At 44.6% G+C, this 537,036-nt stretch overlaps 13 protein-coding genes, 1 long non-coding RNA gene and 2 pseudogenes across 38 annotated transcripts; 10 read left to right on the forward strand and 6 right to left on the reverse strand.

Moving 5' to 3' along the window:
* GNAL (G protein subunit alpha L) lies at positions 3,743–71,033 on the forward strand. 2 transcript variants are annotated; one of them, XM_018039549.1, is made up of 13 exons: positions 22,447–22,550; positions 23,117–23,360; positions 23,577–23,649; positions 24,313–24,367; positions 24,646–24,765; positions 51,575–51,672; positions 64,720–64,774; positions 65,556–65,629; positions 66,044–66,102; positions 66,361–66,481; positions 67,198–67,328; positions 68,503–68,570; positions 69,032–71,033. In XM_018039549.1, exons 2-13 carry the CDS (start codon positions 23,219–23,221, stop codon positions 69,176–69,178), a joined length of 1,143 nt encoding a protein of 380 aa, XP_017895038.1. In that variant the 5' UTR covers positions 22,447–22,550; positions 23,117–23,218; the 3' UTR covers positions 69,179–71,033. The 2 variants fall into 2 exon arrangements, with proteins under 2 accessions (XP_017895039.1, XP_017895038.1); XM_018039550.1 differs by lacking the exons at positions 22,447–22,550; positions 23,117–23,360 and adding an exon at positions 3,743–4,663.
* CHMP1B (charged multivesicular body protein 1B) lies at positions 57,382–60,397 on the forward strand. The gene has a single exon (XM_018039551.1). It carries the CDS (start codon positions 57,507–57,509, stop codon positions 58,104–58,106), a length of 600 nt encoding a protein of 199 aa, XP_017895040.1. The 5' UTR covers positions 57,382–57,506; the 3' UTR covers positions 58,107–60,397.
* MPPE1 (metallophosphoesterase 1) lies at positions 71,036–85,427 on the reverse strand. 3 transcript variants are annotated; one of them, XM_005697147.3, is made up of 12 exons: positions 85,126–85,427; positions 84,737–84,799; positions 82,081–82,188; positions 77,376–77,758; positions 76,848–76,956; positions 74,892–74,995; positions 74,284–74,358; positions 73,532–73,640; positions 73,354–73,419; positions 73,145–73,267; positions 72,515–72,655; positions 71,036–71,645 (listed from the first exon to the last, which is right to left on the reverse strand). In XM_005697147.3, exons 4-12 carry the CDS (start codon positions 77,663–77,665, stop codon positions 71,463–71,465), a joined length of 1,200 nt encoding a protein of 399 aa, XP_005697204.1. In that variant the 5' UTR covers positions 77,666–77,758; positions 82,081–82,188; positions 84,737–84,799; positions 85,126–85,427; the 3' UTR covers positions 71,036–71,462. The 3 variants fall into 3 exon arrangements, with proteins under 3 accessions (XP_005697204.1, XP_005697205.1, XP_005697203.1); XM_005697148.3 differs by lacking the exon at positions 82,081–82,188 and having other exon boundaries at positions 77,376–77,516; positions 85,126–85,406; XM_005697146.3 differs by lacking the exon at positions 82,081–82,188 and having other exon boundaries at positions 85,126–85,406.
* IMPA2 (inositol monophosphatase 2) lies at positions 96,984–120,793 on the forward strand. Its single transcript, XM_018039725.1, has 8 exons — positions 96,984–97,268; positions 104,021–104,154; positions 107,064–107,168; positions 109,064–109,109; positions 110,896–111,004; positions 116,106–116,214; positions 116,694–116,845; positions 118,183–120,793. Exons 1-8 carry the CDS (start codon positions 97,173–97,175, stop codon positions 118,296–118,298), a joined length of 867 nt encoding a protein of 288 aa, XP_017895214.1. The 5' UTR covers positions 96,984–97,172; the 3' UTR covers positions 118,299–120,793.
* CIDEA (cell death-inducing DFFA-like effector a) lies at positions 126,459–138,975 on the forward strand. 3 transcript variants are annotated; one of them, XM_018039339.1, is made up of 6 exons: positions 126,459–126,562; positions 132,093–132,237; positions 133,089–133,235; positions 135,171–135,267; positions 135,757–135,938; positions 136,686–137,815. In XM_018039339.1, exons 1-6 carry the CDS (start codon positions 126,525–126,527, stop codon positions 136,773–136,775), a joined length of 699 nt encoding a protein of 232 aa, XP_017894828.1. In that variant the 5' UTR covers positions 126,459–126,524; the 3' UTR covers positions 136,776–137,815. The 3 variants fall into 3 exon arrangements, with proteins under 3 accessions (XP_017894828.1, XP_017894829.1, NP_001301150.1); XM_018039340.1 differs by lacking the exon at positions 135,171–135,267 and having other exon boundaries at positions 136,686–138,975; NM_001314221.1 differs by lacking the exons at positions 126,459–126,562; positions 135,171–135,267 and having other exon boundaries at positions 132,106–132,237; positions 136,686–136,833.
* On the forward strand, positions 146,811–155,546 carry TUBB6 (tubulin beta 6 class V). The gene is made up of 4 exons (XM_018039556.1): positions 146,811–146,946; positions 147,147–147,255; positions 148,860–148,970; positions 154,235–155,546. The coding sequence occupies exons 1-4, from the start codon at positions 146,890–146,892 to the stop codon at positions 155,296–155,298; spliced, it is 1,341 nt and encodes a 446-aa protein (XP_017895045.1). The 5' UTR covers positions 146,811–146,889; the 3' UTR covers positions 155,299–155,546.
* Positions 157,536–175,767, reverse strand: AFG3L2 (AFG3 like matrix AAA peptidase subunit 2). Its single transcript, XM_018039555.1, has 17 exons — positions 175,522–175,767; positions 171,552–171,651; positions 171,104–171,181; positions 170,697–170,803; positions 170,414–170,566; positions 168,327–168,401; positions 167,209–167,333; positions 165,269–165,542; positions 163,965–164,102; positions 163,349–163,502; positions 162,941–163,048; positions 162,715–162,840; positions 162,062–162,172; positions 161,531–161,646; positions 160,955–161,155; positions 159,548–159,742; positions 157,536–158,155 (listed from the first exon to the last, which is right to left on the reverse strand). Exons 1-17 carry the CDS (start codon positions 175,636–175,638, stop codon positions 157,916–157,918), a joined length of 2,418 nt encoding a protein of 805 aa, XP_017895044.1. The 5' UTR covers positions 175,639–175,767; the 3' UTR covers positions 157,536–157,915.
* PRELID3A (PRELI domain containing 3A) lies at positions 175,824–228,899 on the forward strand. Of its 10 annotated transcripts, XR_001297237.2 has the most exons (10): positions 199,102–199,173; positions 213,069–213,237; positions 213,813–213,902; positions 214,955–215,025; positions 215,114–215,216; positions 223,494–223,620; positions 223,746–223,797; positions 224,484–224,615; positions 224,770–224,924; positions 226,771–228,899. XR_001297237.2 is itself a non-coding variant. In XM_005697152.3 (6 exons), the coding sequence occupies exons 1-6, from the start codon at positions 199,142–199,144 to the stop codon at positions 216,483–216,485; spliced, it is 519 nt and encodes a 172-aa protein (XP_005697209.1). In that variant the 5' UTR covers positions 199,102–199,141; the 3' UTR covers positions 216,486–218,951. The 10 variants fall into 10 exon arrangements, 5 of the variants coding, with proteins under 5 accessions (XP_017894915.1, XP_005697209.1, XP_017894914.1 ...); XR_001297236.2 differs by having other exon boundaries at positions 223,494–223,797; XR_001297238.2 differs by lacking the exon at positions 223,746–223,797.
* On the reverse strand, positions 214,684–215,201 carry LOC108633786. The gene is made up of 2 exons (XR_001917152.1): positions 215,093–215,201; positions 214,684–214,903 (listed from the first exon to the last, which is right to left on the reverse strand). It is a non-coding gene; the product is annotated as an uncharacterized LOC108633786 (long non-coding RNA).
* On the reverse strand, positions 226,197–367,244 carry SPIRE1 (spire type actin nucleation factor 1). Of its 5 annotated transcripts, XM_018039419.1 has the most exons (18): positions 366,647–367,244; positions 349,295–349,329; positions 305,479–305,712; positions 295,266–295,391; positions 268,431–268,508; positions 266,500–266,664; positions 260,187–260,273; positions 258,979–259,108; positions 254,845–254,886; positions 249,132–249,304; positions 244,877–244,967; positions 238,060–238,202; positions 235,864–236,037; positions 232,273–232,410; positions 231,662–231,732; positions 231,122–231,149; positions 230,889–231,025; positions 226,197–229,217 (listed from the first exon to the last, which is right to left on the reverse strand). In XM_018039419.1, the coding sequence occupies exons 1-18, from the start codon at positions 366,921–366,923 to the stop codon at positions 228,959–228,961; spliced, it is 2,388 nt and encodes a 795-aa protein (XP_017894908.1). In that variant the 5' UTR covers positions 366,924–367,244; the 3' UTR covers positions 226,197–228,958. The 5 variants fall into 5 exon arrangements, with proteins under 5 accessions (XP_017894908.1, XP_017894909.1, XP_017894910.1 ...); XM_018039420.1 differs by lacking the exon at positions 254,845–254,886 and having other exon boundaries at positions 366,647–367,241; XM_018039421.1 differs by lacking the exon at positions 235,864–236,037 and having other exon boundaries at positions 366,647–367,241.
* On the forward strand, positions 363,528–364,586 carry LOC102179338 (annotated as a pseudogene).
* On the reverse strand, positions 376,653–394,058 carry CEP76 (centrosomal protein 76). 2 transcript variants are annotated; one of them, XM_018039643.1, is made up of 12 exons: positions 393,894–394,058; positions 393,124–393,279; positions 391,991–392,072; positions 391,164–391,388; positions 389,829–390,014; positions 387,603–387,700; positions 386,908–387,036; positions 385,310–385,498; positions 382,483–382,649; positions 381,104–381,437; positions 378,504–378,721; positions 376,653–378,114 (listed from the first exon to the last, which is right to left on the reverse strand). In XM_018039643.1, the coding sequence occupies exons 1-12, from the start codon at positions 393,954–393,956 to the stop codon at positions 377,976–377,978; spliced, it is 1,986 nt and encodes a 661-aa protein (XP_017895132.1). In that variant the 5' UTR covers positions 393,957–394,058; the 3' UTR covers positions 376,653–377,975. The 2 variants fall into 2 exon arrangements, with proteins under 2 accessions (XP_017895132.1, XP_017895133.1); XM_018039644.1 differs by lacking the exons at positions 376,653–378,114; positions 378,504–378,721 and adding an exon at positions 380,025–380,863.
* PSMG2 (proteasome assembly chaperone 2) lies at positions 394,268–403,619 on the forward strand. Its single transcript, XM_005697153.3, has 7 exons — positions 394,268–394,416; positions 396,652–396,823; positions 398,606–398,664; positions 399,880–399,998; positions 400,894–401,067; positions 402,425–402,545; positions 403,319–403,619. Exons 1-7 carry the CDS (start codon positions 394,360–394,362, stop codon positions 403,409–403,411), a joined length of 795 nt encoding a protein of 264 aa, XP_005697210.3. The 5' UTR covers positions 394,268–394,359; the 3' UTR covers positions 403,412–403,619.
* On the reverse strand, positions 417,398–483,354 carry PTPN2 (protein tyrosine phosphatase, non-receptor type 2). Of its 5 annotated transcripts, XR_001917174.1 has the most exons (12): positions 483,104–483,349; positions 462,030–462,120; positions 449,902–450,002; positions 444,674–444,772; positions 440,428–440,565; positions 434,259–434,468; positions 432,891–433,043; positions 428,028–428,209; positions 424,127–424,228; positions 423,251–423,343; positions 418,676–418,811; positions 417,398–417,765 (listed from the first exon to the last, which is right to left on the reverse strand). XR_001917174.1 is itself a non-coding variant. In XM_018039610.1 (11 exons), exons 1-10 carry the CDS (start codon positions 483,170–483,172, stop codon positions 423,292–423,294), a joined length of 1,197 nt encoding a protein of 398 aa, XP_017895099.1. In that variant the 5' UTR covers positions 483,173–483,349; the 3' UTR covers positions 417,398–417,765; positions 423,251–423,291. The 5 variants fall into 5 exon arrangements, 3 of the variants coding, with proteins under 3 accessions (XP_017895099.1, XP_017895100.1, XP_017895098.1); XR_001917173.1 differs by lacking the exon at positions 423,251–423,343; XM_018039610.1 differs by lacking the exon at positions 418,676–418,811.
* On the forward strand, positions 424,237–427,464 carry LOC106503543 (annotated as a pseudogene).
* SEH1L (SEH1 like nucleoporin) lies at positions 514,957–535,502 on the forward strand. Of its 2 annotated transcripts, none has more exons than XM_018039707.1 (9): positions 514,957–515,188; positions 517,930–517,980; positions 521,735–521,881; positions 523,911–524,122; positions 527,870–527,968; positions 529,829–529,969; positions 530,667–530,824; positions 532,064–532,214; positions 534,834–535,498. In XM_018039707.1, exons 1-9 carry the CDS (start codon positions 515,078–515,080, stop codon positions 535,030–535,032), a joined length of 1,269 nt encoding a protein of 422 aa, XP_017895196.1. In that variant the 5' UTR covers positions 514,957–515,077; the 3' UTR covers positions 535,033–535,498. The 2 variants fall into 2 exon arrangements, with proteins under 2 accessions (XP_017895196.1, XP_017895197.1); XM_018039708.1 differs by having other exon boundaries at positions 514,987–515,188; positions 533,211–535,502.

A 537,036-nucleotide genomic window follows, 5' to 3' on the forward strand; every position in this document is an offset into this window, starting at 1 on the left:
CAGCAGTTTGATCGTGTGTGCCCATGTGCATTTTTCTGTGTCTTCATCCTGCATCTCATTGGAGAAGGAAATGGACCCCACTCCAGTGTTCTTGCCTGGAGAATCCCAGGGATGGGGGAGCCTGGTGGGCTGCCGTCTCCGGAGTCGCACAGAGTCAGACACGACTGAAGCGACTTAGTAGCAGCAGTAGCAGCATCCTGCATGTGACTCACTGGGTTTCTTGGATTTATTAGTGAATATCTTTGATCAAATTTCAGAAATTTGAGGCCACTATTTCAAATATTGTTTCTGCCTTGTTTTTTTCCATTTTTTTCTAGGACTCTAATTACACTTATTTTAGATGAGATAATATTCATCAACAGGCCTCTGGGAATCTAATCATTTCACCTCAATTGCTTCCTCCTACCCCACCTTACAGATGAAATCATTTCTATACATCTGCTTTCTAAGTCTTCAAATTGTTCTTTCATGTTCAACCTGCTGTTAAGTACATCCAATGAATTTTTTATGTTATTGCACTTTTCTGTTTTCATATTTCCATTTGCTTCCCTTCAACAGTTTCAATTTCTCTGCTAAGATTCTCCATCAGTTCATTTATCATGCCTACATCTTATTTGAAATCTTTGAGCATATTTGTAACATCGCACAATGCACAGGACACGCCCCAAGACAACAAATTATCCAGCCTCAAAGGTCGACAGCACAGAGGCTGGCAAATCCTGCATTATAGGAAGTTAGGCCTCCACTTTTGCTTTGAATGGCTATATTTTTTATAAAATTTATCATTGCATTATTTAATGAATCCTCTCAGACTATATATCAGACTAATCAAACAGAGCCCCAACCTGGGAGAGAGGACCTCAAATTGGTCCTACCTCTTTTCTACAATTTCACTGAAGTTTCCAATGGAATGGTGTTCAGTTCAGTTCAGTTCAGTCACTCAGTGGTATCCGACTCTTTGCGACCCCATGAATCGCAGCACGCCAGGCCTCCCTGGCCATCACCAACTCCCGGAGTTCACTCAGACTCACGTCCATTGAATCGGTGATGCCATCCAGCCATCTCATTCTGGGTCATCCCCTTCTCCTCCTGCCCCCAATCTCTCCCAGCATCAGAGTCTTTTCCAATGAGTCAACTCTTCGCATGAGGTGGCCAAAGTACTGGAGCTTCAGCTTTAGCATCATTCCTTCCAAAGAACACCCAGGGCTGATCTCCTTTAGAATGGACTGGTTGGATCTCCTTGCAGTCCAAGGGACTCTCAAGAGTCTTCTCCAACACCACAGTTCAAAAGCATCAATTCTTCAGAATGGTGTTAAAATGTGCAAAACTGGCATTAATAAAGTGCCACATTAATCAATTAAACATATCCATACAAAGACATTAGACACACCCTTTCACTACATCCTAACCATTTGTTCTTAGAAAGGAAGTTCACAGGAAGACAAATTAAGAATGGAAAAGTCCTGTCTGCAGCAGTGAAGATCACACAAGATTACATATTATATCAACCTGCTGTGATGTTACATTTACTTGGACTCCCCTCATGGTTTCTACTTTCAGATTCATAATCAATCTTTGACATCAGAAATTGTTCATATATACAACCCAATGACTTTAAATCACTTTAAAAACCTTTAACTTTACTAGCAGTTATATATAAATATTAAACATTTTATTCTAGTTTATTGTATGCATAGATCACATAATCAAATTTTTCTAATAATTGCTGTTGAGGTGTGGGTAAGTCATTGTGGCTTATGCATCATTTAACATGAACTTTATGCTCACTAGAACAGCCTGTCTTATGACCTGTCAAACATGAACTGTCATCTGCTTAAACCACTGAAGACAAGAATGTGTTTAAAATCAAAATAGAGTAGCTCTGGTTCAGGAAAATGGAGCTGGGTGGCCACTGTGGATGTGGTTCCAGACACGTTTCTGGATCACTGAGAAACCTGAATTTTCTGAATTGTGTCAGACTCAAGGACACCACCAGCCTTTCTCAAAACAGTAGCTGCCAGTCGCTGCCAGTTTCAACCTTCTGGTCTAAAGGTCTCCCCTTATAACTACGCAACCATTTCAGACCCTGACCAATCTGGTTTAGCAAACACCTTACTTCTTACCTTATGCCTCAGCTGGTAAAGAATCTGCCTGCAATGCGGGAGACTTGGGTTCAGTCCCTGGGTTGGGAAGATACCCTGAAGAAGGGAAAGGTTACCCACTCCAGTATTCTGGGCTGGAGAATTCCATGGACTGTGTAGTCTATGGGGTCACAAAGAGTTAGACATGACTGAGCGACTTTCACTTTTACTTTTCACTTTCACTTACTTCTTACCAAATCCAGTTATCATTCTTGACACAACCTATGTAATTGTGTGGGTTTTGTGTATGGATGTGAGAGTTGGACTATAAAAAAAGCTGAGTGACAAAGAATTGATGCTTTTGAACTATGGTGTTGGAGAAGACTCTTGAGAGTCCCGTGGACTCCAAGGAGATCCAACCAGTCCATCCTAAAGGAGATCAGTCCTGGGTGTCTCATTGGCAAGACTGATGTTGAAGCTGAAACTCCAATACTTTGGCTACCTGATGAGAAGAGCTGACTCATTTGAAAAGACCCTGATGCTGGGAAAGATTGAGGGCAGGAGGAGAAGGGGATGACAGAGGATGAGATGGTTGGATGGCATCACCAACTCGATGGACATGCGTTTGGGTGAACTCTGGGAGTTGGTGATGGACAGGGAGGCCTGGTGTGCTGTGGTTCATGGGGTCACAAAGAGTCAGACACGACTGAGCAACTAAACTGAACTGAACTGTCATTATTAGCTGCCCTCAGTTTGCAGCCCAGAGGAATACAATTCAAGTGCCCAGGACTGTGTGGCATTAAACAGCCCAATTTGCTCTGTTAACAGGGATTCCTATTAGATATATTTACCTATCAATTATAACATCCCATGCCACTTTGATCAAAATTAAAGAACGTGTGTTACAGCAGGGTTCTTAAAAGCTATGTCAAAATTTTCACATATTGCAGAAGCCCTATAAGATGATGGACGTTATGTGAGAAATTAGGAGAAAACGGGGATCTTTCATGGATCTGAGGCGTGGAGAGAAGGCGCTGGGTCTGGAAGTGCCTGGCTCCTCTCTGCACTACTTTGCAGATTAAAAATTGGATGCAGTGTGCAATTCTGTATTCTTTTAGCAAATATAAACAGTACATGACAATTGTTGTTGTTGACAATTAAGTACCTGCTTTCAGTGTTTTACTAAGTGTAGAACTTGTTGAAAATAATGTCGAGATGGAAGGTGTAATAGTTTGAGGTGGGGGTCGAGAGTGTGCGGCGGTGTGTACACTGGCGTTTATGACCAGCAGGAAGGTGAAGGAGTTCGCAGGTGTAACACCCAGGGGTGAAGGAAAGTTACAGGGCTCAAAATAGCCTGGAGTTAAAACTCCCCTCCAGGTCCTCCCCACCATTCTATGCAAAACAAAGAACTCTCTCACCTGAAGGAAAAAAAAATGGACATTAAGGTTGATTGCCCAGCTCCCAGCTGGTCCCAGCCTCTGGCCGATCTCCAGAATTCCTTGCCCCAGCCGTTTAAGAGGTAACTACTCCGAACAGCCTTGGAGAACAGGCCCCCTTAAGACAGTAGATTTCTACATATAAGCCTATATATACTTACTCTTTTCTTGGGTTAGTGAAGCAGCTCACTGATTTGACTGCTGCCCCTTCTCGCCTCGTTAAAGGTGATCTGTTCCTGTAAAGTGCCTGTCTCCTATTTCCAAACCTCGCTTTCTCTTACTCCCTTGCCCTACACGGGGAACTCAAGCTCTCAACGCTGGCATCCCACCTCTTTAGCCGGCTTTGCGTTCCTACTGCCTACTGCCGGAGATGAAACCCACGAAGTTCCAAGGAAGGCAATGGCAGCTCTGGCCGATGGCGTCACCACCGCGGCCAGGGTGGCACTGTTTGTAGCTTCGCGCCGGCCTCGGGCAGCAGTATTTACGGTAAGGGGGCGTGGCTAGGAGGCAGAACTTACGATAACGGGCGTGGTGGGGTGGGGGACTCGCCGGCGGTGGTATTTACGTTAGGAGCGCCGGGCCGGAAACAGTAAATACGGTAACGGGGTAAGGGTAGGTGGCGGTACTTACGGTAACCGGGGCCGGGCTCCCGGCAGCCGTTCAGGCCAGAGGTCCTCTTTGTCAGGTGATCTCCGGCCAAAGAGGTAGCCAGCCCCTGAACTAGCGGCAAAGGCGGAATGGCCCTGGGGGGCGGTGAGGGGCCGGGGCCCCGACTCACCTGTGCGCCCCAGCTTGCGGGCCACAGCGCCGTGCCGGGTCCGCGCGCAGTGCCCTCCCGCCCCTCTGCGGGGGCTCGGGCGTAAGCCTCGAGGCCCACGCCCCGCGCCCAGATGGGGCTGTGCCACAGCCTCCGGCCGCTGCTCTTCGGGGACCCGGAGCCGCCCGTGGAGGGCGCACGGTCCGACCTGAACCCGATGCCAGACTTGGACCTGGCCCCGGTCCTGACTCCGGCGCAGGAGAGGCGGCGGCGCACGGACCGGCAGCGCGCGGAGGAGCGCGAGGCCAGGCGGGTCAGCAGGAGCATCGACCGCAGACTCCGCGAGCAGAGGCGCGACCTGCGGCGGACGCACCGGCTGCTGCTGCTCGGTGGGTGCTGGTCGCTGGGCTGGGGGCGCACGGGGGGCGCGGAGAACTGGGCGCGGAGAGCAGGGCGCAAGCGGCGCAAAGGAGGCGCGGGAAACCGGGCGCTGGGCGGCGCACACGCGGTGAAGGACGCACGCGGGCTGGGTGGATTCGGTCTCGGGTCCCGAGCAACTCTGACTAGGTAGCGTCCACCTGAGTGGGCCGCGAACGAGCTGCCCGGTGACTCTGCTCTTTTCCACACCTTGTCCTCCGGCCCGTGGCTCACGTGTTACGGACTGAGGGGCCGGCCCGGGGAACTCGCGCCCGCTCGTTTCATCCCCACTGCGTGCACCCGCGAGGCGCCTGGAGCATCTCACCTCCTCTGCTGGGGCAGCTGTTCCAAGCGCGCCTAGGAAAGCAGGTGCCAGAGGCCTCTACCGCGGGGTCATCTGGGGTCGGGGGTGGGGGGCGGGGGGCGGGTGTGGCTTGTCCGCTTCTGAGAAATAATTTCACAGCCCGGAATACGGCCCCTTTGCCTCACTGAGTCGGCTTCAACCCTGGTGTCTTCAGAATCCCCCTCCTCCTTCAGATTCGTCCGCTGTGGCCCCTGCGCACAGCGAAGAAAACGCGACGCCGCCGGCGCAAAGGTGCAGAGCGCGCGGCCTGCCGGCGCTTCCAGCTGTAGCTGTAGCGAACGTAACAGCCTTTACAGCGAACAACCCGGGGACGTGCGCTGTGACTCAAAGCCTGAGTCCCTGATGCTATTAATACTTGTGCCTTTTAAAGATTAGGGGAAAAAAAAGTAAGACGTGGGCTTCTGACCCCAATTTTGTGAGCTCTAAAGAAGAATAATTGTTGTTCTCTGCCCAGCGGCGCACAAAGAGAGAACCCAGCCTACGATGGAGGAAGATCCTGCTTGCAAATGAAAGGAGACTTTTCTTTAAGGACATCCAAGTCTTTGGTTTGGAACGGCTCACCATTGCAAGAATGAACAAGCAAAATGGCACAAACCTAGCTGCTGTCTCCAGTGAAATATCTGAATTCGAATATAAAGGGAAACGTTTTTGGAGAATCAAAGAGCAAAAAATACAGAAGGGATCAGGTTACCTGAAAAGGGAAGAGGAGGCATCAGAAGCAGAGTTCTCATGTACACTGCTGACTTCCGCACAGGACAGAGCAATGTTGCCAGGGGTCTGAAAATACTGAACGGTGATCCTAGACGCTCGCACCTCATTAAACCACTGTGGGCCTATGCATATGTCTGTGTATGTGTACCTGTGTCTATGTGAGGGGAAAATAGATTTTCAGATACACAATTGCTCAAAGGATATCCCCACCCACATATTTTTCCGGAAAGAAATCACTTAGAAATTAACTCCAGCCAAATTTCTTTTCATGCACCAAATTAACTCAAAAAGGAGAGAATTGTGGTCTCAAGAAATAAGAGAAAACCAAATAAGGTCCAGAGTTCTGGCAACTTAATGTTTTAATGTGATTGTGCAGCCAGACAGAAACATTTAAAAGGATATGTGAAGCGAAAGAAGCTCCATATAGAGAAAAAATTTAAATGCAGGTCCAGCGTTGCCCATCTTGAATTTTCAGAATAAGAGGGAAAAGATTTCATTTTCACCTGGAACCTCCTTATTGTTAACCATTAGCTTTTATCTATAAAAGGCTTCCCAGGTGGCGCTAGTAGTAAAGAACCTGCCTGCCAATGCAGAAGTCAGAAGAGATGCAGGTTCAATCCCTGGGTCAAGAAGATCCCCTGGAGGAAGGGTATGGCAACTCACTCCAGTGTTTTTGTCTAGAGAATCCTATGGACAGAGAAGCCTGAGGGGCTATAGTCCATGGGGTCTCAAAGAGTCAGACATGACTGAGCAACTGAGCACATACATATTAATAAAACACAATCTCCATGCCCGATTTGGCCCATGAGCCACCGCCAACAAAAACACAGTTGACAAGACTGGGTGTGGGGTCAAAATACATCGTCTGTCTGAACACCCAGCAATCGAAGCTGGGTCCCCACCCTTCAAGTGTACCTTTCAGCTGCTGAACTCATAGTCATGACATAGTTATTGTTGTTTTGTTGCTCAGTCGTGTCCGACTCCTTGCGACCACATGGACTGTAGCACACCACCTCTCCCTGCCTCTCACTATAGTCGATGTCCCACAACATAGTAGGTGCCACTTTACACTCTGATTGGAAAAGTATTCATTTGATGTTATCCATTTTCCAGATACCATTCAAATTAAAAATGGACAACTATGAGTAGAATTCGTGTTTTCTGCCTCCTTCAATTATCTCCTGCTGTTTTCCTGTGTGTGTGGTCTTTCTCCGCCAGCAGTAGATCTTTCTAGAAGGAGGCCATCTCTGTGGGTCGTTTGCTGTCATCACCTTGTACTTGGCTGTTGGGATAAACCAGAACTCTGGCTTGACCCCCGTCCATGTCTAGTTCCTCTAAGAGGGAGTGCTTGGTGAAATCACGGAAAAACAATGTTCTCCACTGGGGGTGGGGGGTGGGGGTTGATCACTTTTTTAAAAATAAATACCTTAATTGTAACGATACAATGACCCTGCTCCCAGGTGGCATTAGTAGGAAAGAACCCACCTGCCAGTGCAGGAGACATAAGAGCACAGGTTCCATCCCTGGATCAGGAAGATCCCCTGGAGGAGGGCATGGCAACCCACTCCAGTATTCTTGCCTGAAGAATCCCATGGACAGGGGAGCCTGGTGGGCTACAGTCCATGGGGTCACAAACAGTCAGACAGGACTAAAGCAGCTTAGCACACGCACACAGTAACCAAGATAGCAGTTGGTTCTTGAGTCGTGCAGTGGACGCGAGCTGGGTGGATGCTCAGGACACCGCCTTCTCAGTGTGCTGCTTTGTCCCACCCCGCCTACTGGAGCCCCGTGGGCTTTGTCGTCAGGAGAAATTCCAGATGCTCTGACTGTGCCTCACTTTTCCAGACCCACACGCTCACAGCATGTCCTTACAGCCTGGAGGGGCTGCAGTCACAGCCCTGCGTCAGTCTGTTGTATAAACCATCACCCATAACCTCAGACACAGACTCCACATTTCCATAGGTGAAGCAAGACTCAGGCAGCAGGTGTGGCCGAGGGACAGCGCAGAAAGAACAAGCAGGGGGACTGTGGGCCTCCGGGGCAAGGGTGGATGGACCCTGAACCCACACCCCCAGTCAGAAGGAAGCACAGCCCTGGAGGGTACGAGTTGGAATTAATCCACCATTTGATGTGGGGTCGCCTGTGTTCAGAAGGATGTCGGGCTGTGTTTCGGGACACTCACCTGCCCAGAGGTCAGCAGAGAGGTGTCCCCATGGCATTGTGCAGAGACAAGAACACCAGCACCATCACCCCAGTCCATGGGCACAGCATGTGCAGGACGGAGTGGGGCCTGGGAGAGGGAGGCGGTGTGGAGGTCACCAAAACATCAGAGTACACTCGTTGAATAGATTTGTTTTAAAAGTGGACCAGGGGGTTCTTTTTTTTTTCCATTTTGAGGGGCTTGTCAGAGAATGGTGTACTAAGGTTGCACTTAGGGCAGATGTAGAGCAAAATGCCAGCACGTTTTCCACCATCAGAACTCACCCCTGCCCCCATGGTCCAGTCCCAAAGCCCCAGCCACCTCTGTGGTGTCCCCCCAGGGGATGAGAGCAGTCTCTCTCATTTGGTTGTTAGAGATTTTCACATACGAGAAAATTCCGTGTGCTGGGAAAAATCAGCAAAGCCTCGAGGCGGGGAGGTGGCTATTTTCTGTCTGTCCTTCTCTCCCAGGCCAGGAAGGATGGTGATGTAATCCGCTATCTCGGAAGCTCTGAAGTAACTGGTACTTAATGTAAGCGCATCCAGCCAGCCATTGATTGGTGCCACCTGGCCTGAGAGGCAACGGAGACGCAGCTGCTCTGGTGCACTAATGGAGGATGTGCATTCAATACTACCCACTTCCCCTCTGGCAAGTGGTGTTTTCTCAGAAGAAACAGCTCCCCTTTGGGCTTGGGCACAGTAATGAGCTTGGACGGGCTCATTATTGAAGGCCAGGGTCACTGGTCCCACTCGGCCGAGGCCTCAGTGTAGGGCATGATCTGGTAAGTGTGGAGCTGAGAGCATCCAGGGAGGCGGGCTTCAGTGATGCCACTGCACCCCGGGGCAGGCCCCCTGCCCATTTATCTGTGACCTGAATTTCTGTGTGTCAGCCTGGGAACAAACAGTACCCAATTCCATCAAGTGCAGCTGAGTGTTGACTTAGGAAAACAGAGGACAGGTTTCTATGGTGACCTCCATATCCTGCAAGTCAACCCACCACCCAAAGACTGTGGTCACGTGGGTCACACCATGATCACTGCCATCAGGAATCCACAGGGGACTGGTTCCAGGGCCCTTCCAGACACCAAAACCTGAGGATGCCCAAGTCCCTTGTATAAAATGGCCTTTCAGTCTGCCCCCAACATCTGTACTCAGAGACAGAGCCTAGAAAGGGCCAATTAAATAAGGTCTTCCCTGGTCACACAGTTGATGAGAATCCACCTTCCAGTGCAGGGGACACGGGTTCCATCCCTGGTCTGGGAAGATTCCCCAAGCCTTGGGGCCACTAGGCCCATGTGCCACAACAACTGAGCCCAAGGGATGCAGCTACGAAGCCGATGCAGCTAGATCCTGCTCTCAGCTACAAAAGAAGCCACCACAATGCAAAGCCCATGCACCACAACAAAGAGTAGTCCCTGCTACTCGAGTAGCAACTAGAGAAAACCCCCATAAATCAAAGACCCAGCACAGCCAAAAATAGTAATAAGTAAAATGAGGTCATTAGGGTGGACTCTGATCCAGCCTGATGGGCATCCTTATATATCCTACTATAAAGAAATTTGGACACAGACATGACACAGGGATAACCATGTGAAGACACAGGGAGAAGCCGGTGGGAGTCTGCAAGCCAAGGAGAGAGGCCTCTAGAGGAACCAGCCCTGCCAGCACCTCCCTCTTGGACCTTCCAGCCTCTCGAACTTTGAGAAAATTCACTCCTGTTGTCTTTGATAAAAGACATTGACTTCCTTGTATTGTCTTCTGTTTCTGCTATGAGGCTAAAGAGGACAGGGTCAAGTAGCAAACTTTTCTCTTTTCTTAGGAGGTTACTTTGTTTTAGTATTTTTTAAATTGAGATACAGTTGACAGAAAACTTAGTTGTAGGTGTACAACAAAATGATTCAATATTTGTCTATATCGTGAAGTGATCACAGTAAGTCTAGTTAACACCCATCACCACACATAGGTACCTAAAAAGTTGTGTGCAAAGAGGACTTTTAAGATCTACTTTCTTAGCGGCTTTCAAGTACACAGCACAGTGTTACTAACTGTAGTCACGTGCTGTGCACTGCATCCTGGGACTTTGTTTCATAACTCAGGGTTTATACCCTTCATCTCCCCTCGATTTCTCAAGGCCCACTCCCCTCTGCCTGTGGGTGGACCTGCCACACCACGCAGTCTGTGCCACCTGCTCGCAGACCCCTGGGCTTCCCCCGCCCTCTACACTGGAATCCTCTCCCCCACACCACTGAGTGTCCTGTTCACCCTCAGTTCAAAGGTCGTCTCCAGTGTCACCTCTTCCAAGACTTTCCTGATCCCCTCTGTCAGCAGAGTCCCTTCATTTTATATGTAATTCCCTTAGAGTGAGTGAAGTCGCTCAGTCATGTCCGACTCTTTGCGACCCCATGGACTGTACTATCAGGCTTCTCCGTCCATGGGATTTTCCAGGCAAGAGTGCTGGAGTGGATTGCCATTTCCTTCTCCAGGGGATCTTCCCGACCCAGGAATCGAACCCCGGTCTCCCGCATTGCGGGCAGACGCTTTACGTCTGAGCCATCAGGGAAGACCTAGTTCCCTTAGAATACTTCCTTATGTCTTCCTTAGAGACATGTCTGTTCAAATACTTTGTTCCTTCTTTAACTGGGTTGTCTTTCTGTTGTGTTGTAGTAGTAGCAACACAACAATTTAAGTAGTAGCCTCTTCAATATTCCAGCTTCTGGACCCTATCGTTCTTAACTGCAGGTAACTGCGCCTGCGGTCCTAACCTGCGGAGTTCTCTGTTCAACAGAGAATAATGCCAAGTTTTGCCTCAGGCCGTTCCTGACGCGGCCGCCAGGTGGCGCTGCGGTGCGGGAAACCTGATGGATGCGGGGCAGCCGCTCCCAAACCGTGGTCCTCAATGCCTGCCCGCCGATTAACAGGGAAACCTGCTGGATCTGAGCTCCCAGGTGTGAAAGGTGATGCTGGGAGAGAGATGAAGGCGATGGATGGCCGACCAGTGGCAGAGCTGGGCACGGGCCCATTGACGGGGCTCTTACCTGCACACACCCGCGCGCACCTCCACACAGCAGCATCCATCCCCCAGTGTTGGTGGATCCTCCAGCGGCCCCTTCTTGGTGCGGTCCCTTTTCTCTCTTCTGGGAATAACTGCTCTGTGTGCCTGTGCGAGACTGTTCATCCCCAGACAGGTCATGCACCTGTCCTTTCTGCACGACTGCTCCTGTCCTCTCTGTCCCAGGCAGGGCATCCCACCTCCAGGTTGGCCTGTCATCAGTTCTCCACGTAAAACTGGCCTGGTCTCTGCCATGCGTCTAACAAGCATGACCTCTGGCCAGCCTGTGGATAAATAATCACCCCTAGGGGCAAAGAGTTGGACAGGACTGAGCAACTGAACTGAACTGAAGAGAACCCACAACCCAACAGTGTGAGTCCTGTCTCCTTGGGCAGCACCCAGCATGGGGTCAGCACTGCATAAGCACCTGGGGAGACAGATGATAAATTGCACACAAATGAAACCCAACAGGGAGGAAGAAAAGGAACCAAGAACTGAGAGAGTTCTCACTTCTCCATGACTGATAATATTTCCCTTCTCCCCACTTTATCTCTTTCTCATTGGCATCAGTTCAGTTCAGTCGCTCAGTCGGGTCCAACTCTTTGCAACCCCATGGACTGCAGCATGCCAGGCTTCCCTGTCCATCACCATCTCCTGGAGTTTATTGAAGCTCATGTCCATCAAGTTGGTGATGCCATCCATCTTATCCTCTGTTGTCCCCTTCTCCTCCTGCCTTTAATCTTCCCCGGCATCAAGGTCTTTTCAAATGAGTCAGTTCTTCACATCAGGTGGACAAAGTATTGGAGTTTCAGCTTCAGCATCAGTCCTTCCCATGAACGCCCAGGACTGATCTCCTTTAGGATGGACTGGTTGGATCTCCTTGCAGTCCAAGGGGCTCTCAAAAGTCTTCTCCAACACCACAGTTCAAAAGCATCAATTCTCCATCACTCAGCTTTCTTTATAGTCCAACTCTCACATCCATACATGACTACTGGAAAAACCATAGCCTTGACTAGACGGACCTTTGTTGATAAAGTAATGTCTCTGCTTTTTAATATGCTGTCTAGGTTGGTCATAACTTTCCTTCCAAGGAGTATGTGTTTTTTAATTTCATGGCAGTCACCATCTGCAGTGATTTTGGAGCCCAAAAACAGAAAGTCTGTCACTGTTTCCACTGTTTCCCCATCTATTAGCCATGAAGTGATGGAACCAGATGCCATGATCTTAGTTTTCTGAATGTTGAGTTGTAAGCCAACTTTTTCACTCTCCTCTTTCACTTTCATCAAGAGGCTCTTTAGTTCTTCTTTGCTTTCTGCTGTAAGGGTGGTGTCATCTGCATATCTGAGGTTACTGATATTTCTCCCAGCAATCTTGATTCCAGCTTGGGCTTCATCCAGTCCAGCATTTCTCATGATGTATTCTGCATATAAGTTAAATAAGCAGGGTGACAATATACAGCCTTGACGTGCTCCTTTCCCTATTTTGAACCAGCCTGTTATTCCATGCCCAGTTCTAACTGTTGCTTCCTGACCTGCATACAGATTTCTCAAGAGGCAGGTCAGGTGGCCTGATAGTCCATCTCTTTAAGAATTTTCCACAGTTTATTGTGATCCACACAGTCAAGTGCTTTGAGATAGTCAATAAAGCAGAAATAGATGTTTTTCTGGAATTCTCTTGCTTTTTCAATGATCCAACAGATGTTAACAATTTGATCTCTGGTTCCTCTGCCTTTTATAAAACCAGCTTGAACATCTGGAAGTTCATGGTTCATGTACTGTTGAAGCCTGGCTTGGAGAATTTTGAACATTACTTTGCTAGTGTGTGAGATGAGTGCAATTGTGCAGTAGTTTGATCATTCTTTGGCATTGCCTTTCTTTGGGATTGGAATGAAAACTGAACTTTTCCAGTCCTGTGGCCAATGCTGAGTTTTCCAAATTTGCTGGTATATTGAGTGCAGCACTTTCACAGCATCATCTTTTAGGATTTGAAATGTCTCAACTGGAATTCCATCACCTCCACTAGCTTTGTTCATAGTGATGCTTCCCAAGGTCCAGGATGTTTGGCTCCAGGTGCATGATCATATCATTGTGATTATCTGGGTCATGAAGATCTTTTTTGTATAGTTCTTCTATGTAGTCTTGCCGCCTCCTCTTAATATCTTCTGCTTCTGTTAGGTCCATGCCATTTCTGTCCCTTATTGTGCCCATCTTTGCATGAAATGTTCCCTTGGTATCTCTAATTTTCTTGAAGAAATCTCTAGTATTTCCCATTCTGTTGCTTTCCTCTATTTCTTTGCACTGATCACTGAGGAAGGCTTTCTTATCTCTCCCTGCTATTCTTTGGAACTCTGCGTTCAAATGGGTATATCTTTCCTTTTCTCCTTTGCCTTTCACTTCTATTCTTTTCACAGCTATTGTAAGGCCTCCTCAGACAACCATTTTGCATTTTTGCATTTCTTTTTCTTGGGAATGGTCTTGATCCCTGTCTCCTGTACAATGTCACGAACCTCTGTCCATAGTTCTTCAGGCTGTCTGTCAAATCTAATCCCTTGACTCTGTTTCTCACTTCCACTGTATAATCATGAGGGATTTGATTTAGGTCATACTTGAGTGGTCTAGTGGTTTTCCCTGCTTTCTTTGATTTAAGTCTGAATTTGGAAATAAGGAGTTCATGATTTGAGCCACAGTCCGCTCCCGGTCTTGTTTTTGCTGACTGTATAGAGCTTCTCCATCTTTGGCTACAAAGAATATAATCAATCTGATTTCAGTATCTGGTGATGTCCATGTGTACAGTCTTCTCTTGTGTTTTTGGAAGCGGGTATTTGCAATGACCAGTGTGTTCCTTTGGCAAAATTCTATTAGCCTTTGCCCTGCTTCGTTCTGTACTCCAAGGCCAAATTTGCCTGTTACTCTAGATGTTTCTTGACTTCCTACTTTTGCATTCCAGTCCCCTATAATGAAAAGGATATCTTTTAGGGGTGTTAGTTCTATAAGGTCTTGTAGGTCTTCATAGACCTGTTCAGTTTCAGCTTCTTCAGAATTACTGGTCAGGGCATAGACTTAGATTACTATGATATTGAATGGTTTGCCTTGGAAACGAAGAGAGACCATTCCGTCATTTTTGAGATTGCATCCAAGTATGGCATTTCAGACTGTTTTGTTGACTATGATGGCTGTTAGGTAAAAGACGACCAGGACACCGAAAGAGTGTCTAACAGGCTTTAATGGCGAAGCGCTCCCAGGCGGGGTTCCCGACCGGAACACGGCAGATCGAGGAAGTCCGCGCGCCTGGACCGTGTTAGAAGTTTGTTTATATATGTACTCTGCGAGGGATGGCCGGGTTAGTGGATGGGGGTTTGGATAGGTTGCCGGTTCAAGGCTTGGCGAGCTGATAGGTTTTTCTATGCGGCTGGGGCGGGGCGGCTTTAGCTGGCGAAGTGTGCTGTCATTGGTCCCTGGGATCCAGGAGGCTCCCTCCATTAGGGACGTCCCCTGCCGTCAGGGGAGAGGAGGGGCGGCTCATCATGGCAACCGGCGAAGTGTGCTGTCATTGGTCTCCGGGATCTGGGAGGATCCTTCCGTTAGGGACCTTCTCGCTGATGGGAGGGAGAGGAGCGGCGGCCCAGCATGGCCCCCAGGGTCCGACCTTACAATGGCTACTCCATTTCTTCTAAGGGATTCTTGCCCACAGTAGTAGATATGATGGTCATTTGAGTTAAATTAACCCATTCCAGTCCATTTGAGTTTGCTGATTCCTAAAATGTTGATGTTCACTGTTGCCATTTCCTGTTTGACCATTTCCAACTTGCCTTGATTCATGAACCTAACATTCCAGGTTCCTATGCAATATTGCTCTTTACAGCATTGGACTTTACTTCCATCACCAGTCACATCCACAGCAGGGTGTTGTTTTTGCCTTGCCTCTGTCTCTCATTGGCATGGACATGTGGTATTTCTATATTTTTCAATGACTTAGAATTCACAACTGACCTTAACTCTTTTGGTGCTGAAATCATCCCAGATTTGGTCCAATGGGAGTGCCTTTGGTCTGGCTCTGTGTTCTCAGAGACCTGCCCCACCATCTGAAAGCATATTCCTATTTTCTGGGCTTCTCTAGGGGCTCAGTTGGTAAACAGTCTGCCTGCAATGCGGGAGTTCTGTGTTCAGTCTCTGGATTGGGAAGATCCCCTGGAGAAGGGAAAAGCTACCCACTCCAGTATTCTGGCCTGAAGAATTCCATAAACTGTATAGTCCTAGGGGTCCCAAAGAGTCGGACACAACTGAGGGACTGTCACTTTTTTCACTTTCTGTGTAACCATATTCCAGGTTTATCTTGTGACTCCACTGCCCCCTCCTCAGAATCTGCCATTTCTCTGAGGAGTTCTGGCTCCTCTGGGTAGTGGGTGATGCTGGAGGCCAAGATTGGGCACTAGGTACACGCACAGCTACTAGTGTGTCTAACACCTGGGTGTTTTCAGCAGACAGAACAAGAGAATAGATACATGTGTATGCTATACATGTACACAGTCATACAACGGACACACATGTACATGCAGATAATCACAGACAAACATATCTGACACTGTGAGCTCATTCTGATTGCTACAATTGCAGTCCATCCCACAAGTTTGCCTTGCCTTTCCCACTCCATATTTGTGCTTTCTCTGTCTCTCTGAAAGTCCTGTTTCTCAGTAACCACCTCCATGCATGCCTCTGTCCTGTCAATCACGTATCTATGGGCTTGGGATCTGTCTGCACTCAGAGTCTACCTCTTGAACATCGGTCTTGAATTGACCTGTTGTTTAAATTCATCAAACGGTTCCTACCTAATGACAAAATAAATAACAAATGACAACACACTAGGCTCTTTCTCCCTGGTTCACAGTCTGCAAGCTTCAGGAAGAGCCCGTCCAACTTTCCTGGGAAAGGCCCATAGTTTTCACCTGTCATGGAGCAGGTTCAAGTTCGGTTGAACTTCATACACAGGTTGACATTCTATTACAAGGAAAACTGTTGCTTTAGACTCTAACTAAGCCAAATTTTAAAAGAAACCAGTTGCTAAGGTAACTGAGTGAAGAGTTAATGAATTCATCAGTTATTACATGCAGATTAACCTGCCCGTGTTCAAAAGGAGATGGGCTTGATTTTTCCTTCTGGAAGAGAGAACGGTGCAAATTTTCTCCCCACTTGTCAGAGTTCCTTCTGACAAGGGCTCAGGCTTTTGGGTCAGACAGGGCTCCACCCCAGTCAGGCCTCTATGGGACCTTCAGACCACAGCCTTCTCTGCAAAGTGTGGATAATCTCGAAGCTGTTGAGATGATCTTATCAGATGAGCTGTTGGAAACAGAGCACCTTTCAGTGTCTTTTCTAAGAAAACGGAGGGTGACTTACAGAGGTTAACACACATCCTCTCAAGTGATGTTTTCCTTCACATTCATAACTGACCACACACGTCCCTCAGTGTCCCACTGTGATCTCCACAAAACCCTGAGGACTTGACTGCAAGTCTGCTCTTCTCTACTGGCCCACTAAACTGCTTGAGATCAGCGACAAGGAATTCATCTTTGTAACCTCAAGGTCGCCTGAGTGTAGGGTTGGAAACCCGCTTTATGGCCAGTGAGTGGTGTGTCTGGAGCCTCCTTCTGACTCTGGGCTCTGCGCCGCCACCTGCTGGTCAGAAACTATAATTGCAGGAAATGTTCCTAAGCAAGAACTGGCCCCCATGTTAATTACAACATTCAGTTCAGTTGCTCAGTAGAAACCCCATGAAACGCAGCACACCAGGCATCCCTGTCCAACACCAACTCCCAGAGTCCACCCAAACCCATGTCCATTGAGTCGGTGATGCCATCCAGCCATTTCATCCTCTGTTGTCCCCTTCTCCTCCTGCCCTCAATCTTTCCCAGCATCAGGGTCTTTTCAAATGAGTCAGCTCTTTGCATCAGGTGCCCAAAGTATTGGAGTTTCAGCTTCAACATCAGTCCTTCCAATGAACACCCAGGACTGACCTCCTTTAGGATGGACTGGTTGGATCTCCTTGCAGTCCAAGGGACCCTCAAGAGTCTTCTCCAACACCACAGTTCAAAAGCATCAATTCTTCAGCACTCAGCTTTCTTTATAGTCCAACTCTCACATCCATACATTACTACTGGAAAAACCATAGCCTTGACTAGACGGACTTTTGTTGACAAAGTAGTGTCTCTGGTTTTTAATATGCTGTCTAGGTTGGTCATAACTATTACAACATTAACTGCCTCAAAACAAACAGTGGAAACCACCACTGTCATGATGAAGATCCTGAGTGTGAATTTTTTTTCTTGTTTTTGTAGTTAAACATATAATTTACCATCTTAACATTTTTGAGTATACAATTCAGTGGTCTTATGTGCATTCATGGGGTATCCCTGATAGCTCAGCAGTGTGCTGTGCTGTGGAAGAGAAATTATTTCCATAAATTCTACAATATTTGATTGCAGAGTGCTGTGTACAGAAAGGGAAAGGTGAAATGTTTCCCTAGTTTTCTATTTAACAATGTTAAAAAAAAAAAAAAAAGATGTTTGAAGTGTGTTGTGATTAGGTCATGGAGCAAGCTTTGCTGCTGAGAATGAAGATAATCCACAGTGACCATTTCCACCAAGACCCTAAGAAAAGAAAGAGAGCTGCAAATTGCTAAAAGGCACGAGGCAGCACAAGAGCCGTGTCTGCCTCGGCCATTCAGCCACCCCCACGCTGACCCCACCTAGTCTGTTTGCAAAACAGGCACAGCTTTTAGTTTTCTGGGTCCATATCACTGCATTGAGTCAGGACTGCTAGCCTCTCTCACTCTGCTTTGTTCCTCCGCTTTTAAATCTTTCAATATTCCTGCTCCTAATGTCTTAGAGTGTGGTTTTAACCTTCAGTAACCTCTACAGTATAAAATGCTAGAAAGAAATAAAGTGAAGTCGCTCAGTCGTGTTTGACTCTTTGCAACCCCATGGACTGTAGCCTGCCAGGCTCCTCCATCCATGGGGTTTTCCAGGCAAGAATGCTGGAGTGGGTTGCCACTTCCTTCTCCAGGGGATCTTCCCAACCCAGGGATCAAACCCAGGTCTCCCACATTGCAGACAGACTGTCTACCATCTGAGCCACACCTGTAGTTAGTCCATAAAGGAGGAGACTGCACCAGTTATCAGACATCACCATGTGTTTTCTCCAAAGATGGTAGTTCTAACATTTTATTCTGAGAAATCCTTTAAAACATCTGTATGGTGCCACAGTCTTTGATCTACAGGGGTGTATGGTCAGGCCACTCAAGATACCTGTTCTCTTGCTCTCTGTACATCCCCTGCCCCACCAGGGCCTGTTTCTGCTGCTGCCTAGTCACTCCAGCCATGTCCAACTCTGTGCGACCCTAAGGACTGCAGCCTGCCAGGCTCCTCTGCCCATGGGATTCTCCAGGCAAGAATACTGGAGTGAGTCACCACAACCTCCTCCAGGGGATCTTGCCAACCCAGGGACTGAACCCTGGTCTCCCACATTGCAGGCAGATTCTTTACCACTGAACCAGCAGAGAAGGCCCATAAAATGCTAGACCGGTTATTAAAAAAAGATTGATTTTTTAAATTTAATTCAATATATCCGCTATCTTGTGCTCCACAGCATTCTGGTCACTTTTAAAATGAGCTCAGCATCTCCTGAATCCAGGCCTGAGGTGATGTGAGACAGTTCGTTTGAATTTTTTCCATCTTGTTGTCAATTAAATTTCTGTAGAGGGCCTCCTTATATAACGGAAAATGAATTTTGTTCCCATTGCTATCAGAGACTTAGGTCCAGCTAACTAGAGAATAGTTGTCAACTTCTGGACATCTGCCAGCTTCAATGGCGGGGGGAGGGGCTGAAACAAAAAACAAATTTCAAAGTCATTATTCAAAATTCACAAATTAAGTACAAAAGAAATTCAAACAATTCAACTTTTGAAACACTAGGGGGGCTTCCCTGGTAGCTCAGCTGGTAAAGATCCCTCCTGCAATGCAGGAGACCTGGGTTTGATCCCTGGGTTGGGAAGATCCCCTGCAGAAGGGAACAACTACCCACTCCAGTATTCTTGCCTGGGGAATTCCATGAACAGAGGAGCCTGGCAGGCTACAGTCCATGGGGTCACAAAGAGTCTGATATGACTGAGCCTCTTTCACTTTCACAAGACTCCTTGTCTCTTCACATCAACAAGAGCAGGAAAAACCACTTTGTTTCACATTTGCCCTTTCACCCTAAACTCCATGTCTTCCCAACCCTCTTCCTTTCCTGGGGCCTTCCCTCACCCCAGCATCCCCCCACCTGGCTGCCCCCTCAGCAGCCCTTCGCATCCGCAGGTGGGCGTGCGCTGCAGCAAGGGTGATGATGCTGCTGTGCTGCCGTTGCCTGGCAACAGATGCCAGCATCACTTGCTCCCAGCTGCTCCCCAACAGCCGCTGCTGTGTTCCAGGTGAGCCAGCTGGGATTCCGGATTCTGAGCCCATGGTTCAAAGCTCAAAGGAGGACTGGTCACCTACACCAGACTAGGAAAAGGCCACATGACTAGTTTTTAAGTGTCTTGACCTCCTACCTGGTAATAGACTGTGCAAAGTTCACCTTGGTATTTCTCATCAGAAATGTTGCATTGCCGTGTAAACAAGTTGCTTTTATGTTTTGGACTGGTTCCCAGGTGGCTCAGTGGTAAAGAACATGCCTGCCAATGCAGGAGATGTGGGTTTCATCCCTGGATTGGGAAGATCCCCTGGAGAAGGAAATGGCAACCCACTCCAGTGTCCTTGCCTGGAGAATTCCATGGACAGAGGAGGCTGGTGAGCTACAGTCCATGGGATCGAAAAAGAGTTGGGAGACGACTGAGTGACTACACAACAACAACAACAGTGTTCTGTGGATGGACAGTGCAGATGCTGCCGCCAGGCTGCAAAGGTTTTGATCCCATACACACCTCTTATTCACCCTCTAGCATTCTATGAAACAACAGTCACAATAGTTCCTTTTAGGGTTATCGCAAATACTAAATAAATCACTCCATGAAAAGGATTTAGCTCAGTGCCAGCAATCACTGGATAGGTCATAGAAATGAGTTATTTTAATTCTAATTCCTAAATTTGAACAAGTGAAAACTTTTGCTATATTTTTTAGGGTTACAGGTTCTTATTTCTCCCCTTTATCAGTTTCCCTGATGGCTCAGATGGTAAAGAATTCACCTGCAAAGCGGGAGACCTGGGTTCGATCCCTGGGTTAGAAAGATCCCCTGGAGGAGGGCGTGGCAACCCACTCCAGTATTCTTGCCTGGAGAATCCTCATGGACAGAGGAGCCTGGTGGGTTGCAGTCCATGGGGTCACAAAGAGTCGAACACGACTGAGCGACTAAGCACAGCAAGCTTCCATGGGACTTGTTTTGTCCCCTTCTCTTCCAGCTAACAATTTTATAGACACCTTGGCATTAGAAAAAATAGACATATCCTTTAAAACATCCCACCACACTCTGCTGTGTTTGTGCACCTATTCTCACCTCGTGATGCCCTGCTCACCACCTTCCACGACGTGTTGTGTATATTTACCAAAATAAGGTAAATATTTGTGTTAACACAAAGAGGGTGGCCTCAGAACACTGCTGAATTGTGTCCTTTCACAAGCTGAAACTCCTACCCAGCTCATCCTGTGTCTTTGCTTCTGCCCTGACAGAAAGAAAGCTTCACTGCTTTTGTTTTTGAAAGAGTATTCCTGTTTGGATATGGTGCTAAACTGGACGGGTATCTTTAAAATCTGATGGTGAAATTCCTTTCATAAGAACCTACACTTGGAGTGGAGTTATCTTTGGCCTTCGGGAATTCATTTATACATCCATCCAGTGAAGACTCATGGGGCTTCTCCCTCCTTGGCCAGGCACTGTACTGGGCACAGTGAAGCAGGTGTCGAGGCCAGGCTCCACCCTGGCCCTCACTGAGCCCAAGTCCAGTGGACTTTTGAAAGAGCCGTAAACAAGCCATTACAGCAAGTCTCCGAGAGAGAGAAGCACACACGTGCCCACATTATGTCCTGGGGTGTTCACGCACAAGGGGCCAAAGGGGGACTGGGGCAGCTCCAGGAAGCATGGACGTGAGTGCTCAAGCTGCGCAGTTTACCGGAAAACAGTCTTGATGGACCACGGCTGGGGACTTGGGGGTGGTGGGGACAGCGATGTGGTCAGATCTGCACTGTCACTGTGGCAACTGTGCAGGGAGGCAGGAGTGACCAGAAGGCCACTGCTGACATCCAGGCTGGACAGTGACCATGGCAATGGCAGATGGGGTGGAAAGAACCGGAGCGATGTTTAGGAAAGGGACCCAAAGGAACACAGTGTCTGGGGTTGCAAGAAGGAAAAGGAGGGGATCAAACCATGTCCTGGTTCGGGAAATCAGGGACCTTATTCACAGAGACAGAGAGAGGAGCGGCTGGAGGTGTGGGTGGGCAAGGGAATGAGCTCAGATCTCGGTCCATAGATGGGAAGATCCTGGGAGGCCCCGATGTAGAGGTGTGCTTGGGACGCTGTGGACAGGAGGGGGCTGGGCTGGGGCTGAGGCGCCTGCTCCAGGTGGAGGGGGAGGGAAATTCAAAGACATGGTCGAGGGGAGGGTGAAGGAGTCTCCAAGAGAGTTAGAGGTCAAGACCACAGTTCCTGGGGCAAGTCTGACCCCGGGGTGCGCTGATGGCTCCGAGAGAGTAGTTCAGTGAAGGGTGGGTTAAAGCCTGACCGCAGGAGCTGAAGTGTGAACCGAGGTGGGGTGAACCGCGCGGGGCGAGGGGAGTCAGTCCTAGGTTTTAACTCGGAGCCCGTGGGCAGCAAGACACGGTGGCGTGGATGTATGGCCTAGAGGGCCGTCGGGGTCAAAACGTCAAACTGGACGGAGTTGACGGTGTTTGCCGCTGGAGGGAAAAAGCTGTAGAGAAGGGAAGAAAGAGCGGGAAGCCGGGTGAGGCCCGCGGAGCGCTGGGCCCCGGAGGCCAGGCGTGGGGACCGCGAGGGAACGTCAGGGCTGGAGGGGGACTGGACAGCAGAGCCGAGAGGAGCCCTGAGAGGAACTGCCGCACGGCGCAGGGTCCCGAGCCTGGAGACGCACAGGGGGGTGACGCCCCGCGTCCAGCAGCGAGGACGCCGAGCACCGGCCGCAGCAGCGGGAGAGTGACTGGCTGGCACCCGCGCAACAGGTGGGAACGCGCAGCCGCCCTCACTGGTTCTGGCGGCGGAGCCAGGCTCGGGGCCACGGCGTCTTCCAGAAAAGTAGCCAAGCTGCTCAGAGCGCGCGGAGGAGAGCCGGGGGAGAGAGGCTGCGTGGGAGCGCTGGAACCATCTAGAACGGGAACGAGGGGAGGCGGGGTGCCTGAGCACGGCACGGACCCTCCCCCTGATAGAATATGCATGATGCAGCACGAGGCCTCGCCCGCCGCAAGCCGGAGGCGGTGCGGGATCGCGGGAGCGCACGCCCAGACCCAGAGCCGCTCGGGCTGCGAAGGAGCCGCGCGCGCCGCGTCCGGACCGCACGCGGGTGAGCCTCCGCGGTTCCCTTCGAGGGCGGCCGCCACCCCTCCAGTCCAAGGACCCCCTGCCCCGCCGCCCTGAGTCGGCTCCCTTTCCCCGCCGCGAGGAGGCCTTTGGGGCTCGGACCTGGGATGGGGCGCGGATGGCCGACAGGTGCCCATAGTCACTGGCGAAGACCCGGCGCGCTCCGTCCCCCCGCGCCTTACTCGGCCGCCACCGGCGGGGCCCGGGCACCCGGCAGAGCGTCCATGCTCCGGTCACCCTAGGCCCCCCCACGGCAGCTCATCGGGCGCGAGCAGCCGGGCGCGCGGAGAGGGGCGCGCCGGGCGCGCGGGGCGCGGGGAGGGCCAGCGCCACCCGGCCGGCTCCGGAGGACCGGCGCTTTCCGCCTTGTCTCCACTCACTGCTGTTTATCCAGCAGATCATTCTAAACAATTGTCTTTAAAAAGCAGTTGGCTCCGCGCGTCTTCTTTGCGTTCTCTGAGTTGGGAGCTCGCGGTGGGCACGGGGAGGGAGAAGAAACGCCTACTCTGGTCGGAAAACACCGAGAGACCGGAACGTCTCTTTCAACAGCGAGGAAGAGAGGCCGCCGCAGGGTCTACACACACCTACAGCTGTCTGCCACCTTTTGTGCAAATTCCTAACCGTGCCTGAGGTCCACGCGAGCGGGCAGGCATGGGGTGTTTGGGCAACAGCAAGACGTCAGAAGACCAGGGCGTCGATGAAAAGGAGCGGCGCGAGGCCAACAAGAAGATCGAGAAGCAGTTGCAAAAGGAGCGGCTGGCTTACAAAGCGACTCACCGCCTACTGCTGCTGGGTAAGGCCGGGGGGTGCGCGGCGGCGCCTGGCCAGAGCCCAGCGCACGGCCCGAGGCTCAGAGAGGGCCGGGCTGCGGGGCCAGCGCCCCCGCCGACTGCGAGCGCGCGCCTGAAGACGTCCGCGCGCGGGCAGGACGCTGGTGCGTCTCTGGTGGCGGGAGAGATGGCCACGGTCTCCAGCCCCCAGTCACAGCGTTCTCTCTGTGTATTTTCAGGGGCTGGTGAGTCTGGGAAAAGCACTATCGTCAAGCAAATGAGGATCCTACACGTCAACGGATTTAATCCAGAGTAAGGAATGACCCATTCCGGGTTTGCTTGCCAACCTCATGCAAACTTTGTCCCTTCTCTCCCGGCCTCCCCAAACATGTTCTCTCTAAACAGTTAATTTGATCTTTGAGTCAGCCTTTAAGGACAGAAAATATAGACGCGAGTTGTTGAATTTGGCATATTTAAGCAAACCCTTCTGGTGGTGCCTACATCAAAATATTTACTTAACAAAGTTGATTTAATCGATACTGGAGGTTGATCTGTGTTATTACTATAGCTCTGATCTCACTTAATGTGTCAATATATACTTCTCCCTGTGTCTGCATCTATTTCAATTCAACATATGGATAGATTCAAATAAGATATGTTTGCAGGTGTAGCCCTGTATTTTTTGTAGCAGTAGTCATGACCATTTTACCTTGTTATGTTTAACCTATGTGGTTGTCTAGAGCTAGAGTCTGTGGTGCGTCCCTTCAAATTTATTTAGAGTCCAAACCTGTAAAGGTAGGTATTTTTCTTTCCCAGATTGAAAAAAAAGAAACAACTTTTTGCTATTGTCCTGGGGCTAATGTTGACGTCTAGTGGTACTATGTTAGCCCCACTGCATCTGGGAATCTAAAGTTTCATTCAGCATTCAACCAGCTGTGCAGAAAGTTAGTTAATAACCGTTCTCTTTTCATACAGAGAGAAGAAACAGAAAATTCTGGACATCCGGAAAAACGTTAAGGATGCTATTGTGGTAAGGATTTTGTTTTGTTTTTGGCCAAGCTGTGCAGCATGAGGGATCTTACTTCCCCTACCAGGGATTGAACCCATGCCTCCTGATTTGGGAGCATTGGCGTCTCAAATACTGGACCACCAGGGAAGTCCCAGGAATTTCCTAAATATTTGTTCCGTGAAAAGGTTGTGTCCTCTGCTCCCTCAAACGGTGTACACAGAAATCACAGACTAGATTATCACACATGGAGCCTAAGTGGTTTATTTATTCATACATTCTTTTCCTTCATTCTACTGTAGACAATTGTGTCGGCGATGAGTACCATAATTCCCCCCGTTCCACTGGCCAACCCGGAAAACCAGTTTCGATCAGACTATATCAAGAGCATTGCCCCCATCACAGACTTTGAATATTCCCAGGTAAGTAAATCCTTACCGAAGTATTTTAAACGGTACAAGATGGAACAGTTGTTAACCAGGTGGCTTACTGAGAACCAGTGTTAATGTTATTTCATTATTGGCTTTCTTCAAAATTCTAGTTCTCTGCCTGGGAGAAGTGCTTCCCTCTATACCAAAATATTAACACGTTTTAAAAATAGTAATAAAGACAATAAGGTTGTAAGAAATGTTTTAATGAGCATGTTGGCGCAGGTGATGATCAGGAAGACAGCGTACCTCTAAGAAATACTGGTGGTGCTTTTACCCCTGCGTATTTCTAAATCAACAGTTACGCCGTTTCCCAGATAACAGAAGAGTAGAAATTGTATGAGCAGAAGTGCTTTATGGTATGTGATCATATCCTTGGGCGTAAGAGAACAGAACCCAGTTTACTCTTAAGATGGGGGTTCTTCAGCTCACGTGAGGGGCACAGGCCAGATGTAGGTCACACCTGGATCACTTCTGAATGTCGACTGTCTCCTGGGAAAATGTAATTCCTTTCATGTCCACAGAATTTTAGGCTGCTTGTTTGATCACTTGGATAGCACTGTTGCTTATGTGAGAGGGTGATGTGAATATGAGTTTTCTCTTGTTTGGTGGACATACGTTTCTTTAAAATACTGTTGTTTGGTTATTTGATGTAGCATGTTTCAAAGAAGAAAATATTTCTTTAATTTCTCATAAAATCAATTTTTTTTAGTTGTGCCAGAAGAGTGTATGTGGGTGTACCCCCCCCAAAAAAAACAGTATTTCAAAGTTCCCGCTGCCTGGCATGGTGGCCTTGAGATGTTTTTCGTTCTAGCACTCTCTTTTCCAAGGAAAGCTGACATGGGAGGCTCTGTGTAAGACAGATGGGCCCACGTGCATCCCCGTCCCCGCCCCCTTCAGTAGAACACAGGTGCCCCATAGGCTCTGTGTCCAGATGGCGGATAAGAATTACTTTTGAAAGCTTTTTATTGCATCCTCTCACATGACGTTTGTTTCTGATAAGCATTCCAACATAGCCAATGAAACCCCTAGAATTTCTAAGAAGACAAAGGTAGTGATGGCAAACCACCTAGAAAAAGTGACTGTGGCGTCTGGCAAGGCAGGCACACTGTTGTTTACTTAACAGTGTCTTTAACTAGATGTCATGGAGGGGAGGTCTTAAGGAAACGATGGGGAACAAAGCTGGGCTTCAGCCTCCTAGAGTCCTGGGTCCTCGTAGCGCACTACGATGGCTTACATACTGGAAAAGTCCCCCAGAACTGCAGGCTTCTAACTGAAATCAGGTGTTCTCAATCCCTTTCAGATTTACATATTTATAGCTATGCATTTGAGTTCTAAATTTTGTCCTGCATGCTCATCTAAAAGTAATCATGAAACACCTTCTGTGTGGTTCTAAAGAAGGGAGACGTTATTCTCAGCATATAATGAGAAATTAACATCAAGATGGATTGATCTGTCATATTTTCTTCTGCTTATGACGAACACACACGTGACAAGGCCACCCAGATTCCATCTGAAATCCAAAAACAGTAACACCCGCGTGGGTTACTAAGGAACCCAAAGCACCTAATTTGCAAATGTATTTTTGAGCTATAGAACAATTTTTAATAATAATTTAAAAAACTCGAGAAACCATTTGCACTGAAGACATATATTTTCATATAGCTATGTTGAAGCCATTGTGAAATGATGGTCATAATTAACTGTCATTAAAATAAAAGAGCATTGGGAACCAGCTAATGCAGATAGAATTGTAATGCTTTTCCAGAAGCAAAACTTTTTTTTTTTTTTTGGTAGTTTTCAAGCCTACATTCTGTTGTCATACTGGTCTCTGTGTCAAATAAGATTATGTTTACAATTGAGCCAGCACTTACATAAAAAAGGAAATCAGTGTCTAATAACTTTCTTCCTGAAAATTCTATTTTATTTTAATGTGCATACAGCTTTCAGTAATGTTTATTCTATAGTGCTCTGAAATATTCATCATTTATACTATTAGATTGAATAGTTCTTGAATTTTTATGTTTTGATGAGCCTCATAAGGATGATGTTAAGGCAAATGTCTGACATATACTAATAACACTTGGTTCATTTGAAGACAATTAACTCTTGTTTAAAGAACATATCCATTTTAAAAACCATGACAGTAGAGCTAAATCAGATATTTTAATAGTAAACACGAATTTACTAAATCTAGTACTTTCAGATTAAATCCTTGAGAAAATCTTTCTGTGTCACAGTCCAGTTCCTTGAGGGTCTTAAGTTTGTTTCCCTATAGATCTAGAGTAATTTCTGAACCAAATATTTCCTATCATTAAAAATTAATTTCAGAGTAATTTAAGAAGGAAAAATTAGAAGAAAGTTGGAGTTTCTTGTTCATTATTAAGAATTTGAGATTCTGCATCAGGTTGCTCTTTATAATGAAAAGTCTAGAGTATCTCAGAGGGTCCTGAGAATTTCCTCTAAGAATGTCACGCCTGGGTTTACTCTGCACCTTAGACTCCTGAGTGAATCTCGGTTGAACCCTTGTTCAGTCGTGGCCAACTCTTTGCGACCCCATGAATGGCCCTAATGTAACAGGAAGAGGAGTGAGGCTGGCTAGTGGCCTGCCCAGCAGAGGGTGCCTGGGGAGGTCAGGGCGAGTGCTGGAGTCTCTCAGGCCTGGTCTGTCCCCACCTGGGAGAGATTGGAACCTCTGAGAGGGGAGACCTGAGTGTTGCATCACTATCGCTCTGGCTGTGAGTGGAACAGGTTCTAGGAAGGGAGAGGTGAAGTGGGGGGGACCATCTCGGAGGCACCTGGAACAGTCCAGATGGAGACACCGGGCAGTCTGGAATGGACAGCTCACTGGCCACTGCCTGTTCACAGTGCTTGCTCATGAGCACCCGTCCACATGGCCTCGACCTCTTCACTGGCTGACCCGCTGTCTGTGCACCTAGCCAGTCTGCACAGGAAGTGGTAGGAGACACACAGGCCAGGTGGTGGGCATGACAGAACATGCACTATTTGATCACTTACAAAGTAGGACAATACTGCAATTGCTCCACCAAAACTCTTAGCACAATACCAGACAATTAGTGTGCTAAGTTGCTTAGTCGTGTCTGACTCTTTGCAACCCCGTGGACTGTAGTCCGCCAGGCTCCTCTGTCCATGGGATTCTCCAAGCAAGAATACTGGAGTGGGTTGCCATGCCCTTCTTTAGGGGATCTTCCCGACCCAGGGATCAACCCTGCATCTCTTCTGACTCGTGCATTGGCAGACAGGTTCTTTACCACTAGTTCTACCTGGGAATCCCATAGACAATCAATGATGAATTAAACTGGAGTATTAATTGGTTTGTTTGGTATTTTCTTCCCAAAATGTGGGTATTGTATTAGCTCCCTTAAAGGTGTGTTTTGCTAGCATTTCTAAGGGCCGGTGGATAAGTGAGACTTAGTGTGCAATCTGAGAGCAGTCAGGTCAGTCAGGGCTCTGTCATCATCACCAGTCTCCTAAGTGGGTGTTTATCACAAGTCCTCCTCCAGAGGACCTTCCCGACCCAGGGATCGAACCTGAGTCTCCTGCATTGCAGGCAGATGCTTTACAATCTGAGCCACCAGGGAAGCCCTGGGCAGAGTCAAAAATACTATATTCTGCAAAAAATATTTTGATCTGGGATAAATTTATAGTTTATAGTAAAAATGTAAGGAGAAACAAAAATAGGATGTTAAAATATATAAGAGTCTATCAGAAAAAATTTTCTCTTCCTTGGTTTTCATCTTGTTTTGGCGGTGTCAGTCTGCTGGCTTGATACCGTGAAAAAAAGGCCTTAGCTCCCAAAGGCTCAGGCCATGTCCTGAATCCAGTGATCACAACGTCTGTGTTATCCTCCCAGCCCTCGTCGGGGATGGGAGCTCAGAGGAGGCGGTTGACTGCTCCAGAGTTAGAGTTCAGGACTGGAGCCCAGTGGCCTGACTCCAAAGCCTGCCATGTGGCCTTCCTGGGCTCCAGAATTACTGGTCCAACCCCATCGCCGGGTCAGCCTGGTTCCAGCTGTGGGCGGAGAGGTGTAATCAGGCTGGGTGCAGCCCCTTGAAACAGTCTGGCAAGAGGAAGTTTCCCAGAAGAGCAGGGTGGTCTCTGGAGTCACTGTGGTCAACCTCCAGCATGCCGGAGATAGCTCTGGCGGCCACTCCTTTCTCTTAGGAGCAAAAATGCAAGTGATTGAAAATGAAACTTTGGGAATTACTAGGTCATTTACCCATTCAAGTAGAATTTCCCAGAGGCCTCTTAGGTGAAGGGTAGGGTGGCCTGGAAACAGGAACATCCCAGTGACCAGGACGCAAATCTGCCCCAAAGAACAGTTTATCCATCAGACTCTTGCTGCAAGTTGGCCACTTTCATGGGACATTCTTGCAGCTTTGTTCGTCCCATTGCATCATATTTGCAGACATTTACCTGTGCAGTCAATTAATTAATCAAGATGAAAAATATCAGCGAGGGATTATTTTTCCACTCCCTTGAAGAAGTGTTATGCAGCTTCTTGAGCTGGTCAAAGACACCTCTAATGGCCTGTTGTTGTTGAACTAAATAGGCCATTAGAACGTGGACATCACCCCATTAGGGCCTCTTTTCAGCTTTTGGTTTATACTCTTCCCCAGGGTCTCAGATAGCCTGTGTTACATTGCTTGGATGTAGTATAAAAATATCTCTGTGGTAAGTTTCTATTTAAAATTTTTGTAGCTTCTTTTCGTACTGTGATATCTGGCATTACTCTGTCCAGTCCCTTAAGTAGAGGCATTCTTGTATTGTCACATCTGTGCGCTTCTCCCCAGGCATTTATCCTTATGGGCTATTAGGATGTGTTTGAATCCTATTACACAAGACCATCTTTCAGAGAGAATGTATAAAAAGTTTTTATTATGTCCCTGATAGTTTAGAAATGATACTTTTTTTGTCAAATTTAAGATGTGCTAACTCTGGGACTTTAAATATTTTAAGGTCTTCAAAAAAAAATTCAGTGCTGTGGGAACCTCTTTGGCCCTTGAAAATAATATAGCCATAAACAGAAGGATGGGGCCTCTCTCCAAACAGTTTTTAGGATTATTCCAGCCAGCCCCAGTGAATTGGGGTGCAGCAGAATGAACCCAGATCTGATGGACTCAAGCCAGTTCTTGGCCAAACACAGCCTTTTAGCCGACTTGCTTTTGAATTTTCCCTTCTGTGAAATGGGGACAGTAGTATCAGCCTCATGGCATTACTTGAGAATGAGTCACATCCGGTGAGAAAGCTTGAGAATTTAAAGACCGGAAGAGTCAAGAAACATTATGGTTATTACTGTTGACCAAGTACAAATGTGAGAACCAGAAAGGAACTTTAGTTACAATAAAAATGTGCTGGAAATCCAATTTGATGTATATATTTTTGCCAACCCTCCCTCCTGGCCCAGAAGACGCGGGTCACCCCCAGGCCTAAGCAGCTGATGACAGGTGTTACTCCCAAGTGTCTTTCCTTTTAATTAACTCAGAGCCCGGGACCACAGGATTAATATTCTACAAGTTCCATTTTATTTTTTTATACTTTTATTTATTCATTTGGCTCCTCCTGGTCTTAGCCGTGGCATGTGGGATCTAGTTCCCTGACCAGGGATCAAACCCGGGCCCCCTGCATTTAGAGCTCAGAGTCCCAGACACGTCTGGACCACCAGGAAAGTCCCCTACAAGTTCTATTTTAAATATCAACCAGTGAATGACTAAAACTTCTCAGGGCTCTTTATAGTTGCTTCAAATTATGATTTACGCATAGGGAAAATATGTTTTCTTTCTCATTATCAACATTTCCTCTTATAGGCATCTTTTCAACATCACATCCATGTCCACTGCAGATAAAGCATCTCTTGACCTGTGCATAAGAAACTGGATTCAGAAATGCCTAACCGTTGAGAGCAGCTCTGAGCAGTTCTGAAGGGTCCTTTGCATCACCCAAGCCAGGGAGACCAACCCAGGGCTGAGGGAGCCTTATCACTCTACACCTTTAAAGTGTGGAATTTCTGAAACAGCCATGTGTCTTATAATAGATACGCACATTTAATGTGACAGCATTCTCCTCCCATACACCCCCTCACCCCCCAGAATCTATTATTAAAACTGTAGTACATCCAGAGTGGAAGAAATACAGCATTTTGTGGGAAATTAAACATCATATTTCTTCAAAAAAAAAAAGAAAAGAGCCGTTGTAGACATGTTCTTGGCTAATTGCATTATTCTTTAAAAAAAAATCATTTTGCATAATGAACAAATTACTAAGTTCTTTGAAGATAAACCTTGTCCTTATATACCACCAAGGACTGAAAAGATGTATTTGATAATAATGGGAAGGAGATTCTGAGCTGCACACAATAGACTCGTCCAAGTACCAGATCTTTTTTTCTTCGTGCTGCCATTTTTGAGGAACGCCTAGGAGATTTCTGGATACTGCCAGAGGGGCAGAGATTACAATGGATTTCAAGAGTATTTGTTTTAATTAATAAAATTAGTGTTGTCGTTAGGAACGTGTAACAGGAAACACAGTGGCCCAGTTGTTAGAACCGAAGGCTGAAACAGCCCAAATGCCCATCCGTAGGACATGGGCTCAGACCCTGTGGGGACCTGTGAGAGACGGGTGCAGCATCAGTGGACTCCATGCGCACCTCAACATGGGTGGGTTTCCGTGTGTTGATGCTGAACCAACTGAAATGATGGAAGTTTATGTAAAGAACAACACCGTTCTATGACTTTCAGAAACAAGCAGAAGTTAAGGACTGTGCTGTTTCAGCACACATACTGGGTTGGCCAAAAAGTTCGTTTGGGAAACTTTCTGACCAACCCAATACATTTGTGATAATTTCTGTAAAAGAAAAGAGAATGAGCATTGCAGTGTTCGGGGCAACAGAAAGGAAGCAGGAGAGACATGTGGAATGTTCTGGTGTGGGGGACAGAAGGGGTCCAATGTTTTCACTGTGTTATAGACAAACACATAACAAAGCAAAGCAAAAGAGGACTCTGTGAGGACCAGTGATGACCTGTGTCACCCTCCAGTTCTGGCCACCTTTGGTCCACAGTGAAGAGAAATTGGAGTTTTCTAATTTCAGTTCAGTTCAGTTCAGTCGCTCAGTCATGTCCTACTCTTTGAAACCCCATGGACTGCAGCACACCAGGCTTCCCTGTCCATCAGCAACTCCCAGAGCTTGCTCAAACTCATGTCCATCAAGTTGGTTATGCCATCCAAACATCTCATTCTCTGTTTTCCCCTTCTCCTCCTGCATTCAATCTTTCCCAGCATTGGATTCTTTTCCAGTGAGTCAGTTCTTCGAATCAGGCGGCCAAAGTATTGGAGTTTCGGCTTCAGCATCAGTCCTTCCAATGAATATTCAGGACTGATTTCCTTTCGGATTGGCTGGTTTGATCTTGCAGCCCAAGGAACTCTCAAAGTCTTCTCCAACACCACAGTTCAAAAGCATCAATTCTTTGGCGCTCAGCTTTCTTTATAGTCCAACTCTCACATCCCTACATGACTACTGGAAAAACCATAGCTTTGATTGGACGGACCTTTGTTGGCAAAATAATGTCTCTGCTTTTTAATATGCTGTCTAGGTTGGTCATAGCTTTTTTTCCAAGGAGCAAGCATATTTATAATTAGAAGATAATCAATTTTCTAATTTATTAGCCTGTATTCTTTGTGCCCTGCTCCCTCTCAGAGGGAAGTTTACGAGATTATCTCAAAGGGGTCATGTGAGCAAAATGCCTGATAAAGAAAATCCTGAACCTTGAGGATTTTACTGGGACTTGCATTTCTTGTGATAGAGAACGATGCTGTGAGATTCACTGGCACGACGTGGTTGAGGTGCTTCCTCGTGAAGACAGGCTCCGAGTGTGCAGGAGACACGGTGGGAGATAAATCCCTGCGTGCTGGAGTAACTGTCCTTCCAGGAGCTCCATGTCACATCCTGGCAGTCACTCTTGTGGTTAATGGGACACTAATTCCAGAGGCTGATGCTGTCCCATTCCTTTTTTATTATGAATATAATAAGCCAGGTGATTTTGAAAGTACTTTAAACTTTCAACATTCCTGAGCCGGAGGCCGCCCACCCCTTCCCGGCAGCCACACTCCCTGTGCCTCAGTGTGTCGGACTCTAGAAAGAGCATAACAGCGCTCCCTCCTCCCTGAACTCTGTGCAGATTGAGTTGAGTGAGTCAATACATGCAGAAAGCTGGGCTGCACATTTGCTGTTCTCTGTACTCCCGATTAGCTGTGCAGAAGAGAAGCGTTTTTTAATCAAATGTTTATTGTGTGTCTGCAAAGCCAAAACACTCTGCTGATTTCAGAGTGGCTGCGTCACCATGTGAGACCACGGCCAGCCCTATCTCAGTCAGCACGTCCTCCACGCCACACTGACCACACACTGGAAGTAAAGGTGTAATAAGAGCCACAGATGCAAACCACATGTGTAATTTTACCCCCAAGTAGCCACGTTTTTACAAAATGAAAAGAAGTGAAGTTTAACAATATATTTTTCTTAACATGATTTACCCCACATATTCCTGTAACATACAATCTCCAGAAGCTATTTATGAGATATTTTATCATCTTTTTTCTTAGTCGTCAAAATCTGTTGTGCACTGCACATGTCCAGATATCTCAAGCTGAGGAAGCCACATGCCAGGTGCCCAAGGACCCCATCACCGTGGGGGCCGCAGCAGACAGTTGGGGCTGGACCAGAGGCTGGGGCAGAGAAAACAGAGGTTTCTTGTCTGCCAGCCTACACGGTGGTGCTGTGGCAGGTGCAGGCCACTGGCTGTTCACTGGGCCTCCCCGAGCCCACGCTGCAACCCTGATGTCCACGTGGTTGTCAGAGGCCAGGCTGGTGGGGAGGGACAGCCCTTGAGGAGGGGGCCTGGCTTGGCCCTGGCATTGTGTGTCCTCCTTGACGAGTAGGCACCACCCTGTCCACCCTCTCAGTGCTGACCAGAGCTGCTTCTCTTATAGAGCCTCCTCGGCTGCACTTCTCTGTCTGCAAGTTGGGCAGTGGGGCACATGTCCACCGCTTGGCCTGGCCCTGACCATCTCCCAGCCTCTCTGTCTCCCGTGTTGTCCACCGTCGCCTGTCTCAGAGACAGTCAGCCACGGTGGCCCTTGCCCATGTCTGTAGGTGGATTGCCAGCGGCCAGGCCTGGTTTACCTGTGAGACCTGCCTTTCGACACCTGTTGTGATGGAAAGTGCTGCACGCCCCACACTGTTGTGTGTACGCGTGTCCTTCTGGACACCGCTGCCAAGGAAGAGCCACGCCGTCTGGATCGCTTGAGCAGAGGCAGATTGTGCGACTTTGTTCTTTTCAGTGTCACTTATGCATGCGCTTTTTTAGGGCATTGAGTAATTCACTGAAAACATACAAATTAGCATTGTACTTGTGAGCCACAAAATTGGCTCTGGTCTGTGTGTGTTTAGAAAAGGCTGTGTTATGAATCTGAATAGGATACATGGTTGGGGGGGGATTCCTTTTCAGCTCAGTGGGGAGAAAAGCCAGTTCCCAGTTCCTGAGCCTTAAAGGAACTCACTGTGCTGTTCAGTTGGATTGTGAGAGTGAGCGGGGCTGGGTGTCTGTCCAGGAGGGAGTCAGAGACGTGGGAGAAAGTGAGTGACTCACAGTGTGCAGAGAATTCGAGTGTGGAAACAGGGGATGAGCAAGAAGCATTACTCAGTCGCTACTATTTAAAACTGGGGCCCAGAAGACAGTAAGCACATGGTGTTTGCAGAGAGAAAGTTCCAGATATTGTAGCATCGTTAGTCTCTCCAGAGTCTGAAATTGCTGTAATTCATACTTTCTGTCTGTCCCGTGCTTAGTTATTGTCTCTTATCAGCCATTTGAAAGGAGATCTTTCTTTCCCAGCTTCAGTTCACCAAAGGCTTCCAGATCATTCTTTTTGCCCCAGTGGGATTTGGAGATCAAGTCTAGAAGGAAAGTGTGTGCTCAGTCGTGTCTGACTCTTTGTGATCCCATCAACTGTAGCCACCAGGCTCCTCTGTCCATGGGATTCTCCAGGCAAGACTACTGGAGTGGGGTGCCCTTCTCTTCTCCTGGGCATCTTCCCAACCCAGGGATTAAACCCAGGTCTCCTGCATTGCAGGCAGATTCTTTACTGTCTGAGAGGACAGCTTGGGTAGGTAGACCTGGCTTCTTTGGGCTCCCCTGGCTTCATCCCTGGAAAGCTCCTCCCAGGTGCTGGGAGTGGAGGGGGCGGGGAGGAGGCATCCTGGGGCAGGTAGGGGGCTGGGCTGCTCCAGGGCAAATCTGTGTGCCTGGAGCCACCCAACAGGTAGAACATGTGGCAGCGGTACATGTTAGCACTCTGACCATCTGAGGAAACAGGGTGCTGGGCTGTGCTTAGAGGTGCCAGCTTGGGTGCCCAGGTGCTTCCACCCCAGCCCAGCACCAGCCAGTGAGGACTCATGGAGCTCCTTGGTCCCAAGGAGTTCCTCACCCAGACTTTCCAAGGGTTTTCTTTTTCTCTCTCGAGCGTACAATTCATCATCTTAGGTAAAAGGAGTCAATTGCATCGTTTCTGTCTTGGTTCTCTTGCCACATGTCTTTCTTGAATTGGATCCACGTCATCATATGTAAGGCCATAAGGGGTGGTTCTGACAAAAGACCCGGAGTGAGTCCCCCTCCAGCAAAATATCAGGCAGTGTCGGCCCCGAAAGGGTTACAGAGCCTGATCCTCCGGCTGAGCCCCGTGTTGAGCTGTTATTGAATCTTGAAAGATTTCCACCCACCTCCCGCCCACTCTGCTGGCAAGTGAAAGACGTTTGAATTCGTTTCTCAAGGGAGAAAATGATTAAAGTGAAAGAAAATGACTGTTCCCTGTTCTGAAAAGGAGAGGGAAGAGGGGGCTGTGACCCTCCCATGCTGCTCTGTACCTGGGGAGAGCTGGATGGGGTGTCAGGAGCATCCGCCCCGGAAACCAGGCGGAGGAGGCCAGTCCCAGCTGCCTTGCGTGCCTGGTCGGCTCAGAATCCAATGTCCTGAAACAGAGCAGGGGCTGCACAACTCAGAGACCCCCAATAACTGAAATGCAGGAGGGAGAATATAGGGGAAGAAAAGGAAACTCAGTTGATGTCTCCGCCCCTTGAGCCCTAGAACCGCCAATGGAAATGAATCCGATTTGGGGTCCCATCTGAATGAGAAGTAATGGTACTTTCACACATGACTCAGGATTGTATGGTCCTGATGATCCTCATACATCTCCATTTAAATCTTTTGTATTTTATGAGCATCATTTTATAATTCGTTAGTTCAGCTCACCTTTTTGTATCCCTTGTACCTTTTTGCAAGCTAATGAAATTATTCAGGCTGTGTTCGTGGAGCCCCAGCTGTGCTTGGGGCATCCGATTAAGGGCTCAGGGAGTGGAGCTGAGATTTCTAAAATAATCCCTGTTCTCAGGTTCATGGTCTAGAAAGTAGAAAGATGAGACCAGCACGCATGAAAAGCTGCAGATCAAGAGATCCTAGGATTTCACCAAATCCCAGTCTAAAATTGTCTCTGTGTGCATGCTAAGCCGCTTCAGTCATGTCCAACTTTTTGCAACCCCATAGACTGTAGCCCCCCAGGCTCCTCTGTCCATGGAATTCTCCAGGCAAGAATACTGAAGTGGCTAGCTGTTCCCTTCTCCAGGGCATCCTCCCGACCCAGGGATTGAAGTCGAGTCTCCTGCATTGCAGGCAGATCCTTTACCATCGTCTGAACCACCAGGGAAGCCCAAGTATGAATGTGCTTATATATATAGAAGACCTCAGCGTCATTGGGCAGCTTCATTAACTAACAAACGCTCAACCTGAATGGGTGGTTTCCTGTGTTGGTGATGACGTGCCTCAGTCAGTTTTTATGTGGTGACGTTCTTGTGTGTACTTGGCAAGCTCAGTGGGCTCGTGGGCCCATGCACAGGGCCAGCTCTTCAACAGGAAAGATGGAGAAGGTGGTTGGGGCCCCTGGTCCCACTGTCTTCCACAGACTTCCCTTTTTATCTCCTGCTGCCCCAGTAAATAACTCTGATCAAACCCTGAGCCGACCCCATAATCAAGCCTTCGAGCTCTGAAGCAGCCTGAGAACTTGGCGGCCCCGAGGTCTAGGCATTATTCCCAGATCGGCATCTCAGGATCATCTAGGGAGCTTTTAAAGCAAGATCCCTCTGCCTGCCCTCAGAGACTTTGAGTAGGAACTCTCTGGGGAAGGTCCGAGGAATCTGTGTGTTTGAAAAGCTCCCTGAGGTTTCCGCTGAGCCCTCGGGTAGAGATGGGCTCCTGTGTGGTTTTCAGCCCCGGGTGGGCCCAGCTGCGACAGTGGACTTGGCAGTGCCTCCTAATCTCAGGGTATGGGGGCTGCTGGGCATAAATGTAGCTATACTTCACCGTCACAGTGATAACTGCACTTTCCTGTAGGTATTTTTACATTTACAATTCAGGATAGGTCTTAATTCATTCAAAGTCAGCAACAGCATTTTTGCTTGAAGACAGAATATGTGATAAATATGAAGGATTGGTCATCATGAGGGCTTGACACCTCTTCCATTAGGACACCTGCGCCCCCTTGAGTGGGTGGTCCAGCCCCGGGCAGGGTGGCCTGAGCCTCCTCGGCCTGTCCTTCTGCTTCCACCCCTACCAGACCTATGGGGACACAAGTGGATTGCCCATCAAGGCTTCCCTGGTGGCTCAGTGGTAAAGAATCTGCCTGTGGTGCGGGAGACCCAGTTTTGATTCCTGAGTCAGGAAGATCCTCTGATGCAGGGAATGGCTACCCATTCCAGTATTCTTTCTTGGGAAATCCCATGGACACAGGAGCTTGGTGGGCTACAGTCTGTGAGGTTGCAAAGAGTCAAGACACAACTGAGTGCCTAACAGTTTTATTTTTCACTTTCAACTTGAATGGAAAATAAGTAAGAAAGATAGAAGGAGTCAGGTCACTGATGCGAACATGAGAAGAAAATTCTAGGAAAACAAGTTCAAGGTTTCAGTTTACTAGAGATGGAAAAGGGCCTGGGAAAGGTATTCTTTTCTAAAATATAGTGAGATGCCACATATGTTCAAGGTCAAAAAGTTAAAGTGGGGAATGGTTTCTAATGGTGTGACTAGAATCACTGAGTGGAGTGTGAGATCGGGGCGGTGGGGGGGGCTCACCCTGGGCCCTCACCCCACCCTCTGCCTGGGACGGGAGAGGCCTCCAGGACAGTTGTCATGGCTCTGATTCCCACTGTGACATCACTGAGTCCCGGGAGGGGGATGTTTACCAGCTGGATTTTCTGCATCCTCGTGCAGATGCTTTAGGATTCCTGACTCTGGGTGAATCCTCCCTCTATGGCAGGGCGGGGGGCGGGGCCTTTGGGGGTGAATCCTCAACTCCATGTGGGGCGGGGGGCATGTGAGGGTGGGTGAGCCTGTTTGGCCTTGATCTATGAGACATCTGGGCATTTATTATCATGTCCAACTCTGTGGTTTGAAGCCTGTTGGTTTTTCTATCAAAATTGTTTCAGTGCTTCATCAAAGGAAGGGAAGGACCACTCAGGATGCACAGAGCAAGGTGCCCTGAGGGAAAGGGTGCTGTGTCCCTTTAGTGCTGGGAAGGGCAGCTCAGGGTCAGAGGCTGGCTGGACTCAGTAGCCATGCCTGGGACCCTAACAAGGGTTTCCAGGAGAGCGAACAGGGCCAGCAAGGTGTTTTTCTGTAGCCATAGCAGAGCCGTAGACACCAGGCGGGAGGGGGTCCCAGAGGAGCCATGAGGGACCCGAAGTGCCTTCCCAGCAGAAGGCTGATTATCAAGAGATCACGCTTGTTTGTTTGAAACAAATGAGCTGATTTTTCTCCTGGGTGTTTTTCTTGGTAAAACATTTTAACAGCTTTCAGAAAAAAAGAAATCAGAAGCCTATAACCAACACCACACAGTCTAAATAAGGTGCTGCCCCTGTACTGTATCCCCTCCCCCATGTAGTACCCCTCCCCGTGTAATATCCCCTCCCTCATGTAGCATCCCCCTCCCCCATGCAAGGAAATCAGCGACTAGATTTTCTTGTGGGGGGCTGATGGCGATACATGGACGCATGTATAGAGCACATGACCCACTTAGATAAGACGTCATCGTTAGAGAGAAGCCAGGTTAGCTTGCAGGTGCCACCAAGACTTGGTGGCTCCCTGGTTTTGGGTCTCCCACCCAGTCAGTGAAGCCACCCTGTTCTAGGCTCCTGACTGTTACCACCTTCATCGCGCAGGTCCTACACGTTCTTTGAGTTTAATTCCACCTCCTTTGGAGACTTCTCCAGTCTGCTCTGAAATGGATAATCTCTCCCTTTCCTGAACTCCTGCAGCTTTCACTTCCCTGTGGCTCTAGCTTCGGTCACTGTATTATACCCAGGACTTACTGCCCTTCATTGTTACCTAGTTATTCGGTGTCTGAGTCATTTTGGGTTAACTTCTTGGGACCAGGAGTCATGCCTCATTCTGGTGGTCCCTGTCCTCAGCTCCTCGCTGGGTCCTGGGGATATAATCCACATAGTTTCAAGCTCCTTGAGGACAGGGCCACCTCCACACTCACCATGGTCTCCCAGCCCCCAACGCAGAACCTGGCACAGAAATGGAACTCAGTGAATATTTGGTGAACGCTTGGTTGATTGTTGGCCCTCAGGAAATACTTTGGCTGGGATGACAAATTTTGAGGGAGAAGGTCATCCTTGTTTTACAGTATCTTTGACAGACTATTATCACAGTAAACATTCCATGCAAGATTCTTGAGAGTTCATTTGTGGGAGAATGAATGTGAAAGTCGCTCAGTCATGTTCAACTCTTTGCAATCCCATGGACTGTAGCCTGCCAAGCTCTTCCATCCATGGGATTTTCCACACAAGAATACTGGAGTGGGTTGCCATTTCCTTCTCTGTGGGAGAGAGAACAGGACAAAAATTTTTAATATGACTTAGTAAGGACTTGTTATAGTATTGAAATATGTCATTTTCCAACAAAAATTCATGTGAATTTGAGAAATAACCTAGGTTGAACTAACCCTACAATATGCATAACCTAAGTTAACGCAAAATGGACCAATGGCCTAAATCTAAGAGTTAAAACCATCAAATGCTTAGAAGAAAATATAGGCATACATCTTCATGACTTTGGATTTGATAGTGATTTCTTAGATGTGACACCAGAAACTCAAGCAACAAAATGAAAACACATTGGACTTCATCAAAATTTTAAATGTTTATGGGACTCCCCCAGTGGTCCAGTGGTTGAGACTCCATGCTTCCACTGCAGGGGATGCAGGTACAACCCCTGGTGGGGGAACTAAAATCCCATGTGCTACAAGGTGTGGCCAATAAAAGAAGAAAAAACAGGGAAACAATGGAAACAGTGACAGGTTTTATTTTCTTGGGCCCCAAATCACTGAGGACAGTGACTGCAGCCACAAAATTAAAAGATGCTTGCTCTTTGGAAGAAAAGCTATGACAAACCTAGACAGCATATTAAAAAGAGACATCACTTTACCAACAAAGGTCCATGGAGTCAAAGCTATGGTTTCTCCAGTAGTCATGTACGGATGTGAGAGTTGGACCATAAAGAAGGCTGAGTGCTAAAGAATTGATGCTTTTGAACTGTAGTATTGGAGAAGACTCTCGAGAACCCCTTGGACTACAAGGAGATCAAACCAGTCAATCCTAAAGGAAATCAGTCCTGAATATTTATTGGAAGGACTGATGCTGAAGCTGAAGCTCCCATACTTTGTCCACCTGATGCAAAGAGCCGGCTCATTGGAAAAGACCCTGATGCCGAAAAAGATTGAGGGCAGGAGGAGAAGGAGACGACAGAGGATAACATGTTTGGATAGTATCACTGACTCAATGGACATGAGTTTGAACAAACTCCGGGAGATGGTGAAGAACAGGGAAGGACAGGGAAGCTGCAATCTATGGGGTTGCAAGGAGTCAAGCATGACTAAGCGACTGAACAACAACCATCTGTGTTCAAGTTTAAATCAGAATCACTTTCAAGAGCTGGATGAGAGTGAAAACTGTCACACAGGCCTCACTGCTCAACTCCATTAAGGTTGTTGTTGTCTTTCAGTTGCTAAGGCATGTCCGACTCTCTGTGACCCTATGGATTGCAGCACATCAGGCTTCCTTGTCCTTCACTATCTCCTGGCGTTTGCTCACATTCATGTTCTTTGAGTTGGTGATGCCATCCAACCATCTCATCCTCTGCCACCCACTTCTCCTACCTTCAGTCTTTCCCAGCATCAGGGTCTTCTCCAGCGAGTTAGCTCTTCACATCAGGTGACCAAAGTATTGGAGCTTCAGCATCAATGCTTCCAATGAATAAGTGTTTAATAAAGCTACTAAGTACTGAGATTAATTAAGCACGATGAATCAAAAGTTCCAGCTCAATAACTCTTGTAAAATGGTTCTACACGTTTCTCTTGGGAAAGGAGGCCTTCTCCTAGGTATAAACCCAAGAGAGTTAAAAACACACATTTCCACAAATATTTGTACAGGAACGTTCATAGCAGCACTGTTCACAACAGCCAAACAGTGCGGCAACCGAATGTCCATCAAAGGATGAGTGGATGAACACGTGGTCTGTCCACATGGTGGGATTTTATTTGGTCAAAAGCAGAATGAAGCACTGACCCATGTTACAGCCTTGAAAACTTGTTAAATGAAACAAGCCTAACAAAAAGCCATATAGCGTATGAAGTCCATTTGTGTGAAATGTCCAGAACAGGCAGGTCAGTGGAGACAGAAGGTGGACTCATGGTTCAGGGGCAGAGGAGGGTGAGAATGAGGAGTGAGTGACTGCTCCTGGATACAGGGCTTCTTTGAGGTGATGTGTGTGTGTGCTCAGTTGTGTTCCAGCTCTTTGCAACCCCATGGACTGTAGCCTGCCAGGCTCTTCTCTCCATGGAATTCTCCAGGCAAGAATACTGGAGTGGGTTGCCATTTCCTTCTCCAGGGAATCTTCCCAACCCAGGGCTCAAACCTGCACCTCTTAAGTCTTCTGCATTGGCAGACGGATTCTTTACCAGTGATGGATGTCTTCTAAAGGTGATCATGGTGATGGGTACACAACTCCACAAATAAACTAAAAACCAGATTTGTCAACTGTATGGTATGTGCATTAAAGGTCAATAAAATGGCTCCGTTAAAAATAGAAAGAGGGAAAATACAAAACTCAGAATCAGAGAGTCCCAGAACTGGAAGAAATCTTAAAGATGATCTTTTGCAAATTCACGAGTGCAGAATGTCAAGGTCTCTGGTTCTCTGGACAGTTTTCTTTCCCTTTTGTGTCAGATGCTAGATTCTCAGCTGCTGCAAAATTGCAGAGATCAGCAGCACCTTTGAGATCTGTTATTTTGTGGAAACATGAGTCCCCTAATCCCTCCAGAAATGCACCAAGGGTGTCATGTTTCCTCATAGCTGTTGTTTCCTCTCGCAGAGGCTGCATGCTCCTACTGAGGACATCCTCAGCCTGTTGTGGGTGCCTGGTACACGTGTCGCTTAGTTAATTACAGAGAGCCCTCTTAGTAACTGGGGATCCTGGGCCCCCGCCCCCAGCCTGCTCCCCATCCTCCTCCCCATCCCCTGGCAGTCTGCAGGACAGAAGAGCCTGGAGGGCTACAGTCCATCGCGTCGTGAAGAGTTGGACACAACTGAGCGACTGAGCATGCACTCACTGTTCATCTTTGTCTGCTATGGTCCTTTGTATACATGCATTATAAATTGTATTGATATCCACGACCCTGGGGACCCTCGCCAGTGCGGAGACTTGGGAGCTTGGCTCCCAGGCACATTTTCATGGGGCTGCACATGTTCTCCTAAGAAGGCTCAGCCCTTGTTTCTAGAAAGTGGCTGCAATTCTGTTCAGCCAGCCCCACCCCTCCCCTGCTGTAAGTCAGGAGTCTGGGGCCTTGCAGGGTCTGGGAGCTGGGGTGCAGCTCAGCCCAACAGCACTGCCCTCAGGGCTCCTGTCCCCAGGGCCCATTCTTGCCACCATAGCCAGCCTCATGCCGGTGACCTGGACAGCCCCCGCCCCATGTTCAGAACCCTTGCTCCCTCCCCAGCAGCTGGTGATGCCTTGTACCAGCGGGTGTCCTCAAGCCTGCACGGCCTCCTGTTCCCTGCCGTGTGCTCCTGTCGGGGCCTTTTGGCACCTGGCGGCCTAGTCACAATGCTGCCAGATCTGCACCCTTGAGTTCAGGTCCCGTCCTGGTGCCCTGAGCCAAGGACTCCCAGGCCTTCCCCCGGCAGCACTTCACAGGCCAGTCCTCAACCTCGCGCCAAGTCTGTCCTCCCTGTGCCACCCCCACCTTCTGGTTTTATCTTCCCACCACTCTCTCACCACCCCCTCCTGCCCCACCCCTCACAGGCACATCCTCACCCACTTCCTCCACCTGTCGGCCTCGTGTTCCAGCCGCTGCCCAGAAGGACCGCCCTGTCCCCAGGGAACAGGGTACAGAGGCCAGAGCGAAGGAGCCCTCCCACCCAACCAGGCCGGAACCCAGGCCTTCCGATACTAGAATCCACGATCAAATGTAGTCTTAGGATTCCTCGTTAGGCTCCTCTATTATGTCCTACACTAAAGTTTCCCCAAATACATATGTATCTAATTCTGTGGGAATGCAGCAAACACCCTTTTACAGACGTTCGCTTTAATCTCTTCCCCCAAAGTGGGCCTTCTTCTTCCTCTTTGCCTCTCAGCACGTAAAGCAGACAGGACTCAGAGTGACTAAGAGACCAAGAATAATACCTCCAGGTGTTGCATAATCAAGTTGACACCACAGAGAACTTTGGGGAGACAACTTGACAGAGCCTGTCTGGAAGTAAAGACCAAAGTCGTGATTCTTTGAGTGTCTTACCCCTAATGAAAATACATAATTATTTTATCTCTGTTCCCACACAAATAAGTTTCTCCCATGAGTCTCTTTGGCGTGCTTCAACTGCACGAGAATTAGGATTTTAGAGAGAGAATCTCAAATATAAGAGTGGGAGTATTGCGAACGAGAAAAATAAAAAGCTAAGAAATTAATTTTATGGGAAAGAATACTTTAAGGAAAATTATATTTTGCCATCAAAATGAGGTAGATTTATTTAACTGTACTGTGGGTCATGGATCTTATTACTAAAACTTTATACATATCAGTTTTGTGAGACTATAATTTTGAAACAAAATGTAGAGAGTCCTTAGACAAATCTTACTGGACATTTTTTTTTGTTTGGCTGCATCAGGTCTTAGCTGTGGTTTGCAGGCTCAGTTGCTCTGCAGTATGTGAGATCTGAGTTCCTGAACCAGGGGTTGAACCCATGTCCCCTGCTTTGGAAGGAGGATTCTTAACCACTGGACCACCAGGAAGTCCCCAAGTGCAGCCTGGCCACTGTGGTTAGCAAAGGCCCCTTTGGCTCAGTCACTCTGCACTTTGGAACCACAGGGAGTTCTGATTCTGTCCCAAACCTTGTGAGTCATGCTTCAGGGAGAAAGGGGCTAAAGCTACATGGGTAATTCTGTGCTCAGCTACACAGGAAGGAAGTGAAAGCCTCTGGAAGTCATACATGAAATTAACAAAGTTGTAGGATACAGGATCAAATATAGAAATGAACTGTATTTCTTTGTACTACCATGAAAAATTCCAAAAATGATTTTTTAAAAAGAATACACCTTCAAAATAACACCAAAAATTTACTTAGGCAAAAAATCTAACAATGTGGAAAGTGTAGTACACTGAAAACTAGGAAACATTATTGAGAGAAAATAAGACATAAATAAACAGATATACCATGTTCATGGATAGAAAGTTCATTACTATTAAGATAGCATTCTCCCCAAAGTAGCCTAGAAACACAGTGTAGTTCCAGCCAAGATACCAGCAGCTTTTCTCTAGAAACTGACAGGCCCATTCTCAGATGTACGTGGAAACTCAGAAGACCAAGAATATTTTACTCTCATAAAGAAAATAAAACAAGCCAGAAAGAAAAACACCAATACAGTATACTAACATATATATGGAATTTAGGAAGATGGCAATGACGACCCTGTATGCAAGACAGGAAAAAAGACACAGATGTGTATACTGGACTTTTGGACTCAGAGGGAGAGGGAGAGGGTGGGATGATTTGGGAGAATGGGAATTCTAACATGTATACTGTCATGTAAGAATTGAATCGCCAGTCCATGTCTGACGTAGGGTGCAGCTTGCTTGGGGCAGGTGCATGGGGATGACCCAGAGAGATGTTGTGGGGAGGGAGGTGGGAGGGGGGTTCATGTTTGGGAACGCATGTAAGAATTAAAGATTTTAAAATTTAAAAAAAATAAAAAATTAAAAAATAAAAAAAAATAAAAATAAAAATACAAGAAAAAATAATACAGATATCCAAATATACAGTTAACATGAAAAAATAAATAAATAAATAAATGTTAAGGGGAAAGCTATAGCGATGGAAGGGTCGCAAAGAGTCGGACACAACTGTGTGATTAACACACATACCTAGAGACAAAAAAAAAAAAAGAAAACAGTAATAAGAAGAAAAACAACTCAATTTTTAATGGGAAAAATATTTGAACAGATACTTCAAAAATAAGACATGCAAGTGGGCAACCGTCACGTGACAAGATGTCCACCATCATTGGTCATTGGGGAGATGCAAACTAAAGCCACAGCCAGAGGCCAGCATGCACCCATTAGAATAATTAAAATTTTTTTATACTGACAAAAACCAAGGTTTTGGGGAACTTGAGAGTTGGAGGAACTCAAACCCCTAACACATTGCTCTTGACAGTGTAAATGGAATGGCCGCTTTGGAAAACAATTTAGCAGTTTTTTTAACGTTAATTGTGCACCTGCCATGTACCCCAGCAATTCCACTCCAGGGTATTAACCCGAAAGAGATGATAATGGAGGACCATACAAAGCCTGGTACCCAGATATTCCTGCAGTGTTACTCGTAACTGTCAAAACCAGAAATAACCCAGTGTCCCTCCACTGGTGAGTAAATAAACAAAATGTGATCTTATTCATACAATGTAATAAAACTGAGCAGTTTTTTTTTAAGCTACTAATAACAAAATGGTTGAATCCCAAAAAACTCAGGCTAAGTGAAAGAAGCCAGACCCGAAAGACTATGTGATTTCACTTACATGAAGTTTCTAGAAAAGGCAAAACCATAGAGACTGAAGTAGATTGTCAGTTGTCTGAGACTGGGGCGGTCATGGGGGAGGTGGCGTGGAGGTGGTAGAGAGGCTCTGAGACTTGGCTGTGTTGGTGGGTGTGTGACTGGATAACTACATGGGTGAATTTTAGGGCATATAAAGTAAACCTCCAAAGGCTGCTAGAAATGATTCTAAGAATAAAGCAGGCCGTCCAAGGTGAGGGGGTCAGGGGAAGGCGAGTATGGTATTTATTGTAAACGTGGGTTTGCTCTCAGTGGTCTCCAGCCACGAGGAGCTGCTTCAGGAGGGGAAACAGGAAGCTGGCCCAGCCCACTGAGCTGCTTCCAGATGCAGGCAGACACTTCCTCATCATGGGGCTCAGACAAGTGTGAAGGATCCATGATCCTTCCCATTTTGTCATCTGTAGAACGGGAGCTGCATCACCTGCACGGCGGGACATTTGAGACTCAAAGTGAGCCCTCGGTCAGGAGACCCTGAGAACCTTGCCTGGGATACATGAGGCCCCAGGAGGGGCCAAGTGACCCCACCTTACATTTGGTTTCTTGCTGTGGTTTTTCGCCCACAGAGGCTGTGTTTCATGCCAGGAAACACACAAGCTTGGGGACCCCTGATTGTTGATAATGCTTTGGGTTTTTTCTTGGGTCTTCATTGCAATGCGTGGGCTTTCTCTAGTTGTGGAGCATGGGTGCGCAGCATGTGAGATCTTAACTCCCCGACAAGGACTTGAACCTGCATCTCCTGCATTGGAAGGCAGATTCTTAACCAGTGAACCATCAGGAAAGTCCCTTTTAGCATGGTTTCTGAATGCTGTTTCTAAATAGAATTTGAGGTATCCTGTATTCACTTATACCTGAGGATGGACAGAGATTATAAATAACCAGGCATGACAGATCCCACTTTCAACTTGACATCTACCAGATATCTGAAAAGAGAAATGACAGAAGCCTATTAGATCACCCTGCTTTCTGAGGGATAAAACTGAGTAGGTACATTTTAGATGAATCAGACTCAAACTTGAGCTTCAGAAAATTCCATTTAAATGGCTACTCACCTGAAATAAACTGCCTGTTTCTAAGGCCCACTTGATGGTGTGATGATCATTGTCCACTCCGTTACCATGGACAGTTCCTTTAATCATTTATTTTGCTTCAATGTGGGCTTCCCTGTGGCTCAGCTGGTAAAGAATCTGCCTGTAATGCAGGAGACCTGGGTTCAACCCCTGGGTTGGGAAGAATTCCCAAAGTCCAGGAAAATTCCATGGATCTATGGGGTCACAAAGAGTCGGACACAACTGAGCAACTTTCACTTTCACTTTTGCTTCAACAAGTTCCATAAAGGATTTGGTGCCACTCACAAGGTTATAACACAAATTAATTTAAAAAACAAAGTATGGCAGAAGAGAACTAGGAGCAGGAAAGCAAGTGATGTGAAGCAGACTGAAGTAGGTGCCCAAAGCATAAGGCAAGGTCTACACACAAGCTCGGACCTGTGCCCAGACAGGGTTTCTGAGCTTCTGTGCCATCAACTCAGTGATGTAAGTGAAGAAGAGTCACAGGATACCAGAGGATTAAAAATTAATAATAAAATTGAAACAGCAATTGCCCAAGAGATGCAAAAACTATTCCTGACACTAAAATTAAAGAGGGATCTTTTCCATAAGTCGTCCCTCTAAGTCACTTCAGTCGTGTCCAACTCTGTGCAGCCCCATAGATGGCAGCCCACCAGGCTCCGCTGTCCCTGGGATTCTCCAGGCAAGAACACTGGAGTGGGTTGCCATTTCCTTCTCCAGTGCGTAAAAGTGAAAAGTGAAAGTGAAGTCGCTCAGTCATGTCCAACTCCTAGCTATCCCATGGACCGCAGACTACCAGGCTCCTCCGTCCATGGGATTTGCCAGGCAAGAGTACTGGAGTGGGTTGCTATTGCCTTCTCCTAAGTCATCCTAGGAATAACATTTTTCACTCCACCCATCGAAGGTTTCCACCAGCCTCAGGAGAGGGAATGGAGTGTGGGAGCAGCCTCACTTGAGACCCGGGTGCCCTCTGGACCCCTGGACCACATTCACCTCGCCAGACAAGAAGTATTTTTGACTTGATTTTTATTTCCAAAATGAAAACATGTATTTTAAGATTTAGTGTAACCAAACAGTTGTTTTATTGTATTATTTTAGGAGAAAAATCATGCAAGGATATTTTTTTTTACATTTCTTGCTGGCATACACCTATTTCTATTTTAAAGCAGTAATGAAGAATTTAAAAGCAAAAAAAAAAAAAAAATGTTACTCACCTGAGAATTCCAAGCTAGCTTTGAGTACACTTTATATCTACAGAGAAGTGTAAACAGCAGAACCAGAAGGCAAGTGCTGTGCTAGGAAATGGAATAGTTGGGTATTTAATATTTTTAGTTTAAATTTTGATTTCAATATCAAGATTATGCTGTAACAATTTAAAGCCTTAATTTAGGTTTAATATGGTATCATTATCATTTTTATTTTCTATAACACAACTAAAACTTCTTTGAATAAGAGTAACATAAATCTCCATGTATTTCAGTTGCTAAATCTGTGTGAAGATCACAAGGTGATTCTCATATTTTGTAATACAGAAAAAATAGGAAGTATGACTTAGTAATTTTCTCTTTATGCTCTCAGTTTCTCCCAACTCCCAGATGTCAGAAACAAGTGACACTTCACTGTGAATCACCCTTTCTTTTTAGACACACACACATAACACTGAAATTATTTTTATTTAGTATTGTTCATTTCAGTTGCTAAGGGAGGCATACTAAAGTTATTCCTCATATTTACTTCCCAGTTGTCTTAGCAAATGTAGGAGGATTCTAGCCAGGCTCTGGACAAATGTTTGCTTGCAGCTCAAGAAGCTGCAGTGGTTCATGTCACAGAATCATTTCTTTACTGGTTTGTATATGTTTATTTGAGGTGGTGATATTGTGGCTATACCCCTGAAGGAGGGCATGGCAACCTACTCCAGTATTCTTGCCTGGAGAATCCCATGGACTGAGGAGCCTGGTGGGCTATGGTCCATAGGGTCACAAAGAGTTGGACACAACTGAATCAACATAGCACGCACGCACATTGTGGCTATGATTTCTAAACCTTTATCTTTTAGAAATAATGTTGAAATAAAACAATGGTGTAAGAGAGCGCCTATAAAATAATAGAAGTGGGAGAGAAGGCCTGAGATACAGATAAAGAGACTGGCCACACGATGAGTGTGGAATCTGCCCGTGGGTAGTGAGTGCTCGGAGGCAATCTCTCTGCTTCTGTGTGACATTTTCCCTGATGAAAAGATAAATAAGTCACAGCCACAGCCACCCTGGAATTTTCCACAAAGGTCTGAGAACTCCTTAAAGAGTAAATGTGGAGACTCCTGGGCACCTGGCCTTGGTCTTGCCTAAGGTCTTGTTCCCCAAGGAGGAAGATGAAGCAGATTGAAGTTGCCCCTGTCTTCTTGGTGTCATCCACGGCGTCTGCTGTAAGGTCATAGCATCTGCTATAAGATCACAGTGTTTGCTGTAAGGTCATGGCAACCTGGTTCCTACGTCTCTGCTGTCGTCAGCATCACCCTAAGAACCATGCATTTTGTTCCTTGGACCGAGCACCCCTCTGTGACTCTGCCTCCAAGGCTTCTTCTCAGACTATTAAAGAAAAACTTCACTTACATCACTGAGTTGATGGCACAGAAGTTCAGAAACCCTGTCTGGGCATGGGTCCGAGCTTGTGTGTAGACCTTGCCTTATGCTCTGGGCACCTACTTCAGTCTGCTTCACATCACTTGCTTTCCTGCTCCTAATTCCCTTCTGCCATACTTCGTTTTTTTAATTAATCCTGTTTTTAATCCTGACCCTTGTTAAAGACAGGAAGGAACTTTGTTCCAGGACCGCTGCACGAGAGGTTGCAGTGTGGGAAAAGCAGCACTCAAATTCCAGCATCACTGAGACAGTGGCATCACTGCCTGCCAGGACTGGCAGATGATAGCACAAGAGAGCATTTCTCTTTAAACGTTGTGTGTGTGTGTGTGTGTGTGTGTGTGTGTGTGTGTGTGTGTGTTTGTCCTTGTTTGGCTCTTAGAAAGAAGTTTTTAAAGAATCCCACAGACAGACCCCTTCTCTGGAGAGATGGGAGCAGCCCTGGAAGATTCCAGAAGGAAGCGTCAATTCAGAGGGCAGGATAAAAGCTGAGAGTCCAGCTCCTCTCCTTCACATGAACGCTGTCCACTCCTGTCCCCTGTGGACAGTATGGATTTGTTGTTGATGCCAACAGGCAGGCAGACACAATAGACACAAAGACTCATGGCGTAAGCTTAAACATTGTTCCTGACATTAGGAGTCAGGATGAGACATACTGGAATCTGGTGATGCTTGCACTCAGAGCCCCCACTTCCCTTCCCAGGTTCTGGACCTAATTTGTACCTGTAATTCTGTGTTTCCTTTTTCCTAGAGGGCCTAAAACTTGTATAAGTATCAGGCCCCTCAGAACTGGGATCCACCCTTGTATGGAACTGAGAATATCTAAAAAATGTGCCAACTCAGTTTGTTATTTTTTTTCTGCAAAGAACCTGTGCTGATTCTTAGGGAGTGTGGCCTCAGCTGCTTCCTGGAGGGTTTGCCCCAGACCCTCCCCTGCAGATCGAAGGTGGAAGTCAGTGCTTCCTGATGTGGGAAGGGATATAAATATTCTAACAAAGAGTTTCTTGAAAATTTACATAACTTCTTTTATATTTAGCTGCTAATGTATAGTCATTTGCTGCCATAGCGCTGCTCATTTAAAGTGGGTAGTTTTGGAAATACAGGTTCACAGAGTCATCTTTACCCAGGCAGCCAGCTTCCCGCTTCAGAGGCTGCTGGTGCCATAGTGGATGGGCTTGAATGAAAATTCCCGGTTCATGCTTACCTCAGAGTTTCTTAAAAGACCAGAAGACAATAAATCACTATCCCCAAAGATTGTAATTTTAAAAGTTTCTTTCTCATGTACCTAATGCTTCTGGGCAGAACATAACTCACCTGGTCAGTCATGCCTGTTCATGATAGTGGCTTCATTCTCACCTAGAAAATTAAAAATGAAAGTGTTGGTCACTCAGTCGTGTCCAGCTCTTTGCAACCCCATGGACTGTAGCTCGCCAGGCTCCTCTGTCCATGGAATTCTCCAGGCAAGAATACTGGAGTGGGTTGCCATTTCCTTCTCCAGGGGAACCTCCCAACCCAGGGATTGAATCCAGATCTCCTGCATAACAGGCCGATTCTTTACCATTTGAGCCACCAGGGAAGCAGCTAAAACAGACCTTGCCATTATAACAAGAAGTGGCCATTCTGCTAGTCAAGTCACTGAGTCTTAAGAACTATAAATTCTTAGTGGTATGGATAGTTGATGAATGTCATTAATTTTGGGCTTGTCACTTCCACTTTGGGAACTCTCTGGGACTATGAGAGTGTTTGACGTAGATTGAGGAATAAGGCCTTCCACCCTGTGTGGAGCCGACCTACCCTGCAGATGGTTTTGGCATTTTCTTTTTCCTTTTAACTTTTAGAAGGTGGGTAGCACATGTTTTCTTACTCATAACTTTTTCAAATTTCAGGAATTCTTCGATCATGTGAAGAAGCTCTGGGATGATGAAGGCGTGAAGGCCTGCTTCGAGCGGTCCAACGAGTACCAGCTCATCGACTGCGCCCAATAGTGAGTCTGCCCACGAGGCCCAGCCTGGGGTGGGCACCCCCACCGCACTGCCCCTCAGAGTTCAGCTCTCCCACCCCGTGCAGCAAGTGGCATCACCTGGATATGTGATGACCCAGACTGTCAGGTCATTCTGGCTGCTGCTCAGAGGGTAGAACGGAGGCAATAAAGATCTGTGGGTGCTTCAGGTTAGGCGGTGGGCTTAGAGGTGAACTTTGGTCCATGGGGACAGAGCCAGGCAACAGATCAGATGAGAGAGGTGGAGAAAAGAGGGGGTCAGGGTGACCACAGGTGCATCATGATGCTGTTATTCAGACGGAGACCTGGGAGATGTCGTTAGTGGAGGACAGGACGCCATCCGGCTCCAGTTTGGAGAAGCCAAGCTGAGGTACCAGAGCAGAGACAGAGATGGAGCAAGCGGCTGGTGTTAGACGAGAGGAAGTGACCCAGGTGTGGACGGTGCCTGCCCACTGATGACTGTAGAGCCTGGACAAGATGAGCAAGTATAGACAGAGGAGAAGTGCTGAGCAATGATGTTCAGTCTGCAGAGGATGGAGTGGGAAGAGAGGGGATCCTCCCAGGAGGAAGGCAGTCCTCGAGGCCAAGACAGAGAGAGAGATGGTGCTGGTGGAACCTTACTTCACCTCATCCCCCTTGTGCCAGGGAGCCAGCCACACCCCCTCAGCCGCTGGCAGGTGGCGAGCTGCCCCAATTCAGGGAGCCTCTGGGGCTGTCCAGGAGGGCCAGGTTAACCAGAGGTGCCCACAGACCTGCCCCAGGCACCCTGAATGACCAACAGCATTAATGATCCTCCCTTATGTACACAAAAGTCTGTTTACTGATAGGGATCTGTAGTTAATTAGTTGTGCATGCTCAGTTGCCTCTGACTCTTTGCTAATTAACTAGAGCAGTACTTAAAACTTCTCTTTTCCTGCCATGCTTAACAGTTCCTTCAAGACTTGCCTTGAATCCACATCACCTTGTAAATAGACCACAGATTTGTGACTGCTTTCCTGTGCTCGCTTACTCCACAGCCAGATTGCAAAGCCCAGAGAGCTGGGGGGTTTAGATGTGGGTGTGGGTGTGGTGTGGGGTACAGATCTGGTGGAGCTAAACGCAACCTGAGAGGGTCCTGGGGGCCACCCCTCCCAGAGGGGCCCTCATCTCCCTTCTGAGGCCCTCTCACACTCTTTTCTAAGGCCATATCACCATCGCTTAAAAACCACAGTGGAATTATATATTAAATCACAATGTTGTAGAGATGGGAATGTCATATTAAGAAAATGCCAGCAGCTGGAATTCCCAGCACAGCTCAAGATAACATTAAAACCTATTTAAGTTTGCATCTGAGATTCATGGGGGTATGTCTGATCGCCATTTCCAGCATTTCTTGAGTGAAGTCTCCTGGGCCTTAAGCGCCCTTCAGTGACCCATTAGGAATTTCTCTTTCTTATGAAAAGAGCCCATCACCATAGTGTTAGAATTAATGATTTACTTTAAAATAGAATATGCAAGGCTGCTGCTGCTGCTAAGTCGCTTCAGTCCGACTCTGTGCGACCCCGTAGACGGCAGCCCACCAGGCTCCGCCGTCCCTGGGATTCTCCAGGCAAGAACACTGGAGTGGGTTGCCATTTCCTTCTCCAATGCATAAAAGTGAAAAGTGAAAGTGAAATCACTCAGTCGTGTCCGAATCTTCACGATCCCATGGACTGCAGCCCACCAGGCTCCTCCGTCCATGGGATTTTCCAAGCAAGAGTACTGGAGTGGGGTGCCATTGCCTTCTCTGATATGCAAGGCACATATGACAAAAATGAGCAGCCTGAGCTTTGCTGGCAGGCAGGCAGGATCCAGATGTTCGCTTGGGCAGGGTGCTTCATGAGAATAAAGTCACAGACTGTGTTCTTGTGCAGTTGTTGTAGGATTGACTAAGCAGAGACCCAAACACCCCAGAGCATGCCTGGCACCTGTGGGCCCTTGCTGAGCTCCTGCTACCATGTCTCCATGTGGGAGCGGAGGTTTAGGGGGTCCCCTGAGGGGCCTGAGATCAGCACTCCCAACCGGGAGGACCCGAGTCACGATCTGCTATTTCCTTCAGTTCTGTCCTTTCAAATTAGGGAGAGCGAGACTGAGCCCCAAGGTGAAGACTACAGGCTTGTCAGACATCAACATCACGACTCCTGCTCTGGACTCTGCCCACCACCACCCCCCGAACATCACTATCTGGGTTAATCCTAACATCCCCAGCTTGGCTTCCTTAATCCATTTTAATATGCATGGGACTCAAGTGGGATCAGCAACCATTGTCTCTTAATCACGATCTTGTTTTTCCTCTGCACTCGGATTTTGCAGCTGGGACCAAGAGGTTTCAAGAACAAGTAACATTTCATAACACTCGTTAGATGCATGCGTGCTGCCCAAAGTGTTTATGTTGCCAAATGAGATGTTGAAGGAAAGTAGCTGCTTCCGCTTCCATCACCATGGTTTATGGAAGAAAGGACATTCCAGCATCCAGCTAGGAATGCCCTGGGACTGGGTCACTCAAGCCCACCTGCCCAGCCCCCAGGTTTCCAGCTGCTTGAAGAATGTCTTCTTCCTCCTTGGAGGCTCAATTCCTGGGAGGGTGTTTTTGCATGAAGTCAGGGCTATTTGAAATCAGGAGCCCAGGGCTCAGCGTGGGGTTGGTGGGGAGCTAAGCTTCGCCCTGGCAGAGTCCAGGGTTGTGACGTGTCTTCTTTTCCCTTCTCTTCTGAATTCTCGAGAAAAGATCTGCTGACATCTTGGCGTGACTCCATGTCACTGTGTTATCTGCTCAGCAGTCTTGTATTTTGAACCCAGATGCTAACTAAGAAGGGATTCATTCTAAGTCATTTCTTCCATGGCAGAAACCATGGGAATATTTGAAGGGAGGAGATACTTCCCAGGGAGCTGAACTTCCAGTGAAGAATCCAAGAATGGTCTCACCACAGTTCCTCAGAAACGTAAAACACGGAGGAACCCAGCGGCTTCTCTCCCGGGTACACCCAAGAGATTTAAAAACATACGTCCACACACAAACTGTGTACACATGTTCACAGCAGCATCATCCACAGTATCCAAAAGCACAGACAACCCACATGTGCATGAAAGGATGAAGGGATAAACGGACTTGGTCCAGCCACACACAGGGATCTTATTTAGCCATAAAATCGAATGAAGTTCTGATGCATGTTATACCATGAGTGAACTTGGAAGACATGAGGCTCAGTGAAAGAACCCTGGCACGAGGGCTACATGCCCTATGACTCCATTTGTATGAAATGCCCAAAACAGGCAAACTCATAGACACAGAAAGTAGATTCGTGGTTGCTGGAAGCTGGGGAGGGGAAATTGAGAGTGTTTCGAAATGGGTGGGCACTGCACCATCTGACAGAGGACCCGGCTGGAGCAGCCTGGGAATAAGCATATTATGAGCTTTAAGGGTTGGCCTCTCGGTAAAAATGAGTGTCTTTGGAGTATCAAGCAAGCTGAGCAAATTAGCAGAGATTCTGTTTCATAAGAGGTCCCCGGTGCCCACTGTGAAAATTAAAAACAATCTCTACTGCATTATGCCCGAAAATGCACTTCCTCTAAGTGCTAATAATAAGTGATTAGGTAGCCATGGAAACAGCTATTTTGGGAGAAAAGAAATCAGAGAAAATTGGATTTCAGAACAGGTTTATAAAGTCAGACTTTGCTTAATCTAACTTGAAACTCTGCAGTGTACATAGGGTCTCATGCTTTGCATTGTTGTGTTTACGTGATACCTTTCTGACACGTCCATTTACATAATTGGTTTTAGAATACTCTGGAAGAAAGATGCCCCCCAAAGAAAAGTATAGTGGGAAAGGTGAAGTGATTCACAGCTGTGTTAGCATTAGTTGCTCAGCAGTCATGTCTGACTCCCTGCAACCCCATGGACTGTACTGTCTAGCTCCTCTGTCCATGGGATTCTCCAGGCAAGAGTACTGGAGTGGGTTGCCATTTCCGTCTCCCAGGGATCTTCCCCACCCAGGAATCAAACCCTGGTCTCCCATATTACGGGGAGATTCCTTACCATCTGAGCCACCTTTTAGAAAGGTCTCATGTGAAGAAAGAGTTCTACTTTAGGAAAAGAAAATCTTAGCTAAGCTGTTGATGAGAGTAACATCCTAGCCCCTCTCAGTCAAATTCAGCCAAGCAAAGCATCACTTGGGTTCAGTGTCTGCTGTGTGCAGAGCATGTTCTAGGTTCCATAGTGGGGAAAGGAACAAGGCTGTTCTCTGCCTCCACGTGGCTCATAATATTATAGGTCCCCAGATCTGTGCCAGGAGGTCTGCTGTGTATGCTGTGTGGAGTGGACAGTGCAGCTTGGAGGGGCTCCTGGAGAAGGTTCTGGAGGAGCAGTGTGAGGCGGGTGTAGGATCTCACCAGGAGGAGATGTATGGGGTGGAAGCCCACACAGCGGGGACAGTGTCCACAGAGAGGACTCATCCAAACTGAGAAGTGACCACCCCTCCTCATCCACACTGACAAGTGACCAGCCCTTCCCATCCACACTGACAAGGGACACAGTGGTGTTCAGCCTTCAAGCTCAGTCTGACTTGCCTATGTGTGGAGAGAAAGAAGAGGGTGGGGACCGTGTCCACACATGCCTTTCTGCCCAGGTGTTGGAGCAAGAGTGATATAACTAGAGCTGTGTTTTAGGAAAATGTATGAGCCAACACCACCATGGCCAACTATCACAGGAGGCCCAAAGGGGTGGTGAGCCTCTGGATTAAAACTCTCTCAGTTACTCTAAGAATCCATTTTCAGCTGAGCTCCTTAGGGCAGGTTGGGCCTTTTTATGTTGTGGTTGCTATACCAAAGGACCCTTCCTAAAAGAAAAAAGCCACAGCACCGGCTGCAGCCACCTCCAAGCCTGCACTTCTGAAGGGTATGATACATGGTGACAGTTTTGATATGTGCCAATGGGTGTGGGTCCCAGCACTTCACCATCATCTGCCTGCATCGTGTAAAATAACAGTTTTGCCTGTCAAATGTGAGTGAAGTTCCTTGGATATTTACAAAATATCAAATAGAATCATGTCGACAAAAGATGGGTCTTTTATTACTAAACTTCAGAATGATTTCTGGATGGTCGTTATTAGCAATTCACCTACTGGCTGACCTTCAGCCATGGCATAGATGAAGTGGTCCATGGACTGGAAGGTATTTTCATCCACTGCAGTAAAAGGATGTCTCAGGCTGCAGCCAGATTGTCCCCAAAGAATGAGGTGCAGGTCAGTGACACAACTTTCTGTGTTTTGTACTTTTAATTATTAACGGTCCACTTTCCCCTGAGAAGGTGGAAGTTGCAGGAGCAGGTGGAGAAAGTCTGCTGACCTTGGGAAAGCTTCCTGGTTTTCAGCCTTTAACTGGACACCTCCGGCCCCCAGCCTGTCCGTGCGTAAGAAAGTGTGCATACACGCTCTTAATGCTTCAGTGCTTTAACAACTGGCGAGAACTAGATACAGACGGCGAGTGCCCTAGTCGGCGAGGCCGCAGTCCTCCAACTGGAGGCTCTGGCCCGAAAGTCTCCTGGTCTCAGCGGGCCATGTCCGGAAACCCCGCCCCTGGCGCCGTGCGTCCCTTGAGCCGCGCCGTGCGTCTCCTGGCCGCACCCGCTACGCCGCGGGCCCCGCCCTGGCGCCTAGGGATGACGTCACCGCCTGCGCCCAGGACGGCAGAAACAGGAAGTGAGACCAAAACAAAGGAGCGGCGGCGGGGAACGGTCTCTGTTTTTCTGCTTCCTCCGGCCTCCTCCTCGACTGTGGCCGCCGACCCTCGGAAGCAGTCCGAACATGTCCAACATGGAGAAACACCTGTTCAACTTAAAGTTCGCGGCTAAAGAACTGGGCAGGAGTGCCAAAAAATGCGACAAGGAGGAAAAGGCCGAAAAGGCCAAGATTAAAAAGGCCATTCAGAAGGGCAATATGGAAGTTGCGAGGATTCACGCCGAGAACGCGATTCGCCAGAAGAACCAGGCGGTGAATTTCTTGAGGATGAGCGCGCGGGTGGACGCGGTGGCCGCCAGGGTCCAGACGGCCGTGACGATGGGCAAGGTGACCAAGTCGATGGCCGGAGTGGTTAAGTCGATGGACGCGACGTTGAAGACCATGAACCTCGAAAAGATCTCCGCCCTGATGGACAAGTTCGAGCACCAGTTCGAGACGCTGGACGTTCAGACGCAGCAGATGGAGGACACGATGAGCAGCACGACGACGCTGACCACTCCCCAGGGCCAGGTGGACATGCTGCTGCAGGAAATGGCAGACGAGGCCGGCCTCGACCTCAACATGGAGCTGCCGCAGGGCCAGACCGGCTCCGTGGGGACGAGCGTAGCCTCGGCGGAGCAGGACGAGCTGTCCCAGAGGTTGGCCCGCCTGCGGGACCAGGTGTGACCGCTGGACCGCTCAGAGGCGAGCCGGCCGCAAGCGACCATCCGAAGACGGATACTCTACACTAGAACCTCGGAATCGGCCAGAATGCTGAACTGCTCTTACTCAAGATGCTTCTCCCTTCGGGTTTACAGTGCTCTCCAGACACACGAATTCCCAGGCCTTCTCTTAACTCTTAACTGGATTTGAAAGTTCTGTGTGGCTTGTGATCAAGTGTATCTAGTTAATTTGACTTCTATGAATCTTTCTCAAAAATTTAGTCAAAATTCTAGTTCCCGTGTATTCAGTTTTCTGCCCGAATTATCAAAATTGACAGTTTTCTTTTTACTTTTGTGTAGTTGATAATATGTGGAGTTGAGGGGTGATTACGTAGGTCGATTGCCGGGCTATCTACTGTTCATTCGGCAACTTATTTCATGGGCAGCGCCGTTCTGTGTATCCTTTGTTTGTTGCCGTCAAATGCGGTCTACATCTGACTATTAATCTGTTCTCATAACTTATACTGAAATTACTTTAGTACCTTCTCGTGTAATACTCTCTTATTTTTCACGGCCTAAAAATTTCTTGTGGTAGTTGTCTTTCTATAACTGGAAGAAAATGCTGCTTCCACATATCATAAGAGAAAATCATTTGTTTATGGTTTTAAGATTTACAAGGTTTAATGTGTGACGGTTATTTCCAAGTGAATTTCTGTCATACATTTCTGATTATTTTCCTGTTTCATTAGACTTTGATTAGATTTATTTTAAAGTATACCAGTTAGCGTGACAGTCACATTTCTCTAATGTTGCCAAAGAACTGTTGATGGGTTTGAGAAGCCCTGGGACTGTGTGGGAGTGAGTTTTGTTTAGATTTTAATCAAAACTAGAAATAAAATTTTAGGTTCTAGTTATTTACATTTATTATCTCATCTTAAAGCGACAACTCTTTAAAACCTTGGAAATACAAGCGACAACTCTTTAAAACCTTGGAAATACTGATACAAGCTGGGATATTTGGTTTAGCCTTTCAAATCCCTGACATTCTTATGCAGCATCTGGAATTGTGGGAAGGACAAGTGCAGACTCGACCCTCTAAGTCCAGAGCCCAGCTGTGCTGCCTTCCGTCTTTCTGGAACGGTGGTGTGCAAAGTAAAAGTGAAAACGTAGAGCCTGTAGCCACCACTTTCTCTGATCCTTGAACAAAGAGAGCAGTAACTTGCTTTTGCCTCAGCAAGCATATTAATCTAAGTGAAATACCTAAGGATATTTTTAATTCCCCCTTCCCTTCACTGGAAGATTTCTCCATGAGACAATTCCAGTATTTCAGGAAATAATTCAGAGGACTCTTCCAAGCCCTTCGGAAGGTTGAGAACCAAGTGTTCACCACTATAACATGTACTCCTGTGTGAATGTGTGTCTTTAAGCAGGGGAAAAAATGCAGAGGTGTGTGCAGATGAGAACTGACCCTTGTATTTAAGTGTTATTACGTCTGACTCTGTTGTTCCAGAGTCTTCTATGAGCAACACCTGCCAGTCGTCTCCTCACATCCTCTCTAGAACCTGTCCTTTTAGGTGTCTCCTCCCATCTGCATGTTGCACAGAAGCAGCTGTATGTGAGCACATCATGAGTCCTAACCCTCCTCAGACTGCAAAAATTACTACAGCTTAAAAAATACCTTGGTGTTGATCCTTTGGTACATTTAGGACCCTTTTATAGTGCAGATATTCCCAACAAAATTAATATATTTTGTGAGATTAAATAGTGCTTATATATGCTTGGCCTTTCTTAAAATATGTTCATTTCAAACTACATGAATGTACATTTTTATAAAACTTACATATTTTCAAAACCATATCAGGCCCACGAATTATTTCCTCACTTTTGCAGTTGATGAAATGCTGGGATATGAACCACAGAAGTTTGTCAAATAAATCATTTTAAACTGCATGTTACTGCACATGAGTGTACATGCTGTTTACAAAGCTATTTAAGGAAAAATAATTCGGAGGTTGATTTGGTTCAGAAAGCATAGTATTTTTCTGGACTCGGTTTTAGCACCTGAATTTCTGTTTGCATGCCCGTTTCTAGAAGCCCAGGTCGTTAACCTCTTTACTGTAATAGTTTCTAAAAGGCAAGAAGATTCCTCCTTATTGAAACTGCCCTAGGCTAAGCCCAGCTCAAAGACAACCAAGGAAATAGTTCCTCTTCTGTGCAACCACTAGTACAGTTTCTCCTCTTATTTCTCCTTTGTATTTTTCTGCCTTCAAATGCAGTTTCCAAATGGATTTAGAATAAACTTTTAAGTTCACATTATGAGCTGTTCAGTTTATTTCAGTTCAGATGAGAAGTGTGCTGTTGGAGACCCTTCTTACTAAAGCTGCTTCTCCCTAAAGGAGCCTTAGTGCGAGTGTGCCTTTCAGGTGGGGGTGTCGCATGCCCACCCTGCCGTATTTTATTTGGAAAAGCACCCCCTAAAGTAAGCACCAGTCTGACCACCCCATTCACTGAACATAGTCTAGGGGTCAGCCAGACCCCCTCAACTTACCGAGCATGAGCAAGATGCCTGCAGCACCAGAGCTCAGGACTTCAGGTGCTGCTGGCAACAAGCTTCAAGCCTGTGGACATCAAACACACTGATGACCAGGCCTCTTGTCTTCTTTTAAACAACTGGTTGGAATGAGACCAGCCTGCCTGGTTTACCAGGTTCGTTTTCCTACAGCCAGATGGGTAGGTTCCATCTGGAACAGGACAGGTATGTCTGGGTTACCATCCCTGGGCGTCGGATGGTGCCCAGCTCAATGGGCTCCTGGCTGAGGGTCCATTTGAACTCAGACATCCCCTGGGTTCTCTTGCTCCCAAACCCGCCCAGAGCTCCCAGTGACAGCGTCGTTTTCTGATTGTTTTTAGCTCCTGAGCTTTATGAGTTCTTTATATATTGTGATTATTAACCCCTTATCAGACACATGATTTACAAATACCTCCTCCCATCTGGTAGGCTGTCTTTGTTTTGCTGTGGTTTCCTTCACTGTCCAAAATCTTTTTAGGTTGATGTAATCCCTTTTGTTTATTTTTGCTTTGCTTCCCTTGCCTGAGGAGACATCCAGAAAGATAAATTACTGAGACCAGTGTTGGAGAACATGGCCTATGCTTTCTTCTGGGAATTCTGTGGTTTCAGGTCTTACAGTCAAGTCTTTAATCCATTTTGAGTTTGATTTCTACATAGGGTGTGAAGTAGCAGTCTGGTTTGATCATTTTCCGTGGAGCCATCCAGTTTCCCCAACATCAGTTCTTAAAGAGACCATCCTTTCTCCAGTGTACGTTCTTTGCTCCTTTGTCATAAATTAGTTGTCTGTATGTTGTGGGTTTGTTTCTAGGCTGTCAATTCTGTTCTCTAGAATTGGCTTCTTAGAAGAGATTGGGTTCAATCTGAGGCTGCCAAGGGGGAAAAAAAAGAGTGGGGATTACATAAAGTTCTGAAAAGCCGAAAAATCTCCGTGTGGATTTGACTGGGGTGGAAGGTTTGACACCACTGGGAACAGGGAAGAACTGGGGTGGATCGCAAAGGGCGTGGAGGCAGGTTCAGTGTGAACTTCACTCCCTGAAGAGGAGCAGGATGTGAGTCAGCAGGTGTGCCCTGTAGGTGAGGGGCAGGGACAACCTGGGTGGGGGCACAAGGGTCACTCGTCCACCCCACCTGTGACTTGACTGCAACTCCCCAGCCCCAGCTCTGGTCGAGGACCACTTATGTGGCCTGGGTCTCAGCCCTGCTGCAGCTGCTGTCACTTCTGGCAACACTTTCCTCCAGTGTTTTTCCATCAAGTAAATAAGCATCTTGAAGTGAATTTTGATAACACACCGAGAAAAGGCTTTACTGTTTGTCCGAGCTCTCACCTACATTCTTCACAAAACAAATCATTTAAAATAGATTTTATTTAAATGTCTTTGGTACTTTTCCTTGGATCCAGTTGTTCAAAGGCATTTAACAAAATAGTTTCATGGTTTTACAATCCACCCCCCACCCCCCAGCCAGAAGAACTCTGCGATTCTGAGATACTGGGGTGGGGCAGCCAACAGAGGAGAAAAGAGCAGTAAATGGCTGTCTTGTGCCAGGATCCAGCAGAAGGGGATCCCAGTGGCCAGAATAAAAACGCTCTGCAAACACACCTATCCTCAGCTGTAGTAGGAAGTAGTTAAAAGAAAGCACAGTAAATTGCTCTTTAACTGCATTTCTTAAAGTGACTGTACAATAGTAACTTGTTATTGTCTTGCAGCTCTGTGTCTAGTGGGAGTGAAGCGTCTACAAGTGGGACCCTTAGATCTTGTGAATTTTTCCGCATCACAGGCAGTGGTGTGTTTAGGGAGTCAACCCTTAAACATTTAGTTACAGGCTTCCCTGGTGGTCCAATGGTTAAAAATCTGCCTGCCAGTGCAGGGGAAATAGGTTCATTCCTGGTACAGGAAGATTCCACATACTGAGGAGCAACTAAGTGCTGCAACTACTGAGCCCATGAGCCAAAACTAGCAATGCCATGTACCTAGAGCCTGTGTGCCACAACCGGAGCCCCTGCTCTCCCCAATAGAGAATGCCAGCATGCAGCAATGAAAAGTTTTAAGAAGTCCTTCTACACCATGTGGGTAGTACACCAGTTGAACCAAGGGTTAAGGCGAAAAACGTGGAGAAACTGACTGCTATAGTTTTTACTCCTTAGGCTCTCAGCCATCTGGGGGTATTTGCAGCTTCTGTGGCACAAATGTGAACTCAGAGGACCATCCTGCATCAGTGACAGTTCAGAATATGCCTGGGAAATGTTCACTGATGCCTGTCAGATCCCAGGTGGTTAAGTGTCAGGTGGAAGTGGCAAAGAGCCCACCGGCCAATGCAGGAGACATGAGTCGAAGGTTCAACCTCTGGATTTGCAAGATCTTCTGGAGAAGGGCATGACAACCCACTCCAGTATTCTTGCCTGAAGAATCTCACAGACAGAGGAGCCCAGCAGGCTACAGTCCATAGGGTTGCAGAGAATCAGACATGACTGAAGCATCCTAGCCCGAATGCATGGAAGAACTCTAACACCCCTCCCGGGCTCAAGGGTGGGGACGCGAGGGACAGCTTTCCTTTGTCTGGGTCAGGAGGGTACTCGTACAGCGTCCTCCTTGGGATGGTGGTCTCTGATCTTTTAGGAATGCTTCATGTCTTTCTTGTTGACCACATTTCATTGTTTCTACTTGTACCAGTCACTGCCATCTAATAGACTCACTCACCCCCTCCTCTCTGTCTGTATCCAGTGTGAAAGCGGTGCCCCCTAAACTCTGAGCTGAAGGACTTCCTGCCTGGTCTGATTTTCAGTTCCTACCATCCCCTTCAGAGAGGGTCAGCATCTGTCACATGTTCATGTTAGATTTCCCTGCTAAGAGGAGGACTGCCTCAAGTTATCACAGCCCCGCAGTAGGGAGGGAGGCAGCTCATCCCCAACCCCTGCCAGAGCCCCCAGGGTCCAGAGCCCCACCACCAGTGTGCAGACACACCTCCCCCTCCATCACAGACATGAGGCTCTTGCCCTGTTCCTTCCCCATGAGGTGGTCGGGGTGGACTTTGAGGGCCCTCTGGTGCACCAGACACAAAGCCAGCGAGGACTGGCCCAAACCCCACTATGGTTTTCACACCAGGCTGAGCTATTAGGCGTCCCCTTCTAGGCCCTCCCTCCAGGAAGCAGCTCCAGGGCCTGCAGTGCTGGCCGGGGAGGCTGCTGTGGCCGTGGGGAGGCACCCACCCATCGCTGTGCAGAAGCTCCTGAGCACATAGGCTGAGGGGAAGACTCCGTGGCTTTACTCCAGATCAGAGCAGTGGACTCAAGCCATCCAGGAGGAATGTCGGGCAAGTCCCCTCCTGGTCCTCACACACTGCTCCTCCCACCTGGAACATGGTCCCGTGCTCACTGGTTATCAGCTCTGTGTTCTCCAGGGTCCCCCTGTATCCCCTAGGACCCCTGTGTCCTCCCAGGTGCAGGTTGGGCCTTGCAGCACCTGCTCGCCTCATCCCACGCCGGGGCCAAGCCAGGTGCTGGGGAAACCCATCCAACGGGACAGAGTGGTGGGTCCTGAATTCAGAGGGAGAGACAGATAATAGACAAATGTGTGTAGAACTTGTCAGGTGGTGGTAAATGCTATGTAGGAAGAGAAGGCTGGGTGGACGTCAACGGGGGTGGAAGGGGGGTAGGAGAACCCACACATGCCGTGTCCTGCCCTCTCTCCACCCCTCCACCGGTGAAGCGTCGGACCTTGGGGACCAGACTGACCCCCCAGGCAGGCTCAGCCTGTGCACACACGACTCCCTCTGAACCCCGGTCTTACTGGGACGGTCTGGCCTGCTATGTGCTTACACAGCAGCCATCCGCCAGCTCAACCTTGCAAGGACCCCAGCCTTGCACAAGGGAAGAGGGGAGGGAGGGAAGGGTCTGGCACCCCATCAGCACCGTGAGGACACTGACCTGCTGGGGAGACGTGTTGAGGAATAAAGCATGAACCTGCTGGTCCATGGCTGCCTGGTCCCCCTGGGCTCAAGGGGGCCCCCCCAAAACATGGGCACCTGCCTCCCAGCCTGGAGGTGTTCTGAGCATGTCTTGCTTTCTTTCCAGCTTCCTGGAGAGAATCGACAGCGTCAGCCTGGTGGACTACACGCCCACAGACCAGGTAGGTGGGGTCGGGCCATGACTACAGGCCAAACCTGGAGAGACTGGAGGGTCTCTGCTCCCTGCCTCCCACCACCCAGAGGTCTGGGCTCCTCACCCACCCCAGCATCCATCCCTCTGTGAGGCTGACCCAGGCGCTGTTACCTGGGCCTTGAGCCCGCCCCTGGAGTTTGTCTTCAGACTCTCATCAGTTCAGAGGGGCCACTGTCCCCCCAATTCTGGAATCTGCATTGGCTGATTGACATCCTAATGGATTTGGTCACCAGCAAGGAAACACCGACACCTGACTGGCTGCAGAGGTGTCAGATTGTGAAACTGTACGGCCTTCTCATCCCCTTGGGAATACAGCATCTTTTATGTTAGAGACTAGAAATACAGGAGAAGACAGAGTCTGAAACCAGCCAGCACCCATGGGAATCTGACCCAGAGCAAGAGCCGGCAGGACGGGCCCAGCTTCCCAGATCCCAGGCGGCTGTCAGGGACACCTGTCAGTAGAGGACGCTCAGGAGAGATTAGAAGAAATTCCTAAAGGAAAGAAAGCTGAGCCATCAAGACTGTAAACCAGACCAATACATAACTGTGACTTTCTCTGGGGAGTGAGACCGAGAATGTTTGTCAAGTGTTTAATTTCCTTTTCTTTTCTGATGGAGAGAACCTTACGGCTTGAGGCTGCCCCGGAGCCACCTCCTAAGGATGGGGTCTCTGGGTCTGCTTCCCTCTCTGCCCCAGGACGACTCCTAAGGACAGGGTCACTGGGTCTGCTCTCCTCTCTCTGCCCTCAGGACCTCCTCAGGTGCAGAGTTCTGACCTCAGGGATTTTCGAGACCAGATTCCAAGTGGACAAAGTCAACTTCCAGTAAGTGTGTGGGCAGGACCCCTGGGCCTGGGCGGTGGGTGATCCTGGGCGGGCAGGCACTGCCACACCCCCGTATACACCCTGGAGTGCAGGTGGTCAGTGCAAGGAGGAAGGTACCTGAGCTCCACATGGCTGAGAGGGTGAGCCAGCCTGGCAGCCTGGGCAGGTGCAAGAGAGGAGGATGCAGGCAGGGGGCTGCACTGGGGGGACAAGAGCCGAGAGCCACTGACTAACCGCAGGGCAAGGGCCGGGAAGAGAGAAACACTGGGTGTGGACGCCCAGCTGGGCCAGACCAGGGAGGCCCCATGGGGCCAGTCCACAGTGTCACCATGCAAGGAGAGCCTTCGGCTGGGGGAGCAGCAAAGGAGGAGCACCCACCACCTCTGGTTAACCCCCCACCCCATTCTTCCCAAGCATGTTTGATGTCGGAGGCCAGAGGGATGAGAGAAGAAAATGGATCCAATGCTTCAATGGTGAGTTCTCTGCTCTCTCAAGAAAATGGGAATGAACCCACCTCCGCTCTCACTGCCGTGTCTTAGCTGCTTCCCATTAGCTCATCATCAAGCGCCTTGACTAAGGGTCCACTGGACACGGGAGTCCGGCATCCTGAGTCACACTGTCCCTGCTGCTTTGGGGTTCGGGGTCACCAGTGCCATCACTGAGGGAGCTCTCCCTGGAGACATGGAGCATCACTGCTGAGAGTCACCCAGGTGCCCCTCTTCCCCACCCAGACGTCACTGCTATCATCTATGTGGCTGCTTGCAGCAGCTACAACATGGTCATCCGGGAAGACAACAACACCAACCGCCTGCGGGAGTCACTGGACCTTTTCGAGAGCATCTGGAACAACAGGTGAGAGGTGGTGAACTCGACCTCACCCTGGGTTTAGAGCTAATACCGCTCAGCACGGCCATCTTTGTTTTCCGAGGGAGTCTTTCCTCATGATAAATCTTCTCAAACCATAAGCAGCGTCCCTTCCAGCCCATCTAATGTGGAGATTTTCAATGAGGGTGGAACGGATAGGAATTGGTCAGGAAAATCCAGATCTCTACATTGGATATCTCCAAATCATATATATTGTTCAAAATTGGCTTTGTTTGGGTTTTAACATTCAGAAAGCACCCATTCCAAAGCATCCACTGATTACCAGATGACCCCTGAGCCCCTCCCTCGGCTTGTCAGCCAAGTGATGGGTCCCCACTCAGACCAATAGCCACATGCCAGCCCCTCGACCAATAGCCCCAGATGCCCACCTCTCTGTTCTGTTGTTGGAGCTTTAACTTCTGCTTTTCTAACCCTTTACTAGTAAATTACACCACACAAATCCAAGTGCACTTATTCCCTACATGAAGCTTAGTTTTGGTGCCAGTAAATGTACAGCCTGGTGGAGCAGAGTTATCCTGGTGGAGAGTTTATCCTCATGGGAGTGTCAAGCGTGCAGATGGAGTGGGGGCCGAGATGCCAGGCTGTCGAGAAATCCAAGCCCCTCACCACGTCCAGAGGGCGGCAGGTCGCCTCACCCTGCTCCTGCCAAAGACCCGCATCTGTGTGCTTGCTTCTCCTTACAGGTGGTTGCGCACCATTTCCATCATCTTGTTCCTGAACAAACAAGATATGCTGGCAGAAAAAGTGTTAGCGGGGAAATCAAAAATTGAAGACTATTTCCCAGAGTACGCAAATTATACTGTTCCTGAAGACGGTAAGATTCTGAAACAAGTTGTCTCAGAATTATGGGAAAGAATTGCTCTTTTAACAGCACTGTGACTATAATTCCCAATTCTGATGAATCTGGGAAATTCAGTTAATTTAGATCAGTCTTCTTGACCCCTGCTCACTCTAAGCTACTAGAGTATTCAAGTGTCCATAGGGTCCCATGTGTGAAAATTTCAGTCTGACTTGGTCCACACTGGGCAGGCGGATGGAGGGCAGCTTGGTATGAGTGAGGGTTGACGGAGACTCTGCCTCCAGGGCTTGTGTGGGCCGGTCCAAGTGGACCTGCCTGCTGACCCGCACAGACTGAGAGGGAGCCACTGTCTGAGTGGCCCTAGCCAGGCCTCTGTCCTGAGCTACCCGCTGCCGTTACCACACCATGTCGAAGCCTCTGTCCCCAGTGATGACTCCGGCCACAGCACGGTGACTTCATCAGGCAACCAACCGTCCCAGGAGGCCGGCAGTGCTACAGCCTAGAAGGTCCCCTCTGGCAAACCTTGGAGGATTCACGCCCCTTTTCAGGGGCTGCTTCTGGGTTTTGAGTTTCCTAGGCCACCCCCCTTCCCGCCCCCAGAGTCTGCAAGGAGGGGTTTGCTTAGAGCACAATAACACCCCCCCCCCCATGGTTTAGTCCCAAAGGGGATGAAGCAGAATGAAGGGGGCTTTCCCAGAGACTTCAGTTAGAAGGGAAGAAACCTGTCTAGGTCTCTGCACCAACTTCAGCCAGCCTGGCAGGGGCTCCCTAGGCCAGAGAGCAGCTGCCCACAGGCAGCACCCCGGCCCCACGCTGCCTGCTGTGTGGTGGGGTCGCTATTCACCTCACAGGCGGGGCCTGCTCTGACCTCACCGGGGAACCAGCCTCCTGCCCCCCTCACGCTGTCTGGTCAGCATGTTTCCTGGGAAGGTCTCAAGATGAGGCCTAAGGATGACTGGGGGTGCAGATGGTCGGGAGGGCGGGACTCCCCGGCCAGTGAGACACTTCATCGATGTGAGTGGACGTCGTCTCCCAGCAGCAGACGCCAACCGCTGCTAAAATCAAAATGACCTGGGAGGAGGAAGGAAGATTTCGGCTGCATGGCCGAAGGCCCTCCACCTCTCATGCCCTCCGTCGAGCTGTATTCGTTTCACGGCTCTTAAATCAAAGCTCCTTTCATCTCCTACAGCGACGCCAGACGCGGGAGAAGACCCCAAAGTCACGAGGGCGAAATTCTTCATCCGGGACCTGTTCCTGGTAAGCACTTCCCCGCTGTCTGCCTTCCCGCTACCTCGGCCCGCGCTGCTCTGCGCTCAGCCTCGCATGGCTCCTTTCCTCTCCCCAGAGTGAGGAGTGATGAGCGCGCCGAGCCTCCGAGAGGTGGATTACGACCTCGGGTCACACAGCTTGTCAGCAGCGCCGGTCAGGGCGCAGGCCCCGGGGTGGCCCCGAGACAGCCACCCATCTGCGTGTCGCCTTTTCCCAAAGGGACGGGGTGTGTGTGGGGGGGGGGGGGGTGGTTTACTCCCCCTCGGCTCAGGGGTCACAGAGAAACAGACCCACTCAGGTTTAAATGTCCTCATTTTGAAAAGAAACTTTGTATTCTGAGCTGATTTCAAATTTGCATAGAAAGGGTTTCTGGGGAGCTCAACCCTGGCACAGAGAACCCCTATACCCGCCCCCCACCCCGGAGCTGACGGCCGGCCGTGTCCCCACAGCGCATCAGCACGGCCACCGGCGACGGCAAACACTACTGCTACCCTCACTTCACGTGCGCCGTGGACACGGAGAACATCCGCCGCGTCTTCAACGACTGCAGGGACATCATCCAGCGAATGCACCTCAAGCAGTACGAGCTCCTGTGAGCCCCCGCCCCCCGCTGCCCCGCCCCCTCCCCGCCCCGCCCATCCCAGGCCCGCCAGGCACCACTCAAGGAGTCCTGTTCATCCGCCCTGGGGCTGTCTGCGGGGCTCTCGTGACCACCGGGCCCCCAGCCACCTCTGTCCCCTCACTTCTCCCCCAACCCTGGTCTATGTAGGGGTGGGGGCCCCCTGACTCGTGGAGAAGTTGGAAGATGGGGAGACAAACTAGCTCAGGCCTGACCGGGGGCTGCCTTTCTGACCGGGGGCTGCCTTTCTGACCGGATGAGCCCCCTACTCAGGGGAGACCCTGAGCTGCAGTGGGGTTCAGTTCCATCTCCAGGGGAGGCCAGCTTCAGCCTTGTTGCTGGAACCCCTTGACCTTCCACGTGTCAGCAGAAAGCCCCCACTCACTGGGGCCACATTCCTCCAGTTCACATGAGTCCCATCCACTGTGGTCCTCCAGACTCCACTGCTGTGGCAGCGCCTCCTTTAATAGGTTCTTCCTGTTGCTGTTTTATTGCTGGTTTATTACACTGTACAGACCACAAGATGTAATATTATTTTGATAACTAACTACTCAAGGAAAATCCCTATAGATCTTCGTGCCTTGACCGTGGCTGTCCCTGTAAAGAAACGCGTTTCTGTTGTGCTGAACAGTCATCCTCATCACTGCACTGCTTTGAGGAAGAGAACAAATGGTGTATGTAGAGCTTAGGGGTTTATCAGGCTGGTAGTCTTTATAATACTCATTGATCAATAGATATGTGTATATACGTTTATATAAATATTTGTAAGTAACACAGTAATCCTCCACCTCTCACAGAATGCCATGCCCACAAGCCTCTTTCAGGGAACCAGGGACATTTTTCTATTCAAAAAACATGTTTCTCCATTATCTGGCTATTTAATGACTTTTTCAAGGCCACCTGTTCCCTTAGTCAAAGTTTCTGAATGACTTCCTTGAGTACAGGTCCCATGATAAATAGCAAGGAAAAGACAAGGGTTTCAGGCCGTGTCTGGCCTGGGGGCAGTCAAAGGACAGACTCTGATTTGCCTTTTGAAGAAGAAACACGACAAAACCTTTATTTGAAACATGAATACAGCTGTTCCTCAACCCTGAAAGATCTGCAAATACAGCCTTGTGAGCGCCATCCAGCACAAGACCTCAAAAGCCGGCCTCGTCTGTCCACCGCCCCGAGGCTGGTGTTCTCAGGTCAAGGATAACCTGTTAAAACTGTCTGAGGTCATATCTTAACAACATGGATGCCGACATTAACTTCCATTTCGTCTTTATGGTCTTTAATGTTTTAAAGTTTACTCTCTAAAGCAGCATCTTACAATCTTTTGTAAACTCATCCACATTTACACACTAGTTTTCCATGAAATAAAGGATGACAGCTTTACATACAGTGCACCATCACATATTTTGAATCATTATCACTGAATTTGGGCTCCTGCCATCCCTGATTGTTCCATTAAACTCTCAGATGAACTGAGACTTACAAAGGGGAAACAATCTTCAGTTTCCATTGCATTTTCACAGTACAACATGAAGAGAATCTGAAGAGCTACAGCCCCAATATATACCCAAAAGAATGAAACTGTATTTTTATATGAATTATAATTCAACAGTTCCCCTGTAACTAAACTTCCTATTTAGATAAGTCTGATTGAAGAGCTTGATTGTCTAAAACACACACACAGATTTTATAAGGCTTAAAATTACCACAGCCATTTTTTCGACTTTCTACTGACAGGCATTCAATTCAGATTTAACAATTGGAGAGGAAATTACACTCATCTAAAAATATGATTCCATTAATTTAGCACAGAAATAAAGAAGTCTGTGAGAACAATATATTCTTGCTTGTAGCATCTGTATTTTATTTTAAGCACACGACTTTATAAAACAGAAACTTGAGAACATTCACAGGAGGACAGACACAGACCCCACATATGTGTACAGCTGGCCCTCCATCCTGGGGAAGAGTCCTGGGAAGGGAGGCTGTCCAGGGCATGCCAGTGATCACACGCAGCTTCTGCACACTGTACAGAGTCTCTGATAACATACATACTTGATAAACAAGCAGACAGACCTGGTGTAGAGACAGGTCCCATGTTTGCAGCTTGGGAACAACACTGATCCTGCAGGGTCTGAAACAAGTGATCCGGAACCCAGGAGTGGTGCTCACGGCCCACTGTAGTCCACCGTCCATGAGCACCTCCCAAAGTTTATTTTCTTTGGCTTTGGGACTTACTACTGCTGAGAGCAAAAGTCTGCTGCTACTCACATGGTCTTAAATTTTCTGAGCACCCTCTGACCAAAATGAAAAGGTGCAGACACAAGCCTAGTGGGGATTAACATGATGAGCATGAGGCACCCGGCTGCCACACAGTAAGTGGTCAGAACCATGTCCTCACATGGCAGGTAGCACTTGGCAAGGGCGTAGTCCATGGGCGTGATGCTGCCCTGGGGAGCAAGAAAGACCATCAGCTGCGTGGATGGCACCAACCCGCAGATACAACCAAGGGAGTGAGCCGCTGGGCCCGACGAACCTGAGACCAAGGACACTGCAGGCCACACTGCCCCCATCCCACATGCTAGGTCCCGGGGGCTGATCCCCCACTGTATCTAGCACCTAATACAGGGTGGGGAGGTCCTCTAAACCCAGAGGCCATGGAGGAGAGGATTCAGAAAGGCCTGGAGACTTAGATCAGTGGTCATCCAGGAACAAACAGGACACAGCTATTTTTCATGCCACTTGATGCTGAAGTAAGCAACCTATCACCTAGAAATACATGTGCATGGGGCATTTCAATGGACCTTTTTTTTTTTGGTAGACATTTTTGCTGTGTGGTATGACAGTGGGGAACATTCATTTACTTTGAATTTGAAAGCAGAAGGTTTTCCCCATCCTGATGTGAAGCACTATAACCTGGACATGGACCCAGGGCTCAAAGAAAGGAGCTGAAGCTTTAGGTCATCACTAACATCCCTGACAAACGTGCAAGACCCACAGCATCCATCTGTTGGCACAAATAGGCAAGTGTGGAAAATAAGACAAGATGACCCTGTCTCCTTAAAAAATAGAAGGCAGAGCTCCCGGGGCACTGCTGTCCTTGCCGGACGAGACACCATGAGATGGTCCCCTCAGCACCCCACCAGAAACAGCTGTCCCCAGAGAGGGGTTCACGCTGGTGGGTGTGCTGAGAGGGGTGTGGTTACAGCTTCTGTATGTTTTCACAGATTGCGGTAATTCATGCTACAATTCAGTAGGTGATCACTGTGCTGATTTAAATACTGTAGAAGCTTTGTGACGAAAATAAACATTCACATACCATGATGAAACTGGGGTTGTTTCTGTTCCTCCAACTGAAAGATGGCACACTGACCTCCAGGACGCCTGCCCTGTGCTGGACCTCGCAGGCGCTGTGCGTGTGGCCGCTGAGGATCAGGCGCGGTCGCAGCCACCACAGCAGCTGTGGTTAGAGTGGAGGCAGTGAGAGGTCGCCGGGGCCTGGGGACACACACACACCCAGCAGCTCCCTCTGCCCTCAAGTCCTTCAGTCTTTTCAGACTCCGTCAAAAGTATGCCCAGGCTCTCAGGGAGAATCTATTTTTCCATCCCCGATTGCAGGGTTTTAATTATATTTTCTTTTCTATAAATATTTTAATAAATCCATTTCATAAATGTATATTTTGTTTTATATATTATATATACCATACAGTATATTAATATTTGTGTGTATATATTTAGGAAGGACATTCTAATTAAGTCTTAAGACTCTACTCTTTAGTTTCATTCACTGTCCTAGATACATGTTGGTGGGAAACAGAATAAACAAGAGCTGAGACTGTCATCACCCAGATCTTAGGAGTGGGTTTCCCAGGGTGGGAAGAGGATGAAACACCTGCATAGGAGCCACCTACCCCACCCTGCATCCCTGCATCCCTGCATCCCCGCACACCTTCCGCGAGACCTCCCAGGACAGCACATCATAGCGCTCCTTGAAGGGGGTGTACTTCTCGTCAGGGGGTGCTGCGTCCTCCCCGGAGCAGTTGGCATCATTTTTCCGGTAAAGGGGGAAGTGCTGTCGAGACCAGAGAGGGGTCAGGGGACCATGAGACCCAGCGCTTCCCCCACACACTCGCAGGCTGCTGGGTGGGGTCCCCTCACCTGTAGCAGGATGGGGGCCGAGGCCGGCAGCCACTGCCTGTCTCCACACCCGCGGGGGCGATGCTCCTACAGGTCAGAGGCCAGGCTCTTCACTCACTGGACACTGGATGGTGGGAGGGAGGGGGAGGCAGGGATGGCCGTGCCCCTGGAGTGGGGCAGGGGTTGGGGGGTGTCCTACCTCCCGAGAACAGTTCAGCCAGTGAGAGATTTCCAGGAGCTCAGCCTCTGCCCTGGAGCAAATGTCACAGCCATCCCCTTCCAGCGCAACACTGTTGATCATCACGAAACTGCAGAGAGACAGGAGGTCAAGCCATGGCACTGGCGCTATCTGCGGGCACCTGTGCTCTGGGACCCGGAAGCTGCACCCCACAGAGAAGAGATCCCAGTCCTGCTGCACTGTGCCTGCAGGTGCAGACGATGCTAAGAGGACAAGACAGCATCTCTGGGAGTCGAATCCAAGATGGGAAAGGCTTTTCCACCCTGAACTAGTCAGAGGCCCCATGTGACCACTACACTCAGCACCTGACCTTGTGTCCCTGGGCCTGGGAAGTAAGGTAGGGAGATGACAGCCACCCACAGCCCCGGCTTCCTGTGGGGGTGACGTGGAATAAGACATCAGAGCAGAGCCTAAGACCAGGCCGGGTGGGGTGGGGGGCAGTAGGTGGGGAGGGGGTCCTGCAAAGCTAACTGGGCCAAGGACCCCAAACCCAGATGACAGGTCAGCTGAGGTGCCCTGGCACCTCCTCCCTCAGGAACATCGTCACAGACCCGTTAAATGTGCCATCGTGTCCTGCACACATGTCCACTGGCCACAAAGAGGTGCCTGGTGTTTAAAGAATTCAGAGGTCAGGAGGAAGACGACCATCGTGTTTACACTTTCTTAAGTCACATTCTAGGGGTCTTTGTTAAGAATTCACAGATAATACTCACTTAATTCCTTTCCAAGAAAACAGCCTTTCAGGGTTGAAAACTTTCTCAAATCGTTTTATTCTGTATGTGTCCATCCTACATTCGATTGTGAAAAGAAATATTTTTCAGCATTTTTAAAACATCCTAAGAATTATCAAGAACACAGGAAAAATAACATCTAGGACCTGAAGGCCCAACCAGCACATTGGTTCTGAGTTCCCACTCGCCCTGGGTAAGCAGGGTGCTGCTACCACTGTCTGACCTGGGGCCTGGAGTCTGGAGTCTGGGGCCCAGGGTGATCGACTTCATCCCCAGAGCTCCAGCTCCCTCACTGGTAGAGTGGGTAAAGCAAAAAAAATAACAGGTTAAGAGATTGAATGTATGGAAGCACTATGCTCACAACAGGCCAGCGCCATGTAAACATCAGCTATTAAAGCCCAAACTATCTTGTTTTCTGATTCCCAAAGAAAACTGGTCACAGAACATTAAGTTAAGTGAGAACCACTCTGAGGCACATACAGCTTGGTGGTAGGGCTGGGAAGTGATATGCAGGAGCCCCCAGAACCTGACCCCACAGGCAAGGCCCCCCAGGGCTGGGCAGGGGGAAGGCGCCTCCACTGACCACTCACTGGTAGTGGAAGCCGATGTCATGGTTGCCAGCCACGGCCCGCAGCTGCACGTGGGGCGGGTGTCGGAACACCTTCCAGAAGCGCCCCACATCGTCCGCCCAGGCCTGCAGAGAGAAGCACACAGTTCAGCCCGGGGGACCGCCCTGCCAGGTTGTGAGGGTGGGAAGGTCGCTCCCTGCCGGGATCAGGCGTCCATAAAGCCAATGTGCAGAATTCCTACCAGTCTTTTCCCAAGACTAACCTAAGTATTTAACCTGGTGCCACATCTGAATGAAACAGTTTATCTCCCCAAACCATCCTCTTCACACACCCGCTACTTCAATGTCACAGACAACCCCAGGCTGAGGATCCCCTCAGATCGGGACATGTCCTAAAAATGGCTGCAGAAACATCCAGCTCAGGGTGGGCCCCCCAGGAATGAGGACCAGTGCCTCCCTCAGGGTTACGCTCCCTGAGGCTGGGTGGCGGGGTGGGAACCGACAAGACGTGGGGGAAAGAGAGAAACCAAAAGTTCTCTCCGGGCTTTTCTGACTTTACTGTTTAAGCCTGAGATGATGTTCCAGTCCTTATTTTTATTAAGCCTAAAAACAAACTGGACAAACACTCTAGGCTGGATGATACCTAGCTGAACAGCAGTCAGCTTTGTCCTAAAGTCTTAAATTTGGCCCAACCTAGGGAAATAAACTGGACAGATTCCTTCAGTACTTTACAAAGACTTTAACAAATAATACTTAAAGTTAGAATAACATAAAATTAGAAAAATATAACATGTTCCCCTTAATTTTCTAAAGCAGCATTTATATCCAAGCTCACTCTACAACCAGTTGCTTTTTACACACAGTGTTTCCATGGTTTCACAATTAGTTCTGGACTAGATGAAACCAATGACTCGGGGCAGAAGAAGAAGGAGGCAACAGAGGATGAGATGGTTGGATGGCATCACCAACTCAATGGACATGAATTTGATCAAACTCTGGGAGATGGTGAAGGACAGGGAAGCCTAATGTGCTGTAGTCCATGGGTTGCAGAGAATCAGGCAAAACTTAGTGATGGAAGAACAACCAATACTTCAACCCCATGAACAGAGGTTCCCATCAGATCTGAACCAGGACTTTCTTTGTACACCATTTGAAGTGTCCCAGTAAATTTCAACTAATTTTTTTAAATATCTTCCAAAACCATCTGGAAGATATTTTTTTAATTAATTGAATTTTTTTTCAAGTATATTCCAAAACTATCAGGCTTCCCTAATAGCTCAGCTGGTAAAGAATCCACCTGCAAGGAAGGAGACCCTGGTTCGATTCCTCGGTTGGGAAGATCCCCTGAAGAAGGGAAAGGCTACCCACTCCACTATTCTGGCCTGGAGAATTTAATGGACTGTATAGTCCATGGGGTTGCAAAGAGTCAGACACGACTGAGCGACTTTCACTTTCACTTTTCAAACCATCAGTGACTGAACATTTTTAACTAAGCAGCAAGAATGGTGCTTTTCTTTCCCCCATTAATCCCAAGAATGCAGTAAGCCAACCATTCTGCCAGCCAAGGTGAGAACAGCCTTGCCCTCTGGTTCCTGAAAAGCTCACAGCACCTGGTGTCACCCCTGAGGGCAGAGAGACCTCCCACCAGCAACCCCCCAACCTTCCTTAGAAGAAGGCCATGACCTCATAGGCAGCCCAGCCTCATAAGTGTTAACTCAAACCACACTTCAGCTTGCATCCTGAACTCTGGGGACAACCCAGACGCTTCCCTTCTGTGGACCTTCCCTTCTGAGAGGGTCGTGGGAAGCATCAGCCAACCTTCAGACGTCTCTTACACAGACAAACAGGACCCAGAACCGGCGGGGACATGGAGCCTACGATTGTGGGCACTGGAGCCCCTGCACCCAGCACCAGGACTCCGCACGTCCTGGGCTCCCTGAACCTCAGTGCAGCCCCAGGCGTGGGGGTGCATGCCCACCTCGGGGGAGCTCCACTTCCCCTCGTCGAAGATGTCCCCCAGGATGAAGACAACTTCCGGCTGCAGCAGCCACAGCGCTGTCTGGAAGGCTCGCTCCATCTGCCACTCCCTGGAGGCCAAGAGGAAAGGAGGGGTGGTGTGTTCCATTTCTTGTCTACCTCACACCTCCCAGGGTTTAAAGCTCTGAGAGGAAATACAGTAGCCCTGCCTTCATCTGTCCCTCCCCAACCCCCGCCCAGGGATGTCCCGGTGCCCTAGGACGCTCCACCCACCCCAGGAGTAAGGCTTATTCAGGGAGGTACAAGTGCAGCCAGTGTGACAAGAAGGGGTCATAGACAGGGCCACCGGGGCAGGAGGTGCCCCCATCAACCCTCTGGTGGCGTCACCCAGAAAGGTCAAAGGGTGGAAGCAATCCAGTGCCCACAAGCCCTTGGGGTGGTGGAGATAGAAATATATGGGGGACCGTGAGACCCCACCTGTGGGAAGAGGCCTACAGACCTGCAGAAAACTGAATTTGGCCCAAGTTACCTCCGTAATTTGTCCAGCCAGTGGCCTCTTATGGCCCCGAGCAGGTGGGTGTCAGCCAAGAACATGGCCCTGAGCACAGGTTCAGGGGCCTTGGGGGCCCCAGGGGTGCCGGCACCTTCAGGGGTTTTCAGCTCGGGCCAGCTACACCGGAAGATAACAAGGTAGTAGATCAGAAATTCACAGAAGAGAAGCACGGCCAAGACAGCGGCCGAGAGCTTCAGCAGCAAGAAGCCCCTCGTCTTCAGCAAATGGAGGCTCTGCCGCCTGGCCCCTAGCCAGCTTGAGGCCATATCCCTGCCCAGGGGTGCTGACAGCCAGACACTTTCCTCGAGGAAGCCAGGCTTCTGGCCAGGTGTGGTGGTGTCCGAGTCTCCACTGTGTACCTGCAGGGAAGGGAAGGACCAGGTTATGTCTCCCTTGAGGAGCCACTGTCAGGCACCGCCACTAAGAATCAGTGACTTCCAGAGCCTGTAACCTTCCCAGACCCACTTTCCTGTACTTTCACAAGGACAACCTGTCATGGCTCCATACAAGGTCTCTACATCTGCAAGGGCCAGAGGAGCTATTACAATGGTTCTCCCAACAAGATGACAGTTTCATCAATATTTTAATATCATTTGGTTCCCCTGGTGGCTCAGATGGTAAAGCCTCCACCTGCAATGCAAGAGACCTGGGTTCCATCCCTGGGTTGGGAAGATCCCCTGGAGAAGGGAATCACAACCCACTCTAGTATTCTTGCCTAGAGAATCCCATGGACAGAGGAGCCTGGCAGGCTATAGTCCACAAGGTCGCAGAGTCAGACAGGACTGCGCGACTAACACTTTCAGTTTCAGAAGTCATTCGATGGAAGGATGTTTGTTAAGGTCAGAGAAGAAAAACAGGAAAAGTCAACAATTAACAAGTAAGGGCCAATTCCCGGATTCCCCACCAGCCACCTCCACAAAAATCAACAGGCTGTATGTAGCCCCCTATAGGGTGTTGCCTTTGGTGTGAATTCACCACGTCTCTACACAGGTTTTCCCGGAGAAGGCAATGGCACCCCACTCCAGTACTCTTGCCTGGAAAATCCCATGGATGGAGGAGCCTGGTAGGCTACAGTCCATGGGGTTGCGAAGAGTCGGACACGACTGAGCGACTTCACTTTCACTTTTCATTTTCATGCATTGGAGAAGGAAATACCAACCCACTCCAGTGTTCTTGCCTGGAGAATCCCAGGGACGGAGGAGCCTGGAGGGCTGCCGTCCATGGGGTCGCACAGGGTCGGACACGACTGAAGCAACTTAGCAGCAGCAGCAGCTACACAGGTTTTCCACAAAAGAAGTGGATGTTCACAGGCGAAGTGCCCCCTCGCTGGCTCAGAGTCAGGCTCGGAGAGAGCCACAGCCATGAATTCTGAGTTAGGATTACACACGTGTCCACAAACATGATTTTTCACCTGCACTTCAGCCTTACGCTCTGGATGAGCCTCCTTCATGAAACATGTATATGCAGTGGTTTCTCTTCAGGAGCCTTTCAAACATTCAGATTCGCCTTCATTGTAGATGAGCTTTGCATCCACTTTTGACACATCTGAAGTAAAGGCCAACACAAGGGGGCCTCTGAGAGCTGGTCCTCCATGGAAGGGTCCTACACTGATGGTCAAGATAAGGATCCTGCACATGGTGACCTGGGGGCCACAGAGAGCTCAGACATGGGAGACGCCCCAGAAGCCTGGTGGGGTTGGGTGTCTGGGCTGTGGAGACACTGACCACGGGTCCTAACTGAGCCAATAAATGCAGAAAACCCTTTCTGGGGAGGTGATTTTCCAGGATGATCTAGGAACCTGCATCTGGTTGACACCAAAGGGACCAGGACACACTGTTTTGGGCCTAAAACAATCTTCGCTAAGTCCAGCTTGCAGAACGGGCCCCCTGCACCAGTAAAAGCCCATCTTGCTCCACAGCAGTGCTCATAACACACAACCACCAAGACACAGAAAACTGCACAACCTCACCTAAACCAAACAGGGCAGCCAACAGGAATTTGCTGTACGTCTCAGGAAACTCAAACAGAGGCTCTGTATCAACCTAGAGGGATGGCATGAGGACGGAGATGGGAGGAAGGTTCAAAAGGAAGGGGATATATGTACACCTACGGCTGATTTATGCCGAGGTTTGACAGAAAACAACAAAATTCTATAAAGCAATTATCCCTCAATTTAAAAATATATTAATTTAAAACAGACAGGGCAAAGAAAAAATAAATGAAAGGCATCTGCTCTCACTGCCCATCTTCTCTCAAAAGGCCTAGAATATCCTACAATCCTGAAAGCTAAGACCCAACAGCAGCTGAAACTTCCGAAGACCCGATGTCCCACAAGAACTGGGAGGGAAGGAGCCCATCCCTGTGGCCTCTGCTCTGTGCTTCCCGGCTTCCCAGCGAGGAAGCCTAAAAGACAAGTCGAGTGGCTCCTCCACGCCCACTGCTCTGTCATGGAACCCTGCTCCTGGCAGGCGTGTTGGGGACGGAGACCTTAGAGTACAGAGAGGTGACATCCCAGCTGCTCAGCTGGGCAGTGGACACAAGAGCAGGGTGGGACACAGGAGACGGGGGACACAGGAGTGGGGGGACAGGAGCAGGAGGACACAGAATTTACAACTGGGCACCGCCCACTGCTGTCAGCTTAGATAAGGGCCCAGAGCCCTGCCCTTCCCCAGGCTCCATGTTCTCTCCTCCATAGAGAGCCCTTCAGCCAGGACCTACAGGGAAGGAAGAAGAAAAGGAGGAAAGAGGGGCAGCAGGCCAGCCTGCTGGTACTGAGACCTGTCTTCTCAAGAACACCTTAAGGCCACATGACCCTGGTACAGTGTGATCACTGAAAAATACACAGAACTCCCCATAAGAGTGAAACCATTCTTGACAACTTCTGACACAGAATCCTTCCAACAGAATTCCTTTTCCTCAAATCTTGGAAATGACTCTTCCTCCTTCTAAAACTCACTGTAATTTCCATCAAAGTCGAGTTCCCTTCACCATCTTTAACGTCAGCCATAGCTCACCCTCTTCACCTTCTGAAGTGAAGGCAGTATTTCCAGGGCTGATGGGGTAGGAGAATGCGGCTGGGCTCGACTCCAAATCCCACACTAGGAGCCGGGACGTCACTCCCACCACAGCTGCTTCTGACAGCTCCCTGCTCTCATGGAACCTACAGTCAGCCTTACCACCTGGCGGAACTGGAAGGAACCTGGGTTCCACAGATGCCCAGTCACTGCCCTGCGGCCAGCAGTGCTGCAAAGAGCAAGACCGAGCGGCCCTGGCTCCTCTTTGTGCTTCACCCTCCATCACACAGAGAGAGCCGCACTGACCTGTGAGAACTGACTGCAGCTCCACTTGGGGTCCTCAGTGAGTCCCCGACCCCCTGGGCTTCACAGGGTCACAGCACCCACCCCCCACTGCTGCTTCGGACACTGACAGAATGTTCACAAAAGTGCTTTTTTTAAAAAAAAAAAGTCTTTCTATTGTTGATGGGAAAATTAGCCAACAGTTCGTCCAAGAAAAAAATGGAGAATTTTATTGGAGCCAGCCTGGGAGTCAGTCTTTTGCTTCTGAGCAAGGGGTCATGCATCAAATGTCTCATTGACAGTTTACACAATGCAGACCAGCATGTACAACTGGTGAATGGTGGGTCACCAGGCCCCCTAAAGGAAGAAGAAAGAAGCCCCTCTCTCAGGAGGGCTGGTCCATGAAGGTGCAGAGCATGCACTAAAGTGGGGAGGAGGCCCAAACGGGCAGAGAAAAATTTTATTTTGAGGTTTTCCTCATCTTGCCATCAACTATGCATTTTATTTCATTCCCATGAGGCAGGCTTATCAGAATGAGATAAGAATCAGGCTTACACCCTGAGGGAATCCCTCCAGCTTGGTAAGAGGAACCAGCGGGTCCAGGGAAAGGCCAGTGACCGGAGGGCCTAGGAGCCGTGGCCACAGGGCTGACCCTACTTCTCCACCATTCACTGCGTAGCGCTTCTCACGTTTCACACCCGAAGCCCCAGATCCTTGACTCACTGAAAGTAAACCTCATGTTTTATCTCAACCATAACAAAACCAATGACCTAAGATCCTCACAGAGGTTCAGGAACCAATAACTGAAGCCGCCCGCCTGGCCAGGAAGGACAGTGACCACCTGTATGAATTATCTCACAACAGAAGGTCCCGATAAGAATAAGAAAGAATTTGGGAGGGGCCAAAAGGAGGGAGGAGATGCCAGCCCATAATACATTCCAACCTCCCAGAAGCCCTTGAGCTGGGATGAGCCTTGTCTGAGATGCCCTCAGCACCGGGAATTGGACCTAACATGGGCCAAACAAGATGACTGTCCAGTGACGATCCAGAAAATTAACCCATTACCATAAACCCTGAGACTGGGAGCACACAGCGGAGTAGGTCTCCTGGGTTCCCTGACTCCACTGTCCTCCCGCCGGGTGACCCTTCCCAGTAAAGCCTTCTGCTTCATCAGCCTTCATCACAGCCTCAGGGTGTGAGCCTGACTCTTATTGTCTCCTCAGACAACTCACTTCTGAGTGTTAGATAAGAGCCCACTCTCAGGCCTGTGAGGGGTCCCCCTTCTGTAACACAGCCACTGCCTTAACCACCAAGTACTACCGTCCCCTTCACGTCCAGGCCCTCAGAGGCGAATGCAGAGTAAATATGTCCTTTTCTAGACTAACCTGGGTGGTGGGGATGTCTGATCCCTCCTCAGAGCTGCCTGGGCCCAGATACCACTGACCCCTCCTGTCTACTTGACAAACATGCGCTTATCCATCTTTATCACCAGTCTGTAAAATGAGGAAGAGGGAGGTTAGGATAAAGGCTATATTCTGTGTATTGCCTTCTCATGATAAATGATGAATCATTCTGTCTATATTAGGTTTCCTTTCAGTTAGCAGGTTTGGGCTCAAAAGGCAAAATTAATAAAACATTATTGCTTTCTGTCTCCATGTTCAATATGTCAGTTTTACTAAGCTCATCAAATTTAACCCAGCAGGAGAGCCATACAGGCTGCCATATAGGCTCCCACTACTGGGGAAAACCGTACGGTGGCTCCCCAAAAAATTACAAGTAGAACTACCATAGAAAGAAAGAAAGAAAGTGAAGTCGCTCCGTCGTGTCCGACTCTTTGCAACCCCATGGACTATAGCCTACCAGGCTCCTCTGTCCATGGGATTTTCCAGGCAATAGTCCTGGAGTGGATTGCCATTTCCTTCTCCAGGGGATCTTTCCAACCCAGGGATCGAACCTGGGTCTCCCGCATTGTAGACAGACGCTTTACCATCTGAGCCACCAGGGAAGTCTACCATATGATTCAGCAAACACACTTCTGGGTACACAGTGGCTTTCGGTATATTCACATTGTTCTGCAAACATCACCTCCATCCATTTCCAGATGGAAACTCCACATCCATTAAGTAACAACTCTTAACACACCCAAATGTCCTGAAAGCAGAGACTCAGATATCTTTACCCCATGTTTACAGTAAGCTTCCCTGGTGGCTCAGAGGTTAAAGCATCTGCCTGGAATGCGGGAGACCCAGGTTCAATCCCTGGGTCGGGGAGATCCCCTGGAGAAGGAAATGGCAACCCACTCCAGTACTCTTGCCTGGAGAATCCCATGGAGGGAGGAGCCTGGCAGGCTACAGTCCATGGGGTTGCAAAGAGTCGGACACAACTGAGAGACTTCACTTTCACTTTACAGTAGCACAGTTCACTAGAGCCAAAATGTGGAAGCTACCCAAGGGTCCATTGACAGATGAATCATGGATAAACAAAATGTTGCATAAACTTCTAATTATTAATGGAGTATCATTTGGCCCTTAAAAAAGGAAAGAAATTCTGACCCAGACCATAATGTGGATGAGCCCTGAGGATAGTATGCGAAGAGAAATAAGCCAGTCACAAACAACAAATGCTAGATGAGGGCCAGGTACATGAGGGCCCTACAGCAGTCAGTCCCATAGATACAGAAGTGGGATGGTGGATGCCAGGGCATGGGATGGGGAGGATAGAGAGTTATTACTTAATGGATGTGGAGTTTCTATCTGGGAAGAGGAAAAAGCTCTGGAAATGGATGGAGTTGATGGTTGCAGAACAATGTGAATGTACTAAAAGCCACTGAACTGTACACTTAAAAATGGTAAAACTTAGGAGATAGCAGACCACCTGACCTGCCTCTTGAGAAATCTGTATGTAGGCCTAGAAGCAACAGTTAGAACTGGACATGGAACAACAGACTGGTTCCAAATCGAGAAGTGAGTATTTCAAGGCTATATATTGTCACCCTTATTTATATGCAGAGTACATCATGAAAAACGCTGGACTGGATGAAGCACAAGCTGGAATCAAGATTGCCAGGAGAAATATCAATAACCTCAGATATGCAGATGACACCAATCTTATGGCAGAAAGCAAAGAAGAACTAAAGAGCCTCTTGATGAAAGTGAAAGAGCAGAGTGGAAAAGTTGGCTTAAAACATTCAGAAAACTAAGATCATGGCATCTGGTCCCATCACTTCATGGCAAATAGATGGGCAAATGGTGGAAACAGTGAGACACTTTATTTTGGGGGGGCTCCAAAATCACTACAGATGGTGACTCCAGCCATGAAATTAAAAGACACTTACTCCTTAGAGGAAAAGTTATGACCAACATAGACAGAATATTAAAAAGCAGAGACATTACTTTGCCAACAAAGGTCCATCTAGTCAAAGCTATGGTTTTTCCAGTAGTTATGTATGGATGTGAGAGTTGGACTATAAAGAAAGCTGAGGACCAAAGAATTGATGCCTTTGAACTGTGGTGTTGGGGGAGACTCTTGAGAGTCCCTTGGACTGCAAGGAGATCCAACCAGTCCATCCTAAAGGAAATCAGTCCTGAATATTCATTGGAAAGACTGATGTTGAAGCTGAAACTCCCAATACTTTGGGCACCTGATGCGAAGAACCAACTCATTTGAAAAGACCCTGATGCTGGGAAAGATTGAAGGCGGGAGAAGAAGGGAACCACAGAGGATGAGATGGCATCACTGACTCAATGGACATGAGTTTGAGTAAGCTCCGGGAGTTGGTGATGGACAGAGAGGCCTGGTATGCTGCAGTCCATGGGGCCACAAAGAGTCGGACATGACTGAGCAACTGAACTGAACTGATGGAGGTTTTGCCACAATTTTTTTAAAAAGAAGACAAACACATGCACACAGAGGACCCTTTAAGTTAACAATATCCTATAACAAAGGCTTTCTTTCTGATTTAAACTCACTACTTTTATATTTAAAAAAAGGAAAAGTCTCCAGAAGTTGGATTTAGGGAATATAACTGAGTCATTTTCTCACCTTTTAAAGAATGAGACTCGTTTAAAGGTTGACTTGTGCTTCCCCAAATCAGAGCGCCTTTACCTGAAATGAAACACAGACGTGTGTTTTATGGCTGAATAATCTTTCGTCAACTATTACTAAAGCGGAAAATGCATCACTTTCTGGAGGACATAGTGGCTGCCACCCCACCTAGGACACCGAGCCTGAGCCAGGGGGAAGTAAAATGCGCTGATAATCTAGCAGCTGATGACCCACATTACGTGACTGGTCAAGAACAGTTTCTTAAGTTACAGTGTAAATATTTTCATAAAAAGCGCATATACAACATCGTTCTGTTTGGCCCAACACTCAAGGAGTAGTAGCTGCCGTCCGTCACGGGAGGCAGAATATTTCATGCCCTGACTAACCTGCGTGGGGGCCGCAGCTCGCAGCGCCGGAACAGCAGCGAACGGAAGCACAAAAGCGCGGCGCGCCACCTGCTCCCCTGGCCGACGGGCAGATCCGGGGTCCCAGAGGCCCAGCCCCGCGCCGACCTCGGATCGCGGGCTCCACCGCGCGCTCGGTGCGCCTCCTTCACTCGGCCTCCAAGGGCAGCGTGCCGAGACCTGCTGCGGCGCCACGCTCGCGCCAATCCGGACCGGCAAACTGCAGGCGGCCGGCGGCTGGCGCGCGGGGCGGGGCCCGAGCACCTCTGGGGAGCGGGAGGGCGGGGCGCAGGGGAGGGGCGTACGGGCGTAGGGGCGGGGAGCTCAGAGACAGGAAGTATGGGACGTGGGCCGGGGCGTAGAGGCGCGGGGGCGGGGCGCGGGGCGGGGCGCGGGGGAGGACCTGGGCTTCTGGCGCAAGAGGCTGCGCCCGGCGCTGGACTGGCTACGAAACCTCTGCAGCTCCCGGGCTTCCCCTCGGCTCTGGCACCCAGCAGCTTTCTGCCTGGTCTGCGTGGCTCAGCGCTTTCAAGAAACAGATGTGAAACAAGTGAGACAGACATCACAGTCACTGTTTATCTGGGGTTTTCTTTCTTAAATTTTTTATAACACTAAAGCTGGCATGTTCTCCTTTGTCAAAATGCTCACACATCATGACTTCCAATAATCCGCAAAATGACCCTGTAAATCAAGAGCAACCATCACTATGTCAAGCAAACAGAAGCTCAGAGCAGTGATTCAGAATCTTCCAAACAACCAAGTCTGGCCCGATTTTCAAATCTGAACACAGTGAATGTACTGAGATGTAATATGAGAAATCACAGAGAAAGCAGTTAGCAAGATGCCTGGTATATGTAAGCAGTAAGTGGTATTATTAATTAAAATTTTGTAGTATTTCCAAATATGCCCAGATGAATAATTTCGACATCTCCAGAACACCTACACAACCGGACTCCTCATGATGCAATTAGGAGGTAGACATCAGTCACCCCAAAGTATTCTCACCAAGAAAGAAAGAGGGAAATATGAAATCTGGCCAAGCCTAGAACTACAAGCCTAAGGAAATACAGGGACCAAATGAAACTGTTATGTGACACAGCAGAAAGTGAGCAGTGAACCCAGGGTGTGGTAAGTGTACAGAGTAGATGGCCCACTGTCTTTATTCCACGAACAAGTAGCATCACAGCATAAGGGAGGAGGATCTGTCTTTGCAAATCAGACAGGAAACAAGGCAGCCAAAGCAGATCGTGGCCTGGGTTGTTGGGTCGTGTGTGGGACAAACTAGCTTAAATTTTTTTTTTTTTTTTTGAGATTTGTGGACTTCCCTGGAGGCCCAGTGGTTAGGATTCCACGCTTCCACTTCAGGAGGAATAGGTTTGATCCCTGATCAGGGAATTAAGATCCCACATTCCACCGGCACTGTACAGAAAAAAAAAAAAAAAGTAATAAAAGATTGGGAAATTTGGATTTGGAATGGATGTCAGGTGACTGTTATTTATTGTTCAGTAGCTAAGTTGTATCCAACTCTTTGCAACCCCATGGACTACAGCACACCAGGCTCCTCTTTCCTTCACTATCTCCCAGTGTTTGCTCAAATTCATGTCTGTTGAGTCAGTGATGCTATCTCACCGTCTCATCTCATTTATCCATTAGGCTCTATGAACTAAATGAGTAGGTAGCAGATTCAAAACCCACAGACAGAGCTCATGGGAAAACAGTCTGACAAGCTGTCCCCATTGACCCCTAGATATAAGAGGAGTGAGGATGAACCACAGAGCGCTGCAGCCTAGGTAACATCAGTGTGTGTGCAGGTAGAAACAGGAGCAGTGAGGAACCTGATGATCCTGAAGACAGGAAACCAGCATCAATTTCCCCAGAAAGTTGAACAGCTTTCTGGGGAAACAACAGCAGAACAGCAGGGAACAGCAGTTGAACACAGGAAGGGTTTTTCCTCCTCTAGGCCTGAGGGGCTGGAGCAATGCTTCTTCCAGGACAAGACCCCACATGGAGGGGGACCCCCTGGGGGAATGAGCACTTGCAGGACATGGAGGAGAGACAGACAGTAAGGAAGACATGCTGATAACACTGGGCACGAGGGACTTGCAGAAGGCAAGCCCTCACACGTTTGTCCTTGGATGACAGCAAATGAAGGCACTGCGACAGCTGACGTCAATTCAGGAATGAGCGTCAGCAAAGAAGTGAGGTCAAGAGTCAGCAAAGTGATCAGAAAAAAAAAGAACAAGAAGTAGAATAACATTCTTGCAGACAATGAAAGCATACCACAGGAGTATGCCCACAAAACAGACCAAAGCTGTCACGTACTATCTCAGAACAAACTAAAGACATTTAGAGAGTGAGAGACAATGTGAATCAAAATTAGGAAGAAATAGAAATAAAAGAAAAAATAAAGTCTAAAGGAATGAGAGGAACTAAACATAACCAACAACACCTTAGGAGAAATGGAAACTGAAAAGAAGAAAATCATTTTAAATTTTTTTAAAAAATGAAGAAAGGCAAATAAGTTTCAGAGAGAACAAATACTGGGGACAGCCAAAAGCATCCAGCAGATAACAGGAGTCCCAGAAGATAAAAGTGACATGAGATAACAGTTCTAAAACCTGCAATTCAAGGAAACAAATGTTCCTGAAATATAAAATCTACATACTTGAAATATAAGGAAGGGAAACACTGCATACCAGAGAATATCAATTCAGAGTGCACACCACCAAGACATATTCTAGTAAAACTACTGAGTTTTAAATAAAAATAAAAAGGAAGTATCTTTGGGCATCCAGGAAAAAACAGCAAGTGACTTATGAAGGAATAGGATTTAGTTTATCCAGCTTCCCTGGTGGCTCAGATGGTAAAAAAAAAATCTGTCTGCAATGCAGGAGACCCAGGTTCAATCCCTAGGTGGGAAAGACACAACTGAGGGACTAACACTTTCACTTTCAGACTGTGAGCTTTATGCCAGCAGAGAATATGTACACATACTTAAGATTTTGTGAGGAAAGAAAATATGAGCCTAGGACTTTACATGCAGCAAACGTGAATTTCAAATATAAAGATCATAGACAACTGTTACCAACATGCAGGAATTCAGAGAATTTAGTTTCCGTGATTTCTTCCAAAAAACAAGCTTCAGACCATCAGAATGACAAGGGAGAGATATTGCTATAAAAATAGGAGGTGAACATCAAAGTCATAGTGTTATTTGAATTAAGACCATTTTCATGTTAAAAGAGAGAGAGTGGTATGTAATGGTATCAGTTCAGTTCAGTTCAGTCGCTCAGTCGTGTCCAGCTCTTTGCGACTCCATGAATCATAGCACGCCAGGCCTCCCTGTCCATCACCAACTCCCGGAGTTCACTCAGATTCACGTCCATCGAGTCAGTGATGTCATCCAGCCATCTCATCCTCTGTTGTCCCCTTCTCCTCCTGCCTCCAATCCCTCCCAGCATCAGAGTCTTTTCCAATGAGTCAACTCTTCGCATGAGATGGCCAAAGTACTGGAGTTTCAGCTTTAGCATCATTCCTTCCAAAGAAATCCGCTCTGACAAAATAGATGTATACAGCTCTTTATTGACAGAGGAAGAATGGAGAGCAAAAATGCAGAAACGAATTCCTGCTTTCAATAGCATATTGGTAGCAATGTTATTAATAGTGTTATTCTAACACTGTTGCTTGTATAAGGGGATGAAGCAGATTATAACTATGGGATATTGAGGGTTTCTCTGGTGGCTCAGTTGATAAAGAATCTGCCTGCAATGCAGGATACCTGGGTTCCATCCCTGGGTTGGGAAGATCCCCTGGAGAAGGGAATGGCAACCCACTCCATTATTCTTGCCTGGAGAATTCCATGGACAGAGGAGCCTGGTGGGCTACAGCCCATGGGGGTCTCAAAGAGTCGGACGCAACTGAGCAACTACCACTTTCAATTTCATTGTAATTCTATTAGGCCCTGATGAAAAATGAGTGTAATTGGTTCTTTAATGTTTTCTTTAAAGATCCAGGGAAACTTTTTCTCTTCTCTCTTAACCTTTCTATAATTTATAGCTATTTGGTAGATTATACTTTTATAAACAGACACAAACAATCCAGAAGCAGACCCAGAGCTTCTAGGCTTGGTTCATTGCATTTCCAGGTCATATTAGACAATTTTCTAAAATCTCTGTAGGTAGAAATTGCCGGTGTCATCATTGTGGAAACACTGCCGTGACATCCAGAGAAGAGCAAGGGTTCGAATTCTCTCAGCCAGAGCAGCTGCATGGGCTGAGAAGGGCAACCGCTTGGGAAAAAGCAGAAACACCAGTGGACCCAGCACCCACAGGGGGTCACACCCTGGCCAAATCCCTCTGTGAGGAACAGGGAGCTAACTTGGTCCATGGCGCAGGGGCTGGCCAAGGCCTGGGATGGGGGAGCAGGGAAGGCTGAGCAGTGAAGGCAGTGTCCACACTGCCACTAGGGGCTGCTCCCAAGGCAGGGTGGGGGCAGGGATCTAGGTGACAGCAGGCAGGTCAGGAGCTCAGCATCTCTGCAGACTGGATAGTCATCAGGGGAACAGTTGATCAATACAGGTCCCAGCCCGCACCTGTGCTGTCTCTCTAGGGAGCAGAGGCCCCGCCAGACTGGGCAGTGACAGGTGTTCCCAGCCCAGCACTGGAACCACAAGAGGCCTGAGTCCCTTGGCAGGTGTCCTTCTTCAGAGCACATCACCACCCTCTGCCACCTGTGAAGGTGGGATGTTTGTCAACAGAAGGACACTCACATAGCTCTCTCACTCACACCTTTCTTCTGGGTGCACAGCAGATTCTCCAGAAATGTTTTTTGTTAATTAGAAAGGAGAGGGAAAGACTGACAGACAGAGAGGAGGAGGGGTGGGAGGAGGGGGATGGGGAGAGAAAACAGACGGATTAAAGCAAGGAAGAATGGAAAGAAATGAAAGAGAGACAGCTGAAAAACAGAGAGGGAGAGAGGGACATCATTCTGATTCGAACACACACACCATACACAAACCACACACACCACGCATACACAATGCACACACCATATACACCACACATACCACACACACCACACACCACACACACCACACACCACACACACACACATCTCACATACCCCACACACTGCACACACCTCACACACCACATTATGATCACCCTAAATAAATCAGCTATTTTCCAGCTACACTTACTATCTTAGCCCTTCCTGAAACATCCTTTAGGGTAACCAAAGACAATGGTTGGGATAACTCTGCATATTTGGGGTTAGAATTATTTGTATCTCTAGGCTCAACTAGAGATTGCCACTAGTGCACAGTTGGTAAAGAATCTGCCTGCAGTGCAGGAGACCTGGGTTTGATCCCCAGGTTGGAAAGATCCCCTAGAGAAGGAAATGGCAACCCACTCCATTACCCTTACCTGGAGAATTCCATGGACAGAGGAGTAGGGTAGGCTGCAGTCCATGGAGTTGCAAAGAGTCGGACATGACTGTGCGACTAGCTTTCACTTTCACTAGGCTCAACTATTCTTTGCTTTTCTCTGAAACATATTCTAAAAGACAGTGGGGTTCAAGACCAGTAATAGTCTGTCAGAAGCAGTAAGGCGATCAGGTCATGAACTTACTAGCTGGGAGCCCATTACTTCACGACCAAAAGGAAAGACTCAGCGTCTCCAGCAGATGGCGCAAGCTACCCTCTGCCAAGATGGGACCTCACCTTGCGCTCGGTTAGTATCAAAACGTTCTCTCCTCTTGAGATGGAGGAGACAATGGACCCTAACCAGGTAAGAGGCTGGGTTAGGAAAGAAATTGGTCAGCAGGACCCCAGGAAACACCAAGTAGAGAAGACAAAACCTGGAGGCGTTTACACTTATTTCTCATGTTAAACTGTTAAAAACATGTACTGACCGCACCAATAATCTGTTCCATTCACATCATTTGGGGCTCTGGAAAAGTTAAGAATTCTTCCAGAATACAGCTTTAAATTAAGCCCCAAAGAACAGCAAAGTACTAGGAGTTAAGACATCTGAAAATAGTTTTTCCTGGCAGGATAATTGGTGCAGGGCTCATAGTGAAGAGAGGTTTCCCGTAACAGATAAACCAGTTCTGAAGGAAACCTCAGGGCAGGTGACACTAACTGGGGGTTACTGGGACCAGTCAGTGTTCCTGCTGCTTCCCTGGCTATTGCATCCTGAGCTCTGGGCTGTGCGTTGTCTATGAGCAAGCAGAGAGCAGAATGGAAAGATTGACATCTCTGCACAGGAGGCAGGGAACATGACGTGTATTCTTTGGAATCATCCTCAAATCTGAGCCGGAAAGTAGAGCTTTGTTAATCCACTTCTTAAACATCTATCCTCATGAGTTTCCAGAGAAAGTTCGGAAGCTGATGACTGTGACTAATTTCAGTGAACAGCTAAGCTGTCGTCACCAGCAGCCTCTGTCCCCTCCCATCTACTGATGTAGCTAACTCTCTGCAGCTGCCTTTACTGTCAGCTCGCCCCTAAAACTTCTTTCTAAAGATTTTTTAAAATGTAAAAGTAATATGTTAACCACAAGACGTTTGAAAATACTGAAAAGTTGTAGAGGAGAATTACCCAAGATTCAGTAGATACTGGCTCAAGTCTAGGACCTGAGTCTGGGACCCCATCCCTGGGCTAGAGGCTTAACTCTGGGACTTAACTCTGGGATGAAGAAAGGAGTCTAGCCCATATCATATGGGACTAGTTTCAGTTATGTTTGTACAGTTGTGGTAGCCAGTTGTCAAGTCACATGCTGTTTTATGCTGCTTCAACTGCTGTTAGCTTGTTTGATAGCATCAGGGCACCTGACTTGGTGGGTTTTTAAGTCTGATTCATCAGGTGGAAAAGAACAGGGACATGTACAGGGGTTTTCCACCCTGACGTTTATAACATGCCCCATGGAAGTGTTTGAAAGAATCAGGTGCTACATTCATCATTACAGGCTGAACTACTTGACAGTAACTTGGTCAAGTTTAGAAATGCTGTTGTCTGGGAGAACATCCTCTATCTAATTTATGCACAAGTTGAGGGTTGATTACAAAAGTCATTGGACTTGCTGACATTATCAGGCCATCGGATAGATTAACAAGACTCACAAAATGAGTCTTGTTTCATAAAGCTCGAAGAGGACTTCCCAGGAGGTCCAGGGGTTAGGACTCCATGCTTCCACTGCAGCAGGCATGGGCACGGGTTCAATCCCTGGTTGCAGACTAAGATCCTGCATGCCACATGCCACCCCCAAAAAAGCTTGAAGAACATAGGCCATGCCACACAGCTTGCAGGATCTCAATACCCCAACCAGGAATTGAACTGGACCAGAGCTCTAACCCCTAGGTGACAGGAGAATTCCCTGAATTTTATGATTTTAGTTCATTAAGCACTGATACAAAACACCAGCTTCTTTTCTTTTCTTTTCTGAGCATAACACCCCCTCTCTACCACACATGCATTGGACAGGCCTCTGGCCACATTTGAGACAAGCAGAGGAGATGGAACCACTCACGCCCCAGAAAAGGCACAGGCTCCCGCTTCCTGATGATCGCATGATTGATTTTTTCTGATTAAGACAATTTTGGAAACATTTATGTAATAGTCATGTTTTCCAATGGGTGTTTTCTTTCCTGCTGAAAAGGCATTTTGAGAGTAAGAGCATTCCCTCTTCAGTTCTTGGAAAAGCTAATTGCATTCTGGGGACTCTCAGCAACTTGTTTTTCTCCTCTCAGCAGGCACAGATGCAGCGCACCCTTCCTGGACCCTCGGATCCCTCCCATCCTGGTTAAGAAAAGACACATGACAGGGCCCTGGGGACGAGCCCTTTTCCATGATTTCCAGACTTCTCAATCCCACACACCAACAACTGCTTCAAAAAAAATTTTTTTTATTGGTGACCTACATAGATTTGTCAATTTGTTCATTCATGTGGCCAAGTGAGAAGGAAAAACAGAATAAAACCTGCCATCTCCCCCCAGAATCATTTTATTACAGAAACAATATTTTATCACTCAAATGCAGAAAGGACATTACCTTAGCTAAGGACAGTGTTTTGCATGAAATACACGTAGCTGAGTGGACGTCTCCTAGGCGTGGCCATGTTACTGTTGTGTGGGGTGGGTGTCTCTGTGGGCAGACTGGTTCCTGGCTGGGAATTTCAGCCCAAGATCGGGCTGCATGGCCAGCCCTGACTCGCTCACACCTGCTTCCTGCTGGAGACCTATGCTCACCCGACGCAGCTTTACCACCTACTGCCCATCACCCACACCTGCTCCCTGTGCGGTCCAGTCCTTTGCCTGGCCTCCTGGCCCGAATGGGCAGAAGCAGCAGCCCCATTCTCCTTAAAGGATCCGTACCCCTTGACAAGCATGCCTTTCAAAATATTACTAAGTCAGCATATTTTTGCCTCCACAGCTGTAGCTGAGACAGTCTTGAGCCCAAAGACATCAGAGTCCTTCTCTAGGGAGCAGACAAGAGAAGGTCTTGCCTTTCCTGGAAATTTAGTAGGGCTGGGCTGTTTCTATCATCTTTCCCAAAGGAATGTGAAAAAAAGACTTACCCTATACAGAAACACCTCCTTCTTTCAGACCGCCAGCATTTTCCATGTGTTAATCATCTCATGCAGAGAGGGAGGCTTTTAGATGCCCAGAGAATCAAGCTTCCTAAAGAGCTGTCCACTGCACTGGATGGCTAACAGGGGAAGTCTTTTTATTTTCAATTAAAGTCCCATATCCGTTACTTTCCTTTGAAGACTTTCAATTTGTGTATGGATGTTTTAAAAGGCCTCTCAGGATGAGAATATCAGTGCTATAATTGGGCAAACACTTAAGAGACATTCATTCAACAAATGGTCTTCAAGCACCTACTGTGTGCCAACCGTAGCGCTGGCTTTGGAGATTCAATAATGATAAGTCATTCTTTTCCTCAAGGGCTTAGGAACTTTAATTGAGGGAACAGACATGTCAACATAAACATAAGTCTTCAGGGACTTTCCTGGTTCCCCCTGCAGATTCAGAGCAGCGTGAGGGAGGGTGTACCACCAGTTCCACCTGAGCCATGGGGAGCTGCTTCCCAGGGGAGTAGGGGACCCCAATGGTGAGTGTAGGCAATCCTTGAGGAAGGTGGATAGGGAGGCTGTGCTGGACAATGAGCTACTGTCAGAGCCACCTTCTCTGCTCTGCAGCTTTACATGGGGCTAAGGCTCTGCAGGCCCCTTTGCCAGCTGGCTCCATTAGGCTCCACCCACAGGAGGCCCGGAGGAACTGGGCGGCTGGAGGCAGGAGCAGGGCCCACTCGTCTGCTGGTCTTGACAGCACTGCACCCTGAACCAGCCTGCCTGCACCTGGCAGAGGCAGTAGCGCCCACAGCAGCAGCCTTGCCTCTAGGCCCCTCTTGGCCGTGAATCCTGGCACCCCTTCCGGCTGACATGTTCTGGCAACCCCAACCCTGAGAGTGGCAGCTGCTGCCTGCACTTACTATCTCTGTGGCCTCGGTTTTCTGTTTTTGCCTTTTTCTCTGCTTATTCAATTTCTTACATTCAATTTTCTCTGTTGAAACACTCAGGGTGGTTTCTATTGTCCTGATTGACCCTGACTGATGTTCTGCTGGGAGTGCTGATCCCAGGAAGTGGACTTGCGGGTCAAGTCACAGGACTGATGTGGGCATGTCGGGCCTTGAGTGCAGTGCAGAGCTCCCTGATGCTAAGAAGTGGTCCTCAGTGACCATGGCATTTAGTGGCATCACTGTCAGGCAGATGATCACCCCTGCTTCCTTGTGATGAAGTGTCAATAAGCCTGTCTCAAGGACCAAGTGGCTGTGGCCCTTGACCATTAGGGCAGCAACGAACATTCCCAGGTGGGCAGTGGGGGCCCTGCAGCTGAGTTTGAGATGTCAACATGCAAGGGCCCAGAGTCCTCTGCAAACTAAACCAACTATCTTCCTCCTGGTTTGAATATGTGCGAGGAAGCCCATTCCGAAATGCCCTTAATCACATGTTTAACTAAATAACTATTGGAACACACTAAAAACTGAACAAGATACCCTAGGAGGACTGCCAGAGCACACCTAGACCTGTGCTGTGCTGTGCTTATTCGTTCCTGACTCTTTGGGACCCCATGGGCTGTAGCCCACCAGGTTCCTCTGTCCATGGGGATTCTCCAGTCAAGAATACTGGAGTGGGTAGCCATGCCTTCCTCCAGGGGATCTTCCCAACCCAGGGATCGAACCCAGGTCTCCTGCATTGCAGGAGGATTCTTTACCATCTGAGCCACCAGGGAATCCAAGAATACTGGAGTGGGTAGCCTATCCCTCCTCCGGGATCGTCCCAACCCAGGAATTGAACCAGGGTCTCCTATATTGCAGGCAGATTCTTTACCAGCTGAGCTACCAGCGAACCCCAGATGCTAGCTGATGTGGCTCTAATATTGAGGGTCCTAATGCCTACTCCTCAGCCCAGGCTTCACACTTGCAGTGACTCTCTGAGATCAAAACAGAGACTAACTTCAATTCCAGGTGCATTCTCCTTTGCCACGAAAAGCTATCCACAAAATTCCTTGAGGCCTTATTCTGTCATCTACTGTGGATTATCTCTCTTTGGTTTGTCAGCCAAAACTGACAGATGCTTTTGTTCATTCAGTTCTAAAATCAAGTACCTACTAGATTCAAAGACAAACAAAAGCAAATAATTGTACAATGTGACTAGGTCTGCAGCCAGTAGGTGAGCTGCTGGGACCTGGGGGCCTGGGAAGGCTTGGAGTGGAAAAGTACTGAACCTCAGTCAGAGGGGAGGAGACACTTTCAAGGCCCCTGGACAAGGTGGTCTTGGCAGAGACCCTGGGAGAGGCCTCATGTGAGGCCCCACCCCCAGGGACGGGAAGTGCCTGGGCCGGACATAGAGACGTGCCCCAGAGCATGGCTGGGATGGGGGAATTGGGGGGAGGCTTCTGAGTCTTGGGTTGAACTCCCTCCAGAAAATGGTAGTGTGCTGGCCGGGTCCCAGTGCGAGGAAGGTAGACCCCACCCTCATGAGACTTGCCAGGTAAAGCTTTGTAGTTGCCTGTGGCCAGGTCTGAAACATCACACATGGAATTTTAACCTGGAGCCAAACTCCTGGGAAGAGAGTTAAAGTAGGACATGATCTCTCAACCCCGGGGTTATTATCCTTTTGGGCTGAACAATTCCTTGCTATGGTGTCCTGTACATCGGTGGGTATTTGGCAGCTTCCCTGGCCTCCATCCACTAGGTGCTAGCAGTTGCAACAGTCTGGAAAGTCCCAAGATATTGCCAAATGTCCCCTGGGGGCAGCTCTGCCAAGATGACAGCGCTGAAATAGAGATGCTCAGAACCCTGTGTGCGGGTCTGCTTCTGCTACCTTTCGGCATCGCCTTTAGAATATGTCTTCTGCCTGGAAACAACACTCTCCCCTTTTCCATCTGTGGATGCCTCCTGTACCCCTCCCAGCTCCGGTCCTCTACCCTTCCCCCTCCTCTGCGAGGCCTTCCCGGACCACACTTCACCCCCTTCTCCACGCCCACCTGACAGCCCACCCTGTCATTGCACGGCTTCTATATCAAACAAACACTTCCCTAGGATGGTCTCAGTGTCTCTGGGATACACTGTCCACAGGTCAGTGTGGAGGAGGGTGGTCCAGATGACCACCAGGCACACCCGAGGCTGAGATAATGGCCAGAGGTCACCCTGGGCCCACTACTGGGATTCGGATGAGATGAAACAGGGTGAGGTGGCGCTTGGGGAGGAGGGCGGGGCCGGGGTCTGGGCGGGGCGGGGCTTGGGGCGGAGCCGTGAAAGAGCGGGGCCCGCCGCGTTTCGGAGCGGGGCGGGGCTCTGGGCACTGCTCCCCAGCCAGGCGCCGGTCCAGCTCGGCCCTCGCCCGCTCCCCGCCCCCTGCAGGTCCGCACCCGCGGGCGGGCGCGGCCCAGGAGCGGAGCGGCCAGAAGCGCTGGGCGAGCGTGGAGCCTGGCGTCGGGGCCGGGGGCGCCTGCTGGCCCGGAGGCCGCGATGAAGGCGAGCGGCGAAGACGGGAAGGCGCCGGCCGGGGGCCCATGGGAGGAGTGCTTCGAGGCGGCGGTGCAGCTGGCTTTGCGGGCGGGACAGGTGAGAGCGGCCCAAGGCGCACGGCGGGCGCACGGGGACTTGGGGCACAGCGGGTGTAGGGCGTGGCGGATGGAGACCCTGCGGGCAGGAAGGCGCGGGGCGCGAGCCGCCGAGGGGTGCTGCAGCGCCTCCGGCACACCTGTGCACCTGCCGCTTCCGCCCCGGGGTTGGCGTCCGGGGTCCCTCGGGCTAGGGGCGCAGGACGGCCTGGCGAGGGGAACGGGGTTAAGGCGCGCGGACGGCCTCGGATTTGACCCAGGGGGCGGGACGCGCTGCGGTTGCCCGGAGTTCGAACCCGGCGCGTGGAGATAGGGCGGACCGTCTGTCCTCGAGTGTCCGTAGTCGAGAGGGTTCCGCTGAGTGAATGGAGGAACTGTTGCCCGCACCGGAAGGATGAAATAGAGCTGCGGAGCCGAAGAAACCTGCGGAGGGCAGCGCTCTTTTCGCGCTCTCGTTATGTTCTGCTCTTCCCTTCCTCGGTGCCCCGCGCCTGGGGTCCTCAGGCCACGTGAGGCGCCAAGTTAGGGGCGCTGGGGGAGGCCGGACGCAGGGATGGCTAGGTCCCCCCTCGCGCGTCGAGGCGCACGGCTGAGTTCCGGCGATCCGAATAGAAGGTGGACGGAGGAGGAGCCCTGTCCCTGCGGCAGTTCCTTTTCTAAAGGCAGGCTGTCGCCACTTTTGCAGTAGAAGTGCGTCCCCAGAGCACAGTCACCGTGCGGTCCCCCGGCCCCCTGACAGTTAACCTCAACACTAGTGGACGCCTTCTGTGTTGGGGGCCCTCCTTCTGCAGTTTGAAGGACTCAAGACTCAAAGGGGCGCTGTGAGCCTTGATCCTTGGGGAGAAGGAGCACCCCAACCCTGCCTGCTACCCTGAGGAAGCTCGGGGTTGCAGGGCCAACGTCCTTCCTGGAGAGCAGGTCCCCGGCGTGCGGGGGCACTGCCCCGCCCCTCCCCAACCCTCACTTCCTCTCCGGAGGCGCGTCTTCGGGGTATAATGGTAACTTTTAGGTTCCACCATACAACTTTCTTCCTTCAACCTTGGAGAAGCCAGTCTAGAATTCAGACACCACTGTGTAAACCCTGCTGGGCTGTTACAGGGTTTCTGTGGTTTTTCAAATTTAGATCCTTGAGGAAACAGAAGGGTTTTTGAAACCTTTTTTTTTTTTTTTAATAAATTTGCAAATGCTTACACAAAACTTGCAACATAGCAGGCCCCGTTCTAAGGGTCTTGGGAACTTTAACTTATCTAAGAGATCTTTTCTGCTTTTGCAACTTGCCAAGAACAACAGAAAAAGCATTTTTTGACAGTAGGGTGAGGGTGCAGTAAGGATTCTGCCCTTAGGGGTCTAGTCAGGAGGCCCAGGACTGCAGCCTCCCTCCTAGGCTTTATGCTGTTGCTCTCTGCCTCCCTGACTAGAGGAGGTGGGTAGGGAGGGGCCAGTGGTCTGATCTGGGGCTGGGACTAGACAGAAGCCACACAGGGTCATCCTGTCCTGTGTGAAGAGGGACAGAGTGCCTTAGTGATGCTCTGACAGTAACATCACAAGGCGCTGAGTGGAGAAAGCCTGGCCTGTAGCCAGTGAGCCTGGGGTGGGGAGGACAGAGGGTGCTGAGCGCTCACCCTTGAGTCCTCCTCAGCCAGAGGTATGTTTGGTGCAGGTCCCAGGGCCTCCTAGCACAGGGGTGCCTGCCCCTCCCATCCTGCTGCCCTGACGCAGCTCTGTGTGCTCAGGTCCTGAGCCAGAGGAAGGACTGGTTCCCAGGAGACTGTGTGGCCCTTCGTCTCTCAGTCATGGGTTCAGGTCACAGCAGCCTGGACCCTTTGCTGCTGTCTCCCCTCTGCCCATCCCGAGAGGTTTCCTGGACCCCCTGTGTCCTTGCCTCTCCACCGCCCAGTCCTGGGGTGCCTCGGGTTGGGGGCATCCTGGCCAGTCCAACCACCCCACAGCTGCAGGAGCCCTGCCCTGGCTACTAGGCTTTGGGGGACAGAGTGACGTCAGCCGCCCCCCCCATCACCACCGCAAGTACAGAGAGGGATATTCATCGAAATGAGTATTTATCATCTTTTATGTGATGTGTGAGCAAAAGTATCTAAGAAAACTATGTTTTTTAAGTTGTCCTGCAGCATAGATCCAGGTTTTGTTGAAGCTGAAATGTAAATAATTTAGGGGCCTTCTATAAGAAAAAATATACAAAATTCAACATAAAAACTGTTTATTTAGAATAAAAAAGGTCACAACAGTATACATTTTAAGATGCTCCCAAATATAACAGAATACATACAAATAACTTTTTAACTGCTTCTCAAAACGTTCTGTAATATTTTTTCACATTTTGGCTTCATACTGTGCATCTTCAAACGACGATGAGTTAGTAGTACATTCTGTGCAGAGTCTAGAAAGATAAATTCAAGCTTTTCTGTAAGGTGGCTCATTGAAATTGATTACTAATAGCTTTGAAAAGTTTATTTAGGCTTCAGACTTGTCACTGGTGGGTTCCTATAAATGTTTAGGCTTGCCCTCAAATTTGAGAATCCTGTTTCCTTTAACATTCTAGTTGTCAGACAGGGAAAACTTTGCTGGTGTACTCTGAGGTGGGGTGCCCCCTGTCCACCTCAAGCTGCCTGGAGCACAGGGGCACAGCGGGGACTCTCACCCAACAGCCCCATTTGTCTGGTTTGTGACTGTATTTTTTATCAGTTATTCGCATGGGGGCATTTGATAAGTGAGATACCACTAAGGGGACTGTCATAGAGTGGACAGGACAGTGTCTTGTCCCGTGTCATCCTCATCCTTTTCCCCAGAGCTCGCTGTCTTCAGTTTTCTGATAGTTACACCCGTCTTCTAAATAGTAGCTCTTTTCTGCATCATCCACATTAGACGCTCTTGTGTCGTGTAGCTGCATTCCCTGTCAGTCCCACTGGTGCCTGGGCTCACATGCTGTGACCACACGTATCGCAAGGTCAAGCCGAGCAGCATAGTTGTATTACAGTATTACACATTCTTTGCTTTCTTACTCAACTTGTGTTTTCCCTTAAAGTTTAAAAAAAGTGGGGTTTTTTCTTTTGCTTGGTTTTCTGTGTACCTACCAACTTCCATCTTCCAACAGAATTTCTGATGGTCTCCTCGGTGTAGATACTCATGGGTCTCGCTCCTGGGGAGATGTGGTCCTCACACCTTCAAGTGCATCAGAAGCACCAGGAGGGCCTTTGTGGCCAGCTGAGTCCACCCCCAGGTTCCTACCTGCTCGGTCCTGAGAGGGGCCAGGAATAAGCACCTCCACCAAATCCCCAGCTGGTGTTCTTGGTTGAGAGGCTCTGCTGTACGTAGTACGTTGTTGTGTGAGTGAGGATATGACAGTTCATTCACTCAACTCTTGAGACTTTGTACAGTGTCCAGTTTGGAATTATTAGGAATGATGTTGCTCATCCAGCACTCTTGCATGTGTCTTTTGGTTACGTCCATATGCATTTATGCTGGAGCTGGATTAACACTAAGAGTGAAATTGCTGTGTCATGGGGTAGGAAATTCCACCAGGTGCTTTTCCAAGGCGGCTGCATGGGTTCCCGCTTCCCCAGCAGCAGTTGGGGGTTCTTTGACAACACTTGGTGTTGTCTGTCTTTCCATTTTAGCCTCTGTGATGGGTTTGAGGTGGTATTTTATGGTAGTTTTAACTGTATATGCTATATGACTAAAGAACTTAAATGCCTTTTTATGTGTTTACTGACTTCCTAGAGATCCTCTGTTTTAAAATAATGGTGCTAAACTGATTAGAAATATATTCATTCACTCAACAAATATTTCAGTAACTCTGGAAAGAACTTTAACCTTTACTCTGAGTGTGACTGAGGTTCAGTTTGGAGTTCTGTGTGGAGTCCTACAAGGTGAAGGGGAGTTCACCCTGACTGATGCTGGGTGGGGGGCCTACAACACCAAAGGGGTTGCGGGCAGAAGCTTCCGATGGAAGCTATGGGAATTGTCCAAGTGAGGGGTGAGGGTGGGTCTGACTGCAGATGATGAAGAAGGCAGTAAAGCAGTTGAATTTTGTAGGGAGATTTGCTGCCAGATGGGAGGCGGATGTGAAAAGAGCCAGGGGTGCCTGCAAGGTTTGGCCTGAAAAACTGGTCCATGGATTTGTCGGAACTGTGGGCGGTGGGGAGCAGGTTTGGAGGTGGAGGTCAGATATTGTGTTCCAAGCTGTAAGCAGTTGAACTTGAATTGCCAGTGGATCTCTTCTTGTGTAGAGCCCTGTTGTGGGGAGTTCACGGGAGAGGCTGAGGGTAGAGTTTGGGAGCTGTCAGCCTGGGCTGGTGTCTTATGCCGGGTCCTGCCCCGGAACAGGGATGAGCAGGTTTGTCCTCCCCAAGCTCTCCTTAGGTGGATCACAGGTTGAGCCCTGGCATTTCCTCTGGGAGATCCCCATCTGTCCTGTCTGCAGATGGAGGGGACAGCTGGTGAGCTCAGTGTTTCTGCTGTCAGTTCTGGCCTCCGCTGGCCCCACCTGCACTGGCACCCCCAGCTTCCACAGGGTGGGGGGTGACCCACATTGACAATTGTAACACTTTGGCCAACATTTGAAGACTCAGCCAGAACAGAATTTGTGAGCTAGCTATTGACAGAAGCAGCAGCAGCAGCCCTATTGGCACATGTGGGCCAAGGGCCCAGGGGCAGTCTGTAGAGAGCTCTCTCACACAGAGAAGGGTTTGTGTTTTCTGTCTGTTCAGGCCTTCAACTAACTGGATGAGGCCCACCCATGTTCCAAAGGGCAAGCTGTTTTACTGATTTATATGCTCATCTCATCCAAAAACACCCTTATAGAAACACCCAGAATAACATTTGACACAGTATCTGGGTATCCAGCTGACACATAAGATTAACCATCTCATCACACTCATAAGTCTGGAACCTGAAATGTGATGGTACTGCCAGGCCCAAACCCCGCTTGCTCAGGCTTCTCTGAGTATACTTTACGGTTCTGGAGCTCATATGAGTTGCTCCTTGGGGATGGGTGATAACCGTATGGTCAACTTGGAGACATTAGCACAGAACCAAGATGGTGCACAGACAAGAAAGAGATGTCTGGACGTGGCTCTGAATAATAGCCCCAGATGCTGGAGCTGATGGGGTTTGAAAATCAGGCTTTAGTGACTTAAGGCCCATATTTTATCTATTAAACATTAACAGAATGTTATTTGGAGGGAGAGACCCAGGCCAGGAGGTCTGTGAAGTGCAGGCTTAGTTAGTGAGTAGCTGAAAAACATCAATTAAAAAACAGCACACACTAACTTATTACTGGCAGAATGAGAATGTTTAAAATCCTTTAGACAGGGAGGAAGCAGATGTGGTCAAGGGTTTTGGTGGGTAACTCACCTGGAATACCACAGATTATCCCCCGAGGATGGGACTGTCGCTAACGGGCAAGACTGATCGAGCCTGATAAGGATTTATGTCCTAAGACACTGTCCCCACCTCTCCTCTCCGTGTAGAAAATGTCTGAAATTGAACTTTGTTAACCTAGTATTAAGGTTTGTACATCGTGTGTGCAGTAGATTTGGGGGTTTTGCCATAAGTTGTTAAGTTTTGTGAGGCCTCAGCCCCTTGGGTGGATGGACCTTCAGAGGAGGGAGACAGAGGACACCTGGGGCTGGTGGTGGCCAGCTTGTCTGAAGGGCAGTGTAGTTTGGGGCAATGATTCAGAAATGAGGTCTGAATATCTGGGAGTGTAACTGGATGAGAGGACACGTCCAGGGCCCTGGGGAGCAGCAGCTGGTGAAGAGGGCTGGCCAGAGCAGCACCACGGGTGGTGGAGGATGCAGGTGTGGCATGGCCTGCCCTGCGCTGAAGGACAGGGGGCCGCAGTGAAACGATCACAGGATGGCAATAGTAAACGCTAGTAGAAACGGAAAAGAAGTCCTTACAGAAGGACAGGCTTGGCATCCTCCTCGACTCACAGTCCTTTGCGTGATCTGTGGCCCGGGGCCTGACTCCACCACCGCCCCCCCATCAAAAAGAAAAAGCCCAGATGACCACAGGACCCCCATGGGAGAGGGCTGGAGAGTGAGTGATGGCTCAATGGAGCAGAAGGGACAGGGAAGTTGAGGACGCAGAGGTGGGAGGGTGGCCTGGCTCCTGCAGAGAGGGGGTCAGAGGTGGGGGTCCTTCCTCACCCCCATCCAATTAGAGTCTGGGGGCAGGCTCTGCTTCCTGAAGCCTCCCAGGGCCCCATCTCCATGGCACTGACCCAGGAGACAGAAGCCGACCCCCTAGCACGCCCGTATCATGGCAAGAGGGGAGTGTAATGGGCAGGAGGAAGCACTGAGCGAATGGTGGCCCTTTGAGGATGTGACTCCGAGGTCACACATCGATGCCCCTCATGTCCTCTCGGCCAACCTTGGGCCCAGGGCCACACCTGCCTTCACAGGAGGCCAAGGCAGGGCTGCCAGGTGGCTCAGTGCCTGCCAGCCTTGGGCTGGGCTCTGTTCCTGGAAGGAGGGCCGGCTTCTCAGGCCCGGTTGTCTCTGCTCCAGGCCAGTCCTTGAGGCCACTGTGAGCCACCATCAGGGGTGATGGGAGCCATGAGGTGCTTTCTCGTGAGAAGGGGGTGCTGCAGTGAAGGCTCCCAAGAGCCCACAGAGAGCCTGGCACTGCCCATCTGCCTATCTGTCCTGTGTGTCCACTGGCAATGGGGGAGGGGCCCAACCCTGGAGCAGGAGAGGGCGGCCAGTGTCACCCACCTCCCACCCTTCATTGCAGATCATCAGAAAAGCCCTTTCTGAGGAAAAACGTGTCTCAACCAAGACGTCAGCCGCAGACCTGGTGACAGAGACGGACCACGTGGTGGAGGCCCTGATCCTGCAGGAGCTGCAGACCAGATTTCCCTCCCACAGGTAGGCGCACCCCGCCCCCCCACCCCACCCCCAAGGTCCCCCCAGGCTGCACAGACTTGCCTGGATGCAGCACCAAGCCCGAGCCAGGGAAGGCTGTCCCCCAGGGCTACCTGCTCTCCAGGACAGGTGTCCCCGACCTTATAAGTCACTGAGTGAAGAATCTGATGCAACTGTTCATCCTTTCCTTGAGAAAGACTAGCACTCGTCCAATGCTGTGCGTCTAGTTCCGGGGGAACCTGGGGCCCCAGGGGATGCTTGGACCTTGGGGAGGGAGGGGGGCTTCCTGAGCAGGAAGGTCCTCTCCTTCCTTAGGGAATCACTTACCCCAGAGCTCAGTCACCGGGTTCCTGGGTGTAGACGATGTGTCAGCCTGGCCGCTGTCCATCTGGACCAGTGAGGGGCTCCCTCCTCAGCTGCCCAGCGAGTGACCAAGGTTCAGGGACAGGCCAGTCCATACTCGCACCTTCTCCTTGCTGCTTCCCTTTAACCTGCGTCACCTGGGGTTTGTGTGTGTGTGGTGTGTACTATGTGTGCATGTGTTTGTATTGTGTGTGTATGTATGTGTGTATATATGTATGTGTGTGAGTGTGTGTATGGTGTGTGTGTGTACATGTGTGGTGTGTGTGGTGTGCATGTGTGTGGTGTGTGTGTATGGTATGTGTGTATGGTGTGTTTGTGGGTGTTTGGTGTGTGTATGTTTGTGTGGTGTGTGTGTGGTATGTATATGTATGTTGTATGTTGTGTGTGTGTTGGGTGTGTATGTATGTGTTGTGTGTGTCTGGTATATGTATGTTTTGTGTGTGTGTGGTATGTGTAAATGTGTATGTGTGTGTGGTGTGTGTGCGTGTATGGTATGTGTATGTGTGTGTTGTGTGTGTTTGTGTGATGTGTGTATGTAGGTGTGTACATGCATATTCTTGTTGGCAGCCCTTGTGTTTCAGCGTCTCTTCCTGTTTCCTTGTTTGATGTAAAGCCAGGACCTTGACATCTGTTATAATAGTTACAGGCTCTGAAATGTTTGATTTCTTAGTTTATAAAAATCTAAATTAACTGGCAGCCTCCAAGGAATCATAGTTGACGCTTAAGCAGTATGGGTTTGAGCCATGCAGGTCCACGCAGACGTGGAGTCAGTCACTCAGTATTAACACTGCAGATGCAGGCAGAGGTGCCGGCAGGTCAGTGCCCCAGCCCCGCCATGTTCCGGGGGTTGGAGTCTGAGAGAGTGCAGCTCAGGAACCACCACCAGTTCTGGTCCAGGGGCTCCTTCCATCCATGTGTCGTCCAGAGGCTCCAACAGCAGTGAGGCGTCTGGGCTGGGCCTCCAGGGGTCCAGGTAGAGGCTCTGGCCGTTGCAGTGCTCTGTGTGGTAATGGCACCAGGGCTCCGCATAGAGATGGTACCAGGGCTTCTGGCACTTTGTGGTCAGACTGCTCTGACAGGCCGAATCCTGGAATCACGCTCCAGCTCCTGGTGGTTTGGATCCACTGTTGTGTTGATGTGGGGCCTGGTATCCATTTGCACGATGTGAATTTCCATACTCCTTGCCGAGTATCAGGGCAGAAGTCAGCATGTCACATGGGGGATCCTCTTCAGAAGACTGTCTGGTCCACCCAGAGCAGTGGCCCCCACCCACAGTGGGTGTCAAGCTCCCTGGAGCTTTTCCAGCCCCCTGACAAAGCCCTGGGGGATGCAAGTGCCCCCTGAACCCAGCTGCAGGCTGCAAGGGGTGGGGGCTGGCTGCCCGGGTCAGCCGGCTCTGCCTGCCCCGTCCTCAGCTCTGGGCTAGCTCCAGGACACTGCTCTCTGCTCTGTTGCCTAGAAAATTCAGATATCTGAGATCATCTTTCAGCAGCTCGAAGCCAGGCTTGGTCTTTTCCCAATGACTAAGATTTAAGAGAAAGTCCAAAACTGGCACTAGTGGTAAAGAACTCGCCTGCCAATGCAGGAGAGGTAAGAGGTGTAGGTTCCACCCCTGGGTCAGGAAGATTCCCTAGAGGAGGGCACCCACTCCAATATTCTTGCCTGGAGAATCCCCTAGGGACAGAGAAGCCTGGTGGGTTACAGTCCATAGGATCGCAAAGAGCTGGACACAACTGAAGTGACTTAGCACTTAGCTAAACATCAGAATTTGGGGGCATTTAAATGTATTTTAGATCAGAGACAAATTGAAAAATCTGTGATGAGAGAAAAGTTGCATATGTATTGTAAGATAAAATGGTATGTTGTCATTTTTCTGCATATATAAGTATTTAAATATGTCCCTTAACCAAGTTGGTGTAAGATTGTCACTTTTTCTTAAGAAGGACTTTCTTTTGGAGCGTTTGCTCTTCCTCATTTTCAGTCTTTCACAAAACAGTATTAAAGATAGATTGCAGCTGTTTTGACTTTGATAAAATAAGAAACAACCTGATATGGGCTCCCTGGTTTTACGCTGTGTCATCAGGCAGTGGAGCTGGGCTGTGGCCTGACAGTTGAGGCTGAGGACCATGAGCTGGCTCCCTGGTGGACTGAAGGTGACCTTGTCACAGAGTCAACAAACTGGCCAGAGGGAAGGCCGGGGTGCACTGGGCCGTCAAAAATCACAAGGAGAGTTTTACAACTCTTAGAGAAAACTAATAAAGTAAAATGGGTTGGTCTAATTTGTCTCGAGCGGTGAACCTTATTCCTGGGCTATTTCCTTCTGTACCTCCCACAGGCCTATGAGGGACTTTCCTGGTGGTCCAGGGGCTAAGACTCCAAGCTCCCAGTACAAAGGGCCCTGGGGTTCAATCCCTGGTTAGAGAACTAGAGCTCACTAGATCCTGCCCCTGTTTGACCCAGAGAAGCCTGCTGGTCTCACAGCTGGGCTTTGAAATGCTGTGTCTTGGCTACCTAGCGCGTTTTCCCAGGCTGAGCTCTGTCCACTGCAGGTTCATTGCTGAGGAGGCTGCGGCCGCCGGGGCCAAGTGCGTGCTCACACCCAGCCCCACATGGATCGTGGACCCCATTGACGGCACCTGCAACTTTGTGCACAGGTGAGCAGGCACACCCGTCTTTTCAGAAGCGGCATTTTTTGAGGCAGCAGCCGGTTAGCAGACCTCTAGAGGGCTTTGGTCTCACTCACAAGGTGATCAAATCCTGATACTTCAAGGTTTCCCATTTGTGAGATTCATTCAAAGCATATAGGAAATCTTCAATTGTTTAAAAATTGTTGTTTATCACATTTAAACGTTGGGTTGAATTAAGAAGAACCCTTAAGGAGTTCCCTGGAGAGACAGACAGGGTTGTAAATAACACAAGGTGTCTGGTCCGGCAGCCTCAGGAACATGCAGTGTGGACAGTGGCCTTGGGGTTGAGGAGCCTGCCAGCTGCCAGCTTGATCTGATGGCAAATATCGGCCCCAAACAGCAGGTTTTCGGGGGGTCAGAGGCCCTGGTGGGGATGGGAGTGGGCTGGGGCAATGATGGCGCAACCTGGCCCTAGAAGCACTGACCGGGGGCAGGTGTCAGGGTTGTGCAGCTGGTCAGGGGCTTAAGGACACTGAGGTTGCCGTGGTTTCCACAGAGGGTGGCTCTCCCACGAGGACATGCGTGCAGCTCTCAGAGCTCCTGCCCTGTCCCAGGCCCCTGTCCTGCAGTGGGGGCTCCCATGACCTGCATCACCCCAGCCAGACACTCAGGGAGGGCCCGGGTCCCCGTCCTGCAGTCGGGGCGTTGGGGGGGGTGTCCCGTGACCTACATCCCCCTCAGCTGAATGCTTAGGGAGGGCCTCCTATAGATGACCCCAGACACCCACTTCCTTCCTTACAGTAAGGAGGTGATTGGGCTGGGGTGTGGAGCCCTCACTTGGAGTGTTTACATGTAAGTGTGGAAACTGATTTTGCCCATCACATGAATCGTCACCCTTTCCTGCATGAGGGTCACCTTGAGAATTTGGTCATGGCCCTATTGGAGGCAGTGGAACAGAGCGATCTGGTGACCCCAGCAGTGCCACCAGACTCTAATTCTAACTAGCGTGTGACACCCTGGGGAGTCGTGTGGGACTGGGGCACGTGAATCAAGTTATGGGTCACCGAGTAGAGCCCGTGTGTGGGTATTGGGGACAGAATGGGCCAAGCCCCATGGTGGACAAAGGCCACATGTCTACCCCAGGACCAGAGAGAGAACCTGGACTAGAGTGTCATTTAGGAAACAAGCTTTGCAGCTGACTCTTAGTCTCCAGACACTGTCCAGGGCCGCAGGGCCGTGGTGACTCCTCACCCTGCAGCTCTCACAGGACCTATCCTGCTCGTGTCCTGCAGTGTCAGGGATAAAGAAAGTGGGGAAGGGCCTTCTGAGGGTGGGTACCCCTGCTGGGCCATGGGGTGTCATGAGTGGTCCCATGGGGACAGCACCTCACAGCCTGGGAATGGTTGGTCCCAAGACTCCTGGGTTAGAACCAGCCCTTCCTTGTTCCTGCCTGTTCAGCTCTGACAGTCTTCACATAAAGGAGAGATTGTTCTGGAGACATAAACCCACAGGCAGGCTGCGAGGTCACCACCTGCCTTCCGTGCCATGACCACGCCTGCTGTCCTGTGTGAGGCTCACCCTGGATTCATGTCAGGAGGGCCTGGTTGTCGCAGACCTGGACCCTCCATCTCACTGGCCACTGAGAACCAGAAAGCTGATTATTAAAATCTCTCAACCGGGTCCTCTGTGGTCACTGTCCGTCCTAACAACTGTCAGTGCAGCTGTCTGTCAAGGTCGCTGTCCCACAGGTCAGCTTGGCCTGCTTGTCTTGGAAGTACTCGGTGCCATTGTGGGAAGTAGCTTCTGACAAAACAAACCCAGCCACTCTGTAGAAAGGTCTTCTGCGCCTCCAGCTGCACGGAGGCTGCTGAGCTTGCATGAGTCCATGATGTCACAGCGTCAACCATCTGTCTCCTCTGCAGGTTCCCAACTGTGGCGGTGAGCATTGGCTTTGCTGTGAACCAGGAGGTACATAGTGAATGGGGCCCTGGCTGCCTGGGCCCTTGGCTGCTGTTCCTTTATCTCACTTCAGGGTTCTAACCTTTTTTCCTGTTCTTGTCCTAAGCCTTCATTGTGACTGGTATTGATTTCAAATCCAAGAAAGGAAACAGGTGCAAAGCGGTTTGGGCCATGAGGGATTGGGGCGTGAGGGTTTGGAGCATAAGGGGTTGGGGTGTGAGGAGTTGGGGCGAGAGGGTTTGTGGTTTGAAGGTTTGGGCTGTGAGGGTTCGGGGCTCCACCAGCCCCACCCCCCAGGGCTTTCAGCAGGGCCGGGTGTAGGGAACATTCTGGGCACATGTTCCCAGTTAGTCTCCATCTGACCCCTGGGGCGTGTGATCAAGTCACACAATAAAGAAGCTCCTATTTTGGGAGGACATCTCTAGTCCCAATATTCTGTTAGGCCTTCATCCTCCTCTCGCTGTTGGGTGAGAGCGTGGCTGTCGCTCCGTTCCCACAGACCCTGGAATTGGGCCATACTGTGGGACCTGCGGGAAAGGCCGGGATGCAGGCTTTAGCTTCATTAGTTAACTGCAGAGATTACAGGCAGGAAGGACCTTTCCTTCCACACAGTTACCCTTGCCTAGGTCGAGGGCTCGAGCTATGCAGAAGGAGCCCTTGTTAGAGTCTTGTGTCCTGTCTTCAGTCTCGGCGTGAGCGCGGATGGCCGGCAGGAAGGGCGTCCTGCCTGTGAGAAAGAGCTTAGTTTTGGAGGTGACAATAAGCGAGAGTCTTAATGTTGATACTGGTTAGGGAATCAGCCACTCACGTTATTTCTATGTTAAACGTGGTCACTGAGATGTGCATGTGGAGCGGTAGGCACAGAGGAGTGGAGGGTTCATTCTGGCCTCAGGGTCACTGACCAGCCAGGCCTTGGCCTCTGATGGGTGCAGGGAGGCCAGCCCAGTTCCGGGACTGACTTGAACTTGGGGGCCCTATAAGGCCAGGGTCCTAGGAAAGGGGAGGGGGGACGTCACGTGCTGCTGGCTCTGGGTGGGCACTGACTGGGGGTCCTCCAGGAGTGGGTCCTTTTCCTGCAGCCCAGATTCCTCTTGGGCATCTGCCAGCAGCTCTCCCATTTTCTCTCTCTGTTGGCTGCCCTCCTCACCTTAGGACAGGCACACATGCTGTTCTTAACCCAGAACAGAGAGGTAGGGGAAGAGACGTAAGGAGGCTCACCTCCTCTGCACACCAGCTTGTTGGGGACCGAGGCTGTGTGCCCCGATGTGTGTGTGGGGGGGCCAGCCCCTCCGGGGATCCACATTTCTTCCTGGGCTTCCCCTCCCCGCAACTCTGGGTTCTGTCATGCCCTCAGCTGTCCAGAGACGTTCTGAGTTCTTCACATGTCAGCAATTTTGAGTTTCTTGTGGGGTTTGATTGGAGTCTCAAGGGCCTTTTTTCACCTCCCAGGAAAAAAACGAGATCTTTTTGAATAATGAAGCCTTTCCAGTTACTTTGAGTAATGCTGAAATGATACGCTTAGTTATGAGCATATCAAAATGAAATGCTCAATTATGATATCAATTTAAAATATAGTCTTATTCCTTTAAATATATCTTTAAATGTAGTGATTTAAGAAAAGAACAGTTGCTTTCACATTCAGGTCTAGGTTTGACTGCGGACGCTGATTTGTTGAGTTCCCTTTTGAAAGCTAATTTTCACCCACACCCCTTGCGTTTGTGTCACAGCTGGGGCTTCATGGCCTTTGGTCACTGTGTCACGTTCTTTGTTTTCTGTCCCACCTGCCTGTCCACAGCTGGAGTTTGGGGTGATTTACCACTGCACGGAGGAGCGGCTGTACACGGGCCGGAGGGGCCAGGGTGCCTTCTGCAACGGTCAGCGACTGCGCGTCTCCAGGGAGACAGGTGGGCCCTCTCATGGGAAAGGGACTTGTCAAGAGTCACTGCTCCTCCGGGCAGCCACGGGGGTCCCTTGCTGAGGTCTAGTGTCGTTGGGGACCGCACATCCCTGGGGGACTGGACGTCGAGCTAACCTGGGTCTCCGTGTTTCCCTTTGATGGGCCGGGTCTGTTCTTCACTCACCTTTTTTCCCAAACGAGGGAAGGAACCCAGCCACCTGTTCCCGAGTGGTCCCAGTGAGCTGGCAAGGACGAGGGCAGAGTCGGAGGCATGCTCTGGCATTCAGCACCTGTCGGTGGCCGAGGTGACATCACCTGGGTAGGGGCTGTGGCTCCCAGATGCAGTTGACTTTGGTTCCTGTGAGAACACGGCTGGCCGAGGAAGCCTTATCACGAGCCGTGTCATACACTGCACAGGTGCTGCCAGCCCTTGTCATTCCTGGAGCAGGACAGAGGACACAGTGGCCTTTACAGAGGGGCTGCTGCTACAGTTACAGTCTGTGTGGCAAGCTGGCCTGAGAGGCAGTGAGAGGGATCAGAGGTGTCCCTGCCCGCAGCTCCCCACAGTAGTGGGGAGATGGGCCTCCAGCGCAGGCCAGGTCCACCAGGCTGAGCTCCAGTGAGAGCAGACCATGTGGATCCCCAGACTGGGGGAGAGGGAGTGGCAGCCCCATGACCATGACTATAAGCAGCAGGTCTGCAGGGGAGATGACCACCACATGGAGAACGGGCCAAGCAGGACCAAGGGCAGGCAGGCGGCCTAGAGGTCATGAGTGCCCAGAGTGTGGGTGGGGATGGGAGGAACATTACAGGGGCTGGGCAGGGTGGGTGGGGTAGGACTACGGACCGCCCACTGCCTCTGCTGCCCAGCCCCCGGCTCCCGCCCCAGGACAGTTTGGTTTGGCCTGCGTAGACAGCAGCGTTAATTACAGCCTCGCCTGCCAGAGGCAGCCAGGCAGTCGGTTGTGTAATGCTGGGGTGAGGGAGCGTGTTGTTAAACTCGTGGGTGAACTTTGTTCCACATTCATGTGCTATGACAGGCGGCTCAGTCCCCTCTCTCACGACCCTCCTAGACCCTTCCGTATCCAGCCCTCCTCCCACGGCTCACACCCACCATCCGCCCCCTCGGCAACACGGAAGCCCAAGTCTCTCCATGCTCTGTTCCAAAGCCCTCCCGCAATTGTTTTAAGACTCTGATTCATACAGTCCAGGGTGACAGCTTCCGCCCTGCTTGTCCTCTGTGTGCCGGGTGACTTGGTTTCCACCCCGGAGATGACGGGATGTTCCTCTCAGCTGCACAACCCTTGGATATCTACACACCTGGCTTTGTCCCAACTGTGATGCCTTACGTGTGTGACTGGTCAGCTGTGTTCCTGGAACCTCGGTGTTCATACATGCAGGGAGGCGCGATGACAGCTGTGAGGGTTACGTTACATCCTGCATCCTAGCACTGGAGAACAGCCCTGGGGCTGGTGCCCAGAATGAGAGTCGTAATCAAAGGAGGAACTTGAGTCTTTGCACAGAATCAGCCAGCTGTGACCTGTTGCTGAGGCTGGGATGCATTTCTGCAGGCACTTTGTAGCCAACGTTTTCTAAAATATTTATCTTTGGCTGTGCTGGGTCTTCATTGCTCTACGGGCTTTCTCTAGTTGCAGCAAGTGGGGGCTTTTCTTCGTTCCGGTGCGTGGGCATTGTGGTGGTTTCTCTTATTGCAGAGCTCAGGCTCTAGGGTGTGTGGGCTCAATAGCTGTGGCTCCTGGGCTCTAGAGCCCAGGCTCAATAGTTGGGGTGCACAGGCTAAGTTGCTCTGTGGCACTTGGGATCTTCCTGGACCAGAGATCAATACTGTCTCCTGTATTGGCAGGTAGAATCTTTACCACCAGTGCGCCACCAGGGAAGCCCCTTAGCCAACATTTCAGTACACATCTTTTTGTCACTTTTTATCTAAGCATTGTTTTTTCTTAAACTTTTTATTTTATAGTGGAGTATAGCTGATCAACACGGTTGTGATAGTTTCAGGTGAACAGTGAAGGGACTCGGCCATACATATACATGTATCCATTCTCCTCCAGCTCCCATCCAGGCTGCCATTGAGCAGAGTTTCCTGTACTATACAGTAGGTCCTCGTTGGTTATCCATTTAAAATATATCAGTGTGTACATGTCCATTCCAATATGTCACTTTCTGTTAAACCTTTTCACCTTTTCTACCAATTTTTTAATTTTTGAAAATTTTCTCCTTTTCACAGTCCATTTCTTGTAAAGCATGATCTATCGTGTTTGTTTGTGTTTAGTCACTCAAAGTCATCTCTGACTCTTTGCAACCCTATGGGATTCTCCATGGAATTGTCCATGGAATTCTCCAGGCAAGAATACTGGAGTGGGTAGCCATTCCCTTCTCTAGGGGATCTTGCCGACCCAGGAATCGAACCCAGGTCTCCTGCATGGCAGGCAGATTCTTAACCATCTGAGCTACCAGGGAAGCCCCATCATTTGTGTTTATCTTATTCATTTAGTCTGACTTTCTTTTATGAAAGTTTTCTTCCCTGATTTCTCCTGGGACCCCTCCCCTCTATTTGTGAATGATGCTCTCCTGTGCATTCTCCATTTTTGACTTATAGCTGCTTCTGTTTTGTTGGCAGATCTTTCAGATTGGAGAGATATTATTCTGCTTCCTGTCCTCTTTCTTGTGATAATGGCGTATGAGATTCAAATATCATTCTTTTACATTCTTGCTACTTGAAATTTGTAGTCATGAGCTCTAGAAGTTGAGGGGATGGGGTGGGCGGGGGAGGCACTTTCTGTCATTTAGTGGCTTTGGGGCTCCCTCTCCTGGTGTGTTTGTGAACTGTCTGTAAAGTTGGCTCCTCCTTGGACTCTTGGCTCTGCCCCTTCCCCACGGCGGCCGTCATCTCCTCGGTCCTGCGCCGCTGATTCCAGCCCAGTGAGCGTGGGGTTCACTCCCATGAGTGTCTGCTCCGTGGGTCCTTCCCGGAGAGGCCCTGGAACGTCAGATACAAGAAGTTGTGGGGCTGTCGACTCCCGCTCTTCAGAACTCGCCCCCTGCCAGGGGCTCCCCCAGCCCCTCAGTCTATTGCAGATTTTGAGGGTCTCCTGCTCGGGGTCCTGCCCGGTTCGATCCCTGGGTCGGGAAGATCCTCTGGAGAAGGGACAGGCTACCCACTCCAGTGTTCTTGGGCTTCCCTTGTGGCTCAGCTGGTAAAGAATCCGCCCGCCATGCGGGAGACCTGGATTCTATCCCTGGGTCGGCAAGATCCCTTGGAAAAGGGAAAGGCTACCCACTCAAGTATTCTGGCCCGGAGCCATGGGGTCGCAAAGAGCCGGACATGACTGAGCAACTTTCAGGGCACTCACTGCTTGGGGTCCAGGAGACCCGCCACCTTCTCAACTCCCACGCCCCCACTCCGGCCGCGGGGCCGTGTCGCCGACGGGCGTCTGCCGCCCCCTGGTGTCGGGGTGGGGAAGTGCCGGGTGTGGCCAGGTTTTGTGGATGGTTTCGTCTACTTTTTGTGTTTTACTCTCCAAGCTGCTGTTTCTGTCAGAGGATATTTGGAAGAAGTAACGTGGGTGTCCACGGCGGTCTTTCTAGGATTCTCAACAGCGTTTTTTCCCCTCAGTTACTTGTTTCTTTAGAACAGAAAGCATTGCGATGACGGTCACGTGGCATGAAAGTAACTGCTATAAACTGAGCACTTCTGTGGTTCCTGGGCTCAGTCCGGGTGGCCCTCCTCCCAGCCCCCAGCGTGCTTTCTGTCTAGTTCTGGGCCTTTCAGTGAGGTAGTGCGGCTAACATTTCTTTTCACGTGAGGGGCTCATGGCCTGTAAGGATCTGGAGGCAGGAGCACGTGTGTGAGAGGCGATGGTCCAAGGCACCACGGGGAACTGCCAGGCCTGTGCTCGCTCCCCAGAGGTAAAGGCTCGGAGTAGTAAGGCCGCGTTTCAGGACAGAGGACTTGCCTCCCTCGCCTCTAGGCTGTGAAACCTCTCTCAAGACACCCTCACTCTGATCCTCAGCCAGAAAAAGGTTTTCAAATGGTTAGAAGTCATGACCGCTTCGTGGATTACAGCCTTGTCGTGCCGAAGGGGCTTGTGTCACTCTCTGAAGCTATGAACCATGCCCAGCAGGGCCACCCAAGAGGGATGGGTCATAGTGGAGAGTCCTGACAAAGCATGGTCCACTGGAGGGTGGAATGGCACATCACTCCGGCATTCTTGCCACGAGAGCCCCATGAACAGTATGAAAAGGCAAAAAGAATTCGAGCAAACTCCAGGAGACAGTGGAGGACGGGAGCCTAGTGGGCTACAGTCCGTGGGGTCGCAAAGAGTCCAACATGACTGAGAGACTGGACGACAACAACAGTATCAGTGTCTCCTGCAGGTGGTCTGTCCCTGGTGCGAGGTGACTGCAGGAGTGAGGTTACCTGCGGGCAGGTTTTTCCTCCACTTCATGGAGAGGCTTCATTCTCTCAACCGAATACACAGGCGGGCAAGCCCCGAGGCCTGAGGGCACAGGACATGAAATCTGGGTGTGAGAGGGTCTGTAGCCAAGTAGGGACAGTGCTACAGCCCCACAGGGAGTCAGCCAATTGCCTGCATCTGGTGACCACACAGCAGCGTTCCCTCATGTGGGGGTGTATGGGGGGATTATTCTTGGGGAAAGACGTTGTTTAGATGTCACTTCCTCTTTGGGGGTGATGTTTCCATCTTTGTCATCACAGCAGCAGGAGAAAGGCTTTTAAGGCAGATTTATTTGATGAGGCATTTTTTTCCTCCCCATTTGGAGTCACTTTGTTTTTGTTTGTGATTGAGTGATGCTGGTTTTGTAACCACCCCCAGACCCTTCCGAGTTCCTCCATGCTATGCGTCCCTGGAATGAGAGGACTGGGAGGTAAGAGTCAGGGTGTGACTGGTCAGCCCGACCTCCCTTTTCCAGGTCAGAAGCCTCTGCAGTGTCAGCCACACAGGGAGGACACGGAGTGTGAGCAGGATTAGAAGGCGGGTGCAACGTTCCTTTCGGGGAGCACCCTGACTGTGTGGTGAGAGCCACGCCGTGACATTTCTAATGGGGGGGATATTCTCTCCATGCAGACCTATCCAAGGCCTTGGTTCTAACAGAAATCGGACCCAGAAGAGACCCCGCAACCCTGAAGCTGTTCCTGAGCAACATGGAGAGGCTACTCCACGCGGGTGCCCACGGGTACGCCTCCCCTCCCAGGACCTCCGGGCAGGCACAGCAGCCAGCTACCCCCTGGGCGGGAGCAGGGGACACACATGCCAGCCAGTCCACAGCCTGGAGCTCCTAAGCCCCGGGTGGGGGCAGGGCCCCGAGCTCAGCGCCCTCCGTGACATCAGTGATGCCCTGCCCCCTCAGTCTCCCCTGGGTCTGCCCTGACAGCAGCCGCTCCACGTGGTCTAAATCGAAGGTCATCAAGGGTCCACAGAGTGCAGGCTGAGTTTTTCCGTTGCAACACCAGCCACACTTCAGGCTACACAACTGAGGGCTGGTCCGTCAGCACAGGTGGTTCTGTTGGGCAGCACCGCTCTGGGCTCAGAGCTCAGAGTAGAGCTTGTGGGAAGAGGCCCTGGGCTCCTGTTCAGCTTCTGAGTCAGGGGACCTTCAGGGGGCAGCACTGGAGCAGGGCCATTCAGTGTGCTCACCCCCTCTCTCTCTGACAGGGTTCGTGTCATCGGCAGCTCCACCCTGGCGCTCTGCCACCTGGCTGCAGGCACTGCCGACGCCTACTACCAGTTTGGCCTGCACTGCTGGGACCTGGCCGCAGCCACGGTCATCATCAGGGAAGCCGGGGGCGTTGTGATGGACACATCAGGTGAGCTTGGCCGTCAGGTTGCTCTCCGTCCCCAGGGGTGTGTCCCCCAGACAGACCCGCAAGCTCAGACAGACATCCTCCCACCTCTGCTGACAGACAGGTCGGGAGGACAGTGAGCCAGGCCAGAGGGCTTCTCCCGCTTCCTGGTGTGAAAATGGACCCAGGGTCAGGACTCGGGTGGGGTTGGGGGAGGGTGGGCAGTGTTTTCTAAGCTCTCATGTCCACCAAGACTGCAGAGCTGGCCATGTGCACCCCAGTCTAATGACGAGGTTTTAGGTGGTGATCCAAGAGGTGACCTATCCCTCTGCCTGGAGGTCACCACCCTACTGATTGGCCCCACAGGGGCAAGTCCCGCCCCAGGGACGCCCATGCAGCCACCTCTTACATCAGGGTTCTTGTGGAGCCTGTTCTCCCCAACCTTTGCTCCAGAGCCTGTTGTGGACATGCCAGGCTCCCAAATAACCTCTGGGGCCTGCTCTGCTCTTTCCCTGTTGCTCCTTCTCCTCGGGGCCTGGTGGAACTGCAGGGGGGTGAGGCATGACGTGAAGACGCTTTGGCTTTGGGCATCAAGGACAGGCAGGCCCATCTCAGCTGAAGACTTGTCTGTCCTGGATGTGAGTACACGAGCATGCATACACACAGACATACGTGTACACCAAGGTCTCCTGGGTGTGACCACATGAGCGTGAACACACACAAACACGTGTGTGCACCAAGGTCTCTCGAATATGACCATGTGAGCACACACACACATACACACGCGCACATGCACACACACACACACACTAATGTATGTGCACCAAGGTCTCCCAGATATGACCATGTGAGCACACACGAACATGCATGTGCACCAAGGTCTCCTAGACGTGACCACAAACACACACACATACAAACGTGTGTGTACCAAGGTCTCCTGGATGTGACCACATGAGCACATGCACTTGAAAATACCCACGTGCACCAGGGGCTCCTGGATGTGAACACAACACAAACACATGTGTGCACCAAGGTCGCCAATGAGTCCTTTATGCCTGTTCACACCTCTAGGAGGTTGAGGTCCTTCAGCCTGCCCTAAATATCCAGTGCCTAGAGCATTCATTTCAGGGGCCTGTCAGAAAGGATACCCCCAGCCTCCCCAGGCCTGCGGGGTCCCCGGAGCCCCAAGCACACAGAGGGTGAGAACTGCCTCCTGTCTTGAGCCTCAGGCACTGCACCTGAAGCTGGTATCCCCTAGCACAGCCTTAGGACATGCTGGGCCTGCAGGCTGAATGGACCGAGTCAGGCAGAGCAGGGCTGGGGCTCACCCCTCACCCGACGCCCTGTCCCTCTGTCCACAGGTGGGCCACTGGACCTCATGTCATGCAGGGTGGTTGCTGCAGGCACAAGGGAGATGGCGGTGCTCATTGCCCAGGCCCTGCAGACAATTAACTACGGGCGGGACGATGAGCGGTGAGGGGAGCAGACACAGGGCCAACCTGGATGGGGGCCTACCGGGAGCCTGGAGCTGGCAAGACCCTAAACAGCAGGATTTCCTGATCCCCAGAGGAGCCATCAGGCCGAGCCTGGCTGTCCGGCTGAGCCTGTGTCTGGGTGCCTTTGTTGTCTGGTGTCTTCTCTTTATGACCTCACGTCAGGTTAGTCCAGCCGTCCACCAGGACCGGAACCCAGATCTCACAGGACATATGTGCTGATATTGCAATCATGATTTTGTTTCCAGAATGCAAATCTCAGGTGATAAGGCTTTAGAACTGCTGATAAAGCAGGCTTGTTCTCAGCACCCCTCCCCATGCCCCATGACACTTCAGAATACAATAAACCAAGTGACGCCACTCTGCTTATGTTTCCCTCCACAAGTGTGTCTCCTGTTTCCCCTAATGACCCCAAAATCCACAGGCCCTTTAGGGAAGTTGTTGGCACGTTACAGCCCAGAGTCCACACGTGGTTTTTTGTCTGCCTGCCACTGGTGAGGACAACTTCAGTCATTATCGTGTCTGTATTTAAAATCCAGGGCGTGGGTCAGACTGAAGAAAACCTAACCAAAATCAAACCTCTAAAATCCTATTGTTTTTGTGATCAGTTTAATGAAGAAAAGTATTTTCTTGGCCTATTTTTTTTCCTCTTTAGGAAGAGGAATTCTATATAACAGCAGTTCTAATGAGGATGTTCTCTGGATGAACTTAAACATTCACTGAGGTTTGAGAATCAAGAAAGTCAGTCTTAGGACAGAGGAAGTTCCAGTCATGCTTAACTTTCTCCCTCGTGTCCTCCTAATTTGCCGTCAACAATACTTACAGAGCATTTAGAGCCGCCTGACAGCTGCTGCCTCTGGCGCCTGAACTCCGGGGCTCAGCCCATATGATGACACAGGCCTTGTCACCAAACCGCGCCCAGAGAGCTCTGCGAGCTCCGCGGAGCCTCGCAACCCTGCACGCTGACTCCCCCTCACCATCCACTGCCCTCCACTCACAGGGCAGGTGCCCACTCAGACCTCTGGAGGATGGACCCCAGGGGGTTTCCTGGGAAATCCCCTCCCTAGTCAATCCCCAGGGGGCTTATCTCCACCTGCCCTTGGGTGGTGGATTGATAAGTTTGTATCTTTAGGAAGGAGTTTCCTTATCTGAATGGGTTGCCAGGTGAACCCCCAAAAGGTACAATGGTCAAGGGCCTAGACACGTGAGGACTGGGGTCTCTTTTGGGGCTAAAGAATCTCCCACTCCTGTGCACAAAGACCCACCTTTGACAGCCACAGGCTGTGTGGGGGCGTGGAGGCCTCAGCAGCTGGATAAAGGGCCATTTACTGCCGTTGGAGCTGGGGGCTGGTCCCCTCCCCATCCCTGGGGTGGAGACCACATGCAGAGCCAGATAGGGCCAGGGTAGATGTGTGGGGAAAGAGGTTTGGACCCTCACTCCTGACAGTCCAGGATCGCATCCCTTGGCCTTTGCCATCTCTCGACTTGGAGAAAAGCCTGAGTTTCTACTTACCTGGCTCACTGCCACAGCTTGATGCTGGTGTGGGTGCCCTGTTTCTGCTCTGGCTACAACAGACTTCTAGTTGGCAATGAGGTCATTGCAGAAAAGGAAGGAAAAGGCCTGGGCCACCTGGCTTTACATTTTTAAAAACCACGTTGCCACATCTGTCCACCTGTGTCCCCAGTGGCATTGTTCACAGTTGCCAAGAGAGGGGAGCCACCCCAATGTCCATTGACAACCGATGGATTAATGGAATGTGGTCCATCACATGGTCAGGATGGTATTCAGCCTAAGAAGGAAGGGGATCCTGCCACCTGCAGGTGAATGAACATTCTGCTCAGTGAATCCAGTGGACACAAAAGGAGCAACACCGAGTGACAAAGCAGTCAAGCTCATGGACACAGAAGTAGGCCCCGGGGCCTCAGAGAGGGATGAGGGGTTATTGTTTGAAGGGTATGCTGCTGCTGCTGCTAAGTCGCTTCAGTCATGTGCGGACCCCATAAACGGCAGCCCACCAGGCTCCCCCATCCCTGGGATTCTCCAGGCAAGAACACTGAAGTGGGTTGCCATTGCCTTCTCCGTTGTGAAAGTGAAGTCACTCAGTCGTGTCTGACTCTTGTGACCCCATGGACTGTAGCCTACCAGGCTTCTCTGTCCATGGGATTTTCCAGGCAAGAGTACTGGAGTGGGTTGCCATTGCCTTCTCCGTTGAAGGGTATGGGTCAACTCTATTTCAATAGAATTGTTTTATTAAAAAAGAGTAAAGTGTATGGAGATTCCATTGTGCAAGATGAAACATGCAGATCTATTGCATGAGCATAGATGTACTTAACAGTATATAACTAAATATACAGTATTTAAATATACAACATATCAGTAAATATACTTAACAGTACTGAATGGTACACTTAAAATGGTTTAGATGGTAAATTCTGTGTTATGTGTTTTACCACAATTAAAATATTTTAAAATTACTTTAAAAATATGATGCCTACTGGTCTTACTGTTCTTTTTGCAGCATTATTTATGTATTTTATATCTTTACATCATTTTGTATTGAGGCATAGTTTGCATACAATAAATTCCACCGCTCTGGTGTGTTCAGTTTTTGAGTGTTGACTATTCCAGTCTTTGACTATAAGTGTCATGTTAGTTGTAAGGTTTTGTTTCTTTTCTTTTAGTTCAGGTGTAATTCACGTACAATAAAAGTCTCAGTTTTAAAATTTACAGTTCAGTCAAAGTTGCTCAGTCATGTCCAACTCTTTGCAACCCCATGGACTGTCCATGGAATTCTCCAGGCCAGAATACTGAAGTCGGTAGCCTTTCCCTTCTCTAGGGGATCTTCCCAACCCAAGGATCGAACTCAGGTCTCCCACATTGCAGGCAGATTCTTTACCAGCTAAGCCATAAGGAATTTCAGGTATTCACCAGGCTGTATTACCATCACTACTGTCTAATTCAGAACATTCATGACCCCAGAAAGAAACCCCTGAACCATCAGCCATCATTCCCCACCCCTCTTCTCCCAGCCCCGGCATCTACAGATCTATTTTTTTCTCTATGGCCTTGACAGTTCTGGACATTTCTGGCTTCCTTCACTTCGAACAATGTGTTCAAGGTTGGTTCATCTTCCAACAGGTGTCTGTCCTTTATTCTATAGCTGCAAACGGGTCCATTGTATGGATATAACACATTCTGTTTATCCATTCGTCAGCTGATGGATATTTTTATTACATTTCCACTTTTTGTGATTTTGGGTAACACTGCAAAAATAATCATATACAGATTTCTGTGTGAATATATGTTTTTGACTTTTTTTTGGGTGGGGGGAGTGTATATCTAGGAATGGGATTGCTGGAGCACATGGTAACTCTGTCTAACTTTGTGAGAAACTTGCCGGTCTGTTTCCATAGCAGCTGCACCATGATACATCCCCCAGCCAAGTATGAGGCTTCTGATTTCTTCACATTCTTGTCAACCTCTGTTATTTTCTATCGATTTTTTGGTTTTCTGTTTTTGATACTTTAGCCATGTCAGTGGAGTTGAATTGATCCCTCTGTTGGTGTTTCTCTTCTTTTAAGAATCCTCCATAATTAAGTCTGTATATTTACACAGAAGCAACTGAAGAGCATTCTGAACTACTTTTTTAAAATAACTGACCAGTTAATATTTGAATTAGTAATTCATACATGTGGTTTAAGTTAAAAGGTACAAAATTCACATTGTGCCAAAAAGCTAATAGATAAAAATTAAATTTCCTTTCTGCCTCTGTCTCTCATGTCCCCAGTGAGGCAAAAGCTGCTAATAGTTTTAGAGCAACTTATGATAGGTTTTGTGTGACTCACCCTGGAGATGCTGATGGGGGCCCATGTATGAGTGTGAGTGTGAGTGTGTGTGTGTGTGTGTCACAGGTGCAAAGCACTATTATGAATGATTCCTTGCTCCTTCTAAGAATCCACCTAAGGCATTACAAGCCACACCTAAGAACACTTGACAGGCCTGATTTAGGTCTGTCCTCCCCCATCACCTAATAGAAGTGATTGGATGACTGAGTTTTAAATTTACGCGGAAGTGATAAGCTTTTTTCTTTGTCTTTTTGGCAATATTTATTGACCAGTTCATGGGATCTGTATGCCAAATGGGCTTCCCAGGTGGCGCTAGTGGTAAAGAACCCACCTGCCAATGCAGGAGACGCAGGAGACGCAGGTTCGATTCCTGGGTCAGGAGGATGCCCTGGGGAAGGAATCCACTCCAGTATTGTTGCCTGGGAAATACCATGGACAGAGAGGCCTAACCGACTACAATCCATGGGGTTGCAAAGAGTTGGACAAGACAGAAGTGACTTAGCGCGTACACACTCAGGCCAAATGAGTTTCAAAATTGCAAATTTTATAAGAAAAAGGTGTGGGGGCTCAGGACGCTAATAATTTGGATACAGTTTCTTTAAAAGCAAAAAATAAAACACTGCATGTTGTATGTCTGCTGAATGCAGTCTGCAGACAGCTGTGTTCCTGCTGCCCTTCTTTATCTTCGTCAGGAGGTTTAACATCATCTGCTCACATGGAGATCCCACTCTCGCAGGCTGGCTTCAGTGATAAAGAGGAAGGTGGCATCCTGGGTGCTCCCATAACGACGCAGAGCAGGTTCAGACCCATTAACACAATTTGGCTTTTTATGAAAGCCGCCCTCTTTCTGAATTTTTGACCACTAAATCAAGACACATTGTTTAGTGAGTGCTTGCATGCATGTATGCTAAGTTGCTTCAGTCGTGTTCAATTTCTTTGCAACGCTATGGACTGTAGTCCACCAGGTTCCTCTGTCCATGGGATTCTCCAGACAAGAACACTGGAGTGGGTTGCCATGCCCTCCTCCAGGGGATCTTCCCGACCCAGGGATCCAATCTGCCTCTCTTACGTCTCCTGCATTGGCAGGGGATTCTTTACCACTAGAGCCACCTGGGAAGCCCAATGAGTGCTTAGGAATTCACAAAGTGAGATCTGCAAACACGGACTCCATTGACTGCTCTAATGTATCAATAAATCTTCCTGAACAGTCAAAACAGTCCTTTCACACTAACCCTTTCTGTCTGGCCCATGCTGCAAGCAGGCTTGGGCTGCCCGACCTTGGAAAGACATATGCTTAGTTCAGTGCTGTTTATACATAAGAACAAAGGGAAAGGGCTCAATATTCGTCAAGGGGAAATGTTGAATACAATGTGTTATCTACATGCTCTGATATGTATGCAGCGTTAAGAGTCTGAAGTCGATCAGTGTGCATTAGATATGACTGAGGTGTGAAGCACAACACTGCATATAATACGTGTAATACAGTACCATCTGTGTAAACAGACCACATGCAGTGACACTCATAGAAGTGATCCCATGGCAGGACTCAGGTAAGTGAGGAGGCGGGCAGAACTGGTGACAGTGGTCTGGGAAGACCTCACCTTATCTGTAAGGTTTTAATATAAACACCTCACAACGACAAGGTGTTTGTGTTTTACTTACAGAGTTAAAGTTTCGCTGAGACCTTTGTGGGAAGCGTCCAGCACCAGTTTGTGTACACGTGTTGTGGCGGTGCTGGCCCCGCTCTGCTCTGCCCTTCTGCCCACTTGGGAAAGACCAGGAATTAGCCCCAAAACACAGCCTTCTCTGGGCCCTTCCTCTGCAGAGAAGTCAGCAGAAAAAAACATCACTTTTGTTCCTACATTTGGGAGAAAAGGAAACATCCACACCCAGGAATGACACAACCACAGGGATAGGAGAGTAAGGTGGGTGGGGGGTGGGGCAGGCCCGGGGGTAGGGGGTAGATGAATCCTGGTCCCCAAAGAGGGGCTTCTCGGCCCGTGGACCCCTCAGAGGGCCTGGGTATAGGCGTTTCTGAGGAGACGCTGCAGTTTCCATTGATACTATATTTAAGGGTCTGGAGCCCCCAAAGGCTGAGAACCACTGCTCCAAGGTCTCAGTGAGCGTCATGGGCATGAGTTGTAAGTCAACCCCGGGGTCTTCACACTGGCTACACAGACTCCATGAGATCGCAAAGTCCAGTCTGGAAGAGGAGGACTTTTGCTCCTAGTCCAGTTGGGGAGACAGTTGTCTTGACTGAGGGCTGTTGCACAACCTCCTGCCCCTGCGGCCTTACATACAGCCTGTCCTGCTTTCTCCCAGTCAGGCACCGGGCAGACGGGATGGCACCCGGGGACAGCTCCACCCCTCCTGGCTGTGGTTCTTCTGTGTGCAGAATTCCCACTACACAGAGAAGCCTGCCCGGCTCCCGGACCTGCCTTCCTTGGCTGCCACTGGATTGTAGGTGTGAGTGGGGTGAGGCCCTGTCCATGGCACTGCTGTGCAGATTCTTCCCAACATGGCTTCCCAGTGGGCACTCCCTGACCCTGGCTCCTCCAGATCCCCCCACACCCCCCATGTCCTGGTGTGCCTCTGCCCTTCCTAAAACAGCACAGAACAGCCCCCACCACACACAGCTCCCCACCCTCACCTGGCCCCAGCTCCAAAGTCCCTTCCAGGACACTTTAAGGTAGAATTCGCACATTTGCCCCCTTTGAAATAGGCCTTCAGGTGTTGCTGCTGCCATAGCATCTTGTTCACTCATTCACTCACTAACAAGCCTTCACCCTCGAGGCCCTGGGAGTGAGTCAGTGAGCTACTCACTGGTTGGTTCCATGTACGAGTCTCCTGTGAACTTGACCCTCACTACTCCAGCCTGGGCCTGACACACCTGGACTCAGGCATGGAGGCCGTGTATATGCATAAGGCAACAGTGGCCTGGGGAGCTTAATTGTAGACTGAATATCAGGTGCAGTTGGGAGTCATTTCTTTCGGAGAGGAAACATCACTGTTATGTGTAACAATGTTCTGGTTTCTTCAGAGATGCAAGTTGAAGCATTTGGGGTTCAAATAAACATACAGATAAAAAACAAGCAATTATGTCAAAATATTGAATCCAGGCACTATGTATAGAGATGCTCATGGCATGTTCTTTCTAAACATCTTTATATTTTAAATTTTTTGCAATAAAACTTTTTTTAGAGGCAAGTTGAATTGAACTGATTGGACCCACTGTCTCATTATCAAGCTGCGTGTCCAGGCTGCTCTGACAGAGTGCTGGACACCAGTGGTTTATTATGAACAACAGAGTTTTATTGCCCAAGGTTCTGGAGGCTGGAAGCCCCAGATCTGGACCAGCAGGGACCAGTTCTGGTGACACCGCCTCCTGGTTCACGGCAGACAGTCCCTTCCCTGTGTCCTCAGGAGGCAGAAGGGGTGAGGGAGCTCTCTTATAAGGACAGTAACCCCATCCATGGGGTAACTGGCCTCATAACCCCAGCACCCACCCCCCACCCAGGCCCACCTTCTAAAGCTAGCACACTGGCCATTAGGAGGTCAGTACATGAGTTGTGAGGGGTATACAACATTCAGGCAACTGGCAGGGGGGCGAGATCCAGATGGGGCTCTGGGCCCGAACCCCCGACGCCCGCCACCGCTGGAACCCCGCAGGTCCGGGGGATACCAGGACTCTGGAAAGAGATTGCTTTTGGCCCCACACTTCCCTCGGTGACATCATGAGCCTCGGGGCAGGACGGAGGAGGAAGAGGAGGAGTAGGAACTCAGGCAGCAGGGCCAGCTGTGCAGGTCACGTGAGTCCGGACCGAGGCAGAGGTCAGGCCACAGAGGTCAGGCCATAGCGCTCTGGGAGCCGGCTCCGCGCGGCCGGGCGGGCAGCGCGCCGACGGGGGCCAGTCACCCCGAGTGCAGGCGGCGCTGGACAGTGTCAGCCGGGTTTCTCCTTCCGAAGGGTCAGGGCCAACTGCCCCAACCCCTAACCCGCTCTAGAGAGTCGGCTTCGCAATTCAGAGAGGGAACAGCTGACAGCCCGGCCCCTCTGAGGTCTGACCCCTTCCGGCAGAGCATCCCTTCCCACGTCCGGTGTCCCACATCCTGGGCCGCACCCGCCCCTCCACTGCAGAGGCTGCGCTGCCGGCGTGGCAATGTCCCCACTGACCCATCCGACAGGCCAACCGGCGACCCTCGAAGGCACGGGGAATGGCTGGGCTCCGGGTTGTCGGCGGAATGGTTGTCCCGTGCAAAGCACCGCAGCCCGAGGGGCGTGGACCTGGGCGGGGCGAGCGGTGGCGCTTTAAGAGGCCCGAGCGCCGGGAGGCCGGCCGGGCGGGGACTGACCGGACCGAGCGATGGAGACCGCCCGGGACTGCGCCGGAGCCCTGCTCAGGCGAGTGCCGCGCTGGTTTGCGCCCCCAGCGCCTCGCATCCCCCTGGCGCTCCCGCCGCCTCGGGGCCCCTCGTCTCCCCGCCCCCCGGGGCCCCCTAACGCCCCGTGCCCCTCTGCTTCCCGCGTCCCTCTGCGCGGCCCTGCGCCCCCAGCCCGCGCGCGTCCCCTCCCGAGTCTCCGACCGCCCCCAGCGCCAGGTGCGGCCCCCAGGTGCGCGGGCTCCGGGAACAGGTGAACGCGGTGAGTGCCCGAGCCGCATCTCTTGCCGCCACGGGAGCAGACGAAGCGGGACCCAGGAGACCCCTGGCGCGCGGGGGGCCAGGCTGCTCCGGGTCCCCGACCGTGGCGGGAGCTAGGGCTAGACGAGGGGCTCCGGTGGGACGCTGGACGGCTTCGGGGTGGCCAGTTCACTTCTCAGGGCCACGCGGGCTCCGGCACTACCTGATGGCGCTGGCTGAGCTCTCGGGTTTGTACCGCGGAGTTTGGGGAAAAGTAGTGACGCTGCAGCCAGGGCCGGGGCAGGGGATGCGGGACAGTGGTAGAGGTGCCGGCGAACTGCGGGGCCTCCTCACCCGCCTCCCACTCCTGGTGACCGAGGCCCCGCATCACTTTTCCTTCTTGGGTTCGTCTTAACGTCCAAAAACCCAACCCACTCCTCCTCTGTAAAATCCTGATGATCCTGGTGGCAGTGACTGTAGATTTAAGGGAGGGAAATGGCAACCCACTCCAGTGTTCTTGCCTGAAGAATCCCAGGGACGGGGCAGCCTGGTGGGCTGCCGTCTCTGGGGTCGCACTGAGTCGGACACGACTGAAGCGACTTAGCAGCAGCAGCAGCAGCATGCTTCTCTGAAGATCGTCAAAAGGCGCGAAGCCCTTGAATGCTTTTTTTTTATTTTTAAATTGAAGGATAATTGCTTTACAGAATTTTGCTGTTTTGTGTCAAATATCAACATGAATCAGCCATAGGTGTACATATAAATGCAGGTTTTCCCAGGTGACTGGGGTGGAGGGATTGGGTAGGTGAGGGGGTAGTGTGATCTGTGAGCTTCTGAACCTGGGTCTTTAAAGGGGGGCTTCCTGCCATACCCAGGGTTAGAGAGCTGCCACAATGGAAGGGGAGCTGTCTGGCTGGGGCTGTCTCTTTAAAACTGGGACCCCAGGAAGGTGAGAGACAGATTTTTTCATGCCTCTTCACTCATGTGGCTTAGACCTAAAGGAAGGGCCCTGGTTTTTTTCCTGGTTTCTTCCTCCAACTCCACTCACAACCCTCCCCTACCCCCAATCTCACTCCTGGGGTAACAAAAGCTGACGGCTTGGAGTGCATCCTCCAAGCGTTTCTCCCAAGGAGCTCTCTGACGTCCTCTGGGCACTGAGCTGGTGAGCCAAGTTGTAAGGATGACAGGAGGATCAGTTCCTGGCTGGTGTGGCCTGAACAGGACAAGGCAAGACCTGCAAGATTAAGGCTGCCCTTGCCCTTGCACCTGACCCTACAGTGTCAATCCCAAACCCAAGACGTCTGTGTGAGGAGGAAGGACTTGCTTCTGAAGTCTTGCTTCTGCAGTTACTGTGCAGATGATCTCATGGGAAGGACTGATCTGCTTAGCCAGCCCTGAGTGCGGGGCTCTGGGCGGAGGACCACCCTGGGGACACACTGTCACCAGGTCCTGCTTCCATGCTGAGCTGCTGCATTCATGGGACCCCACCTGCTTCTGCCCACCTGTAACACTTGCTGAAAGGAAAACTTTCTCTGCCTTCCTTAAAGCTATATCCAGGCTGCATGAGACCCCCTGGCAGGCAAGGTGACTGCTGGACTTCTGTCGCCTCTCAGTGGTCCTGGTAGAGTTTTCCTAACTCTGTCTTTTGTTAGTAAGTACCTGCATGTTGCCAAGGCAGGAACCTAATGTCTTTTTTTAACATCAGATGCAGGTACGCAATGATCTTAACCCAGTTATTAGTTTGTCCATTGTCTGTGATCAGGAGGCCTTGGTGGTAATGGAAGCAGCCCAAGGTCTCCTGGCTCGGCTCCAGATGCCCAGGATGTCCATCCCCACAGTGTGTGTTGTCGCAGACACAGCCTGCTCTGGCTTTGTGTCCTGGCAGCGATAACACACGCACTGAGATAGTTACAGAGCTCATCTCCATCACACTTTGTGCAGAGTAGCTGTTTGGTACTCTTTCCTTGAACAAATAACTCTAGGTTTTGAATAGCTGCCATTTGGGACAAATTTGACCAGTCTTGTAGGAGACCTAAGGGAGGAATTGACTTTTCTATGGTACTGATGCTTACTCCTTTGTGGTCTAAACTCTTATGTTAATAACATTCAAAGTGTACAGAGACTTCACGGCCCTGTGCTGGATGTGTTTTCTAGCCAAGCATTTTTTCCCCAGAGTGGGGGCAGGGGCAGGGCTCAAGGCATAGTAGGAATGGCCATAGTCCTGCCAGGGAGCTCCCAGTGGGGCCCCATGTCCCATATGTGGCTTGTCACTGGCCAGGCATTGCTGGAGGGCAGGAAGCCTCTTTGGGGCCAATACTGCTCTGCTTCCTGCCTCAGTGAGACCCCCACCCCCAAAAACTGTCCCTCACCTGCTGTCCCTGCAGCTCTTGGAGGCCCCGCCAGGCCTGATGGATGCTTTCCAAGGCCTGTCCCTTCTCTGCCATCCCACAGCTGGGGTCGCACTTTCCTTCCAGCACTGTCCTGTCACCTGACTGTGGGCACAGGATCTGTCTGAGCTTTATCACTTCCCATGGACCCTCCTTGTCCACCGACAACCTGTTCCTGGGCCCCCTGCTCTCCCCCAGCACTTCTAGAATAAACACCAGTTCAGAGAGCAGCCTAGAAAGGCACCATCTTATGACCTGGAGGCCCAGCTTTGTAGTGGAGTTCACATCCATGGTCAGCCAGTGCCTGTTGCTCTCTTTCCCACTTGTGTGTGTTAAGGTCTCCTCAGTCCCTCCTGGAAAAGGTAGACTTCCCTGTCCCTTCAGTTCTGGGACCTGTGCCCTTCCACAGTTTTCAAGAACCTTCCATGAAATCTGACTTCTCTTATCTTGATTTCCCTGAAACAATATTATTTCCTTGAAGAACCTGTTTCCTTGTTTTCCTGTGTCCTGAGCCTTTCCCCTTCCTGTTTCATGTGATCACCTGCACCTTCCTGGGGATTAGAGGGTGGCCAACATGATGTGTCATCAGAAGCTGGATTCTAAGACTTCTCAGTGCTTCTAGGACAACGTCGCTGTAGGAGGTTGGGGTAGGGGGCGGGGCTGTTTGATGGCCAGTGACACAAATGATCCCACCAAGAGGACCAGACTGAGTTGGATTAATGTGTTGCTTTGTTCATGTGGCTGGTTGAGCCCACTATCCACTTAGCTGGGGCAGAGTAAGCACCTGGTGTTGGTTGAGCCTGTTAGGTGTACCTAAGCCTTTTCTCAACACTGACCCAGTTCTTAGTTGGGAAACGTAAGGATTAAGGACAGCAATAACTGGGCGTCCTCCTTTATCACAACTGGCGATCTCAGAGCAGTGAGGAGGGAGGCCAGCGCTTATCTGGTCAGTAGTTAGAAGACAATGAGGGCTTTGTGATGGCGGAGCAAGGTCAGTGGATCGGTGCTAACAGAGGTGCAAGTGTCTGCAGAGATGAGGAGATTCGGGCCCTGACTAACTAGGTCAGAGCTGTCCGGCCCACAGCGCACACTGATCCCCCAGGGCCAGGTTCTAAGACGTGAACTTTGTCCTGCTATTTCTCTGGTTGAGCCTGAGCCTTTCGGTTCTCAGGAACAAAGGAATGGGTCTGGAGGGAGGGAGGCCCTTGCTGGCAGGCCCTGGGCTCTTCTGCACTAGAGGAGGGTTTCACCAGGGGGCGGGAGGGTGGGAAGGGCATTCCCTCCACCCCAACCCTGGCGACCCTTCCCTCTGCCCTGAGCACCACCCCCCACACTCAGCTGTGATGTGAGCTTGTGTCCTGATCAGGCAGTGAAACTGTTTCTTTCTTCGCTCCTTACAGCAAGCTCGTTCTCCACCAGATTGAGAACAGAGCTGGATTCCAGCTGTAAAGCATCATGTGGATTACTCTCATTGCCCTGTGTACCGGGTTCCCCAGGAGGGAGGGCACCAAGCAACTTCCCTGCAGCATCACCCTGGCAGATGTGGGCCCCTGGTTGTCGAGTTGTGTAACTGAGGAGCCTGTGTAATTCCCCGGAACTGGGGCAGAGGTCTGGAAGCCATGTGCCAGGCCCTCCACTGGGTTGGCTCAGGCCTGGACTCCCTCACTGGGCTGGCCTTGATCTGGAGGAGAGCTGCATAGGGACCAGAGACCAGGCCCAGTCCCCTTGCAGCTGTTGTGCTGGACACAGGCTGGGTGGTGACCCTGGAGAGAAGCCAGGGTTGTCCTCCTGGCAGGCAGCTCTCCCTCACCAGCTCCAGTTGATGTTTATTGCTTAAGATGAAGTTCAGAAAGATTCTTTATTAACTGGATGACCTTGAGAAATCACTCTGAGCCTTGACTTTCTTACCTGAGAAATGAGGTAATACTTTCCTTGTAAGGTTATAATGAAATTAGTTGATATATTTTAAAAGCCAACATGCTGCTGGCCATGGCAGGTGCTTAGATGCCTTCAGTCACAAGGCACAAGCCTGACGCCGGCCAAATAAGCTTCAGACCAAATCCTAGACTGCTGGCAGTCTAGGTAAACAGGCTGTGGCACGGGTTCCATCATGTCAGGGGAGGGTAGGGGCTTCCCACACAGCACCAGGCATTTCTAAGATGCCGGTGGGGTGTCCGAGGATTCAGCTCAGTCTCGACCCCATCTACCCAGAGACAGTGTCTGATCCCACAGGGTATGGGCTCAGCCCCACCTGACTGCCCCCTGCCTGCACTGTAGATGCCAGTCACAAGTCCAGATTGTCACGTTTGTCTGTAAGGAAAGTCTAGTCTAGCTGGAGATATAAAATATAGATAGACAAATGACTGACATATGTAGAGGTGTCTATGAAAGTGAAAGTGTTCATTGCTCAGTCATGTCCCACTTAGTGTGACTCCATGGAGTGTAGTGCGCCAGGCTTCTTTGTCCATGGAATTTTCCAGGCAAGAATACTGGCTGGGTAGCCATTTCTTCCTTAGCCTTACTGTACAAATCTATAACTGTGTGTGTGCCTGATTCTTTAAGTCTGTTCAGCTGCTCCATGGCCTCAAGAAATCATTTACTTAGGCTTTTCAACTCTAAAGCCAACGTTTGCAGAATATTATCCTTATTTCTCCCTTGAGTTTGGTACCTTCACCTCTCCTTCTCAGTTACTGCGAGGGCTTTGAATGTCCTGGTAAAACAGGTGTGATGATACTGTGTTTGTTAATTTTACATATTTGTTTGTTTCTTGGGTATCAGGTACACAATTTTTAATCATCCCTAACTACTGACTCCTTTCTTTAGGTGCAAATATTAACCTTGTCTTATTTCCATGTACTTTAAACCTCTCTTTAAAGACTCTTCTTTAAACTAACCTCAGTTGGCTTTCACTTGACCCTTCCTTTCCAGGCCCCTGACGTTTATGGGGTCGCAGACAAAGAAAGTGCTGTTCACACCCCTCATGCATCCCGCTCGCCCCTTCCGTGTCTCCAACCATGACCGGAGCAGCCGCCGAGGGGTGATGGCCAGTAGCCTGCAGGAGCTCCTCAGCAAGGTACCCCCATCAGCCATGAGGGCCCCCAACTCACAGGGTCTCGGGGACAAATCAGTGCAAGACAGGGAGCTTGGGGGAGCCTGCTGGGGTTAAAGGGAACATTTCTGTGTTCCTGTCCCATATAGGACTTAGGTACAGAGATGAGAGCCCTCAAAATAGCCATTAATTGGGAATTCGTTGGTGGTCCAGTGGGTAGGACTCTGAACTTTCACTGCTGTGGGCCAGGGTTTGATTCCTGGTCAGGAAACTAAGATCCCACAAGCCCTGTGGTATGGTCAAAAGGAAAAAGAAAAGAAAAATAAATTAAAAAAATAAGGAAACAACCATCATTTGATAATGTGACTTTAGTTTCTTGACAAGGGAGAATATAGGAGGCACAACTTTAGAAATCTAGTTTTGGTTATAGAGGCCAGGGACCAATTGTTCTTAACCTAAAACAGTGTCCTCAATCACCAAATAAGGAAGAATCATAGACTTTCACCAGAGACAGGACCTGAGCATCCAACACGCTGTCTCTGAAGTGATAGAGACACGGCTCTCTAAGCATCATGGACACAGGGTCGTTCTTTTTATTTGTCCAAATAAGCAAGACACTTTAGAAACTGAATATTGTCCACTGTAATTCCTTACCTAACGATGTTGAAACCTCTGAAGAAGTTAGGTCCATTCAACTTTTCAACTTCTCTTTTCCAAGTAAAGCCTGAGTTATAGACACCAGGCAAGGTACATCTTTACCATTTAGATCCTTAAAATCAGCTAACACTTCGGGGACCATGACTTAATGGATGCCACTGATGGGTCCAAACAGAGTCACTTCACCTGGTGACGCCGGTGTGTTCCGTCTGACCTAGACCCTGGATGCGCTGGTGGTCCCCAGCCAACTGGTCACCTTGGTGCTGGAGGAGGATGGCACTGTGGTGGACACAGAGGAGTTCTTCCAGACCCTGGGGGACAACACACACCTCATGGTCCTGGAGCAGGGGCAGAAATGGACACCGGTAAGTGTGTTATCTGGGCGGCCGCTACGTAGGCTGCTCACCTGGGTAAGTGTGGTCCCCACTTGGGGTTGACCAGCTTGCTTTCTGAATACTTCCTCTGTGTTCACCCGGTAACTGGATCTGCTGCCTTCCAGGGATGCTTCTACGTGTTTCTAGGAAACGTGGCATCTTTGCAAACCTGGACTGTGTGATTTAGACCCAGTAATTCTGAGGGTCAGGCTTTGGCCAGTGAGGAGCTAAAGACCCTGTTAGGGCGTGGACCTCAGGAGGCAGTGAGATGACGCAGCCGGTGAAATTAGGGAGGTATGTGAGGGTGTAAACACAGTGAGTTAGACAAGCAAAGAAGTGGCATAAAGGGTTTTATTTCTGAGAAAACTATAGATTATAAATCTTGAAAAACATTCCCACCATAAAACACCTAAACATGTAAAGCATAATATTCAAACATCTTTTTGTATGCCTAACTGACCTTCCCTGGTGGTGAAGAAACTGCCTGCAATGTGGGAGACCTGTTTTTGATCTGTGAGTAAGGAAGATCCCCTGGAAAAGCGAATGGGACAGAGATTATTCACTGATGCTCATGACCTAGCTGGTTCCTCCCTCCAGCCCCCATGACCCATATCCTCATCCCCAGAACCCAGGAACTTGTCACTTTACATAGCAAAGGGGAGTTGGCAGGTGTGATTGACTTAAGGATTTTCACAGGGGTGATGATCCTGGATTACCTGATTGGGTGGTCATCACAGGTCCTTGTAAGAGGGACATAGGAGGGCCAGTGAGGGCTGAAGCAGGGAGCAGTGACAGGAGGATGGGCCATGGGCTCAAGGACACGGGAGGCTCTGGAGCCAGGAAGGGAAGCCCCAGCAGGACAGCCCATAGTTCATTCAGCATTCCCGACCCCCACAACTGTCAGAGCATCAGTCTATATCCTCACTCAGCTTGTGGCCATTGGTCCTACAAGCCCCAGGACACTAATGCAGAGGGGAAGGGTCTCTTCTATCTGTTCTGTGAGATGCTTTTCTACTTAGTTGGGGAGTCGGTTGCCACAAGCCCCCATGTGGTGGGCACAGCAGTGGGCACTGAGCTGCAAGTCAGGGTGGTGACAGGAGGCAGTGGACAAGAGTGGCACCAAAGTGACGGTTCTTGGGGGCGGGATGTTTCTCCATCTGGTAACAGTCTGGTTTATGTGAGTCTTACACGGGATCCTACGTGTCTGGACCGCCTTCCTTCTTGAGGTCAGAGGTCCTGCCTCACTTGCAGGAGTTTCTCAGCGAGGCCGCTTGGATTTGACTTAGATAGAACTTCCCAGAAGTATCCACCAGGGGTCTCCCTTCTCAGTCCAAAGCTTTGGTGCCAGGCAATCCCCCTGAGGCATCTTGGGGGTGGGGTGGGGGGATGATGAAACTCTTCCCCCTAACCACCCACCCCACCTCACCCCGCTGTCGCCATGGTTAGATTCCGAGTTTGGGGAGACATATCGATTCCAACTCAAGACCAAGGATACTGGCAGAGTGAGATCAAAACTTTCATGCTTCAGAGAGGAGCTGTGTCTGGAACCCCTTGCCTTGAGTCAATTTTTAATAACGTTTCCTAAACAATAGATGCACCTCCTCCAAGGCAGCAGGACCTCATGTGTGTTAGTTCCTGGGCTGGGACCGTCATGTGTCCAAGTTGAGGGGTGGGGAGAGAAGAGAGGCACCAGCAAGAAGGGTTTAGGTGCTTTTAGGGGAGTTTGCAGTTTAACTTCAAATTTATACTAGACTTTTGTCAGTGAATTTAACACTCAGAGCCCCAACTACTCTCGTGTCTCAAGGTTTATGAAAGTCGTTCCTCTATTTGAATCCTGTGCACTGCAGGACCGTGTGTGCAGCAAACCCACCAGAGGTGTGCCTGGGACATGGCCCTGGGACAGTTTTCTCCTGTTTTTTCTCAAAGCTTCTGCAGGAAGACCATGTGAAAATGCTGTTTATAAACCTGGGATTTCAGAGGTCTCTGGCTTCTCCCAACCCCAAAGGTCTCAAGCGGACTGAGAGTGAGTCTGCTAAGTGTCCCCAAGAGGTCAGCCTTCTTCCAGGGGAGAAACCAGAAATCAGGGAACGGCCCTCACACCAGCCCTGGTTGGCCATAGGATTCTGGCATTTTCCGTGGCCACCTCTCATATGGTGGAATAGTATGCCTGCCGTCATGGGCCCATCCACATCACCAGGCAGCCGCAGTGGCCTTGGGGGACCAGGGTGAGTGCATGTCTACCACAGATCACTGGCACAACTGTCCACTGAGCCCTGGACCCTGAGGCCACACCACACTCACCCCCAGTCCCTGAAGAGAGCTGCTGGCGGAGGTCACTTCTTATGAGTTTGGACCCCGTGGCCACATAAGCACCCTGATTGGCTGAAAACATTCCTCAAATAGTTAGCAGCTTATTCACGCTCAGATTTTAAGCAGACAGGTAAACCCAGCACTGCAGGCCCTGCAGGTGGCAGCTGGGATGCACTGCAGCTTCTGCCCTCCCCACCCTTAGGCTGGCAGCCACACCCCAGCCCGCTGGCCACCTCAGAGACGGGGCATCGCGAAAGTCACCTTCGACTTGTACAAGCTGAGCCCCAAGGATGTCATTGGCTGCCTCAATGTGAAGGCCACCATGTACGAGATGTATTCCGTGTCCTACGACATCCACTGCACCGGGTTCAAGGCCATGCTCAGGTAACGCACCCGGGAAGGCAGGGTCTGGACACAGCTACTGCCCTTCCTCAGCCCCTTGAACCCTGGCCCGACTCTCACTCATGTTGTCGTAAAAACTTGTTACACCACAAACTTATTCAGAAAACTGAAACTTGAGCCAAAATACATAGTTTTCTCCAAAGACTGTTAAGTCCAAAATGGAACAAAAACCCTGTATAAGAAATAGAAGAACCAAATTCCTTTTAAAAACTAGGGTCATGCATTTAAAACCTTATTTCTCAGCAATGAGGGCTAAATCCAGACCCAAGGAAATTCTGACCTGGTTGTGTTGTGCGTGCTAAGTCATTTCAGTCGTGTCTGAATCTTTGTGACCCCCATGGACTGTAGCCCACCAGGTTCCTCTGTCCATGGGATTCTCCAACCAAGAATACTGGAGTGGGTTACCATGCCCTTCTCCAGGGGATCTTCCCAATCCAGGGACCAAACCCAGTTCTCACACATTGCAGGCCGATTCTTTACTGCCTGAGTCACCAGGGAAGCCCAAGAATGCTGGAGTGGATAGCCTGTTCCTTCTCCAGGGCATCTTCCCGATCCAGAGATTGAACCCAAGTCTCCTGTGGCTCTTACACTGCAGGCAGATTTTTTTTTTTTTACAGGCAGATTCTTTACTGCTGAGATCAGGGATGCTCCTGGTTGTGCAGAGTAGCCCCCAAACCTCGATGAGGACTCGCACACATGGTCTGTTACCACCAATTCCCTCTCTTGCAGGAGCCTGCTGCGGTTCCTGTCTCACGCTGCCCAGGTGACTGGCCAGTGTCTTGTCCACATGGGTACCTACATGCTCCGAGTGCTGGCTGAAACGGAGGAGCAGGCGGTGCCTGGCTCGCGCCCTCGGAGAGGGATCAAGAGTGGATAGGGGGCACAACTCGGAGGTCAGCCAGCCTTGACCCAGCCGGTCCCTCTCGGGGATGAATTTAGAAAATGCTGTGTTCCCACCAGTATCACCTGCTCAGGAAAGAAAAGGGGCCTGAGCGACTATCAGGGACTGGGCGGGGGTCCCTGGGGTGGTGGTACCTGCGGTGGGGGCTAGGATGGCAGGATCCAGGGGCTGCACAGTGCCTTCCGCTCCACAATAAACCCATCAGGAAAGCTGCTATGATACACATACTTCTTCTGTCTCTTTCATCTCAGGAAGTTTCACAGACGCTGAATCAACCAGAAATTCTCCCCTAACAAAGGCAATCGCTCTTAAGTCTCTATCAGGAGCCGGTGCCGCGGGAACAGGAGGGTCAGACGTTACTGGGGGGTTAACCGGGCTCCTAATGAGCCCAGAGACCGGAAAGCTTGCGGGCCTCAGTCTTCGGAGGAGAATAGGCTGCCCTGCCAGCCTTTCCTGAACACGAAGCTGCTGGAAATGAGTCCTGATCAGGGTAGGCGGGGCCCCAGGCTCCATCACATGGTTTGGGAGGGGCTAGTGCGGCTCCCGGAAGAAATGGGGTTGGGGGGTGCTGCTGGACCAAGGGACCCGCACGTGCCAGGTGCCTTCATTCTCTGGTTTTCCTCCTGAGAACCGCTGGCGCGGAGGCCTGGCCCCCTCCTGTCTGAAGGCTCAGGACAGTGGGAGACCCACGGCTCGTTCCAGAAGCTCAGACCCGCTCGCAGTCATACCCCTGGGCCCGGAGTCGTGCCTCGCTCCCATCCTCCCATCGCATCCCAGAGCCCCTCCCGTCCCCGGCTCCCCGCCCACCGGACCTGACTCCCACCCTTTCTCCACTTGACACGCGGAGCAGCCGGGCCGGCAGCCAGGACCTCAGGCAGGGGTGGGGCGGGATGGGTTGGGCGGGGCGGGGGGGGGCGGTGTCGATGTGGGGACGAGCAGAGGTAAAGGAATTGCCGCCGTATTCCTGGAAGCACAGCCTCTTTTTTCAAACTCAGCAAAAACAACAAACAAAAAAAAAAAAAAAAAAAAAAACGCAGGCATTTCAGGGTCTCGTCCTTCTCGCTGATAGGGGAGACGCCACCCCGCCCGCGGGCTCGCTGCGCGCTTCCCTTACAAGGAGCGCGGCTGAAAGCCCTTCCCTGAGGTCCGGGCCGACGAAAGGGGCGTCCCCAGGCCTCCTGGGGCGAGACGGCGCCCGGCTTCCAGCACCTCCGCCAGGGGCCGCTGCTGCCTCCGCGGGTGAGACGGCGTCACTTCCCGGGGATTCGGCCTCCAGAAAAGGGACGGCCTCACTTCCAAAAAAGGAATTTTCACTCAGCGCCCGGTGCCTTGACTCAGCCGCCGCCTGACTCAGCGCCCTTTCCTCTCCACGTCCAGGGCTCCCGGGCTGTTCTAGGAGAGGTGTAGGAGGGTAGGTGGGGGGGTGGGCGCGTGCTCTCCCCTCAACCCACCCCACCCCAGCGCCCAGACCGGCCTCAGGGCTGCAGAGGTGGAGGGGGCCGGACACCACGTCGCCCTGAGCGGTCCTCTCGACACATTAGCAGCATCCTCAGGACAGTCGCGGGCAGGGCCGAGTCCCAGCTGTCCGGCTGTCACCACCTGCCGTGGGATTCCTTGGGCTGCTGCTGCCCGCCAGGCCTGGCCCAGGATGCAGATGGCCGCATAAAAATAGTCAGGGGCCTCGAGGTACCACTTCGCCGGCTGTTCTGTTGAGCGGAAGCCAGATGAGAGGGTGGGGAGGGCGGCCTGGGGCGGCTGCATCAGAAGTGGGCGGTGGGAGTGGGGTGTTCACCTGATAGGAAAGCCTTGCGACCTCTAGCCCTCCGGAAAAGGAGCATCTCACCGGATGGTTCTCCTGTTCATCACTTCCCAATCAATCCCACTGCACCTGAAACGGGTCATGTCAGCAGAGCTGCGGGTGCTGGCCCACCACCAGGGTCAGGAAGTCAGGGTCCAGGCAGCGGTGGCCAGTCAGTGAAGCCAGGGAAAGATGTTCGACCTGCAGCGGTTGTACCTGAGGCAACACACCTGGGAACTAGGAAAGGGCAGGCTTCATGTTCAGTATTCTAATCCTAGTAAAATGAACTTAAAAAATAAAAGAAACTGGAGTCAAATGTGTGGCTCAGGATGGGTTACTTGACTTCCTCACCTGTGCAAGAGTGGATGCACCTGCCTGGACAGGATGGTGGGTGAACTTGTCAGCCCCTCCCAGGACTGGGACAATGGGCCATACCTCTGTCTCTCCTTGGAGTGGATGAGTGGCCCAGGGAGAAGGTGTCTGGGGTGGGGGTGGGGGTGGGGGTGGGGGTGGGAGGCACACACACATTTAGCAAGGAAGGGCCACAGCGTGGGGTGAGCTGCTGGGGTGGGTGGGGAGGGATGCTTTCTGAATCTGGGGCCAGCGGGGCCTGTGGGCGCGGCTGCCACTGCATTCCTGAGGACAGCTGGGACAGCTGAGGGGGGCGGGGGGAGCCGGCTGGACTGTGTCTAGCTTTCCAAATAGAAGGGTTTTCCTGTTGGGGAAGAAGTAATAAGAATTCACATGGCTTTGTGTTGGTACACACCTTCTCTCAGGCACCCTCCCGGCAAACTGGTCAGCAGAGAAAGCTGCCCACCCCTGAACAGTGGAGGAGGAAAGGCAGGCCAGACCCCTCCCTACATGCCCTCTGTGCCCACCACCCCTGCAGAGAGGGGTCAGGATTAGCCGCTAACCAGCCTGAGTGGTGGGAAAGGAATTCTGACAAATATCTGGTGCATCAGAATCAGTTGTGACATGGTTATGACTCTTTTCAAAGCACCTCCTGAATTTATATTTAACTCAGAAAATCGGTGGTGGAAACCTGTTTGCTTAGGGAGATGTTATTCAATTCTTCATTTCCCATCGTAATATTCTGGGTCCCCTCTTTCAGAAAAGGAAAGTTCCTTGAGGCTGTGAAATCTGTGTGTCTTTTCTTCCTTCACTTACTACTACTCATGTGCTGAGTATGACTACAGGCAGGAAGTCTAGTCTCCAACCTGAGGAGTTTACAATCCAACCCAGGAGGTGAGCCTTGGCAGCTTGGTGGGCGCTTCGTGGGCACGTGGCACTCACGGTTGCTGAGACATGGAGGAGGGGCAGATGAGAGCTGGCTCTGACACTCCTGCTGGAGGAGGGGGAGGGGGGTGAATCACATCCAACTGGAATCTGGGACCAGAACAAGGGCCCATCAGAACAGCCCACCTGCAGTGGGGATGATTCAGATTAACTTAATCCAATCCGCTGGCTTAAGCAGCACAAAACCAATGATTCTCATTTGTGCTTTTAGTTGTGAAAGTGCAACATAGCTTTAAATATCTTTCCTGACAGCTTCTCACCACACAGCAACCCAGTGGGTGATAAGAAGGGCTGGAAGGGAAGACAGTCAGGTCTAAAGGATCCAGAGATGTGCAGGGGAGGAGCAGGCAGGCTGCAAGCTCGGGGATGGGGGTGAGGAGGTGGCCTGAGGGTCTCTTATAGGCAGGAGGATGGGGGTCCCCAAGGTGGACAGCATTTGTTGTCAGGGGTCCAAGGCCCGAGCAGAAGACACAGCACAGAGAGGTGGTGACAGAGGATGGCAGGAAACAAGTGGTGGCTTCACAGGGAGGGGCTCAGCCAGACTCAAGAAGCCTAAAGACTCAGGCTGGGACCCACAACAGCATTCAAACAACAGAGAAATGGTTTCATGACTGGGCCCAAAGGTCAGGGAAGAGTAGGGACACACAAAATTGAGTCTTTTTCCACCAATGAGACCACAAAGCAAGGACAACTAATAAGTGGATGTGATTTCTGGCCTATAACATTTATCACAAAAAATGTAGCCTGGTGTGAGTACAAATGCTCATGGGATTCATCACCCACAAAGCATTGGAAACTACTGGTTGACTTCTGAGTGTGTAGGTGGTGGGCGGGAGTGCTTGGGCATCCAAGGGAACCCCACCTCCCTGGTCCCTGGTGCAGAGGTCCAGGGCCTTTGCCCCAAGACTGCTTGTATCAGCAGCTCCTCTGCCCTCCAGACTAGAAGTCAAGGCCAGAGGCACCCAGCCTGGATGGCACCCACATCTTACCAGGACTGGTTGGTTGTGCCATGCAGCTGGCCCTGCCTATGCTGTCCTTGGGGGCTCTGCTCTTCCTGTGCAGACAAGTCCCATTGAATCCTCCATTGGCTGTGTCTCCACAGGCCTATGCTCTCACATGTTCATGGACAGCTTTTTCCCATCATTTCTTCCTTAATATTAACATGAAAATATCTCCAAGTTGTTTAACAGTAAGCATGATGGTGCTTGCTATTTGCTCCCAACTCATGGCATTATTGTCATTGTTATTTTTTGTCTGCACAGATGTTCCTAAAACCTCATAAGGATTATAGGATTATACAGTTAATCGTTGTTCAGTTGCTCAGTCATGTCTGACTCTACGACCCCATGGGCTGCAGCAGGCCAGGCTTCCCTATACATCTAATAGCGTTCACAACATAGTAAAGACTGTTGAAGAAAAAAGGGAGTAAATCAATGAATCATCATTAATTACTCAAATAGTATCCCACCACCGGAGCAGGCAGTACCCAGCCCCTGACCTCAGCACTTTTGCGGCCAGCGAGTGGGTCTGAGGGCCAGGCAGGTCCTAGGGACAGTTCCCGTGTAAACACACGGAGAATCTTCTCTGTGCTTCCCACCCCTTCAGCATGGTGCTGTGTCTGCCCTTCTGTGCTTTCTTCCCTTTCCTCCTCCTTCCCTCCTTCTCCCTCCCCCAACTAAAAGGTGGAACTTACTGCCTGTTCTGTCAACTAGGTCAATATTTTATTTTGTATATTTTTTACTGGGTAGGTCACTGGTTTATTACAAAAGGATGGAATTCAGGACAGTCAGATGGAAGAGATGTTTAGGCCAGGGCACAGGGAAGGGCCACCAGTTCACCAATCCAGAAGCTCTCCTGTTTTTAAATAAAAGAGTATATATTAACATTTCTCCATCCCCCACACACAAACAACTACCTTCCAAATCACGTGACCACTTAGATCGGTTTCTATTTTGCTTAAATGTAACCTGAAGTTTTTAGAGCCCAGCTGTCCCAACCAAGCAAGCAAGCCTGTCTCCTACATCCCTGGACAGAGAGGTACCAGCTCTCCATCAAGTGCCTCCTCTGTGCCCAACACCGGGAGAAGGCTTTCCACACCCCCACCACCTGCCCAGCGGCCCTGCAAGGGTGCAGCTACAGCCATGTCCCCATGTGGGAGGGCCAAAATGAAGCCCACCTGCCGGACCACAGACTCACCGTGGTACTGACCTTTCTTAGTGGTCACAACACCAAAAAGTCACAGAAGAGGGGACAGAGAACAAAGTGAAGCCACCAGGGACCATCCTTGTGCAGGGGACACAGAAGAAAGGGCGGGGGTGCTGGGCAGAGCTGTCAAGACAGCCCTCCACTCTGATGCCGTCCTGTGGCTCCCAGGCCACCTCCACCTGGAGGGGCTCTGGCCCCCAGTGCTGGTGAAGGCCTCCCTCTGAGCGGGTAACACTGGGGCTAAGGAGAGATGATAGGAAATGTGTCCAAATGTTACTAACCAAGTAATGATGATTAGGGATTGGATGTTGTTTTTTGTTCCTTGTCAGTCTTTTACAGCTTTCCTGAAGCTTGTCTATTACTGCCTGTTTTTAAGAATGGTGGTAAAACCATATCACCTGAAATGCACCACTGTGGCCATGTTTAAGTGTTCAGTTCATGCACATTGTTGAGTACAGGTCTCCAGGACTTCTCATCTGGCAAAACTCATCTCTTAGTCTTTAATGGGAAAATGACACCAAGACAGTTTTAAAAATATTACCTGCCACAGCTAGGCCTGAAAGCTGCCAGGCCTCAGCCGATTTAAAAGCTCTGGTGAAGGTGCGTCTCCTCACCTCCCCGCGACAACCCTCACCCTCCAGAGCTGATCTCCCTGGGAAGCCCCTGGGCCCCCACCCCGCCCAGTACCTGTGTCCCCCCCACTCCTGGCTGATGGCCACTGCCTCTGCCCCAGCCCCGCACACCCTGCCCTGTGTGTGTGAGATAGGGGCCAGGGTGCAGGGGAGCTCTGGACGCCTGGACGGAAGGTCCCCCACCCCCTTGGGCCACAGAGAAAGAGAGACGAGCTTCGAGGTCACACAGCTTGTCAGGGGGGTCACTGGGAACCAGATCCTAGGGTCCTGTCACCCCCTTCAGAGCCCTTCCTTCTAGAAAAACTGAAGACTGTTACACTGTGCCAGAGGTCAGAGAAGATGGTCAGGTCATAGACGACCATGTCATGTCTCAAAAAATAACAAACACAGAGGTGTGGCTGGGGAAAGCCACTGGGTTAGTTACAGGTGAGACACTTTTCCTCTTTGCTACAGAACATGGCAACAATTCTGTTATCATCCAATCACATCTGTTATAAATTTGATTTACTAGACTCAGCTTTTACACATGAATTTCTTCTTCATTGTGCACTTCCTAGATACATGGTCACTTCTTCCTGAAAAACAGATGACTCGTACAATCAGATTGCATTTTAGGTGAACTGGGTTTTGTCTGATGTAAGCTAGGATGGGAGTCGATCAGTCGTAGGATCGAGCTGGGAAGGATCTGTCCCAAGAACCATCCTGTCTGTCAAGCGTCATGTCACATATGTGACATGGTCCCATGTCGTAAAACTTGTCAAAACCTGAGATTTTAGCTGAAAATCAGGTCACAGGTGGCCATCAGCAGCCTGGCGCTGAGCCTGGCCTCTTCAAAGTCTTTCCCCAGGGACTCCTCAGCGCATGGAAAGGATGGATCCCACCTCCCCTGTTACTGTGCATTTCAGACCCAGGCGGGGAGCAGTGAGACCTGTCCCAGGGCTGGGACAGTGGCCCTGGGTCCTCAGCCCACATGGTGACTGGGTGAGAGGCTGAGGGTGGAAGGCGAGCAGACAGGAGGTAAGGACCCAGAACTCTGTCCAGATCTGGCCCTGGGCATCACCCCTCCCACTAGGGGCTCTCGGGGCTCACACAACTGCTGGCACATGGGGACCTCAGGACTCACTCCCTGCCCCAAATTCCTGAACCTGCTTCAGGGCCCTTCCTCCTCCCACTGGTGACGGTGACATGGAATGTGGCCAAGGGCCAGCCGTGGGGGGGTTGCCCCCATCCCCACCACTGGTGATACAAACTCAGCAAAGCCAGCAATGCAGACAGGAAGATGCCTTCTCTTAATAACAGGCTCTATGTCTCCTGCATCCTTACTGGCAGCTGCTGGGTCTGTGGCCTGAGTATGCCCTTGCTCTGGCCCGTCCACGTTAGGGGCGGCCTCAACCACAGTGGCAGCCTCTCAGTCCCACCTTGCCTGGTTGTCGTGCAGATTCCAGAAGTGCAGTGCCCAAGCTGCCAGCACTGAGCCCTGGTTACTCCCCTGCCCCCCTTGTGGTGCAGGTGGCAGGATGACATGTGGGTCAGCAGGGAGTGTCCATCAGAAACTCCAGGAAATCAGCCTCTTCCCATTGAATCCATGTGACAGCAGTGTCCTCAAAGCCAGGCTGACACTTTCTCTCTGGCTCCGGTGAAAACCTCGAACTGAAATTCCATCCAAAGGACGAGCTTGACAAGGTAGTCATTTTGGCAAATCACTGAAGCTGCTGACGTGGACACTTTCCTTTAAACCACGAAGGGGCTTGATTCACAGGGACTGAGTGACTAGAGCTGAGGAGAGATTCTTCTAGGGGTGACGGGCCCTTGCCTGCACCAGACTGCACCAGCTTTGATAAATGGAGCGTTTCCCCAGAGTCAGTCATGAAACTCAGCAACCACAACATACAGGCCTAGTAAGGGCAGGTGCTGGGTCATCCTGGGCTCTAACAGGAGCCTGGGGAGCTATGCCCCCCACACCTAAGCTTCCCCAGGTGCCCTGTGTAGAGATGTGCGGGGATCTACAGAAAGGCAGAGAAGCAGAACTGCAGGGGCCGGTTGGAGGTCAAGGATGGCAGGGCAGGGATGCTGAGGTTAAAGAAACTGATCCCTGAAACTGGGAATATTTGAAAAACTCCAGAAGAAAAATTTTCCAGTTGTCCCCCTTTTTCAAACCATGCACATTAGGACTGTCCCCAAGTTTTCATGTACCTAAAAGGAAACCGCTGGTTCTAATGACAGGAGAGTCACTTCCTCTTCACAGGGCATTTCCACTTGGCCTTGGGGAGGGGGTGAATGGAGCCCCAAGTCTCCAGTCTTCTCACCTGAAGCGTTCACAGGGAAAGTGGGCATACTCAGATGGAATGTCACAGGGCTCAGACCCCTGCAGGACAAGCTCTCCTTTACAGAAGCAGCCAGAGGACCTGAGGTAACACAGCTAACTGGAAACAGAGCTGGGGCTGAGATCCAAGTCACCCTGACTCACAGAAAAGTGGTTACTCCTTCTCGCCACACAAGGCCATCTGGAAGGGGGCCGCTGCTCCAGAGAGCCTAACTCACCCCTACAAGTGACCCTGACTCATGCCTGCCTGGCACACCAGAGGCATTTGTGGTTCAGAATACCTGTGAGCTGCCTGGGCAGCTGGGTTCCCCACAGAAGTGGCCTGGAGAGTTCTGGGTGTCAGAGAGCAAGCCCTAGAAGCCTAGGGGTCCAGGCTGCTGGGATGAAAGTCCCTGGGGGCAAAGACCACTAAGCAGGGAGGGTGGGGGCCCAGGGCCCTGATGCCAGCAGCTGAGGAGTGAAGCCTTTCCCCGCTGAAGGGTCTGTGGGCAAACATGGCGGAGGTGTGCCGCTGCGCCTTGCCACCTTGTCAGCAAGGGAACAGGGAACCACGCTTCGCACAGCGGGCCAGTCCCCTAGGCCAGGGAGAGCTGAGATCATTCCGCAGGGAATCCCCGACGCTCCGTGGCCCCGGGGAGAGAGGGGTCACCGGATCTCTCTAAGACTGACACTTCCTCCGTCCTCCAGCTTCGTGCCTGTCCCCAGGCGGGACGCCCGCGTCCACACCCCCGCGGGCCCCCCCCCACCCGGCAGGCAGACGAAGGCCGGGACTCAGGGGCGGGGAGGGTGAGGGAACCGGGGGGTAGGGGAGGCTTTCCTTCCAGACTCAGGAGGGAGAGGCTGCTAGGCTGTGCAGCACGTATGTTTAAGAGTGTGTGTCTCCGTTTTCAGGTTTAGCCGTGTTTTCACTATAACCTGACTCCATCACGAACGGTTCGGACTCGTCAGAACTGAAGGGCACCTGTATTTCAAGACGGAGAAGCAGTAGGCCGGGGACGTAAGGACTCGTGCCCACGGCTGAGTCGGAGCGCAGGGGCCAGTCACCCGGAAAAGATCCACTCCCGAGTCTCCCGGCCTTTCCACCCGCTGGGTTTGAACCCGCGGCGCGCGTGGACCTTGCGGTCCTGGACCCACGGCGGCGGCTCCGTGCAGGCGCGCCTCCCCAGTCGGCTCCGCGGGACCGAAGCGCGGGGAGTCTCCGTTCCCCCTCCGGGGGGTTATAGCGAACCAGGGAGCACTGGGGGGAAATTGTCTTTCGCTTCCCCGCCCGCCTGCTCGGATGGGCGCCCCAGGAACCCGCTCCGGGCCGGCATCCCTCCACTGTTGGCTGGTCGGCTCTCCCTCTGGGACCGCGCAGGGTGGAGGCGGCCCGGGGAGGACCGCCCGAGGGCGCGCAGGGGCGGGGTGCCTGGGGCGGGGTGAGGTCTGGGGGGCGGCGAGAGGAGGCGGGGACAAGCGGATGGAGGCGCACCCACGGATGGGGCCCGGAGTGGGGGCGGGGACGGAGGGGTCAGGGGGAACGGGGGCGGGACGGGAGGACCTGGTCTGGCCCGGGATTTTGGAAAGAGCACGCGGACCGGCTGCCTGGGGGACGCCGGGTGTGGGCAGGGCTCCCGGACGGCGGGGCAGAGGGGGCGCGGCCTGGGGGTGGGGGCGGGCCCGGCCATTGGCCCGGGCGGCCGGGGGAGGGCCGGGGAGGGGCGGCAGGCGCCGGGTGGGGGACCCGAACGCCCGGGCAGCAGTCACCGCGCCGTCAGAGCAGCGAGCGCTGAGCGGCCATGAGGGAGATCGTGCATATCCAGGCTGGCCAGTGCGGGAACCAGATCGGCACCAAGGTGAGTGGGCGCTCCCCCCTGCCAAGCCCTCGGGCCGGGGCCACGCGGGGCACGGGGACTCTACCCCGCTCCCCGTCCCCGAGGCCCCGGAGCGGCTCAAGCGCGCCTGGAATCTGGCGGCCGCTCCCCGCGCCCCGCCCGCCGGGCCGGCCCTGGGGGACCCTAGCTGACCGTCTGTCCCCCGCCCTGCCCTTTGCTAGTTTTGGGAAGTGATCAGCGACGAACATGGCATCGACCCGGCCGGAGGCTACGTGGGTGACTCTGCGCTTCAACTGGAGAGAATCAACGTCTACTACAATGAGTCCTCGTGTGAGTGGCGCGATCCGCCATCCCCCCCGAGACCCCGCCTTCCCCCCCAGACCCCGCCATCTCCCTCAGGACCCCGGCCACCCCCTTGGACCCCGCCATCCCCCTTGGACCCCGCCATTCCCCTTGGACCCCGCCATCCCCCCGTCCATCCCTCTCTGGGACCCCGGCACCGCCCTGTGGGACCCTTGCCATCCCCTGCCCCCACCCGCGGGCCCCCCGGCGCGTGGGTGGTTCGCGCTGGAAAAATCCTCCCGGATGTAGCCCGGCGCCCGGCTCCTCCCTCGCTCCCCCTGGGGCGGGAAATCCGCCGTCGGTTGATTTCAAACAGGCTCTTGGCCTCTACTGGTCTGAGCTCTTGAACCTGACCTGTTAGTGCTGTGAAATCAGCTTAGTGGGGCATGTCCGGCTCTTTTTTTTTTTTTTTCCGGTTTTAAATTTCTTTCCTAATGAAGATTTTTGGCTAAAAATTTGAAAAACACTACCTCAAAAGATTGTTCTAGCCCTTTGCAGACCTCCAGAAAGACTTTACACCCACTGGAAGATGGACCTCCAGACGGACAAGGTCTTTGGCCGAGTTTAGTTAATCACTCCAGGCTGTGGTTTATCCAGGTTTAAGAATAGTACCAGCCCTGTCCTGGGGAGCTTCATAGGTATCCTGGTTACTTATGTACTTTATTTTTGTAACAATGTTTATTGTAAAAGTGATACATGACATTCACAGAACAAACACAAAAGGAAGATGTTGAAAGAACACCCAGGAAGTGACAGGTGCTGCCCCTCAATATACCCACCTGTGTCCCCAGCCTCAGAGATAATCACACTATCTTTAGAGTCACTGCTGGTCGTCCACAGGAGAGCTGGGAAGAGCAGGACATGTAAACCATGGGGTTTTATTCATTAAGCAGGTATGACAAAAGGTCTGGAAGAGCAGGGCATGAGTGGTGAGATTTCTGGATGGCACTGAGAAACGGCCAGTATATTTGGCACTTGCTGGTCACCCTCGGGCCACCCTGTCTTCAGCCTGGGTGTGTGAGTAGCAGAACAGGAGTTGTAGGACAGTTCCCAGTGCAGTCCTTGTGACCCCACCCTCAGGGAACCTTTCTTGCCGGTTGGCATGAGCACATGCTCACTTGTCCATAAATGAGACAGTCCCCCAGGAAACAGCCGTGGACACACCTGAAACAGGTGCGCAGACCTGCTTGTGGGTTCACACGCGTGTGAGGGAGAGAGGTGCAAAAGTGTCCTGGCACCATGGCTGCTCACTGCAACAGGTATGGGTTATTTCTGCAGAACTAAAAAGTTGAACTGTACACGAAGGAGGACTGGGAAATTCAGGCGACAGGAAGTCCAGAGACCTCGCTTCTCATCCTGCCTTTTCCAGGAACTTCCTGTGCCCTGTGCTTGGGCTGGCTTCCTCACCCGGACAAGTCCAGGGTGGATTGTGTTTTCTGAGGCTCCCCTCCCCCAGGGCTGAGGCTCTGTGACCCTAAGAAAGCCTGCTTTGTACCTCGAAGGCGGCTGTGCTGGTGGGACTTGCCCTGGGGAAGTGTGTTGTCCCAGGAACCAGAGACTGACTCTCAAGGGTGGGCTCTGTTCTCTTCCAGCTCAGAAGTACGTGCCCAGGGCCGCCCTGGTGGACTTGGAGCCGGGCACCATGGACAGCGTGAGGTCTGGGCCTTTTGGGCAGCTCTTCCGGCCTGACAACTTCATCTTCGGTAGGTTCCATCTTTCCTGCTTTCTTCTTCCTCTTTTTAATTTTCTAAACATCCAGCTAATTTGTGTGCAAGATTAAAAACATCACATGGCATAGAAAAGCTTAGAAGGGAAATCAACAGTCACCAGCCTCATCAAGGCAGCCTCTTGAAGGAAAGTAACCTTTGATTCTCTAAATGAGATGGTTGCTGCTAAGTCGCTTCAGTCGTGTCCGGCTCTGTGTGACCCCATAGACGGCAGCCCACTAGGCTCCCCCATCCCTGGGATTCTCCAGGCAAGAACACTGGAGTGGGTTGCCATTTCCTTCTCCAATGCATGAAAGTGAAAAGTGAAAGTGAAGTCGCTCAGTCATATCCGACTCTTAGCAACCCCATGGACTGCAGCCTATCAGGCTCCTCCATCCATGGGATTTTCCAGGCAAGAGTACTGGAGTGGGGTGCCATCGCCTTCTCTGAATAAGATGCTTACTAGTAATAATTCTTGATTTTGAAACAGTTTCGACATTAACTTCTTTTTCCCGCTCGTAAATTACTAGCATAAAAAGACGATAATAATTTGTCTGTGGTTCCTATGTTGGTCGTCAGTGTGTTTATACCTGTGTTTCTTTTTCCATTGTCTATAGGCTGTTCTGCTTTCTTTCCGAAAGCTAGTTCCATATGAATTGTTTTATCAGGTTTGGGCAAATCTTCCTTTCCTATTTCTTCACCTGGAACATGATTATAGCACCTGTTCCTCTGCAGACTCCTAAAGAAAATTATATAAAATGAAATGAAGTGGCATTGTTAATGTGACCAGCCTCTATCACTTTGGAGCCATGGTTTTGGGGAGTCAAGGCAGAATCTTGGAAGATCTTATTGGTACATAAATTGATTCCCTTGGATTGGACTCAGGCTATGTGACCTGTTATAAAGGTGATTGAGCAAGGTACGTGCTCATGATGTATGAAAGACCTCGCAGTATCATCTGCTTCCCCATCACCATGGCAACCTACACAAGCAGTGGAACAGGTGAAGCTTCTAATAATTTGTTCAAGGGTTTTTGTCACCTTTGATATTTCAAATAGACCAGGACAAAAGGCTCTGGAGCCCCTTTTATTACGGCAAAAAAAATCCAAATTACCAATACTTTTATAGTCCACAAGTGGGGACATTTACATTCTTTATCTTTTCCTAGACTAGACTTTTGGTAATTGTTCTCAAGCAGAGGTGCTTCTAGATCCTGCCACCAACATGGTCACCACTAGCTACGTGTGGCTATTTAAATGTAATTGAAGTTAAATAAAATCAGTCTACTTCCTCAGTTGTACTCCACACATTTCCAGTGCTCAGTAGCCAAGTGTGGTAGGTGGCCACCACATTGGACAGGGCACAGCTCAAATACGTCTAGCTATGCCCTGTCCAATGTCACTGCAGAAAGTGCTCACAGCAGTGCTCACAGCCTTAAAAGATATCTACCAGATTAGGGGAATGAAGACTACCTATACAAAATAGCTTCAAGAGTGCTTTTTAACAGTTGACACTATTTTTAACTAAGGAAATAACATGTTTGGCCATGAAGAACTGAGAGGACCAGCATGTCTGAACGCACTGTGTGTGCTGTTGGCTCAACAATTGTTTTTAAGTCATTATCCACTTAATAAAAGAGTCTGAGTTGCCCGGGGATTCACAGTAGGTGAAACTATAGTTTTACCCCATTGCCTTCAGGGTGGGTAAATTTTTTAAAACGTGTCATTCCATATTAAGATATAGTTTGAAGTGATTTAAGAAAACACTGACTTGAAGTAACTATAATTTTAAAAGTGAAAGTTCTCTGCATTTGAGTTTATGCTTTAGAAAGCCACACCTTTTTCTTAACAAACTGCTGGTTGCATGGCAGCTATACCTGTTAGTGGAGAGAGTTTTGTGGGACAGAACAAAGCTCTAGGAAGGCGGACCTTAGGCTTCTCTGTACATATAACTTTCTCTCCCAGATTCAGGGCTGGAAGGGAGACAAAGAGCCTGGAGTCCCAAGACTTAACCCACACCCTGTGTGAGCTGGAGGTGAACCAGGGCTGGGCTCTGAGGCCTCCGGGATCACTGCAGCATCACTTCTACAATCTGGAGCTGCTGGTTAATGTCCCAACCCCTGATTGCAGAAGACGTTCAACTCCTGACCCCCAAATATTTAACTGGGAACGTCTGTTGCTATGAGACAGTGGCAAAATATTTTCAGAAGCCTCCAGCTTCCTCCTCTTGGTTGAAGGCAGAGAAAACTTCACATCTGATCACTCTGTAAACACCCAGGAGACCAAGGGACTGTGTAAGCTGGAGGCAGCAGAGGGTCCAGGCTGAGGGACTCCACTGACCATGGCTGTGTATCGCCTTGAGTCCCCACTGCCCCTCGGTCATTGTTTCCATGTGGTTTCAGTCCTTGTCCTCGGGGCAGCTCTGAAGGGGCATCAGTTCTACCCCAGCTCCAGGTCAGAAGCTGGCTTGTATGCTGGCTTGCAGGGGGAGGTGGCGGAGTCTTGGGGGCCTAGGCAGGACATGACGGTACTCCAGCCTCATACAAGAAGGCACCCAGCCAGGTTTCAGTGTGGAGAGGCAATGTTTGTGAGCAAGAATGCAGTCACCTCCTGGGGGAGGCACCTCTGAGGGGCTGTGCTCCTTGTAGGAGGCGGGGCCACCTTCCAGAGTGTCCCTCGCAGCCCGGGCTCACTAGCCTTGGTGATGTCACTCTGCTCACAGTATTTAGGTGGTTCCCTCTTCTCTTCACCCTTACAAACTGTCATCTGGTGAGTCTCGTCCACGTGTCATTCTACGCGTTCTGAGCCTACGGGACCAACTGTAATCCATGTTGCCGACTTGCCCTCTGTGGAGGCCCGTCCCCCCCACACCCGCAGCAGCTCTAGTGTGTGTGGGGCCTAGCCCCAGGCTCCCGTCATCACTGTGTTTCCAAGCTCTTGAGTTCCGTCAGCTTCATGGGAGGCGTTGAATCTCTGTAGGTTAGTGTGCATCTGCCTCGTGAGGAATACACTGCGTGTTTGTCACTTGCGTCCACTCCCGCATCCTTTGCCTGAGTCTTCCTAGAGGCTATCATCGTCCTTATGTATTTGTAGGACTTTAGATGTTTAATCACTAATAGCTAGTACCTCTTAAACTTACTGAAGAATCACAGCAGTTCGGTTGTTCTTGTTTTACAGACTTGCACTTTGCACCACTGAACTTAGCTGTGGAAGATCCAAAGACGTTTTAGCTAAGACTCCTTCCGGGTCTGAGGCCGGCCCCCGGGGGTAACTGTAGGCTCCAGGGGTGTCCTGAGTGGGCCTCGCCCCCAAGTGCCCAGTGCCTGCCTTTTGCTGTGGTGCTGGAAGGGTCTCCATGGTCCGTCCCGCTGTGTCACCACCCCCGCTCTGTTTCCCCCATCAGTGCGTGGGGGTGGGGGTGGGATAGTGGTGAATTGTTGCCACCAGCAGGTATAGACAGAAATCAAGGTAATGTCTTTGGTGTAAGGGGGAGAGGTGTGCACAGCGCAATGCCAGCAATGCCTTGACCCCTCCGGTCCTCTTGTTTTCTGAGCCCACCTGACATAGCCAAATGCCCTGCTCCCTCATCCTTCAGCCATGGGACCACCGCAGTCTCTTTTGTTCCATATGTAGGAAAACTTTGATCAAGAAGCTGATGGATCTACTTTTTCATTTTTTATAATACATGATTCTTCTTGTCAAAACCAGATTTGAAATACCCACAAACTAAAGAAATATACTGCTTGAAACAGCCTTTCTGGCTTCCTCTACAGCTGGGTTTTTCAGCTGCACCCCACACTGCCTTCTTACCAATGAACAGGAAACAGCAGTGCCTTATCTTTTTAACTTGTCATTAAATAGGTCTGTGCATCATTTACTTTTTTATTGCTTTTTGTAATGTACCTTACCATGTGCTCTAGAATTCAGTTCTTGATGGTTTCTCTAATGTCCCTTAAAATGCATATTAACATATTGATTTGAGTTGAAGACTAAAGCATGTTTTTCTGACAGAAAGTAGGTGCAATCTGTGCTTCCCAGGTGGTACTAGTAGTAAAGAATCCCCCTGCCAATGCAGGAGATGCAAGAGATGTTGGTTCAATCCCTGGGTTGGGAAGTATCCCTGGAGGTGAAAATGGCAACCCACTCCAGTATTCTTGCCTGGAAAATTCCATCGGCAGAAGAGCATGGCAGGCTACAGCCCATGGGGCTGCAGAGAGTTGGATATGACTGAGCGACTGAGCACCCACACAGGTGCAATCTGGATTATCCACCTGGTAACAGGGCTGCCTTGCCAATTAGGTTACATCGCCAATAGTTTTCATTATCTGAATGAGCTAAATCTGCAGCCTAAAGCATTGACAAAAATATATTTGAAACATTTCATTAAAAATCATACTGGTAACGTTGCGTTGGAATTAAGATTTCAAATTTTCCAACCTTTTGAAATAATCAGACCACACGAAGAGCCTTTCAGTGAAAGAACATCAGATAAATCTTGGTGCAAAGCCTTTTGGAATCTTCCTGCTGCAGAAGGAAAGTTATTGATGCAAGTCAGGTGTTTCTAATTCTGCTTTCCAGAAACTTGACTTTGGGGCTGAAAGGTGGTTAAAAATACTTTCTGATAGTGTAGATCAGTATTTAGTTTTTGGCATTTAACTCTGAAGATCAGATAATTGAATGAAATTGTTAGAATACAGTTAATTCTATTTACATGTTTATGCGAACAAGATTTCTCAATGTTTGTTGATAAATATGTAAAAACAAAGAATAAGGAATAATATGGATGCCAAACCTTGTCTCAATCTGGCAATATTTGATGTTCATACTTGGATAAATGAGATAATGGGAAAATATAGTTCCTGATGATGATGAACCAGGGGCCCCATTAACGAGTGAGCATATTACTGTTTTGAAAAGGAAGTATTTGTATCTAGTTCAAAATTCAAGAGAGCCCAAAGGATAGGGGAAAGAAATTTGTTTTCTTAATTTATACTTTTTGTTCCCTTTGTCTTTTACTTTGCGGGAGAATTATCTTTTAAGAGTAAGAATGGAATTACCAACTCAGAATGTGAGTACATCTTAAAATTGGCAGATTTCCCTGTCTGAAGTGGCCAGCCACCCTCCTGTGCTCCAGCAGTGCTGGGGGCCTGGGGCCTACCTCTCACTCTGTTATTTATTCACTTCATGACTTGTCTTGACGGCCCCTCATGGCAATCCCTGTAGCCCTGTTTGAATCACGTCTCCTCTCTTGCTTGACCCCAGGACAGACTGGCGCCGGCAACAACTGGGCCAAGGGCCACTACACAGAGGGCGCTGAGCTGGTGGACTCTGTCCTGGACGTGGTGCGGAAGGAGTGTGAGCACTGCGACTGCCTGCAGGGCTTCCAGCTGACCCACTCGCTGGGCGGTGGCACCGGGTCTGGGATGGGGACCCTCCTCATCAGCAAGATCCGCGAGGAGTACCCTGACCGCATCATGAACACCTTCAGCGTGATGCCCTCGCCCAAGGTGTCGGACACGGTAGTGGAGCCCTACAACGCCACCCTGTCCGTGCACCAGCTGGTGGAGAACACAGACGAGACCTACTGCATCGACAATGAAGCACTGTATGACATCTGCTTCCGCACCCTGAAACTGACCACCCCCACCTATGGGGACCTCAACCACTTGGTGTCAGCCACCATGAGTGGCGTAACCACCTCCCTGCGCTTCCCGGGCCAGCTCAACGCTGACCTGCGCAAGCTGGCCGTGAACATGGTGCCCTTCCCACGCCTGCACTTCTTCATGCCTGGCTTCGCCCCACTCACCGCCCGCGGCAGCCAGCAGTACCGGGCGCTGACCGTCCCCGAGCTCACCCAGCAGATGTTTGATGCCAAGAACATGATGGCCGCCTGTGACCCGCGCCACGGCCGCTACCTGACCGTGGCCGCCGTGTTCCGGGGCCCCATGTCCATGAAGGAGGTGGATGAGCAGATGCTGGCCATCCAGAACAAGAACAGCAGCTACTTCGTGGAGTGGATCCCCAACAACGTGAAGGTGGCCGTGTGTGACATCCCACCCCGGGGCCTGAAGATGTCGGCCACCTTCATTGGCAACAGCACAGCCATCCAGGAGCTATTCAAGCGTATCTCGGAGCAGTTCTCAGCCATGTTCCGGCGCAAGGCCTTCCTGCACTGGTTCACGGGCGAGGGCATGGACGAGATGGAGTTCACCGAGGCCGAGAGCAACATGAACGACCTGGTGTCCGAGTACCAGCAGTACCAGGACGCCACGGCCGATGAGGGCGAGGAAGCTTTTGAGGATGACGAGGAAGAGATCAATGAGTAGAGGCGTGTCCTGCCTTGGACACCGAGGCTCAGAGGTCTTTTCTCCAAGCCTGGTGTGTCTCCTGGCCGCCCAGGGGAGTCCCGTCTGAGTGTGGGGACCGTCCCCTCACAGGGGCGGCGGACTGTCCTGTCCGTCATCTGGGATAGAGGGCGTCAGAAGAGCGGGAACTGGCATCCCTGTCCGAACATCGTACCAGAGAGGACACGAAAGAACTCATGGGCCATAAATAAAGGGCTAAATAAACAAACCTCACCGTCTCTTATGTGTTCACCTGTCTGGGAATTAGGGGCTAGAAACGGTGTGCTTTCATCCTGTGACCACACCCGGGGCTTCGAGGTGCCGTCTCTTAATGGACGTGCAGTGCTCAATGTAGAGACAGCCTGTACACGATTAACCTAAGTGCTCCCCTGTCTTTCAGACTCTGCTTTCCTGACAGTGCCCCACCTCCCAGGGAGCAGCCCACTCCACTCAGGGCAGGGCTTCCTTTCAGTCGGAGGCCCTCAGGCGGCCCTGAAGCTTACTGGTGGCCAGATGACTCCTTGGTAAGCAATGCACCCCAAATAAAAGACTGCGTTCTGGTTTCCAGCCAACACTTACATCCCCACAGGATCTTTCATCTCCTGCACATGGCCCTGGGCTAGTCCGCCCAGCCTCCCCTAACAGCTCTGCTGGCATTTGGAGGACACGCAGAAAATGACCCTCAGGCTTCCTGCTGGAGACGCACAAGCTCGAGGTGGAGGCGGGTGGGGGCCTGGGCAGCGACTCGGAGTTGCTGTGTTTCTTCCTGGGGTTGCAGACCAGCAGGCAGGCCCCATGGGGAATTGGGAGGTGGCTAGGGCCGGAGGGAGGGGGAGTGGGCTTTAAATAAGGATCCCTCCCACCCCATGCTCACTAAGCACCCTCTGCCCTCTGAGGCTGTCTCTCCAGGGCAGCAGGCTCCCTTCCCAAAGTCTGGCTCCTCCCCTGGTGGGCAGTGTCAATCCAACTGCTTCAGCCCAAGTGATGTATCATGGTGCGTAGAAGCATTTGAGGCTAGTGCTGGACCCCTGCCCAGCCTCCCAACCTGCCGTGGGCCCCCAGGAACTGCTGAGCCACAGCCCACAGCGTTCCCATGCAGTTCTGTGTCCATCACACCTTGCACAAAGCACTCCCTCAGACACACAGCATGACTTGACTCGAGGTAAGAACAGATCCCATTTTACAGAAACCTGAACTATCAATACTTTGTGAGACCACAGTGAACATATTTCCCCATCCCTCTGCATTGCAAGGCCCGACGGAGCTTGGAGGAGACAGTGTCCTGAGCATGTGTTGGTGGCCAGGCCCTGACTTGCTCATAATCTGTACAATGCCGGGGAGTAGTCCTTCCTGAAGGGCATCATGCATAGCCCAGAGCCAGGCCAGGTTCACACTTGGCACCGCCTGGGAGCTCAGCCTTGACAGCGCCCACTGGCCCCTCTACCCACAGGGCCCTCCTGGTCCACAGGCTGTGCTCAAGGAGCACCTCGTCATCCCTGAGGAATAGGGCCTGTGGTCGGTACCTGCAGCCCTGGCTCCCAGGATGCTGCTGGTGCTGCTGTGGCCTGGTGAGCCAGAGTCTTGGAGAACCATCCCAGGACAAGGGGGGCTGCCTGGGCTACCCCACTGGTCCAGTACCCTCCAGGGATGCCTGAGTGCCTGAGGTTGGACAAGTAGCCCCGCAATGCATTCCCCTGCATTAAGAACACACAACCAAGTCAGGACAGCACGAAAGGAAGCTGCTAAGAATAAAAACATAAAAGATGTGGGTGGTCTCCAGAGAAGGCACTGGAGACCGACGTCCTCCTGGGGCTCCGTCTGGTTCTGACCTGTTTGTGACCCTGCAGCCCTGATTTCTCTGGTGACACAGGAGCATATCCTTCTAACAGCAAAAGTGACCTCAGGAAGACATAGGGCTCTCCAGCCCAGGGGCCACGCTCTCCACTGTTCAGCCCGCTGTGGTGGTCACATGTCTACTGGAGACGCACATGGGGGACCGAGGCTGGGTCGTGACTGGCTGAGTGAGTGTGTGCCCTGATGCCATTGCACAGCTCACACCGAGTTCACCCTTCAGGGCGGACAGGTTGAGGCGTCACTGAGAGTCTCGTCGGAGTGGAAGAGAACCACCAGTCTGAGACTAAACGTGGATGTCATTCAGTTCCTTTTCACTGTGTTTTCTGAAGGGATGTCTCCTAAGCAGCACCAGTGACCCTCGCGTGTTCAGAAGGAAAAACGCAGCATTTACACTTTATTTGTGACATAAAGAAGCCGTATTTACACAATACATTCATATTTTTAAATATGTTACACAGCTCTCCTAGAAAACCACTCCATCACAGAACAGCAGCATGTAGCTTGGGTTCCGTCTTTAAAATATTAAATCAAGTAGAAATACTCTTTAATTTCATAGCCCATCACAGAGGGAGACTCTGAGGGAGGTGGGAGTGAAGGGCGGGTGATGGTGAGCACACCCCCACGTGAGGGCACAGGAGACTGGAGGCTGGGGACGCACTCCCACCCCTGTGACCTCCGAGGCCAAGAACGAAGCACCCCTTCCCGCCGTGCCCTTGGGGCGGCTCTGAGGGTGCAGCACCAGGAGCTACGCAGGGCCGGCGCCCTGGACCTGGCTGGTCACCTTCTCGCCCGCGGGCTCCTCCGAGCCCTCACGCTCCCTGTTCCAGTCCTTCAGGCCCTCAGGGAGCGAGGTGTCCTCGTCCAGGCTGCCGGTGCCTTCCACAAACTCCTCGTAGGTAGACTTCTCCGCGAAAGGCCTGGGGCCCAGAAGTTCCACCATGTCGTTCTTGTCTAACACTTCTTTTTCTAACAACAGCAGAGCAACCTGGAACATGAACACCTGCGATTAAATACAGCCACCCAGCACCATCTCTCCAAGCTAACCTTTTATTTACAACCAACCCCCTTCCAAAACAGGGCTTCGAGAACTTTACTCTTAACTTTTAATAAGAATATCTTATTAAAATAGATCTTCACCCTCACTAACTTTTAATAAGAAGTATAAAAATCCTGGAAGGATATCCCCAGGAAGGGCAGGGTGGCATGCAATGTGGTGTGACTCTGGGCCCTGCTGGGGAGGTAAGGTGGGGAAGGAGCTCTGCACACATTGAGGAGAGACAACCCCGAGGAAGAGCAAGAAGTTGTGTCCCTGGGCCCCACCCACTTCCAAAGGAGGTAAGAGCTCCCTGTGGTTTCCAGAGCAGAAGGAGCTCTGGGGAGGCTGCAGGAAGAAGTGACAGTGGCAGGGGTGGGGACGAGGAAGGGACAGAAATGGGGAATTTTAAAGGGAGGCTGACAAAATAGAGACAAACATAAACATGCGTCTCGAAGCTCTGGTCTCTTGTGTGGCTGAACTGTAAATGTGACAGGACACACGGCCACAGAAAAAAGGGGCCCACCGACTACAAGAGGGGAGGTAAGCGATGGTGTCAGCAGGCAGGGAACAGCTCACATGAGAGCCTCTGTCACCAAGAAACGAAGCCAGTTAAACTGTAAATGGACCTCGTAGTAGACTTGGTTCCTCAGGTGACTCCTAACTTAGAAACTCACCACATGTGTAGTTTACGTTAAATGCTGTTTTTAAAGATTCCAAACAATAAAGCAATTTTCTTCTGTCTTTAAATTTTTTTTAAACTTTATTATGGATCATTTCAAATATGTACCAAAAACATATAGAAAAAAAGGATAACTAACCCCATGCAACCCCATGTAACCACTGTTTATAATCACTTTTGTTCCACCTGCTCCCTGGATTATTTTAGAGAAAATCCCAGATGTCCTGTCGTTTTATCTACATATGTTTGTCTCTAACTCTATGAGACACAGACTCTTTAACTCTCAATGCTGAGGTCCCGGGTTCAGTCCCTGCTAAGCAACTAAGATCTCCTTTGCTCCAGAGGGGAAAAGCAATGGGGAACTCCATCAGGCCAGCAGGCCTGCATCTGGAAGCACCTGGCAAGGTGAGTGCAGATTCAGCTGTATGTCTGGTACTATAAGCAGACCTCATTAATCCCGCGTTCAAGTTTCCAGGAGCCAGGGGCCAAGATCACACCCGCCTCTGCTCCCCATCATCCCCACCGACAGAGCATCAGGATGGAGGGAGGAATCAGAATCAGCAGGCACAGGGGGAATGGCAGCATCTGCAAACCAGCCAACCAATCACCCTCAATGGCCTCTGCAAACCATGCAGAGGAGTGTTCCCACAGTCGGCACCTACCTTCTCCACGTCAGCTTTCTTCTCTGTGAGGAGGGCCACTGTCCTCTTGTAAGCATCATTGATAAGGATTCGTACTTCGTCATCTATGAGTCTAGCGGTGGCCTCGCTGTAAGGCTTTTCCAACACCATGTCCCCCTGACGTGGGAGGTCAAAGGAGATCTGCCCGACTTTCTCGTTCATGCCAAACTGAACAATCTGAAGAAGAAGGCGTGACCATGGAGGGCATCCATTTCTGCTCACAGGCTCATGGGTTTTATAAAATGTCAACAAGGTAACATGGACACTGAATGCATACACTTCATTGCAGAACTACTCTTCAACCCGGCAAAATGACATGGCAGCCTTGAGTCGGTCAAGTAGACCAGGTATTCTGCATAGACGGGGCAGTGGGGACAAGACCAGAAATGGGCAGACAATATTTACAACCAAGACAGGCAGCAAACAGGTGGGGACAGACCCCAGCAGTCACAAGACGTGCGTGAGATCACTCTGCACGAGGGGAGGCAAGAAGGAGCCAGAGCCTGTGACAGACGGAAGCCACGACCTTGGCCACCCAGAGGCTCCTCCTGAGTCACCTGGGCTGCTCCAGGAACCTAGGAGGGGTGCCTGCACTTTCCCTAAGACCCTGGGGCCTGGCTGGGCTGTAAAGAGACCCCCATAGTAACCACACAGAGCCCCAACTTAAGAAATGTCTGGAAGTAAAATCTAAACTGACTAGAAAACAGGAGGCGCAGGGAAGAGAGGGGAGCAGCAACAGCTCAGAAAGCAGGAAGCACATTTTTCAAAAGTTCATGGAAACAGCAGAAAAAGATACTCTAAACCCAGGAAACTAGAAACACTGTCTTAATCCACCTTCTTCCTAAAAGATCAGGAAAACAAACTTCATGAAGATAAGGAAAGCGGGATGCAGGGACGTCCACAAACAGATGAAAACTGTGACCCAACTTCAGAAAAGACTAACAAAAATTAGGAATGTGAGGAAAATATGAAATAACAGAAGTCAAGAGTCGGGAAAACTTAGATGGGTGCTAGAACACAGGAAAAAAAAAATCACAGTTGAGTCCCCAGAGTCACTGACATTGAGCTCCGAGAGAGCACCCTGACTGTTTCTGGGAATGGAGGCAAATGGGGTGAGAGTGGGGTGACTGCTCCCACCTTAGGTGGAGTCCACGTAGGGTCCTGCAGGTTTGAAACTAGACTTAAACTCTGCAGACATGCTTCACACACTCTCAGTAAATCCAAAATACCAAGTGACCAAAATGTAAGTTTCTATTCCTAAGTTTTGATCACCTTACACTGAACCTCTGTGAAGGAGGAACCCTTGCCTGGTCAGCTCAGGCCAGTGGAGCCTTAGGACTGCTCCGGAGCCTGTGCGGCAGCGAGGAGGCAGCGCACTTGTCCTCTCACCTGGGCGTAGGCACTCTGGGTCACTTTGCGCAAGTCGTCCTGGGCACCGGTAGTGATCCTGCCAAAGAAGATCTCCTCGGACACACGGCCGCCCAGGGTCATGCACATGCGGTCCAGGAGCTGCTCCCGGGTGTAGAGGTACTGCTCCCGAGGCAGGTACTGAGCGTAGCCCAGCCCTTTGCCCCGTGGGATGATGGACACCTGACGAGGGGAACAGCAGCACTGAGCACCCGGCCACTGGAGCCGACAAACCTACTGGTGAGCAGAGTACCACGGCCGGGCAACCCCAGGGCCTCAGCCGGGCAGCTGGTCCAGGAGAGCACTTCCTCTTGGGATGACCTCACCCCAAGTGACTCCTACACAGTGCTTCTGTCTCTTATGAAACCCATCCGCGAATTCCCAGGCCTGACAGTAGGGCCACTGCCGAGCAGGATCCTCTACCGACTTGACCCACCGGAGAAAATCCCTTCAGCTTCCAGACACTTTTCTTTCCAAACTTTGTAACTCATCAATGCATGATGCCTCCCCCCAGTGCCACTGTCAGATGTCCCCACTACGTCCCCCCCAGCCACTCACCTTCAAGAGAGGGTCTGCGTGCTCCAGGTACCAACCGGCAACGGCGTGGCCTGCCTCGTGGTATGCCACTGTCTTCTTCTCCTCGGGCTGTAGGACCTGCGTTTTCTTCTCTAAGCCTGACACACAGAACAGAAAATAAAGCCTGTGCTTTAGCGACAACGACATCACCAGAGGCTCACACACCACCACTCAGGGCCTCACAAAGAACACACATCACAGGCCTTCCCAGTCTAACTGGTTTTACAACTGTTTATCCACCACCTATGTCTCGCTCAGCGCACATTAGACTCATGCGATGAAATTTTTGGAAAACAGGAAGGCTACAAGTGCTTTTTAAAAGAAAACAACTAGACTGCTATAATTGAGGGGAAGACCTCTCCCTGACTACAGCCTGTCTCAGATCCATCTGACATGGAAGCCTCTGTGCAGACACTCCAAGGTGCCCACGAGCTCCAGGCCTGGGTGGACATACTCCCTGGCTTCAGAATCACGCCATCAACCCTTGGATGTGCATTCTACCAGCTGCCTTACCGCCAATCACTCGTTCAATTGCTTGTTCAAAGTGTTTCTGGTTTATGGAATCTGAAAGGTGTCTTGCGGCAATCAAAGCTGCTTCATTGCACACGTTGGCAACATCAGCTCCTGTGAAAGAACACAGCAGTTCTCCACCAGATACACCTGAGCTCACTGGCCACAGTTCTGAAGAGGGACCAGACCAGGTCCCCACCACCAGCAGGTTCCAGCGCCCAGGCCTGCCCAGCACAACTGGCCCCTCAATCACACTGCAAGGACCAGCAGTGGACAGACACCCATGGGCAGTAATCTATCTCCACAGACCATATGATGAGAGCAAACTAAGACTGTGCTTTAAAATGCCCACCAATTAATGCTTAGTTCTCTGTAAAATAACTTCTGTAAATGCCCACCAATTAATGCTTAGTTCTCTGTAAATTAACTTCTCAAAGTATATGGCAACACAAATAAGCCATAACACAATGTATGTGCTCAAAAAAATTTTTAAGTAGCCAGGCCCCTGGAACTGAGGCACCTGTGCCCATGAATACACCCTTCTCAGGCTGCAGGTGGTCCCTCCTGCTTCATGTTGAGTCTATAAGGATGGACAGAGGGAACGAGAAAGGAAGGGTCGTGTCCTGTAGACAGAACTGAGGGTAGAGCTCACCCACCTGAAAACCCTGGGGTCAAGGATGCGAGCTTCCTCGCCAGCTTCTCCTTTTCCAGGGCGCTATCCAGCTTCAGAGGTCGGAGGTGAACTTTGAAAATAGAGGCTCTTCCCTTAATGTCCGGCGGTCCTTGATAAATTATTTTTAAGGAAGAAAAAATCATAATCAAACAGCTGCAACCTCTCCTCGTGAGAACTGGCCTAAATCCAGGGCAAGAAAGCCATCTCACCAATGAAGATCTGCCTGTCAAAGCGGCCTGGCCTCATGAGAGCTGGGTCTAGGATATCCGGTCGGTTGGTGCCCGCCAAGATGACCACATTGGTTGTTGTGTTGAATCCTGGAGACAGACAAAGGCATCACTGCTGTTACATGCTGTGAGGAGGAAAATAATGTGTCCCTGCCAAGAACGTATGAGCACCAGATACACCATTGCTTTTTTCCCATTATCTAGCGGTTTTTAAAGTCATAAGTTAAAATGATTTTTCCTACTATTCATTTTTCCCTTAACATCATATCTAACACCTAAAGATTTAATGATCAACTACTTAAAGACAAATTACCAGCACAGGACTCTCATTTTAGACACAGGAAGAACAACTGGAAAGTACAGGATAGACACAGGTGATGGAGCACTCACCGTCCATCTCCACAAGCAGCTGGTTAAGCGTGTTCTCCTGCTCACTCTGCCCGCCGAAGTTGCCCCTGCCTCTCTTCCTTCCCACCGCGTCTATTTCATCGATGAAGAGGATGCAAGGGGCATTCTTCCGAGCAAGGGCGAATAAGTCACGGACCTGGATGAAAGCGCAAGCGCTGGGGTCACTTAACAAGTGAGTAGTATTATCCTAATAAAAACAGACACCAAGCTTCCTGCCCCCAGGAAGACCATCTGTGTACAGCACGGTACAGCACAGATGTTAAACGGTGCAAGCAGCAAGGAAGTCATGTGGCAAATGGTGTGAAACTGATGTAAGGTGAGCAAGTATTTCTAAAATCTCATCAATTATTGTTGTGTGAGAAGCACAAACACCAACAAACTGATGCTACACACCTCTGTCCTACTCAGAGGGAACAGAGTAGAGCTGTAGACTTTATAACACTCACTCACAGACCCAGCCATGCAGGCACACAGCAAAGGCGTGACCCCTCAAGCCCACCCAGCCATTGCCCCAAGGTGGGCGGTACCCCACTGTGGCAAGGGGTCCCGTGCCCTCTTTCCGACCTGCCGAGTTAACACAGTGAGAGGTGAGACTTACTCTAGCTGGGCCCACACCAACAAACATCTCCAAGAACTCAGACCCACTAACGGTGATGAAAGGGACGTTGGCTTCTCCAGCCGTGGCCTTAGCCAGCAGTGTCTTCCCAGTGCCTGGAGGACCGGTGAGAATGGCACCCTTCAGATAAAAAAAGGGAAAGTATACTGAACTACAATTTTAGAAAAATAAACTGCATATCCATAAATAATTTCAAGGTATAATCTGTCTATAAATTTTAGTGACATATCCTAAATATTTCTTAAACATGTAAACAAAGATAAAATGCTTTTTAATAAAAAGAGAAAGGCAAAGATAATTAGAGACTACTTTGTTTTAAAAAACCTGGCAAGAATGTGAAATACTTCCCTTACTTTTTAAGATTTTTAGTGCTGCTTTTTAGACCTAATGTATATAAAGGGTGACTTAAGCTGGGAATCTAGCAATACTAAAAAACCACCTGAGGTTAACTTCAAATATTATACTTCCAGTTTACATTTTGCTTATTTTCTTTCCTTTAAAATTTCACAGATGAAGTAAATATCTAATAACCAATGATGAACTTAAAAAGAAAAATATGTTTGCTCAAACACTATAACTACTTAAGTTATGGAGATGCTTGAGTATGATGTGAACACGTACTTAATTAAGTACAACAAATTATAAAACTAAAATGTAACCTTTCATCCATGAAGGCAGGACATGAAATCAAGGAAGTGATGATTCCCTTTAGAAAAGACTCCCTCACGTAACTTTATTAACGAGTTTTTTAGAGCCTTAAAGATTTTCTCTTCATTACTTAATGCCTGAGCCTGGTCCTGGGAGCAGAGATGGGCAAGGCTGCCCGAGTCCGGCAGTAGGTGGTGGTGGAAGAGGGCAAGGGCAGGGAGGTCTGCACTCTATGGAGCCCCTCGCCTGGAATGTGAGTGCCAGACCAGGCAGACCGTCCACTCAAGCTACTGGGGGAGGGACGGCAGGGCCAGAGCAGAGGCAGCCTGCCTGGGACTACAGTGCTGACAGAGCAGCCAAATCACACTGCGGAGAAAAAGCAGCACAACGAGGGGAGGGGACACACATCTTTGGGGGAAGAGATACACTATTTTCAAGGAGACACATTCACAAGGGACAGTCGACTGTAAAGACTCAGGAGTTAAACAGAGACTAGCAGGTTACAATAGAGGAAGGAGAGAAGAGCAGCTACTGTGGAAGTAATCAAGCTTCAAAAAATTATAACCTCAGAGATCAAGAAACACTTCAAAGGATTTAGGGTTAATAAGCTGAAAACTGACTTCTGAATGTTCATTTACCTTTGGGATTTTTGCTCCCAGGTCTTGATACTGCTTTGGATTTTTTAGGAAATTCACAAATTCCATGATCTCTAGCTTGGCTTCCTCACAGCCGGCCACGTCTTTGAACTTCACATCAATCTCATCCTTGAGGACCTTGGCGGTGGTCTCTCCAACACTGAAGAGTCCGCCCATGCCCCGGCCTGTGCGGCCAATGCCAGCTGGGCCCCTCCGGATGGTGTAGAGCAGGAAGGCGATGATGAGCACGGTGGGCAGCATGCTCAGGAGGAAGGAGCTGCAGATACATGACAGCGAGAGCTCAAAGGGCACTCGCTCAGACCGCCCTGCCAGGGACCTGCCTCGGCAGAACATGCACACGCTCTACCTGGGCAGCCAGGTACCCCAACACCTCACCTGATGCACAAGGAGAGTCTACGTGCATCAGTGTCACTGAAGCAGATGCTAAGAAAGTAAGACCAAAGAAAGACCTGCTCCTAATGCATATCCTCTCCACGGCTGTGTCACTCCCACTCAAGAACCACACAGGCTAGACCCGTGACCTACTGTCACTACATATGAGTTTCAAAGAAATTTGTTGACTTAATAATTTTAATACAATTCTTGTGTTAGCCTGGGCAGACATTCCAGTCCTCTTACTGGAATGGATCAACTATTTCTGAAGGGATGTCTTCTAAATATCTAATCTGTGCGAAGGCAGCGGTGGGGAGCTCCCCAGCACGGTGGGGTGGCTTACGCAGGCTCACACAGGCCTGGGGGCAGGGTGCCCACCAACCCTCACCCACTCTGGGGAGTGGCTCAGAGATGATTTACAGTCTCTGCCTTCTATTTGTCTTAAGTTAATTTCCATGAAACTGTGGACATAGACGTATACTGGGTAACATAAGGCATTTTAGTTTAACTTAACCTACGAAATTTAGGTCAAAACCTGGTACATAGTTTAGGTAAAAAAATGAAACAAGAATAAAATAAGAATTAGCTTTCTAATTTTTCATCTATTACAAAACTGTAAAGGCTGCTACAGCAGGAAGCAAGAGCCATGAACAATTTACCTTTGGTTTACTTCTAGAGAAAAAACAACGCACTGGCAGTAAAGGTTTAAAGAACATGCAATAAGACTCTGCGTAATGTTTCAGCACCAGCTTGCAACGTTAAGGAACTGTATGTTAACCTCAGGGACTGAGGGACACATCACCCCAAGTGTGAAACAACTTTGATAGCTGGCAGGACCTACATACCACAGGGAGATTGTAGGGCTACACAAACCATGACTCAAGAGAGTCCCCAGAGCTGAGTAAGACCATCAGCTCTGTTAACATGCTGTTTTACATGTAGAAGAAAATCAAGCTTTATTTCTACTTTCACTCCCAAACTCTTAATCAAGGTACATGTTCTGCATTTAATGCAAATGGGTCACCGCCTTGAGATCCACCTGGGCATCGGTGGGCGGAACTCAAAGGCCATACATTCCCAAGTAAAACCAAAGACAGGCAGCCCCTGAAATCAACAAGCCTTTCTTCAAGGCCCAGAGCTGGTCTTTCTAAAGACAAATAACCTCTAAGGGAAGAAGCAGCTCTGATCAAAGAGGAAGAAGCATTACTTAAAAAGCCTGGAAATTCTGTGAAATCTAAACATAAAGGACAGTTAAAAGGTGGGCATGCTGCTCTTAAACACAAAGGGGCTTTTTATGCTAAAATCCTACTCAAGGTCAGTGTATTGGACATGGACCCCACACCACTGCTTAATCAAGATAAATATCAACATGCAAAAAACCAACCAGTCTCCAGCAAAAACTGTTAAGTTACTAATGGCTGCAAAGAACTCAGGCCAGATTGAGAGGCCTGATGAGAATACAAAGTGTGATGTGCTGCCCCCTGGTGACAGAATACACCATAAGCCCTGGGCGCAAAGACAGCCTCCCAAGTCCACTGCCCAAGGCTCACCCGTCACTCTCAGCGATGTAGACCACAGGGACCCGGTTCTCCCCTTCTATGCCCAGTTCCTGCTGCAGAGTCTCCAGGTTCCGCTCAAAGGTGTCCACACTGCCAATGTTGAACCAGACGTACTGCTGTAAAGACAGGAAAGTGAAATGTCCTAATTTTGTTAGGGGAACGAAGAGGAAACAAAGGGTTTAACTTCCTAAGAATTTTTCAGAAATACTGCAAATTTACAAACTAAAAAACCCAACAATCAGATCAAGATTAACGCAAGGCGGGTTTAACAACCAGTCTTTAACAACCAGAGTGACAAAGCTTTACTCAGTGAGAACCCTTGGCCAATAAGCATTTCTACAATTCCAGCACTCCTCTATGATCCTAACTCAGAAAAACAAAAACTCTACTTGAAAAGACAACCCTTTTCATAAACAAACAAGTGTCCTTTCCCCAGGACTTCTGAGCTGTCTGGTCCCACACCAGGGTGCAGCTGTGATGATACTCCTCAGTGTCAGGATGGGCTCCAGCCCTGGGTGAGCTGGAAGATTGCAGGGTGCCCAGGACTGGGGGTGGGCCTGGGGCTCTGGCCCAGAAGGGCTGGGAATCACCAGGAACCTCACCTGTTCCTCACCAATAATCCCCTCAACTCAACCTGGTGTCTCTGGAACAGAGCTCAAACTGGTTGGACAAGAAATATATTTTTAAATAGTAAGAACAGAAATAGAAATTAATATCACAAAACAGTTCGGAGAGATATGATCAGAACACTTCTTAAACTGATTTGACAAAAGCTGTCTCAAGACATAAGCAGTTCAGATTTTACCCTTTCTTTCTTAACCAATTGTTCTCAGTCTTGAAAAATCATAGATACTGGAACACTGAAAACCAGGTTTTACTTCATTGGTTTACTTCACTGGTACAGCCAATGTGATCACCAAACCCAAATCATTGACCCAATTCTTGCCCATGTGATGGACACAAGGGTCACACTGTCACTGTTAGTGTAGATCACAGCTGCTCTACTCCCCGGCTCTGACGCAGCCAGTGTGAGGGAACACTGGCTTTTCAGTTTTAAATATAAGAACTTGATTGACAGCTAGTTCACATCACTTAATAACATCACTTACTCCATCAACAGGAGTTTTTCCTGGTGTAAAAGTCACTCGAACAAACCGCTTGTTGACAACTTCCAGTCTGTCTACCTGGAATTTTAAAGAAATATTCAAACATAAATTTACAGAAAGATTAGAGACATTCTTCTTAGCTCATCTGAAATGCATATATTTCAGACACACAAAGAAAAATGATGAATAATGTAAAGACATCCTGTGTTTTCCCCTCCAGCTTGAGAAACAAAACATCACAAACCAGCTGAAGCCCCTAGTCATGCCCCATACCCAGGGGTGGCCGCCGTGTACTGGTGCTGGCCACCCCAAAGCACAGCCTGGTCCTGGGCCACAAAGACCTAACCCTAAACAGACATTCACGTCTGCCTGTTTTTAAACTTTACAAATGGTCTCATCTGGCATATGTTTTTCTACAACTTTTTCTTCTATCACTGTATTTGTAAGGCCTTTCCTCGCTGACATGTCAGTTCTTCACAGACCCCCATTTTATAAGCACACCCCAAGTTATTCATGCGTTCTGTTCAAAGACCTTCAGACTGTTCCCAACACTCCCCCAACACCAACAATGCCACTGTGGACGCTGCTACGCATCATGCCTGGGACTGTCTCCCGGAACTCCCTCGGATGTGCGTCTGTGGTGAACACAGCTGGCTGGGCTGTAGGGCACAACTGCCCTCAGCCCTGCTGGACGCTGCACACTACTCTCCGACTCATGCTCCTGCCAAACGTTCTCTAAAATGCTCCCACTGCTCTATGTCCTCACTTGCTGTTACAAAACTTCCTAAATTTTGCCCCTCTGAGGTCTGAGATGGTTTGACCTGGTTTCCCTGGACCCTCCTACTCTATGGACTCTTTGGTCACTTGCACATCTCATCCTGAGGCCTCAGGCTGCTGGGAACTGAGCTCCTTCGATAGGTGCCTGCTCCCTGCTGCCGTGAAATCTGCTCTGGCAGGGAGTCTGGAAGGTATCAGCCCAGGATACAAAGTGAGGGGGCCTGGGAGACCCCAGGAAGAGCCAGAACAGGGGCGCACTGTCTGGAAAGCACTGACTAGAGGACTCTTGTTCCCCATAAACCTGCTGGGTCAACAGCAGACCGACTGCAGACAGCCAGCGGGTCAGGAGAAGACATGACAACAGAGAACCCTCCCTGGGGCCTGTCCCCACATTCAGAGGACAGAAGTCACTGCTCAGAGTGCAGGCTCTCCACGACACCAGGGAATTACAAACCTGAGAGCCTCACTTTCATGAGCGAGACACCTGCTTCAAAATATGAAAGATTGTTTCCATTCTGTCTGTCCTCACCTTACTGGACAATCTTTAAAAATAATTTTAGATTCTTTATATTTTTCAAGTATTAATATCCTTATTTTATTCATTTCATGGATTAAAAAAAACATCACTAATGGGAGGTTAAGTCATTTCCCCGAGGCTCAGAGTTGGCCAAATCCTGCTTCTCTTACTATCACTTTGTTTCCTCACTTCTAAGATGGACATTTTCCACATTTTAACCTCTCAGACACGGAATGTACGTGACAGCTGACAAGATGTCACAGTGTCATTGGCAGTCTACTTAATCTAAGTAACGTGTAAAATAACATGTCTTATAGCCCACTGCATCTTAAATGAGCCGAAACAGGGTCTAACTGGCAAAGACCCAGCCCAGAGGCAAAGCTCCTGCCTGGGGCCTCACTCAGAGCCCATCTGCTCTTGCAGTAAAACCTCATTCACTTATTCACCTACTTCCAGGAGTGCAGGAGGTCACAGCGGTGATGCCGTGCTGGAACCCAGAGGGGCTGGCCAGGGAGGGAAGAGAGGCCGCTGATGGCAGGAGGGAGAGGACCGAGTAGACTGGGCGCCAGAACTAGGATCTCCAGGGCAAGCGACACAGGGGGTTCATGGTCAGTCTGGAAACTGCTGGGTCAGAACTCACAGGTTCCTTGGCTGCTATACTTTCCAGCATTAGAAACATACAATACAGGACTTGATGACGAACAAGCCTGGCAATGTGCTGGCTGTTTATCACTTTATTGGCCTAAGCTGAACTCACCCTTTGATCCCTGCTGCCTGTGGCCCACACGATACTTACGACTCCCTTGGAAAGATAGTTGTTGGCAAAGTCCTTCCACGTGATTTCTCTCCCGGAGCTCTTGAACAGGAAGTAAAACAGGAATCCTCCCCAAAATAGGGCGGTCCAGAGAAAGTACATCCTGAATTCCTTGTCATCCCATGGGATGTCACCCTGAGTGAGGAAGCAGACCAGTAAGACAAGACAATGCAGTCTCTGCTGTGCAGGGTGTGAACCGTTTCAGGGCCGTGAGCACCACTCAGCCTTTCCCGGGGTGGGCAGGGGCCAGAGCCACGAACCGAACCTTCTGGAACCTGGACCACCAGTGAGAATCATCTTTCTTGCCGCCTCGTTTTCCACCACCACCAACTCCTCCTCCAGAAGGACGCGGGGCACCAGCTGGCTTGGGTTCTGTTCACAGACAGAGAGTGTGTCCATAGCAGCATCTGAATCTCTCAGCAATGTTTCCATTAATGTTAATGAACTCATTGCAAAATGCACTGTGGCAATTGATCAGTTACTAAACACAGTGCTGTGAGGAAGCCTGAGACTAAGATAGAGGGGGGAGCCCCAGGGACACTCCAGGCACTTCACACACAGGGCGCTCAGAACTGACTTCAGCTAAGATGTTCCTTGTTCAGTGACAACTATCAGCAACATCATAAACCAGGGGAAAACAGTAAGTTAAAATATAATCTTTTGAAACAGTACCTTTTTTTTCTCCCATAACTTCTTTAGGTTCACTAGTTTTTTTTCCATTTTTTCCATTGGGGAAGTATTTTTCAAATCCTGTTAGAAAAGGAAAAAAATTATCTTCAAACTAAAATTCATCAAGTTTTGTGTACGTATGTTCTTTGTTTTTAAAGCAGCTGATTCATGAAAAAGAATAAGCCAAATGTATAGGACTGCTTGTGCAGGAGTAAATCACAGTCTAGATGGTACAGTCACAACCCTGAGGGGTCCAAGAAGAAGTCTTGCTGGCCTGCCCAGGTCATTACTGCCAAAGGTGCCACATCTGAAGGCAACATAATGTCATGGCTTTGATCACATGACAGGGAGGAGGTGGGGTGGTTAGGAATCAACTGAAACCACACCTCTGCACCTGCCCTTCTGAGGATGGCCAAGAGTGAGTCTGTGTAAGTCACATGTGAGTGCTTACCTTTTGGAGGCCGAGAACAGAGTCTCTGATAAGCAGCAATCACATCTGTCAGAAGGGAATTCCTGCTGGTTTTCGCCTGAGTCGTGGCATATTGATAAAGCTGCAACACAACAGAGAGAAGCTTGATGAAGGTCACATCAAGGTGAGTCTAAAGCGAGCTTCATTTTACCCTTCAAACAGGTGATTACGGACTAGTACAGAACGGCTCCCCTTGAAGGGAGCACGAGGTTGTCCGGTACTGGGCTGCTCCAGTCCAGTGAGAACTAGGAGACACGCACCTCACCCAGAAGACGAGAGCATCTCCAACCTAGGCAGCTAATTAAGAGCTGCAGCCCAAGTACAATTCCCTACCAACACATTGGCTCAGGCATTGTTTCCTTGATGTGTAGCATTCAAAAAGAAAACTGCCATGAACACCTGCCACCCCACCTGCAGGGTCTATCATACTGCAAGGTCATTTATCCGACATTACAGAACTATGCTTTGTGTGTGCACAATACTAACTTTTGGTTCGGTTCGGTTCAGTTGCTCAGTCGTGTCCAGCTCTTTGCGACCCCATGAATTACAGCACGCCAGGCCTCCCTGTCCATCACCAACTCCCGGAGTTCACTCAAACTCACGTCCATCGAGTCACAGACAAGGAAGCCATAGTCCAATGTCTGATAATCCTTATATTAGCAGCATTTGCTGAAGCTATTTGATACACTGTCATCCTGCTAAGTCCCTGTACAGATACATCTCTGCTTTAAGTAACATATTTGCTAAAAACTGTAAATGCTGCCTAGGTATGAGTGAGTGAAAGTCGCTCAGTCATGTCTGACTCTTTGCAACTCCATAGGCTGTCCATGGAATTCTCCAGGCCAGAATATTGGAGTGGGTAGCCTTTCCCTTCTCCAGGGGATCTCCCCAACCCAGGGATCAAACCCAGGTCTCCCGCATTGCATGTGGATTCTTTACCAGCTGAGCCACAAGGGAAGCCCTGTCTAGGTTTATTAGAGTATAATGTAAACAAATTGAACAAGCTCCTTATTAAATGTTTAGGTGTAGAGACATTGAAGGGGATATAGCTGAATCTGACAGTTAAGTTCAAGTGATCCTATCCTTTGGCAAAGTGAAAAGTTCACACCACCATTTTTTTTTAGAGGCCAAGCTTTTACATACAGGTGAGAGTGTTTAAAGTGAAGCTTATCTGCATTAGACCCATCCTCATTTGCCTCCTTTATGGTCTCATGAGAAAAATAAAATATCACAAAACCATACAAAATCACTTCACACCCGATAGTGTGGCTATAATAAAAAGAAAAAGAGAGAGAGAGACAATATCAAGTGCCTGTGAGGATCGGCAGAAATTGGAGCCCTCATGCACTGCTTAGGGGATGGGTACAGCCGCTTTGGAAAAGTTTGGCATTCTCCAAAATGTTAAATGAAGAGTTAAGTTGCCACATGATCCAGCAAATTCACTCCTATTCAAGGAAATGAAAATATGTCCATTCAAAATCTTGAATGTTTATAGTATCATTTGGCATAATAGCCCCCAGATGGAAACAACCCAATGTCCATCAACTGATGATGAACAGAGGAAATGTGGTATACACACACAACAGAATTTTATTCAGCCATAAAAAAGGAATGAAGTAGATAGATGGTACCATCAAATCTTGAAAACATTATGCTAAGTTAAAAAAAACCAGACACAAAAGATCACATATTACATGATTCCATATTTATGAAACATCTGAAACAGGCCAATAATAGAGGCTATAGGTCAGCAGTTGCCTGGGCTGGAGGAATAGTTGGGGAGAAACAGGGAGTGACCACTAACAGTCATAGGGCTTCTTCTAAATGTTCTGGCAACAGATAGTGAGTGATGGTTGTACCGCCTTGTGAATATACGAGAAGCCACAGAACAGTACCCTTTAAAACGGTAGATTTTATGACATCTGAATTAGAAAATGTCAATTAAAAAAGAATGAGCTGACTTAACTCCAAATCAACACACAATTACTTGCAAAGTAGGACAGAAACACTGACACTGTTCTTGGTTGACAGCAATGCTGGTCTGAGAGAACCTGGAGCTTCTGTTGTGTTGGGCCCTCCCTGATGGCTGAGAATACTTGGCCTAAGAAATAACCATTGATAATGGATAAGAGTGTGTTGTATGTGAATAAATATTTCTCAATGCCAAATCCATTAAGGGTATGGATTGAAATGACCTGATATCCACGCTGGACAGGCCAACAAGTCAGAGCTTCTGCTCCAGGCCTGGTACTGCCAAGCAGCGGGGAGTCCACCAGGGGACCAGAAACAGTGCTGCCCGGAAGAAACTCAGAAAAGACAGAAAGGTACCATACATGCAACAATACAAACCTTTCAGTATGAAGGTGGAGAGGTGGCACAGAGAAGGAAGGGGTCACGTGTAAGGGAGCCAGGGATGTCACAGGGAAGTGACACCTAGCCTGGGACTTGAAGGACCCAGAGTTCATCAGGCAAATGGTGTTAGAACTTTCAATTTTGGTAAAGCTGGAAATCTGATTTTTCGCATGATGCTCTTCAATACATCTGATGATACTGAGGGCCTCAAAGTCATACATCTACAATGGGAGAAGATCAGTGCCCCAGGATACTACTGTGAGAATCAAAAGTAATAAGACATGGAAAAGTACTTTGAAAACTGTGTGGCAATACTCACATTTAAATTACTTCCAATTATTCTGAAAGCCATTTAAGAGTCAGCAGCTTTCAGAATATTACTATGATCATACTAAGCAAGTCTTTGTGTGACAATGAAGTACAGAACTGGGTACACAGTACAAAAAAATATTATTAGTTTGCCGAATAAGCCCCCTTTAGGATCTTTTCAAATTGTGTTGAGCAGGGATACCTCTAGCAATAACCTCTGACTGCATTTAATGATAAGATTATTTTCCACAAAAGAATCATCGATGAATTTTTTTTCTCTAATCTAAGCCCATTCAAATAGTACATATGAAAGACATGAATTTGCAAAACTTAAGTATAGAGCACCTCACTTAGAAAATTAGGTTTTATGTTTGATGAAGTATTTTTCAGTTGTGAAACATCAGTTTTAATCATTTGAGGATTATACCTGAGAACACACACAGAAATCTTTTCCCCAGAACCTCATTATGAGAACACTTAACAGATGCACAAATCTAGAGGAAAATCCAGAGTAATGCTCCAGCGTCCCCACCCAGATCTTCAGGGCAGGACCAGGGAATGTGTGTCACGCACTTTCACAAGGAGACTTCCTCACACCTCGGCATTCGAGGTTCACTCCCAAGCAAGGCCTCTTAGAGGAGTCCTGACAAAAACCCTGCAAATTCACAGGGCAGATCCCTACCTGCCTGTTACAGTCTGAGTCCAGTACTCACAAGAGGCCAAGAGAGGGAGGGATTCGAGCAAGTAAGACAAGGAAACGGATGCAATGCAGAAACCGGAAAAAAGGCCTCGTGCAGGGCCATTCCGAGCAGGAGAGACGAAGACCGACAGCCGGGTAGGAAAGGGGGCTCCGAGGAACACGTCAGGAACGCCCTCTCCGTGGAGATCTGAGAACACCTCCTGGGCTGACCCTCGGGCTAGCCCACCACCGCCGGGGCTTCGTGCGGGCTCCATCTGCGCCGGGAGGGTCTGCCATGGGTACAGCCAACTTCGGCTCCGGGATCCCGGCCCTGACGGCAACAGAGGAGCGCCCCTCGGGGGTTGGGGTGGGGGACACCGTTAACGACTCCATCTACTAGTGCCGTGTCTACCGGGAGACGACAGCCCCCCCCTGAGCCCATGCCGCCGGCTCCCACCCAGGGCTCTCCGCTCCGCAGGCCTCCCGGGCGCAGGGTAGCCCCGCCCCCCCGAGAACCGTCTCCACGCTCCCCGGGGACCCACATCGAGAGCAGGGCCCGTGACCTTGACGCCCGGTGACGGGCCGGAAGCGGGCCGGGGGTTCCGGACTCACCGTCCGCAGGTAGAGCCGTTCAGTGGAGCCCGCACGGCCGCCAGGCACGAGCATCGGGGGCATCCCGCGGGGCCGGCAGGCGCCCCGGCCCCACAGCAGCAAGCAGCGGTGCGCCATGGCCGCCGGCGCGCCGCTCAGGCCGGGAGCGGACGCGGGGGCGGCACCGGACGGCCAAGAGGACCAGGAGCGGAGGCCACGGGACGACCCGCCCGCGACCCCACGCTCCTCTGCGTCTTCTCACGCCTCGCCCCGCCTCAGCGCGCTGACGTCAGCCGCACAGCGGCGTGCCCTCGGCCCCGGCCCCGCCTCCGGAGAGTCCCCCGTCAGGACCGGAGGCGGGGCTGAGGGGTACACGTTATTAGGAGGGGGCGGGGCCGGGTCGGGCGCGCGCCGGGGCGATGCACCTGTTGGTGCGCCCAGCCTACGGTGCTGAGGCCCCGCGGAGTGGCCCTTTCCCTCAGGCAGAGGCTATCTTCGACCCTTCGGACGCCTCTCTCGGTAGGTCCCTCGTCACATACTTTTTATTGAGCGTCTGTTCTGTGGGGCCTTGTCAGTGGCGGTGCCGTCAGGAACCCGGCCGACGGCAGGTGAAGCCGCGCGGCCATCAGGCTCCCCCAGTGAGGGGAACTTGTGCGCCCGGGCGAGGTAGGCCCATGGGGCCTGAGGGGAAGAAACGAGGGAAGAGGTGTGAGAGACTGTGGCGGGTCAAGTCGTGAGGGCCCTGCTGCGGGGAGCGGGGACGCGGGCGCGTTCTTTCCCGGATGGAAAGGCCAGTCTCCATGCGAGTTGCAAGGGGCCTCTCGGGATTCCTCTCCAGTCGGTGCCGGGGCCTAAGACCTCGTTTGGAGTCGAGGCCGGAACCTGAGGATTCCTCTCCAGTGCTGACATGGATCTTGGGGTACTTCTGGAGTCTCCACAGGGGAGTCAGTCCTCGTCTCAAGTGGGGACATGCACGTCCGCTTTCCTCCCGAGCTGTAGCAGCAGTGTCAGGCTTCCCGTCGCGTTGATACAGGGATCTGTGGCTTTCCCACAGGGCTGTCATACGTGCCACCGTGGTGTGAGTCGATACTCGGCGTGAAAGTCGAGGCAGTGCAGGGAAATCAGGGTCCTCTGGAGTGGACTGAGACATTTGGGGGACTTTTGGAATGGTGGCAGGACCCCTTGAGTTCCTCTCGACTTTCCTGTTGAGAGCGCCTCCTCTTGAGATGCGACGGGAAAGCCGGGAATCCTTTCCGGAAGAAGCAGGGAATGGAACCCTCATCTCTAGCTACGAGGCGGAAACGGGGCTCCTCTTGATGTTGGCGGGATGCTCGGTGTTCCTCTCAAGTGGAGACGGTATGTCCGGGAACTTCTTGAGTTGCAGCAAGGGTGTGAAGGACCCTTTCGAAGCTAAGTTCAGGCTTGAGTCTCGCCGCCTGGCCGCGGCCCCGGAGGCTGGGTCGTTTCTTCACGGAGAGAATTCAGAGGCTGCGGGGCGGGGGCAGGGTGGCCGTCCCAAGTTTCTCCCCGCTAGTCGGTAACGTGGGCTGGACGGCGGGGAAAAGGGGTAGCTAACGGACGGGACTCGGGGAACTCCTCTGGATCTTCCTGTCGTCGCCTCGTCAGGGGGCAGCGAGTTTTGTTCGTCGTTTGGTCTTTCGGGTCTGTCTTAGTGGCCGGCGCAGGACGGACAGTGCCCGGGTGCGGTGGTGATTCTGTTGTAAGGAGGGCTTAACTAGCAGAAGGTTACTTTCCGACACGGAGGTTCCCGCCCTTGTCTGTCTCCTCAAGGACCCCGTGGTCACAGGGTAGGGTCTCCTGTCACATGGCCCACAGCCTCTTCTCTGCTCATTCTGCCTGCTCTAACATTGATTGCCCCCCTCAAGGAGTCTGGACCCTTAGAATCTCTTAAGGGTCGAAGGTCCACCTTCTGAAGCTGCTTCAAGGCGAGTCGGGGCTTGTCCAGACCACCTTGCTGTCAGAGGTAGGGGTCTCCGGGACACGGATGGAGGGCAGGGAGTAGGAGGCTGCAGCTCAGTCCAGGTGATGTTGGTTGTCTCCATCTTCATGTGGGCCAGGTTGAAATCCCTGGCATACCGTCACCTGCAGGTGAAACTTGTAATCTGGAAAAAACAAACTTAACAAGCAGGTTTAGAAGGCAGGGGCCAAAATTCAGCAAAAGTACTGTTGGGAACAGAGGTCCAAATAGAGGTAGGAACCAGGAGTGTGTATTAACAGTACCCCTCTGACTGTGGTCCATATGGAGTCTGCACTGTGGTTACCCTTTCCAAAATTGTGTAGCTGTTGAGCCTGCTTTATATACCTTTTGGATCTCTTCTTCCACCTGGCCAGTGGTGATGATGTAGGTGCAACGTGGTTTTATGGTTTGTTGCGAATACCCCTCCCTGCTCTAGCCCAAGGCCAGTCTTCTACATTGGCTAGGGATTAAGGAAGATCCAACCAGTCCATCCTAATGGAAATCAGTCTTGAATATTCATTGAAAGGACTGATGCTGAAGCTCAAACTCCAATACTTTGGCCACCTGATGCAAAGAGTTGACTCATTTGAAAAGGCCCTGATGCTGGGAAAGACTGAAGGCGGGAGAAGGGGACGACAGAGGATGAGATGGTTGGATGGCATCACCAACTCGACAGACATGAGTTTGGGTAAACTCCGGGAATTGGTGATGGACAGGGAGGTCTAGCATGCTGCAGTCTATGAGGTCACAAAGAGTCAGATATGACTGAGGAACTGAACTGAACCGAAGGGAGGCTGAGAGTCTGGAGAGTACATTCCTCGTGCTCCTGGTTGGAGTAGATAGAGTAATTGCCTACTTATGAAGCCTTGTCTTGTGGCATGCAAAATCTCCCTGTGGGGCCACTAGCCGAACAGCAGTTACACTGCCTGCCAAGAGAGGCCAGCCGCACACTTGAGCCAGGGGCAGGTAATGGAGACATTATATACCGGTGTCCCCCCAAGGGCTAAAAAGGCAAATGTGCAGGATCCCATGGTTAATCATCTGTGTATGCATTGGTAGCCGCAGCTCAGAGGGGACTCACATGAATGGGAACCTGCAGCCTTCCTTTTGGGTTTCTGAGGTTAGGGTAAAACTAACCTGTCTTGGAGCACGTAGCCACATTTGGGTTCTGTTTACCTGAAGAAGCTGGCTCTGCCAGGTGAGGGTGGAATCTGCTGAGTAGGTGCAGCTGGGGCCTTGATTTGCCTTGGATCCCCACCTCAAGCAACTGGGTCTTATCTGGGGGAAAGAGATTCCTCTTCAAGCAAGGCAGTTATGTTACATTCTGTGAATGAAGGAGGTAGAGTGCCCCCTTTCCAGTTTCAAAAATGAGGGTAGGTCGTGCACTACCAGGATCCCAGATGCATACAATGGGTGGAATTCTGGTCCTATCTATCTCTGTTGAGATCACTTTAGGTGTCCCTCTTTTGCATTTGTATCTTTGAACAGACCTTTAACATATGGGTCATGTCCTATACCTAAAGATGACTACCAGATCTTGAAGTCTTCAAAGTTTGATCCCTATGGGTTTTCAGAAAAGGCTGGGTACTTTTCCAGTCAAGTTAATGCAGAGATGACTGAGGACAGGTTAAAGCATGTCTAGTTGACCATGAAGAGAAGCCCTTCTATGGGTGGTTCCCAAGACTAGTCAGACTGGTTGAGGATATAGAAAGAAGTGTTGGCTGAGGCTGAGTAGAAGATGGGTCACCCCAGGGCCTCATGAGGGTTGTTGTGGCAGATACAACAGTTAGTAAGATTTTCATTTTTTTCCTATGGTGAAGGATATTTGTACTACGGAGTTCCTCTTCCATCCCCCTTGTGTGGATACCCATAGAAGGGAGAGAAATATTAGGGTGAATAATGGTTTCGGGGTGGCAGCCGTGAGCTTCCAGTGAATAGTCTTTAACTTGACTTGAAATAAGAGAATAATAGCAAAAATGACAACTAGGAGTCCAACTCACCAACTCATTTTACTTACCTGCCAACAGTGTCTGTCCTTTAAGTATATATATTCAACTTGTTGATTTGTACTTTTTGAAAAACTTTATATATTTATTTATGGCTTCTCTGGGTCTTTGTTGCTTTGCCTGGACCTTTTTTAAGTTGTGTTGAATGGGGCCTACTCTTTGTTACAGTGCGTGGGCTTCTCATTGCAGTGGCTTCTCTTGTTGTGGAACACAGGCTCTAGGCATGCGCACTTCAGTAGTTGTGGATTGCAGGCTCTACAGTGTGGGCTCAGTAGTTGTAGCACACGGACATAATTGCTCCACAACTTGTGGAATCTTCCTTTACCATGTCTCATGCATTGACAGGAGGATTCTTATCAACTGCGCCACCAAGGAAGTCCCTACTTGTTGATTTTTAAATAGGAACCTCAGGCCTTCAGTGGGCTCACAGGTCCACTTGGGGGTGTCTTCCTTTTCATAGCCAGAGTCCTGTGTGGACTCAAGAGGAACCGGCTTGATTTGGAACAGGTGAGTGCAGTTGTTGATCCCATGTAATTTTACTGCCATAGCGGTGCTGAGAGTGTTCCCAGGTGGTACTAGTGGTAAAGAACCCACCTGCCAATGCAGGAGACATAAGAGACTCAGGTTCAATCTCTGAACTGAGGAGATCCCTTGGAGGAGGGGATGGCAACCCACTCCAGTATTCTTGCCTGAAGAATCCCCATGGACAGAGGAGCATGGTGGGCTACAGTCCATAGGGTTGCATAGAGTTGGACATGACTGAAGTGATTTAGCATGCACACATACAGGGGTGCTGAGAAGGACTTAGTAAGGGCCCTTCCACTTGGGCAGTAATTGATCAGAGGGAGACCCTTTTCTCCATGTTTTTAGGAGGACAAAATCACCCAGCTAAACCTGAAGGGAGTCAGTTTTTTTGACTGGGGGCCAGAAAAACCTGATTTCCGTATTCTGAAATTGCCTTTTGGGCTGTATTGTTCAGTCATTCAGTTGCGTCTTTGTGACCCCATGGACTGCAGCATGTCAGGCTTCCCTGTCCTTTACTATCTCCTAGAGTTTGCTCAAATTCATGTCATTGAGTCTGTGATGCCATCCAACCATCTCATCCTCTGTCACCCCCTTCTCCTCCCGCCCTCAATCCTTCCAGTATCAGAGTCTTTTCCAATGAGTTGGCTCTTTGCATCAGGTGGTCAGAATATTAGAGCTTCAGCTTCAGAGTCAGTCCTTCTGGTGAATATTCAGGGTTGATTCCTTTAGGATTGACTTGTTGATGATCTTGTTGTCCAAGGGACTCTCAAGAGTCTTCTCCAGCACCACAGTTCAAAAGCGTCAATCTTTGGCACTCAGCCTTTTTTATGGTCCAACTCTCACATCTCTTCATGACTCCTGGGAAAACCGTAGCTTTGACTAGACAAACCTTTGCCAGCTCAGTAATGTCTCTGCTTTTTAATATGCTGTCTAAGTTTTTTCAAAGCATTTCTTCCAAGGAGTAAGCGTCTTTTAATTTCATGGCTGCAGTCACCATCTGCAGTAATTTTGGAGCCCAAGAAAATAAAGTCTGCCTCTGTTTCCACTGATTCCCCATCTATTTGCTATGAAGTGATGGGGCTGGATGCCATGATCTTTGTTTTTTGAATGTCGAGTTTTGAGCCAGCTTTTTCACTCTCCTCTTTCCTTTCATCAAGAGGCTCTTTAGTTCCTCTTCACTTTCTGCCATAAGGGTGGTGTCATCTGCGTATCTGAGGTTATTGATATATCTTGCTACAATCTTGATTCCAGCTTGTGCTTCATCCAGTCTGGCATTTTGCATGGTATGCTTTGCATATAAGTTAAACAAGCAGGGTGACAGTATACAGTGTTGACATACTCCATTCCCAATTTGAAACCAGTCTGTTGTTCCATGTCCAGGTCTAACTGTTGTTTCTTGACCTGCATACAGATTTCTCATGAGGCAGGTAAAGTAGTCTGGTATTCCCATCTCTTTAAAAATTTCCCACAGTTTGTTGTGATCCACACAGTCATAGCCTCTGGCGTAGTCAATAAAGCAGAAGTAGATGTTTTTTCTGGGATTTTCTGACTTTTTCTATGATCCAACTGATGTCGGCAATTTGCTCTCTGGTTCTTTTGCCTTTTCTAAATCCAGCTTGAACATCTGGAAATTCTTGGTTCATGTACTGTTGAAGCCTAGCTTGTAGAATTTTTCTTTTATTAATTTATTTTTGAAAGATAATTGCTTTACAGAATTTTGTTGTTTTCTGTCAAACCTCAGCATGAATCTGGCATCAGTACACATATATCCCCTCCCCTTTGAACCTCCCTCCCATCTCCTGCCCCATCCCACCATTCTAGATTGATACAGAGTCCCTGCTTGAGTTTCCTGAGCCATCCAGCAAATTCCCCTTTGCTATCTGTTTTACAAATGGTAATATAAGTTTCCATGTTACTGTTTGCATACATTTTACCCTCTCCTCCCCTCTCGCCATGTCCATAAGTCTGTTCTCTCTGTTTCTCCATTGCTGCCCTGTAAGTTCTTCAGTATCATTCTTCTAGATTCCATATATGCGTTAGAATATGTTATTTATATTTCTCTTTCTGATTCACTTAACTCTGTATAATAGGTTCTAGGTTAATTCACCTCATTAGAACTGACTGACGTTCCTTTTTATGGCTGAGTAATATTCCGTTGTGTATATGTACCACAACTTCTTTATCTGTTCATCTGTCGATGGACATCTAGGTTGCTTCCATGTTCTAGCTATTGTAAACAGTGCTGCAAAGAACAATGGAATACATATGTCTTTTTCCATTTTGGTTTTCTGAGGATATATGCCGAGGAGTGGGATTGCTGGGTCATATGGTGGTTTTATTCCTAGTTTTTTAAGGAATCTTCATACTCTATTCCATAGTGGCTGTATCAGTTTACATTCCCACCAACAGTGCAAGAGCATTCCCTTTTCTCCACACCCTTTCCAGCATTTATTGTTGGTAGACGTTTTGATGATGGCCATTCTGACCGGTGTGAGGTGATATCTCATTGTAGTTTGATTTGCATTTCTCAAATAATGAGCAATGTTGAGCATCTTTTCATGTGTTTGTTAGCCATCTGTATGTCTTCTTTGGAGAAATGTCTCTTTAAGCCTTTTTCCCACTTTTTGTTTGGGTTGTTTTTCTGGCTTTGAGTTGTATGAGCTGCTTGTATATTTTAGAAATTAATCCTTTGTCAGTTGTTTCATTTGCCATTATTTTCTCCCATTCTGAGGGCTGTCTTCACCTTGTTTATAGTTTCCTTTGCTGTGGAAAAGCTTTTAAGTTTAAACAGGTTCCACTTGTTTACTTTTGTTTTTATTTCCATTACTCTTGGAGGTGGGTCATAGAGGATCTTGCTTTGATTTATGTCATCGAGTGTTATGCCTATGTTTTCCTCTAATAGTTTTATAGTTTCTAGTCTTACATTTAGGTATTTAATCCGTTTTGAGTTTATCTTTGTGTATGGTGTTAGGAAGTGTTCTAATTTCATTCTTTTACACGTAACTGTCCAGTTTTCTCAGCACCATTTATTGTCTTTGCCTCATTGTATATTCTTGCCTCCTTTGTCAAAAATAAGGTACCCATAGGTGCATGGGTTTATTTCTGGGCTTTCTGTCTTGTTCCATTGGTCTGTATTTCTGTTTTTGTTCCACTACTGTACTGTCTTGATGACTGTAGCTTTGTAGTATAATCTGAAGTCAGGAAGGTTGATTCCTACAGCTCCGTTCTTCTCTCTCAAGACTGCTTTGGCTATTCAGGGTCTTTTGTGTTTCCATATGAATTGTGAATTTTTTGGTTGTAGTTCTGTGAAAAAATGTCACCTGTAATTTGATAGGGATCTCATTGAATCTCTAGATTGCATTTGGTAGTGTAGTCATTTTCACAATATTGATTCTTCCTGCCCAGGAAGATGGACTGTCTCTCCATCTGTCTATGTCATCTTTGATTTCTTTCATTAGTGTCTTATAATTTTCTGTGTACATTTCTTTTGTCTCCTTAGGTAAGGTCATTCCTAGATATTTAATTCTTTTTTGTTGCAATGGTGAATGGGATTCCTCAATTTCTCTTTCTGATTTTTCATTGTTAGTATATAGAATTGCAAGTGATTTCTGTGTATTGGTTTTGTATCCTGCAACTTTGCTAAATTCACTGATTAGCTCTAGTAATTTTCTGATACTATCTTTAGGGTTTTCCATGTACAGTATCATGTCATCTGCAAACAGTGAGAGCTTTACTTCTTCTTTTCTAATCTGGATTCCTTTTACCTCTTTTTCATCTCTGATCGCTGTAGCTACGACTTCCAAAACTATGTTGAATAATAGTGGTGAAAGTGGACTCCCTTGTCCTGTTCCTAATCTTAGGGGGAATGCTTTCAGTTTTTCACCATTGAGAATAATGTTTGCTGTAGGCTTATCATGTATGGGTTTTACTATGTTGAGGTAGATTCCATCTATGCCCATTTTTCTGAAGAGCTTTAATCATAAATGGATGGTGAATTTTGTTAAAGGCTTTTTCTGCATCTATTGAGATGATCATATGGTTTTTATCTTTCAATTTGTTAATATGGTGTATTACATTGATTGATTTGCATATATTGAAGAATCCTTGCATCCCTGGAATAAACCCAACTTGATCATGGTGTATGAGCTTTTTGATGTGTTGCTGAATTCTGTTTGCTAAAATTTTGTTGAGGATTTTTGCATCTATGTTCATCAGTGTGATTTTGTCCTGTAGTTTTCTTTTTATGTGGTGTCTTTGTCTGGTTTTGGTATCAGGGTGATGATGACCTCATAGAATGAGTTTGGAAGGGTTCCTTCCTCTGAAGTTTTTTGAAAGAGTTTTAGAAGGTTAGGCGTTAGTTCTTCTCTAAATGTTTGATAGAATTCTCCTGTGAAGCCATCTGGTTCTGGGCTTTTGTTTTTTGGGAGATTTTTGATCACAGCTTCAATTTCAGTGCTTGTAATTGGGTTGTTAATAATGTCTATTTCTCCCTGATTCAGTATTGGAAGATTGAACTTTTCTAAGAATCTATCCATTTCTTCCAGGTTATCCATTTCATTGTCATATAGTTGTTCATAATAACCTCTTATAATCCTTTGTATTTCTTCATTGTCTGTTGTAACCTCTCCTTTTTCATTTCTAATTTTGTTGATTTGATTCTTATCTCTCCTTGATGAGTCTGGCTAAAGGTTTGTCAATTTTATCTTCTCAAAGAACCAGCTTTTAGTTTTATTAATCTTTACTATAGTTTTTTTCATTTCTTTTTCATTTTTTTGTGCTTGGATCTTTTTATGATTTCTTTCCTTTTACTAATTTTGGGGTTTTATTGTTCTTCTTTTTTCAGTTGTTTTAGGTGTAAAGTTAGGTTATCTATTTGATGTTTTTCTTGTTTCTTGAGGTAGGATTGTATTGCTATAAACTTCCCTCTTAGAACTGCTTTTGCTGCATCCCATAGGTTTTGACTTTGACTGTGTGGATCACAATAAACTATGGAAAATTCTGAAAGAGATGGGAATACCAGACCACCTGACCTGCCTCTTGAGAAATCTGTATGCAGGTCAGGAAGGAACAGTTAGAACTGGACATGGAACAACAGACTGGTTTCAAATAGGAAAAGGAGTACATCAAGGCTGTATATTGTCACCCTGCTTATTTAATTTATATGCAGAGTACATCATGAGAAACGCTGGACTGGAAGGAACACAAGCTGGAATCAAGATTGCCGGCAGAAATATCAATCACCTCAGATATGCAGATGACACCACCCTTATGGCAGAAAGTGAAGAGGAACTAAAAACCCTCTTGATGAAAGTGAAAGAGGAGAGTGAAAAAGTTGGCTTAAAGCTCAACATTCAGAAAATGAAGATCATGGCATCTGGTCCCATCACTTCATGGGAAATAGATGGGGAAACAGTGTCAGACTTTATTTTTTGGTGCTCCAAAATCACTGCAGCCATGAAATTAAAAGACGCCTACTCCTTGGAAGGAAAATTATGACCAACCTAGATAGTATATTCAAAAGCACAGACATTACTTTGCCGACTAAGGTCCATCTAGTCAAGGCTATGATTTTTCCTGTGGTCATGAATGGATGTGAGAGTTGGACTGTGAAGAAAGCTGAGCGCCAAAGAATTGATGCTTTTGAACCGTGGTGTTGGAGAAGACTCTTGAGAGTCCCTTGGACTGCAAGGAGATCCAACCAGTCCATTCTGAAGGAGATCGGCCCTGGAATTTCTTTGGAAGGAATAATGCTATAGCTGAAACTCCAGTACTTTGGCCACCTCATGTGCAGACTTGACTCATTGGAAAAGACTCTGATGCTGGGAGGGATTGGGGGCAGGAGGAGAAGGGGAAGATAGAGGATGAGATGGCTGGATGGCATCACTGACTCGATGGACGTGAGTCTGAACTCCGGGAGTTGGTGATGGACAGGGAGGCCTGGCGTACTGCGATTCATGGGGTCGCAAAGAATTGGAGACGACTGAGCGACTGAACTGAACTGAACTTTCCCAGGCTTCAGGGTTGAATTCTTTCTTCCTTTTCATTTCTGCCCTCCTAAGGTCAGTCCAATGGTTTGTGTAAGCTTCTTATAGGGTGAGATTTGTGCTGAGTTTTTGTTTGTTTGTTTTTCCTCTGAATGAGGTGGTAATCCCGTTTGCTGATGATTGGATTTGTATTTTTGGTTTGTTGGCTGTTTAGATGAGGCATCCTGCACAGGGTGCTACTGGTGGTTGGGTGATGCCAGGTTTCCTTTGTGTGAGTTCTATTTGATACTCCCTAGGATTAGTTCTCTGGTAGGCTAGGGTCTTGGAGTCAGTACTCCCACTCCAAAGGCTTAGGGCTTGATCTCTGGTCAGGAAGAAGATTCCACAAGTGGTTATGGCATTAAGTGAGATTAAAACAAATATCCAAAAATGAGAAACTAAAGATGAACCCCAGACAAACGGCTAAAATCAGGCAGATAATAATGAAAATAATGGAATATACACATATACACCCATGAGCAAAGTGAAAACAGTCCAACAAAAATAAAGTACAGTAGATTGACCCAGCAAACAAAGGAAAAAAAAATTATATTTACCAGTTAAGAACAAAACTGAAGCCAAACTGGAAAACAAAACTAAAGCAAAGTGCCATGTGGGGAATAAAGCAATGAAAACAAAACCAACAAATGTGTTGAGAGGAAAGGAAAAAAAGAAAAAAAAAGAATAGATATGCAAAGTTAAACACAGGTAGATAAAGAAGATTTATATATATTAAAGATTAACTGCAAGGGGAAAAGAACAGTAGGAAAGGCAAACAAAGGAATAAATGTAGAAAAAATATAATAGGTTTTAAAAAATTAAAAATTAAAATTACGAAAAAGAGAAAAAAAAAACAGAAGAAGAAAGAAAAAAGGAAAACTCCACAGAACTGCAAAAGCCCAATGTAGAGGCAGAGGTTTGTAGCAACATTAAAAAGTGTGACTGAATAGATATGCAAAGTTAAATAGAGGTAGATAAAGAAGATTTAGTTGCATTAAAGATTAACTGCAAGAGGGAAAGAACAGTAGGAAAAGCAAACAAAGGAATAAATGTAGAAAAAATAATAGGTTTAAAAAATTAAAATTAAGAAAAGAAAAGGAAAGCTCCACAGAACCGCAAAAGCCCAGTGTAGAGGCGGAGGTTTATAACGGCAATAAAAAATGTGACTGAGAAAAAAAAACAAGCTCAAAAGCTTAATTAGATTTCACAGTGCCAATAAAATTGACAACTTAACAGGGCGAGGCGGAATCCAAAAGTATTTCTAAAGCAAGTCGAGGCATAACAATAATAAATGTTTTTCTTGAGTCACTGCTGTCAGAGTCCTTTCCCTTGCTTGGAGTCATAGTCCACTTCACCACCCTAGGATGCCCTGCCAACACTGTGCTGAACTCTGGAGTTGCTATGGGGACAGCTCAGATTCTAATCTGGTCCTACTCCTGTGTGTTACTGCCTCCAATGTCCACAGCGGTCAGAACTAGTGCGTTTTCTTTTGTGGGAGCTCTCAATGGCTTCTTATGTATTCCGTAGACACAGAGTCTGCCTAGTTGATCCTGTGGATTTGATCTGCAGCTTGTATAGCTGATGGGAAGGTTTTGGGTTTTCTTCCTTAGCCATACTGCCCCTGGGTTTCAATTGTGGTTTAATTTTCACTTCTGCATGTGGGTCGTCCACTGGGGTTTGCTCCTGAGGCTGCTCTGGATGACTTGGGTTTGCCCCTGTGAGGGCCAGGTGTGGCGGTGGTGCAGCTGCTTGGGTTACAGGGGTTCTGGCAGCACCAGGTACTCAGGGGAGTTGGCAGTTAGGGCAGCAGGAAATATAGTGCTCTAGAAGGGTATGGCAACCAGTATTGGCCGATAGGTTCCAGTATTCCTGCCTGGAGAGCCCACCTCCCTGACTGAGAAGCCTGGCAGGCCACAGTCTGCAGGGTGGCAAAGAGTCGGACAAAGTGACCCTGTGCACAAAGTGACCCTGTGCACATAGATGCAAGACACTTTTTTGCCTGTGGCAGCTCTGCCCCAGTGAGAGTTGAGCATGAAGGTGGCGCAGCTGCTTGGCTTTCACGGACCCTGGCAGTGCCAAGTGTGCAGGGGCATGGACTGCCTCCACCGCAGGAGTTATGAGAATGTTTTTTCGAGCCTCTTGTAGCTGGGGATCAGAAGGCCTCTTTGGCCAGTCTTTCTCTGTAGCTCCGCCCACTCAGACACTTACAGGACTCCGTTGCCTGGGGTCCTTCTCTGTTGTTCAGGGCTCAGGCACATAGAGGGGCCCCCCTGACTGGAGTCTACTCTGTACTTCAGTGCCTCAAGGGTTTGATGGGCCAGCCTCTCTATTGTTCAGCTGCTGATTCTGGCATGTGGGAAGAGAAAGGCTATGGTGATGGCTCCACCACCTTGCTTCCATGGCTGCCCGGCCTCCCTCCACAGGCATCTCCCTCCCCAGTCTCCTCCCTCACATCCCCTTGATCCATCTCTCTGCAGTCAACAGCAGCCCTCGCCCTGGGATTGCTCCACAATCCCCAAACTCCAGCTCCCAGCCACTGCACCCTCTAAGAGACCTATCTCCCTCTCGGGGTATGTATGGCTGTGGCAAGAACTGTCTGATTCTCATTCTATTTAGGCTGTCACAGATCAGCTGTTTCACTGTCAGACTTAAATGTTTCTTCTCTGACTCAGACAATTGCCCCGATGTGGGGATCAGACCCCTGCTTCAGTTCCCTGCTGCTGAGGGCAGGTCCAGTCCTACTAACACTCCTGTTTTTCCCCCTAGTTCCTTCATCCTACCAAGTTTTGCGTGGTTCTATATATTCTTTTCCACTCATCAGGTACTCTTCTATGCTCTGAGCTGGTGTTCTGCATGCAATTCTGTGTCTGATGGTGTATTCTTAATGTATCCGTGGAGAGAGATGTACTCCATGTCCACCTACTCCTTCTTGTTCTCCTTATTTCTGATATAATAGTGTTTAGTTTATTTCTAATATCATAGTGTTATGATCAGAAAAGATGCTTGATATGATTTCACTTTTCTTAAATTTATGAAGGCATGCCTTTTGGCCCAGCATGTGATCTCTCCTGGAGAATGTTCTGTGTGCACTTGAAAAGAATGTGTAGTCTGCTGCTTTTGGATAGAATGCTCTCTAAATATCAGTGAAGTTCATCTGGTCTAAAGTGTCATTTAAGGCCCATGTTTCGCTATTAATTTTCTGTCTGGATCTGTCTACTGATGAAAGTGGGGTATTAGTTTTTTGAGGAACCTCCACACTGCTCTCCATAGTGGCTGGACCAATTTACTTTCCTACCAACAGTATAAGAGAGTTTGCTTTTCCCCACAGCCTCTCTAGCATTTATTATTTGTAGACTTTAAAAACTATTTATTTGTTTTTGGCTGCATTGGGTTGCTGCATGCAGGCTTTCTTTAGTTGCATTGAGCAGGGACTACAATCTAGTCTTGGTGCATGGGTTTCCTATTGCTTTGGGTTCTTTTGTAGAGCGTAGACTCTAGGGCATGTGCTGACTTCCGTAGTTGGGGCACACTGACTTAGTTGTCCCACAGCATGTGGAGTCATCCCAGACCAGAGATCAACCCCATGTCCTCTGCATTGGCAGGCAGATTCTTAACCTCTGGACTGCCAGGAAATTCCTGTAGACTTTTTGATGACCATTATGACCATTGTGACGTGGTTTGATCATTGTTCTTTTGATTTGCATTCTTATAATAATTAGTGATGATGAGCATCTTTTCATGTGCCTATTGGCCATCTGCTGTATGTATTCTTTGGAGAAATGTCTATTTACATCTTTTGCTCATATTTTTAAAAACAACTTTTTATTTTTGTATTGAACTACAGCAGTTAGGGGCTTCCCTGGTGGCTCAGTGGTAGAGAATCTGTCTTTTATGCAGGAGATGTGAGGTCAATCCCTGGGCTGGGAAGATCCCTTGGAGGAGGGGGGGCAACCCACTCCAGTATTCTTGCCTGGGAAACCCCATGGATAGAGGAGCCTGGGGGGCTACAGTCCATAGGGTCAAAGAGTTGCTGAAGCAACTGAGCATGCACAGTCAGCTAACAATTTTGTTAGCCAATTAACAGTGTTGTTATAGTTTTAGGTGGAGTGCAAAGGGACTCAGCCATACATATACGTGTATCCATTCTCCCCTAATCGCCTCCTTCTGCTCATTTTTTTGATTGGGTTGTTTGTTTTTGTGTTATTGAATTGTATGGGCTGTTTTTATGTTTTGGAAATTAAACCCTTCTTAAGGTTTCCTTGTTAAGAAATTTGCATCATTTGCAAATATTTTCTGCCAGTCCATAGATTTTTTTCATTTTGTTTATGGTTTCCTTTGCTGTGCAAGAGTTGAAGGGGATAACAGAGGATGAGATGGCTGGATGGCATCACTGACTCGATGGACATGAGTCTGAGTGAACTCCGGGAGTTGGTGATGGACAGAGAGGCCTGGCGTGCTGCGATTCATGGGGTCACAAAGAGTCGGACACAACTGAGCGACTGAACTGAAGGAAACATCAGTTAATTTATGTCAGAGAATGTTTTGCCTATGTTCTCTTTCAGATGTTTTATGTTGTCATGTCTTACATTTAAGTCTTTAAGCCATTTTGAGTTTGTGTGTGGTGTGTTCTAACTTCATTGACTTGCATGTGACTGTCCAACTTCAGCACCACTTGCTGAAGAAACTGTCTTTTTCCCATTGAATATTCTGGTCTACTTTGTCCAAAATTAATTGACCATAGGTATGTGGGTTTATTTCTAGGCTCTCTATTCTGTTCCATTAATCCATAGGTCTGTTTTTGCCAGTACCACACTATTTCAATTTTTGTAGCTTTGTGGTATTGTCTCATGTCTGGGAAGGTTATATCTCCTGTTTTGTTCTTTTTCTTCTGGATTGCTTTAGCAATTTTGGATCTGTTACGGTTCCATATAAATTTAAAGATTATTCGTTCTAGTTCTGTGAAGAATGTCATGGGTAATTTAATAGGGATTGCATTAAATCTGTAAATTGCTTTGGGTAATATGGCTGTTTTACCAGTATTTTTTATTCCAATCCAGGAGCATGGGATAGCTTTCTCTTTCTTTGAATCATCTTAAGTTTCCATTGCCAATTTTTTTAGTAGTATTTTTTTTATTGTACTTCATTTAGAATGTCCTAGTTACTATACAGCAAAGTGATTCAGGCATATATATGTATATATTCTTTTCCATTATGGTTTATCATAGGATATTGAATATAGTTCTGGGTGCTATATAGTAGATTGAGTAATAGTTCTGTGTGGTATATAGCAGGACCTTGTTTATTCATCCTATACATAAAACCTTATATCTGCTAATCCCAACTTCCCACTCCTCTTCTTCCTCAACCCCCTCCCCCTTGGTAACCACCAGTCTGTTCTCTATGTCCGTGATTCTTTTTCTGTCTCATAGATGGGTTCACTTGTGTCATATTTTAGATTCTACATCTAAGTGATATTATATGGTATTTGTCTTTTCTTTCTGTATAATAACCTGTAGTTGGATCTGGGTTGTTGCAAATGGAATTACTTCATTCTTTTTACGGCTGAGTAGTATCCCATTGTGTATATGTACCACATCTTCTTTATCCATTCATCTGTTGATGGACATCTAGGTTGTTTCTATGTCTTGGCTGTTGTGAACAGTGCTGCTATAAACACAGGGGTTCATGTATCTTTTACAGTTTTGTCCATATATATGCCCAGGCTTCCCTGGTGGCTCAGAGGTAGAAAGTCTGCCTGACAATGCAGGAGAAACAGATTTGATCCCTGGGTCGAGAATATCCTCTGGAGAAGGAAATGGCAACCCATTTCAGTCTTCTTGCCTGGTAAATCCCATGGACAGAGGAGCCTGGCGGGCTACACTGCATGGGGTTGCAAAAGAGTCAGCCATGACTTTGTGACTAAACAACAACCACCAGATACGTGCTCAGGTGTATGGTAATTCTATTTTTAGTTTTCTGAGAAACTTCCATACTGTTTTCCATAGTGACTGCACCAACTTACATTCACATCAACAGTGTACAAGGGTTCCCTTTTCTCTACACCCTCTCCAGCATTTACTTGTAGACTTTTTACTGACCATTCTGACCAGTGTGAGGTGGTATGTTATTTTAGTTTTGATTTATATTTCTCTAATAATTAGCGATGTTGAGCATCTTTTCATGTGCATATTGGCCATCTGTATTTCTTGTTTGGAGAAATGTCTGTCTAGGTCTTCTGACCATTTTTGGATATGGTCATTTGCTTTTTTTGTTGAGTTGTATGAGCTGTTTGTATATTTTGGAAAGTATGCCCTTGTTGGTTGCATCATTTGCAAATATTTTCTCCCATTTTAAAGGTTGTCTTTTCCTTTTGTTTATGGTTTTCTTTGAGCAAGTTTTTAAGTTTGATTAGGTCCCATTTGTTTTATTTTTGTTTTTATTTCCATTGCCTTGGAAGACTAACCTAAAAAAACTTGGGTATAATTTATGTCAGAGAATGTTTTGGAGACCTTCATTTCTAGGATTTTTATGGTGTCATGTCTTATATTTAGGTCTTTAGGCCATTCTGAGTTTATTTTTGTGTGTGATATGAAGGTGTGTTCTGACTTCATTGATCTACTTGCAGCTGCCCAACTTTCCCAATACCACTTGCTCAAAAGACTTTTTCCCCTTTTTGTATTCTTGCCTTCTGATTGACCATAGGTGTCTGAGATTTTTTCCTGGGCTCTCTATTCTGTTCCATTGATTCCTGTGCCTGTTTTTGTTCCAATACCATACTTTAAAAAATAAAATTTAAAATTAATTTGACTATGCTGGGTCTTCATTACTGTTCATGGGCTTTCTCTAGTTGCAGTGGCTTCTCTTGTTGCAGAGCACAGGCTCTAGAGCGTGTGGGGTTGGTTGCCACACAGCATGTGGCATCTTACCAGGCCAAGGTTTGAACCTGTTTCCCCTGCACTGGCAGATGGATTTTTAACCACTGGACCATTAGGGAAATCCTCACATTTTTTGATTACTCTAGTTTTGTAGTATTGTCTGAAGTATGGGAGGGTTATGCCTCCTTTCTTCTTTTTCTTCAAGATTGCTTTAGCAATTCTGGGTCTTTTATGGTTCCATATACATTCTAAGATTATCTATTCTAGTTCTGTGAAGAACGTCATAATTTAACAGGAATTGAATTAAATCTGTAGATTGTCCCAACATTCTTATTTGAAGCCCCAACTTCCAATTGACTGTATTTGTAGATAATGCAGTATCTTTCACGAATATACATGCAGAAATTCTCAACAAAATGCTGGCAAACCAAAGTCAGCATCATATTTGAAGGATTCTACACCATGACCAAGAGGGATTTATCTCAGAATATCAGGATGATTAAACATAAGAAAATTAGTCAATGTAATACATCAAGTTAATAGAATGATGTTTTAAAATTACATGATATTCTCAATTGACAGCAAAGGCATTTGACAAAAATCCAACACTGTTTCATGAGAGAAAGCACTTGGAGTACTAGGGAAGGTAACTTTCTCAACATAATAAAGGGCACTTGTGAAAAACTCACAGCTAACTTCTTACTCAGTGTTAAGAGACTGAAATTGTTTCCTCTAAGATCAAGAATAGGATCAAAAATGCCCACTTTCACCATTACAATTTAATATCGTACTGGTAGTTCTAGCCACATCACGTAGACAAGAAGAAGAAATATTAGGCATCTGTATGGGAAAGGAAGAAGTAAAGGTATCTCTATATACATATGATGGGATTATAATTGATAGAAAATCATAATCATTAAAGGTTGTTAGAACTAATAAAGAAGTTCAACAAAGTTGAGGATACAAAATAGGGAGTGAAAGTGAGTCTCTCATTCTCACTGCTTATAAAAATAATTTTCTTAGAGATTTTTTTGGTGTGTGTATGTCTATATGGTTTACATATATCTACAAGCATATAAAGTATACTTTAATGTGAATGAAATTGTAGTTTATACACTTTGCTTTTTTGATTAACATATGCTTTTTGTATGTTAAAAACCTATAGTTCCACCCCAGTTCTTTAATTAGCTTCCTGATATTCTGTGGGAACAGTGTAACAGTTTCTAACCAAGGATCAGTTAGACTGCTCCCAATTTATTTGTATTTTAGATGCTACAGTGAATATTATCGATATGTGTATATACACACACACATACCTGCCAATACATATTCAGAGGATAATTTCTCAGCAGGGAGTGCTTAGTAAACATTAAAAAAAAAATGTTACATGTGTTTGAGGGGGTAGGAACCCTAAGGCTGCTTACGTAGAGCTTTGTTGCACAGTGTGCCCACAGGGTGGCAGGAGAGGTCTATTAATCTTGACAGCTGTGCATCATGCGTTTCAAAAAACTGTTCACAGGCTGGTCTGGATATTGTTTCCTCCTAAATGGTGTTACTGTTGTTAATTTGTAACAATGTTAATTATTTTTGTAAGTTGAAACTGATATAATATTTTCAGTCAGTGGTTATAACCTATGCTGCAGTTTCTGGTAATGTGCCCCAAGTAAAGGAATCTAAAGACACAGTATTAATATCCTCTATGTGACAACCAATAAAAGAATGAATTGCAACATCAGTCTCTAAAAATGCAAGTTTTATGAATGACGATAGCAAAACATTTAGACTACTCCTAATCACCATGTTACTTTGCTGTTGTTCATTTGCTGTCGTGTCCGACTCTGAGATTCCATTGACTGCAGCAAGCCAGGCTTCCCTGTCCTTCATTATCTCCCAGAGTTTGCTCAAACTCATGTCCATTAAGTTGATGATACTATCCAACCATCTCATCCTCTATCATTCACTTCTCCTGCCTTCAGTCTTTCCCAGCATCAGCGTCTTTTCCACTACTTTACTTTGTAGTGATCAAATATTTTTCTAAAAGTTTTAGCCACAATAGTGCGTAGAAATCATAAAGTCCCTAGATTTTTCCTAGTTGTGTCTTCTTGAGAGAAAACTGATGATTGTTTTGGACACCAGACCCCTTGGTCATGAGTCATCTTTGCAATGCCAGAAAACATAAGGGAAATGGATAGAATTTAAAGTGCCCAGAAGCAGAAATACAGAGCAGAACTTAGGCTATTTATGGGAGAGACTTAGTTCAGGTTGTATGTAAGCGTTGGGAAGAGGAATTAATTACATAGAAATATATATCACAGAAAGTAAAGAGTCACAGAGGTATACTCTGTTTTAATAAAATATGAGGATATCTTGGTTGTGTAGGAGTTCAGGATAGTTCTGACTCTGGTTAGAGAACTTGTCCCTGGATCCCAATAATATTCCTGCATAGGATCTTGGAAGATCCAGATGCTGATGTCAGCAGCTAGAACTCTGGCCTCCTGCCCTCCTATTCTGACTTCATGGCAGATTGAGGAGTCCCTGTAAATCAGATCTTCATGATCACGATATCTGAGGATCAATTAAACATCAGAGCCTAGTGAAGAATATCCATCACAGTGGGAAAGGAACACCTCCAGATGTTCTTCAAGACTCCTTACCTGTTGGGAGATTGATTTTCTCCCTAATTTTTTAGTTTACAAATCTGTTCTGGCATAGCAGTTTTTAAACTTATTTATTTTTAGCTGCAGACTCTTGTAGCAGTGGTATTTCAACATGGAATCTCAATATGTAGAATATGAATAAAATAGCAAAAAAGACTAGGACCATTGGTTAAAAAGTCTCCTGATTTACCGCACAGGTGATTCCTGAAAACGGCAAGGTTTCCTGGAACTCCACCAGGTGGCTCTGCATGATGACAACAGATGGAGCCCCACCCACCCCTGGGCCAAGCCTCTTACAGGTTCATGATGCCCTCGGAGTCACCCTTGACTCACTGAACAAGCAGTTATCTGGAGCTCACTGTTGGCCAAGTATAGGGACCGATTCTGGGCACACAGAAATGAGCCAGGTCTGGGTCCCACCTCAGAGCTCAGGTGAGTGCAGGATGCCTTTCCAAACTCCAGAGCACTATGACCACCTCCACCGCTCGTCAGCCCTGCCTGTTCCTAGGCCTAACCCCAGAGATGCCAATTCAAAAGCTAAAAGGGGTGAAACCTAGATACCTGCTTCCTTACAGGTAATCTGGTGGGAGAGACAGAAACACAAACAGGTGTGGTACTTATAAAACACTGTGCTGAGAGTACGAGAGAGGTATCAGGAGGAGCCACAGGACGGTGAGGGGGCGCTGAGCACCCCAAGCCACAGCCAAACAAAGCTTTGGAGGGATGTGGCAGGCTGATGGGATGGCATTCTGAGGGGCCATCTAGGACTGAGCCAGGTCAGCAGGGATGGTCACAGCAGTTTTAACCACAGGCATGTACTCTGTCTTCATTAATTCCCACTAGGCCAAAAGGACATTTTTTTTTTTTTAGTAGTAGTGCTTCCATGTCAAGAATGATGACACTGATGTTCAGGAGGTTAGCAATTTGCAAAAGGGGAGCCAGGACTGGAACCCAGGTTTGTTCCTCTTCAAATGCATGCCTTCAGCTGCAGCTGTTAAATCGAATTGGCTCTTAAAGCATGTGGAAGATGGAATGGATTAAAACAATCTGAAAGAGGTAAATCCCTAAGGATTCAGTAACTGGCTGGATGTAGGGTCGGGGAGTACTCCAGCTTGGTGCACCTGGGTGATGCCAGGGTCCTGGCCATTGACTCCTGGAAGAAGAATCTGCTTAGGGTGGGAGATGTATGACCATGATATGTTTGAGGCAGGACCTAGATGGGTAGGAGTGAGATGGAGAGAAAGGTGAGAAGTCAGTGGAAACCAGGATACTCAGTGAGTCACTTGGGGAGCAGGTGTAGAGGGAGAACAGAGAGGCAAAAGGTGTGTGCAGGGGAAATGGGAAGGACCAGAACAGAGGATGCAGAGGGAGCAGAGTTCTGGGAGAGAGAGACCAGTAGTTCTCTTGCAGCACAGAGGCCCATGGGGAGGGCAACAGAACAGCACCTGTCACACTGGAAGCACAATGATGACTGATGAGAGCTTTCGAGAGCCTGTTCCAGTGGGGTAAAACTGCCAAAATGCTGCATGGTGGGGCTGTGGTGGGGCCAGTGGTCTCTATTCCTAACAGGTTCCCAGGTGATAAAGCTGATGCTGCTCCTGGACCAGACTTGGTGGAACAGAACAAGAGAAAGGGTGGTGTTTGACCAAAAATGGTGGTAGTGGTATAGGACTTGAAGCAGGGCCGTGCCTTTCATCTGTCGTTCAACAGTCAACGATTTATCATGCGTCTGTTGGGTTTCTGACTCGGGAATTGCCAAGGATGATGGTAACCTAGTTCCCGTGGTCTTAACACATGGTGGGAAGTCGTGGAGGGGAGTGCGTTTAAGTAGTGATGGAGCCACTGAGGTGCTGGGACCTGACGGCTGTGTGTGAGGTGGCTTTGAAAGTGAGGCAGGTGCAGGTACAGTGAGCCAGGAGGCCACCCTCTATAGATTCCCACCCTCAGGTCCCACCTCCACCACTAAGTTGTATCTCTGCCCAGATGTTTCCTGGTTTGTTGCTGTTTAGTCGCTCAGTTGTGTCTGACTCTTTGCAGCATGCCAGGCTTCCCTGTCTTTCTCTGTCTCCCAGAGTTTGCTAAAAGTCATGTTCATGGTTAGGGTCTCAGTTTCCCTAGATGCTCACTACAATGTCTTCTGTCACCATCCAGCCTGATTTCTTTAGCCTCATGCTGAATACATATTTGTGGGAAATGCTAATTTTAAAAGATGATGCTTTTTAAAGCCAAATGACAGCCCTGAGCTCAGAGCCTAGTGCAGGGCATGTTTCACAGCTGGCCTGGCCACAGCAGCCAGTCACTGCGCATGGCTGTGGGGGACTCCTGCAAACCTGGTGCCATCTCAGCTCAGCTCTCAGCTTGTGATCATTGGATGTGGTTTTGCACCTCCATGAACCCCAGTCTGCTCACCAATGAAACAGGGAACAGCGCTGCTGTGGGAAGATCACCCTGAGCATCCAGCTACAGGTGGTGAAGGTGGAGTGTGTGGAATGTGGAGATGGTGGGCTGGGATCTCCTAGCCCAGGTCTTCTGGCTGCTTCCCCACTTTCCCAGCTTCACTGACTAGTCACAGAGGTAGGCCCGGGGCGCCCACTCCATGTGCATGCTGCACTGGGTGTTCCCTTGTGCCCAGTAGCAGAGGGTCACCCTGTTCTCAAACTAGCATCTTGCTTCTTTGCACTTGAACTGTATTTGTTGGTAGTTGGGGGGTAAATAAAAATCTAAAACGAAGAAATTATTTTTTTCCCCAGTGTAAAAGGAATCTCTCCTTACCCTTTTCTTAGAGCATTTACTCTAGAATCCTTATAGGTTGTCTTTTTGAGATGTATGTAAGCATTTTGAAAGGCCAAATAGGCCTTTAGCTAGTTGACAACCTAGGAATGTTTTCTTCTCAGGGATCTGGATAACAAAGGAGTCATCCTTTTGAAATGTCAGCATAAGTTCCAGGGAGCACCAGGCTTCCAATTGCAACCCCACCTTCTATGGGAATGAGAAATGTATCTCTCCTTTGGGTGAAGACAAGTAGCGAACCCAAGGGGCACTCCAGTGGCCGGGTGAATTTAGGATGCGCTCTGACAAGTAGTGCTGTCAGTTCTCATACTTGAGAGCAGGTCGCGAGGGTCTCAGCAACGTGGCTACATACAGGGTTGGATTTCTTGGAGTCTTCAAATCCCGAGGCGGAGGGGCTGTGAGGAGTCTCAAGTTCTGATTTAAGGCCTTTCTACACCTTCTGCTTCCTTCCTCCTCCACTCGGTGGAGAGGCTTGTCGGGCTGGCAGGACACAGTTACGCATCCTTTCCCACTGTGGGAACCTGCCTGGCTGGAAGGGGCTTTCGGAGAATCTGGACCATCTGACCTATAGGAATGAACCCTGCCCACATCAGAAGGTGGCGCTCGGCGCCCACCGCCCACACGGCTGCGGTCTGCTCCCCTCGGCGGAGCCACGGGACTGCTGCTCACGTGATGTGCAGGCTCGGCGCCGAGTCCCGCCCCGCCCACCGCGTGCTCACGCTCCGCCCCCGAACAGAGCGGAGCATCCCGGGGCCTTGGAGCATCCCTGCCTGCGCTCTGCGGTGCTATGAGGGTCTGGAGCTCAGAGCACGTGTTCGGGTGAGCAGGCTGAGGCCACAGTGGGTCCAGACCTGCCTGGGCCTGACCCGCGGCCTCGAGGAGGGCGGGCTCTGTTACTCTGCGCCACGGGGTGGGCAGTGATGCGCTCCAAGGCCAGGGGTGAGGGGACGGCATCCTCGGCTCCGCAGGCCTGGTCTCACCTCGCGCGGGGCCATCACTGGGGCGAGGGTGGGACCCGCTGTGCAGCTGACCACCCGTTCCAGAGGGAGCCAGCCTGGGCACGTGGGGCTCTGTGGCCGCGAACGCAGGTGGGCATGGAAAGCCTCCAGCTGCTTATAAGTGTTCTCCTAACCTAGGCTGTATCGTCTCTTGTCTACATCTGTGACACTCTGAGCTCATTCTTTCATAATTTTTTTTAAGTAACAGATTTTTAAATTCTCTGCTCCCACTTAGAATAGCATTTCTATTTTTTAATTTAAAAAAGTACTTTGTCCTTTCCGTGTAAAATTATAATTAAAATTTATCAATGGGTTTAAAACCTCTGAAATTATTTTAATGAAATCTTTAGACTTGATGGGATTCAATTTTAGTGTTGATTTTTGTACAGCCTGCAGCCTTTCTCAACTGGGTTCCATTCCCAGACTGACTCCAGAGATTTTCTCAGTTCTCCCAAGGATGGGGCATGCCAGTACCCTCTGGATGCAAAGGGGTACAAGTTAAGTCCCTGGGAATGGTGGATGCCCAGGCTGTGCAGCTCAGGCCAGAACTGCCCTACAAATTCAGGAGATTTTGGTTGATAAACAGAAGTGATTTGTCAGCTCTGAAAAGTCACTGTTGATAATATTCACCCATGTAAATCATACAATTCAAATCATACAAATCAATCAAATCAGAGATTTGCAGTAAATTTACATAGTTGTACAACATTTCTGTGGTCTAGAGCATTTCCTCATCCTACAAAGACCCCTCATGCCCATCTGCAGTCACATTCCGGTCTCCTCCTCAGGAAGATTAGTATCTGCTTGTGTTTCTATGAATTTGCCTTTTCTGGACGTTTCTCATAAATGCAGTCATATACCACATGGTCTTTTGTGTCTCGCTGCTTTTATTTAGCTTCATTGTTGTGGGAGCCTCCATTCCTGCTTCAGTCCTCACCTCATTGGTTTTGTGTCCTGGCACATAGTTTTTACTCATTGAGGGACTGAGGAATATCACAGGGACCAGGTGCCCTTTGAAATGAGGGCTACTGTCCGCCAGAGGAATTCCTGTCAATCCATGAGCTGCTGTGGAAGGCATGGATCTCCTGTCACTGATTTGTGAATTTAAAAGCCAAGTGCCTTGATGAAAATCAACAAATGTGAAAGGTAACTGAGAGGAGGCCACACAGCTGCCAGGGTGGGTCATGAGATGTTGTGTGGCAGGTGGCACTGCACCTGCAGGATGGTGCAGAGTTGGAAACCTGGCTTCCTAGCTGAGCTTACGGTAGACTTTCCCCTTGCTTAGTCCCTTGAAATGCCTGATTTTTTTCCGTTGAGGATTACATACTTTTTTCTTTTTTACACTTGTTCTCTTTTTATATGTTTGTTGACTATTTGATTAGAAATATTAAAATTTATTCTTGAAAGGCCAAAAATAATCAGGCACAAAGACTTAAAATTTTTTAACTTGAAATACAGTTAATTTACAATGTTGTATTAGTTTTGGGGTTTTGTTTTTTTGTGGTCGCATTCGGGATCTTAGTTCTCTGACCAGGGATCGAATCTGCACTCCCTGAAATGAAAGTGCAGAGTCTTAACCACTGGACTGCAGAGTGTGTGTGTGTGTTTGTGTGCTGTTTTAGATTCTTTTCCTTTATAGGTTATTACAAGATACTGAATATAGCTCCCTATGCTTACACAGATCCTTGTTAGTTAGTTATTTTATATATATTAGTGTGTATATGTTAATCCCAGACTTCTAATTTAATCCCCTTCTCCTCCTTGGTAATCATAAATTTGTTTTCTATGTCTGTGGGTGTGTTTCTTTTTGTAAGTAAGTTTGTTTGTATCATTTTTTTCCTCAGAGTGCACATATAGACAATATCCTATGATATTTGTCTTGGCCTGACTTACTTCACTTGATATAATAATCTCTTAAGTTCATCCATGTTGCCGCAAATGACAGTACTTCATCCTTTTTTATGGCTGAATAGTATTACATCATGTATATTCTTTATCTGTTCCTCTGTAGATGGACATTTAGGTTGCTTCCATATCTTGGCTATTGTAAATAGGGCTGCTGTGGACATTGGGGTGCATGTATCTTTTAGAATTATAGTTTTCTCCAGATATATGCCCAGGAGTGGGATTGCAAGATCACATGGTAGTTTTTGAGAAACCTCCATACTGTTCTCCATAGTGGCTGTATCACTTTACATTTCCACCAACAGTGTAGGAGGGTTCTGTTTTCTTCATACGCTCTCCAGCATTTGTTATTTATAGACTTTTAATGATGGCCATTCTGACCAGTGTGAAGTGGTACCTTATTGTTGTTTTGATTTGCATTTCTCTAATAATTAGCAATGTTGAACATCATTTCATGTGCTTACTGGCCATTTGTATATCTTCTTTTTAAAATTTTTAAAAATTAATTTTTGGGGGGTATAGTTGCTGCCCTCTGTATGTCATCTTTGGAGGTAAAATGTCTACTTAGGTCTTCTGCCCCTCCCCTCTTTTCTGTATTGAGCTGTTGGTATATTTTGAAAATTAACCAGTTGCATCATTTGCAAAATTTTCTCCCATTCTCTAGGTTGTCCTTTCGTTTATGGTTTCCTTTGCTGAGGTGCAAAACATTTTGATTTTGTCAAGTTTTCCTCCAGTGTTCATGCGCCGAAGAAACCCTAGGAATGGAGATCAGACAGAGCTGAGAGCAGTGTAAACCCAAAGTAGTGGAGAGCTCTTTGGTTTAAAGTAGCTAAAATAGCAGTGGAAAACACAGGACTGAAATAAAAACATACAAAAAGGGGCACTTAAAAATTAACAGGCTTATAATTGCGGGTTTATAAATCCCATTTTCACAGTATTGACTGAGGTTTCAGGTGGACCTATAACAAAATCTTTATTGGCACAACCAGTATGAGCAGATTTCTAACAGAGTCAAGGCTGTATGCTGCGTGGATTCTAGCTGATCCCAGGACTTTTAATGATGGCTATCTACTAGGCAGTGTCATTTCAGGGAAGTAGGGTTTGGAGGAGAGGCTGCCCTAAAGCGGGCTTGCTCTCTGGCTGGGAGTAGGGAAAGGCCCCCCACCCTTTTTAAATAAGAGAAATGAGGCTCTGCAGCAGGAGCTGCAGTGCCCATTGTCTGCTGTCCGCACCCCAATGTTGTTCCCTCCTCGCTCCCACACGCAGTCTCAGTTATGAACCCAGTGGGCAGCTTCCTGAAGGTCCACTTGACCTGTCTGTGTTTACTCTTAAACAGAATTGACTATTGTTCATTGTCTTAAAATAGAAATGACTGACACCATCTTGTACAGTGCTTTTCATTTTCCTTTTCTTCACAACAGTGTGTTCCTGAGATATGTGTGTGTATCTGTTTGAGATCTGTGCATATATGTATATACATACACCATTTATCCTTTCTCTCATTGAAGGGGCATAATTTCTCCCTTATTAAAAATCAGGCTGTGGTGACCACTTCTGTATCTATTTGTGATTCATGTAATCAAGGGCTTAATTGGGCCAGAGTCCTCAAACTGTTCATCATCAGGACCTCTTTAAACTCTTAGAAAATATTCAGTCAGTTCAGTCGTTCAGTCATGTCCTACTCTTTGTGACCCCATGAATCGCAGCACGCCAGGGCTCCCTGTCCATCACCAACTCCCAGAGTTTACCCAAACTCATGTCCATTGAGTTGGTAATGCCATCCAGCGATCTCATCCTCTGTCATCCTCTTCTCCTCCTGCCCCCAATCCCTCCCATGATCAGGGTCTTTTCCAATGAGTTGACTCTTCGCATGAGGTGGCCAAAGTATTGGAGTTTCAGCTTCAGCATCAGTCCTTCCCATGAATGCCCAGGACTGATCTCCTTTAGGATGGACTGGTTGGATCTCCTTGCAGTCCAAGGGACTCTCAAGAGTCTTCTCCAACACCACAGTTCAAAAGCATCAATTCTTCAGCACTCAGCTTTCTTCACAGTCTACCTCTCACATCCATACATGACCACTGGAAAAACCATAGCCTTGACTAGACAGACGGACCTTTGTTGGCAAAGTAATGTCTCTGCTTTTGAATAAGCTATCTAGATTGGTCATAACTTTCTTTCCAAGGAGTAAGCGTCTTTTAATTTCATGGCTACAATCACCATCTGCAGTGATTTTGAAGCCCCCCCAAAAATAGTCTGACACTGTATCCCCATCTATTTCCCATGAAGTGATGGGACCAGATGCCATGATCTTCATTTTCTGAATATTGAGCTTTAAGCCAACTTTTTCACACTCCTCTTTCACTTTCATCAAGAGGCTTTTTAGTTCCTCTTCACTTTCTGCCATAAGGGTGGTATCATCTGCATATCTGAGGTGATTGATAGTTCTCCCAGCAATCTTGATTCCAGCTTGTGCTTCTTCCAGCCCAGCGTTTCTCATGATGTACTATGCATAGAAGTTAAATAAGCAGGGTGACAATATACAGCCTTGACGTACTCCTTTTCCTATTTGGAAACAGTCTGTTGTTCCATGTCCAGTTCTAACTGTTGCTTCCTGACCTGCATACAGATTTCTCAAGAGGCAGGTCAGATGGTCTGGTATTCCCATCTCTTTCAGAATTTTCCACAGCTTATTGTGATCCACACAGTCAAAGGCTTTGGCATAGTCAATAAAGCAGAAATAGATGTTTTTCTGAAACTCTCTTGCTTTCTTAGTGATCCAGCAGATGTTGGCAATTTGATCTCTGGTTCCTCTGCCTTTTCTAAAACTAGCTTGAACATCTGGAAGTTCACAGTTCACGTATTGCTGAAGCCTGGCTTGGAGAATTTTGAGCATTACTTTACTAGCATGTGAGATGAGTGCAATTGTGCGGTAGTTTGAGCATTCTTTGGCATTGCCTTTCTTTGGGATTGGTATGAAAACTGACCTTTTCTAGTTCTGTGGCCACTGGTGAGTTTTCCAAATTTGCTGGCATATTGAGTGCAGCATTTTCACAGCACCATTTTGGTGTGGGTTAAATCTACTAATATTTACCATATGAGAAATTAAGTGATAAATTTAAAATATTTATTAACATTAACCATAATAAACACGTTCAGTTCAGTTCAGTCGCTCAGTTGTGTCCAACTGTTTGCGACCCCATGCATTGCAGCACGCCAGGCCTCCCTGTCCATCACCAACTCCCGGAGTTCACTCAGACTCACGTCCATCGAGTCAGTGATGCCATCCAGCCATCTCATCCTCGGTCGTCCCCTTCTCCTCCTGCCCCCAATCCCTCCCAGCATTAGAGTCTTTTCCAATGAGTCAACTCTTCACATGAGGTGGCCAAAGTACTGGAGTTTCAGCTTTAGCATCATTCCTTCCAAAGAAATCCCAGGGCTGATCGCCTTCAGAATGGACTGGTTGGATCTCCTTGCAGTCCAAGGGACTCTCAAGAGTCTTCTCCAACACCACGGTTCAAAAGCATCAATTCTTTGGCGCTCAGCCTTTTTCACAGTCCAACTCTCACATGCATACATGACCACTGGAAAAACCATAGCCTTGACTAGACGGACCTTAGTCAGCAAAGTAATGTCTGTGCTTTTGAATATACTATCTAGATTGGTCATAACTTTGCTTCCAAGGAGTAAGCATCTTTTAATTTCATGGCTGCAGTCACCATCTGCAGTGATTTTGGAGCCCCCCAAAATAAATCTGACACTGTTTCCACTGTTTCCCCATCTATTTCCCATGAAGTGATGGGACCAGATGCCATGATCTTCGTTTTCTGAATGTTGAGCTTTAGGCAAACTTTTTCACTCTCCACTTTCACTTTCATCAAGAGGCTTTTGAGTTCCTCTTCACTTTCTGCCATAAGGGTGGTATCATCTGCATATCTGAGGTGATTGATATTTCTGCCGGCAATCTTGATTCAAGCTTGTGTTTCTTCCAGTCCAGCGTTTCTCATGATGTACTGTGCATAGAAGTTAAATAAGCAGGGTGACAATATACAGCCTTGACGTACTCCTTTTCCTATTTGAAACCAGCCTGTTGTTCCATGTCCAGTTCTAACTGCTGCTTCCTGACCTGCATACAGATTTCTCAAGAGGCAGGTCAGGTGGTCTGGTATTCCCATCTCTTTCAGAATTTTCCACAGCTTATTGTGATCCACACAGTCAAAGGCTTTGGCATAGTCAATAAAGCAGAAATAGATGTTTTTCTGGAACTCTCTTGCTTTTTCCATGATCCAGCGGATGTTGGCAATTTGATCTCTGGTTCCTCTGCCTTTTCTAAAACCAGCTTGAACATCTGGAAGTTCACGATTCACGTATTGCTGAAGACTGGCTTGGAGAATTTTGAGCATTACTTTACTAGCATGTGAGATGAGTGCAATTGTGTCGTAGTTTGAGCATTCTTTGGCACTGCCCTTCTTTGGAATTGGAATGAAAACTGACCTCTTCCAGTCCTGTGGCCACTGCTGAGTTTTCCAAATTTGCTGGCATATTGAGTGCAGCACTTTCACAGCATCATCTTTCAGGATTTGAAACAGCTCAACTGGAATTCCATCATCTCCACTAGCTTTGTTCATAGTGATGCTTTCTAAGGCCCACTTGACTTCACATTCCAGGATGTCTGGCTCTAGATTAGTGATCACACCATCATGATTATCTGGGTCGTGAAGATCTTTTTTGTACAGTTCTTCTGTGTATTCTTGCCACATCTTCTTAATATCTTCTGCTTCTGTTTGGTCCATACCATTTCTGTCCTTTATCAAGCCCATCTTTACATGAAATGTTCCCTTGGTATCTCTAATTTTCTTGAAGAGATCTCTAGTCTTTCCCATTCTGTTGTTTCCCTCTATTTCTTTGCATTGATCGCTGAAGGCTTTCTTATCTCTTCTTGGTATTCCCTGGAACTCTGCATTCAGATGCTTATATCTTTCCTTTTCTCCTTCGCTTTTCGCCTCTCTTCTTTTCACAGCTATTTGTAAGGCCTCCTCAGACAGCCATTTTGCTTTTTTGCATTTCTTTTCCATGGGGATGGTCTTGATCCCTGTCTCCTGTACAGTGTCACGAACCTCATTCCATAGTTCATCAGGCACTCTATCTATCAGATCTAGGCCCTTAAATCTATTTCTCACTTCCACTGTATAATCATAAGGGATTTGATTTAGGTCATACCTGAATGGTCTAGGGGTTTTCCCTACTTTCTTCAATTTGAGTCTGAATTTGGCAATAAGCAGTTCATGATCTGAGCCACAGTCAGCTCCTGGTCTTGTTTTTGTTGACTGTATAGAGCTTCTCCATCTTTGGCTGCAAAGAATATAATCTATCTGATTTCGGTGTTGACCATCTGGTGATGTCCATGTGTAGCGTCTTCTCTTGTGTTGTTGGAAGAGGGTGTTTGCTATGACCAGTGCATTTTCTTGGCAAAACTCTATTAGTCTTTGCCCTGCTTCATTCTGCATTCCAAGGCCAAATTTGCCTGTTACTCCAGGTGTTTCTTGACTTCCTACTTTTGCATTCCAGTCCCCTATAATGAAAAGGACATCTTTTTTGGGTGTTAGTTCTAAAAGGTCTTGTAGGTCTTCACAGAACCGTTCAACTTCAGCTTCTTCAGCGTTACTGGTTGGGCATAGACTTGGATAACTGTGATATTGAATGGTTTGCCTTGGAGACGAACAGAGATCATTCTGTCGTTTTTGAGACTGCATCCAAGTAGTGCATTTCAGACTCTCTTGTTGACCATGATGGCTACTCCATTTCTTCTGAGGGATTCCTGCCCGCAGTAGTAGATATAATGGTCAACTGAGTTAAATTCACCCATTCCAGTCCATTTTAGTTTGCTGATTCCTAGAATGTCGACGTTCACTCTTGCCATCTCTTGTTTGACCACTTCCAATTTGCCTTGATTCATGGACCTGACATTCCAGGTTCCTATGCAATATTGCTCTTTACAGCATCAGATCTTGCTTCTATCACCAGTCACATCCACAGCTGGGTATTGTTTTTGCTTTGGCTCCATCCCTTCATTCTTTCTGGAGTTATTTCTCCACTGATCTCCAGTAGCATATTGGGCACCTACTGACCTCGAGAGTTCCTCTTTTAGTATCCTATCATTTTGCCTTTTCGTACTGTTCATGGGGTTCTCAAGGCAAGAATACTGAAGTGGTTTGCCATTCCCTTCTCCAGTGGACCACATTCTGTCAGACCTCTCCACCATGACCCGCCTGTCTTGGGTTGCCCCGCGGGCATGGCTTGGTTTCATTGAGTTAGACAAGGCTGTGTCGTCCTAGTGTGATTAGATTGACTAGTTTTCTGTGAGTATGGTTTCAGTTTGTCTGCCTTCTGATGCCCTCTTGCAACACCTACCATCTTACTTGGGTTTCTCTTACCTTGGGCATGGGGTATCTCTTCACGGCTGCTCCAGCAAAGCACAGCTGCTGCTCCTTACCTTGGACGAGGGGTATCTCCTTACATCTTCCTTAATAAACACATTACATTAACATAAATAGCATTTTTTAAATTAAAAAAACCTGTAGCTTCCAAAACCCTTACAAGTAGTAAGAGTGGCGCTGTTTATTTTTTGCCAATTTCTGTAATGTCAGGCAGCATAGATACTGACTTGATGCTTCCATCAGCTTCTGCATTCAGTGTTGTTGTTTTGGCTGAAGTAAATGATAAAAACGCAGCCTCACACACTGTATATGAGTAAAACCTACATGGGAAAGGTAGCAGTATTTCAGAAATCTTTAAAAATAGTCATGGCTCTTCTTTGCCACTACAGCAAAACAAACCGTAGTTTCTCAGATTAATTGCAGCAGGAAACCTGACACCACGACTGACCAGAGTAATTGGCCTGTCTGGTACTTTGAATGACTCCTTTTCCCTGTGAATTGTGACGTGTTGCACTGGTCACCAGGCTGTGTGGTTACTGGGTACAATGTGGGGCAAGCATCTGATAGTGATGCCAGCTTTCTAAAAGTCCGATTGTCTCTGTGAAGCTCAAACTCTATCTTTGGCACCAAATGCTGTCAGGTATTTTTCTCTAAGTAACAGGATCACTTCATTGATCTTTGAGCAGACTCCTGTCCAACACTCATGTCTGAATGACTACAGTTTGTGTTCAGTGGTTTAGAGGAGGAGTGATAGCTGGGAAGCACTGGACTAGACCACTGGACTCCCCCCAACCCAGCACCCCCTCCCTATCCCATAGCCACAAGCGCTTCCAACCACAGTGAGGCCTCCCAGTCCTTCTTGTGCTTTTGCCCAGAGCCAGGGGACCCGGTGTGGGGCCTTACTCTCTTATCAGGGACAGACCCTGGTGCTGGTGGACTTTCTGAGTGCACAGCTTCGCAGTGAGTGCCAAACAGCCTGGCCTGGTTGTTACTCCTGGGGAGAGGCCGACAGTTGTGGCCTCACAGGGGCTCCTGCAGCCTCGGCTGGCGTCCTGCAGCGAGGAGGGCAGGCCCTCTCCGCAGCGGCCAGGCCCTCTCCGCAGCGGCCAGGCCCTCTCCGCAGCGGCCAGGCCCTCTCCGCAGCGGCCAGGCCCTCTCCGCAGCGGCCAGGCTCCCAGAGGGGCCTGGGAGCGAGCTTTGTTGTCCTCACTTCAAGAACTGCTGGACTGCCCAAGATTGCTTGGGCTCCAAGGACTTTTCCTACATCTTTTTTTTTTTTTTTTTTGAGTCATTATGGATGTTTTGGAATTATGCAAAAGAGGAGGATGGAATGATGAGCACCAGCACCCTCCCCTGGGCTGTGGGAGTCTCATGACTGCTGTTTGCTCAGCCCACTGCCCCTTACCATGGGTTGCTGTAGGCAAGACCTCAGACCTCACCCCACTTCCTCTTTCCTACACACTCTCTGAGCATAGAGCTGCCTTGTTCTTCCTTTTTAGTACCCTGGTGTGGTACCCAGAATTGCCCCCTTCCTGGCTGCTAGCCCAGCCATGTGCCCCCAGCCCTCAGTGCTGCTGCTGATGCGTTCTCAAAATGCAGGCATAGAGGCCTTCCTGGGGCAGCTCCCAGGCCTCTGTATCACTCTGAGCCTTGGCTGGGGACCTTTATCCCAAGGATGAATTTCATCTCCCAGGGGTGGGGCCGGTTCATATATTCACCTGTGGGCCTGGGTTCCTGCTTCCATGTTCTCCCAACACTTGATATTTTCGACTCCTCAGCTTTAGCCAATCAAGTGAGTACTGGGCTATTTTTTTTCCTTTAAAAAAAGAAAGTTTTTATATTTAGCTGTGCTGAGTCATCATTTTGTGCTCAGGCTTTCTCCAGTTGTGGTAAGCAGGGGCTGCCCTTTGTTGTGATGTACAGGCTTCTCATTGTGGTAGCTTCTCTTGTTGTGGAGCACAGTCTATAGGTACACAGACTCAGTAGTTGTTGCTCATGGGCTTGTGGGATCATCCTGGACCTGAGATCCAACTTATGTCCCCTGCAGTGGCAGGCAGATTCTTAACCACTGGACTATAAGGCAAGTCCCTGAGCTATTTTCTTTGACCAAGACGTGTGTGATACTAACTTGTATACTTAAACCTTGTAGTTAAAAATGGAATTATTTTTATGAATATTTTAAACACATTGTGCTTAGTTGAAATCATGTTAGAAAGATGCAAGGTTTCTATATAAAAGAAACTTTTTGTGAGATGTGCTTGATTACAAATATTTGTCAACTTTTAGATAGTTTCAAGTAATCTGAGAAGCCATAGCCTATTCTGCATAATGATTTTTATGGGACCTGTCTGGGAGCTTGACTTACAAAGTGCACATACAGCTTCACTCACTGAGAAAGCTCCCCCTTCTGTTCTCATGAGTCTGTGGGTGCTCCCTTCTTCCCCCAAGTGTGGTGCACTGTGGCCCTGATGGTGGTTTCCCAAGAAGAGAGTCTCCCTGTACTCTGCTGAGTGATCGGGACCAGTCTTGTCTCTGCTCCTTCATCCCCTTATGTTGGATCTAGTGGATGCATTTAGCACAATGACACAATTCCACAGCTTGGAAAAACATTTCTGTATTAAAGAGCAGGGTGTCTAGACCTGAGTGTGAAGGCCATTGGTGTGACTGAAAGATCGTGGAGTAGGGGCTGGGAGGCCTGACTGTCATCTGCATCCTCTTGCTAACTTTTTTTACCTGGGATGAGCCTTTTATGCCAAAGAATGCTTAAACTACTGCACAATTGCATTCATCGCACATGCTAGTAAAGTAATGCTCAAAATTCTCCAAGCCAGGCTTCAGCAATACGTGAACCGTGAACTTCCAGATGTTCAAGCTGGTTTTAGAAAAGGCAGAGGAACCAGAGATCAAATTGCCAACATCTGCTGGATCACTAAGAAAGCAAGAGAGTTCCAGAAAAACATCTATTTCTGCTTTATTGACTATGCCAAAGCCTTTGACTGTGTGGATCACAATAAGCTGTGGAAAATTCTGAAAGAGATGGGAATACCAGACCACCTGACCTGCCTCTTGAGAAATTTGTAAGCAGGTCAGCAAGCAGCAGTTAGAACTGGACATGGAACAACAGACTGTTTCCAAATAGGAAAAGGAGTACGTCAAGGCTATATATTGTCACCCTGCTTATTTAACTTCTATGCACAGTATATCATGAGAAACCCTGGGCTGGAGGAAGCACAAGCTGGAATCAAGATTGCCGGGAGAACTATCAATCACCTCAGATATGCAGATGACACCACCCTTATGGCAGAAAGTGAAGAACTAAAGAGCCTCTTGATGAAAGTGAAAGAGTGTGAAAAAGTTGGCTTAAAGCTCATCATTCAGAAAACCAAGATCATGGCATCTGGTCCCATCACTTCATGGGAAGTAGTTGGGGAAACAGTGGAAACAATGTCAGACTTTATTTTTTTGGGCTCCAAAATCACTGCAGATGGTGACTGCAGCCATGAAATTAAAAGACGCTTTCTCCTTGGAAGAAAAGTTATGACCAACCTAGACAGTATATTAAAAAGCAGAGACGTTATTTTGCCAACAAAGGTTTGGCATAGTCAAGGCTATGGTTTTTCCAGTAGTCATGTATGGATGTGAGAATTGGACTGTAAAGAAAGCTGAGCATGAAGAATTGATGCTTTTGAACTATAGTGTTGGAGAAGACTCTTGAGAGTCCTTTGGACTGCAAAGAGATCCAACCAGTCCATCCTAAAGGAAATCAGTCCTGAATATTCATTGGAAGGACTGATGTTGAACCTGACACTCCAATACTTTGGCCACGTGATGCGAAGAGCTGACTCATTTGAAAAGACCCTGATGCTGGAAAAGATTGAAGGTGGGAGGAGAAGGGGATGACAGAGGATAAGATGGTTGGATGGCATCACCAACTAGATGGACATGAGTTTGAGTAAACTCCGGGAGTTGATGATGGACAGGGAGGCCTGGCGTGCTGCAGTCCATGGGGTCACAAAACGTTGGACACAACTGAGTGGCTGAGCTGAGCCTTTTATGAGGATAAAGTAAATTCATGGTCAGTGAATTTGACAAAGTAAATTTCATGGTCAATGACCAATGATAAAGTTATATTTAAAAAAGACATCAAACATGGAACATTCTGCAATATGTTCATGATCTTTGATGTTTAATTTAGTAATTCCACTCTATAAATATATCCTAAGGACAGATAGACATGTTGAGAGGCTGGTGTGCACACATGTTTACTACTGCCTTCATTTTACAGTAAAGGTTGGACACAATCAAAATAATCTGCCAGAGGGGACTGGCTATACCACAGGGTGACCTTTTGTGCAGCTAGTTACAGTCCTCTATTTCTGAAAATAGCCTTGTGATATTGTACATGTCTGTGTGTGGATGCATGTCTCCAGGTCTTGAGTCTGGACTGTCATCTGGGGAAGGACATGTTGCGGAGACCCCTGCCTTGGTGGCTGGAGACACCTGCCTCTGGGGCCAGATGCTTGCTGGGTACCTCCTGGAGGAATGGTCAGGACAGCAAGGCCTGGGGAATGACCTCCCTGAGGACCTGACTCTGTGCCCTTTGTGGCCCTATGGCATTCGGCCTCAGCGGGCCTGGAGCCCTGGGAGCAGGGGCAGCTGTGCAGGCTCTGATGGCAGGAAACCAACAGAGACACTGGTGTCCACCCCTCTCCAGGGCTCAGGACCAGAGGGAGGGATGGCGTCTGCAGGATAAGCCTTGGGGGTGGCATGGGAACACACAGATTTGTCTCCAGATAGTGGAATTGTGGATTTTTGTTTTCCTCATCTTTTTCATTATTTTTCAAAATTCAGCCACGTTAATAATCAGAAAAAAATACGTAGCCATTTCAGGTCACATACTGCTTAGAAGTTGGAGCAAAGCAGTTGCTCTGGACCTCATAGCTAGGCAGGTGTGCCGTCCTTGCTTGTGGCATGAGGCTGCAGTGCGGAGGCAGGTGGGTGGTCAGCAAAGGGCCCCTGAAGTCACTGCGGCTGTGTGGGCAGAGGCAGAAATGGGCCTTGGCCTTGCAGCCTGTGGAGCAGCATAGTTAGTGTGTGTGTTGAGGTAAGTGGCAGTGACAGGTAGGGGATGGGAACATTGTGTCACTGTCCAGAAGCCCCATACCAAAGTGTCCTGCCTCCTTAGGCTATGGGGGACTGGCAAAGGAGGGATCCTCAGCTAAGCAGGACTGGCCCAGCCTGAGCCTGCTCTGCACCCCTGCCTACACCCTGGTTGCTGGGAGGACCAGGGATCCAGGATCTGGAACAAGCTCGAGGATCAGGTTGATCTGACTTTGAACACACTGCCACTCAATGCTGGTGGTTGTGTCTCCTCCAGCCACCCGTGGGACACAGTCATCAAGGCAGCCATGAGGAAGTACCCGAATCCCATGAACCCCTGTGTTGTGGGTGTCGACGTGCTGGAGCGCAGTGTGGATGGCCGGGGCCGGCTTCACAGCCACCGCCTCCTCAGCACCGAGTGGGGACTGCCCAGCCTCGTGAGAGCGGTGAGCCCCTTGGGAGCCCAGCTACACCAACAGCCTGTCTATACCTGCCAGCCTGGCTGGCACCCATACGTAGGGAGTGTCAACCTTCCCATTTGGGATTTCTGGGAAGCCTGAGAGATAGTTTGTTCTCTGTGAATTAATTGTTCACTTGAGTGTTCAGCATGTCCACTGACCCACCTGTGGCAGAGAATCCCCCCCCACAGGAAACCTAAACCCCCACAACCCCCCTTCCCACCTCTGAATGCCCCATTGCAGCTCCATCACCCTGCCAGGTGTGGCCTGAGCCCCAGAGCTGGCTCTGCACAGCGGTGGTCAGTGGGGTGGGGCAGGGGACTTGGTCCTCAGCTGACTTATCAGCCAGACCTTGGCTTCGGTGCCCCAGGTCCTGCCCCACTTTCGCCTCCATCTCAGTGCCGGTCCCTCCATCCCTGATTTATGTGTCCGTCTGTCCCATCTGCTGGACAACAGTTGCTGGAGGTGCTGCTGCAGCCTGATTGAAGAAGTTAGTAGCTGATCTGAAGTGACATGCAGTGTTTGAGGGTATGACAATGTCACCATGCTGGTTTGTTTTTCAGATTTTGGGGACCAGTAGAACTTTGACATACATCAGAGAACATTCTATCGTGGATCCAGTAGAAAAGAAAATGGAGCTCTGCTCCAGCAATGTAAGCAATAGCCATAATGGTGTATAATGTCTTCATTTAATTGTGTTTCCAGCCCACCTTTGGTCTGTGATCTTTTAAAAGAAAGGCTGAATTTGCTTTAGCAGTATCTTGTCTTTTTATTCCAGTGTTAAAACATACTGAAGAACACACATAATGATGTGAACACACCTTTGTAACCAGGGGACAGACTCCTGCCTCCCTATTGCCCCCCGCCCCCTCTCAGCTGCTGCCTTGCCCGCAGCAGCATATGTGTCTCTTAGCAGCCACTGAAACAGCCACTTCCTCCTGCCTTCCTCTCTCCTGTCTCACAATCAGGAACCATTGATATTGGCCTGATGCAATTTCAGAGAGAGTGTTGGGGGAATTGGGTGGGCTGGAGCATGGTTATGCCAGCCCCTTATTCTGTGGGTGGGGTCACTGCAGGTGCAAACTCCCAGTTGACCCCCTGGACCTTAGTCAACGGCCCCTTCCCTCAGGCCAGGCAGCCCTTCCACAGAGGCAGAGTGAGCTGGGCGGGTATTTGTACATTGGCCATTCCTGACGGTTTATATATTGCTCTCTCTCTACTTAGAAAATTCCACTTCCTCTTTGCAGAAAGCTGAGCTGTCTGTAGAGGGGACTAGTTCTGGCTCCGGAGGAAGGGGAGGAGGAAGGTCGAAGGAAAGGCTTTGGGGAGGGCAGGTGATCACCAAGTTGCTGTGTGGCTACGAGAGTTAGTGATCAGCCTTTCTGCGTCTCATGCTCCTCCTCTGAAAAACAAAGAGCAGACTACACAGTGTGGTTGAGGATCAAGGAAAGAAAATAAGGTTTATTAAACACAGCGTCTTGCATAAAAACATTGCAAATACAGTGGTGACTGCTCATGAGCCAGGCTCAGGTTTGTGTGGGGTGTGGAGGGAGGGTGGTGTCTCCAGAACAGCGGCCAGGATGCGCGGGCCTCGGCGTTCCTTCTGCTCTGGCTCCAGTAAGTGCAGGTGTGGAGTTGTGAGAGTGTGGGCAGTCTGGGAAGAAATGCAAGAGAAGAACCTACAGCCATTGTGTCCTTTTTTAAGATCACACTCACAAACTTGGTGTCAGTGAGTGAGAGGCTGGTGTACACACCCCACCCGGAGGACCCAGGAAAGTAAGTGGACTGAACTCTGGGGCGGGACAGGGCGGGGGCTCCCTCTCCAGACTGCTCAGCCTCTCACCTCCAGCGCGCTCTCCTGCAGGACCGTGCTCACCCAGGAAGCTGTCATCACCGTGAAGGGAGTCAGCCTTGGCAGCTATCTGGAGAGTTTAATGGCCAACACGATATCATCCAACGCAAAGAAGGTACCATCTCTCACTGTTGGGGGGCTGGTGGCCAAAGGAGTGGGCATCCTACTGAGCGTATGCAGTGGGGAGGGCCCCAGGCCTGTGGGGAACAGAGGCTAGCGAGGCAAGCCACCACTTCCAGCAGCAGCTGAGCTACCAGGGCTCTTAAACAAGACACCCACACATCCAGGACAAGTGTGGGCGTGGGCATGCAGGACACTCAACATTTTTAGCAGTTTTGTATTTAACTGGCATTTTGAGTACCTCTGGCAGGATTTGGGAGTGAGCCTTGTAGAGGGACCTTGGGAGGGATGGGTCCCAGGCTGTGTGGGTGCCAGGGCCCAACTCTTTGCCTGGGCATGCAGTCCCCTCTCTGCCATCCCCTGCTCTCCCTTCCCCTTTGGTTTCTGTCTGCAACCAATGGCACGGCACCTAAGCCTTCCCTTCCTAGCGCATTCAGGTCAGGGCTTGGCTGAGAGCCATTTATGCTTGAATTTAGGTGCATTTGTCCAGTCACAATACAGGACCAGTCTGCCGTGTTTCTAGAAAAATCCAGATTTGAGGAAGGTTGAGAGTAGCTTAGCTCAGGGTAGTGTCCTCCACTTCCGACCCAGAGCAGCACTCATCACACTTCAAGCCCAGAGGACAGAGCTGGCATGACTCATTTTGTGTGTCCATGGTCTAGCTTAGGGCAGGCCTGAGCGTTTGCCGAAAAGAACATTTCTACGAGGAAGGCAACTCTCAGCAAGGACAGAGTCCCTTAGCTCTTTATGAGAAAAGTCAGGGAAAACTCAGTGAGGCTAAATCCAGGCCTCTCATTTTCTGTGTTTAGGGGCTGCTGTGCTGGAGGCCTGTGGAAAATCATGGCTTCTCCAGCTGTCGTTACCATCCCACAGCACCCCAGGCCAGGTCAGGGGCACCCTGGGGCAGCTAGCTCCCTGCTGGTGAGGGAGACGGAGGTGGAGAGGTGGGTTATCCTACACCCGAGGTTGAGGAGCGGAGGTTAGGGGCCACTCACGGAGAGGTCTGAGGGGCCTCAGGAGGTGACAGCAGGGATGGGGTGGGGCTCCATGGAGCTCTGGCTGGGGCTGGAATTCTGTGTGCTGCCTGCCTTGTTTCTGGGCCTGGTGTCTCCTTTGCGTTCACCTGACCTGAGTAGCTCGCTGTCTGCTGCTTGGTGAGACAGCAGGACGACCTCTGACAGCGCACTGGCTTCTCTCTGTGTTGCTCCAGGGCTGGGCCGCTATTGAGTGGATAATTGAAAATGCGGAACGCGCACTGAGCTAAAGAGGCCTGCAGCGCCCCCCGCGCTTAGCGGCGGTAACTACAGGATTCCTGAACCAGGAGGATGTGGTGCCCACTGGGCTCCCAGTGGTGTGTGCCGCCGGCGTGCTGGGAGGGGTCTGCGGGATGCAGCTCTGTGCGGGCCCAGCCCTGTAGAGAAAGACCGAACTGGTTTCATCCTCCTCCTGGCCCACCAGCTTGTTTTGTGGCGAGATTTGTGTTCAGGTTTGTCATCTCGTCTCCAAGGGCAGTTTGGCTTTTCCTTAAAGCGGTTCTCAGCACGCAGTCGTGTGTTGTGGGACTGCTGTGTCCTTAGCAGGAGGGTCTCACCAGCAGGTCCAGTGTGGAGGGCTGATCTGAAGGGGATTTTATTGGGAGTAAGACTGGAGTGCCTGCCCATGATGTTGTGCAGATGCCTTGGGCCCAGATGTCAGCACTGTGGCCAGTAGGCCGCCCTTCCTGCTGCTGCCAGCCGTGTGCCATCACTGGCCCTTCGTTTTTAGTGCTCAAAGTCGTTTCCCAGCATCTCCTTGAGCTTCTCAAATACTCTTGTTTTCCTCCCCTGAGCATCTGGGGTGTCAGGGAAGATTTGATGCTGGCATGGTCAGCAGTCATCTCTGCTTCATAAGGTCAGAGTTCACTGCTCCCTCTGCTGAGAGAATCCTTACTCTCCTGCCCTGGAAGTCCTCCTACTCGTGGCTTTTCAAGCTCTGGCCCCGCTTCCCACCCTCAGTTGGTCTGTCTGCAGCACATATGCACACTTGGCGCTTCAGTCAGCAGACATGAGCCCTGTGGCTTGGGCTCCTTTAAAGAGCTTCCTGCTTTTTGCCTAAGGCACTGATGCATAGGTTTGCCAGAAACTTCACCTTGAACCCAAGGTCATGACCTTCTTCCTTGAATGCACCACTAAGTGATCACAAGCAGAGAGCCTGCTTGACTGCTGAGCATCCTACTTGAGTGTGCATGTGTTTGGTGTGTGTCTGATGCTGTTGCTTTGAATTGTGGACCCTATCACATTCTCTTGCCTCACAAACTAGAGCTCAACTGCCTCAATCTTTAATGATGCCTCACCAAAAAAAGAAAGAGAAAAGAAGCAGCGAGTCCAGAGCATGGTCCTGGCTGGACTGGGAGAGGCGGGAGCTCCCAGGTCACAGCCATCATCAGGCTGGTCAGCCGTGACCTCACAGGACAGGAGGCCTGGCCAGTGGCACTGCTTATGGGGCAGACTTGCTGGGAGCAGGGCAGGCTGCCATGCTGTCCACTGCACGTTGAGCCTACGTGCCTGCTCTGCTGCGCCTGAGCCTGGTTTGCTCAGACAGCTGTGGGGGCCTCCTTTGTCCTTCCCTCAGTCTCATCTGTCCTCCCCTCAGTGCCAGCTCTCCTGCCGACTCTTGGGGTCTCACTAAAGAGCTTTCTCTTTGCAGAGGATGCCCCATTCCCCTCCCTTGCCCTTGATCCACAGGCTCACTGTCTCTTCACACATCTGGCCACCAGCTGTTACCTCAGACATAGCTGACGTGTGTCCCTGTCTTACTTCTTCACGGATCTGTACATGCTAGAGTCAGGCATCCAACCTGATAGTGACACAGGCATAGTTAGGATTGGCCAGGAGAGCCATTTGCTCTGTCCTGTGGCTGTGATGAGACTGCACACCGTCTGGGACCCTCCCCTGGACTGCATCCTGGGCTGGTGGTTCCAAGCTCTCAGCTGTTTTGCTGACATCAAGGTATCTCCAACTGGGAGTTTTAATTTTCTCAATCTTCAAAAATAAAATTTGTGTGTGTTTTAAATGATAATTCTAGAGAAGCTCTCCATAAAGGAGGGTTGGAACTGTATTCTACCACATTTTTTTAGATACTGCTTTTCCTTTGATATTAATATTTCCAATTCAAAATTAAAATTCAGTTTTATTTTTGAGACTTTTATGCACATAGCTTTAAAGGTAAAATAGTTAAAAGATTTATGACAAAAACAATCCCTCTTACCCTTTCCACAGAGGATGCTTCTACCCTTCTGTAGACTCTCTTGGCAGTTTTGGCATTTACTGTTAGATTCCTAAAATACATGAGCATACTCTGCTATTTCTTGATTCAACAATTTTAGATGAAATCTGTTGACTTCCTGCTATGATAGATGGTTATTTTCTCTCTCACATCTTCCCATCTCCAGTATAGCTGTGTTGTAACTTATGGTTAAAATCACATTGTTTCTATAATTAAAACATACATAACTACTATTTATTACTAAGTGAAAAGCTATATGTTAATTACATTTTCTTTTAAAAGAAAAACATTTATTTGACTGGGTCTGGTCTTAGTTGTAGCATGAGGGATCTTTAGTTGTGGTATATGGATCTAGTTCCCTGACCAGAGATGGAACCTGAGCCCCTGCTTTGGACCGCCAAGGGAGTCTCTATATTGTCTTTATGTAGCTTTTCTCCCCTTGGAGGTAATAATTGTCTTTTCCTTTTCATCTGTTTATTTTTTCAAAGTCCCTGGCTGAATGCCCCCACATTCTTCACCTGCTCTCGCAGCACCTCACAGTGTCCTCTCCTGCAGCTCAAACCCCATAGGTTGCACACATCGTTCTCACTCCCCTGGTGCTGTCCTTCCTGGAGGCCCGTCTTACTCTCTGACCAGCAGCCGAATGGCTGTTGGCCTTTCTCCCTTCCTGGAGCCCTGTCTCCTGGCCTCCCTGCCTTCTCTTTCACCATAAAATGGGGAAGGACATGCCACAGTAGCTTCCAGGACTTGACACATCTGAAAATGTCCCTTCTCTTCCCACTCTTCACTCAAAGGTTGGTTGGACATATAAATGTAGGTAAAAATACTTGTTCTCAGAATTTTGAAGGCACTGCTCCATTGTTTTCCACTTCACTTCCTGAGCCTCTGTATATGGCTTTTTTTTTTTTTTTTCTCTCTGGAAGCTTTTAGGGTCTTTTTGTTCCTAATGTGAAATTTCATATAGCCAAGCCTTGTTGAAGTGATCTTTTAAAAGCACTCTGTGCTGCACTGTGCATGTTAAATTCCTGCCTGTGGTGCTGTGCTACAATTATGTCACACATTACTGAAAAAGTGGGTGAAGGGTATGCAGCTTCCAGTAAGTCTACATTAATTTCAAAATTTAAGGTTAAAAAATTTCAAAAATAGCAATATCATGGAAAATGGCAGAGGTGGGTGCCCTGAGATTCAGTCCCCGCATTGAAACAAACAATAAGCTGGCCAAAAAAAACCAAAAAACCCAAACAACAGAATCAACTTTTGTAGAACTCTGGGTTTTAGTCAAGATACCTAAACTAACCAGTAGGGTGCTGAATGAATCTTAATTAACTCACCCTGCAGATTTTGGACTTGGCAGCCTTCAAAATTAGGGCAGCCAATTCCTTAAAATAAATCCCTGTGTATGTGAAAGAAAACTCTGGAAGAAAATTGTGGCTATTTTGACCAGTGTGAAAGGATACCTCATTATAGTTTTGATTTCTGTTTCTCTGATAGTTAGTGATGTTGGTGTCCTATGGGTTTTTTGGCCATCCGTATCCCTTTTTTGGAGAAACGTCTGTTTAGATCTTATGTCCATTTTTTGATTGGGTTGTTCTGTTTGATACGGAGCTGCATGAGCTGTTTGTGTATTTTGTAGATTAATCCCTTGTAACTACAGCTTTGGAAGAGTGGAATCTTAACCATGGGACCACCAGGGAATTCTGCCATTGGTAATTTGGTAGGGATTGCACTGGGTAATACAGTAATTTTGACAGTATTGATTTTTCCAATCAAGAACATGGTATATATCTTTCCATTTGTTTGTATCATCTCTGATTTCTTTTATTAGCATTTTATAATTTTCAGAGTACAGGTCTGTTGTCCCCTCAGGTATGTTTATTCCTATTTTGTTTATCTTGATGAGATGGTAGATGGGATTGTTTCCTTAATTTCGCTTTCTGATCTTTTGCTGTTATTGCACAGGAATACAAGAGATTTCTGTATGTTAATTTTGTATACCGCAAATTTACTGAAGTCATCAATAAGCTCTAGCAGTTTTCTGGTAGCATCTTTAGGATTTTCTTTGTGTAGTATGATGTCATCTGCCAACAGTAACAGTTTTACTTCTTTTCCAATTTGGATTCTTTTTATTTTTCTTCTCTGATTGCCATGGTTAGGACTTCCAACACTATGTTGAATGAAAGTCAACAACAGTGGATATCTTTGTCTTATTCCTGATCCTAGAGGGAATGCTCTTAGCTTTTCACCCTTGAGAATGATGTTAGCTATAGGTTTGTTGTATGTGGTGTTTAATATGTTGTGTCAGTTTCCTCAGTGACTACTCTCATTACCTTTTGGAAGGAATCAAAACCAAGGCCTAAGCACAGGCCCAAATGATTCTGATCCAGGTATCATCAGACCACACTTTGGGGGATGTTGGGCCCCCTCTCTTCATGAAATCTGTTTCCAGGAGTGTTCTTGACTGATACCAGCTCGCAACTTACTATAAACTCCTAGAGGTTTATATCGCTTTGGGCCATTTTTTCTAAATTATTCACATACATATTTTTCTGATCAGAAGCAGAGATGAGATGTTTTCTTTGCATGCACAGCCCTGGGTGCTCACTGAGTATGTGGTAACTTGAGGACTGGGTTCAGAATCATAGCCCTCAGTGGGGAAGGCAGGTGGAGAGAAAGCAGGGTTATGAGCACAGGGCTGGACCTCACATGTGATGCTGGGCTAGAGGTCTGACCTTGGGTAAATATCTACCTGGCTATATTCCCATCTTTCAGATAGACAACAAGTGCATGCACAGCACCTGCTTCAGAGCTGAGTATCAGGATTGTGGCTGAGAGTGCTTTACACACCACCTGGTGTGGAAAAGTGCTTGAAACCAAGCAGGACCTTGTGGGGCCTTCCTGGTGACAGACCCCACCATCCTGTGTTCCCCACCTCTCGTTGGTAGAAAAATGTTAGCCTCTTAGCCCTTGCCCAATTTCCAAAGAGCACATTTAATCAGAGAAGTGCAAAAATGGAGAAGCAAGTGCAACAGTCAAGCAGGTCAAAGCAATGATGGTTTAGCCATTAAACAAAGTCAGGGACCTTTAGTTCCTCCCCAAGGGCTATAGGTAATATTTTGAGCCCTGTCCTGAGATGGTTTGCTGATAGTAACCCCCATCAAGTGGAGAAGTTAGCTGCGTGCTGACAGTCAGCAGGCAGACCCCTCGAGTAGTTGGAACCAGATGGTTGATGATAGAGATTCTAGAAATACCACCCCGTTACTGCACCACCCACCAGTCAGGACAAATGTCCACAAGTGAACAGGCACCCCTGACCCTCTCCCTCACCTTGCCTTTAAAAACGTTTCCCTGGGGGCTTCCCTGGTGGTCCAGTGGCTAAGACTCCATATTCCCAATGCAAGGGGCCTGGGTTCAGTCCCTGGTCAGGAAGCTAGATCCCACATGCTGCAACTGAAGATCCTTCATCCCACAACTAAGACCTGGCACAGTCAAATAAATAAATATTTTAAAATATGTATTATAAAAATAAAAACGCTTACCTGAAAGCTGTCAGGGAGTTTGGCTGTTTGGTCACAAGCTGCCCGTTCTGTGTGCTCACTCTGTGCTGGCATCCTGCAGTAAATGCTGCACTTTCCTTCACAACCTGGAGTTGGCAGGGTGGTTTTGCTGTGCATCGGGCAAGTGAAATCAGTAACATGCTCAACTACTGGGAGCTAGTATTGGCTACTAAAACCCAGCAAAATATTTAAAAATGTATTATCTAACATAAAGGTTATTTTCATATCTTCCCTTCTTTTCTTTTCTTGGCCAAACTGTTTTAATATGACAAATTTGAAGTCATTTGGGATGTTTTATTTCAGCCCAGTTGGCACATACATTTTAATCAAAATGTTATGATTAGTAAGCGTTAACTATCATCCTTTGAAAGGGGCATTAGTAAAAAGGTCCTGAGTATCTCAGTGCTGATGAACACATGATTTGCGTTCACACAGCAGTTCAATTATAGGTCTCCAGGGTCTCTGATATCTGCCCACCGATGTGTTAATGGAAAAAGCCGGTCTGGAGGCTGGGCTGTGCTTGGTGGCTCCACCAGGGCTCTCGAGTGGACGGGAGCCTGGAGAGGAGCTTGTGGTGAGTGGCATTTACAAGAGTGGGGTTTCTGCAGGCTCCAGGGAACCAGCAGCTGCAGAAGCTGCTGCCTCAGGCTTCCCAATTCTAATCAGCCACCTTTGGGCCGCAGTGACTTCTGACTTTGGGTTTTACTCCTACCTTAAAGGAAGCATATGGCTGTGCATGGCACTTACGTGGTAAAGTGCACTGACTACACACTATGTCAGTTGTTTGGAAGACATGTTAATACTTCTGTCTTTGTATTGTTGACTTACTCTTATTTCCATATTGAACCTGCTCATTCATCCATTCACTCCAGAAACATTTATTGAGCACCTGTTGCATGCAAGATAGTTTTCCAAATCTAGGGATGTAGCAGTGAAGAAATCTGACAAAGATCCGTGTCTTCGTGGAACAGTGTAGTAGATGCTACGTGCGATGGAGCAAAGAGGAAGAGCAGCAGCAAGTACTGCAGTCATGGGAGTCCAGAAGCTACCGGAAGCAGCTGTGCCAGGGGAGGGGGCCCATTCTGTGCAGCCGTGTGAGGCAGAAGCAGGAGGTGAACAGTGGCGTGAATGATACGAGGGCTCCAATCCACTACTGCACCTGCTCACTGATGGAGTTTCGCAGGGAAAGAGCATCTGCCTGGCTCTGGATATTTTTAATCAGGGCTGAGAGGGCCAAAGAAATAAGCTTCTGGGCTGGGGATCCCTTACCACAATGGGAGGTGTGTAGACTGGGGACCCCCACCTCCGCCATGGCTGTGGTAACCGTTTTTGTTTATTAAGCTGAACAGCAAGATTTGTCTGTACATTTGTTTCCATTTAATGCAATTAAATTGTGTGTTACATGTACCCACTCCCCACCCTACCTAGCCACTCGCTTCCCTTCATGTCTGCAGTGGGACACGTCACACAGCGGGGCACATGTCACATTGCAGGATGAGACCTACCAAAACAGACCATGCCTTTGCATCCAGCAGGTTGGGAGATGAACAGTAATTGGATGGTGCCAGCACAAAACAGCAGGTGAAAAGGGGGTTGTTTTTTTGCTTATTAATGTGTGTCAATGCATCTCTTTTTAAATTTGGGGAGATAAACTCAGATTTTTTTATAGCAAATAGTAGAACTGAACCTCTCTTTGCCATAATCAGGTTTGTCAATACAGAGAAGTACTGTTTAACGACACTTGACTTCAGTGAAAGGGTGAGTGTGAATTGCAGAGATTCCTCCCACTTTGTGTTCCATGACTTGGGCTCTCAGTGACTCACTGCTCAGTGTCTGTAGCATGGATACTCTGACCCCACGTCGTGTTTCTCCTGGTTTAAGTGACCCGGAGACCACCTCATCCAACAGCCTCACTGCTGAAGTCAGGAAGTACTGCACAGCTTTCCCAATGTGTGAGGACTGAGGGTTGTTCCACTGCTAAGCTGGAGCAGCTGAGTCAGAGCCAGTTCGCATACCTGAGACCAGGCTCTGCTTCACTAATTTATGGTTGTTCCAACCCCCCCCCCCCAATTATCAAGGTGGAAGCCCTTAGGTCCTACAGAGCTCTTTCTGCCAGTCGCTACTATTGCGGAGCAGAATGAGCCTGTTTCTACCATGAAGCTGTGTCCACCACCAGATGCACTGTGAGGAATGCCTTAGGCTGCTGCAGGGAGCCACACAGAAGTGGGGATGTCGAGCCATTAAGTTCACGGTGCTCAGTTCAAGTTCACAGTCTATGGGTCTGACTCCTGAGATGACCTTGTGACAGGATGACCCAAATCATGTTCCCTTTCTTATGGAGAGCTGAAATCTTCTCAGGCATCTTCTGCTTTTGAGGTGTCTTAAGATCACAAAGTTTCTTCCCTTTAAACAAGAAGCTACTCTGTTTTCTGTTTCACGTTCAGCTTCGGCTCTGCTGTAGGAGCTACACTGTTAAGGAGGTCTGTCCACCTTTGCAGAATCGTGCTGCTTCTCCTTCCTTCTCTGTGATTGCCCATAGCTTTTACACCACATTGGCTGAGGAATTTGATATTCAGGTAAGCTTTCCAGAAATCCTCTCTTTGGCATTCCCACTCTCCCAAACACTGCACTCCCAGCAAAGTTTGGATGTGATCTTTTCTGCTGTGTCACCGCAGGGGAAGGAACAGGGGAGGTAGGCCAGGGACTGACTGACAGATCTTGCAATGACAGGACCCCAAAGCCAAGAAGAACACGCCTTCCAGTGACGCTGCCCCTCTGTGCCGACTGCTCCCTAGGGGAGGAAGTTCCCTCCTTTCTTCAGTTTATAGATGTGCCAGAGCCACTCTGAGAGCATCCCAGAACAGGAACCAGTGTTGGGCCCCCAGGTGAGTGGAACATCCAGGTGATCCCTCAGCTTCTAAGCCTCAGGGACACAGTTGACCTCCTTAATGCCCCAGTTTTCAGGAGCCTGCTTCATGAGTACTGTGTCCTGTCAGTGCTGGAGCCCTTTGACATCCTCTGTGAATAGTGCACATGTTAAGAGGCTCAGGTTGTGCCACTGGCATCAAAACCCCACAGCAAAAACAGCTGGAGAATGTTCCACATAGTGACATCTATTCTAAAATACATCAGTATACACACCATGCACATTTTAGTGGGACAGCACTGTGAATTCAATCTGCCAGGTAACTGCACCTGAGCATTTAACTAGTGTAAGCAGAGTTTTATATTAAGTAGGTTCTTAGCTCTTAATTTTTTTTTTTTTTTTTTTGGATGAGCCAAAGGAGACGTTTCTAGATGTGGGCCAGAGGTCAACATGCGGGGAAGAGGTGCATTCTGATAGCTGTGTGTATGTATGTATGCACACTCTGCAGAGAGCAGAACTGGAGTCCTGACACATCAGTGTGTAATCCAGCCCTTACCCACAACAGTTCTCCTATGGAGTTCTAGACTAATGATTTGCAACTCTACAGCTTCTCCTCACCAGGGGCTGGAAAGGAGAAAGAAAGGTGTAGTTGAATAAGGGAGGCCCAGAGCTTCCCTTCCCAGTCCCGATGTCTCCAGAACCTAGGAGCAGCAAGGCAAGGGCTGTGCCCTGGACTCAAGTCAGTGAGCATGTGGATTACGAGCTGAGGTCTTATCATACATCTGGCAAATAAGTAATGGATTAATATCACACTCAGTATCACCTAAGGTTTAAGGCACATAAAAGGCCAAGGATGCTCTTTAATTGACATAAAGACAGAACCTTCTTAAATTCATTCTGGGTTTAAACTCAAGCCTTTAAGAGCTACAACAAGAAATTTTGTTTCATGGGACATTATAAGAACACATACCATAAAGAATTCTATTTAGGAAAAAAAAAAGCTTTGTCTTTCTAAATATTGTATAACTATGGAGACAAATTATCTGTAGATTTTAGTTTCCTACCCTGCAAGGTGACAAAGGAAGCAGGCTGCTTGGTGACTCAGCAGAGTTACAGTGGCAGCTCATTTTCATTTATTTTCCCAGTGTGGTTCTTACAGGTTGTATTTCTCAAGCTGATCATAAACTGCTGATGTCACATAAATGTATTTTGTGTTTCCAACGTAGGTGGTTTCAAACAGCTAGTCACCAAAAGATAGCACCATTTTATAATAGGAACTCCACACGTAACATATGATGGAAAGTCATTTATTTTCTCCTCAATAAATTTTAAAAGACTTTAATGGAAAATGTTTGGTAGCGTCATGTTACGCTGAATGCCAGCAGTGCCTGGACTTTATACACGCAAGAAGCCAGGTCAACGTGTACACATTTCTCCATGGCCCTTCAACAGTTCTCCACGTACAAAATTGTCTGCTATTTTGCGCTAGCAAATAGCAATATAATTTAAAACTTTCCTATGTGACACCTAAAATCCAGTCTGACATTTATTAATACAGTTAGAAAAATAAGAGTCTTAAAAAATTCATGGCATGAGTTTACGGTGCTGACCACATGATGTGAGTTTATGAGATCATGGGATCTCATCAAATGTAAGATCATTTTAAAAACTCCTACATGACAACTTTCTGGTTTAATTTGAAAGGCTTAAGACTTGAAATCTAGTGAGACTATTAAGTTGATGTACTTAACTTTTACTTGTGTTGGGAGAGTTAATTCTCACTGTCCGCTGAATGAATGCCCTCCAGATATCAATAAATATATTACAGTATTTACAAGCTTTGCTATCTTTCCTGACACTGACAGAAAGTTAAACTGTGAGAAGTGAAATGAAAGTGTTCTCAGCCTGGAGTAAGAGGGTGAGAATGAGGCCAGCACACAGACACACATCAGATTCCACCTGAGGACAGCCAGCCAGCCAGCGACGCTGTCGTCAGACTTCAGAAGTGCGTGCCAGAAGCAGCACAAAGACCAATCTGGGATCCCAAGAACAAGGGCGGGCGGGGGGAAAGGCTAAGGACTGTGAAAGCATGCCCCACAGGCCAGCAGTGGATGTCTCTCTGGAATTATCCAGTTTGGCTGAGGTGCCAGACACAGGCCATGGATGCGGGAGGATTGAGTGCGGGGATTTGATTTCTACAATCTCAGCTGTGCCGCGTGCCCTTTTCTACTCTTTGTGCATACTGTCCCATGGAAACCTGCCGCTCACAATGTCCCAGTAGCTGAACAGTGTCACAGACCTGGAGCAGTGAAGTCAAGGACCACATGGGCTAGATTTTGCCATGTGAATGGGATTCTCGTTTGGGGGGAGGGGTTAGCTTTTTGTATTTTAGAAACACCTATAAACTAGCCATTATTTTAAAAAGCACTCTCTCCTGGGTCTGTTTTTCCCATGGACACAAACACCCACCCCCACCCCTCTCACTGTCTTCCTTGCACCTGTCCTGGGGATGGTCTAGAGACTCAGGCCAAACCATCAAGGGTCTAGAGTTGAAACTGTCCCTTGGAAAACTGTACAAACAAGATTCACTCAATGTAACATTTTAAGCTCTCACATGAGCCTCTTGGAAACAGTAAATATTTCCATAATCAGGGTTTTCTGGTGGCCCACTTTTACATGCAAATACAAATTGTTAACATGCATTAATTAAGTCAATTGGTAAAGTTTATTTTGTAAGTGTAAGTAATTTTAAGCAATTTACTAACTTATAAATTTCAACTATGAAAAACCACTACCAGAGCAGTTCTGAGGTATTACTGTTAATTTCCTATAGAAATGTTGAGGGGGCGTGGAGTGACTGCCATGCCTTTTGGTGAGCAGTGCTGTCTCCAGTGCTGACTGCAGACGTGTCCCAGAGTGTCAGAAAGCGGCCTGGCTCATTAACCAGGCTTATGAATGTGACTGGTCACCACTGAGCCAACCAGAACCACAGAGAGAGATGCCACGGAATGGACCACACAGCTGAGAAATGACACGTGTATGGTGCTGCTTCCAGCTTGGCTTCATCAAAGCCCACCCTACCCACTCAAGTCGCTTACAAGGAAAATGTGTGCAAAAAGCATCCAAAAAGCTTATCAGCAGGTTAATTTTCTAGTAATTTTAAAAGACTAGACCATGGTTTTCCTTTAAAATTCATTTATAAAAATAAATTTCAGTTTGAGACCTTACGTACCAAATTGTGGCTTAATTCAGTCATGATGGTGAGACTGTAAAGTTATGAAAATTGCTGCTGGAAAGGTGGGTGCTCACAGCCCTTCTTCTAAGAGGCCAAAGTACTGAGCTTCTGGACAAACTTTTAGCCTGCCTTTTTGTCCCATGATGCCAAAAAACTTTTCTTAGACCTCCAATATAGAACTACTAGTAACTGTTTTAATACATTCAAGGTAAGGACAGCCTAGCACTTGCTCAGGGGACACTGCCTTGCTGCCCAGGGACACAGGCACCCCCCTAGGCCTACAGCTCAGATGCTTTGTCCTGGGAGGCAGTGGAGAGCCCTTCCCAAGTGTCTCAGAGCAACAATAACTTAAAACCAGTTTGACGCACAAGCAAACCCTTGCAAGTTCTGTGCTGTGAGGCCTCCAGGGGTCTGTGTTCATCAGGTAGGAACACTGTCAGTGGAAATGCCAATATGACTTACTGCTTAGACCGTGCTGGCCTCTAAGCCTGTGCTAGACTGATTCCTCACACGAGAACCTTTCTGCCTTAGAACATTATTTCAGGCACAGTAAAGAACTAAGGAAAGTTTCTGGCCTCCAAATCTATAATCACACAAAATCAAGTTTCAAACTACTGTCCTCTTAGTACAGATGAGCAACTGGTGACTGGTCATGTGTTATCAATTGACATGAACACAGCATTTAGTCTGTGGAACAATGCGACACAGCAAAACCCTGATTCTCATGCAAACCCAAGCCTGTTAACCACGGTGAGGAGACAGTGACAGCCCACTCAGTGTCCTCACAGGAATGTAACTCCCACAGGAAGGCACAGGGCTCAGACCTCACTGATGGTCCTCTCTGAGGGGCAGTACTCTGAGGGGCCTGCTGAGGACACATAGAAGGACTGCGTCTTCCTCTTCAATCGAGCTCTCTTGTTGGCCAACACCAGACTGTGGCGGCTTGAGCTGATGATCTCAGAAATGAACTTTTTGCAGTCCACACACACCTCCATAGCACTCCAGTCCTCCACCAGCTCTTTAGGAAATTGGAGTTCTTCATCTGATTTGTCCACAGACTTGGATTTTGAGGACAATCTTGAAAAAAACATTTAAAATATCCATTATTGTTTAAGAATTCTACTGCAATACTAAGAAAATACATGTAGAAAAAGCAAATTTATTGCCAAAATATGATGGAATAGGTGGTGATTGGCCCATGTCATATTCATCTAAAGAAGTTATAACTGGTGACAACATTCAAAATATTTTTTAAAAACCAGGAAACATGTTTTATTAAGAATCTTAGTACCCCTTATAGAATTTTTATAAAATAGGATATTCAGAGTATTCACCTACTGCACACAGTTCATGAATGCTAACTGAAATACGTGTTGCTAATGCCCCACTGATTATGCAAACTTCAAGTTCTTTCTCAGTGACCCCATGTCATGGTTAATGAACATTACTTAACTCTTGATGGTAGGTCAGAAAACTGAAGTAAATTTATCTTAATCCTATGACACAACCTGAAAAATTATCTTTGGACTAGCTTTCTTATTTTCATATTTATCAAATATACCTCCCTAACCGCAGCAACTGTCTTTGGCGATGGCACCCTACTCCAGTGCTCTTGCCTGGCAAATCCCATGGATGGAGGAGCCTGGTAGGCTGTAATCCATGGGGTCACGAAGAGTCGGACTTCCCTTTCACTTTTCACTTTCATGCATTGGAGAAGGAAATGGCAACCCACTCCAGTGTTCTTGCCTGGAGAATCTCAGAGACGGGGGAGCCCGGTGGGCTGCCGCCTATGGGGTCACAGAGTCTGACACGACTGAAGCGACTTAGCAGCAGCAGGTGACTATTTGGATTCCAGAGAGCTGGAGTTAACTAGACCAACATCACCGTAAATGTTTTGGATAGTTTTTGGAAATTAACTAGGAATCATCTACTCATATTTTAATTAAACCAAACAGGAACGCAGAATTAAGTAGAGGAAAGAACAGCAGCCATGTTTGCTTGTCCTGAGCCCATGGACAGCAGCCCAAACTCAAGAGCCCAGGAGAGGGGCTGAGCATAGGGCAGAAGCCTCAGACACAGGTCTGAGGAGCTTCCAACTCCCTCACCTCACTGTCCACAGGCCTTGACATGCTGAATGGCCACCATCCAGCATTTGGCACCAATTCTAGGGTCCGTCACAGATGGAGGGGTGTGTAAAACCCTGCCCCTTGGGCCCTGCCACCTTGGAACCTGAGCTGATCTGCCTTCCTCCTGTCTTTCTTAAAGACCAACGCTAACCTGAACACAAAGTGACTGATACCCACACATGTTTTCCTTTTAAAATGCCAGCTCTTGGCATAAAGCTTTATTTCTGTCTTTATGTTAGGAATGTAAGTCATCTATTGCAGACCACTATAAACACAGGATTAAAAATACTTTTTTCAAAACTAAAGGAAAGAAAGATTAGACTCTTACATGCAAGTTTTCAACTCCACTGAAAAGGACAGTTTCAAAGATGACTTTTAAAGGATACATAAAAGTAATTATTTCCAAAGTAGAAAAAATATTAAACTAGGAGATTGTGTCTTTCAAGGAGCTAGCCATTATCCTTGACATGCTACTTCTGGAGAGTTGTATAAGTCAAAACTATTAAAACCAACCCACCCATGTGCCCCGCCTCAAGCCAATATCCCACCATGTCACCACAGTCCTTGAAAGTCCTTTCTTCTTTCACAAAGGACACTTTGGAGACCCAGGCCTCCTGCTCACCTGGCAATGCTCCGAAGTGGCCGATGGTGGCCAGTGGAGGGTTTTTCTGGCCTCATACAGCTTTCCCCTCTCTGCAAGGCAGACGGTCCCAGTGAAAAGATAGGAAGGGTGGAGTATGGCTTGGAGGGCAGCCGCATCTATGATCCCAAATAAAACTGAGAATGAGCAGGACTGCTGGAGAGGCAGAGTCACTGAAATCAGCACAAGCTGTGACTTTACTGAGCTCGGCTTACCTTTTTGCAACACTGTGAGCACACCGGCCTGTATACAAAATCAGAAGGGTTACTTGGCGTGATTCCATGGATATGACTGGAGAGTTAAGAGAAGCCAAAGGTTGCATGCCTCTACCTGTCTACAGTTGGTCCCCCAAACTCCAGTTCTTCTACCAGAATGAAACAAACTGATACAACTGGCTTGCCAAAAAGACCATCAGTCTGTAAAACTTAATGCTATGTCCCATGAAAGGATCAACTTAATGTCTGGGATTTTCTTGTCTACTGTGGGTTCACCTGAGAGTCACATCTATTTTTTTCTGTTCTAACATAACATATTATTATTAGAACTATCTTGAATACATAAAAGAAACACATGCAGAGAAAAAATTTCCAGGCTTAATATCAAATAACCATCCACTGTTGAAGCAACTGCTGTTGTAACTCGTAAGCATGGCACATGATAACACTGGATTATTTCTACTATTGTTCCTGTGAGAAAAATGATGAAACAGTGGAAGTGCTTCCTTGACTACTGTCATCAATTACAAAAAGCCTTACCTCTTACAGAACTGACAGGTATAAGACCAGGTGAAGAAGGAAAACCTTCTGGTTCGGCAACAAAAGCAAAGCTAAAAAACAGAAATTTTAAAGGAGAAAAAAGAATTGCTAACAGTAAATTTCCTAATTTGTACATCTAAACACGTATTTATATGTGGAAAATCTTAGTAGACAAAGGGAGAAGAGTACTTAAAGACCCTTTTACCAAGTTTGATTCTGTGACAGTTACAATCTGGCTCTGTATTTGATTATAATTCTACTTTTAAATGGGAGAAAAAGGCCACAGCTCTTAAGGGTCTTGCCATCATGGAAGCTATCTGAAGATTCTAAAAAAGTGTCCTGTGTTTCTCAAATATATTTTCTCAATAATCTTTAAAAAATTTAACAACTAAGAGCAGACCTGGTTTTAGGAAGGCACACCATTATTTATTATAGTGGTTTTAAACCTTATGGCTTTCTATTTCTATGGGAGAAATACTCACTTCTGTAAGCAAGGGAACAGGGACTGCCTGGCAGAGGGTGAGCCTCTGGCCCCTGGAGCCCCCAAAGCCCCGTGCCACCTGGCAGCAGATAGTGCCTGCGTGACCCGCCAACTGGAAAGGGCTGTCTACCTTTCCTTTTTTCAGAGCTGTGTAGACATCTTTGTACTGTTGGTACTTTTCCAGCTCTGCTTTGACCAGGACCTGACGAATGTGCATCACCTCCTCCACGGTCAGTGCCAGGCACTCCACCGGGTAGCAGAACTCCTCCTGAAAGTCAGAATCCATGTGAGCAAGAAGCCCCACCCCCTCCAGCAAGGTCATGTCCCCTCCACTTCAGGGCCCTGGTTAGTAGCTCCAAAGAAGAAAGAGGCTCCCAGGAAACCCTGGGGCAGAGCTGGCTCACTCTGGGGACCACAATCTCTGATCACACCCAGATGGTAACAGGAGACTGCCGGGTCCCAGGTAGCACTAGCCGACCAAGACCTCCGGTAACAGAAGTTTCTCGTGTGTGTTCAGATGCATCTCAAACATCCAGTCCCTGAAGGGGAGCTGAGTATCTGTGTCCTGAAATCTGGGGGAAATGTTGCTGCTTTAAACCAAATTTATGTCCATTTTCTTCTGATACACAAAGATAATATGTAGCTTTCTGTTGTATACTATCTGCTCAAAGGTAAACAGCAAATCTATAGTACTGGTACAGTTTTAAACACTGATTTGTGGTACCCAGAACAGCCCAAAGAAGATGGTTAGTAACTGACACTGAGAAACGTTATTTAGTGGTAAGTTACATCAGCACAGCCTGAAAACTCCTAATGATGTCAGTGAACTGGACCCGGAGGTCGGTGCTGGGCTGCCCCATGCACTCCAGAGCCCTTGTCACTTTTCCATACGGGATTGTGGAGGATGACGCTGATGTAACTGATCCCACTGAATAAAGAGCCTCTTGCCTGCTCCCAGTTGGCCCTGCACTGATTGTGGACCCAGCAGAAAGACAGAAACATCCTGTGCGCCCACAGCATGTGGGCCTCACAAACCCATGCCCTTGGTGTGCACACACTGGAACTCACACCCACACACACAGCAGTGCTGTGCACAGGCATTCTGGACTCAGACAAGCCAAACAAGAAAGCACGAGACTGGATGCAATTCATGGAGATTTAACATTCAGTTCTGTCTTCTAATCTGAGAAAAACAAAAACAAAAATCTAGGCTGCAAACTTGACAAACATTAGCATTTACTATAAAAAAAGAAAATTTGCAGAATTACTGCTTCTTATAGTCATTACAAAATTATCTCTGTTCAAGCTAACTTAGGGAAGATTAAATTTGCTAAAAATGTTTTAGAAAAGATCCTGCAGTTGAATTTTTAAGATGAACAGCTTAGTATCTGGAGGATGGGAGGATAGTTTATTAGATTATATCATGTGCTCTAGAATGTCTAAATACTAAAAAAATCCCACCATCACACAATTTTCTCTCAGTAGGAAGAGCTGTCAAAGATAACAGGCTTCAGTTGGCATGTCCAATATTTACTGTGCGTTGCTCGGCCCTGAGAACAGTGTGTGTATGTCCACTGGGACACGATGGCCTCTGAGTGCTGGACATCACAACTGTGCTCAGACTAATGCGCCAGCTGCACACACTGAACAGCAACTTTTCTCAGCTTCTGACGTGTCGTTAAGAAGTCTTTACAGTCGTCTTTATTCATCAGTGACGAGCATGACTGCCTATATACGAATCTAGCAAACAAGCAGAAGACTGCTCCGGAGATTGGTGGCCGTGTTGTTAGGAAGATGGCAACCTTACAACGTGACACAGGTGGTGAGATGTGCTGCATCCCTGATAGCAGGCACTGCCCTCTCCTCAGCCTCGAGAGACAGACGGGCTCAGTCAGAGCCTACTTTCAACTTTCTGCTTTGAACCATACCCAAATCCACTGCTCTGTCAGATAAAATAAGAAACGGTGGTTTTTTTTTGGTGTTCATGTTCTTTTTTTTAGAATTTCAAGCAGATTATCCTTTAGTAAATAGCTTCCATCAGGTCAAATGCTAATGTTTTAAATCTGGTGCTTTCCCAAGGACAACAAAACTTTAATGCAACATGAAAGAAAATAAATAATTATAGACTGGCTTTCATTATTTTTTTTCAACTGATGAAAAAATATTGATTCAACATCCCCAAAGCCAAATTACCCCAGATCTTGCTGAGATCCTCATGCTGCAAAATGTGAAGAGCACTCGGTTCGTGCCCCACCCTGAGCTGAGCCCCCGTCCCCCGTCATGAGGGGCCGGTCACGCTACAGCAGGCATGGAACTTGGGTCCTGGCCCAGCATGGACGCCAGGGGCCAGAGCAGCAAGACTCTGATTCTCTGGCTGCTCTGTGCTGCAGGGTAGTTCCCAAATTTAGAAACGGGAAGCTAAATCTTAAATTTTCAGAGATTACAACATACTACAGGAGCAGCTGTGGTGCCTTTAGAACTCACTGTACATATGTCACTAAAATGGCTGGGTTTCTGTTAAATATTCTGGTTATATTTACCATTTAAAAGGTGTCGGAGTTAAGCCAGCACAGAATTAGAGAGCACAGTGTGTCATCTGTTACTGAGCTGGAGAAACAGAAATAGTCACATTTTATAGTGTTTTTGGTTAGCCCAAACTTCATAAATAAGTAGGAGAGATTTGACAATTATCCAAAACAGCCTTTTGAGTTTTTAATAAACCAAAGGAAAGCACACTTAAAAAGAGCAAATATTAAGTTTAATTACTCTTTTTTCAAGTTCATCTTTAAAATTCAAGGTAAATTATATATCTAAAGTCATCTGTAGACTTAGTAGACAGACTGGGGAGGGTTGAAAATAAAAACAAAATGTCAGAGATCTTCAGAAACAGCAGGAGGGGTGGTACTAAATGCCACTCCTGCATCTGACCATGTGCTCACATGGCCAGATCAAAAACAAAAAACAGGATTGAGCCTGAATTTCATGCCAAATGAAGAGAAAGTAATCTGTTGTACCTCATTTACATTCAGTTTCTTTTTTGAACCAAGATGGGTAATAAAGAATAACAAAGAATCTAGCAGCTGTTTGCTTATCAAGAACAGGTCTGGTCAACAGGAAGGACCCCAGAGCCAGGCGGGCTGCTGCCACACAGGTTGCACTGTGCGCAGGGGAAGCCTGAAGATGGTCCCAAGGCTTTTTATGCTACTGAGGTCTGGAAATTATACTTTCTATAAAAAGTGTATTCTGTGTGAAAATCTCAAAGACTACAAAATGAGTATTTTAAATAATCACATCGATAAAAGAAAACTTGATTTCTCTGTACAGGGAAGCAGGGTGGATGTTTGTAACAACCATCCTGACCATCATAACACAGCTGTACGGGAGCTGGAGAGAAGGAAGAATCCCTGTGGTTCCCTGGCTGGGCAGCTGAGTGTGGATGACTGCTTCTGGGGGAGGCTGGCAGGAATGCCTTTCCATCAGGCCCCTCAGAAGCTCCGCCCACAGGCTCCCTGACGCTGCTGCATTCTGAGTTTGTTGTCCTTTCACTATCATCCTGTCATTTGAGATCATGGTGTGATCTATGCATCTACCAAAGATTGGAATCAACGGTCAGAAGCAAAGTGTCCATCTAAGCTGTTAATCTGTGCAGAGTGCGGCAGCTGAGGCATCAGGACCAGAGACAGAGGAAGGTAATTCCCAGAGCCCGCAGAAGGAGGCCAACCTGGGTGTGTCTCCACCTGCTGGTAAAAGCTCTCTCACACAGATAATAAACAGCCCCTGCTACCCCCAGCATGGCTGCCTCCAAAGGGTGAGAGCCGAGCAGAGAAGCTGTTTGGAGGGTAGAAAAAAGTGGTCGGAAAGGCGGCGCTGGCCATGCTCTGGTCATCCTTGGAACCTGAACAATACGTATGGGGAAGAGAACGGCAGGGGAGAAGAAATGGAGAAAATACTGCTGAACATGAGTGACTGATACAGAACCATTATAGAACATGAAAGAAAAACAGACAAAAACACCATGGAGGGCATTAATGTTAGATTCCACATGAGTCTCCAGGCCATCATCTGCATCCATGTGTGTCAAAAGGAAATCAACCACAAAGTCACAGCTGGAGAATCTGAGTTCACACAGCAACACTTCAGCTGTCCTGTGAACTCTTAATCTCCCACACAGGTTTGCGGGATGCAGGCCCAAGATGACAGTAGAAACACACACCCAGCAGCCACCCCTTCCTACTCAGAGGGCGCTGCCCCCAGTCATCTGACCAAATGACGAAAAAAGTACACTTTCAACATCCTGAGGAAAGGGTGCTAAGCCTCTTCAGTTGTGTACGACTCTTTGCAACCCCATGGACTGCAGCCCACCAAGTCTCCTCTGTCCATGGGATTGGATTCTCCAGGCAAGAACACTGGTGTGGATGGCCATGCCCTCCTCCAGGGGATCTTCCTGACCTAGGGATTGAACCAGCATCTCCTATGTCTACATTATTGTTAGGCGGGTTCTTTACCACTAGCGCCACCTGGGAAACCCCAGGAGGAAAGGGGGGAAGGTCCAATATAAATGAAAATCAGTAACAACAAAAGACTTTTCTGCTGTCTTTAGTTGACACCTTATAAATGCAAAATGATTCAGTGTTTTCTTAGAAAAATAGCTAAATCATACTTTTAAAAACAATACTTACAAAACTAGACACCACTGCCAATAAAGGAGTGGGATTTTATGGATTTCCCATGATAAGCTACGGGCAAGAAAAGTCAGGATTTTGATCTGGAGGTTCTCGCATCTCAGCTGGGACCTAGAGGTAGGCGGAGGGGGCGGAGTTCTGTGAACAAATACCAGTTTGCACAGACCCTGGGCTCCCCTGCCTGCTCACTAAGCCTCTTCTCCGCAAAGGCACGTTGGTTGTACCTTGCTCTCCTCCTCCACAAAAACAGCTCATGGCCTGACCATACACACTGAGCTGCCCTACGCCAGGAAGACACCTCATGGCCTTCCTTGGTAAAGTTTCTATCACCAGTCAATAGGGCTTCTCAGGTGGCGCTAGTGGGAAAGAACATGCCTGCCGACCCCAGAGACGTTAAGAGACATGGGTTCGATCCCTGGGTTGGGAAGGTCCTCTAGGGGAAGGCATGGCAACCCACTCCAGTATTCTTTCCTGGAGAATCCCATGGACAGAGGAGCCTGGTGGGCTACAGTCCATGGGAGTCGCTAAGTGTCTGAAATGACTGAAGCAATTTAGCACACATGCACCAGCCAAATACTCCTTGTAGTTAATCTGACAGTGTCTTTACACTGCTAATTTTAAGTTTAACCTCAACAGTGCAGGTATTTGGGAAGTCAAGTGGGACAGAAAGAACTTAGGCAGGTTTCCTCTGGCAGATCCGCTGCCTCTTCCTGCAAGGACCTCGTGGGCTACATCCCCTGCCTGATAAGTGAATAGCTATGACGTGAGCCTGGACGTCTCTGGAAAACAGTGCAAACTGTCAACGCATCCAAACATCTGCAGTGACTCCAGTATCACAAAACATGCTTGAAAACAACTAACAATGGATTTTTATGAATCAAAATTCTCCCTTTGGATATCTACCTCAATAAGAGTCTACTGTAGTCAGACTTCACTAAGTTTTCTGTTTAGTTTCAACAATTTTTAAGTGGCATTTGAAAGGAAAAAAGAGTTTCTTTAATAAATATCCATACTTTCAACCATAAATAAGTGTTCCGGGGGAGAAAAGTACTTTAAATGAACAAAGAATGTCAGATTTCACTTGGTTACTCTTAGGATTGCTTTTCTTCTGCTAATAACAACAAATAAGGTTATTATAAAGTTCATTCTAGCTTCTGGAAGCTTCTCAAGGAAACTAATGATTCCAGGTCTCTAACTGCTTACAAGTTGCTCTGCAGAGTCTGTGGGCTACTTACGAGAGACCGGGAGCTCTGCCTGGATGCCGGCAGGAACTGTCTCACGTTAGTGGGTGTTTCCTTCTCAATGGAATGTCGTCTCTGGGGTGGCTGCCGTCGCTCAGGCTGAGGTGTGGAGGATATGGGCAAGAACTTGGGAGGGTCTGAAGAAATAGAATGAACCAAACTGAAATCAGTTCTCTTATAAAGGAAAAAAAAAGGCAAATTAGGTTTCAAATTTCTAACAGAAAACGCTCTGCCATATGTGACAAACTGCATTCAAACATGAAGTATTGATTTTGTTGGAGTGATCAACATTAGGACTGGAGGCCCCTAGGGGACCCTGGAAGACTTATAGAATAATCTTTGCAAGATAAACTTACTACTGAAATAGCAAGGAGAAGAAAAAGTGTTCAATATTCAAATTCATGCATAAAATGCAACATAAATGGAGTCTCAGATTCATAATACAAATGCCATCCTGTTATTTTCCACAGAATTTTGCAATTGAGAGTCTTAGGCTTTATTTAAATTTTTTTTAAATTGGGCAAAAGACTTGTATTCAATAAACAATTTCAAGGGCAAAGAATTCAAGGAATAGATCTTGGGTTTTATTTTAAAAGCATGTGAAAATTATGTAAATTGTTTGTGTCATCATACCAAAACTGTCAAGTATACATTCCTTTTAAAAGATAAAATATGAAAACTCTTTCTTCTTGATGTGTATCAAGACATTTTATCCTTAGTTTAAATCAAGCTTTATTTAAAATAAGTTTCAGCTTCAATGTTAATACTATATATGCCACTGCTTCTCTGTCTAGGAATATCTGGGGACAGAGTTTAAAGGGGCAATGTTTCAGGCTCTGATTCACATTGTGGAAACACAGGAGGACATCACAGAACTCTGCTGTCTGTCTGTCCATCCTTCCTCCTATTCTCTGCACAATAAGGTGAGGAACAGTGAAAGTCAGCACAGTGAGGAGGAGATGACCATCCACTTGGACTGTCCTAGCAATAAATCACTAAAGAAACCAGAATATACTTCCCTCAATCAAGGTACAGAAATCCATCATGTGATTTAATGGAGTCTCTATAATATTTAATGGGTCTGGTCAAATAACAATTACAGATAATAACCAAGGTCAGCTCCTGTTGTTTTTGATGTAATCTGCTGAGTTCAGTTCAGTTGCTCAGTCGTGTCCAACTCTTTGCAACCCCATGAATCGCAGCATGCCAGGCCTCCCTGTCCATCACCATCTCCCGGAGTTCACTCAGACTCACGTCCATCGAGTCTGTGATGCCATCCAGCCATCTCATCCTCAGTCGTCCCCTTCTCCTCCTGCCCCCAATCCCAACGCATCAGAGTGTTTTCCAATGAGTCAACTCTTCGCAGGAGGTGGCCATAGTACTGGAGCTTCAGCTTTAGCATCATTCCTTGCAAAGAAATCCCAGGGCTGATATCCTTCAGAATGGACTGGTTGGATCTCCTTGCAGTCCAAGGGACTCTCAAGAGTCTTCTCCAACACCACGGTTCAAAAGCATCAATTCTTCGGCGTTCAGCCTTCTTCACAGTCCAACTCTCACATGCATACATGACCACAGGAAAAACCATAGCCTTGACTAGACGGACCTTAGTCGGCAAAGTAATATCTCTGCTTTTGAATATACTATCTAGGTTGTTCATAACTTTTCTTCCAAGGAGTAAGGGTTTTTTAATTTCATGGCTGCAATCACCATCTGCAGTGATTTTGGAGCCCCAAAAAATAAAGTCTGACACTGTTTCTACTATTTCCCCATCTATTTCCCATGAAGTGATGGGACCAGATGCCATGATCTTCGTTTTCTGAATGTTGAGCTTTAGGCAAACTTTTTCACGCTCCTCTTTCACTTTCACCAAGAGGCTTTTTAGCTCTTCTTCACTTTCTGCCATAAAGGTGGTGTCATCTGCATATCTGAGGTTATTGATATTTCTGCCAGCAATCTTGATTCCAGCTTGCGTTTCTTCCAGTCCAGCGTTTCTCATGATGTACTCTGCATATGTTAAATAAGCAGGGTGACAATATACAGCCTTGATGGACTCCTTTTCCTATTTGGAACCAGTCTGTTGTTCCATGTCCAGTTCTAACTGTTGCTTCCTGACCTGCATACAGATTTCTCAAGAGGCAGGTCAGGTGGTCTGGTATTCCCATTTCTCTCAGAATTTTCCACAGCTTATTGTGATCCACACAGTCAAAGACTTTGGTATAGTCAATAAAGCAGAAATAGATGTTTTTCTGGAACTCTCTTGCTTTTTCCATGATCCAGCGGATGTTGGCAACTTGATCTCTGGTTCCTCTGCCTTTTCTAAAACCAGCTTGAACATCAGGGAGTTCACAGTTCACGTATTGCTGAAGACTGGCTTGGAGAATTTTGAGCATTACTTTACTAGCATGTGAGATGAGTGCAATTGTGTCGTAGTTTGAGCATTCTTTGGCACTGCCCTTCTTTGGAATTGGAATGAAAACTGACCTCTTCCAGTCCTGTGGCCACTGCTGAGTTTTCCAAATTTGCTGGCATATTGAGTGCAGCACTTTCACAGCATCATCTTTCAGGATTTGAAACAGCTCAACTGGAATTCCATCATCTCCACTAGCTTTGTTCATAGTGATGCTTTCTAAGGCCCACTTGACTTCACATTCCAGGATGTCTGGCTCTAGATTAGTGATCACACCATCATGATTATCTGGGTCGTGAAGATCTTTTTTGTACAGTTCTTCTGTGTATTCTTGCCACATCTTCTTAATATCTTCTGCTTCTGTTTGGTCCATACCATTTCTGTCCTTTATCAAGCCCATCTTTACATGAAATGTTCCCTTGGTATCTCTAATTTTCTTGAAGAGATCTCTAGTCTTTCCCATTCTGTTGTTTCCCTCTATTTCTTTGCATTGATCGCTGAAGGCTTTCTTATCTCTTCTTGGTATTCCCTGGAACTCTGCATTCAGATGCTTATATCTTTCCTTTTCTCCTTCGCTTTTCGCCTCTCTTCTTTTCACAGCTATTTGTAAGGCCTCCTCAGACAGCCATTTTGCTTTTTTGCATTTCTTTTCCATGGGGATGGTCTTGATCCCTGTCTCCTGTACAGTGTCACGAACCTCATTCCATAGTTCATCAGGCACTCTATCTATCAGATCTAGGCCCTTAAATCTATTTCTCACTTCCACTGTATAATCATAAGGGATTTGATTTAGGTCATACCTGAATGGTCTAGGGGTTTTCCCTACTTTCTTCAATTTGAGTCTGAATTTGGCAATAAGCAGTTCATGATCTGAGCCACAGTCAGCTCCTGGTCTTGTTTTTGTTGACTGTATAGAGCTTCTCCATCTTTGGCTGCAAAGAATATAATCTATCTGATTTCGGTGTTGACCATCTGGTGATGTCCATGTGTAGCGTCTTCTCTTGTGTTGTTGGAAGAGGGTGTTTGCTATGACCAGTGCATTTTCTTGGCAAAACTCTATTAGTCTTTGCCCTGCTTCATTCTGCATTCCAAGGCCAAATTTGCCTGTTACTCCAGGTGTTTCTTGACTTCCTACTTTTGCATTCCAGTCCCCTATAATGAAAAGGACATCTTTTTTGGGTGTTAGTTCTAAAAGGTCTTGTAGGTCTTCACAGAACCGTTCAACTTCAGCTTCTTCAGCGTTACTGGTTGGGGCATAGACTTGGATAACTGTGATATTGAATGGTTTGCCTTGGAGACGAACAGAGATCATTCTGTCGTTTTTGAGACTGCATCCAAGTAGTGCATTTCAGACTCTCTTGTTGACCATGATGGCTACTCCATTTCTTCTGAGGGATTCCTGCCCGCAGTAGTAGATATAATGGTCAACTGAGTTAAATTCACCCATTCCAGTCCATTTTAGTAATCTGCCTTAAGTAAATCAAAATACTATTTGAAGAATTTTAACCACTGAAACCTCCACATGTACATGTACAAAAAATGAAGTCAATATACTAAAGATACTCTAATATGTTTTTTCTTAGTAAAATTTTAAATAATTGCAGTAAGATCATATAATATTTACCATCTTACCCAACTGTACACTGTAAAAATTTACCAATTATACCATTTTAAAACATACAATTCAGTGGTATTAAATTGTTTACAGTTACCTTGTTATGTACCCAGTTATAAACTTTATTGTACTTTGTTTGATGATGTATATATATATTTTAATATTTACTATTTATTTATTTGGCTGAGCTAGGTCTTAGTTGCGGCATGTGGGATTTAGTTCCTTGACCAGGGATCAAACCTGGGCCCCCTGCATTTGGGAGTACAGAGTCTTAGCCACCGGACCATGGGCAGTCCCAAATGATATATTAAATGGATATAAAATAAATTGGTATAAAGAGCTAAAAATATAAATAAAAATGTAAAATGCGATTATTAAAAACAAAATGTGTGTGGCAGGGTAAAAATGTAGTACTGTTAGAATGTGTTTAAATGTAAGAGGTCATCAGCTTAAAATATTCACCTGTCAATATATGAACCTATATAGTAACCACAAACCAAAAGCCTATATAACAGATACACACACAGAAAAGAGAAAGGACTCCACATAACACTAAAGATAATCATCAAGGAAAAAGATTATTCTTGGAATAAAAGGAAATAAAAACAACTGCAAAACAATGAACAAAATGGCAGTACATACATATCTATTAATATCAATAAATACCAATAACGGGCTTTCCTGGTAGCTCAGCCTGTAAAGAATCCGCCTGCAATGCAGGAGACCTGGGTTTGATCTCTGGGTTGGGAAGATACCCTGGAGAAGGGAAGATACCCCCAGTATTCTTGCTTAGACAATACCATGGACAGGGGAGCCGGGTGGGCTACAGTCTATGGGACTGCAGAGTCAGATATGACTGAGCAACTAAGCACAGATGCACAAATATTAATCATTGCTTTAAATGGAAATGGACTAAATGTTCCAATCGAAAGCTTCAGAGTGCTATGGAACTCTCCTCAAGGTCATGTGGCAGTCTGGATGGGAGGGGAGTTTGGGGGAGAATGGATACATGCATATGTATGGCTGAGCTCCTGTACTGTTCACCTGAAACTGTCACAACACTGTTAATCAGCTATACCCCAATAAAAAATAAAAAGTGAAAAAAAGAAAGTGAAAAGATAACCCAGAAAACAAAAGAAGATATTTACAAATTATATATATTTTTTTGATTTGACATCATTCTCGTTTTTAAAACCAGAACATTTATTGTGCGACTACCTGTTGAAATACTGTTTTTCAACACAAGTCTTGTTCTTAACATAAATGCTTATAGAAATAAACCTCCCTTTTGTTCTGGGACAGTTTCTGTTGACTTATTTTTTCTTCTGAATGAGCCATACTTTCCTGTTTTTTTATGTGCTTTGTGATTTGTTGTTGAACACTGGACATTTGAATTTATCAATGTGGTAACTCTGGAAATTAGATTCTACCCTTCCCCAGAGTTTGCTGAGTTTTGTTACTGTCTCTATTCATTGTTTCTCTTATTGTTGAAGGCTGATCTTTGAAGATCAGCCTGATGAAAACTTAACATCTCCTCAGGTCCTTGATGAGCCATTCCCTGGGCATTCATGGTCACTTTCCAATTCTCGCATATCCCCTGGAAATATGGAGGGGTGAGGGGGAAGCTGACAACAGCTCAGCAACAGCCGTCTACCTCTGTCTGCACCTCTGAAATCAGAAGCAGTGACCAGAATACAGAGCCCCAAGATCTGGAGGACCAGGTCATTTTGTCCGTCTTGGCCCCGCCAACTGTGTGCAAGCTGCTTCAGGAACGGTACACAGCTGCCTGTCACATGGACAGGGACAGGGGAATGAATGGCTGCCACTCACTAAGAGCTGAAATCTACTGAAGTTAACCACAATTCACCATCTTCCCCTGGAAGTTGTAAGCATTCAGCAGATTCTAGCATTCCGAATATATCAGACAGATTCTGCCGCTACAGTTACTGTGTAGGTGAGAAGACGACTACACGGTGCCTTCTACTCTGCCATCTTCCCAGAATCCTCCCTGCTAATATAGAATTTTTAATCCTTTATATTAATCTTACAAATGAAAAGATTACCAACACTGGGGCATCCCTGGTGGTCCACTGGTGAAGAATTTGCCTTGCAATGCCATGGACATAGGTTCAATACCTGGTTTGGGAAGTTAAGATCCCATCCGTTGGAGCAACTAAGCCCACACACTACAACTGGACAGCTGCACCTCAGGGAAAGATCCCACATGGCACCATGGAGACCTCACATGCCCCAGTGAAGACCCAACACAGCCAAGTAAGTATTTCAAAAAGATGGCCAATAGTACTTTTCAAAATCATTCCATTTTAGATTCTGTATTAGAACCTATTACCTGAAGAGTTATAAAGGTGTTTTTATTATCTGTACTTGTACGTGGATAAGGGGGAAGCGTGTGTGGTGTATTTTGTGTGTGTAGCAGGAATGATAACAAGTGTGATTATTCAGGGCTTCTGGCTTAAATTTAGATAATGAGGTAATTCCAAAAAGTACACACAGGCCGACCTACTCCCTACAGCTATTATCCGTAAACCTAAAGGTGACTGGTTTACTATAACTTGAGAACCTGAGACCTAATTACCAGTTTAGACCTATCTTATGATGTTATTCTAGGAAAAAAAATGATTATTTCTGCTCCTGACCAGGACAATTCCAGGGTTGGTTCTTTAACTAGTTACCCCAAATGACAAGAAGGCACTTTGGGATTCCCTTTCCTAGGTTAAACATGTTTTTTAAGGCATCTGACACTGGTTCTTTGTACCACAAATACTCACTCTTCCTTGTGGACACAGTCTCCAGGAAGGGATCTTCCAGGAAGGAGGGAGACGCACTGCTGCTGCTGGCGGACCTGGGCAGGGTCTCCTCCTGAAAAAGACACAGGGCAAGCGGGAGAGACAGATCTCTTAGACACTAGTGCTCTCATGCTCATTAGCAGTGTTCACTCATAAGAGGTAACATGAGGCACCACATTTTAATGTCCAAGGTTCAGAGCAAGTTGGAGACAAACTAGAAGGGATCTAAAATTAGACATATCTGGGTGTGCTCCAGCTTTGTTCCTCATTACAGTGATGTGACACAGAGCAAGTTTCTTATCTCAGTTTCATAATTTCAATAGTATTACTACAAGGACAAATCTGAGAACACATTTAAAATGCTTAACACATCACCCGGCACACAACAAATGGTGATTAACATCATCAGTCAAGTATTTAACACATTTAAAAAACTAACAGACTTATATAACCCCTACAGAGTAGATGTGTTTTGTTCACTGTTGTTACCTACTACCAAGTCTATCCCACTAAGTAATGCATAAATATTTGTTGAATGAATGAAAAAATATTTCATGAGAATATGTCTGCACTATGTCAAATAAAATTTAAATTCCCATTACTTGTGAGGAGACCTTCTTAATTTGTTTTAGATTATACCAAAGTGAAGTACAATATTTATTCATGAAAAATTTACTACTTACTATGTGACAGGAGATATATATTAACTGGAAGACAACTCAATTCTGTAATACATAGAGAAAACTGCTAAATATTTTTAAATATAGAAGACAGTTAGGTTAATATATTAATCTATGATCATATGAGACAAACAGTGAAAATCCTTTCTGACCTACTTAGTGTGGAAAGCATTAGTTTCAAACAAGCCCCACTACGAAGGGCCTAGTCAAGGAACAGGAGAAGAAGAAAGCCGTGTAGACCACAGAGCCCACACAAGGACGGTCTGAGCAGCCACCTCCTCCTGGTGCTCACTGCCAAGAACAAACCAGGCGACATCAGCCAAGCCTCACCCAGAGGTCATACACGGGACATTGTACAGGTCTCCAGAAAAGTCAGTGAGAACTAGCTTATCTCCTGCTTCTGGCAGGTCAAAAGGAAGTAAAAGCTATGAGTATCTCAAAAAGAAAAAAGAAGTCACATACAGGACTTCTCAGCAGTTATGAGGTGGGAGCTCCTGACTGAAATAGCAGAAACCATCCTCGCTGTACATCCTTCAACCAACCTTCCCAGAACCACTGTTACAGCTGACTTTACTAAGGCATGTCCATGCTGCACAGCCTCCCTCCTTCCCAAGGGTCTGAAATGCTTCCCCTGAGAGCAGTGAGGAGACATGGGATCGCTGTGGGGAGGGGTAACTCCCAGAGGAAAACAAAAGCAGGACACTCATTGACATAAATTATAGCAATGTTTTATTGGATCCATCTCCTAAAATAGGAAATAAAAGCAAAAATAAACAAATAGGACTTAAACAGTTCATCTTATTCAACATCAAGAAAAAACAGTTTAAAAATGGGCAGAAGAACTGAACAGACATTCTTCTGAACAGGAAATGCAGATGGCCAACATGGTACATGAAAAGATGCTCAACACTGCTAACTACCAGGGAAATTCTAATCAAAACCACAAGGAGCTATCACCTCACACCTGTCAGAACAGCTATCATCAAAAACAAAACAAAAACCATAAATGTTGGAGCGGATGTGGAGAAGTGAGAACACTTGTACACTGTCTGCGGGAATGTAAATCACTGCAGCCACTGTGGAGAACAGTAGGGAGGTTTCTCAAAAAACTAAAAGCAGAACTACCATATGGCCCAGCAATTCCACTCCTGAGTATGTATCGGAAAAAAACAAAAACACTAATTCGAAAAGATACATGCGCTCCATTATTCACAGCAGCATTATACTAGTCTTTGACACTCACCCATGTCAGAAATATCTATCACTGTCAGAAGTCCCACAGCTGTGCTCCCAGGGTGGGGCTGTCTCTGAGGCCACCAGAGTCATCTCAGATACAAGCCTGGGCACTGAACTCACTGGGCAGGAAGGAAAATCTCCCTTTTCTTGACAGGACGCCCAGTTAAGGCACAGATAAAGCTCCTGAGCTTTGCTTCCCTACTGAAAGCTTTGATATAGTGCCAATCAAAGCTTATCTTGACTTTTACAATGTTACCTGGGTCAGGCTAGTAGAGGTTATTAAAGATAGACCAAAAAAACCCCATTGAGATTAACAATTTTGAGAAAAGAAAAAAACAGCAGTGGAAGCAGACCGGGTGCTGGGAGGTCTATTCATAGTTTGGCGGAGGTTCTGTTACTTTTTTGTTGTCTGACTTTGTAAACTGAGCCTCTACCTCCACTAGGCTGTGTTCTTACTGCAAAGTAATGATGTTGAACACAATTTCTAAGCCCCTTTCCAGTTTAAATTATTTTCATTTAGGCATTCTCATACTGCTAGTTGGAATACTAGAAAGTTTATGAGATATGAAGATTTTGCGCTTAGATTTGGGTTTCAGATCTGTCTCTATAATTTACCTTTTTAACAATCTTAGTTCAAAAACAAAACCTTTCTGTGTGCACTCAATATGCCAACAAGTTTGAAAAACTCAGTAGTGGCCACAGGTCATTTTTCATTCCAATCCCAAAGAAGAGCAATGCCAAAGAACGTTCAAATTACCACACAACTGTACTCATTTCACATACTGGCAAGGTAATGCTCAAAATTCTCCAAGCGAGGCTTCAACAGTACATGAACTGAGAACTTCCAGGTGGATTTAGAAAAGGCAGAGGAACCAGAAATCAACATCAGAAACTGCCAACATCCACTGGATCACAGAAAAAGCAAGAGAATTCCAGAAAAACATCTGCTTCATTGACTATGCTAAACCCTTTGACTGTGTGGATCACAATGACCTGTGGAAAATTCTGAAAGAGATGGGAATACCAGACCACCTAACCTGCCTCATGAGAAACTTGTATGCAGGTCAAGAAGCAACAGTTAGAATCAGACATGGAACAACAGACTGGTTCAAAATTGGGAAAAGAGTACGTCAAGGCTGTATATTGTCAGCCTGCTTATTAAACTTATATGCAGAGTACAGCATGCAAAATGAGAGGCTGCATGAAGCACAAGCTGGAATCAAGTTTTCGTGGAGAAATATCAACAACCTCAGATATGCAAACGACACCAACTTTAATGGCAGAAATTGAAGAGGAACTAAAGCCTCTTGATGAAGGTGAAAGAGGAGAGTAAAAAAGCTGGCTTAAAACGCAGCATTCAAAAAACTAAGATCATGGCTTCTAGTCCCATCATTTCATGGCAAATAGATGGGGAAACAATGACAGACTTTATTTTCTTGGGCTCCAAAATCACTGCAGATGGTGACTGCAGCCATGAAATTAAAAGACGTTTGGTCCTTGAAAGAAAAGCTATGACCAACCTAGCTGTTGCTGCTAAGTCACGTCAGTCGTGTCTGACTCTGTGCGACCCCACAGACGGCAGCCCACCAGGCTCCCCCGTCCCTGGGATTCTCCAGGCAAGAACACTGGAGTGGGTTGCCATATCCTTCTCCAATGCATGGAAGTGAAAAGTGAAAGTGAAGTTGCTCAGTCGTTTCCGACTCAGCGACCCCATGGACTGAAGCCTACCAGGCTCCTCCATCCATGAGATTTTCCAGGCAAGAGTACTGGAGTGGGTTGCCATTGCCTTCTCCGGTGACCAACCCAGACAGCATATTCAAAAGCAGAGAGATTACATTGCTGACCAAGTTCCAGATACTCAAAGCTATGGTTTTCCCAGTAGTCACGTATACATGTGAGAGTTGGAGACGACTCTTCAGAGTCCCTTGGACTGCAAGATCAAACAGTCAATCCTAAAGGAAATTAGTCCTGAATATTCATTAGAAGACCTGATGCTGAAGCTCCAATACTTTGGCCACCTGATGTGAAGAACTGATTCATTGGAAAGACCCTGATGCTGGGAAAGACTGAAAGCAGGAGAAATGGAAGACAGGATGAGATGGCTGAATGGCATCACCGACTCAATGGACATGAGTTTGAGCAGGCTCCAAGAGTTGGTGATGGACAAGGAAGCCTAGTGTGCTGCAGTCCAAGGGGTCACAAAGAGTTGGACATGACTGAGTGACTGAATTATACTGGCTGAAAACTGGGGGGAGGGCAAGCAGTGGCTGGAGCGACACAAGGGCCCATGGAGGCTGACCCTGAACAGGCGTGGGCCTCACCTCTGAGTCGGAGCTGTCCAGCTCAGCCAGCGTCGGGGCTTTGAGGAGCTTCTTCCGTGGCACAGGCACCTGCTGGGCGGTTCCTGACCCACCTTCTCTAGGCTGTGACGCCACACCTCCATTCACCATGGATGATTCTGCAACATTCTTGGGAGATTCAGTGGTTGTCACCTCTGGGGAAAAAAAGGCAAAAGCTGACCTTTCCCTAAGCACAGAAAGGTGGTCAGTGGACGAAAAGGAGTCTTCAAGCGCCTGCACTGAGCTGAAAGGCATTCCTATGTCATGCAGACAGCACAGAGGCCACACGCAGTAACACCTGGGCATATAACACATGTGTATTTGACATTAACTGTCACACTCAAATAAAGGAAACTTTTCCATGAATAACTATATATTCACTATATGTGTAGATTAAAATTTATAACTGGGAGAAATCCTACAGAAAACCAACTCCAGTTGATTTACTTCCCAAAGGCCCAGGGAGGCTCGAGTTCCCTTGAGCCTCTGAAGAGTGAGTGATGGACTGATGGAAGTGACAGTGTACACAAGCCTCCGGCATGGGGCTGCAAGACTGAGGGTGGTTTGAGTCTAAAATAAAAACAGCCAATTATCTATACATATATAGACATGAACACACAGAATCTGGGATACATTCCTTCTGATAAAGCTGATATAGATTATCCCAAGCTCAAATCTGGATGGAAAGGCAGTGAAAGAAGTGTGGGAGCAGGATACAGAGCACAAAGTTCGGAGTACAGACTATAGAGGACGGGGGGTGGGGGGTGGGGGGTGGGGCAGAGGCCAGAGCAGAGAGCACACGGCACGGCGGGGGCAGGCCCACAGTGCGAGCACGGAGTGCGGAGGACAGGGGGAGAGGACCGAGCAGAGAGCACACGGCACGGCGGGGGCAGGCCCACAGTGCCGAGCACGGAGTGCGGAGGACAGGGGGAGAGGACCGAGCAGAGAGCAGACGGCACGGCGGGGGCAGGCCCACAGTGCCCAGCACGGAGTGCAGAGTACAGACTACAGAGGACAGGGGGCGAGAAGACCGAGCAGAGAGCACAGGGCACAGCGGGTGCGAGCCCACAGTGCCTAGCACGGAGTGCAGAGTACAGACTATAGACTACAGAGGACCGAGCAGAGAGCACAGGGCATGGCGGGGGCAGGCCCACAGTGCCAAGCCCGGAGTGCGGAACAGAGACTAGACTACAGAGACTAGAGCACAGGGCTGAAAGCACAGAGCAGAGAGTGTGTCCAGGACAGGGCACGGAGTGGGGAGTAAAGACTGCAGATTATAGAGAGAGCACAGGAGCTGGGAGGCCAGAGGGTGTGGGCACAGGGCAAGAGCACAGTGCGTACGTAGCGTACGTGGCACAGCACAGGCTACTGCGTAGGGAGTGTGGAGCTTACAGCACACAGAACAGCAAGGCGAGGATGGTTTGGATTCAGAGGCTAACTCTGCTACTTGTCTGACCTTGAGCAGTTACAGCAACTCAGTCCTCACCAGTTAAATAGGGCTAACAGCAGAAGTGGGCTTGCTGTGAGGATTACATAAATTAACAACTGCATATAAAACAATTAATAGTGTAATAAAGGCGGCGCACGATAAACGTTAGCAATTATTACACTGACTTTTATCTCCACTCGTGAGTGAGTGGACTAAGGCTCAGTGTGACTCAGCCGCTCACAGCCAGCGCGGCAGAGCTAACACAGGAGCCTTGGCAGTACCAGTTCAAAAGCCTGTAATCTTCCAGTGCAAGTGGAGATAAATTTTTTCAGTGTTTCAATAACTAATATTTTTAATAACTAACTACTAAAATAGAGTATTTAAAAATGAGAAAGAGCAGTTGTAGTATGCCCACAGCCGTGGAGCAGTCTGTGAAACTCCCCTGATGAGTCAGAGGTGAAGAGTGTACTGAGCACTGAAAAAGACATGACTCTTGCTCATTTCTGGCAGGAAGCGTTGTACCTGAAGTTAACATAAAACATAAGGTTCTGTTTACAGTAGCTCCCCCACTGTATAATATTCACAGGCTTCAAGTGGAAGATGTGGGCTTCCAGGTAACATTCAGAAAGTGTACTCTAGTACAGCCTTCCTTGACATGATTTAAAAGAAGTATGTGAACTATTTATTATAAATGATGTATATCTAACTTAATATTTACAATTTCTGCCTGATTTTAGAGCTCAAGGCCAGAACTAGAACTGTCCTTGTGAACTAGACGGAAGGGTTTGAGTGAGCAGAGGAAAGGAATGAGGAAGGGAAGGAAAGAGACAGACCTGTCAGTCATTTATCATTTTAAATAAAGTGTTGAGTAGAAAATCTGACAACACACAAGTTAACTTTGTTATCACCTCTCCAGGTATTAAGCAGCTAGGAAAAATGTTTAATTGGGGAAGGGGTGTGCTGAAGGGGACAAAGAGGCAGAAGCAGCAGATTTTCACACAAACTGTAAAGCTTAAAACCCTTCAATAGACCTTTCATTGGAGGAGAACTACAGGCTGCCACACTCACAGGAGTAACTGGAAAGCTCTCAAGAGAGAAGGGAGAAAATGACTGGGCTAACTGCTTAATTCCTACTGAAGGGAAAAAAGACAATGTTTAAAAATGATCTTGAAGTATATTCTGAAAACTCGTATTCCACAGCATGCACTCTCCATACACTTCCTCCAGGGCCTGCGCTTCAGCAGAAGGCACAGGCTTCTCCCGCAGCCTGACTCTCCATGCCCCAGCTGCAGCTCTGCTGGAGGCAGGTAAGCGTCTGCAGGGTGGTGCTCACAGTCCAGGCTCCCAGGGCGAAATCCCCAGTGGAGCGAGGAGGGACGTCACAACAGTTCTAATGGTTATATAGTTACTGTTTCAGAAAAAAATGTAATTACTACATAAGATACATGATTTTATGGATGCTTTTGCTTAAGAAAATTTTAAAAGTCATCTATAGTAGATTTGGGCTTCCTGGTGGCTGAGATGGTAAAGGATCTGCCTATAATGTGGGAGATCGGTGTCTGACCCCTGGGTTGGGAAGATCCCCGGAGAAGGGACTGGCAATCCACTCCAGTATTCTTGCCTGGAGAATTCCATACAGAGGAGCAAGCTACAGTCCATGGGGTCAACACAGTCAGACACGACTGAGAGACTACCACATACACATGGTAGATTCTAGAAGTTTGAAGAGTACTGGTATCACGTAAGTCTGGTAAAGTCGTGAGGGTAATGCCTACCCTGAAGGTTTGCGAACACATGTGACAGTGGCTGGCATGAGCTACTTTCATTCTCAACACAGGGGTCTGAGAAATTACCTGACAGCTCTCTCTCTGCCTGGAGACCTTGCTGAAGTTCATAACTGTATTTGAGCTCGGTGATTCAAACTACTGAAATAAACCTCAGACTAAGGTTAAAGCTTTGAGATAAATGGGATTAATAGAAAAATACAGTATGTCACAGTCAGGCTTCAAGGTGATCTCCACATGTAAGACTAAGTACGTGTGATCTTCTCTAACACTGCATATTTGTAAAAGCTCTGGCTAAACATAACTTAAAGAGATATTTTTAAGCAGTTTGATTATACTTTCCATTCAAATCAATAAATCCTCATTACTTCAATGTATCTGATGAGAAAATCAAACCCTTGGATAAGACTTTATATTTCTTCTATATAAGACAATTTTTGATGATATTTATAAGTAAGCAAACTATTCAAGATGCTAGATATAGCTTTAGAAGTCACATGGCTTAGGTTCAGAATCTAAAACACATAACCACAGTATTAAATACATAGCAACTTCTATTTTACATAGTGTAATAACTATGTCTATTAGATACACCCAGCTGCTGTCTTATTTAGTTGGAGGAAATATGACTGAAATACAGATTGTATATTTATTTGCATCAGAAAAATAAATTATACTTACCTTAATGTTGATAGATTAAGATTTCCACTAAGGATCAGTATTTCTAAACCATACCTAAGCAGTAGGACACATATCAATTCTGTCTTATTCTAGCTATTATCTATACTAAATATTTAAATATTTACTCCTTAGTTTGCTAATGTTGCAACTTAAAGAAGAAACACATTCCAGCTCTTGTATTTAGGTCAGAAGAATGGATCAATCTTTTCCATTTATAATTTGGAACATTTTAATTGATTAGTCAATAGGTCACAATGAAAACATGAAAACACAAGAAACAGAAAATGAAGCATGTGAAAACTACAAAGTACATTAAGGTACAAAATAGATTATGGCAAATGATAAGCACTGACAGCAAATCAAAAGGCAAGCAGTGACAGCAAATCAAAATCCCTGTTGCTCCTTCACATCAAGGAGGCTCAGCACCAAGAATTTTCTTTCCAGCACAGGAAAATATCATATAACTGGTAAGACACAAACACACCTACATACAATTACACGTGTGTGGGCATGCACACAGTCCAGGGCAGCCACCCATGCCTACAGTCAGGGTGTTTTGGGAGCCGGCTACTCCCAGAGTCCACTAGGGAGGACCACCTTTAGTAGGTATTTAGAAGAGACAGATCTTTATATGAACTGACAACTTTTGGAGATTAGCAGTAACATATATGTTCTCAAACACTGCTGAGTTTATTTTCCAGATTAATTTTTTTTTTTTTACAATTACTCTGCAAATGGTTGATAAAATAAAAATTGTCAAATGGATAAAGAAAACAGAACAAGCTCTTCAGTGGTCAGTCAGAAGTAGTAAGTGAAGATGGATGTATTTTAGTTTCTTGAAAGGGAAATATTAGTCATCCATAAGGGAACCACAAATATACAAAAATTTAAAAAGCAGATGGGAAGTAGTTTTGCAGTTGGAAGATGTTCAGCAAATATTCAGACAGAACATGATACTAGAACTCTCAGATTCTTTAAATATGAATTTGTGTGTAAGATATGCCAACAATTTCATGGCACACACACAAAAGTTCTGGAAGGAAATACTAGTGCCAATGTCTTATCTCATTTCATACTGAAAGCACCAGCTTCTGAACTCCAAAATTCTAATGTGCAAAACATTTTAGTTTGGGACTAAGTTGGCTTTGAAAATTCGCTCATATACAATTTAAAAACTCAATTTTAAAAGGGGGCTGATTTTACAGATCAAATTTTGTCATGAATAGTTACTTGTTTCACCATTAATCCCTGTCTATTTAACAGAAGGGCTCTAAACTTGTACTACAAACCCAGGACACACGATTGTGTTTTACAACCAAAGTCTCTTAACCAGCACACCACCAGCATGACAAGGCCCCATGCTCAGAAGCCCTGGGTATACAGCTGGCTCTCATCCCCCAACTGTGGAGCACTCATCTTTGGAAGCAGCTGACACTTCCAAGTTTAGCTGCTTGAATAACTGAATGCTTCAAAGAGTAACAAGTGTCAAAACTCTTTCTTCTTTCTAGGCTCTGAAGGCAGAGTTCTCTTAGACTCTCCACTGCTTTATGAGACTAGGTGCAATTGGCAGCACATTTCACAACCACAAGCGTCAGGGTTCTTCCACAGGCCCTTGGGAAGCAAGAGATTTATTACAGTTTTATTTTTTTAAACCATTTTCAAAGAAAGTCTGTTTTATATGACTGACCACAGCTTAGAAGCAGCCTTTCAATTTTCTTTTCTGACATGTCTGAACAAGCAGATGAATGAAATGTATTTCACAGAGACCACAAAACCCGCGTCAGGTGTGAAAGTGCTTTACCTGACAAGTCAAAACTGTAAGACATGCTAAGTGGCCGCGTTGCTGAAAAAAGAAAACAAACAATAAAAGGAAAGTAATTCAGATGTTAGGCTTTACAGGGAGGACGAAAAAGGGAGGAAGGTTCAAGGCCTGCAGTGGTACACGCCATACTTTTAAGGCAGAAGGCAGAGAGAAACTATCTGCAATATGGCATCTTAGTTTTAACTGTATCACTAAGACTTGAAACGGAGTAACAATAAAAGAAAAAAAACAGCTTTTAAATTACATGTTAAGAATGAAAAGCATGATAAAGATAAAAACAGTTTAGAATCACAAGGACTTTTTACTTAAATATGAAAGAGTTCAAAAGAAAAAATAAGCCATGTTTTAAAACATGCTTTTAGGGAATATACAAAATCTTTAAAATTTAGGAACAAACGTATTCTTAACATATTTCAGGATGAGAAGTTGGCTCTCTGCATACAGGTCAAACATCTTGTAAAAAATCTCATTCAGGCACTACCAGCATCACAAAGCATCACTAATTCTCCACTGTAGGCCATTAGACCTGGCACTTAAAGCGAGGCCTCAGGAGCCAGAGCGCCTGAATTTGAACCTCAGCTCTGCCACTTACATGCAGTGTGATTCTGGGCAAGGTACTTAATTTCTCTGTGCTTCCATTACTTCAAGAGTAAAATGGGAATAATGGTACCTATTTCAAGGGATTGTTAGAAAAATTAAATGATTCCATACCAAATAAAAAGGTGCTTAGAGCAGTGCACCTAGTAACAGTTAAACAAATGGAATTTTTAAAGAATAAACTTACTTATTTCCTGTTGGAAGTCATCTGTTTTAAAAATTTTATTATATACATTAAAAAGCACTGAACGGGTGAATTTTATGGTAGGTAAATTATATCTCAATAAAGCTGATAAAAGAATTTGGGTATTTGTAAGAGTGAGAATTACCCATTTTCACTGCAGTCCCAAGCTCTTACCAGCTCCATCCATCCTACCCCACCCCACCACCACCAGGGAGGACAGGTGCCTGTGTGGTCAGAAGTGGGCAGACCCGAACGTCCTCACGTTTCTGAGGCAGATGTAGAACTGTAGAGTTCTAATATCCATATTTAACAGAATGAAATCTCTTCATATGTTTTTGGCAGATGTTGTTAAAGGAACCATTTAAAACCTCAAATCTCAATATAGTATGAGATGTCAGGAAAAAGAAAATGATCAGTTGTGAACAAAGACTGATGCACAAGAACAGTAATTTCAGACTTAATGGGAAAAAAATATGGAACTAGCCTGTAAAATAATAGGGACACATATAAGATAACTTGGACACACGTCGGTCATCACATCCTCACAGACCATGCTGTGGGTCATGTTCACCCACGTGGGAAGATACTCCTGCTGCCACAGTCCCGTGTGAGGATGCAGTTCCTGTGTGCGCCACATGACGTGCGAGCCCTGCCACAGCGCGCGCTGCTGCTGCTGAAATCATGGGGCATGTCTCTTCTTTAAACATTTGCCCAATTTCTAGATAGTGGGTTTCTATCTTCTAGAGAGGAAAGGTTATAAAACTATTTAGGGAAACTTTTCCTCAGGATGGGCTCAGATGGTAAAGAATCTACCTGCCACGCAGGAGCCTCAGGTTCGATCCCTGGGTCAGGAAGATCCCACGGAGAAGGAAACGGCAACTCACTCCAGTATTCCCGCCAGGAGAATCCCATGGACAGAGGAGCCTGGTGGGCTACAGTCCATGGGGTTGCAAAGAGTTGCACACAACTGAGTGATTAACACTTTCACTTCTTTTCTTCAATTTAATCCTGTCAATTTTATCCAAACTTCTCAAAGTGAAATTGTGTAATAAGAATCAACGTAGATCAGCAGAATGAGAAGAGCTCAATTTCTTATTTTCTAGTTAAGGTTCAAGATCAATTTTAAAAGTAAGACTCTCACAGAACAGTCACTTTTGACAACAGCTCAATTCTGGTTGTTGTGAAACACTAATTCATAAGGATAAAACAAAAGAGTAAAGACATACTAAACACAAAATTGGTATTTAATTTTTCTAAAGCAGGTTTCCTGTTAGCTAGCATCTAATTTAAGTGAAACAGAAGAATATGTATACAGTGAGGGCATGTGACACCACACGCAGTGTCCCTTTGCTGCCTGCAAGGACTGCCGGTCTCCCACACACTTGGCCCCTGGCCGCGCCGCACACCTGACTGGCTGCTGTCAGGGCTCAGAGGCACCCCTGCCGCAGACGTTCTCCGGTCAGTGCCTGTGGGCAGGACTCCTACCTGCTCGCCCCTCAACCTGGGTTCAGAGCACTTGTGTGGGAAGCACCATCCCATCACTTGGCACTTTATGTCCTGCTCCTCTCTCTGTCCCACTGGTGCTTCCACTGGAATTTACTCTTGTAAAGCGTGAAGCTTACTTTTCTCATGGTAATATGTGGATTTTACCTTATAGTTCTGTTAAATATTTCCTATTATCCTATTATTCCATCTTAAGACACAGTAATTCTTTTAAAATCTTGTCTTAAGCTGACATTCTATAATACCATCTCCTTATATTTCCATAGTGGTTCTTGCTCCTTGAGACTCTGCACCCTTTAGAAATCTGGGGAAAACTATGGACCCTGCCCCCCCCACCATATGCCCTCTGGGAAATATGTACAAATGTGTTATACTGCAAGGATGCACAGACCTTCCTCAGGCTCATTCAAGGACTCCCAGGATAAGAACTTTCCACTTACATCCTGTGCAGTTTTGGCTCGTTACTATATACATGCTCGTATGGATTTGTTCATTTTAAAGGGAAACACTTGCTGGCATAAAATCAACAGGGATATATGCTCCTGGCCTCTCCTTACTCTCCAGCTCTGGCCAGGGAAGCTATTCTACTGCTTTAGCACCTCGGGAAGCACCTTCCATTGCGGTTACCTATAGTGCAGACGGGGACACAGCAGGTAGCAAGACAGAAGTGGGCCCTGTGGCCACAGCCCAGCGGCAGACAGAAAGCATCACCATACAGTGACCGAGAGTCACAGGAGGCAGGGGAGCCATCAGAGCTGATGCAATTGAGCAGACAGAGGAGGGGAGACTGGGCTCAGAGGAGGGGAGGACCCTGAAGATCAGAAGCTGTCAGATCAAGGGCTTGGCTGCTGGACCCAGTCGCAGGGGACACTGCACTCTTGGCCCTGGGCTTTGAGATGGGAGCAGTGGCAGACAGTTTTTGGGGAAAGCAGGTAAGGTCACCTGTGGTGGAGCTTGTCCTGCAAGTTGGGGGAGGAAATCCTGCCCAGTGATGGCTGGCTGCACATGTGGGTCTGAACTTCCAGAGAAGCCTGTGCGCAGGGTGGGAGCCAAGGAAATCAGAAACACACCAAGGGGAGTGTGTGGCTGTTCAAGGAGGAGGAGCTGTGGTAGCAACCTGAGGCCCAGCTGGGCGTGGGGGAGGGAAGAGATGGGAAGAGAATCCAGGAGACAGGGTCTCGGCACCAGCTCCTTTCCCAGGCAGGCACCGCCAGACGCTATCTCCCTGAATACCCTGGGAACCTTTCAGTTTATAAACTGGAGGGGAGCTGTTTACATGTAATAATATGGTCTTGCTCTAAATGGAAATCAGTGTGTGCTTATAAAAAACATAAAATAACTATAAAGAAAGTTTAGTAATAAATGCTATCAGTAGAGTCCCTCATCACATAACTTTAAACCATAATTAAGACAATAGAAACTTGATGTATCTATTATTTCTATTTCTAAAATGTAGTAACTGATCCATGTGTGTACTACCATTTATAAAGTATCCTATTTGATTCATTCTTACATGGAAGTCACATGAACATGTGGAGGAATCCGTATCCTCCTCCTGCCAACCAAGGAATGGGAGATCAAAGAGGCGAAGGGCTGTCCTGAAACCACACCCGGGATCTGCAGAGCTCCGCCCACACTGCAATGTGGTGCCCTTACACTTGGCCTCTCAGGGAGGAACTTCCTACTCCACGTATTTCGAGAATGAATGTCACTTGTAAGGGTGTGTGGCGGGGGGGGGGGGGCGGGGGGGGGGGGGGGGGGAGAAAGGGAGGGAGAGGAGTGAGCCAAGTGTGTTTCCAGGGTGAGCGACTCTCCCGCCTGGGACTCACCGAGCCTGCTGCGTCTGGTCTCCTCGGGGGACACAGGCCGCAGCTTCCTCTCGGCCTTGATCTCTTCCAGGATTCTTTCATGAAGGCTCCGGGGCCGCGGTGGAGTAGGTTTCAGTTTTCTGGCTGAGGCCTTGGGAAAAAAGTAATAGCTAGAGCTGGAGTAGTTATCCTTAAATAATTCTTACCGAAGTCCATTCATACAACATAGTATTATGAAATTATATTTTACTGACTGCCACACTGCTTGATAAAAGAGTTTTCGAGCCATAGGAAGATGACTGGATGGCACGGTGGTTCAGGCACATGAACTTGGGCCACACTAATGAGTCAGTTGAGCTCCAGCTATTGTCATGGTGTGCTGCAGTCCACGGGGTCACAGAGTCGGACACGACTAAGCGACTGAACTGAAGTGAACTGCTGTCACACTCCCAACACACTACCATGACAGGCAAGCTGCTAAAATGCAAGCAGTACGTCATCTCTATTATTGTTTTTGAACGTAACATTTTTGAGTTAAGTCATAACAACCTTCTCAGTTTGCAGCTGAGGAAATAAAGGCTCGGGAAGGCTGATGAAATTGCTCAAAAAGATGAATTTGCTAAAAAACGTGTGATCACCACACCATGTGTGGGTGTGCAGAGCCGGGCTGTGCCTCCATGCTCTCTGCTCTACACAACCTGCCCTCCTAAATCCATTTCCTATGTGGCCTCTTTCCCTTATTATAGAAAGATTTATAAGAGGAATGATTAACTATGTTTTAGATGTATACAAACTAAGAAAGAAATACCCTTTCTTCCTAGTTACTGAAGTTACTGAACGTACAAGGGGTTTGAGAGGCCCTGCTAAGTGCTGGGTGTGGAGCCAGGGGAGGTAAGCGGAGAACAGAGGAAACACAAACCAACTCTCAGACCTGATCAGAATCCCTGATCCATGGTCTCCAGAAACCCCACGAACAGAGGACCATGGCTACTGTGAAAGAGGAGGCAGCAGTGGATTTCCTGTAACCAAGGTGAGGTGTCTGTACCCTTAAGTACAGGGCAGCAATGCACACGAAAGCTATGTGGCCTTGTGTTCACAGTCGGGCTTCACAATCAGAGAGAAAAGCTCAGCGTCAACACTCCTCCAGGAGCTGTGTTCTGTGGCACGGGCTGTGGGGGGAACATGTTGCCACGTGTATGCCAGCCATGGAGAGGTATCAGATCACATACTGGATTTAAAGGAGGCCTTGATCGGATGAAGTCCAGGATGATTTCATGAGCACTTTTTTTTAACCGAGGGGGAATATCACCATTCACCTGAAAAGAGACAGAAAACAGAAGATTCATGTGACGACAGGACTGCCTGTACAAGCTTCTGGGCACACACGTCCACGTACCTCACGTGATGACAGGATTATCTATACAAGCTTCTGGGTACACAAGTCCACATATGTCATGTGATGACAGCCTGACTGTGTACAAGTTTCTGGGTACACACATCCAGACATGTCCACATATGTCATGTGATGACAGGATTGTCTGTACAAGCTTCTGGGCACAACATCCATACACATCACTTCAAACCTACCACAGTGGAATCTGGCTCCACCAAGGACAAATTTCAAATGAATAAAATGGAAAGTAAATGGCTGAGTGATTCAGAGCAAAAACAACTGTAGGACTGAAGAAATGCCAAGCATACTGCAGTTCTACTATTCTGGGAAATTATATGTAAGATACATGCTTTCAACAAAAACTTTCTAAAATTATGAATATGAATGGAATAAGTAATACTACGCTTAATTATTACATAATTTAGAAAGTCTTTCACCTCTTGTTTTCATCCTTGTACAAAGTTTGGAAATACAAATTAAGGGGAAGGGCTGAGGACAGTTCATGTTCTGTAGACAGAATTCAGGTTCAGGTCAAGGAGGGTGTCTGCTGTATCAATAGAACTGGTAAGAAGCAGAGTTTGGCAGAGTCCTGCTCTGTCTGACTCCTGCTTTAATGTACTCTTTTTAAAGCAACATGTCACAAAGATTTTTAAAGAAATTTAAGAAAACTCCAGAAATCCACAAAATCCCACCTTAGTAAACTCACAACCCGACCCCGCAGGAGGCACAGTTGTGACCGTCAGTCATACTTATTTCCCAGTCTCACCTGAAAACACAGACAGACCTGATAGGCATTTTCTGTTGTGCTTCTCATAAATGATGAAAAACAAATATTAACAAATTATACATTTTGAAAACTGTTGAACACTTTAAACTTCTCAAAGATCAGAAAATGAGCATGCTGCTTTGATTAATGAATTGCCTGGAGAGCCTCTGTACCTTCCCCTCTACTTTGGTGAGTCACTCTTTTATCTTATCATATTCTAATAATTGTATAATATATCAATTTTATTGGAGGGAAAAAAGATAATTCGGTTATTCCTCTATCACCTATGGCTGAATGTTTTTTTTTTTTGGACAGGTTAGAAAGGTTTCTTTAAGCTTCACAATTTGTTATTGGAAATGTCATGTAAAATTTTATAATCATAAAATTTGGTCAAACTTTTAAAAAGTAAGATTTCTGGGCATGAACAATTTTCTTATGTGTCTCCCAATCTCAAACACATTTTAATTGGTCATGGTCATTAGTCAATTGTTGATTAATTTTTTATTGTAGCTGTATACTCTTGCATTATTTTCTGTTAATGTCATTATTTTTGTGTCAGCTGAGAAACACCCTGATCCTGGGAAAGATTGAAGGCAGGTGGAGAAGGGGATGACAGAGGATGAGATGACTGGATGGCATCATTGACTCAATGGACATGAGTTTGAGTAAACTCCGGGAGTTGGTGATGGACAGGGAGGTCTGGCGTCCTGCAGTCCATGGGGTTGCAAAGAGTCAGACATGACTGAGTGACTGAACTGAAGTGAGAAATAAAGCGGATTAAAGGGAAAAAAAAAAAAAAGGACCTGAACTGCTGCTTCAGACCCAGTACCGCCCTTGCAAATGTGACCACTCAGGTATATGACAAGCCTCCTGACATCCAGGGCCCTCTTCCCTGTGCCTACCCCACCAGCCCCATTGAGGACTGGATGCCCCATGTGAGAGTCAGAAGTGAAAGCCACCTAAAACAAGCCAACTTGGGATTGCTAGTCCCTGGTGTAAGGAGGCCCGTACACCAGCAGTGGAGCTGAAGGCCCGCCACTGCACCACTCTTTACCCATGGACCTCAGGTTATACAATTTTTTTCTTTAAACCTTGTATGAACAACTTAATCAGAATTTTCTATTCTACTCCTGAAAAGGCTAATACATATCTTTCCAGCTGTTTTTCACTTGCTTTTATTTTAATGTTCTTTCCATCATAACAACAAGGTTGAGGAAGAAAACGCTTGAAATAAGGCCAAAGTTGTAAGTTCCATTCCCCAAACAACACAGTAATGTCAGTGTCTTCACTAGTCAGAAGCTGGATCCTGGAACCCAGTTACCCAGTGTTGTGTCAGTGCTCATGAGAGAAACGGCAGGCCAGTGCAGACCTGAGTCAGTCTTATTCCGTATAGGCATGAGGGAAAGTGTGCAAATTCCACTCCACTACTGGGTCAGTGAGATTACTTTTTAATATAAACATAGAACACATTCTGAAACAAGTTTCTGAGCTGCAAGGATAAATAATTTCTAGAATGAACACACACTGTAGACCTGTAAGTAAATAAGACAGTTATATAACTTGATCTTACTTTTGAGTCACAATGCCTTAAAAAAAACAAGTAATTTCTAAATAAAAGACATTAAGTTTCTATACATCTTTATTTTTAAAGATGACTTATTTGAAGTTATTTGTTACAATTATTTTACTAAAACACTGAAAGAAGTCAATTGAGATGTTTTGCACTTCTATAATTTAATATTCTGAACATGATCCAATATGGCTAAATCATTCAATTCCCACCATCAGCTTCACAAATATACAGAAAAAGGTGGATTACTATGGTGTAGTTATGCATTTTAGACCTGAAGATTAAATTAAGACCATCTTAACATACTGCCTCAGATATAGACTGTATGTGAAAATCCTTTGTATTTGTGTGTGTGTGTTTACTCTTTACAACAATATTTGTTTTTAAATTAAAAAGTGGCATTACATTGATAAGTAAAGTTTAAAAAAAATACATCCGGTTTTTGACTGATTAAATATGAGTAGTTGACCTTCCACTCTCATTTAGGAGGTACAAATATATATAAAAAGGAATTAATTAGAATCTTAGCCTGTTAGACTAAACATGAAAATTTACCCCACATAAAACCAATCACCATTAGAACTGCCATCTGCCCAGTTCCCTGCAGAGGGTCTCAGTATAAACTTAAGTGAACTGCATGGAATTAGCCATAGAATGACAGAAAAAGGAAAAAAAACAATGGGTACCACAAAGCAGTAACATTTTTCCTTACTTGCTACTCACAAACTCCAAACTGTACAAACATCCACATAAGAGGAGTCCCACAGGGACTAAAAAGTCAAGAAAAGATAAAGAAAATGTCAAGAACTAATGGCTGAAAACTTGCAAAATTTGATAATAATACACATCTACTCATTCAAGAAAAATGAAGTTAAAGTGTGAGCTGCTCAGTCATGTCTGATTCTTTGCAACCCCATAGACTGTAGCCCACCAGGCTCTGCTGTCCATGGGGTTTGGCGGGCAAGAATACTGGAGTGGATTGCCATTCCCTTCTCCATGGGATGTTCCTGAAACAGGGATCAAACCCTAGTCTTCCGTATTGTAGGCAGATTCTTTACCATCTGAGTCACTTCTATAAATTCCAAGCAAAAAACTCAGAGAGAGCCATAACAGAACACCGAGTCAAATTGTTGATAGACAAAAATATTGAAAGCAGCAAAAAATGACTATCACATAGAAAGTGACGTTGCTCAGTCGTGTCTGACTCTTTGTGACCCCATGGACAGTAGCCTGTACCAGGCTCCTCCGTCCATGGGATTTTCTAGGCAAAGAGTACTGGAGTCGGTTGCCATTTCCTTCTCCAGGGAATCTTCCCTGACCAGGGATCAAACCCAGGTCTCCTGCATTGTAGACAGATGCTTTACCATCTGAGCCACCAGGGAATCCTCAAAAGATTCACAGGTGATTTCTCATCAGAAAACATAGAGGCCAAAGGCAGTGGGATAACGTTTAAAGATAAACAAAAACAAACTCAGCCAAGAATCCTATATCCAGCAAAATTCTACTTCAAAATGAAGAAGAAATTAAGACATCTTCAGGCAAACAAGCACTAAGAGAGTTCATCACCAGTAACCCTGCCCTACAAGAAATGCTAAAGGAAGTCACTTAGGCTTAAAGAAAAGAACAGTAGACTATTAACTTGAAGGCATAAGAGAACACTGTGATAATTGTACATAACATATAGGACAATCTAGACGAGACAGACAAGTTCTCATAAAGAAACAAACTACCAAAACTAAGAAGGAACAAAGGGAAGGAAGGAGGGAGGAGGAAAGAGAGGAAGGACATGAACCTGACCAGACCTGTAATAGGGAAAGAGATTAAATCCACAATCAAAAATCTCCCAACAATGAAAAGCCCAGGACCTGAAGACTTACTTGTGGATTCCACTCAAATATTTAAAGAATCAGTCCCAACCCTTCACAAACTGTTTCAAAAATCAGAAAAAGAGGCATCACTCCCCATTTTACTCTGTGAGGCCAGTCTTACCCCAATATGAAAGCAGACAAAGACATCACAAGAAAATAGTAGATGAAGCTCCTTCTGAATATAGACACAAAAATCCTCAAGAAAGCATCAGGAAGTACTCTAGCAGCATTTTAAAAGGATTGTACATCATGACCAAGTGGGATTTAACCCATAAACACAAGGGTGGTTTAACACACGAAAAATCACTCGATGTAACATGTCACATTAACTGAATGAAACAAAAGAACCCACATGATTGTCTTTACTGATGCAGAAAAAGGATTTGTCGAAATCCAACACACTTTTATGATAAAAACACACAACAAACTTGGACTGAAAAGAAACCTCCTCAGCATGATAAAAGTCACTTAAATGCATTCCCCCTAAAATCAGGAATCCAACAATATGATGGATGCTTTTACCACATCCATTCAACAAAGAACTGAAGGTTCTAACCAGGGTGACCACCAGGCATCCAGATTGGAAACGAAGAAATAAACGGATCCCTTTTCACAGATGACATGAACATATATGTCAAATAAAATACCCTAAGTAACTAATCAAGAGAACTATTTTACCTAATAAGCTCAGCAAAAAGAGCAAAAAAATTATTGTCACCATTTCCCTGTATTTGTAAGAAAGAGTAAATTTGAAAATACATGGCAACATGAGCCATGGACACACGTAGGTAAGGACTCTTCCAATGAGTGGGTGGTTTCAGCGGAGACCTGAGAAGTGAAGAGAAGTGGATTACGCAGATGTGTGAGAGGAGGCCTCCAGCAAGGGCTCAGCTGCAGGTCACAAGAGGCACCTTTTAGGTAGTGGCAGAGACCAGGGGGATAAAGAGGGGACCAGCCAGGAAGGTGGCAGAAGATGAGGGCTGAGAGGCAACCCACACCAGACTCTGAGGCTAAGGTCAAAATGGCTGCTTTTTCTGAATGTGATGGAAAGAAGTGGAAGGTTTTATGCAGGGCAATGATATGGTCACATTTTTAATTTAACAGGTTTACTCAAGATGTTTTGGGACGAGAGTAAGAGAAGACGACCACCTGGAGGCCACAGTAATAGTCTAAATGAGAGGTGATGATGGGCTCTGAAATGGAGGTGGTGAGTCAGGACACAGTCAGGACACAGTGCAGACGTAAAGCCAGCAGGGTTCCAATTCTAAGAGCTTAACTCAGGATTTCACTGGAGCTTTTGAAAAAGACTTACATGCAAGGTTACACAAAACAGCCTGCTTATAACGAGACAACTTGATTAGCTTAATAACTCTGGTGCAGCTGCAGCTGAGAAAGATGCCATCACTTAGAAATGATGATGCTGAATATACAATGACACAGGAAAACACTCACATGTTACGTGAAAATGCTCACATGTTACATGAAAACAACCGGTCACAGGACAAAGTATTCAATATTAATCCATTTTGCCCAATTAAAGTGGACAGAAAAAAGACTGACGGTTACGCACCAGCCTGTTAGCAAACTTTGTCTCACCTGTGAAATTACACATTTGTAACTTTTCTTCTTGAGCTTATTATATTTACCAACTTTTCTATAAAGACCATGCATGAAGTTTATGAGAAGCAATAATTTTTAAAATGTAATAGTGAGAAAATTTTTAACAAGCAAGATTACCAAAAACCAACCATTTGACTTCATGAATAGTTTAAGAGTTACTGAAATTCATTTATGGAATATTTTCATGGAGAAGGAAATGGCAACCCACTCCAGTGTTCTTGCCTGGAGAATCCCAGGGATGGAGGAGCCTGGTGGGCTGCTGTCTATGGGGTCGCACAGAGTCGGACACGACTGAAGTGACTTAGCTTAGCTTCCTGTTACTTACCATCACTTTTCGCAAAGTGTATCTTCTGGATCGAATGTCATCCATTAGCATCTCGTATGGGGTGAGCTGATATTCAATGGGCAGCGGGTTGTACTGCCGCTCCTGGACCTTCTTGAGCTTTACTCCATTCCGCAAATCCCTCATCACCTGCACCCAGAACCGAGCCTGAAGGAGCCAAGGGTGGAAAAACATTCATGAGTAAATTTACTAACTTACGCTAAATAGTTACAGTCATACAGAAGAAATTAAGAGCTTGGATTACAAAACAGCAAGTAAACCAAACAAAAACTATTTTAAAAATTAGATTTTAGGGACTAAAAAAGCAGGTAGAAAGCCAGTTGAAAATCCACAAGCTCTAACTGTGGAGATGCCCGGATAAAACCCTAACTCACCCCTGTGCCACCTGCATCCAGCCTCAGTGCCCCTTGCGTCCCACCCGTCATGTGGCTCTGTGCACTGCAAAGGTTCCGGCTTCCCACACTGGACTCTGGGTTTGGCTCTACGACTGGCTTGGCCACTGGAATTTACTAGTGGACACGACACAACCAAAGGCTTCAAGAGCAAATGTACAAGGGCATGTCACTCTGCTCCTGTCACTCCATGAAAATACCTAGCGTGGGTTGGCATAAGGCCCTCTGGCAGGATTATCTGGGAGAGAGATGAAGCAGAGTGGAGCCACCATTCTGGTCTACAGATGCATGAGCTGAGTAAACACTACTGCTTTAGGCCGAGGTAGTGTTACTTCAGTTACACAGCACTACTGTGATCACAGCTAACTGGTACAACCACCAACTGCCAGTGGACATCCAAGCAAATTGTTTCCCATTTCTGAACCCTGGCTTCCTCATCAATAAAAAAAGTGATACTTTATAACTTGTGGAGAGCTGAGGTATAGTGTTCTACACAGAGAAAATGCTCAAAATGACAGTTTTTGTGTTGTTTCTGTCTTTTTACAAATTACTTAATATCAAATTCCTTATCTATAAGTAACACCAAGTTGCTTTACTGCCCTTCAAGAATATGAGATATATGTGAAATATTTATAATAAAACATATTAAATATGTTATTATTATACTTTACCCATTTGTTATCCTGCCTGTAAGCTGTCATAGTCTCAACCTCAGTAAAGAGAAAATTAATACATTTAACTGAAATATTATACAGTGTTAAAAACTAACAAGTGGCTCAAACAGCTACATAAATGTATGTCAAATGATACTGTACTTTTAAAATATGTGCAGCTTACTGTTATGTACACTACACTTTAATAAAGCTGTTAGAAAATGACAAATAACATCTAACCAAGGCAAAAGCAACTTGTTCCTAACCTCCTAAACTGTGTTTTCTGATTTCCTCACTCTATGTGTCACTATTTATCCAGTACCCTTAACATGGAAAGTTAGAACCCTACGATGTGCCTTCTCACTAACACCTGAACACAGCTCAGTCCAGCTTCACATATTCACTGCCCTGTTCCGACTCTGAGTCCTACAGGAAGGCAGCAACCCTTGAGGTCAGCAGGCCTAGGATCTAGCACCATGCTGGAGAAACAGCAGACATTCGGCAGGGTCACATGAATACACCACAGTCATCAGTCCTGGAAATCTGTCTTCTCTCTCACCAGGGCAGAAACGCTGCACAACCCATCTGCATTCCCAGGCCCCAATCCAGTTTGACTACTCACTGGATAACGAACAGGCCTCACTACAGCCTCACTAAAGCTTTAAACAGAGCTTCAACTTAGAAAGGTCAATAGTGTAAAACACCGAAAGTCTCAGAGACTCTGGGGAGGTTCTAATAAAATCAGATAGTTTTCAAATTGGTATAATATCAATTCATATGGTAGTCCTTAAGATAAACTAGCATTATAATCACATGATATGATTTCTCCAACACTAAACAGAATAGAGAGAATACTCAGACATCTTACCCAGTCAGCATTTTTCAGCTCTTCCAGGTCTGTGTTAGATTCATCACTCTTCTCCATTTCTTGAATCTTCCTCAGATTCTATCAATTAAAATTCAAATAAAACATTTACGCATAAAATTTCATTGAACTACCTTCTCAAATTAAAATTCTGAATGAAAGTGAAAGTCATATCCGATTCTTTGCAACCCCCATGGATAGTCCATGGAATTCTCCAGGCCAAATTACTGAAGTGGGTAACTGTTCCCTTCTCCAGGGGACTTGCCAACCCAGGATCAAACCCAGGTCTCCCACATTGCAGGCAGATTATTTACCAGTTGAGCCACCAGGGAAGCTCTAGGTATCTTCAGAAGATAGAGTGCCTGAAGAGCCATGGATGGAGGTCTGTAACACTGGACAGGAAGCAGTCATCAAAAGCATCCCCAAGAAAAAGAAATGCAAAAAGGCAAAGTGGTTGTTTGAGGAATCCTTACAAATACCTGATAAAACAAGAGAAGTGAAAGGCAAAGGAGAAAAGGAAAGATATACCCATCTAAATGCAGAGTTCCAAAGAACAGCAAGGAGAGATAAGAAAGCCTTCCTAAGTGATCAGTGCAAAGAAATAGAGGAAAACAATAGAATGGGAAGACTAGAGATCTCTTCAAGAAAATTAGAGATACCAAGGGAATATATCATGCAAAGATGGGCAAAATAAAGGAGAGAAACAATATGGACCTAACAGAAGCAGAAGATATTAAGAAGAGGTGGCAAGAATACACAGAAGAACCATACAAAAAAGATCTTCATGACCCAGATAACCACGATGGTGTGATCATTCACCTAGAGCCAGACATCCTGGACTCCAAAGTCAAGCGGGCCTTAGGAAGCATCACTACGGACAAAGCTAGTGGCAGTGATGGAAGTTCAGCTGAACTATTTCAATCCTAAAAGATGATGCTGTGAAAGTGCTACACTCAATATACCAGCAAATTTGGAAAACTCAGCAGTGGCCACAGGACTGGAAAAGGTCAGTTTTCATTCCAATCCCAAAGAAAGACAACGCCAGAGAATGTTCAAACTACCACACAACTGCACTCATTTCACATACCAGCAAGATAATACTCAAAATCCTCCAAGCTAAGCTTCAGCAGTATGTGAACTGAGAAATTTCAGGTGTACAAGCTGGATTTAGAAACGGCAAAAGAACTAGAGATCAAACTGCCAACATCCATTGGATCATAGAAAAGCAAGAGAGTTCCAGAAAAACATCTACTTCTACTTTATTGACTACACCAAAACCTTTGACTGTGTGGACCACAATAAACTGGAAAATTGTTAAAGAGATGGGAATACCAGACCACCAGATGCCATGATCTTAAGTTTTCTGAATATTGAGCTTTAAGCCAACTTTTCACTCTCCTCTTTCACTTTCATCAAGAGGCTCTTTAGTTCCTCTTCACTTTCTGCCATAAGGGTGGTGTCATCTGCGTATCTGAGGTGATTGATAGTTCTCCCGGCAATCTTGATCCAGCTTGTGCTTCATCCTGCCCAGCATTTCTCATGATGTACTCTGCGTATGTTAAATAAGCAGGGTGACAATATACAGCCTTGATGGACTCCTTTTCCTGTTTGGAAACAGTCTGTTGTTCCATGTCCAGTTCTAACTGTTGCTTCCTGACCTGCATACAGATTTCTCAAGAGGCAGGTCAGGTGGTCTGGTATTCCCATCTCTTTCAGAATTTTCCAGAGATTTCTGTGACCCACACAGTCAAAGGCTTTGGCATAGTCAATAAAGCAGAAATAGATGTTTTTCTGGAACTCTCTTGCTTTTTCCATGATCCAGTGGATGTTGGCAATTTGATCTCTGGTTCCCCTGCCTTTTCTAAATCCAGATTGAACATCTGGAAGTTCACGGTTCACGTATTGAAGCCTGGCTTGGAGAATTTTGAGCATTACTTGACAAGCGTGTGAGATGAGTGCAATTGTGCAGTAGTTTGAGCATTCTTTGGCATTGCCTTTCTTTGGGATTGGAATGATAACTGACCTTTTCCAGTCCTGTGGCCACTGCTGAGTTTTCCAAATTTGTTGCCATATTGAGTGCAGCACTTTCACAGCATCATCTTTCAGGATTTGATCCTGAAACAGCTCAACTGGAATTCTATCACCTCTAGTAGCTTTGTTCATAGTGATGCTTTCTAAGGCCCACTTGACTTCACAATCCAGGCTGTCTGCCTCTAGTTGAGTGATCACACCAATGATTATCTGGGTCATGAAGATCTTTTATGTACAGTTCTTCTGTGTATTCTTGCCACCTCTTCTTAATATCTTCTGCTTCTGTTAGGTCCATACCATTTCTGCCCTTTATCGAGCCCATCTTTGCGTGAAATGTTCCCTTGGTATCTTCAATTTTCTTGAAGAGATCTCTAGTCTTTCCCATTCTCTTGTTTTCCTCTATTTCTTTGTATTGATCACTGAGGAAGGCTTTCTTATCTCTTCTTGCTATTCTTTGGAACTCTGCATTCAGATGCTTATATCTCTCCTTTTCTCCTTTGCTTTTCGCTTCTCTTCTTTCCACAGCTATTTGTAAGGCCTCCTCAGACAGCCATTTTGCTTTTTTGCATTTCTTTTCCATGGGGATGGTCTTGATCCCTGTCTCCTGTACAATGTCATGAACCTCCATCCATAGTTCATAGGCACTCCATCAGATCTAGTCCTTTAAATCTATTTGTCCCTCCCACTGTATAATCATAAGGGATTTGGTTTAGGTCATACCTGAATGGTCTAGTGGTTTTCCCTACTTTCTTCAATTTAAGTCTGAATTTGGCAATAAGGAGTTCATGATCTGAGCCACAGTCAGCTCCTGGTCTTGTTTTTGCTGACTGTATAGAGCTTCTACATCTTTGGCTGCAAAAAATATAATCAATCTGATTTCGGTGTTGACCATCTGGTGATGTCCATGTGTAGAGTCTTCTCTTGTGTCGTTGGAAGAGGGTGTTTGCTATGACCAGTGCATTCTTTTGGCAAAACTCTATATTAGTCTTTGCCCTGCTTCATTCTGCATTCCAAGGCCAAATTTGCCTGTTACTCCAGGTGTTTCTTGACTTCCTACTTTTGCATTCCAGTCCCCTATAATGAAAAGGACATCTTTTGGGGGGTATTAATTCTAAAAGGTCTTGTAGGTCTTCACAGAACCGTTCAACTTCAGCTTCTTCAGCGTTACTGGCTGGGGCATAGGCTTGGATTACCGTGATATTGAATGGTTTGCCTTGGAAACAGAGATCATTCTGTCGTTTTTGAGACTGCATCCAAGTACTGCATTTCGGACACTTTATGGCAGAAAGCGAAGAGGAACTGAAGAGCCTTTTGATGAAAGTGAAAGAGGAGAGTGAAAAGGCTGGCTTAAAACACAACATTCAAAATACGAAGATCCTGGTATCTGATCCCATCAAGTCATGGCAAATAGATGGGGAAGCAATAGAAACAGTGACAGACTTTATTTTCTTGGGCTCCAAAATCACTGCAGATGATGACTGCAGCCATGACATTCAAAGACGCTTGTTCCTTGGAAGAAAAGCTATGACCAACCTAGACAGCATGTTAAAAAGCAGAGACATACTTTGCCGACAAAGGTCCGGATAATCAAAGCTATGGTTTTTCCAGCAGTCATGTATGGATGTAAGAGTTGGACCATAAAGAAGGTTTAATGCCAAAGAATTGATGCTTTTAAACTGTGGTGTTACAGACGACTCTTGAGAGTTCCTTGGACTGCAAGGAGATCAAACCAGCCAATCCTAAAGGAAATTAACCCTGAATATTCATTGGAAAGACTGATGCTGAAGCTGAAGTTCCAATACTTTGGCCACCTGATGGGAAGAGCCACCTCACTGGAAAAGACCCTGATGCTGGGAAAGACTGAAGGCGGGAGGAGAAGGGGATGATAGAATATGAGATGGTTGGATGGCATCACCAGCTCAGTGAGTGTGAGTTTGAGCAAGCTCCAGGAGATGGTGAAGAACAGGGAAGCCTGGTATACTGCAGTCCACGGGGTCACAAAGACTTGGACACAAGTGAGCGACTGAACCACCACCACCACCTTCAGATAAAACATACTGAAGCAGATAGTACAGAATCTACTCCTGTGTGAATTTCAGCCACTTTCAACAGATGGTGATTACTGAGTCTGTGCTCTAGAGCCTGGGAGCCACAAAACTACTGAGCCCACGTGCTGCAAATACTGAGCCTGTGTGCCTAGAGCCTGTGCTCCACAAGAAAAGCCACAGCAATGAGAAGCCCGCACACTACTACTAGAGAGTAGCCCCCACTCACTGCAACCAGAGAAAAGCCTGTGCAGCAATGAAGACCCAGCATAGTCATAAATAAATAAATAAAATTATTTTAAAAATAAAATAGACGGTAGACCACAGAGGGACAGACTAGGAGTTTGTTCTGGTTTCCTTTTCAGCCTTGTGGTTGAACCTCAGTCACAACATTAATTCATATCTCAGCTGTATTGACGTCTGCATCTCCATCAACTCAACACTGTATCCATCATTAATCACACAGATTTAACTTCCTGTTTTGTTTTTTTTTTTTCCCTTAACTAAAGTCCTCTTTTTATCTCCACTGCAAATCCCTTAATCCAAACACCATCTGACTCTGCCTGGATGTCTGGCTGCTGCCCTGCCCCCAGCCTTGTCTCCCTCACTGTCTCCTCCCACTCCTCTTCCAGAAGCAGGCTCAAAAGAATCTTTAGTGTTCCAGGGAAGCCCTCCCCTCCCCTCCTTCCTGGTTAAGCCAAGTCTTCCTATCATACAAGTTGCAGCACCATAAACCTCTCCTCTGTAGCCGTTACCAACTCTATAATTTTACGTTTGTACCTTCCCTCTAGACTTCATGAGGCAGAATTCTACTCTCAGAAGCTAATACAAATCTTGGCATTTTTGAAGCTCAGTATCTATTAATTTAGCAGAGGAATTTCAATATATAAAATACCCTTTATTTCTGATGGAATCTGTATATACTGTGAAATGGCTAGCACAATAAGGTTAGCAACCACTTCTGCCACCTCATACAATTACCTTTTGTTGTTGCCTTTGTAATAACATTAACATTTACTTTCTTAGCAGTTTTCAAGTATGTAATATAGCATCATGAACTGCAATCATCATATTGTACATTACATGTCCAGAACTTAAAAATGAAAGTTTGTACCCTTTCAGTTGCATCAATTCAATGTTTGTAATTTTAAGAAAACACTGGTAGGCAGGACAAACACAACCAACCCTTAGTACTCTTGGGGCTTGATTCTGGACTGCTGGTGGACTCTGAAATCTGCAGCTGTTCAAGTACCTCATTGGCCCCCTGCATCTTCAGTTCTGCATCCGTGGATGCATCGTGTAAGGACTGTGTATAAGCGGATCCTCACAGCTCAAACCTGCGTTGCTCAAGGCTCAGCTACACTCACATGTTAAGTCACAAATCTGTGCTGCACCACTTCAACCCACAGTAACTCAACCCTAATATACTTGCTAAGCCTATTTGTCTGACTGTGTCTGGACTGGGTTTAAAGGCATTGTATGAAATCTGGTTTACTCTATACAAAAATACTGAATGAATACTTACTATGAAACATTTCTAAACCATTTATTTTTAGCTTCTCAGCATCTGGGGTTGACCATCTACACAGAGAATATATAACACCCCTGGGAGGTGGACTTAGCCAAGAGAGCTGCCCTTCAAGGAGTCCTACCCTCTGGGCAGCCCCTCCAGTCACTGGTCCCTGCAGAAGTACATGGGTCAGGCCCCCGTCCCCAGCTCCCAAGCTCCCCGTGGATCATCCAAGACCTGCTGTCCTGAATCACAGTTAACTTTTCCCTCACCCCTTGCAGTTGTGGCCCAAGTAATCCCAATAAACCTTCTGAATTCAAATTTCAACTCAGAGTCTACTTCCTGGAGGGACTCTGCCCACAGATGGACATTTTACAAATATGGTAATGTGCATATATCAGAAACAAAACTGACATGAATTTTATAGGTAAAAGTCACTATTTAAAGATATTCTGACTCACATCGAGTGTTGGAGACCCTGAGTGGGCACTGCTGTTGTTTCAGAAGCCCCGTTCTGCCCCCTGACAACAGTCCCTCTTGTCGGGGACACCTCATCGCCATCACAGGTGGGGACAGCACCCTGACAGGCAGCCCAGGCCATCTCCCCCTGCAGTGGCTGGCTCCCGAGTAGGCACCTGACTTCCCCCCAGACTTTCTCACCTCACTTCACAGAAAAGACTTCCTGCTGGAGTTACTGAGCTGACAGAGTGGGGATGTGTGCAGACTGTCAGCTGGCCAGTCTTTTTAGGAAGAGCCTGTGCTGGGGGCATCCGGAAAGAGGATGCTATCCCGATTACTGGGTGTGAGGTACTGGATCCAGCCCTGCCTTAAGACTCCTCCAGCTCTCCTCAAGCTAATCTGAGTGAATTTCTGTCACTTTCAACAGAAAGAATTATGATCTAACATGTCCCCTTAATCCAGAAACATGAATTCATGCTTCTGTGTCTTAGGGGTGGTCTGGTGGAACAGTACAAATAGCACAGGCGCTCCTTCCACCCAACCGTAGTCATTACTGCTCTGACATGTCCCCGAGGGGTTGTAGCCAGGACGGCCTCACTGTTAGGACTCCACACAATTGCTGTCTTCACCTGTGCTGTGACAAAACCCTCAGCTCCCTGCTGGTAAGAACCAACATCTGCTCTCTGTAATAGTGATGATAACTTAAATGAATGGCCTGAGAATTTCATGCTTCTTCATTTTTCTGAACAGACACTTCCTCGCTATGTCACTTTGGACAGTCACAGCTGCTCCAGTCCTCAGTTTGATCTTCTCACTGTAAAATGCAGATGCTCATAAATACCTTTTAAATTATTTTACTATTCAGTTCAGTTCAGTTGCTCAGTCGTGTCCGACACTTTGCGACCCCATGAATCACAGCACGCCAGGCCTCCCTGTCCATCACCAACTCCCGGAGTTCAGACTCACGTCCATCGAGTCAGTGATGCCATCCAGCCATCTCATCCTCTGTCGTCCCCTTCTCCTCCTGCCCCCAATCCCTCCCAGCATCACAGTCTTTTCCAATGAGTCAACTCTTCCCATGTGGTGGCCAAAGTGCACATTAAATATGTTATTTAGCGGTTATTTGGTAGACGTAAGTTACTACTGTTGTGGTTGTTCAGTCGCTCATTCATGTCTGACTCTTTGAGACCCCATGGATTACAGCACTCCAAGCTTCCCTGTCCTTCACTATCTCCTGGAGTTTGCTCAAACACATGTCCATTGAGTTGGTGATGCCATCCAACCATCTCATCCTCTGTCATCCCTTTCTCTTCCTGCCTTCAACCTTTCCCAGCATCAGGGTCTTTTCCAATGAGTCAGTTCTTCACATCAGGTGGCCAAAGTATTGGAGCGTCAGCATCAGTCCTTCCAATGAATATTTACAGTCAATTTCCTTTAAGATTGACTGGTTTGATCTCCTTGCAGTCCAAGAGACTCTTAACAGTCTTCTCCAACACCACAATTTGAAAGCATCAGTTCTTTGGTGTTCAGCTTTCTTTATGGTTCAACTCTCACATCCACACATGACTATTGGAAAAACTATAGCTTTGACTCTACAGACCTTCGCTGACAAAGTGATGTCTCTGCTTTTTAATATGCTATCTAGTTTTGCCATAGCTTTTTTTCCAAGGAGCAAATACCTTTTGACTTTGTGGTTGCAGTCACCATCCTCAGTGATTTTGGAGTCCAAGAAAATAGTCTGTCACTGTTTCCATTGTTTCTCCATATATTTGCCATGAAGTGATAGAACCAGATGCCATGATCTTCATTTTTTGAATGCTGTATTTTAACCCAGCTTTTTCACTCTCCTCTTTGACCTTCATCAAAAGGCTCTTTAGTTCCTCTTCAATTTCTGCCATTAAAGTGGTACCATCTGTATATCTGATGTTGGTGACATCTCTCCTGGCAATCTTAATTCCAGCTTGTGCTTCATACAGCCCTGCATTTCACATGATGTACTCTGCATGTAAGTTAAATAAGCAGGGTGACAATATACAGCCTTGACATATTTCTTTCCCATTTTTGAACCAGTCTGCTGTTCCATGTCCAGTTCCAATTCTAAATATTGCTTCTTGTCCTGCATACATATTTCTCTGGAAGCGGGTAAGGTGGTCTGGTATTTCTATGTCTTTAAAGAATTTTCCATGGTTTGTTGTGATCCACACAGTCAAAGGCTTTAGCATGGTCAATGAAGTAAATGTTCTTTTGGAATTCCCTTGCTTTTTCTATGACCCAGCGGATGTTGGCAATTTCCTCTCTGGTTCCTCTGCCTTCTCAAAATCCAGTTTGTACATCTGGAATTTCTCAGTTCACCTATTGCTGAAGCCTAGCTTGAAGGATTTGGAGCATAATCTTGCTAGCATGTGAAATGAATGCACCTATGCAGTAGTTTGAACATTCTTTGAGACTGGAATGAAAACTGACCTTTTCTAGTCCTATGGCCACTGCTGAGTTTTCCAAATTTGCTGGCATATTGAGTGCAGCACTTTAACAGCATCATCTTTTAGGGTTTGATAGATAGCTCCGCTGGATTTCCATCACCTTCTCTAGCTTTGTTCATAGTAATGCTTTCTAAGGCCCACTTGACTTCACATTCCAGCATGTCTGGTTCTAGGTGACTGACAACACCATCGTGGTTATCTGAGTCATTAACATTTATTTTGTACAGTTCTGTGTATTCTTCCCACTTCTTATTAATCTCTTTTGCTTCTGTTAAATCCTTGCCATTTATGTCCTTTACTGTACCCATCTTTGCATGAAATGGTCCCTTGGTAGCTCCAATTTTCCTGAAGAGATCTCTAGTCTTTCCCATTCTATTGTTTTCCTTTGTCTCTTTGCAAAGATAAGAAGGCTTTCTTATCTCTTCTTGCTATTCCCTGGAACCCTGCATTCAGTTGGGTATATCTTTCCCTTTATCCTTTGCCTGAACTGAAAAATTCATACTCAAATTGAAGAAAGTAGGGAAAACCCACTAGGCCACTCAGCACTCAGGTATGACCTAAATTCAAATTCCTTATGATTATACAGTGGAGGAGACGAATTGATTTAAGGGACTAGATTTGGTAGACAGAGTTCCTGAAGAACGATGGACAGAGGTTTGTAACATCACACAGATGGTGGTGACCAAAACCATCCCCCAAAAAGGAAATGCAAGAAGGCAAGGTGTTTATCTGAAGAAGCCTTAAAAATAGCTGAGAAAAGAACTGAAATGAAAGGCAAAGGAGAAAGGGAAAGATACACCCAAATGAGTTCCAGAGAATAGCAAGGAGAGATAAGTTACTATAAGCCAATGAATATTTATGAAGATTTGAGTGTGAACACTTTCACTCTATCACAAAAACATGTCTTAAAAAAAAAAAATTTTGTTTCTTTACCAAATAGGATCTCTTTAGCCTCCTGTGAAGTAAAAATCTTAACTCAGCAATAAATCAACATAAAATAGCTGAGAATCTGTAAATACTATAATTAAACAAACCTGAACAAATGTGCAATGACGAATCTCATGTTTTGTCATTAGCAGCAAAACAAATGAGTTATTAGAAAATAAATTACGGATTTTTATAGTTTTAGAGACAAGCTTCTGTCAGTTTTAGTCTAGGTTCTGAATAGTTGTTTGTTTTTTTTTTTTTTTGCTTGCACAAATAATAATAATAACAGATGCCAACCTGTGCTTGGAATACGGTGAGAAAGTCCTAACAGGGAGCACCCACTTGGCAATTAACTCTCCCCATTTCTGACATAACCATTCTCAAGCTTGCAATTAGAACTGCTCTCTGCCAACATTTTTAATTCCCAGCATCTTAAAAATAAATAAAATCTACCCTGTGAATCACAAGTACATCAAATGCTCAGAGTAGTTTTAATTTATTTGCATAGATTCAACATCAGCTCACACATAAGTACCTCTTTTTAGATTAAACCACCCTTACAATATACACGCATCTATATATACATGAATATAATACAATTATATTAATATACAATATACAAATTATGCAAAATACAAATATACAATAATATAATTGTATTAATATATTATAATACAAGTATATTATTATAATATGATATATACATGAATATACAATTCATATATTAAAATAATATTTTAACAATAGCGTTTGAATAATTACCCTTTTCCTCCACGTTGTTAACCATTTAGAACTGTTATTTAATGGTATTTCTCTGTGAAATGGGTATGTTTTCAGTTAGAAACTTTTACATGTGCAAAAATAAGTGTCTCAAGAATTCCTTGGAAAAAATTTACTCAGTTAAAAGATGCTAATATACTTTTAAAGAAATTACTTACATAGAGATTATTAAATGCATATCTCAAGTGATAAGTTGCTAATATAAATAATGCCTATAATAAATAGAACATGTATATCAGCTCTACAGAGTAGAAGCCATGATGTCCTTGCTAATTCAGATACTTTCGCCACAGAAAAGCAGGAAGAAGGACTTTATCATCATATTTATCAGCCCAAATTAATATTTTTTAAATTATAGCATAAAAAGCCCCCAGTTACAGCAATTCTCGTGATAAATAGAAGTCTTTCATGCATATTAAAGAGCTAATGGATAATTACTAAAGAATATTATTTATATTTTCTTCATCTTTTATGACACTTTCTTAAAGATGTAACATGCTCCTTCTCCCAGAGGGATGGAAAAGGGAGAAGGTATGAGAATCAGAGCATTGTACTTTATGAAAAATGTAAAATGTTAAGATACTAAACTATAAATTTATATTCTGATAGCACAGCAGTAAAGGAATCCATCTCCCAATGCAGGAGATGCAGGTTTAATTCCTGAGGAAGATCCCTGGAGAAGGAAATGGCAACCCATTCCAGTATTCTTGCTTGGAGAATTCCATGGACAGAGGAGCCTAGCCGACTATAGCCCTAGAGTTGCACAGAATTGGACACGACTGAGCAACTGACCAAACAAAGCTTAATTTGGATTTCTACGGTTCACTACAGAAATTAGAAAAAGTATAGATGAAGTCTTCAAAATAAAAGAAATTCATTTCTAGGTTCTAGAAAAGGAATATTGTTGCTCAATCCTCCCAATACTGTTGTAGACAGACAGACAGACAGACACACACACACATACACATTTGTCCAGAGTGTAATGCCTGTCTCTGCCGCAGATGGATGGACTCACAGTATCTCCCTAAACGTATTTCTCTGCCTTTTCAGTTTGTATACTCATCAACTATTCATACCTACAGACATCAGTGATGATCACTGTAAAATAATCACTGAAATATCAGAGACAATATTTACAAATTATACCACAAAAAGCTATTTTCTTAGTAAATGCAAATCCAATCCAATAAGAAAAACCAATATTCCATTAGAAAAATGGGCAAAGAATATGAATAGGTAATTTAAAAATACAAATAGCTCTTAAGCATGTGAAAAAGTACCCAATATCATTCATAATAAGGAAAATGTAAACTAAAAGTAAAATGTAAACTAAATCTCTTGAGAGTCCCTTTGACAGCAAGATCAAACTAGTCAATCCTAAAGGAAATCAATCCTGAATATTCATGGGAAGGATGAAGGCTGGCCACCTGATGTGAAGAGCTGACTCACTGGAAAAGATCCTGATGCTGAGAAAGATTGAGGGCAGGAAAAGAAGGGCACAACAGAGGATGAGATGGTTGGATAGCATCACCATCTCAATGGACATGAATTTGAGCAAACAATGAAGGACAGGGAAGCCTGGCATGCTACAGTCCACGGGTTCACAAAGAGACTTAGTAACTGAACAACAAAAACTAAAACTATGAAAGATAAATTTTTACTTATCACTTAGGAAACACATTGTGAAGATGTAGAAAAATAAGACACTCTTACACATTTTCAGAGAGTATCAATTAGTAAACATCTATGGAGGATAATTTAATATTTTATGAAAACTATAAATGCACAATTTCTCTGACCCAGCTATTCTACTTTTTGGAATTTGTCTTACACATGTAAGACACACATGAAAATAGCACCCATGAAAAATAAGTTAAAAACTATCTATTGCAGTATTGTTTGTAAAAAGCACAAGACTGGAAGCAACTTATTTGTTGTCAATAGATGACAGATTACATCAATTACAGTTTAACCACACAACAGAACATCATGAAGACACACTAAATGTGAACACTATACGCTGACATGAAATGATCTACAAGATACAATATTAAATGAAAAAAAGGAAGGTTCAGAATAGCATAAAAAAGGAAGAAAAAATATTGCTATTTTTCTATTAGTTATACATAAATTGTCTGTGCGAGGACACAGATGAAATTGACGGTCTCTTCTGCGGGAGAGACTATGAGTGGCTGAGACAGAGGGTGAGGCTTCCTGAACTACTCCTGGATTCCTGAAGTATGTGAATTTGTTTATTTGTTAAAGTTAATAAGTTCAAGAAGTTACAGGACCTGACAGGTAGAAGAGTTCTGACATGATCTTTTACAGAAAAGATTCTTCTGAAACATTTTAATAGGGAGCGTAGTAACGAAGGCAAAGAAACCTAAAGGCAAAGAGAAGGTAATTTTACTGTTGCTGCTGAGGTGTGTGTTCTGGGAGTTGCTCACATTCACAAAACAACAAATCAAACAGAAAAGAGAGAGACTTTGCCAAGGACTCTAAAAAGTTACAGTGATAGATGATTTAATTAAAACGAACAAATGGCAATCTTACAGACATCTGGTGGTAGATTCTTTCTTTCAAACAATATGTTCACCACTTGAAGGACTAGAATTCCATTTTGGCTGTAGGGAGAAATTTCCAGTTAACTTAAATGTCGTCACAGTCCTCAATATTCATTGGAAGGACTGACGCTGAAGTTGAAACTCCAATACTTTGGCCACCTGATGAGAAGAACTAACTCATCTGAAAAGACCCTGATGCTGGGAAAGACTGAAGGAGGGAGGAGAAGGGGACGACAGAGAATGAGATGGTTGGATGGCATCACTGACTCGACAGACATGAGTTTGAGTAAACTCTGGGAGTTGGTGATGGACAGGGAGGCCTGGCGTGCTGCAGTCCATGGAGTTGCAAAGAGTTGGACACGACAGAGCAACTGAACTGAACTAAATGTCGTTGCAGTTTTATTATCAGAGGTGTTGGGAGCAGACATGAGAGGGTAGGCCAGGAATATGAGAAAGCTAATTAAAATATACTTCAACATGTGAATGAGACAGAGGTCTTGTGGCTTATCTCTGTGAGTGTGCTCAAGCAGAAGACAGCCTGAAGCCACATCACGGTAGACGTCAGAGGTGTCAATGTGCTGACTGGTGATGGCACCAGAATACAGGTGGATGTGATTATTGGCTGTGAGATACTGGGAGGGGGAATATTTGATTTTTTCCAACCGATTACAGGTTATAAAATGTGTTTATTTAACTTAAAAAAACAGACAAAAGACAGTTTCATAACAGCCTGATTGTTTCTAAAAAGTGTTTTTCCCCTCAGCAACGTAAAGATACTTTATATATATGCATATATAATATTTTGTTTTAAGTAAAATATTTTAGCAATATCTTATTTAAGATTAACTGAGCTCAAGGATTTCATCACAAAATTATGATTCTTGTATAGCAGTAACTGAACTAATACATGTAAATCACTCAGTAATGTATTACAGCAATAGCTTTGATGATATTGTGTAAAATTACTCAAATAATCTTTTGAAAATTCATAACGAACCATGCTGATTTCCCACTCACCTTCTTAGCCCACAGTTTCAATATATGGTCAAATACTAGCAGCTAAAAACAGACTGGCTCTAATCTGGACACTGAGAAATCATCCTCCCATTACAGGGTTTTATTATACGTAGGGTAAGATTTATCCAATCAGAAGAATCTGACTAAACAGGAGTAAAAGTCATATGTGAGTGAGAATCACTCAAACGCTTAGAAAACTGAGGCCCTGGAGTAATGCTGCTTCTTCTGGAGCCTTGAGCACAGGAAAGGGGCCCCACTGCGCCTCCATTCCCACGCCACAGCCCACACCCACTGCCGGGGCAGCTGTTCCTGGATCCCAGCTCCTACTGGAGCACCGTGTTCAGCCTGTGTCCCCAGCAGATGCACGGCTGCTGGGAGAGCTGTGGAGCTAATGTGCACTGCAGGCTCAGAGCCTTGTCTACACACGGTGAGTGTGCAAGAAATATTGGCTGTCATTCACTGCAACTGCCGAACAGGAGAGATGTATCGCATGAATGATGAAATTCTGCCCTTCGATCCTAATTCCTTTGGGACCTAGGTCTTCCTCAGTCACCAGAAACTGCAAGGCTGAATACAGCTCCTGCAGTCTTACAGGTCCACACAGTCCAACACTCTGGCTTACGGGCTCCTCCCATACATCCCCATCTCCTGTCGCCAGATTCACTTCTGGCCTTTGTCACTATTCCTACAAGAGAGGGGCACTAATCCCATTTCTGTCACCATGGGCAGCTAACAGCGTATTCTGCTGAACTGGGCTTCAGACTCCTCTCTGTGAGGTGAGCAGGAGGCAAAAGGTAGGACTGCCTACTTCTCAGGACTTTGTGAGGGTTAATGTCCTTATCAGAGAAATGAGCAAGAGACACTCAGGGATTTTAAGTGCTCATGTGAAAGTGACATACACTGTTTGAGCCCAGAGCTGCAGCTGAGGACTTTGGGTCTTTTTCCCTTCAAACTATATAAATTTCCTTAGAGTGGCTATCTCTGAAAAATTAGTAAAAATCCAGGAGCACTCTATCTTACCCATACTCCTCAGGTTCCCTGGTCAGCAGCTCAAATACATGTGGTGACTATAAAAGACTTAAGGCTAATTCTGTTTTGCTCCATTTCTTCTTGAAAGTTAATGCATTAAACCCTTAGAAAAGCTGAACTCTAGAACAAAACACGCCATCAACCAGGTTGAAAAAAAAAATCTCATTATTGAAGGACCCTAATGTTGCCTGAGGCCAAGGAAGCAGCAAGGGAAGGACACCTAAAAAGACAATAGGAGATGTGTCCTTGGTCCCTAAGTCTATGACAGGGTTGGTAATATAAACATGGTCCTTGTCCTAAGAAGTTCAGTCTAGTGAGGAGACATATGTCAACAGTCATCCCAATACAGTGTGATACGTGACAGAAGCCAGAGCACAGTGTTCTATGAATGAACACAGAGAATAAAGAAATTAACTTCCATCAGTAACACCATTTTAGGACAGTGGGCATCTGAGCTAGGTCCTAACAGTAAAGAGGCACTTTCTAAGTGAGAGAAGAAAAGGATAGTCCCGGCAGGTGCAGAGGCCCTTAGCATCAGGGGCTGGAGGGAGGGCAGCAAAGCCTGCACGATGGTGAGCACGGGGAATGAAGAGCCACACAGCTCAGATGGGGCCTCACTACCCAGTCTTGATGCCGTGCTCACAGGTCTAAATGTCCCATCTATACGCACCCCAGCACCATCCTCACATGGGCATGGAGCACTGGAAGACAGGCTCCATATGTGAAGAGGGAAACCACATGAGGAGGCTGTGCCACAGCTCAGGGGCAAGAGGTCAGACCGCTGCCTAAGGAAGCACAGGGACACTAAAGAAGCTCTGTATCTGCAGACAAGTCAGGGGTCAGCGCACCAGGGTTCTAGAGACCTGGCGAGAAACTAGAGGTCCAACATCCAAACCACAAGTTCTCCACGTCATTCACCACTGATCAAATATTTACAGAGGCTCTATTATTAATTCACTAGGGATGCAGCAAGTGAACTGGAGAGAGAAGGTCTCTGTCCTCTCTGAGAATGTGTCCTGGTGGCAGGTATCAGTGACCAGGAAGAGAGACCAGCAAGACAGCTCTGGACTGTGATGGCTGCTAGAGAGGAAATACACAGAGCAATGTGACTTTCAAGGAGACAGGGAGTGCACTCACCCTATGAGGGCGTCTGAGGAGGCCTCGGACACCCTTCAGCTGAGGACTGAGGATACAAGAGAAGAACCATAACTGAGAGGGTGAATGAACGCAGCATTCATAAGAAGGGTTTAAGATGTCAGCAAGAAACTTAATAATGAAGCACCAGAGGTGCAGCTACACTTGAGAAGAGATTCAAGACCATTCTGATGTGATAATCAGAAATGACCATCTATACCGTGAGATCCTGCCTCGGAAGAAATCCAAGATGGCTCTACTCTTATCAAACATCTCATCCCTCAGGGATCAAAATGTTTGGGGGTATTATACCTGCATTCCAAGGTGGATTGTATGTAGGGCACAAGACACTTCAAGGAGAGAAGATTTTCATCATTTGGAGTATATAATCTTCTAACAGAAATTAAGACTCTAAAAATCTTTCACATGCCTTCTATTTAGCATTCTTACTTCAACAATATGAACATATAATATTTCAGAATGCTTGGTTATTTTCACTCCTCACTCAGTTGTGACTGATAATTGTTTTAGGAATTTCTTCTTTCCAGCAATTGGTTTACCACTAGATTTTTAAAATACACAAGTTTTTAGTCCCCACTGACATCAATACAGTAGTAATCAGTATTGACTTTAGAGCTCAACATTGACAACACTGAGCTTTCTTACAAAATTCATCTCAAATTTAAAATATTAAACAGCATAAAATACATAAAATAGTGTACATTAAATTCAGAGCAAATTTTAGTGGGAACGCACTTAAAACATGTATCTGTATACATTTTACCTACACAAAACAAGACTTGTACAAAAATAAGGAAAATCTTGTTGAATGCTTAGTCACATGAATTGTACTTTCTGCAGAGCATTTTAAGACTAGAAGGAATCTTAACCATGTCTAATTGGCCCCTTTTCCCATTATATAATGAAGAATAAAGAAATCCAGCAATGTTTATTTGACTTATGCAGTCATATGAATAATGAGTGAAAGAATGCACACACGCTGTCGCTTTCGTCATATCCGACCAACTCTTTGTGACCCTATGGACTGTAGCCCACCAGGTTCCTCTGTCCATGGTATTCTCCAGGGAAGAATATTGCTCTCCTCAAGGGGATCTTCCCAACCCAGGGATTGAAACTTCATCTCTTATGTTTCCTGCATTGGCAGGTAGGTTCTTTCCCACCAGCACCACTTGGGAAGCTCTAAGTGAAAGAATACGAATCACCAAAAATAAAGCGGCTTTTAAAAATGATTAATGTTTAGGATTTTCTATGTAGAGGATCATATCATCTGTAAACAGTGAGAGTTTTCCTTCTTTTCCAATCTGGATTCCTTTTTCTTCTTTTTCTTCTCTGATTGCTTGTGGCTAGGACTTCCAAAACTGTTGAACAGTAGTGGTGAGTAGTGAGTATGGGTCTTGCTCCTGATTTTAGAGAAAATGCTTTCAATTTTTTGCCATTGAGGATAATATTTACAGTGGGTGTGTCATATATAGCTTTTATTATGCTGAGGTATGTTCCTTCTATGCTTGCTTTCTGGAGAGTTTTTATCATATGGGTGTTGAATTTTGTCAAAGGCTTTCTCTGCATCTATTGAGATAAATCATACGGTTACTACCTTTCAATTTGTTAATATGGTGCATAACACTGACTGATTTGCAAATGTTGAAGATTCCTTGCATCCCTGGAATAAAGTCCACTTGGTCATGATGTATGATCTTTTTAATATGTTGTTGGATTCTGTTTGCTTGAATTTTGCTGAGGATTTTTACATCTGGATATATAGGTCTTTTGTTTCTTTGAAGTGAAGTGAAAGTCGCTCAGTCATGTCTGACTCTTTGCAACCCCATGGACTATACAATCCATGGAATTCTCCAGGCCAGAATACTGGAGTAGGTAGCCTTTCCCTTTGCCAGATCTTCCCAACCCAGGGAAGATATTGGCCTGTAGCTATCTTTTCTTGTGGCATCTTAGTCTAGTTTTGGTGATGGTGGCCTCATAGAATGAGTTGGGAGTTTGCCTTCCTCTGCAATTTTCTGGAAGAGTTTGAGTAGGATAGGTGCTAACTCTTCTACTAGAGCTAATCAGTGAATATAGTAAAGTTGCAGGATATAAAATTAATACATAGAAATCCCTTGCATTCCTATATACTAACAATGAAAAAGCAAAGAGAAATTAAGGAAACAATCCCATTCACCATTGCAACAAAAATAATAAAATACTTAAGAATACTAAAGTATTTTATACTTTAGCATAAAAAGAAATACTAAAGAATACTAAAGAAACAAAGGGCGTCCCTTGTGGCTCAGCTGGTGAAGAATCCTCCTGCAATGCAGGAGACCTGGGTTTAATCTCTGGGTTGGGAAGATCTCCTGGAGAAGGGAAAGGCTACCTACTCCAGTATTCTGGCCCGGAGAATTCTATGGATTGTATAGTCCATAGGGTTGCAAAGAGTCAGACGTGACTGAGCGACTTTCACTTCACTTCAAAGAAACAAAAGACCTATATATAGAAAACTATAAAACACTGATGAAAGAAACCAAAGATGATACATATAGATGGAGAAACATATCATGTTCGTAAATTGGAAGAATCAATATAGTGAAAATGAGTATATTACCCAAAGCAATCTATAAATTCAGTGTAATCCCTATCAAGCTATCAACAGTATTTTTCAGAGAACTAGAACAAATAATTTCACAATTTTTACGGAAACACAAAAAACCTTGAATAGCCAAAGCAATCTTGAGAAAGAAGAATGGAACTGGAGGAATCAACCTGCCTGACTTCAGACTATACTACAAAGCCACAGTCATCAAGACAGTGTGGTACTGGCACAAAGACAGAAATATAGATCAATGGAACCAAACAGAAATCCCAGAGATAAATCCAAGCACCTATCAACACCTTATTTTTGACAAAGGAGGCAAAAATATACAATGTACAAAAGATAATCTCTTAAACAAGTGGTGCTGGGAAAACTGGTTAACCACATGTAAAAGAATGAAACTACAGCACTTTCTAACACCATACACTAAACTCAAAATGGATTAAAGATGTAAATGTAAAACCAGAAAGTATAAAACTCTTAGAGGAAAACACAGGTAGAATACTCCCTGACACAAATCACAGCAAGATCCTCTATGATCCACCTCCTGGAGTAATGGAAATAAAAACAAAAATAAACAAATGGGACTTAAAACGTAAGCTTTTGCACAATGAAGGAAACTATAAGCAAGGTGAAAAGGCAGCCTTCAGAATGGGAGAAAATAATGGCAAATCAAACAACTGACAAAGAATTAACCTCCAAAATATATAAATAGCTCATGCAGCTCGATACCAGAAAAATGAACAACCCAGTCAAAAAGTGAGCCAAAGAACTAAACAGATATTTCTCCAAAGAAGACGTACAGATGGCTAATAAATACATGAAAAATGCTCAACCTTTCTCATTATTAGAGAAACGCAAATTAAAACCACAATGAGGTATCAACTCACACTGGTCAGAATGGCCGCCATCAAAAAGTCTACAATCAATAAATGCTGGAAAGGGTGTGGAGAAAAAGGAAGCAGAACCATCTTACACTGTTGGTGGGAATGCAAACTGGTACCGCCACTATGGAGAACAGTGTGGAGGTACCCTAAAAAACTGGAAACAGAACTGCCATCAGTTCAGTTCAGTCACTCAGTCATGTCCGACTATTTGTGACCCCATGAATCGCAGCACGTTAGGCCTCCCTGTCCATCACCAACTCCCAGAGTTCACTCAGACTCACGTCCATCGAGTCAGGGATGCCATCCAGCCATCTCATCCTCTGTCGTCCCCTTCTCCTTCTGCCCCCAATCCCTCCCAGCATCAGGGTCTTTTCCAATGAGTCAACTCTTCCCATCAGGTGGCCAAAGTATTGGAGTTTCAGCTTTAGCGTCATTCCTTCCAAAGAAATCCCAGGGTTGATCTCCTTCAGAATGGACTGGTTGGATCTCCTTGCAGTCCAAGGGACTCTCAAGAGTCTTCTCCAGCATCACAGTTCAAAAGCATCAATTCTTCGGCACTCAGCCTTCTTCACAGTCCAACTCTCACATCCATACATGACCACAGCAAAAACCGTAGCCTTGACTAGACGGACCTTAGTTGGCAAAGTAATGTCTCTGCTTTTGAATATGCTATCTAGGTTGGTCATAACTTTTCTTCCAAGGAGTAAGCATCTTTTAATTTCATGGCTGCAGTCACCATACGACCCAGCAAACCCACTACTGGGCAGATACACTTAAGGAAACCAGAATTGAAAGAGACACATGTACCCCAATGTTCATTGCAGCACTGTTTACAATAGAAAGGACATGGAAGCAACCTAGATGTCCATTGGCAGACGAATGGACAAGGAAGTTGTGGTACGTATACACAATGGCATATTGAATATTACTCAGCTATAAAAAGGAACACATTTGAATCAGTGAATGAGGTAGATGAAATGAGGTAAATGAAACTGGAGCCTATTATACAGAATAAAGTCAGTCAGAAAGAGAAACACCAATACATTAATGCATATATATGGAATTTATAAAGACAGTAGCAACAATCCTATATGCAAGGCTTTAGCAAAAGAGTCACAGATGTAAAGAACAGACTTTGGACTATGTGAAGAAGGCGAGGGTGGGATGATTTGAGTGAATAGCATTGAAACATGTATATTACCTTATGTAAAAGAGATGACCAGTGCAAGTTCAATGCAGGAAGCGGGCACTCAAAGCCAGTGCTCTGGGACAACCCAAAGGGATGGGGTGGGGAGGGAGATTCAGGGAGGGGGAGACAAACGTGCACCTGTGGCTGATTCATGTCGCTGCATGGCAAAAACCACCTCAATGTTGTAAAGTAATTACCTTCCAATTAAAATTAATTAATTAAAAAGGTCAATGTTGATATAAATATTTTAGATATACTATAAATAAAAAATGAGTTATTTGCTTGAGAAAAAGATTTTTTTCAAAAGAAAGATTATCTTTAAACAGCATACTTCTCTGACACATCAAGTTTTTCCTACTACAGTAAAGAGCTAAACCTCTTCTGTGAAACAAAGTGCCTCCTGGGGAATGGGGCTCGGGCTCACCACACACTCTACATGGAGACAGTAGTGTCAGAGCTGCTAGGAACACACCACACCAGTCAACTGACTTTCTAGTCTGAACACAATTTTTTCTCATCTCTGACATCTCTATGCCACTCCTCTCTTTTCTCATTTCCATATTACTTCACACATAACTTAAATGACACCACTCCTCCTCCCATCCTGTTTCCATCTGTGTGCATGTGTGAGGCAGACACACACTCGCACACACATTCCCTCATGAGCCTCTTTGTTCCTCAGCACCAAATTCTATTCTGACTCACACGCCCTTTTCCCCTGCTGCTCAGGAGCCTGAATCTGAGTGCACACGAGGAACCTCCTCCAAGGACTCTAGACAGCCACCTTCCAGGACAGTGCACTACAGGTGACTATCCTTGCAGGGAGACAGCAATAACTGCCAAGGGTGCTGGTGCTAGGTTGGAGAGCATGTGGGATAGAAACGCAGCCATCAGAAATGCTGACAGCGTCATTCTGTGGGAACCACTAAGCTAAGCATCAGTTTACTGATCTGCAAAGTGAGCATCACAGGGCTGTTCATGGAGACTAAGCGAAGCAAGCAAGAGTGGCCACTTTGCAGCTGTGGGCGTAAATAATCGGAGAAGCAGCAGAGCTTTAAGTGTGAGGAATTGATAATTTCATTTAACAATAACAAAATCAGGGACGGATGCTCAAAAACTACTTAACACTGAACTAGGAGGAGAAGGGGACAACAGAGGATAAGATGGCTGGATGGCATCACTGACTCAATGGACGTGGGTCTGAGTGAACTCCAGGGGTTGGTGATGGACAGGGAGGCCTGGCGTGCTACGATTCATGGGGTCGCAAAGAGTCACACACGACTGAGCGACTGAACTGAACTGAAAGCACACTGCCATTAATATAATTTCCTTTTTTCAACCAAAGTAATTTACACTTGAAATTGCCAAGTTCAATTCTCCCCTCTCCACTGCACTTGCTCACCAGCCACACCAGCCAGTTGGGACCAGGCTGTGGTTGGGTAGGGGGTTCACTGGCACGAGCGCATGGCTGTCTCATCTTTCATATGACCTGCTGCACCGAGTGTATGGCACTGAAAGGACAGTTCCTCCATCTACACTTGCATCCCAGAGTATCAACTGCTTAGGAGACACACTGGACTATGTGCTCATTTTCCAGGGTATCAAATTGCCTCTGAGACAGAGTAACAGCAGCCAATCCAAATCCTATCATTTAGAGAACAATCTTCAAGGGTCTCATTCATTGTTTAAGAAGGAAATCATTGCATTATGAAAAGGGATTAGAATGAAAATGAATTTGCCTCCTAAATAAACAGATGAACTAAAGGCCTTGTGCTCTGCAGAGCAGCCAGGTCTAGCAAATGTAATGACCTCCTAATACAATTACAACACTTGGAAATTGATTATAGGTTTACATTTTAATAAACTGCCAAATGAGCATATAAGAAGTTTAACATAATTAAAATACTTTTGGTCTATCAAATCAAGAACATCAACACTGAGCTCAAATGTTCTGACACTAATATTCTACCCTAATTTTATATATACACATGGACATATACACAGATATATGGTTGCTAGAAACATCACTGATAATCCGTAATCAACCTGTTGAATCAGGTTATTACTTTGAAAATTCCAGTTGATATGCACTAACTCATAGATATAGAAGAAAGACTATCTGATTCTTAAATTATATATTTTGAGATCTTCAGGAAAAATACCAAATTAGCGCAGAGTATTTTATTAGTGTGGACTTAGCACTCCTGAGACTAGGTTAAAGGTTAAAATGACTAACATACAAGCATGAACTAATATGCATAAAAATTTTTTCTAATTTCAAGAAAACTGCATAAATCAAAGAGGAAGGGGGAATCCACTTGGACCCTGTAAAACTTTACTCCTAAAACCTCAGTGTTGACAGGCCATGCATGAGTATAAAATCTGTAATGAAACAGTACAGAACATTCACGTCAGGATTTCCACAGGTTTCACAGCCTGCCTTCTCAAGACTCCCTGTTAAATAATCTCTTCTGTGTAAATTGAATGGAGAGCATTTCAAGACCTCAATGACAGCCATAAAACTTCTCATATTTACTAGAAATATCTGGATCATAATGTTTCCAAAAGTCAACAATGCCTTCCACCAGAAAATTCCTGATATTCTAAAAAAACACAGATACAATGCATAAATTATTTCAGTTCAACAAACATTTCCAGAGTGTTTCCTGCGTGCACACACTACAGTGAGTCATTAAGAGGAAGATGACTTAAAGCACAGTCATTTATCTCAAGAAATGTCCAGCCCGGCTGTGGAGAAAGAGCTCAAAGACATAAGAACTCCCAGGGAGCATAAGAAGTGCGGGGAGTACAGGACACAGAGGAAGTGAAGGGTGGAGGGAGATGACACATGAGCAGGGTTTAGACGGGTCAGAGAGAGATCACCAACAAGACAAGGCAGGGAGAGAACTCCAGACAGAAAGCATGAAGTATTATACTGGGGTCCCAGACGTACAGCAAGCACAGCATTTTCAGAAACTAAGTAATTCTGACTGGATAGCATAAAAACGCAACAAAGGGAGAGCTGAAAAGGAGAATAAAACAAGAGTAGGTGAAATGCCATGAAGGCCTCACGGCAACACAATGGAGTTTCATTTCACCCTCCAGGCAATCGGAGTCACGTTAACCAGGAAGCAAATTGCCTGTGTCAAGCTGCCAGGTGTCCAAGGGTCAGAAGGGCCAGCCAAACTGAAAGTGGCAACTGGCCCTTACTCCCCTCTGTGTCCGTGCAGCCAAGAGGCCGACAAGGGTATTTTGCTCCCCTGCTCCATGTCCTCCCAAGATAGCACCAGTACGGTCAGACGACGGGCAGTGCAGGTGGGGGGCTTCCTCACTGCAAATACGTCATGGCCTGGGCTGCTGGGAGGGAAAGAGGGGAGGTAAGTGCCTCAGAGTGGAGGCGTTGGACGATGAGGTGCACATGAATAGCCATGGGCAGAGCGCCTGAGTCCTCACTGTCGCCTTCAGAAAACCAGAGTGCAGCACCCAAGTCCTGTGCAGGGAGGGCGGCCTGCTAGGGAAAGCAGGCCTTGGCTCAGGCCTGGAGAACCACACGGAGGTCTGGGCCTGGAGTCAGACCCCTCAGGTCAGATCTGTGATCTGCAGGAATCACTCCTAGACACAGTGGAAGCTGAACTGGATGGATTCACAGTGATGAGGCCAGCAGGCAGCTACTGGAATACTCCAGGTTGCACATGTGGACTGAACTCTTGATAAACAGACTCTCATCCACAGAGGACATGGAGTGAATCCAGGAAGGGCTGATAAACTGGAAGAAAAGGGGTAGGGGGGGTCAAGAGACAAGACCAGTTCAGCTGGCAATGAGGGATGAGTTCGAAGGACGGAGCTGCATCAGGCGTGATTTCCAAGATGGAATGATAGCAGGTTATCATGAGGACAAAGGTATGTTCGGGCTTCCCTTGGGGCTCAGCTGGTAAAGAATCTGCCCTCAGTGCAGAAGACCTGGGTTTGATCCCTGGATTGGGAAGATATCCTAGAGAAGGGAAAGGTTACCCACTCCAGTATTCTGGCCTGGAGAATTTCACAGACTGTATAGTCCATGGGGTCACAGAAAATTGGAAACGACTCGAGTGACTTTCACTTTCAAAGGTATGTTCAGGAATCCAGAGTGCTGAGGTAGAGGAGGGTCAAGGATACACAGCCGGAGTTGCTTTTCATCAAACAAATCAGTGAAGATGATGGCAGATGACAGTGTCAATGGGCTCAAGAGTAGCAGAAGTGGATGGTGTGGGGTTCTGGTACAAGTGTGAGGAGTCCCGATTAAGCAGCAGCAGACCGAGAACATCACCCATCCACCCAGTCTGGAGACCTGCAGCCATGAGGGCAGAGCAGCCTCGCACAGACGAGGCAGAGAAAGCACTGCCTGGAGGAGCAGGAGTCCTCAGAGAAGACTGAGGTTCAGAGGAGATTTTTCTAAATATGGAACACAGTTTCTAGAAAGAAGGATGGAAAAAGCTGAGGAGAGATCAGCAAAGTAAGGAACCAGAGCAGGAGATGATCAAACTGGACAGAACCAGTATCTATAATGACCCAGACATCAGGTGCTGCTGGAGGTGACAGTGGGGCATAAAGCCAAAACCCTGACCCTAGGTCCCCAACCTTTACCAGGGCCTGGCCAGTCTCTGCAGGCATCAAAGCCACTAGTGGTCCCAAACACTCGTGTTCTTTTACTCCATTTGTGGGATGTCTCTTTAAATAGACTTTTACTTAAAAAAATCTCTGAGAATTTATTTGGCAAAACAAAGTTTTCATCAAGAGTAAAAAAGAAACACAATTGTTTATGCTCCCTGGAATAGAAAAGATATTTATTAATACTGTTCTTTAATTCAGAAATGATTCCCAAGAACATCTGTGTTGGAAAGATTCTACAAACTCATTTACTTGACCCTAACTGCACAGGACTTTACTCGCACTCTGAAAATAACAGGAGCCTCTCTGAAGAAGACCATCTCGATTCCAACAAGCTGGGGAAGATAATTACCAAAAGTGATCTTTCTAGTAAACCTATTATTCACCAAACCTTAATTGAGGCTGTGTTTTGGGTGTGCCCTCAGACCCTCTGTGCTCTGGTCCTCTCCAGGAGGATAAGCTAGCCCATGAGATATGTTTATATTTATTCTTCAAACAACATTCAGTTCACCCTTTCCACCCTGTTAAAGACTTTCCCCTTGGGTCCAATTCTATAAATTCCTAGAAAAACAGACATAACTTTTCATTAGCTCATCAAAAAAAGACAAATTACAAGCAGAATCCTGGTTAGACCTAAAGAAGAATGCTTGGAGCTCTCATTCACAAATATATTAACAAAACAGATCCATTCAGGGTGATTTACAAAGGGTCATCTGGCTCAGACACCCGAATCTTCCGTATTAGCACAGCTAAGGAGTCTCACTTTAATACAAGTTAGTATTGTCCTTCTTCCCTTACAAATCTCATATGTGTCTCTCCCCAAGCTGTGTGTCATTGTGAGTTTTAAACTAGTGTCTCAGATAAACTCCATACTTTAGTCACAAAAGAAATGATAACCACCACTGATCATATACTAAGCTCTTACTGTGTGCTAGGTGCTTTACCCAGACCTCAAGAATCTTCACAACTGTGTCTGTGGGATGTAAAATAGGGCAATTCACCTTGTAAATAAACTTGTGTGAGTTTCTTTGGACTCCACACACAGTATTTTTAACTTCTAGACAATGATAAATAATAGCTAACACGAGACCCTGGATTATCTTAACGTTAATTCACATCTCCTGCATTAAATATCTAATCACATCTACTATATAAGTTAAATTACCAGAAGTGCAGCTTCCTTTCCAAGTCCATATCCCTTCCTGAAAGACACATCAACATGCTTTAAAATGGAAAAAAGAGAGGCAGAAAGAGTTAAAAAAAAAAAAAAGTCATATGGGAAACTGATTCAACCAGTTCAGCAATATTTATTTTCCATTTGTAAGGAAGCTTTATGAAAATCTGTTTTATCACATGGATTCACATGGTAACATTTTAAGGAACAGATTTCATTTTGCCTAAGTTGCTTCTTTCCTGAGTAATTTTCAGCACTCATCAGAAGGACAGAGATAAATACTTTAAATAACATGATGGGCAGTGTTAGAAATCAGGTCTGTCTTTCACAATGCCCGAAATAGGGAGCAGCAGCACTCACCTCCTTCGCACTCTTGATTTTGGTCAGAAACGTATGCAGCTCCATCGTCTCTGCAAACAGTGCACGACATACTGCCTGGTAATGATTTGGTGCCTCTGCTTCAGTCGGGAGATGAGCAGCACACAGCTACAGAAAAGGAAAACAATGGTGCCTGCTTATTATCTGTGGTTTTAAGGTACCTGAAATACAGACAAACCTGGTAGTGCCCATTTTCATATCACATGGCAAGGCAACCCCATGATTCCCATAACCCAAAGCTGAATGCACAAGACCACCAGGGAAGTCCACACTATTATACAGAAAGAGAGGTTTGTAACTAACAATCCCCCAGCACAGGTGAGCTTCCAGAATTAGCTTCTACTTGACAATGACAGCACGCGTGTACAAGTATGGCCTGGAAGTAGAAGAGGGACAACCTCTTACAGAGTACTGATCATAACTCAGGTATTTTAATAGCTACCATTTATTATTTACCATACCAGGTCCTATATTTGACATATTATATACACAGCATAACATCATTTACTCTTCCATGTAGCCCTGAATTAGCATCACTTTATAGCAATGAAACTGAGGCTTCAGAGGAAGCTAGTGACTTGTCCATGGTCATAAAGTTAATGTAAGGGAGGAGGATTCAACACAGTCATATTTGATTCTAAAGCCCAAGCTCATTGCAAAACACGCGGAGTTGTACCATTTGGTAACAAGAATGTCAAGAAGACATGTGGACCACTGGGAAGATACCTCATCATTAGACGGGCAATGGTGGAAAGAGGGCAGAGGGCAACTGTGACACCTCCAGTCCTAATGTCATCAACAGGTACACAGCCCATAACTACTTCTGGGTCAAAGATGCAATTTAATACCATGCACAACAATTTAGAAAAATCAAACAATTTACTAGATTGGAAAAGACATCCTGTCAAGACTATAATGCATTAGGATAATTTAATCTTTCTATAATAATTCTGCATCTGCGCACAGTAGTTATGTTTTAATGTATCTGCATTAAAAAGTTGTAAGTTCTCCTTTATTCCTTACCATATGCTTGACATTAATATACATTTATTATATTTAATAACTTGTATCTTTTGGAGAGTAAGAGATATCTTTGTAGCTTATAATATCCTTCATAATGTGGCTTTCTGTTATTTTTCATTTGTAATAAGTATTGTATGCAATTTAATAGATTACTATCTTTAATAAAATGCATTCTCAGGAAAATATTTCAGCAAGTGTGTCAGCAACAAACTTTCTTCACAAACAGGCTAAGAACTGATGCACTGGGAGCATGAGAGCAAAATTGCACAAGTTTAATTATTCACAGAGCAACCAATGAACAGAGTTCATTTTGCTCAATTATTTTTATATGCAGAAGAGAGCTTCTCACATAAAATTATCATTTCCAAGGTGATGAAAGGCAACTGCTAGGACTTCCACCTTTCACTAGTCCCACAATTTTATATTCCAATTACATGCTGTGAAATATGGCATAACATTTTTGACTGTAATTCATAGTAAGAAATACCTTTTACATAAGGATTCAAACACATGCATAAGTGTATGTTTTATACACAAACATTTTACAAAATCAAACTTACACAATCAACTGATTTCACAACCCACTAATAGGCTGTGCCCTGCAACTTGGAAAACCTGGTGTAAAAGTCTAAAATCTTTTTATGTTTATGGTATAATCGTATATGTAAACAATCCACAAAAATTATTAGCACTAAGAAGTTTTAGCAAAGTTGGGAGATACATGATCAACACAAAAACATTCTATTTCCATTTTTTAAATAGTAAAAAATAAATAATAATAATACTAAGGAATATATTTAACCAAGGAGGTGTGAGATTTACACACTGAAACTATAAAGTATTGCTGACAGAAATTAAAGACGACAAAAAAAATGGACAGACATCCTGTATTCATGGGTTGGAAGGCTTAATATTGTTAAGATGGTCGTTGTTGTTCAGTCACTCAGTCGTGTCCGACTCTGCGATCTCATGGACTGCAGCACTCCAGGCTTCTCTGTCCTTCACCATTTCTCAGAGCTTGCTCAAACTGATGTCCATTGAGTTGGTGATGCCATCCATCCTCTGTCGTCCCCTTCTCCTCCTGCCTTCAATCTTTTCAAGCATCAGGGTCTTTTCCAATGAAGTGGCTCTTTGCATCAGGTGGCTAAAATACTGGAGCTTCAGCTTCAGCATCAGTCCTTCCAATTAATATTCAGGGTTGATTTCCTTTAGGATTGACTGGTTTGCTCTCCTTGCAGTCTAAGAAACTCTCAAGAGTCTTCTCTTGAGTTAAGATAATAATACTACACAAAATGATCTATGGATTGAATGCAACTCCTAACTAAATCCCAAAGGCCTTTTTGAAGAAATAGAAAAGCTGATCCTAAAATTCATGTGGAATTGCAAGGGCCCCAAATAGCTGATACAATCTTGAAGAGAGCTGGAGACTCCAGCTTCCAAATTTTAAAACTTACCTCAGGAATATATCTACCTAAAGAAACTAAAGACCTATATATAAAAAACTATAAAACACTGGTGAAAGAAATCAAAGAGGACACTAACAGACGGAGAAATATACCATGTTCATGGATCAGAAGAATCAATATAGTGAAAATGAGTATACTACCCAAAGCAACCTACAGATTTCAATGCAATCCCTATCAAGCTACCAGCGGTATTTTTCACAGAGCTAGAACAAATAATTTCACAATTTGTATGGATATACAAAAAACCTCGAATAGCCAAAGCAATCTTGAGAAAGAAGAATGGAACTGGAGAAATCAACCTGCCTGACTTCAGGCTCTACTACAAAGCCACAGTCATCAAGACAGTATGGTACTGGCACAAAGACAGAAACATAGATCAATGGAACAAAACAGAAAGCCCAGAGATAAATCCACATACCTATGGACACCTTATCTTTGACAAAGGAGGCAAGAAATACAATGGAGAAAAGACAATCTCTTTAACAAGTGGTGCTGGGAAAACTGGTCAACCACTTGTAAAAGAATGAAACTAGAACACTTTCTAACACCATACACAAAAATAAACTCAAAATGGATTAAAGATCTAAACGTAAGACCAGAAACTATAAAACTCCTAGAGAACATAGGCAAAACACTCTCCGACATAAATCACAGCAGGACCCTCTATGATCCACTTCCCAGAATATTGGAAATAAAAACAAAAATAAACAAACGGGATCTAATTAAAATTAAAAGCTTCTGCACAACAAAGGAAACTATAAGCAAGGTGAAAAGACAGCCTTCGGAATGGGAGAAAATAATAGCAAATGAAGCAACTGACAAACAACTAATCTCAAAAATATACAAGCAACTCCTGCAGCTCAATTCCAGAAAAATAAGCGACCAATCAAAAAATGGGCCAAAGAAGTAAACAGACATTTCTCCAAAGAAGACATACAGATGGCTAACAAACACATGAAAAGACGCTCAACATCACTCATTATCAGAGAAATGCAAATCAAGACCACAATGAGATACCATTTCACACCAGTTAGAATGGCTGTGATCCGAAAGTCTACAGGCAATAAATGCTGGAGAGGGTGTGGAGAAAAGGGAACCCTCTTACACTGTTGGTGGGAGTGCAAACTAGTACAGCCACTATGGAGAACAGTGTGGAGATTCCTTAAAAAACTGGAAACTGAACTGCCTTATGACCCAGCAATCCCACTGCTGGGCATACACACCGAGGAAACCAGAATTGAAAGAGACACGTGTACCCCAATATTCATCGCAGCACTGTTTATAACAGCCAGGACATGGAAGCAACCTAGATGTCCATCAGGAGACGAATGGATAAGAAAGTTGTGGTACATATACAGAATGGAGTGTTCAGTTCAGTCGCTCAGTCATGTCCGACTTTTTGAGACCCCATGAATCGCAGCACGCCAGGCCTCCCTGTCCATCACCAGCTCCCGGGGTTCAGTCAGACTCGCATCCATCGAGTCAGTGATGCCATCCAGCCATCTCATTCTCTGTCGCCCCCTTCTTCTCCTGCCCCCAATCCCTCCCAGCATCAAAGTCTTTTCCAATGAGTCAACTCTTCCTCAGCCATTAAAAAGAATACATTTGAATCTGTTCTAATGAGGTGGATGAAACTGGAGCCAATTATACAGAGAGAAGTAAGCCAGAAAGAAAAACACCAATACAGTATACTAACACATATATATGGAATTTAGAAAGATGGTAATGATAACTCTGTATGCAAGACAGCAAAAGAGACCCAGATGTATAGAACAGACTTTTGGACTCTGAGGGAGAGGGAGAGGGTGGGATGATTTGGGAGAATGGCATTGAAACATGTATACTATCATGTAAGAAACGAATCACCAGTCTAGGTTTGATACAGGATACAGGATGCTTGGGGCTGGTGCACTGGGATGACCCAGAGAGATGATATGGGGAGAGAGGTGGGAGAGGGGTTCAGGATTGGGAACTCATGTACACCCATGGCGGATTCATGTCAATGTATAGCAAAACCGATACAGTATTGTAAAGTAATACAAAAAAATAAATAAAATAAAAATAAATTTCACTATTGCTATAATAAAAAAACTTACCTCAAAGTTGCAGTAATCAAAACAAAGTGGTACTTGCATAACAACAAACATACAGATTGATGACACACAACTGAGAGTCTAGAAATAAACCCATATATCTATGCTTGATTGATTTTTGATGAAAGTGCCCAGACCATTACGGAGGGAAAGAATAGTCTCTTCAACAAATGATGCTTGGAAAAGTGGATATCCACATGGGGGAAAAAAAATTGTACCCCTATGTCACAGCATACATAAATATTAACTCAAAATGGATCAGTGATCTACATTTAAGAGTCAAAACTATAAAACCCTTTGAAGGTGAAGTGAACCTTCATAGCGGTGAACCTTCATGGTCATGAACTTTGTAGCAGTTTTTAAGATATGATACCAAAAGCACTAGATACAGCATATCTTACTTTACTACAGCACTATATTATGCATTGCAGATAGTGTGTTTTTAACAAATTGAAGGTTTGTAGTGACCCTGTGCATTAGGCAAGTTTATCAGTGCTATTATTCCAGCAGCATTTGTTCACTTCTTGTCTCTGTGGCACATTTTGATAATTCTTACAATATTTCAAACTTTTTCTTATCATTATTTTATTATTTACTTTATTATTATTAATTTTTATTATTTTATTAGTATTTGTTGTGGTAATGTGATCAGTGATCTTTGCTGTTACTATTGTAACTGGTTTTTTGTTTTATATTTTAAAGTATGTATTGTTTTTTAGATATAATGCTATTATACACTTTATAATAGACTATAGTATAGTATAAATGTAACTTTTATATGCAATGGGAAACACCAAAGTATTCATGTAACTCACTTTACTGCAACCTTTGCTTTGTTGCAGTAGTCTGGAGCTAAACCTGCAATACCCCTAAGGTATGGCTGTACATGGATAAATTAGCCTTCAAAGTTAAAATTGTACACTAGTCAAAAAGGCCATCATCAAAAAATCTAGAAACAATAAATGCTGGAGAGAAAAGGGAACCCTCTTGCACTGTTGGTGGGAATGTAAATTGGTACAGCCACCATAGAGAACAGTATGGAGATTCCTTAAAAAGCTAGGAATAAAACTACCATATGACCCAGCAATCCCACTACTGGGCACATACCCTGAGAAAATCAAGACACATGTATCCCAACGTTTCCTGCAGCTCTATATACAATAGCCAGGACATGGAAGCGACCTAAATGTCCATCTACAGATGAATGGATAAAGAAGTTGTGGTGCATACATACAATGGAATATTACCTGGCCATAAAAAGGAATGAATCTGAGGCAGTTTAACTGAGGTGTATTAACCTAGAGACTGTACACAGAGTGGAGTAAGTCAGAAAAACAAGTATTGTATAATGACACATATCTGTATCTGTGTGTGTGTGTGTGGAATCTAGAAAAACGTTACAGATGAACATATTTGCAGGGCAGAAATAGAGACACAGACATAGAGAACAGACTTGTAGACACAGTGGGGGAAGGAGAGGGTGGGATGGATTGAGAGAACAGCACTGAAACATTTATAGTATCCTATGTAAAACAGCTATTGGGAAGTTGTTATGTACCACAGGGACTCAACTCAGTGCTCTGTGACAACCTAGAGGGGTGGGAAGAGGTGGGGAGGTTCAAGAAGGAGGGGAATATATGTATGTTGTTGAGTTGCCCAGTCAGGTCCAACTTTTTGCAACCCATGGACTGTAGCACGCCAGGCTTCCCTGTCCCTCACCATCTCCCAGAATTTGCCCAAGTTCATGTTCACTGCATCAGTGATGCCGTCCAGCCATCTCATGCTCTGATGCCCTCTTCTTCTGCCCTCACTCTTTCCCAGCATCAGGGACTTTTCCAATGAGTCGTCTGTTCACATCAGGGACGAAAATACTGGAACTTCAGCTTTAGCATCAGTCCCTCCAGTGAATATTCAGGGTTTATCTCCATTAATATTCACTGGTTTGATCTCCTTGCTGTCCAAGAGACTTTCAAAAGTCTTCTCCAGCACCACAGTTCGAAGGCATCAATTCTTTGGTGTTCTGCCTTCTCTACGGTCCAGCTTTCACAACCATGTGTGACCACTGGGAAGACTATACGGACCTTTGTCAGCAGAGCAATGCCTAACCTGGATATATGTATACTTCTGGCTGATTCACATTGTTGTAGAGCAGAAACTAATACTACTTTGTGAAAACAATTATCCTCTAATTAAAAAAAAAGTACATCAAAAGATTCTATCAAGCGCATGAAAAGACAATCCACAGAAGCAGAGAAAATATTTGCAAATCATATATCTAATAATGATCTACTATTCGGAATGCGTAAAGAACTCTTAAACTCAACAAAAGACAAACAACCTAATTTAAAAACGGACCTGAACAGACATTCTTCCAAAGAAAGTAGACAAATGGCCAAAAAACAAATAAAAAGATTCTCACCATCACAAGTCATTAAGAAAATGCAAATCAAAACCACAATTAGATACCACTCACAACCACTAGGATGGCTATAAAAGCAAAGAGAAAATGGAAAGTAAGTGTTAGCAAGAATGTGGAGAAATTGGAACCCTTGTGTATTGCTAGTAGAAATGAAAATGGTGAAGCCACTGTGAAAAATAGCTTGATGGTTTCTCAAAAAGTTAAAGATAGAATTACCATGTGATCCAGCAATTCCATTCCTGAGGTGTATTTCCAAAAGAAATTAAAGTAGGTATTCAAACAAAAACTGAAACACAAATGTTCATACCAGCACCATTCACAGCAGCCAAAAAAAAGGTGAAAACAATTCAAATATTCTTAGCTGAGGAGTGGATAAACAAACTGGTATATTCACAAAATGGAATCTTATTAAGCCATAAAAAGGAAAAAGGTACTGACACATGCTACAACATGGAACCTTAAAAACATTACACTCAGTCTAAGAAGCTAGACACCAAAAGTCACATACCATATGATTCCATTTATATGAAATACCAGAATACATAAATCCACAGTGACAGAAAGCTGATCAGTGAGCTGGAGAAGGGATAGGTTTCTATCTGGGATAAAGAATAGGCTTTGGACTGAGATAGCGCTGACAGCTGGATAGTATCGTGAATTACTTAATGGCACTAAATTGTGAACTGTAAACTTTGTTCTGTGTATTTTACCACAATTTTTTAATGTACAAAAAAAAAATTTTTTTTAAGCCCATGAAATTTCATGAAGTTTCCACTGAGACAGATGAGAAATAATCCCTTAGAGGAAAAATAACTCCGGTGATTATTTCAGTTTCAATGAATTACCTGATAATTATTTTATTCTTTGTGTGTATATGCATCATCACATCTAATTCTTATGTCAACTCAATTTAGAGATTAAGAAATAGAAATTTACAATAGCTAAGAATTTACCCAAGCCACACACCTAGCCAGCAGAATTGGAAGTGAACCCAGGCAGTCTAACTGCAGGATGAGTTACACTAAAGGAAGTAATGTTCTTAAACTAAAAGAAGCAATTTTCTTCAAGTGCTGAAACACTTAGAACAAAGCATACAGGCAGCATGCCCCAAATGACCTCTACAGTTACCAAACAAGTGATGCTTGTGGAGGAGTGGAAATTCTACAGACTTGTGTCCACAAGTTTGTTCTCTATGTCTGCATACACAGTCTTTCCTTTATACACACACCAGTCAGCACATGCAGAATTTTGTGGTCTTTTCTCCATTTATTAAAAATTTCCCACACTGCTACTTAACCTACATGATTATAATTTTAAAGACCATATGATAATCTATGTAGCTGATATACCATTTTTCTGGAAGTCATTTATTTACAGTTTCAAAACAGTGTAATTAATGCTGTGATACACATCTCCTTGTATCTATGTAACATTTCATTTTAAAAATCATCTCCTTGTACAGAGAACAGATTGGTGATGCCAGTGGTTGGGGCTTTGGGGGTACAGAGTAGAATGGGTGAAGGCAGTCAAAAGGTATAAACTTCCAGTTATAAACTCAGTCAGTCCTAGGAATGTAATGTACAGCATGGCGACTAAGGTTAACAATACTGTACTGAATATTTGAAAGTTGCTGAAAGATAGAGCTTAAAAGTTCTCATCACAAGAAAAAAAATCTGTAACCATGTGTAGTGATGGATGTTAACTTATTGTGGTGATCATTTTGCAATTTATACAAACAAGGAATCATTACCTTGTACAGTTGAAACTAATATAATGTTATATGTCAATTATATCTGAGCTTAAAAAACTGACCTCTTTGAAAAACTTCTAATAGTAGTATTACTGTGTGGAAAAATTTTGAACATACATAAAATGAGGTGGGCAGTATAATGAATTACCATCCATCACCCAATTTAGCAATGATCAATTCATGGCCAATCTTACTTTATCTGCATCTTCATCCACTTAAGCCTCACCCTCCAGGATAATTTTATAACAAATTCCAGACATCTGAATTTCACATGTAGATATTTTCACCATATATTCATTAAATGAGTTTTTTTTAAATATACTCACAATTCTATTATAGTATCTAAAAATATGAATAATTCCTAATATCATCAACTATAGAGTAAAAGGTAAAATTTTCCTGATTATCTCAAATATACCCACAGTTCATTTTTGTTTTTATTTTCATTACTCTAGGAGGTGAAGCAAAAAGATATTACTGTGATTTATGTAATATCTTAGGCAGAGAGTGTTCTGCCTATGCTTTCCTTTAAAAGTTTTATAGTACCCAGACTTACATTTAGGTCTTTAATCCAGTTTGAGTTTGTTTCTATGTATGGTATTAGAGACTGTTCTAATCTATAGATTCAATGTAATCCCCATGAAATTACCAATAGCCTTTTTCAGAACTTTTCTGGTAGTTCAGTTGGTAAAGAATCTGCCTGCAATGTGGGAGACCTGGGTTCGATCCCTGGGTTGGGAAGATCCCCTGAAGAAGAGAAAGGCTACCCACTCCAGTATTATGGCCTGGAGAATTCCATGGGCTCGCAAAGAGTTGGACATGACTTTGGTTCACCTTTTCAGAACTAGAACAAAACATTTTAAGATCTGTATGGAAACACAAAAGATCCCAAATAGCTACAGCAATTTTGTGGGGAGAAAAAAAGAAAAGCAACAAAGACAGAGCTAGAGGAATTAGGCTCCTTGACTTCAGAGCTTTGACTGTACTACAAAACTACAGTAATCGAAACAGTAGGATACTGGCACAAAAACAGACACACATCAATGGAACAGGAAAGAAGTCTGGAGGCAAACTCACACACCTATGGTCAACTAATCTATGACAAAGGGGGCAAGAATACACAATGGAGAAAAAACAGCCTCTTCAATAAATGGTAGGAGGAAAACTAGACAGCTACATGTAAAAGAATGAAATTAGAATACTCTTATGCATTTCATTATGGACATGAAACCGAGCAAACTCTGGGACATGGTGAAGGACAAGGAAGCCTGGCATGTTGCAGTCCATGGGGTTGCAAAGAGCTGAAGACAACTTAGTGAGTAAATAACAAGAACAATGTATTTCACTGAAAGCTGAAAGTCTAGGAACTATTATCAAATGCTAATCAATTTTTTAAAGTGAAATAACAACTCTTGAAAGAAAGAGATACTGCTGTAAACTTTACCTTCATGACATCTCTATAGGACCGGATGGCTGAAACTTTCCTCTTTTCGTCGTCATCCTCCTCCAGACCCTCATCTGCAGCCTCGTAGCCCTCGTCATTGCTGCCGTCAGCCTCTACTGTGTTGGCCATGCGATCAATGAGCTGCTCCAGTGGGGGGCTTAACTCCCTTTCTTCATTCTCCTTCAAGCCATAGTCCAGTGCCTTATAAATAATAATTCCCAAAGATTCTATAACCTAGGAACATTAAGGAAGGCGGTTAATAGAGACAACTGAACAGCTTTATAGAACTGTAAGGCATAAAATATTTAGTATGATATTTAAGCTACGTCTAATCTATTCCATTTCAGAAATGTGACACATTAAATTTGAGGAGCTTAAAAAGTCTCATCTGTGTTTTTTTAAAAAATCGCAGATGCAACTGAACTGAACATTCATCGATTCATTCAGTAAATGTTCATGGAGCACCTCTGTACCAGGTCCCATACCTGGTGCGGAGTGCAGTGGTGAAGAAAACAGGTAGAGTCTGGACCCCACACTCATGGAACTTATTACTGGGATCACAGAGATAAAGTGAATGGCCAGGTGAGGTCTGAGCACACTGGAGAATGCAGCTCCTAATAAGAGGCAGCAGCTTCACTATTTCAGGTGAATGTTTCTCTGCAGGACAGTGTGACTGACATGACAAACAGATAACACAAAATAAGATGAAGGAAATGAGTGCAAATACATCAGAAATCACAATAAATGGAAACAGGTAAAACATGTGACAGGCAAAACAGGTGAAAGATTAAAAGGATGGAAAGGTACATTCCAGAAAAATACAAATGAGAAGAAAACCACAGTAATAATGTTAATATCCAAAAATGAGAATTCAGCAAAAGCAGTATTTAAAAGGGAAAAAAGAAACATCTCAAAAATATTGTGAACTGAACTTGCATGTACCAAACAATACAGCTCTAAAATAAAACCACCAATGTTTTACCTAAAACTGTCATAATTACTAATTAAAAATGATAAGCCCTTATCACAGTAGGAAATTTTAAAACATTTCCCTCAGAAACTATTTAAAAAAATTACAACGAAGACTGTGTGATCTTGCAATATGAGACTTGTAATATGATCAATAAGCCAAATGAAAAACATGCACATATATCTATGTGCAAGCTTGTATGTGACATAGGAGTACTAGAACATTTCACCTTTCAAAGAATAAGCCTGATTTTTCATTAGATAAGCAAAAGTTAGAGAAACTGATAGAGTAAAACTTTGAGAGGAAGAGAAAGGGCCAACTAGGATCCCACCAGATAGAAGGCTTTCACAGATGGCAATAACTGAGATGTCAGAGTGAAACAGAAACAATCAGATAATTCTCTCCTTTGTTAAAAGCTAGTTATTCCTTCTACACATATAAAAATAAGAGTAAGTTTAGAAAATTTAATAAACCATTTACAGAAAAATAAGTTACAATGAAAAACAGAAAATAATGCGATGTCTATTCACAGGGGAAATGTCATGCTTTGGTTAAAAAGGCAGTCTATGAAGTTACTTGCCTGGGTTCACATCCTGGCTCCATTACTCATGTGTTATCGGAAAAACTGCCTCATGTATCTCTGTGCCTGTCAGCTCATGTACAAAATGGGGATAGTAGCCATACCTACTTCATAAGGTTCTTGTGAAGGTTAAGTGAGGTAATAATACATGCAAAGAGCTTAGAACAGTGCCTAGCATACTGTAGCTTTTGAAACTTAGTGTGCCACCAATGAGGTGCACAATGGGGCAGCTCTACGTGTACCAACATGTAACAAGATGCCCAGCATGTATCATGGTTCAAAAGGCAGCTGCATAAGAACACTGATATACACAATAAATATATGCAGAATAAACATATGCCTGTGTATACAGGTACTATACATTTTTCTAGAAGAACAGACAAACTGTTAAGTTACCTCTGTAAATGAGGCCAGGAGAGCTTGGCAAACAGTCTCTTTCTCTATTACATGAATGTTTTTGTAAGACCATATAAAACTTTCATAAATTTTAAATTACAAAAATCATTTTTCACAACTCAAGTTTTTTGCCATCATAGTCTTAAAACATTAAGCCCTACAGAGCAAACTGTTATTCCCAGAAATAATCTGGCTTGACCCATGTCTACCCTCACTCTTATGCCCATAAAACAATGGTTCCCAAGACCCTGGGTTACCATGCCATCCCACAGGCTGGCACAAAGCACCCCCAATATCCAGGATTAACAGCTTTTTCCAAATCACAGAAGTATGTGAATTAATGAGGACAATTCTCTCAAAGCCATCTAATATACTTACTGGCAGATGATCAAACAAATTAACAATATGCAAATTTAACACCTATTTACAAGGAACTGATTAGGCTTATTCCACAGCCTTCTCATGACTATGTATGCTTAAAGTGAATTTATGTTGTACAGACAGAATAAAGTCATTCTCTGCTAGTAAAATTATTTCCAATTTTTAAAACAGTTTATCATGTGTTCTGTAACAGGTGTGGTAGCTCCATCCTCTGAATAAATTCGACAATCACTGCTCTGGGTTTTACCTACTAAGGCCCATCAGAAAAATTATAACACAGATATGTTGAGGAAAATGCATATTTCATTTCACTGTCCTTTTAAAGATATTCCTGAATCTAGACCCTGAAAGAGTCTGAGTCTATGATCAGAAATGAGAGCTAACATTTACTTAGCAAGAATCATGTCAATGACTCTGCCAAGCACTCCACACGTACTGAATCACTAAATCATCATAGCAATTCTATCAAGTAGGCATTATTCTTACCCTGCTTCCTTCTGATTAAGAAACTGAAGCACAGAGAAGTGAAGCAATCTGTTCAAACTCTCAGAGCCAATAAAGAGGAAGAGCCACTAAACAGCAGGTAGAAAGAATCTAAACCTGTGGTGGTCTCAGCCCGGTTAAGGGATTATTATTAGATACAAGACAAGATTCTGAAACACAAATGAAGAGAGTACTGGATTGGGACTTTCCTGACCATTCAGTGGTGAAAAATCTGGCTGCCAATGCAGGGGACATGGGTTCGATCCCTAATCCAGGAATTCCATACACTGTAGGATAACTAAGCCTGGGTGCCGCAACTATTGAGCCCATGATCTAGAGCCTGTATTCCACGAAAGAAGTCACCCCAATGAAGAGACCACACATCACAACTAGTAAGTAGCCCCCACTCGCCACAACTAGAGAAAGCCTCCATGCAGCAGTGAAGACCCGACATAACTGAGAAAAAAAAAAAGTACTGGGTTGGACTTAAGCAGACCAAAACCTGGATTCCAATTCTCCCACTTAGCAGCTTTGAGACTCAAGAAAAAACTCAACTTACCTGGCTTCAGCTACCTGGTCTATAATAAGGCAATGCTAGAGTGGTTCTGATGTAATTTCAAACTCTAAATAAATTGCTAAATATATGTATTTTAGTACAGATAAGGCAGCCAAAGCAACTGAATAAAAATAAAGACTGGATCAACAGACATAGGAAATATTCTAAGAGAACTCTCCCTGAGTGGCTCTCAATTTCTAACACACAGAACAGCAGATTCCTCAGGTGCCTGTTGAAAGTGAGTGTCTCAGCCCTTCCCAGGCCTGCAGACCATGGATTGGAACCTGCAGGGTGGGTCTGGGCTCCACACTGGAACCGCTTCTTAAGTGACCAGCATACACTGGAGTTGGTGCCCCCTGGGTTAGGTATTAGGGAGGATCTAGTTCAGTGTGAATAATCTATTCAATGCCTTTGCTTTTTGAAGTCAGGGACTCTCTAAAATTGCTTAATTTTTTAAAAGTAACAGCTTTCTTAAGATATAATCACATACCATACAATTCACCCATTTAAAGTATACAACTCAGTGGTTTTCCATATCCTAAGAGTTATGCAATCATGACCACAATCAATTCTAGAATGTTTTCTTCACCCTAGGGAAACCCCACACCCAATAGCAGTCACTCACCATTTTCCCCCAACCCCATCCTCTTCCTGCTGGTAGACAATTATCAGACTACTTTCTGTCTCTACTAAGGTACTTGCTCTGAACAATTCATACAGATGAAGTCACACAAGTCTGTTACTCAACTTCCCTGGTGGCTTAGACAGTAAAGCATCTGCCTACAAACCGGGAGACCCAGGTTCAATCCCTGGGTTGGGAAGATCCCCTGGAGAAGGAAATGGCAACCCACTCCAGTATTCTTGCCTGGAAAATCCCATGGATGGAGAAGCCTGGTGGGCTACAGTCCATGGGGTCACAGAGAGTCGGACATGACTGAGCAACTTCACTTTTCTGTTACTCAGCATGTCTCACTGCAAGCTCCATCCATGTATCACTACTTCATTTCTTTTTATTGCCAAACAATATTACACTTTGTGGAGGGACCTCATTTTAGTCATCCATTTATCAGCTGATAATTATTTAGCTGTTTCTAAGATTGCCTAATTTTAATAGAGAAAAAGATTTTAAAATTTTTGCATTAAGATTTTTCCAGGTAAATATATCACGGTACTCAATATGTTCACTATAGTAAATCTTACTGCAGTGTAAATAAATGTACTACCTAAGTTAATAGCACACTTTCACACACAGGCTACAAAAATATTTAATATGAATATGATTATTGTATATTTAATAGAAGAGGTTTTTATTCCTAAACCGAATACTTTCTTTCAAAACCAGTTGTTAAATTGTGACTGCCACCGGAGGTTATGGCTTCTGTGCTGGAAAACTACTACCTTCACTTTCCAGCGAACAATTGCTCTCCTTGTCCCACTTTGCTTTTTTTAAGCTCCATGGACCTGCTCCAGTCTACTTCATAGACCTTGTTCTCTCTACTCCCTTTCTTATTTGTCTAGTGCTGACCTACTAATTGTCCTGACAGGCAACTCTGTCAGTTTGTGGAAGCACTTTTATTCAAAACTGTGGAAAACTACAGATATACCTAAATCTTTTTTTAATTCCAGAATTCTTTATTAGACTTTTAATTTAAAACCATATCCCTGCTTCAATTTACATTTTTTCCCACTTGAGATTAGGTCAAAAGCTTGCTTCTAATTAACTGACAAGTTCCATGGCACAACCACCCCTTTCGCTGGACTCACTGTGGCTGGGACACACCTGCTCTGGTCATAGCCTTGTTGAACAAATAATAGAAACATAGCTTATGGCAGATTTCCATCGTACAGCTAATATCTAGGGAGCTTACCTACACAGGCATGGGCCTGCCCTACACATTTGCATGCACTTCTTACGGAATTCTCATTACAGTACCCTTCAGAAGTATAGCATATACCATCAGCCCCACAACTCAAAAGATGAAGAAACTGAGATTCAGTAAGCCAGAGTTAGAACTCAAAGCCAGGTTGGCCTCAAAGCCAGTGAGTTTAACCACCTATGCAGCTCTAGTCACAAAGTCAAAGGCAACAAAGCTAAAGCCAGACAGGCAAGTACAAAAGGCAGAACACCTGTGACCACACATCACAGGGCTTGGGGACTGAGGAGGAGGGCTGAAGGCCGCCTGGCCCTCTGGGGTTTCAGTAGAGGAGGCAGGCATACTCCTACGACTTTCCTTCACACACGGATAGGACAGAAGAGGCACAAAAATTTCCACAATACATGATATGTCTCTCTCAGCCCCAGGGGCTACTGAAGTTGCTCTTACGTAAAGGGAACGCATTCTTAGTGGCTCACACCTCATAACTTCTGTGAATGGCTTACAGAAGCAAAAAGCTTCTGTGCTAAACTGAAAAAACAAACAAACAAAATGGGACAATCTGAGAAGAGTCAGGGCAAGGACAACTGATAGGAACCAACTTCCAGCTCCTTCTGGTTCCAATCAAGACACAGCCAGCACCTCAACACTCGCACTCATCTATGTCAAGATGCAGAAGTAGGGAACACATGTTTTTAAGGGTTAAATTACCTTTGCTACACAGAGGGGTTTAATGCAACAGTGACATTAGATTATCAAAATAAGCATTTTCCATTGTCTGTTTACATTCAACTTATCTTCATAAAGCAAATTTGTATTGAGAAAGAACAGAGACTGCATTTTTAAAAGCTTAGATGCATGATAAATACACTTTCAGGACTGGTTGGGATATGATGATATTTTAATCTTGCCTCTTTTACTGATGTTTTTCCTATATAACCACAGAAATATCATTCTAAAATTTAACTCCAAGCTTCTAAATGAGCTATGTTCCAAACTTTCCTTTCAATGCAGTCTGAAAACTAGAAATTAGTTTTACAATAGAAAAAAAATGCTATAAAAGATTCCAGTATTAGGCCACAATCAAATGTTTAAATTGAAAATAAAGTGCAAAAGTTGTCTGGGCCCATGTCCACTTTGAAGCCCGAGCACGGAAGGCCGCGTAGGCACAGCAGCGGGGGAGGAGGGGGCGAGGGGCGGGTGCTAGCCTCCCAGCACCAGGAGCCCCTCAGCTTCCCAGTCACACTGGCGAGGCGGGGGGGGGGGGGGGGGGGGCGACAGCCTCTCTCAGTCAAGGACCTCTCTCTATAGGGGCCACCGTATATACGGTTTGTGAAATGATCTCTTCAGCCTCATCATACACTCACTGGGGAGTATGAGGTTTATAGTACCATGTCTATAAACTACACACAATCCTGTATATCTTTTACAGATGGGAAAGAGACTATACAGATTTACCAAATATCACAAAGCCAGTGATACAGCAGTGACACAAACAAAAATCCCTGCCCTCCAAAGCTGATACTCTAGAAGACAGAAAAACAAGCCTAATAAACTACAGGGTTTCTAGACGACACCATGCATTGTGGAGGAAAAAGCTTCGTGCAGCCAGGGCATGGTGGGGGGCGTGGGGGCGGCGGTGGGGGGCAGGTTCAACAGAACTGTCAGTGAACACCTTCCAGTAGAGGGCTGCACGGGGCAGCTGGAAGGAGATGAGAGGGTGGTCTGTGGAGAGAGTGTAAGGCAGAGGAAACAGCCAGTGCAAAGGCCCTGAGGAGGAAGTGTGCCTGGAATGTCCTGGGAACAGCGAGGTGGCCAGGATGTGTGAAGAAAAGCAAGTAAGGGAGAGTGTGAATGAGGAGTCAGGAGCACCAGGTGCGGGGGGACGTGCTGACCATTGTAAGGGCCCTGCCTGTCTGCTGGGGGAGATGGGACCCACTGAAGGTTGTGGGCAGAGGAGTGACAATGACAACTTACAACTAAAACCGAGAGCGCTGGCTCTGGACCACAGCGGAATAAGGGCAGGAGGAAAGGGTACCAGAGACAGGTGGGCAATGCTGGCTGTACCGGGGACTAAGGAGGGTGCCAGAGCTCTGTTCTGAGCAAATACGGAAAACTCCAGGAACAGCAGACTTTTCGGGAAGCAAAACAGGAATTCAGATGTAGGCAGATTAAGTCTGAGATGCCCACTAGATTTCTCAGAGGACCAGTAAACTGGCAGGTAGTCTCAGGGGAGCAACACAGACTACAGATAACAAGTTGTAAGTCATCAGCACGGAGATGATATTTAAAACAATGAGGCCAGATGAGATCACTGTCCTAGATTCAAGTGCTTGAGCACAGAGAAAAAATTCACCAAGATTTTCCTTTTTCTGAGATAATAAAGAATTGTCAGTGATTTTTAATTACAGAAGATTCATTTGAAGGGCTTCAAAAATGTATAGAAACGCTAATCATCTGGTAAACAAATGTAATATTATCACGTTTTATGAAAGGAACAATCTCATTTTTCATTCATATGTTTTCTCTCAAGAGCAAGATTCTTCTTATATATTTGAACATCAGAAAAATCAGATATTCTAAATGTGAGTTTACAGATCATCTAATCCAATTCCTTTCTTTTACAGAAAGGAAGGTGAAGGTGAAGACAAGCTGGACAACCTGCCTAAATTCACACAACTATCCAGGGGCAGACCCACAGCCAGGGTCCCTTCTACCCTACCACAAGGCTCTTCCTTACACGCCGGTCTTCCTGCAGAGCAGTGGCTCCCAGCCTGTGTGCATATACCCGAGCTGGGTCCACACTCACCACGGCTGGCCATGTTACTGCCCATACTGGCAGAGGGCAGAGCAGTTGACAGCCTCCTCTGGGGACCCCTCTTCTCAGAACTGCCCTCACCCCCAGGGTATGCCACTTCCCAGTGGGAATCACTACTGTAAGGAGTTATTTAGATGAAAAAAAAAAAAAAAACGAGGAAAAGGAAGGATAATTGTCATTTTAATGACGATACAGAGAACTGTGAAGAATTCACTTCTATTATCTCATAAGCCTAATCAAGCACTCTTATTTTCTGCTACTGTTAGGTTCCCTGATCCCTCTCCAAATATTTGTTTTATGGTTATTCTTCTTGTTATCTGAGCAAAGCCCAATTACTATGAGCCATTAGGTACAAAAAATAAGAGCCTTCAGCTTCGTGCTGTAGTTTTAAATCAATTAAAACCAAAATAAAGTTTCATTAGAGTTAATATCTAATTACTACTTAAGACAAGCTTAAAATATAAATGATATGACCTATTGATTGAAATTTTCTTAGAAAGCAAATTCTCTACTTAGAAAAGTTAAAACTGCACAGATATAAGAATTACTAACATGGCTATTTAACTATCAATAAAGACTAATATATTACTTACAAAACAGATCAGTTCATTTGATAATACAATACCAATAACTTTAACAATCTAAAATAATAGCTTTGTGGAGAAGGAAATGGCAGCCCACTCCAGTATTCTTGCCTGGGAAACCCATGGACGGAGGAGCCTGGCAAGTCTGTCCATGCGGTTGCAGAGTCAGAAGTGTGAGCACGCGTGCACACACATGCACTTGACTGCTCAATCCCTTGACATTAAGAAAAGTTTCCTCAGCTGCTTCCTCCTCCTCACCATTAATGCATCCATTTTCAAGAAAGGGAAGAACTACCTCAGTGTATTTTTTCTCCTACTTTCCCAAAGCATCAGAAATAAAGTTCAACACATCAAAAAATAATAATAGCTCTGAAAATATTGTATATTTTAACATAAATTGGTTATAATGCTATAAACCACTTTACAAATGAAAGGTATTATCAGTTATCATGCTTATCTGATAATTTAAAATACAAGACAAAGATCATTGCTGAGTGAGTGATGAACAGTAGAAACTGAGGGGTCATTTGTGCATTCATTCATCCATTCAAAAATGTATTTCCTAATGAGATCCTCCAACACACTCGCACCACACTTAGGACTAGGTATTACAAGTGGAAATAAGACATAGTTCCTTCCTAAAGGAGTTCACAGTCCAGCGGGAGACATACTTAAGAAAGCATGCAATTAACACACAGCAGACTAAACACCTCTAGGAGTAAGTACCAAACGCCGCCTATCAAGCACACTAAAGGGACAACTAACCCAGCCTGGGGGAACTGTCAGGAAGGAAGAATAAGCTTAGGCTTAGAAAATGTGCATTAGCTAGGGAAAGCAGGAAGTGTGTTATGAGCAGAAGGAACAGCAATGCAAATTATCTGGAAGTGAAAGAAAGATGAAGCTTTCAAAGCCTTCAGATGGATCAATATTACTAAAGAACAGAGAGGCGAAGCTGGGGAGACAAGCACGATTAAATGAATAAATAACTAAAGAGTGAGTAAGATTAGTTGAATAGATTATATCCATATAACAGAATACCATAATATGCAACAATAAAGTATGATGCTAAAACATATTTGATAACATGGAAAGTATTCTTTAAACAAGTATCTACTGAGCATCTATTATTCACTGAGCAAGTTAGACCAAAAAAATCAAGTTGCAAACGAGTATGTTCACATATGATGTAACTCTATGGAAAACATACAAATGTTCTTGAGAACAAAGATAAAATTACAAAATGCTAACAGCATTACCATTGGGAAATGGAGTTACAGTTGATTTTTTTTCTCTTTATTTTCTAATCTTTCCCACTTATTATCATAGTACAAATAATCCAAAGTAGATTAGAAGCTTTTCCATAGGGTCAAGCGTAATTTAAAGAAAACTACACAGGTAAATCTGTCACAGGCTCTCACATAGGGCAGATACCTAGAGTTGTATCTCTGCTTTGACAATAATTATCCAACTAAACTTTAGTGAACACCTGTCTTGTCCAGGCACCAAAATACAGATACAAAGATAAATGAGGGACAGTCCTTGCCCTGAAAGAGCTCACAGTCAAATGGAGAAGACAGACTTGCAAACTGGAAGCATGACAGGGTGAGGGATGTGGCCGAGATGACAATGCTATGGGAGCACTAAGGACAAAGACTGTGCGAGAAGGTCAGGGCTATGACACACACACTGCTTCCAGCAATGCAGCAGCAGTCCAGTGTGTGCCTTAAGGTTCCCCAAAACACTGAAAACAGGACTACCATATGGCAACCAATTCCACTCCTGGGTATATATCCAAAAAAGCACTACTATAATTCGGAAAGATTCAAGCACCCCAATGTTCACAGCAGCACTATTTACAGTTGATAAGATATGGAAGCAACCTGAGTGTCCATCAACAGATGAGTGAGTAAAGAAAACGCAGTGTGTGTATACACACACACACACACACACACACACACACACACACACAGAATACTACTCGGTCATAAAAAAGATGAAGCTTTGCCATTTGCAACAACAGGGAAGAACCTGAAGGGCATTATGCGAGGTGAAATAAGTCAGAGAAAGGTAAGTACTGTGTAATATCACTCATATATGGAATCCAAAAAACATGACAAACTAGAGAATATAACAAAAAAGCAACAGACTCAAAGATACAGAGAACAAACTAGCAGTTACCAGCGAGGACAGGGAAGGGGGGGCAACATGGGGTGCCAGATTAAGAGGTACAAACTACTATGCACAAAATAAACTAGTTACAAGGAAATATACTACAACACAGGGAATACAGCCAATATTTATATTAACTATAAATGAAATATGACCTTTAAATGCTGTGAATAACTACATTGTATACCTGAAACTTATATAACAGTATACATTAACTGCACCTCAATTTCTAAAAATGTGCCACACGTACCCAGTAAGGCACATTTATCCCACATCACCATGACCAGTGTGTTGCAAGAAAACAAAGGTGGGAGGGACTGGAGGAGAGAGCAAATGACACAAACTAACAGGGCTCACGACACAGTGAGCCTGCTTCACAAGGAGCCTTTGTGGGAGTGGCACAGTGGCCCGCGCAGGGGATCAGAGCCACCTCCAGTCGCCAGCACTCTGGAGGTCAAGGGCAGACACGCAGCTGGGCCCGAATGTATGGGGATAGGGACTGTTCTAGTAAAGTCAACCTGCCAGAAGAGAGGAAGCCCAGTATTACCCATCTTTCAGTGAAAGAATACAGACGTGAGGGGTAAAACAAAAGCCAGGAAGGAAGGCTAGTCTGCTCTTATTTCAACTGCTAAATAAACCAAAATAATAATTTTCCTTTGCTTTCACCCTAAATCCTCACTAACGCTTGAAATAATTTTAATTTCCTACATTTGTTTTGCCTCTTCATTTCACAGACACTTCATTTTTCTCCTTTACCATACAACTTCCATTTTTCTTTTAAATAAGGTAAGAACAATCAAATGTGGCCACTTGGAATATTTAAACCTTTGTTATACACAAACTTTGGAAGAAATCTTTTTTTCCTACAAAGTGCAAAGACAAACAGGAAATAGCCTAACAATGCAAATCACATAGGCAGCTGTAATTTATTACTCAGGTCAATCACTTGAAATATTAGAAGGAGAAATCCATGACTCATATAAAATTCAAATATTGTAACAACTGTGGCAATGAACCTAATTAAAAATCACACCTAATTTTGTTCTGATGTGGCCAATATTAATACTTAAAATGATGTATCAATTCACAAAACACACAGCTGGGAGACATGACTTCTGTCACTGACTTTGTGATTGTCTACTGCATGTTCCTGAAGATCCACGTGGAGGTGAGACCTAACAGCACAGGTGCAGCAACGCTCTGCTACCACACTTGTGTTTCTTCCTCCACGAGAAACCTGCCCCAGTCCTCAACACCCACCCACCCCAGCAAATCCCGCACCACACACAGAACATCAGGGGTGGAATGTAAGGACTCCATATGTCCATCTGAGGTTGGACAAGAATCCCTGTGATGGCTTGAAGACTCACCCAAACAGGTATGATCCAGAACGGCTTTCCTCTGCCAAACTGATGCCAAAAACTAAGGAGAAACTGTACTATTATTGCCGTACCTGCCACTTTTCAGCATTTCTTAAACAATGGTTTCATCTTAGGGTCTCCAAAAAAACTGCTTAAAGGAATGTTTGGGGAAAACAGGAAACAATGCTGCACAGTGACAATCTGCTGAGAATTAAATACTAACAACCTCCACAGCTGGCTTCTCTTGCACTCAAGAGTATTCAACAAAAGCTCAGTAGGTATGGTCCCCACTGTTTTTTTTTCTAAACATCTGCTCACCTGCCTAAAACAGCTGCTTAATTTCTTTGCTCTGCAGTTTAGAGGGCCTAACTAAACATGCAGGCTGGAGGAAGCGGAGAAGAGTGGACTCAGATGGCCCAGATGACCACATGACAGCATAGCTCGGTGTGTGGGCCCTGCCTGACCGGCTCCCACCTCCGCTCCCATCCAGCCTGGACCGGACAGCCCCGCGAGGCGGCAGCGGGAGGAGCGCCAGGGCCGTGGGCCAGCACGCATGTGCAGAGGCGGCAGAGCCGCCACATACTTCAGATTCTGCACAAGACACTAACTTGAGTCACCACACTAGAGGGTATGTTATCTTGAGACATTGAAACATTTTAACTAAACATTCAACTAAATTTTATGTGGTATAAAATAAGAAAACAAACTAATACCTATACCATTTACTCGTAACATATTTTTCTTGTGTCTTTGGTATAATTATGTCCCTAAATATATACATTTATTTTTCAAACTAAAATTTTACAGTGATTCTAAGATACTGCAAACCTAAAATTCCTTTCAAATTATGCTGGAAGTAATAATTCTCTTAAGAATACTCCCTAAATTCCTGATTCTTTTTTAAAAACAATATTTTGAATTCTACCTAAGATCTCCTTTGGGGAGCACATAAGATTCAAAGTACATCTTAATGATCACACAGAAGTGTACTTAATCACCACTAGATTTCAGGCTGTATCTGTCCCAACGTATCTTTAATAAATCACTAGCTGCATTTTTACTTCACCAGCAAAAATAACTACCAATTTAATAAAGGTTTAAATGACAGAATAAGCTTTTTAAATGCAATTATTACATAATATTACCAATAAAATCTATTTTGATGGAAAATACACAGTTTTGTTATCGTAATTCATCTGTAAATAGATGGCCCAAATCAAGGTTACTACCTTAAGATCAACAGGGCAAAAACAAAAGCCCATAAATTAACCTTAGTAAACATAAATATAGTAGATAACAAAACTTTCCATTTTAAGTCACTTGTAAAAAGTAGAAGAATCATCAGTTAACATCTTAGAAAACAAAATAATATCCCTCACAATGAACTAGCCCCAAATTTTCATGTAAGAATAAAATTTACTTTTTAGAATACTAGAAAAACATGAAAATTTATCTGCTAGTGCTACAGACAAGGGTTCTCACCTATTTAAGAAAGAAATAATACATTTTCAAAATTCTATAGGACAAAAAATACCCTATTAATGTAAAAATGCCATGAAATTGATAGAACAAAGAAATAAGACGTAACAAATAATGAGCTCTTATCCAACACAAAGATGAATATCACAACAGAAACACAAGCAAAAGACAAGAAGGAACAAATGACTTAAGTATTCAAATAATCAAAAATAAGGTTTTTGTTGTTATTAAAAGTTGAATCCCACTGACAGTAAGAGAAGTGTGTATTTTTTTTAATGAGATGTCATTTATGCCTAGTCATTTAGAAAAATAATCTGAAACGCTGATACTCAAAATTATCACTGTTCAGGAAAAAGAACATTCTTTCACATCATATGTAAGATTATAAATTGTCACAATCTTTTTGGTGAACAATTTAGGAATATGTCCTCTTAAAAATGTGTATACCCTTTGGTCTAGTTAACCCACTTCTCTAAATATTTCCTTATGATAAATTCATAGATGAAAGATTTAGTCTGTTTACTGAAAACTGTTCGGTCACTCAGTCACGTCCAACTCTTTGTGACTCCATGGACTGCAGCACACCAGGCTTCCCTGTCCTTCACCATCTCCCAGAGTCTGCTCAAATTCATCTTCATTGAGTTGATGATGCTATCCAACCATTTCATCCTCTATCATCCCCTTCTCCTGCCCTCAATCTTCCCCAGCATCATGGTCTTTTCCAATGAGTCGACTCTTCCCATCAGGTGGCCAAAGTATTGGAGCTTAGGCATCAGTCCTTCCAGTGAATATTCAAGGTTGATTTCCTTTAGGATTAGCTGATTTGATCTCCTTGATGTCCAATGGACTCTCAAGAGTACTCCAGCATCACAGGTTCAAAGGCATCGATTCTTTGTCACTCTGCCTTTCTTATTGTCCAGCTCTCACATCCATACATGACTACTGGAAAAACCATAGCTTTGACTATATGGACCTATGTAGGCAAAGTACATTGAAAGGACTGATGCTGAAGCTTAAGTTCCAATACTTTCGCTACCTGATGCTAAGAACTGACTCACTGGAAAAGACCCTGATGCTGGGAATGATTGAAGGCAGGAGGAGAAGGGGATGACAGAGGATGTGATGATTGGATGGAATCACTGATTCAATGGACATGAGTTTGAGCAAGCTCTGGGAATTGGTGATGGGCAGGGAAGCTTTGAGTGCTGCAGTCCATGAGGTCATAAAGAGTCAGACATGACTGAGTGACTGAACTGAGGCAAAGTAATGTCTCTGCTTTTTAATACACTGTCTAGGTTGGTCAGAGCTTTTCTTCCAAGGAACAAGCGTCTTAATTTCATGGCTGCAGTCACTATCTGCAGTGATTTTGGGGTCCAAGAAAATAAAGTCCGTCACTGTTTCCATTCTTTCACCATCTATTTGCCATGAAGTGATGGGACCGATGCCATGATCTTCGTTCTTTGAATGTTGGGTTTTAAGCCAGCTTTTTCACCCTCCTCTTTCACCTTCATCAAGAGTTTCTTTAGTTCCTCTTCACTTTCTGCCAGAAGGGTGGTGTCATCTGCATATCTGAGGTTACTGATATATCTCCCTGCAATCTTGATTCCAGCTTGTGCCTCATTCAGCCCAGCGTTTCTCATGATGTACTCTGCAAACAAGTTAAATAAGCAGGGTAACAATATACAGCCTTGACCTACTCCTTTCCCAATTTGGAACCAGTCCATTGTTCTACGTCCAGTTCTAACTTGCTTCTTGACCTGCCTACGGGTTTCACAGGAGGCAGATAAGATGGTCTGGTATTCCCATCTCTTTAAGAATTTTCCACAGTGTTTTGTGATCTACCAAAGAATTACTTACAATATAAAAAAAACTAGAATCCCATTGTTTACCCTAAGAAACTGGATAAATGTACAGCCTTACAAGTTAATGATGCATAACTGCTATATTATCAGATATTTAATGATATGTAAAATATTTACAATGAATCAAGTGAAAAAGGTATTTCCAAAGCAATATGTGTAACTCCCTACATGTATAACACATATTATACACACACACACACGCCCCCCGGAAGGGTACACACTGGAATCCTCTATTATCAGGGCTGGCAGGCAAGAACAGGCAGGTCACAATATCCACGTCAGCTGGAGACAAAGGTTTACTGGGAGTAACTGCCCAGTTGGGTAACTCCAGATAAGGAAATACATAAATTCTCTAGACTTTTCCTGAGACTTTTAAGTTTAAAATTATGTCAAAATGAAAACTTGCAAAAAACCTGAACTGACATAAATGGCAAGGGTATTTATTGGGTCAATGAAAAAGCAGACAGTCCTAGCGGCTCCTGGCAACTTTTACAACCTTAAGAGCACCAGCTTCAGGACAAGGCAGACCCTGTAGGCTACAAAGGGAAAGGACAGAAGGAACCTGGCTATTTCCTAAGACGGCTGAGTCACTAAACCAAGCCAACCCTAAAGCCCACATCTCTGGACTTCCAGCTCTTGAGCCAATAACACCCTTAGCATTTAAATCAGTTTGAGTTTTCTTGAACATATAAATTTAAACTTACAAAAAAGTCTCAACAATAGTCCTAACCTTTCCTGTATACTCTTCACCCACATTTCTCAACAGTTAACATTTTGCCCCATTTGCTTCATGTTCTCTCTCAAATACACACACAATCTTTAGAAACCATGTAAGAGTAAATTACATACATCATTGCCCAGTCTTCTCCAAATATTGTAGTGTTTATTTCCTAAAAATAAGGACCACAGTACAATTATCAAAATCAGGAAACTTAACACTGATACAATCTAATCCACAGTCTATACTCAAATTTCACCAGCTGTCCCCAAATATGTCCTTGGCCTTTACTTCTCCTAACCTAGGGTCACACATTCCATCTGCTGTCATATCTCGTCAATCTCCTTTACCCTGGGGCAGTTCCTCTGTCATGCCTGCCAGTGAAAACAGGGAGGAGCACAGCCCAGACTCTCTCTTTGGGTTCTGCACACCCAGCAGGATGCCTGATAAGTGGTGCAGTGTCCCTTTCCATAGGAAGGAGGCACAGGTGCAGGTCTGTCTCAATACTGGTGATGTGAACTTTGATACTGTGGCTGACGGACTTTGAGGTGGCCCCAGTGGCCCCGACCTCTAATGTTCATACCCTGTGTGCCCTCCTCCCTTGAGCGTGGACAGGACCTGTGACCTGCTTCTAACCAAGAGAACAAAGACAGCAGGATGTTCCACAGTAAGCGATTATGTTCCACCTTGCTGCCTGTGAGGAAGCCAGTGCCCATGCTGGGGAGGCTGCCTGCAAACAAGCAGAGATGGCCTCTATGTGCAGAGGGTATTCTCCACCAATGGCCAGCAAAATAGAGCAGCTGTCAATCTTTAACCACAAGGAATGGAATGCAGCCAATAAGCTCCAGAGCAGGAAGTGGACCTGCCAGAGTCGAGCCTCCAGAAAGGCCAGCCCTGGCTGACACCTTGATTCCAGTTGCACCAGACCCTGAGCAGAGAGAGGACCCAGCAAAGCCACACCCAAGCCTCTGACTCAGAGAAACTATGAGGTAATTTTAAGTTGCTATATTTGTGGTAATATCTTCCTGGGCACTGTTACATGGCAATAGAAAATAAACACAGTCACATTAAGGTAGCTCTGCCAGATTACCCCAGTGCACTATTTTTCCATTTGAAATCAATATATAATATATGGGAAAATCCTCTGTAACTATGCCAACATCATAGGCCTCATCAGACTTTCACAGCCTTAATGATCACTGGTGATTCTTGCCTCAGCCAGCTACTACCACCATGTCTGGGAATGATGATGTTCTGTCCATTCTTCCTTCTGCATTTATTAGTTGGCAAAATGGGGAAAGAAGAACTTTCCCTTACCCCATTTGTTTACTCATGTACTTATTTACACGTCAAACACACTCATACTTGTTTTATTCCCTAGCAGATTTAATTCACTCTCAGGATTTATTGGGATACTGAGATAACCAGATTCCAGTGGGAACTAATTCAAGCTAACTCCTGAGTCCTTCTGACAAGTCCTGTAACTTTTTTTAAACTGCCTGAATGAGGTGTCATTTACTTACCATAAAATTCACTTATTTAAAGTATACTATTTGGTGATTTTTAGTATATTTACAAAATTGTGCAACCACCACCACAATCTAATTCTCAAATTTTAATTTGTTATCACTTCCTGCTCCAGCCCTGGGATCTGCTATTTCTCCAAGGAACCTTGGCTACTTTTAGTGGGGAAGGCTGTCTGGAAACCAAGATCTAGGTGGTCAGAAGTGCTCAGGATACCAGGGTACCCCTACTGCTTCCAGGCCCTTTGATAATATGTATATGTGTACATGTAAATGTGCTTCTATGAACACACACACACACATACACATACAGACAGACATAAAAGGCTGACCTACTTTTTGGTTTTTGCATTTGAAAGCATCCTAGGGCACACAGACAGCAACATCCGAGATAAGGTAAAAACCCCTTCCTTTCTCCAGTTAAGAAGGAAAGGGCAGTTCAAAAAAAAAAAAAAAGATTAGAGTTTTAATTTCATTCTGTTTTATAACTCTGCACAGTTCCATGTTTTTCAGATTTTCACAATGAGGTCTGTGATGCCCAAATGGTAAAGGACCACCAACCCAATACATGTGTGAGTTGACACAACACAAGTCACTTAATGGCCTCCAGGGTTTGCAGCTCAGTGTTTAGTTCCATCATTTATTTCCTCGTATGTCTGAATGTCAATTTGTAGAAATAAACATAAGATCTCTGCTTGAGAAAGAGAAGAACCAGAGTGCAGTCTGTTTTTATGAAAAAAAGACAGACCAGATCATATTGCTCAAAACTCTCCAATGGTTGCACATCCACATCCACAGTAGTACTATTTATTGATACAATGGCCAAGGTGGGGAATCAACCCAAGTGACCACCAATAAATAAACGAACAAAATGTGGTCTATACATACAGAGGAGTATTATTCAACTTGAGCAAGGAAGAAAATTCTGACACAGGCTACAATGCGAATGAACCTTGAGACATTATAATAAATGAAATAAGCCAATCACAAAAAGACAAACACTCTATGATCCCACTTATATGAAGTACCTAAAACAGTCAAGTTCATACTGACACAAAGTAGAATGTGGTTGCCAGGGACTGTGCGAAGGGGGCTTCTTGGTAGTGGTTCAGAGTTTCACTCTTACAGGATGAAAATATTCTGGAGGCCTGCTGCACAACAATGTGAACACAGTTAACACTACTCAACTATAAGCTTAAAAAGGGTTAAGGTGGTACATTTTATGTGTTTTTTAAATCACATTGTTTGCTAACAATCCTAGAGGACAAAACAAATGTCCAACAACAAATCAGCAATAAGAGAAAAACTCAGAAATGCGATTAAAAATTTCATGCATTACCAATTATCGAGATAAGTGACCTGTATATAATAATACAATTATATTATCTGTCAGCTGGATTATTCCTAGGTAAGAGGGAATATGTAGTAAGCTTGCAATAAATCTCTGCTGCACAGGCGCATCTGTGTTTGTACCAGTGAGAGCAGCACTCGCTGCTGTGACAGACACAGCTTGCTGGGTTAGCATGTCCCATGGCTGCTGGGCCCTGCAGCATCAGGCAAGCAGCTACCTGGCTGACCTCACCGCCAGCTCGCCAAGCCACACTGGCCTCCCTGACCTTCTGTGACCACCTGGAACCTTTCCCTGCAGGGTCTTCACGCTCGCTTTCTCTCCTGCCTGGCTTATTCCCTCACCTCATTTGATCTCTGCTCCACTGTCACCATAAAAGAGACTTCACTTCCAAAATACACCCTCTCTTCTCTGTCCACTCCACCCCCGTCCACGTATGGTCTATCCCCTTGGTCTCCTTTATTTTCCTTCATAGCACTTAATGCCACATATTATTTTATATACATTTATTTGCATATTATCATCTATAGATAACAGAAAGTAAATCCACTTGAACAGAAGTTCCATCTGTCTCGTCTAGTATTATTCTCTCAACGATGAGAATTGTGTCCAACAGGGTAGGAGCTTTCCTGTAGAATGAAGGAAAAGGAAAGAGAGATACAGGAAGGGAGGGAGGAGGGTGAGAAGGAGAAAAAGGGGGAGGAGCAATGGAGGGCAGGGGAAGGGGGTGTCTCTGTTCCCCTCTAGCTCAGGACTTCTTCCTTGGTCTCGCCTGTTTCCAGGGCTGCTTATTTTACTAAAACCAGTCTATTATCTTCTCCCTTTAATTACCTGACTTTCACAATTAACAATGCTAATGTTCACTTCTATTAGTACTATACACATAATTAAAAACATGACTTCCTCTCACATCTGCTGAACAATGGAATAAAATATAACTTTGTTAAGACATGCAACTTATTTTTTACTTAGCTCAAGGTAAACAAATTTCAGAAAATATTTTAATTATCTGAGAAGTCATCTGATATAAGAACCACACTGGATCTCACGCCTTCGTTACTGTACTTACTGAACTGTGACTCACGCACTGGTTTACATAAGATCAAATTTCCTGCTTTCTAACTGCTTGAGTAACTTGTGACAATCACGAGGTCCTGTTTCTTGAATATGGACTGTGCTAATTCAACAATATTCCTGGACAGACTTTAAAGGAAACAGCATCTCTTTTTAGAAAGGCCTGGAACTGCTCACTTTCCCTCGTATCTCATATGCTTTTGAGTCACCTTGATGGGTGCTTTCCACAGCCCTATTTTGATTTTCTCTACTAGTGAAAATAATCGCAATTCCTAAGGACACTGAACTTTATGGGAATCAGCTAAACTGTTAGTGGCCTGTGGTCTGGCTCTAAGGCTCTGAGCACGGCTCACCGCACCCCCTGCTCATCACCGGCTCAGTCACAGGACTGGGCCTGAGTTAGGACAAACAGTGCAGACTGCTCGAGTCATTCGGGACTAACAAGAAGACAAGGTGTATGCTCACCTCACATACCTCCTCCCCACCCAACACACAAATACACACCCATGATATCTCTCATTACAAAAGCAAAACACATCCAATGTAAATCTCAGAACATACAAGAAATCAAAAAGAACATTATAGAATGAACCTAGAGATTATCATAGTAAGTGAAGTCAAAGAAAGACATATACCATATGATATCGCTTATATGTGGAATCTAAAATATGATTCAAATGAATTTAACTATTAAACAGAAACAGACTCACAGACATAGAGAACAGAACTGTGTGGTTGCCAAGGGGGAGAGGGGTAAGGGAAGAACTAGGAGTTTGAGATTAAGTAGATACAAACTTCTATATATAAAAATAAACAAGGTCCTACTGTATAGGACAAGGAACTATACTCCCATGATTTCCTAATAACTCAATGAAAAAGAATACATGTAGTGAGAGTTGGACTGTGAAGAAGGCTGAGTGCCGAAGAATTGGTGCTTTTGAACTGTGGTGTTGGAGAAGACTCTTGAGAGTCCCTTGGACTGCAAGGAGATCCAACCAGTCCATTCTGAAGGATATCAGCCCTGGGATTTCTTTGGAAGGAATGACGCTAAAGCTGAAACTCCAGTACTTTGGCCACCTCATGCGAAGAGTTGACTCATTGGAGAAGACTTTGATGCTGGGAGGGACTGGGGGCAGGAGGAGAAGGGGACGACCGAGGATGAGATGGCTGGATGGCATCACTAACTTGATGGACGCGACTCTGAGTGAACTCCAGGAGTTGGTGATGGACAGGGAGGCCTGGCGTGCTGCGATTCATGGGGCCGCAAAGAGTCGGACACGACCGAGTGACTGAGCTGAACTGAACTGAAGCATGACTGAATCACTTTGCTCTGCATCAGAAATTCAAACACTGTAAATCAACTATGTAGTGGTGGTTTAGTTGCTTAGTCGTGTCCAACTCTTGCGATCCCATGGACTGTAGCCTGCCAGGCTCCTCTGTCTATGGGATTCTCCAGGTGAGAATACTGGAGTGGGTTGCCATTTCCTTCTCCAGCGGATTTTCCCCACCCAGGAATTGAACCTGGGTATCCTGCATTGCAGGCAGATTCTTTACCAACTGAGCTATGAGGGAAGCCCCTATAAAAATCAACTATAGTCAAATGGAAAAAAAAAAAATTTAATGAAAAACATGACCCAATAAATGGAAGCATAATCCCTAACTTTTTAAAAATATATTTTCAACATTAAAAAATAAAGTAAAAACAAAAGAACTTTATATATGTATCATATATATCTCACTGTTAACAGTTTTATTATATTTGTCCTGTGCATATTTGTTAATAAAAATTGGATCATTAAGTACGTACTATTTTATAACCTGTTTTATACCATACAGACCATCTTTTCACATTAACAATTCTATTCCATCCATTTATTTTTAATACTGTAGAGTCCTCTGTTACACTACAGTGAGGCATCTAAACAGATGCTAACTTTCCTCTTATAAAAAGTGCTGCATTATAACTGAATCACTTACCTGTACACCTGAAACTAACGTAACACTGTTAACCGACTATGTTCTAACATAAAATTAAAAAAAAATTAAGTGCTTTAAATAAATATCTTCTTGCTACATTTTTACACACATTGAGTTATTTTCTTTGGAAAAGTTCTTAGCAGTAAAATTAATAGATTAAAACCATCATTTTTGATGTGTGATAAACTGCCCTTCAAAACATTAATTGCAGTCTCTCCTGCATCTGCATGTGAAAATACAGGTATATACTCGGGTTTGTGAATTCTTTGCAAAAAGCTTTACATTAAGGTGATGATGATAATAACCCTAGCAGTAGCATCTGCCATCCAAGGAGCTGTGGAAGCACTTTTCCCTACCTTATCTCTAATCCTTACAGCCACCCAGGCCAGCCGGGACAAAGAGTAAAACCCTTGGCTGACAGACAGGAAACTGGGGCTAAGGTAAGGGTTATAAAGAAGCCAAGCTGAGGGCACCCCTGGTGGCTCAGTGGTAAAGAATCCACCTGCCAACAAAGGAAACGGGTTTGATCCCTGGTCCAGGAAGATCTCACATGCCGCAGAGCAACTGAGTCCACGCTCTACAACTGTCGAGCCTGTGCTCTAGAGCCTGAAGACACAACTACTGAGCCCAAGTGCTACCACTACTGAAGCCCATGAGTCAGTGCTCCCCAACAAGAGAAGCAGTCACAGCAACAAGCCGCCCACTGCAATGAAGAATAGCCCCTGCTTGCCACAACTAGAGAAAAGCCTGACAATGACGACCCTGTATGCAAGACAGCAAAAAAGACACAGATGTGTATAACGGACTTTTGGACTCAGAGGGAGAGGGTGGGATGATTTGGGAGAATGGCATTGTAACATGTATACTATCATGTAAGAATCGAATCGCCAGTCTATGTCCAACGCAGGATACAGCATGCTTGGGGCTGGTGCATGGTGATGACCCAGAGAGATGTTATGGGGAGGGAGGTGGGAGGGCGGTTCATGTTTGGGAACGCAAATACGCCCGTGATGGATTCATGTCAATGTATGGCAAAACCAATACAGTATTGTAAAGTAAAATAAAGTAAAAATAAAAATAAATAAATAAATAAAGTTAATACAAAAATAAATAAATAAATAAAAGAGAAAAGCCTGAGCAGCAACGAAGACCAAGCATAGACAAAAATAAATAAGCAAAATTTTTTTTAAAAGTAGAGTTGAGGATTAGCCCTAGTCCCAGGCCTGCCTGACTCCAGAGCTCCCAATGGGGCGAAAAGACTTCAAAGAGAAGACAGGAGTCAGCCCCACAGCACAGGGAGTACAGCAGAGCCCACCTTGCTGGTCAGGAGCCTGGGTGCAAAATCTCAGAACTTTGGAGCTGGCTGGTTAAACTTCTGATAGCTTAAAACTGGCCAAGTGGCAGAATTCAGACCACAGAAATCAGTGCTGCTTTGTTCTGAAAGCCTGTTCACCAACACAGCAAATTCAAATAATAATGTCTGATTTCACCACCCTGGACATTACCCAGGAGAGAAGGGCTGCTCATCTTTTCCCTAAGCAGCTGCTGGCTCCACAGCCAGGGAGGAGCAGGGTTCCCACGTGCAAGCATTGCAGGGAGCCCCAACCACTCCTCTCCAGCACCCACTGCCCCGGCACCTCACCTGCCATGAGAGCACCAGCACTAAGACCCCCATGCCCGTGTTCCACTGACAGCAACGGGACAGAAGCCACAGGCCCCATGACATATCTTGCCACCTCGCATCCCACAGGGCTCCACAGGCCCCCCTCTAGGTCAGCGCCCACTCTTCCCTACTCTTGGAATCCTCCTGTCAAGCACACTAGAGGTTCCCTGTACCTTCATTTCTCTGAGCCTCCCCTTCCTTGCTTGTTCTAACCTGAGTCTGATCTCCCCAGAGGGCAGTGCTGCCCCTGGCTGGCCTTTCTGTAACAATTCTCAGTCACTGGCCTGGAATTGGGAAGACGTGCTCCTTGCTTCCCAGGTGCTTCTTTACTTTCTCCCTGCCTCCTCTGTGCCTCCTCCTTGAAGCCCTCCAGCTCTCCCTCTCCCATCCCCGACCACATTCACACTCCTCTCAGCACCAGGACGTGACCTGCTGCCTCACTGTTCTGCTCCCCCTCCACTCTCCGTGGTGTCAAAGGAACCCTTCACACCCTGGCCCCTCCTCTCCTCTAGTGAGGTATCTTCCACCCAACCTCAGCCAGCCACCGCCATGGCAATATGGAGACTTCCTCTCTCCCCAAAAGTGTGGCTACCCATCACCCCCATCTTAAGAGTGCCCCTCCGGCTTTCCAGTTTATTCCCTCTGCTGCTGCTAAGTCGCTTCAGTTGTGTCCGACTCTATGAGACCCCACAGACAGCAGCCCACCAGGCTCCGCCATCCCTGGGATTCTCCAGGCAAGAACACTGGAGTGAGCTGCCATTTCCTTCTCCATTATTCCCTCTAGGATCTGACTAATCATTTCTTGACCCCACCAGGACTTATGATCACCAATCCTGTGCTCTTTTCACTCTCTCACCTTCTCTGGCTACACCACACTCTGCTTAAACCCCACTCTTCACCAACTCACCACCTGCCTAACAGAAAACTATACCAACTGATCTTGCTTTAAATTCATTTAAATTTACAATCCTGCAACTTACATGGCTGGTTAATGCAGCCCAGAAGCCACCAACACTTCCTCAGCCCATCGACTGCCCCACTGTCCTGCCTCACCGTCTTCCTGCCTCCTCTCCCATCCCCCAAGCACCAACAAGGACCCTGCTGCTAAGGACACTGTGAGGGCTGCAGTCCTGAGAGCACATTCACAAATGCCGCCATCCCGTCTGACCGCCCTGAACACCTTCCACACACATCTCTCTGTCTTCCTTACTCTGCGTAGACCGTCCTCACCCTGTGTGACTCCAATTCCCAGGGCCTTCATTTGTGCTCGACCCCCACCCCTGAAGGACAATTCTCCCCTCTATTCTGCACCAGCAGTATTCCCTTCTATGCTGAATCGTTCCTGGATCAAGGTACAAATACAGTTACTTCTTTTATTAATTAATAATAATAGTATTAATAAAAAATAAACCAAAGCTAGCAACTATTTGGGTTCCCACTTTCCTCTCCAGCTTTCATCCCAACTCCCCTGCTGCCCAGGGTCAGCCAGCCTCCAAGGTGGCCCAATAATCCCCACGCCTGGCTCCCTTCCTCTTACACAGTCCCTCCCAGTGTCCCTGGGATCTACAGAAAAAAGCTCAGGTGACGGCCTGTTACTTCTATGGCCAGGTCATCAAAGACGGTCTAGCCTCTGGATCTCTCAGATTACATGTCTGGCAGGAAGCCGTCTGCATGCTGCCAACTGGGGAGCTTGTTCAGTGAGGAACCAAGGCCCCATCAGCAGCCACGGGAGGAGCTGCCATGGAAGACGCCTCCAACCCTGCCGAGCCCTCAGGTGACTGCAGCCCTGGCCAATATCCTAACTAATACCTCCTGAGAAACTGGGCCAGAAACACTCACAAGAGCCATTCCTGAATTCTTGACCCACAGAAACAGTAGCAGAGCAAATATTTACTGTTTTAAGCCACTAAGTTTCAGAGTTATTTGTCATACAGTAGATAACTAACCTACAGTTTACAGAAAAATGCCTCAATAAACTTTGTTTACTGTCTCCAATTTTTCTTTTAAATTCACTCTAATACAGCTTTTGCCCCCACACCACTATACCAAAACCACTTGTCTTAATCACCACATTGTCAAACTCAATAATCAATTCTTAGTTCTCATCTTACTTATCTGTTAAACAACATTTCATTCAGTAGATCTCTTCCTCCTGGATAGACTTTATTTACTTGGTTTCCTGGACATGACCCTCTAATGGCTCTTCTGCTTTTCTGGTCGATTCTCCACTGGTGTCTCCTCATCTCACCACTCTCTTAATTCTAGAGCATCCCAGGGCTCAGCCCTTAGTCCCTTTTCTTCTCTGTCTCCCCACATTCCTTCAGTGACCTCAAAAAACTCATACTCATATAGTCCGACAATGGCCTTTAAGGTCTCACATCCTTGCTAATCAAAGTGTGGTCCATTGGACCTGAGAGTTTATCTCTGGCTCCTACTCGAAACCAACCAAATCAGAATCTAATTTTAACTAGACCACTGAGGGTATGTATGCATATTAAAGTTTGAGAGGCACTGTCTTTGTGGTCTGGTACCCCATCATTCTCTGCTCCCACCACACTGGGCTCCGGCCATCTAGGGATTTCAGCAGGTACACCCCTACTCTCAGGACCAGAACAGTACCATCCCATCTGTCTGAAATGCTCTTCTCCAGATACTTGCTCCCTAACCTCCATCAAGACTTGGATCATTTGTAACCACTTCGGGAGGTCAATGCTAATCACCTTGTTAAAAAGTACAAACACACCACCATCACTACTACTACCACCATGCTCACCATCATAGTTCTCCATATGACTTTTCTCCAAAACACACATAACCTTCCACATACTAACCTTTACTTATTCATCATATTTATTCTCTATCTTCTCCAAGTATAATACAAATATTTGTGGGCTGAGATTTTTGTCTGTTCTATTCACCAGTGTATCCCAAATCCTGAAGACAGCCTAGACACAGCAGGTGTTCAAGAAATGTATGTTGTGAAAGGACTCTAGCCCTCCATAGCTTCTTCCAGGGCTTGGCCATCGACTCTGACTCGGTCCCTGAAATCACTTCCTCCGCCAGCACAGCTGTTCACGCCTGTGATCCCTTCCCCCACCTGCCTAGAACAAGTCAGTGTCTTTAGACTAGCCATCTCCTGCTTCACCAGGCTTTAACCAAGCCCCTCAAGATTCTGTTAACAGCCTCCCCACTAAGCCTCACGATTGTTTCAAAGATAATTCAGAACTAAAATTTTTCTGGTCCCTTCAAACCCGTAAATATTTCCTTTCTTCTCCCTATTCCATTAACCAAACGTGGCTACGGAGCACTTGAAGTGTGGCTGCCCAAAGTGAGAAGTTAAAATACACACCAGATTTGGAAGACTTGATGAAAATAAGATACAAAATAGTTCATCAATAATTCTCATACTATTACATGTTGATATGATAATTTAGAAATACTGAGTAATGTGGCTGATTCATGTCAATGTATGGCAAAAACAACCACAATATTGTAAAGTAATTAGCCTCCAATTAAAATAAATAAGTTAATTTAAAAAAACAAAAAATATATGAACTTCTGAAAAACAGTTCTGGCATTTGTCATAAAAGAAGGAAGTCCTAGATAATTTTTACTTTTGTCCTATTTCTTAATTCTTAAGACAACTTAAGAATTCTTCTCACTGAAGAAATATCTGTACCAAAATCTACCCCTCAATAAATACAAAGAACAAGAAAAAAAAATACTGGGTTAAATAAAATATATTATGATAATTGATTTCACCTGTTTCATTTTATTTTTCATGTGGCTCCCATTATATTTCTAATGGACAGCACTGCTCTAAACCATTTTCAAACAAAATGATTCCTGCCTTCCTGGAAGAAATTCTTCCTCTAGCTTTTAACAAGCAGGAGACTGCAAAAGAATGTGAGCAAATGCATCATGCAATTTAAAAATAAAAACTAAACAAAACCTGTAATGCTTTGAAATTATCACTTTGATCGTCACTTGAAATTGAATATTTTAAGATAATATTTTTCAAAGACATATAATAATAGAGTATATTTAAGTGTCATTATAATTCAATATTATCACTGTGTGTAAAAATTCATGAAGCTGCTATAACCTAATGATTCATGCACTTTTCTCAACGTCCTATACTTAAATATTTTAATGTTATACTATATACCACCACACTAATTTAATCCAAACTAAGTGATTCTATGTTTAAGGAAAAAGAAGACTCTTGCTTTTGCATGCTTCCTAAAATTTAAAAGGAGTGAAATAAAAGCACCCTCCTCCTTTCATTTCCTCCCTTTAAAGTCAGAGTTCAGTAACAGAGCATTTAAATACTGCCCCTGCTCAAAGGAATCTCCTTAGCAACCTTTTACAGCTTGTCATGGGTTGCAGAATTTTCCCAATCTCCCACTCTTGAAAAGGCCCATGTCCTGTCCAGAACAAAGGAACTTAAAACAGAAAGCAAGCTCTTTAAATGAAAATTTTAGAGGTTTCACAATCTCCTTCAGTTCTTTGCCAGTTCCTTTGCTCTAAGCATGCTGCCGACCTCCCTTTCCAAGGTAAAATCAGATCTGGTATCTAATGGCCTCTGCAAAAACAAGAGTGGACACTTCTAACAACACCTGCAATTATAATTAAAAGTCACACCTGTTGGTCCATACCATGAGATTCTAAGCCCGTTTCACAATTACAGGTTGTTGATCCATTTATAAATTTATTCAATTTAGTTCATGTGTAAGCTGTATAATAGTAATAGAATGAATCTGCAAACAGCTTAGTAAGTATCAAATAATACAATTATTAATTGTCTTGCTCATTTTTATTACACTGGTATTAACTACCTAATTAGCCATGCTGAAGGAAAAATGAAATTCCAAGTTTAATAAACCAAAATTCATATAAATAAGTTTAAGAAAACAGGTACTACTGCCTCTAGAGTAAGTGAAGTGAAGTCACTCAGTTGTGTCTGACTCTTTGTGACCCCATGAACTGTAGCCTACCAGGATCCTCCATCCATGGGATTTTCCAGGCAAGAGTACTGGAGTGGGGTGCCATGAGTAAAGAGGGAGTATTTCTGTCCAAAGCATGTACTAAATTAGGGCCAGTGCCCAGGCTCCAGTTTTATGCCACACCCCTAAAAGCATCATTTTCTCCTATCTTACCTCTCTGGGCTTGAATGTGAAGTAGGGGGGCAGCCACAGGAGTAAAGGGTAGAAGGTCACCTCATACTAGAGTAAGTAAGACACATTCACACAGTCACCATGCCACCAATGCAAATGGACAGGCTGATGGACATGGCCTTGTTACTATGATTCCAATGATTTATTCATAAAATCTAACGGAATAGGATGTATTACCTTATCCCCAGCCACCTATATATATACACACACACAGCATCACTCTTCCCCACTATCTAAGAAGAGTTCTCCTTTTGCCAGTCCAGCAGAAGCCAATTCCCCCTAAAACTGACTTCTCTGGCTTCTCTCTCTCTACAAAACTTTATTCCCCTTCTTGTCCTGCCCCCTGTTCCCCTCAGGATTGAGAAACATCAAAGAAAAAATAGGACTGAATCCAACCAAAACCTTGTGGGGCCTTCCCGGGGACAAAAGCCCCTGTGTCCCAATTCTTATTTATAGGGGAAAAAAGAAGGCTTTAGTCTTCCAGGCCTTCCCCAAATTCCAAAGAGCAGGCTCTAGCAGTTCATGATTAGGATAAGCAAGTCACCTTACTGTCCGAGCTCCTCCTGAAGGAATACAGGTTGTTAGACCCTGATGCATACCTGTAAGATGTTCTGTAGAAACTAAGACCCCCACCCAGGGAGAGGATGGTGACCACACGCTGACCGCAGCATGCAAAACCCACACTGGTTGGAACATCACCCCATTACCTCACAACAACCCATCAGAAGAAGGTCCACCAGCTGCTTGTGCAGCCTTCAACCCTCTCCCCTCACATCATTTTTAAAAACCCAGAAAGCCATCAGGGAGTGTGGGTCTCTGGAGTATGAGCTGCCTGCTCTCCTTGCTTGGCGCCGGCAAATAAATCCTTTGCTGTGAATACCCACTGTCAGAGTTTGGCTTTCTGCACCGTAGGCACAGGAACCCTTGTTTCTAATGTTTTTGAGAAGCAGAATCGAGACAACAGAAAGACAGACCCAGGACCAATGTGAAGGAAGAAGAAAAGGAAAGGGAGAAGGAAACAAGATGTCAGCACCCTGATTTTGGACACTCCTTTGGAATGGAGGATCTAGATATCAGTTGAAATGAAAGAACAAATGCAGAGGAAAGAGAAGGTGAAGGACAAGCGTGCCTTCAGGGAAGGAGGGTGGGTGGGCTAGGGTAAGTGGAAGGTTCCTGAGTAGCTAGAGGGATAAGGGAGTTAAAGAATTTTAAAAAGGAAATTTTCATAATTTTATTAAATGTTGTTATAACCTATAAACTGTATTCACTATAAGATCCTTTCAGAGACTCTTCTGAAATACCTTCCACTGCTACAGTGTGCTTATCTGCTACGCTACGTAAGTAGCAAGCAAGGGAGAGCCTCAGGACTGACCAAGTGTCTGAATTCAAAACCTACGTGAAGGGAAAAGTAAAACAAGGAAAGACAGTGGTTGATTGAACAAGTTCATGCTCTGTCCTCCTATTCAACTACATAACATCTTCACTGTGCAGCCTTTTGTTAAGATTCCTAATGAAGCAACAATTCTTTTTACTCATTTTATAATGGTAATTCTCTTGCAACAAGATTTCTCAAGGCAGCACTGTGTCCTGATGCCCAGCAGAGTCCATACGTAGCAAGAGTTCAACCAGCGATGGCTGAATTAAGGAAAGTTCTGACTTGTTTACCTTTAATTCCTCCTCCCTTTCACAACTCTTCATTTTCCTAAGATCCATTTCTATTTACTCATGAAAGCTTACCCCAGATAATAATCCAAACCACAAGGCAAGGTGCTTATTAGTTATCCACAGATGTGAAGGCCACAATCTTCACATCAATAAAACTGCCTCATGAACTTTGTTTCTCAAGAAAATAAGCAGTTATGTCATATAAAACCTTTATGAATAAAACCATGGGAGTCCAACAAGCAAAGCTGGGCATCAATCTTATATTCTAGAAAATACTCTTGCAATAAATTTGATACTCTAAATAGAAAATGATCCTAAGGGGAAACAAAACAACAGCTCAAATTTCAATTATACTAGACCAAACTAATGGGAAAAGATCCTGATGCTGGGAAAAACTGAAGGCAGGAGGAGAAGGGGATAACAGAGGACAAGATGGTTGGATGGCATTATCGACTCAATGGACATGAGTTTAAGCAAGCTCTGGGAGATAGTGAAGGACAGGGAAGCTTGGCATGCTGCAGTCCATGGAGTCGAAAAGAGTCGGACATGACAGAACAACAGAACAAGAAGACCAAACTAAAGTTTGTCCCAACACATAAAAAAATGTTTATTTCTACTTGAAATATAAATTATATAAAGATTGTCTTCAAAGTCCCTGATTCAGTATTCAAATATCTAAATATTTTCTCACAAAACAGACCTGGAGAAAATTATCTAAAGAATTGGAGGATTCACTCTACCCTTGGACTGTGAGTCACATAAAAACAATTTTTAAAAAGAAACAGCAAGAAAACAAAATCAAAGACATCCAAACTGGAAATAAAGAAGGTAAAGCTATCTCTGTTCATAGATGGCATGATCCTCTACATAGGAGATTCTAAGAGATCTACTAAGATACTGTAAAACTAATAAATGAGTTCGGCAAGATTGCAGGGTACATGAACATCACACAAAAATCAACTGTACTTCTAAATACTTGCAGTGAATAATCCAAAAATGAAATTAAGAAAACAATTCCATTTATAATAGAATCAGATCAACTGATTTTTGACAAGGGATAAAGAAAAATAGTTTCTTCAAGTATCTTCAAGATACAGCACTGAAACTTAAAAGAATGAACTTACTTGTGGGGGCTGGGGGAGAAGGATGTGGGCAAGGGGCAGTTAAGGAGTTTGGGATGGGCAGGTACACACTGCTGTATTTAAAATGGATTACCAACAGGACCTACTGTATAGCACAGGGAACTCGGCTCAACGTCATGTGGCAGCCTGGATGGGAGGGGAGTTTAGGGGAGAACGGATACATGTTTATATGTGTGCCTGAGTCCCTTCACTGTCCACCGGAAACTATCACAACATTGCTAACAGACTGTACTCCCATATAAAAGTTTTATTAAAAAAAAAAAAGATACAGTGCTGGAACAACTAGATACCTACATGCAAAAGAATGACGTTGGACCCTTACTTACTTCATACCATATCCAAATATTAATTTTTACTTCTTGGCTGCACCATGTGGCATGCTCTTAGTTCCCCAACCAAGGATCCAACCCACACCTCCAAAAGTGAAAGTACAGAGTCTTCACTGCTAGACCACCAGGGAAGTCCCTGCCAATGGATTTTGATATGCCACCAAAACAAGAAAGAAAAAACAGAAGGTGGCTCAGATGGTCAAGAATCCGCCTGCAATGCAGTAGACTGGGTTCAATCCCTGGGTTGGGAAGATCCCCTGGAGGAGGGCATGGCAACCAACTCCAGTATTCTTGCCTGGACTATCCCCATGGACAGAGGAGCCTGGAGAGCTACAGTCCACAGGTTCGCAAACAGTAGGACATAACTGAGTGACTAAGCACAGCACAGGACTTCATCAAAATTAAAAACTTATGTGTTCGAGCTAAAAAAAAAAAAAAAAAAGAAGAACTTGAAAACTAAAAAGTAAATCCATCATTGAAACAAAACAAAAAAAAAAACTTATGTGTTTGAAAAGATACCATCAAAAAATTTAAAGAAAACCGACAGAATGGGGGAAAATATCTACAAATCATGTATCTGACAAGGGTAGCTAGGATACATAAAGAACTGTAACAACTCAATAGTAAAAAGACAACCCAATTAAAAATGGTCAAAGGATCCAAATGGACATTTCTACAAAGATATACAAACATCTAATAAGCACATGAAAACATGCTCAACTTGATCAGTCATCAGGGAAATGCAAATTCACATCACCACATACCATTTCATACCCATCAAGATGGCCAAAATAAAAAAGTAAGATGACAACAGGTGTTAAGCAAGGACTACTGGTGGGACTGTCAAATACTGGAGCTACTCTTGTAAATGGTTTGGCAGTTTTTCAAAAGTTAAAACAGAGTTAGTTTAACATTGTTGTTAAAACGCAACAATTCTGCTCTTGCATACATACCCAAGAGAAACAAAAACTTCAGTTCAGTTGCTCAGTCATGTCCGACTCTTTGCGACCCCATGAATCGCAGCATGCCAGGCCTCCCTGTCCATCACCAATTCCCGGAGTTCACTCAGACTCAAGTCCATCGAGTCAGTGATGCCATTCAGCCATCTCATCCTCTGTCGTCCCTTTCTCCTCCTGCCCCCAATCCCTCCCAGCATCAGAGTCTTTTCCAATGAGTCAAGTCTTCGCATGAGGTGGCCAAAGTACTGGAGTTTCAGCTTTAGCATCATTCCTTCCAAAGAAATCCCAGGGATGATCTCCTTCGGAATGGACTGGTGGGATCTCCTTGCTGTCCAAGGGACTCTCAAGAGTCTTCGCCAACACCACAGTTCAAAAGCATCAATTCTTTGGCGCTCAGCCTTCTTCACAGTCCAACTCTCACATCCATACATGACCACTGGAAAAACCACAGCCTTGACTAGATGGACCTTAGTCAGCAAAACTTATGTCCACACAAAATCTTGTACAGAAATGTTTGCAGGAGCATTATTCAAACATGGAAATAATGCAAACATCCACCAACTGATGGTTAGATTAAAAAATATACAGAATATCCATTCATTTGAATGTACAGAAATAAAAAGGAATGAAGTACTGATACATGCCGTAACACGGATGAAGCCTGAAAACATTATGTTAAATGATAATCACAATCAGTAACACTAAACTGCATATTATATGATTCACTTACATGGAATGTCCAGAATAAGCAAATCTACAGATAGAGAAAATAATTGCCAAATTCAGACTTAAATTGAAGAAGGAGGGAAAACCACTAAACCATTCAGGTATGACCTAAATCAAATCTCTTACAATTATACAGTGGAAGTGAGAAATAGATTCAAGTGATTAGATCTGACAGACAGAGTGCCTGTTGAACTATGAACGGAGGTTCGTGACTCTGTATAGGAGACAGAGATCAAGACCATCCCCAAGAAAAAGAAATGCAAAAAAGCAAAATGGCTGTCTGAGGAGGCCTTACAAATAGCTGTGAAGAGAAGAGAAGTGAAAAGCAAATGAGAAAAGGAAAGATACACCCATTTGAATGCAGAGTTCCAAAGAAGAGAAAGGAGAAATAAGAAAGTCTTCCTCAGTGATCGACCCAAAGAAACAGAATAAAACAATAGAATGGGAAAGACTAGAGATCTCTTCAAGAAAATCAGAGATACCAAGGGAACATTTCATGCAAAGATGAGCACAATAAAGGACAGAAACAGTATGGACTTAACTGAAGCAGAAGATATTCAGAGGTGGCAAGAATACAGAAGAACTATACAAAAAATATCTTCATGACCCAGATAATCATGATGGTATGACCACTCACCTAGAGCTGGACATCCTGGAATATGAAGTCAAGTGGGCCTTAGGAAGCATCACTTCGAACAAAGCTAGTGGAGGTGATGGAATTTCAGATGAGCTATTTCAAGTCCTAAAAGATGATGCTGTGAAAGTGCTGCACTCAATATGCCAACAAATTTGGAAAACTCAGCAGTGGCCACAGGATTGGAAAAGGTCAGTTTTCATTCCAATCCCAAAGAAAGGCAATGCCAAAGAATGTTCAATCAATTGCACAATGGCACTCATCTCACACATTAGCAAAGTAATACTCAAAATTCTCCAAGCCAGGCTTCAACAATACATGAACCATGAACTTCCAGATGTTCAAGCTGGTTTTAGAAAAGGCAGAGGAACCAGAGATCAAATTGCTGCTAGATTATCAAAAAGGCAAGAGAGTTCCAGAAAAGTATCTATTTCTGCTTTATTGACTATGCCAAAGCCTTTGCCTGGGTGGATCACCACAACCTGTGGAAAATTCTTCAAGAGATGGGAATACCAGACCACCTGACCTGCCTCTTGTGAAATCTGTAAGCAGGTCAGGAAGCAGCAGTTAGAACTGGACATGGAACAACAGACTGGTTCCAAATAAGAAAAGGAATATATCAGGGCTGTATATTGCTTATTTAACTTATATGCAGAGTAGTACATCATGAGAAACACTGGGCTGGATGAAGCACAAGCTGGAATCAAGATTGCCAGGGGAAATATCAATAACCTCAGATACGCAGATGACACCACCCTTATGGCAGAAAGTGAAGAAGAACTAAAGAGCCTCTTGATGAAAATGAAAGAGGAGAAGGAAAAAGTTGGCTTAAGACTCAACATTCAGAAAACTAAAATCATGGCATCTGGTCCCATTACTTCATGGCAAATAGATGTGGAAACAGTGTTAGACTTTATTTTCTTGGGCTCCAAAATCACTGCAGATGATGACTGCAGCCATGAAATTAAAGACACTTATTTCTTGAAAGAAAAGTTGTGACCAACCTAGATGCCATATTAAAAAGCAGAGACATTACTTTGCAATAAAAAGTCCGTCTAGTCAAGGCTATGGTTGGTTTTTCTAGTAGTCATGTATGGATGTGAGAGTTGGACTATAAAGAAAGCTGAGCACTGAAGAACTGACACTTTTGAACTGTGGCATTGGAGAAGACTCTTGAGAGCCCCTTGGACTACAAGGAGATCCAACCAGTCCATCCTAAAGGAAATCACTCCTTAATATTCATTGGAAGGACTGATGTTGAACCTGAAACTCCAATACTTTGGCCACCTGATGCGAAGAACTGACTCATTTGAAAAGACCCTTATGCTGGGAAAGATTGAAGTGGGAGGAGAAGGGGATGACAGAGGATGAGATGGTTGGATGGCATCACCAATTCAATGGACATGAGCTTGAGTAAACTCTGGGAGTTGGTGATGGACAGGGAGGCCTGGTGTGCTGCAGTCCACAGGGTCACAAAGAGTCAGACATGACTGAACGACTGAACTGAACTGAATTGTTGGGGGCTGACAGGGTGGAAGATGGGGAAGATACCTAAAGGGCACCCGATTTCCTTCAGGGGTGACAAAAATGTTCTAAACGTGATTGTGGTGATGGTTGCATAATTCTGTGAAAATACCAAAGACCAATGAGTCACACACTTTAAAATGGTGTGTTGACTTGTAGAGTTTGTGAATTACATTTCAGTAAACTTCTAACAAAAAATTAACAAACACTAATCATCAAAAGACATTAGGTAATTATCACAACACCAAGTAAATACCCATATTTACTGATACCAAATTTTTCTTTTAAATATCTTTTAAATATCTGCCAAATATAGTAAAACCTCTACCAAATTGAGGGAAGACGTTAAAAGACACCACTCGAAACAGCAGAAGCTCTCTTAATCAGCCTTTATCTAGCTGACTGACCTATCTCACAGTTGCCAGTCCTCTAGCAACCAGACTGACTGATCTCCACGACAACTACAGACATGAGTCACCAGTGCATTCTGGTCACCTGGTAGGGGAGCTGAACTTTTACCACACATCAGTTGGGTCTGTTCCCAAACCTATTCGTGCAACTCTACTGATATGATTACAAAAATAGTTCAATTAAATGATGTATTAACTGATGAAATGTATATATGCATTCACATTTCCCTGCCAAACTACATGCAAACAGCAAATGAAGAATGACCCTGTGAAACAGAAGAAAATTTCAGAAAAAAAATGTTTCTTCCCTTGAGGAGAAACTGGACCTACATCCAATCTTTAATACAGCATATAAGCCCTTGCACCAGACTTCCCTGGTGGTCCAGTGGTTAAGACTGCATGCTCCCAATCCAAAGGAGGGTTTGATCCCTGGTCAGGGAAGTAGATCCCACATGCCAAAACTAAGAGCCCAAATGCTGCAACTAAAGATTCCACAGGTTGCAATGAAGACCCCACACTTTGCAACTAAGAGCCAGCAGAGTCAAATTAAAGAAAAACAAAATCACTGATCTAACATTAAAAAAGAGAACTGGCATCACTTGTTCCCCTCCAATTCCTACACCTTCCCCTCACACACACCATGCTGGCATCCTGCTGTTCTGTTAGTCTCAAAAACAGCTTGCTCTCTGACACTTCACAATGATGTCCTTTTGCCTGGAAAGTTCCACTTCATGTCTAAACCCTTTCCATCAGCCTGGCTGACTCCTTAAAGCCGAGTTTGTCATTTACGCAAAGATGCACGTACTCCTAAGAGCAGTACATAAACGATGCTCAATGGTAAATCACCTCTATCATGTACATATAGGAAGAGATGCCTAGAAGAATATTCTAAACAGTCATTATAACTAGATAGTAGAGTATGAAGTTATTTTTACATTCTTCTCTGTATCTGTCTGTGATATAAAATACAAGCAATTTCTACAAATGAATAAAGGTACTTTGAAAAGGAAATAAAAGTCAAGCCCATTCCCACTTTGATCCTATCAAAATAAAAAAAAATTGTTTCATCTTAAAAACATTTAAAATTCAAGCTATTCATTAAAGCAAACTGATCTGGCCCCTGGATAAGGCAAATTATTAAGAAAACTTTCTACTTTATCATCTAAGTGCTTAAATTACTTGAAAGGTAAATTGTCTGTTCCTTCAGGAATAACATGTTTAATCTCATAATTTGGTTACTCTGAAATCCTTTGCGAGACAGAGTACAACTGTCACTGGTCTTCAAATACAGTAAGAACTGTACAACGGAACACTACTTATTATAAATTTTGTGTCCTATGGTCAATCAATGTTGCCAGTATTTAAGACATCTATGACTGTATCACAGAAAGGCCATCTTGGTAATAAATAGTATCTGAGACAGACAGAGAAGAGAAGAGAGAGAAAGGACAGAGGAGACAGGGGAGAGAGTCAGAGGGGTTGCCATAATGGCTCCAGTCTGCATAGGAAGATACATGAAATCTAACTGGAGATTTAACTATTTATCACATCATCGATATCTCACTACCAGTCTCTGTTAGTATTGACACTCAGAAGTAACAACTCATGGGTAGACACAATTTACCCTAAGGACACACAAACAAATTTTCAGGCCATATAAGTTAATGTCAATCAAACAGCCATATAAAATCAGGCATGTTTGAGGTCTTTAATCCAAAAAGAGGAAGCAGAATGTGTGTACTTCTCGTTCCTTTCAGCCTGCTGACCAAGGAGAAAATGCTGTTGTCACCAACAATTAAATAACATTTACCCTCCCAACCCTTTTAAAGAACACATATCATTTTTTAACTTGCCACACAATCCTATTTATAAACACCTAAATCAAGGTTTTACATCAGACAAAGCCTTCCAATAAAAGGGTAGGTTGATAGTAATTCCTTTGTATTTCCGCTAGATATTCTTAGATCTACTTAGTTTGATATCAAATACTAATTTTACAACCATATAAAACAGGCTCACTATGCAGCTACAGTTTACACAATTATTTCTGTAAAAATATTACTTACTTCTTTCATGCTAATTTTTCAGTTACTTTTGAAATTAATTCAGAGCTATCAAATGTCATTTTTAAAAAGGACTACTCATCAAATGATCACTGTGAGTCTACATGAGCCAGATGTAAAATCAAAGTACAGGGGCTAATTCAGCTAAAGACAAAATGGGGAAATTCCCTGGCAGTCCAGTGTTTAAGACTCTGCACTTGCACTGCTTGAGGACCTGGGTTCAATCCCTGGACAGAGAACTAAGATCCCACAAGTCTCACAGCAAAAAAAAAAAATTTTTTAAACAAAAATGGGTTTTTTTGTCTTGTTTTATTTTGTATTGTACTCTGTTAAAGCAGTCAGCACCCACATACTACCTTTGGCAGTTAATTTTACGCTGCTCAGGGAACATGAAAAATTTTCACATAGTCCACTTTCTGTCAAAATCTGTATATAACAAGAATGGAGTAAGTCCAAATACTACTTGTTCCTTGGTTCATTTCCAAAAGCTCTGGGTTTCCCCACAAAGCAGACTAATTCCAGGTGTGATTTCCCAGGAGGTTCAAATATGCAGCAAAATTCTTGAGTCGTTCTGAGTAATTCAGAATCAGACTAATTCACAAATTGCTCCAGTACAGACTGTGTTCACCTAACAGTGGGGCTGGGAGTTTACAGAGTCTGTTCCTTCTTTGTCTGGTTTCCATCCAACAAGAACGTATTCCCTTACTGCATAATGCCAGGACCAAAAGAGTCACAGGCGAGAAATGCATCAAGGACAAGGACAATTTCACGGGCACAAAATTGTCAGCGTTCCGCAGATGCAGACAACCAAGGATTGTATTCAGACAAACCTGAAAGAGCTGAGAGAGGTGGCTGTACAACATGCTGGCTCTACAGCCCTGGGCAAGTCCCTCAACCTCACCATACCTCAGCTTTCATTAGTAATAGAACCCACTTCATAACCTGGTTGTGAGAATTAAATTAAGGTATCTAACAGTACTCAGCACAGAGGAAGAGCTAAAGTGTTTTTTAAAGATGTGGGAATGAAAGACAGTAAGTACTTATATATGGTACTTTATTTGAACTTCATAAATATGAACTTTATTTCTAAGATAGGAATATAAATCTTTTCCATACTTCCCCTCAGGGAAGCTTACATTTTCTGCTATGCTATGATTTTTACAAACTAGCTCTATCAAGATTAAAGGATCAAAAGAAGTTATCTAATTTCATATAATGCTTTAACCAATTTCACATAAAATACAGCAAATCCATCAAGGAGAACAGGTTACTGTTCTGTTCTGGTTACTCATTCAACCTTCTTGCCTGCTGAAGGGAAAGGGCCTCTGAGTGCTACATAATTAACTATAGTTAATAGAAGACAGAATGGAATGAAATTTAGAAAGCTAAAAACAAGGAAAAAGTCTCAATTAAGATACCTGGAAATTCCAATCTTTTATGTTTTAGTATTTTTAAGTGCTTAGCCTTTTCTTCAAATGTAAGAGTATCACCCACAAGAGTATTTAAGTAATGGCAGAAGGAAAAACCTGTAAACTAGGAGTGAAAGTTTTCCTAAACTGTGAATTAGAACCACTTTCCTTGACAGGAAAATTCCAACTACAGGTCAGTCATGTGATAGTTTATAAATGACCACTCCCAGAGAGGAGGCCAAGGCAGGTAACACACTATGTACATTACAGGTCCTCCCCAAAACCAAAGTGACAGAATACAGATTAGTGGTTATTGGGGGGTTGGGGATGGGGGGAAGACAACAAAGAGGAGTGGGGGGACCCTAGGGGCTGATGAGACTTGACTGTGGTGATGGTATTTGTCAAAACGTAAAGAATTTCAACTAAAAAGTTTAAATTCTTCTGTATATAAATTATATCTTCAAAAAATAGAAACAACAGTGTAAGAAAAAGTTAAATTGCTTATTAAAGTAAAAAATTTTGGCTTCATGCACATCCTCGCTTTCTACCAACCCAGCTCAGGGCTCTGATTTGACCTCTCCTGAACCTCAACTCCATTTCTCAGGAAAAAGTCCCTCTGCTCTCCAGACCCAGCCCAACTCTAACTGGTTAAGTTTGGGGCCCTTTTACTTTCAAAAATTACCAGGGAATCCAAGGAGCTTTTGTGTGTATGAGCTATAATCAAATATTTACTGTATCACAAATTAAAACTGAAAGTTTATTGAATTGTTCAAATTAAATTGTTCAAAAATAATATTGCTGTAGAGCAGAAATTAACACAACATTGTAAAACTACACTCCAATAAAATTTTTTAATAAAATGATTAAAGAAAAATAATGCTATTAAATGTTAATACATGTAACATTTTTATAGAAAGAAATGCTAAAAATTTTCCCAAAAAAATAGACTTCCCGAGTGGTTCAGTTGTTAAGACTGAGCTTTCAATGCAGGAGACTCAGATTTGGTCCCTGGTAGGGGAACTAAGAACCCACATGCCACTCAGGGTGGCAAAAAAAAAGAGTCAATAAAATAGTGAAAGGGGTGGTACTGTTTCACATTTTTGCAAAACTCCTGAAGGTGATGCTTAATAAAATCCAGCTACATCTGCTCTTCTGCAGCCACTCCGATAGGACAGTCAGGGTCGTGCAGCCATGAAGCCTCTGAAAGCACCATTGTACACTCATGACAGAATAAGAGTAAAAGGACAAATAATGTCTCAGTAATACTTTGAAGATAATCTGATCACAAAAGGGTGTCAGAACCCACCCCCCCCAGAGCCTTGGAGAACCCCACTGTCCTTGCAGAACTACCGCTCTAGCCCAGCCACCTCTAGCTGCAACCACTTCTGGTGTTGGCAGGCATCCACTCTCCCTTGGATCTCCCCCTCTCCACCTCTTCCCACCCCTCTCTCTCCCCCAACTTCTTTCTCACTCTCTCTTCCCCTTTACTACCACTGCATGCATGCATGCATGCTCAGTCACTCAGTCATGTCTGACTCTTTGTGACCGCCATGGACTGCAACCCACCAAGCTCCTCTGTCCATAGGATTATCCCAGCAAGAATACTAGAATGGGCTGCCATTTCCTCCTTCAGGGGGATCTTTACCACTGAGGCACAAGGGAAGCCCTTACTACCACTGTGTGTGTTAGCTGCTCAGTTGTGTCCAACTCTTTGCAACCCCATGGATTGGGGTCTGCCAGGCTCCTCGGTCCATAGGATTTTCCAGGCAAGAATATTGCAGTGGGTTGCCATTCTCTTCTCCAGGGGATCTTCCCGATCCAGGGGATCGAACTTGGATCTCCCACATTGCACTTAAGACTCTTTACCATCTGAGCCACTGGGAAGACTACCATTACCAGCACCAAATGGACAATCTTCCCCAACCTAGAAAACGAAACTTCCTACTTAAACTATCTCCTTCTTCACTAAAGTTTTTTTTTTAAGTTCCCACTCCTCCTACTGCCTCTCCTTTTTATTATTTTAATTACCAAAGTAATACAAAGAGACTCTGTCACTTCAAAAAAATCTAAGTAATAAAGATATATCACCATCCAAACCTCAATATCTTCCCTAGAGGTAAAAACCACTGTTACTGTAAAACATGGTCCAAACTCACTTTGTAAACAATCAGACCAAACTTCTCATTTTCTCATGATTTTCCCTCTTCAAATAGTTAAACCCCCCCCAAAAAAAAAGTTCTGAAAAAGAGTTCTATTTAGATTTCAATTCTTTTGATGATAAGTTATGGATCAAAGGACATAGCTATCAGGTAGGAGATGACAGAGTGACATTCCTACACAAACAAGTGCGAAACAAAATGTTACAACTATGCTAATTTTATGGCAACAAAACATAATGAGACTTATGACTATGCCTTGTATGTACAGTCCGCACATTTCATTACCTAAATGCAGATCAATGCTGATTATATTTGTATCAATTTGATATCAATAACAGTGCCTTCAGAGTTTATAAAACATTTTCACCTATATAATCTCTTTGAAATTGCACAACCCATGAGATTAACAGAAACTATCTTTAATATTTAATAAGAAAGCCAAAATTATGAGAGAAAAAGAATTAGTTGCTCAAAATTACATAGCTAGAAAGATGCAAATCAGAAACCACAGACAGAACTTTTATTTTTTTACTCAAATCATATCCCACTCCTTTATATCACATTGAACAATACATCAAAAATTGTCACAATAAGGCTTCCCTGTTCAGCAGTTAAGAATCCGCCTGCCAATGCAGAGGACACAGATTGGATTCCTTGTCCAGGAAGATTCCACATGCTGCAGGGCAACTAAGCCCAAGCACCACAGCTACTGAGCCCGAGAGTCCATGCTCCACAATCATAGAAGTCACCGCAATGAAATGCCCGCGACTACAACCAGAGAGTAGCCCCTGCTCACCGGACCTAGAGAAAGCCCTAGCACACAGCAGTGAAGACTCAGCACAGCCAAAAATAAAATAAACAAAATAATTTTTTTTTAAAAAGCTGTCAGAAAACAAAAATACTAAGTTCTTGCATATTTTTTCTGCTAACCTGGAAGAAACTATGTCTACTTCTAAAGTTTAATAGAAAATATAAAACAAGTTGAATAACTTCTGAATGCAAAAAATAAATTATTTTTGCTTGTTATACAATATAATCCCCTGGGAAGCTTGTATCTTACTTAAAATAACAATAAAAATTTAATAAAATTTACATCAACCTGTAGATGCATTATAAAATTAGAAAAATGACATCTTAAATTCTTAATTAGGTAACATAAGACCTAAAACTCCACATGTAATGATGTAACAGCTCCAGACAGAAAATACCTCCACATATACATAAATCATTGATGCTGCCCTCATACTTCAGCGTTACTACGGAAATTTCTGCAAAGGACATATGGAGCCACATGGAAATCCCTTAAATTTCACAAACTGAATTTTAAATTATTTAAAAAATAATAAACATACTTTTATACAAAGACAAAGCATTTAATTCATCAGTAATGTTACTGAATGACTTCGTAAGTCCCTATTTTTTCCCACTCCAAAGCGACTCCACAGGAGTCCGACACATTTTAATGATTTATATGACACACTAGATCAGATTATTTAAAAAACTTACCCTATTTCTTGTTAAGGGCTCTGAATCTTAACTCCATTTCACAAACAACACAGGAAAAATTTTAAATTTTGATAAAGCTTATCTTTATAACATAACGACATTTTAAATATATGGACATGATTAACTGATTTTTCTTTACATTTTACTCTTCCTAAATATAATAAATATATACCTGTTCTCAACACATCCTCATCAGAAGACCAAAACCCACAGTGAGATATTTCAGTAACTCAAGGTAGTGTAAACAGAAGTGTAAAGCTGGGTTATTACTAAGAAATATTTTAACATTTCTCTTACCTCAGTTTCTGTACAATGTGAATATTCCACTTTACCTGTAATAAAAATACAAAAAGTTACTTTTCAGAGGATTTGGGGTATTTTTTTAAATCGCTGACAAAAAAAAAAAAAAATCAGAGTTATTCTGACTACAGCTTCATTAAGTCTGTGAAAATCTGTGCCACAAAAAGGTTCTAGTGTGACCAAATATTCTAGAAATTCCTGCTCAGAGATTTAAGTTTAAAAAAGTTTCATACGAGAATAATCAAGAAAAAGATGGAAAGAACACGCTTAATTGTAATAAAATATAAAACATATTACACATATATAAAGAAAGCAAAACAAAATACTTTTTCTTGCTTTCTTTACTTTAAAGGCATTTAAAAGCTACCATTTAAAACACTTTTAAGAAAAGTCTTTAAAAGACTCTTGGTGTCTTCCCTAAATACATTTCCAGCTTAAAGGTGATCATTTCAATTAAGGCAGAAATGTTTTAAATTCTTATTTAACATATAACAGTAGTTTTTGTATAATATATAGACACAACACTATAATTAATTTAGCAATTCTCCCAACAGAAGATCAACTAAAGAATAACCAGACTGAATAATATTTTGCCGTACAAACATCAATATTTTCTCATTACTGAGACATAATACCAGAGAGCATGCATACTTATATATTTCTGTTAACTTGGGTGGTTAAAACATAGTTATCTTAAAGGAGAACCATTTATGAAAATGTTTTAACAAAAAGAGTAAATAGCATAAATTTACACTGGATAGTAAAAAACTTAATTTTCCCAGTATACACGTCTTAAATCTCATCATCCTAAGTTCAAATACACATTTATCTCAACTTCTTTCCCTCCCCTCCTTACTCACTCCTCCTCTCCAGCCCAGGACCCCTACATCTACCCTACAGGGAATGTTCATCAGTCTGATTTATATACCTTAGAGTCTACAATGATACTGCTGGCTCTGCAGGCTCACCAGTAAGACCAGCTGACGGCCTCACAGAGCTAACACTCCAATGTCTGTTCCCACTCCACCACCAAACCCCCCCAACCTATTCTGTGGCACCAGAGGAACCAAATCTAACAGCCTGTTCTGAAATGAAAGGTCTAATAATATGCTTTGCTAACTATCAAGAGTGTTATTTTTTTCTTTCTACTTAGCAACCTTAATTAACTAAACTTTATATTATCTCATAGAACAAGTATCATTAAACGACAAGTATTTTCCACTGAAAATAATTACTTCAGTTTCAGCATATTTTCAACAAAAGTCAAAAATTATCTTTGTCTACTTCACATAATTTGGCAACACTCAAAGTCTGCGTAGCACAGAGGCTTCCCTTCTGTGCAGATTCTAGCTGAAGGGTAGTGGCTGTTCAGCATGCTGCCTCCAGGCGAGTTCCAAGGGGGACCGCAAGTAGGAGCCCGGGACCACTCAATGATATTTCCACTGGCATAGAAGGGACGGGCCCTGCGGAGGCCACACTTCTGACACTCCTGTGCTGGGATGAGATGACTAGAGTTGTGGTTCTTTTTGTGTACAGTGTGGATTTGGGTTACAAAAATTCCCCTTGTGACATTAATCCAGACAGTAACTGTCTAAATTTCATGAGACCTCACAGCACTAAACCACTTTCTACACGAACAAGGAGAACATGGAGGGGAATCAAAATTGACAGCAAATCATAAAACGAAGTCAACTGGCAAGTGTTAATCCCAAATGTTCTCATGCTTCCTATCAACATAGTCTCCTAAGAGTCTCCTCCCCACGGTGGCCTCTGCTCAAGGCCGAGACTCTCCCAGCCAAGAGGCACCTCCTTTAGATATAGCCTAAACTGCCATCCAGATCATCTGCCCCAGCGAGTTACCTGTCCTCTACTGGGACTGAGAATATCTGATTTACACTATGAAAACTACCTCGGCAAACATCTCACTATTTAAATTTTACTATATATATACACTTTTATGAGTATTTTATGAGTAACATACTAAGTTCTTCAAATGCAAATAGAATCAAAACGATTCTTAATCGTGAAAGGAGGTCAGAGTTAGGGAGCAACTATCATTATAAAATTTTTAAACAGATTTTCATCATTTCCCACCAATATAACTTAATTTTATATACCTCAGACAACAGAATGAACCAACTGTTTCATCGAAACTATGTCTTAACAGTTCTCAAATGAAATTGGTTCCAACAGTTCAGGGCAAAAAGTTGTATTTACATTCTTTTTTACTATTAATGTAAATAAGCTCCCCAATACTCTCCCAAGGATTTAAAGAGGCTAAAGTATGAATAAGTGACTATCAAGTTAGAAAGTGATAAAGTGAAAGAAAGCTAAGTTCAAGAATATTACATGATTTTTCAATTTAAAGCTAGTATACATGGTGGTCAAACACTAATTAACTTTCTCTGACATTCTGCTAAACTCTTCTCAGACCCTTATAATCTATACTAAAACCCCAGTGCAAGACCTAAGGCAACTAAGATCTAATTACAGTATGAAAAACAACACCAGATTTTTTTCAAACTCAAGAATCACTTTATGGACTCCAAATATATATATATTTACTTAAGACTGTTTTAGCAGTTCTTTATCAACCTGGAATCAAAGTATCTTGAAACATTCATCTTTTTATAAAGAGAAGAAATGATTCAGTTAAAATATATGTGCAATATATGTGTTGACAAAATACCCTTACATAAATTTCCTCATTTGATTCTCCTAACAATTTTGTAAGAAGGGCTGGATATTATTTCCCCTTTACAGACAAAGAAAGAGAGTCAGAGGGGTGATATGGATTGCCTGAGGTTAGAACTAAGTGATAGTCTCTAGACCAAGAATCAAACCACATCTTCTACAGGCAACTCTTTATGTTCTTACCACAATACCATGTGACATTAAACAGTTGATTTGCAACCTTTCGGAAGAGCTAAGGAACTTGATAGGAATCAACATGACGCCATAAGAAAAATATTTTTTCTGGACCAACTTAGTTTCCAGCAAGAGTTAAGTCATCATCTTCCCACCCCTTCCTGTCCATCCCACCCTCCCCACCCCATAAGCACCCAGGCAGTAAGCCTGAGAGCCTCCCAAGATTCCTTCCTTCTTCCCACTGACATGTCAAAAACTAAACAGCCATGTGCCATTCTATTTCTCAAAACACCCTCAGACTCTTTCTCCCTATTCCATTACCTTTGGTCTGAACAGCCATAACACTCCTAACTGGTTTGGTAACTTAGAGGCTGCTGCTGTTGCTGCTAAGTCATTTCAGTAGTATCCGATTCTGTGCAACCCCATAGATGGCAGCCCACCAGGCTCCCCCATCCCTGGGATTCTCAAGGCAAGAACACTGGAGAGGGTTGCCATTTCCTTCTCCAATGCATGAAAGCGAAAAGTGAAAGTGAAGTCGCTCAGTCGTGTCCAACCCTTAGCGACCCCATGGACTGCAGCCCACCAGGCTCCCCATCCATGGGATTTTCCAGGCAAGAGCGCTGGAGTCGGGTGCCATTGCCTTCTCCAACTTAGAGGCTACTAAGACCTAATGATAGTATGAAATGCCCAGTGGTGTCTCTGCCCTCAGCTTACTCAGTTCAATCCATCTTCTACAAAGCTTATCTTCCCAGAGGAGTCTGCTTACATCATTTTCCTGCTTAAAATGCTTCTATAGCTATCCACCACCTATACAGACTATAAATACAAACTCAGTCTTGAGACACAAAAAGGCCTTCATCACCTGAGCCCTCCCACATACCTTTCTAGCTGATCTCCTCGTCCACCCTTCCCACACACATCCGACGCTCCAGGCACAGTGGACGCCCACTGCAGAGAGGACAGACAGGTTCAGTCTCATGTGCCAAATCCAAACAATTGGCAGTGACTGCCTGAAGCACCCTGCTGAGAACTGGAGATACTTATAAATTTAGCAGCAAAAATGTGATGAATGATTACGCAGCGCCTGCTTTTGGTATGGGGACGTGGGTGTCACACACGTGCCATACCACAATTCGTGTACTACTGCTCTCTGACAGTTCTCCCACGTTTCTAAGTCTCTGTGCTGACTGCTGCTTCTGCTGAGCATGCTCTTCTGTGATCCCACTGCTCATCCTTCCAGACCCCATCAACAGAGCTCCCCTGTGATACCTCCCTGATGTCACACCAGCAGAGTCAGTCCCTCTCTCCCTGGACTCACACAGCTTTCTGTATGTCTCTACTATTTGGAATCATTGGACTGTAAGTGTTCATTTATGCTCCTGTGACCTTCTTGAAGGTATGAGTGCACTTCCTTTCCCTCTGTATCTTCAACATTTAGTCCAGTACACTTAGAAGACACCCAAGTACTGGTGAAACGAATACATGAAGACATTAATGGAGATTCCTCTAACATGCTATTTCACTAAAATCCAGGAAGATACAGCAAAGCCAGGACCAGACAACCTATGGGGACTGTCACTGGCATTCTACCACTACTCATCATATATTTCCATATATATCTATATCTCTCACAAATATAAACTACTAAGGGAGTATACTAGATAGGAATTTGGCTTCCAATTAGATTAGTCAGCGGAGAAAATGGGAAATACAAGGGGAAAAAACTGACTCAATTTCTTTAAAAAGTGCTCTAGCACAAGTAGTATAAAAAGATCTAAGAGTCAGTTTTCAGAAGCTAAATATGGACCACTAAATCTTATTATTATTAGGGATACAGCCTTTCCATATACTTGACACTAGTCAAATCCTCATTATATTTACACTAATGCCACTAAAAGGGGCCTCGGTTTGATCCCTAATCAGAGAACTATACGGTTTCCCTGATAGCTCAATTGGTAAAGAATCCACCTACAACGCAGGAGTCCCGGGTTCAATTCCAGGCTCGGGAAGATCCGCTGGCAAAGGGATAGGCTACCCATTCCCGTATTCTTGGGCTTCACATGTGGCTCAGCTGGTAAACAATCTGCCCACAACGTGGGAAACCTGGGTTCAATCCCTGGATTGGGAAGATCCCCTGGAGAAGGGAAAGGTTACCCACTCCAGTATTCTGGCCTGGAGAATTTCGTGGACTACATAGTCCATAGGGTCGCAAAGAGTTGGACACGAGTGAGCAACTTTCACTCACTTTATTTTTTAACTTTATTTTTTTAATTAATTTTAATTGGAGGCTAATTAACTTACAATATTGTGGTGGTTTTTGCCATACATTGACTTGAATCAGCCATGGGTGTACATGTGTTCCCCATCTTGACCCTCCCTCACCATCCCATCCCTCAGGGTTATCCCAGTGCACCAGCCCCAAGCATCCTGTCTCGTGCATCAAACCTGGACTGGCGATCTATTTCATACAAGGTAATATACATGTTTCATTGCTATTCTCTCAAATCATCCCACCCACACCTTCTCCCACAGAGTCCAAAAGTTTGTTCTTTACATCTGTGTCTCTGTTGTTGTCTTGCATATAGGGCCATCACTACCATCTTTCTAAATTCCATATATATGCATTCATATACTGTATTGGTGTTTTTCTGACTTACTTCGCTCTGTATAATAGGCTCCAGTTTCATCCACCTCATTAGAACTGATTCAAATGTATTCTTTTTAACAGCTGAGTAATATTCCATTGTGTATATGTACCACAACTTTCTCATTCATTCGTCTGCCAATGGACATCTAGGTTGCTTCCATGTCCTGACTATTGTAAACAGTGCTGTGATGAACACTGGGGTACACGTCTCTTTCAATTCTGGTTTCCTTGGAGTGTATGCCCAGCAGTGGGATTGCTGGGTCATATGGCACTTCTATTTCCAGTTTTTTAAGGAATCTCCACACTGTTCTCCATAATGGCTATACTAGTTTGCATTTCCACCAACAGTGTAAGAGGGTTCCTTTTCCTCCGCACCCTCTCCAGCATTTATTGTTTGTAGACTTTTTGATGACAGCCATTCTGACCGGTGTGAGATAGTACCTCATTGTGTTTTTGATTTGCATTTCTTTGATAATGGTTGATATTGAGCATCTTTTCATGTGTTTGTTAGCCATCTGAATGTCTCTTTTGGAGAAATGTCTGTTTAGTTCTTTGGCCCATTTTTTGATTGGTCACTTATTTTTCTGGAATTGAGCTGCAGGAGTTGCTTGCATATTTTTGAGATTAATTCTTTGTCAGTTGCTTCATTTGCTATTATTTTCTCCCATTCCGAAGGCTGTCTTTTCACCTTGCTTATAGTTTCCTTCGTTGTGCAAAAGCTTTTAAGTTTAATTAGGTCCCATTTGTTTATTTTTGCTTTTATCTCCATTACTCTGGGAGGTGGGTCACAGAGGATCCTGCTATGATTTATGTCAGAAAGTGTTTTGCCTATGTTTTCCTCTAGGAGGTTTATAGTTTCTGGTCTTAGGTTTAGATCTTTAATTCATTTCGAGTTTATTTTTGTGTATGGTGTTAGAAAGTGTTCTAGTTTCATTCTTTTACAAGTGGTTGACCAGTTTTCCCAGCACCACTTGTTAAAGAGATTGTCTTTTCTCCATCGTATATTCTTGCCTCCTTTGTCAAAGAAAAGGTGTCCATAGGTGCGTGGATTTATCTCTGGGCTTTCTATTTTGTTCCATTGATCTATGTTTCTGTCTTTGTGCCAGTACCATACCGCCCTGATGACTGTGACTTTGTAGTACAGCCTAAAGTCAGGCAGGTTGATTCCTCCAGTTCCATTCTTCTTTCTCAAGACTGCTTTGGCTATTTGAGGTTTTTTTAATTTCCATACAAATTGTGAAATTATTTGTTCTAGTTCTCTGAAAAATACCATTGATAGCTTGATAGGGATGGTACTGAATCTATAGATTGCTTTTACTTCAGAGAACTACAATCCCGCAGGCCGAATGGTGAGGCCAAATAAAGAAAATTACTGATTTTAAAAATCAGTATTTATATTAAATGTAAGTAAAATACACAGTCCAACTTAAATTACATATGATTACATCAGATAAAAAACAAATCCAAACTATATCCTCCTTGTAAAAAACACACCTTAAATGTAAGAACATTAAAAACTGATAGTGAAATTATGGAAAAGGAACAACTGAGTAAATTTTAGTCAAAGAAAGCCAATGTAACTGTACACACGTTAACTATAAACACACAGACAAACAGATCAATCTACCTAGAAGTTATCACAACTCTAAATTTTATGCACCTAAAAATACAGTCTCAATAGTAAAAATTGACATAATAATCCATGGATCAAAGTAGAAATTACAATGAAAATTGGAAAAATACTTGAACTTAATAATAAAATGTGACGATATACCAAAACTTCTAGGAGAGTGATGTCAGAAACAGTGAAAAACTTCTAATCATCAAAACACAACACTAACAAGGTGAAATGGAAAGTCACAGAGCTGGAGAAGGTACACATAGCTGGCAAATGGCTCAAATCCAGAGTATACAAAAATCAGAACATGTGAAAATAAGAAGAGACAAAAAACGTAACATAAGTAGATCAGCAGTTACCAGAGGCTTAGAAAGGGAAGAATGGGCAATTATTGTTTAATGGTTACAGTTTCAGTTTGGGTGATGAAAAATTTTGGAAACAGATGGTGGTGATGGTTGTAAAACACTGTGAATATAATTAATCCCAGTAAGTTAGTTACAACTGTAACTTTTATATATATATGAAAAAAATCTGGGACTTCCCTGGCAGTCCAGTGGTTAAGACTCTGGCTTCCAGAGGAACAGTGAGTGCAGGCTCAACTTCTGATTGGGGAACTAAGTTTCACATGCAGAGAGGTGGGTGAGACCAAATATTAAATATTAATAATAATAGAAAAACGGTCAAAAGACCTGAACAGGAACTTCACAGAAGTTCCTTTTCATCCTTGTGAAAAATAAACATAAAAAGGCACTCAACCTGACTAGTCATCAGATAAATGAAACTTAAAACCATTCAGTTCACTTCAGTCGCTCAGTCGTGTCTGACTCTTTGCGACCCCATGAATTGCAGCACACCAGGCCTCCCTGTCCATCACCAACTCCCGGAGTTCATTCAAACTCACGTCCATCAAGTCAGTGATGCCATCCAGCCATCACATCCTCTGTCGTCCCCTTCTCCTCCTGCCCCCAATCCCTTCCAGCATCACAGTCTTTTTCAATGAGTCAACTCTTCGCATGAGGTGGCCAAAGTACTTTAAAAAATATGTACAACCCAAATAGCTACACTTCTCATTTGTTAACCACATTTCCAAGTATTAGGGTGGATGCAGAGCAACAGACACACTGCAAGTAAGAAAGGTAAACACAAACCAGCACTTTGTAAAACTGCTTGGGCACATCTACTAAAACTCAAGAGATACATGCAACAACCCAGCAAGTCTACTAGATAACACACCTAACAGAAGTACACACGGATATTCAGAAGAGTTCACAGCAATCCTATTTGAAATAGTCAAAAACTCCAAACAATTCATACGTCTATCAGCAACAGAACGGGTAAATCAACTTTGGTATTTTCATACAACTGAATACCATATAGCAATAAAAACAATATAAAGCAACATGCAACAACAAATAATTTTGTCTAACAAGATGTTGAACAAAAGCAGCCAGCCAGCCACACACACACATCACAAAATGTAAGATTCCACACAAATAAGAGTTCACAAGCAAGCAAGTCCAAGGTATGGTGATAAACTAAGACACTGATTAAATGTGGATGGCTACTGGTAATATTCTTTTGTTCTTAATCAGGTTAGTATTTATAAGACTGTCATTAATGATTTGTGCACTTTTCTGTATGTATACTGAACTTCCAAAAAAAAAAAAAAAAGGGGAAGAAGTTTTGAGGAGGAAATGTCAAATTAGATTTTTAGACAGGAGAGAAGTGGTCAATGGTTTAATTATTTTCAAATAGACATAACACATACCAAAGAGTCTTTAAGAGATTCTGATTATCAGCCTATCATCACTAAAATAAAAAACGGCTTTGAACTGTTGAGCACCTAGGTGAAACCTGCTCAAATTGCATAAAAATCTGGTATAACATTTCCTTGATGTATTACTTTGTATGATGAGGACAGTGCAAGCAGCAAAACAGTATGTCTATTTAAAATCAATAGAATCCCAGTTAGATATTGCCCTGAGAACAGCAAAGTCTGGACCAGATAAGTTGAATAAACTCAAAAGCCATGCAAAAAAAAAATCTTGTCTAGTCCTGACCTTATTATACTGCCACTCAAAAATAATTACATAGAAGTTAGAAGTAGGCAAAACATTACTACCTTTCCTAATAAACTTGTACTACTATTTATATATATCAGTATTTTTCTAATCTCTAAGTAATCAAGATCCCATGTAATGGTGTAAAGTATGTAGACAACACCAAAAACCATTTGCCCAATGATACTTTGTTTTCACCTCTTTTGTTTGGTTTAAGACATCAGGATGAGTACATTTTATCTGCATGTTGCATTTCAGAGCTGTAATGAAGACACATGTTCACAAAACAGGGAACTACCTTTCATCTGGTAGTTGTGTTACCAGTGACCATTCTGCATGGTTCTGCTGCTGCTTCAGGGACACCTCTAGCCCAGAGATGCAAGAAGAACTTGCAAGAGGGAGGCCAATGTCCCCAAGATTTATCCCAAACCAGTTCTTGAGCATCCAAGTATCTCAGTTAATCCAGATGACCCCAGGCCACATTTCACTGACCTCCCATCAGCTCCAGTTCATCCAAGTTTGTACCCCAATATAGGCTCCTCTGGCTTCAGCTCCCAGGTATCGCTCGCTTATGATAAACAGCTTGGGCAGACTGTCTGAACCTTCCTACTCAACTTGGCTCTGTGGTGTTTAGTAAACAACCGCTGAACAGAGGAATGAATATATAGGCAGAGCGGTGCAAGCCAGTAAAGGCGAGGTACCAGACAGAGACACTTTAAATCTAACGAAATCTGAACAACAAAAGTAATGAAGCCTTTTACCACTTCATTCTTCTTCTGTATTAAAAATAAAACAACCTCAGTAGCAACAGGGACACCCACCCCTGAGCTCCTTGGAGATACATCTAATTCCAGGGCTGGGGCAGAAAATATATAGGACAATCCCTGAAACACTGTATAGTGCAGAAAGTGCTTAACACGAGAGAGAGGGGCATAGAGGGACACAGGAGCCAACGTGAAGGAACCTCCAATGGCCACAGTTGGAACAATTTGAGCAACAAAAGAAATAACCCGGTAACAGGTAACATAGTATAAAATATACAAGATTCCAGACTTAATAGATGATAGAATAAATAAGCAAACAGGGAGAAGAGTCAAATCTTCCTTATAAAAGAATTTCAAAAAATACTAAGTAAATATTCACCACTTCAGAAGGAGACCCCGGTGATTGCAGCTCAAAGGATAAAGTATAGAAGAGGCAAAAACAGTAAAAATGTTAGTGGAGAAGCCTGGCAAACAAGATTCACATTGCTAGAAGTGTTGTCTAGACACCACATGCCCAAGTCCGATGTGACAAGGGGAGCCCTGCCCCTTCCTAGTACTCTCTGCGCAAATGCAAAACATCAGTCCAGTCAAGAAAACATCAGGCAAACCTAAACAGAAGGATATTCTGCAAAACCCCCAGCCAACCCTCCTCAAAACTGTGAAGGTCATGAGAAACAAGGAAAGTCTGAGAAACAGCCACAGAGCAGAAGAGACTAGTGAGCCATAATGACTAAATGCACTCAGCTGTTCTGGGTGGGACTGTGGAACAGAAAAACGACACTAATGGAAAACTAGGGAAATCCAAATGAAGTCAGGAGTTTAGTTAACAGTAATATGCTGATGGTTAGTTTTCACAAATGTACCCAGAAATATAAGATATTAACAAGGAGGGAACAGGGTTAAGAGACACACAGGAACCCTCTGCACTATCTGTGCAACTTTTCTTCTAAAATTATCTCATTTTAAAAATTACTTTAAAAAAATTACATTTGGCAATTTGGCAACAGGGATATCGTCCTCATAGTTTTAAACAAGTACTGTATCTGGGAGAGGGAAGTTTCCTTTTTTCTACTTAGCCAACAGGAAGCAAATGGGAAATACCATGGGACTCAATGACACTACTGTGAAGGTGGGATGGGAACTGCTGCCATTGTGCAGAAATCGAGTAGGAAAGTTATTTCGAGTTTACAGACAAGACAGGCAGAGTGCAACTCACTGTCTCTTATCAACCCACAGTCTTTGGCAAGTCAATGATTTTTTTCCTTCTAAACTTAGTCAAAAACTCTTAGTAAAGCAAATAGCTTCCCCACAGAGTCCCAACTTACTTACGAACCAGTATCTATATATGACTAATACTTGCCCACCCTCTGCATGAGGCAGAAATACAGATACAAAACCACAAACCGATTATTTCAAGACCTTAATGTTAAGTCGCTCAGTGGTGTCCGACTCTCTGCGACCCCATGGACTGTAGCCTGGCAGGTTCCTCTGTCCATGTAATTGTCCAGGCAAGAATACTGGAGTGGGTTGCCATTCTCTTTCCCAGGGGATTTTCCTGACTTAAGGATCAAACCCAGGTCTCCTGCATTGAAGGCAGGTTCTTTACCTAAATCTGAGCCACAGCGGGCTCTCATTATTCCAAAATCTCTTCCAAAAGTGTCTATGGCCACTCTCACAAGACCCAAGTGGAAGGTTGTGAGTGTGTGTATGGGCTCAGTTATGATAAACTCTGTGACTCTATGGAATGTAGCCTGCCAGGCTCCTCTGTCTATGGGATTTTCGTTGTTGGAAAGTAAACTGGAGCCAATGATGACAGCAATCTTAACTGATTACAGCTAAAATATCTTAATCTTGCAAACAATCATCTCAACACATAGTTAAAACCCCTTCCAGAGGCCTGGAAGGGGACTGTATGAGAAGCAGGTTTCAAGTTCCGCTGTGTTAGCTTCATGGCAAACTGCTCACTCTATTTATGTTCTATTTTCTCCTCTATAATGACTAAACCTATTTATATTTACATCACCCATGGAAACCTGAACACTGCATGCACACAGAAAGGACTCAACGCATGTTTTTAAAACTGAATTAAGCCCACATATCTGGACATATTGTTCAAATATAATAATTCTTATCTGTTGATATAAATGACAAGGTATTTCACCAACCCATAACACTGTCATTCATCCCTGACCTCTACCCTGGGCACATACATCTCAAGTATTCCTTTCATTTAACAATAAGGATGCGTACACTCAAGAAAAAATATGAAGAGTAAAAAAAAAAATTAATGTTTTAAAACATGTTTTCACTACTTTGACCTTTCACTACTTTTCACTACTTTGACAAAAATTAATGTTTTCACTACTGTCTCTTGAAATTAAAAAAGGATACTATTCAATACCCATCAAATGGCATGAACCCTGCCAAGAAGCCTCACTGATCTCATCTCTTCTCAAATTCCAAACAAAGCCCCAATGGCCCCTACATCAAAGGATGTCTTTAATAATATGCATTCCACTGTTCTTCCTGGAAAAACCTATTACCAATCTTACCATTATTTTAAACCAAGATGTGCTCATAATTTTGAAGGTGTCCTTTATACATCTAAAGCTAAATGTACATCAAAAATATTTTCATTAGATGGTTATTTAAGGTCCACAGGGCTGCTAAGATCATACAGCAGTTTTCAGCTCTAGAACTACTGTTAATAACTCCTGTGGCTCACAGGAAAAACACATTCTACTCTAGCGGAGCCGGGAATACAAACTAAATCCTATCAATGACTACTCTCTAAAGAACAGGTATATTAAAACTGGTCTGAAGGTCAGTCAAGTGCACCAGTGATAAATAGAAGATTGTGTATCAGGAGCCTGAGTGAGTGTCTAACTTCTGAATTAATGATGTGAATGAAAACTTCATCAACATGTATATAAGAAACTTTTATACCAGGCAATAATGTCTTTTTATGACTACAAACACATAAACACTGGGGAAAATTAAAATTTCAAGTAAGCCACCTAAGATAAATCACATACCCTCTTGATTCTAACCAACAAATCACCCTCCTGTCATCACAGAAATATTTCATAAACATACTACCCATTTTAAGATCCTGATTCATATTTTCTGCCTTTTAAAATATTCTCTAAAGAACTAATTTTTCCTTCTTCTTTAATCTCCTTCAGCCATATATCATGCTACTATCATGGACACATTAGTAAATGACTTAAAGTTACATCTGAATGCCAAATAAAATTATCCATTCTTGTTTTCTTCTAATATTGGTTTCATTTCCATGCCTCCTACATTTTTCTATTTCTGTTACAATGCATTTCTAACTTTTTAATTCAACCCAAATGGGGATATTCTGTATGTGCTGATACTATTAAAAGAAAACAAGAACTAAAAATCAATTACTGCTACCACATTCAATTCCAAAACCAAGAATGAATGGGAAGTGCTATTTCTTTCATGGAACTAAATGGAGTGACACTGCTGATAGTGGTAAGAACCAACTATTCAACAACCGCAGAGGGAACAGTGACCAGCAGAAAGATTCCCCATAAATAACACCTGTCACCTCCCAGACCAGGGGTTCTCAACCAGGGACAGCTGGCCAAGCCTGGAGACTTCAGCTGGGAGAGGGGGCGGGTGATGACCAGCATCTGGTGGATAGACCCCAGGGATGATGCTCAACATCCTACACAGGCAAAGGAGAGTGCCCACAACAAAGAACTATTCAGTCAAAAATGTCAGTGCATAGGCTGAGAATCCATAAACTCGACATGTGTCCCAATTCTGGGTAAAAAAATACAGAAGCACCATGGTGCTGTGAAAGGACCACAAGATCAGGGAGAGAGGGAACTAAATTTTACTGAGTAGTTGCCACCTATCAAGCCTTGCATTGGGCACTTTACACATACCATCTCACTTAAACCTCCATCCCATGGGAGAAAAGTGATCTATTCTCATTTTATAGATGAGAGGTTGAACTCAGGGAAATTAAGGACTATTCAAGGTCACTCATCCAGAAATGGAAGGAATCATGATTCCAAATCAAACCAAACCTGTTCCTTTCCACAAAGGCTAGAGGTTAAAAGACCAGGATTTGATTCAAAGAGTTACCAATATGAATTTGAGCACATCACTCCTCAACCTGCATTTAGAAAGTAAGTCAATGGATACCATCTGAAAATACAAATGCTGTCAAATGCCAACAATTATGCTAAACATCTTATAACAAAAAACAAAGTGCTCTCTCCGGCTTGCCATCTTGGCCAACATGGCCGCCCCCTCGCTCCCTGCGTGGTTGGCTTTGCAGACGCGAGCCAGGACCCTTCGTGCCTTTTCCACCGCTGTGTCTCCTGTCACTGGTGCTCCGAGACTAAGCCCGCCTACAACAGAAAGAACCTCCAGACATGAACAGCCACCAAGAAGAAAGGCACTACCTCCCAGGACAGAGAAAATGTCTGTTGACCAGGACTGGCCTAGTGTTTACCCTGTTGCAGCTCCATTTAAACAGTACCTCTTCCTGTTCGAATGGGTTATCCAGTAAAAATGGGAGTGCCCATGGCTAAGGAGGGAAATCTGGAGCTTCTAAAGATTCCCAATTTTCTGCATTTGACTCCTGTAGCAATTAAAAAGCACTGTGAGGCTCTTAAAGATTTTTGCACTGAGTGGCCCGCTGCGTTAGACAGTGATGAGAAATGTGAGAAGCATTTTCCAATTGAAATGGACACAGCCGATTACGTTTCATCAGGACCATCTATTCGAAACCCCAAAGCACGAGTAGTGACCTTAAGGGTTAAACTTTCCAGTTTGAATTTGGATGATCATGCAAAGAAGAAACTTATTAAACTAGTGGGAGATCGATACTGCAAGAGCACAGATGTGCTTACCATCAAGACAGACAGGTGCCCTTTAAAGAGACAGAATTATGATTATGCAATGTATCTACTAACAGTTTTATACCATGAGTCTTGGAAAACTGAAGAGTGGGAGAAAAAGAAGACTGAAGCAGATATGGAAGAATATGTATGGAAAGACAGCTCCTCAGAAAAAAACATCCTGGAGACCCTTTTCCAAATTAAAGCTGCTGAGAAAAATCCAGAACTAAGTAAAGAGGAGCTCCTTAGTACTAAAGAAGTTGAAGATTACAAAAATTCTGTTGTTAGTCTTAAGAATGAGGGTGACAATGAGCATACCCTTTCTCAGTACAAAGAATCAGTGAAGAGACTATTACATTTGACGTGAATTATATAGAAAAATTTCCTTGATTTACTAATTTTATGATACATATGTAATCAATTTGATATAAAGTTGAAAATTTTTTTAAAAAACAAACAAACAAAAAAACAAAGTGCTTCTTAGAATGGAAGTTCATGATTACCATTTCTCCTTAAAAACAGAATTTATACAAGGGTGCAGAGTACCAAGTTGTACAGCGTTTTTAAGAATCAAGAGTAAACGTTCAGAAGATATGGTGCCTTCCACCACCACACAACTACTCTTAATACTAGAAAGAAAGAAATTATCTAATATAAACAATATTTTTGTATGAACTTCCCAGATTTTCAATCAATTGACCCAAAAAGCTGAAGACCATTTCAGCAACTTTGGTGGGGCTCTCTCCACAACAGAGGAGGAAAAGGATAGATTACAAGTTCAATACTGCTGCTGTGGGAAACAACTCTGCCATTCTCTCCAGAGAGCCAGAATGTATTCCAAGAGATCAATACATTATCATTCATACCAATGATATAAAATGTAAATCATTTCAACATAAGGTTATGACTTTTTAAAAACCTACCACCAGAATCCATCAATCTTTGACAACTAAACTACTGGTAGGTTCACAAACACAACTTGAAATCTGGGATTAAATTCAAGGATAATGTAAACAAAAAGAAGTTTGTTCTTTCTAGAAGTCATCACAACTAATGCGACTTCTAAAAGCAGGCTGCACACAAACACTTTTCCCCTTGAAATCTTGGATCTCCAGGCATGGTTTTGCTGTATTTTATAAAAGTATATTTTCATATCATATTAATACACTGTAAATAAATTATAACTGCAACTATTTCCCACTAATATTGTCCAAGTTTAAAAGCAATAGACACATCAAATAAACTAAAAATTTGTTTGAAATAATTTCAAAACAATCATTAAAAGACTGGCTTTAAACAAAATTCTAAAAATCTGTTTACCCAACACCAAATATAAATAATAAATGTTCTGTTGGAATTGACAGAACTGATAACACACTCTTTTGACTGTTCTCTATTCTAATCAATAAGAATTTTCATTAAAACTCTATTCTGAAGTACATCTTTCACTTTAAGCATTCTGACACTTCCATCAACTTTCTAAAACTAAGAGTAGATTTTTTAAATATTTTTAACATATTTGTCCCTCAGAAGACTGAATTAAACAAAAACTAATAGAAGAAACATTACCAATCTCTTTAACATCGACAGATATTTGGGTAAACTGCAGCTATACACTGATGGGCAGGTGGTAATCCCAAAGAATTTACATCAGATAATAACCTAAGTAAAACCCATTCTATCTGACATCCAGTCAACTTTTTACTTTACAAGCCTGTTTTTCATTACAATAAATTTTAACGTACAGGGAAATCGTATTATATTGTTTGTCTGTTTTTAACCAGTCTCTTCATTTCTCCCCAAATAGCAGAATTCCCCTCAGGGCTCAGATTTCTTTACATTTCCAACCGAGGGAATATCGCTGTCCATCTCTGAAAACCACGATCTGCTGACAGCTTCCCGCGAAGGCGCAGCGGCCGGGGACCAGGTGCGGGCGAACCTGGGCAGCGCCGAGCGCATCCCACCTGGGTTCGGCCGCGAGCCGCACGAGCGCGCGTCCCACGACCGACCCCGCTCCTCCCCCGCCGGCCGCCGGCTGGTCGCCTCGACAGGCCGCAAACTGACCCTCAGACCCACGCCCCCTCCCGGGGCCGCCTCCAGACCCTCGCCCACGCACCAACCCACTCCCGCGGCGCTCGGCCGCAGACCTGGCCCGCGTCCCCGGCCTCCCGGGGCGGGGGAGGGGGAGCTGGGGGGAAGGGCCCGGGGCGCGGCAGGGGTCCTCCGTGGGACATGGGGGACCGCGGTGGGGGAAGGGCCTCGGGGCCTCGGCCAAGGTCCTCCAGTGGGAGACTGAGAAGTAAGCAGGTCGGAGGGCCGAAGGCTGGGGTAGGGGAGGGTCCTGGTGGGGCCGGCGCCCGGGTGAGGGTCCTCCGTGGACCGTGGGAAATGGGGGCCGCGAGGAAGGGTCCGGGGTCCAGAGCTGGGGACTGAGCGTCGCGAGCGGCGGGGAAAGGGCCCGCGGCGGGCCTCCTGCGGAGGAAGGGGGTCGCGGGGGACGGCTCACCCGCGTCGCCGGTGGCGGGCGCCAAGGTGACGGCGCCGTCCCTCCACAGGCGGATCTGCGCGGCCGAGCGCACCCGGCGGCGGGGCTGGCGGCGGCCGGCGTCCGCGGCGCGCAGGGAGCCGCAGCACTGATAGCACACGGCCCACGCCTGCTCCTCGTTGATGGGCTGATTGTAGAGCCGCAGGATCTCCTCCAGGCTCAGCGCGTCCTGCGAGCCCGCGGCCGCCCTGGCGTCCGGAGGCCCCTCGCCGCCCTCCGGGCCGACCGGCTGAGCCATCCCGCGGGTGGCGCCGCGCTCGGGGCGCCGCGTCTCCTCAGCTGCGGAGCATCGTCTCTGCGCGCCGCCGCCGCCTCATCCCCGGAACCCCGCCCCACGTGCCGCGCGCGCCGCCGCGGGGACAGGGCGGAGACCAGGCCGGGACCAGGCTGCAGAACTGAGCTGGGGGAGGGCCGAGGGACTAGGCGTGGGCCCTCGCGCCTGACGAGACCACCGCCAGCCGGTAGCGGCGCAATGGCGCCCGCGGCCCCGCCCCACGGCGCACAGCCCTGGGGTTCGCCCCGCCCTCTAAGCCACGCCCCAGTGGCGCACCCCGCCCATAACCCCGCCTCCACGGACGGCCTGGCTCCGCCCCTCCTCTGTCCCGGGTTCTCCGCGCACTTCGATCCCCGCCCCCAGGTTGGCCCCGCCGCCCGGAGTCGCCCCTCGCCTGCAGTCGCACCTGCATCACACCCACGCCGGCCTCCACGCTGGGACAGACTTCGTAGTCGCCTGGCCTCTCCCCTCGCGTCCTGTTTTGCTCGGTTGGGTACTGTCGCCATCAACGCACCGGACCGTACGCTCGGATAACCTCCTTCTCCGCTCCCAACTTCACGAGGGAGTGAAGCCCCAGGAGGACAGGGTCTTTATGGGTTTTGCTCACTGACTTCTCCCAAGCGCACGGATCAAGGCCTGGGGTACAAGCTTGTAGCAAACAATCGCAGACATCCTTCGGATTCGTTTGTGACGTTTGTACAACTTTTCACCAAGATAGTGTTCCCAGTGACCACACGCCTACATAGCCAAGCTAACCCAGTCTGTTCACACCTCATGAACCGCTATCACACGGACATTTAGCCATAGAAGAAAAGGAAAAAAATCCTCCTGGGCCACGATGGACCATTGAGTGTGCGATAAAAGAGAGTTCTTGGATAAAACAATCGCTCCTTGGCAAATGAGTTTAATTGGTAACACTCCACTCTCAGACTAGTCCTGTATGAGAAACTTACAGAGTTGAAAGCATCAATCAGTAAGGTATGTATCTAATGGTAAATACCAAAAAACATTTTAAGGCAGTTTTATGTGCAGTGTTAGATATTGCACCCTCAACAACTGCATCTTATAGTAGAAATTATTAATACAAGTCGATTCTTAATGCCTAAGACACCACAGTACATAAAGCAGGAATAGGGAGAAGACAAAAAGCAAGAATAGATGACTTTGAAAGAGGAAGGAAAAGCTTCTCCCTGGGCACTCTATTATAATTTCATTACAAGATATACAAAACAAACCTTTGAAGTAATGTCACTTAATTACTGGTTTATAATCCAATTTGTAAAAAATGCACTGTGTGTGCCACATCCCCAAAAAGACAAAGGTCAAATTCCTTACATGATGACATAGATAGGATGGATGTAGATACACAAAACCTCTTGATTAAAAACATAGAAACTAATGCTAAATTTTTGCTGTTTTAAAAGTTTAGACCCCATGTGAATTTTGAGAATACAGATGACTTTATTAGTTTTGTTTTTGTTTGACTCTGCCTCGTGGCATCTTAGTTCCCCTACCAGGGATGAAACCCCAACCCTTTGCCATGGAAGCCTGGAGTCTTAATAACTGGCCTCTAGGGAGGCCCCTAAAGCACTGGTTTTGAGTAATACTGAGAAACAGAGGAATGGTCTACTTTGATAGACAATAGCACCATCTTCTGGCCTTATGAGATATTGCTGCAGTGTTGCACTTAATTACAGCCAAAAGTCACAAACATTTTTGTCCTTCCTCAAAAAACCACAACAAACTGTGGAAAATTCTGAAAAAGAAGGGAATACCAGACCACCTGACCTGCCTCTTGAGAAATCTGTATGCAGGTCAGGAAGCAACAGTTAGAACTGGACATGGAACAACAGACTGGTTCCAAACAGGAAAAGGAGTACATCAAGGCTGTATGTATATTGTCACCCTGCTTATTTAACTGATATGCAGAGTACATCATGAGAAATGCTGGGCTGGATGAAGCACAAGCTGGAATCAAGATTGCCGGGAGAAATACCATTAACCTCAGATATGCAGATGACACCACCCTTATGGCAGAAAGCGAAGAACTAAAGAGCCTCTTGATGAAAGTGAAAGAGAGTGAAAAAGATGGCTTAAAGCTCAACATTCAGAAAACTAAGATCATGGTATCCAGTCCTATTACTTCATGGCAAATAGATGGGAAAACAGTGGAAACAGTGTCAGACTTTATTTTTTTGGGCTCCAAAATCACTGCAGATGATGACTGCAGCAATGAAATTAAGACACTTGCCATGGAAGAAAAGTTATGACCAACCTAGACAGCATATTAAAAAGCAGAGACGTTACTTTGCTGACTAAGGTCCGTCTAGTCAAGGCTATGGTTTTTCCAGTAGTCATGTATGGATGTGACAGTTGGACTATAAAGAAAGCTGAGTGCCAAAGAATTGATGCTTTTGAGCTGTGGTGTTGGAGAAGACTTTTAAGAGTCCCTTGGACTGCAAGGAGACCCAACCAGTCCATCCTAAAGGAAATCAGACCTGAATGTTCACTGGAAGGACTGATGTTGAAGCTGACATTCCAATACTTTGGTCACCTGATAATGGTCAACTGACTCATTTGAAAAGACTCTGATGCTGGGGAAGATTGAAGGCAGGAGGAGAAGGGGATGACAGAGGATGAGATGGTTGGATGGCATCACCGACTCAATGGACATGAGTCTGGGTAAACTCTGGGAGCTGGTGATGGACAAGGAGGCCTGGCGTGCAGCAGTCCATGGGGTCGCAAAGAGTCACACGACTGAGCAACTGAACTGAAAAAAAAAAAAAAAAACCAAATGATTTAATCAACTGAGCAACCCATGAGCCAGACACCTGGTAATCCTGGCATAGGGCAGTAAATAAATCTCAGGAGAACAATGAAAGAAGAGAGCAGAAGTGAGGGAAAGAAATCCAAATTTAACCTTCAATGTTAACTTTAAAAGATGTAGTCTTTAAAAAGATTCACAACAGGACTGTTTTCCCTTCCTAAGTGATAATTTTTTAAAATATGAATAGATTTTAGCAAGAAAAATATTTTGGCACTAAATCACAGGAATATACAATATTACATACAACAGAAGGGCTTTTATTTTTGCCAAATTCATTACTGATATATTGTGTTTAAATTTCTTGCCTTTGTGAGCATATGTGGAATTAAGTTGTGGCAAGATTCTTGAGAGTCCCTTGGACTGCAAGGAGATCCAACCAGTCCATCCCAGAGGAGATCAGTTCTGGGTGTTCATTGGGAGGACTGATGTGAAAGCTGAAACTCCAATACTTTGGCCACCTTATGCAAAGAGTTGACTCATTGGAAAAGACCCTGATGCTGGGAGGGATTGGGGGCAGGAGGAGAAGGGGATGATAGAGGATGAGATGGCTGGATGGCATCACCGGCTTGATGGACATGAGTTTCAGTAAACTCTGGGAGTTGGTGGTGGACAGGGACCCTGGCGTGCTGCGATTCATGGGGTCACAAAGAGTCGGACATGACTGAGAGACTGAACTGAACTGAACTGAAGATGACTAGTTAAATGTTTGATGTTCCTTCTGTATGCAGAAAAAGTAAAAGGTAAATCCTTAAAAATCCTAGCTATCTTGTTATAAATCCATTCATTGTATACCCCCGAACACTTGATGCTTTTTTATACAGAGTGTAATTGTACTAATTTTTATATGATTTTTCAGAACCCTTTGCAATCTGGATAAGCCCCAACTGTCTATCACCCCCAGGACTCTTAGAAAGTGACCACTGACAACTCAGAGGCTCTCAGAGGCTGACACCACCTCTGCAGGTTCAACCAACACTGTGGTGTAGCTCGGAACCTTCTGTTTCTCATTCTCAACTCAAATTCGAAGATTCAAACATCTTTATGTACAGTTTACTTTGTTCCAATTTCTGTCATTGATTTTCTTATTCTGTGGCTTGACTACCTTTAAAAAGTCACTCTATGTAGTTAAAATGTCTGCACAACTCAACATTTGAATGCCATCTTCAGATGCTGAGGTCTGTGAAAAGTGGTGGCCTGTGTTATTTACTCTGAATGTAGTTTTAGTTTTTATTGATTTTGCTGTTATATATTTATTAAACAATGGAATCCTTGAGATGTTTTATCATCTTATATTTACTTATCATTTTCGCAGAATAAATGTACTTCGTGTTTCACACTCTGGACATGCTGGCTGAGCTGCTCCGAGTCTTTCAGGGAGCACGGCCTTTCGGGGGACACGCTGCCTGTGCAGCCCACGCTTATCCCAGACACTCTCAGATAACTGCTCCTAAGAGGCACATTCACCTAGAAAAGTGCACCAAAAAGGAAAAAAATAGAACAGCATATTTTTTTTCAGTGTTATCACCTAAATTTTCTCTGCCCACAATTATAATACCTTATAACTTTACAGTGATTTTTTTAATACTTTCAAAGTGCTTTCCTCACTTATACAACTTGAAGGTCAGACATTATTTATCTTACAGATGACATCATAAACACAACAAAACACAGGGCTGGTGACTAAAGATGCAGGACGACTAAAGATGCAGGACTGGGATCCAGACATTCTGACCAGCCCAGCTCTTTCTGCTGCACTAAAACATCTCTCTCAATTAGCCCAGAGCACGAAAAAAGTCCTGACACTTCATCCCATCTGCAGCAATCAAGAGTACAATAAAAAGCAGATGCTATAAAATTTGTATCTACCAATATGATCAATTGAGTCAGGAAGATCCCTTGGAGAAGGAAATGGCAACCCACACCAGCATTCTGTCCTGGAGAATCCCCATGGACGGAGGAGCCTGGTGGGCTTCAGTTCATGGGGTCAGAGAGTCAGACACGACTGAGCGACTAAGCAGCGGCAGCAATTAAACTTTTGATAGTTTAAACACTTTAAATAAACGATGTGATGCCCCATCTCCCTGATGAATTCATCAGCACTTTAGTACCCCCAGAGCACTCATCTTCACCACCATCTACATGACTCCATCCCCAACAAAGGCTATACATGATCACTCCTCTAAAGGAGGGGAATTCTATCAACAATTCTAAATGCAATTTGAAACTCATCTCTTGTCACTGGGTTATCAGACTGAAGTTTAACCAAAAATCCTTAAAATTAGTCATGCAAACCTTATATGCAGAACTAGAAGTACATTGGCCCAGGTAAGAACGCAACAAAATTGTTTTCCTCAAGTCTATAAACTTGTAAAGAATTAGCTCTTTTCTTATGGTAAAGAAATATGATTATTGGAAAATCCATTACTGTCCTTTTACTGAATTATAACCTAAACCAGTGTTTTCCCACAACATTTTCTGTATCATATAAGTTTACCTAACCCACCTTGATGAGATGAAGTTACACACCCACCTATAAAAAATGAGGAAAAGTAGAGCAGTGAGGTGAAATATATGAATAGTAGCATATTGGTATGTCCATGGGGGACTCTGGAAAACCCAAGGTCAAACAATAGTTATATTTCAACTTCTTAATGTGATTCTTCTTTGAAACAGTAGTTCTAAACCAAGAAAGAAAGATAGATGGTAGGGACTTCCCTGGTGGTCCAATGGCTAAGACTCTGAGCTCCCAGTGCAGGGGGCCCAGGTTCAATCCCTGGTCAGGGAGCTAGATCCCACATGCTACAACTAAGACCCAGAGCAGCCAAATAAATAAATAAAATTTGAAAAAAAAAAAAAAGAAGGAAAGATGGTATTCCTATCATGAATGTTAGTTTAATTATTAGCTTCAATTAGTTAAGATTTGATTTGGAAAAGACCTCAAGAGACCTAAATTTTTAGCCAAGTCACTATTTCACTCTTAGGGAAATTTGAATCTGCAGGGGTTATATGATTTAAATTACTGCCAGTTGCCAAAGTAATCCAAATTTACTTCCTATAACATAAGCTTTCCAGCTTCTCTGTTTTAGCCATGTTACCTTAAAGTTCTCACTGGATTTCAAAAGCTAAGCAGTAGCTTAACTTCTTAATCCCAGTGGGAAATAGAAAATAACACAACAGTACAAAAATATCTGTATTTGATAGAAAGATGTTGATGTTTAACAGTAATTTCTTGAAAATATAGAATTCTCAACGAAACTTTTAAGAGACCAGAATTTCAGGTTGTTTAAGGTAGAGACATAATCCATTTTCAGACTAGTCATACCTTACTGATAAGGTGAAGCTAAACTTTTTTTCAAACCTCTGTTAATATCTTTATTAAAAAAGAAAGAAAGAAAACTGGCCCTTTCTTTTTACTCCAAAAACCTTGTCTTTTCCCCTAATGTACACAGATAAAAGGTGGAGCTGCCCTCAGGTCTAGAGTTTTTCTCTGACCCCGTGAAAGGCTCATTTCTTTTTCAAAGTCAACACATAACCAACACACATATGGTTTGCCTTTTAATTAAATTGAGCAATGAATGAACCACCTTCTAGTTATCTTTTAAGCCTTGCCTTGGTGATTTTTGTGCAAGGTTATGGATATAGCTGTATTTTCATGTCTATTCACTCACTGTCCTGAGAACCTGAATTCCTGTGGCCACTTAATCCTTTCTCAAGGATCATTCATGGAGCACAATGTCTTCCTTTCTGCTACTTGCTATGCATGCTCATTCGTCTCAGCTGAAAGTGCAACCCTTGCTCCTACTTTCTGCCTAGTCATCAAACCCTTTTAAAGAATCTTTAGAAGAAAATCACTGACACTGAAATTCATAAAGATATGATTCCCAGATTTCAACCTGAAGCTCTCCAATATTTTAAACAAACTTCCTAACTATTCTTTTAATGGTATTATTATTATTCCCTTGCAAGATTTGGTAAGTAATGATCATTCTTCACCTGTAACACTTTCAAAATGCCATTGAAGTTTTCAGTTTTAACTAGATTATCTTCTTTTTAGCAGAAGTAAACTTTAATTTTATTTATGTTATAGGATTATAAATATTGGGTCAACTTTCCTCATCTAAAGCAGAGCAGTGAAGTCAGCACCCAGATACTTTATGCCAACTATTCACAACCTTTATTCTGATTTAATACATAAGATAGAAGACATTTATTTATAAAACATTCCTACAAGCACATCTAGGGATATTTGAAATTCTCACCTATTTCTACCTACACTGATTTTTCTCCACTTAGTAAAAAATGTCCTCATGCAAGACAATGAAACGAACATGACAAAATTAAAAGCCTAACAGCACATACTTAGCATCTTAAATTTGCCTTAATTATTTTAAATACAACATTAAAACTGAAAACTCTTTCAAAGCACCTAAAAATGTGTAAAATAACTAAGAAGAGTTTATAACATAAAAGAAGTGTTGTAAAAGATGACAAGGGATTACCCACAACTCCAGGCAGGGCCCTTCCCATAATCCCATTTTACAAACAGGCAAATGAGTCTCAGCCCAGACAGAGCAGCCTGCTCCTGTTACAGTTATCAAGTCAGACATGAGACCTCCATCAGGTCTTACCTGTACAGATTACAGCACAAAAACTTGCATTTTCTAACAATCACTAGTTGGTGACTAAGTAGAATACCAACTGATTAGAATCTTATTATATGTATTTTAGAATAAAAATATACCATGTAAAGACATATTCAAGAAGACTGCAATTAATTCTGAACATGTGTTTGAAAAAGAACCTAGTATTTCCATGGAAAATTACAAAGAAGGAACTATTGAATTAATTTCATTTACCATATTTAAAATAACCTCTACTTAAAATATACAATCTATTTAACCAGTTCTTATGATCAGGTTTATTAAAAGCTGAAGATTCCAATTTAACATCTTTTAACTAAACCAAAGACACCAGAAAAATAAATTACTAATGAGTATCACTTATGAATATAGACACAAAAATCCTCAACAAAATAGTATTAACAAAATGCATGATTGTGTACAGACTCCTAAGGAATCCAACAAAAGACAAAAAAAACGTTACAATAAATAGTCCGGCAAGGTTGCAGGATACATCAATACACATAAATCAGTTGTTATTTCTATACACCTGCAATTAACGATCCAAAAAAAAAGAAATCCAGTTACAAGAGCATCAAAAAGAATAATAGGAATAAATGTAACAAAAGAAGTATAAAACTCACACTTGGAAAACCACAAAACATCGTTGAAGGAAATTAAAGATTTAAAAGAAATATGAAGGCAACTCATGCTCATGATCCTAAGGCTTTGCATTATAAGGCGGTGACACTCCACAAAACAAGGCACAAACTTGAGACAACCCTACTACCCTGCCTGCCTTTATGTAGAAATTGACAAGCTGATTATAAAATTCATATGGAATTGCAAAGTACCCCAAACAGCCAAAACAATCTTGAAGAAGGACAAAGTTGGAAGATTCTCAAACTTCCCAATTTCAAAACTTATAACAAAGTAGTGATACTTGAAATGTCAGGTACCAGCACAGCAGAACAGCCTGGTACAGCAGGAATACGAGTTGATGATTATAACTGAACTTGCACGTTAGACAGAGTGTGGTATGAGCTATAGGAAAGGTTCTTCAAAATTGGATGCTTTCTAGCTTATGTGTTTGGTTATTTTGTTAAGATTTTACATAGGTTTTGGCTAGTCTCAAATAACTTCTTAGCTACCAATGGCTGGAAAGCAATGCCACTCTCATTGGTATAAAAGGTACATGCATGTTAAAAACAGATCTAACTCCTGTACTTACCTAAAGTATAAAGTACAAAACTGTTATCTGAGGTAAAGAAAAAAATTACAAACCTGTAGTCTAATCTATTTTGATTAGAAACCAAAAGTGTGAATTAATTAGTTTAAGCAACTCACATTCACTAACTAATGCCTTCTAATGGTTAGATATCAAGCACAGGATACTATTTTATGAGCAACACTATTTTTCAAATATAAAGCCTGCATTTTTGACTCAACTCCTGTCTTTGTTAAGAAGTAGAAAAATGGTTTTCAAATGTGTGTACCTCCCAGAATTGACAGGTTAAAGATGTTTTTGATCATAGCTAAAAATCTCCACCTCATTGTCAGAAACAATCTTAAGGGCACCTGGAGTGTTCAGTTAGTTGAAACTGAATTTTATAAGTTTTATTCAACAAGTTTATGCTTGAGTAATGAACTTTCTAATTTCTGACATTCTATTATACAAATAACTATTATATATTACATATGTCTAGAGAACTATGTTAGTGCACATACTGTCAAAATGAACACATTAGAAGCATTATATTTTTAAAAGTTTACAATTTTAATAGAAAAACAATTTATGACAGAGCTAAATATACAATGTAAATTTAATTTTTAAAAAGAAATTATTAGTAAGAAGAGTAGCAGAATTCTAGTGACAAAAAGACTGAAATAATATTTGGAAATAAACCATCTTTAAAGGAAAATATTAATTCATGCCAGGCTCTATTAAAGTGCATAAAAAGGAAATTTATTTTAGAATTTACACCAAAGGCGCATTACAAGTACATGTGTTACTCTGGCACAGTAATTCAGGAAGCTCAGCCTCAAAGAAAACACAGCCGTGATCTCATGTATCAGTCTGCCTCCTAGTACATGCCTCACAAATAAGTTTGTTCCAAAAGCTGAAAATTACAAGCCATATTTCCTGTTGAAAGCTTTGCAAGTAACTCTGGTAACGGACCAAAAAGTCTTAATTCTTATCTTGCTGATTCTCTAAAGTCATGTCAGTCTCAAGAAACTTCTGATTTCTGGTCATTTTCAATAAAAATTGGTATGAGAGATTATTTTCAGACTTTTAAAACAAGTTATATCATAAATAATTACATATGTAAAAATTAAAAAGTAAATTTTAGAGTATCTTTAGATTTTAATTTCTAAAATATCATTTTATTTGCCATGTTGAATTAGCGATGAAAAGCATAACTTGCACAGCCACTTGGTATAGTCACTTTCATAAGAAGCCCAGTGGGTGCAGGAAAGAATGAGAGCTGTAGAGAGGTGGGTGGATGGCAAGGCAATCCCATCAGGCAGCTTCTCACAAAGTTTAAACCACTACAGCCTCTTCAAAGTGCACTGTTCTCAACTTAAAAACAAACATCAGCATGGAGGCACTCACAGATGCTCATTTTTCAGTGGCCTCACATAATGATTCTCTGATTTACATTCACCACATACACATGGATGCTTTTATCATAAACAGAAAAGAAAGAAACAAAAACTGTGATTTCAAAAGATAGACTCCACGAGAGGCTAGTAAAGAATGCTGTGACCACAGAAAATCAGCAGACTGCCAATATCAATTATAGAAAACAATTTTCAACATACAACTAAAGGGTATAATAAATTTTTTCTAAAATAATTCAAAAATAAATAAGCAAAAAAAATAATAAAATACACAATTCACTTTTACAATGAATCAAACTAACAAATATTTATAAATTATTTGTATACTTTCATGTGTGGTTTGTTATTAATAATAATGCTTTTCTGGTATGAGTTTTTTCTCTGCTCCTGCATCCATGTCTTCCCATAACTCTCTAGAGAGTCACAAATATCCCTGTAGTTATGAGTAAACCACAAAAGTGGTAAATTCATCAAAATGTATTTCATCTATGTAATAAATAAATGTTGTGAAGTTAATTTCTCCTAATTTATATAAAATAATCCCATTACTCTATGAAAAATAATGATCGTATTAACTTCACTATGGCTCAAATCCTTAGGCAAATAACTTTCTGATTACCTGTTAATGCAAAGAAAACTAAGTAAATTTTATTTTCATATTTAAACTACTGACTACTTATAAGCAAAGTAGTATTTATTAAAATAAGATAAACACTTAATTTATACTACCATCCTCTCAGATTTATACAAGTTTTTCATCCTTAATTTTTAAACACACATCATGATACTTTTCAAACATTATTAGTGAGGCTTATATAAAAGTTAAATATGACATCGAAGCCAGATTGTGATTTTTAAAGTAATGAACCTCAAAACACCTAGTATTATTATCAACACAATGTGTAAAATTCTAATAAAACACAGGTATAGTCTTATAGAAACTTAGTCCTATAGTACTGAGCGATATTTACAAGCAAACATGATCCAAACAGCACAAGCAGATTCAGGGTAAGTAAACACGCGGACACGAACTGCCAGGCGCACCTGGTCTCCACGGCAACAGATGATTTCTTCACAGAAAGGAGATCTTAGAAGAGAGAAAATGGATTCAATTAAGAAATGAATTTAGGTTTTACTTTATTTCCAAGAAAGTCGGGTATTGAAAATGATTTTTAAAAATCCTGTCTCTGTTATCAAGGACTCTGCAACTGTGGTAAAACTATTCAAATTATAAACTATTTCCTCATAGCCAATTAAGTTTTTAAAATTACACTAGACAAGATCAGTGATCCTTGACAGAAAAACGACCCTGAGCTCTCCAGAGCTACACTCTGGCCCTAATGAATCAGAGTCTGAGGCAAGAGGACAGGTCACTACAGAAGCTCCCTGTGTGACTCTGAAGTCATTCCTAAATTAGTGCCAAGTGTTCACTGAAATTATGTTAAACACACCAAGACATCATAAATTCCACCTTACCGAAGACACGTGGCAAACGCGCGCCTCGCATTTCTATACACAAAGTGTATTGGGAACCCTTTAAATGTGTGGCCATCAGGCACAGCCCTTCTGATAGCATCCTGAAACTCTTCATTGCCTGCAGATATGCTTGTCGTACGCTCAAATTCATAAGACGCCAGAGCTGGTGACAAGAGATAAGAAAGCTGGTCTTCCCAGACAGTAGTGAGGCCAAGGTCCTACAGCAATTGAAATGGAAAAAGCAAAATACAATATTCAAAGAAACTAATTATAATGTTGATTATTTTAATGTATGCCAAGAAAAGATTTTTAAAATCTGTCATAATTTTCTTAACTTCCTATTAATTATATAAGGATACAAAGAAGTAAAAATCATAAAAGGAAAAACAGGTATCAGGTTTTACTTCTTAGAGAAATAACAAAAGGCAGCCAATGCAATGATGTTAGTGAAGGCTGCAAATGCTGAACTCCCTTAATATCCACAAGGAAAGACCATAAGGAATTGTCCTACTGAGGAAGACAACATGTCAAGGAATTCTGAGGTCAAATTTTATTTAACTTTAAAGACTTTCACAAGATTGAATCTGCGTAACCTGATTACTCCCACTATCAACTGAACTGTAGTTGGGGAGAAATGTCAACAATTTGCACATATAATTAAACTCAAATATTTACTGAGCATTTATTCTGTAAAAGACACCAAAAAGCAGAAGCTACAGGCCCTCTGGGAGCTTAAGACATGCTGAAGGCAATTATAATTTCACTATGACATCAAATGAACCATTGCTACCGTGACATGTAATTTTTTTAATGCTACAAACTAAAAATTCTAAATATTTTTATTATTATAACATCTAATCTCACATTCTGTTATAACTAGTTTCAAGTAGGGATCACTTATCTTCTTCCTGTGACTCTTACCTGTGGGCTTATAGACACCATTAACTTAGCAAGCAACCATCTATGGCATCCAGCTCAGCTTTGTTCTCTTTTTTCTAAACAAGTAGTTCTTATAATGTATTAAAATGTCAGTTTCACAACCTAGATGTCCGTCAGCAGATGAATGGATAAGAAAGCTGTGGTACATATACACAATGGAGTATTACTCAGCCGTTAAAAAGAGTACATTTGAATCAGTTCTGATGAGATGGATGAAACTGGAGCCAATTATACAGAGTGAAGTAAGCCAGAAAGAAAAACACCAATACAGTATACTAACACATATATATGGAATTTAGAAAGATGGCAATGATGACCCTGTATGCAAGACAGCAAAAAAGACGCAGATGTGTAGAGCGGACTTTTGGACTCAGAGGGAGAGGGAGAGGGTGGGATGATTTGGGAGAATGGCATTGAAACATGTATACTATCATGTAAGAATCGAATCACCAGTCTATGTCCGATGCAGGATACAGCATGCTTGGGGCTGGTGCACGGGGATGACCCAGAGAGATATTATGGGGAGGGAGGTGGGAGGGGGGTTCATGTTTGGGAACGCATGTATACCTGTGGTGGATTCATGTCAATGTATGGCAAAACCAATACAGTATTGTAAAGTAAAATAAAGTAAAAATAAAATAAAAATAATAATAAAATGTCAGTTTCATTTTCAAACAGGAGCTAAGAAAGTAAAAGGCAATACAAGCAACGGAGGTAGGAGATGGAGCCCCGGCCAACTACTGCTGGAAACATACTACAAGTGCCATATTCAATACTTTCCAAAACACACTCCTCAACACCCTGAGAAGTTGGCAAGTAGGTAAGAAGATTTCAGAGGCTAAAGCTAAGAGGAACTGGGAGCCCAGAGAACACAGCTGATAACTCAAGAGTGTCGCTGATGGTCTCAAGGAACATATGAGAATCAGGGCTCACCCAAGGAGGGGAGTATTAGGGAATCCCAAAAGGTGAATTAGAAATCAATCTTCTGTGGAAGTTCTGGACTCTAGTCTTTGGTTGATTGTATGCGTGGCAAGCAACTTTTACCACTCCAAGGCTGCTTTTTCACTCTTAATGATTTCTTCTGATGAAAGTAAGTTATTAACATACACTGATCTTTTCCATTATGATCAGTGCTTTCTTGTTTCCTTTAAGGCCCTTCACGAAATCTAAATGGCTACGAAGAAGCTTGATCTTGTTAGTAATCAGGGAAATGTAAATCAAAGCCACCATGAGGCTATAATCTTATATCTACCTAGTTTAATGTAACAGAAAAACAAAACAACTAAACAAACCTGGAAAACAAATGAAAATGAAAAAATGTAACCCAATATTGTCAATGGGGAATGATTTAAATAAGTACAAAGAGAAAATCCAAACAGTAGCATTCACAAAAGTCTGAACAAGTCCACAGTTCTTCATTCCTATAAGAACAAGGATATAATAATTTCTGTAAGTACTGGTGAATTCAGAAAGTTTTCAATCTCAGAGTTTTACTCTTCTGACTTTCAAAACTACAACCTTCATAAAGGAAGGGACTGAATTTGTTTTATTTAGGGCTAGAATAGTGATTGAAATTATTTTACATGCCAAAAATATATATATCTTTTAAATACATAAACATGACAAAAATGCAGGAAAGCACAAACCTCAGTGTTAATTACCTTCCTGTGTTCTGACACGAGCAGCCTGAGCTGCATTTCTATCTCATTGCTTGTCACAGAAGCGTCGATTGTGGACGCACACAGCGGAGGGAAGGGAGGAAGGGACGTGGTGGCCCCTGGAGCACACACAGATTTAACTGCTTCCTCACTCATGGGTTTCCACTTGGACTCATCATTCAGATCAAACACACAGCTTTCCACTGAGTCAGAGGGCTGACAGTTTCCCAGGAACGTCTGATGATTGAAAACACAACCAATTGTTCGATACGGGTACAATGGTTTGGGCTGTTCAGCAGCTGGAGGCTCATCAGGGTTGATAGGTTTGTGGAGGTACCTAAAAAAGGTTAATCATAGTTTTATATAGTAAGAACTCAGAAATTAAGATGACAGCAGCTTACTGAGGAAAAAAATTACTCTAACACTTAAGGTCATAACTACGTCCCAAGACTAGAATTTAATATTTGTTTCTCCTTGTAGTTCCACAATTTGATTATACCACATAGACTGGCACATCTTGTGATAGAGAAACCAATTTTATTCCTTCAACATAAGAATATATTCCATGCATAGCATTAAGATCACAAACATTATCCAGGTAACAAAATAATTTAGCCACACATTTTTAGGCACAGCTAACTAAAATGATTATCAACCAGGGAAAGAGAAAATCCAGGAAAATGAGAAAAGGGTTCAGGGTTGTGCCTTCAAGAACTCCCACATCTGAGACAAAATGAAGGAAAACAGAGAACAGCTAGAGAGGAATTACAAAAGCTGAAACACAGTACTATGAGAGAAGCTAAGGAAGAGAATGTTCTAGGAAGGAGGGAACATTTCAATCTATCAAAATCTGATGGCACCAAGAAAATGCAAACTGGATTTACCAACAAGCAGTTGGTAACCACATCAAATTTTCAAAAGAAATGATTTACAACTTGAATTTATTTTTAGGCTTAGGAACAATCATCAGAAAATATATGCCTGGACTTCCTTGGCAGTCCAGTGGTTAAGACTCCATGCTTCCACTGAAGGAGGCGTGGGTCCAATCCCTGGTCTGGCTACTAAGATCCCATATGCCGCATGGTCTGGCTACTAAGATCCCATATGCCGCATGGTACTCCCCCCACCCAAAAAAAAAGCCAAAACTATATACCAATTATACAAAATTAAAAGTAAGCATAATTTACCTTTTATTAGTATCATGTTGGTAAAGAATATTTTAGGTATACAAATTTTCTTAGCTTGAACGTTCATAGCTATCTTGAGGTAATTTTTTTAACATATCCCAAATTATCAATATGTGCCTTCTGATACCATCAATAAAACAGAACCTACAGTTGACAACATTTACACTTTCATGCTAATATCCGTGGCTGACAAACCTGTGTCCTGTTAAACTGTCCCAAAAAGTGACAGTCCCATCAGTGCCACACGTCATGACCCATGCGTGGGGCACTCCCTTGGCCTTGGTCCCGACACAGACAAAAGCTTCCAGCCCATACCCGAGCAGGAGGCTGCAGAGAAGGTTGGCATGATCTTCACAGTCTCCCTGCAAATGAAAGGAGTAACAGGAAGTACTTACTCTCTCACATGGTTTCCACATTAAATATTTAAATACAAAATTGCAATTAAAAAGTATGAACTAAAGTTTTACTTTTAATCATTTAGTCCAGTGTTAAGCTAAAACAATGAGGGGGGGGAAAGAATGTGCATTTTAGAAGCACCTGTTTCACAAAGTCAGTGCCTACAAAACTGACAGTCTTAACATATACTTCAAGATTCTATAGTTTACAAAGAACTCACACAACATGGAAGCAGTAAGTTTTTTGAAGATTTTTTTTTTGATGTTGACTGTTCTTAAAGTCTGTATTAAGTCCGTTACAATGTTGTTTCTGTTTAATGTTTTCATTTTTTTGGCCTCAAGGCATGTAGGATTTTAATTTCAGAGACCAAACCCTCATCTCCTTAACCACCAGGGAAGTCCCCCCAAAAGCAGTAAGAATTTAAAGATAAATAGCTAAAGGGCAAGAACACACACGATGACAGATCGTATAGGAGGAAATTCCAATAAATGGGAAAACACTCAAACTTAAAACAATGATTTAGTTGAGGTCTATCCCGATGGGGCTTTTTCTATAAACCTACGTCGTTGGAAACGCCTCATAGAGTAACTCTGTAGTTTCCTTTACTCATAGAACTATCTGTTAGATCTGTGGGAAAGAACTACAAGACATAGCTGCCAATTAAACTATGAAAAACCTAACAATTTTTTTTAAATCTTAGGTATTGGCACATCCCAATGATCTCTGTCAAGTTTTAGGGTGTGATAACTTGGGAATTAATATGATTTGAACTTGGTAAGTTTTTAGAGAAACTAGACAGATCCCATCTCCTGACCCTAAACAGGATCCTATAGTAAACTGCTTGAGGACATTGGATCTGGAAGATTACAAGTGGCAAACTTTGAAGTGAACTCCACTGAAGATCTAAGAGGCCCAACTAAAACAACTGTGGCATCACAGCTGTGGATTGAGCAGAACTTTTTGAAAGGGCTATCTTGAAGATGGCAACTATGGAGGAGCTATGGTGACTGGCAGTGCAAAGAATCAGGAAGTGTGAAAATTGTTAAAAATTTATTGACTTAAATAACTTGGCCTATGTTATGAATAAAAAGAAACCTTTGTGCAGAAAGTCAAAAAAAATAAATAAATAAATAAATAAAACAATGATTTAAAAAATATCTACACTTTATCATTTTAAGGAAATACACAAAAAAATGACTGGATAAAAAAACAACAATGCCTGTCATTAGGGCAGGTTTTATAGAGCTTCCCTTTTTCTTGTGTAAACTCTCTTTGATAGTTAGATTACTTTCACAATTAAAAAAAAAAATTACAAAAATAATAGAAAATGTCCATTTTCTGTGAAAAACCTTGTTCAAATATTACACAGTAAGGCCATAATTATATGAAGATGTGTACTTAAGTGTAGGACTACAGGTAACATACAAAAGCAAAATAACTACTGATTTCAGAGTTAGAATGAGGGATGAGCTCTCGGCCCCCAAATTCTGCACTGGTAGCTCTACACTGCTGTCTTTCAGTTAACAATAATAAAACAAACAACATATGATAAATGTTAAACTGACTTTTGAAAACTATTAATACCCAACCTTTTAGACCTAGTCAGTCATTTCTGTTCAATGAGATTCTGTATTAGGAAAAAATCTCAAAAGAAAAAAATAACAATACAACCAAAGATACTCAATGCAAACATTCATTCATAGTGATATCAAAAATTTGGAAGCAAGCCTAACTTAGCCAAAAGAAACAGTTCTTATGATGGCAAAACCATTAGGGAGATTTCATGTATCAGCTAATAAAAATTTCATTCAGACATTCAAAGCTGGAGATCATAGTATCTGAGCAACACATGGGAAAATGTTCACAGCATAAAGCTAATTTATAAAGCAGGGCCCACAATTCTATTTATATCAATATGGGAAAAATATATACACAGAAGAAAAACATAAAAATATAAAAATAGATGAAAAATAGAATTATAGGTGAAATTTCACCTTCACTATTATAAAACTAATGTTTTTCTAAGAAAAATATTTTTAGTAATTTTCAAAGTTCAAGATGTGCTTTCTCCTCAAATGAACTCAAGAAAATAGTGAATCAAAAGGGGTGATTATTTGTTTTACAAAAGAATTATTTGGGAAATCATTTTAAATATGTACAATATATTCCTACTATATTTGAAATTTTTAAGTTTAAATCTATACATACAACTTTTGGGAATTACAACTTGGAAATAAATAATTTTTTCAATAAATAATGTTTAACTGTTTTCAATTGTCTTAAGATAAAATCCTTCCAATTGACAATCAATTTCTAATCTAAGTGGTTTTTCCCATTCTGTAAGCTCTGCCTTGTGAATATCAATATGTACTACTTATACAACTTCAGACTAAAAATTATTTCAAAGCAATAATACATTAAAGAAATTTTTTTTCATTCTGTTTCAAAAGAGTTGGAATGCTAAAGAATCTAATTTTTATAATACTATCAACAATTTTAGAACACAGGAAATTAGAAAATACCCCAATATATACTTTTTTCCTAAGTTAATTATTTTACAAATACACCTTCAACTCACAGTAACTACAAGGTACTGGTTTTTAGTTCTAGTATGTGTGTAGGATACCTTGTTTCTACAGAGAAAGGCCAGCAGAGTGCACCACTGCTCCTGTTTACCTCCTCCTCCGATAACAGGGGCTCGTTCATAACCAAGGACATTGACAAATCTTGCTGCTTGCCTTGGAGTGTCCAAAAGCCTTCCAGCTCGAAGTGGTTTTACATAAGAACAGACTGGTCGGTTAATCCCATTTTCATCCTGGAGGGGAAGGGAAAACATTATCTGTAGTGACAGTTAATCATTCCCAATCTTAACACTTTGTCTCAGAACACATCAGAGAGAAAATAATCCTGGACACCGCTTGAGCACTTGCTTACCCTGCATCCAGCACTAAGCTACTGAGTGTTGTACATACAATTTTTCTCTTAATTCTCATAACTTCTCTTCAAAGCCTACGACATTAAGAACTTAAATCATCATATGACCTGGCAACTCCACCCCTGGATATATGTCCAAACTAACTGAAGTCAGTGTCTCAAAGACACAGCTTACACACCAATCCCATCACTGAAGCATCACTCACGACCACCAAGGCATGGAAACACCTAAGTGGACATCAAGGGATGAGCAAATAAAGAAGGCATGGGGTGTTATTCAGCTCTTCCATGGGCCACTTCTCTGGCCCACTTTCCCCTCCCTCCCTGTCCTCTCTGGTCCAATGGGGCAGTGAATGACTACACTCCAGACTACACAAACAAGAGGGAGCCAGTTATCCTTGGGCTGGTTTCTCTTTGCCCTTATCCCAATGTCGCTGCTCCCTTCAATATACAGACAAGGCTGTCAGGAAGTCAAAAGACATTCCCACATTTCCATCACCAACCAACTATGCCCTCCATTCCCAAGCTCCTCATCTAGAAAGTGAACCACCTTTAGCCTGTCCTAAAAGCTAGGGAGTATAGGGAAAAGCTACATAAATGTACAGGATCTGAGCCACAGTACTCACAACACTACACTCATATGCTTTCATAGCACCTACACAAGACTGAATACATAGAAAAATATCTGAATGGTTCCTCGGAAGTTATAAAAGGATCTGATTATTTATGTTGGTTTACTAATGAGAGAAAACGGGCTTAGGATACAGAAAAAATAGAGGCAGAGATACATAACTGAAATGCTATAGTTAAATATGATTGGTCATCAGCTTAGAGATCTTGGCTGAACAGACTTATTACATGTCATACTCTTTGTCTTAAAAAATACCCTAACAAAAAAATACATGCCTACACTTCCAATTCTGCACCTGAAAGCTGAATTTACATGTAAACTGCAAAGTGTTCTACTACTTATCTAGTACAAAGTATCAATGAAGGACACACTCCAAGTTAAACAAAATGAGTTTTCATCTAGTTTAAATTAAACATATTAAAAAATGGTTTAGAAAAACAATAACTGAAAATAAAAAGCAAAATAAAACAAAGATTGTGATATATCACTCACCTACTTACTACTGTCAGATTATTACAAAATCAACATTTTGTTTTACAAATAAATTTTCACTTATCTGGAATAAATACATTTTACAAATTAAAGTTAATTGAAATTGATGTCTACAACCAGTAAATTTCAAATATAGCTGTGAAACTTTTCTCATACAATTTACAAACCTGTGCAAAAATCTTCACCAGTCGTGAATTGTGTGAGGGTCGAATTTGCAAATATTCTCTCCACCACTGCTTAGCATACACAAGAAATAACCGCTCTTTCTCTGCAGTTTTCTGACGTTCCAAAGCAAGCTTGAAAATTAAAAATATACTTATCAATTTATATTCATTCTCTTCAATAATGATCACAAAATATGGAACAAGTCTACATACCTCCTACTTCTTTAGCACTACTCAATCAGGACACCATCATCTCTCATCCCTAAGGGCCCCTAACTGGCCTCCCTGTTCTCACACTTCCTAAGACAATCCAGTCTCCATGCCAATCGTGCTCAATCATGTCTGACTCTCTGTGACCCCATGGTCTCTGGCCTGCCAGGCTCCCCTGTCCATGGGATTCTCCAGGCAAGAATACTACAGTGGGCTGCCACTGCCTCCTCCAAGGTATCTTCCCGTCACAAGGATCAAACCCAAGCCCCCTGTGTAACCTGTGTAACAGGCAGGTTCTTTACCAGTGAGATACCTGGGAAGTCCCCATACCAGTCAGAGCTACCTTTTTTGATCCCAGACAAAAATTTCTAAATAATGTTATACTATCATTCTCTCGCTTACAACTAAAAAATGATAATTTTCTAAAAAGAGAACACTTCCTAGGATTTATGAAAACACACAAAGAAGAGAAATTCAGGAGTATTTACCTGTGTGTTCACTACTTCTTGAGATAATGTTTGATTGAGAGGTGGGTACATCTCAAGTTTTATATTTAAAATTCCCACAGAAACTTTTGATTCTGTACCTGTAAATGTAAATAAATGTAACTTCAGAAGTTTCAATACTTGGTAATATTTAGTCAATTAAAGCTTAACCAAAATAATTTAAGAATTTTGTGCTTTATCACTTAATGGAATAAAGACAATATTCAAAACTCACCTTTTACATTCATATTAAAAAAGCCCCAGCTCAAATTATTTTTATTTTGTTCAAAGACTTTTATCGAGTTATAAGATTATCTGTTTTCCTAGCTTCTCAATCAGATTTTAAGGGACTTTTTCAGACCTAAAGGATTTATGATTCTTGATTTTTATCTTCATTAAAAACAAAGTCAAAGTAACTGTTAAAGCCTCATTCTCAGAAAAGATTTATACATTTTGCCGCATATAGTAATTTCCATTTATCCCTTCCCATTTTTCACATTACATATGAGTACAAATTTTTAATCCACACCTGGACTTCAAGAATTAGAAAACAAATATACTTCACACCATAACTACTTAATATTTCTCTGATAAATCAGAAATTTCCAGGTCATTACTATGGTTATTGTGTTAGGCTTATATTTAAAAACAAACAATGGGTATCTCTTTTGAAAATAAATCACCTATCATAAAGCTTTTCCCCTATTTACTTAAGGAAAAATGTATTCTGGGTCTAACCTATTGATATCTAATTTACTAAAGGTCTATTGTCCACCGGTCAAGCTTAACTCTGTAATCAAATTTCAATACCAAAAGAATTCCATTATATGTAGTGGTTACAACAGTGCAGCTTTTATTTTGTCTTTCATTCCACTAGCAAATATGTATTATCTATCAGGGAATCTGCAAGAACCCAGGGACACAATGATGACAATACCCTGATCTCCAAGGGTACACTGACGACACCCGCACTGAGCAAGTGAACACTTCTGGGAGCCCCTGTCTCACCTGTATAAGGTGAGAGGAACACCTACTGCACATTCTATAAGAACCTACCCTGGCAGGGCCAGGGTACAAGCTATCATGTATGGTGCATGCCTGCATGTTTGTGTAAAGAAATCTTAAGTTTCTTTTTAGCAAATAAATTTGGAGAGGAAAAGCCCTCAAGATTTCTTTATGTATCTCCCAGAATTTTCTTTTCCCTTAAAACAAGGCCAGAGTGACAGAGAAGTTCAGTATTCACACTATTCAAGCCACTTCCTCAGACTCCGATATTGGAGTCCAGCTATAATTTCAACAAATTCTTTCTACATGTTTCCCTCTTGGTTTACGAAGGCATTTTTAAAATGTAAAATGTACTTATAAACTGTGGCTATAAAAAGGTAGTAGTACATGTGATCCCAAACATGAACCCCCCTCCCACCTCCCTCCCCATAACATCCCTCTGGGTCATCCCCGTGCACCAGCCCCAAGCATGCTGTATCCTGCATCGGACACAGACTGGCGATTCGATTCTTACATGATAGTATACATGTTTCAATGCCATTCTCCCAAATTATCCCACCCTCTCCCTCTGAGTCCAAAAGTCCGCTCTATACACATCTGCGTCTTTTTTGCTGTCTTGCATACAGTGTCATCATTGCCATCTTTCTAAATTCCATATATATGTGTTAGTATACTGTATTGGTTTTTCTTTCTGGCTTACTTCACTCTGTATAATTGGCTCCAGTTTCATCCATCTCATCAGAACTGATTCAAATGTATTCTTTTTAACAGCTGAGTAATACTCCATTGTGTATATGTACCACAGCTTTCTTATCCATTCATCTGCTGATGGACATCTAGGTTGTTTCCATGTCCTGGCTATTATAAACAGTGCTGTGATGAACACTGGGGTACATGTGTCTCTTTCAGTTCTGGTTTCCTTGGTGTGTATGCCCAGCAGTGGGATTGCTGGGTCATATGGCAGTTCTATTTGCAATTTTTTAAGGAATCTCCACACTGTTTTCCATAGTGGTTGTACTAGTTTGCATTCCCACCAACAGTGTAGGAGGGTTCCCTTTTCTCCACACCCTCTCCAGCATTTATTGCTTGCAGATTTTTGTACACCCGTGGTGGATTCATGTCAATGTATGGCAAAACCAATACAGTATTGTAAAGTAAAATAAAAAATAAATAAATAAATAAATGTTAAAAAAAAAAAGGTAGCAGTGATATTAATCGTCATACCTACACCCATAAGTTCCACAGTAAGACTGGTCACTCCATTTTCTGAACCCAACACTGATCGCCATTCAAGAAAATAGGATGCAACTAAAGTGGTCTCAGCAAATATGTCTGTCTTGATTAGCACCATATGAACTGGGTCACTTATTGATAACATTGTGGTAGAGTCAGCCATTCTAGTTCCATCACCTAGCAACATAAACCAAAAACATTACACCACATGACATATCCAGTTAGGCCAACGTAAAAGAATATTTTCACTGAAAAGGATACTAATAATAAACATATAAAACCAAACAGAATAAGTCAGCAATGCCTCAAAAGCACACAACAGAGTGGGAATAAAAGTTTGGTCCCATTTCTGTTGCTAACTTTTCAGAAGACTCGTAGAACTGTGACAAGTTATCTAGTTACTTCATGCATATTGGTGTTTTCTGACCTCTTAAGAGGTTAAGTCTATTCTTCAAAAGTACATAAATAAAGTATATGCTACCACTATAAAAATCCTTGAAATCTGTCAACATTATTCCCCAAAATATCTTCATCCCTAAATTAGCTCCAGGCGTTGATGGACAGGGAAGGCTGGTGTGCTGCAGTCCATGGGGTCGCAGAGAGTCAGATATGACTGAGCAACTGAACTGACCTGAACTTAAACCTCTAGGGAGGAAAAAAAAAACAAACAAACCTGTATTAACTACACAAAAGTGAAAGATCCAGCACCTTGGAGCTACCAATTTAAGCCAGTAACTGCCTTATTAAGGTAATACTTTTCACCAGGTAAAAACCAATAAAATTTTAGTAGTGCACTAGCCATTTCAGCAATCCAAAATTCTGAATGTATAACACTACAACTTTGTTAAGTTTACAAATATAAACATTTTGACATCCACAACTAAGATATGACACCTTTACAGGAAGAAACAATCTAAAATAATCATAGTAATTAAGTACCATAATTTTAAAGTCTTAAAAATGAGTTATAGATTAACATCTAAACTCTCACTTGCAAAAGTTACTAACGTCGTAAATCAAGTCATCTTTCAGAAATGAAGAGGATCCCCTCTCATTCTCCACCTAACAAACATTTAAATTTTTACTACTAAAGAATCAACCATTAAAAGTCAAAAGTAACCTTCAAGGAAAACTAGCCAAAAATAAAGCAAGATGGTAGGTAGTAGTAATTTATGTAGGAAAATAGTAGTAAGGGAAAAAACAAAACAAAAGACTGGGGAGATTCATCCATTATAAATCTCTTAAGCAAAAGTTGTTAAAGTTGTTCTGCAATAAGATCTAACAAAAATTTACAAAATTGAATGACAGTTTATTATTGCTCCTTACCTAAATTTTCTCTGTGTACTTCAAGTAAAAAGCCATCATGAAAATCTGGTTCACAGGCACATGGAACAGGTTTAGAACGAAAACGTTGGTTTCGAAAATGTAAACATAAAGTAAAGGTCGAACAAGCTTGTCCGGGTAAAGGCTCAGGTTCTTGCAGATGTTCCAAGAAAGCTTTTCCACCCAAAACCTGAAGGTAAAGATACCTCCGTGTTGGATCAATATTAGCTGTAAAGTGTAGCAATACATATGAGGAAACTGCCAATCAACTTAAGCAATGTGATCAAGACAACAGGAAATAACTTGACAGGAATAAAACTAAAGACTTAAAAAAAGGAAGAGTAACAAATCTACTATATACCAGGCTCACTTATACCCAGGGAAGAAAAAATACATAATAGGATATCTTTTTTTGATTTATATTTTGGCTACTTTCTTCCATCTAGACAGGAGTTAGAGCCAAGGTTTAGAATATCTTTTTTTCTTTAGTTTCTTATACAACAAATTATTTCGGATAATTACCAACTCAGCAAGTACACTTATTAGATAATTACACTGCCATTAAAAAAGGCTGTACAATTTATAAAATATATTAATAAAACATGAAAAACAAATGGTCCTGCTTTTGCTTCCACTCAGCTATACATTAAATCTTTGATACACTTCATGCAAAATAGAATCTAAGTTTTTTGGATGATTTATCATAAAACATAAGCACCTCATTCTGGAAAAAAAAATCAAAATGCTTTCTCTCAAATACAAAACACTATAGCACATCTATATGCAATACTATCCACAACTAAATTAATGTTAAAAAGAAATAAACATACTTTTTTTTAATAACGTTGATTGTCTGTCAGTAAAACAAACAGGTTGTTTTGGAGAGGAAGGGAGTTCTTGATCAACATTATCCTAGAATGGCAGAAAAAAAATCATAACAAATTAGAAAACAAAAATTACAGTTAAGAAAATGCCAATAATGGGACTAAGAACTGAACTAAAAGTAGACAGGATAAAGCCCCCTCAAAATGCCCTAACTTTCCTAGCAGAGTCAGAATGATGAAAAGTCTGCTGAAACAATAATGCAACTAATTAGTCATTCCTAAAGTCTAGCATGAAGGAATTCATGATCTTCAAGCCATGTCCACAGAATGCTAAAATAAATTTTTAACACTTTACAGAAGGTTAAACTTTCTCCAAACCTCATATGACATCTCATATGGCTTGTGGTTCCACCAGGAACAGAACTGATTATAATAAGGAAGTGACATTCACACAGCAGAAGCTATTACTAGGTCAGTTTTTATAACAAATGAGTTTATAAACCTCAAAAACCAAAAAAGGACGCTGGACTAAAATACTTATTCTCTGGTGTATTATGAAGTCCATCCAATTTCCACATTATGTTACCCAGGTATTGAGGTCACAGTCTCTCATTATTGCCTCACTTTCAAAAGACCTACTTACTAATTTGTGCAGAGAGGCATCACCTCACTACTGACCTATTTATATGAAAAGAGTTGAAAGTTCTTATGCAGACAATTAATTCCTTAAAGAAACAATCTGTTCATCTTAGAGAACACAGCACCAAACAATGTGTTTACTTCAATAACAAGCTTTGTGTAGAAAGATTTCAGAGTATTAATTTAGAAAAAATACACTTGGAGTGAACTAATTTGACTAATATACACACTTAAAGTTTCAGACCTAGAGTATAAGAGAAAACTCTCACTGTAAAGGGAATAATTAGGTCCATAATTTCAGTTTCACTGATACATAATCCTACCCGCTCCACTCAAGGGTGAAGTAGCTCATTCCTGAGACACAGATATTATTAGACAAAATGGTCTTATTTAAAAAGTAGTTTCACTAAAGAGAGGCCCCAAATTGGACCCTAAGAGTGGTATTAAACATGAGAATGTACTTAAGACTCTCAAATGTCTTGCTCTAAAAGATTACTCACAGTAACAAAATTAAGTTCTTTCATCACATCATCAATGATTCCCCGGCGCTTAAGGGCTTTGATCAAATCTTCGGTTGATAGCTGTTGTTGATCAGGTGCCAATTCTTCCCGAATCGTCTCAGCAAGAATTTCTCTTATCCTGCCATGGACATCCATCTAGGCAGAAAACTCGCATTAGGACTTAAAACGTTATAGAGCAGTCAAAGATAGCCAACTAGCTAACATCTTTGCAAAATATTGACCACAAAATAATAATAATGAGAGAGTAGTTAAACTCAGGAAGGTTTCTCAAGTAACAGTGTGAGATTGTTACCGAAATTCACTGAGAATAAAGGTAAGGTTTTTTAAAGGAAAAAAACTTTAAGGATAAATATTTTTAACTCTAAAAATAAGCTCTAAGCTTATCTATTACATTTGCTAGCACTTCCCCACAAATAACACCCGACTGAAACCAGTCTTTTGAGACTAGAGCAGAGCAGTGGAGGAGCGACCAAAGGCCAAAAGTAAACTCTCTCAACCTTTTAGTTGTGGCCGAGGGTTAACGGAGTGACCCTTTACTCGTCTGGGGGAGGCGGTGGGGGTCAGGACCGCCGCGGGGCAGGGAGACGCTAACACTCGGCACGGGGCGGCGGCTGGAGCCCCGGCTGACCCCGAGGACCGACAGCCCCTCCGTGCCGCCTCCCATGAAGTGATGGCCTCCGGCCCCTCAGCCCTCTCCCCGCGGATCCGCGGTGCCCGCTGGCCCAGCCCCCGCCCGCCCGCCGCCTCACCTTGCTCAGCTGCTGGTGGATGAGCTGCTTCAGCTCGGACGCCTTTTCCGGCGGCAGCGACATGCTGGCCTCCCCCTCGGGCACGCCGGCGGCCGCAGCGTCTCCGCGGCGGAGCCAGAGCCCGCGACCGCTCGCCTCGCGCGCTCCGGGGGCGGCCGCGTCAGGCCGGCGGGGGAACCGGGCGGCTCCAACTGCTGTTTCCAAACGGCGGCGGGGCTGTCCCCGCGCCGCCTGTCAGTCACCTCGGCCGGCGCCGCGGCTTGTCTCCGCCCGCAGACTCCGCGCCTTGCCCGCCAGCCTGTTCCCGCGCGCCGCCCCGGCCGCCACCCCCGCCCGCAGCCCCTCCCGCGCGCCGCCCCGGCAGGCAGTGGGACGGGCACCTAAGGACCCCGCGACCGGGGCCTCGAAGGACCCCAGGAGTCGCCCGCACTTCCGGCCGCCGGCTCCTTGTGCCGCCGGCGAGACCATGTTCGTCCCCTCCGGGGACTCGGTCCCCGACCTCGCGGGGTGCACCCTCCTAATGGTGAGTCGGGGCAGGGGGCCGGCGTCAGAGCGGCCCCCGGACGCGCGCGAGTCTGTGGGGCCGGGTCCTGGTGGCTGTGAGCGAAATGTGCGGGGACGTGACCTTGCGCTCCGTTGGTGCCGTGTGGGCCACTCGCTGTACCTTCTTGGAAAATCTTTTCTCAGCGAGCTCTGTATCGCGCTTAAGCTGGGGAGTGATTGTCGTTAGTCAGGAAACTGCAGACGGGCTGGTAAAGACTTGCCGACAGCACGCGATTCTATCGCGGTTCATTCATTGCTTCAGTGAGCGTTGTGTTGTGTCAGTGTGTAACGGTAAAACCAGGTTCTGTGTCTCAAGGAGTTCGCAGTCTAGTTGGGAACACACGTAAATAAATAAAGTTAGAACGTTGAAAGGGGTACAGAAAGACCCGGGGATTTATTGAGAAGAGGAGGGATACAAAGATCTGTTAAGAAAAGCTTCGTATGTGGAATTAAAAAAAAAACAAACATAGAACAGATTGGATGAAATTGGTGAAAGGGGTGAAAAGTACAAACTTTTAGTCAAAAATAAGTCCTGGAATGTAATTTGCAACGTAGTAACTATAGTTAACACTGTGTTGTATGTTTGAAAGTAACAGAGTAGATCTTAAAATTCTCATCACAAGAAAAAACAATTTTTTGACTGAGTGGTGATGAATGTTAAGTAGACCTGTTGAGGTAATCATATTGCAATGTGTACAGATGTCGAATCACAATGTTGTGCACCTGAAACTAACATATATGTATTCGTTTTTTAAAGGACGATGGTAATAGAAAAGTCACTTTTCGACAGTTTTCATAACGAAAGCAAGAAATGTCAGTGGGGACTTCCCTCCTGCTCCAGTAACTAGTACTCTGCGCTTCCACTACAAGGGGCATGGGTTTGATCCCTTGTCGAGGAGCTAAGGTCCTACTTGTGGTGCGGCTCAAAGCAAAAAAAAGAAGTATCAGTGAATGATAGAAGCAGCTTTGATAGTGTACTGAGGAAGAAAATTTGACTTCATTTCAAAGTGTCCTGAAAAATATTCGTTAATCACAAAAGGGAAAAAGTATTTTTGCAGGAGATACCTGGCAGAAAGAAAACATCATAGAGAAAATAGTGTCCACAGGTTACTAGCAGTACCCTTGACAGTGAAGAGGGAAGCCATATTGGATTGAAGAAATGGGAGATGATGTGGAGATGTGTATGTTTGTGCTTTTGTTCCTGAATTCAGAGGTAAAGTTCCTGCTTGTGTCTTAGTGGACAGACTGTAAGGAATTTGGGCTCTGGAGGGACACTGAGAAGTGACAGCGAGTTTTTCAGAAGGAAAGATTTTAGAGGGTGTGAATATGCTGATGGGAGAATCCAGTAGTGAGGAAGAAACCAACGATACTGGAGAGTGAGGGTCTAACCAAAGTAGCAAAGAAGGGAAAGGGAATTAAAGGAGGTAACCAGGGGATTGGTACAGGAGGGCCCAAAGTGGGAGGCTGCTCTGAAGGACCCATAGAGGCCAAAAACGAGCAGTTGCTAGAAGAGTGCAGAGGAGGAGGTATAGTGAAGAGAAACTTTGGAGACAGGATCAATGAAAATTAGTCCTGTCCTGCTGTGGCTGCTGAGGGGAAGGGAAGCAGGTCCCTGGTTTAGGTAACTGGGTGAGTAATTGTTGCTGTTTTCTGAAGTGCAAAGTAGGGAGCAGGTTGGGCAGATGCTTTGTTTTGTACCTGCTGGTTTTGACATAACTATGTGGAGATAGCCATTACGCTTTGGAGTTCAGGTGAGTGTTTGGGGTGTAGGTAGAGATGTGGTAGTTGGCTATTTGAAGTCATGAAAGAGAGTATGTGTGTGAGAGAGAGAGAGAGAAAGAAAGTGAGCGAGCGAGTGTGTATGTGTGTGTGTGTGTGTGTGCAGCATGAAAAGAAGCTCCCTCCAATCTATGTTGTTTGCCCCAGCAAACCACCCCCTCACTAGATGGAACTCCACAAGGGCAGGAACTCTGATCCATTTGTTTACTGCATCCTCAGTGCCCAGAACAGGGGTTGACACATAGCAGGTATTCAGTAAGTATGCAGTCAGTAGTCTCCAGGTGGGAGCTAATGAAAAGCTCAGAACCCAGGTGTGATGCACCTGAGCATTGGTGTCCAGTACGTCCACTGTGACTGTCGTCTTCTGTCTAAACTTCTTAAAGTGCTGCTGATTTGGATAACTTAATGAACTTTTTTTTTTTTTTAACTGTTTCAGCCAGCAGTATCTGTTGGAAATGTTGGCCAGCTTGCAATAGATCTGATTATTTCCACACTGAATATGCATAAGATCGGTTACTTCTATACTGACTGTCTTGTGCCAATGGTTGGAAACAATCCATATGCAACTGCAGAAGAGAATTCAGCGGAGCTCAGTATAAATGCTGAAGGTGTGTTATATCCTTCCACAAGGCATATTTGTGTCAAGTCACAGCCAGACTCTCCCTGGGTGTCCGTTGGTACCTGGAGTGGCTCTTTAGAATCCACAGCGGTGCCCTCCTCTCCTGCACACACCCTGGATTACAGCCCCCTCAAGAGATGTGCTTGTATTTGTACCCTTGGATAGAATGATTTTTAACACGGGGTTTCCCCCTGTTATCCTCAGTTTTACTTTCTGTCCTCCTGGCACGTGTAAGCATTGCTAACACTGGGCTCAGGCCTATGTGTTTAATGTGCAGCGCCCCATGCAGGCTGAAGTCATCTGTCACACAGTGGTAGCATTCATCGTAATGCACACTGACCCGGCTCAGAGAGGCAAGTCACTTGACTGCAGGCGGCCTAGGCCTTTCCCATGCCACCCATCTCCACAGTTCCCTGCTGTGCTGTCAGTTGGGGTTAGTCAGGGCTCGCAGCGTACAGACCAACCACTGTGTTCCTCTGGCCTCTGTATTTTCTGAAACTGGACTTAGTCTTAAAGCCTGGATTATTTAGAAGCTAAATATTTTTGACCAGAATACGTGAAAGGTGATGTTATATCACATGAGCAAGGTGCTAGGAAATAGGATCTTACCAACAAAACAAGATGTGCATGAAGCTCTGGTGGAGAGCAGGAGTGCTGCTGCTGCTGCAGAAGTGAGGCGTCATGGACGTCATCTCAGCCTGCCCACTTCCCTGGTTCCTGAGCTTCCAGCTCTAGCCCACTTTGTCCCAAACACGCCTGGTGGTCAGCACCCTTGCTGATGGATGCTGCATGGTCCCAGTCACCCCACACACACCAGTGCAGTGAGATGATCCCAACAGACCTGTAGAATGGGAAAGACATGACCCACCAGACACAGTGCCTGAGTCTCGGGTTGTCTGTGAAGTTTACAGTAACTGAAAGCTTAGCCCTGGCACAGAGGCCTAATCACATGTTCTCGGAGACTCTGTATTTTGTTCTCGGGTCATTTCAGGGCTTCTCATTCTTGGAGGTAAACTTGGGCAGGGCCTCCTAAGCATCAGTAAAGTGGGCCCCTTGTAGACTCTGGTGAATGCTGTGGATCCTCCTCACAGGATAAATTCACAAATATTGACTCACAGAGTTCTTACGTGTTACTTCAGGTCTTTCTGAATCTCCTGAAGAAAATAAATATAGCTTCTGTGTTTTATCACACAGCTAACATTAGCCTGCATTTTACTCTTCCTTCTAACCCCAATGATATTCTCTAGAGAAAAGAGGGAACAATATCAGAAACCAAACCTTGAAAATGGGGTCATTTGTTATAAGGATAGAAATTTCCAGGGGAATCCTCTAGGTTTACAATCAAAGAAGAAAAATAATTTCTGATAATTTTCTTATAGTTAAATTTCAGCAATGAATCTATTCCATAGAATAAAGCCCATGGGTGAATTCTGAGGTACTTTTAAAATGTTTTAGCTAAATGATATAGTGCATATGTTCTGTGTTTTAATTGGCAAAAATCTTTAGGGACTTCGCTGGTGGTCCAGTGGTAAAGAATCCACCTTCCAATTCAGGGAACACAGATTTCAATCCCTGTTTGGGGAGCTTGAGATCCCACAAGCAGCGGGGCATTTAGACCTGTGTGTTGTAACTAAGACCGGATGCAGCCAAATAAATATATTTTAAAAATATTTAGATACAGAATTTTTCCTAGTTCAGTTTTGTTATTAATTGCTCATGTATGACTCCTTAATTTTAACTATCATATGGTTTCATTCTCTTATACTTGCAGTATATGCATTGCCTTCAAAGAAACTAGTGGCTCTTCAGTTAAGATCCATTTTTATTAAGGTTAGTATATTGCTTTTGTCTTAAGTTTATTAAAGTATAGTATAATGAGAAAATACTGAGTCATTATTAAGATTCAAAAATCATTTCTTTCTTTATACAGTTAAGCAGTCTGAGTTTATAGAGAAATACTCATAAAATTTCAGAGTTGTCACTATTATTTCCTGAATATATTGAAAGGAATTGGGACATATAGCTTGGGTCCTATATATTCCCGATTCAGGTACCATGGGTGAGAAAATTTAAGCATATGAATATTACAGGTTTATTCTATTTGCATTACATTTCAAACCTGTGGCACCTGCATTAAAATGACGTGTATCTGAAAATACACTCTTGAATCCAGCTTCTCTCCCCTTCTGCTGTCACCACTTTGGTCCAGCCCATGTCCTCTCTCATGCCGCTGATTCTGCTTCTGCACCACCCACCCCACAGGCTCTTCCACCCCAGGTCCTGGAAACCTCAGTCAGATCCTCTCGTAGCTTCCTATCTCCAAGCAAGTTCATAGCCCTCACCACTGTCTGGCAGGAATGTGTCCACACTGACCTGGCAGCCACTGGACACCTGGAGCTATTTAAATTTTGTTTCATCCATTGAAAGTAGAGTGAAAGGTCCACATCCCAGTCAATCACCTGTTCACCTCTTGCCACACCTGGTTGATCCTCTGTGTGCGCGTGCACAGTTTCCTTCTGCCAAACAGTCCAAAGCAGGTGTGTGCCAGCATCACGTAACACACGTCTATAGGAAGGAGAGCCTCTTTCACAACTACAGTACACCACACACCTGGGAGATGAGCATCAGCAAATACTCAGACTTCCCCAGCTGCTCCCCACACACCCATCAGTTCTGCATCCAGGCGAAGTTCGAGTATTGCCTCAGCTGTCACACCTTTTTAGCTGGTATTCAGCATGGAGCTGACTTCCTCCTGTGATTCACAACACTGACTGTGCTGAGGGACCTAGACAGGCATTCTGCCTTCTGGCTTACCTAACTGTTGCCCCTGATCAGATTTGGGGCAGAAATTTATAGTCATTGTCCCTCATCTTTCACCTTCAGTGCAAGGACAGTAAGTGGATCTCAAACTAACTATAAGTTTAGCATATGTAAACTGTTAATAGTATCATCACAAAGACTGATGAAATACTACATAGACTACTCTTCTAACAATCTGAGATCTAACTTTGTATTTTCATTGTACTCTTTCCATGGTATACAAAGTATAAATCAAAGTCATTCTGTGAAAAACTGCTTTCCTGGGTGAAAAGCAGCGGCTGCGCCAAAGTGGTGGTTCTTTCTAGCAGCCACTCATATCACCGTAATGACCTCCAGCTGCGCAGGTAGGTCTGTGTCTCTGAACAAGTACATTTGTTAAGATGTGTACAGTTATTAGGATGATTGCTTTACTAAAAGGTTAAAACAAAATTTTAACGCCATCCTTTCCTTTTCTCCCTGGAATTTAGAAAGAAGGAGGTGAAGATTGTGGGGAGATAGGGGGAGTGGCGTTGGGGGCCCTTGGTGTTCCCGGGGCTGCAGCACTGGGGTCTAGGGTAGCAATGGGGTGCTTCTGGGGCTGCACTCTGCTGTGTGTCTCTGGGACTATGCTCTGCTGTGTGTGTCATGAGCCCACAGCACCTCAGGGCTCAGCTGATGGAGAGAAAGGAGAAAGAGTACCTGAAGTTTATCAATTGATTGTCTTTCAAAGACTGGATCACTGTCTCTATTTATTTCCATGTATTCAACCATTTGTATCTGCAGAACTCCACTGCCTTTAAGTACAATTTCCAGGCATGTCAGATTGAATTCTTAAATAGAAGATAAAGTATTCAAGAGTTAGAAATCCATACTATGTATTACATTGTCATTTGCACACCTGTAAAATCATGAAATATCTGCGAAGAGTAGCCTCTCAAAACTAGTTAATTTCTGAGACTGTCACAATAGACCACATTTCTGAGGCCCTTGTAAGAGGCTTCGTTGGGGCGTGGCTGTGGGGTCTTCATGCTGGCCTTGCCTTTGGTTGTTTTCCTGTCCCCAACACAGTCTCCTAAGTATGTGAGTAGCAAGTCAGAGCAATCACTTTACGTTACTCTTCCATAAACTGTCAGAACTTGCATTTTGCCTTCTGCAGCAAAATATATGGAAAACAAGATAATTTTTGTTGAAAGAACTCTTATTTGTCTTAATGTTCATATTTGTGAGTGTTTAGTTAATGATATGATTGTTTCTTTCCAGTACCCCCTTCAGGTACATTCTTACCCCTTCTATGCAAAAAAGTGTTCAGAATAAAATACAGAGCCTCAACTGGGAAGAAATGGAAAAAACCCCATGCATTCCTGAAATAGACGATTCTGAGTTTTGTGTCCGTGTTCCTGGAGGAGGGATCACAAAGCTGCTCTATGATGAAGGGTGAGTGTGTCTGCCTGTGTCTTTGCTCGCCACATGATTTGAAAATGAAATCAGGATACCTGGGAGTGTTTGGATTACTTGCTGGAACTCTGAAAATAACACAGCATCTCATTAAATAGGTACTGTGTTACTTTCAAGGGAAAGACTGAAATGTGGTTATAGAATTGGTTCCTGAGAAGCCATATTTTATGCTTTATTGTGTGTAGCACGTTAGGGGTCCTAACACTTATTCTCTGCAGCCTCTATAGTCAGTTCTTTATGTGGTGGTGGTGGTGAGATGTACATAACATTAAATAAACCATTTTTAAGTGTACAATTAAGAGGCATTAGGTACATTCACAGTGTTGGGTACCCATCAGCACCATCCACCTTCAGGATTTTGATTCTAAATAGATCTTCACTCATTAAGTAATAACTCCTTTCTTATACCTGAAAGTGTATTTCTTATTAGAACCATCATTTCCTCCAACGTTTCTTTTGCCTAGTCTGTGTCCCGTCTTTCCTCTCTGGCTTACACCCACAGTATATTATTTCACCTCCTCTCACACCACAGCCCCGAAGCCCCGGCTACCTAGTCACTCCCACCTGCTCTGCAGACCACCCGCTTTGAACTGTTCTCTTGCTCTGTTCAGGCCCCGTCACCTGTCCTACACTGGTGTCGGGTCATAGACTGTGGAGCTGAAATAACAGGAATGTGTTTGCTCACAGTTCAGGGGGCTGAACCGAGTTCAGGCGCTGACACGGGTGGAGAGGAGGTGGCACAGAACCAGAGGGGCGGCAGCCACGGAAGAGGACCTGTGGGCTGCCTGAGCCTCTCAGCCCTGAGCACACAGTGCAGGGTGAAACCATGAGGCCAGAGAGTAATCCCTGGGCAGCTTTGTGACTTTGGTCACAAAGTTAGAGGCACTAGAGAAAGTGCTGAGAGAAACACACTCTTCATGGAACATTTGGAAAATACAGAACCGTACAAGCAATACTTTAAAGTACTCACCTGTGTCAACCAAAAGTAACTACCATGACTAGTTTTTTGGTCTGCTTTCTTCCCATTGTCTTTAAAATAGTTGAAGTAAATACTTGCATCTTCAGGATACTGCAGCTGTAGAGTTTATGCTGTTTAAAGATATTTCTCACAAAACTGATGTTCTTTTGGTTTTCTCACACAAATCTTGCTGTGAGGCAGGAAGGTGCATGTGCCCAGGGTGAGTGTTACATGGCTCCCAATTCTGTCTCCACACGTAGAAGGTGTGGCATCTCCTCGCATATAATCTGGCTGATCACCTCTGTAGGAGCACAGGCACAGTGGAACTGCTGTTGGGAAGCAAAAAGAATACCTGATTGTTCTTTTCACTTGTTGCAGCTGTTCTAAAGAAATCCCAATTGCGATTCTGCTGAAGTTCGTTTCAGAAGGAGACAACATCCCAGATGCTCTGGGTCTGGTTGAATATCTTAATGAATGGCTTCAGATAATCAAACCACATGTAAGTTTTACTAAAGCTTAAGCCTGATTGTTCTGGTTAGGTATTCATAAACTTGCATTTTTACACACTATATAAGTAGACCAAATAAGTGAAAGTTTATGTTAAATATAGACATCTTTATATAAATTTACATTGAACTTTTGAAAAGAAAGCAGCTAACTATTAAGACTGATTTAAAAAAAAAAAAGGAAGATCTTAAGTATTTCATTGTACTTCTTAGTGTTGCATTAATTATAGCAACTTGTTTATAAGGATAAACAAGTCCTCTTTAGAATTCAGGATTGTTTTTCTTTTTTAAGTAAAACGTACAGTTATGGGAGCAATACTCTAGCTATTGGACATGCATTATAATTAAAATACATTCCCTATTACAAAATAAGAGCATTATACCAGGGAAATCAATTAGCCTTTAGGCATAACAGAAGTAAACGAAGCCTGCTTTATATAGCAGGTGACTGTCTTTTTAATTCATGCCTTTTCACTGAACAAACGGATGCAAATCATGCAGCACTGATTTTTTTTTAACCCCTATTTCTTTTGAATTTGATTTTGTTCCGTGGACTCCATTCACAGTCATTCTGGCATATCTTTATGATTTGGAATTTGAGGGAATTTATCTTCAGCTGATATAAAGACAGAAATTTATTACTTTGTTTGTTCCTTACAATAAAGGCTAGAAGTGTCAAAACCAAAAGGAACAAACTGTAGTATGTGTTAAAGGGAGAGGGAGCAGTAAAGCTAAAGGACTCAGATGCTCTGTCCTTCACTTGCAGTGTGAGGACCCCACAGCATCTTCCCTGCCCTGGAAAATGCCGAGTTCCTGGAGGTTACTCTTCGGCAGTGGTCTTCCCCCTGCGCTCTTCTGATCTGTTTCAGTTTTATACCTTACTTCCCAAGACACTTACTACCAACACAACTGGTAAACAACTGTATAAAAAGAATGTATTAGGAAATCTTTCCACAGAAAAATCTCCAGGAAAAATGGATTAACACAAGGTTGTTTTTACCATGTTTTCCATCATCTACAACAAATGTAAATTTTGTGCAATAAATTGTAAGTAATTTTGTCTAAAATGTGTTCTTTTATGTGTTTTGACTCAGACTTCTATATTAGTTTCCTATGTCTGCTGTAACAAATTACCATAAACTGGGTAACTTAAGACAAAATAAGTCAATTATCTTAAAATTGTGGACATCAGATGTCCAGAATAGGTCTCCCTGGGCCAGTGACGGTGCTAACAGGACTGCGTTTCCTCCGGAGGGTCTTGGAGAGAATCGTTTCCTAGCCCTTTCAGGCTCCTAGAAGTTGCTGTGTTCTTTGGCTCATGGCTTCTTCCTCCATCCAGAATAACTGCCCCATCTCAAAGAATTTTAGTATGAAAGAAAAGGTTTTCATTTTTGCATGCCTAATACATACCAGTCCCTTTTTACCTGCTATTTTGTCACATTACCTCTGTGCCTTGGCTTTCTAATCTGTAAAGCAAGGGCTTATGATGCTAAGGGGCACACCCTGCTCCATGTTGTTTAGTCACTCAGTTGTGTCTGACTCTTTTGCAACCCTATGGACTGTATAGCCTGCCAGGTTCCTCTGTCCATGGGGTTTCCCAGGTAAGAATACTGGAGTGGGTTGCCATTTCCTGCCGTCCAGGGGATCTTCCCAACCCAGGGATCAAACCCAAGTCTCCGAGGTTACTGCATTGCAGGCGGATTCTTTACTGCTGAGCCACCAGGAAAGCCCCCACCCTACTCCACAGCATTCAGTAAATGATTTATTTCTGATAAATTACTCTGGGTTCTATAGTCTGATATGTTCCCTTTTTGGAAACTACTATAGGTTAGGCTAGGGAAAGGATATTCCACACAAGTGATAACCGAAAAAAAGCAGGGGCGGCTACACTATTATCAGACAAAACAGACTTTTAAGTCAAAAACTCAACTAGAGAGACATTTTATAAGATAAAAGGGTCAATACACAAGATATAACAATTATTAATATATAGGCTCCTAACATCAGAGCACCCAAATATATAAAGCAAACCTTGGCAAAATTGAAGAGAGAAATAGACCATGACACATTCAATAACCTGTTTTCAGTAATGGGTAGAACAACCAGATACAAGACTAGTAAGGAAACAGGACTTGAAAACACTAGACCGATTGGATCTAACTCATGCACAACACTCCACACAACAGCACAGAACACATGTTCTCAAGTGTACATGGAACATTCTCCATGATAGATCACGTTAGGCCACAAAAAAGAAAGTTAACAAACCACACTGAAATCATACCAAGTATCTTTTCTGACTAATATGGAATGAAACTATTAAATCAGTAGCTATAAAATTTAAAAAAAAAAGGAGATTCACAAATACGAGCAAATTGACACATTTTTGAACAACCAGTAAGTCAAAGAATACTCCCAAGTGAAACTAGTAAATATCTTCATACAAGTGAAAATGAAAGCACAATATACACACATTTGTGGGATACAGTAGTAAGAAGTTTACAACAGTAAACGACATTAGAAGAAATTTCTCAAATCAACAATCTCACTTTATACTTCAGGGAAGAAGAACTTTAACCCAAAGTTAGTAGAAACGAGACAACAAACATTAGAGAAGAAGAATAGAAAAAAGGCAATGAAAGTAAGAGTTGGTTTTTTTGAAAAGACCAACAAAACTGATAAATCCTTAGCTAGATTAAGAAAGAAAAAGAAATCAGAAATGAAAAATAGATTACAACTGATGGACTTTCTTAGTGGTGGAGTGGTTAAGAACCTGCCAAGGCAGAGGACACAGGTTTGATCCCTGGTCTGGGAAGATTCCATATGCCATCGAGCACGTAGGTCCATGCGCCACAAGTACTAAAGCCCAAATGCTCCAGAGTCCTCGAGCCACAATTACTGAGCCTGCACACCCATGCTCCCCAACAAGAAGCCTCCGCAATGAGAAGCCCGCACACCACAACTAGCAAGTAGCCCCTGTTCACCACAACTAGAGAAAGCCTGTGTGCAGCAACGAAGACTTAGTGCTGTCAAAAATAATACATAAAAAATAAAATGAGTTTTTAAAAAATTGTTTTTAAACCTGTAAAACAACAAGTTTTGGTGAAGAAAGTGGAATCCTTTTACAGTTTGCAGGAAAGTAAAATGGTGCAGCCACTATGGAAAATAGTATGGAGGTTTCTAAGTATATTAAAAGTAGAACTACCATTTGATCTAGCAATCCTACTTCTTGGCACATACTAAAAGAATTAAAAACAGGATCTCAAAGAGATGTTTGTATACCCATGTTCATTGCAGCATTACTCACAATAGCCAAGATGTGGAAGCAACCTCAGTCAGTTCAGTTCAGTCGCTCAGTCGTGTCCGACTCCTTGCAACCCCATGAATTGTGCACCCCAGGCCTCCCTGTCCATCACCAACTCCTGGAGCTTAACCAAACTCATGTCCATCGAGTCGGTGATGCCATCCAGCCATCTCATCCTCTGTTGTCCCCTTCTCCTCTTGCCCCCAATCCCTCCCAGCATCAGGGTCTTTTCCAATGAGTCAACTCTTTGCATGAAGTGGCCAGAGTACTGGAGTTTCAGCTTCAGCATCAGTCCTTCCAACGAACACCCAGGACTGATCTCCTTTAGGATGGACTGCTTGGATCTCCTTGCAGTCCAAGGGACTCTCAAGAGTCTTCTCCAACACCACAGTTCAAAAGCATCAATTCTTTGGCACTCAGCTTTCTTCAGAGTCCAACTCTCACATCCATACATGACCACAGGAAAAACCATAGCCTTGACTAGACGGACCTTTGTTGGCAAAATAATATCTCTGCTTCTGAATATGCTATCTAGGTTGGTCATAACTCCTTCCAAGGAGTAAGAGTCTTTTAATTTCATGGCTGCAATCACCATCTACAGTGATTTTGTAGCCCCCCAAAATAAAGTCTGACACTGTTTCCACTGTTTCCCCATCTATTTGCCATGAAGTGATGGGACCAGATGCCATGATCTTCGTTTTCTGAATGTTGAGCTTTAAGCCAACTTTTTCACTCTCCTCTTTCACTTTTATCAAGAAGCTTTTTAGTTCCTCTTCACTTTCTGCCAGAAGGGTGGTGTCATCTGCATATCTGAGGTTATTGGTATTTCTCCCAGCAATCTTGATTCCAGCTTGTGCTTCTTCCAGCCCAGTGTTTCTCATGGTGTGCTCTGCATATAAGTTAAATAAGCAGGGTGACAATATACAGCCTTGACATACTCCTTTTCCTATTTGGAAGCAACGTAGATGCCCACAGATAGATGAATGTATAAAGAAAATGTCTCTCCATACAATGGGATATTATTCAGCCATAAAAAAGGAGTCTTGTCATACACTATAACATGGACAAACCTTGAGGACATGATGCTAAGTGAAATAAGTCTGTCATAAAAAGAAAAATACTGCATGATTCCACTTATATGAAGTATCTAAAGTAATAAGACTCAGAAACAGAAAGAAGACAAAGGTTGTCGGGGTGCGGGAAGGAGTAATAGGGAGTTGTTCTGGGGGTACTGAGTGATTGATAAAAGCCCCCCTCCCACTTGCTTCCAGGGTCTTAAGTCAGACCTACAATGTTCATCCATGCATTAACGTGAACACATATTCCTGACATTGAGAACAGGAGAGAATAAGTGGCTGTGGATTCACAGAAATCCTCCAGAGGTTTGGGTTTCCCCACACCAAGTGCTGGCATTTGAGAATCTTTATTTCAGCTCACAGGCCAAGGGGCCCAGCTCTTACATGTGTTATACTACTAATAAGGGAAGACTGTTGACTATTCTTCACTACAACTATTGTTTACTATTTTTTAATTGCAATTAACATACTGGTTTAGCTACACTTTGCACAAAACATACTTTTGCCCAATGTGAGAAGGACATTTAGATCATGTCTATGGTAAAATGCTTTGAGTTCTAAACAACCACAGGATGGAAGCACACAATCCACAAATAACTTCCTATATATGATTTCTTGAGTTATTTCAGTTATACACTTGGTAGATTATCAGCATCTAATTTTCATATTTTCCAATATACATTTCTTACAGAATAAGCTCTTACCTAAGTAATAGAAACAAAAACTGAGTAGGTTAACAATAATAATCGAAGCAAGATCCTTTTCACTGAACAAAACACTTTTTCTACCTAACTTTACCAGGCTTTTAAAACTTTTTATTGCTAAGCAGAATATTTTTCCTAATTGTAAATTCAATGCATGCATATTATAAAATATTAGGTAATACAAAAGAGCATAAGGAAAAATAAATATCATCCAAAATCTTTGCAGCCAAAATAAAAAACAGCCTTCTAGTGTGATTCAACCCAAATATTTTTTCATTATGTATATAAACGTATCAATATTTTAAGTGACATTATATTGATGTAGAATGTTGTATTGTTTCTAAAAATTATTTACTTGTGAAAGTGATGAATATACTTTCACTGTAAAAAAATTTGAACAGGATTTCCCTGGAGGAACAGTGAATAAGAATCCACCTGCCAAAGCAGAGGACAAGGGTTCAATCCCTACTCCAGGAAGATTCCACATAGAATGGAGCAACTAGGCCTCTATGCCACAACTATTGAGCCTGCACACCCAAGAGTCCACACACTGTAACTACTGAAGCCCCTTCGGCTATAACCTGTGCTTTGCCAGAGAAGCCCATGCACTGCAACAGAGAGAAGCCCCTGCTGGCCGAAACTAGGGAATGCCCACGTGCAGCAATGAAAACCCAATGCAACCAAAAAATTCAAATAACACAAATGTGAAGTCCTCTGTCAGCTTCTTCCTGCCATGCCCACCCCACACTGCCCCGCAGAGACCATTTCCACCTTGTCGCACCCCCTCAGACCTTCCTGTGCAATCCCGTGATGCAAGAATTCAGCATGTATAGCTTTCTATTAAAACATCCAGTAGAGGGAACTGTTTCTCTTTTAATATGTAAGTTATATTACTTTTTTCTTTGTAAAATCAATGTGTCTTTAAGAAAAAATCTGTGTCTAGGATGTGATTTACACAATGCAGAATGTATAAGAATTTATAAACATCTTTACTTCTACTGACTAGTTTCTAACTGAAATAAAAATTTAAATCTTATTTTCTTTCAATTTTCTTGTTGGTTTTCTTATTTCATTTTCTTTGACCTTGAAATTACATGGTTTTTAAAGGCTATTGCTATTGAGTACACTTATGGGGAAAAAACCCTTACTGCTGCTAGAAATATAATTTTTTTAAGAGGAAGATAAATCATATAAAACAACACAAGAAGTGAAAACATGTATTTCATCTGGCAGTAATTCCATTTAAACTTGTAAATAGATTAGTATTATTGAATAGAGACTATTTACTTTTACATACTCTGAAAATACTTTTTTTTCCCCAAGATAGGAAATTCTATAATGAGTATTTCAACCATATTTTGTGAGTGGCATATATATTTTAATTTCACAGCAGTTCTCAACAAAGAGCTGACTGGACTTGCCAACTTGGTCAGCCCACTATGCTGATGTGGACTTTCTATGCTTAAGACTGCGGTCAATTTGGACAATAACTAAGAGGTTAAGAGAAAAAAAAAGGGCTACAAAATATTATCACAGAGTCTCAATTTGGGGGCTGGAAAAATGTGGGGCACCCAAAATGTCAGCAGCAGCTATATATGCGTGATTTTTTACTTTATTCTGTTGTTTCAACTATAAAAAGTCTAAGTTTTCTACACTTAACACAGACTCATTTTGAAATGGGCTTCCCAGGTGACAACTGCAATGGTAAAGAATCCGCCTGTCATGCAGGAGACGCAAGGATGGGGGGACACAAGTGCACCCATGGCTGATTCATGTCGATGAATGGCAAAAACCACCACAATACTATAAAGTAATTATCCTCCAATTAAAATAAATTTAAAAAAAAGAGAGAGAGACTTGTGTTTGATCTCTCTGGGTCGGGAAGATCTCCTGGAGGAAGAAACGGCAACTCACTCCAGTATTCTTGCCTGGAAAATCCCATGCACAGAGGAGCCTGGCAGGCTACAGTCCACGGGGTTGCAGAGAGTCAGACACAACTGAGTGACTAAGCACAGCACAGCACAGCACAATTATAATTTAGGGGACGGTTCTGGACTTGATGTAGTTGCTCAGGAACAAGTTGTAACATAACCACAAATTTTCTTACTACCTTTGGTAAAATGAACACCTACTACAAGCCAGGCATGGTTTCAGCACTGCAGATCCCTGTTCTGTTGGGAACTAACATTCAGGATGTATAGGGTAGGGGGGCACAATGGGAAAAGGAGGTTGGTCAGGGTCCAATCACCAGTCAGCTCGGTGTTCACGTCCCCGCCCTGCTCTCAGGCTAAACATCTCAGGTGCCTCCCTATGTGCTTCACCAGGCCTCTGTCTGCTCCCAGCCCACCTCCCACTTCTGCTGGATGGTCCAAGTCCACGCAGACCTGGCCCTCACTGACTTCCTACCATACCCAGACACAGAGCCAGGCCCACACTGTCTGACTCAAGGGTACACCCACCACTCAGAGCTTTGCAAAGGCTCTGAGCACTGTGTTGTGGTCCCTGGTGTTTCCTGGCCGCTATCCACATTCAGGCCCTGAACTGAGGGCCTTGCTGTGATACTGCTGAACCACGTACAGGGTGGGCATCACCTCAGGACTTAACTCTGCTGCTTTCTGGGTGTGTGACAGGCCCCAGAATAGCACCTGCTATTGAATGAATGAAGCATAAAACACCAGGGAGAGACATGCACACAGCTGAACCGTCCCAGACCTTGACCCTGCTCTTAGAGGAGTGAACAGAAGGGTGGAGATGGTCCTGTCATCCTCAGCCAAACACTGGCTTTCAATTGTTCGTAAAACTGGTTTGACATTAAAACAGCATATTTTCCAGCCACTCATACTTTCTATTATTTCTCCCTGGAACTACACTGTGAAGGATTTTTGGTTGTTTGCCTATGAAACTAAATCACGGCCTGTCTGGGAGATAAGTAATTAGAATCCCATTCAGTCAGCTCTCTGCCATGGCTGTCACATCCAGCTGACTCTGGGTACTGTGCCCGGGGACAGCCAAGGCCACACAGTATCTCAGAATGTGGTCACAACAAATCACAACTGAGAAGCGCCTTTTCAAGAGGCAGGAAACATCAGCAGGCCTTTAATGACACTTCCTCCTGGAACTGCTTTTTGCTTACCGTGTCCTCGAGGGACACAGAGGACAGACATTGCAAAAGGTGTGTGGCAGAGTCTGCACCTGTTCTGGGCCCGGACCCACCTGAGGCCAACGTGGCAATGACGACACCTGCTGGAAACTGCTGGACTTGAACCCGAGTGAATATAATTAAAGAGCCAATTGACGAGGCTTTAAAAAAGGTTAAACCTGTCCATTTGAAAGCTCCGAGGAGCCAAGTGGACGAAGAATCTTGTCAACTGCCGTGGTCCAGAGAGGGCAGACCAAGAACCAGGTAAAAGGAGGACGTGAGACCCTCAGCAGGCCTTACAGGCGAAGACCATGGCGGCCTCGGAGGCTCCATCTCCACACTGGAGTGTGTCTTCCTCCTCCCCGGACCTCTGAGTCCATCACTTGCTGACCCCGACCTGCTGTCGCCTTCTCCAGGGGTGCTAGGGGTGGATTTCAGGGTAAACTGAAGCTCTGGGGGGTCCACAGGCCTTGCTCTTCACGCCGCCAGCTGAAGGCCGAGCCCTGAGTGTCTGGCTGTGCCCACGAAAGCCTCCTGGTCTGGCCTCCACTCTGGACACCCTGGGCTGGCCTCAGGCTAAGGCCTCCCTCCCTGAGCTCCTCTGGGGTGCCCCCTCCTCCTGTGGGGAGATGGATCTGCGGAGGTAGGAAGGGCAGCCTGGCCTCAGGCCGATGGGCCTGGGGGCCAAGAACCTTCAGTCACCAGTGATGACCAACACTGCGCGGAGCCCCCACCCTGCCATCTCTCGTGTTTGGTCCATGTGAAGGACGCCTGGTGTTATCCATGAACAAGCTGGGGGAGAGTTTGCAGACAGCGGTTGCCAGGCTACACCCACTTGCCTTGTGCTCCAGGAGGCGGGAAAGCCACGAGGGGAATTCTAGGAGAGTGACCGACCCCCCCCCCCCGGACTCGACAGCGACCCCATGTGGTGAACTGCATTTTGGCTCTGGACTGTGAGTGCGTGACTGCAGAGAAGAGATCAGAATGACTTCAGAAATAAAAGAAAACTTTGAGTCACTAACAGTAACAGGGTGATAAGGGTGAAAGAGGAGAGTGAAAAAGCTGGCTTAAAACTCAACATTCAAAAAGCTAACATCATGACATCCGGTCCCATCATTTCATAGCAAGTAAACCGGGAAAAAGTGGACATAGCAGATTTTAATTTCTCAGGCTCCAAAATCACTCTGGACGGTGACTGCAGCCATGAAATTAAAAGATGCTTGCTCCTTGGAACCAAAACTATGACAAACCTACACAAAGTATTAAAAAGCAGAGATATCACTTTGCCAACAAAGGTCCATTTTGTCACAGCTATGATTTTTCCAGTAGTCAGGTTATCGGTGTGAGAGTTGGACCATAAAGAAGGTTGAGCACCAAAGAATTGATGCTTTCAAATTATGGTGCGGGAGAAGACTCCTGAGAGTCCCTTGGATAGCAAGGAGATCAAACTAGTCAATCCTAAAGGAAATCAACCATGAATATTCATTGGAAGGGCTGATGCTGAAGCTGAAGTTCCAACACTTTGGCCTCCTGATGCAAAGAGCCAACTCATTGGAAAAGACACTGATGCTTGGAAAGACTGAGGGCAAGAGGAGAAGCAGACGACAGAGATGGTTGGATTGCATCACTAACTCAACGGACATGAGTTTGAGCAAAGTCAGGGAGATGGTGAAGGACAGGGAAGTCTCGTGTGCTGCAGTCCATGGAGTTGCAAAACGTCAGACACAACTTAGCAACTGAACAAGAGAGTCCCCATACACCCCACACTGTTTCTCTAATAACATATTACATTAGGCTAGTAGATACATTTGTCACAATTAATGAACCAATATTAAAACATTCTTATTACATCAAGTTCACACTGTTCATTTTCCTTTATTTTCACCCAATGTCCTTTTTCTGTTCCAGGATCTCATCCAGGACACACTATTTTTAGTCACCAGGTGTCCCTGGGCTCCTCAGGCCTCTGACAATTTCTCAGACATCCCTTGTTTTTGATGACTTCACAGTTTTGAGGAGGGCAGGTTTGGTATAACCTCAGCTGGGATTTCTCTTGACATTTTCCTCTTGAGCAGACGGGGCTTATGTGTTCTGGGACAAGGACCACAGAAGTAAGTCGCCTTCTCACCATACGGTGCCAAGACTGCATGCCACCAACACAGCTTATCACTGCTGACACAGACCTTGATCATCCGGCTGATGCCTAGTGCATTTCTTATTACAATATAAGTAACACACCGTTTAGGTAACTGGCTTCCCAGATGGCGGCTGTGGTAAAGGACCCGCCTGCCAATGCAGGAGACATGAGAGATGCAGGTTCAATCCCTGGGTTGGGAAGATCCCTGTAGACAGGCATGGCAACCTACTCCAATATTCTCGCCTGGAGAATCCCATGGACAGAGCAGCCTGGTGGGCTATAGTCCATGGGGTTGCAAGGAGCTGGACACAACTGAGGCAAATGAGCGCACAGGCATGCATGTAGGTAATAGGAATGCTGAAGTCAGTGACTCTTCAAGAGCTGAGCATCTCAGCTGCATCCTCTTAATCACCCCTCTTAGTGGCTCTCTGAACAATTAGGTACTATCACTCCTATTTCACAGATGAATAAATAGGAAGAACTTTTCAACAACACATACACACACACACACACATAACTGTGCTAAAAATATATAAAACCAACCATCTTCATCTGCTTGGTTCTGTGACATGAAGTATAATTCATGCTGTCATGCAACCACCACCATCTCCAGAACTTTTCATCTTCCCAACATTATACATGCTTTACCCTTGATGAACATCACCAGTCTTTCGGTCTTTCAAAGATTCAAATGGTTCCACTTTGTCAGGCCCACCTTTAACATTCCTGCAGCCAAATGTGACCAGCTTTTTCCTCTGGGTGGACAGTAATTAATACTGGTGCTTCCAACTTGTCTTCATCTTTCCTTTTTGTTGTACTTTACTGAGATATACTTGGATTTCCCTGGTGGCTCAGATGGTAAAGCATCTGCCTACAATGCAGGAGACCCGGTTTGATCCCTGGGTCAGGAAGATCCCCTGGAGAAGGAAATGGCAACCCAGTCCAGTACTCTTGCCTGGAGAATCCCATGGATGGAGGAGCCTGGTGGGCTACAGTCCATGGGGTCACAAAGATATACTTGACAAAATGATAAGATATTAAAGTGTATGCTGTGATTATCTGATTATGTATTGGCTCCCTGGTAGTGCTAAAGGCAAAGTATCTGCCTGCCAACGCAGGAGACAGAAGAGATGTGGGTTCAATGCCTGGGATGGGAAGATCCCCTGAAGGAGGAAATATCAACGCCCTCCAGTAGTCCTGCCTAGACAACTTCATGGACAGGGGAGCCTGATAGGCTACAGTCCATGGGGCTGAAAAAGAGCTGGACACGACTGAGGGACTGAGCACAAAGTGTACACTGTGATTATCTGATATGTATGTGTGCTGAGGTCTTTACTTCCTATTGCTCTGAAGCGAGTGCATGCTGGATGCCAGCCCCAAGGCCGGGCTTGGCTGCCCACTGTGACATGGTGCCACCACCCTCCTCTGAGGCAGAGAACACATTTCCCAGGACCTTCTTCCCTGGGGAGTTCTGGTTTAGAGGCTGCAAAAGAGAAACATGCACCAAGCTCTGCTGTCTCAGCTTCCTTCCTGTGCACCAGACGGTCAGAAGTCCCGGGCCACATGCTGTCATGTCTCCTTGGTTTCCTGACTCTCTGCCCACATCCCATCCGGTGGAGGGGTTTTAATGTCCATGCCATTTGTGGGATGCTACAGCATGTCAGACAGGCTGAAAATATTAGGAAAAGCCCCATCCAAGGAGCCACCAGTTACATTACATTCTTGACTTAATGAAGACAAACGTTTATCACAAGCAGGTGACCACACAAGACAGTGGTTGATAAAGCTTATTTCAGAGCAGCTTCCCTGGGCCTCCAGACATCTCAGAGGGATGGAGACCATGGGGTGGGGTCTCACCAGACCTGGGAAATTTGATCCTTGCCTTGACTCGGCCCTTTCCAAACCGGGGCTCGCATGGACAGTCTGTGAGAATATATGCTGGCAATCAACACCCTGCACTTTAACCCAACACCTTCAAATGTTGGACTCTTTGTGTCTCGGAGCCAAGCTTCCGGTAAGGCCACATCCTTATCCAAGGAGTGCAGCAGAGCAAGGACCCCAAGTTGCTGTACGATGTCTCTGCTTTCCCAAAGCCGTTTCTTCACATCTAAGCAGGTCCCTGTTCATTTCCACCATAGTGTTCACCACTAGCCTTAACCGCATGCTTATTTCCTTATTTACATGTGTATTGTTGACCTTCCCACAAGACTGCAGTAGACCAAACCATGGTCCTCTTGTCACTGAGCCTGGATAGTACAGCACCTGGCACATAAGTATTCAATAAACATTCACCTAACAGATGAATGAATAAGGGAGATTCCACTAATTCCAAATGTTCCAGCTGCAACTTGGGTGCCCATGAAGGAAGACAGGGAGTCATGCCTAAAGCACGAGCAAGAAGATAAAAAACAAACAAGCAGGACATCAAACTAAAAAACTTCTGCATAGCCAAAAAGAAATAAAACATCAACAAAGTAAGAAGATGATCTACTGAATAGGAGAATATATTTGTAAGTCATGTACCTGATAAAGGGCTGGTCTCCAAAATATACAACTCAGCAGCAAAAGAACAAATCCAATGAAAGGGTAAAGGACTTAACATGAACAGACATTCTCTAAGAGGACATACAGATGGCCAACAGGTATACGGAATAATGTTCAACATCACTAGTCATCAGGGAAATACAAATTGAAGCCATAATGCGATACCACCAATACCTGTCAGGGTTGTTATCAAAAAGACAAGTGATGGTGAGGATGAGGTGAAACTGGAGCCCTCATGTACTGCTGGGGAATGCACACTGGAACAGCTGCAGCAGCAAACAGCACAGAGGTTCCTCAAGAAATTAAAAATATGACCACCACACAACGCAGCAATCCAACTTCTGGGTATCAATCCAACAGAGCTGAAATCAGCATCTTCTAGACATATGAGCACTCCCATGTTCACTGGAGCACTATTTGTAACAGCCGATATATAGCTACAACCACTGACAGATGAATGAATTTAAAAAGCATGGTCCATCCATACAACGAAGTAAATACTGCTCAGCCTTAAAAACCATAAATGAGTCTTGAGAGAATTATGCTAAGTGAAACAACCTAGTCACAGAAAGCCAAGTAGTAGATTTTCCTCCTACACAGAAGTATCTAAAATAGTGTAATCATAGAGTCAAACACTGGAATGGTGGTTGCCAGGGACTTGCAGTTGGGAGGGATAGGGAGATTAATTTCAACAGGTCTGAAGTTCCAGGAGGAGGAGGAGTCAGGCAGGAGGACTGAGAAAACCCAGAGAGAAGTCCTACTGACTCTAAGGAGAAGCTTCAAAGGAGGTGATTCTGCCCTCAAGAAGTCAAACAAGGGAAGAACCAAATAGAGACCACTGTGTTTGGTAGGGCATAAGCGAAGACGACCTCTATGAGACATTTTTGGAGAGACACCAGAGAAAGCCACGTACTGCTTGGGGAAGAGTACGGGAAGTCAGAAAACAGAGGCACCAAGTGCAGAGAATGTGTTCAAGATCTGCTGACACACTGAAGGAACGTCTTGATGCACTTTGTGGCCTAACAAACTTTCCATGCATTCTTCAGGAAAGATTTAGTAGGGATTGGTAATGTCTGCTTACTCCTAAAATAGACCAAAACTCGCTGGACAACAAAGCAAAAAGGAAAAGGAAAAGTCATTAAATTTGTGAAAGATGATACCAATTATTCAATGAACGGTGTTACAAAACTTTCACAGTGGCAAAACAATAGTGAGTTGTCACACGTTAAAGTGATGCTCACCTGATGCAGAGGAGGGAACCTCACCAGGAGCCTGACGACGAGTAGATTCTGAGCCCAAACCCACCACACAGTTGGGAGATCAGACGGTCAGAAGGCCAGAAACCCCTGGGGAAGGAGCCTTTGGTCTCTTCACCACAGGAAGTGTTGGGGAAAGCACAGCCTTCAACATGAGACTAACACTGTGATTCAGAAACTGCACTTAAGTGCTACACTTAGTGAACACTGATTTGATACCATCATCCATATTAATGCTTTTCCAATTAACAAAAGGGATATTGTTGCATCACCTAACCTATATTGATAGCCTGTGTGTGTTAGTCGCTCAGTTGTGCCCGACTCTTCAGCAACCCCATGGACTGTAGCCCACCAGGCTCCTCTGTCCATGGAATTTTCTAAACAAAAATACTGGAGTGGGTTGCCATTCCCTTCTCCAGGGGATCTTCCTAACCCAGGAATCAAACCCGGGTCTCCTGCATTGGCAGGCAGACTCTTTTTACCATTGAGCCACCAGGGAAGCCCACTGATAGGCTACTGATGGCTAACGAAATAAAAATCTCAAAGAAGCAAGGGACCAATGTTTTGAACCAATTTCACTGTAAACGTCGACTGCCAGATATAAAAACCTGAGAGCAGACCCTTAAGAGAACATTCATTATGTGAAGCAGAACTGTCCTAAGATAATGCACACAAACCAACATCGTCTATTTAATAAAAATATTTAATGCTGCCAAAAGGTATAAAAATACAGTTGGAATGGCAGTACAATACAAAGTAGTCTCTCCTAATTTATTTCTTTTACATCTTTCTACATTTCACACGCGCGTTAGAAAACTTAACAATGCACTGAATTAGAGGCTTCTGCACAGTCTTCCGCTGGTGGCACTCTTCGCTCCCTGGATGTAAGGTTTACTTTGTAAACAGACACATGTGAGGCAATCTACAGGCTTATCAAGCCTCACTGAGATTCCGGAGCGGGCTTCAGGTCTTGTTTTGCACATCAATGGTTCAAAATTTATAGCTGCAGAATATTCTCAAGGCATGAATATTTAGGTGTCTGTCAATCTTGGCCTAAAACATAAAATAAGAAGTCATCTATTCAATTCGTATTTACCAAACACACAGACATACATAGACACACACAGACATAAAAGGACTAACAATGAACTAAAAAGGTAAAAAAAAAAAAAAAAAACCAACATTCCAACACATCACACTCAACCACACTGAATGCTTCACTGTTATTTTGGTAAAGCTGCTTATGTGTTTGCTCTTCAAATAGAACTGGTGGTGTGAGGCAGACTTATGTTAAAGCACCATAACTCAAGTCTTTTACAAGAATCACTAACTATAAATTTTGTAGGTCATCCTGTATTACTCAAGAAATGACCTCCAAGTGAGCAATACTGACGGACAGACAGGTTAAAATAAAAATGTACCCACAACAGTTCAGCAAGATTATATGGTATGTGCTAGACTTACCAATACTTTGGAATTCAATGCAAAAGTCTAATCCAATTTGGACCTCCAATGTGTCATACTGCTAAAAATATTAATGAATGTAACATCTGAACATAAAGTTGGCTTATATCTTTAACTCACGGACTGTGAGCAGCGTGCATTTTGTCCTGAAGGATAACACTAATGATCACAGCAATGCAGAACTGAAGTGACATGATTTAAGTATTAAAAGAAAACACAGACATGAAATAATTGATAGATTTATTGTATTTTAATGCCAAAAAGTAAAGATAAATGAGAGTTTCAACAAGCGATAGAGATGAAATAACTAGTTTAAGGGCAGCTGAGATTTTAATGTTATTTCACAATATTTGCAAACAGCTGAATTTCTGAGGTGGTAACTGGTTTTTCCCAACTTCCTCTGCTATGACCAAAAAAAAAAAAAAAAACAGCCCAGATCTCAATACCTGTTATTATTGTGTCCCCACGTATATAAACAGAAGACATAAACTGCACCCACACTTTTATCCAAAACGTTCCATCAAAACCCCCAACACTGCGAGTTGGCTTCTTCCTGAGTGCTGGCTCTTTGGTGTCAGGTTTCCAGCACCAACACAGAAATGTCCAGACACCAAGGGAACATTCTTGTTAGATGCCTGTGGGCACAGAAACACAACGGGTGCTTCCTGCGGGGAAGCGAAACAAAACCAAACCCTGAACCAAAGTGGCTGACGTAAGAAATGAAGCTCCTGATCAACCCTGACTATTGCAAATATGAAGTGTTCCCCACACCTTCAGAAGCCCCCTCATGAAAACAAAAGAACAAAGCTTATGAGTTAGAGTGAATGGAACCATGGTTTGAGTCACAGAGTAGTCTGATTTCCAGGATTCCTCTGGATCAGCAGTAGTTCAAACTATTCCACAAAGTTTTTTGGAGGGAAAAACTTTTGTTTCACTTGAACCATAAAAAGAGGGTTATTTCAGGTTTTAACGGGCAAAAGTAGCTGTCTAATGTTCTATGTAAATATTCCATAAATACAGGCCCAGTGAGACATAATGGGAAAGTATGAGATCCAGAGTCACTGGGATTCTACAGATGGGAGTCCATGTCTCAGCTCTGACATGAACTAGATGTACAGCTGCAGGCAAGTTGCTGGTTCTCTGACTCAGGGTGTATGTGTGTGTGTTTAGGAGGGGTGGAGTGTGTGTGTATGTAGGGGAGGTGTATTTAAACCGACTGACACAACTGGCAGTGCATTAAAGACACACTCCACTAGATGAACGACTCTGTAGAACAACTTAAGGCCAACAGGGGCCAGCTCCACACCTAAAGGAACAATGTCAAATGCACCCAAAGTAGTTCCAGCCACCAGATGCTCACACTTATGTTTCACTAAAAAGAGTCACACACACTTTTCTGGGGTGAGCAAGGCACTCACTGCCTTACAGACAAGATTAGCTTGCCCAGTTTCCCTCTCCTGAATTCACCAAACTCGAAATAACTTCAGGTTTTTTATAGCAGTAATTTGTCATCATATGTCTAAAACTTCTATATCAAATGAAAGCAACAGTAAAGAATTGATGTTTTTCTTTGGGGGAAAAAAAACGGTCTCCATAAAGATAAAAACTCCCAGCCACTCTCCTTACAGTTCCCCAAACATAGTATGTGGTGGAAAACCAGAAAGTATTAGATTCTGCAAGTGATATCTGCCCTGAGTCCTGTAAGTCCTGTATTCCACTCTAAATTACAAAACCAAAACAGAAAGAGTTCCAGTGATTGAACCGTTCATTCTCCCACTGGACCGCACAGAGCTTGTGAGGGCGCTAGAGAATGTCCATGGTCAGCCTGTTCCTGATAAAGCCTCTGGCCGAGTCATCGCTCACCCAGGCATCCTCCGTGATGGGACGGCACGTACACACCCAAGAGCACAGAGGACGCCCAGCCTTTCTGACTCGTCTGCTGCTGCAGGGGCTGTGGTGCCGCTGGCCCAGAAACAGGGCTCTGAAGATAGGTGTGAGGGAGAGCAGCCTCAAATTCAAACTAGCGACCTCGGGGAAAGCTCCAGAATACATCATCCAGGGAAGACGAGACCTGTATTTTCAGCGAGCCAGGAGGACTGCATTTTATTATGTGAAAAAATACTACATTTCTGTTTTTCAAAAACTGTGTTTAGAAGATGCTGCATCCCATCATCTAAACAAGTCAAAGCCAAAGGAGCTTCCTGATGTGAGAGATGTAAACAGCTGTGACGTGGGGACGGGGGCCCAGACTCACTGCTCCTGTCCACGCCCATGCTTCCTACCCACTGACAGCCCTGCTCAGACCTGCCAGAATCAGAAACCAGTCAGCACTGACAGATAGTGTGACTCCTACACTCTTGCCTGGACTCAGGAAAAGTGGATGACATGCACAGCGGCATTCGACTTACAGTGAGCTACATTTACAAAGTGTCTGTAAGACTGTGTCTGAACGTAAAAATCAAGGCAGCAAGATCCTGAAACCTGTACAGGGTACTTTCCTGGTGGTCCAGTGGTTAAGACTGTGAACTTCCAACACAGGGGGCACAGGTTTAATCCCTGGTTGGGGAACTAAAATCCCACATACCAAAAATTAATAAATAAAAATTTAAAAAATAAATTAATTAAAAATCCTGTATAATAACCAGGTAGGCACTTCAGAAGTGCATTCCCTAGAGTATACAATGGTCAATACAAGATTTCCAGTCATCAGGTCTGGCCTGTGTTGGCTCACAAAGAATCCAGTCCGAGACATTCTTCTAAGAGAGAAGCGACTTGCAGAAGTTACACCTTTCTCTGAGAATTTAATTCTAAACACACAGGACTCTTCAGCACCAGGACCAGGAGAGACGGTGGAAAAGTCAAATCTCAGGTGACTCTGGCTCAGTGACCCGAACACCTTTATCAGCTGGAAGTCAACAGAGAACACTCCAAAACACAGAGCCCAGAGCAGCGGAAACCACCACTAAGTGGGAACAACCGTCACTGCCAAGAACCCTGCAAGCAAAGGTGGAACTGATGAAAGCAGAAGGATGGCTCTATGTCAGAAACTGCTTCTTAAACTAATAGGTGTTTTTTGATTCAAACCATCAATTCTAGTTAATGTGAAACAAAGGGGACATGCAGAAGTGTACATAAAATTAATAATTTGGGTCACAATTCCTTCCTCTGACACACCTGTTAGGCAGAGCTATATTTAAAAAAAAAATCACTTCACTTCTTTTCTCTTTTTTTGTTCATTTCTTGGTAGAAATAACAATACATAATGAAATAGACCAAAAAGACCAAAGAGAAAAAAGGACAAACACAAAATCATTCTCTAAACATAAGAAACAGTCTGTGTCACCACAGTCCTCTCTGCACTTTCACATTAAGATACCTATGGACCCACTAAATATGGAGAATTGGGTTTTTAGATATTCCACACATGCAATCATAGATAAAAACCAGCAGGAGGATGAAATTAAGTGCTCGGATGAACGTGGACACAAGGTCGGAGCCCATGGTGCAATCGGAGAAGATGGCTCTGAATCAGGGCTGCCTGCTTATGAGCAGAAACAGACACGAACACAAAATGAACCAAGTATTAATGCAAATATTCTTTCTTAAAAACAATAAAACTTCTGGCTTTTTTTAATTAAGAAAATACCACCTCAGCAAAGTCAAACACAGAACTGATGTTCAGCATCTGTTCTAATTAGGAAACACCATGGAGACCACATCCTGGGAAGACACAGAATGCCGTGGCCGCTGACCCCAGTGGCTGTTACCTGAGGCCAGGACCCCGCTTGCCCACCCTCCCTCAACCAGACACCTCCTTTAATAAAGTTCAGGCACCTTGCCACCCTTTTGTAGCAAATGGTAAAAAAAACACACGACCCCTGGTAAAAACCGATGTGCTCGCCTCAAGCATCTGCTGAGAGGAGGAAGACGACTAACCTATGCAGAAGTTGATTAACAAGGGTCTGCTGCCCTGGATGTGACTTGAAGAATACATTAGGACACACAGCTCCAGAAGGACAGAAAGCAGACAGACAGCAAAGCTGAAGCACTGAACCCCAAGAGCAGTCTCCCTCCTCTGCCTGGGAACAAGGGCTTCATTACCAGCTTGTGTTTCCCATAAAGTCTTTTTACTTTACTTTTACTGAAAGCAAGGCTACCTGCAGTTGGAATTGAACAGGTCTAGACTGAACTGACCTGTATTTGACTTGCATAGTAATTACTGTATTTTAGCAAAGATAAACCAAGGCAAATTGGAAAGAAAGATTTTAAACCAATAATGACCTAAAATGTAAGGACCTTGGTGCCTGAATACAGGTGTCAAGTAGGCAGACACAGAAATGTCCCTCTTACCTCCTTCAGTGTAAAGCTAACAGGCTGCAGTGGTGCTGAGTGGGGCGTGCTCCAGACACAGCTGTCCTCCACACAGAGCACCACATGTGTCCTGCTCTCACAGTCTTAGAAGGCTATTCAAACCCACTCAAAAGTCTATCTATACTGACATTTTTCAAACTGTGTTTAAATGGTAACTGCTCTCTGAAAATTATTCAGCCTGGTGCAGCAATCTTACCCTGTAAAGTGGATAAAGCAGAGACGCCTGGCTGGAAGTTCAGCGTCCCCACTATCCCTTCCTGGTAACCCCTTAGATATCCCACCAGCATAGTTTGAAACCACCAAAATAATGTGATTTCATTATTTCAGCAACTAAATTTATAACACCTAAAGTTTAAATAAAACAAGTTAAAACACTAGAACTCAAATGAGCATTTAAATTCATTAAACAATATGCTTTAAAAATACTCATTAAGAAGTTAAAGGGACAGTATAAAGTTTGAACATCATTATACTATTTATTGAAGTAGAAAGAACTTGAAAATTTTTTTTACTGCAAAACTTCAGTCAAATAAATGGAAATCATGGATAATAAAATGCTGTTCCTTATCTTGATTTCCTAAATCATGATTTACCCCAATTATAACTTAGGGTAATTACATTGAAATTTTCCTGAAAGATAAACAGTATTAATAATGGGCTTTACAGAAACCAGTTTCTTTACAAAGTCTTGACCAACTGTTACCTGACTACGCCAGTAAGGAGAACCTTCCTTCAAAGATATTTTTAGAGAAAATTTTTGTTTCTTTGTTTGTTTTTCTTTTTAAAATTGGGAAGACTGTAAAACATAAAAGAAATGCAAATATATAGTAAAAATTACTTATTCAGAGCTCTACCTGCTCATATCAAACTTCTCTTTAAGAAAACGTATCCAGTACAATTGAATCAACATACAATTTATCATTATTTTTATGGTAACAGATTTTTTCAAATTGAGCTTTTAAAAAGTACATTTAACTACAAAAGTAAGATTAAATAGGTACTTATAAAATATATTTACCCTGAAATGGTTAAGAATATAAAATGTTGATGCCCATGTCAACAGTATATTATACATTACACGTATTACTTTAAGGTCATTTTCTCTCCAATAATAATGTCGATAAAACCACAATATTTATTGCTTATATCAAGTGCAGGTTAAAATCCAGACAGCCTCCAAAAATGAACCCTTATGGTAAAGGATTTCTCAGTCTGGTCAGGTGAAATATTACACTTAGCATGTATGAACACAGTGGAAAATGTACCAGTTCTTAAGAAGCATTCAAGTCTTTACTTAGGGGGTGGGTAGTGTGGGCAGTGCCCTGGGGTGCTGCGGGGACCAGACACCACACTTCTCTGTGGGTGTCGAGTCACGCGCATCGTCTAGGTGAGGAGTCTGTGGCAGACCAACTCTGTGACTCACGCAACACTGTCAGCTGCTAAGGCCGAAGCTTGCGGGGCAGAATTAGTTACTTATAGGGCATTCTGCTGAAGAAACAGTGTCCAGCCAACAAAAGCGCCAACCAGAATGACTGACACAAACCCCATCTTAGTGAGAATAGGTTGCCAATATAACCACCTTTTCCTCTTGCGCTCGGTCTCGCTCAGCCTCTGCTTCATCTGCTGCACCTTCTGGGCAGTGCTGGCCTTCCTGTCCTCCCGGAGGCGCTTGCGCAGAGCACTGTGAACAGACAGAGTATCAGCAGGCGGGCTCAGCTGCAGGCAGGGACTCAGCCCACATCCCCCTACCCCTCAACTCCTTAAGACACTGCAAGAAGGGGAAAGGCTTCAATGCTCTGAATGGTCCACAGATACACTCGGATTGTTCAACAACAATTGCCAGTTCAACTCTGTGCTAATAAATATACTTTTAGTGGGACCTGAAAAGAACCATGGTGTCAGTGTTCTATCCTTCTTTGCTAACCAGTCAGCAGTACCGGGAAGACAGAGGGTCCCTTCAGCATCCGGTCCCCTCTGGAGTTTACATCTGATTTTCCACAAAAACCCCTAAAGTTAACATTTTCTTGAATGTTCCGCTGTGTGGTGCCTATTGTCATCTGCCCACACCCTTTTCTAGCTCCCATTTTCCTGTTCAATACAGAATTTTTGTTTCAGTGGAAGCTATCTGACTCCCAACATCACAGTCCTGGAACAAGGCAAAGAACAGTTGATGGCAACATGTACTTTACTATTTTTCCCCCTTAAGAAGAAAATCTCAAAAGCCCAAGATGACAGCCACCATGAAGAAGGCAGCAGTAGCAGACGCTGTTACTTTTAAAAATCAACAAAAGACACATTTTCACAGTATACAAGTAGAATCACAGAGCTGAAGGAAGAAACAGAAAAAGGAAACAGTTCTAAAACTTAGAGATGCTTGTGAGGACATCATGCTTGTAGATGAAGACTGCTTAATGATGTGAGACTGGCAATCTTCCCATCAGGCACTCTTGAGGAAAAACATGAGAAATGCTGCAAGAAGCAAAAAAAACTTTGCATGAAGACACTGACACCTTAGAATGCAAAGTGGAATCAATTCAGCAGGTGTGAGCAGATCTGAGAGTTCAGTTATATGCAAAGTCTGGGAGCAACACAAGCCCTGAAGCTGATGAAAGCTAACCATTTTATAATACTTTAAAAATGTGTTTTTAATAAACTTGAGTACTGTTTAAAATAATTTCCCTTCTTCAAATGATATGGAAAGCAAAACTTAAATTTTTTTTTTCACTTACTTAATGGAAACTCATGGAAATTTAAGAGGATGAGATGGTTGGATGGCATCACCAACTCGATGGACATGAGTCTGAGCAAGCTCTGGGAGTTAGTGATGGACAGGTAAGCCCAGCGTGCCGCAGTCCATAGGGTCGTAAAGAGCTGGACAAGACTAAACAACTGAAGTGAACGGGATGGAAACTTGCCTATTTAACATATATTTTTAAAAGAAGAGTACTCATCTAAATATTTTGCATAACAATTACATCAAGTGTAAGGGCTATTAAAATTGGTTACAAAAAAACTAAATCCCACAAACCGCATCTCCCTTCAGGTACTGCTGTATTACAGCGGAAGCCTAACCAGCCTCCCTGCCTTCAGAGTCAGGCTGCCTATGCCACAGCAATCACTGTCAGGCATAGCCCTGACTTGCTGCTTGGTTAAGAGTCCTGAATGCCTCTTCAATGTCTACTATATCAGCAGCCAGCTTTCTTCTTGCCTCAAGTGTTTAACCTAAGTCTAATAATGAGGAACAGTCAGAGGGATCCAGATCATGGGGTGTCCTAGAAGGCAACTCATCTAAAAGCTGCAAACAATATCCAGCAGGGAGTGAACAGAAGGTGGTGGATGGTCCCAGGTGAGGAGCCTGAAGAACCACTCATACGCTGCATGATCCTGGACAAGATCATGAATTACTTTTTTAAATAGCTAAACAGACCAGGATCATAAAAATGTTCCAAAATTACATTATGGTGACCGCTACGTAACTCTGTAAATATGCTCAACACACTGAACTGTATGCTCTAAATCTGTCAACTTCATATGTATATTATCTCAGTACAGCTATTTTCTCTAAAGCTATAAGGTGGGTTTTCGATAATTAGAGAACTTTAAATATAGTCTACATATTAGATTATTTTATCAATGTTAAATTATTCTTGGGGATAAGGGCACCTTCAGCCACTGCTGGTGGGAAGGCAAAGTGATGCAGTCATTTGGAAAAGTGGCTTAAAAATGATCCCCATGTAGTGACCACGTGTGACCCAGCAGCCCCACTCCTAGTTAACAAACAAAGGAAATGAGAGCACGCATGCTCACAAAGACTCTCCAGTGTTTGCATACTGTGTATGGCTTTGGTCCCGCACAAGTAGCTTTTCTGCTGTTCTCCAAGCCTGTTTCCTTCTAAACTAAGAACACACTTCTCTTCGCTTCTCTCAGCCCCTGGAGTCCTTCTATTCTTATCTTATAGCACTTCATTTACAGTAAATCACTTATGATGCTGGTCTGGGTTCTTGTTTTGTCCTCCAAGTGTATTAGCAACTTGGGACTATGTTTTGCCCATCTCCGTGTGCCTTGCAGTCTTCCTTCCACTTTCCCTTATCACAGACGCAGGTAGCTCTGCCTGAACGATCTCCACCTGAGTATTTCTTACAATGATGTGCAAAAACTATTACTCAAAATTCACTCTCTGGACTGAAAATTCATATAACAAGTATGTATGTACCTGCCAGTTAAAAAAAAAAAATTACCTTGTAATCAAGAGCAGGCAAAGCACATATAAAATATATAAAAGGATACAGAGCTCACAGTATTATTTCCTGACTTAAAAGCATTAAGTCTGAGGTAGAAGAAAAGACAAACACCTCTATTCTTAACTTCTGACTAAACCACTGACATCACATATAAGGAGCAGCACAGCTAAGTCAGAACAAACTCTGCAGTGCAACATGTAACTGCCATGCATCACAATTCCTTAGGTCTTAGGGAAACACAGAAATGAAGTGAATGTGAAGACCTTAATGGTTTTCACAGCATATCCCAAGATCCCAAATAAACAAATATGACTACAATGTAAAATTTCCCACAAGAAAAAGCATGTTTGACAAAAAGAAAAAAAAAATTACTCATATACTGAAGAGAGGAAGAAAAAATGTTCCTTCACTTTTCTAAGAAACTCACAACTCAGGATATCAACTTCATATAATGTGAGATATCTGGAACCCTAGAAGTATAATTTTTTGAATTTAAAAATTTGAATAGTTTACACATTCATATGCACTCAAAACTCTAAAAGTATAGGGCATTTTATGTGATTTTTTAGAAAGACTTTTTTCCTTCAATAACAAATTTAAATTGAAATATTCATTTAACTATTTCATAATGGTATTAATGGGATTCCCAGGTGGCTCAGTGGTAAAGAATCCACCTGCCAATGCAGGAGGCACAGGAGACACTGGTTCAATTCCTGGGTCGGGAAGATCCCCTGGAGGAGGAAATGGCAACCCAGTCCAGTATTCCTGCCTAGAGAGGTCCTGCCAGGCGTGGACAGAGGAGCCTGGCAGGCTACAGTCTATGGGGTCATTAAGAGTTGGACAAGACTTAGCAACTGAGCACTTATACCCTCAGTGGTATTAAAGAAATATTATCACTTATACTGTATAACAGGAGCATGAACACTGCATAACTACACAAACAGCAGGTATTACTGCTTGTTTTCTGTGCCACACTACACACCTTAGCATCCACTTATACTAACTTTTACACTCTAATACCGTGCTAAAGCCATTTTGTGTCAAGCCATTTTCCAACAGGCTTCTGTCTATAAACTGTCTTCTTTGGGATCAATGATGTCATCATATACTATTTAAATGCCCTGCAATAATAAATTATTACATTAATTCAATAAACAAAGGATCTATATTAATTAATATCCACGAACTTATTAAAATAAGAGTCTCATCTTTGCAAGCACATTGCTGCGGTAACCTTACCTCTCGCTGCTCTCCTCCAGAGCTTCCTGCGTTTTAGAGGACAGACCTGAGTATCTGTCTCCTGTCAGTTTTTCCTCTTCTAGGCCTATCCTGTTCCCATTGTATTTTTCAGTCATTATTTTGGTTGGCGAATGATCAAAAACAGGACATACGTCTTCCTTAGAAAGTTCTTTCCAACGTTTCTACATAGGGAAGATAAATGAGAAACAAATGAAAACACTAGAGTTTTGATTTTCCTTAAATAAAATTTATGAAATGTAATTATATAGTAAAGAGAACCCTGTGATGCTAACATATGAATGAAAGAGGAAAACGTGTTTTGTCAAACCACTTTTAGCTATGTCTACTTGAAGTTGAATTTAATAATAATAATAAAGCATTTAATTCTGATGCACATCAGTATATAGTTGAACACAACCACCTTAATAAAACACAGTGACTTTAGCCCATTTGAGACAAACTACACTAGGACCTCAGGTTAAGATCTTCAAAGTCTGACTGTACTGTCCCCAGTGCAGAGGCACCTGTTGCAGGAAGAGTGACCAAGATGGCCCATGAATGTGACCCATGTCCTCCGGCTCGTTGCCACTGTCCAGTCTAGAGAGAACCAGCAAGTCCTTCCGGTGCCAGAGGACTCCAAAGACTGTGCCCACCACAGGCACCAGCAGCTGGCCTGACCCAGGGCGAGAAGGTCCTCAGCAGCCGGGAATGTGGAGTGGCAGGACTCAGACCACAATGAAGAGCCATCCACCTTCCTCCTCTGAGGCAGGAAGACCCAGGCTCTCCAAGTCCTCCAAGGGCTAGAACACGTTCACCCAGCTCCCGGACATCCGTGGAGGAGCAGAGGCACGGCTGGGACAGCCAGCGGCTTCCATGACCTCTAACTCTGACTCCGGCACAGACCTGAGAGGCCCTCTTTGGAGATCTAGCCTGCAAGTGTGGAGTCTCAGATCTAATAATGAGTAAGGTTCCCTGCAACTACTGTCTGAGAATTTCAAGGATTCTGACAGAGAAGGAATACTGCACAACTCACATTCTTCTGGGGCTGACAGAATAGTCATTCTCTGAAGTTACTGTGGTACAAAATGGCATTACTTAAACAATGCCTGTATGTTTAGATTTTAAAATTTCAGGAAATTCACTGACACACCAATAAACTAATTTCCAGCTTGTCTCATTACATAACAAAGGAATTTAAAAGGTAGTTTGTCACAATCCACCTCCCCTGACATAGCTCTTCTATGAAGCTGCATAGCGTGTGAACGGATCTCCTTTTGTTCTATGAAGTTGACTCACAAAAGACTCAGAAAGTACAACTCTGTAAATTGTTGTGTTTGGAGGGCAGTTAACACAACAGCATGGCTGGAGGAAGGGGAGCCTGGAAAGCGTAGCCAGACAGGCGAGGCCATGAAGGAGGTGGACCTCAGGGAAAGACAACCTTGACATGAGGCACCTGGGGTGGGTCTGCGCTCTCCTGAAAGGGACCTGCGGTGTCTCCATCACATCCAGAAAGACTATCTCATCAAGAGCTGAGAACATAACAACACACAAAAGTAAGATGCTTTCACCTGAGGTAACTGTGTCAATTTTGTTCTTTCCCATTAAAAATTTTTTTCTCTGTCCAAACAAGATTTTTTTATACTGGAGGAAATGCAGTGGAGAGACGGCTACTTCCTGAGCACTACCACACCCCTGGCTGACCTAAGACTCCACCTACACTGGTCCCCCGAGGTGGGCTGTGAGTGAACACCCTGCCCCAGGCTCCACAGCTGCAGAGCTGGGATGTGAACCCAGACAACCTGGGCTGACAGTGCCAGAAACCCTCAGGATGCTCTGCATCTTGGAAATAACCATCAGTGTCAGACACCAGAGAGTTTAAGTACCCAACAAAAATGTTAACTGTCTCCAGAATTATGCTGAGCAATTCTTCACCAAGATCTAGTTACTGCAACTTGGCCTCATACTTGGACAAAACTCAGCAATGTCAATAAACAAGATGATGCCCAGAAACAAGACTCACTGGCCCACTTCCCAGAATCTACCAAGACTCAGCAGGGTGCAGGGGTGGTGGTGGGTGGGGGCTGTCAATGCTAGTGAACTTCAAAGGAGGGAAAAAAAAGAGCAATATCTTTCTGCCACATCTCTGGGCAGAACTGAGGATTCGCTAATAAAGATGTGAAACACCAGCAATGGTACTATGTTTATGACAACCTCAGGCCAAAAAGATGGAAGGTAAACAGAGTCCTTTTAAAGACAGCTAGAGCTCATCTCCTCTTTCCCGGTGGGCCCAGGCCACTGGAGATGGCAGTGCGTGAACACGCACTATGTGGTCATCACACACAGTTACTAGTTTCAGGTACAGTCATTTTAGGTGTAAATACTAACAGCTTTCCTTTGTCCTAGCAGGTTCTAAATCATTTTATAGCCACATATATCAGAAATCTTCACAGGAAAACAAACATGAAACTATAGTCAACAATGGAAACACCACTCTCATCACATAAGCCCAGATTAAGACAGAAGGTGGAGACAGCTGCCTCCTTCAAGAAAAAGAACCAGAGATGAAGCTTACACAGTGCAGGTGCTACTAGACAGAAAGACAGTATCCCGCACCCACTGCCAACAGCTCACACTAGAAAAGCTTCCCTCTTTCTTCTTACAAATACTCATTTCCCCCAAAATCAGAGGCAAAGAGGAGGAGGCAGATGCATGGACAGAAAAAAGAGCCCATAAATTTCCTATCACCCCCTTATGTGTCCTAGGAGATGCTTGCCGGGCACAGGACACTCAGAGCCATGTACTCTGGGGTTTCCACACAACAAAGCAACTCTTGATCTTTGTAACAGGACAGTTTTATGATTTAAGATTTCAGGGAAATCTATTTCTCTGAGATTTCTGTTCTGTTCTAAGCTAAGGTTCTAGGATAGCACTGTCTAGTGAAATGTAATGTAAGCCACATATATATATATATAACTTAAAAATTATCTAATAGCCATGTTTTAAAAAAAGATGAACTTCAACATGTTTTATTTAACTTAATATATTAAAAATATTGTCATTTGAACACACAATATTTTTTAAATTACTGAGATCTTTTATACTCTTCCTCCCTGTATTTGTACACCTTAAATTTTAAGCGGACTGGCTACATCTCAACACTAAACAGACACATAGCTACAGCATGAGACATCAGGGGTTCCAGAAGGAGAAAACAGTCTGAAAATAACGACATAAAATAAACAAGTCCACACACTGATACATAAATACTACTGATGCATGGACACACAGCCCTGGAAGCACACACACACGCACGCATTAGTAGTTACATGCTGGGGGGTGAGGTTGAGTTAGCGAGGACTTCCACTTTGTAAATGATGTACTTTCACAGTCTCTTAATTCTCATATATTCAGTAGGTACTAACTGATTGCTGAGACCAGTTCTGTGGAAACTGAGCCCCCTGGAAGGTAACAGGCTCTCTGACACTGAGCACCTGAGAAACAGGGGCATTTCCAATGGGCCCTGTGGAAGGAGGCAAAGGATCTGTGGGTCTAAGCAGGGATGAAGGTGCTGGGTCAGGGACGTGATGGCCACACAGCACAGATAAACTGGGACAGAGGAAACCCCCTCGAGCCACACACCACAGTCACTATGGGAATCACGTCCATAAAACCCATCTTCATGGGGAAAGCAACCCTCAGAGGAGGCACATCCATGATCTAAGTGCAGCGAGGGGCAGTGCCCTGAGGAAGCGCCTGTCTGGAGGAGGAGCCAGGAAATGAGCACAGCAGACGGGGTCAGCACACACACTGGCACTGAATCTGGTGGACATGCACGTTAGAGACGCTCCCCATCTTGAATGCTGAGGTGGCGTCTGGGGGAGGCACTAATGTCTCGTGGGTTTAATCTTCACACACCAAACACTTTACTGATTGAGGGCACTGAGGAACCTCACCTTTCTCTTCATTAAAAATCTTCCTTTGATGCTAAAGAAGGGGAATCTTTTAAATAAAACTTGAAATTTTAATTGATAAATAGACTGTCTTAATACCAATGATCACAACAAAAACGTTAGCTGATAAATAAAATTGTTCAGGAGTATTTAAATATCTGTGTAATCTATATGACACAACTACTTATACATCATTCCACAGATGGTGTGATCTGTTACAAAACAGCGCTTATTCAGAACCTTGCTCTTTTGGCCATGATCACAGAAACTAGAGAGCAAGTGAGCGGTTTTATGTAGGAGAAACAAAAAGAAAATCTACCTGCTTATGTAAAATTCTATACGATTGGCTCAGACAAGAAACGGGAGTCTACTGTTACTTCTGTTTCTATTTTACATTTTATGTTAGTACATAAACACGTTTCTGAAAATCAATTTTAGCTTTTGCAGAACAAAAACACCCTCATGAGAATAAAGCTACCAACTAGAGAAAAACAACACTGTCCTGGTTCATTATATCTGCTGCAAGTACTCAAGCTGCTTACTCACTGTTGTAGCAGATGGGATAATCTATTTACAAACTAAGTATTCTTGTGTAACTCCAGGCCAGGTTTTAATGGGCCAAAAGTACCTAATTTTTCCAGTTATTTCAATGATTAAATGCTCAGACTCTCTTCTACATGAAACTTCTACCTTTTTTAATGAAACCATGTTCCCAGCTGGGTTTCTGAGAGATAAGCAAAATTTTACAAGAGGCTAAGGAGCACACAAAGAGGTGGGCACAGGCTTTTCCATCTCAGAAGCCAGCTGGACCCACCATATTAATGTAAACACACTTCTCGGGAGGAGGGGAAAAGCCCCGTGGCTTACACGGAGCGCAGTTACCCGACGACGATACACTTGACACATGGTTTACCTGTATACTTGAGTCTCCCTTTATAAACTTTGCTCCTTCTATTATAGTCATGTAGGAAAATCTGAGCTGATCTGGCGTCTGAATCAGTCCCATTCGGTATTTTCTCATATTCAATAACAGTTGTTTAATGTTAATATTGTCTCCTTTTTCTATCTGCAAGAGAGGTAAACATTATTCAAGCCTTTTGTTGTTACGAGTCCAGAAAACAGAAGCAGTCCAAGATAACCACTAAGGGCAAGCCAGCCCAGGCCAGCATTCCCTGTCCATGCAGCACAGGGAAGACCCACGGCTGACTCCTGCCAATAGTCATCTCACTTGTGGTGGCCTAGCGATTGGTGATTGGTCGAAGGAAGGATTTATGCCGAGTGCTGGCTTAACATAAGGATAAATACAGAGATTAGTGCTCTTCTTTTTTAAGGAGTCAATCTTTTCATTGGGTGCCCCCTGCCTTCATATCTGTACACAGCAGCCTCATGTCTGTACACAGCAGTCTGTGGAAGGCAGCACCCAAGGGGGTGGAAGAGAGAGACCCATGGTGACAACACTGCAGATGATACGTCCGGCCGCTGCTGCCACAGTCAGGCTAAATCCACTGTGCCCCTACCCCACCCCACCCCACCCCAAGTGGAAGAGAGAATAGCTGCTACAGCAACTTTGCGAGGGAACTGGTACACACGTGATCCAGTTTTAATATCTACCATCAACAGACCAGATGCTTAAGAGTTCTTAAACACATCAAAGCTCACTTACATGTAACAATCAGCTTTAGATGGAAGCACAGGGTATTAAACATAGGGTATTAAACAGTGACGTCTAACATGCCCTAAAAGGAAGACAGGCACATGCCGGTGCCCCAGCAGGGGCTGGGAGGGCTGGGGCAGCACACGGCCCTCGGGTACCACAGGAACCTCAGGGGGTGGTGTCAACACCACACTGACCAAGGGGCTTAGACAGTATCTGTTCCTAATGCACTGATTCACTTAATTCTCACAACAGTCCTGGGAGGGAAATACCACCACTACCCACAGTTTGTAAATAAGGAAACCAAGGCAAGAAGGAATTCAGTATTATCTTCCAACTGATGTCTGAAAAATATAGTGGGTGAGGGAGACAACCTATCATTTAGCTAACACAAAGCTACCAGCATCAGTCTCCTCCCAGAGCTCGAGGATTATCCTGGTCACAGCCCCATCCACTCATCACAAGCAAGAGGCAGCTGAAAGGATGTGAAAGAGAATTTTTGGTTTTTCTAAAAAAAGGCAGATGTTTAAGTTTGAAAAGCACAGTTCTGGGATCCTGGTATTTGAACTTAACTTCTGCCAGTGGAAACAACAAAAAGGTATGGGAGCCTGAAATGAGGCCACTTACCAGAACAAGGCAGCTGTCCACCAGAGAAAAGGTGCCCGACCGCCCGATGCCGGCACTGCAGTGGATCACCGCAGGCCCGTGCTCAGGGTTCAAGGAGCCAGATTCCCGCACTTTGAATAAGAAATTGAGAAACGAAGCTGGTGATTCAGGGACTCCAAAATCTGGCCAGGTAGTATAATGAAAGTGAGATATTGTTCTGGTCTCACCAGTCTAAAAAGTGAAAATTAAGGGGGAAAGGTTAGTTCTAAGCTTTTTCTTTTAAAAATATACTGCAATAAGATGTGTTTTGTGTAATGCACCATGACTTTTCACTTGGTTGTTGATAATCACACATACAAGTTCGGGAAGATTTTCTTTAGGAGAATTTGGAATATATTAATAGCTAACACTTTTGTTAACAATTACTATTTTGTAGGTACATTCTAAGCTTTTTATGTATTAACCCATATAACAATCCCATTAAAATCCATTTTCCAGGTGAGAAAACTGAGGCAAGGGTTAAGTAATGCACCCAAGGTCACATGTAAAAAGATGGCAGAGTAGGACTGGAGCAGCACCTGGGTCTCCTTCACTGACCTGCACCACACATTCTGCCAGATCCTCTTAAATCACACATCACGATGAGTGAATTCTCATCATGAAATTTTATAAATTTCTACCAGTATAATTTCACATCTTTACTGATTTCCTGTTTAAGAATTTCAAAGTTTTGGGCCTTCCCCAGCGGCTCAGTGGTGAAGAATCTGCCTAACAATGCAGGAGACATGGTATTGATCCCTGGTCTGGGAAGATCCCACATACCACTGGGCAGCGAAGCCCAGGAGCCACAACTACTGAGCCCAGGTGCCCTAGAGCCTGTGCTCCACAAGTAAAGCCACTGAAATGAGAAGCCCACATACCACAACTAGAGAGTAGGCCCTGCTCGCCGCAGCTAGAGAAAAGCCCACATAGCAACGAAGATCCAGTGTACCCAAAAGCAAATAAATAAATAATTTTTTTAAATTTAAAGTTATTTAAAAAAAACAATTTCCAAATTTTTAAAGATACAATCGTCCCCATTATAAGTTATCTTTCTGATTCAGCTACACAGGCACAGAGGAACAACTCAAGAATTAAAGACACAATCTTTACATTTTTAACTGAAACTTCTCTCTTAATTGCTGTTTTCCGCATGGTAATAATTCCCAATCCTAGAATTGTTGACATGCCTTGGCTGATGTGCTGATAACTTGGTTTACCAACATGCTAAATGCTTCCTGTCTCATACAGCCTGCCTGGCTAGCTACTCAGCACCGCTTCCTGGATATTCCCAACAATCTTTATTTCTGCCTAACTCATTATTGAAAACATCCCTCAGCGTTGCCAGCGGCCCCCCATCCCCAGGAGCACTGCTCTGCCACCTACTCCTCATTCAGAGGGAGCAGGGACCCACTAACACGTCTCTGCACAATTTTCAACCCAGGCACGTGGTTAACATACATCTTCCTATAAACAGGCCTGACGGGCCAGGCCTGAGGTTCCAGGAGATGTTTTAACCCTTCCCCAGACAACCGCCCCGCTGCAGTCCTCAGCCACCATGCTGTGCTGACCACGCACAGCTGGCCAGACTTGGTCCCCTAGGGCCTGAGCCAGGTCGAGGTGGACCTGCTAGAGCTCCAGGCCGGGCAGGGGTGGTGCCAGGACCCTGCTCCCACGGGTGTGGCCTATATGGTGCAGTTCAACTCTGCATCACACCCTGGCCCCAACCTAAGGTCACCCCACAATCCTGGGCGACCACTTGCTTTTTCTTCGCTTGAATGATGCTGGCTCAAGATCAATGGCCTTTCTTCCAAATTCAGGTCACAGTGTCTGGGACTCTCAAAGCCAGTTCCCAGAAATGCTTGCCACTGTTTGTATACTACAGTCTTCTGCACTAATAGATTTCTGAAAATCCATCTTTTTCTTCCCCAACAGGAACGGACTAAAGAACTTCTTATAGGTAATTTTTTTTTTAATTAATTAACCCCTCCTGAAACAAGACACGAAAAACACAGCTCACAAAATCACATTAATACCCAAAGGGCCATGTGAGGTAATAGGAGCCAAATGTTTACTGTTGTGGTATAAAAATGTTTATGTGCACAACTGGAGGCCCTTTCCCTCATTTCATATTGGAAAAGTAATGAGAAGGGGGAAGGGTTCCAGAGCGGGGAGAGCTCAAATGAAATTCATCTCTACACATGGACCCCACAACTTCCAATAGAGTCCTGTTCTTCACACTGTGAACCCACGACTTCCAACAGAGTCCCCAGTTCTCTACAGGCGGACTCCACAATTTCTGACAGAATCCCAGTTCTCTACACATGGACCCCACAATTTCCAACAAAGTCCTAGTTTTCTACACTCGGATCCCACAACTTCTGACAAAGTCCTTGTCTCATACCAGTGGACTCGCCCCTTCCTCCTCCGTGGTCACCATGCCCTTGGTCCTCCTTCTGTGATGCCCAGTCCAGGCCTCCATCCCTTCTCACTGCCACCCCTCACACCAGACTCCAGCTGGTCTGCACACACCTGCCAGTCCACACATCCCCGAACCATTTTCTTCAGAAAACACTGCATCGTGCACACCACCCCTGCTCAAAGACGTTAGCATGCACTGTTCTTAGGGCAAAATCTCATTTACATTTTTTTTTAAGAATTCTAACTCTAGTCTTTGAATAAGATGACAAGCTCAGAGTCCATGAAGGCCAGGAAGCTGGTCTATGAGCTGAGTAGGAACAGACAACAGGAGCTATGAGCGTGGGGGTGAATTGTGTGTGCCATACAGAGCCATTCAAATTCAGGTTAACTATTACTATTATCAGTTTGAAGAGGACTATAAATCTTCTAACTATTATTAAAAAAAATCTACAAAGCTCTGTGGCCCAGGCCCAACTTTAGGCACAGGCAGAAGGTAGCAAGATTGTGTTTCTAAGACTGTCATACGCCCAGTTTCACCATCTGCTAATGGGGTTTGAGAAAGCACTTACTTCACAGGCTCCAGTAAGGAGTAAACAGGCAACCCCCACACCGGTGAAGCCTGAAGAGACACAGGGACACGAGCTGGCGGCCTTAATCACAGCCCTAACACTTTCAATCAACTATGACCTCTCCACGATTCCAGTCTCCTCATCTGTGTTTCTGCTCCACCTGGAGAGCAGTAAGGTGTTGACCCTGTCCCCCTCGAGGTCACTGTCCTAGTCCAGTCTTTAACCAGCTCCTGCAGGGCCACTGCAAAGGCCAAGCTAAATACATGGTCACTGAAAGTCACTCTGGGAGTTGACCAGAAGCCCAGGTGGTGAAGAGAAGAGAACGGTATGCCAGGGGCATTAGGGCCCAGTTCTAAGCAGAGGGAAGGGTGTGCCTGAGACAGGCATGGACAGGAGAATTGGTGGGTAGATAAGTGGCAAGGGCAGGTGGGCTGGGGCTGTGGAAAGGCTTCCAGAGCCTTGGGGAAGGACTCCGCATTTCAGAAGAAGTTCTCAGGGTGGTGAACAGGGGACTCAGTGTACCCACTGTAAGGACCTCAACACATTAAGTGACCGAAGCAAGAAACGGGCACAAGCTGGATGGAAGGTGCACAGGACAGACAGGAGCCTGGGGGGCAAAACTGGGGCAGAAGAAACAGAACTCAGCACAACACTGTCTTCCAGGAACTCAATCACCTAAACCTGACCGAAGACACATGGAAAACACCAAAGCGCAAGTAAACAGAAAAGCCCGAAAGGCAAGTTCTCCATGTGAGCTTGGATTTTAAAAGCCCCTCAAAACTACCTCCACAGCTTAAGCCATTCAAAAGTAAAATGGACTTGGGGGCAAAAGTTCAGACTGAGCTCTCATCATGATGCTGAAAAGACTGCTGGTGCTCCACTGCTCTGTCAGACATGTCAGATGCAAGGTCCCCTCAGAGTAGGCCTGACAGGGCAACTCTGCCCAGGTCGGTCAGGAGACTCCTCTAGAAGCAACCTGGTGCTCTGACCTCAGGAACAAGAGAGGCAGCCCTACTTTATCAGCACCTTCTCCCTCAGCTCACCTGTCTCCACTGCCCTGGCTCCTGCAGGCCCTCCCAACTCACTCCATTCCCATAGGAGCCCTGACCCGGGGGAGCCCAGAACCTCAGGCACCATCAGAGCACTAACTCATGCAGTCACGGTGACAACCCCATGAGGGAAGCATGCCATCACCCTCGTTTCGCAGATGAGTGAACGTAGGCACAGAGATCAAGTACAGGACTGGTCACACGGCCAGGAGCAGCAGCCAGGATTCAGGCCACTTGGCTCCTGGGTCTGAATGTGACTAATGCAATCCTGTCTCACCCACTGAAATGCTACCTTATCCTTCTAACACTGCTCACTCTCACTACAGACTGTGAAGTAGAACATCAACTGCTGCTGTTCAATTACAGTGGACTCTGAACACAGGCCAGTAAGAAACCACACACTGCCAGAAACTGAATCGCAGGGGCTGGCCCACTCCCAGGGTGGCCTCCGCTTCAGGAACTTTAGAACCAAGGCTCTTTCCACAACAATTAGACTTGGTCCCATGTCATTAGAAGTTAGGAGATCTGGAATTTGGCTAAGTAATCTATTTACGGGAAAAATCCATTAACCTAATAGATTTTTAGGTTATTTTCTTTTAGTAAGAAAAACAGGATTAGGAGTTTATCTACATTGTAGGAAGACCATGGGTCAAACTATATACATGTGAAAATACTTCACAAGCTGATAAACAAAATACAAAAGTATTTTATTATTTCAGGTGTAATCAATTCTCAGTAAGGACAGAGAAAAATACCTATGCCAATCTCCTGCTAAATCAATTTTAATGCCACAGCAGATGCAGTACCTAGGATACATAAATACTAAGAGAAGATGATTCCCAGAACCATGAGAAGTTTATGGAAATGAAGTTCTGTTTCTGGGAATAAGGGCTGGACAACCAGTACCAAGTAGCAGTTGATGTATTTCAGTGCAGCTTAAGATACACACAAATGAAATCACTGGTGCAAAACACACACAGTGAGGAGATTTCATAAAGAAGGCCCCTCCCTGAATGACCTCAGAGCTGAGTTATGTTCTCATGCAAGCTGGACCCAGTCAGACGCACACAGTACACACCTACGCTTATGTCACAAAGGACAGGTGTTTTAGGAGATAACCACAAAAGATAACTCAGCATATCTAAAAAGTGTATATACCTCCCTTCTCCACAAATTTTTTTTTCTTATGGATTAATGATCACACATTAATACTCAATTCACTTAATACTTAACTAAAATAGTATCTCGCTTTAGAGACCAGATACATCCCTGAAGCCATTTCTGGGCAAACATTTTCATATTTTCTAGTTTTTCTAGTTTCTGAATGCATCTCAGAATCACTCTTAGTTCATATTTTTTTGTTATTCTAAATACAAACCAAAGAAAGCAAAGAGGTGAATGGGAAGACGGGGAACTATCTTGATGCTTAGACAACAACAGTAGGCTCACAACCAACTGCGTGCCTGTTTCTCACCCAGGCACCAAGGAACGAGTCTTACATTTTTGGAAAAAATCCAAATAAATACTGATGAGGTCATATGGTAAATTTATTTCACCATTTTGACCAGCTCAATAAAGGCACATTTCCATGTGACAAACCCCTCGAATTAGCAACTCTCTCCAAGCGTCAAGAACAAGAGCTAGCATTTCCCAGGCATGCTCTCTGTACCAGCACCTTTGCACATACCTCCTCATGTGATACCCATGTCTTCACTCAACATCACAAATGCGAACAGAGAGGCACCACAGCCTCCCCCTAAAGATAAGGAGGCCTGGGCAGGGATCACTGAGCAGCAGCGCTGGATGTAAACCCAGGCTGCCCAATTCTAAAGCCCTCTCCCTCAATCTTCAACCAATTATAATACTGATCAGTTGCTCAGAATCCTCAGGTATCAACCTGAACTTCACAATTCTTAGTTTCCAGCATTTCTTAAGAATTCTCAGAGAGCCACCACATATAGGAACAAAATCTATGAGGACATGGTTATGGCGGTGAACCATTACAGGCATTGCTGCAATGAATGGGCTGCCCCAAACTTCAAATCTAAGAACAAAGAATAATCCTTAAAGTCACCACATGAAGCCCCATAGTCTGGGCACAAGCAGTCTTACCCTGGTGTTTCCTAACTGCAACAGATGGACCGTGTAATAGGACTTCACGTCCTCTGACAGGAACTTCACACTGAAGCCAGTTTCCTTAAACAGCATCTCCCGGTCATCTTTTGTAGGCCAGTACTGTGCACATTTAACCTAAAGTTAAGAACATAGACATAATGAAACCACAAAAAGCTGGAAAGGAAAACAAACCACACACAAGCTATATATTTTTCAAGCACCCAAATCTAGAGACACTCACACTATATTTGATGTTTAATGTATTTTAATAAGATTGACATCTTATAAACACAGTTTGTAAAATGTTCTTATAACTTACACACTTAACAGATATCATGCTCATAAAATGAAAATCAAGTTGTCATTTCTAAAGCAGGATAACCTGTATTTCAACATCATACTGGTATTTACTCAATGTTTCTATAAATATAAAACTCTTGCAAGAATTGTATCTTTAAACAGTACCGAAAGGCTTTATTTTATAAGTATTTTTCATAAGCTATAACAAACCTAGACAGCATATTAAAAAGCAGAGATATCACTTCACCAACTAAGGTCCATCAAGTCAAAGCTATGGCTTTTCCGGTAGTCATGTTTGGATGTTGAGTTGGACCATAAAAAAGGCTGAACACCAAAGAATTGATGCTTTCAAACTGTGGTACTGGAGAAGACTTTTGAAAGTCCCTTGGACAGCAACGAGATGAAACCAAGTCAATTCTAAAGGAAATCAACCCTGGACAGTTCTTCACTGGAAGAACTGTCACTAAAGCTGAAGCTCCAATACTTTGGCTACCTGATGCAATGAATCGACTTACTAGAAAAGACCCTGATGCTGGGAAAGACTGAGGGCAGGAGGAGAAGAGGGTGATAGAGGATGAGATGACTGGATGTCATCACTGACTCAAAAGGCGTAAATGTGAGCAAACTCTGGGAAGTGAAGGACCAAAAAGCCTAGTGTGCTACAGTCTATGAGGTAGCAAAGAATTGGACGTGACTTAGCAACTGAACACAACATTTTCCATAAATACCTGCCAATCTGCTACTAAATACTATATATCTAGAGATAACATTGCATACTTACATACTAAAAGTCAAGGGAAAGAATCAGAAGATAAGCCCCCTTTACCTAGAACTGTTACGTTTTGGCAGAACTACTGATGTGGAATTCACATTTTGTGACAATAAAAGCATCTCCCCAAAAGCCAAACTGTGAGGCCAGCAGGCTGTGGTGAGGTGAGCTAGAGCCATTCACTGGGAAAAACACTAGGAAAACATCCCTATAAAATATGGTCATTTCTCCTTTTAGATATCACAAACAGCTACAAATAACAATCAATAGAAATACTTCCAAAACAAATTAATGCTATGAGCTAATACTTCAAAAGCTGCTAAAAGACATTAAAAAAACAAAATGACATAAGAAGTGAAAGAGCATAAATTATAACAACTCATAAATGACGTGCCAGAAGAGAAAAAAAGAATCAAAAGTAACAGAACACATCATTTCATAAACAAAGACTAATTGATTAAAGGGAACAGGGCTGTGAATAAACACGACAGATGATGCCTTAAGAGAAAAAAGACATTTTTAAAATAAAACAGAAATAAAGAGAGACCAGTAGGCAATGAAAATCTAACACATATGTGCAACAGAAGGCCCCGGGAGAAGAACAGTAAGGCAAGCAAGGGAACAGAATAGATGTCAACAAGTATAATTCAATAAAAATTTTTCTTTAAAAGAAAGAAAAAAATGCCTGAAATCACATAATGAAATAGCACACTCTGTCCCTGGACAAACTGACCCAGAATGACCAGCACAGACACATTTCAGTACAATCAATGGGATCTGAAGAAAAAGAAATCCTTTGGGTAAAAGAATAAGTAACTAATAAAGGAAACAGTGAGATGTGCCATTGTGACAGGAACATGCCAGAAGGAAATGGGTAAAACCGTCAAGTTGCTCAAAAAGCAAATGTGAGCCAGAGATTTATATTCTGCCAAACAGACTCTTCAGCATCAAGCCAGCAGAGGTATTGTCATCAACACACAAGAAACTGGGACCAGGGCACCCATCCTCAGGATCCTCTGTGTGAGCTACACACAGAGCAACCAGAGAGACTCAGCGACAGATGCTTATCTACACAAAAGGGACTTAAGAGACTAAAACATGCGGCAAACGCTGATGATGGAGGTAAAGCACAACTTGAGAAAAAGAGGATTAGAGAAAACATTTTAAACTGTTTTCAGTAGTTATTTTAGTGATGGACTTGATTTTGTTATTACAAGTACTTTCTGTGTGCAATATGGGACAGAGTAAATGAGTAGAAGACATTCAACATCACTAGTATCTCTGAGAACCAGAATTCATGGTGAATCAACCCTACAGTCCTAAATTTTAATATCAGTATCAAATATCAGAATATCAGTACCAAAGGAAAAAAAAAGAGGAAGAAGCATCAGTATCAGTACGAACACTAGTGTTATCTTAACATACAAACATAATTTTCCTTAACTCTGTTCACTGAAAAGACCAACCCATAAGAACAAAGATTACTATTTTTGCTGTGATCTTGAAATACTGCTGCTCACCAAAAGAAACCAAGGCTTCTTAAAGAAACAGCTGATTCGCATAGGAAAGCACAAGATAAGCCTGCAACAGGGAGTCCTTCCAGACATCAAAGGAGCTAGCAAGACTCCTCGGTTTTTGTTAAAAGAATTCAGGGCCCAACCCAAAAAGCTTACTCTGGCCTATGAAGGGGCAATTTGACTACAAGTAAGAATAACAACGGGCTTCCAAGGTGGCTCAGTGGTAAAGAATCCATCTGCCAAGCAGGAGGCACCAATTCTATCCCTGCATTGATTCCTCAAGATCCCCTGAGAAAGGCATGGCAACTCAGTCCAGTATTCTTGCCTGGGAAATCCCATGGACAGAGGAGCTTGGCAGGCTACAGTACATGGGGTCGCAAAAGAGTTGGAAACAACTTTAGCGACTAAACAACAACAAGGATAATAACTGCCATGGACTGAACTCAATCAAGGTGTTTAACAAACTCATGACTTCACAGCATTGATCCTCTCCCGCCCCCACACCAAGAAAACCTAAGTGGTGACATATTGAGGATACGTGGGAATCAACTTCTTCTGAAAACTGCTTTTCCTACATCAAGGTGGTAGGTAACTAGAGTGGGAGCCTTTTTTTTCAATAGAAGAATTTCAACCAAAAGTCAAGAAGAAACAATAAAGCTGGAATATCATTATAATACTAAACACTGACCAGCAGCAGCTACTGACATCATTATGCTGACAAACAGGATATCACCACACACGAGGCGACCTCAACAATCAAACCTGACTTTTGTTGAACATCTGGATGAAGGTGATTTCTGATCGCTGGTGGCAATCTTCTCTATTACAATACTTATTCTGCAGAATGAGAGATGAAACCCATAATCCTCCAGCTGGAAACGATGCTCAAATGTCCCAACAACAGCACCGCATCACTTGGGTCTGTGGGTCACCGTGGAAGCATGAAAACCACTGCAAGGATTACGCTGACACTGCGGGACACCATGGTGCAGCAACAACACTGCAGACTGAGACAGACGAGACGCACTGCCACTAGCACTGAAAACCGGCAGCTACGAACTCGGAAAAGCAAGAATTCGGGATCTGAAGGAGCAGAATAGCCTAGACCTCGGGCCTGGAAGAGACCTGACAGGTAACACTTTCTAATGTTCATGTTTGACAGAAGGACCCTCAAGCCACAGAAGCTGAAGACTTAACCACCATCACACCACTAATTAGCACTGGATTTTAAACTGCACCTCAAATGTGAATAAATCTATACATATCAATACTCACTACCTCCTGACATAAGAGCCCATGGTAGTTTATAAAGGTTTTAGAAACCTGTCACTTCAATCCTTCATAAAATTTCCAGGATTCTGTTAATAATAAAGATTCTGAAAAAGCCTATGAATTCCAAATATCTAAGTACCACAACTGGCCAGTACTCACTCCATTATACTTATGTTTGGAGGGCAGTGGTCCACAGTTGTTATTTAAATATTTAAGGTAATAAAGGAAAATGATAGATTAGTTCCAGTTAGAATCACCCTGACTCTAGTTTTTAGTAATTAAAGGCCAAAACTAATGTATGACTATCCCAAAAGAAATAAGAAAATATTTATAAGTTAACAATCACAGACTGTACAGTAAGTTGTAAATACCAAGTATTACTCACTGATTCTTTCTCCACAATTCGGTTTAGCATGACAACTGCTTTGGTCTTTTGCTGCCAAACCATGAGCCAGAAATGACAACCTGTATTAGGAAGCGGACCCTGTAAGACAGAGAAGAAACAGCAGGTGAGAGGAGGGGGGCACTGACGCTCTAAGGACATGCCTTCCAGGAAGCTTCACATCTGAAAACAGGGGATCGGGTCATAGAATGTCAATCCAGACTCTAAACCCCCCTGAACTAAAAACAGGTCTCTATTAGTTGGATTACTGATTATCAACGATCAAAACTGACTTTTATTTACTTAGGCAGAAAAGAAAAATTTCCAGGCTGTCAGGTAGCTCTCTGAATTGAGGGATGAAGCAGGAGGCTTGGGCAGGAAAAAAGGCCAAGACAAGATTTTGTCCCAAGGGGTATGGGCTTGGGGCAGCACTCCCGACCAGTCACCACTGTCACCCTTTGAGGGCACTGCCATCCTCAGGTGGTTGCAGTGCGTGCAGGTTAACAGGTTTGACTGTACCTTGAGTAACTCAACAAGCAGTTACCTGTGGGTTGCCGGGGGCTGGGTCTGCCTGGAGCTTCAGCTCCACACAGGAGACAAGGCCATTCGAGTGGCGCTGCACTAAAAGCAGCTTCAGGGCCATCGTATCCCAGCTCTGTAGTGGATGTTCTGGAAATATTACTCCATGCTCTCAGTTATACCAATGCTAGAAGGGACCAAGAACCCTGAAAAGCTGCACCTTCAGGTTTGAGGAGCCATTCCCCTTACTGAGTGCATATTACTCAAAGTTTGAGCTACTTCCAAAACCACACAGTGCAAAGATAAAAACAGCCATGAGAAGAGCCCCAGTAAAATGAATGTCTTCTCTTTCATCTAAAAAAATGGATGGATCAGGTCTCCAATGAAGTCACTGCTTAGTGTGTACACACACACACACATTCTAGAGTGGTTCTAAAAGGGAAAGAGGGGTTCTCAGCTCTTTCACTTACCAGCAATACAACCTATTATCTTCTACAAAATGGAGATCTGTACCAAGGGATCAGCAGGTATACATTTTTAATTTTCATAAAACTCAGAGGAAAAGGATGACAAAAATTATAAGCAACAAAGGACAAGCAGAATAACTGCAGTTTCAATAAACATTTAGTGTCTCTGGTTTTTGCTGTCCTTTGAAATATTTTCTGTGCATGTTCTCTGTCCCAAAATACTAGGGACAAAGGCAAAAGCAGTCCCAGCTGTCACAGAACTTACGTCCGAGGTGAGGAACAGAAACACACCCAGCCCCACCTGAGCGAGGGCTGAGCCTGGGTATGCAGGAGCAGGAAGGGTACCAGGGCAGGGCCTTAAAAATGAGGAGGTGCTGACACAGCGAGGGGAGAGGGGAGGGATCAGGTCCATTCCCAGTGTCAGGGCACTTCTGGGAAAGAAGGTGACACAGAGAACCCACAGGAAACTACACCTGCCAAGTGAGAGGTACTCGACCCCAGGAAACAGTCAACGATCTCTTCTTTACAGAATGAAGGAATATGACCAGATTGGTATATCACAAAAATTCCTCTAGAGGAATTGTTAAAGATGGACTAGAAATGAGGGACTGGTGGTGGAGAAATAAGTTGAAAAGCTACTATGTTGGTGTAGATGAAAGAGAGCTCCAGAGAAGGGCAGGGCAGCAGAAAACAGGACAGAATTTGACAGATGAGGACAGCTTTAACCCAGATGACAAAAACAGGACGGGGGCTAGCTTAGTGTAAAAGAAAGAAGGAAAAGGAAAAAAGAGTTTGACACAGAAAAGGAAGAATTTGTGACATCAAGTGGTCCTGTGGGTGGATGCTGGAAGCTCTGGGGCAGGGGGTAGGGAGGACTCAGGAAATAATACAAAGCTGAAGACAGTGAGTCCACTAGAATGAGGGCAGAGGGCCTGGGTCAGGATACAAAGGAAAGCCCAAATGGACAGGAGATTTAAACTAGGGTATTAGTCGGGTATTTTCTTTTTCATGAAGAAATTTACAATGTTTTATAAAAGGATTATTACTATCATTGAAAGAAAGTGAAGTCGCTCAGTCATCTCCAACTCTTTGCGACCCTGTGGACTGCAGCCCATCAGGCTCCTCTGTCCATGGGATTCTCTAGTAATTACTATCATTACTACTATAATAAAAAGCAGTAACAATGCCACAATGAACACTCCGTGGAATACTCATCATATTACCTGGCACTACATGAGTTTTTATTAGCACTATTCTATAGATCACAGAGATACATATTGATTACGTATACACTTGACTCCTGAACAACAGAGGTTTGAACTACAGGGGTCCAGATACAGATAGATTTTTCAATAAGTACACAGTCAGCCCTTTTAGGCATGGTTATGCATCCTCAGGATCAACAACCTCAGATGGCAAACTTAATACATGATTGTGACTCAATGAATTTGTGTATGTGGGGCCAGGACAGAAGGGACAACGATAGGACATGAGCACCCAGGGGCTTTGGCATTGCAGAGGGTCTTGGAAGCAAACCCCACGGTGCTGCAGGATGATGCTGCACGATGATGCTGCACCTCAGGGAACTGAGGAATGAATCCAGGGGCATATCACAATTTCAGGGCAGCAGATCTGAATAATTAAAACCAGAGCCATGCAGCAGCCTACGGAGACCGTGTGGCCTCACCCTACTTATTGTATGACCTTGGTAAAGTTATTTGATGTTCCTTTGTCTCTTTAGATGACTCCTCATGTTAACATAAGGATAATAAGAGCATTTATCACAAAGGGTTATCCTGAGGCTTAAGTTATATAAAATATAGAAAAATGTTAAAAATTGCAAGCTGTTACTATTTACAACAGTCAAGACATGGAAGCCATCTAAGTGTCCATCCACAGAGGAATGATTAAAGAAGATGTGTGGTACACATATGTAAAGATCTGTGGTACATATATATAACGGAATATTGGTCAGCCATAAACAAATGAAATAATGCCATTTGCAGCAATGTGGATACACCTAGAGATTATCAGTCTAAGTAATTCAAAGACAAATATATGATATCACTTATATGTGGATTCTAGACTATGATACAAAAGAATTTATTTACAAAACAGAAACAGACTCATAGACATAGAAGGTAAGCATACTTTTGGTTACCAAAGGGGAAATGGGAAGAGGGATAAATTAGGAGTTTGGGATTAACAGATACACACTACCATATATAAAGTAAACAACAAGAATTTACTGTGTAGCTCAGGGAACTATATTCAACATCTTATAATAACCTACCATGGAAAAGAATTTGAAAAAGAATATATAGAGATGTATACGTGTATACATGTATATAACTGAATCACTTTGCTTCACATTAGTATCTAACACAGTATGGTAAGTCAACTATAATTCAGTAAAAAATAAATAAAAGATTGCTAGCTGCTGTTAATTTTACTTCCCTCTAGGATGTGAAGTTCATGCTAGCAGTTTTATGAATGGCTGTTTCATTCATACAATGTTGCCACAAAGCAGGCATTCAAAGCTTTGCTGGATGAACGAACAGGATTCAAGCAGACACCATGAGTACAGAGTCCAGCCTCTTAAAAAACAACCGTTCAAAATATGGTTCCAGAGAGTTGAACTGGTGAGTACAGACTAGGTGGGGGCGAAAGCTGAATCAGAATCTTGGGAAACAATTATATTTTTAGAAACTAAGATGACAAAGAGGAAAGGATAAACAAGAATGAAAGAAAGAGAATAATAAAGGGTGTGATAAGGAATCTAGGGTAATTATTCTATTTTTAACATGGTTTTTAAAAACAGTAAAAATTTCAACTCTAAAAATGACTATTAAAAACATCATGAATACACATAAGAAAAACTTCAAATATAACAGAAAATAGCAAAGTGAATTCTGTATTTTTTCCTAATTCACAGAAACAATCGGTACTAATAGCATGTGTATAATTTATTTAGCCAGCTCCTTACAGACTGTTTCTGTCCTACTATTTTTGGTCCTGTGCTATTAAGTTATAACAAATACTCTCACATTTACCTTCATGTCTTTATATATTAGACTTCTGAGTACTATAAACTTTTAAATCTGTGGTTCTGACAAGTGAGAAGTGGTAACTGATTGCTGGTTTAAATTTAGAAAAATTGAGCATCTTTTCTATATATATTGTCTACCTTTACTTCCCTGCTGTGAACTGTGAATTTATGTTCCTTCCCAGTTTTTTTCAGATTTTCTTTTTGTTTTTGACTTATAGGAGCTGCTTTATGCTAAGTAATAAAGCATAATTAATTTTTGTTTCCTGTAAATTGATAACAGCCTAACAGTTGATAGTTACATTCATCTGAATATCTTACCTTTTCAACAGTTTTCACTTTCAGTAACAGGTTATTCTGATCTGAAATGGGTTCTTTAAAAATCTCAAACATTATAAGTATACAGTTTATCTTTTTTTCAATTTAATTATAGTTGATTTACAATACTGCGTTAGTTACAGGTATACAACAAAGTGATTCAGTTACATATATTTTTTTTTCAGATTATTTTCCATTGCAGGTTATAACAAGATACTTAATAATACAGTTTATCTTTGGAATAATTAAAAATCACTAGGGAAATGGCAGCACTGTTAATTAAATCTGTTTTCTGATAAACAAAGGGTAGCTGGTGTGGATAAACCCAAATCATTTCTGCTATCTCAGAGTGAAAGAACGGTGCCAATGGAGCACGGGTGTGGCCGGTGTGTTGAGAAGGGAGGAGGCTCAAGGGGCCAGTGGGCTCTCAGGCCACCCCATCAGTGGTCCAGGCACCCGGCTCACACCCTCACCTAACACCCAAGACTTGTCCATACTGAAAACACACACCAGGCCAGGGCAGAGAAGAGTTTTCACAGGGCCTCTGGTTCTGATTCAAGTGAAGAGAAACAGAAGGAGCAAAGTATCCACCAACCGAGACTTTGTACCAAACTTACAGCAGGGAGGACAGCTAGCCAGAAAAGAACCAGCTGGCCAGACCTCAAGCACAACTTTCCTGCAGAGAACATGTAACAGTAACAATTGCTTTTATCTTAAATATACACAGCTGTAAAATATTATGTTACCATTCATTACAAAACAATTGAAAAACCTGAAACAGCCATTTGAAACAGCCAAAAGTCAGGACACACTTTCTGTTCCATCCTAAAGCAGACCCCAGGAATGGCGGTCAGGCCTCCACTCAATGCCACTCCACTTGCCTGGGTTAAGATGTAGCTCCTCTGTGCCTCCTCTATGTCAACTAAGCTGGCATTGATATAATCATTTTCAGCATTCTGCAGTTTAACACGACTGTGATCATCTGAAACAGAAAATGATAAACCATACCGTCAATTCAAACTTGCATTTCTTTTTTATATGAATATTAATTTTCTGGGTATTTACAAAATGACAGAAAAAACAAAGAAAAATAAATTAGCATCACAACTGAGTCAAATCCCAAATTATTCCTTTTTTTTAAAAGTTAGTGCAAAGATGAAATCCTTTTGTTTGTTACTGTGTGTTAGAAGGAAGTGCTGCTGTTGGTAGTACATTAGCTGCTGTTTAAGTAGAAAAACTGATCAAAGAGTAAAACATAGTAAAAAGAATAAAGTACCGATCTTCCCAAAAGAAAACGGATGGTTAAGGCTCCTTATGCTTAAGAACTAACAAGTTTTCCTACAAAAATCAACGGCCTCCAAAAAATAAGACCGGACAGATCCCACCATAACTATGTTTCATTTTCTTCCTGCCTCAACAGATCTGCATTCAGCTATATTTCAATAATTCTTATGCTTCTGAACTGTGGTGTTGGAGAAGACTGTTGAGAGTCTCTTGGACTGCAAGGAGATCCAACCAGTCAATCCTAAAGGAAATCAGTCCTGAATATTCAGTGGAAGGACTAATGCTGAAGTTGAAACTCCAATACTTTGGCCACCTGATGTGAAGAACTGACTCACTGGAAAAGACACTGATGCTGGGAAAGATTGAAGGCAGGAGAAGGGGACGACAGAGGATGAGATGGTTGAATGGCATCACTGACTCAATGGACATGAGTTTGAGCAAGCTCCGGGAGTTGGTGACGCACAGAGAAGTGCTGCAGTCCATGGGGTCACAAAGAATCAGACATGACTGAGCGACTGAACTGAACTAATTACGTTAAGTGCTAAGCTATATTTAACACATTTGGAATAAGCTATATTTAACACATTTGGAATATTCTAATTCTGTAACAGACAAGTACAAGTGCTTCATTACTTAGGCTGTGTCATATACTTCTAGTTTTTAAATGTGAAGATCTCACAGATTTAGAATTTGTGCTAATGTAAACAGATGGAGCACAGAACTTTACCTTCTATCACTATGGTAGGAGGGAAGATGCTAAGAGAGGAAGAATGCATTTAACAACAGGATTAGCATTCACTTGGAATATTAAATACACGCCTGGCCGAGTCACAGGACTGAATTACAACCTACATGCATCTTTGATGTCTAGCTGGAGAATACCTTCTGGCATAAACTGTGCCCCTCAAGGAATACCAAATAACCATTCTCTTCCCCACTCTTAAACTAAAAGAGTTGTTCATATTATCTCCATATGAAAGAAAATGTTAAACAGTTTTAGTTTCACACATAATTTATATGAAATGTTTCTGCTGGATTGAACCCAAGACCTCTGTAAATATTACATGTCATTGGCCAACAGGAAAAGCGAAGATCTTGTTATAGTAAATCACTTATACTAGTGTTCTCAGAAAGATGATGTCAATAGTCACTTTTTTTTTTTAAACAGTCACTTCTTTTTTTTAACAATTTGATCACTCTAACTGTTATGTGAGAGAGTAAAAAGTTCAGCATATAATAAAGTCCATATGCCTCCCAGATAACACCAATCAGAAGAACAATGTATCCCTGAAATTCAAATTCTGCTAAAATATAATCCCAAAGGAATGTGTTTCCTCATGTTGTAATCACAGCAAGAACACAAATGGAGACTAATCTTATCTATTGCACAAGTGAAGAAGCAATTTGCAAAAGAAGCAAGAATCCATAAACTCCAAGTCTCCCCTCAAAGGGAGTTCCAGCAGCCAAGAGCAGCCTTCCATAAGCCAAGAGAAAGACTTCAGGGGGGTTTTCAGGACATCTGACCCCTGCCTTCTGGACTCTGCACTGGACTCACTATTATTTTCCCTCCTGTATTACTCTACACCTGGTGTCACTCCAGGTCATTAAATACAAGAGTCACATACCCCGAGAAGCACAGATGGGTTCCCCAGAGCCCCGATTCTAACTGGTGGGGAGCAGCAGGATACTACAGAAACAGCACCCCGGAAAGGAAGGAAATCCTTGGCAAACTCTAGCCATTTAGAACTGGCTTCAAGTGTTGGCTGAACCTATGTTTTTGCCTCGGGACTAATTAAAAAAAAAAACAACCCTATACTTATATCATTTTAATTCTTCTGTTCCACTAAAAAAGATTTTTTAATAAAAAATGAAACTCATGTAACTTTTTGATTCAGAAGAGAATCTGTGCAGAGAAAAAAAAACATGAGTTTCTTGTGTTAAATTAACACTGTCTACAAAGTAAGTATACATATTTCAGGAAGTGAAACTATCAAAGCCTTTTTATGAGGAATTGTGACCCTATGATTTATATATTCTCTAGCAATGGTAACAAAGACAAAACCTCTTCTCCCCTGAAGACTCACTCACCATGTAGTCTGAAATGCCTGTGAGGGTGACCCAGGTCCCCTTAGAACCCGAGGTCAATGTCTCCTCTCCCTGCCCATCAGGTCTGGTCAGCCCCAAATCTGTGAACAGTTCATCCAAACCAACCTCTGACTTCTCAGGAAAAAGCCTGGGAAGTGACCTGCTCTCTCCTCTCCCATAGGAGCTGATTCTCCCTACGGACCTCTGACATGAGACTATCAAAAGCCAGAGTCCACAGACTTCCTGGGGGTCCAGAAGCCAAGACTCCACACTCCCTAAGCAGGGTTTGAACCAGTTTTGACCCTGGTTGGGTGATTAGATCCCGCATGCCGGAAACTAAGACCTGGTGCAGCCAAATAAATAAACATTAAAAACAAGCAAACAAAAACTAAACATCCAAAATAGTAGAGACCCATAGCTTCGGGGCATCAGCAAGGGGCAAGCCCACAGCACCTCCTCTTCATTCTAAGTGTACTTAGAGGGTTACTCCCTCTCCCCAGTCACGTACAGGATCCAGCAAAGGGAGAAAATGAACATGATTCAAACTGTACTGCATGAGAGGCCACAAAAGCAACCAAACCACACTGCACAGGAAATCTGATTTCTCAACATCTAACACCACCAGCAGCAGGACGACCAAGAACAAACACTTTCCTGCACAGTGGCATCATCGTGGGGGACAAAGAAACGCACGCCCCACAGAACCACGGCCCTCAAGTTAGATTAGGCAAACTTCCGATGAAGAGTCCCCATGCCTCCCACCTCACAGTCTGTTTTCTGAGAAATGGTTCCATCTGTCAAGAAATGACTGGCTTGAGCTGCCTGAATTGACAACACAGATCAGCTTCCTCTTTCAATACTGCCACAGTGAGCTCTTTCTCCCACCCCACCCACCTCCCCACCCACAGTTTCACCCTTTTCATTATTGTAAAGGCATCTCCTTCTGGAAAGTCTTCCAGGTCAAGCAGGAAGGGCTCACATTTATGCTGAGGCAGAGATCAGGAATAATTAACAGAAATTGGGCAGAAGACCAATCTCCCCGCAAGTCAGGCTCCATTCTCAACCAGGAGTAGGGTGGGGGCCTATGTTTCCAATACTGATTTCCATACTTCATGGTAATTCCCTGCAAATGAGGCAAGCATCTGACAGTGTCAGCCCCCTTCAACCCTACAAGGAGAATGCTGTGTGCTGTGCTTAGTCGCTCAGTCATGTCCCACTCTTCAAGACCCCATTCCAGTCAAGCATGCTGGAGTGGGTTGCCATGCCCTCTTCCAGGGGATCTTCCCAACCCAGGGATCAAAACCAGGTCTCCCACATTGTAAGTGGATTCTTTACTGTCTGAGCCACCAGGGAAGCCCAAGAATACTGGAGTGGGTAGCCTATCCCTTCGCCAGGGGAACTTCCCGACCCCGGAATCGAACTGAGGTCTCCTGCACTGCAGGTGGATTCTTTACTAGCTGAGCTACCAGGGAAGCCCACAAGAAGAATTCTCAAGGACAAATATGAACTTTCCCTCATGAATCAAGCAGTGAACCAAAAGCAGTTCAGTTGTTTCCTCTGCCCCACCCCCCCACCCCCCACCCCGCCCCCACCCCCGCCAAAAAAAACCCTGCTGGCTGAATGGTTCCTTCTCTGACTACATAACCAACCACAGTCTGGGCAGGACCCACAGGATACACCTGAACAGCTCACTTCCTCCACCCCAGCCTCCAAGCTGAGCTGTGAGCATTTCAGTCTCCATCTCACCCTAGAGAAGCAGGAGCAGAGGCCCAGAGGTGCCCTTGAGGCCCCTACCCCTGCGCTGCCTTCCACCCTGCTCCCTGCCTCCACCTCCCACACACACACACACAGTCACCCTCCTGAACACCTGGCCCAGGACTTCTCCTCTCGTGGAAGGCCCCCACCTGCATTCCCTCACCAGATGATCTGCTGTCTATAGTGACCACCTTCCACACCCTCAACACATACGCTAGGAGCCAGACAACCGGGAGAGAGACATTATGTGTTCCACAGCCTCCAACCAGAGGCCAGCTGCCCACACGTTTCCATCTCTCCATCCGCCATGACTTCAAGTTCCTAACACTTGACAGAACAGTGTTAACTGAACATTCTGCCTCCAGACACCCCCAAACTTTAAAGGGCTCTTGAATCCACCCCCAGAGTCTCTGGGATGGAAACAGGACTTGGGAGGTGTCCTCACAAAATGGGTGAGATTCCCAATGCAGCTCAACCATGGACACCTTCCCCCTCCAACACCACACAGGGGTCTGGCACAGTCATGAGCAGCTTACCACTTCCCTTGAAACTCAAACTTCTCTTCAGAGAAAGAGCCTTAAGGTTGGAAGGGAAAGAGAGCAGGAGAACGAACATCTTTCCTTTCTACCCACAAACCCGAGAGCACCCGGCAAACCTCTCAGACCAAGTATGCATGCCCCAGCCCCTGGAGCCCATCCATATTCCCCAGAGCTCACCTGCTCAGAAAGGGGACGGCAATGAGCGAAACAACCAAGTAAGTTACATGTCACACAGCAATAAATCCTCTGGGAAAAAGAGTCCCTGGGAGAAAGAGCCCCATAAAAGGGAGCTGCGTTGGGGGAGGTGGGGGGGGGCACTGGGATTCTGAACAGGTTGGTCAAAGCGGGCCTTGCCATGCACTGACACTTCAGCAGAGACTTGGAGGGGGTCGGTCACATGAATATCTGGGTTGAGAGTATGCCAAGCACAGAGACCGAAGACTACAACATGTACGGGCCTCCCGTCTGGGGACACAAGAGACTGCCACCAGCCCCAAGAACAAAGGGAAGAGGAGCCTCTGCAACTCAGGTTCAGAGTTGAGAAATCCTGAACTGATTCATTAGCCTCAACTCATGAATCCAACTATCACAGAAAGGGAAATCTACTTCCCTCTTGTAGCTACTACCAGGCACGGTATCTGAACAATCTAGGCTGGCAAGTGCTCAAGCACTGTTTATACAATGAACTCCACAAAATGTTCATATTCAAATTGCTAACTTGTGGTGGAATCTTTTTAGAATGACAGATCACTACTCAGTTCAGTTGCTCAGTCGTGTCTGACTCTTGATGACCCCATGGACTGCAGCACTTGCCTGTCCATCACCAACTCCTGGAGCTTGCTCAAACTCATGTCCATTGAGTCAGTGATCCCATCCAACCACCACATCCTCTGTTATCCCCTTCTCCTCCTGCCTTCAATCTTTCCCAGCATCAGGGTCTTTTCCAGTGAGTTAGTTCTTCCCATCAGGTGGCCAAAGTACTGGAGTTTCAGCTTCAGCATCAGTCCTTCCAAGGAATATTCAGGATTGATTTCCTTTAGGATGGACTGGTTTGATCTCCCTGCAGTCCAAGGGACTCTCAAGAGTCTTCTCCAATACCACAGTTCAAAAGCATCAATTCTTTGGCACTCAGCTTTCTTTATGGTCCAACTCTCACATCCATACATGACTACTGGAAAAACCATAGCTTTGACTAGACAGATTTTTGTTGGCAAAGTAATGTCTCTGCTTTTTATTATGCTGTCTAGGTTGGTCAGAGCTTTTCTTCCAAGGAGCAAGCGTCTTTTAATTTCATGGCTACAGTCACCATCTGCAGTGATTTTGGAGCCCAAGAAAATAAAGTCTGTCACTGTTTCCACTGTTTCCCTATCTATTTGCCATGATGTGACCGGATGCCATGATTTTAGTTTTCTGAATGCTGAATTAGAAGCCAGCTTTTTCACTCTCCCGTTTCACTTTCATCAAGAGGCTCTTTAGTTCTTCTTTGCTTTCTGCTGTAAGGGTGGTATCATCTGTGCATCTGAGGTTATTGATATTTCTCTGTGCAATCATGATTCCCATTTGTGCTTCATCTAGCCCAGCATTTCACATGATGTACCTTGCACAGAAGTTAAATAAGCAGGGTGACAATATACAGCCTTGACGTAACCCTTTCCCCATTTGGAACCGATCTGTTGCTCCATGTCCAGTTCTAACTGTTGCTTCTTGACCTGCATACAGATTTCTCAGGAGGCAGGTAAGGTGGTCAGGTATTCACATCTTTTTAAGAATTTTCCAGAGTTTGTTGTGATCCACACAGTCAAAGTCTTTGGCGTAGTCAATAAAGCAGATGTTTTTCTGGAACTCTCTTCCTTTTTCAATGATCCAACGGATGTTGGCAGGGATGTTTGATCCCTGGTTCCTCTGCCTTTTCTAAAACCAGCTTGAACATCTGGAAGTTCACGGCTCATGTACTGTTGAAGCTTGGCTTGGAGAATTTTGAGCATTTCTTTGCTAGCATGTGAGCTGAGTGCAATTGTGCAGTAGCTTGAACATTCTTTGGCATTGCCTTTCTTTGGGATTGGAATGAAAACTGACCTTTTCTAGTCCAGATCACTATTAAACCTCCCTAAACATCAGCAGGTGAAACTATAACTGACTTGAGGAGTGAAGTAACTCAGCAAAACAAGAGCTCAGAAAGCTCCAGGACCTTTCAGTAGAGGCAACTGAACAGTGTGGTCAGATGAAACACTGGTCAGGGAGGTGTGTGGGGGGGGTGGTACCTGGCCTCTGACGTCTGCTCTGTTCCCGACCCCCCACCAAAGGACAATATGAAGTGGAAGTGGTATTCATGGACACGCTTGTTTTATCCTCAAGTTTTAGAAAATGTTTGCAACATGTTATCATTAACAGTGACATGGGGCCTCCCCTGTGGTCTAGAGGCTAAGACTCCAAGCTCCCAATGAAGGGTGCCCAGGCTTGATCCTTAATCAGGGAACTAGATCCCACATGCCACAACTAAGACTCAGCAGAGCCAAATAAATTAATTAAATATTTTTTTTAGCAAAACACAGTGATATGACTGCTGGTGTCATCTCAAGTTACAGAGCTTTCTTCTGTTTGATACGTTTTGTTCTTAATCAGGAGCAAGAATTGACTTTAAATAATCTTTCTCCATCTATTAAGATATTCATATGGCTTTTTCTCCTTTACCTTGTTACTAAGATTAATTACATTTAAAGACTGTCTAATGCTAAGCCACTCTTATATTCCTAAAACTAATATAGATATTGCCATATTCAGTTTGCTAACCTTTCTTTAGGATTTTTACGTCTACATCCATGTCACAGATACGCATGTATCTTACTAAACTTACGCATTCCTCTTACTGAACTTTTCTGCTTTGGATATCCAAATTACCTATCTAATAGCCTCACAAAAGGAACTGGGGAGTATTCTCTTTTTCTGTTCTCTGGGAGAGCTTTCATTATCATAAGACATGCCTGTTAAAACAGCTAGTCTCAGTGAATTCTCAATGCAAAATTGTTTATTAATTAATTTAACTTATTTAGCTGTCACAGGCCTCCTTAGACTCTATTTCTCCTTTAATCTACAATGCTATTTTTCCAGGAGTCTGTTCTACTTCTTCTAAGTGATCACATTCTTTGCCATAAATGTTTACAGTAGTCTAGCTTTTTAACTCCTTTTACCTCTGTATTTTGTTCCCCTTTTCTCCTAATACTATTTATATGCATCTGCCTCTGTCTGTCTGGTTTTTGTGTATCTGTGCTATTTTTCTTATTCAATCTTGCTAGTTGATTAGTCTTATTAAGGAACCAACATTTGATTTTATTTGGTCCTGTGTATGGTCCCATTGATTTCCATTCTGCATTTATTTTTGTATTATTTCCTTACTGCTTTTTTTTTTTTTTTGGTGTTTATCCTATTACTTTTACTCTAAATTAGGTTAGACACTTAGCACTTTAATTTTCAACCTTCTGTTTTAATATAAACATTTAAAACAGTATTTTTTTACAGTACTGTTTTTGCTGCTTTATGCAAGTTGTGGTAAGTAGATTTTACCTATTGTTCATTTTTAAGTTTCCATTATGATTTCATCTTGACCCATGAATCATTTAGAAATCTTTAAATAAATCTCCAAATTTATAGGAATTTTTATCTTTTTTATTAATAATCTATAATTTAATTGCATTATGGTCAAAGAACATGGCCTATAAGGCAGTAATTCTTAAACTGTGTCAAGATTTACTTTTACAGCCTAGTCAATGGTCCATTTATTATAAGTATTGCATGCAGTCTTAGAAGAATGTGAATTCTCTAATTGCTAGACATAAGGTTCTATATATTTTTCTTATTAAATTAAGCTTAACTGTGCAATCTAAATCTTCTACTTCTTTACTACTATTTTGCCTTAAGAAATCTGTGAACATAGAATTATCAATCTCTTTCTGTAATCCTAGTCATTTATGCCTTATATATTTACCTGGAAACTATTTTATTAGGTGAATACAAATGTCACAGCTGACACTGGCCTGTACATTCAGAGAAGCTATGCCATTTGTTGAGATCTTGTTGTAGGAGGTGGGGAGCACAGAAAGCCTGAATCTTTTCCTTACTTCCTCCCCACCGAGTAATTTATTTAAAACGTGTGCTTATTGAGAATCTTGTTTTACAGCAGTAAGAAACCATGGACTGTCTAACCTGCCACACAACTGGATTCTGAAGTCCATGTGTTACTTTAAATACTGAAGGATGAACCTTGAGGACATTATGCTGTGAGGAATAAGCCCATCACAAGAAGAACCACTGTATGATTCCCTTTCTGTGAAGCATCTAAAATGATCAGAGTCTGAGAAAAGAGGGAGCAGGATGGTGACAGCCAGGGGCTGGAGGAGGGGTGGCATTTCAGCCACACAAGATGACAAGACCTGTGGTACAGCAACATGCATACAGCCAACAACATGGGTGATGGACACCTAAAAACTGCTAAAAGAGTAAACTGATGGTATGCGTTTTCATCACAAAAACAACAAACAAAAAACTATTCTTTCATGGCCAGACAAAACAAAAGGTTGGGACCTCCTCTTATATCAAACAGTAAACTGGGATTTCTATGTGCAAAGCAAATAGTGAGGAAGATTTCAGACCCTGGCAGCTGTCTCTGATAGTACAAATACAATCCTCAATATGATTACTACAACCTCTATTTTCTCAGTCAACCACCTTCCTGCCCATCTCTTCTACAAACACCTCATGGTTAACTGACACAAATGAAGCATCTTTCAGTCACGGCAATTACACAAAGACTGTGAACTGCTTAAAATTCTATTTCAAAACAACCCTCTTTGAACATGCATCTCATATTCATACCTCCAAATGTAGTTTCAAGCTGGACACATAACAATTGTATAAGGAATTTGTTTAAAAATACATTTCCAGGCTTGGTGAATCAAAATTTAGAAAGATCTAAAACTCTGAATTAAGAAAACAACCAATTGTTTTTGATTATTTGCAAACATCATTGTCTGCTTTGCACTCAGTATTATCTTTTTTTCCACATGATATATTATCTATTTTTATTTCCTGTATGGATGGGAAAAATAAATGCTGGTATAAAATAGACCAGTTTATTAAAAAACAAAAGTTACTATCTTAAAAGCTGTCCCTAACTCCTCAAGCAGAACTGAGCACCTCCCAACACACTTAGCACAGCAGGTATGAACCCCCACACTGCACGTATACGTAAGCAGGCAGGGTGTGTGGATTCACGGTCCTTGCACACAAAGCAGGCATAGAGCTGGTTTTCAGTACAGGTTTTCTGAACAAGCCAAAACCATACAAGTCTATGTATGGAAATGATAGGATGACTTTCAATCAGGACAGGATTGCCAGCACCACCTTAAGGGCTTTTAAAAAACACCTTTCTGTCATCTGGATTTAGCAGGAGTCCCCAGTCTTCCCTGATGGCTCAGCTGGTAAAGAATCTGCCTGCAATGCAGAAGACCTGGGTTTAATCCCTGGGTTGGGAAGATCTCCTGAAGAAGGGAATAGCTTTCCACTCCAGTATTCTTGCCTGGAGAATCCCATGGACAGAGGAGCCTGGAGGGCTACAATCCCTGGGGTTGCAAAGGGTCGGACACAACTTAGAGACTAAACAAGTCACCAACCAGACATAGGAACTGAATGGGAGAGAAGTATGAGTTTCCAGCTGCACCAAGTGTGTGGCTAGTGATCCAGTAAGAATAAGAGGTATAAGGTGGAAAGAGCAGGAATAGGGCCAGGCCTGAGGGATGTGGGAGGACTCCTGAGCCTGAGGTGGCCACGGGACAGCAAGACAGAGATAGGTCACAAGAAATGGGTGAATGGGTCTGCATCTGAGGGGACACAAGCTGCAGACAAGATCCGGGGCCACAGCAGAGACATGACAACCGAACTCACACAAGATGGGAGACGGAGCAGGAGGGGCAGACAGACAGAGCCCTCAAGTCAAAGACAACTGAGGAAAGAAGAAGCTCTGAAAAGGGGTGATCAGCCAGAGGAATGACAGCAAAATCAAGACTGAGTTGAGGAAGGCAGGCATGGCTGCCAATGTCAAAAATCACATAGGGATAAGAAAAGACAATGGCGGAAAGTCCCTCACTGCAAGAGAAAACCAGAGAGTGAACAGCACTTCAGAATAAAAGTTTCCGTAGGGAGGCTGGGGTAGAATCGGGGGCTGAAGAGTGCGTGGGTGATCAGGCTGGAGAGACAGACTGTGTGATGCATTCTTCCAGGACTGTATGAACACGTGTGGGCACACACGTGCCTGTGTCCACGTAGGTGACAAAGTCACAGCTGCAATGGATATGGGGGATGACGTCAGAAGACACTGGAGCACACGTGAATAATAAAGGAAGAGAGTTCTTAGAAAGAGGCTGAAGATGGGAGGAAGAGTGGTGCTGTGACGGCAGACAGGGAGGCCGGGAGAAGGCCCTAGGCACAGACATACCCAGCACCCAGGCGGCTCGGAGGACGCTGCCCACGCTCTCCCACTGAAACCAAACTCGGGGAGTCCTGTGGGCAGTGAAGCAGCCTCAGGCAGTATGTGAAGGAGGCCTCAACCAGGACAAAAATAAAATCACCTGAACACATTTTTAGAGCCCTGATATTACAACTGTTCACAAAACCATGTATGTGTGTACCCGCATGAGCACAGCGGAATCGAAATCCAACCACTGACAGATCATGCTCTGGACAGGAAACCACCAGAGCATGTGGCCTCGCAGGAGGAGAGCTTGATCTGTACCTGCAGGATCCAACTGAATTTAAAAGGACACACATTTACACAGACAAATATCAAAAGAATATAAACCCTAAAGTTTTTGTTTTTAAGTCATAAGAGTTTTTCCTTTACATATTTTTATGTTTTAAAACTTTTCTATAGTATGCATACTACTTTTTCATTTTAGGGAGAAAAAGCAAGCAATACGAATAAATATTTAAAGTAATACTTATAAAAGCTATAGAATATATGAGAAGTATATAGATATAGCTGAGTACACATACATATATTTTGATTATTCTGAAAAAATAAAAATCAAGTGGAAGAAAAAAGGTTGGTAGCAAATACGGTGGCTGTGTTGAAGGAGGAGGCAATTACAGGCAATTTCCCCTCCTTCCACAATTTTATACCTCAAAAGTTTCCTTTAAAGTGCACGTATATATGTCGATACAAAAAAAAACCCCACCATGCTCATCAACCCTGACCTCAACGTTTTCTGCCATGTCCTGTGTCCTACAACAAACCAGCACACACACAAACATACATACACATATACACACACACGCCATCCCCCATGAGTACTTACATGGGCTCACATCTCTGTATCTGTTTCGATTTCTGTTTTCAGGGAACTTGGCCACTCTATGAGGATAGTCATGGGACTCACTGCGAATTTCCTTAAAATAACAAAAATATATTTTAACATTTCTCTTAAACTTTATATAGCAAAACATAGTTTCCCAAACTGTATAAAATAACTTTCACTGAGCACTTAGACCTGCCCAGCACCTCCTTCAAGTCTCACCACACCAATGGAAATACTGTCTCCCCCACTGTGTGTTTGGGGGTAATAGGCTAGGGGCTGAATGATCTACCAGGTCTACAGAGCTGACAGCCTGGGACCCCAGGGCTGGACACAGCCCTTCAAGCAGAAGGCTCCGTTCTCACACGTGTGCGCTGCACTGCTCTGCTGTGCTCACACCCACAGGCACATTAAACAGTTCAGGTAACTACACTGCAAAGGCGGAATCTCAGGTCACCACACCACACTCCAATTCCAAACTAAACTCTCCAAATAATATCTGCCTATACTCCAGAGTGTTGCTCTTAAAATTGTAATCTGTTTTGTTATCTTCAAGCCATATAACTGTTACTTTATTTTGAGCTCCAGAACTATTCTCAAATCTTATTTTAGAGCCACAAATGCTCATTTCAAGACCCTTTTGGTTCTCGGCGTTCCACAACGGAAGATTCCGTGCCAGGATGCCTGCACGAGGCACTCAGCTACGTGGCGTGTCCATCATGACCAGCTTTTTTTTTTTTTTTTTTTTTAATTTTTAAATTTTTTTTTATTTTTAAAATTTTAAAATCTTTAATTCTTACATGCGTTCCCAAACATGAACCCCCCTCCCACCTCCCTCCCCACAACATCTCTCTGGGTCATCCCCATGCACCAGCCCCAAGCATGCTGCACCCTACGTCAGACATGGACTGGCGATTCAATTCTTACATGACAGTATACATGTTAGAATTCCCATTCTCCCAAATCATCCCACCCTCTCCCTCTCCCTCTGAGTCCAAAAGTCCGTTATACACATCTGTGTCTTTTTTCCTGTCTTGCATACAGGGTCGCATGACCAGCTTTTTTTTCCCCATGTGGAACTTTACCCTAAGAAGTCAGGTAAAAACAGAAGCATATCCCCTTCCAGAAAAGGAGTATACATTAACAGCAAAGAATAATCTGGGCTTTTGCTCACATTACCACGTGTGGAGAAACAGTATTTTAAAAATTAGGCACTAAGCAGTTTTTGTAAATTAAGCATAAATAAATTCAAGATTTTCCCATGCCTGCCTGCCCCCACCCAATAGCCCCAGGACAAGTAACTTTCTAGCTCATCTTTTTACCCACTGGGCGTTCCAACAAGAATTGGGAACAGAGACCAATCTCAGTGAAAGGAATCACAGCCTCTTTGTGTAACAGGAAAGGGGGTGCATCATATGCTGGTGCAGCCCTTTGGAAAATGCAACCTGCCACACACACAGAAACAGAAACACACCACTACATCATTGCCACTGACTTTGTAACGCTACTCTCACACCCAGGAACCTTGCTGAGTTTTCTAACACTTGGAATCTGGTTCTGAATTTCTCAATACCAGGAAACAGTAATAACTCTATCTCCTCCTTAACACTTCACATTTCTAATTCATACCTCGTTTCCTTTAAAAAAATTTTTTTTAATTGAAGGATAATTGCTTTACAGAATTTTGTTGTTTTCTGTCAAACGTCAACATGAATCAGCCATGGTATAGATATATCTCCTCTCTTTTGAACCTCCCTCCCATCTCCCTCCCCACCCCACCCCTCTAGGTTGATACTCCCATCTCCCTCCCCACCCCAGCCCTCTAGGTTGATACAGAGCCCCTGTTTGAGTTTCCTGAGCCATACAGCAAATGCCTCCTTGGCTATCTATTTTACATATGGTAATATAAGTTTCCAAGTTACTTTTTCCATACATTTCACCCTCTCCTCCCCTCTCCCCATGTCCATAAGACTATTCTCTATGTCTGTTTCTCCACTGCTGCCCTGAAAATAAATTCTTCAGTACCATTTTTCTAGATTCTGTAAATACGCACTAGAATTCAATATTTATCTTTCTCTTTCTGACTAACTTCACTAACCTTCATAATAGGTTCTAGGTTCATCCACCTCATTAGAACTGACCCAAATGTGTTCCTTTTTATGGCTGAGTAATATTCCATTGAGAATATTACTCTTGAGAGTCCCTTGGACTGCAAGGAGATCCCACCAGTCCATTCTAAAGGAGATCAGCCCTGGGTGCCCTTTGGAAGGAATGATGCTAAAGCTGAAACTCCAGCACTTTGGCCACCTCATGCGAAGAGTTGACTCACTGGAAAAGTCTCTAATGCTGGGAGGGATTGGGGGCAGGAGGAGAAGGGGACGACAGAGGATGAGATGGCTGGATGGCATCACCAACTCAATGGACGTGAGTTTGAGTGAACTCCGGGAGTTGGTGATGGACAGGGAGGCCTGGAGTGCTGTGATTCATGGGGTCGCAAAGAGTCGGACACGGCTGAGCGACTGAACCCAACTAAATATTCCATTGTGTATATATATGTACCACAACTTCTTTATCCATTCATCTGTTGATGGACATCTAGGTTGCTTCCATGTTCTTCTCATCTAATTGCATTGGCTAGAACCTTCTATTCAATGTCAAATAGAAATTATTTTTTTCCCTGATTTTGGAAGAACTACTTCTAAGGTTTAACCACGTTTAGGTTTCTGGTCAATATCCTTTTTCAGGTTAAGAAGGTTCCCCTCAGTCTCTAGTTTACTGAATGCTTCTTTCATCATGATTGGGTGCTGAATTTTACTCAATGTTTTCCCTGCATTTATGGAGATAATCATAAGTTTTCTCCTTTAATCCGGTAACGTGCTGACTTACAATAATAGATTTTCATTTAGATATGCATGGACATGCATTTAAGGTTTCTCCATGTCTTTTCATGGCTTCATAGCTCATTTCTTTCTACTGCAGAATGGTATTCTACTGTCTGGTCATACCACCATTACTTTAAGATATATGCATATACATATTTAAGTTGAACTGACCTCTAATTTTCTTGTCCCATACAATTTTTTCAGTTTTAGTATCAAAGCTCTACCAGTCCCATACAGACTATTACCTTTCAAACAGTTTTCCATGAAAGCATATTATAACAAATTCCTGTGACTGAGTGAAAAGAGAAAAAAGCTTCATTTCCACCAATTTAAAAGTTTTAAAATGTCATATAATAAGTTTTATATGTAAAGCTAACATATTCAGGTCTAGGCTTATATTTGTATAATTTCAAACACTATATGAAGAGTTGAAACACTACAGAGTACAAGTAAATTTATATTCCAAGTTAGTAACTGATATAAAAGAAAAACATTAAAACAATACCAAAACACACGTGTTTCTGTTGAGAGCTCTTCTGCATCAAACGCAGAGAAACAGTTGACAAAAATATGAAATTCTAACAACAGGCAGGTAAGGAGAGTGAAGAGGTGCTCAGACATGCTGCTGCAGGGGTGTAAACTATTGTAATGTTTCTGTGAGAACAATCTGATATGGTTATAAACTTGACCCATCACCTTTACCTCCAGAAATTTATATCACAGTCACACACCAGTGTAACAGGATGTTCACTGTCATTAACAGTGGAACATCGGCAGCAGCCTCAGGGCCCATGAGGAGTGACACGGAGGTGAAGGGAGGAAGGGGGACAGGTGGGAACCAGGCAAGGGACACAAGCGCTAAAACATGTGCGTGGGATGGTCTCAGGGACACAGATGTCCAGTAGCTCCCACCTCCATCCACACAGACACAACTTGCCTGAGAACACAAGGCACACTTCTGGAAGGAGTAAAAGCATGAGTAGCTTGTGAGGAGGAAGAGGAGGGTGAAGATTTATATCGCTGTGTTGTGCTGTGCTTAGTCGCTCAGTCGTGTCTGACTCTTTGCAACCCCATGGACTGTAGCCCTCCAAGCACCTCTGTCCGTGGCATTCTCCAGGCAAGAATACTGGCGTGGGTAGCCGTTCCCTTCTCCAGAGGATCTTCCCAGCCCAGGGATCAAACCCAGATCTCCTGCCTTGCAGGCAGATTCTTTATCATCTAAGTCACCTTCAGAAAAATATAGGTAACAGGACACTCCATGTTCCCACCAGTGAGATTAAACATTTGTTACCACTTTTTGCCAAATTTGTTTCTAGTCTTTTTTAGGAAAGGAATAAAGCTCATCAAATACAGCTTTTCTCTATCCTGCTTCTCTCTCTTCTATGGTAACCCTCCACCCTTTTAACTGTTTTTTTACTGGAGACCTTTTGAGCCATTTAAATTTTTAACCGTATGTTCACATATTCTTCAGTTTATATATTACTGATACTTTAAAATAAACTAGCTAAAATACTAATAAATACTAGTATAATATCAGTCTTAATGCTAATGTATAGTTTTAAAATCACATCAAAAGTTGTTGCAACCAACAGACTGGGAGAAAATAGCTGCAAATCATACATCTGATATGAGATTAAAATTCAGCATATGTTTTAAAAAAAACACCTCATACAACTAAAAACTACAACAAATTTTAAAAAGGGCATTCTACAAGCCCTTCTTCAATACTTTTGTTATGCTTATACAACTATTTTTCATAGTTAAGTCCATCTGTTCGTTGCTGTTTCCAGTTTTTTTCTTGCAAAAACTTTTTTTGTGTATACTGTAATGAAACTGCTGATATGACAAAAGAAGAAAAAGGTGAGGTCCCAAGTACTGGGGTACGGAAGTGATCTTAATGTACAAAACACCAATTCAGTCACTCAGTCATGTCCGACTCTTTGCAACCCCATGGACTGCAAATGTACATGTACAGATCACCATAATGTACAAAACACCATAGAACAGTCAAATGCTTGGGGTTAAGAAATACATTCGTAACAAACACATTTTATTTTCTCAATTAATTTTTTAAAAAAGAATTCTACAGAGTCCAATCTCTCAAACTTCCAAAGCTATCATTATTATTTGTTCTCCTTTACCTTTAATTTCAGCGCATTTAGGAAGAATCCCTTCCCCCTTGTGGCTCAGCTGGTAAAAAATCCACCTGGAATGCGGGAGACCTGGGTTCGATCCCTGGTTTGGGAAGATCCCCTGGAGAAGGGAAAGGCTACCCACTCCAGTATTCTGGTCTGGAGAATTCCATGGACTATACAGTCTAAGGAGTCGCAAAGAGTTGGACATGACTGAGCAACTTTCACTTTCAGTTTCCAGCACTTTAGAAAACAGCTGTAGAGGTATATACTAGCTGCTTGCTCCAATAGACTGTTTCTTACTAAAGGTTTCTGAATGTAGTTTTTGACTTACAACAGGCCCAATTAAAAGCTTATATCTCCCGAACTCCAGTACAGCTAAGAACAGTCATGGGGCAGTGCTCTGGCCAATCAGTGGGAATAAGCAGAAATCACTTGGTAGGCTTGCAGGAGAGTTGTGAGCAAGAGGGCTGGCTCATTTGAGCACAGGCTCTGACGTGGGGGTGGCAAACGGCGGGAGCTGTCCTGTGGCCCTATGGTAACAGCACATTCTGAGGAAGGCTAGGCAGAACGAGGAGAGGGTCATGGATGGCATGACGGAGCCATAGGAACAGGCCTGGACTCCTATCCCAAAAGGAAGTCCCTATTTGTTAAGTCAGCTGTGGCCTGATTTTCTTTTCTTTCCCAGCAGCTAAAGAACAGGTCTTGTAACTAATACAGACAACAGTGCCAAATCTCAACAGTAATCAGATCTGACACTAAGAAGAGATTTTGAGGACCACCTAAGACATAAATATCAATATCCTCAGATATCAGGGAGAAACATCAATAACCTCAGATATGCAGATGACACCACCCTTATGGGAGAAAGTGAAGAACTAAAGAGCCTCTTGATGAAAGTGAGAGTGAAAAAGTTGGCTTAAAGGTCAACATTCAGAAAACTAAGACCATGGCATCCAGTCCCATCACTTCATGGCAAATAGATGGGGAAACAGTGGCTGACTTTATTTTGGGGGGCTCCAAAATCACTGCAGATGGTGATTGCAGCTTTGAAATTAAAAGAAAGGAAAGTTGGAAAAGGAACTTTTTCTTAAGTTTCCTTCCTTAATTGGAAGGAAAGTTATGACCAACCTAGACAGCATATTAAAAAGCAGAGACATTACTTTGTCAACAAAGGTCCGTCTAGTCAAGGCTATGGTTTTTCCAGTGGTCATGTATGGATGTGAGAGTTGGACTATAAAGAAAGCTGAGCACCGAAGAATTGATACTTTTGAACTGTGGTGTTGGAGAAGACTCTTGAGGGCCTCTGGACTGTAAGGAGATCCAACCAGTCCATCCTAAAGGAAATCAGTCCTGGGTGTTCATTGGAAGGACTGATGTTGAAGCTGAAACTCCAATATTTTGGCCACCTGATGCGAAGAGCTGACTCATTTGAAAAGACTCTGATGTTGGGAGAGATTGAAGGCAGGAGGAGAAGGGGATCACAGAGGATGAGATGGTTAGACGGCATCACCGACTCAATGGACATGAGTTTGGGTAAACTCCAGGAGTTGGTGATGGACAGGGAGGCCTGGCGTGCTATGGTTCATGGGGTCGCAGAGTTAGACATGGCTGAGCGACTGAACTGACTGAATGACTTAAGACATAAAAATAATTTTTAAGTACTTTGTGTATACAATAAAATACTTGGGTGTTTCTCAAAATGGGGAGGGGAGGGGAAGCGCTAAACCACCCCCAGGTCTGCTATATTCAGCACAGTATCCACTGATGTCCTCCTGCTGAAACATCCTCCTCCCACCACAGAGAGAACCATGAACTGTGGCCCTAAGTACCAACCAAGGATACTTCTGTCAGTGGTAAACCTGTTAACCTGAGGTCTCCCGACCTCAGGGTGCTGACAGCGGGCTGGCTGGCTCTGCTGCAGGGTCCCCTGTGCCCAGCAGGCCATCTAGCAGCAGCAGACCCTCCTCCATCTATGACCACCAACACACCCACCAAAATACCCAGCTGAGAACCACTGAGCTCATCTAACTTCCAAGGCCACCTTTAATCAGAGGTAAATTTAAGTGGGGAAGATCTTTGTTTTAAAGCATTTAACCCCCCAAAATTTATATTCTATTGATTCCTTATGATTTTTGCTCAAAAAAGATAGGAATAATTGACTCACTCATTATTTCTCAATGGCAATGATCCAAAACATATCTAACTCATGCACAAAATGTCTTTCATGGAGTTATTTATGATGTTGAAAGGCTAGAGATAACCTGAATGTCCACTTAGGGAAACAATATGAACCATGAACAAATCATGGCACATCCCACGCAGGCATTCCTGCCAGCAGTCACATAAACTCATACTCTCTTGGAATGGTAATACACAACATAAACAAAGGCATTAACAAATCAATAAATGGAACTGGGCTACTTGGGAGAACCTTTTATTTAGCTCCTCAGCTGTATTTCAAAGTTACTTGCACGTGTGAGTTGACTATGTTAAGATTGACCAACATCTCCTTTTCCCAGGGATCTGATGCAAATCTGACCTGTTCTTCCCTAAAGATAACTTGTCCTGCTTTTTCTTTACCCTGAATACTTAGAAAAGTCAGCAGGATGGAGCCAAGTTTTTATGCTTTTTAAATGTATTCCTGGTAAAAACTTTGACCTTGAGTTTCAAGGCTTTCTTTGGCTCAGAGATGTTCTTCACTATCTCCTCAGTTTCTGCTTCATCTGTCTCCTCTGTTCTCTCTTTCAGAACTTTAACCAGACATTTGAGAAATTCCTGTGCTTTAAATGCTCTCTTACAATTAATCTTTTTCCTAAATTCCTAAATGTGAGGTTTTTGTTTTTCAAGTTAACTTGGCATTCTGCACAATCTATTCTGCTAGGGAGTCCTAAATTTTTTTTACAGTCACATTTTATAACTTCAAGAACTTGTTCCTGTTCTCAGCTTATTTTATTTTTGCAATCTTCTCTTGTCATATTGGGGATCTGAATTCCACTTTTCTCTCTTTTTCATACTATTTCACATGCCCTAAAGGACACAGTTTCATTTTCTTTAAGTGCTGAGTTTTTCGTATCTCTGGCATTGTGTTTGTTCATCTCTACAGGAAGGTGCCCTTACCCAAACTTTTGTGGATGCTCACAGTTTACTATCAAAATCCCCTAAGTCTCAAATATGTGGGTGGGACCCTTCTCTAGTGTCAAATAATAATCTTTTTTTTCCCTTATCACTGTTTTGGTCATTTCAATAAGAAAGAACAACAAAAAAAGCTTCTACTGCATGGGATTAAAGACCTAGAAAATCATATTCGTTTCTCATTTTCTGACTTTCTTGCTGTCATTTTTTTTTCTTGCTGTCAATTTTTACTGCTATTTGCACAACTGCGTCTGACAACTTTCTCTTTAAAATCAGACCTCAGACTTGAAATTACCAAGGAGCAAGTCTATTAAGCATAAGAAAAGCATGTTCACATTTAAAGTAAACACAGAAAGAGGATTTACATTTGCCTGAAGGCAAAACAGTGCATATACGGGCCTAAAAATGAGCAGGCTGAAGCCAAGTCAACAAGCAGGGGAAGATGGGTCCAAGTAGACAAAACAGCCATGCAAAGTCACAGACATGTGAATATACATAAGAAATGAATGAAGAATGACTGATTGGTGTCCTGCACGAAGCATAAGCAACACAATACTTGTGGTGCACGAGAGAGGGAAATGCAAGACTTAAGGATGAGCAAGTGGCAAGAGATCAGATCATGCAGGCCTTTGTTCATGCTTCACTCACCCAACACACACACAGGGACCCTACAAATTATGCAAATGGTGTTGCAAGTGGAGGGGCGGGGACAAGGAAAGATGGATTACTCTACACATAGTATAATAAAAGCAGTTATTCAGAAAAAAATTAATTGATCAGGAACAAGACAAAGATTTCCACCTTCATCACTTCTATTCAACACAGCACTGGATGTTCAACCTGAGAACTAGGCAAAAAAGTATTAAGCAATCCAAGTTGGAAGGAAAGTTGTTGAATTATCTCTACTCACAAAACATGTGATCTTGTATGTAGAAAAACCTAAAGAATCCACAAAACAACTGTTAGAGCTAATACACATTCAGAAAAATTGCAAAACACAAAATCAACATACAAAAATCAGCTGTTTCTACATACTAGCAATGAACAATCCAAAAAAATGAAATTAAGAAAACATGCCCATTTATAATAGAATCAAAAGGAATAAAACACTTTAGAATAAACTTAACCAAAATGGCGAAAGATCTGTACTCTAAAAACTATAAAAGATGGCTGAAATAAATACAACCTAAACAAAATAGAAAGCTACCTCATGCTCATCAACTGGAAGACAATATTAAGATGATAAAACTATAAGAAGTCATTTTTAAATGTAATCCCTATCAAGATCCCTATTTGTTCAATGTAATCCTGATCAAAATTCCAATGACAATTTTATAGAAATAGAAAAACTCATCCCAAAATTTATATGAAAAGTCAAGGGATGCAGAAAAGCCATACAATACTGAAAAAGCACAATAAAGCTGAAGCAATCACACTTGCCTGATTACAATATTTATAGAGCCATAGTCATCAACCCCATGTGGTATGCCAAAAAGACAAACACAGATGAGTGGAATAGAAGAGAGTTCAGAAATAACCCTCAGATCTGTGGTCAACTGATTTTCAACAAATGGGCTACGATCATCCAACACAGAAGGGACAGTCTTTTCAAAAAACAGTGTTGGGAAAACTGGACAACCACATGCAAAAGAATGAAGTTGGACTTTTACAATATACCTCACAGAAAAATTAACTAAAAATGGATCAAAGACCTATTTATAAGAGCCAAACATAAGAAAATCTTAGGAGAAAATATAAGGTTTGAAAACCTTCATGATCTTGAATTTGGCAATGGTATCCTAAATTATGACACCAAAAGCACAGGCAACAAAGCAAAAATAGGTGAACTGGATGTCATCAAAACTGAAGACTTACTTGCATAAAATGACACTATCTAAAGAGTAAAAACCCACAGATTGGGAAAAATATTTATATATAATATATATGATGAGATATTAATAACCAGAATATGTAAAGAACTCCTACAATTCAACAAAATGACAATTAAAAAATAGGCAAAGACAAATACTAACATGGACAAAATCTGAAATACCAACACCACCAAATGATAACAAGAGTGTGGAGCAACAGGAACTCTCATTCACTGCTGGTGGGCATACAAAATGGTTCAGCCATTCTGAAAGACAAGTGTGGTGCTTTCTTACAAAACCACACAAACACAAACTCTTAACATATGATCTAGCAAGCAGGCTCCTCGGTATTTACCCAAAGGAGCTGAATACTTATGTCCACATAAAAACCTGCACATGGATGTTTATATCAGTTTTATTCATAATTGCCAAAACTTGGAAGCAACCAGTATGTCCTTCAAAGGCTGAATGGATAAATAAACTGTGGTATACCCAGATGATAAAATATTAATCAGTGTGAAAAAGAAATGAGCTATCAAACCATGAAAGACATGGATAAACTTTAAATCATATTTCTAATTGAAAGAAGCCTACCTGAAAGGCTACATACTGTATGATTCCAACTATATAACATTCTGGAAAAGGCAAAACTATGGAGACAGTAAAAGATTAGTGGTTGTCAAGGGTTGGAGGGATGACAAGGTGGGGCACAGAGGATTTCTGAAAATACCCTGTATGATGGCACAGTGATGGACAGAGGTCATATAATACATTAGTCCAAACACACCGAATATACAACACCAAGAGTGAATCTAAATATTAAACTATAGATCTGGATGATTATTGTCAGTGTAGGTTCATGGATTGTAACAAATGTACTACTCTGGTGGGGAACGCTGATAATGGTGTGGGGCCAGGGGGTATATAAGAAATCTCTGTCTTCCTCTCAATTCTGCTGTGAACCTGAAACAACTCCAGTAAAGTCTTAATTAAAAGCAAACCAAAAAAGGGTAAAGGACTTGAATAGTCATTTCTCCAAAGATACAAAAACAATCAATAAGCACATGAAAAAGATGTTCATCCTTAGACATGAGGGAAATGCAAATCTAAACCTCAATGACATAACTACTAGGCAGGACCATAATTTTTAAAGCGGAAAATAACAAATGTTAGTGAGGATGTGAAGAAAGCAGAATCCTCAAACATTGCTGGTGAGAATGTAAAATGTTGCTGCCACTGTGGAAAACAGTTTAGCAGCTCCTCCATGTTAAACATAGAACTACCATATTATCCAGCAATTCTACCTCTAGGTCCAAACCAAAAGAATTAAAAACGAACCCCAGGACTTCTCTGGTGGCTCAGTGCATAAGAATCAGCCTGCCAATGCAAGCAACTCAGGTTTGATCGCTGATCTGGGAAGATCCCACACACCAAGTACACCATACTACTGAGCCTGTGCTCTGGAGCTTAGGAGCCGCAACGAGAGAGGCCACTGCAATGAATGAGTAGTCCCTGCTTAATGCAACTAGAGAAAGCCTGTGCACACAACAAAGACCCAGAACAGTGAAAAATAAAAAAACAAAACAGGGATGCCAATGAATATTTGCACACCAACATTCACAGCAGCATTATTCACAAGAGCCGAAAGATGGAAACAATCCAAACGTCCATTAGCAGAGAAACAAAATGTGGTATATCCATACAAAAAAAATTATTCAGCCATAAAAAGGAATGAGGCTGCTACAGATGACATTGTTCCACCTTAACAACATCACGTTCAGTGAAATAATTCAGATGCAAAGAGAAAAGTACTACATGGGCCCATGTGTATGAGGGATGTAGAGAAGCAGATTCATAGAGCTCAAGTAAAGCAGAGATCACCAGGGACTGGGGGAGGAGGAAATAGGGAGTTACTGCTTACTGGGAACCAGGTTTCTACTCAAGGTGCTGAAAGGGTTTGGTAAATGGGGGGGGGTGACGGCTGCACAGCACTGTAAATGGAATAGATGACACTGAATTGTATACACTAAAATGGTGAAAATGGCAAATTGTTACTTACATTTAACCACAGAAACAATTTGATAGGGTGTCTACCTCATTCCTCATACCAAAATCAAGCCCTGGTTGAGCAGTGATTCAAATGTAAAAGAAATAAAACCATAAAATTGTTGAAAAACATTGGAGAAAGTTTTTTTGTAATCAGAGAACAGAGAAAGCCTCTCTGAGCTATGGCACAATAACTTAGAAAAGGCTGATAAATCTCATTTCATTAATATTTAAATTTTCTACATGAAAAACTATCATAAACGAGGACAAAAGATATTTTGAAAAATATTACAATATTACAATTATGAATAAAATTTGAAAAAATATTTGTAATATATGACAAAGGTTTAACTTCCTTAATATGTAAAGAGCTCTAACATACCAGAAAGGGAAAGGAAATACAAGTGACTTTTAAAAGTAAGCACTGTTAAACTTCATTCATAAAAAAAGAACTGCAAAATACAACAACAGTAAGACCATTTTCCACCTCATGAACAAAGATTAAACACTAGGCATATAAAGCTGTAGGAAACTAGGCTCTTTCCTACACCACTGATGGGCGTGTGTATACACGCTCTTCGCAGCACTGCTCCCAACAGCTAACGGCTGGAAATAACCTACATGTGCACAGATGAGTGCTTAAATAATGAACACTGTTCAACCGTTAAAATGAACACATGAGATCTATATGGAAGGATTTTCTATATGTAACAGAAAAAGCAAGGTGTAAAACAGTATGCTAACATTTGTTTTAACGAGGCTGGACAGAGAGAGGGAGGGAGAGGGGAGGCAGGCAGGCAGGCAGGTAAAGATGGGTGTGAATGGAGAAGCACAGTGATGGCCCACAGGAAGGAACCAGGAATGGTAGGTGCAGTGACTTGCTCTTGCATTGCCCTTCTGTACTTTTCTCATTCTTGTCATATTCCTGAAACCCCAACCATTTACTTATTCAGGTATTAAAACACGAGCTCTAGAATTCAGTACTGGATTCCTGTCTGGACCTGCTGGTTAACTGCAGCATACATCTGGAGAAGCTGAATCTCAGTTTTTCTCATGTGTGACCACCTGTGAGATAATCCACATGAAGTTACATACCATGTCTCATATAAAGGAGGAGGTTCAGGAAAGATAAGCTATTTTATTCTTATTAAACTCTTTTACTCAAAGAAGGCCTCTCAGAAAGCATGATATACAGCAGGACATACACCATGAGGAATCTGATCTCCTCAGACAGTGAAGGGCACTCTCAGAGCCATAACCAAGCCTGAACACTCTTAAGTAATGGGGTTTGAAGGATGTGAGATACTTAGCTTCACACTTCACTGTGTCCATCCACAGGACCTTCATACAGAGTACAGGCAAAAACATTTGACTAATAAAGAGAACAATGAGCCCACATATAATTCAGGATTCCCTTAGGGATCTTAAATATAAAGAAGAAATTTTGGTATTTCTCCCATAATTATAAACAACCAATTTGGGATTATCTCAAAGGTTGTTTTTTTTTTTTCCTTATAAAATTAACAGCTCTTTTCCCATTTCCTAAATTCTTACTTGCTGTTCCATCACAAGAGCTCAAGATAGAACATTCTACAGTACAAGGATACATTTCCCATATACTATGTAAAAAAAGCTATATACCAAGTACTAAAATATTGCTTGCTGCTGCTGCTGCTAAGTCGCTTCAGTCGTGTCCGACTGTGCGACCCCATAGACGGCAGCGCATCAGGCTCCCCATCCCTGGGATTCTCCTGGCCAAGAATGATGGAGTGGGTAGCCATTTCCTTCTCCAATGCATGAAAATGAAAAGGGAAAGTGAAGTCACTCAGTCATACCCAACTGTTACTGACCCCATGGATTGCAGCCTACCAGGCTCCTCTGTCCATGGGATTTTCCAGGCAAGAGTACTGGAGTGGAGTGCCATATTTTTTAATATTGTGTAATTTTCTTACCCTGATATTACAGTAATAGGGATTTCAAAAAATAAAAACTTATGATTTGAATGCAATGCAGGAGATCCTATTTCGATCTCTGGGTGGGGAAGATTCCCTGAAGAAGGAAATGGCAACGCCATGGGGTCACAAAGAGTCGGATACGACTGAGCAACTAACCTCACATCACATCACCTGCGTTTTGTAATTTCATTGGTTGAGACAGTTGCCGCTATCATGGAGAACCTGGACTGTCTGAGGTCCCAACTTTAACTAGGAGGAGCGGACCACCGTCCAGGAACCTTACTCCAGCCCACTTCAAGAACTCCTGGAAGCACAACTAAGCAAACTGTCAAGAGGAAATGATAGCTTTCAAAATACAAAACTGTTTGAATATAGTGAAAGAAGAAACAAAGTAATTCAGCATGAGACTTTCTTTAGAGGAATGCAGGCAGTATGACACAAAGTTATCAATGATGAGACATGAGCCAAACAAAGTGACAGAACAATGAGCTTATTAAGTTAGAGTACTGGGTGTGAAAGAGTAGGAGCGTATTAAAACAAACAAACAGAAAAGATGCCAGAAATCCACAGACACAAGTTTCCTGGAAGTCAGCAATCCCAATGGTCCTCAGGGCCTGTGATGCCCTTGAAATCATACACCAAATCTGGGGGAACTGAACGTATGTGGCCATGTCTCTTGTTCACAGGTTTTATCTTAAAGGTGTCTAAATGTGTCCACGATCATTAAAAGCAAGAATTTCACTGTTTACTAAACCATAAGTAGAACATTAAATTAGCGCTATACTCAATACATTTAAAATAGCACTGTACTCATTTCAGACAACAGCCCAGCAAGGCAGAACATCATCCCAACTAAGAACATAACAGAAAAGCTTACTATTCCACTCAGAACAGCAGAGTCAGAACTCACATGCTGTAACACTAGCTGGCTGAACCATTATCTGCTCCTTGGCTATCAGCTGCTATGTTGTAAATTTATATGCTAAACTGAGTTAGTATATGGTTAGTCACTATTATCCAAAGTTATGACCAACCTAGATAGCATATTGAAAAGCAGAGACATTACTTTGCCAACAAAGGTCCGTCTAGCCAAGGCTATGGTTTTTCCAGTGGTCATGTATGGATGTGAGAGTTGGACTGTGAAGAAAGCTGAGCACTGAAGAATTGATGTTTTTTAACTGTGGTGTTGGAGAAGACTCTTGTGAGTCCCTTGGACTGCATGGAGATCCAATCAGTCCATTCTAAAGGAGATCAGCCCTGGGATTTCTTTGGAGGGAATGATGCTGAAGTTGAAACTCCAGTACTTTGGCCACCTCATGCGAAGAGTTGACTCATTGGAAAAGACTCTGATGCTGGAAGGGATTGGGGGCAGGAGGAGAAAGGGACGACAGAGGATGAAATGGCTGGATGGCATCACTGACTCCATGGACATGAGTTTGAGTGAACTCCGGGAGTTGGTGATGGACAGGGAGGCCTGGCGTGCTGCGATACATGGGGTCACAAAGAGTCGGACACGACTGAGCGACTGAACTGAACTGAACTGAACTGGGTGTTCTTTGGAAGGAATGATGCTAAAGCTGAAACTCCAGTACTTCGGCCACCTCATGCGAAGAGTTGACTCACTGGAAAAGACTCTGATGCTGGGAGGGATTTGGGGCAGGAGGAAAAGGGGACGACAGAGGATGAGACGGCTGGATGGCATCACCGACTCGATGGACATGAGTTTGAGTGAACTCTGGGAGTTGGTGATGGACAGGGAGGCCTGGCGTGCTGCGATTCATGGGGTTGCAGAGTCGGACACAACTGAGCAACTGAACTGAACTGAATGGTATTATCAAAGGTTCTAATAAACTAGTAGGTTTAAATATTCTCTGCCCCTAACAGTTTACCGGTAAGAAATAAAAATTTTAATGGCGCGACCAACAGGGAACAGTGTGTGGAGAATCTAGGTAAGAATTTCCAGGGGAAACAAATCATAGGAATGCTGAGAAAGTAAAGCGCATTTAACTTAATTTAGCACTTATGTAAATTTTAATTCTGCTTTCCTAGATTTTATCCCTGGTTTACTCTCTGGAGAGAGAACAGAATAAGAAAACAAAGCAATCAAGCAGGGGATCAGAACTGCAGAAAGAGACACCAAGAGCTGAGCTACGGACTTCCTCAGCCTTGGTGGCTAAGGCTCTGTGCTCCTTAGTGGCTAGCCACTTCCTAGTGTTAGTGGCTAAGGCTCTGTGCTCCCAATGCAGGGGGCCTGGGTTCGATCCCTGGTCAGGGAACTAGATCCCACAGGCAGCAACTAACTGTTTGTATGCCACAACTAAAACTCGGTGCAGCCAAATAAATCAATAGATATATATATATAAAAAAAAAAAAGAACTGTGACAGTTTTCCAGCAGGGAATAGCAAATTCTTGTGGATACTACTGATCTAGGAGAAACTGAAAAGGGCTACGGGAGATTCTGTTTTAAAGTCAATACTCTGAACAAAAGCAAGCTAGTAAGGGCAGGGCCAATGCAGCCATCTGGAATTCCATGATTCTAGGTATCCATAACCTAGAGAACTGGGCTTCTTCCCAAGTGGCTCAGTGTAAAGAATCCACCTGCCAATGGAGGAGACCCAGAAGATGTGGGTTAGATCCTGGGGCTAGGAAGATCCCCGGAGGAGGAAATGGCAACCCACTTCAAGTATTTTTGCCTGGGAAATACCACAGACAGAGGAGCCTGGCGCACTATAGTCCATGCGGTCAAAAAGTCAGACACAACTCAGCACCATGAACACAACCTACAGATCCTGTCAAAGGCGAAACAGTACTGTTTCCAGTTCTATATCCTTTACCAGGGTATCATTCTCCGGGTTGCTTTTCCTTAAAATGGTGGTTCTGACTGACTGAGGAATCACAAAGTTCCATTTAAGAATCTGACCGAAGCCCTGGAATCCCCTAGAAACCACATCCCCGGGGGCATTCAAATAAGTTTGCAGTTTCAGGGCACTTGGAAATCCCTTTCCAGTCTGATCCATGGGTCCCAGATATGGTTTTCAAGGCCTCCAGTTCCACAAGGACCAACCTATTATAGCACATCCCACTCTCTCCTGCCATCGAAAATGTCATGATTCTTTCAGCACCACTGTCTCAAGCAGATCATAAAGGAAGCAACAGAGGCTGTCATGCTGGCAGAGCAGGGCAGAGTGCAGTGAGACTCAACAGCACAGGCTGTAAGTTCCCAGTGGATGTGGTAACCCCACAGCAGTCACAACCTCGTTGTGGCTAGACGGGGTCACCTCAGCGGCAAGTGAGGGGCTGGAAAAAAAAAGGTGCTGACATCTCACAGCAGTACTTTTGTTTAGTGAATGCTACCTGAGCATCAGGCACACCTTAGGCTACAGGCAGATGGTGGGGAAACAAAGGAAAATGAGGCAGTTCCCAAGAAACTACACGGACTGGCAGACAGTTGTACAACAATGGGATTCTTATGCTAATAAAAGAGCATTCAGAATCAAAGAAGGAACACATAGCTTTGCCACAGTGGCGAAGTGGTAAAGAATATGCCTGCCAATGCAAGAGATGTGGGTTCAATCCCTAGGATGGACGATCCGCTGGAGAAGGAAATGGCAACCAACTTTTCCTGCTTAGAAAATCCCATGGACAGAGAGGCCTGGTGGGCTACAGTCCACAGGATCACCAAGAGTCAGACATGACTGAGCAACTAAACAACAACAAAATGAATGATGTTTAGTCTTGAAGACATTTTCCAGACAAGTAAGGTAGACAGAGAGTATGTCCAACTTGTCCAGTATATCCAGACAAAAGATTCCAAGGTGTGAAAATGCAAGTGATTCTCAAGAAAATCAAGGAGTTTAATATGGAAGCAAGCCCCGAGTACTTACGTTAAGGCTGGCAGAACATGGAACAGATACTGCAAGGGAACAGTTTTAGAACAAGACAGCTTTGATTTTTCCTCCACACTGGCTGCCAAGGTAAATACTAGAAGAATAGAGTTCATTTGATATTTTACTTTTAAAAATCAGCTGACTCACAAATGATAGAAACTGCTCTTACTCTGACAATATTTGAACCATGAATTTCTATTGAAGAAAAATGACCAGTTCCACAAACTCTGATTAATTACCCCAATTCTTCCTGAACTACCACTTACAAGAAACATTACTCCATAACTTAGCTTTTGCCATTTCCCTACAGTTTTACTCTCTTCCCCGAAAGGCTCACACACTTCCATTCCTTTCCTCTGCCCTTCTAATGCCCCTGCTGATTCACATGGCAATCAGCAGCAACAAGGGAAAGGCAGAAAGGGATTGTGAACATTTCTCAAAAAGCCAGAATTAACCTCAGACTATATTAATGCTACTAGCTTGTCGCTCAGACCAAATTAGACCTTTTCAGCAATCTCACTTCTGCCAGCCGCGCCCATTCACAGCAAGGCTTTCCACCCTGTGCTCCTGGTCCGATCAGCCCCTGCTTCCTGAGGTTTCTGTCTCCAATATGCACCCCTTCTCTTTCTTCAATCTCCAACCTCTCTCTTTAGCCTCCCCCACTCCATCCGGATCATGTAAACCATCAAGTCACCCTTCTGTGGTAGGAAGTCAGTGTTCAGCAAACACATATTAAGTGCCCACTAGACAGATGCATGGCCTGCAGGAAGCCTGATGAGGCAGTGAACACAAGCAACTAAGAGTGAGCGCCAATCCAGTCATTCACTCCCAGAAACCTCCCATGTCACAAGTTACATTGTAAAAGCAACTGTTCAGAGAGGGGAAAAAAGGAGTAAGGGGCCACAGTTTCAGACTAAAAATACTACATTCCCTTTCTTACAGGACTTTGATAAGGTATAAAGTAGAAGTCCTCACACACTAAAAGCAAGTCTAGCTCATAGTTTCATTCAGTTTTTTTGTTATTGTTGTTTTTGCTCAAGAGCAAAGCCTTTCTTTTCCTAACCAAATTAGTATTGCCAAAAAAAGCACAACTCTTCTCAAATGTTATCATCAACATACCCACTGCTGTGATCTACAAAGCAGAAAGTCCACTGAAACACTTTTTCCTACTCAAACAACAGTGGTTTGCTTAATGGAAACCGCTGTCTTGAAGTCCTGTGCTTCTGTATCACAGCCAATGCCCAGCCTTGAAAGGGGAGGCCACAGGTACATCCAGGGGATCCCACCCTGCCAGGGAGGGCAGGGAATCCACCCCCTCCTCGAGGAAGTGAGAATCCAAGGATGAGGAGGAGGTAGTTAAGCAAAGGTGGGAAGAAACAGGGAAAGAAAAGCTGTGCGCAGGCAAAGAGAACTGTCTCTACGAAGGCCTTAAGAGGTCAGACAGCACATTTCAAGGGGCAGAAGAAACCAGTGGAAAAGTGGGAAGAAAGACACATGGGGAGGCAAGACCTGTGGTCTCAGGAGCTGTGGCAGGGGTTTCAAGGCACCATTCCAGTTCTGTCCTCCATCTGACTTCTATTTTCCACACAAATTGCTCTCTTTAAGGAACCTGTTGATCTTTGAGACATTAACTCAATGGGCCTCTTGGATTGTGACCTTGTTGTGCCCCCTACAGCACATGCCTACAGACCAGCAGCTCCCTCCACACCCACCAACGATTTACCCCAACTCCTAAGGCTATTCCTCTCTAGCCTTTCTTTTTGCAAACTTCCCTTTCTCTACCTGTGTCCTTTACTGTTGTCTGTCAAGATTCTGTCCTTGGCCGTCAGCATTTCCAAACCATCTGCATGATTTGTACTGACCTACCTAAAGCTCTTGTCCTTCCCTTAGGAAAAAAATAAAAATGAAGAGCTCTGACCAACCCATTAAAGAACTCCTAGGCAGAAGCCCATGAAGAGTTTCCTGAACTCCATGTCATTGAATACAATTTTTAGTGGATATAAATGCATTTTTCTGATGAGATGAATTATAGTTCTCATGGTATATTCAAGGGTATTTACTAATGAAAACAAAAAAAGTCAAAAATGGTTTATCAAAATGTCCAGGTGAATGAAGCTGTAGCAAGCACCACCTCTTCTCAAACCTGGGTTCTGATAAACTACCTGCAACCTGGGGACAGTCGTCCCTTCTAAAACAAATGTAACTAAAGAAGACACAGCTGGCAGCCTCTCACATAAAGCTTCCTACGAGAATCTGCATTTAAAACTTCCTATTATTGGGAAAATCCTTACCAGTTTTCTTTGCAGTGAGTACCCAATTCTAACGCACGCGGACCCACGTGGATCAGGGTATTTATTACACGTCCTGCTAACGTGCTCAAGAAGAAAACATTACATTACGAACATAATGACAAGAGGAACTGTCATCTAATTAAACGGGAAGGGGAAAAAACCCGGGAGCAACTAGATTTACAGGAAAGCCCTTTTTGTCGTCTGACTGTACAGAGGAGCCAAAACAGGATTTACCTCACACCACTCACTGTAATCCTGGGAATAACATGCAATGATTAGCAGGAGGAAGCGGACAACTAGATCATTTTAAGACATAAAATGAAGTTCTACTCGCACAGAAAAGGTCCGTGGTTGAGTCGGGAGACCGTCCTAGGGCACGTCTACCCTAGGAGACGAGAAAGTCACGCTAGGCGCTCGCGTCCGCATAGCCGCCTCACGACGGGAGGAGACCCGACCCCGCCGGGCCCAGCCCGGGGTCGCGGCAGCCCCTCGGAGCCTTCTCTGATTCACCGAGCTCCTTCCGGAAAGCTCTGAGGGGGCGACCGCGCGCCGAAGGCGCTCAGGCAGCCGCGAGCCGGCCGCCCAGCCACGGTCCCGAGACCCTCCCAGGACCCCCGACCCTCAGCCGCCCCCTGCCCTGTCCCGGCCACGCCCACACCAGCCACCGGCACCGCCCCTCGGCGCCCACTGCGCCTGCGCGCATTCGGCCTCCCCCCCACCCCACCCCACCCCGAGCGCCGAAGCGCAGAGGCCCTGGGCGGCGCACGCGCGCCGCCACTTCCGCCCCAACGGGAGGCGGGGGAGGCGGCGGGCGCCTGCGGGCGCGAGCCCGGTCCTCTGAGGGGGACGGCGGCGGCTCTGTGAGCCGACCACTCACCAGGTACAGCTGCTGCCAGCGATTCTGAGCGTCTAACTCCTCAAACTCCCGTTCGATGGCAGCCGACATGGCGGCGGGAGCGAGCTGTCGCGAGGGAGCCTGCGCCGGCGGAGAGGCTCAGGCCCCGCACGATCCGGGCAGCGCGCAGCCGCTGCCGCGCATGCGCGCTCCACGCCTGTCCCGCCCCGCCCCCACGCCGCCGCGGCCGCGGGGAAAGTACCTGGTGCGTGACGTCAACGCGCTGTCTGCGCTGCGCGGGGCGGGGCGCCGCGGGAGGCGTGGTCCAGGCGGTGCCCAGGTGGAGGGGGCGGGGCCAGGCAGCCCCAGGGGCGGAGCGGGCAGGCCGGGGAGGCTGGGCTTCAGGCAGAGTTGCAGGTTGAGCGCCCTGGGGTTTGAATTTTATTTTGAACATCATCTAGGTCAGTTTAGCGGCATGTGCCCCACTTTCTTCTCTAGGATAATGTAAACCGGGACTGATGCCTGCGCTGGCCGCCCCCGGGTTTTGTGCCTAATAAACCGCTGTTACACCAGGAGAGGCAACGTCTCCTGGAGGTTGGAGACGACAGCTTGTTAAGCAAACGTTATAAGCTTAAAAGTTAGTGTTACCTTTGTTGTTCAGTCGCTCAGTCGTCTCCGGCTCCTTGCGGCCAATGGACTGCAGAACGCCAGGCTTCCCTGTTCTTCCCCATATCCCAGAGTTTGCTAAAACTCAGTCCATCGAGTCAGTGATGCCATGCAACCATCTCATCCTCTGTCCTCCTCTTCTCCTGGCTTGCTTCAATCTCTCTGAGCGTCAGGGTCTTTTTCAGTGAGTTGGCTCTTCTCATCAGGTGGCCAAAGTATTGGAGCTTCAGTATCAGTCCTTCCAATGAATATTCAGGGTTGATTTCCTTTAGGATTGACTTGTTTGATCTCCTTGCAGTCCAGGGACTCTCAGTCTTCTCAAGCACCACAGTTTGAAGGTATCAGTTCTTCAGCTCTCAGCCTTTTTTATTGTTCAGCTCTCACATCCATACATGACTACTGGAAAAACCGTAGCTTTGACTATACAGATTTTTGTTACCTGTAAAAAGAACAAATCATCTCTTAACAAACAAACATGCTGATTATGGAAATCATCTCCTTTTACAGTAAGATAATTCATTATTGGGAAACTTGCGTTCTTAGAATAGCTTATCATCTTCAGTAGAAATGTGATGTGTTAGAAAAATTAAGCTGTGCTGTCCAACACTGAAATTTAAACTTTAAATAAATGAAATAACAAAGATTCTCTTCTTGACCAAACTCTACTCAAGATTCTCTGAGCTCTTTTTCAGCTAGGTCTTGAGTTTTGGACTGCCCTGTTTCTCTCTGCATTGTCAAATTTTTGCAATCCTGCTGAGTCAGTTAGCCAGAAGCCCCCATTCTCAGTAACTGATCACTCTTGATATTTAGTCAGGTTCCTCATCTTTGCATCCCTCGCGTGACATCTGATCTCCCTGCCCTGCTTTTACCTAGAATCCTATTAGGTCAGCTCACCCAAAACCCCCTGTGCTGCCTCTGTTAAAAACAAGACTACAGGCCCAAAAGGAAGTCGATGGAAAGCCCCATGTCACCAATCTAGATTTGATGATAGTTTCAGCTCTCCCAGAAATGGGATTTAAAGGAATAAATCAAGATTCACTAATCACCACTAGGTAGGTGATCTGCTAGGTAGACTTCCCTCGACCTTGTAGTAACCAGTTGCTTCTCTGCCTGGAATAACTCCCTTGTTCCAGCTCCCTTCTGCCTGTAAGTCGTTTGTTTTGGGTAGCTCCTTGGAGCTTCTGTCCATCTGCCCAAAACATGAATCATTTAATAAAGCCAATAAAATCTCTAAATTTTACTCAGTTGAATTTTGTTTTTTAACACCTCTTAGTAATTTTCCATCTGCTGACACCCCACTTGACTGTAAATTCCCACTTCCTCTTCAGAATTTAGAGTTGAACCCATCCCTACCCCACTACAAGACCCATTGTGGTGGCCCCTATACCTGTCACAGTAGTCACCCCATGCACAGCTGGAATGAAGTCTTCCTTTTACCGCATCATCTTCTACAAGTGTCAGGCATAGATTTTTTCTTTAACAGAAATTAAGAATTCAGTTCCTCAGTTGAACTAGCCACATTTCAAATCTCAGTAGCCATACAGGCTAGTGGCTAAAGGATTGATTGCAGAGCATACAGACCATCAAAATTCTGTGAAACAGAGCTACCTGAGAGGTTTGAAATACTTCATTATTTCACAGCGTCCTTGACATTGACATTTAGTCTCTTAGTTGTGTCTGACTCTTTGCGACTCCGTGGACTGTAGCCCTCCAGGCTCCTCTGTTCACCGAGATTCTCCAGGCAAGAATGCTGGAGTGGGTTGCCATGCTCTCCTCCAAGGGATTTTCAGGAGTCCAGGAGCCTGACTTGTATGGTGAAGTGACTTGAGGGTCCACAGATGTTAAACAAGGCTGAAGCAACCTGGTGGCTCAGTGGTAAAGAACTTCCTGAGAGGTTTAAAATACTTGGGTATTTTAAAGTGTCCTTACACAAGTAAGATAATGCAAACACTGGTGAGAGAAAACCAGCAAGCTATTGGACCAAGAAGAAACTGTAACACAGAACATTAAGCAGCCAATAAACCCTTACAGAATATAACTGAGGAATACATACACTCTCCCTCCAGAAATGCCCCACAATGTAAGTGTCCTGGTTTCCGAAGTTCCATCCTTCAAACTGACTAAATTAAAGGCATAATATCTCCTGGGATTCCCCATGGCTGTTGGGGTCAAACAGCTCATCAATTTGTGATCTCACAGCAGCAGTTCTTGTCACCAGATGGACATGGTCCCTCAGGAACTCTGGCAAATGCTGGCTGGGGGTGCAGTGCTTGCCCTCTGTGGGTTTGCCCTCATTTGCTGTGTGTAGCTAGGACTCTAAGGCAGCAAGCAGTTCTCATACCAGCAGCATCTGCATTGACGGTGAGCAACAAAATGAACAGAGATAAGCTACATTGCCTACTTGGTTCCATCAGCCTCCCTTGAGAGGCTCAGTGTGGCCTCCACTGGCTGCTGGTCCTCATGGCATCTTCAGTGGTGAGACACATGGTGGGTGCAGAGAGCAGAGGAGGAAATGATCAAAGAGGGATTTCAGGGAATGTTTCTGGGATCTATCCTGTGGAAACTCCTGGAAAAAGACTTGAAGAAAACTGATAAGAAAGATCTAAATTATTTTTCAAAGGTTATGTAGTTGGCTTTTCATTTCTTTTGAAGGAAACTTCTTGTAGACAGAAGTCCAGGAGCCTGACTTGTATAATGAAGTGGCTTGAGGGTCCACAGATGTTAAATAATTTTGAAGCAACCTGGTGGTTCAGTGGTGAAGAACCCACCTGCAGTGCAGAAGACGCAGGTTCAATCCCTGGGTTGGAAGATCCTCTGGAGAAAGAAAAAGCAACCCACTCCAGTATTCTTGCCTGGAAAATTACATGGACAGAGGAACCTGGCAGGCTACAGTCCATGGGGTCACAAAAGAGTCAGACACAACTTATCGATTAAACAAAAACAATCTAGTAAAGCTTTTCAAACTCAAGAAAATCTGGATTTAAGACCTTATTTTTGGGCTTCCCTGGTGGCTCAGTGGTAGAGAATCTGCATGCCAGGGCAGAAGACACGGGTTCGATCCCTAATCCAGGAAGATCCCACATGCTGCAGAACAACTAAACCCGTGCGACAGAACCCTTGATCCTGTGCTCTAGAGTTCCTTATTAGGCCTGGAGCTGCAACTACTGAGCCAGTGCACCTAGAGCCCATGCTCCACAACAAGAGAAGCCAGCACAAGAAGAAGCGCTTGCACCACAACTAGAGAAAAGCCTGCACAGCAACAAAGACCCAGCACAGCTAAAAATAAGGAAATAAATGAAAAGACCTTAGTGTTCAGACCTGGTTTTTTAGCTACATTCTGTTTCCTGTCTCCCATTCACTGAAGCCGGAAACCTGGACTCAGGTAGACATGGACTTTGTAGACATCGCTCCTTCTTCTCAAATTTCAGTGGTCATAAAAATACCTCCTAATTGTCTCCTAAGCAGTAATTGTCCCACCACCATGCTTCCCATCACCCTCACTGTCTCCCTATCCTTTCCCTTCTATGTCTAACAGGTCACCTGCTTCTGTTGATTCTTCCTTAAGGAAACTCTCTGTGATCCAGTCTGTCCCCAATGCCCCTGCCTTCGTTCAGGTTTCATCATCTTCCTGCCTTGTCTCTTGTCCCATCCAATTGTGGAACATTCTATTTGGGAATCCCAAGTTCAGCATGGTACCTGGTACATGATAGATGAAAAATAAATGTGACCAAATGGATCTTTGTTGGACATTTAGATTGTTTCAAATTTTCCCATCATATGAAAAATGCTGCAATATCCTTTTTGGATACTACTCCCCCCTCCTTTTTAAGGAGTATTTCCTTTGGATAAATACTCAGAATTGGAATTATTGGGCAAAAAGGAATGACTCTTACTCCATTAGATTTTACCAGAAGCAAGCCCTGGGAGGGAGATTTGAGTGCAAGTATGTTCCACAGTGGGTGATGCCAGGAACCCAGGTGAAGAACACTGGAAGGGAGGCAGGAACAGGAAGCAAGGAAGGAAGCAGTGAAATGTTTGTTGACAGCCCGCCACCACTGTAGGCAACCGGGCCTGGTCCCACTGGAGAACTCCGAGAGGAAGTCCAGAACTACTGCTGAGTTATCCAGACTGAAGGGTGAGGAGGTTGGGATGTTAACTGCCAACACCCCATGTGTCATGAGCTGAAGAAGCTTCTAGAGGTTCTCATCAGAGTGCATGTGGCCCTGCTGTGGACTGCATAGGCATCTGCTTCCCTCCACATCTGTATGTTGAGATGGAGGTGGGGCCTTTGGGAGATGATTCATCATGATGGTGAAGCCTCATTAGAAGAAACCCCAGCAGGTTCTGCTGCTCTCTTTCTTCAAATGGTGGGCGGGGAGGAGGGGGAGCAAGAAGACAAAAGACACATTACTATGCACCAGGATGCTGGTTCTCATCAGACACTACATCTGCTGGCATTTGATCTTGAACTTCTCAGCCTCTAGAACTGTGAGAAATAAACATTTGGGCTACCCTGTCTATGGTATTTGGGTTCTGGCAGCCCAAATGGATAGTTCCCAAATAGCATCTGAGAGTCCAGGTTCTTTGGACCTCTCTGTGCATGCCCCCTGGAGTGCTAAACTTCTTGCTAGACTCACCTGAAGAGCTGTCCCACGATGATGCTTCTACTTCTCCAGATTCCTCACCACCACCACGTGTTACCTCCTGACTGCTCTCAGTGCCGCTTTAGTTGGGAAAACAGGTCACGCTCCGGGAAGAAAGCTTATACAATCAAAAGAATCGTAGGGCTTGGCTCACAGGCACTGATAGGAAGGAGATGGAAATGGGCAGTTGTAAATCTTAAGGTGTTGAGTAAAGAAGGACGGACCTTTGATGATGAGGAGAGGAGAATGTATCAATACAGAAATGTACTCTGCTGACATGGGAGTCCTGGCAGGGGCACCTGCATCCCTCTTCGTTCACTGCCAGGAAAACTTCCTGAAGTGCAGACAGGACTGTGATCCACAGCGAATGAGGTGAGGTTTGAACTTCCTTGCAAAGCACTGGAAAAGCTCAGGGAGCACAGACTTCAGAATGGAACCCTCTGTGCAAGCGGAGACCCCACTGCCTGGCCCTGCTCCTTCGGAGAACTCAGTGGATGTTCCTTTCATAAAGCTCAAGGAGTGCGCTGGGGAGGTGGGGCATGGCGTGTCTGAGAGATGGGTGGGACACATCCTGCATGGGCCAAAGCTGACCAGAAGAAGGTGCTGGAAATGGGGATGGTGGTGTCCTGGAAGAGCGTGGGTTGGGGGAGCGCAGGGGCAGCAGCACTAGAGGAATTTCCTCCACCTTCGAAGTCACAGCTGATGATCAATAGATCCAGGTGCTCCACTCTGGAGTGAGAGAGATGGCAGCTGACCAAGTAGGATCCAAGTGTTGGAAGGCTGAAGTTTGAAATGAGTCATGGCAATGGAAAATCACAGTCTCTCATTCACTGTCCAAAGCCAAATCAGTTCACAGAACTGAAAGCTCACTGACTGAAAGGAAGGTGCCAATTCCCTTTGATGAAGGATGCTGCAACCCCACTACAGGGTAGAATGGGTAGAGAATCTGGGTTGATCTGAAATAGTGTTATGTTCCTGCAGTAAGAGCTGGGCTTATGAAGGCAGGTGACAAGTGGAGTTCTGGTCCAAGAACATCCTATAGCGCTGCCAGGTCCTTGGCCTGCCGGTGGTTATTTCCCAGCTCCCATGTGCATAGTTGGGATTTTACATAGTAGTTGGCAGAACCCTTATAAGGATTTCCTGACATGTAGAATAAGAGCCATGGGGAAACTGCCCCAACCCATCAAGAAAAAAGTTAGGAGCAACCCTAGGAGGAGTTGTGGAGAGTAGCACCATCAGAAGGGACAGCAGGGATAGAGAGTGGTGGTCTTCATCAAAAACCAGCAGGATATTGGCAGGGAAAGGTGGACAAGTGTAAACTGAACTTAGTTAGGAACCGAACCATAGGCCCCTCACCCAACTCAGTGAGGACTGAGCGATGGATGGTTTCCAGCGCTTGTTACCTGGCTGTTCGCCTGCACATTGGCCAAGAAAGGGGCTGGAAGTGAGTTCTCACTGTGCTTCCCAGGCTCTTGCCTTCCCTTCACAGTACAGCCCTCTGGGATCTCAATCTTTGTGGCCCCCGTACTCTCTCGCTGTCTGAGCTGCTCATCCAAATGAATCAGAGTACTTCTGATCCTCTCTGTGGGTGGGTCCTTCTTCTCTGACTTCAGGATGTAGGAATTACTTGCATATATATTTTTTCTTGGGCCCTAACTGAAATTAAGACTTCCGTATCACTTTTAAAATTTTTATTTACTTATTTATTCATTTATTTTGGGTGTGCTGGGTCTTTGCTGCTGCTCAAGCTTTTCTCTAATTGTGGCTAGCGGAGGCTACTCTCTAGTTGTGGTGCTCGGGCTTCTCATTGCTGGGGTTTCCCTTGTTGTGGAGCATGGGCTCTAGGGCTCTCAGGCTTCAGGAGTTTTGGGTCCCAGGCTCCAGAGCACAAACTCGAGCTGTGGCACACAGACTTAGTTGCTCCTCGGCATGAGGGATCGCCCCGGACCAGCGATGGAACTGGTGTCCCTTGCATCACAAGGCAGATTCTTTGCCACTGAGCCACGAGGGAAGCCTTATGTCACTTTTTAAATTCATAATATTTTACTTTTAAAATTTAGGTTGAGTAAAATATGACACAATATATTTATATTTGTTCATTCTAGGTGATAGGTACAGGGCTATTTGTCTTATTCGTCTGGAGTTTTTTTTGTTATCTTTTTTACTGTGGTAAAATAGACCCAACACCACCCCTCCTCCCTTCATTCCGCTGAATGTGCATCTCTGTAGTGGAGGGCAGGGAGGACACCTGTCCTTCCGCTGACGCCAGAAAGAACGTTCAGATGATCATCAAACTGCCTTATGCTGAGTCTCATGAAAACAAAGTAAACTCCCTTAATTTAAACTTAGAAATAGAACAGCTGACCTTCAGTTTCATTTTCATAGTCCTGTCAACTTAAAAAGAGTGTATAACGTGAAAGTTGTGAATTAAGTTTTATTTGGCCCAAAATGAAGATTGTATCCCAGGAGATAACCCCTCACAGTAGCTCTGAGAAACTGCTCCAAAGAAGCATTGGGGAAGGTCAGTATAGATGTGATTCTGATGAAGACTGTGATCCTGATGTGACTCTTGACATGCAATCAAGCACATATTTTTCCAGAAAGTTTCTTTTATTCTCGTAAAGATTGCTAGTCACAAGGAACAGTTGTCACCTTGAAGGACTTCAGTGCCTTTCTAGATATGAGGAGATACAAGAATTGGACTCATAAAGCTGGCTCTTCAAAAATCTGTCTGAGGACCAGTCTTGCCAGTTTTTTCCCTTCTGAGTACAGAGTGCCTCATTTCTGCGCTCCACCCTGAACTCCTTTCAGTGGGTGTTGAAGGTCAGCAGCTACAGCAGCAGATGATTTAATCCCTGTTGAGCTAGATGGCAAGTCCCAATTTGCAGTTGACAGTTCCATTGAAATGTTCCACTACAATTTACTGAACCAGTCCTATACTATTAGGCATTCAGATTGTTTCCAGCTTTTCACTATGGCAAACTAGCAGTAAAACAATGCGTGTTACCACAGAGATGTGGTCCTAATTCCCTTCCCTCTGTGAGTAAGGTCCAGAAACCTAGCAATACAAACTGGCCATGAAAATCCAGGACCCGTGGAATCCTAGACAAATGGACACAACTTGTCTGAAAACAAATGTATGCACAGCTTGCTTTAGGAATATATCACAAAATCCACAGGCCTGTGTGATGTAAATGGATGTATTGATAAAGATTTGGAATAGTGGCCAGAGAAGAGATGCAGTGCACACCTGTTCACCATCCGCTAGTGCACATGAAGGTTCTCTGTGGCCACCCGACTCCCATTTGAGAGAGAGCACCCTCATGGTAGGGGCTTCCCTGACAGCTTGGTTGGTAAAGAATCCGCCTGCAATGCAGGAGACCCTGGTTTGATTCCTGGGTCGGGAAGATGCACGAGGAGTATAGGCTACCCCCTCCAGTATTCATGGGCTCCCTTGTGGCTCAGCTGGTAAAGAATCCACCTGCAATGTGGGAGTCCTGGGTTTGATCCCTGGGTTGGGAAGATCCCCTGGAGAAGGGAAAAACTACCCACTACAGTATTCTGGCCTGAAGAATTCCATGGACTGTATATAGTCCATGGAGTTGCAAAGAGTTGGACACAACTGAGAGACTTTCACGAATCCTTGTGGTGACCATGTGGAGTGCTAGGGGCCTGTCCGTGCTGTCAGGCAGAGTCCGCTCAGGGGAGTCTGCACCCTGGCTTCCATGGAGCCCCTGCACTCTGCTGATGTTCACCCCCCGCCCCAGATACTCTGAGCAGGTACCCCAGGATGCACAGGAGGATACAGGTGAAGCTTCATCTTCTAGGGGTGAAGATACTCTTTGGAATCTTATGCCACAAAGCAGGACAACCCCCAGCCCTGTCTTTTCTTGTTCTCTAAGCTTTAATCTCTTCACGGCGGACCCCACCCTGGCCTCCCCACCAGCTGGTGTGTGTGTGTGTGTCGGGGGGTGGTGTGCAACATGGAGAAGCTCCTGCTGAAGGACTTGAAACTGATCAGGTAGAGCAAGAATCCCCACAGTGAGTGGAGAAGAGAGGCTGGTAGTCAGCGGAGGTCACCCCAGGGTTGGGGAGCAGAGGCCCCCAGAGGAGCACAGAGCCTGCAGTGGGGCTGAGGCCATCACTTTGGGGGTCAGCCCTCTGGCCTCAGGGCTGTGACCAAAGTAGCATTCATCCCAGATGGGCCACGTGGGGCCACACACATGGACCAAGGTGATGCGGAGTCACATGGACCCATGTTGGCTCCGCTATGGACCCCAGCCGTCCAGCCTCCTCGGAGAAGTACTGTGCTAGCAGAGATGGGCTGTGATCCCTGACCCCCAACCACCCTGCCCCCCATCATCACCCCTCAGACAGAGTCCTGTCCTGGGTCCCTCGCTCCTCCCCACCACTCCCCACCCCAGGGCCAGTAAGTCAGAGTGTGCCCTGAAGGACAGGGCCAGGCTGGGTGGAAGGCACCTACCCAGGTGGCCCAACCTCAGGGGGCAGAAGATGGGAAGGGCAGGATGCAAGGAGTTTTAGGCCCCAGATCCCGGATCCAAAGGCAGAGTCCAGACAACTACCCACAGCAAAAGCTGGTGATGGCTTCTGCAGTGTATTCACTGAGAGTGAGCCATTATATTTACTGCAGCTGTCAGTGGTGAGTTTAATACCAGCTGAGCAAACGTGGGAAGTCTCACACTCTCTAGTCAGAGGCACTAGATTGACCAGATTGTTGGAAAATGCACAGAAATGGCTTATGATGGAAGGGAGGAGAGTGTGGGGGACACATAAGCCTCACTGCCTAAAGATAACTTTTCATGTTGATTTTTTTTTAGTAATCTTCTTTTAGCTAGGAATCTGTTTCATAGGCTATGGATGACTTACTCTCTTTAGTTAGGCTTTCAGACTAACTTTCATCAAAGTGTTGTTGCAAGGAAGGGTAATGTTTTCACAGAGCCTGCCAAAACAGATAAGAATGACTTAAAAAAAAACAAAAAAACAAAAAAACAAACAGGGTTCCCAGAAACAAATAATGACCTTTTTCAAACAAAGATTCAGAATCCGAATTTGTGAAAAATGCTGTCTCAATGCTTTCTATAATATTCTGGGGATTGCTTTAAAGCAAAAATAATGGTTTAATGAACAAAAATATGTGGTTTTATTTTATTTATTTATTTTTTTAACAAAAATATGTGGTTTTAAAGACTGAGGGTTTATAAATTTTTTAACTGATTTTTAATCTTTTATGGGCTGGTAAGAACTTTTCCTTATAGTGTGAGAGAGAATGATAATTGCTTCTTTGTTGCATAGATTTAAAACTGGGTGAAAGGTTTTGTCTTTAATCATCCTGCATCCTTCAGCATGTAGCATTAGCTTTGAAATGAAAACTTTACGTAAGCAGTTCTGCCTGTCTGATTCTCTTCCAGGGAAGAAAGAAAAGAAGAAAGGGAGGGAGATAGGAAAGAGAAAAAAGGAGGAAGTGGGGGGAAAGAGAGAGAGAAAGGAAGGGAGGAAGGGAGAGAGAAAGAGGGAAGATAGAAACTTCTGGGTTCACAGTTAATGGGCCATCCATCTAATGATGTCTGTTTGTGACTGTGATTGAAGGTCATTACCAGAGGATGGTCCCTGCCCCAGAGTTCTCAGCAGTGCCCCTTGCAAAGCCTGCTTGTTGTATTCCTCTCTGGTCTACTGGACTAGGTTGTTTGGGGGCAGGGGCTGATGAGAATCATTTTGGAAAACTGACTTCTCTCATTCAGACATAGCTTTTCCGGAGCAGAGTATTTTCAGAACACTTACTGGCAGCACAACATAGATGACATCACAGAAGTAATTCCCGCACTGCTGAGCTGCTCAATTCCCCAGTTAAACACTGCTCTGATGTCACCCTCATCCCGGCAGGAGTGCTGCTAACGTCGTGTGCACTCAGAAAGCCTCACGACCCCAGGAAGGCTGCTGTGGACTAATATTAATTCCAAATAGCAAGTAATTCTTTTTCCTAGTCAGTACTTTCTTTCAAATATATGGATTTAAACACACTTAAGTTGTTGTGGAGCTTTGAAATTTTGAACCAAAGTTTAAAAATTTCAAGTGATTGAGCCTGATCCTCAAACTATACCAGCATCAGAGTCAGGGATATGAAAAGATGAGAAGCTGTGGTTTCTGCATGCTTGCTAAATCTTTGTCCCAGGCAGTATGTTGGGAAGAATCGAGAATATTGGCATTATTTGTTGTTCATTGTTCAGTTGCCAGTTGTGTCCAACTCTGCGACCCTGGGGACTGCAGCACTCCAGGCTTCCCTGTCCTTCACTCTCCCCCTGAGTTTGCTCAAACTCATGTCCATTGAGTCGATGATGCCATTCATCCAGCTCATCCTCAGTCATCCCCTTCTCCTCCTGCCTTCAATCTTTCCCAGCATCAGGGTCTTTCCCAGTGAGTCAGTTCTTTGTATCAGGTGGCCAAAGTATTGGAGCTTCAGCATCAGTCCTTCCAATGAATATTCAGAATTGGCATTATACAGAAATACATGTTCTCTGTTCACAGAAAGATGTCTATGAAAGATGTGTAATCCTCTTAGGTTCCTGGCCAGAGTCTAGACATCTGCAGGATGTTGAAACATTGGTTGTGTGATGACCCACCCACCCCTCGAGCTCTGTTAATCTGAGAACTCATCACTCCACCAAAGCAGAGAACGATTTCTGCTCCTGTGAAGGAGCGAGCTGAGCAGCCAGGGAAGGCCTCGCACCCTAGAAGTCTGGCTTCTGTCTACTCTCTGCTCCCAGGGATGGTGGGGCCATGAGGGCTATTTGGTCACCAGGTTGAAGAGGACTGGCCCCGGATCAGTTAACCAACCCCAGCAAGTGTCACAGGCATGTCCCTATGAATCATAAAGCAGAGGCACCCAGGCTGGGATCCCCGGGGACCGTTTTCAGAGCCACAAACTCCAGACTTGATCACACTGCCCACAAGGGGAACCAGGACACCAACGCAGTAAAGCCAGCTAGATATTCCTTCTCAAAAAATGAAACTTTGTGGCTGGAGACCAAGCCAGTCAACAGAGGGTAACCTGCAGCTCTGAGACCCTGGGGAGATGCAGCCAGACGAGGACAGAGCTCAGCACATCAAGGAGAAATATGGTCAGGAGAGAGAGGTGGGTCCACACAAAGGCCATGGAAACTGAAGACCTCCTGGTCCCAGAAACAGAGACAGGCAGCCTCTCTGATGCCTTGGAACCCCTACTGTGGCCCAGCTGAGTTCTTGCCAGTCCTTAATCATCAGGGACTTAGGGCGCTTGCATCACCTGGTTATATCCCTTTAGAGCGACCAAAAGCTTCCTGAGATGCCACTAAATATTCAGCTAGTTGGTAAAGGCTGCAACTTGTTTCATTTTATGAACTAAACCAAGCATAGCTGAGCGACTGAACAACAACAACAATAGTCAAAGCTATGGTTTTTCCTGTAGTCATGTACGGATGTGAGAGTTGGACCATAAAAAAGGCTGAGGGCCAAAGAATTGATGCTTTCGAGCTGTGGTGCTGAAGAATACTCTTGAGAGTCCCTTGGACAGCAAGGAGATCAAACCAGTCAGTCCAAAAGGAAATCAACCCTGAATATTCATTAGAAAGACTGATGCTGAAGCTGAAGCTCCAATACTTTGGCCACCTGATGCGAAGAACTGACTCTTTGGAAAAGACCCTGATGCCAGGAAAGACTGAAGGCAGAAGGGGACGACAGAGGATGAGATGGTCGGATGGCATCAGCAATTTAATGGACATGAATCTGAGCAAATTCAGGGAGATAGTGAATGACAGGGAAGCCTGGTGTGCTGGAGTCCACGGGGTCGCAGAGTCGAACAGGACTTAGTGACTGAACAACAAAAACAAGCATGGCATATTTATAAATCCCCTATTGTTTCCAATATTTGGCATTATAAGCATCCTTGTAGTCATATCTCCGAATGCATCCACAGTTTTTTTCTAGAGCTGAATTCCAAGAAATGAAATTGCTAGGCTGGGTGGATGTTTTAATGTGTATTGCTTATTGCCTTCAATTAACTTATACTTGGAGGAACAGTATTTGACAGCCCCTGTTTAAATCTGTCCTCCCAAAACTTACTATTTGTTGTCAGTCTTCTTATTTTTTTTGTCCCTGACAGTATGTTAGGTTGAAAACAAGACTTTCATTTTAATTTTTCATTTTATTAATTGAACTTTTTATGAGATATTGATGGGCACTTATAATATTTGTGTGTTTGTATGTGGGCATGCATGTGTACATGTCTTAAGTTCATGACCTTTGCTTATTTTCCATTGTTGTGGTCAATATTTTCTTATTGATCTGTAAGAGATTTTCAAGTTAACCCATTATCTGTCACATAGCTTAAATATTTTTCTTATTGTTTAATTTTAAAATTTTGTTTCTGTTTTTTGACACAGAGTTTTGCAGTGTTTTCCCTTATTCTAGTTGAAATTAGGAAAATAATATCTGATCATTAAAAAAACCAACAACAAAAATATGTAAAGTAAGAATGTGAAACTCTCCCCAACCCCACCGTTTACCCCATCATATTCCAATCCTAATCTGAGGGGTGGGTCTATTTTGGGGCCCCCTTTTTATCTCTGTTGACAGTTAACCCCTTAATGATTTCAGATAATGTTTACACTGCTAACATGCCAACTTCTGTCTCCTGGAACTGCCCTCTGAACTCACCTCTGATATCCAACGGCCTGGATGACACCTCCACTCAGATAACCTGAAAGTGAAAGTGAAGTTGCTAAGTTGTGTCTGACTCTTTGCGACCCCATGGACTGTAGCCTATGAGGCTCCTCCGTCCATGGGATTTTCCAGGCAAGAGTGCTGGATTGGATTGCCATTTCCTTCTCCAGGGGATCTTCCCAACCCAGGAATCGAACCCAGGTCTTCCTGCATTGTGGGCAGACACTTTACCTTCTGAGACAACAGGGAAGCAGGCATCTTAAACCTGCTGTGTCTGTGTCAGGTAGAATGGTCTGGGCTACTTGTGATGTAACTTAAACTTCATGGTCGGCTGGGAAAGTCCTGATGCAGATAGTGCATCAGCAGTAGCTCCAGGAGTCACGTGCCTGCTCTGAGCTCTGTGCTGGGATGAAACCTGCTCCCGCTCACACTGGATCAAGACAGTTGTCAGGGTACCAGCCTCACCCCTTCGAACCACAGTGTCCAGAGGAAGAAGTGACATTGTTTTCTGATGCATTTCTCTCAGGGAAGTATATACTCTGTTCTCATAAGTCCCCACAATACTTCTCCCCTAACCCATTCCTAAATCTGCCCTCTGGTGTGGAACACCCTGCACTGATTGTCTCAGGCCAGGTTTCCCAAATTAGCCATTAACCGGGAGAGATGAACTGACCCTTAGCGCCATTCCGCCAGCTCTGGAGGAGAAGGTGAAGCCAGCTTTTCCTGAATCACTTGGAGTAGAGGAAAGTCTGGTAAATATAGATACAAGGAAGAATCTAGGCTGGGTTAAATGGATGCAGACTAGGAAGTCATCAGTGTCCAGGGAGAAGTGTTTTACCTTCCTCCCGCCGCTGTGTCTTCCCTTAGTTCTCCCAGCCTTAGCAAAGAGCAGGGCCATTGTTGTTATTCAGTCACTAAGTTGTGTCCAACTCTCTGCAACCCCATGGACTGCAGGATAACAGGCTTCCCTGTCCTACACCATCTCCCGGAGTTTGTTCAAACTCACGTCCATTGAGTCAGTGATGGCATCCAACCATCTCTTCTCATGGCATGCCCATAACCACAGTCATGAAACCCAGAAGTCATACTTGAATCTTCCAGTCACCCACCCCTCTTGATGTATTATTTATGTCCTTAAGCAGTAAATTGACATTAAAGAAATTAAGAAAAGAAAACTATATGTATTTTACTTTTATCCATTTTTAAAATCTTTTTCTGACACTTTGGATCTTTGTTTAAATCCAGGTTTCCATCTGGTATAATTTCCCAGCTTTTGTTTCACTGAAAAGATCATTATTTTACCACCTTTGTTTTTTGAAGGATGTTCTCATAGTGATCAGTTCAGTTCAGTTCAGTCACTCAGTCGTGTCCAACTCTTGGCGACCCCATGAATCGCAGCATGCCAGGCCTCCCTGTCCATCACCAACTCCCGGAGTTCACTCACGTCCATCGAGTCAGTGATGCCATCCAGCCATCTCATCCTCTGTCATCCCCTTCTCCTCCTGCCCCCAATCCCTCCCAGCATCAGAGTCTTTTCCAATGAGTCAACTCTTCACATGAGGTGGCCAAAGTACTGGAGTTTCAGCTTCAGCATCATTCCTTCCAAAGAAATCCCAGGGCTGATTGCCTTCAGAATGGACTGGTTGGATCTCCTTGCAGTCCAAGGGATTCTCAAGAGTCTTCTCCAACACCATAGTTCAAAAGCATCGGTTCTTCGGTGCTCAGCTTTCTTCACAGTCCAACTCTCACATCCATACATGACCACTGGAAAAACCATAGCCTTGACTAGACGGACCTTTGTTGGCAAAGTAATGTCTCTGCTTTTCAATATGCTATCTAGGTTGGTCATGACTTTTCTTCCAAGGAGCAAGCATCTTTTAATTTCATGGCTGCAGTCACCATCTGCAGTGATTTTGGAGCCCCCCAAAATAAAGTCTGACACTGTTTCCACTGTTTCCCCATCTATTTGCCATGAAGTGATGGGACCAGATGCCATGATCTTAGTTTTCTGAATGTTGAGCTTTAAGCCAACTTTTTCACTCTCCTCTTTCACTTTCATCAAGAGAGTTTTTAGTTCCTCTTCACTTTCTGCCGTAAGGGTGGTGTCATCTGCATATTTGAGGTTATTGATATTTATCCCGGCAATCTTGATTCCAGCTTGTGCTTCTTCCAGCCTAGCATTTCTTATGATGTACTCTGCATATAAATTAAATAAGCAGGGTGACAATATACAGCCTTGACGTACTCCTTTTCCTATTTGGAACCAGTCTGTTGTTCCATGTCCAGTTCTAACTGTTGCTTCCTCACCCGCATATAGGTTTCTCAAGAGGCAGGTCAGGTAGTCTGGTATTCCAATCTCTTTCAGAATTTTCCACAGTTTATTGTGATCCACACAGTCAAAGGCTTTGGCATAGTCAATAAAGCAGAAATAGATGTTTTTCTGGAACTCTCTTGCTTTTTCCATGATCCAGTGGATGTTGGCAATTTGATCTCTGGTTCCTCTGCCTTTTCTAAAACCAGCTTGAACATCTGGAAGTTCATGGTTCACATATTGCTGAAGCCTGGCTTGGAGAATCTTGAGCATTACTTTATTAGCGTGTGAGATGAGTGCAATTGTGCAGTAGTTTGAGCATTTTTTGGCATTGCCTTTCTTTGGGATTGGAATGAAAACTGACCTTTTCCAGTCTTGCGGCCACTGCTGAGTTTTCCAAATTGGCTGGCATATTGAGTGCAGCACTTTCACAGCATCATCTTTCAGGATTTGAAACAGCTCAACTGGAATTCCATCATCTCCACTAGCTTTGTTCGTAGTGATACTTTCCAAGGCCCACTTGACTTCACTTGTTCACTCTAAGTGAGCGATCACACCTTTGTGATTATCTTGGTCGTGAAGATCTTTTTTATATAGTTCTTCTCTGTATTCTTGCCACCTCTTCTTAATATCTTCTGCTTCTGTTAGGTCCATACCATTTCTGTCCATATTGAGCCTATCTTTGCATGAAATGTTCCCTTGGTATCTCTAATTTTCTTGAAGAGATCTCTAGTCTTTCCCATTCTGTTGTTTTCCTCTGTTTCTTTGCGTTGATTGCTGAGGAAGGTTTTCTTATCTCTTCTTGCTATTCTTTGGAATTCTGCATTCAGATGCTTGTATCTTTCCTTTTCTCCTTTGCTTTTCGCCTCTCTTCTTTTCACAGCTATTTGTAAGGCCTCCTCAGACAGCCATTTTGGTTTTTTGCATTTCTTTTCCATGGGGATGGTCTTGATCCCTGTCTCCTGTACAATGTCACAAACCTCATTCCATAGTTCATCAGGCACTCTATCTATCAGATCTAGTCCCTTAAATCTATTTCTCACTTCCACTGTATAATCATAAGGGGTTTGATTTAGGTCATGCCTGAATGGTCTAGTGGTTTTCCCTACTTTCTTCAATTTGAGTCTGAATTTGGCAATAAGCAGTTCATGATCTGAGCCACAGTCAGCTCCTGGTCTTGTTTATCTTGACTGTATAGAGCTTCTCCATCTTTGGCTGCAAAGAATATAATCCATCTGATTTTGGTGTTGACCATCTGGTGATGTCCATGTGTAGAGTCTTCTCTTGTGTTGTTGGAAGAGGGTGTTTGCTATGACTAGTGCATTTTTTTTGCAAAACTCTCTTAGCCTTTGCCCTGCTTCATTCTGTATTCCAAGGCCAAATTTGCCTGTCATTCCAGGTGTTTCTTGACTTCCTACTTTTGCATTCCAGTCCCCTATAATGAAAAGGACATCTTTTTTGGGTGTTAGTTCTAAAAGGTCTTGTAGGTCTTCACAGAACCGTTCAACTTCAGTTTCTTCAGCGTTACTGGTTGGGGCATAGACTTGGATTACCATGATATTGAATGGTTTGCCTTGGAAATGAACAGAGATCATTCTGTCATTTTTGAGATTGCATCCAAGTACTGCATTTCAGACTCTTTCGTTGACCATGATGGCTACTCCATTTCTTCTGAGGGATTCCTGCCCACAGTAGTAGATATAATGGTCATCTGAATTAAATTCACCCATTTCAGTTTTCAACTTTTTAACTCATAGTGATAGCAAATTCTAAATTGACTCTTTCTGCACCCCCACCTCAAAAATGTCATTTCATTGCCTTTTGATTTAAATTATTTCTAATGACAAATCAGCTGTCATTCTTATTATTTTTTTCATGTAATCTTTTTTTCTCTGCCTCTACTTAAGATTTTCTCTTTATCTTTCACTTTCAGCAATTGAACTATGACATGCCAGGGTGTGGTTTTATTTATATTTTTCTGTTTGTGCGTGCTAAGTGCTAAGTTTCTTCAGTCCTGTCCAACTCCTTTCAGTCTTCTCAGGATCTGATATGTAAGGGAGTTGGACTACAGTTTTAGGTGTTCTTGACTTACCTCTGGATTCCATTGCATCAAGATTCTAGAATCCAGAATCTTAAGTGGATTAAACCAGCGACAAAAAAGAAAATACTATATAACTTCACTGTGAAACATATGATCAAAATCATAAAAACAGAAAGTATAATAGTGGTGGGGCTTCCCTTGTGGCTTAGCTGGTAAAGAATCCAGCTGCAATGCAGGAGACCTGGGTTAGATCCCTGGATTGGGAAGATCCCCTGGAGAAGGGAAAGGCTACACACTCCAGTCCTGACCTGGAGAATTCCATGGACTGTATAGTCCATGGGGTCAAAAGGAGTCGGACATGACTGAGCAACTTTCACTATAACAGTGGTTGCCAGAGGCTGAAGGGAGAGAAGATGAAGAATTAATGCTTAATAGAGTTTCAGATTTACAAGGTAAAAGTCTTATGGAAGTGGGTGGCACTGATAGCTGCACAGCCTGTGAATATCACTGAACTGCATGCTTAAACATGGTTAAGATGGTGAACTTTGTTATGTGTATTTTAACACAATACAAAAATAAGAATTAAATTTTTTAAAAAAGAATTAGAGTCTACCAGTCATGTAAGTTATTTTACTTTATACAGACACATAGGAAAGGTTGATCTTACTGAATTCAGGCAGGTTGTTCTGTGTGGATAGAAAGCCTGAGTGTAGAGGCTTTCCTTGCGACTCAATAGTAAAGAATCTGCCTGCTAATGCAGGGGGCAGGGGTTCAATCCCTGATCCAGGAAGATCCCACATGCCGAGGAGCAACTGAACTTGCGTGCCACAACTACTGAGCCAGTGCTGTAGAATCCAGGAACCACAGCTGCTGAAGCCTGAGCAACCTAGAACCTGTGGTTTGCAACAAGAGAAGCCATTGTAATGAGAAGCCTGAGCACCCCAACTAGAGAGTAGTCCCTGTTAGCCACAGCTAGAGAAAAGCCGACACAGCAACAAAAACACAGCATATTCATAAATAAATAAGTAAAATTATATATATAAGAAAGCCTGAGTGCAGCCAATGGTATTTCCGATCCACCTCTGTTGAGAATAACTTGGTAGCCTTCAGCTCAGTATATGCTGCTAAAGTTTTTAAATTTAGATAAAGAAATTAACTCTTTGGTTTAGGAAATTCACACCACACACACTACTACTGTAGAGAAAGGGGCAGTGATCTATGATACTATAAAATGTTACAGTAAAGAATCATCATTTTATAAAATTAATGGCTTTTAGTAAAAGCTTCTGAAATCACTTAGACTCCTCCATAATGAAAGAGGTGATGTGTCCCTTGGGCCCGTTTGTGATCTTTGTGCCAAACTAAATGTTAACAAGAATCATAAAGAAAAGTTCTGCTGCCAAACCACCACCTGTGCTCTGAAAACCCAAAACAGCAAAGAAGTGAAAAGTTAAACAGAAAGAAACAAGCTTACAACTTTGTGAAGCCAGAATAAACAAGGGAAGTGTGTTTACTAATATCCAGAAACATTTCAAAATATAACAATCTGTATCTACATACATTAAACCAAAGTGGAGCTTCCCAACTCCACTTGATCACCATGAAAATTACCTTAGTCTTTCCCATTTTCTTATCTGTGACCTCTAGCTTCAACATTGAGAACCCTGGTTCCCACCAAATATCTTCCATTTACTAAATTGTTCAATTACATGGTAGTAGTTTCACAACTGTTGACCCACATCCCTTAAGACCAGCTTTGAGGTGGGGTAGAATAGCTAGAGAACAAAGAGATGGTTGGGGAGGAGCCAGAGGGGCCAACAACCCAATGGGACTGGGGCATAAGGGGCCCAGGTGAAGGTTTCTGCTGACAGAGTTCCAGCCTTACAAGAACAAAGGGTCTCCAGAACCTGCGGACAGATGCATGTCTTCACTTATTAAGAGAGAAATACAGAGTCAAACAGTAAGGCCACTGTTTCTACTACATGGGAAAAATGGAAACGCTCAACGATCCCCCAGCACTTCCGCAGGGTGCAGGAATGCTGCTGGTGAGACTGACTCAAGCATGTTGCAAAAGGTCCCCAGATTCCACCAGAGCTCACACTGCACTGCTCTGACACAGCACATCTGCTGCTTCACACGGATGTTCATTAGTGCACTTTGCTCAAAGCAGCACAATGGACCCACTGTCCATCAGTGGGAGACTGGTCCCAATGCCTGGCATGTACAAACGCTCACTAATGCCTACTGAATGAATGAATATGTATTCACTTGTATAAAATGAAGCATCTATAGCAGTTTATATATACATACATATGCACATACTATATTCATACCTATAGAAAGGGTCAATATATAATGTTGAGCAAAAAAACAAACTACAGAATTATATTATTTATAATAGAATATGATTCTTAAAAAAATGTATATGTGTAATAAATTTCTGAAAGGGTACATTAAAAAAAAAGCCGTAATTCTGGCTATTTATGAGGAGCAGAAGTGGATGACAGAGGAGAAAGTGCTAAAGAAATATTTAGCTTTTCATTTGCTTTTTGAAGTTTAAAATCATAAGTGTTTATTACTTTTGTATAATAAAAAGAGTAAACAATCTCATTTTCACATCACTTCTTTTGTGTTTATATAGTTTCTCGTCTGTGGTGCTATTTAGAGTAAACTGTTTATATAAAGGTTAAACAAAACTAAAGGACAAACATATCTGGTATTCAATTTTAAGCGGTATTTGTGTGATACAAATGTCCTCAGGAACCCCAACCCTTCACTGAACTCTGCCCCTCACTTAAATGCTTTGCATGCATGTATTTTAGGGAACTTGATCGACACACCAAATGAAGCTAGATGGGAGGGAGGCTGAGGATTCATGGTAGCCAAGCTTGGGAGCCAAGTGACTGAGAGGGATGTCAGGCCCCAGTGAACACAGAGACTTTGGGGGGTCCCCCAGGGTAGCCTTGTCAGCAGTCCTAGAGGGATCTTGGTTTGAGCCTTATTTTATCTACTTTTTTTTTTTTAAGGTTTTTAATTCATTTATTTTCCCACCCCACACAGCATGTGGGATCTTAGTTCACTAACCAGGGATCGAACCCATACCCCCTGTATTGGAGGAGCAGAGTCCCAGTCACTGGACCCCCAGGGAAGTTCCTATTTTATTTACCTTTGAAAGAAAGGGTGACCCACTGAGAGTTAGGTTGCAAATTAAAGACCACAGGCTGTGAACCAGGTTTCTGGAAACATGGAGAAGTGAGTGGCCGTCATTCTGTCCTTGTAGCTGGGAGCTTCACAAAGGACAGAATGCTCAGGCTGGACAGTGAAGCGAGCAGGAAAGTTTGCTGGGAGGAGGAGGAGTGGCAGAGGAGCACCTTGGGAACAGGACAAACAGTGTGGGGGGACACTGAGAGCTCTCACTGACTTCCACTGACTGTCCTCCCGGCAGCCTTGCAGTTAGCCAGTGACTGGTTCTGCCCGTTGAGAAAACATTCATCAGTAATCAACCTAAGAAAAATGGAAATTGTTATGCTTGGGGTGCCTTGTGTGCACCAAAGCGTTCCTACGGCCTCAGCTTTGCTTCAGTTTCTGTTGCTCCCAAGGCTCCACTGGTCCTTCCTCTTCTCCAGGTTGGATCCTCTAGATCCTGTAGTTTCCGTGGGTGCCAGTATCTCTCCAATAAGTGTTGCCTGTGTTTGAGATGGCACCCAAGAAACCTGATGGATAGACACTAAATTTGGTAAAAAACAAAACAAAACAAACTTTTTCCTTATATAGCAAACAGTACAGTATTTCAATTCTAGCACAATTATAAAAGGTAGAACTTTCGAATTAATTTGGTCGTTTGCTGATATACCAAATCCCACTTCAGTCCATAAGTGCTTTGGAAATACAATGAGATCCTGTCACTTGACATTGATGTCACATGCAGCACAAAAATTTGGAACAAAGCCGTCTTGGAGATCATGAGTTTCCCATGTGAACAAATGTACATGGTGGCAACAGCTGAGGTGTGCAAGGTTGGGTGCAGCGCATGGGTCAGCCAAGTTGGACCACAGAGAAACTGCACAAACACAGAGGTGGAGGCAAGCAGCTGGAGGTCTTTACTTTGGGGTTCAGGGCGTCTCAGGGAAGAGGGAGACCCCAGAATGTTCTTAGTGGAGGACAGGTATAGCAGGAACACAACTTGCTGCAAAACGGTGTCATCTAAGTAATCCCATATTGAATCTTTGAAGAACCCGCTGAGGCGGGAATATTACCCCATTTTCATGATGGAGAAACCAAGCCTCAATCAAAGAAATGTATCTGTTTTTGCCTGGAAGACTCAGAAGGCAAAGTCTGGGATAAGGTCAAGGGCTCTGTCTTTCAGAATGCAGCTACAGAGAAGAGAGCAGGGGTCAAGGCCAGGCACCAAACTGGAAGGAAGTAAAGTACAATGTAAAATTTTATCATGAAAGAATATAGGAAACTGAGTTTCATTCACTTTATGATTTAAACAAATAAATTGCAACTGCCAATGTATTAATCATTCCTTCCAGGTGGACAAAGTTATGATCTAGCTACAGCGAGGAACGGAATACCTTGGCAGTAGGTGCTCTGTGTCTCCCAGAAGTGGAAACATTGTTTCTAGGTGAGAGTTCCTGATTTCACATCTCACCTAGAAGTAAACTTCAGTGGGTATAAAATCTCCCATCTCACTGCTGTCTTCCACCCTCAGTATAAATAGGTCTTCCACAATAAAAACCAGTGTGGCTGTAATAGGAGAAACAGAATCAATATGGTGATGGATCAATCGCAAACATTTATGTAGAGACTGAGGTTTGTTTTTGAATTGAATTTTATTGCCATTGCAGATATTCAATTTTTACTGAGTTATTATTAGCAAGTTTCATCAGCTATTACCAGGCGGTGCAGCCACTGACCAGCAGGAATAGATGTAGAAGAACCAGGACGCTATCCTCAGTGTCTCCAGAGAAAAATGACCATCTCCTAACACACGGCAAAGGCCTGTGCTCTACAAGGACTTTATAAATAACAATGTCAGCATATCCATTCATCACATATAGTGGCTAACACGTATTTTTCATGCTACTTTGTAAGAATCAGAATTTACTCAGATAGAAAGCTGTCGTTTATCCTTGTGGAAGTTCTCTTTTAATATAATAAAAATCAATAACTGAATTTGAATTTACTTGTTCTTCTTACCATCATCTAAATAATTATTAAATGAAACCAAATGATAAGCTTTTTCTCTGTAAGTGGACGTTCACATTCACTTTAAGACATTTTGCAAAGCAGCATCACTTTCTGAAAACAATAATTGCCTGGCAAATTATTCTCTGATGGCCCAGTGCTATTCTTATCACATCAGGAGTGTTTGACGCAGGAGAGCCTCAGGGGATGGAAGAAGCAGTGTCCTCATTGCTCTAAAGTTGGGCGGAAGGGAAAGAGCCCCAGACACCTTACTCTCTCCCAAGCTGAGAGGTTCAGTGAGCTTGGTTCCTGGCACCCTGTCTGTCCCTCTGCTCTGAACACACCTGTGGCACAGACACGACAGGAGAGGCAGGGGGCAGCAGGAGGGCCCAGGTACAGGTGAAGGAGGAAACAGACAGAACAGGCTCCATCTTGAAAGCAGGACTCCATCTTGGGCCGGACTGTGGACTTTGAGCTTATCTATAGAAACAACATTCCAACTGCAAAACCAGGCTGGAAGGAAGAGCCCCAGGGCTCTCCGTAGCCTAAAAGAATACCCTAATTACCTGTGTAACTGGATAGAATCATACATTCTATTATGCTTGTTAGGGCATGACTGAGCGACTTCACTTTCACTTTTCACTTTCATGCATTGGAGAAGGAAATGGTAACCCACTCCAGTGTTCTTGCCTGGAGAATCCCAGGGACGGGGCTGCCCTCTATGGGGTTGCACAGAGTCGGACACGACTGAAGTGACTTAGCAGCAGCAGCAGCAGCAGGGTATGACCACAGGCCTATTGATAATTGTCCACTGTTAACTACCTAGGCTTATGAATCACGGGTTAACTTTGATTGTATCTTTCTTTTTCCTTTGTTCAGACTAGTTTCAGGGAACTTTATACACTTAGGGTATATAAGGTTTTCACAAAAACTGGTCAGGCTCCTTGGCTAAGAGGAGACGGACTCTGCCTTGGGCCCGCCAGTGTAATAAACTGCACTCCACTATCAGCATCATCCTTCTAAGTGAGTTTGTTTCCCGGAACGCATGGCTACAACACAGGTACAGCTCTGTCCGAAAAGCCTGTGTTCAGCTCCACCCTCCCTCATTCCTCTTGGGAGCTGCTCATGCTTTGGCGTCGCCAGGCCCGAGGAGGAGGCATCAGAAACGTGGAAGGGCCTGGAGAGACACCCATCAGTTGGCTGAATGGTGGTGGGGGGTGGGGGTCGGGGGAGCTTGTTAGCTAAGGTCTTCCCTGCTTGAGCCCTGCCCTCCTCTCAGCCCTCAAGCCACCTGGCCCCAGGATATCTCCAGGGATGAGTAGCCAGGACACTTCATGCATTGAGATCTCAGGAAAGAGGCATGGGAGCTGTGTTCTGATCTGAACCAAATCAAGGCAGAAGAGTGGTCGAGCCCAAGTCTGAGCTCCTGACCCACAGTGAGGCCTAACAAACCCAATGTTGGGGTTTGGAGCAGAAAAGGTTCATTACAGGGCCAACAGGAAGAGTGGACAGCTCACGCTCAACAGGCCTGAACTCCCTGATGCTTTTCGGGGAAGATTTTTTGTTCTTTAATTATTTATTTATCTATTTTTCAGTTGTGCTTGGTTTTCATTGCCACACGCAGGCTTCTCATTTTGGTGGCTTCCCTTGTTGTGGAGCACATTGTTTTCAAGGATGTTCTTCTGTATCTAAAGTGTTACAACCATCCGCTCCCCTCACACCAGCCTTTCCTGCAGGGCAAATATCGGTGACCTGGAAATTTTGCCTAAGATAGAAGATTCTGTGTAAATATGAGAAAACCTGAAGTCCTGACACTATCCGGAGAGATCATAATCCATGCATAGAGTGCCAGTCAGCACCAAGGGCTCTGTGTTTGGTTCCTTTAATTATTGGACACTCTTACTAGTACTATTACTAACTCCATCAGAGTGGTGAGAAGAGGAGGCACAGAGCTATTAATTGACTGGTAAAGTGATTATTAATCAATGAGGAGACCAGCAGACCTGGTGGCTGTAATACCCAGGCAGCCTTCATGAGCAAACCCACACCAAAGCCAGAGCCAGGGCATCTGCATGCCAGAGAAAGGAGCGACCAGACAACCACAGCTCGACCCCAAAAAGCTGCAGCCAAGTGAATACTGCCCTTGGGTTGCTTCTGCGTCTTCTCCAAGAACCTCCCCTTGTCCCGCTGTGGCACACTCCTAACCACGTTGCAAGTGACATGCACTCAGGTCAACTCCTGAGATGATGTGTACTGTGCCTCATTGTATCATTTAACAGGATTCGTTGATGTTCACGAGGTAGGCCAGGGTCGAAGCTACACCAGCATCAAGCTGTTTGACTACAAACCTGCCTGGTGGACTCAGATCTCATCCTCTAGGAAATGAAGGGAACAAGCACCAGGTAAGTGGTCTCAACCTTGGCATCACCAGGGCACTGCCTAGGGAGCTTTGAGAGAAAGAATGTCTTACATCACCTGGAAAAAATATCCGCAGTTCATTTATCTGACAATAGCCTTGCATCCGGAATATTTAAGGCTGTCTCACAAATGAATAACAGAAGGACACGGACACTTTGTTGTCATGTGGACTATTTCTCTATTTACAAAAAAAAAAAAAAAAGCTTTGCTGCTACGTCTGGGTGCTGATACTGCCAGAAAGTGTGGCTCAGTTAACCTAGGGTGTGATCTGGGCAAGAGGAGCTTCAAAAGTTCCCCATGTGGTTCCAGTGTAAAAGTGAAGGTGGGGGTGTCTGTGCCAGGCCAGGGACCAGTCCTAGGAGGGCAGGGAGGGCTGTGTAATTTCCTTTGTAGAACCCAGTGCTCACTGTGTGTGTTTCCTACGACTGCTGAGCAAATGACCACTAATGTCATAACTTAAAACAACCCTTCCCTTACAGTTCTGGAGGCCAGTAGTTCAAAGCAAGTCTTAAGGGGCTAAAATCAAGGTGTTGAGATGTCTTGTTCCTCCTGGAGGGTCCAGAAGAGCCTCTGCTCCTCACCTCCTCCGACTTCTGGAGGTGCCTACGTTCCCGGGCTCACGGCCACTTCGCGCCAACTTCTGCCTCTCATCAGGTCATCTTTGCCCTTGATGCTGACCCTCCTGCATCCCCCATAGGACTGTCTGACCTCTTGAATAGTCCAGGGTGCTCGCCCATCCTAGGACCGTTAACTTAATCACACCTGAGCAGTTTCTTCACTGTGGAAGGTAACCTCTTCACAGGTCCTAGGGATAAGGACGTGGACAGACCTGATGGGCCTTGAATCCACTGCTCAAGTGCAGTTTTTCAGATGACAGGAGAACTGAGTCCTATCCTCTCCTTGGAACACAAAGGGCTTGGGAAGTTTACACGGCTGTCTCCAGCTACTCGGCAAAGTGACCTGCAAAAAGATTCCCCTTCTCCCTAGACGCCACGGCACCACACGTCAGCGCCCCAGATAACTGCTCTGGGCAGTGATCACAGTAGCAGAAAACTCCATTTTTTCCCTCAGATCCCAGAACAACAAGCCCCATGACAACAGGAGACCCAGAAGACAGTCAGGCCCCACCTCTCTCTCAGCCCCAGAACTGAGTGGAGATCCCCACTGCCCCACCACTCTCTTCCCTCCTCACACCCAACCTCTCCCTCCCTCTCTGTTTAGTTGCCTGAATTCCTGACAAGGAGCATCAGGAATGTCCTGCCCTCACGTTCCTGTTGAGGACTCCAAAGCCGCAGGGTTCCAACCATATCGACTCCATCCTCTGGCTCCACGCCGCCACCTCCTGCCTGGCCAGGCCTCACCAACATTTTCCCACCCAGATCTCCCACACCCAGGTGTTTGGTTTGATCCTCAACAAATGACAAATATCCTGACGGTCAAGTGGGTCTGCTGGGAGGGAGCTGGGCCTCTGGAGCCCAGCCAAGTACACCGGTTAGGAAACTCCCAGACTGGGCCTCTCTGCAGTCCTTAACACCAGTAAAAGTCCATTATCTTGTAATTTTATTCCTACCATGTGCTTTTTTTAAGGAAAAAAATGTGTTTATTGATGACTGTGCTGGGTCTTCATTGCTGCACAGGCTTTACTCTAGTTGCAGCAAGCAGGGGCTACTCTCTAGTTGCAGTGTGCAGGCTTCTCAGTGCAATGACTTCTCTCGTTACAGAGCACGGGCTCTGGGGCATGTGGGCCTCAGCAGCTGTGGCACATGGGCTCTAGAGTACAGGCTCAATAGTTGTGCTGTACAGGCATTTGAGATCTTCCTGGATCAGGGATCGAACCTGTGTCTCCTGCATTGGCAGGCAGAGTCTTTGGCACTGAGCCACTGAGGAAGCCTTACTATGTGCTTTTAACATGTAATTCAAGTGAGAGTGGGAAGAACAGAGCCGAGGCTGTGCTTTCCTCAGGCCCAGTAGCCACAGCCACCCTAGTCCTGAAACAGAGTCTTCCTGGCAGTTCAGTTCACAGCTGTCCTCTGAACCTGTGCAGGAGAGAGGCCGAGTCTTTCATCCCAGTGCCAGCTGTTGCTTCTACACCAGGAGGGAGGCTCGAATGGCAAGGTGAATCCTGGCTGGTGTTCCAGAAGCAGCCTCCCTTCTCACCAGGCCTCAGCTGGGCGCATGTGGGTGGTGCCCTCCTTGCCAGCTTCCTCTGCCCTTCCCAGCACGGCTTCTTCTTCTGCCCAAACCGGAAGACTTGCCCTGGGCTCTCTGCACCTGGATTAGATGGGCAGTGGAGCAGAGGGCACCTGTCTGCAGGACTGCTTTCTCCCTAAGGTGCTGCAGGGAGAGGGAGGGAGAAGGCTGCCTCTCAGATGCTCAGGAAGGGGTCACAGACGCCTTGCCCAGCCAGCCCTTCTCTTTCCAGACGGTCACCTGTCAGTCTGGAGGTTACCCCTCTTTCTCCCTCTCTTGCCCCCACATTCCTCCTCTTGGAGTGGATCTTCCATGGATCTCACGTTTCTGTGTGTCTTGCACACAAGGCACTGGCTTCCCTTTGTTCTGCTTAATCATTTCAAGAACATCTGTCCAATGAGCAGTCTTTCTTCAGAGAAAAGGCAGTGTGCCCACACCTTTAGGTGGTAGAGAAAACATGAACTCCTGCTTGTCATCAGATATTCAGGGTGTCCCAGCTCAGAGATCCTTCTGAACTCCCTGTGCAGTGTTGTCCCCAGCGATGTCTGGGCTCTGGGAGTGATGCAGGAAGTTGCAGGTGCTCTGACTGCTGTGATTGTTGCGGCTAATAACAGGTTCCTGCCAGCCCAAGCCCGCTGAACCCAAGAGCCTGCATGACCCTTCCCAGTAGGGTCCCCTCCCAGGGTCTGGATTCAGGGCAGCTGCAGGCTCCGTCTTGGTGTTCTGCGCTCAAGTGTACTTAGCTAACAAGCACTGAATTTAGAAACATGAAGATTTCATTTCCAATTTGATGATATGCTGTCTGCTCTGTTATAAATCATGGAAATTTTCAGACGTTGCCTTGCCCACAGCTAGGAATCTGCCCAGTTGCTGTGCAACTCAAAGTTCTGCATGAGATGTTTTAGTGCCACCTACAGGTCGCTGTCTCTGGAGGTGCTGTGGACAGGTGGTGTATCCCACAGCCCACCCAGTGGGGTGGGGGACCATGCACGGGTGAAGCTCAGCAAATGAATGCAGAGCTAAACAAGCTAAAAGGAAAGAGTATTGTACAATTTATGAAAGTACAAAAACAGGTGAAACTAATTGTATCAGGGTGTTGCAGAGAAACAGAACCCATAGTATATTCGTTAAATCCCTTAAAATAAATCCTTTTCATATAAAATAATATAGAATAATTTATATAGCATGTCTGTGTAAATGCACAGAGAATGCCAATATATATTTATATATGGTTTATATTTAAAGAGATTTATTTTGAGGAATCAGCTCATGTGACTGTGAGTGCTGGCAAGCTGAGGTCTGTAGGACCAGCTGTAGGGCTGAAGACTCAGGCGGAATTTCTGTGCTACAGTCTTGAGGCAGACTTCCCTCTTCTGTGGGAAACCTCTGTCTTTGCTCTTGAGGCTTTAAATGGAATGGATGAGACCAATCCAATGCTCTGCATCTGCCTAGCACAATACAACTGTCCTGTGCATAGTTCTCCCTTAGATCCAATCAGTACAGTGTCATGAACGGGTGCGTGTGGTAACTCATAGAAGAGAACAGCAATTGAGACCCCTGTGGACTAAATTATGGCACAGGACTGAAGAGTGACACACGCCTGAGATAGGTCAGTGATGGTGTGGTGCTGGCCTTGCCAGATGAAAGCCAACTGCTCCTGGGGGTCTTTACTGACAGGGGAGGGAGAGAATGGCATCTGTCAGATCAACATCCGCAAAGCTGGTGCCGGAGATGTGTAAGTTCTCAAGCACTGAAGCCACATCAGACATCAGTGAAACATCCGAGAGCTCTCCCTGCACACAGAGTAAGGCCATGTGAGGACATAGCAAGAAGGTGGATGTCTGCCAGTCAGGAGTAGCACTCTCACCTTGAAATGAAGTCTTTTGCCACCTCGATCCATGACTTCCAGACTCCAGGCCTGTGAGAGAACACATTTCTGTTGTTTAAGCCACCCAGTCTGCGGTATCTTACTGTGGTACCCAAGCAGACCAGGACAACTGTGAAAGTGCATTGCTAGCCAAGCCTGTTAAAGCAAACTGTTTCTGGTGGAAATCTTAATTAGCAAGTATTGAGGGAAATGCATCTGTCAGACCCAACTGCTGAACCAGCTCCCATGGGATGAGTTAATCAGTTTGAGCAATGAAACAACATCTGTAATAGCAAGGGCAGTTGCAGTGAATGCCTGCCTAAGTATACAGTAACGCACCATTATTCTCCAAGACTCACGTGCCTTCTGCACAGGCCAGAGGTAAGCAGCACTGGGATGTGGTGGGTGCCACCAGCCCTGCATCCTTCAAGCTGTTATTGGTGGCACTAAGCTCTGCAGTACTGTTTCTGGCTCCCTACTCTTCTCAGCAGGGGCAGCTCTAGTGGTGTCCACTTGACCTTTCCCAGCATATAGCCCTCCTTCCACAGGTCAGGGAACCAACTCAAGGATTCTCCCTGTTGCCCAACCACATTCCAGAACCAGGGAAATAACCACAGGATGGCTCTGAGGACCCACTGTGAGACACACCTGAGCCAGAAAACCTCTGGTCAGCTGACCTCCTCAAGGCCTGCTCTGACTGTGGATCACAGTGATGTTTTGGGTCTCCTGAAATCAGGGTCAGTTTGGAGCTGCGTGTTCAGAATTCTTGAAAAATCTAATTATTTCCTTTTCCCCAAAGCATAATCACCGTGGTAAAAGGCCCCAGGTCCCCTGAGGGAAGGCTGGAAGATTCAGTGTGTATTTTTGGCAGCACAGTAGGGTCTTTCCTCAAGGTGATCTGGCTTCCTCTTTATTCAAGGGTTTTTGGGTCTGTAAACTGGGTCAAGTGTGATATTGATTGTAAGGCTGTCACTCTGCTTTTATGAGTTTTGTGAGTATTTTCTCTGGCAACGAGTGTCTTTGATCTTAGAGCAGTTACAGTAGTTCTCAGTTATCATACCGGCAACTCACGGATTTGGGGGTTTGCCCTTGACGTACCGGGCTACAGTCCACACTGTCACATGTATGTGTCCTCTTAAAGTACCAATAAAATCTTACCATTTTTAGTGGGAGGGGAAAGGCAAGTGAAGGCGTTTCCAGTAAGGCCAAACCATTTCTGCAGATCCTGGGGGAACGGAGACTGCCGGGGCCCCTCCGGGGCCCCTCCCTCCCCCACCCAACACGCTGGACACACGCTCCTTACGCACCGCTAATCTCTCCCGGGCCCAACGCGATGAGACTGACTCAGGGCCGAGGCTTGCAGATGATAGTCTTAACCTTCACATTCCCCTAATTTCCACACTTCGACGGAGAGCTCCTTAAGCCCCCTTATGGCACCGACGGGCTTTCCTTGTGGCTAAGCGGGTAAAGAATCCGCCCGCAATGCGGGGAGTCCTGGCTTCGATCCCTGGATTGGGAAGATCCCCTGAAAGAGAGAAAGGCTACCCACTCCAGTATTCTGGCCTGGAGAATTCCATGGACTGTATAGTGGATGGGGTAGCAAAGAGTCGGACACGACTGAACGACTTTTACTTCATTTCACTTCAGGGCACAGACTGCGCCGCAGCCAGGCGACAGAGTAACTACCACGGCCCCCGCCACGCGGTGTTTGACCGGCACCCGGGCCTTGACTGGTACGGCGAACCGGGGGCGGAGCCTTGCGGGGCGTGACGGGCAGGGGGCGGGGTCCCGCGGGGTATGACGGGCCAGGGGGCGGGGCCCCGCGGGGTATGACGGGCCAGGGGGCGGGGCGAGCGCAGCCCGGGGCGCGCGAGCAGCACGCGGAAAGCACCGCCGTGCGCGCCCCGGCGCCGGGTCCGGGTGGGCTGCGGTCCGCGCGCCGCCGCGCCGGAGGCGGGAGGGGTCCGGCGCAGCCATGTTCGTGGCGCGCAGTATCGCGGCGGACCACAAGGATCTCATCCATGATGTGTCTTTTGACTTCCACGGGCGGCGGATGGCCACCTGCTCCAGCGACCAGAGCGTCAAGGTGCGGGCCGAGCCTGGAAGCGGGCGGGACCTTGCGCGGCCCGCTGTCCAAGCGAGGGGCGCGTGGAGAGGGGAGTGCTCCCGACTTGAGGCGCCTTGCCGGGCACGAGGCCCGGCGGCTTGGCAGGCGGGCACCCTCCTCCCGGGTATTGTGGGGTCACTGCCGCCCGGGCCGCCTCTCCGCGGTTGTCTGCGTGCGTGCGTGCGTCACGGCGGCGGGCGCGCTCCCGCTGCGGGGGAAGCAGGGCGCGCCGGTCGGCCAGGCTTGCCCTGGGCTCCAGGCTGGGGCCGGAGCACCTCGCGGGAGGGGGATGTCTCGCTTGGCGGTGGTCGGCGGGACCTAGGCCCGCTCCGCGGGCGCCCGTCGGATTGGGCTCCCTCCGTCCATGTACTCACAGCTGGGCCGCGGCTGCGCGGCCCTCGCTGACGGATCTGTGACGAGGCCCGGGTTTTCTCTCCACCCGCCGCGGCCGCGTGACCGTCGCGATAATTGGCGTCCGTTAACCGAGTAGGTTTCCTTATCCGCTTAAAGCTGTCTTCTAGAGGATTGTCCCGTGTGCGGAGTATTTGTCGGGGTGTTGCAGTGAAAAAGCTTCGTTAATCCCGCTTTTTGTGTTTTTTTGGAAGTTTTCCTTAGGCTCATTCCAGTAAAGAAATTAATGAGTATTTTAAAAGCTCTTGAGAGTACTTGGTAGATTGTCTTTTTGAAGGTTGTACTGTTTTACAGCTGCCGGTGAATAGTATCGGTGTGATAGTTGTCCGTGTCGGACATTATCATTGCATTTTCTTCTTCAGTGTTTTCATTATTGCAGTGAACTACAGGTAACAAAATTTACCACCTTAACCGTTTTTATTAAGTATGTTTGTATCTTTGCATCGGTCACTGCCATCCTCAGTTTGCACTGTCCGCATTAAGCATGACTCACCGATCCCTGAAGCGTCCACCCCTGACCCCCGCCCTTGTACTTTCTGTCTCTGAATTTGGCTACTCCAGCGGCCTCATACAAGTGGGATCATACAGGATTTGTCTTTTTTGTGACTGGCTGATTTCACTTAGCTTAATGTTTTGAAGTTCATACGTGTTGTAGCATTTGTCATAATTTCCTTCCCGAGAAAAGGAAGCGTTTAAATAATCTAAAAACTTTTAAAGAGGCTGAGTATATGTATCTGCATATACCACATTTTACGTATCACTCATCTGTTGGTGGAGTTTGGTTCCTTCTACATTTTAGTTGTGAACAGTGCTGCTGTGAATGTGGGTGAACAAGTATAGCTTTGAGACCTGCTTTCAACTCTTTTGGGTGCAGACCCAGAAGTGGAATTGCTGAATCACATGGCAATTCTATTTTTATTTGAAAAAATTTTAATAATTTTTATATATGTGTTGCTGTTCTTGGGCTTTCTCTAGTTTAGGAGAGCGAGGGCTACTCATCGTTGTGGTGCTCCAGGCTTCTCACTAGCGGCGCTTCTTGTGGAGGATGGGCTCTCTGTCACGCAGGCTTCAGTAGTTGCGGGTCATCAGCTCTAGACAATGGACTTGGCGTTGGCAGGCAAATTCTATCCACCGGGGAAGTCCTGTTTGAAGTTTTATGAGGAGCCACAATACTGTTTTATCATTACATTTTAAAAAATTGATTTATTTGGGGGACATATTACATTTAAAAAACCTGATTAAAATGTCACGTTATTGTAATGTCTATTTTTTGTTGGTATGAAGGTTCAGTGTTTTGTCTTTGACTGTTATATATACAGTTGAGTCTCATTATTTGCAAGTTTTGTATTTGTGAATTTGCTTATTCTATAAAGTTTATTTGTAACCCCCAAAGCAACGCTCATGGTTATTTGTTGACATGACCAGGTGGCAGAAAAATTGGAGTTGTCCAGGTTGTGTTCCCAGCTGAGGTTGGACACGTGACACTCTGCCTTTCATTCAGGCTTTCATAGTGTAAACAAGCGTCCTTCTGAGTGTGTGTTTGGTGCCACATTTTTCACATTTTCATTCTTTTTGTTGGTGAATTTCACTGGCTGAAGTGGTCCTCAAGTGTAGTGCTGCATAATGTCCCACAGCAAAAAGGCTGTGAGTGCCTTCCCGAAAAAGTATGTGTTAGGGGAGCTTCATTCAGACCTGAGTTACAGTGTTGGTGTGATTTCAGTTCAGTCACTCAGTTGCATCCGACTCTTTGTGACCCCATGGACTGCAGCACGCCAGGCTTCCCTGTCCTTCACCAACTCCTGGGGCTTGCTCAAACTCATGTCCATTGAGTCGGTGATGCCATCCAACCATTTCGTCCCCTGTCCTTCTCTTCTCCTGCCTTCAGTCTTTTCCCAGCATCAGGGTCTTTTCCAGTGTTCAGTGTTAGTGAATCGATAATGTATACAAAATAAGATGTTTGCAAACATGCACAGGTAAAACAAGGTTATTGATAGGTTGGTTGATAAATACATCGTGACCAGAGGCTCCTGTGAATTGTACCTGTTTCCCCTGCGGGGGAGTGGTCAGTGACTTTCTAGGGCAGCAGCACCATAAGTGTCTGACTTGAGTGGCACTGTTATCATCTCCATTAACTATTGGAGCGAAGGTTCCTGGACTGACATGTCCTCAGTCCTCAGTAAATATGTGGTTGAATGAGTGAATGTTTACTTACTGATTTTATCTTTTGTGAATTTATGTTTCCCTCCTTTGTCCTCACTGATTCAATTAATTTTAGGAATTCTTGGTACAAAATATCTTTTTTCTTACAGGTCTGGGATAAAAGTGAAAGTGGGGAATGGCATTGCACTGCTAGCTGGAAGGTTAGTATTTATTTTTATGGTGATTTTAAAAAATTGAAACATTTACTATTGGGTAGCATTAGTGACTTTGTTCAGTTTTGAGAATTATAAAATTTATACCTTTTACTTTTTTTCACTATTAAAGTAGCAAATGTGCTTCAGAAAATTTGAAAGTAGCATTTTTAACCTAATTGTTTTTAGCATCTCAGTATGTCTTTCTTATCTCTTTCCTTTACATATTTTTTTAATAGTTGTGATGTTTTGTACATAGCTTTATTTTTTGCTTTAAAAAATAGCTTTACCCCAGGTAGAGTTTTACGTATCTTGAGAATCGTCAATTTTAAATGTACAGTTCAATGAGTGTTAGTAAGTTTATACAGTTGGCAGCTCTACCACAATCTAGTTTTAGAACACTTACCATCAACAATGAAATTTCCCTTGTGGCAGCTTGGGAGTTAATTTTTCCCTTCTTATGCCCCAGGTAACCACTGAACTGTTTTCTGTTTATAAAGTTTTACTTTCTCTAGTGTTCTTGCCTGGAAAATCCCAGGGACAGGGGAGCCTGGTGGGCTGCCGTCTATGGGGTTGCACAGAGTCGGACACGACTGAAGTGACTTAGCAGCAGCAGACATTTCATATAAATGGAATTCTACAGTATGTAGTTACTTGTTTGTACTTGCTTTCCTTAGCTTGTTTTTAAGGTTCATCCATGTTGTGGTATGTATCAGTGGTTTGATCCTTTGTAAAGCTGAGTAGTAGTCAGTCCATTGTATAGATAAAGCCACATTTTACTTACTCATTGACTATTTGATGGACATTTGTTTGTTTTTAGTTTTTGACGATTATGAATGCTATTATGAACATGCCATACAAGTGTTTGTGTGGACATTTTTGATTCTTCTAGATGTCTAGGAGTAGAATTGCTGGACTGTGTAAGGTAAGGGAATTAGAGAAAGCGAGGTTCAGAAAAAGAACGAGACTGGCACTTTACAGGAACAGATCACCTTTAATGAGGCAAGAAGGGGCTGCAGTCAGATTAGTGAGCTGCTGCACTTACTCAAGAAAAGAGTAAGTATGTATAGGCATGTATGTGGAAAGTTACTGTTTTATTGGGGCCTGTTCTTCTCCAAGGTTGTTCAGAGTAGTTACCTCTTAAAGGGCTTGGGCAAGGAATTTTGGAGATCTGCCAGAGGCTGGACCAGCTGGGAGCTGGGCGTAATCAACCTTAATGTCCATTTTTTTCTTAGGGTGAGAGAGTTCTTTGTTTTGCATAGAATGGTGGGGAGGATCTGGAGGGGAGTTTTTAACTCCAGGCTATTTTGAGCCAGGTAACTTTCTTTCAGACTGTGTATAATTTTAACTTTTTTGAAAACTGCCAGACCATTTTCCAAAGTGCCTAAACCATTGTATGTTCCCAACAGCTATGTATGAGGGTTCCAGTATGTCATTTTGATCATATTAGTAGCCATCTTCAGTTCAGTTCAGTTCAGTCGCTCAGTCGCGTCCGACTCTTTGCAACCCCATGAATCGCAGCACGCCAGGCCTCCCTGCCCATCACCATCTCCCGGAGTTCACTCAGACTCATGTCCATCGAGTCCGTGATGCCATCCAGCCATCTCATCCTGTCGTCCCCTTCTCCTCCTGCCCTCCCCTTCTCCTCCTGCCCCCAGTCCCTCCCAGCATCAGGGTCTTTTCCAATGAGTCAGCTCTTCGCATGAGGTGGCCAAAGTACTGGAGCTTCAGATTTAGCATCATTCCTTCCAAAGAAATCCCAGGGTTGATCTCCTTCAGAATGGACTGGTTGGATCTCCTTGCAGTCCAAGGGACTCTCAAGAGTCTTCTCCAACACCACAGTTCAAAAGCATCAATTCTTCGGCGCTCAGCCTTCTTCACAGTCCAACTCTCACATCCATACATGACCACAGGAAAAACCACAGCCTTGACTACACGGACCTTAGTTGGCAAAGTAATGTCTCTGCTTTTGAATATGCTATCTAGGTTGGTCATAACTTTTCTTCCAAGGAGTAAGCGTCTTTTAATTTCATGGCTGCAGTCACCATCTGCAGTGATTTTAGTGGGTGTAAAGTGTGTCTCATTGGATCTCGGTTTGTATGCCTTTAATAACTAGCCCAGTGTTGATAGCATTTTCATGTGGGTGCTTGTCACTTACTTACCATCTGTGATGAAGTGTTTATTGAAATCTTTTGTCCTCCACTCTCATTTTTTAAATTGTGGTGAGAGTCAGCATAAAGTTCACCATTTGAAGTAAACAAATAAATGTAAATGCATTTATTGCATTCTCAATATTGTACAATTGCTTCCTGTATCTAGTTCTAAAACTTATTTTTATCACTTCAAAAGGAGGCTCGTATTTTTGCTTTATAATTAACAGGTTTCATTAGTACTTTGTTATGTTTTAAAACATAAATACAGCAACAAAACAAATATGACAACAGATATACCCTATTTTGCTTACTAATTGATATTTGTTTGCTTTTTATTGTGATGAATCCTTTGTGCAGTCCTTGTTCTTTAGTTAGATCATGCTTTACCTGGAAGCTAACATTTAGCAGAATCTCACTGTGCTAGTGCATCTTTGACTTAATATGCTATATAAATTAGAAAAGTGAAATAAAAAGATTAGACAGAACAGAGGATAAAAATAAAGGTGCAAGGACTTCCCTGGTGGTCCAGTGGTTAAGACTCTGGGTCTACTGCAGGGGGCACAGTTTCAGTCCCTGGTCAGGGAATGAAAATCCCACATGCCAGAGGCCAAAAAAAAGATGCAGAGTTTACCATTGGATGATGACATTGTTACCATGTAGAAATTATTGAATTATGAAAGTGTTCTGAGATTGAGTATACAAAAAGTATTAGATACACGGAAGCCTAAAACAGATTTTGTGAGCGTCATGGGTGGACTGGTGCTTGTGATCATATAGTATTTTTATTGGAAAGCACAGACAATTCTATTGATGTTAAATGCTTTAAGACTTTTCTGCCTTTTTTTTGTTTGTCAACATAAAGAGTTGAATAATAGTAATTTAATGTTTTTTCATATGTAAAGATAGTGCTATTGAGCTTTAAATTATTCCCTCACAATTTGGAGATGTGGGCTTCCCTGTATTTGTCCTCTCATTGCCTCTTTTCCTAGCCAGACATCAGAATCATTTTAAGCATTTTGTTGCTATGGTTTCTTATACTGTCAGGCTTTTGAAGCATATAATTTTGATTAATCTTATTTATTAGATGGATGTTCCCTATTGAAGCAATTTGCAAGTGAAAAAAATAATGGACTGATAGAATCTCTGTTTAAAAGCTTTGTTAGGTTAAACTCTGAACCAGATCTCTGTTAGTAGCACTGGAAAAGGTCAACTTTATCCAGAAGGGTTTTTTTTAATTCATAAAATGTTAGAAGAACTTGATTCCAGAAGAGCTGTAATCCTAAAGATGAAGCATCTTCTAAAAGTTAAAAGTTCTAGAATTTAGCTTGTTTTATTTTGGCCATGCTGCATGGCATGCAGGGTCTTAGTTTCCAACCAGAGATTGAACCCGTGCCCCTCTGGTAGAAGTGTGGCACTACCAGTGGTAGAAGTTCTAACCACTGGACCACCACCAGAAAATTCCCTAGAAGTTAAATTTTTAAATGTTAAATTGAGTAGCTTTTTCTGTTTGTTGGGCTAAAAATATCTGTATTCTATTTCTTCAAGTGACATATGTGTGAAAAATGAGTAAACTCCTCTTTTTCCATTTTTTTCTTTTTTTGATTCCTCAGACACATAGTGGATCTGTGTGGCGTGTGACATGGGCCCATCCTGAGTTTGGACAGGTTTTGGCTTCCTGTTCTTTTGACCGAACAGCTGCTGTCTGGGAAGAAATAGTAGGAGAATCAAACGATAAACTGCGCGGACAGAGCCACTGGGTGAGACATTTGTTAGCAATGAGTGGGCCAGTGGAAGCCAGAGCACCCGAAGAGCAGTGATCTTTCTAAGGACACTTGGGGAAGTGAGACTTTCAGTCCCATCCCTCTGACCTACAGGGAGGGGAGAGGGCTGCGGATTGACGGATCACCAGTAGCCAGTGAGTCTTTCATGCCTGTATAATGAGGCCTCCATCAAAACCCTAAAAGATGGGGTTTGGAGGCTCCTGGGCTGGTGGAGATCTGGGGACCTGGCGCTGGCAGGAGCATGGGGGCTCTGCGCCTGTCCCTGACCGTACCCCGTGGGTCTCTTCCATGTGACTGTTCCTGAGTTACAGCAAGCAGTGAGAAGCACAGGTAACACCCGGATTTTGGACTGGTACGTGAAGAATGACGGTCTTGTGGGACTGAACTCTGCATTACAGAATCTGATGCTATCTACAGGTAGTTAGTGTCAAAACTGAGTTGAATTCTCCTTGGACACCCTTCTGGTGTCAGAATTGTCTTGTGGGTGTGAGGATTAGCCCCCAGCCCCGCTCTCCAGAATTGAAATTGTTACCAGAACCCTTTTACTTCTTTAGGGAAATGTCTAATCAAGTCCTTTGTCCATTTTTTGTTGTTGAGTTGTAGGTGGGAATTCTTTATGTACTTTATTTCCTTAACGGATATGTGATTTCCAAATCTTCTTTCTCATTCTGTTAAGTTGTCTGTCCAGTCTCTTGATAGAGTGTTCAAGGGTTGTGTGCAAGGATTTCATGAAGTATAGTTTAGTTTTTCTTTTGTTGCCTTCTGTTTCTTGTATCATAAGTCATTGCCAAATCCATTGTCAGGGAGACTCTGGCCAGAATTTTCTTTTAAGAGTTTTATAGTTCAGTGCTTATGTTTAGGCCTTTGACTCATAGAGTTAATGTTTGTATGTGACATAAGGCAGGTATCTATCGTAATTCTTTTGCACTTCAGTGTCCAGTTCTCTGAGTACCTTTCATTGAGAATATTGTCTTTTCCCTATAGAATGGTCATTGGCATCCTTGTTGAAAATCAAGTGACTGTATTTGGAGAGTGGTGGCAATATGAAGGATTTTTTTGTTCAAACTTAATGATTTGTATTTAGTGTTTCAGCATTGGTGTTATATTAATTATTTATATTATAATCCTGTAATTGCTACCACTCCTAAACCCAACTTATAGGAGTTGGGTCCCAAAACTATAGACAGTAAGCTGTTGATTTCTAAATGTTGTTGACAGTTTCAGTCAAAAGTCAGCTCATGTAGAAGTCGGGTAGTAGCTGGTTGGTATCTGCCATGCCAATTTCCAGAACACCAGCTTCCTACCACTCTCTTGGTCTCTGCTGCATGCCTCTTGGTCCGAGCAGGGTTAACCAGCACTTAGACTTGACAGGAGAAGTTGTACTCCCTCCTTTTTACTGTCTAAGGATCTTAAGGCTGTTTGCAGCCTGCTTAGCATGACAAAACTGCCCGTATGAAAATTCTAGCATTTTCTGCTTTTCTCCTATCTGCCTAAGCGCTTCCCAGGTGGCGCTAGTAGTAAAGAACCCACCTGCCAATGCAGGAGACGTAAGAGACTTGGGTTCAATCCAAATTTGGGAAGATCCCTTGGAAGAGGACATGGCAAACCCACTCCAGTATTCTTGCCTGGAGAATCCCATGGACAGAGGAGCCTGGAGGGCTACAATTCATAAAATCGCAAAGAGTCAGATACAACTGATTTAGCACACACGCTGCTTAAGAAGAAAGAATTTATCTAATTTAATAAAGTTAGGCTTCACAAGGTCATCTTTCTTCTGCATTAAAGGAGTAGCTGATTATAGGTCACTGATTGTGAGCTTGTGTACATGGTGTTTTGCCAGGTCCTTTGGAGGAAATAGAGGCCGCCCCAGTTTTTGAGTGTCTTTTCAAGGTGGTACAGTTTTCTGAGGAAGTGGCAACGGATCTCTGTGATTCAGAGCCTGTGCTCTTTCACCCTGACATCCTTTCTTTTTGTGTGTAGTTTACATTGGTTGTTTTTCTTTCAGGTCAAGAGGACAACGCTGGTGGACAGCAGAACGTCCGTTACCGATGTGAAATTTGCTCCTAAGCATATGGGTCTCATGTTAGCAACATGTTCAGCAGATGGGATAGTTAGAATCTATGAGGCTCCAGACGTCATGAATCTCAGCCAGTGGTCTCTGCAGCATGAGATCTCATGCAAACTCAGCTGTAGTTGTATTTCTTGGAACCCTTCAAGGTAGGTGATACAAGCCTAGTAATCATTACACTTAGCATCAGATGCTTTACTTTTTTGAATATGCTCTTCTTAAGTGGTCTTGTTTATCTGTTTTTAAAAATATATATTATGTAGAATAATAATTCTCTTTTCTCCACCCTGTCATGTCTCTTATCCCTCTGTTTCTACTCCATATAAGAAGCTAGCCACTGTAAACATTCTGGTGCACTTTCTGAACTTTTCCCATGCATATACAAGTAAATATTTTCTGCCTTTATAAACACACACATATATATACACAAGCACACCCAGGTATATGCTATCATGTTCAAGTGGACCCAAAACACACAGACGTGTATGGACCAAACATTTTCCTTTTTTTTGGAGTTTGCTTCTTACACTTACAAATACATTGTGGGCTTTTAAAATAAATTTCTAGTTTAAAATTTTTTTTGATTGTGTCGGATCTTGGTTGCAGCACGAGAGATCTTTTCGTTGCAGTGCAGGGGCTTCTCTCTAGTTGTGACATGTGGGCTCCAGAGGACAGGGGGTCTGTAGTTGAGGTGTGTGGGCTCAGTACTTGTGGTGCCCAGGCTTAGCTGCCACGTGGCATGTGAGATCTTTGTTTCCTGACTGGGGCTCAAACCCATGTCACCTGCTTTTGACGGCAGATTCTTAACCACTTGACCAGCAAGGAGGTCCCCTCATCGTGGGTGTTTTCCTGTGTCTTAGTGCGTCTAGTCCTGTCTTACTCCTTTCCTTGATGCACAGAGTGTGATTCTAAGACTATCACTATTTTATATTTTAAGTGGTTTCCTTATGCCTCTGGTTCTTGCCATGTTATCTTTAAACAGAATTTATACTTACTCTGTGAAAGATGACTTTAGTACATTAAGAAAGCTTTCTACTTGTGAAGATGTGACAATATATTTTATTTGTTGTTCTTCAGTTGTATGTAATTGTCATAATTCAAATACTTCTCCACTTAGTGATTTATCAATTTTCAGACTGTATGTTGACTCACCTCTTTTAAAAAAAGTGGAAATTAGCTCTTTTTTGCTTCTATCACACATTTATGCTCTCATTTTCTAATTTTTTGTTACACTGCTTGTATAGTGACAAGATTTATAGTATTTGTCTTTATGTTTTGTAAACCTTTAGTACATGTAAAAGTACTTTTATCTTTTGATTATAAGTTGATTCAGATTCTAAGTAGCAACTGAATTTGTAAGACTAGATAGTATTCATTCTAGACACAAATTAATCTGTTTTCGTAGCTGTAGTTCACAGAATAATGTGACATTGACTTTGACAGGTGCTCTTTTCTCGTTATTGATTCCTTTACTTCGGGTTATATTTAGGTGTCACAGTTTTCATATCATGAGTTGTCTCTGGATTTTTTGTTTTCCTTTGGTCACACAGCTCTTAAAGTAACTTTTTTTTTTTCCTCCATGGGGTTGATGGCAAACTATAAATTCTAGAACACCTGAAAATGTCTTAGTTTTACTCCATGCTTAATTATAGTTTGGCTGGCTCTAGAACTTTGGCTAAGTTCAAAATGTAGGAATTTCAGAGATTTTTAAATTTTAGATTTTTAAAAGATTCTTGAATCTTCTAAATTTTAGTTGGTGGGAAGTGTGCGGTCAGTCTGATACTGGATCTTTTGTAGGGAGCCTATTCTTTCTGGAAAGTTTTAGGATTTTATCTTACAACTACTTTGAGATTCAAGTATATTCTGTGAGTTTGTGGTTTGTCCATCTTGACAGTATAATGGCTTTTGATTGCAGAAAGTTCTGAATTTTAATATGGCCACATTTAAGTCTTTCTTATATGTTGTTGTGCCTTTTTTTTTTTTGAGAAATTCTTCCCCACCTTGATGTTATCAAGTGTATTCTGAAAGGTTTTTGGTTTTGCCTTCCCTCTGGCTCAGCTGGTAAAGAATCTGCCTGGGTTCGAGTCCTAGGTTGGAACTATCCCCTGGAGAAGGGAAAGGCTACCCACTCCAAGTATTCTGGCTTGGAGAATTCCATGAACTGTATAGTCCATGGGGGTCGGAAAGAGTCGGACACAACTGAGCCACTTTTACTGTCACTCTTAAGTCATTAAACCTCCTGGAATTGCTTTGTATCATTGAAGATAGTGGAATTTTAAAATTTAACCAGGATGTTTCCAGGTATTTTTTCTTTATTAGAAAAGATTTCAAATATAGTAATAATACAATAGACCCTCATATATCCATCACCTTGCTACAATAATACAGAGCCAGTCTTGTTTTTGTTTGTGAGTGCCCCATGACTTATTACAATTGGTTGGTTGGTTGATTGATTTGCTATTTATCTGTTTATTGATTAGAGGTTGTAGCTTCTAGAATTTCCTCTTTAGTGGTAGTGGTTGAGCTCTTTTTCCCTTAGCTTTTTTGCTGTCTTATGTCCTTCTGCTTCCTGAAATTCCTCCAGATTTCTTGATTTCTGATGGAATATTCTGATTTCTGCACTCTTACAGTGTATTCTTTCATCTTTTCATGGAGTTATAGAAAGGAGTTGCCAGTGATCAGTCTCCCGTATTCAGAGAGTTGGATGGTTTTGCTCACTGTTTAATTATTTGGAAGATGGTTTAAGTGTGACCTTTTTTTTTCTAAATATACAAATGAGGTAATCCTCAATTCAGGTTATTATCTGGATGTTTTATAATTTATTTTTTAGAATATTTAACAAACAATTTATATTTTCAGTGATTTTAGAATATATTATAAATGTACTTGTCCTTCCTCAGATATTTAACATCGTGAAAGAATAATCTGTGGAACACTGAAAGAAGAAATCTTGTGAGATATAGAAACTACCATAATTTACACTCCTTCGAATAGCCAGGAATTATAGTATATAACTTGTAATTTTATTTCGTCACTATAGCACTTTACAGTTTACTTGGTGTTTTTCTTATATTAGGTGACTTGATCTCGTTATCAGAAGCTTTAGTAATAAAGACCTAAATTTTTACTTTTTTAAAAATTACATTATGTTTTCAGCTCTATGAGATTGGCAGATCATAACATCAAGACTAAACAGTCTTTAAACATCAAGGTTAGACAGTACCTGTATGTCACTTTCATAGAGGTATTACTTAATCTGAATGTGGGAGGCAAGGGAAATCAGTATCTAAATAATTAGACATAGAAATGGAAAAAAAAATTAACCTTGAGTTCACCTCAGAGTTCATTCTTTTATTGCTTATCTTTTGCCTTTTTAAAAATGTAGTTGACTACAAATGAATGTGGAGACTTAAAGGATGATAGGCATGCCTTCCTAAGGATGGTCTTTTCTACTTTCCTCCTCCATTGGGATGGCATTCTTTTTGTGCAAAGCATGTAAAAAAATTTTTTTGCCATGGATTTGGTCACCATAAAGTTACTTTTTATGTAATAGTTAATGACCAGATTTTTTAGGAAAAAAAATTCTAAGATTTCTTAGGTGTTTTTTTTTTTTTTTTAATCAGTTGAATGCTTGAAGCCTTTTCTTTGGGGAAAAGGACTACTTTCTATCTCAGCCATAAGAAAATGTGGTAGAAATATGGTGAAAGGCTGGTATTCCTGGTCCCCAGATGAGACCTCTGGGGTACCCTTCCTGGGAGTGCGGCACTGGGCATAGCAGGGGTTTAGTCCACAGCTGACTGGTGGGTTGCACAGCTGCTAGATGAGTTTTTAATTGTCTGAACTAAATGTGTGTTGATGTTATAATTGAGAAAACCCATTTTTCTCTTCCTTTCCAGCTCTCGTGCTCATGCTCCCATGATTGCTGTAGGAAGTGATGACAGTAGTCCAAATGCAATGGCCAAGGTTCAGATTTTCGAATATAATGAAAACACCAGGTCAGTACTGCTTTGGTTTAGTTACTGTTCTGAATTGCAGTTAATTTTTTAAAATGTTATTTCTTTATTCATTAATTCAGTTATGCATTATTTGTCATATTTACTGATTTCCTATGATATGCTAAGTTCTCTGTTCTGGTAATAACTAAATTGAGTGATGTAGCTGCTGTTGCTGCTGCTAAGTCACTTCAGTTATGTCCGAATCTGTGCGACCCCATAGGTGGCAGCCCACCAGGGTCCTCTCTCCCTGGGATTCTCCAGGCAAGAATACTGGAGTGGGTTGCCATTTCTTTCTCCAGTGCAGGAAAGTGAAAAGTGAAAGTGAAGTCACTCAGTCGTGTCCTACTCTTAGCCGACCCCATGGACTGTAGCCTACCAGGCTCCTCCGCCCATGGGATTTTCCAGGCCAGAGTACTGGAGTGGGGTGCCATTTCCTTCTCCAGAGTGATGTAGAGGAAAAGGTAAAATTGGTCTCCCACTATGTACCATCATGCAGGGAAAACAAAAAAATGCAAAATGGTGATGAATTTTATAAACTGGAAGATTCATTCAAGAGAAGACTGTAGAATGAGTAGGAGTTGGCCAGACAGAGAGAGTGCAACTTTCCAGGTGGAGAGAGTGAGCCAGTGTAATCTCACTGTGGTTGGAACATAATGGGTCAAAGGGAGACCATGAGGTGGGAAACCCGCAGGGCTTATGTCTTCAAGACCTCCTGCTTAGCGTCCTGTCTTTATTTTAAGGGTATTCTGAAGCTGTTAAAAGACTTCCGAATTGGAGGGTAACAGGATCAGATGGTCTTTTAACTCTTCCTGAGATGTGGAAATAGACTGTGGTATAGCTTCCCTTTTTTTAGAGATTTTTTCTTTTTTTCCTTAATTTTATTTATCTATTTATTGTTTTTGGTTGTGCTGGGTCTTTGTTGCTGCTCAAGCTTTTCTCTAGTTGCAACAAGTGGGGGCTACTGTCTAGTTGCAATAGGTGGACTTCTCATTGCAGTAGCTTTCCTCTTTTTGCAAAGTCCCGAGCTATAGGGTAAGCAGGCTACAGTAGTTGTGGCTCTCAGGCTCTGGAGCACAGGCTCAGTAGTTGTAACGCATGGGCCTCAGTTGTTCCGTGGCATGGGAGACGTCCTGGATCAGAGGTTGAACCCCTGTATCCTGCATTGGCATGCGATTCTTTAAGACATAGCCACTAGGGTAGGTCTGGTATAGCTTCCTTTATCGTCACTTAAAAAAATTCAGTTCTTGCTGTTATTAGCACAACTTTTTACCCTCAAATCTTGGGAAATTCAGGTACCCTTTTTCTTAAAAAAGATATTAATAGCTAACAAAGCAAGATCTCATTCTAACTTTTCGTTAACTCTGTTTGAAGTTAAACTTAAGAAAATTGAAGGAAGAAACCTGGGAGGTTATATTACTTTCCTAGGGCTGCCGAAACAAATTACTACAAACTGGTGGCTTAAATCAGAAGTTTATTCTCATACTTCTGGAGGCTGGAAATCGGAGATCAAGGTATTGTCAAGGCTTGCTGCCTTCATACACCCTCCTTGTCTCTTCCAGCTTTTGGAGGCTCCAGGAGTTCCTTGGCTGAGCAGCATAACTACAGTCTCTGCCTGGTCTTCACGTGGCTTCTCCTCTAATGTCTGTTCTCTGTCACCCTGAGATCCTTAATTATATCTGCAAAAGCCCCTTTCCTTAGGTCACAGTCTCAGTTCCTAGAGGTTGGTGCTGGGACGTACTACACACAGCAGAGGTGAACACTACTACATATGAGCAAGATGGAATAATGGATATACCTAAACATATGGCTTTGTAAAATTTTCATTTATGATAATTTTAAGGTAAATTGTTTTTTCATTAGGAAATATGCAAAAGCTGAAACTCTCCTGACTGTCACAGACCCTGTTCATGATATCGCCTTTGCTCCAAACTTGGGACGATCTTTCCACATTCTTGCCATAGCAACCAAAGATGTGAGAATTTTTACATTAAAGCCTGTGAGGTGAGTTTTTGAAACAACTAATTTGAAAATTCTCTTACCTTTTGCTTATTTTCATTTGTGGAGGAAAGTACAGAGGCAAGAATGATCTGAATAATAGATTCTTATGAACATTTTATCTATAAATATATGACTTTAGGGAATGGGGAATTGAATAAAGAGAGAGATATGTTTTCTTAGTTGTGTTTTATTTAGGCAGATACTAAAAATGAATTAGATCCTCTGAATATAATTGGACGCTATACATGTTTGAAGGAATGAGAGGTGGCAGTCTACTTAGGGAAGATTAGCGCTGAGACATTCTTGTGAATAACCTATTTAGCTTTAATTTTGGAATTCTGAACCTCAGTTCTTTTTCTTTTTTCCCCTCTTTCTCTCTTTTCTTATTCTTCCTACTACTTTTCTTTTTAAAAAGTAATCATTTTCATCTCTCTTATTCCTCAGCATTTTGTGGGGAATAAAATCCTCTTTAGTTGCTGAGTGTCTTTTATGCAGTAGGATCATGCCAGGTACTGGGGAGTCAAATGAAAATGACTTGGCCCAACTGTCAGATGTTACAGAGGTCGGGGGTGGATATGGATATGACCTTCTGGTGGCATGTATGTGAGACCTTTGTTATTATTTAGAACAATGAGAGTGTATGAGTGTATGTGTATGTCCATACTCAGAATTCCTTAGGAATTTTTTTTTTTATTAACAGGAAAGAACTTACTTCCTCTGGTGGGCCAACAAAATTTGAAATCCATATCGTGGCTCAGTTTGATAATCATAATTCTCAGGTCTGGCGAGTGAGTTGGAATATAACAGGAACAGTGCTGGCATCTTCAGGAGACGATGGCTGTGTGAGGTTGTGGAAAGGTAATAGTTCAGTGGAAGAATTGTTGCTGTATGTTGCTACTTTAGAATTTTCCCTTAGAAATGTAAACTCAGAGATATGTCTGTGGTTACTTTTAAATTAATGTCTCATATTGTTTTGAATCTCTATCATTTTACCTAGTTCATAGCAGTGATTGACTAATTGAATTACATTTCCGTGTGGAATAAAGTAGAACTAATTGTGACAGAATATACACTACCTCCAGAGATACCATTTGCTATGGGTGTAACTTGTATGAGTTCGCTACAGACTCAGGATACAGTCACCTCTTGATTGAACAATTGCTTTAGCCAATTAGCCCTTAGAAGAAATTTAGGGTCTTCCTCACTTCTCTACAGCTCCCAAAAGTTAGAGAATCTTGAGGCCACTGATTCTAAAAGTTTCACAAATGCCAAGCAGAGAGAAGGCGCTGTGGACATTCGACACTGTGGGTGTTGTGGTCTGCTCTTCTCCATGGATGTTTATCCGCTGGGCAGGGGTGCCATGGTCTGTGCACCACTCTAATTGGCAGCATCCCTTTCTGAGGATGTGATCACACCCCAGTTCATTTCCCCTGAGAAGTGGCCGTTCCTAAAATGCAGTTTGACTGAGTCTCCTGGGGTCAGCTTTGGGAGTTTGACTGAGTCTCCTGGGGTCAGCTTTTGGCTGTGATAGTACCAGCCAGGCCTCAGGGTCTCTGCTGCCCTGTCTACCTCTGGACTTTAGTCAGGACAGCCCCACTCCACCCAGCAGGCTCCCTACTTGGATTTCCTGGGCTCGGTGGCTTTAGTGACCAGCTTTGCATCCAAACCATTAGGCCAAGCTGAATAAGCCACTCAGACCCCAGAGGTTCTGTTACCTACATCCACGGGGACATTAGATACCCACGTGACTTACACCTGCTTAACTGAGAATGTGACTCTGTTACCCACACATCATACCTGAAATTCATTGTAATGAAGACAATTTATTTTGGTATTAATGTGATAATGTGATAGCTTACATCTGTCAATATGTATCTTGTAAGGAAAGGAGTGGTGAAAGTTTTGTTTTTTAAATTAGTAACTCTTTAAAAAACTTCAAAAAATAATTGTTAAAATCGAGATATATGTGTTTCATATCTCTGCCATTAATCCTAAGAGATACATAGCCTGTAGGTCTCTCTTATTTCTTTAAGTGTAGATTTGTGCACTGGAACATAGTTGTTAGTAATGTTGATGAGTTGACCACTTTCCTTCCAGCTAACTATATGGACAACTGGAAGTGTACTGGCATTCTGAAAGGTAATGGGAGCCCTGTCAATGGGAGTTCTCAGCAGGGAAACTCAAATCCGTCCATAGGTTCAAATATCCCAAGTCTTCAGAATTCACTAAATGGATCTTCTGCTGGCAGGTAGGCTGTTTTGTGAGAAAACTAGCAATTAAGTTTTAAATCATTCAGGTGGCCATACTAAAGGTGTGTTATTTTGTGGGTTTTTAGATTGAATCAAGAAATTCGCACATAATTGTGACACTAGAAGAGAAAGCACTTTAGTATCTCTGTATTTGGTTTGTTACTTGGTCATAATATTTACAGGTAGGTTATGATATTGTGATACTTAGTGGTCTACCAGAGACGTGTATAACTGGGAAGTAGTGAGATGAAGAGGAAGTGTGAGACAGCGCTGGGGCTTGTAATCGAGAGGAGTCAGTGTCATTAGTGATGGGAGGGTAGCCTTTGAGTCAGGTTAAACTAAAATTGTATATAAAACACATGAACTAAGGCTTTGTAGAAGAGTGAATTAAGTGTTTTTGTGTGTGTGTGTGTTTAAAACTTTCATGGATATTATAAGAGGAAATGGTAAATTGAATTGATTTTTAGAATTTTTAGTATATTTTAGATTCGCAAAGCATGTTTGATGTCATTAGAGTCATCCTTTGTTTTCATATTCCAATTTCAAATATGAATTTGTAAGGTAAAATTATTTTAACATGCCTTTGTGAATAATTTGGAATACTATTAAGGAAAATTTAAAGCACAGCCTTAACAAACTATACTGTACTGGTTCTTTTGTCAATTTAAGAGAATTGTATTTTAAATTTACTATTTTTATATTGTTACATTTTTATACAGAAGTCCTGCTTTTTGATTTTTAAGTATTTGTATAAAAACAGCTTCAGGTACCATAGGAGATATAAGAATACAAAGATTATTTCATGAAGCAGAGGATAACTAGTGTTAATTCTTTAAAAAAAAAAAAAATCTAGTGTTTGGTTGCTGCCTGTACTGCATATTTTCTTTTGTAAAGAGCTTTGAAGTTTTGATCTGTGTTCTTATTGTGCCAATAACCATGTGTGTTAGATCTGTGATGCATTTTCCCTTCTCCATTTGTATTATGTCCTTTAACAGAAAGCACAGCTGAGTACCAGCTAACTGGAGTAACTTTGCTGTTTTGCTGCTTGTTGCATGCACACAGGAATGGAAAGCGAGCTCCTTTTCCCCTTCCCCAGCGCCGTTTGACCTCTCCCAAGATACACCAGCAGCCTGCTTACTACTAAACGCAATCCAAAAGGCCTTTAAAAATACAGTGTATATCATTTTTTTTGTACTAGCCAGTTTATTGACACTTACTTAAAATTTTTGAAATATAAATGGAGAGGCTTTTTGTTGAGACACTGTCACCAAAACAATTTTTTGAAATATTTCTGAAACTCACGGGTTTTAAAATTAAAAGATTGTTACCATCCTCAGTAGTTGGGAGGAGGGAAAATATCACTATTCCATCTGGAGAATGTATATAGACTTCTGTCTTTTATTTTCTAAAACAGTAGGCTAAAATGAATTTTTATAATTTCAATTTGAGGATTGACTAAGTATTTTTCATAAAGATTGTTTTGAGTGCTAATTTGTTTACTTTTTGTAGAATTGGTTTATACATGATACTATTCAGTATAACTGTTATTTCTTTGAAATGTTTAAACTATTATTAGTGAAAGAGTGAGAGAAATAGTAGTGACAGTAACTTGACTGTACAGTTTGTAGCCAGACAACATTTGGTATTGCTTCATTTATATTTTGGTAGTAAAATGAAAACATCGTTGTAAGTTTTCAGTTTATATTCACTAAAGAGGTAAATATTTCTAATACGTGCTTGTATATTTTTATGGTGTGATTTCATGGCTTAAGGTTTCCTTCAAGTCAAAATTTGGAAACATATAAGAAGCAGATATATAAGCATACTATAAGAAGCAGATAAAGCTTTGCTAAAATTGTGCGTGCATGTTAAACCTCCAGGTTCCATGTCCCAGGATTTTCTTAATTTTGTTGGCTGCTTCATTTAGTTCATATCCTCTGATGACAGAGCTATAAATCTTTTTTTGAGAAAATGCTAAAGTATTACGGGTAAGTTATAAAATAGTAGGCTAACAGTAGGACATATTTTTGAGCCCTTTTATTTATCAACATTTTGTACTAATCAAAGGTTTTTGCAGAAAAACATCTAAGTGTATTCAGAGACTGTTTCTTGGAAAGTATGTTGCAGTAGCTGGCCATACCATGTGAGCGTCTCCCTGAATTGGTCCCGAGAGTCATGTGTGCACTAAAACTGCTGTTGCTACAGGGGAAGTGTTGCTTAAAGAAAAGCTTATGTGATATGTAAATTTCAGGATAGCATCAGTATGTTTCTGAGAGATTAGAAAATGTTTTAAATTATAAAATTAATGTCTTCTTTTGTAACATTCATACTGAAGATTTTTTTTTTAACATTTTAAGTTTAACAGATTCTATTTCTTTTTTCAAGTTTCTATACTTGCTTAAGCAAGCCTAATTTGAGTAAGGGTCTTGATTTTGCTGTTATGTTCTGTTAGTTTTGGCATGAATATACTAAAGCTTTTTTTTCTAGCATGTGTTTTCCCCTCTTTGGTTCTCTTTGTATTTACTACTTTTCTCTTTTTCTTCTGTTTTTTTTTTTTTTTTTTTTCTCTGTTGTTTTTGTTTTGTTTTGGTGTTTTGTTCCTGTCTTCATTGTTTCAGGTATTTCTTTCCCCCTCTGGATTCCCCACGGGCTGGATCGAGATGGTCCAGTTATGCCCAGCTCCTTCCTCCTCCTCCTCCTCCTCCTCTGGTAGAGCACTCTTGCGATGCTGACACTGCCAGTCTCCAGTATCCTCACCCTCGCAGACGATCTCTCTCTCGGCCTCTTAATCCCTTACCTGAGAATGAAGGGGTTTAAAAAACACTGATTTAACACTTAAAGGCCTTATTCAAGTGCTTGTAAATGCTTTCATTCCTGGCTTTTTGTTTTTCTTTCAGAAGATTTTTCTAATTTAGGGTGTGTCTTGCATGTATTACAACCAGAACATGGTGTTTGGAACCTAAATGTGTTTGTGCTTTTGCATCAAAGGAATATTTGTTTCATTGGTTGATAACCTTTGATGAAATGATGAGACGTGTACACACAACATTAACTGTGAGTTACACACAAATGGTTGACTTCAAAGTGCCTGTTCTGTACATTTTATTTTGAACCGTTATGGTGTTAAGTTTCTTATGGTTTGTCATACTGGTTAATGTGAAAGCATATCATAAAGTTCACCTTGCCTTTGAGACATACGGAGAACTGTTTTTGATTTTTCAGGCTAATGTTGCAACTGACTAGTTTGTAAAATAAATCATTCCTGTGTATAAAGCAGCAAAACATAATAAAGACTGTTTGGTCTTTTTTTTCTTTTAAAGAAAACTGCCTTTCACTACTTGGAAATACTGTTTAAAGCTTTTGTAATAATTCTCCAAGTAGATTATTTAATAAAATATATTTTTAAATATATGAACCTGTTGCCTTATAAAAATAGAATGGATTCTATTTGATGGTTTGTAAAGCTTATATCTCCTAAAATATCACATTGCTAAAAAAAAATCCGAACAATCAGAAACTGAGGGATGATCATGGCATTAATTAAGAAGTTAGAAAGTTAGTATGTAGACTAACATCTAGATCCAACAGATGTCTACTTAGACTATTTGAACAGCATTTCATGTGCGTGTCAGCTAATCACACATTGATGGTAGAGCTGTTATAAATGTATAACTTAAAATCTAATTTTCTAAGACATTTTCCTATCAATAGACACTCTCCTCTTAAACCCTAAGAGCTTTTTCACATGCAAGGATAAATAATGTCCATTATGCTTTAAGGTGATGTCTTCCTTCTGTTAAAGGACTTATTTTAGACTAATCAACTTATTTAGTTTCAAAGCAAGAGGTCTCACTTTAAGTCTGGATCTAACTCAGAATTAAGAATTCAAGTTAGATTTCAATCATTATAGAGGTACCTGGGGTGAAAAGTTAAAGTGTTAGTTGCTCAGTCATGTCCAACTCTTTGCGACCCATGGACTGGGCCTCCCAGGCTCCTCTATCCAAGTGATTCTCCAGGCATGAATGCTGGAGTGGGTTGCCTTTCCCTTCTCCAGGGGATCTTTCTGACCCTGGGACTGAACCCAGGTTTCCTGCATTGAAGGTGGATTCTTTATCATCTGAGCCACCAGGGAAGCAGTCTGGGGTAATATAGTGAATATTGGGCATCTTCTGTATGCAAGACACTGTGCCAACACTTTGGGATATGTAAAAAATAAGAGGTAGTCTGTACACATTCATTCTAGTGGGAGAAGGTATTTACAGAATTTACAAATAGTAATAAAGATTTAGCTTCACAGTAAAGGTTGAATGGTACAGTAGGCATTAAAGAAAGGGATTTTTATGAGTCAGCAGGATTTGGAACGGATGTAGAATTTTGACAGGTTGGAATACTTAAAGTGGAGGAGGGTGGAGTCCAGGGCGATGGCCCAGATAGGAGAGGCAAGAGGATTAAGCGTTAATCCACTGAAAGAATAAGGTCCGTTTGGGGAGCTAGTGGGAGATGAATCTGCACACATACTTTGTGTTCACACTGTAGAAGGTGCTGGATCTTGGTGTTGAGGTGTTAGCACTCAGAGCAGTCGGTAAAGGGTGTGTGAGACATCCACCTTTCCTAGCTGAATCCCTGCCGTGGGGCTGCTTCAAGCTCTACCTGGAATTACAGCTTTGAAATTCACTGGGGGGGGGGTCTACTCTTCCCTTTCAGCTGGTCAGATAACAGCTCATGTTGCCTGAGTGCTTTCCACCTGCCAGTGCTCTTCTGGATGCAAGTTCAGTGACTTGATCCTCACAGCAGTCCTCTGAGGCAAGAGTGCCCTGATGA

The sequence above is a fragment of the Capra hircus genome, chromosome 24 (assembly GCF_001704415.2).
Source record: "Capra hircus breed San Clemente chromosome 24, ASM170441v1, whole genome shotgun sequence".
Taxonomy (NCBI): domain Eukaryota; kingdom Metazoa; phylum Chordata; class Mammalia; order Artiodactyla; family Bovidae; genus Capra; species Capra hircus.

Excerpts from the sequence above, each read along its gene's own strand:
- TUBB6 (XM_018039556.1), top strand. The coding sequence starts at position 146,890 with ATGAGGGAGATCGTGCATATCCAGGCTGGCCAGTGCGGGAACCAGATC. Across the intron at positions 147,256-148,859 it reads CTACTACAATGAGTCCTCGT|CTCAGAAGTACGTGCCCAGG; the intron begins GTGAGTGGCGCG and ends GTTCTCTTCCAG. Across the intron at positions 148,971-154,234 it reads GCCTGACAACTTCATCTTCG|GACAGACTGGCGCCGGCAAC; the intron begins GTAGGTTCCATC and ends GCTTGACCCCAG.
- PRELID3A (XM_018039425.1), top strand. The coding sequence starts at position 199,142 with ATGAGGGTCTGGAGCTCAGAGCACGTGTTCGG. Across the intron at positions 199,174-213,068 it reads AGCTCAGAGCACGTGTTCGG|CCACCCGTGGGACACAGTCA; the intron begins GTGAGCAGGCTG and ends TGTCTCCTCCAG. Across the intron at positions 213,903-214,954 it reads TGGAGCTCTGCTCCAGCAAT|ATCACACTCACAAACTTGGT; the intron begins GTAAGCAATAGC and ends TCCTTTTTTAAG.
- PSMG2 (XM_005697153.3), top strand. The coding sequence starts at position 394,360 with ATGTTCGTCCCCTCCGGGGACTCGGTCCCCGACCTCGCGGGGTGCACC. Across the intron at positions 394,417-396,651 it reads CGGGGTGCACCCTCCTAATG|CCAGCAGTATCTGTTGGAAA; the intron begins GTGAGTCGGGGC and ends TAACTGTTTCAG. Across the intron at positions 401,068-402,424 it reads AAGCTGCTCTATGATGAAGG|CTGTTCTAAAGAAATCCCAA; the intron begins GTGAGTGTGTCT and ends CACTTGTTGCAG.
- SEH1L (XM_018039707.1), top strand. The coding sequence starts at position 515,078 with ATGTTCGTGGCGCGCAGTATCGCGGCGGACCACAAGGATCTCATCCAT. Across the intron at positions 517,981-521,734 it reads ATTGCACTGCTAGCTGGAAG|ACACATAGTGGATCTGTGTG; the intron begins GTTAGTATTTAT and ends TTGATTCCTCAG. Across the intron at positions 529,970-530,666 it reads TTTACATTAAAGCCTGTGAG|GAAAGAACTTACTTCCTCTG; the intron begins GTGAGTTTTTGA and ends TTTTATTAACAG.
- IMPA2 (XM_018039725.1), top strand. The coding sequence starts at position 97,173 with ATGAAGGCGAGCGGCGAAGACGGGAAGGCGCCGGCCGGGGGCCCATGG. Across the intron at positions 104,155-107,063 it reads ACCAGATTTCCCTCCCACAG|GTTCATTGCTGAGGAGGCTG; the intron begins GTAGGCGCACCC and ends TGTCCACTGCAG. Across the intron at positions 116,215-116,693 it reads CTCCACGCGGGTGCCCACGG|GGTTCGTGTCATCGGCAGCT; the intron begins GTACGCCTCCCC and ends TCTCTCTGACAG.
- CHMP1B (XM_018039551.1), top strand. The coding sequence starts at position 57,507 with ATGTCCAACATGGAGAAACACCTGTTCAACTTAAAGTTCGCGGCTAAA.
- CIDEA (XM_018039339.1), top strand. The coding sequence starts at position 126,525 with ATGGAGACCGCCCGGGACTGCGCCGGAGCCCTGCTCAG. Across the intron at positions 132,238-133,088 it reads TGCAGGAGCTCCTCAGCAAG|ACCCTGGATGCGCTGGTGGT; the intron begins GTACCCCCATCA and ends CGTCTGACCTAG. Across the intron at positions 135,268-135,756 it reads AGGTCTCAAGCGGACTGAGA|GCTGGCAGCCACACCCCAGC; the intron begins GTGAGTCTGCTA and ends CCCCACCCTTAG.
- SPIRE1 (XM_018039419.1), bottom strand. The coding sequence starts at position 366,923 with ATGGCTCAGCCGGTCGGCCCGGAGGGCGGCGAGGGGCCTCCGGACGCC. Across the intron at positions 244,968-249,131 it reads TGGACAGCTCCGACTCAGAG|GAGGAGACCCTGCCCAGGTC; the intron begins GTGAGGCCCACG and ends TGTCTTTTTCAG. Across the intron at positions 238,203-244,876 it reads GACTGTGTCCACAAGGAAGA|ACCCTCCCAAGTTCTTGCCC; the intron begins GTGAGTATTTGT and ends CTATTTCTTCAG.
- PTPN2 (XM_018039609.1), bottom strand. The coding sequence starts at position 483,172 with ATGTCGGCTGCCATCGAACGGGAGTTTGAGGAGTTAGACGCTCAGAAT. Across the intron at positions 462,121-483,103 it reads GCTGGCAGCAGCTGTACCTG|GAAATTCGCAGTGAGTCCCA; the intron begins GTGAGTGGTCGG and ends TGTTATTTTAAG. Across the intron at positions 440,566-444,673 it reads GAATTGTGGAGAAAGAATCA|GTTAAATGTGCACAGTACTG; the intron begins GTGAGTAATACT and ends TCTTAACTTTAG.
- AFG3L2 (XM_018039555.1), bottom strand. The coding sequence starts at position 175,638 with ATGGCGCACCGCTGCTTGCTGCTGTGGGGCCGGGGCGCCTGCCGGCCC. Across the intron at positions 170,804-171,103 it reads AGTTATGGGAGAAAAAAAAG|AACCCAAGCCAGCTGGTGCC; the intron begins GTACTGTTTCAA and ends GTCTGTGAACAG. Across the intron at positions 164,103-165,268 it reads TGGGAGCAAAAATCCCAAAG|GGTGCCATTCTCACCGGTCC; the intron begins GTAAATGAACAT and ends TTTTATCTGAAG.
- MPPE1 (XM_005697147.3), bottom strand. The coding sequence starts at position 77,665 with ATGGCCTCAAGCTGGCTAGGGGCCAGGCGGCAGAGCCTCCATTTGCTG. Across the intron at positions 73,641-74,283 it reads TTTTCTTGGAAAGGAATTAA|TTTCGTGATGATCAACAGTG; the intron begins GTGAGTATTATC and ends GTCTCTCTGCAG. Across the intron at positions 71,646-72,514 it reads ACAACCCCAGTTTCATCATG|GGCAGCATCACGCCCATGGA; the intron begins GTATGTGAATGT and ends CTTGCTCCCCAG.
- GNAL (XM_018039550.1), top strand. The coding sequence starts at position 4,408 with ATGGGGCTGTGCCACAGCCTCCGGCCGCTGCTCTTCGGGGACCCGGAG. Across the intron at positions 23,650-24,312 it reads GTCAACGGATTTAATCCAGA|AGAGAAGAAACAGAAAATTC; the intron begins GTAAGGAATGAC and ends CTTTTCATACAG. Across the intron at positions 64,775-65,555 it reads ACTACACGCCCACAGACCAG|GACCTCCTCAGGTGCAGAGT; the intron begins GTAGGTGGGGTC and ends CTCTGCCCTCAG.
- CEP76 (XM_018039643.1), bottom strand. The coding sequence starts at position 393,956 with ATGTCGCTGCCGCCGGAAAAGGCGTCCGAGCTGAAGCAGCTCATCCAC. Across the intron at positions 393,280-393,893 it reads TCCACCAGCAGCTGAGCAAG|ATGGATGTCCATGGCAGGAT; the intron begins GTGAGGCGGCGG and ends TTTTCTGCCTAG. Across the intron at positions 378,722-381,103 it reads TCGTGTCAGAACACAGGAAG|GACCTTGGCCTCACTACTGT; the intron begins GTAATTAACACT and ends CAATTGCTGTAG.